This window comes from Tribolium castaneum, chromosome 4 (genome assembly GCF_031307605.1).
Source record: "Tribolium castaneum strain GA2 chromosome 4, icTriCast1.1, whole genome shotgun sequence".
Classification (NCBI taxonomy): domain Eukaryota; kingdom Metazoa; phylum Arthropoda; class Insecta; order Coleoptera; family Tenebrionidae; genus Tribolium; species Tribolium castaneum.
This window is the reverse complement of record NC_087397.1, coordinates 3,460,974-3,939,944: the sequence shown is the minus strand read 5'-3', so window position 1 is coordinate 3,939,944 and position 478,971 is coordinate 3,460,974. Positions and strand designations below refer to the sequence as shown.

At 36.3% G+C, this 478,971-nt stretch overlaps 35 protein-coding genes, 4 long non-coding RNA genes and 7 other non-coding genes across 86 annotated transcripts; 25 read left to right on the top strand and 21 right to left on the bottom strand.

The window, feature by feature from the left end:
- The first annotated feature begins 5,583 nt into the window (after positions 1-5,583).
- Positions 5,584-6,737, top strand: LOC103313499 (uncharacterized). The gene is made up of 2 exons (XR_010333849.1): positions 5,584-6,175; positions 6,361-6,737. It is a non-coding gene; the product is annotated as an uncharacterized LOC103313499 (long non-coding RNA).
- On the bottom strand, positions 6,706-7,875 carry LOC135265955 (uncharacterized). Its single transcript, XR_010333850.1, has 3 exons — positions 7,813-7,875; positions 7,643-7,764; positions 6,706-7,586 (listed from the first exon to the last, which is right to left on the bottom strand). It is a non-coding gene; the product is annotated as an uncharacterized LOC135265955 (long non-coding RNA).
- Positions 7,876-12,288: 4,413 nt separating this feature from the next.
- LOC659631 (adhesive plaque matrix protein) lies at positions 12,289-15,181 on the top strand. 2 transcript variants are annotated; one of them, XM_008203320.3, is made up of 3 exons: positions 12,289-12,448; positions 14,304-14,707; positions 14,780-15,181. In XM_008203320.3, the coding sequence occupies exons 1-3, from the start codon at positions 12,437-12,439 to the stop codon at positions 15,012-15,014; spliced, it is 651 nt and encodes a 216-aa protein (XP_008201542.1). In that variant the 5' UTR covers positions 12,289-12,436; the 3' UTR covers positions 15,015-15,181. The 2 variants fall into 2 exon arrangements, with proteins under 2 accessions (XP_008201542.1, XP_971011.1); XM_965918.5 differs by having other exon boundaries at positions 14,304-15,181.
- A 2,416-nt stretch (positions 15,182-17,597) lies between these two features.
- On the top strand, positions 17,598-21,171 carry LOC659704 (cuticular protein). The gene is given in 3 exon segments (NM_001167844.1): positions 17,598-17,632; positions 19,609-19,763; positions 19,813-21,171. Coding segments are annotated over 3 exon segments (996 nt in total). The 5' UTR covers positions 17,598-17,614; the 3' UTR covers positions 20,636-21,171.
- A 94-nt stretch (positions 21,172-21,265) lies between these two features.
- LOC103315242 (uncharacterized) lies at positions 21,266-22,367 on the top strand. The gene is made up of 2 exons (XR_010333783.1): positions 21,266-21,939; positions 21,988-22,367. It is a non-coding gene; the product is annotated as an uncharacterized LOC103315242 (long non-coding RNA).
- A 7,368-nt stretch (positions 22,368-29,735) lies between these two features.
- Positions 29,736-36,093, top strand: LOC100141834 (basic-leucine zipper transcription factor A). 2 transcript variants are annotated; one of them, XM_008203322.3, is made up of 4 exons: positions 29,736-29,884; positions 34,034-34,732; positions 34,779-35,079; positions 35,197-36,093. In XM_008203322.3, exons 1-4 carry the CDS (start codon positions 29,867-29,869, stop codon positions 35,619-35,621), a joined length of 1,443 nt encoding a protein of 480 aa, XP_008201544.1. In that variant the 5' UTR covers positions 29,736-29,866; the 3' UTR covers positions 35,622-36,093. The 2 variants fall into 2 exon arrangements, with proteins under 2 accessions (XP_008201544.1, XP_008201543.1); XM_008203321.3 differs by having other exon boundaries at positions 34,779-36,093.
- A 5,028-nt stretch (positions 36,094-41,121) lies between these two features.
- On the top strand, positions 41,122-44,789 carry LOC100141622 (uncharacterized). 2 transcript variants are annotated; one of them, XM_008203324.3, is made up of 3 exons: positions 41,122-41,191; positions 42,276-42,505; positions 42,563-44,789. In XM_008203324.3, the coding sequence occupies exons 1-3, from the start codon at positions 41,174-41,176 to the stop codon at positions 44,349-44,351; spliced, it is 2,037 nt and encodes a 678-aa protein (XP_008201546.1). In that variant the 5' UTR covers positions 41,122-41,173; the 3' UTR covers positions 44,352-44,789. The 2 variants fall into 2 exon arrangements, with proteins under 2 accessions (XP_008201546.1, XP_001811836.1); XM_001811784.4 differs by having other exon boundaries at positions 42,276-44,789.
- On the bottom strand, positions 44,784-46,884 carry LOC659905 (sialin). The gene is made up of 10 exons (XM_015985396.2): positions 46,717-46,884; positions 46,444-46,673; positions 46,178-46,402; positions 46,043-46,127; positions 45,830-45,996; positions 45,625-45,777; positions 45,444-45,576; positions 45,242-45,397; positions 45,100-45,185; positions 44,784-45,057 (listed from the first exon to the last, which is right to left on the bottom strand). The coding sequence occupies exons 1-10, from the start codon at positions 46,787-46,789 to the stop codon at positions 44,881-44,883; spliced, it is 1,485 nt and encodes a 494-aa protein (XP_015840882.1). The 5' UTR covers positions 46,790-46,884; the 3' UTR covers positions 44,784-44,880.
- Positions 46,885-47,651: 767 nt separating this feature from the next.
- Positions 47,652-95,247, top strand: LOC100141688 (FERM and PDZ domain-containing protein 2). Of its 7 annotated transcripts, none has more exons than XM_008203325.3 (12): positions 47,652-47,790; positions 47,866-47,895; positions 70,982-71,133; positions 80,933-81,120; positions 82,812-82,964; positions 87,486-87,643; positions 87,914-88,487; positions 90,039-90,368; positions 90,416-90,625; positions 90,671-90,906; positions 90,953-91,572; positions 92,804-95,247. In XM_008203325.3, exons 3-12 carry the CDS (start codon positions 70,983-70,985, stop codon positions 93,820-93,822), a joined length of 3,639 nt encoding a protein of 1,212 aa, XP_008201547.1. In that variant the 5' UTR covers positions 47,652-47,790; positions 47,866-47,895; position 70,982; the 3' UTR covers positions 93,823-95,247. The 7 variants fall into 7 exon arrangements, with proteins under 7 accessions (XP_008201547.1, XP_064212146.1, XP_064212145.1 ...); XM_064356075.1 differs by lacking the exons at positions 47,652-47,790; positions 47,866-47,895 and adding exons at positions 61,322-61,493; positions 66,002-66,345; XM_015985233.2 differs by lacking the exons at positions 47,652-47,790; positions 47,866-47,895 and adding exons at positions 61,322-61,531; positions 66,007-66,345.
- Positions 54,567-54,648, top strand: TRNAL-AAG (transfer RNA leucine (anticodon AAG)). Its single transcript has one exon. It is a non-coding gene; the product is annotated as a tRNA-Leu (tRNA).
- On the bottom strand, positions 78,014-78,086 carry TRNAV-AAC (transfer RNA valine (anticodon AAC)). Its single transcript has one exon. It is a non-coding gene; the product is annotated as a tRNA-Val (tRNA).
- Positions 78,504-78,585, bottom strand: TRNAL-AAG (transfer RNA leucine (anticodon AAG)). Its single transcript has one exon. It is a non-coding gene; the product is annotated as a tRNA-Leu (tRNA).
- TRNAQ-UUG (transfer RNA glutamine (anticodon UUG)) lies at positions 81,148-81,219 on the bottom strand. The gene has a single exon. It is a non-coding gene; the product is annotated as a tRNA-Gln (tRNA).
- Positions 81,686-81,757, bottom strand: TRNAQ-UUG (transfer RNA glutamine (anticodon UUG)). The gene has a single exon. It is a non-coding gene; the product is annotated as a tRNA-Gln (tRNA).
- Positions 81,831-81,902, bottom strand: TRNAQ-CUG (transfer RNA glutamine (anticodon CUG)). The gene has a single exon. It is a non-coding gene; the product is annotated as a tRNA-Gln (tRNA).
- Positions 95,248-97,431: 2,184 nt separating the features above from the next.
- Positions 97,432-170,272, top strand: LOC660401 (tyrosine-protein phosphatase non-receptor type 13). Of its 3 annotated transcripts, none has more exons than XM_015985282.2 (13): positions 97,432-97,563; positions 99,322-99,860; positions 100,946-101,411; positions 102,866-103,137; positions 134,846-135,144; positions 135,716-135,911; positions 165,387-165,595; positions 165,662-165,856; positions 165,908-166,060; positions 166,110-166,285; positions 168,355-169,066; positions 169,240-169,389; positions 169,440-170,272. In XM_015985282.2, the coding sequence occupies exons 1-13, from the start codon at positions 97,529-97,531 to the stop codon at positions 169,575-169,577; spliced, it is 3,540 nt and encodes a 1,179-aa protein (XP_015840768.1). In that variant the 5' UTR covers positions 97,432-97,528; the 3' UTR covers positions 169,578-170,272. The 3 variants fall into 3 exon arrangements, with proteins under 3 accessions (XP_015840768.1, XP_015840769.1, XP_008201549.1); XM_015985283.2 differs by having other exon boundaries at positions 97,478-97,634; XM_008203327.3 differs by lacking the exons at positions 97,432-97,563; positions 99,322-99,860; positions 100,946-101,411; positions 102,866-103,137 and adding an exon at positions 125,961-126,195.
- A 756-nt stretch (positions 170,273-171,028) lies between these two features.
- Positions 171,029-186,484, top strand: Cad88C (Cadherin 88C). 3 transcript variants are annotated; one of them, XM_008203331.3, is made up of 22 exons: positions 171,030-171,517; positions 178,142-178,494; positions 179,940-180,091; positions 180,147-180,453; positions 180,504-180,707; positions 180,755-180,939; positions 180,991-181,188; positions 181,235-181,629; positions 181,682-182,588; positions 182,638-182,911; positions 183,094-183,362; positions 183,413-183,798; positions 183,847-183,994; positions 184,043-184,300; positions 184,347-184,535; positions 184,591-184,720; positions 184,770-184,927; positions 184,976-185,215; positions 185,273-185,595; positions 185,641-186,032; positions 186,078-186,225; positions 186,272-186,484. In XM_008203331.3, the coding sequence occupies exons 2-22, from the start codon at positions 178,290-178,292 to the stop codon at positions 186,435-186,437; spliced, it is 5,634 nt and encodes a 1,877-aa protein (XP_008201553.1). In that variant the 5' UTR covers positions 171,030-171,517; positions 178,142-178,289; the 3' UTR covers positions 186,438-186,484. The 3 variants fall into 3 exon arrangements, with proteins under 3 accessions (XP_015840656.1, XP_015840653.1, XP_008201553.1); XM_015985170.2 differs by having other exon boundaries at positions 171,029-171,517; positions 183,847-184,300; positions 186,087-186,225; XM_015985167.2 differs by having other exon boundaries at positions 171,029-171,517; positions 183,847-184,300.
- A 538-nt stretch (positions 186,485-187,022) lies between these two features.
- On the top strand, positions 187,023-188,136 carry Ude (Uracil-DNA degrading factor). Its single transcript, NM_001172371.1, has 3 exons — positions 187,023-187,132; positions 187,181-187,339; positions 187,505-188,136. The coding sequence occupies exons 2-3, from the start codon at positions 187,186-187,188 to the stop codon at positions 188,053-188,055; spliced, it is 705 nt and encodes a 234-aa protein (NP_001165842.1). The 5' UTR covers positions 187,023-187,132; positions 187,181-187,185; the 3' UTR covers positions 188,056-188,136.
- Positions 188,137-188,212: 76 nt separating this feature from the next.
- On the top strand, positions 188,213-207,933 carry LOC660585 (uncharacterized protein). Of its 6 annotated transcripts, none has more exons than XM_008203335.3 (9): positions 188,213-188,667; positions 188,732-188,838; positions 202,611-202,752; positions 204,559-204,662; positions 204,713-205,341; positions 206,731-207,006; positions 207,052-207,241; positions 207,289-207,483; positions 207,532-207,933. In XM_008203335.3, the coding sequence occupies exons 1-9, from the start codon at positions 188,385-188,387 to the stop codon at positions 207,910-207,912; spliced, it is 2,307 nt and encodes a 768-aa protein (XP_008201557.1). In that variant the 5' UTR covers positions 188,213-188,384; the 3' UTR covers positions 207,913-207,933. The 6 variants fall into 6 exon arrangements, with proteins under 6 accessions (XP_008201557.1, XP_008201556.1, XP_064212559.1 ...); XM_008203334.3 differs by having other exon boundaries at positions 188,213-188,682; XM_064356489.1 differs by lacking the exons at positions 188,213-188,667; positions 188,732-188,838 and adding exons at positions 193,481-193,674; positions 196,287-196,902.
- Positions 188,835-189,655, bottom strand: LOC103315214 (uncharacterized protein). The gene has a single exon (XM_008203336.3). It carries the CDS (start codon positions 189,434-189,436, stop codon positions 188,852-188,854), a length of 585 nt encoding a protein of 194 aa, XP_008201558.1. The 5' UTR covers positions 189,437-189,655; the 3' UTR covers positions 188,835-188,851.
- A 3,772-nt stretch (positions 207,934-211,705) lies between the features above and the next one.
- Positions 211,706-218,327, top strand: Ets96B. Its single transcript, XM_008203337.3, has 9 exons — positions 211,706-211,944; positions 214,373-214,451; positions 214,588-214,629; positions 215,074-215,145; positions 215,935-216,082; positions 216,138-216,250; positions 217,483-217,569; positions 217,615-217,914; positions 217,966-218,327. Exons 1-9 carry the CDS (start codon positions 211,894-211,896, stop codon positions 218,208-218,210), a joined length of 1,137 nt encoding a protein of 378 aa, XP_008201559.2. The 5' UTR covers positions 211,706-211,893; the 3' UTR covers positions 218,211-218,327.
- A 3,007-nt stretch (positions 218,328-221,334) lies between these two features.
- LOC103315216 (hypothetical protein) lies at positions 221,335-222,472 on the bottom strand. Its single transcript, XM_008203339.3, has 3 exons — positions 221,961-222,472; positions 221,892-221,910; positions 221,335-221,802 (listed from the first exon to the last, which is right to left on the bottom strand). The coding sequence occupies exons 1-3, from the start codon at positions 222,126-222,128 to the stop codon at positions 221,672-221,674; spliced, it is 318 nt and encodes a 105-aa protein (XP_008201561.1). The 5' UTR covers positions 222,129-222,472; the 3' UTR covers positions 221,335-221,671.
- A 1,450-nt stretch (positions 222,473-223,922) lies between these two features.
- mRpL2 (mitochondrial ribosomal protein L2) lies at positions 223,923-224,933 on the bottom strand. Its single transcript, XM_967015.5, has 2 exons — positions 224,471-224,933; positions 223,923-224,422 (listed from the first exon to the last, which is right to left on the bottom strand). Exons 1-2 carry the CDS (start codon positions 224,931-224,933, stop codon positions 223,968-223,970), a joined length of 918 nt encoding a protein of 305 aa, XP_972108.1. The 3' UTR covers positions 223,923-223,967.
- A 298-nt stretch (positions 224,934-225,231) lies between these two features.
- Positions 225,232-226,897, top strand: LOC103315217 (U11/U12 small nuclear ribonucleoprotein 48 kDa protein). The gene is made up of 5 exons (XM_008203341.3): positions 225,232-225,372; positions 225,430-225,592; positions 225,643-225,705; positions 226,053-226,188; positions 226,290-226,897. The coding sequence occupies exons 1-5, from the start codon at positions 225,247-225,249 to the stop codon at positions 226,813-226,815; spliced, it is 1,014 nt and encodes a 337-aa protein (XP_008201563.1). The 5' UTR covers positions 225,232-225,246; the 3' UTR covers positions 226,816-226,897.
- Positions 226,885-229,685, bottom strand: LOC103315218 (titin). The gene is made up of 5 exons (XM_008203342.3): positions 229,081-229,685; positions 228,959-229,024; positions 227,690-228,881; positions 227,437-227,643; positions 226,885-227,375 (listed from the first exon to the last, which is right to left on the bottom strand). Exons 1-5 carry the CDS (start codon positions 229,150-229,152, stop codon positions 227,038-227,040), a joined length of 1,875 nt encoding a protein of 624 aa, XP_008201564.1. The 5' UTR covers positions 229,153-229,685; the 3' UTR covers positions 226,885-227,037.
- A 462-nt stretch (positions 229,686-230,147) lies between these two features.
- On the top strand, positions 230,148-245,183 carry Rbcn-3A (Rabconnectin-3A). Of its 2 annotated transcripts, XM_015985129.2 has the most exons (29): positions 230,148-230,357; positions 230,408-230,605; positions 230,652-230,892; positions 231,652-231,798; positions 231,848-231,968; positions 232,019-232,201; positions 232,252-232,382; positions 232,428-232,605; positions 232,650-232,817; positions 232,865-233,363; positions 233,416-234,432; positions 234,907-236,684; positions 236,796-237,104; positions 237,150-237,436; positions 237,484-237,909; positions 237,957-238,304; positions 238,570-238,812; positions 238,862-239,118; positions 239,166-239,581; positions 239,632-239,899; positions 239,945-240,136; positions 240,451-240,879; positions 240,929-241,180; positions 241,361-241,444; positions 242,693-242,753; positions 242,806-243,014; positions 243,065-243,134; positions 243,185-243,477; positions 243,528-245,183. In XM_015985129.2, exons 1-29 carry the CDS (start codon positions 230,271-230,273, stop codon positions 243,729-243,731), a joined length of 9,096 nt encoding a protein of 3,031 aa, XP_015840615.1. In that variant the 5' UTR covers positions 230,148-230,270; the 3' UTR covers positions 243,732-245,183. The 2 variants fall into 2 exon arrangements, with proteins under 2 accessions (XP_015840615.1, XP_064212433.1); XM_064356363.1 differs by lacking the exon at positions 241,361-241,444.
- LOC661035 (sorbitol dehydrogenase) lies at positions 245,048-246,652 on the top strand. The gene is made up of 9 exons (XM_967224.5): positions 245,048-245,182; positions 245,236-245,269; positions 245,335-245,439; positions 245,490-245,549; positions 245,593-245,752; positions 245,801-245,985; positions 246,036-246,214; positions 246,261-246,382; positions 246,427-246,652. The coding sequence occupies exons 1-9, from the start codon at positions 245,126-245,128 to the stop codon at positions 246,593-246,595; spliced, it is 1,071 nt and encodes a 356-aa protein (XP_972317.1). The 5' UTR covers positions 245,048-245,125; the 3' UTR covers positions 246,596-246,652.
- Positions 246,653-247,211: 559 nt separating this feature from the next.
- Positions 247,212-248,866, top strand: LOC661091 (sorbitol dehydrogenase). The gene is made up of 8 exons (XM_967275.4): positions 247,212-247,370; positions 247,417-247,450; positions 247,502-247,606; positions 247,667-247,726; positions 247,776-247,935; positions 248,001-248,364; positions 248,413-248,534; positions 248,616-248,866. The coding sequence occupies exons 1-8, from the start codon at positions 247,314-247,316 to the stop codon at positions 248,782-248,784; spliced, it is 1,071 nt and encodes a 356-aa protein (XP_972368.2). The 5' UTR covers positions 247,212-247,313; the 3' UTR covers positions 248,785-248,866.
- Positions 248,867-249,875: 1,009 nt separating this feature from the next.
- LOC661140 (sorbitol dehydrogenase) lies at positions 249,876-251,513 on the top strand. The gene is made up of 9 exons (XM_967321.5): positions 249,876-250,097; positions 250,141-250,174; positions 250,223-250,327; positions 250,376-250,435; positions 250,480-250,639; positions 250,691-250,875; positions 250,926-251,104; positions 251,154-251,272; positions 251,321-251,513. Exons 1-9 carry the CDS (start codon positions 249,963-249,965, stop codon positions 251,493-251,495), a joined length of 1,152 nt encoding a protein of 383 aa, XP_972414.3. The 5' UTR covers positions 249,876-249,962; the 3' UTR covers positions 251,496-251,513.
- Positions 251,514-252,206: 693 nt separating this feature from the next.
- On the bottom strand, positions 252,207-252,288 carry TRNAL-AAG (transfer RNA leucine (anticodon AAG)). The gene has a single exon. It is a non-coding gene; the product is annotated as a tRNA-Leu (tRNA).
- Positions 252,289-254,021: 1,733 nt separating this feature from the next.
- On the top strand, positions 254,022-262,632 carry LOC661196 (muscle-specific protein 20). The gene is made up of 3 exons (XM_967372.5): positions 254,022-254,180; positions 260,255-260,463; positions 262,236-262,632. The coding sequence occupies exons 1-3, from the start codon at positions 254,151-254,153 to the stop codon at positions 262,546-262,548; spliced, it is 552 nt and encodes a 183-aa protein (XP_972465.1). The 5' UTR covers positions 254,022-254,150; the 3' UTR covers positions 262,549-262,632.
- LOC100142109 (uncharacterized) lies at positions 254,253-257,216 on the bottom strand. The gene is made up of 5 exons (XM_001812643.4): positions 257,036-257,216; positions 256,840-256,988; positions 254,918-255,146; positions 254,691-254,840; positions 254,253-254,642 (listed from the first exon to the last, which is right to left on the bottom strand). The coding sequence occupies exons 1-5, from the start codon at positions 257,097-257,099 to the stop codon at positions 254,482-254,484; spliced, it is 753 nt and encodes a 250-aa protein (XP_001812695.2). The 5' UTR covers positions 257,100-257,216; the 3' UTR covers positions 254,253-254,481.
- Positions 258,786-259,991, bottom strand: LOC659621 (uncharacterized protein). The gene is made up of 3 exons (XM_961947.5): positions 259,832-259,991; positions 259,268-259,555; positions 258,786-259,222 (listed from the first exon to the last, which is right to left on the bottom strand). Exons 1-3 carry the CDS (start codon positions 259,835-259,837, stop codon positions 259,007-259,009), a joined length of 510 nt encoding a protein of 169 aa, XP_967040.1. The 5' UTR covers positions 259,838-259,991; the 3' UTR covers positions 258,786-259,006.
- On the bottom strand, positions 262,620-269,162 carry Ask1 (Apoptotic signal-regulating kinase 1). Of its 3 annotated transcripts, none has more exons than XM_008203344.3 (13): positions 268,733-269,160; positions 268,453-268,667; positions 267,897-268,091; positions 267,702-267,841; positions 267,312-267,648; positions 267,115-267,265; positions 266,179-266,952; positions 265,104-265,859; positions 264,774-264,906; positions 264,435-264,497; positions 263,874-264,276; positions 263,481-263,762; positions 262,620-263,366 (listed from the first exon to the last, which is right to left on the bottom strand). In XM_008203344.3, the coding sequence occupies exons 1-13, from the start codon at positions 268,773-268,775 to the stop codon at positions 263,028-263,030; spliced, it is 3,831 nt and encodes a 1,276-aa protein (XP_008201566.1). In that variant the 5' UTR covers positions 268,776-269,160; the 3' UTR covers positions 262,620-263,027. The 3 variants fall into 3 exon arrangements, with proteins under 3 accessions (XP_008201566.1, XP_008201568.1, XP_008201569.1); XM_008203346.3 differs by having other exon boundaries at positions 268,453-268,664; XM_008203347.3 differs by lacking the exon at positions 264,435-264,497 and having other exon boundaries at positions 268,733-269,162.
- Positions 269,163-273,279: 4,117 nt separating this feature from the next.
- Positions 273,280-279,461, top strand: LOC100142379 (uncharacterized protein). 2 transcript variants are annotated; one of them, XM_001812959.4, is made up of 4 exons: positions 273,281-273,434; positions 278,014-278,242; positions 278,693-278,734; positions 279,222-279,461. In XM_001812959.4, the coding sequence occupies exons 1-3, from the start codon at positions 273,426-273,428 to the stop codon at positions 278,716-278,718; spliced, it is 264 nt and encodes an 87-aa protein (XP_001813011.1). In that variant the 5' UTR covers positions 273,281-273,425; the 3' UTR covers positions 278,719-278,734; positions 279,222-279,461. The 2 variants fall into 2 exon arrangements, with proteins under 2 accessions (XP_008201572.1, XP_001813011.1); XM_008203350.3 differs by lacking the exon at positions 278,693-278,734 and having other exon boundaries at positions 273,280-273,434.
- A 3,373-nt stretch (positions 279,462-282,834) lies between these two features.
- Rcd1 (Reduction in Cnn dots 1) lies at positions 282,835-286,721 on the top strand. Of its 5 annotated transcripts, XM_064356495.1 has the most exons (12): positions 282,835-283,030; positions 283,083-283,522; positions 283,679-283,940; positions 283,988-284,267; positions 284,421-284,715; positions 284,762-284,909; positions 284,956-285,166; positions 285,293-285,562; positions 285,628-285,732; positions 285,779-285,835; positions 285,902-285,955; positions 286,003-286,721. In XM_064356495.1, the coding sequence occupies exons 1-12, from the start codon at positions 282,959-282,961 to the stop codon at positions 286,686-286,688; spliced, it is 2,880 nt and encodes a 959-aa protein (XP_064212565.1). In that variant the 5' UTR covers positions 282,835-282,958; the 3' UTR covers positions 286,689-286,721. The 5 variants fall into 5 exon arrangements, with proteins under 5 accessions (XP_064212565.1, XP_064212567.1, XP_008201575.2 ...); XM_064356497.1 differs by having other exon boundaries at positions 284,956-285,148; positions 285,293-285,352; positions 285,779-285,955; XM_008203353.2 differs by having other exon boundaries at positions 284,956-285,148; positions 285,779-285,955.
- On the bottom strand, positions 286,689-288,443 carry mms4 (Methyl methanesulfonate sensitivity 4). 2 transcript variants are annotated; one of them, XM_967568.4, is made up of 6 exons: positions 288,257-288,443; positions 287,871-288,206; positions 287,642-287,812; positions 287,180-287,595; positions 286,941-287,130; positions 286,689-286,895 (listed from the first exon to the last, which is right to left on the bottom strand). In XM_967568.4, the coding sequence occupies exons 1-6, from the start codon at positions 288,326-288,328 to the stop codon at positions 286,731-286,733; spliced, it is 1,350 nt and encodes a 449-aa protein (XP_972661.2). In that variant the 5' UTR covers positions 288,329-288,443; the 3' UTR covers positions 286,689-286,730. The 2 variants fall into 2 exon arrangements, with proteins under 2 accessions (XP_972661.2, XP_008201573.1); XM_008203351.3 differs by having other exon boundaries at positions 288,269-288,443.
- A 2,243-nt stretch (positions 288,444-290,686) lies between these two features.
- LOC103315219 (hypothetical protein) lies at positions 290,687-301,130 on the top strand. The gene is made up of 5 exons (XM_064356498.1): positions 290,687-291,193; positions 296,203-296,352; positions 297,817-297,946; positions 297,992-298,081; positions 298,134-301,130. Exons 1-5 carry the CDS (start codon positions 290,858-290,860, stop codon positions 298,382-298,384), a joined length of 957 nt encoding a protein of 318 aa, XP_064212568.1. The 5' UTR covers positions 290,687-290,857; the 3' UTR covers positions 298,385-301,130.
- Positions 301,120-302,767, bottom strand: LOC103315220 (protein hook). Its single transcript, XM_008203355.3, has 2 exons — positions 302,626-302,767; positions 301,120-302,498 (listed from the first exon to the last, which is right to left on the bottom strand). The coding sequence occupies exon 2, from the start codon at positions 302,495-302,497 to the stop codon at positions 301,169-301,171; it is 1,329 nt and encodes a 442-aa protein (XP_008201577.2). The 5' UTR covers position 302,498; positions 302,626-302,767; the 3' UTR covers positions 301,120-301,168.
- Positions 302,768-302,837: 70 nt separating this feature from the next.
- mRpL46 (mitochondrial ribosomal protein L46) lies at positions 302,838-303,821 on the top strand. The gene is made up of 4 exons (XM_967687.3): positions 302,838-303,061; positions 303,108-303,375; positions 303,422-303,553; positions 303,643-303,821. Exons 1-4 carry the CDS (start codon positions 302,838-302,840, stop codon positions 303,784-303,786), a joined length of 768 nt encoding a protein of 255 aa, XP_972780.2. The 3' UTR covers positions 303,787-303,821.
- Positions 303,822-304,317: 496 nt separating this feature from the next.
- Positions 304,318-305,671, top strand: Mos (Mos oncogene). 2 transcript variants are annotated; one of them, XM_064356386.1, is made up of 6 exons: positions 304,318-304,522; positions 304,574-304,800; positions 304,847-304,885; positions 304,940-305,232; positions 305,290-305,439; positions 305,491-305,671. In XM_064356386.1, the coding sequence occupies exons 1-6, from the start codon at positions 304,413-304,415 to the stop codon at positions 305,641-305,643; spliced, it is 972 nt and encodes a 323-aa protein (XP_064212456.1). In that variant the 5' UTR covers positions 304,318-304,412; the 3' UTR covers positions 305,644-305,671. The 2 variants fall into 2 exon arrangements, with proteins under 2 accessions (XP_064212456.1, XP_008201578.2); XM_008203356.3 differs by having other exon boundaries at positions 304,847-305,232.
- LOC103315221 (uncharacterized) lies at positions 305,645-306,272 on the bottom strand. The gene is made up of 4 exons (XM_015985452.2): positions 306,138-306,272; positions 306,063-306,090; positions 305,969-306,013; positions 305,645-305,920 (listed from the first exon to the last, which is right to left on the bottom strand). Exons 1-4 carry the CDS (start codon positions 306,186-306,188, stop codon positions 305,694-305,696), a joined length of 351 nt encoding a protein of 116 aa, XP_015840938.2. The 5' UTR covers positions 306,189-306,272; the 3' UTR covers positions 305,645-305,693.
- A 4,309-nt stretch (positions 306,273-310,581) lies between these two features.
- Positions 310,582-315,060, bottom strand: LOC661580 (barH-like 1 homeobox protein). 2 transcript variants are annotated; one of them, XM_008203357.3, is made up of 3 exons: positions 314,792-315,060; positions 312,287-312,560; positions 310,582-311,037 (listed from the first exon to the last, which is right to left on the bottom strand). In XM_008203357.3, exons 1-3 carry the CDS (start codon positions 314,853-314,855, stop codon positions 310,803-310,805), a joined length of 573 nt encoding a protein of 190 aa, XP_008201579.2. In that variant the 5' UTR covers positions 314,856-315,060; the 3' UTR covers positions 310,582-310,802. The 2 variants fall into 2 exon arrangements, with proteins under 2 accessions (XP_008201579.2, XP_015840717.2); XM_015985231.2 differs by having other exon boundaries at positions 312,287-312,557.
- A 1,031-nt stretch (positions 315,061-316,091) lies between these two features.
- raw lies at positions 316,092-342,509 on the top strand. Of its 6 annotated transcripts, XM_064356470.1 has the most exons (10): positions 316,092-316,273; positions 317,402-317,544; positions 337,312-337,421; positions 338,781-338,933; positions 338,997-339,109; positions 339,160-339,371; positions 339,427-339,594; positions 340,148-340,452; positions 340,651-341,102; positions 341,372-342,509. In XM_064356470.1, the coding sequence occupies exons 2-10, from the start codon at positions 317,510-317,512 to the stop codon at positions 341,507-341,509; spliced, it is 1,686 nt and encodes a 561-aa protein (XP_064212540.1). In that variant the 5' UTR covers positions 316,092-316,273; positions 317,402-317,509; the 3' UTR covers positions 341,510-342,509. The 6 variants fall into 6 exon arrangements, with proteins under 6 accessions (XP_064212540.1, XP_064212541.1, XP_064212538.1 ...); XM_064356471.1 differs by lacking the exons at positions 316,092-316,273; positions 317,402-317,544 and adding an exon at positions 320,843-321,030; XM_064356468.1 differs by lacking the exons at positions 316,092-316,273; positions 317,402-317,544 and adding an exon at positions 327,161-327,817.
- Positions 342,510-342,817: 308 nt separating this feature from the next.
- On the bottom strand, positions 342,818-472,860 carry LOC661711 (uncharacterized). 7 transcript variants are annotated; one of them, XM_015985286.2, is made up of 16 exons: positions 472,336-472,860; positions 364,970-365,227; positions 364,554-364,583; positions 363,764-363,924; positions 362,281-362,327; positions 357,097-357,239; positions 348,572-348,733; positions 347,711-347,767; positions 346,281-346,350; positions 345,889-346,228; positions 345,296-345,584; positions 345,067-345,247; positions 344,862-345,013; positions 344,459-344,816; positions 343,827-344,018; positions 342,818-343,778 (listed from the first exon to the last, which is right to left on the bottom strand). In XM_015985286.2, exons 1-16 carry the CDS (start codon positions 472,801-472,803, stop codon positions 343,252-343,254), a joined length of 3,435 nt encoding a protein of 1,144 aa, XP_015840772.1. In that variant the 5' UTR covers positions 472,804-472,860; the 3' UTR covers positions 342,818-343,251. The 7 variants fall into 7 exon arrangements, with proteins under 7 accessions (XP_015840772.1, XP_015840771.1, XP_064212536.1 ...); XM_015985287.2 differs by having other exon boundaries at positions 343,337-343,499; positions 343,633-344,018; XM_064356467.1 differs by having other exon boundaries at positions 343,651-343,778; positions 343,831-344,018.
- On the bottom strand, positions 391,375-393,550 carry LOC135265998 (uncharacterized). Its single transcript, XR_010333923.1, has 3 exons — positions 393,131-393,550; positions 391,714-393,073; positions 391,375-391,652 (listed from the first exon to the last, which is right to left on the bottom strand). It is a non-coding gene; the product is annotated as an uncharacterized LOC135265998 (long non-coding RNA).
- Positions 472,861-478,971: the final 6,111 nt, after the last annotated feature.

The following is a 478,971-nucleotide window of genomic DNA, read 5'->3' as shown; positions in this document are numbered from 1 at the left end:
GTGATTCAAGTCCTAAATATGCCGATTGCTAAACATTATTTCGAGTCATCTAAATTTTTGTCAATTCTAAGAGATGATTTTCGAAATTTTCGAGACTACTGAGAAACTGCTCGCTTACAAAATGAGCAAAATCAGTTGGGGTTGATTTTAAACGGCTATTTTTTTTAAAATCGTTGAGTTTTGAGGGTTGTGCATAAAATATCTAAAAACATGATGACGGAAAGATATTTCTAAAAAAAAGACCATACAAATTCTTAAAAGTTCGACCAGTACGAAGTGATTTTTTTTTGAAACCATGTGGTACAGATGTTAGGTAAATTAGAAAAAAAATTCTTAAAAAAATTAAAGAAAAATAGCTTATTTAAAAGATCAAAAAGGAGAATTAGACGTATAAGGACAGATATCTTACAAAAGAAAACCCTGTGTCATAATATGTGTATTAGATTGCCTAAATATTTATTAGAACATAAATTTTTTTCAATCTTGAATTAGTTTCTAGATTATGTTTGTAAAGACTTAAAACTCATGCCCGAAAAAATATCATGTTCGAAAGGAGGTAAAACATCAAATCAAGTTTTTCTTCTAACAGAAAAAGATACCTCACACACCCTGTTAGAAGACATTGTAAAAAAATATCTTTGCAAAAATTAAGAAACATTTACTTCAATTTTTTATTGTTGTTTTCTGTTATTTTGTTTTTTTTAATATGTTGTTAATATCTACTTTTGCTCTTAATGATAAAATGTTTTTTAATAATAATAAAAATTATAACAATAGTGGTTATTACTTTCAAAAATTCTTAAAGGCGATTAAACTGCTTATGACTGGAATTTTTTTTTAAATATTTGACGTATACCTGCATACAAGCCACGTTTTTTGTTTTTTCTACTGTCTTAAAAACAAAGAACTTGGTGTTTGGTAGCAGGGTTAAGAAAGACAAAAACTGGAATAGGCCAAATATGATACAAAAATCATTTGCAAATTGCCGAAGAAAAGAAAAAAAAAGGGAAAAAAGAAGAAGAAAAGAAGAAAATGTGTTGGAAATAGTGAATTCTAGTGAAGATTCGGACCATGACTCAAAATTAAACTAAAGGAAGATAAATCTGCTGTTAAAACAGAAAAAAAGAAAAAACCTTTTAAGAAAGATTTAAAACTGTTCGGAAGCTTATCAACGTCTCGTATTTAGAATATTTTCAAAACTTCTCAGTGTTATTCAGAATAGGAAAATAAAAGCAACTTTAAGAGAAAAAAATTGCTTAAGACCATTTTTCAGTCGAAGTTTTTCAGTGAAATTCTTGTTGATTGGGTACGATTTGAAAACTTCCTAATAAGTCAGGTTTGGTAAAACATTGGAATTTGTTGCTTAACACAAATGGCATGCTCTTGGCGTAAAAATGGTTTGTTTTCCTGTCAAAGACAAACAATTTGACGACCTTTGACCCAGATTATTTGTGACACTTTTACCCACACTTAAGATATGTTACGTAAAATGTTTTGTAAGTATCTAAATTATAGACTTTTTGATGGCAATATCTTGTGCAGGGTCAAAGTCATACATCCTAGTTCCTAAAGCTTTAAAACCAATTTTTTCTTTTAATTTTTTAGCTGACTGAAAAAAGAATAATAAAGCACTAATGCCCAGTATTTGCAACCAGTAACTATAAAGAGGTCGGAATAAATTTGCCTAATATAAAGTGACAATAAAATCTGAAATAAAAATCGTGAACTACAAAGATAAGGAACAGGCCATTGTAAACACGTCAGCATTTTATAGTAACTATTCAAATTCATTTTACAATTCAGTGACAGTATAGTAGATAGTAAAACGTCCTTTAAACTACAATAATTTATCACGAGTGCAGGTGAAAAAGTGAAACGTGCCAACGTGCGGCTAAATAGAGTTATCACTTCAAATTTTTCGAAACGAGCTAATTTCTGACCATGCTCAATAAACAATAGTCCGCGACATTGTAAATCAATGCTAATTAACAAATTTTATAGGACGCTTCTAACGACAAAGCCAAACAACCAGTTCAGTTTATTGCTGAAAGAGCAGTTCGCTAATTAAACCACTTTTGTTGTCAATTAAGAAACTTTATAATTCTTTGTCTATCGAAACCGAGTTGTAGGAGGGAAACTGGATCTATGCACATGAAGCAGCATTGCACACAAATCAGCCTAATTAAAATCAGCAAACATATTTATTGCATACAAGCGTCTGAATTTGTTGACCATTTCTTATCTAATGATAAATTATTGGGTTCAATTTTACAATCCAACTGTTGTAAATATTGTATTCTCGCAGCAGGTCACAATTCCCTGTGACTTATGTGATATTAATGGCGCTACAAGCTAAGGAGAAAATATTCCTGCCAAAATGTCGCCTTTACCAATGTTATTGTTATTTATCGCGCCATTGGTGAGACTGTTTTCAGTCGTATTTATGAATTTAAGCGGATTCTAGTGCTTACTTGAAAATTTACGTCGGATTATCGCCGGATAACATGAGCAAATGGAGCGTTAATGCGACTTTACTTTCTTTGCAATTAGCGAAATTCGATGCAGTTAAAGCGAACTGACGATGTGTGCCACTAATTATGCGCAAAATATTTAGGCACTCACCAAATTAATTAATTAATTATAATGCGGGCTTATACCAATAAACGATCAGAAAAGGCATAATTTAACAAAAATATAAAATATTTTCATATAGACAGTTTTGCAGTTTTGGTAACAAATTTTTTTCGTTGAAAATCTAAGATTCTTAAGCCAGTGCTTAAGATATAAAAAATATGTATCAGTAGCACCAACCGAGTAATAGTAGCTTAATTTAAGCCTTGTTATAAACTGGTTTATTTGCCCACATCAAGCACAGATGGCTTATCACTCGAGTTAACAACAATAAAGCGCATAATTTATTTCATTAGTTAAATAAAGCGATTATTTAGCAGGAACATTTTAGGCTGTTTTCAGGAGAGATAAAAATCGGCAGACCCCCTTTGTAGCCTAACGGTTGCTTTTTTCTTGCCTCCTACAGCTTTCGAAATCATTTAAATTACACCTGTCAGTTTTAACAAACCTAATAACAATAACTTTATGTTTACATAATTATTTCCAAGTCTCCTGCTGGATCTGGTAGGTAAATATTATGCCTAATTTATATATTTGTTTTCCCAAATTAGGCTCCAGCTTTGACCTTGCCGTTTGCTGAAAAACTGCTGAAAGTGATAAATGACCCAAACTCTAATTTAATTTTCTAATCTCTATCGTGAGAATATTTAAAGCAGGAACCCATAATTTCGCATACCGCTGTCAGTTTAATGACAATAAAATCCACTAACAATAAAGATAGCCGACAGCTCAGACCTATCCCATTTTCATCTGGTAGGTGGCCGACAAGGAAGTTCATTGTCTTCGTGTTAACAAATTTGTTTTCTGTGTTGCTGCATTTTAGGCAATAAAACTGTTATTTGATCAATGTGTTACTGAAAGCTAGGTCAGGCAGTAAGGATGACTCCTGCGAGTAGGCTTGATACTGTTATTTGTCTGTGTAAATCATCGGTTGTTACATAAGGGAATTTACATTTTCAAGGACAAATAAAACATGAATGTTACAGTTTCCGTATTCGTACAGTCGTAAACTCACTTGGCATTTGTTACACCATTCAGGTTTTTCTACATAGGTGGTGCTCACTTGACAAATATCTCCTAATAAAATTTGTCAAACTGAAATAACACAATGTGTGTGGACGCTGGTTTTGATAAATTACACCGTTACTAATAAAAGATTGGGAGTATTATGCAAATGCCGTTCTCTGACAGGAATTTTTTCAACAGCATTTGTAAAAGCTCGGAAAATATTGAAAGAATTGGATAGTTTGAAACTGCAAAATTTGGTGTTTCCGAGAAGGCAATTACTTTTTTATTTATTCGCGTTTATAGTCGTAAACTTTGCTGCTTTATTTTCAGAAATAAAAGCCTGAATGACTAAGTTGTAGTTTGTTCCACAAATTACGATTTTTCCCCACTTTATTTAATTTTTTTTGTTTCTTTATTTTCCAACATTGTTCGTTTTTGTTCCAGGAGTCAAGGATAAGGATTATTATAGGAAAAGAAATAAAAAAAGAATTTCAATTTTTTTAATTTCCGTTGTGTGTCTTGTTGAAAATTAAACTTTTATAGGTATTATGATCTTTGGAAGCAATTGATTTTCCTTGTTCAAAGTCAAAAAAATGATATAATCGCACAAAAAATGGCTCGGTTAACCTTTAAAAAGCAGTACAATGTACCCAATAAAATTTAACCGGACTTGGGATAACCAATCCGTTTATTATTTTGTTCGTTTTGAGTCCTTGCTTTTACCCAGCAATTGAAAAATTAGTCACATGTCAAAGAAGTTCATGGTGTTCTTCTGAAGGCGCGGAACTGCATTCTTAAATTTCCAGTGGAAGCAGTTCATAATTTGTAAACTCCGTTGAAAGGAGCTCATGTAACACGCATTGCGACAAGAAGAATATAAATTCCAGTGAAGATGGTATCAGCGATTTGGTAAAGCAAGCAAGAGTCATAAGGTATTCGGTGATCGGCGCCAGGTTGTTACAGCAGCAGCACAAGTCTTAAGTTATTTTTTATTTATGGGACCACAATTGCGATTCAATAAATACTCGTATTGTCCGCTTCTGCGAAGTGTTTTCGTTGTTTTCGGATGCTATCGAAATTATCGGGAAAAAATGCCGGATCCGATTGAAATATTAATGCATTCCTGGCAGTGATCTTGAGTGTGCACTCAATTGTGGTGATAGATTTTTACGACCATGTACACCTGTTGGAAACGACAGCTATTTGAAAAATGCGCAATATCCTTGTGATCCTAAGTGCGTCACTCCTACACAAATCGCAAAAAATTGCGAAATGGCTTCGATACACATCATGACAGATCAAAAATTGCTCAGCTACTTATACGGCGATATTTCATTCTTCCAAATACGTGGATCAATTTACGGCAATTCACCGTGTCATTATATTTAATTTGAAGTGGCATTTGATTCATTTCACGCGTGTTTATGGATGCTTACATGAAGTCAATCGGAGGCAATGAAGCGATTATAAAAATTCAATTAACTCCGACTGTCCACGCATACTTAATTTTATTATTTCGTTACATCACTTCAAATTGTCTAAAACGTTCGAGGAAAGGATGGTGTCGGCATATTCATTATTTTGGAGAACTCTAAGAGACAAAGAAGACCGCCAGAGTCCAAATATGGACCAGACAAGAATAGAATTCTGCAATAATGTTGAAAGCAAAGCACAGATCCTTGCAGAGATTAACACATTAAAATAAATATAACACCAATCGGTTGTAACAAGATTGCAAAGCTATTTATGTACGTAGTTTGGTTTTGTTTTGTCTAGTTACGTGTTTTTATTTGTTTGTCCAAAGAGGTATGAAGTGCATATTTTATAGGTGATAAAATCGTACGACTTGATTCTGAGTTTGCTGTTTGTTTAATTAAAACGCTGCTTTTGTTGGACGCCGGTCATTCAACTAACTCGAAAAATAAAGTGGTATCTACACTCCGGGACATTTCTATTTGGACATAAAAAATTTGAATTTTCTGACATTTATACGTGTATTCAGCGTCTATGTGAACAAAAAATGTTCTCTCTCTCATTCTATGGTCCTTGAGCTTTAATAACAGGGACATTTTTTAAATTGGTAACATTAGAAAATGACAGTAAACAGCTGACTGATGTAAACAATAACACAATAACAAAGGAAATGTTATAATTTTAATCTATATAACCAGTGGCTGCTTTAAAAGTGTGTACTAACGGGATAATAACATATTTACGCAAGTATTTTTGAAGGTAGAAACATTAGTTATCATATAACAATTATTTTTTTTACTTAGATTATATGATGAGACGGGAATGGCACAACACAGAATTGCAGTCAGTGATTGTGCTGGAGAAAGCTGCTGTGATGTACTGACAGTACTGACTATCGCTGGTTGTACGATTTGTGCAATTTGTGATATATTTTGTGTGAAAAACTGGAAAACAAAGTGCATAACTGCATAACCTCACTTATCGCAGTTTTGCACATTTTGATGATGGGAATTGCGGTTCAAGTAATTATGAGTTATAGATGAAGCCCACTGTTTACTTCAAAGTAAGTTCACGACATTTACAGATACTTTCTTTATGGTTTTGTCTTTTCTGGTGTAGAGGGTTAACCTTTCTATTTTCATATAAAATTCAAACCAAACGAAATCGAAAAGCTTAATATTGTCATGTTTTTTATTAATTATTAAAAAATTTATTTAAAAAATCACAGATAGTGTTTATAATTTGCAGCTGATGCCTTTTGGGTCCACTTTTTTCGTTGTTATTTCCTGGTAGCCACTCTTGTTTCAAGCAGAATGGGTGTAAAGTTAAAAATAATCCCATAAAATTGTTAATATAACTCCTTTGCACTGGCATGGGGTATTTGAAAACTTACGTTTAACAAATACGTCACAAAGTCTCAGCCATGTCTCAGCCATCGTCGAAAAACATAATAAGGGCTTTATAACAAGAAGCGCTTTCTGATTTTACTGTGGACGTGTGGAGAATAGTGTGAAATATTGCGAAAAACCAACTTTTACTCTTGTTTACATTTTTGTACGTCTCTGTCTGAGAGTAGTCGTCTTGTATAAAAAATATAGCCTACTAATAAAGGAAATTAAAGTGTTTTTATTTCTGTGTTGCCCCCAATTCCACTTTGCCCTTGCCTGATAATCAAGACACTGATAATGAAATTGGTGTAAGTGCATCGAATACAAACGTGTTGAATAGATGAATAAAAGAGAGACAACTGTTTTTTTCAAAAAGGCCATTTCAAATTTATTCAAAAAGTACACACTCATTGAAAAGGGTCCATTCACGATAAAGTTTGGCTTCCTGCATGACATAGGTCTCGGACACCAATCTCACTGTAAATGGTCTAAATTGGTCTTGCATCTCTAAGACATGGACTCACTGAGAGCGACTTCTGCAGTAGGCTTGAGACCTGCCTGCCTGTCTAGCAACCATCTCTGCATTATGATTCCAAATCATTCTATAAAACGCTGTCAATTACAAGCCATGATATGAGGCATGAGGCCGTCTCAGTGTATGTCTTGTGGTTTACATTGAAACTGTTTCTTAAAGAACCCATTCACAATGAGATCTGTTTCGCTACATGCGGCGCGACAGGACTCAAAGACTAATCCCAAAAGACACAAAAAAACTGACAAAGTTTATCATTTTAAGCCATTGACAGCGTTTTCGAATGTTGGTGCAAAGACTTGTCGCGAGGCAGGTTTCAGCCTTCCGCCAACGTCAGTCTCAGTGAAACCCTCTCAAAGTGATCTCAGCGAAAACCATTCACAATGAGATTGGTCTATGAGGCCTATGTCGTGCCGCATGCAGCGAGATATGTCTCATTGTTAATGAAAATAGGGCCTTTTTTGTTGTTTAAAGTCGTTTTTTAAAACTTTTGTGGCAAATTTTACTGATGTGGCAGAGAGGGGGCATGCAATTGGAACATGACGATGACTACCCTAAAAGGAACTTCGAGGCTTTTATGGCCTTTTTAATGCAAATTTCAACTTTAAACCTGCCAGTCATACCAAGGTCAAACATAACCTCAACAGTAATCCAGCAACGGTAATTCAAAGCATTTGAAAGTTTCTCCATTTGTTTTTAAGTGTTCTAGTTGGTACATTTTTCTGTACTTTACTACAATAAAGAAATATTTAAATTTTTATTATTCGGAAGTAAAATTACCGTTGGGGGCGCCACTGAGCTAGGTCGAAAACAGTAGCCATAAATGGCGGGAAAATCTTTATTCGGATATTTTGAGCGTTGTACGAATTTTGGGGCTTCACAATTATTACATTGTCTATGCGGAATGATTATTGCATCTTTGATGCAAGAAACTTATGTTGACAAATGAGAGATGACGAGGAAAACACGAATAACGAATGTCTGTTTGGTTCACTTTCTTTATTGGAAAATTATTACAAAGACATTGAAAAGCCTACCTTTTGGCATAATTTACGTTTAAATGTATCAGCAGTTGTTAATCTTTATTGTAGTTTTGTAGATTTACCGCAGCATTTCATGATTTTTTCAGTGGAAAATTCTAACTAAAATTCATAACACTTCACTAATTTATTGGTTTCTTGAGCCAAACTTTGTGTTCGCTGTGATCCATTACTTATAATCTTTAATTAGACAACTGTTTGATAACACTTTGTAATCAAAATTTAAATATTTTTCACTTTTTATCCCCTTTCAAGTTCCAACAATAAACACTTTATACCACGAAAAACCACAGAACCAAAGTGAACGCTAGTATTTACCACCACGTACTTTTAAAGTAATTCTTTGTATTGTAAGTAATTAACACTATACACGCAAAATTGTTGAACAATTCATTAAATGTCAGTCATATGTCAGTTAAATGTGGAATTACGAAAATTTCTTTACTGTTTTCGACATAGTTCAAAAGTCATCACCAGAGGGCGTCTAGTTAATTTTATTTCCGAATTGTTTACATTTATCATCTGTCAAACACATCAAACAACCAAGTTCCCTAAATTTGAGCTCTTATCTAGTTTTTGTGCTCTATATAGTCTCGCGTCAACGTATGCGCTGTGACGTATCTCATATAGAAATGTCCCGGACTATACTTGGAAGAAAAATTAGCATCTCAATTCAGGGCCAAATAAGTAAAATTAAACAGAAGGGTGCAAAATACGCTTTTTTTAATTTATAAATTTATTGCAACTAAATCCTTTGTTTGTGAGATTTACAACGAGCCATTATAGGTCGTAAATTTACAAAATAATCCAGACAATTCCACCAGTCATTTACCTAATTAGGAGCCATTATTTAAAAAAATCTGGAAAAATTTGGTTTCTTACTTTTTTTGCCACGTGTTATTTATACATGTATTATTATTTTTTCCAAAAATTACGAGTTTATGATTTTTTAATTTTGTTTGGGTTTGTTTTACGCAAATGTTTAAAACTTGAGTCATCTATATTTTTGAATGTGTTAAGTTTTTAGTTCAACGGGTTCCACAAAATTAATATTAGTTTTGATTTATTGGCTCAAATTAATGGTTTGAAACAAGATGTTTCGTTTTGCGATTTGAATAATTCATGGCATAACAAAGCAGTGAAATGTTAACCACATCAGGTTGTGATCTTGATCTTGAAAAACGACACTTGTCAATTTATTGTAAAGTTTTGCTGATGGTGTGGTAATTAATGTAATTTATAGCCTGAAAAGCGTTTATAAATTATCTTGTAAGCCTATTTTTAAGATATCGGTTGAATAATTACTTCAAGCTTTTTTCAAAGCGTCTTCTACATACAAAAATTTGCCTTTAAACGCATGAATCAGAATGTTTATGATTTATTATTACGGACGTAATAAAATTGCAATTATAAATGTACGGTTAGTTTAATAATACCTAAGGCAGAAGTTAAGTGCGAACCACTGCACATTATTCAATGAATTAATTAAAAGAAAATATTTTAATGCGATCGTAAATTATTTTCTCATCATTAGCTCTGATGTTACTGCTGTGTAATCCCTTGTAATTTTAACCGAAAACAAGGCGTAATTCTTCAGAAATGCGTATAAAATGCAATAATTTATTATCACAAAAGGATAATTCATAAACATAATAATTAATTATTATTATTCGACTTGTAACTGAGCATTGAGCACGTAGATAGAATGTGTTCAAGACTCTTGCGAATAAAGAGTTGCATATGTTGAAATTTAAAGTTTACAGTAAAATAATCAACTGAATTGAAGTACTACATAACATGAATTACATGAATACTAATTATTTAACGTTCAAAAGTCTTTAAATTATTACCAAAATAAAATTATTTAAAAAAAGACTAACTTTTTAAAGGAGAAATCAAATCGACACCGAAATGCTAATTTTTTAAATGTTTTTGCCTAAAATTCTTGTGGTCATTTACAGACGCAGTTTAGTTTTTAATTAAAAAAATTATAACTCAAAAATCAAATTTTTTTCTACAGTTTATTTTGCGTATTATACCAACCAGCTTTCTTAAATTAAAATTTTTGAATTTTTTTGCTTAAAGTTCAAGCTAAAATTAGAGTCGCTATATTACAGTGGCATATTTAGTTCTTCACTAAAAAAGTTATAACTCGAAAAGTGAAAGTCTAAACGTGTAAAAAAAAGTCCGGGAAAAACACAAATAAAAGTTTTCAAAAACCATTTTGGTATAAATGGAAGAACTTGTATCGTTTTCTTAAATTCTTTAATAAATTTTTGTAATCCAAAGCTGCTTTATTTTTTCAGTTTTCTATTTATCGATAGTAATTTACTTTATTACATAAAATAAATATTTTGCGCAGATGAAAACCCGTTACTTGCTCTTTAAAACCATCTCGTGATAACTTGATAATCGCACAAGAGGCCCCTAGCTAGATATCAAAAGGTTAAAATCAGTGAGGCCAGAAAATTTGTGTTACCTCTAAAATGTAGTTTTCCATGCGTATTAAATTTTTCCGGATTGAAACACACCCAAATTATAATAATTTAAAGGTAACATGTGACAATGAATTCTCTGTAGTATAGCCCTACAGGCGCTCTTCATTGTCCTTCCTGTGTTTAAAAGAAAATGAACCATATTGAAACACGTCAGACGGAATTGTATCGTCTTCCGAGGTCGACACGCCTGTCTGTAATACACCTGATCGACATTCCATAACTTTCCTGCTAATAACTCCACTTGCCTTCAATTTTCAGTTTATGTTTTACGAAAATTCGGACTGTCAACAGGAACTTGCAACCTATTTGCATTTGTTTATTGTTTGATTAAGAAATGCCATATTTAATAACATGGATCACGATTTACGATAATGTCTATGCAAAATGCCATAAAACATTTCTTTGAACGTCTGCAAGAAGTGCATGATTTTATGGTTCAATGCGTAATCTATAATTTTAAATTTACGAAGTTGCCCAACAATGAAGATGAAACTATTGAAATATTTAAATACATTTCCTCTAAGCTCTGCTAAGTAAAGAGGCGGGACCTTGTTGACAGAAATTTACAAACCTTGGTAAAAATGCTCGATGAATAACCAGTCTGGAATGAGCTGTTCCTTCAAAAACTGAACTTAGTTTCGTAAATTTTCGAAGATAAACCTTGAAAAATCATCAGATTGAACTTTGTTAATTGCAAGACGTTTGAAATATATAAAATATTTAAAGAATTATTCACATAAAAAAAAATTAAATTTTAGGGGTGATTTTTTTTGCTGTTAAAACAACTTGCATTTATTTCGCTGCAGTGAGATTAAAATAAAGTTAATAAATTGTTTACAAAGTGTATCATTTTCTTATATTTCCGACGAACAAAAGAAAGCTGACCGGATATTGCGTAGCTCACGAGGACATCATACATACATGTGTAAGACTTGACTGGGTGTGAAAATGAAGGTTTTGATCAATGAATACAAATTAATCTAGAAAATGTTTGGGTCGTTCTTTGCACAGTTATTTAGCACAACGAGAGAATTTATTCATAAACTTGCTAATTTGAAATCGATGACGACATCGGAAGTGATCCTGGGGCTTTTTACTCATTATAGCGTTACTCACATTAAATTATTACATAGAATTTAACTTTAATAATTACATTCATTGAAAACCTGAAAATAATTACTCGCACATTGACGAGTTTTTCAATAATTATTGTTAGGAAAAATAATCCTAACTGTAAATTTACAAAAGCTGTTTAATTAAATTGAAAATGAAACAAAGCAATAAGTAATGTATATTCATACACTGTGGACAATTATTGGGCGTAATGTCTGCGATTTTTTATAACGCAAGGCATTTTCTGCATTCTGCAAATTCCTTATTATCGATCCATAATATCAGCTGATTTATTTTTATTCTTTCAATTATTATTATCATAAAAAAGCGCATTTAAATAATTATTTGCAACAAATCATATTTATTTTGTATGTGTCACGTCACTTCGGTAAGGGCATCCAACCACTTATCTTTATTGCATTGTTACTAAATCCGGAGGACTATAATTAAAAATGATCACTCATCAGTTAGGAAGTGATTAAAAATCTAGTTAATGAACCGCACATTATTAATGTATAATCTAAAATACAATCGGCGTGTCGTATTTCCATATCTGTTCCCCATTAGTATAATGTTCCGGTGGTGGTAGAGGCGGAAAATCGGTATAATATGAATCTGATATCTGCTAAAACGCAGAGGTTCGTATCGTAACCTTGCGTTAAAGTCTTGTGGGGACGTAGTCTATATAAGCTCTGGATTATTAAAGGTGCGGCTGTTTACCTCTTTGTATTCACATTATCAGTGCCCGTTAATATGAGACTTTATGTGAGTATATTTATTTGTTTTGTATTTTGACGTTTTTATAACATTTCGTGGCATTTCAATGCTAATGTTATGTAACCTGATAGATTTCAGCCGGATGGGAATTAAAACGTTGTTTTCATTGCTAAAATAAATATAAAAAATTTATTTTTGGCAATATTGATGAAAAAGGGTTCATTGTCATGTTCTAGAACATTGTCGCGGAATAATTAGTAAGGCTTTTATTGAAATGTTAATTATTACTTTCAAGGATAAAGTTTTTGTAATATTTGTCATACCGGTGTTTATTAATTGTAAAATGTCATTCAAAAACGTCAAAAATATTATAAAAAAATTATCAAACCCTTTGAATTTTTATTCTTATTATAACTTGATTTCATTACCGTAATGAAGTGTCGCTTACAGTAATTAATCGCATATGGATAAAGATATGTAGGTGTGCTTAAAGTTAGGTCAAAGTCTAAAAATGGTAAACACAGTTGCAGTAAGATTAACAAGCTGACGCTTACTTACAGTTTGTTTTCAGTTGAGACTTTTGCTATGCCGTCAAAAAATGTATAATTTTTTTCTCAGTTAATATTTATTAGGTTGTTAATAAGATCGATTAATAATCGTAGCGATTGCGTTACTGGCCTAATTATTATTTACTTCTTAAGTTGACACAAAAACAAATAGAAAATACATAAAAATATTATAAATTATCAACAAACAACTCTCGTTGACATGAATAATTTGTCTACAAAGGATTAAACCGTCTTCTTAAATTGACTTCAAAACAATCGTAACTAAAAGTATTTTTATGAAAGAGTTTTTAAGAATAATTTAGAGACCATCGGAAAAATACAAAATTGGCGTTTCAATTCTTAACAGTTTTGGCAAAAAAATCCGGATTATCTTCTTCTTGAAAAAAGCAATCTCAACTATAAATCAATGCTGTTTAAAAATTTGCTGAATTATCCTTGATAAAGCAATGCTCATACTTTCAGCGAAAGTCTTCGATGGTAACGATAAATCAAAGCTTTGAATGTAAATGTCATAAAAATCGGCAACCAGTAATACGGTTCTGACTAAAAGTTGCTTTTTCTTAATCGATAAACTGCTTCGTGACCATCATTTATCAAAAATTTTTAAAAACACAATTACTAATTTCAGAATATTTTTTTTTATAAAAAAAAAGATTGATGGTGGCTGCACTAAATTAAAAAAAAACTAAATAAAAACTAAATAATTCAATAATTACAGATCTTTAAAACAGCTTCACCATAAGTATAATACAGTAAAAATCTATTTTTTTTAGTTTTTTAGTTTTTTCTCAAATTGTAAATTTTATTTTATTATGTAGGTATGTTTGGTGATTGAATATTTCTTTGTTCAATATGTATTATGAGAATGTTATAGACTTTAGAACTAAAAACTGACTGGAAATTGACGTGGTTTAACAAAAGATTTTTTTAAAATTAAATTGTTCTAAACAAACAAGTTTTTCAAAAGTTTTTGCTAATGCAATCAACCACATTTTTAAATTAAAAAAAAGTTTTCTATGGCTGAGAGGATTTTTACACTTTGGAATTTTATAAGCACTTGCATAAATTATGTCGTTTAATTCAGAATTTAGAAAATTGGGTAAAAAGCTTTTAGTCCTCATAAATAAATAGCTGAAATAATACTAGATACGGCATTTGTACAAAAAAAATAATATAAAAAATTTTTAATGTTTGGAAGAAGAATAATAATTAAAACGCTAAGTGAGTGTTTCCAACATATCTCTTGCAAAGGTTATAGGTTTCAACCTTGATTTTTATACTTGTTAACTGCAACAAAATAAAACTTCTTGTTTTTATAAAACGTTAATTTTTAGCTGTTAGTTGCCGCGGTATTTACCGTAGCATCCGCCGAACAATACACCACCCCTGTCCCAATCCTCAAACAAATCAACAAGCACAACGAGGACGGCTCATACAGCTACGGCTACGAAGCCGCCGATGGCACCTACAAAATAGAGACCAAATACCCCGATGGCGAAGTTTACGGAAAATACGGCTACATCGACGACCAGGGCAAGCTCCGGACCGTCGAATACGGCGCCAGCAGGAGAGGTTTCGAACCGGCCGGCAACGAAATCCAGGTGCCTCCACCCACCTTGAAAATCAACAACGACTACGCCAGGCCCTTAGGACAAGACGAAGACGATGGCCAATACAGAGAGGACCCCAGTGTTTACTATAAAAATGATCCTTATGCCCGATCTAATAACCAGCAAAGGTATCCCCAGTCGATTTACAGACAACCTCCTTTTGAACCACAGCCTGCCTATAACCCCCGACCTGCTTACAGACCTCCGACTGCCTACAGACCCCAGCCTAGACCCCAGCCGGCTTACCAGCCTAGCTACCAGCCCAGTTACCAACCCTCTTTCAGGCCCCAGACTAGCTTCAATAACTTCCCGAGCCAACCGAATTATTACAACCCTGCACCTCCTGCCTACCCCAATTACCACCCTTTCCAAGGACACCCCGCCACGAACGTGGACCTAAACAGCGGGTCCTACACCGTAAACTATAGACGATAAGTTAGCTTTAAATGTTCACTCGTTTTATTTAATCACTTCGTTAAGCGACCAAACTAGTCTTATTTTTATTTGTAACTTTGCAGGCAGTACTTTGTATTTTCTTAAAGTTTAAGTAACTTAAGTCTGTTTTTTGTATGGACCGAAAAATAAACATTTGTGATAAACCATTGGAAAGTGTGCAATAATTGTGTAATTACCCGTGTCTCTATCAGAAAGAATTCTCAATGTAAATGCTTTTATCCTATATTTCTCAAATTGGGTGGAGTCGGAAAGCCTTGAACATTCCTTAACACAGTCATTGTAATCTTGACTGTCATTCTAACATTTTTTTGCAATAACGTTGCATTTTGGGCGCAGTTATCTGAAAAAACACCCACAAGCTGAAGGAAGGTTAGTTACTGAGATTAGCTCACAATTTCAAGTTTAAATTCCTGAGTAACACCAGTGGTGACAGAAATATGCAGCTATTGGGAAACTGCTAATTCGACCGGCACCAAAAAACCGACTTTTCAGAAGCTGTTACTACACAAATTACATAAAACTAAACCCAAAAATTACTAAATCCCAGTTAAAAAAAACAATTAAGCAGTGTCGTACACGAGAAAACAACCTTGGGGTAAAAATAAAAGGCTTTGATTATTTTAGTTGAACTGAAAAAAATGCGAACTCAACACAATTCGAATTTTTTGTTCGGAAAGTTTTGTTATCCTTGAGTTTCTAAACGGATTCAACTTTTAAAAGTTGATCCAGTTTTGCCACATTTTCGAAAAAACTGGTTCGTTATTACCTGAAAATGCAAAGAAGAGTTTATCGCCAAAAATCAGAGTAATAATTGGTTGTGAAACGAATATCTGCTTAAAATTAAAGAAGTGTAAGAATACCAACCACTTTCGCTTTCTTTGCTCCGTTATTCAGAGCAGGTTACTCACAACAGACTCAGTCAAGCCATGAACGTTGTGAATTTTGATTTTGTCAATTTTTTTTTTTCAATATTTGTATTAAACAGAACCAAAAGTAACGAGGACCTGTTCAAGGATTGAAAAAAGACCAAGAACAAAGATATAAATTCTGTGCGTTACTTTTGGTTCAGTCTGTATTCCGTTGATATTTAAGCCTGATTTCTTCATCTATAAATTATACTTGCCTACAACTATTATATTTTTATCAGCGAGCAGCAGCGATAGTAATCGACTTCAGTTTTGCAATTTCCCCTCTTACATTTTGAAGTTTCTAGTGTCCATAAAGAAGACCTAAATAAAGCAGACCTTGAAATTGTTGTAAATTATTAATAACTGCGGAAGAGACCAAGCTACCATTCTTGCCATCAACATTCTTATCCTTTTATTATTGCTACGCTTTCATTTTTAATGAATCAAGCAATTATGAGAAATTAAATTTTATCGAGTTGTGACCTTTGCAAGTTAATCTATATTTTTGTGTTTTTAGGTTTGATCCAGCGGCTTTGTACAAAACTGGTTTTAAAATATGTATCGTTTATTGTTTCGCTGACCTTTTCCACGTTATTGATAGACTGAAATTATAATACCAAATCGGCTCAAAATAAAATTACAATCATCATAAATAAATGACACAAAATTGTTAAAATAATTAATTCTTGAGGTGTTTCTTTCAGTGTTTTCAATATTTATGGTGGGTGTTGACAGTAAAAAGTTAAAATAGTCATTATTTAATAGTCACATGCAGTTTTACGAATGGTAGCACGATTAAAAATTTAAATATATTTGAGAAAAAAGTTTCTCTGTTATATAACAGACCGGCTGTAGTGACTTAAAGCGGTATCGATTGAATATTGATTTGGGAGTCACATCGTGTTTTTAAAAACTGTATAGCCCACACCCATGCTTTAAGCAATGGGTCAATGTTGCAATGTCAGTTTTATATGCAAGCAGGAGTTATAGGTGCATAAAGATTACCACCAATTTTTTTCTATTTTTTATTTTTTTTTAAATGGACCATTATTAGTTATAATTCCATATGATTGCTAAAGCAGGCGGAAACAAGTTTATTTCCTCTTCCTGATAGTAGACAATAACAGTAGGCAATCAATTTGTATCAATTTTTACATACCTGATGGCCTATAACACTTATGTTTTTCGAAATAAAATTTTTTTTTCAAGATAAATTTGCTAATGCAAATGTTTGATTGCTTATTGTGCAAATTAAAGAAATCATTAAACAATTCAATTATTTCTAAAATAATCACCTTGAAAATTAATGGTTACAGCTCATCTCTTTGTAATAAAATCATTAAAATAAACGGATGTTAATAGACAATAAAATAATCAATCCTGTGTTTCTTCTACCAACTTCCGCAACCTCCTCCTCGAATATAAATCCGAATCTTAAGCACCCGAATAAAGAATTGGTTAGCACGCCCTTAATTAGGTGCTTTAAATGCAAAACCCGAGCAGTGCTCGCAGTGAAAGGTCCTCCGGGGCTGTTGACAGCGGCACCAGGAACCGGCCCGGAGTTCTGCCAGACTCCGGGACCTTGCCCCTTCCTTAGCGGACTCCTTCACCTTATAAAAGGTAAATGGCGACCCCCGCGTTACTTTAGTGCAGTGTCTTCCATCCATAAACATGTTGTCTTTTAGATACGTGAGTAATTTTTACTCTTTGAGTGGTGATCGGCGAGTGGTTGAGTGTCTAGTGACGATCTGCACCCTTCTAATTTAGTTGCAATAAATTGGGTCAATCACATTTTTGCAAAGCAGTGTCGTGTGACAAAGTCACGTTTTCTTGCATGATGTAAACCGTTAACGTAAACGTATATTAAATTTTTCGAAAATAAAAAAATCTAAGAAATTGGAGTCTTTGTTCCATGTGACAATTTGAAATATAGCAGAGCAAGAAAGTCAAGGTTCTGTGCAACATACGGAACCAGCGGGGTATGGTCGTGACATTATCGCAATTTCTTTATGAAATATTAATCGAGCTCTAATTGCTCGAAAGAGTGGCAATTTTGATCAAGATCAGCCGGTTCGTAGAGAAATGCTGGACGAGGAAATTGCCTTGAGATAATTTCATAGGTTTCCATTCTTAGCCAACTCCTCCCTGTTCTTGTTAAAATTTCAATGCCATATGAGTACGTTTGCATAAATTGCTAATCTCTCCAGTTGCTGAAAGCACCAACTTAGGCTAAATACATAATTCATTATTCTTGCAGTAAGAATTTATTAAAATTTATTTTGAATGAAATCATGCACAATACGTTGTGTTATCTGATGCCAATGACAATTAGTAAATAATATAGAAAGTGAAAAGCTCCATTACGTGTGTTACAGATAGATAAAGGTGTGGTCCACTTGTTATGGAACATAATACTGGTCCTTTCATGTAATGTTTTTACTTTCGTTGTTTTCAAAACCTATTTATTAAAAACGTAGAAGAAAGTGAGGTCTACTATCTAGACAAATTTAAAATTCCGAACAATTTTTTGCCAAGCTGGTATCGCAACTCTTGCGGTTAATATTTATAATTGTATTGTACACCCACGGTTTTATACAGTTATAATAGACCTGAGTGCACACGCCGTAAATGGTTTTTATAAATATGAATTTATGAAAATTAATTAATTGCAGATTCTATCTAAAACATTCAAGTGGATCACTCGGTGGGATTTTTTATTAAGCTTTCTAGGGAAACCAAAATTTGCTCCATTCGCATTGTTCATAACAATTAAGAAATAAGAAAAAGTATAACAACTAGTATGATTACAATTATTTCATAATGCTGAAACGAAATTTAAGTTTTAAGGTATAATTTTCCGAATCTTTAAAGCTCTGAAGTTTTAGATCCTGAAGAGAGGTCAATAATTCAACTATATTTCGTACGATCTTTTAATAGGTAACAAAAAGACATAAAAAATATCACTTCTAAAAAAATAAATAAACTAGAACAAAAAAAAACAACAGCTTATTTATGTTTTATATCTTCCAAAAATAATAAAAGCTCATCAAAATTTTAACAAGCTAAACTAATATTTGAAGGAAGTGCCTACTACAAATAATTCTAGCATTAATTTTTTGGTTTATTTGATGTAAGTACTGCAAAAATTAAAAAAAATGCACCCAAATAAAGAAAAGTTACAAACAGTTATATACAAAAAATACACGTTTAATTATTATATTTAATTTTTGAAAACCCATAATAGTAGTTACCATAACTATCCAAATTTTTCAAAATTTTTAATCAAGTTTGTATCGGGATATGTATTGTTGGTGGCAATTTACAGCCGCAGGTCTCGTAAAATTTTGTACCTTTACTTTTTTTAATCGTAAGTTTGTTGTGTTTTATTATTGGACAAAAAAGTCAGTTGATATTTTTGCGAAAATAAACAAAATTTTTTATTTACAAAATTTGCCTTAGAAGATAATTGTTATCCGTGGCCATGTTGCCAAAAACTTTCAGTTCATTAAAAAATTATACCGGTTTTAATATACGTAATAACTCGTGGCTCCTGTTTCAAAGTCTTCAAAAGTAGTGCAGTTAAATAACACTTTCCTTCTTCCTACACTAATTTAAAAAATTATACAAAGTTTCGGTGTTAAAACCGGCCATATTTCGCTTTTTAGGTGGCTGTGTTTGCTTTAGCGGCTGTGGCTTTTGGTCAAGACTTCGATTATGATTCTTCACCTCCAAGACCGGCTCCACACCGCGTCAAACCTAGTTACTCCGGACCAGCAGCACCAAGACCAACACCTGTACCAATTTTGAAACAAATCAACCGGTAATTACATAAAACCAACCCAAACAAAATCTTTCATAACATTTTCCAGACACAACGAAGACGGTTCATACACTTATGGTTACGAAGGTGCTGATGGTTCCTTCAAAATCGAAACCAAACTCCCCACCGGGGAAGTCAAAGGCAAATACGGCTACGTGGACGACACTGGCAAAGTCCGCGTCGTCGAGTACGGTGCCACCAAATACGGCTTCGAACCAGCTGGTGAAGGCATCACCGTAGCTCCCCCCACCCTCGTCGACGAAACCACCAACAAAGACGGAACCCTCAACCCCGAATACGCTGGATCGTACTACGACGACCAACCCCAAATCCCCGCCAGATCCGCCCCCGCGCCCCGCCCCCAGATCCAACCCCAATTCGACTTCTCAGGCCCTCAACAATTCAGCCCAACCCCTCAAAGAAGCTCTGCCCCCGTTCCCCCCAGAGCTGTAATCCCCGGATCCTCTCCTGTCACCACACACAATTTCGAATTCGGGCCCTCGCCTCGCCCAGCGCCTAAAAGCTACGCCCCAGCGGCTCGCAGCTACGCCCCAGCCCCCAGACCAGCCCCAAGACCCGCCCCAGTGTCCTACGCTAGACCCGCCCCAATTGAGGAAGATTTCGGCGAACCAGAACAAGCCCCAATTAGAAGCCAACCCAGAATCACCTACGCCCAGCCTGCTCCACAAAGAAACCACATTTCTGAGCCCCAATTTGCCCCAGCTGCAAGGCCCGCCCCACAATACGCCCCCAGGCCACAATCCGCTCCTGTTGGACGTTCCGGGGGGATTTTAGACCAGCTTTCGAAGGATTATGCTCTACCCCAAGGTGGAGCGGCCCCTTTGCACGATATTAGTTTTGGATATTATTAAATCTAGTTGCCAAACATAATGGTACATCATATTGTCTGAGTTTTCGAACAAATTTATTTTTTCATTTTTTTTATAGATGATGTGATGTATTATTATTTATTTACAGTAAGTAACAGTAAAGCGTAATTTTCGGGTCAAGCTAGTCCTGTGGCAGAAAATGTCCATTCAGGAAATCCCAGTTGATATTCAACTGTTTCTGCTAGTAAAAAACGACAATCTTTCCTGCAATAACTTACATTATGTCTATTCTTTACTACCCTGTATGTGATAAGAATGACAGTTAAATTGCTAAAAACCAGTGCCAACAATAAAAATCAAGCAAATTTAATAGCAGAATATAAATAAATTTTATGTTATAAGATTTGTAAAAAATTGCTCAATCTACCTATTCGAATTTTAATACTAGGTTTTGTTTTGTATTGTACCTAAATTAAAATTATAAAATTGTTTATTTAGTAATTACATTCAAAAGTGTAATTCATTTGTTGTATTATGTAAAAATAATTTTAATAAAAATATTTTCTACCACACTTAAATTTCTATAAAGCAGTATTGTACCTACTAACTCAATTCTGTGTCCTATAGGTTGTAGTTTTCAAAAAAATAGCTATTTATGTAATAAGTACATAATGCAGGTCTTTATTGGACGAGCCCTAAGTTTATGGACGAGCGAGCTTGCGAGCGAGTCTCATAAATAGGACAAGTCCAAAAAGCCTAATTATGTACGAATTGCATACAAAGCTTTATGTTCGACTGCCGAAATTGGTTTATTAATGAATTTAATAAACTTCAATAAATTAATAAATTTTAATGAAACGCACCAAGTGTGCTTTTTCGGTTGTTTGGTTACGGAATTGTTTATTATTTTTGTGATGTGAAAATTGTGTTTGAAAGCAAAATGCAAACGTGCAGTTCAAATAAAGAAGAAACTTGCAGCGAAATATCAAATATTGCTGCTGATGCGAAAGATTCTCTGTTACCATCAAAATCCAAGCATTTGTACGAAGAAACATATAATGTAGACGTCAAGAGCTAGTGACATTAACGACAACATGTGTTCAAGACTGCAAAACCCATTTTTTAATTAAGCTGGAAGACACCAAAACCAAAGTGGATCGATGTTTTATAATAACAGCAGGTAAACTCAAAAATGTTAATCTACTTGAACTTGTCAGAAGATATATGGAAATTCGACCCACCAAGACACCGCACAACAGATTTTTTATCAACTACACCAAGGAAAAATGTACCATTCAACCAGTTGGAATCCACAAAATTGGGGGTGTGCCTGCTATAGTGGCCAAGTATTTGGGTCTTGAAAATGCTTCTTCATATACAGGTCACTGCTTCAGACGTAGCTCAGCTTCTCTTCTGGCAAATGCAGGGGCCACTATGGAAAGGATAAAAAGACACGGAGGTTGGCGTTCAACTACAGTGGCAGAAGGTTATATCGAAGAATGTGAAAATACTAAAATTAAGGTTGCAAACTTGATCTTGGGTGAAGAACCATTGGCCTGCAATAGCATTTCTTCGGAAAATCACGAAAAATTTACAAGTTTGCGTGGAACCGAGGAAGTTGTAGGAATGAATATTTGTGGCAACAATAATAGTGTTATAAATGTAAATCATTATTACAACAAGCAATAGTATGTTTATATGGTTACAATGTTACAAAGTTGATATGTATGTATTATTATAACTTCAAATAAATTTTGACATTTCTGAAAATAAAGCTACTTTATTTTACTAGTACCATAAAGAAGTACTTTATGGCCGCATAATTATATTATAAACATTACTTTATAACTCAGTCGTACATAAAATTGTTTAAAACATAGGGATTGGGATTACTTTACACGCACCCAGTTCAGATAACATGAAATTTATTTCAAACTGAACAAATAATTTCGAAAAAGAGAAAAAAAAGTATAAATTAAACTAAGACTAGTACTTTATTATTTATCATTGAGCATTACTTACAAGATTCCTGTTTTTTTACAGTACATTTTACTACATACGTAAGTACTGTTTGTACACCTAACTATCTTGTATAAAATCAAATGTATTAAGTGTTGCTACCATGGCAAATTTTATGTGCTTAATTTTTACTGAAATCCTCAGTATTTGTGGAGGAATAAAATACGTATTTTTACCAAGTAGATGTAATGTGATGAACAAAATTTTAATCAAAAAATATTTTTAGTTTTCTGATAAGTGGTTTCACACTAAAGTAAACGATTATTTTTTCATTAGAAGAGAGTTAATAATGGCCTTTTCTCTTCTTGATTAATTTGAGAAAAACCAATGATGTTTAGTTTAATATATTATAATAAAAATTATTTTTTAAAAATTAATAAAAATTTGCTGTGTAATACTGTAATAATAAAACAATTTTTGCACTAATTTTTTTCTTCGTTACTTTCCCAAAGCAAGATTGTGATACCTATACAACCAGCAACACTTAACGTTGTTGAAGAAACAATTCGATAGATATCCTCAGTGTTACCAGTTTACCATATCCAAAAACAGCACAAAACTTGACCACAAAATAAAATAAAAATCTGTTAAACAAAAATGTATGTGAAAAAAAACACGCTTTAAAAGCAAATCTTTTTTTTAATTTTTCTAGTTAAATAAAAAAACACTCTAAAATATTAAGAAGAATATAAGATGTTAGCTTTATAATAAACATTATTTATTAAACAAATTTTATTTAAAAATTTTACTCATAGTTAATCATGGTAGAAAGCGTATCAGAGCTTATAATCAACCAGTGCATTTTAAATAAATTATATTATTAGGTTAATAAAGGTAATAATTTACTGTTTCAACTTTAATCGATAAAATAATAAGCTTTATTAATTTTTAAAATAGTTTCAATCTTATTTAAATCTAGCATGACGTTTTCCTCTTCAAGGTCCAGTTTTTAAATTGAAGTAAACAACCAATCAACTTATCAGTACGTAATTAGATATTCCTCTCTTGCCTTTTGAAAGACGTATTTTGAATGTTTAGAAGATGAAGCATTTTTATCTTTGTAGTGGTAGAACATTCTCAAACTACTTTAAATACAAAAGAAAAATAAAGTCCAAGTTTAAGTTGCACAAAAGTTACACGCTCCACCATTCCTTGTAGATTTTGCAAGTGGCAAAAATGAATAAGTCATTAAGACAAGTTAACAATATTAAAAAGCTAGAGTCACGCAATTAACAGTTTAGGACAATACCTTGATTACTGCATTAACATACAGCGCCAAACCGTCAGGTGTACTCGATTATATCAAGAATTACAGCACTGCTAAAAGCTTGTGTGCTGTTTCTTCATCTTTACTGACTTGCATAAAAAATAATATTTGTTTATTTGATGGAACGATACAGAGATAATTTAAAGGATTCACATTATTGTAACAACTCAAGGACTGCAATTATCGGAAAAACAAGTCCTCCCATTTGTCTCCGCATAAATTTCAGATAGAGTATCATTCCCATTTCCATTGTCTATGTTGCGGTCCGTTGACAATTGTGCGTATTAAAAATTGCCACAAGTTGGTTTAATATTACATTTCTTGCGAGTTTTTATGCACCGTAGTTGGCACACAGATGCAAGAAATTTGGGTCGAAAAATGCCGATTTTGTCCCATCGATACCATTGAGCAACTGAAGATCTGACACAGATATTATATAATTTATGTATTTGAAAAATGCCGATGCTCCAGATGTATAAAAAATAGATTATGCAAATCAATTTCACTATTACCAAAATATTTAAGTCGTCGAACAACTTCGAAATGTCGTCCATCCACAAGCTTTCTAAAAATATGTAAATTAATTGGCCGAAGTGCGACGAATCTTCTCTGAATGAAGATATTTGGAGCAAAATATCCACAATCATTGAAACTAGAGCGAAACCGGCGAAAATTCAGCTGGTGTAATAAACCAAGAAATGCATGAAGCAACAGCCTGACTAATATCGTTTTTTGATATTTCAAAAACTACATCAAGCTGTAATGAGCTCATGAAGTTGCAATGAACCACACACGTACAGAAAGTAATAAAATGATGTCTAGAATTATAGAAAAAATTGGTTTAAAAGCTGTACCGTTTAATCACGATTGTACCTCTTCAAGAATGCGGTTCAGTTGCATCACTGTGACAATGAACTTAATTTATTGCGATTATATAATTTTGTGGTTTAAATTTTGTTTTATTTATGTGCAAACGTTTCTTTCAATAAGTCAAAGATTTGATATAAATAACAACGCAAAATAATTAAGGAGCGTCGAAGTAATTTTTTTCTAATTTTATGAGACTTCAAGAAACGATAAAAATTTGGAAATAATTTCACAGCTCGTAAGTCTCAATTATTGCAATACTGACAAATTGGATACAATCTTCAAATCGCAACCTATCTCTTCTAAAATATTGCCCATCTTTAGACGTGATTAATAGAATACACGTATCCTGCAAATCCAATTAAATTTTAAACTTTCGTATTTTAGTTTTGCAAGTTCTAAACTTGAGCGGTGAAACAATGAGAAAACAAATAAATTATAAATATAATAACACCATAAAATAACAAATATTGGGAAAGAGAATGAAGCCTTGAAGAGTCACCTTGCCCTTATACAACAGCAGAATTACTTTAAGCTTAATTGTTCCGATTTTTCAGCTACTTGCCTTGAACTGCGACACCTATTGAGTCTATTAGCGAAAGGCGTAGAAATATATCATGCAGATTGGTAATTTCCTTTATTTATGGCTTCCAAATAGATTTAAAAGTTACGAAAGGCCCTTCAAAGCGCTATAGATTGTCAGAAAATCTAAATCGCTTTTGATTATTGATTTATGGGGTTTCTAAAGGTTTTGACTATTTGTGATAGTTGTTCCAAATTTTTTGCCAAAATATTGCCGACCGTAACCAAATAAATAAATATATTAAAGTTATTAAATGTCACATAATTAATCTTCTTCTGTGGGCGTATGGATCACCTTTTCATCGCATAAAAAACAGATGACCCGTGCACTTCCCTTTTTTACCTCGATTGTATTTCTAGCAGCAAGGTTGAACGTGATTTAAATTAATTCTGTTACAGTAATAATAATGTTTTGCAAAATTATGGACTTTACGGATTTCCTCGTACAACGAAAATCGAGGTGACATTGAAAAAATTGGTTAAACTGTTTTTATTTTCTATCACGAAGTAAGTATGAGTGAAAGTTCCAGAACTGTTTCTTTTGTTAAAGTCTATTACCCGCTTCGCCGGCTGATTCAAAGGTTCTCAGAGAAAAATCGTGATTCTTTCGTTTAAAAATAGACAAATTGTTCATTTTAGATATTGTATGGTTCAATCGTTAATTCTGAAATAAATTAGTTACACCCGCTGCAATTATTGTTGCTGCAAATGATTGGTACAAGATTGTGCAATCTTCGTGGCACAAAAGGTTGTTTATTACTAGCACCACATTCTCAATGGTATGTCTGAGGCGATGTCAGAAGTCAATCATATCTCGCATGAACGCTGGAATTGGTAAATAAGCGAATGCAATTTGCGGAATTTATAAACATAATCAAAGTTCTTGTCCCACAATAAGTGCTCTTTCCTCCTCTTTCCTTTTCTACGTTTTTTTTGGCAGAATAGAGTTTCTGTACTTCTGTATTTTCCTATTTCATAATTCCATTTGGATTAACAAGTCTGAAGTGTTTTTGTTTTCACTGGATATAGATATAGACATGTTCCGAATTTTAAAAATGTAAACACTTGAACAAGAAATTGTTCTTTCACAACTGTTAAAGAAACATTACTTAAAGTCACTCGATAGTCTTTTGTACTAGTTGAAAACTTTGAATATGTTTAGTTTTGTATAAGAGTATTTGCTATTTCTTTCATAATTGTTACAATGCTCAAATAAAACAAAAATGAATTTAACATTGTATGAGCAGAACAAAAGGAAACTGAAAGTGTTTCCATTCTCGAAACTTGAAAAATAATCGACTACATCTAACAGGTTACCGAATGTAAGCTTATATGGCTCTTGCATATCACATTACGGAAGTTGTCTTCAGAGTATCTTATGTACAAGAATAATAAAAATGCACTGAACAGTTATTTATTGTTTAACAACACACTGAAACCATTTTCGTCTAATTTAAATAAAATTCAAAAATATAAAAAAATAATACAGATGCCAAATAATAAACTACAAAATTTTATTACCACCGAAATAATTTAATGAGTTTTTTTGAGTTCTGGTGTAATTAATATCAATAAATTCCCTGCTAATTAGGCTGATAGTTAAAAATGTTTGTGATTAATACGCCTATAAAAGGCCCGATTAAAATCATTCGGTACAGAAAGAATAGAAATTACGTAATCCGGAACTGAATTTAAATTTATATACCCAAAAAGCCCTGAAAAGTCCGTAGAACAAGTCCAAGTGAAATTATATTGTGTCATAGCACTTTCATTTCATTATCATAAACGACGCCCTGATCTATTTTCACTTTTATTATTGTTACATATTTGTAGTAGCACAAATACCAGCCACAGTCAAGTGTGAAAACTTCACCGTTCTCCTTGGTACCTTAATGACCGCCAATTAAATATAAATCAGTGCACAAAACACATTAAGTATTTATTACCAACTGTGAGCAAAATTAGATTAAATAGCTTACATAATTCGCGAGCTTTCTGCCCCGTATGGTAATTTCTCAATCTGAGCCGACTGCTAATGCCATATCATTATGGTTTGTTGTGTCTATATGATCATATATCTTGTGCTGACTGAAACAATCAAATTTTTACAATGACTTGACCTTATTGCCTAAGACGACCTTCCCAAAGCAATTCTGCTTTAGAAAGAGCCTGTAGCTACCACGTTTGGCAAATTATAACCAACTTCCAGTTAGGAAAAGTGAGTATCAGGTAACGCCCTTAGAGAAAAGTTGCAACTGCAAGGCTGCAGCCAAAATCAAGCGAAAATAATCCGCTTTGTCACGACGGTGAAATACAGACTGATCCGATTATACGTTTGATGTGGACTATATTTCGAAAGTTCTAGGTCGGGTTAAGATTTATCTATCAAACGCGAAAATAATATACAATTTAGGAGCCAAATGTCAGTGAAGGTTTTAATTAGACTATTTTTAATAAGCCAGCACCTCAAAGCGTGAATTCAAGCGGAGGTTCTTTCCTAACCCCAACACGACCAATTCTTAAGACAATATATTTGGTTTAATTGCCGTTTATTGCAATTATTTCATTACCAAGAAATTGAAGCAAGAATAACGTGAGAGTATTCACATTACGTTCGAAAGTTTTTTACATTTGCATAATTCGACTGATGCAAGGATATTGGGAGGAAGAAAGTAATTACAGGGAATAATGATGTGTGAGGTGCTAGTCGGAATCTGTTCGCTTGTTGCCCAAGTGGTTGCAAGTGTGTTAGCCTTGATCCTGTGGAATTTGGAATAAGAGCATGAGAACGCACTCGCCTGGGACAATCTCCACGTCAAAACAAAACAGAAAAGAAAGTTTTCCAGAAAAGATTGATTGCTGAAATTTTCTTTTGCAATGGTTTTATTACTGATTGATATTCGTGTGTACCTGCTACAAGAATTGAACAATTCGACCATTGCCATCACTTATTGTAATTGCAAACGTGCACTAACGTTATTCAATAGAAACGAAATTCCAGCGCAGTGAACTTGTTGCTTAATTACGAACCAGAATGGAATTTTAATAATTTTGGTAAGTGGTCTTCTAGAGCAGAAATTTGGCGACCCATTTAGTTGTGCACACTTAGCGCACTTAAACACAATGCATCTAATTTCCCCGCTTTATATAATAAATTGTTAAAATCGAGCAACAATAAGTTAATTATGGAATCCTCGTTTTTGATACCGTCACTCGAACGATCTGCGATAATTAATGTGTAACGTGCAGCCAACTAAATCCAAGAAAAAATATATAATTTCTCTCGAAAGTGGTACAATTAACATGTGGACTTCTTATTTCCTACAATTCTTTTGAAACGAATGGTTTTTCCTGCTTTGACATCGATCGACATGTAATCTCGTACCTCCCAAGCCGAATTCCTATTTACATAATGTGTGCTCTAAATTAGACAATTGTCTAATTAGTTCAGCATGCTTGTTACTACCACTTGACACGAACCTTGCTCATTAGACTGTTCAGTTTTTCATGTTTTACACGTAAAACGTAATTACAACATGATTACCAGACTGAAATTATTAACCAAATTAAGAAAAAAGGAAATGGAAACAATTGTTTCAAACTGCCAATGAACCAAATGTGGTGCAATCACAATTTATATAAGATTTTTCCCAAGGGTAAGTTGGTTCAGCTACTGGAAACGTGTTATACTTTATATAAGTATTGCCACAGACGATATTTATCAATTTCTTAAATTGGCTTTTATCGCACACCTACGCCGATTGTTTTTACGATTTTTTAAACAAATAGTGGAAATGTCAAGGTTTTGAAGAGTGTAGGTGACAAAATCCAGTAATTTTTATTGTTTTTTAGTTTTATGGGTTTTTTGCTTTTTTAATATCTGAAGCGAAAGTAGCAACAATTACTTATTGTATGTAGTCCTTAAAGTCATGCTAGAAACTATTTTGCTTCTGTGGAATTGTGTTCAAATAATTCCACTTGAACTATTTTTAAGTTTCCCATAACAAATACAACACACATAATTTATAGATTGTGCTAAAAGCTGCGTCAATTAAATGGAGTTATGGTGACTTTCTATTTTTCTATTTCTTTATTTAATCATTTAATAGCAGACAAATTAAGTAAATTGGTTGCTACCTATTAACTGCGGGTTAATTACCAAACAGTTACCGAAATTTGTAAAAAATCGTCTAGTCATTTGGTGACCCGAGCACCCTGTTATTAAGCCAACAATGGGTCACACACTCTCTCACAGAAAATTGCATGTGTATGCATTTTGGCGATTACTTTCCCAAACAATGTCCAAAACTGCAAACATTAATTTTCGCACAATGCCAAAAACTTGACGTTGAAATGTCTGCTGGAGGATTGCTGCCCCCCTTTGGCCTACCTATGTTATAAAGACAAGTGCTCGACTCTACCTGAAGACATTATTACTGTTTACTCTCACTGTTGCACGGTTTCAGTGGTTTCATTCACGAGAACGTGATTGCGTTTACTTTCAGTTCAGTGCAGTTTGGATTTAGAGCTTTAGCAGAATGCGGCTTCAAGCATCTGTAAGTGTATTTATCACGCTTCATTACTGCGCCCTCAATTGAGATCATTTTCGTTTACGGTCGAATTGACCAGTTTTTCGCAAAAAAGAAGAATTCACAGTTTAATTTTAAATCGTAAAAATTCATCATGAGTTTGTCCTAATTTAAAATTAAAAATTTCTACATTTTTGTGAGAAATATCACTTTTTATTTGATGAATGTAGGTATGTGCGGAGAGTGTAATGAATTTGAATGATTTATTCCCGGCAGGTTCGAAGATGTAGTCTTCGATAATGGTAACTAATAGTCTTGTGGACAAAACCATGACCATGCAATCTGCTAAATTACTTTTACTTTCAATTCGTGAGTCCATACAGTACAATGAGAGCATTTAGTGATTGGTAAAAATTTAATTAAATAAGAAAACTGTTATTTTCAAAATTCAATTACTATACTCCGCCCACTTTCACCCCCAATTAAATTTTCACTCGATTAATGGCTACAAAAATAGAGAAATATTTCCGTAAAAACGGTTATGGCAAGCAACCTACACCTATTGTTTCGTTTTTACTCAAAGAAAATAATTTTGTAACTCCATTGTTCATAATTCGTAATCCAGCTCTTTCTGTTTGTTTTTACATTTTAGACTTGTGTAACAACACACGCTGTAATTGTCTTTTAAGTGTTATTAAAAAGCTAGAGTGCCAAAAATGAAAGTGGCTTTGCAAGATTTGTCAAACTATAAGTAAACACTAATTAATTAATTACCGTGCATATTTTATCGTTTTAATTGTTATAATTAATGGACTGATTTTGCAACAACGACCTTTAACAGATGATTTGTCCCTAACATATAAAATTATAAATACATAAATAAAGCTTGATTGAAATTTACGATTATTGTTCGAAAGTCGAAATAATTTGCAAGCTTGAGGATCTTGCGTCACCTAATGAAATGGTCTAAAGCCAAGGTTAGGGTCACTTCCTTAAAATGCATTTTGGGATTAAAATGAAATCGATGAGACAGTTGTTCACCTGTTCTGATTTCAATAAATACGCCAGCAAGGTCGTCCGGAATATTATTAATACAGTTATTATGACGATAACAACAAACTATTCATTTCTAGCATTCAAATCGTTATTATCTTATGAATCAACCAGTGCGGGACAATAATTAAATTAATGCTAGATTCCAGTCATTATTGGAAAGTAAAATGATCTTCTTAGACACTCTAGATACAACTAGGTCGGTTTATCTTTTTATTGTTTAGAAGGGAATTAGATATTTTGTTGCAAAATGCAAGACAAATTGCCATCATTATATCTTTCGATTTTATCGGGTTCTTTTTAGTTCCTTGTTTCCCTCAGTCTAGTACGACACACCTAATGATTCCAATTATACGTCATTAATTATTAAGTTGGTTTTCACTAAGTTCGTAATTAATCACATAAGAGCAGAAAAATTTCACTTTTGATTCTGATTGAATGAAGGAACTGCATGAAACGGTTATGCACGAAAAATCCGATTTTATTGACCAATTAGAAATTATAAATTTTCACCAAGATATTCTAATTTAATGGCGTATTATCTAACACAACACGGCAAAGTAACATGATATTTAATTCAGATTGAAGATAAGTTTTCACGAATTCCTGGTTGCTCAAAAAAAAACACGCTTGTGTTTCCAGATCCTGTAAGAGTAACAAAATACAAAGAAATTCTTAAGTTACTCACGACAAAACGATATTGTTGCTGCACAAATCAGTTTCAAAATTGTTATGCAAATAATTGCCATGTGCTGGTTACCACAACTTTTTATAATCGAAGGATTTAAATATAAATGACTATATCTTTTCCAAATTGAAGATTGTTGAATGTCTCTTCCATTTCTCTTTGACAGTGATGATGGGAACGGTGTCAATTCATTATATAAATAACTCTGCTTCTGGCTGAAGTAATAAAAAAGTCGATATGAAGAAACATCATCTAGATTAGCACCAGTCATCTCCAAATTGCAGCAATAGGCGCTCCAAAAATCCAATGTGGGGCACTACCACCTACCAAAGACAAATTAAGACGTGACCTTTTTCCCGGTGAAAGATAAGTTGTACTTGGCGACAAAGATGTGCAATCGCCTTTTACTTAGTAATTTATGGACGCAACCCTATGCAGTTTCGTCATTACCTATACCGATAAAATATTTTTCTTGACTGAATTGATTCAACCACATGTGTACGGTTTTGGTTTAAACACAACTCTGTGGTGCACCAGCGATTATATGAAAGTTGCATAATTGGAATTACACCATCAAAGGTCAGTAGTTCGATCTGTGCAGTTGGAACAATAAGGAGTAATGGCACATGTTCTCACGAGCCAGTTAAAGCCACCAGGCTGGATAATTATTTAGTTACAAAATTTGGTTTTTCGTGTTGAACTGCACAAGACTTTACGAGACTTGCAACTAATTGTGCTTTTGCAATTATGCATTTTCCTGGAAGTGCAGTCACTGCACCTTTATTACTTCACAGATTGTGGTATCAACGCTGTGTCAAGGAACACTTCCTATTTAACTAATTATTGGATTTCCTTCGTGTAATTAAGAGCTTCAAAAGTATTAATTAATAGCACTTTCGAGTCCCATGAGAACGTTCAAAATGTAGAAATCGAAATCAAGCAAATCTACATGAGACAGAAAGGGGTCAGGTTTTTCAAACACCCAAATTACACATCTTTGCATGGTTTTCATTTAACTATCGGTATAATTATAGTTCGAGCCTAAGTTTCCAGATTAATAATAATTATAACGTAACGTAACGGTTCGCCTTTTAAGATAATTTTCACAGATAAGCATTGTTTCTCAATCGATAATTACATTCATTAATATGTTTGCATCGAAAGTTCTTAGAATGCATCTTCGGTCGACTGTTTGCGTTAAAAAACCTGCAGATATCTTTGCTATCGATTCCGGAATCTGGGTGAAATTCCGGTTGGAAACGTGTTGTCAGTGTTTTGCAATTATGATTAGCAATAAACGACGTCTTAAGCTTTGCCTTGGATCTTTCCACGTAATCCGTTTTGGAAACAGTAGATGAATAACGGCCGTCCACGCCTTTCATAAATGTCCTTCACCTGGTGATTCGCAGTTCCATGCTTTTTAAACCAGTTTATGATCGAAATGTTTATTCATCAACGACATTTTTGCATAAGCGAGAGTAATCTCAGCACCAATCGTTATATAAGACGCATTAAGTCCAAAAACTCTGATTTCGAGCTGTTACAGATTTGTGAATTCCACGTTATTGCGACAAGTAGGTAGTGAGGAAATCAAATATTGGGTTTTTCTCACCTGCAGGCTTGTTATTACAGTTTCAGTCGTAACCTTGCCGATTAATACCTGCAGGATCTGTGTCTGCCTTATGTATCGCAATAACTTTGGCCAAGATAATTATTTACAATGAAAGCAATTTAATAAAACAAGTTTTCTTCTTTGGAAGGTTGCGGCTTTGAACTGAATATTATCCCTGTACTCTATGTGGAAAGGTTTAATTGCCTCATCAAATTTAATCATTTTATTGACGATTTATTGTCAAATTAAACTAATTGCGCGGCTACATAACACAAAATTTCTATTTTGTTATGAAAAACTTTAAGTAATTTTCACCTGACTGTTGCTCAACAGTAAACAATGAGAGCAATTATGTAAAAATATAACGCAAAAGAATGCTGTCAGGGCTCCAGAGATTTTTTCATTCCTGTTGGTTCCGCATTCTCCAATTGAAGATATCTAAGCCCAATTAATTTATTGATGAATTATTCAAATAATTTAAAGACTCAATAACAATCAGGCACGACAATAAATCATTGACACAGTGGGTTAGACAAATCGTTTCAAAATCAGCGTTTGTAGGTTGTCTCTTTGCACTCCACTCTTGAACAATAACCACGCCCAACTCCCACATAGCGTGAAACACACCGTGGAGCTGATTTTTCGCAAAAATCTTTTATTCCTGATTCGTGATGTTGTTATGAAAAGAGCAGTTTTTATAACTGTTGTTTCATGACGCATATTGCATATTCCACACCTTTTCCTTGAGACTACGCATTAGACGTAGGAAAAGAATGTTAACATTTCAATATTTTGTGCCAATAAACTCGTCTTTTAATTGTAGTGGCTGCCGCTCCTTTTGTGCGGAGCTGTTTTTCTAAGTTTTACCGAAGCCCGAAGAATCCGTGTCCATGCTATCCCTGAACCAGAGGAGCAAGAAACCATTCAGTATTACGCAGCTGAACCACAAGATGAAGAGGTTCAGTCGCCGCGACAACGAGTAGTTTTAGTATCGACAGCTGATCAGTACAACGGTCTTTATGGCCAACCAACTGCTTCGTCTAGGAGCAGTTCAGATAATTACATTCCTTCGTCTCGTAAAGCTCTTCCCACTGCTAGAGCCAAAGAGGCAGCGAAAGCACCTCCAGTGCAAACCATCAGAAATTACAACAAAGTCAATGATGATGGTTCGTTCACTTTCGGTTACGAGGCTGCTGATGGTAGTTTTAAAGAGGAGACAAGAGGTACTGACTGTGTTGTCAGAGGAAAATACGGGTATATTGACCCCGATGGCAACAAAAGAGAGTTCACTTATGTTTCTGGTAATCCTTGCGATCCAAATGCTCCGAAAGAAGAACAAGAAACGGAACAAGAACACGAAAACGAAGCCGATAACGGACCGGCTAATTACCCGACTCGACCGATCCGACCGATCCGACCTGTGACAGTTGCACCAAAACCAGCCGTCACCTTATTCCAAAATAACTACGACCAAAGCGAAGAAGAACAACCCGAACCTGAACAAGTGCTTAAACCTCAACAGGTAAAAGCTCACAGTTTTATACAGCTGATTATGTAAAATTTTCCAGCCGATTCGTCGCCCCAATTACATCACTCGCCCAACATACGTCCAGCAAACCGCAACTGAAGAAGCGCAAGTGTACCAAAGACCACAGCTCATTTCAGCCACCACACCATCGTCCTACTTGGCCAAGCAGCAGAGCGTCAGCATTACCCCACGACCGGTCTCACCAACTCCCTCAGCTAGGACCCAGCTCCCGGCTACCACTTACCGCCCACAACTACTCCAAGTTTCTGTAACTCCAAGACCTTCAGTCTTGTACACCAAACATCTCTCTTCACCATCGAGCACTGCACTTCCTTCAAGAGGTAGTCTCGATTTTGACGCAGAATTCCAAAAATTCCAGCAAGAAAACAATATTATTGCACCAACCCCCACTCCCAAAACTGTCTCAAAGACCAATAAACCAACCACTACTTCTGCAGGTACCGGAAACCCGATTTACTCCTCAGCGCTTGTATTTGACCCGACCTCCGGTCAATACAACACGCAGCTGTACCAAACCCTTCCGCAGACGGAAGGCGACATCTCGCTGAACCAGCGCATTCAACCCTACGTGCATCAGCCACAAAGAACTGTGGTCAATTTGCAGCAGCTTCAGCAGCAGAGCCCGCTCTACACGCATTTGAGGCCGTCTCAGGCCGAGTATCAGCAACAACAAGCCGGCTTGCAATTCCAGAACTCGGCGCATTTGTACGCCCAACAGCAACGAGCGAGACTTCAACAGCAGCAACAACAGAAACAAGCCGTGCAGCAACAGCCCGTTTACTACATCCAACCCTCGGGGGGGCAGCCGCTGGCGTCGGGTCAGATTGACGCCTTCCTCAGAGGCCACAATATTCAGTTTTAAGTGTTTCGAGAGACTAGAATCTATTAGACTGATCCATGCAGAGGGTGTAGGTAACCTCTGGCTGTCCTTTTAGTGAAAGTGCAACGATATCCACCATAAACACGGTCACGCCCCGATTAGGTAACTGCGTTTGCATGCTCGAATTTTTAAAGCATCGCCAAGTGTTACTTTTCACTTTTGCATCTGCATAACTTTCGACATTGTCTTGATTCATTGTCATTCCTTTCAAGGCCGCTGGGTTGCCTTGGATATTGTAGGTATTTATGGTTCGATTTTGTGTTGTTGTGCCTTATGTAATGAAAATTACCAAATGCTAATATGGAAATGAGCAGTCGTTATTGCGCGGTTTTGTACATAACGCAGATATAAAGCTCTAGTTTTAACTCTTGATGTAATAATATAGTATTATTATTATAATGTTTGTATTTTGTTATGTAAGACCATTAATTGAAATAAATATTGTATATATTTAGCAATTTTCTTTCCCACTTGTCATTGTAATGCAAATATGTGCTGTCGTTAAGCCGCTTCGAGAGTTCCCATTTTTGTTCGTCTAACAATGAAAGTAACTAGTGACTCTCATAATTTGATGAAAACTATCACTTTCATCAATTTTCTTCAACTTTCCAGCCTAAGCAAAGTGAAACTGCGATCTAAAAGTCCATCTCAGACATGACTTCTCTCTACAGTCCCCAATTTGTCAACCGCTCAAGTTCGGGAAGTTCAGACAATCAAACTTGATTCTAACTTAATTAAAAGTTATTCTCCGTTGTGTGCCGATGAAATGAAGCGTTACACACAATTACGTATAAAATAACGATTGCGTTTCTGCATTTTATTATCGTAAGAAAGTTTCCCCGGGTAGTTTATGGCAGAACGTGTGTGTGCACGTACTAGGATATCCGTTAGTAGCTTTCATTTTTCACAACTGGAAATCGACGACTTGGTGCATAAATTTGTCGACTACTTGCCTGAATCGGATAATTATAGAAAAATATCTCAAGCTTATGTAAGGGCAGAATCGAGAGAAACTCAATACAAAACACTCGACAGAGTCTAACATTATCAAGATACAATAGAACTTCAAAAATAGAAAAGCTAGTCGATTGTTTATTAGCTACGGTGGTTGCGACAAGTCACCGAATTTTATTTGTCCATTTCAAATGTTTTGCTTTTCATTTAAAATTAAATTTCTCCTCTTTCCAAGTAGACAATACGTCGAATCGTTTTACTTAAATTCCTTCACCGAAAGTAAAAATTTTCAGAATTCATTTAGCGGTTCGTTGATTTGTTGATTAAGTATGCAGTGTGTTAGTGGCAATAAATTTTCAAAGGAAAACTCCAACGGGCGATCATGCGGCACAGCAAACAATTCTTGAAGATCATTATTATGTAAAACTTTTATTAGAAAACCTTTCTCCTGCTCCAGTTTAAATTTCTAGATAAAATATTACGACACTGAATTTGACACTAGGTATGCCTTTTTATGACTACCTTCGGGGCACCTGATCTTTGATTTAACTAATGAACGAATTTTGCTTGCGCAAAAGATCTATATCCCTAATCCTTTGCACGCGCACGTGTAATTTCGTTTAGACGTTGTAGATCAAAGATACCTTTCAATAACTGCTTGCATAAATCATGATTGATCTACTAAGACAATTTCGTGGGTTCTTACCTCTTATGTTTTATGAATTATTTAACAGTTTTGCGTAAGGTTATGTAATAATCGGAAATAATTTTGGCAAGTGAATTAAATCAGTAGGGTAATTTAAATTTGCATACAAAAACCCCAGCCTTATAATGATTCAGCTGGAAACATAATAACTGAAAGTAAGCTGAACCCAAATTTTTGGAGGTACTAAGAACAACTGGCAAGACCACATTTGTATTTTTTATGACACAGTAGTATAAAAGGCCATGTAGCCTTAAGAACACAAGATTTGTTGTTAGATTCTTGAATTCCTCCTACTACCAACAGGAACAAAAAAATTAAAATTAATATAGCGATGTTTTTAATGCGATATGTGTAATCTTGACCTTTAAAAATTAACATTAATTTTAATAATAGAAATAGATGTTAAAACCAAAATGGAATGTGAACTTTATTGCATCTTGTAGGCAGCTTTTTTCATGTTTTTACGTTTATAGGTGAGTACTTTTATGTTAAAGTCAATTTTAACATAGTTGTCACCCATTTCCATTGTTCTATAGTCATATTATATATTATTTATTTTATTTTCACTATTTTAATTCAAATTATTTAATAACAAGGTAAAAAAAAATTGCAAAAATAAAAAAAATATTGCCAGTAAAACCCTTCAGCCAAATAAATAATTAAGTACTTTTAGAATTACGTACGTAAAGTAAAAAAGAGTCCTTGTTTTACAAAATTCTTAGTTAAATAAGCTGACTTTTTTACTATAATAAAGACCAAACTAGAAAAATCGCACCCAAAATTAAAATACTGTCTTGCGCCTAAAATACTAAGCTTTTTTCTGTTTCGAATAGTTTAGTCAACAAGACGGATAATTAAATATACTGTAAAACCAAAGATACTTTTAGTTGTAGCAAGAATAAAAACATTTCTCACTAACTAGACAATTTTATTAAAATAATGTATTCCTTTTTTGTTTCGTACAAATAATATAGGCAAGAATTTCTATTCTGTATTTTACTGGTCACATAAACAGGTAACACCAATGAGATGTTACTTGAGCTTTGTGAAAGTTAGCATCACATCGAAAATGACGTGTATTTTGAATTACAAGAAGGAAAAAAATCACAAATAGCTAACTGCTGAAGTATTTACAGCAGATTTGTATTCACTAACTTATTTAAAATTTAGATAAATTGCCCTCATAGTGTTTGTAACTGTCGTTAAGTAAAATAAATCGCAATTTTCATTTTTTAAGATTTATCTAACTATTATTAATTTATTACGGACTACACTTTAGTATTTTTTTTTTGATATTTCTGCAACCTATTACTCGTATAATCCCTAATGACTATAATGTATAGACTGGAATAATTAATTTCGTAAATCTACATAAACAAGCGGTACCCAGCTGGTTGTTCTGGGACATTCTCAAGCAAATTTTGCTTCAGATGTAGTTTTGAGACAATAAACAATGTCTTGCAATTCTAACCTTTCCCGCCTTTATTACGTAAAGGAAATTGTTCGTTTATATCATTTTTATTGTACCATTTAGTTAACACATTTCAAGAGTACCTATTTAAATAGAAATAGGTAGGTACGTACTACATGCTACGTGCATAAATTTAGGAATCTATTGGAACTTATTTAAAAAGAATAAAAAGGAGTTCCAGTATTGTGAAGATATCATGAGCAATTTGTGTTATAAGATAAATTAAGCTGAGAAATTTGTAATTTTTTTCTTATTTTTTAAATTCGTAAAAGAGGGTGACTTACCTTAAAAAAAATCATTGCCCAACGTAATAAAAAACGAGCAAGTTTCATAAACAGCGCTTTTATTTCCTAACACAAAACAATGTTTTCGGTGTTTCGACGTTCCAACCGCCACAAGTTTATAATTAGATAAGTTATTTAGACACATTGTCACATTACATGCTTATTACTTGTATTGTTGCGTGCCGAAATTGTTATATTGTTTATGGAATGAAAAGTAAAACTCTTTTCAATAAAGCTAAGTTGCATGTTTAAGATAATTAAAAATAGCATAATATGTTTCCGGATAACATGTGAAAATCTTTCTTTATTTCGCAATAACACAACAGATAAAGGAGAATACTGCTTGATATGTTTTTATTGTTCAGTAAAATAACATGTCTATCAAGTTTTCACACGTTTTCATACGGAAGTTGAAAGGTATTTCGTCCCAAAACTCGGGCAGGTAATGGCTCATTTCCCGCCTTTTACATCTTTATTTTTGTTTGGTAATAAGTAAGCCAAATTTAATTGATGCAAAGTTCGGAGGCAGATTTTCCTCCTAATGAAGGCAATGTTTTCAACTTTTCACACAAGTATTTCTCCACACATTTTAATTACTAATTAATTTAACATAATGTATGTATGCTACTTTTTTTTGTCCTGTATATTATTCAAACCGCGAAAAAGTCACCAATATCTCTAGGACATCATAAAATACCTATCAGATTTTGTGTTCTCACACAAACACACGTTTTAACTATTGTTTTTAAATTAAAAAAAAACGAAAAACGACTTATTCGTAAAACAGGTCACTTGTTTTAAAAGACGTTTGTATTTTGACATAAAAAATAAAAATTAACTCACATTACTTCAAGTTCTGAACTGGATAATTTAAGTTGGGCAAGAAAATTTCACTTGATGACACTATTGCTACCACTACGAAACAAAATATGTATTATTTAAATTACAAATCACCGGTTATTGTTGTGTTTAATTTTTGGTAGGCTTTAGTGGAAATAGTAATCAAGTCATGTTTCAAAATATCTCTAATCAAATTTTAGTTTAAATAACTACTCTGAGGTATGATATTGTCACCCATACCGAAGTAATTATTAACAATAGAGTTACAGATTTTTTCTTTTTTTTATATTATACACGTTATACATAACTTAATGAGGAAATAAATCTTAGATGGTTATGTGGACTTATTCTAAATGTTTATTATTGTTAAAAAAATATCCTTTATCTTATACAATAATTCTCCCAAGCTGTGTTTGTTTATATTTTACCTTCCGCATTCTTTAAAGTAAATATTTCTCTCCCAATTAAAAATATAAGTGACCAAGTAAGAGATTCTATTACAGACTTGTATATTTGGTATTCAGTTTCCAAATTTCAGCATTTTTCATCATGCGATATCAATAGTACTAAAAATAGTTTCCATATTTGTAAAAATGTAAACAACTTCCCTGTGAATATCCCTAATCTGCCGTTATATAACTTTTGGCGGTACCTACACACCGTTTATAATAGCAAATGCATATTTATGAACCCCCATCACGGTATAATGTGATAGCAATCATTTAACAGCAACGGTAGTAAAACGCTGCCACCAAAATTGTACCCAACCGTGTGAAATAGGCCACCTGATTGTCTTCTATGGATAAATATTTCGTAAATAAACAAAGTTCCATTGAGGTACTTGAATTTTTAACAAGCGTGTAGGCTTTTCAGTTTTGCCCAATAATGCATTCACGATAAACCATCGAAGGTTAATGTTCTTGCAAAAACGACCCCCGTTCTCCCATGTCTCAAATTCTTGAAATATAACACTCCTCAATAAAATCAATTCCGTATAATCATCATTTAGCACAAGTGATGTGTGTTAGCTAGTAGTTATAGAAAAGACAAGTATTATTTCAAACTGTTATCAAAAATGCAATTGAGGCGGCACAAGCCATAAGTCTCACTTTCACCGGATTTACCGGATCCAAAGCTCTGGTGCGTCCTCGGAGTGGGTGGCACTCCAAGGTCATCTCCCTCCAGGTCTCAAGACTTAAGAATTGTCTTAAGTTATATAGGGAACCGGCGGTTTAAATGAAGCAGTCGGTGTAAACACGTGGTGTAAGCAACTGCCGCAATGGCAGATTTAACAAAGGTAAGTGTCATCATTTTATTATGACTCTATTTGTTAACGCAAAGAAATTATTTTGTCGCGAGTAACGAAAGCGTGTCTTTAGCCGGCGACAACGTAAATTTCACTCTTGCATGCTGAAGATGCTTATGATTATGGCTCGTTTCGGTTAATGTAATTTGGATTAAGCCTACTGTTAAAATGTAGTTTGTTTACTTTTTTCTTTCGACACAGCGGCAATTGCGAAGGAAATTATTTGCATTTATTTGTGTAAAACGCTTTGAAAAAGTATTATAATTATAAAGCACATCTAATCAATTTGCATTGTTTTTAAAATCAAGGATGTGCACGAGTATTCATAATTATATCCTTTCCCTAAACGTATACACTGCAAACATTAAAATGGGAACTTGTAGCACATATTTTTATCACAGTTATCTCAAAACACAAACTTTCTCCATCCCCGGTTTAGCTAAAACAGAATGGTCTAATTTATTTTAGAAACAAGTCCTTAATTGAAAATATATTATGCAAAGTGATGTGTAGTTTCCAATTAAGCATATTTCCTGGTTAATCACAATAAATAAGAACGCTCTTTTACTGTGTTAAACTTGCTAATTTGTTGAAGAAGAAAAATGTCTAGCTTGTTTTAGCTGTTTTATGGCTTGTAAAATCTACTCTTTGTTTCCTTTCAATTAGGAAAATAATAACAATTGGACAATTAATGAGCCTGAATTTATTAAACGGCCCCATATTTTGCAAGAGTGACATATTATGGGTAACTAATTGTGAAACGCGCCTGAGAACTCCAGCACAAATGAATCGTTAAAATTTCTTAAATAATGCACTTAAACACTTTCATTCTGGCTTACTTAATTTTTGTTAAAAATATTTTCCCATAGCTCGTTAGCGACTGATAGATTGTTCCACTCAATTATATAATTTGTACATGGCAAGGTTAATTATAATAACTTTTGTTAAAATCGCATTCTTTCTGCTTTCTTTACCTCACACAAAGCACATCATATCGTAATTAGAGATAACTCTTTTGAAAATTAAGGACAACTGTTAGCAGTAATTTGCCGCTGAAATTGCCACTTTGTTTTAGATTACTCCGTTGTTTTTGTTGCTCCTTCTTTGCAAAAAGTCACTCTGTGCAGAGAGTGAATCGAAGGAAGTACTAGTCGAGTCAGAGTCAAAGGACGGCAAGCTTGAAATAATCAAACAAATTAAGAAAGTCAATGACGATGGCTCCTACACTATAGGTTACGAAGCCGATGATGGGTCGTTCAAAATCGAAAGTCGGGACGTTTTAGGGAATATTAAGGGAACTTACGGGTATATAGACGACGCTGGACAAATTAAAAGAGTGTCTTACAGCACGAGCAATTCTAGTGAGATTTTACCAAAACCGGATCAACCATCCGTGGTTCAAAGAATCCCCAAGACAAATCGCACCCAAATTTACACTTCGTCAACCAAACGCCCGTTTTATTCCACAACTCAGTCGACCCCAACCAGCACAACGGCCCTCCAAAGACTCGCCAAACTGCGCAGTCAGTCAACAACAACCACCGAAAAACCAAACTACAGCGAAGTGGTTAACATGGAAAGCGAAATCAAAACCACAAGCAAACCGCATATAGTGTACCCAAGCTCGACACCCAGAATCTTGCTACAAGGTAGATCAACAGTTAGATCAACCGCAGCAACACACACCCAAACCCAAAAATCCGAAGGTCAGCTAATTAGACCAGAAATTGTAACAGCTAGGCCAACAGAACTGCCATTGTTCAGACGACTTGCTTTGAAACACCCACTTTTGGGTGACGACAAACACGTGGCGGATGGATCCGAAGTCAGGAGTAACATCTTGCGGAGACAATTGTCCCAAGAGAAATCTGACTTTGATCCCCAACAGCACGTTTTCACGCTACAGCAAGCTTTAGGTAGCGACGCGACTGACGTTTACAGTGGTTCCGTAACCACTGGAACCCCACGACCTTTGTTCACTACTACGTCCCGACCTAGGGCTCTTTTAAGTACGACCACAACACCAACAGTGGTCTCGAGACCAACTATACGGTATCCAGTAAACTACCAAAGGACTGTATTACAAGACTTGGAAAGCAACACACAGTATGCGCAAGAAACAACAACCACGGAAGCAACGGTTAATGACGCGACCCCAACCCCGGTCCCAGTGGTCCAAATCCCGGCGAACAGAGCCAACCAAGAGCCCCTTGTTGCAATAAGACACCCGTTCCAAAGGGGTACTATTTTGGTACCGTTGAGCCAATTGCAAGGACGAGTGGTTCCAGTTGATATCAATGACAATCTCAGTCAATACGGAAGACAAAATGAACAAAACACTCAAAAACCGGATGTTGAGCCGCAGCCTATTTACGTGCGGAGGTTGCCACCGCCCCAGTTTAGACCAATTCCGGTCCAAGTCGACGAAAATGGATATATCCGAGACTTGCAAAGGCAACCAAACGGCCAACCCATTCCGTACCCTGTCCCAGTCCCGCCCCAAAAATACAATGATGTGGACAACGATATTGACGAAATCAGCCCTCCTGTCAGTACCCGAGACTTCCAAAAGCTCCTGCACCAATTAATTTTGCGCCAAACCCGCTTGGAACGCATCAGTGCTTTGACTGACCCGAGACGCCACCCAGAATTATACCAACCGAGGTATAGGCCAGTCTATCGCCCAACACCTGTCCCATATTACCAACAAAACGGCCCAGTACAATTTTTATCCGACGATAATGTGCAACAAAGGCAAAGACAATACGTCCACATTTCGCCAGAACAGCAAGTTGCAATTCGTCAGCAACAACGCCAAGACCAAGAAGTGTATCAGAACGGGCAGTCTTACATTCCCATGAGACGAGTGGCGAGGCTTCTGCAACCAGGGGAAGACCAACGTCTTGAAAATAAAGACGAATATCTTCCCCCAGATGTTAGGGAAATGCTCTTGTTGCGGATGCTCCAACTTGCCATAAACCCAGCATTACCACTGAGCGAGGATGAGATGGTGCAAGGAACAACCCCCGTGCCACAATACAAGAAGGCTCCAGTTCGGAATGTGGAAATTTTGGGGGAAGAACCCGAAGAGAAACGGCCCGTGAGAAGTAAAAGGTACAGAGAGCCACATATGGATTATTATGAACAATAGTAGCGCTTGTTGCGTGTTGTACATACAAACGGTATACTATCTTATCTTAATGATTACGGGACAATGACAGTTTTCGTTGCAAAAATGCAAAGTAGGTATTAAAATCATCTTAGTTCACAGTCATGTTAGTACATGAGGTTTATTTATTAGCATGCTCATTATCATTACCTACTTTTCCAATTTATTTATGTTGCAAATTTCGCGGACGTCAGCGCACCTGGCGTTGTTTTGGTGATATTTTTGTAGATATTTATTGTTCATTTTTTACTTGTTTTGTACCCTAGTTAGGCCACGCATAATTAATAGATTGCATGCTTCAATTATGTAAATATTGCGCAACCATTACCAAAGATGTGAATACTTTACGTGGGAACTTATCTACATGTCGTTTCTTTTTAAACAACTGTTCTATTATTACAATAAAACAATTAATGAATATTCAGACGGTTTCATTTTCTAATTTGCATGATGCAATAACGGTGTATGAAAGCACTTGTCTGGTGTCGCACGATCCGATTTTCCCCTGTTCTTACTCAAGAACGGAATCCAGCCGAGAAGGTTCCTCCATAGGTTCCAGCTCTGGCTCTATGTCGCCTGGGGCGTTCCAGTCCTGCACTGAGCCGCTCCCCATCGCCATGAAAAACGCAGCTGTTGTCAAAAGCACAGCGGATGAGACGCCAAAAACCAGGCGCCACCAACCTGCAAACTGTGGCTTATTTAGTTGAACAACTGTTCAGTTCAAACGCACTGAGCCGTGTAAACCTTCGGACACCACGTAATTTGCGGCGAGAAGGCCAGCAGCCCCGACGGTCTGACACAGACCAAACACAGTGCCTAATTAAAATCATATTAAGACATTAAAAGATGATTTAAAGTTTGGAGAGTTTCACCTGCAAAATTTGGGGCAATGTCAGCTGCACTGGCAAAAGCCCCAGCTGGGGTGGCTGCAGTAAAGGCCAAAGCAGCAGTGTAGAGAGCTGCAGGAGCCGCAGGATCGCAGCCGGTGTAACCCAAAACGAACATTAGAGCGGCAGGAGGAAAATGTGCTGCAAACTAGTGTAAAAAAGGCACAAACATTTTGTTTTTTTTTACAAATGTAAACGAATAGTTTCCGTGCTGTTGTTGTCGACACGATTCCCGACTGTCTTACGTGGTCTACGACCACTCCGAAAGTGATAGCTGCGAAAAAATGGCCAATGTGTGGTAATGACTGCAGGATGTCTTGCTGAAAATTTTGGCTAGATATTTTTTAGAGTTTTGGTTTTTGTCATACATATTCGATTGAGAATCCGTAAACTAGTTTTAAATATTTTGTAACACCTAACATGAGAGTAGCATCGGCCCATTGGCTCCCTATTACTGTGATACCGCAAGCCCAAGCTGGCTTGGAAGTGAGTAAGCGGCGCCAAGGCAGGTTTCTATGTTCCTGTAAATCGATTTATTGGAACTATGGTTTGTTTTTTTTTGGCAATAATTACGTCTCGTTTTGGCCGATTGGGGTGTAAAGACTCTTCAACGAATCTCCACCACAGGAAGTACCACAGAAACGAAGACATTGCAATGACATAACTTAAGAAATCGCGACCGCAACTTCTGACCAGTAGCGTCCCTAAAATCCCGACGACCGCATATCCGAGATTAACAGCTGAAACAAGTCGTTCCAAAACGAGAATTTTACGATTTTTTGTAACCTGTGTATAAAGAAACAAACGCACTGACATGTTTGGTTTTGATCCAAGTCACCGCCAGCATATGAGCTGCCGGAAAAGTTGCACCCTTGAATAAATTATTATTAGTTGCATTTTATTTCGCAAAAAATAAAGTACCACAAAAATCCCTTGAACTATCCTTATGGCAACATGGCTTGGTGTGAGCCACGATGCCGGTACCATGATTGCCACAACCCCTGTTCCAAGAACCCCAGCCCCAAATAAACGTTCTGCTCCGACTCTTGCGGCAACTCGGCTTGCTGCTAAGGGGGAGACAAGACTGCCCCACATGAAAGCTTGCCTCAGCACGGCTTCGGTTTCGTCAGTTCGCGTCATTGGAATCTATTTTTGTGAAATTGGGAAAATTGGAATTGTTTACTTACCTCGATGTGTGGAATTGATCGTACAACGTGGACTATCGATTTGTTAGACGGTGGTTGACAATAGCGCGTGATATAACTGGTGTTTTCGACATACTCTGCGAATTCAGCTGCTGAATAACTGGAAGTACTGTTTGCCCTTAAAGCCACAGATGCGCTTTGTTCGACTACTCCGCAAAGGACGAAGCCTGTGACTATAAATACCGCCAAAACGTGTCTCGATCCAATTTGATCTGAATTAATGATTTAGACAATATTATAATGATAATGACTTACCGTTGACAACTTTTTGTGCAACTCTTTGGAGTTGAATGCTACCTCTTTTCAAAGTTTCTAAGCCTGGGGCCATTTTTAGAAATAAACTTTTGTCTTTTAGCACCTATTACACATTTTTATTACGATTGTGTGGTCGACAGAGCGTTAGAGTTAAAATGAGTGCAACGACAATTTTAAATCTTCTTGATAATATAATTGGTGCACTTAAAGCAGGCTTCCTTTAACAACCTACAACGCTATTGACCGCCGCTGCTTTTTCCATCCACCTACGAGTTGAAGTGTGAAAAAATCGCATTTTTTTTTTAAATTTCAAAATTGTTTTTTAGTTCAAACTTAATTTGAAGATTTGAAATGACGAGCTTAGGTAATAAAAATAAAATTTTGCTCACGATTTACTTATGAAAAAATTGTTCGCAAATAGTGCAATGACTGATTGACGGTTTCTTTAAATCAGAACTTTCGACTGCAAAAAATTTTATCAAATTTTATGTCAGTTTTTGAAAATTGAAGAGTGTTTTTTTGAAAAACTAAATTCCAAAAGTTTTTCTTAAAATCACACAGAAATTTAAAACAATTTTCTATTATATGAAATATGTTCTGATAGATTTTGTTAAAAGTCGTTAGACTAATCAGCGTTTCTTAATATTTGTTATTTTTGGCGAATTTTTTTTTTATTTTTAAAATTTAGTTGGGTCTTAAAAAAGGTTTTTTTCTAGATATAGGAGGAAATTTCTAAATCAAGTTTATAGTGAAAAAATTAAATAATTTATTTATTTAGGTACAATTTTGTTTTACTAAAATATTGATTTAGAAGTTGAATACTGGTACAGGTTTCTCGATGCGTGATTGCGAGCTTGCTTATGCACTCAGCAGAGGCCACCACGTTTCAAAGACAGCCATTTTTAAATAAACATGACCACCTGTTCAGCCAATAACTGAAACCACTGGTTTGTAATGTTTAGTTTTGTTCAAATTCTATGTTTTTTTGTTTGAAAACTGTGTTTTTAAATGTTTTGTGTAATGTCTTGTCATCATTTAATGTCTGTAAAAGTGTCTTTAATGTGTGGATAACAGGTAATAAAGGAAACTTGGTTTAAAATGCTTTTATAAAGTTTATTTACCTCGTCCTAACCTAACTCTCTTTTACAGGGTGGATTCAAAATCAGATACACAAATCAGGTAAGATTAATTCAACTAAAAAAAAATTTGGTCGGCTTCTGCACTTTGGGTTTGACGAATTCGACCAAATTTGCATCAGACACTTAAAAAGCTCACCCTCAAAATTTCACCCTCTATATCGAATGAAGAGGGTAGTTAATTTTTTTATTTGATTTTTTTTTAATTTCTGGAACCTTTCAAAAATTTTTTTTGAGAAGGTTCCAAAAATTTCAAAAAATTAAAAAATATCTCAACAGTTTACTACTTCAAAATTTAATTACGCTGCATATTTACCAAAAATGAAAAACCCTTTCATGGCATGTGTGTTACGAGTATATAAATATTTATTTACAAAAAAGTTGGTTTGGCGCAATTTTGTTCTTTATTATTTGGCCGGTGGTAACAAACATTGTCCGTTTTTAATACGTATGATGCAATTATCGAATTTTTTTCAACACTACTCGCTTCTTCATTTTTATCCTTTACTTGATTTCTTTGCTGAGCTGGGTCTTGCGAATGCAAATACTTCCTCACTTCTTCCCTGAAATAATTGTTGACCAAATTCCAGACACCTAGAGTGTACCAAAACATAACAAACAGAAAGAAAAATCCTTTAAAAATAACACCAAACATGATGACACTAGGTGCTGTTTTTATATTGTAGGTACATGTAATAAGCTGTTTCGAGCGTTTCTTTCACTTCCGGCCAAGAAATCAAAAGACAGATCAAAATCGAATTTCCTAACACGAAGAGTTTTATATTTTCGATGCCTTCTCTTGAACGTAGCCACTTGGAAAAGCCTTCCTCTTCTTCGGAATCTGGCGGCTCGGGGTCCGTTATTTCCTGTACTTTTTCTCTGATTTTGACTTTGGGTGTTTGGTGTTTTTTCTTCATGGTCCCATCGTGTATATTTAATCTGAAATAAATCCCGAATTACTGAAATAGTTTTATTGCTACATGCAGTGTGGCCCCTTGTAATAATTTAAGGATAAGTGGCCTCTTGCCGGGATAATAAATCGGAAGTTCTGGACTCGGTAGTGTTAAATTGTTTTGGGTGAGAATGAATTAGAATGAATATTTCTAATCTAGACATTTTGGCACAACATTAGGCCAGCTTTCATTATTCCTCGTCTCAGTTTCAAACAGTTGCTTAAACGTCAAGTTAGGCTCATTAATTATGGTTTGCTTGCGTTCAACGGTGACGTACTTTGATTTCATTGTCGAAGGAAAACTTGGGAAACTCTAATTTGTAAGTTTTGATGCAAGCAAACAAGTACGAATCAGCAAGTTCGAGGGAGCGGTGGAAACAATTAAAGTCAGAAAATCAAAATACTTTGAAAAATTTTCAGCTTTCTTGTATTAATGATGCTCCTATTTTGTGTCAGTTAAGCGTACGGTTTTAATTAAAACCGGTGAAGACAGAGCACGTCCTAAACTCACATCTAGTAAAATTTTACGCTTGTTGTAATTATGCAAGAGTGCGATGTCAGGTGCACGTAATATTTTTACTCCATAATTTATTCATCTCCTATGTGCATACCCTGTCTGCATTCGAGAACTAAATACGAGTTCTTGAACTCTTTATGATAAAATTGCAAATTTTAATAAATTTCGCGTTAGACGTGGAAGGTTATTGAATTATTTTGAGCGATTTAAATTAAATTTTAAAAGGAAAATGTGACACTAGAGTAGACACATATAATAACAAAGTTTCCAACGAGTGGAAGCGACCCAGAGATCTTTTTCATTCACCACCGGAGGGTGTCTCGTAGGATGAATAGGAAATAAAGCCAAATGAACTTCCTCGAAGATACACGACCATGTATAAACACCGTAGTTCAGCGAGTACAATGTGCTATTAAAATTTGCGACTTTTTTCTTAAATATTAATAAAATAAATGTGAAATTAAATTTTCAAAATTAAAGTGGAAACTGTTATTAAATATCTCGTTACCAGTTGCTGACGAAACAAATATGCTCGAGATCCATTCTTCATGTTCCTTATATTAAATTGTCTATGAGTGAAATATGCGGTCTCTGTGTTCCATAATAAAGTTATTGCTTTTGGAAACTTTTATAAACTAAATTGTTTGCTAAAAATTGGATTTAGCAGTCTCTCCATTTCATTTCGGAATTTTCTTTAAAAATAAGCATAAATGCACTAAACGAACGACTAGGGAGACCTGTTAACAATATTTTTAGGCCTTTTTTTCTAAATAAGCCTGTTATGTGTTTCTGTAGTTTGATATTTTATTATGAAATTCATGTCATGTGACGTATTTTGGATTTTTCTACCCTATATCTCGTGGTCTAAACACCGTGTTTATTGCTTTTAAACTTAAAAAATACTTAAAGGGTGATGGAGTAAACTTAATCTCTTTGCTATAAAATAGATTAGAGGCCTTGGGATTTGACGTTAACTGTGTTCGAGAAAAATTCCAGGACGTACGAGTTTCCAACATCTTTTAGCCAATGTTTATAAATAATTTTAGGTATGAGTATTTGCATACCACCCAAAAAATGCTTTTGATGTTATTTCCTTTGTAAAAAGGATGTTATTTCTTCCTAAAAATGCAATTTTCTACATAAGTTTAAAACAGGGTTTAGACTTTATGTTTTATTGATGTAACGACATTAAATTTAGTAGCCAAACATTTAATTTTTGAATACGTTGTTGGATGGCGTAATTTATTCAAACAGGCGATTAATGTTGTGAACCATAACAAGTTTGTTTGCTATACAATTGGTACTGCTTTTACGTTTTAATTATTTGCCATTAAATTTATCGGAATTACATTTTGATAATAACTTTGTGTGTAATACTATTGTTTTATTTGGAAACTTTACATTGATAGTGTTTAACCACCTTTACAGCTGTGTTGCGACTATTGTGGCTTAGCAGTTCCAAATTGGTTTTAAGATAATAAGGAGTAAGTAAATTTCGTTCTTGTAAACAATAATAATCATAAGTTTGATGGCTGGCCTGAATAAGCATAGCTAAAGATAGTTCGTTTGGAATTAGCCGTTTGATGTGTGAATCCGGACAGACAAAACCTTGGTTTTTGTCCTTTGAGATTAGGATACACAGTGGGTCATACTCGTCCATTCAAATAAGCTTCCATTCAATTACTTACCGCCTGTCCTTCGCAAGGAATCTGCTAGCCGACGTAAATCAATGTTTTTGTCACATCAGTTGTATTTATCAGATGCTAAGAGGTCTGTTTGCGAGCTGCGGCGAACATGAACTAAATACGTCGAGAATCCCTATACAGCTCGCTTGATGAGCTTTCGCGCTAATCTCATTTTGAACTAATATTTTGCGACTTAGGAATCCCTACTGAAGTCGGATCGTGCTTTACTCGTTTCCAGAATCTGTTGCTTCGCTCCATATTTGTATATTTTTAACGTCTATGCTGCTTCTAGAGGAAATAAAATGTTATTTGCTCATGTAAAAAAACCGTTCGCATATTGAATCCCAAAGCCCGGAGAGGATAATAAATTTAAATGGAGTTTATTCACATTGTTTGAATGACTGTTCGACTGTGAAATAAAAATAAAATTCAGGGAACGTCGAGGTCAAGTGCTAGGAAGCAATCGATGGTCAGCGGGACCTGAAGGGACTGTTTCTTTTTCTCGAATTATTGTTGTTAAAAAACTTTTATTTACGTTAAGTCTTAATGTGGCGTTATGAGCCCACACAATTGGCGGATTATAGCGGCTTATTTTTACAGTTTGGGGGTATTTCCCGATTTCCTCGAAACTAATCTCCGAGAAGAAAACCAATCAGTTGCAGGACGAATTGTTTACTGGGTTTCCCGTCATAATTGTTATGTGGGTTTCTAGGGATTTCTCCGATTAAACTTTGTCTTATCGTATCGTATGAAATTGCAACACTCTGTGTAACGTGCTGATAATTGGATGGTGTAATGGGTCTGTGGACAATTTCTATTAGTACCAGAGACTCGCATTCCTCCGCCCTTATTCCATTGATAACAACTCCGTAGATTGAAACAGTTCATCCACATAACTCGATTATTATTATAGCAAGATTCGGAGATGGGGTGAGGCGATAGACCTCTCCATTGTAGATAAATATGATTCAGTTTACATCTGCCACAGACAAGCACACGATTTCGGTGCAAATTTATACGCGTATTGAGCTTAATAACAGTTTCGGATGCGAGCCTTTGTCCTATAAGGAACCCTTCTATAACTCACAGCCACAAGACAGTTTAAGTCATAATATTTGTTGCCGGAAGAAGTGTTCCTGTTACGTGCAGTTAATAATGTTCCGGAGGGACTAATTATTGCTTTAAAGTAATTCAATTTTATTATCCCATTCCAGCTTTCAGCCAGGCTTGCTAGGGTTCAAAAATCGAATTAATACACAGCTTCCTTTCCTTTCTTTCATCTCTTAGCAATTTTTCCGTAAATTATTTCAACAGTGTGGTCGATGTCTCGTTTACACCCTCAGCACTACAAGGCTGCAACTAGCGACAAATGGCACCTCCATTAAATCAGTTACCATATTAATTACATTAAGGGATCCTTGTTACGTCACTCATCGTTATTATCAACTGATTTTCATTCCGTAACCATTAGCGTCGGCGGCATTTTCCCCCTGACCTTTTTCCTTTTGTCTTAGTTCGTATTTAAATTCAAGTATAGGTGTAGAATGAAACATTTTCGGAATTTTTATTTTATTTTTCCGAATGCTGGAATAGAAGCGACAGTTTTAATTTTGCACACGTTTCAGGGAGCTTAGGCAACGTTAAATATTCCAGGCTTGATATTGGGTTTCGAGTCATTATTTTTCTGACACTACGAATGGCGATTTTATTAAAAATGAGCGTTTTATGCTTCATTGCACTGTTTGGAATTTTTCGCCGTTGTGAGTTTATTTCTGATGCTCGTTAAAGAGATCGTTAAAAGTAGTTTTCAATGAGATATCGGAGAATGTTCCTGCACAAAGTTTCTTTTTATTAAGAGTGAAATTATGTGTTGTGTTGCGAATTTTGTCGCTTTTTCGCTTTTCTTTTCTCTCTCAAGTCAGACAACAAGTACAGGGTGATTCAAAAGTTTGGTGTCGGCTTTTGTGTAGTGAGAAAAGTCTCCAACTGCCACAAAATATTGTTTGAGCCTTTGAAAGATTGGAAACTAAAGGGCATTAATTTACACGAGTACCAAAAAAAATACAAACTAAATTGACGATTTGGTCCGACACTTTTGCGGCTAGTTTATAGGAACACGAGTCGGTTTATTAATCAATTTTCTGCACAATGTGCCAAGATAAAACCTTTCTTTGCAGCAGTTCATCCATCAGCGACAAATTGGAGATTGTCAGGGCGTTCATAATTTTTAACGTTTTTCTATTCTGCAGCTCTCATTAATTTGGAGGTGATTGATTTTGGTAATAAATCACAACAAGCGTCACTTCACGTAACTTTGAAGCGTACTATTTTATTAGTCATTTAGGTGACAACAGTTTATTAAAATTAATTAATACCCGGGATTTGCTGGTTCCATTTAAGCCTTTGTCCTTTAATTTGAAAATTAGAAAGTATGTAGATCAGGGATTATAACATTCGGTGGCCGCTAATGCTGATTACACAGTTGTATTATCCTTTCTAGACGCAAACAAACTTAACAAAATTTACGTTCCACCGAATTTAATTTGATTATGGCACTTGAAGCCTTGTAATTTGTGTGCGTCATATATAATCCTAAATTGTATTAGAAAGGACGTTAAACGCTGCTGTTCATAACAAGCACCTGGAAATGTGCGGATATTGTCAGAATAGTTTACACATATTTTCGCTGGGTTTCAGGTGCTGCGCGAAATATTGTAATTTTCCAATAGACTATTTAACACGGAATGGGACCAGTAAATTTGAAATTTGAGCTTTTAACAGACTCACCTTGCATCCATTTGTGAAAGTAACCATATGTTAATAATAATTAATTATTGTTTGTTTTAGTGACAACTCTTTTGATTGGCTAAACAGTGGGAACACCTTTTGTGTTTATTTTGTTTTTAGAACTTGTTTCAATAAAGAGGGATAATTGTTAGCCACCTTTAGACCCCTTCGAAGTGTTTGCTAATCACCTAAGTTGCGCAGCTTGAAATGCTGACTTTCTTATGGAAGTTTGAAAGAGCAGCAAAATTCTCTAAGTGAAGAAGTTGGCAAATATTTAATGCTACAAACTGTGGGTGTACAATAGATAAAATGTTTCTGAAAGGTGAACCTCCACTTGAATAAAAATGGGGGGTAAAATAGACGAAGGCAATTTAACGTCGATAAAAATATTGAGTTTCTTTAAAAAACCCACCCTTAGATGGTCGATATTAAGAGTGTCGATTTTGTGGAAAGGCTTTTTTCGTCGTGACATGATTTCAATGGGAAAAAGTAAACAATTCATAAAAAGCTCGGTTATTTGATGTGAAATGTGTGGAGGAAACAGATAGTGACGTTTTACGTTATTCAAACGGTTTCAGCGCTCGTGTGACGTATTTTACATCCAGTACATTAATGTTTGATTTGGCTTGATTGTTTATTTGTACCTGAATGTAAATCAATTTTTTTCGCATTACTGGAAATAAATAACTTTCTGAAATGAGGTTGTGCTCCAAATATAACTTCCGACTGAGCTATCACCAGTCGACGCTATCTAATTATAGTGATAGCGAGGAGGTAGCGTGGCCGAGCGGTCTAAGGCGCTGGTTTAAGGCACCAGTCTCTTCGGAGGCGTGGGTTCGAATCCCACCGCTGCCACAATCTTTTTGTTTTTACTTTTCGCAGCGAAATAGAGTCCCAATTGCGCCTAATACGGCCCACTTCATCAGGCTGTAATTACGGCCAAATGGTGCGAAATCTAATTACGGGTGTTTTGATAATTATACAGAACCTCAAATGCAGCAGGACCGATACGCTGTTATGGGATTCGCAAGTACCACTAAGTGCCAATCTAGAAATTGAATTTGCAATATCCGCATCTGGCGGATATTACTCGCGAATTCATCGAACGTATCGATACTCTAAATCGGCTGTACATTATGTTTTACACCCGCATATTCGAATTTTGTTACAAAAATGTGCAAAAAGAAACGTAACGTAGGTCGGAATCATGAAATTTTTTGCTTTAAATAGAGACATTCCACCTTTTTGAATATCTGATGAGCAAGTTTGGAGGTAATTGCAAAAACGTTTCACTTACCGGGTTTAAAACAGGTAAAATGTAATTCTGGATGCATGACTTTACATGTTCAGCGGCGTAATTTCATTAATTTATAAGTCGGTTGATTGTCCGCTTTTGTAATGTTATTAGATATTCAAGTTGTGTGTTCTTGAATGAGGCACGTTCGTTTAAAACCCTCTGCATGTGCACATTGCATTATCCTGTCAGCCTCTGCACACGGACGGACGTCCTGCAGTTGTTTTCGCTATTAAATTGATTACCGTTAACACACTTTGAATAGGCTATTTGGATGGGTTCTTTAATGGCCACATATCTGTACAAATTTTGTTTATTAGGGCGTGAAAATTCATTTTTCACCGACTTGCTCTTTTTTGTTATTTAGATGAATAAGCGAGGAACTTCATCTAGAGGTAACAAAAGCCTGAAAGCATCCCGGCTATTTTATTTCCAGGCATAAACCAATTCATCCCAGATTAATTTTCAAGCGTTGGAATAGAATCGAGTCCTTAATTCAAGAAAAAGTATCTAAAATCTAGCGAGTCAGAGAGCTTTTACGCTCATTTGGTGTAGGTATTTTCACAACTAGTAGTAATGACGACGATGGCTGTAATTAAAAGGGTCTAATGAATCGAGAGTAACAAACAACCGCGACGTATTCGCTTCCAGAATTCCAATAAGAGGAAGTACATTTATTTGAGGAGTTCTATCCTTCAAACACGGCCATTTCGCGACGAGACAATGGGTTTCGCTGCCGACATTTCAACTCTCTTTTCGAGTTGAATGTACTTGTAATTCCCTAATCTTCGTTATAGATAAAGAACAAGTCTGAAGAGCGGAACTTTTTGGATAAATACCGCACAGCAAAAACTGCACTAATAACACGAAATGCAAAGCTTTTTGACGGAACACCAATTATCTAAACAAACAGGCGCATTATTGCGTTGAGAACTCGAGAAGTTTAAGGAGAATTTTAATTTGTTTGTGCTATCGCAGGCGTGGACGCAAACAAGTTAAAAAGACAGAGAGCAAATTATCGGTGGGGACTTGGGACTACAATATACTAAAGTGTCAGCAATGAATAACCGGAGTAATTAAAAAGTATTCTGAATGGCCGGACTGAAATAAGCTCGGAGTGTGGAGGCAGCAGCTATTTCGCCGGAACAATGCGACTTGACGAATGGCAGCTCTCTAATAAGAAGTGTCGTCAAATGTTATAAAACAAAGCGTTTGAAGGACATTCTTTACGTGGATGATGGCTGGAAGTTCCCAAAGGCGGATTACTAATTAAATTTTTAAAATACCTGATCTGCGTGAAATGGAAGAAAGCTCGGTTACACGTTATTTAACATTGAACGGTTCAAAGAAAAATGAATTTTCCGACTTTGCGATATGAGGAAGCCGGTTTTCGATTGTTTTAAATTGAATTTCGCCATTCGCTGCATTCCACCCTTTCATAAGACGTCGCCCAATTTTATAATTATTGCCTTCGCTCGGGCGAAAACTTGAGAGCTTATGCATAGAGAAACTATAAATTATCGCCTTCCAATCCGCTTTGGAGGCACAACGTTATGATCAATTTTATACCCAGCTTTCGGCGGTTTTGACGAGTACTTAAATTTTTTTCTTACGATTATCTTACTATGAATTAGTCTGCTTTGACTTCTTATGCTCCTAAGCGTCATTACCTGCGAAGTGGAATGTGAAACTCATCGCCAGAAACCACGTAATAGTCGAGACATTAGTCGGTTTAATGTAAGTTAATAACTCTTTAAGAAGATTAAGAGGATGTGAGAAGATTTACATCTATGATGCGTTTAGCAAAACTCAAAAGCTTCGACCAATTTATGCATATTCCTTTATGCACGGACATTTATATTCAAATATGTCCTGAATGTTATCATAAATTTATTGCCAATGCTAATGGCCAATACAGGCAGGAGTTAATGTGATGATCGGTGTAATGGCCAACATATTAAAGCAAAACACAGTCAACAGGAGAAATGGAGGTTTTGTGAGGGATTTAGGGTTGTTTCTGTATTTTTGTCATAATTGCGGATTGTTCTAAACTTTTACGCCGAACATGGCGAGCAATTAGATCGGGTTCAACCCTCTCGGCTCTGCGATGGGGCGGCTTGTATAAACAATCAAAGGATTTGTTGACGTTATCTGTTATTCTGCGGCAGAGAAAGGCCTTCAATATTTGGTCTCTTATCTAAAATCGTATTTTATGCCGAGTCGCGCATCCTTGAATTTCGGGACATAACTGTTATCCTTCCAATTTATCTTTCATTTTTGCCCTGCTGTACGTACATTAGGAGCAATAAGAGCTTTTTATTGAAGACGATGCCAACTTGGGACACTTTTAATGATGTCACAAAGCGCCTCAGGACCGCGTCTCTGAAAGCCTCTAGGATTTTCGTAATTGTTGCTGCTGGGAGAAATGCTTCCGGAACGTGTGACATATGATGTGATAAAATAAAGAACATGCTTACATTTATGAAATGTGGAGACCGGGGGGAGAATGAATGTAATAAATGTTTTTGGTTTGCTCGGCTGTTATGAAATAAATATTTGTGATTAAAATGGCAGTCTCCGTAAATGGGTTGGACGTCCAGACTTTCCTATTTACGTCTCTTCCAATTTTGATGGAAATCGATTCAATTTCGGGAATAATAACACATAACATGTGGTCAGAATTTATTTGTTAACTCTGAAAATGTCCAGACAGGACGAGTCAGCTTGAAATTGTTGAGTTTTTTGTATTGTTGCCTCAGTCTTTTTAAATTTAATGTTACTTCGCAAAATTATTTACTTAGCCATGCTAAATTTAAAAGTCTTTGTTTGATTGTTGCCAGAACAAGAGTTCTATTTGCCTTCATTTATTTTCTAAATATGTATGTGGGGGTGTTTGCTGCAAAGAGCAATCTCAATTTTAAATGAAGCTCTTGTATTTAACGGTTTTTATAGCTACATCAAAAGTGTCTTTATTTTGAGCAGAACTTTAGTTTGCTCGTCCTGCATGCGAAAGCACTTTGATGTTATCAAATAGACGACCATAAATTTGTAACTTTTTGATTGCTTTCGGAGTTTGGTTTAGTTGGCGCAAAATTCTAATTATTTGAGATCATATTTCATTCCGAAGATTTGTAACTTCTTCAAGTTTGTTGTGTCAAGGAATTAGCTTCGCGGAGAATTAAACTCGCATGTTGCAACTTGGATAAGGCAGGGGCTTAGTTGGTGGATTGTCCAGGATGAAAATATTCTACGATACATTCGAGTACAACGTAATGTAATCTCAGCGTTTTTATTGGGTCGTTTAACGACATTTTTCCCTTCAGGGGTGATAAAATCAGACGTCTAACTTTATTCTTATTGTAAAATGACTTAGCATCGCTTTTATGGTGCTATGTTTTCTGCATAAAAGGCAAATGTTCCACTTGATTTCGAATCGAGAAATTGAAAGTGATAATACAGGTTGATTGATTTTTCGATGGGGGTAGCAGAAGTAAAATTGAAATTCTCAGAGAAACACACCAGTCGAGTTTCATGGAAATTCTGATACTCACTTTGCATAATTGTGATATAATAAAAATGGAGTGTAAGCTACGCCCTGTTCGCATCGACGCTTTCCTGGACCGGAACACTGGGACCTTTTGTTCTGTTGATTTTCAGAGCTTATATCGGAAACAGACGCCGTCTATTAATATTCATATCAACACATTTTCCTTGGCAGATATGCAAAATATGTGTGGGCCAGCGCCACGACATGAATATATCTCTGAAGAAATAATATTTGTACAACAAAACCCTAGAATTTATTAACTGCTGCAGCTTCCGCTAGATGTTGATCCAAAATTCGGGCTTTTTCAAGCGCCGGCGATAATCTTCCTCATTTCCAGGCGTAAATAATGGAGCGGAAGTGATCAAAAGAATAAAAATCGAACTGGTTCGGGTGTTTTTCCCGTTGATTTCTCGTCATCGCGTGCTTATCCTGTTTTGCCATAACTCAATTTTGCGAAGCGCATGTACTAAGTCGACGTTATTTTCCGACTTCCTTTCAAATCTGTGTGTTTAATGCGGTTTCCTTTTCTTGAAGGAAAAACTTTCGACGGCGGAAACTGCGCTTCGCAACTAATACAGGTAAAATCCTGGTTTAATCTCGGAAAATTATTTCTGTTTAAAAATAGTTTCAAACATCTGAGCACTTTTCGCTCAAGTCTTGAAATTACGTCTAAACCCAGTATCTGTTCTTAAAATGTTCGGAATTTTAGACAACATCATTAACGATCTTTAGTAATTCTGGCAATTGAATTACTTATTAGTTTTAGAAGTTAAGTGTACTTAAGTGTATCGGAGAGTTTTAATTGAGGAACAACAAAGTTTCATGCAAAGCCTTAGCTGTACAGATTGAATACTTAACTATGTTTTTGTTGTGAACTTGCAAACGTCGGGATTTCTAGGTGACGTCCAGATTGAATCAAAGTTGTCAGGCTGTCCTCCAGTTGCAACTTTTCCACTAAAACTTGTATTTTGACTCCAACTCTTGTTCTTTTACTCTCGAACATGAATTTTTAGTCTCCTCTATTTATTTTTTCGAAACTTTTTGAATGTAAGTGCTAGGAGTGTTGTAGAGTTCCATTTTCTCTGGCTATAGGTTTCAACTGCAATCGATATGACGAAACTTCGCGAGACATTTTAAGTAGTTGGAAACTTTTTGGGGATTTCAAGTTTATGCAACAGAAAAATAGTAGGATTAGCGATCGGGTCACAACGCTAATTTATTTCCATTTTTAAACGAATTTGCGTTCAACTTCGACGTCTTTAGAGTGAAAGTTATTCCCATTATTTGGGAATATCGCCGGGAAATATTGCTCGCACGGAGGATTTTTCCGATATCGATGAAAATTAAAATTCTAACGACGCCAGAAATTTACATCACGCCCAAAGACGGCGATTGCGTTTGTTAATCAAAGCAACAGATGTCATCGGAATTTGCCGCGTGAGATTTTACAAAAACTAAATGATTGATTATTGCACTGGTAATTAGTAAAATTTTTGCGTTGTTGTTGTTTCATTGAATGAAAATGGCATCAAATCTGATTACTTTTTATTCTCTCTATTCATTTATAACGCATCTATCAACGAATCAATAACGTCGATAATGAATTTTTGTTATCGGGGTGAGTGAGGGCAATTTATTCAAAATTTTATTGCTAATGGAGTCAATTTAGTGAATACATTATTTTGGCCTCCTCGTCTCTTGTACCGAGAGCATCATACAGCAGATAGCACAATGCAACGCGTTTGTTTCTCTCAAAATTAGGGTTAATTAAAAATTTCTTCAGGTAATTAATTTAAATTATCTGTTGTAATGCGTACGTTATTAAATAATCTCAAAGCTAATTGCCCTCTTTCACGAGTTCTTTTTCCGAGGAATAATAAATTGATTTCATAAAATAAGTACGAACATTTATACTAGTATGTTTAGGGCGTCCTTAACTTTACCCTCACGAGAGTTAGAAAAAAGGTGCAGCTTCTGCACCTGTTCTTCTTATTTTAAAATTTCAAAGAAGCTGCTCTGTGTAATAAAGGCGTTTTCTAATATAACAAAACGAATGCACGGATTTATCACACTTTTATCCATTTTGTTTGTCTGGAGTTGGTTTAGCTCGCTTCAGAATTGACTGATTTCTCGACTTGATGTAAAACTAGGACAGTTTTCGTCGTTTTTAGCCGAGATTTCGCGCAACAAAACGGAAATTTATTTCTTGGCTTTAATGCTGCTTCGTTCTTTTTTATGCACAATATTTTCTCGCTGCTTTTTGTTTGAATGCGATACATTATATCTTCGTAAAGCTATCAGGGAAGCATCGCGACCATGCATCATTGGCTTCGTGTTAGATGCACAACTTTATGTTGTTCAAGAGATATTGGTAATTCGCTATTGAACGATCCACGAAGTTCCGTTGCCAATAAATCAATTTCGCAATGTTGTTGGAGAAACATTTACACTGCAGCACGCTCTAGGAGTGATAAAATTGAAGTTTTGAATTTTGTGTCGAGTTGCGGAAAGTTGATGGAGTTACACTCGGATATTTGAATTTTCTTCCTGGACACCCAATCAAAAAAATCGCACCTCTCACAGCGTTCATAGTTTGCTAAGTGCACGTTCTCATTGTCTACGCAGACCAGCAACACATGATTTATTCGAACGTTGGCAGCGGGGGCGGTCGCGTTTGCCGCCCCCACAGAGCAGTCTCTTCCGAGCCTCGTTTCGGTGCAGACGCTCGCTATTTTCCGGGTTCCGGTTCATGCGGACGAAGCTCGTGAAGAATTACTTCATTCCGGTTGACGACAGTGCAATTTGCTAATGCTTAGCTTTGAATATTTAAATCACACACCCACCCGGATTATTTTTACGGTATTTGGCGCATTTCTAAATTTTGGTGCCATATTTTCGTAAGTATGGGTTTGATCGGACTCGCTCTTCGTACCATCAGGAAACACTTGGAGTTGCTTCATTGCAAAGTCTTTGAATCTTTAAAGTACAAGCGTTTTCTTCTCGATTTCAGTATTGGTGTTTACGAGCTCTATTCCACAAGTGTTTCGTTTGAAGTTCTGCCCTTGTCAAACGCCCATCTGGATATGACATTTAAATTATTGCATTCACCAGGATATCATACTTTCGCAGTATCGGACTTACTGATAGTCCGAGATACAAATTTTTTATGGGGGCTTGTTTAAAAAAATCTTTGCTGATTAAAATACAAGCGCGTGTGCTTTCCGCTTGATGTTTCTATTTTCGACTAGTGTTTCGTTTTTACGAGGCAAATGCAAATTTTCTTGGTGCATTAGCAACATTCGTGCATAATCAACCAATTTGGCGCAAATTAGCGTGAGCAGGCTTCCAAATTGTAAATCTAGCCAAGTTAAAATACGTAATTGAGTCTGCAGTGTGTTTATAGAAACGGTAACCAAATGAAGGAACCGGCTGAAGCACGTTTCGTGATTTAATTAGTTAACAGTGAGTGATTGCGTAATTTTTGATAAATAATGTTTCAGCTCTAACGACGAGTTAATATTTTAATGAAATTTTTTGGAAAAATGGAGCGAGTTCAAGCCGACTAAGTTCGTGATTATTTTCTGAATTGAAATTTTAATTTATGACTTGAACTCCATCCCCTCATTGTCCTTGCAAGTCCTGGCCGGTGGCACAGCAGGTTGCCAAAGCTAACAAAAGCCAATTCATGCAAATACACCGGCGAGATTTCGGTTAAGTCTGATTTTTATTGTTTCTAATTTCGGTTGTTTGGTTGGCGAATTCAAGGGATGGCAGGGAATTTCTATTTGATCCAAATAGCGCGTCCTGGAATGCTGGTAATGTACATATAAATGTCAAGTGTGCCTGACGCGAGAATCTTTGGGTTTAATTTCATAAGATTTTTTTGAAACTTATTAAATGCCACCAGCGAATGCGTTTCTGTCCGAACCAGACGTCTATTTGGTAATTTAAAACCTTCTGTTTTCTAGAGCGTGTTGAATTTTCCACTTGGTGTAATTCTTCCCACCTCCACTAGCACTATATTTTATTTCCTTGATAGACATTTACTCCGCTTTGTCTTCCTGCAGCAAACAGGACATGCCGGAATATAATTACAGAGTTTTGTGCAGATTTCATAAATCGTGACCCTATCCGAAAACGGTCGGAGGTGTGGCATTTTTGTCGCTCATTTTTGATTTATGAAAGACTGTTTCCAGCAATATCGCAAATTTCCTTCCTGGGTAATTGGGTTAAAGTATCACATCCCACGTTTAAGCGTGATATGTCGATAATGCGAGCAATATAGAATATCCTCGTCGAATCCGCTTTATTCATTTTCTGTAACATTCAAAGCCCTGAATTGCCGCCATTTCTGTGTTAAAACATTCGCCAGATCTTTTGCAATAACGCCTTCGAAAGGGCCGCTTAAATATTTGATCTGTTACCCTCTGATAGCACGAACGTTTGTCAACAATGATCTTATTACTCTTTTTTCCCCGTTTAGCAGTGTTCTTTTGATCATATTCAAATGAACTTTACATTCGAAAACAGCGCTTTCATATCGCAATAGTTCATTTGGATTGTTTTATTGTCAAACCGGGGGCGCTCCCATCACACGCTATTACTTTTGAGCAAATAATATGGCTTTTGAGGCTCTTATGACCAATGCCGCAGCTAATTTTTGATCTCCTAATGGACATTTTTGCTTTTTCCAACAAATTTTGCTTTTCATTTTCATTAATAATGTTCTTAGATAAGTACTTAATTAGGCCATTGTCGATCTTTTCTTGGGATTTATCGAAATGTTCGTTCAGGATTAGTTCGTCTGTAGCTTTATTGGGGATTAAATATCAGAAAGAGCCAAAGCTGTGACTGTATTATAATACTGTTGGAAACGATAGATAAGATGCTGAAAATCGTTAACTCTACACACTACTTCGGTAACGACTAGCTTCATAGAAAAGCTCTCTAACATGCACTTTTATTAGATAGTTTTGTTATAAGAGTATTCAAGTATTGGTTTAAATATAGTAGAGTATAGAATGTTACTTCTGGGCCAGAACATTTGGCGTCTTAAAAATCAAGGCAAAATTTTACAAATTTAGCTGTTTGTCCAAAAGCAAACAACCGAATAGGGCCTAAAACCTCTCAAAAATCATGAATTTTTATCCACCCCAAAAGTTCCCAAATATGTGTAGGCCACTAAAAGTTGGGCACACGAAAAACAGGGTAGAATCCTACAAATTTACTGTTTTCCCAAAAGTAACCATCCGAAAAAATGTAAAAAACTTACAAAATGCCTTGATTTTAGACACTCCAAAAATAGCTTTTCATTTCTGGACCAAGCCAATTGGCGCATGCAAAAATCAAGTAAAATTACCTCAAAACCATTGTCAAAATGTCTAGATTTCACACACCTCAAAACAGCTTTTCATTTCTGGACCAAGCCAATTGGCGCATGGCAAAGGTGTTAAAAATGATTACCAAATAAATTTTGCATACCCCAACTGTATTCAACTATTATACGCACATAAAAAAGATACACCTAATTGTTCGAAGTCTACTAAAATATCTGAACACTCCATTATGGATTTTCATTTAGAGATCGCTATTAAAACTTTAATGTTATCGTAAACATGTTCGGTTTGTGTCTTAATTATCAAATTCAACACCCCAATATTCGACTATGCCTTCATGATAATTCTTGGATTCAGAATATTTACAGAATTAATAAAAATAAGTGCAAAACATTCCCCGTTTTCTGTTAGAGTATAATAAAAACTCTCTAATAAAAACGCTCAGAAGTCAAAATGCGTTATTCGTTATCAAATTTAAGCGCTGCACGATCGAGCGTATTCAGCGTATTACGTGCGTGTTTACCTTTAAAAAATAAATTTAATTTGGATACAATAATTGTTATGTACACTAGTGCGTAGCATGCGAAACGAATTTCATTTTTTCCATGCGCCAATAGGCTTGGTCCAGAAATGAAAAGCTGTTTTGAGGTGTGTGAAATCTAGACATTTTGACAATGGTTTTGAGGTAATTTTACTTGATTTTTGCATGCGCCAATTGGCTTGGTCCAGAAATGAAAAGCTATTTTTGGAGTGTCTAAAATCAAGGCATTTTGTAAGTTTTTTACATTTTTTCGGATGGTTACTTTTGGGAAAACAGTAAATTTGTAGGATTCTACCCTGTTTTTCGTGTGCCCAACTTTTAGTGGCCTACACATATTTGGGAACTTTTGGGGTGGATAAAAATTCATGATTTTTGAGAGGTTTTAGGCCCTATTCGGTTGTTTGCTTTTGGACAAACAGCTAAATTTGTAAAATTTTGCCTTGATTTTTAAGACGCCAAATGTTCTGGCCCAGAAGTAACATTCTATACTCTACTAAATATAATTAGCGAACAAAAATTTGAATTTTCTTTTTTCACCTGCTTATTTTTGCATATCATACATATTTAAACAGGTGGATGCGGCATTTTCTTTGCGTCGGAAATGTGTTAAAGCTTCATCTGAAAAATCCTTTACCTAATGGAATGACACTTCATTGTCTGGGAATGACGCGCTCTACATAATTCAATTTTTTTCACCCACTTCTTGTTCAAAGAGGCTGCTAGTGTGGCAATTCTACTTTACAGTATTTTCTACTGGGGGTCAAAGTGCGGAGTCACATTAATTTAATTTCGTTGTAAACAATAGCCGAGTTGGCGTTTGATGTCGACAAGTTTGCTCGATAATTCCGAATAACTTTGAAACAACAGCACGAAAACACTTTCCTTACTTGCGCATAATAATCAACTTAATGATTTGTTTTGGAGAACGTTATTGTAAGAATTGGCTTTTCCGGGCCGTGAAGTACCCGGGATTACATTTAACGTGGGGATTTGGTTTTTAATTAAAAACATTGTTGGGTCTAAATGAATATCGAAATCGAGAATATTTGTCGTGGTCATGAATCAGGTAATCATGAGGTAATGGTTTGTGAAAAATAAATCCACTCGCTTCCCGGATAAAATTTTGATTCTATTTCCCGCCCAGAACACGGTTAATAAGAGTAAAAATCTGCATAAGTTATTAAAAGTTTGCCCGGAACCGTTGGGCAAATTTAGCGTGCAAGAATAGCTTGTGAATGCAACGAAGTTTGGATGTCATCAAAGTTTGCGTGACAAAATATCGAATATTACATGAAAAGTGATTATTTACAAGCCGTTAAAACAACCACGACCAAGTTGAATCGTCGCGCGGAGAAGGGTCGCCTGGACTAATTAGATTCGAGTATCTCGATTTATTACCCCAATTGTGTTTGTTTAGTCGGAAAGGTCCGTGTTTTCTGATGGTACGCCGCGTTTATCAATTTTCCACGGACGTTGTTGTGATTTTCCAGCGAAGACGCACTCTTGACTCGATAAAGTCGGGAATTAAATCAGATTGGTGAGGTGGATGTGCACGGTTCATTTGTTGCATTCAGGGTGGCTGTTGGTAATGTTGTGCGTTGATGCCTTTATTGGCCGACGACACAGCCTGTGATGCGACTGCTCACGTGGAACTCCCTCATCATGTTCGACATCGTGTTCGTGTTCTTCTTGTTCCTGGTGGGGGTCACCTGTCTCGTGTACTACCTGCCGGGGAGGCGACCCGAACCTGAAGACCGACCTCTGCAGTGCTACGTTACCGTCACGTCGGCGGACGTCCAAGGGTCGCCTGTTGATCACGTCTAGAAAATGGCCAGTATGTTCTTGCTTTTTCACGAAAACCAATAAATTCCGCGTTAGCTGAGCTCATAGTCAATATTTAAATCCACATTTTACAAAACCTGTAACAATTAGCTAAATTAATTAACGAAGTATTTACAAATTTGAATTTTATGGCTTTGTGTTAGCTCACAAATTTTTGCAAGCCACATAAAATGATTTTTAATGAACTTTTCAAACTAAACTAATTTGCTCTCTGGAATTATTTTTGTGGGTTTTAAAATATTTCATCGGTTAAAGTTGCGTGTTTGTTCCCTTTATGAAAATATTGATTCATTCGGGTTAATTTCAAAGATTTTTTATTAAATTGGGTTCGATCTTCACAGTGGTATTAATAAATTATTTTTAAAATAATTATTCATAATTTAATAAAAATAATTTTCTGTCCTCCGTTTGAAAAAACACGACACGTTATTTTTTATATTTCAGATCAAAGTTATGTTCTTTGCCGAAGTAAATTTCACTTTGATTGACGTTTAATATCGATTGTGTGCAATATCTTTAACAACTCTGACTAAGTATAATTTATTAATGCTTTTATCGACCGCCGGAGGTGAAAAGACTCCACCCGGGTTTATTATGAATTAGTTATCGATTTTGTGGTGGAAAAACCCACCTCACCAGAAATAGAGTCAAATTAATGCCACAAATAAAGCTAGCCGAAGCTTTTGGCATTAACGACGTCGTTAGTAAGCAGCATCTGACGGTTCAGGATCAAAATTTAGGGTCGTTGACCAAAACTTGCCCTTAATTCAGACAGTAAACGTTATGATTGATCGTCTTTCCGGCTTCTGACTTCCAACTTTTAACGATTATTGCGTGCCTTTATCTAGGTGTAGTGAAAATATTTACGTCGAAGTTTATGGATGTGTTAATGGCTCCATTTGCCTTACACACGGTGAAAAACACGGTCGATATATTGAATTTGTTACAGTAGAATAATCCATCAACGAAGCAATTTGACAATGTGAGTTCTGTTGTTATTCAATAGTCTTCCCAGTCAGAACGAGATAAATAAAAGAGAATATACTATAACCCAGGAACCATCTATCAATGACTTGGCAGCTATCTAGCAGTTCTCGAACGCTTTGCGGCTTTCGCCGTCCAATATTAAGTCCATTACGGTCCAGCGTTTACTTGAATCATGGAGCTTAAATTCTGGGTTCGGCATTGACTGGCACACAATTTATTAATTATGTAAAAGGACGATGGATTTTTGTTACATTTGTTCTTGTAACCATAAATGTGTTAAAAGCTAATAAAATGAAATACGCTTTAGCAGTTAATGTTTAAACGCCTGTTATTGCTAACAATAAAGAGTTTTATTTGATTTATCGAAGATGGGTTTCATTTCTTAAACCATAACATTTTTATTTGACTAATTAACTCCAAATCACCCGTATCAACAATGACTAATGAAAGCGCGGAATTAATAAAAATCAGGCCTGGATTACACACGTTTATCACCGTTTAATAAAATCGAAATGACCCAACACTTTTGTGATTGACGATTACCATTTATAACCGGCCCGTAAAGAGCGAACATTTTAATGAAAAGAATTAATAATGCGGCATTATTATTTCAATCACGTCCTTTCTTGTAATTAAACGTTCTGCATTTTTAATAACTAAATTTTCCTGAAACAAATTAAGAATCTTGAAACAGGAAGCGATTAATTCGCGAAATTATGCCAATTCCACAAACATGGGGACGTACAGCGAGAATAAAAGCGAAGGTAATAGAACGGAAGAAGGTTCAATTTGGCACAAACCTTAATCACGGCCTCAACATGCAGCAAATATCTTAAGCGCGCTCGACAATATTTTGTGTTTCCTGCCGATAAAGTGGCTCATCGTCTTTGACTTTATTGACTTCCTGACGTCTCTCGTTCTGTTTACAGTGGATGAGGAATTACACCGGCATTGATTTTGCCTAAGTTACGCACGCCCTTTTTAATTTTTTGCCTAGCAGTGGCTTTATAACACCTTTCAATACAACTTGCGAAGTTTCGCTTAATTTACAAAACTTCCACGGCGAATAGATGAGGCTTATTCTTGCCTCCTTTATAGAGGGGCGCTTTTGTAAGCGCTTTAAATTTATTTTTACATTGAGAGCTCGGGATCAAATAAAATAAATGAAACACTGGACCAAAAGCGAACGCCGAAAGAATCAATCTTACTTTCTGCCGCTCCAATGATTTGCTTCACTATTGCGTTCGATGTTATTAAGGGAATTAATAAATTGCGTCTACAGAGATAAAAAATCGGGCCGTGTGTGATAAGTGTAAACGCCCCAAGATGTTACTCTAATGAAAAACTTTGGTTAATCGTTGCCGCGAGCCATTGTTGTTCTATGCCCTAATCCCATTTATGTCTATTTTTACACGAAAGCCGTTCTACAAATTGCTTTATTTCCAATACATGATCCATGTATTTAAACATCCATTTGAGATAAAAAAAGCAAAAAATCGTTCTAAAGTCGAAATTGAGTTACGACCATTTTGCTCTAGTAAATCGTGGTTCTAATGAAGTACGAAAGCGAATTGAGCCTTCGGGGATCCAGTTAAAACAATGCTTCACATGTCGGACCTTACACCTTTACTGCCATCTGTCTTCCCAAAACGTTAAAGTTGCAGTACAGAGGCGAAAGAGACTTATTGCCGCGATTTCTTGCTAGTTTATTATTCACTGGAGAAAATTTTGACCAATGACACATTTGGTTCTACTCTCTCTAAATCGCTAAAATAAATCTAACTTCCTAAACTTGTATTATTTCCACGATAATTTTGATGAATGAAGCAAGACCGCAATTATGCGCAATTTGTCAAAATTTTAATTCAACTTTCCGAGTCTAATAGCATGCATGATAGTTGTTGAGTCGGTAAATTTGGGCATTGTGGAGCAGGAACGTGTCAGTACCCATCTTATGGAAGTCAAACCGCACGACCGGATGTTGAAAACGTCGCTTTAGAGTTGCTCGAATCGTATATCATATAAATGTGGACAGATCGCTCTTGTATGGAAATCACCCGGAAACGAATCGCTGCTTATAGATGCATGAAAATTTAGCGCTATAGAGAGGAGGCCCCGTAAGAAATTCTCTGGAAGATTGATGTTGTATCCGGAAATAATCCCAGTTTGAGTCTGTGGCAATTGTTTCCTATTAAAGGTTGGCAAGAGCACGGATTTTGCGAGACACACAAGTTTTTCGTTGTTTTTGTCAGAATTTACATGTAAATACAGTTGGGCGGAGTTGAGCGATGATGTTTACTCATTTTGGTGCGCATAGTGGTGCGGTTTGATCAAATAATTACGTTTTAATTTCTCTCGATGGCTGTATTTTACTCAGAGGCTTCGGAAATTTAGGTCACGAAATTCTTAATTAAGTCTCGGTAGATTGGGTTAATATCGTTGTCTTTATAGTCTACAATCAATAATGAATTAGAAGTCTAGAGATCAGTTAAAAGCTAACTTACACAGTAATCGAATTTGCCTGCAGACAAAAGCTTTCAATTCACTGCAAGTGAAATAATTATTTACGTTAGAAAACTCCCCAAGTACATGTTTTCTCGAAGATTGATTTGAAGCAAAATATCGGTTGACAGAATCAAATTGATTTTCTCCCCTTGATTAATTTTCGATGTGTTGTGGTTAATCGAGTGGCAAATGCTTGAAAACTTTAATGACAGTGAGAATGTCCCGGCGCATCCACCAAAATTATCAAATTTGGTGGATGCGCCGGGCGACCCACCATCACAATTAAAAACATCTCGATGCGAATTGCGCCCATTTCTCTCAATCTGTGTTGCAATTTATCAGGAAATTGTTAGATTTACGGTCGGTGTGTATTTCCAAAGAAACACTATCAAATGTAATGGAGTAAAAAGCTGTTGCAGACGTCATTTAGCCGACTCGGTATTAAGATAAATGTTTGTCCGAGGAGGAGGAAAGTTGCGATTTGGAAAAATCGCTTCACTGATTCAGCTCATTTGTAATTTGTACTTCCGACATATTTATTTTTTCCGTGTATGTGTTTTTTCGAGCAGAAATTTACGATTCGAGTTCATCGAAGATAACACTAATAAAAGTGATTTAGTGCGTCATTTAATTGTACCCTAGTTTCACAAGAGATAATAATAATTAAACGAGTTGATGTTGTGTTATTGACATTTCTGTTGAACCCGAATACAACTAATCTGGCAATAACGAAATTATACATTCACTGAAAGTTTCGCCGATGAATTTAGGGCAATTTTACTCGTGTTTTTGTGTATTTACTTTTATTTCGATGCCTACAAAGCGCCAGCAATTAATCAAAACCTATTTTAATCAAGTTGGGTCGGACATGAGATTTGTTGGGAAGTTTGAAAAGGTGTACTGCACCGCCATTTATCCAGGTTCAGTTCGTTTATATTGTGATGATTTCGGGAGCGAGGAGCTCCAATAAAGGGAAATCGATGAAATACTTTAATAATTAAATTTCAGAAGTTTACGAGAAATTTCTAGTTCGTCAAGCCATTAATCCCCAATCATTAAAAGAATATCGCCGGAAAATGGCAATTTTAACCGGCGTTGTTCGCGGCAATTTTAGTTATTATTTGTATTGATTCCAGCATGTCCAGGTCCCGCATCAAAGAAGCTCGTCTTCATGGGGGTCCAAGCTTGGGCCAACTCTTGACGGCACGTCCCTCGGGCCTTACGGAGCCCGAGTGTTGGGCTATCTTGTGTCAAGCCGTTCAAGCACTGCAGGATTTATTCTTATCTGGTAAGCCCACTTTTCTAACATATTGAGAGTTTCCGCGCTCCCCATTTCTCTAATACGTTATACAACAAAAATTCCGGGAAAAAATGTTATTATAGATTGAAATAATTTCGTTTTATTAGTATTTTTTTTTCGCATTTATTACACACGTTATAACAGTTTACGGTTTCTGTTCTCACATTATTGCGCTTGATGCACTTGAATTTGGTAAACACAGGTCTGATAGGTATTTGCGTCCAGTTTTGGGAAACGCTATTATAAATCGAATATGGATATGCGCAGAGTTGGCTCCACTTTGTTTAAATAGGATTGTGGAAAGTAGGGCACATTTGCATAGAGACCTGTAGAGGTGTTAAATCAGATTAGAAAAAATTAATAGTATATTAAACAACAAGGGGACATTGCAGGTTGAAGGTAACATTTACAGAGTCGACACTCAGGGCAAGGGCAAGGTAGATAAGGGACCAAAAAGTAACAAGTAACCTAAGAAGGGTCAACCTATTTTTTACCTTATTTTTTATGCTGTTATCCTCCTGTAAGATGATACATTATTATTTTAATAAAAAGAGAAATGAATAAATTTAACCCTAATAATAATTGAAATCGAGCACAGGCTTGTTTATAGATATGTTTTTTCTCTAATTTTGCATCTCATTAGTAGATATTGTGTTTCAGTTTAGCGCTTTACACGTACAATTATAATGAGGGACGGGCTCTCTTTCCTAAATACTATTTCTAAAAATTATTTTGTGTCCTTTTTTGCCTTAATAACGCCATATCATTTTACATTGTGCTAGTACATTTGTTGTTTTTTAAGACATATCTGATGCGTTCTGTTTGTTCCTGTTATCGATTATGGACGATATTATTCCTATTGTTAAATCTTTCAACCCTAGCCGCTAGCCAATTTCGAATTCTCTGTGCTTTCTCCGTAAAGTGGATGCATATCTGTTGTTAGTTCTGCATCTGTTAACTTTACCAATATTAGCTCGTACGATATTCAAAATAAAAGCAATACACACGGAACGGCAATGTCAGATATGAATGGATCTCTATTAGATTGAGTAAAAGTTTTCCCCAACATGGTTTGCAAAATTGAAACGTCCTGGTCTCATTTGTATTATTTGACCAGTGATTTGGCCGTGTCTCACGTTTTTGCTTTGCATCGGAAACTTATTCCATGTGTGAAAGTAAATAATACAATCCATAAATTTAATCTAAATGTAAATGCGTTGACGATTGATACATAACACGTCCCTAATGCATTAGTTTTACGTAGATAAAAGCCGGAAAAATCAAGTGCCCTAGAATTCATTCCTAGTTCGATATTAAGTACGTTAGATTTCTCCAAGTGTGTTTAATTCTAGTCGTGACAATCATCGTTAGAGCGAATTGTTTACGTAATAATCTTTTCTTGTCTGAAATGGCCTGGCTCAGGATTCCCAACTTGTAGCTGTTCATTTAGTATTCACTAACTGATGAATGGCAGGGCTCCTGAAATTTATCCAGTCTGGATCTACGAACACAGCCTTTAGCCACAAATAACACGAGAAAACAATTTGTTGTGACCTTCGGCGAGAATGCGGTATATATTACGCCTGAAAGTCAACCACGTTGTTGATGGATTTCGCTAAAATCGAGCCCTGAAATCAGAATTTGCCGATCGATGTTAACTGCGTTACAGTTTAGTTTTGTTTTGCCGGTATTTTACAGCGGTTCGGCTGACACGCGAACTAGCACTCAATAAATTCAAACACTAAGAATATTAGGATTTTGCGTGAAATGTAATGTTTTTTCAGGCTCATTATTACTCGTGGACCACCCTGAATAGTTTGTAATGTTGATTTGTTTAAATATCTGTTTATTATAAACAGAGAAATTATATCCATTTGCAGTCAAAATGTGCTGAAAGTCACAAAAAAGGTAAAAACAATTTTAAAATTGTAGAATCAACTTATACGCCCGGTATCTTTTGATGAAATCTAGTGAAAAATTAGAGAATTAAATTGAAGAAAGTGGAAGAAAATGTTTTCTCGAGCTAATTCGCCGACTTTTGAACTGAATATATTTGCCTTTTAGGTGAATTATTGCAATTATATAGTTTGTAATGTTGATTTATTTAAAAAGTTTGTGTTAAAATATCTGCACAAGACGGTCAGCACCTGGGGCGCGCGGTGGCCCAGTGGTATAAGCGCCACTTACAACGGGGGAGGTCGGGTGTTCGAACCCGGATCAGAGCAACAATTTTTCTGAGAAAAAAATTGTAGAAAAGGTAAGTGAATTAACACGAGAACAAAAATAAGAGATTGAGAGAACACAGAGACATATAAAAGTAAAACGGAGCATAAAACTGAGAGAAATAAGAAAATAATGCGGCAAAAATGTAAAAGTACGTAAAGGCGCCAAATTGTAAACGTACTTTTTGTTTTGAGAGAAAAAGAGATGAACATAAACGTGAAACATAACATCAAACTTTAACGTTGAATCCTTAGATGTCTTACTCTTTGAATTATAAAAAAATAAACGAAAATATTTAATCTTTAAAAAATTTTAGTTAACCGAGTTAAATGTTTTCTCGAGCTAATTCGCAGACTTTTGAACGGAATGTAATTGCGTTTAAGGTAAATTATTACAATTATATAGTTTGTAATGTTGATTTATTTAAAAAGTTTGTGTTAAAATATCTGCACAAGACGGTCAGCACCTGGGGCCCGCGGTGGCCTAGTGGTATAAGCGCCACTTACAACGGGGGAGGTCGGGTGTTCGAACCCGGATCAGAGCAACAATTTTTCTGAGAAAAAAATTGTAGAAAAGGTAAGTGAATTAACACGAGAACAAAAATAAGAGATTGAGAGAACACAGAGACATATAAAATTAAAACGGAGCATAAAACTAAGAGAAATAAGAAAATAATGCAGCAAAAATGTAAAAGTACGTAAAGGCGCCAAATTGTAAACGTACTTTTTGTTTTGAGAGAAAAAGAGATGAACGTAAACGTGAAATATAACTTCAAACTTTAACGTTGAATCCTTAGATGTCTTACTCTTTGAATTATAAAAAAAAATACACGAAAATATTTAATCTTTAAAAAATTTTAGTTAACCGAGTTAAATATATTCTCGAGCTAATTCGCAGACTTTTGAACGGAATGTAATTGCGTTTTAGGTAAATTATTACAATTATATAGTTTGTAATGTTGATTTATTTAAAAAGTTTGTGTTAAAATATCTGCAAAAGACGGTCAGCACCTGGGGCCCGCGGTGGCCCAGTGGTATAAGCGCCACTTACGACGGGGGAGGTCGGGTGTTCGAACCCGGATTAGAGCAACAATTTTTCTGAGAAAAAAATTGTAGAAAAGGTAAGTGAATCAATATAAGAACAAAAATGAGAGATTGAGAGAACACAGAGACGTATAAAAGTAAAACGGAGCATAAAACTGAGAGAAATAAGAAAATAATGCGGCAAAAATGTAAAAGTACGTAAAGGCGCCAAATTGTAAACGTACTTTTTGTTTTGAGAGAAAAAGAGATGAACGTAAAGGTGAAACATAACTTCAAACTTTAACGTTGAATCCTTAGATGTCTTACTCTTTGAATTATAAAAAAATTAACGAAAATATTTAATCTCTAAAAATTTTTAGTTAACTGAGTTAAATGTTTTCTCGAGCTAATTCGCAGACTTTTGAACTGAATGTATTTGCCTTTCAGGTGAATTATTGCAATTATACTGGGTGGTCCACGAGTAATAATGAGCCTGAAAAAATTTTCGAAGCCACCAACATTATATTTTATAGATAACGTGGATAGTAAAATACCCCTGTATTTTGGGAATTTAATTTTAGTTTATGAGGAATTTCTGTAATGAATTCGGCTAACGGTGTTGTAATTTTTGCGGCCGATAATATTTCAGACATTGTTTTCGATGCTTCGAGGAATAATCTCTCGTGCTTAGGAATTCTGCTCAAAGGCGACACTTGAATTGAAAATTGTCTCTTAACATGATTCCAGAGCCCTTAGATATGCGCCCGAACTGACAGAGTAAATCCCAGCTGACGTTTAGTTAGGTTTATGTAATATATTTTCGGGGTAAGCTTTCGACTGGGAATTTCAAGTACCTTTGCAAGGAAAAATGCAACATATGCTTTGGGGCCGATCATTAGTTATTCTGACGTGAAGATTTCCGCATGGAAGTCGTATTTTTGCCCATAATTTTTGGAATGCAAAGTGGGGCAGAGAGATAAAGGGGCTGCAACACCTCTAAGTGGTTACATTTGTTGGCGGTTATCAGGCGAATATTTCCTCATTCAGTTTCTTCCCATCGGCGAGATCTGTGCCAGATGTTTATAGGACTTGCTTTCCGTATAGTAAATGATGTGATTTAACCACCGGAAAAATAACTTTTCTTCGTCTATCTGGGATTTTCTCGATATTAAGCTCTAGTGCAGCATGTCCTTCGCGAGCTTTGAACGAAAATAAATATTTATAGAGCAATGCGCACTTGAAGCTCTCATTTAAATGCATGAAATCATGATTAATCACACAATTTAGGTTTTACAAACAGCTGGAAATTGACAAGGACTCGCGTATATTGTCTAAAAAATTTTAAAAAAATGTGGAAAAAATCGCCACTGCAGCTTCTTCCGCGGGGCCAGCTGATGTCATTACCGGAAATGGTCGGATGTCATCTTAGCGAGATTGATGGGGCGGTCAAGTGGGATTAAACCGGCATCAATTGAAAGCCGTGTTTGATGCCAGAATACGGATTACCACTCAAATTTCAGGACGAAAAACCAACCGGAAAACTACGCTCGGTTGACGATCGCCAGGACCACAGCACCGAAAAACAGCGCGCCGTCCCTCCATTATCAGCCTATTAGTATTCTTGCTAGGCTTTCGATGTTACGGTTAATTAGTCGAGATTTCGGCTTTACATCAATTTATTAAAGGGATTGATGAGATCCTGTTTTGGCCGTGTTGTTTTCATTTACGTTGACATGTTTATCATATTAACATGGTGAATAGAAGGAGTGTGTCTGGATTTGCATATTTGAAGTCATTTGTTTGAATCAAAGCCGCACCTGTCAATGGGTCGGGACACCAGCTACACAACAAGGATTAATTTTGGGCTGATAAATCCATCCCGAATTTTAATCCTGACACTCGACGCCATCTCCTCTGCGGCCAATATTGATAAGCATTTTTTAGCCAAGAATCAATTAAAAGCCTTGCAAAGTGCGATACGTATGCATGAATGCATTAATTCCGCTAATAATCGAGTAATTTTAACACCGCTATTGTAACCAGAGCATTAATTGCCAGGATTATTAATCGCCGGTTAACAAACGAAATTGATAAATGTCAGACCGTTTAATGGAACGATATTGCAATTACACAATACTTTTGCGATCAGAAGCTTTAGTATTGGAGTTGTTAACAAAAACACTTGAAAAATGATTTTAGTGGCATTTTGTGTATTTTGCTGTGAGCTGATTTAAAAATGAGAATGTAAGAGAAATTGGATTTTTTTCAGTTTTCTCAAAATTGTTGGCTGTTTTTCTTCCGGAAAAAGCGTTTGCAATAATGTGTGCAATTATTTGCAAAAATAAATAGCCGTGTTATTGATGCACTCCAAATGTCGGCGCTTAAATTAAATTTAATGTAATTAGCGTACATTTTTCAAGCACTCTTAATGAGAATTTAATTGCAAACACTAATTTTGTGTAGTGCTTTTTAAGACTGTCATTCGGCAGAAAGTTTTTATTGAGCAGTTTCACTAAAGTTTCAACATGTTACTTTATCCGGAATAATTTTATTCGTAATTAGGGAATGATCGATACTGTTTATACTAATAATTTATTAATGTGTTTCGTGGCAAGAAGGGGTGCGTCTTGCCGTAATACGATAATGTTTTTTCCGGTTAATTTTGCTAAAGTAAGGTGGAGCATCCGTATAATTAGCGAAAATTAATTGTCGAAGTTGATGTTCCTAATGACTACTTATTTTAACCGAAGCGTGCAACCGTGACAATTTATTTTGTACCTTTGCGGCATTGCTTAATTACACCTATTTCACTAAATAAGTCATTTCAGCCACGCTGTTACTGCAGAGCTGTTTTTTAATAATACGTTAAGAAAATATGGTTGATGCAATTAATTTAAAGGATTAGAGACCACAATTTCTGAAACGAATGACGAAGAATCTGAAATTTGAGTTTTGACGGTTTCGGCTCTCAAAGGGTTAAATTCTTTGTGTTCTGCGCAAACAGTTTGAACGTTTTAAAGTGTTTCATTTAATTAAGTAAATATTTGCAATGGGAAGTAAAAATTGTTTTTATCAATTATAATCATCTAGCGGGAGAAATGTAGAACATGGGTTGAAGCATACTGTATTATTTTACCAGCTAATGAACTGACACGTGATTTTAATTAAAGGACGCATGATGGCCTATTTCGAACTATAATGGATTCATTATGCGCGTTATGTAAGTGTGCCGGCCGGCCATTATATTAAAGAAAAACGTTGAAAACAAAGAATGTCAATTATTTTTAATAGGAATGTTTGCAATAAATTACTCCGAATGCCTGACGTTGGAACGAGGGGTGGGTGGAGCAAAACCAACGCTTTTCCAAACTGTCAGGCTCTTGGGAAAACTCCAAAGTCCTAGCAGATTCCGTTCTTTGCATTAAATATAAGTTGCCACCGTCATCTTCAGTTGCGCCAGTTGGGATTATCAACAGGTGTGGGAAAAAATAAGTGACGTCGGCTGCGCTTAATGTTTTTAAACTTGTTGCTTTTTCTCTATAAAATAAGAGAGAAACCGAGCTGCACAACTAATGGCACGTTTAAGGGAATAAAAGCTATTATCTTTCGAAAGGAAAAAAGTGTGTTTCCGCCCGGGATCGAACCGGGGACCTTCCGCGTGTTAGGCGGATGTGATAACCACTACACCACGGAAACTTGTTATCCTTGCAAGTGGCTTTTAGAGAAGCGGATTCTTTATCTTTATTGACCCGCAGTTGACCCTCGTATGAATATGAATGAACACATTTTCAATTCAATGACTCTCTTCCTCGTAATAAATAGTCCAGGCCCTGGTTTTATTTTTGTTTGCCTCTTTAATTGGTGGATTCGCCCGAAACCATCATTCTCATTCTGATTTAGCAAAATTCCAACACTGATTGAAAGTCACAAAGGAAATTAAACTATAACATAGTCGTTACATTTTAGGGCGAATCTCGGACATAATGGTTATGAAATTCGTAAAATTTTATGCATAAGCTGGAATAAAGACTAGAAATGAGCCCAGAGTTAATTGAAAAAGGCGGATTAATTTTGGTTTTAATTAACTTTGATTCCAAGGAAAATAATAATTTTTGGCAGCGGTGGGATTCGAACCCACGCCTCCGAAGAGACTGGTGCCTTAAACCAGCGCCTTAGACCGCTCGGCCACGCTACCGTGTTCCTGTTTTTCGAACATCGAAAAACGTAGTTTCCTGCTGGAAATCCCTCTAATTGAGCGGCTCCAACTGATGCTCCAACAATTAGAAGTTCATGTTGTTGCTGCATATTGAAATTTCTCTTGATTTATTTTAGCGTTAGTGTGTCACAAACAGACGCCGTTGCAAATTTCGATTAATTCGAACAAACTTTATCACTACATCATTCAATTTTCAACTGGCTGATGAACGCTAATTAGACTGTTTAACCCATCACATTAAAATTTCAGAGATTTGGGGATTGTATTTAAAGGGGCGCTTTGCTGTCTGGCGACTTTTTGTCGTCTACAAGTTACTACTACCTGTTTTGACTTTTCTACGTATTCTGTAATATTTCCATTACATTCTATAATGTAAGGTCTCTCCGATGGCGTAATATAATTTACCCGTTCGCATTTAGAAAGCCACGCATCCGCAACAGCCCTTTATAATTTCGTACAACAATCTGTGTCGAGTAAATTTTCCGGAAGCCGGAGTTCTCCTTTAAGCTTGCAACACGAAAATCTGGCAATGAATAGACGACTTTTGCTAACATAAGTGCAGATTTTTCGCATTCCAGAAAAATTCCATCGTTTATTTATAGGGCACTCTTTGTAAATTAAGCTCTAAAGTTCACAATTACGAAAGCACACCGAAGAAAATTGGAGCAAAGGCGCGGAATATTCGATAATTCTGTATAAAGTGCGAGCGCAGTGTGGGAGTGAACGAAGTTCATTTAGAGTGCATTTTTGAGCCGTTTTAATTAAAAAACCAAAATAACGTAATTACAGCCTTGCAAAGCAAACGTGCGAACCCATAATTTATGCACGGTGGTAATGGTCCATGTAAGACCTAGAAGTGCAGTTGAGTGTTTGTAGACTTGTACAATTAGCGCCGTTTTTTCAAGAAATATTTTTGAATTACGCCGTCTGCGTGGCTTCGAGTAAACAAAGTTTATTAAGATTAATTTCCTAAGAGCCGAGTTTTAATGTCACCGTGAAAACACACGCACCTGCAATTTTGAATAATAATAAGTTTAAGGGAAAAATTTCGCGACGAATTTCTTAAATAACGAATATGTCTTGAAAGCTTTCGAGTTAAAGAACGAAAAAGAAGTGGAAGTTTGAGTATGCATTGTTCTATGTAACATAATGGCTGGCTGTATTGTGACAAAAGGCCTGAAAAGGTTTTGTTCCCGGAATGAACGAATTGGTGCAGAATTAGCTTTTATACTTAAATTTGTAACAAATCTTTGGATTCTGCCACCTCAGATAAACGTCATAAATCTCTTTCAGAGCAGCCAAAACTTTGGCTTAATTAGCGAACAAACTCTCATTTTTAGACAAATATCTGGCTCGGCTCACAAAGAGCTCCAAACCCAGTCAAGCCGCACTTATGCCGCATTCAAAATCGAAAAAACAGGCCGCATTGCAGACTTTTTTATTTTAAGTAAATCTTCAAATAATCTTTCTTACATTTTTTAACATGTCTATAAATGAGAAATTAAAAACAGAAATAAAAGAATTGTACCTCTAATTTGATGGACCTGTCTTGGCTCAAGTCCAAGCTGTTCTAATACTTGTGCTATTTTTATTTGGTGTTGTCTCGTAAACAATTTGTAGATTCACTCTAGGGTGGAAAGGTACAGCACTTTGGTAACCCACATCATTTATTATATTTGACATAAGATACGTATCGTTATTGATATAAAGGCATAAGATCAGAAGTTGAGGGGATTTATTATTTCCAGGCCACCTGTTAGACACGTTATCTCTTGTAATCGATTGAATTACTATCAAAGCGTAATCTCTATACTCTTTCCAACGAAATTTGACGGCGAAAAAGAACGAAACCACCACGTCGGAGTGGATCTGCGTTCCTTCCTTATAATTTCCAGCAAAGCCTAGAAATATGTTTGAAAGTTTCTGTAAGTAAGCTTCCTTTGTCAGAGCATCCGGTATTTTCATCTAAACGCTTCACTCCCTTTATGCTCTAACTTGTACAAAATAAGCGAATCAGAAATGAAATTTTTCCGCACATTTCAGCGAAAGGTGTTTCATTTGTGTCCACCACAGAGGCTATATTTTAAAATTTAAGGGCTTTATTTCGGCGTCTCGGTGAATCCTTTCTTCAGCGCCAAATTTATCACTTCAGCGTTGGCATGAAGGTGGAAATAAGCAGACAATACGTCGAAGATTTGTATTGCCGTATCAAGCAAGTGTCAATACAGAGCTCTTCGAATAAATATCGAATAGTTAACATCGCGCGCTTCCTGACATTCGAGTAACGCTTTGAGGTTGAAACTTATAGAACCATTGTTTGTTGCAGATGGTGCCTCAGGTGATTCATGCATTCCTTTGGTAACACCCTCTACCCTCATACTGTCATCCAGAGGAAGGGTGAAACTATGCCAGAGCAGCACAGTGTTTGGATGTGGTCCCCCAGCACACCTGGCAGGTTATTTAGCGCCTGAATACAGGCCTAACAAACAGTGCTCTGACACGGAGACGGAAAAGGTAGCGCTTTATCGATTGAAAAAAAGCAGGTTCCACCGAGATTTGAACTCGGATCGCTGGATTCAAAGTCCAGAGTGCTAACCGTTACACCATGGAACCGTGCCAATCCTGTCAAATTTCGCCCCTGAAACGGGCGAGATGTGTTATCTCCACATCTGATTAAAACACAAGTGCGGGTTGGAAACAACTCTCAATTTTTCCAAGTTGGAGTAAACTTCAGACGCGGAATTATTAATAAATCGCTCGATCATGCCATTCAGACCAAGATTAATCGATTTTGCAAAAACACCTTGTTTAACCAAAGTTGCACAGCAAAGCCTCTTATTATCTTCGAAACTTTGAAATCCGTTAAATAACAAACAGAGACGTCTAGGAGTTCGTAACGAAAGTAATTTCTGTTTATTGTTTTTTACAAAGGGCGAACTTCTCGCCAAATAGAGACGTCTGATGATATTGAACTTAAGAGCGAAAGCTTAAGCGAATTGTCTGTAAAGACCAGTCTAAGTGTTTTTTAACTTTAAAAAGCGACGATCACTTTGTTATTATCAATTAAAAGAGCTAAAATAGGTTCCACCGAGATTTGAACTCGGATCGCTGGATTCAAAGTCCAGAGTGCTAACCATTACACCATGGAACCTCGATACTGATTGTTAATTTGTTGCATTATTTTACTTGAAGAAAAATTTCTTTGGTTTTTGTGAAAAAAAGCAAGGTTCCACCGAGACTTGAACTCGGATCGCTGGATTCAGAGTCCAGAGTGCTAACCATTACACCATGGAACCTTCCTGTGGGGTTTGCCACTGGTGTCTTCACAGCGGATGAAAAATTGCCGCTAATTACTTTCATTCAATATCACCTGACCTCGACCTTGCTTATCTCTGCTTTCGCCGCTTCTAAGCAAACATAAATCATTAATTTCGCCATGTCAGGCCAAACAGTAAAGAAGGTATTTTTAGGCGGATCTAAAGAACGAAATTGTGTTAACAGCTAATTGAATTGGAATTGTTGGCGGTATTAAACATAATAAATCTCTATAAATGTTTCAAACACGCAGCAAATCTAATTCTGGCTTGAGTCTAAGTTGCGGTTATTTAACTCCAGTGGAGCAACAGTTCCATAAATTAATTGATGGAGTGATGGATCAACTGTTTTTTTTACAATTTCCAAAAGCGGCTTAATTAACTGACTAAAATATTGATGTATGTAAATTTGGTTCCCCGAATGTTATGAAATTTAATTTCAATTTTCGGAGGCAACACGATGCTGCGAGCAAAACAAGAATTGACATCCCTGCGGATATCTTGTCACAATATGTTCCTCAGCTGCCAGGAATGGGATTTATTTTAATCGAATTCCTGCAGGAACTGGTCAAACTGATTATCGCCGAGTAGTTGGCTAGATTTCGCTGTTGTGCACAACTCGGTATTTGCCATAGAATCTCATTACATTGGCCTAATGGAGGACGTTTTGTAAAGTGATTTACTACTTAGTCGAATTTATTGGTTTCATTTATCGAACAATACCTTTGTTTGCTTATTTCGTTTTATGGTCAGCGGCCATGTAAAATTACTGTTGATTTTATTTGCCTGCTTTTTATCGACGCTTTTAGTTTATTGTGTCGAACCGTCGTCACGTTTTTGCGGATCATGCCAAAAATTGGGGTGAAACGTGTAAGACAATATTTTTTACAGATGTGGATATTCGCCCTGGGGGAAACTCTGAAAAGGGTTACTTTAACGAGCCATTCTGCCACTTTACGATTGAGTAATGAACTGTATCAAGTGCTGGTTGACATGACCAAAGTGCACGTGGCTGCCAGGGCGTCTCTCATGTATCTATTAGAGGTAAGTTTACCACCAAGCTTCAAAACAGAGACCCTTTAAACAATTTAATATTAGAAAAAAGTGTTTTCGCTTCCGTGCCTCCACTGTTTTGCGGATAGTTCAAATTTAAATTTTTATTATGCAGAAAACAGAAGTGCCACTTGGGTTTTGTCGTAGGACATGGTCGGAATAATTCATAATGTAGGTAACACGGATTAATTTTTACTTAAGCTTAGAGCAGAGCAGTAAAATGGAAATAGAAGTGAAATTGTATTTTTTAAATCGTGTCATTATGTGGATTACTTTACATCATAATAAGCGGCAAAGCGTTTCCTTGAAAAATAACCGGGAATTTTGCCACGGACTACGCTGAAGCGAGCATTCCTCGACCCCAAACGAAAGAACAAAAGGAGGCTAAACAGTAATGAGTGTAATAATCCTGCTCTATTTGTACCAGACTAGAGAAGAATATAATAAATTAAACTGTACGACGGGAGTGTTGAAAATTGGAATGCGGCCCCAACACACGCCCAAAATCAAGTCTTTTCAATTAATCTTACTCGGTTTGTTCAGCTCCATTTAATAGATAGTTTAAATTTATACAAAAACTCTTTTTGTCTTTCTGCCACAGTCGAACGTTTTCAACAACACATTTATCGACTATCCGCGAATTTAAAAAAAGATTTATGATTTCGCGCTTACCCCCTCTGGGAAATTGTTTTCCCTCTAAAAACTGAGATCGGGTTTTAAGTGCACAGACACGGAACCGTTTAGTTACAATAATTGCAACAAAAGTAAACATTTGCGATAAATTTGTTAGTGAACTGCAATCAATGCGAGTCATATTTTATGGAAATGTTGCACACAAATATTGCAGTTGCTGTAGGTTAAATAAACTTATGCATTAATCCAATTCAATTTGGTAATTAAAATTTGACATTCCGGTAATTTATTCACCTCGAAGCTATAAAATCGCAAAATATCGCAGTTCGGAGCCACGACAGATTGTGGTCCTTCCACTCATAAATTCACCCCTGGGGAGGAGAGGTTTTTGCAACAGAATTACGACTGGCTATCAGTTACCGCACTTTTACTTTTCAGTTTTAGACCCTCGAATTAATCCGTGAAATTTATAAACCGCTCACAAAAACACCGATTGAGCTCCGAAAGGGCGATAAAGTAAATTCGCGATTACATCTTCAACTGTTGAACTCTTCGAATGAAGTTCTAACTTAAATATTCCGCCAAGCGTCTCATGTGGTTTATATTCTGCAACACTTATTAGAGATGAGAAGGGTTATAAATTGACGGGGGAATCTAGTTAAGTGTTTCAGATTGTATCTATAGCTTGTATTCTGCGAAACTTGTTGCAGACGTCGAGATAAGGAGTAGAAAAGGGCGCATCAAGTTTTAATATAGCGCGTTCGTTGAGGCTTCCCTGTTTGCTGAAGATAGGACATGATTGACACAGTTATAACAACATGAGCTTAACTAGCGACTTCCCATTTACTACTGTTTACTTACTACTCCTTCCCGAGCTATTGCCACCAGGGAATAAAAACTACGTTCAATTTGCCTTTAACAATCATTTTCTAAACCTGGACGTGTCTTAAAACAGGATAAATTCAGGATAATACGTCTTTAAAATGCGGACGCAGGTGGTCCATATTTTCCCTAATCCCTGAGATTGATAAGGAATCGGAAAGAATTAGAGAGCATTATTGCTAGGTTTCTAATAAAAATATTGACTTTAAAACGCCCAATTTTCTGTTGTGTCAAAGACGCTCGGAGAATTTTTTCCATTCCGAAGGAAAGGTTAAAGGTCGCGTGAAAACCCTGTCATTATTCTTTATATTTTTCGACACGTCAGACGTAGAATCGAGGCTAGAAAAGTTCGGGGTCGAGTCCACATGTGATACAGGCCAACAATCTAATCCTGAGTAGTTCTAAACTACTTCTAGCCCCTTATCGCCCACTGCGGCTAACACCCGTTTCGCCGTTATGGTCGTTTCCGTTCCATGCATAAATTGTGATAGAAATACCTCCACTGACACCCTTAATTATGTTCCCTGACACCAATCAGTACGTGACTAATTAATCGATATGTATTACCCCAATGCACTCACTCTCGTCTCGATGACACCCAATACCCTCCTAACCGTATTACTTGTGCAAATTAATTTATAATAGCCGATCTTCGGGGTGTCTGAATGACACAGTAAAAAGATTTATTCATGAAAAATGCCGGTGCATAAAATACGACGATAAAATCGAAGGTACTTCATGTTGTGGTAAGTTACTTCGCACAGATGGCGAGAGGTGCCGAAGCTTGAGAAAATACATTTATCGATCCCAAAACGAATAAGAAACTGTTGGTCTATAATGCATTTTTCATGGTCAATTGCTTTTATGCTTGATGTGCGGCTGTTACGTTAAAATTTATACCTTAATGCACTGTCAATGTTGAACGTCGAAATAAAGGGAATAATTCGCTCTGTTGGCTTTTGTTTCGTTTGTATTAAACATAAAAATTGTCCCAGATCACGGACATAAGAGGGTTTTCTTGTTAGTTGTTTGAAAGATTGAAACACCTGACAAACCTCTTCTTACATTGTCAATCCAACTGCTCCTATTTTTACCGGAAATAACATCAAAGTTACTAAACTTGTGAATAAACTAAATGTTTGCTTTGGAAATTTCTGCTTGGTTAAAGTTAAATGCACTTAGGTCCTAAACGCTTGTATGGTAATTTGATTGTCTCTTTAAGACGTTCACTCTCGAAATTAAAGTGTTGCAAGTGTTGCTTTATAAGGTGATAAGACAAGTGCTTGCAGATTCAGGAAAACAGCGTTTCGATCAATAGGGAATGTTTAATCGTCTTTTTCCCTTGTTTTACGCCTTCGGCATTATCTTTTGTACCACAAGCTACAGAAAAAACATACTAATAATAATTTCTCGAACACTTAAAAGCGCTTAACTGACGACAAAAATTTTGGATGGATACCATTCCCTACTTAAATAATCGATTTATTCCATACGAAGATCTAGGGGAAACAGTGGTAAGTTAAGGAGGTTCAAGTAACAATGGAACATGAAAAAAGAAAGAACAAAAAAAAATAAACTTAAAAGTGGATGAAGCATTAATTATATCTGTATTTTTGTATTTTTCTCACAGTAACTAGAAAACAGTGAACTAATTAATTAGTAATAGCAAAATATTTATTCACTTTATGTTGTTTAACAATTTCTTAAGGGCGATGTCTCTGATTCTTCTGAGTTAGGAGGTGGTTTTATAAGATTACGGAAATTTCTTCTCTCAAATTAAAATTTAGTCGAACCCCAAAACTGCTTCAGGTTCAGTTACGTTTTTTAGTTTTATTATATTTGAAGTTAAGTAATCTTCTTCATATGTAATCTTCTTCATATGTTCGTTTTCTTCGTTTTCGTATTTATTCCAATCTACACGTTTATATTTTTCTACACAGATTTTAATTGAACTGAAGCTTAATTTTTTTGTTTTACTCGTATTTCTTATCTACACGTTTATATTTTTCTACACAGATTTTAATTGAGCTGAAGCTTAATTTTTTTGTTTTACTCGTATTTCTTATATCATTCTTTTAAAACACTTTCTTTTATGTCTTCTCTAAACTCGAGAATAAATGGAATAAAATGTCAACACATTAACGGAACAATTAATGAATTGAATACAAAAACCCTTAAGCGAATAATCAGAAAAATTCCAAGAACGTAACCCAAAGATTTAGCATAAATAAGCAACAAAAAATGTTCACTTAATCAAGATCTAAGTTGTTCACTGTATAGAATACAGTAACACCTCTCAACAACGGACACCGATGGGGAATTTTTAATTGTCCGTTGTGGAGAGGTGTCCACTAATGAGAGGAGCAATGTAGGTTTTGTTACGTTCCTACAAAAATGTTCGTTATTCGGAGGTGTCCATTTTTTTTGTCGTTCGTTTAACTGAGTAGTTCACATGTGGGATCTTCACTTAATCAAACTTATACTGTACCTGGATTTCGAACTTAATTTTCTATTCGAAGTGGTAGTAATCCTGGATAATTTCAGAAAGAATTTCAGTAATTCCAAAAATTATAATAATTCACATATAAATTTATTAAATTCTAAAAGTAATTTTAATAATTGTCAAATAATTCTAAGCAATTATGCTTGAATTCCAAAAATTTGAGTTAGAGTTAACTGCTCGTCGGCTGCAAACTTACTCTTCAGCTGTCCTTTGCAGCCCAACATTTGTACCGATTTTTTTGTGATTTTTTGCAAGTGTGGAGAATTTTTTTAAGCTTTTCTGTCTTTTACTCTTCCCAACTGTCTTTGAAAGCCCGGTATTTTGAAGAGTTTTAATTGAAGAACTTATTTCTTTTAACAAATTACACGTATTATTAATTCATTTAAGTCAGGAACATTTTTTTTGTACGTATATGGGTTTCCTGTTATTGGGAAATTAATCCCGTCTTGCTGAAACTATTAGGTATGTGTTGAAATTTTGCATTTGTACGTTAGGTTATTTCTGACTACTGTAAACGCCGCCAACAGAACAGGCCTTTTTCCCACATCGTGATGGATTTGCATCAGGAAGCAATGGCAGCCGTAGAGTTAGCCCTCGACACTCCTTGGGGACCCCCAGCTATGCCAGAATTGCGTCCCAGAACCAGAAACAGGTAGAAATCATTGTAGAATAAATCGCGAACACAATATCTCCTTGAACGATTCCACAATATTGTAATTTCAACGTTCCTCACATGTTATTGTCGAGATGATTATTACGTAATTAAGGTGAATTAGAATTAATAAGTTGCAAATTGTTGTACGAAGTCTGCGAGTCATCAAGTGGAATCCCGTCATTACGGCATTGTTCTTGCTTCCATCTCGAATGAATAATGTATGGGATCCATCCCATAATGATGATTGCAGTTTAAGTATTTTTCCAGAAGTGAGTCGAACGCGGACGGCATCGGCACCATCCCCCGGCGCTGGATCAGCCTGACGCGCCCCCAGGACCCCGTCCCCAAGCTGACAAAAGAAGCCAGCACCAGCATGGAGGACCTGTCTTTTTCCATCCCAATTTCGAACGCCCCCGGCTCGCTCGTGCGCCCCAAATCGATGTGTGTGCCTGACATGCGATACTTTAACAATGATCTACCTAAGGATTTTCAATTTTGCGCGAGTGCGACGAACAGATTGAGTGATTTGGCCGCCGGTTCGGGCCCCAAACTGAGTCGCGCCGAGCGTCTGGACGGCGGCAGCAGCGGCAGAAGGCCCAGAATGAGGCGCAATCCGGTGCAGCGGGCGGCCTCCAGACTCTACCGGGCCAGTGTGGACGTTGACAGCGCCAGGGACTGCGTAGGGCCGGAGTTCGTTGTAAGGGCGTCGCTGCCCAGTAAGCAGATTACCATGCCCGATTTCAAAGGACAAAAGAAACATGTGACGGTTATCATGTTGAATGGGCAGAAAGTTGACGTTCTCTGCAATCCGAATACCACCACTGCCGGACAACTGTTCGAGGTATGCAGATTGGTGGACCTAAATTAATTTCTGCTATTCGATTGATTAATTTGCGGGCTATTGTGTCTGCTGTGACACTTTTGGATATGGCACAGACGTGTTTACGACGATTTAACTCAAATGTAATTATTTTTCAGCCGAATGCCGCATATTAAGGTTTTTCTGGCTTGAATTTAATTGCAGTGACTTTGACAAAAACAATTTAATTTGTAGCTTTATTAATATTAATGTACACAAGACGGAAACATTCGTAAGTATTGTAAGCAATAACAACATATTTTTACGTCAAAAAACTTCTTCGGAATCGCAAATAACTTTTTTCTTAAATTTTTGTTAAGAATTCAACTGAATTAATAATATTTATATTATTACATTTATTTTCTCAAGTAAAATTATCGTAACATTCTGTATAATTATCTTTTTTTTTCTCTCTTATCCCATCTGCAATGGTCTCTCATGCAAAAAAGTTATATTTTGTGAAGGTGCAGTTTTGAGGGTATATTTTGTGAGGCTTTAACTATGACAGGAGCTGATTCTAATTCTCTTTATTCACAGATAACGAACTAAAATGTAATTTAGAGCGAAAGCAATTGAATTCAGTTGCATTTTTTTACATTGTCCAACGTTACAAGTAAAGGCATTGTAAAGCAGTCCTTAATTGAAAGTAGTCCATGTCTAATTTTTGGAAAATTTTTGTTTTTTTCGAAAATTTTTAATAAATAGTTAATTAATTCAGGATTCTTCCTCTGTTCGATCGTGTTATAATAATAATAATAATTTTATGTGTGGAAAATTTTCGGCAATTTTTGCCAAAATTTGTTTATGGCTTAGGAAAAAGTACGTAATTCTCCGAGATTTCGATAAACAAATCTTTCGTAACAAAAAGAAAATACCCATATTGAATTTACTTTGAGCATCCAATAATAAAGCGGGCCGGGCCATCGCTAGTTGGCCTTAATTTAAAAACAATATAAACTGAATATGGTATTCCATTTTTTAAAAGGATGAATAATTTATTGCAGTCAAAACTTTTAAATTTATGTCTTGAAATACAGACATTAATCTTTTTTTTTGAGCGCAAACGTCCACGTTTTACTGATATTTACTAATCATTAATTTAATTAATAAATCACAATTAAAAACGACGGAAACTGTTGGCTACGTCCGCCAACAATTTGGAATTAATCAATAAAATGCACAGCTGTTTCTAAAGCGAAGCGGTTAATTTTAAAAGATTAGAGCTGGCTCAGCTTTTTTCTTGTAGACGTGAAAGATCAATCACGTTGAATATAAAATACATCCCTCATGCAACAATAAAAGTAAATACTTTCAGCCCTTTACCGCTACTAGTCTGATAGCTTTTAAGCTTCCTTTTCCGGAGGTGTTATGTTCTGAAAGCAAAAGCACCTTCTTCCTTATTTTCCGTCTTGTTCCACCACATAATTCCCCGGATTTCGTCACTAATTGAAAAAACAAAATACCATCCATCAACAAATAATACGGCGTTTTATTTTGCTTTCCGCTTAGCTAACACGTTCAACCTAATTGCAGGCAATAATCCAGAAAGAACACATCGAAGAGAACTTTATGCTGGGCCTTTCGGCACTGATAGCCGGCGATTTTGTTTTTCTACCCTCAGACACACGAATTTGCAAGGCGGTGCAAGCTGGCAATGCGCAAAATGCGACTCTGACTTTATTCATGCGAGTTCGCTTCTTTCTGCCAAGTCTTCGAGGGATTAGAGGATCACAAGCCCGTCATTTGCTGTATTTGCAATTGAGACGGTCGATTTTAGAACACCAATTGCCATGTTCTTTCTCTCAGCTCATCGAACTGGACGGACTTGCCTTGCAGGCGGAGTTCGGGAATTATGGCGAAAGGGTAATTTTTTGAAGGGTGTTGATTGTTAATATTTTTTTTTGGTTTAGGAGCACGGGGCTCGGGATTACTTCCTGTTGGAACATTACGTTCCTGAGACCATGTCGTGCGCGATTGATGATCAGTATGGCTTGCGACAAGAATTGATCAGGTCTCATATATCTAAACGGGGATTAAGTGCGGAAAAGGCTGAGCAGGACTTTATTATCCTTGCCCAAAGTCTTCCCCATTACGGTGGACATTTTTACACAGCAACTTGGGTAAAATGGTGCTTATGGTGGTAATAAATAACACGCTTATTGCAGATGTTAAAAGACAATAATCATAAAGACGTTTGGCTGTATATCAGCGCCCAAGGGATAAATCTATACGAACGTGACAGATCAACAAGCAACTGTGGACCACAATTATACGAAATGTTCGAATGGCGAAGCATTCAAACTTTGTGCTACAGCAAACAATACTTATGCATCCTTCCGCATTCGAAAATTCTACACTCGTCGAAATTAAAGAAATATAAGCTGAAAATGGACCATAAAAAGTAAATTGTTAATTCGCACCCGACCTTTATAAATCACACTTTTTAGGAGTTATTTCACTTTCCGTCTCGCTTCATTACACCACCAATTTTTCCTGCGTCTCCGCACTGAATATACGTCGCTCCAGACGCTCTCGCAACAATTCGGCATCCCGCTCAAAGACATGAAAAATGAAACAAACTCTTTGTGCAAATTAGAAGCACTAACAAACCCAAATTACATGGCTTTGGACCAGTCGACAGTGAACGCCGAGACGGAGTTCAAAATCGAATTCCGAGCCTCTTCGAAATGTAGCAGTAATAAAGCCTCAAGTGAGAATAAATGCCGGAGAGCGAAAAGTGTGAGCGACGATATCAATGAAGACTATCAAAATAAGGAAAACGAGCATCCTTCCGATAGAAACAGCTCGGGATTAGTCCTTGATAGTTGTTATCTATCAGGGCTGGGAAATATAAATCCCGATAAGAGGCGAGGAGTTAAAATGGGGACTAGGATGTTCAGCAACATTGGACCTCGAGTGTCGAGATCTATGGAGGCAATGAATGCGCCAAGTCACGAGTATTTGGAAGAGATGTCGTTGCAATCAGTCTCTCTACATTGCAGTTCGACGTCGATATCACGGTCCCCAACCGCGGAGTGCCTCCCAACGAACGAGGCCTATATTATAGGTAACTGTCCTCAGTTTTCGTATTTTTTCAATTACTCGAATGGAAACGCGAAGTTAAAATATTCATAACTTGTGAAATATAGAGTTTGCTGAGCTAAAACTATAAAAAAACAGCAGTCGCACAGAAATCAACGCTTGCGATTATGTAGTACTTTATTTTTTCTCTAACCATCTGAATTTCTTAGTATTTTTTTACCCTTGCTTATAATTATTAGTATATTATAAAATGAGTGGGTAATATAGGCCCTAAAGCACGAGAATTGTTTAGAACACGTGCGAGCGCAGTGTCCTATTGCAAAATGCCCAAAAATAAAGTTTTCTTTCAAATTATTTACGAAAAAAGTGCAATTATTTAAATATTTATTTAGTTTATTGCTAAAGCCTTTATAAACTTACGGTATTCTTTTGATAACTTTTACTTTTTTTTCATTCAGTTTCCTGATTTGTTAATAAAACTTTGTGTTAAGAAATTATTGAGTAGTTTGCGAACGAAAGTCAGGAGTTTTGATACCCACCAATGTGTATGAAATTACAAATGAGTTTTATTGATTGACATATTACCAAGTATTTAGGATTTTCAAAGACGTTAATAAGATAAAAATACATTTTTTGCATTCTTACGAAATTTTATTGCTTTATTTAACACGATATGGATTGTTGAGTTTGATTTTAAAATTTGCTATTTGAATAATAATTACTCAGTACTCTGATCCAATTTAAAATGTAAAAGTAAATTAGAGGAAGTGTAGCGTATTTGGAATAATCGGATATAATATTTCTGCTGACATACACACGGGAACGAAACGTCTATCTTGAAAGGTAAGGAAAAGAAGTAATCCTTGACAGTAATTTACTATCATATACAAGATCTTTATTGTATTTATTTAAACCACTATATCAGGTGACTTTATTAGTTTATCTTTTGTGAAAATTTCTACACTTTTTTCAACTACACCTAATTACCAGACCTTTATAGTTTACCAAACAGTGGACGGTCTAATTTTTCGTGTATTAAGCAGAGACCAGAATATTGCTTTTTCCGATTTGACTTCTGTTTAATTACTCAGTCTCTTCAAATTTTTGTTTTCGTAAAAACGACTGGAATTTAGTTTTTGGTAGGCGAAAGAGTTTTTTGCTTTTTCTCTAGTCCTGCTTAGAAAAATCCCTTTATCTCGCGGCCTCTGGCTGTTAGCACACGTACCAGGCACGTAGTATTTAACTTTTTTTTGCAGATTCCTCGGTGAAGTCGTGCGCCAACCCGTTTCTGCCCGACTTCCAAGAGAGTTTAAGTGAGACTTTACTCAACAAACTGAATAACATTTCGTTCGAAGAGGAGCGCATTTTATCGACCGTTTCAGTGGAGCGGGACTGTAAGGGTAGTTTGGGGCTGCAGATAACAGAGGGCTCCGACGGCAACGTCTACATCCAGTCGGTGATCTTAGGCGGCCCTGCCCACCTAAGTGGGAATATATTGAGCGGTGACCAAGTGGTTGCTGTAGACGGCCAAAGTCTCTTAGGGATGAAATACAAGAATGCCTTAAACTTGCTAACAAATACAGGGCGAAAAGTGGAATTTGTGCTATCGCGAATTGCGCCCTCCAGGCAGTCGACTTTGCGTATTGGCGACGCTAAAGTGAACTTATCCAACATCAGCGAATCGCACTTGAAGTCGCTCCGCCTGGAGAACACCATGAACAAACTCAAGCGCCTATCGTACCCCAATAACAACAGGGTTCTAGTTGGTAGTCCGGTCGAGAAACACGTGACGGAGAGTTGCCTCGATATTTCCAATTTTCACAAATATGGGTCTAGTAATACTTCAACGGAAGTGCCATATCATAAACATATCCGCTATGAAATCGAGCCCGAGACCGAGAATGTGATGGCGAGGAAGAATCTGCCGCAGAGCCAAAGCAATACTCCAGTGACGAGTCTGAATAAAAATATTTCCAAGTCGTGCAATCACATCTATGATGAGGCGGACAGAGCGGTTGTGGTGGATGTGATACCCAAGAACGGGGCCAACTCGAGGTCACTCGATCGCAAACTTGGCAAAAGTTGCGCCCAGGAAGATAATAAATGCAAACCTACTATACCGCCTATAGCGCTACCTCGAAGTCTAGGACTCAGCAGGAAGTGGAGGGGGCCCGTCAGGTACCCCGTAACACCAGTGAAAAAAACAATCGGGGGTGACCTGGACAATCACACCAATTACTTGTCCAACTCAGACGACGACCAAGTTTTTATTTAGTTTTACGTCAAACTGCGGCAGATTAATTTTTTTACAATTACAAACTTCTTTGAAAACTTTCCTCAAATTTCTTGTTAATTGAAGATATTTTAATGACCTGGGTGCACATTCAAACATTCTCTAGCGTTTAAATTATTAGTTCTAAAAATTTGGAATTAGATATGTTTCTCCTAGTCTGTCTTTTGGCCTTTTTCAATGTGTTTGTTCCTTGAAAATGTTTTTTATAATGAATATATTCGTTCTTCTCATGCAAAAATTTAGTTCGACAGAGTAAAAATGAAGATGCTTCGAGCGTTAGATCATCTTGCGTCTAAAGTGACCAAATCAAACTGACGATTAAAATTTTACCGACACATATGAGAAAAAATATGAATGTGGGAAAGAATGAATAAATAAAAATTCCAAGTTGTTTTTTCGTGTGTTGGTCACGTCATTGTCAGATTTTGTGTCAAAATGGTCGAGTGTGATGAAGGCAAGCCTTCGGCAAAAAAGCCCAAAGCAAAGCCGGCGCCAGTTTCCAAAAATGCGCCGCTTTTGGAATTTCCGCATTTCCTCCGCATGATCGGCCCCAAGCACATTCGAGTGTTGATGGCGTTCGTGCCAAGTGCGATCTGTTACACTTTCACTTCGTTGATTCTCGTTACGTACATGTCCGAATGGAAAACTGTCCTCCAGTATTTCCCCTACTACAATGGGAAATACCAGACGGAAGAGACAAGCCAGAGTGCAAACGAGGGAGAGGAGGAGGCTACATAATCAAATATTTCGTTAACTTGTAATTGAAACAATAAATTCGAATACTGAACAAAGCTTTGCATTGTGATATTAGGAGTAAAACCCGAAAGTAATTGAAGTAAGTGTAATTAACATCAGAAGAGACCAAAATGAAATATCGCGCATATTTCGAAATATTAGAGCTTCCGTAGTTAAATGTCAAGTGCCGAATACACACATAATCTTGTATCAATAAGTAACCGTGTTAAAGTACTACCGTGTTTAATTTTTTATCATTTGCTCCAGTGATAAGTATCCCAAGAATTGTAAATATCGTTCGCTGAAAACACAAACCGACGAGTGATTTGATAACATGTAGGTGTAAGTCTCACTGTGAATATTCCATACTTGATTTTTATTTAATGTGACTCGATAATAATACATTTAATAATACTAATAAAATTAGGGGGGAAGGAGGACCCAGATTTTGGACAAACTGAGGTGCTTTCACCCTCCTTCACCTCTAACTGTTTTTGTCACCATATTTGTGATGCTATGTTAGTTAGGACGCTATTTAGTATGGCCATTGTACGACTGTGCCTAAACATAATTTTATAACAGTCTGATTATCACTTACACAATTACTGCATAGCATTATGTTAGACTAAGCATATTGTACTGACCATGTTAGAATAAAAAATCAAAAACAAATTTGTTTGATTCTCAACCCTAAACAGTTGGGCTCTGAATGCGTTCGTTCCGAACCATTGCATCTAAGAATAGTTGCCGAAAATTGCCGCCTTAAATGCTTCTGACGCGTTTAACGATGGGGAAAATTAGTTTCCATTTAGTTGATAAATCGAAACCGTTGTCTGGGGGTGAAAAAATCAAATCGTGTACGTGCGCTCGGTGAGAAAATACATAAAATGAGTCGAATAGAAAGCCCACATCCATTTCATTATTGAGCGATTTAACGGATCAACATTAATTTTTGATGAAACGACTGTCATAAACACAGCCCGATTAATTCCGTTGTGAATGAACCAAATGAATTTTTAGTCAGTGGTGAACATTGCGATTTATTGCGCCCGAATCTTCGGCTGGTCTTTTAATGCGGCTGTAACAGTCACGTTTTTCAAATGCACTAAACCGCCGGATCAATATCAAGCACAAAAGCTGCATTGGAATATCATCACCAAACTTGGATTTATCCAAAGACGACAAGATGAAAGGACTGGAAGTCTGGAGTGATTCATCTGAAAATCCGTTTCAGGGCGGTCTCTGCGAGGCAATAAATCCATGTCCCGCGTGCTTTAATATGGAGATAATTCTAAACAGGTTTTTACAGTTTGGGAAAAATAGCGTTTCGCTGTAATTTAGTGGACTAATGTAGGTCAGCAAGGAGAGTTCCTAATGGATTTGCAGGAGCGAAATTATCTCTAGCATTAATTCTAATGAGCAAAGTTTGGGAATTGAGGAGGTCCGAAGGGAGAGGCAATTTTTTTAAAGCTGACACTCCGGAAAACAAGCGCGTACAAAAATTTTGTTGACCGAAGGGCAAATAACACGGAAATTGCACAACTTCTGCTCAACTACTAACTGAAATGAACCTTTACACAGCCGGAGCTTTTTTATTTTAATTAAACAGTGATATAACATACGTTCTTATTTTGTATTTAAATTCGTTCATCAATAAAATCTCGGTCTGCCTGGTGTCGGTTTTATACGCATTCCCTGCAGAAATGTTCGTCACTAAATCTACAAAGCCTGGATGTCAATTGAATTATATGTTGGGGAATGTTCGATAGAAAAACTCGAGGGATTCAGGTTGATTCTTGCGGGAACGTGGAAAATAACCACCATGTTAGGAAAAACCTTTTTGCAACAGAAGTATGTTGCAACTAAAATATAACGAGCCAAGTTAGAGGCTTTCCTTCATTCTCATAGTCACGTAAATTTCGTATCAATTTGGTTTATTCCGAACAATTTGTCTCGTAATCGAAGCTTCAGCACCGTCTTCGATTTTATTGCGTTTTAAAAAGCCTATTTGAATATAGATGCTCTTTAAATTTTCATCAGCAAGTAAATGACTCAGTTTTTTCGAATTGCCGCTTTTCCATAAATTATTCAAAAATGAACTAAACTGAAATAAGGAGCGAGTTTTAACACAATTATTCACTAAAAGATTTCATTTCTTTGGCTTGTTTTGGAAAATTGATGTCTACCACACATCAAAGAATATTAAAGAAACTTTTCATGGATATATATCGTATATTTATTTTCAGCAAGTTTGTCGATTTATTCCTTCATATTCGTCGAAATTCCGGGTTTCCGGACTGATTCCGGTCGATACTACGGACGCCGGCTGGGTTTTACCTACGGCTATTTTACACTTTATTCCGCTGCTGATATAAAATTTTAAGTTGTCGTTTGTGAATTGCCAATAATTTTGCACCCATTATTTTCGATAACATTTCCAATTTAGACCTAGAGCATGCATTGAACGGACTTAATTTTACTTGAGCTTATTTGTTAATCGTCCTGAAAAGGTTGTCAGTAGGTCGGCAATTTTTTCATTTTCTTGGAATGAAAACTGTGTTTTTGTTACAAATCTCAGCTTGGACAACTGCCTGGAGCCTTGAAACGAAAATACCATTGAATAAATACATAATCAAATTGTCTTATAAAGTTACGTAAGAAACGTGACTTGAATTAATTCTTTCGAAAATTTGTACAAAGCTCTTTGATTCAAAAATAAAAACTGTCAGTGTGGCGACAACGTGACGTTCGTTTTGCGATGCGCTGCCAATAGTCAGATTCTCCCGAAGTCACTGAAAGCTCACTTATAAACAAAATCTATTTTCAGGAGCGATCGAGTGAGGGATGCAATTCGAACGCTCCTGAAAATAACCATCGTTACTACTTTCATCTCGTACATGTTGCACAACAAGTTCGAACGTTCGCTAACAGGACCAACAAGTCGTTTGAGTTGATGCCAAAATTAATTCAGTTAAAGTCGGCTCCGCGGTGAGAATAGTTAAAATTCGTCTTCTTCGATAATTTATTAAGTGGATTGAGTGAAATGTGTTGACGGGAAGGTATAAGAAAATCTGGCGGTATTGAAAATGAGTTTTTGTTTACGAATAGGCGCATGATTAATGTATAAACTTCCCCCAGTTGTAATCGATAAACCCCATTACGACCCCGATTTGGAGCTGAGAAAAGATCTTGTTCTTAAATAAAGATAGCGTTTAATTAGCAACCGATCACTGCAGGCGCCACGGAATTAAATTCTGGAGCGAAAAGTTCACTGTTCTACGTCTGTTATTCCCGTTTTAAATTTTAATCTCTCGCACATACACAAATCCGGTGAATTTTAATTAAAAACACTAACCTCCGTTTGCATTTTAACGATAGTGATTCCAAGCGACTGATGCAGCAATTATTCTGTCAGCTTTGTTGGATACAATTAGGTCAGATTTCAGCCAAAACTTCTCTTTTTAATTTAGTCGTCCGGAATTCGGATTTGTTCTGTTTGCTTCCTTTAACGAAACTTTTCAACATTTGCTGACTTTCTGCCCTGTTTTCATTATGATCTCGCGAGCTTTCAGTCGAGCTGCGCTTTTTTAATTGTGTTTGCCGGTGATGAACATTGAAAATAGCAAGGTGGTTGGCGGTTTTCATTAACGCTGCTTTATTTTTATCTTTTCACTCGGCGCTCCATTTTTCATCTTGGATTCAAAAATCGCCTGAAATATATTTAAGCGTGACTGAAAATTTGTCAACTAAAACGTTATAACCCAGTTTGTAGAAAACCTCAAGCTGGCTAAATATGTGCACTATAATGGTGGTAGAGCTGATGTCTGCACTTCTGAAACTATTATCCTCTATAAGGATGCGCTCATTGTTCATTGCCCAACTTCCAAACCACATTAGCGATGATTGAAATTGCACAGTAATGTAATTATTGCCTGATCTTGTTTTGTATTTTGTAGAAATATGCGGCTAAACACAATCTGGCAACTTGCCACTTAATGTTTCACAAAATTTGCGAAATTGTTGGTTTCTGTGAACCATAACCTTGGATCCTTTCAGATTTTCAAGATGATTTTTAAAATTGATCGATTCAACTAAAAAATTAACTTATTTTGTGTGTTCCATTTGGGATGAATACCGTTTGTTATTCATCAATCATTTTAAAAATAATTCCAAAAATGTTACTTTATTTGGGCTAAAAATACGCAAATTTAAATAAATATTTATAAAATCAATTGTTTCAATGTTAGCTAGAACGAAAGAACTCTTAAATATACTTTATTCAGATACAACTTGTTAACAAATTTTAAGTTGGTTGGTTGAAGGGAAGTTTAGGTAATAAATGATATAGAGACTAGAGAGATCCTTGTTGTGCCGATTTAATACTACTAACTTAAGCTGTTATTAATTATTCACTAGAGTCCTAAGAAGTTTAATAATTCATTGGTTGAGAGAGAGTTTGTTTAGTTGGTGTATTTCCCAAATCCAAAATTAATAGGATCATTTGAATCAAACTTTTCTAAACGCCGCAGAGGTTCGATACTAATTCACAGTAGTATGTTTACGGCAAAACTTACCGTAAATTTGGATAAACTCCAATTTGAAAAGTATGAGTATCTCAAGTAGAATGATCGCCGGAACGTAACTTTCAATCTTGGAAAAGTAATTTTACTGGAGTCTATTTATTCGCACTCAGTCCAACTCTTCCAACTATAATAATTAAAAATTGATTTCTCCCCGCTGTTCCAGTCCGCTGAAAATGAGCCTGATTGAAGCGACCCCATCCGAACTCTTCCACGAGATAATCAAATTGCAGTTGAAAAAGCCCAAGAACTGGAACTGGCAATTATCGACATCGAAATCTTCACCCCACATTGCACTTCCGATAATACAGCTTTACAATTCAAAGGGGCAATTGGTGGTCGAAGCCAAAGACAGTGGCGTGACCCAGCGCCGAAGTTGGCACAGTTTGGACATCCGACAAAAAGAAAAGCCCACAAACGCCAAGAAGGAATATAAAGAACCAACAGACAGACATTTACAGAGATGTAGAAGCGACACATTAGAAACGGACTCGAGGAAAAACCGCTGTGCAAACAAATTGGATTCGATAAGAAGGAGAGAGACGCAGAAATCGACGAATAATAAATTAACTAAGAGCTCCAGTGCGGCGCTGGAGAGAAGGGCCAACGAAAATAGGAAATCAGGAAGCTACAATGAGAGTTCGATTAAGGGGAACACACTGCATGATCTCAGGAAATCGAGCAGCGACGTTCTGGAACTTAAGGGTAAGTGACACTTTTCGCACAAAAGTGTTAAGCAATAAGGGCCAAAGTGACGTTATTTGGAACGACGGCGTTAGCACGGATTTACCCAAGAGCTGGCAAATTTTCTTGCCAATGGCATATTTGATACGAAGTGTATAACCATGTTCCGCATTTAAAAATATGTTTAGTTGGATTTATTAGATTGCTGGATGGAAAATGCTCGCTTATGCAAATTTTTGGCATTTTAACAGAACCGGGTCGAAACGCAACCGCAGAAATGCGTCCTAAGGATATACAGAGTGTTCCATCTAAACCTCACACTAAAAGTAGGTAAACGTGTTCGCAGCCCTATTCAATGAAAAGATTTAGACGGAACATTCTGTATAAACAGCGTTTATTTATTAGAACTGATACAGTTTGGATTTATTTTGCAAACATACATTACATCCTGAAAAAATAAACGATGTGTGTGATAAATTTAGTCTCAATATTTGATTTTATTTGTTGGTATAGTTATTACTATTAAACTATTGTACTAAATTAAAAAATGTATTTTTACATTAAAAAAAGCTGAACAAACGGAACAGGAACCAACTAGAAATAGTTTCCTTGCTTTCAACAAACTGTTCATCTTAACTGTTTGTGTCTGATGTTTTCATTGAAATATTCATGGCATTAGGCTAATCTGTTGTATCAAATTGGCGATTAAAGCCTTTTATTTTTCAAGTCGTAACGATAGTCGTTACGAGAGTTAACAGAACAATTTCTCGCATCATTAAATAACTAGCTGTTTCCAATTTATTTCGTTTTCATACTTAATTGTAGCTTTTCCATTCTTTAAAAAACCTACGATTAATTTGCCCCGTCATTGTTAAATAGCCCTTGATCAGCATCACCTATTAAAATTCGATCAGTGCTTCATAAAGCTTGAACTATGTTGCTCTAAATGAAACGATTGCTGCATAATGGTCTGAAATAGCGCTCCTCTACCTGTGCAGAGGTTAATATAAGCTCAAATTTGGGTTGACCCCATATTTGAGCTGGCGCTTTACGTAGGTAGATGCTTATCAAACAAGAGCAAACAATACGGCGAATTTCCGTTGCAGGAAATCCCCGTTTCGGCGAAACTTGTGCCCGGAAGCCCCTTTTCGGCGAAAACAAAGAAAAAAGGGACTTCATCCCAGGCCACCGTCGAAGTCGAAGCGACGACCTGTTCCGCCGAAAATTAAAAACCAACGAGGAAAGTTTGAAACGGGCCGAACTCGACGGTTACAAAAACTTCATCACGCCGAATGTTTTATTGCCCAATAACGCCTCTAATATCGAAGTAAACCATTTCAAACAGAACAGGTACAAAACAAGGACAAGCAGCGCCGGCACGTTAATAATTAGCGAGGAAAGTTTTAACAACCGCCAGCGACGCCGTCGCCGTCGAGACGCGTCAATAGAAAACTCGAACAACGCCCAGAATAATGCGGGTCCGTACGGCGACACAATGCCAAATACGGAAAGGACCACAAATCTTCCGGAAAATCGATACGCTTCCGAAAAAATCCACAAAGGATCGACGAGGTAATAACACCTTGCAATCAAACTTAAAACATTAGCCCCACCAGAGATTGTTTTGCTTTCCTGGTAATTTCTGGCACCGAGATTATTATTGTTTTCCATGCGGGTTTATTTTGATAATGTATGTTGCTCAACGTTAGCAACTCTGGCCTGGTTATGAGTCCGGAGGGCACTAAAGCTCTTACACCCACTTTGTACTTACGTTAACTTCGGACTGGAATGTGAAAATCCAAAGTGTGTGGATCTACAATTTGAAATATCCACTATTTTGAGACAAACTACTCGGGTTGCATGATTACAAGCATTTAAATGAGTTAAATCTTGTAGATCCGTTTCTAGTTGCTTCAATAAACCTTTCGAGAGGATCTTGTGCCACGGATAACTAACTGTAATTCCAAGTTAGAAGCTGCAACTGAATCAATGTAATAGTCTAGCAGCAGCCGGTAATTCAATGATTCGATTAAATATGGTATAGAAAGACGTCTGCAATTAATTTTACTTTTAACAGAAATAAAAGGCATGACTATTGAAGGAGCGATCGGGGGTTAATTGGTTCAGAAGGTTAATTAAAGACGAGATACGAATTATTTTGCTAGAAACAGAATTACAATTTTTCTCTGAACTTTCATGTCATTTTGAAAATGAATAAAGTCCGTTCTAATGTGTAGAAATTAACAAAAAATCGAGAAAATTAAGGTTTTTTGTTTTTTCCCGTTTTAGTATGGAAATACAGTTACATCAAATATCTAAATACAGAGGCGTCATGACGACAACCCTTTCGCACAGCTTTAAAAAGCTTTATGTAAATTGAATTTGATTTTAATGTGGGTGTGCTCAAATGGAGTGGGTGGTGAAAATTGCGAGTTATAGGGGTTCCCTTGTAACTAAATAACGTTCACGTTAATTTAATTTTTTGAAACATTGTTCCAAAATTAACGACTCTTGAGAAAAGTGTATTTATCTCCCGTACAACTGCAGCAAGTAATTCATGGTTGTAGATCGTACTCACAAGTCTTTACAAATAAACTAAATGGTGAGGTAGAGAGACTTAACTTACTGCTTACAAGCAGTTGTTGGTTTGTGTATGTCTGTTTAGATAAATTGATTTGTGAACTGACTGTAAACACTACTCCTACTCTCGCTAAATTTAAAGCTCTTTCGTAGTTTACAATTACCTAAATTATAAGTGAAGCAAATAAAAGTCAGTAATAGGAGAAGATCAGTAGTTGCACTTGGATTCTATTTGTGTGTTGGAGATAAAGCAATGAATACATTGTTCCTGTACTTTTATGATCTTAAAATAGGTTGCTTGTCCTGTCTTAATTAAAATTCTAATTGAGTGTCATAAAAATATCAAATTCTTTTCGTGTTCCTTAAAGTTGTGACTCAAAGTAATCAAGATATTAAAACTCATCTCATCTAAAAAGTTGGTAATAAAATTATTCGTGCAATTGCAGATTGTCCGAAAATGGTGAATCGGGTGGTTTGTTCTACTCCCGCAGTGATGTGTTTCCTTTGAAACTGAATAAAAAATGCGACGATAATTGTAATTACTTAGTGACAACCCCCGACAGTGATAACAAAAACAATAAAAGTTTCCAAGCAATCATGGAAAAATTGGAAAGGAAAAAACGCAGAAAAGTTCGGAGACATTACAGTGATGCATCAACGTCGCCCACCGCCTTGGAAAAGAAATATCAACATAAAAGAAAGGGAAACGGGACAAAAGGTAAGGGAAATTGGCTCTCGATTGATCGGGATTATTAAATTTTGGTTCGCAAATTGATGTTTGATTTGTTGCTTTGTATTTGGTATCGTTAACCTTTTATTACGCAAAACGAGATTCGTGAACAAATCAGCGGCCATTCACGGAAGAATTTTTACTTTGACAAATTTCGCGCAATTACCATATTTATTAAGAACTCAGCCTAAGCGACGAATGCCAGAATATGGTAATGAGGTACAAGATACTTTAATCAACTCTAATGAGCTTTGATGAAAGTTTCGGGAACTGCAACAATTTGATCGACTTTTTACACCAACAGCGTGAGTTTAACGAGGAAAACAAGCAACAAACGAGGCCTAATGACGGAATTACAGATTACCCCTTAAATTATTAATTATTTGATAGCAAACCAATTAAAAACAAACTCATGACGAAATATTAAATTTTGTTAACTGGCAAGAAATGGAATTTTGACCGTTGTTTAAATTTTACCAATTATTCAGCACCCGGCTGAATTCGTCCTTGTGCCTTTTTCAGGCCGCAGTGTTTCTTTTGGGTGAAGTCGGAACTGTGTCTGATCGATTGAACTAACCCCATTTCGCATTTCAGTCTTAAAATCCATGAAACACGCACTAAGTGGTTTTACCCTAAAGCTGGACTTAATCACGACTGCAAACTTGCGTTAAATTTAACTGAACAATAATTGCGTAACAAGTTGTTTCTTGCCAACTAATATGAAAGTTCCCTTTCAAAAAATTACTTTCGTTTTATTTTTCCTGCGAAATGAGGGTAGCTCGACGTGACCGACATCTATTTCATATTTACAATCTTTAGTTTCAGTACAAGTAGAATCGTAAAAGCAGAATCATGTCGGTTGACGAACGAGGTGTTAAAAATATGAAGCAAATAATTAATTAGTGATTTAGTTAATTAGAGTGGAATTACAAATGTTTGTAATTAATTCAGCCGGCGGTAGCGTAACTCTGAAAAGTTGGGGCTCCTAAGGCGCCTCGCTGTGATTAAATAGATAAATTTGGTCGAATTTGAATCAGGAGAGAAGGCCACCTCTGTGTCTGTTACTCCCTCTTGAGTCAATAAAGATGCAAACGGACAAACCCTTGTGATTTATATTAGGCCAAGCTTTACATCACAGTCAATATTAGCTAATCTCCTTTAGACAATCAGATTTCAATCCGCCGTGTGGGGAATATAAATTTATGCAAATCCGCCTCATTACGGTACGCCACTTTAAATTTCCTTTGCCGCTCTAGAAAGCACACTTGCGTCTTTGATTGTCAAATTAATAAGTCAAGTAAAGTGGTTTCCGGTATTTTTTTAACAACAAATGGGCGATTTAAAAGTCCATGGCAGTTTTAATCCATTGAGTTTTTATTTGACAACATCACCATTGATGTACCAGTAATCCAACAATGATGATAATCCATTGCGCAACCTGCCGTGATCAATATTTGTTCTTTGACACCAATATTGTTGCGAATTGTGGCATTATCGGTGACACGTTTTATGTGGCACATAATGGATGCGACGTAATTGAAAATGTTAATTTTTGATGAAGTCCATTATCGCAAGCGACTTAAAAACGCGGCCTAGACGGCATAACGTGGCATTTGTACAATATGGGACTTGGGTTGTTAAGAGCGCATAAAAAGCCCCCGTTGTGTTTACTTTGTTTTATATTTAAATAGAAAGTTAGGAAAAGTTACTGTCAGAACCATTAACGTTCACTTTTGAACATGGAAGCTGCTGTTATTTAGGAAATGAGACGCTTCATCATACAATAAAAGTCTTATATCACTTAGTTGCGTAATATTCCGCATAAAATCCAGGCTTTTGAAAGTTACTGTCAAGCTTTTTGATCGTCTTAAAAATGGGTTTATTATGGACGGATGTTTACGTAAGAATTTCCATATACTAGGTTTTTATACGGAAATGGCAGCAAAAAGGATACAACTGCAGGAGTACTTTGAGGAGAATTACATTTTCCGTGAAAAATGGGCACTCATTTAAATTCATTTTCGTGGAGGGAGATGTCACTTATAATTTTACTTACCCCGCTCTTGAGGTGTTTATGAGCTACAGTCTATAAAGTAGTCAATTTTGCCCCCAATTTTTTTTAAATTAGTAATGTTTATTTGATTCATTATTTGGCAAATTCTCGTATAAACCCCAAAGTTAACATCAGCAACCCAAATCGACCGACAAATTGTACAAGCTTGTGATAGTGCAATAAAACACACCCAACATAAAAATGCAAATTATTTTCGCTACATATCGAATAATAATTTCGGTTGGTAGATGTCATAAATCATGCATGTCACTTTATTGACTCATATATCACAAGAATTTGACTCCGGCATGACATACAAACTTGTTTGCGTCATAAGCAATTATTTAAAATATAATTTTTCAAAATTGACGCCAACGTAACGAATATTTTGACTAAATTCGCATTTTTTCGGTCTACGGTATACTGAGATGATTTTAATTCTAATTTAATTGAGCTCTGTATTAAGGATAATCAATAATCAATTAAGAATTCGTAAATCCTTGCATCCTACTAATAAAGCCTAACGCGTAACAAAGTGATTTCTAATTTAATGAATAATGACAGAAATTCTATTAGACTGGGTTTAAATTGTAATTGATGGATTAAATACTTGAGAAATAAATGAACTGACGAATTAAACGAATTATTTTAAAAATGGCTTTAGGACAAAGTATTTTTCCTGTAAACTTTTATTCCAGTTGGCTGTCAACTGAAGGACTAGATGGCTTTATTCATTTTTTACTTAATGCCAAACCGAGTAACGAGTTAAGTTAGTTTATCGATCAATGATTTCCTTGAAGTGTCTAAAAACTATCCCAGAGGTTCACTTCCCGTCAAGCTTGATTTTAAAATACTGAACTTCGGAACACTTAGGTGTTTCAATTAAAAGTAAAGTAAAGTCTGCCAGGTTCTGCACTAAACTAATCAATAAATTACTTTGTCGTTGAAACAACTTTTTGATATTTCACTTTGCTTCAAACGCTTGAATCATGCAAAATTGCATGGTAGTGGCGAAGCATAACTTTCCTTTGTTAATAACGAAATTAATTTATCTTTTAGAGTTTCAGCGAAACAGCTTTTCCACTGTTTACATTTGAGACAACTTGAGTCTGAATTCAAAATTAAAATTATCTCGTTATTTCTTTCTTATTCAGTCGGCATATTATTAAAACCGAGACACATAATTACTGGAGTTTGTTTACTGGTCCCTTTGTAATTGTCCCTGTGGTGATTATCATACATAATTCTAATGGGTAAATAGAGAGTAAATAATTAGAATTTATTAAAATCAATATTTTATGTGTTTTTGAACACATTTATGGGATAAATTTCGAACCATAATTCCACATTATATTATTTATTATGTACATGAAAGTAGACAATATTTTGTTGAACAACACCAACCGGGGAATAATTATTTATAACTTCAAATTTAATGTAAAATTATTGGGTGTTATCGCTGAAATGCAGCATTTATAATATTTTTAAACTGTATGATGCACAAATATTGTACTTGTCAGATTTGCAAGAATATAAGTATTCTGTCCCAGTACCCTGGCAGATAGGATAGCTCATTATTTTACTGCGAACTCCAATTTGTAGTAAAGACATTGTTACGACTTGAAACTATAATTCTCAAATACTAAAGAGCAGCATTATAATAACTAATAGGGCTTTTGCTGGGAGTGGCTGAAAATGGTCTGCTCTTTTCAAACAATACGGCGCATAATGCCCTTTTATATATGCTTATATTTGTACATGGAGACTTTATTTTTATTTCTCTACATACTCTACAACACTCGCTGAATACTGCCATGTTGTTACAGAAGTTTTTAAAAGAACTGTATCCAAGGATTTTACGATTTATATGTTGCAATGTGTTTTAGTTCACAAGGCAAATCTCGAATACTTTCAGATATGTAGTTGAATATACGCTTTTATGGCTATTGAGCAGCGACAAACAAAATAGTTGTAATAGACGGAATATTTCGTGAAAAGATTTGAACTCTACTCTAATTTTGCTACTTTTTGGCGACACGACTGAAATAATCGATGCAGTTTGGGCAATAAAATGCTTTTTAGGTGCACTTTAGTACTCTAAAGTAATTACGTTGTCTAGGGAAATAAAAACATTCAGCGTTTTCCAAACTTTGCTTTATTAACTTTTTTCGGATTTTGAATACACTGAAAGATGGCCGAAAAGCAAACTCAAAAATTTTAAACATTACTATTTAATTATCACTAATTAATGAGAAAAATTCATTTCATTAGTAGGTGGTCCTACTTTTTCCTTTTTTTTCACTCTGTTTATAGGGTAGACAGTGATCGAGAGAACTTTTGAAATAGCTTAATAAGTTTTATTTATAAAAATAAAATGGGGACTCCTTTTTTCCATCAATATTCTTGTTGCGTTTCGCCAGCGATGTTAGTGTGCATATCGACCGCGCAAATCTCAGATCCACTCCGCAATTCGTCCCGGATTATTTACCTCACTTACCGGAGAAACTTTTCGAATAGCGGTATCCAACTCTTTCGCCCTAAAACCACCCGACGCCAGTCCTCGGGTCAGTTTGATCAATCACCCGGATTTTGGTGGACGGCGCCCTTATCTGGGCCCATAAGGCCAGATATGGGCAGCCGGCGCTTCCGGGGGTCCACCTGCAGAGGAAAGCTCGTCGATCCGGGAGCGTGATCGTCGCCTACAACCCTGACGAGCTCGCAAGCACCCCAGTGGATTGCGCTGGCGCACGACCGGCCGGTCGACCTCGCCTCTTCACCTTGTTCCATCATCAAGCGAGTTTGCGAGAGATAGTGTGCTAACGCGGTCCATACACCGAACTTTCGTCGTCGAAACGACAAATTGCAGTCGTATGTGGCCGTTAACGATAACGTGTGACGGGATTTGGTGCCGCATGCCGGCCTAGAACCCACACAGGTACGTGCTGCTTTCTGTTCAGTGTATCACAACGGCTGGGTTTTGGTGATTTTCAATTATTGCCGCCGTGTGAACTTGGATCGCTCAAATTAAAGGTCGGTTTTTGCCCATGAACGGCTGGATTGCCCCCGGTGTAGGGTCCGACTACGCTCCCAGCAAACGTGACAGGTATTTCTCTACTTCTAGATCCATCATCGATTCCTTGCTATTAATCCTGCTGGCACCTACATTATTAATCGCGTTCTGCGCTTTTCGGGGGTTCACCACGTTCGAATTTAGCTCACCTGATACATAAATCACGAGCCATGACCAAACACATGCAAATTATATTCCTTACAGAACCACATTCAAACACTACAGGCTTTTTGCAAACAGTCTTGAACTCAAAATCAAGTAAAGTAGTACTTTTTGGTACGCTCTTTCAATGTTGGTAAAGTCGCATTTAACCCGCAAGGGTAATTTTGAGATATAGCACTTGCGCCCTTGTGAAATAATAGCAGTTTTTCTGCACTCACATTGGCTAAAGGCTAGTCTGCACACGTACTTTGTATCAAAATTGATGTCCTGTTTCAGCGGAAACACAGACCTCTATTAATATAGGACATGTTAATAGTTACCGAACACAGTTTAGTAATAAGGGTGAAATTATTACCTCATTAATTCATGCCTGGGTGACGTTGGTAGTGATTCGAGACGAATACCGTCATGTCTAAGCTCATTCGTCAATTCATCTTGAACGGAATTCAGATACACGTCGAGTTTTGAAGGCTTATTTAGTGACATTGTGGCATAACAGTTTTGACAAGTTGGGGAAAGTGAAAAGATAATGCTTCCGGTTTAGTGGCAATGTTATTGAAGATTGCAAAGATTTTAGTCATAGTCGTAAGAAAGCCAACAACGGAATTTTGTTTAAAACCAGTGGTTAATTGCTTCTTAATGATTTATGGACTGCTTATGCATGCCCGGGTTTTGGTTTCCTTGTAGTCTCCTCTGTTTGGATTTTTGTGACTTTGAATTATTTTTTTTTTGGTTCAAGATTATTTTTTTTTTCTTATTTTGTGGTTATCATTTTTTTGGGGGGAAATACAGTCACGATCAAAACGGTCATAAATTTCAACAAACCCTTCAGTTTACAAAATGCCCAGCTAGTTCTAGCGGTGTCATTCTTTTTGATCGCGGCTGTACATTAAAAATTATTGAAAAAGTAGGTACATATCATTTTGTTCCTTTTTTTGTTTTAATGGTATTTGAAATTGTTTTACAACTACTGATGACTGCTGAGAGTTTTTTTTTGGGTTTTTATTGATTTAGGTATGTATGCTCAAGTTTACATGAAAAGATCCAGGCTTCAGTTTTTTTTATCCTAGGTTAGTATTAGTACAGATGGCACCCCTATTATGTATGAAATCCGATTTTTATATTTAGAATTCCTTTGACCTGAATATCTATGGTGTAACAGTTTACCTTGTTACATATAAGCTGAGTCTTGTCTATAATAATTGTTATCATTATACGCTTTATTAAGGGTTATAAAACGTTTACAGTGTGCTTAAATTAACACAATTTATTAACTAAGCATCAAGTTTGAACTCTTAAAGAAAAGAGTTATCAAAAATTGTCATAGTTCAAACAATGTATTTTGTGAAAGATTAGAATCCAATTTTCGTGATGGCTATTACATTCATGTACAAATTCTGTTGCACCAAAGTGTCTTTTAATTAGATCATGTTCGGGCGTCGAGTAGGTGGTTTCCACTCTCTTGTTGCGGCGTTACAACTCTATTGAAAAAATGCAGAACCAGAGGATACTTTGCCATTGAAAATTTAGTGGTATTTATGTTGTACGTCGCGTGGGTTGACGCTTCATTTACTTTGTAAACAAATTTACCTTTGAATCTAAATTGTACAGTTATCGGGAATGATAATAATAGAATTTATTATACGTGTTGTATTATCTCTGCCACTATTTCATTTCGGCTTCGACCCAAACATGTGGTTTAAGCCATAGTATATCTACATTTTACAAATTACTTTGTGCATTTAGTAGGAATTCGCTTATGGTAATTAAGCCACTTAATGATAGCTTCGTGAGAATCGCACCACCCTCGTATTAAAAGGATTACAAGTAAATAGAAATTTAATATGTTTATGAAAACACGCGCGAATTGTGGACAAACATTCCAACCCAAAACTAGACTCCTGTAATAATCCGGCGGTAAACACAGAAATGATTCATCTGAAAAACACTCGATGCAAACCATTATTTTCAGTAAACGTCCGATTATGATTTACCTGCGTTAAAAGCATTTTAAAGCCCATAAATCCGAATCTAACTAAATTATGCCCACTGCGATGTGCTAATCTTGAATAATTGTAAGTCAGTCAAAATTTCCCACAGCTTGGTGCAAACGTTTTTTTTTTGTTATTTCATGAGGGAATTTTATTGTGCACACAATTCAATAGATTCAATTCTCCATGAACTGACAAGGTTTCGAAACGGCGCAGGATGTTCGCTTTAATATGTTTGTTGCTCTTTATGGTATTTTTCAACGCTCCACTATGTAATGCGATAGCCTTGTAGTTTTATAATCTTGAGTAGCTTAAGTAAATAGAGTAACACACCGCCTAGTAAGTGGTGAGTCTGTGCATCGTCGTTTTTACGCCAGATATTGTAATCTAGGATAGAGCACTAGTGGCTGTGGCGGATAGAATTGTTCGAGGAAATGTGTCAACTTAAAGTCAACTTGTGTGAAGGGTTGATATTAAAATTTCAAGTGCGCTCGATTTAAATATTCATGGAAAACGTAGTAAACAATTTATTTAGCCGTTATTTAAACGTCTCGGTAATTCCCTTGTTTTAAATCCGGCTTAAATTATCTAATTATTCTGGCTCACGTAAAATTACGCCAAATGCATTTTGTACAAGCGCAAACTATAAATTGCGGCCGCTGCACTACCTCCTAAATCTTTTATAAACTGCGGGAAAAAATCGAGAATTCCAGTTAAATACACGTTTAATGTTTCGCTTTACATATAAATGAGCAATCTTAATACTGGTTGTGCTCCAAAATTAGATTAGTCTAGTGGAATTATTCCGAGTTTGGTGCACGACGTCCTAGTTTGGAATGTGCACACTTCGAAATTTGATCAGAGAATTTCTTAGCTCGATAGATACGACTTGAGAGCAAAAAGACATGCACTGGAAGTCATCTGCGGGTGATGTGTATTTATTGACGTTCGAATGTTTATTTCTCCATCAATTCTTTGAAGCGAGTTACATACTTTACATATTGTTAAAAGTAAACTTCGAAAATTTTGTCAAACTTGTCTGAAAACAGACGTATTCTAGTCTGGTCATGCAGAAGTATTCACCGGTAAATCCCTCTCTGAGGGCCCTTTCATCTACCTGCACCTGCGTGTTATCTAGGAAATCGGTCGGAATCCGGAAGGGAGCTCGTCTCCCTCTCGGCCCCAAGATGAGGAGTTATTTTAGCATGATAAGGTCGTTAGAGCCTTGCCCATAAAAATATCACGTTCGTCCGCCCTGAAAGGACTATGCGTTGCACTGAATTATCGATAAAATAGCTTTGTGACGTCAGCGGTGCAGACTAGACGCCACCTCCTAATGTTCCCCTTTGTAACGCGGAGTCGTTTTCGAATTCCATAAATATCCCGGGATATCGTTCTAATTTCGGCGTTAAATCTGAATGCGTTGCGAAAAATATCGCGTGTCAAGCCATAAATTAAATTGTTGAGGCAGCCAGGTCAAGGGGTCAGGGCGTAAATAACTGATAGGGGTAATTATGTTAGAGAGTAGGGCACGGGTTATTTTCCCCAACGGAATCATACCTACGTTTTCCATCCGCTATATTCACGCCATCGACTATCCTCGGATAAAGTGAGTTATCAGACGGTTTCGTGCCTCGGTTTCAGTGGCGTGTAGGGTGCTAAAGGGATAACAATTTCAACTATGCTCGAAATGCAAACGGAACAAAAATTCTAATACATCCAACTTAGCTCATCGGCCTCGGGCGACAACTCTAGCACGAGGGGCTCCGGAATTCAATTGAATCAGCCCGATTCTCGGTTGTATATTCATACAACACGTTGCAAAACAGTTCCATGAAGAAAAGTCTCGTTTCGACACCAAAATTCGCAAAAAATGTGTCTGCAACGTTCAACCGTTGCCAGGGCGGAAACAAGGGCGTGGAACCACTTGAGGGTGGTTTATGACTTTTTCAAAAATCGTTTTTAATAAAAGCCAATCAAATCAAAGTTATGTTGAGAACTTTCTCTCAATAATTACAAGATAGATAAGACGAAATGTTAAAATTTTTGCGGCCACTGTACCATGCCAAAAACAGAAAACTTTATCGAATGCCACACGAAAGTGAGAATAAATTAGAACATTTTCCATTTTAACCATTTTGTCCTTGCTCAGTCCTTTTGAATTTTTACTTCGGAATGGAGATTTTCCTACAACGTATGGGATTTGGGCTCGTTGCCATTTATGGTGGTGACACTGGATTTATGTGCATGCTTAAACCAGCAAGATGGCTATCTTGTCGCATGTTGAGAGTACAAATGTATAAAGTCATTTGATTATTACCACATAAAGTTACTTCGGCTGGAGCTTGATTGTCGTCTGCATCCCTTGTTTGATTTTTCGAATTATCGGCCTCAAACCCTTTTCATTTTCTCTAGCCCGAGCGGCGCAAATTCTTGCAGCCTCTTGGAGTGAATTTTGTTGCGATGCCGACATTCCAAGCAACGCTAAAATCCATTTGTCTCTCCTGACTTTTATTTGAAGCAACCTCGAATTGACAAGTCTTGAGATGAATACGTTATTTGAAAATTTGATTTTTTTCGAATCAGAAGTAATATTTTGTACGCATCAGACTGTTGTGAGCGAGGACATCAATCAATCAGTCCGAAGGCAAACCCCCAGACACACTCGATCAATGAATGTGGGGCCAGCTTTAATTTCAAATCGCTGCTTAATTACGGAATTCTTTTAATTAACGGTAAAACGAGCGCTCACTTCGCGGCGAATTATTTTAATCATAATTAAATCCGCGCTTATTCTTCTGTTCCTTCAACACTTACCGTGAGCAATATTTTTGCCCCGATTCCAAATCGATTTTATTTTTTGATGGAGGTGTTGACTTGACGAATCGGTTACATTAATCATAATCTTTAGGGATGACAAAAACTGCGAATTATGTGGGATGGGATTTGTGGATTTTTTACGCTCTATTTGACACTGACACACGAGGGATATCGTTAGATTTTTTTCAAAAGATTCTTTTACGACTTCCCATTATTAATTAAAATGACACGACAACCTCAATTTGGTACATCCTTTCTAAATTACTTGTTATCAAGGCAAAAAAACTAACTACAAATTTGCAAATCCAGTTCGAAACTAATAGTCACGAAAGTTGTTTTTGGCAAAAATTCAGGAAATCGTTTTTAATTACACATACGATTCGATTCGCTAACCGTGAAAACTTCCGGGCCTGAATAAATGAATGTGTGGGTGGATTAAAATTTTTCGTCAAAGTAGTGGCAGTAATACAGTGTGCTCAGTAAATCAGGCCCCAATCGTTATTATAAATTAGGATGGAAGCTAGAAGCCCTTAAATTGCGATCAGTGGTAATGGTTATTGGCTGTGAGTATGTGGTTTTAAGGTAATAAAACGTCGCCATTTGCCTCTAATCGCGCGATATTATGGTGGTTATAACGAGTCCAAACTGCTGAAACTTCAAAATTCAAAAGCTGGAACCAGTTGGCGGTTTCTTATTGTTAACTTGGCGTCAAATAAACGAGATATGAAAGTGTGTAACATAACTCTTCCGCCAAGTTCATGGTCAACAGTTAAACCGGAGTGGAGCTGACAGCTATGGGAGTGCACGGGTTGACAATGACTGACTATTTATGCCTATTTCCGTTAGGTTGTACCCTCCATCCGGCATTCCAATTCGTCATATCCGTGCCTCTTCGACGCGCAGTCAATGTCACTGTCAGACAACCTCCAATTAACTTTCACTAATGTCTTTGTTTTTGGTGATGGATGTTCACTTGGCACACATTAGCGTGAAGAGCGGACAGATAATCGAACGAAATTAGTTTTGAATAGAATTCCAGACCAGTGACTTAAATGTGCGTGCATTCTGTTCTGGAACACTGTTCTCCAATTCATAATGATAATTACGACAATTCACTGTGCTGCAGAATTTTTGAAATCAGGACCAGGATAATGCCTGGACACTGTCAAAAAATTGCATTTTTGCCTCTCCTTTGGGGCGTATTAACTTTTAATAGTCAATTCGCGTTGAAAATCCGCGCTTTAATTGGGTTGCCACTTTCCATTTGTTCCACGTTTGAAACAATTGAAGGTTGCGGGATCAATACAGTTATTGGCTACACTGCAGATAACTAAATGTTGGTTATTAAAACTATCACAAATTAAATAGTGTAGTTTCAGCAAACTGGGCGATAATACAAAATCCATATTTATCTGATTAACCAAGCGCTTGAAATTACTTTGTGTTGGGTTTTGTAATTGAATTATGTTTTGCATATTGATTTTTTTCTAAGTCTTCCTCTGCTATGTGTGCAAACGTCAAAACCTGACTCATATTTTGGTTCATTACGTTTTAATTGGAGTGGTGTATTCTTAAGATGAGAGGGCCCAGAAAATTGTTATCAAGAGCAGTTTTTTCAGGAACGGTTCTCTATTTGCATGTTTATTAAGCAAAGAAGGCCTGGCTATTGAATAATTTTTTGTTTGTTGTTTTATTTTTCTGATGCTCCCAGCATCCATAAAAGGGTGAACCAATATCTGTGATATTTGATATTTATTTCCTTGTTTGTATCTCCAGGCACTCGGAATGTTTGCAAAACATTTAGCGTATTTATTTTCGCTTAACATGTATTTACATTGTTAGCGAAATCTGATCATTGTAAGTAGGAACTTATTACTTCTTCACTTAGGTAATTGGAGCTTCTCTGGCGAGAGTGTGAGACAATATTTAATACAGGTCTTTTCAAGTTATAGCCTCTACCTCCAGAATCCATAAAAAGTGTAGCCTAACTTTTTTCATTTCAGCATTTCGCCGCTTCTTGTAAATAACGAGATATCAGTCCCTGTTTTTCACTTTACTGCCGACATTCGGAAAATAATAAATTTTTATTCCAAAAGTTTGATTTATTGGCTCGGTGGGACAATTAATTGCGCTGCCCAAGAAATTTCTACTGTTTGCGGTGATTTTCCCGCATGCAGATTAGGTGCCCCGTCGTCGGAGCTGCATTTTTCCTAATCTTTAAAGTATTAACCTATTTACGTCACGCCACCGACCGACTTTTATTAAATCACTTATTTTGAAGTCTTCACAGCCATTGCCATTAAATTTGCCATTAGTTCGAGTCAAACAGCACTGCAACATGCAAAGTCGTTCCCATTTCCGCACACGCCATTGCAGGATTTATCCCCGATGTATGGAAAGAGGTGTGTGGTGATAACGAATGGTCGGAAGGATAAACATTTCGATAATTAATCGATGCAAAATTTGTGTATGGTTCTTCGGGAACTTCACCAGGAGGAATAAATCATTCCGGACTGAATCCTTGCAGGGAATAAATCACGCCGGACATGTGAATGCGGGCAATAAATAATTTACACAATGATACTGCATCGAAAGTTTAAATTGCCTCCAACCACGTTAGACACAGAAACGGTGCATTCCCGTAGAATTATCGGGAATGTCGCACTGCTCTACTCGCATGTTACGTGCAGCCATCTGTTATCAAAAGCTGCTAATTAAATGGAAATACATGCATCTGGAATTAAATCACGATGTTGAATTTAATTGGCTATGGAAAAAACACACAATTGTTACAAATGGTAAATCTGGCACGAACACGAGGTGGAACCGCTCGCTTATGTCAGAAAATGACAATCAATTACGCAAAAACCGAACACGAAACGAGGAAGACCCATATCGTGCATGTTGTCATATCATTTTAAATCACACGCTTTTACATTCATACTTGGCATTTTTGCGTTTATGCTCTTGTTTGATAAATTTACTTCAATCATACGAAATACTGAATATTTTCTTAATTATTTGTTCATTTAAAATACTGTAAACATCCACCAAAACTCCTTGAATAAAGTAGAACCTTAATTGTCTATTCTACATTTACTAAAGGGAAAAAATTATTGGAAAATCGACAAAATAAAAACGATATAAACGAGACATGAGCAAAATTAGACTATAAATATAATTTAGCTGGAGAAAAATAACAGACTTATCAAATATCAATTTCGCCCGTTTTTATAATATAACATAATAATGTAGCTTTCTGTATTTCTCTAGACTGAATGTGGGAAATAAACTGAGATGAAACAAATATTTGTGTTTCCTTTATTACAAGACCGGATTATGTAATTTTCTTGAGGAGAGAAAATTACGTTCATTTCTCGATCATATTATCTTTTAAATTGAAAAACTTTAGTTTTATTAAATGCTTTTAACATGTTTAGTGTTAAAAAAAGGATTTTTCGTACTTTATTTTCGTGGATGGTAAGCGATTTGTTCCTGCTCCAACTACAAAAGAAAAACCTTTCCTTCGACTCGATTTCAGAAGGAAAAATAAATTTGGTGGCAGGGGAAGGACTTATTTAAACAGACCAAACATTCCTCGTTGATCATTTTGAAACACTATCAAGCTTCATCCCTGAATACAACACCAATAGTTTACACTAGTAATGGATTTAACAATTAACAATTTCGCTAGTGGATCAATTTGGATTATTCAGTACCGATTGTCGTTAAATGGCCGAGCGAAATTGCTGCCTTCATTATCAAGAAAATTATTACCACAATCAACTTTTAATTTGAAATAATTACATGTTCTCTTTCCGTTACATAATAAATATTAGCGACCTTGCGTGATCCTTCGGGAAAGAAGGTTATCAATGCATCGTTGAGAGATTAATGTTACTTGAATGAACACCAACACTGACCACAAGCCTGTTCCCTTGTGCTCTGTTTTCATTGATCCATAAACTAAAACTAGGTTTATTTCCACCCAGTTTTTCTTTACGATATTACGAATTTTCCAGTTATTGCAAACCTAAATGGAACAGATTTTATTTTCCACATGCCCTCATACTTAATACCGATATATTACACGTAGGATGCTTGAGGAATAACAAAGTTGGAGTTTTGTAACAACCACCAGCTTTCTTAAAAGCTTTTGATGATTAAAAACTTTATAATCCTGGCTTCCTTTTGATCTTCTTTGCACGTTCTTATACCCACTCGTGCCAAAATCGGTTAATCAAATTCAATAGCGATGCACCTAAAACTTTGAGTCCCTAAGGTCCTTGAAAAATGCGGCGCCGACTAGCCTGTGACAGTATGTTACAAGATTCCAGTAAGCTCGGGGAAAATGGTGCTTTTTAATTTGCAATAAATGTGTCTGTTATTCCACGCTTCAAAACTCAGTCAGAAATGTCCGTTTCAGTGACTAAATTTATTTTTGTTATGTTTTATTGAATTTTGGGGTCAGTGCGAACAGAATTTAATTTATTATGTGAGAAAATATTCCACGTATTTGTCGTATAGGTAGGGCCATTGTCACGAAATGTATGCTAGTAATTCATCCACAGTATGCTAAATAGGTTCGAAGTGGAATTACATAAGTGGACAAAAGGAAAAATCGCCATTGTTGCGAGCATAACTTGCGGGTTTGCTCTATCATTATTAAAACAAAAAGATTCAGAAATTCCATCGCCCTATTTTGTCTTTCATCGCAAAAAATCCAAAATAGATTACTCCACCCGAAGAGGGCACGAAATGCAAGTCATGATAACTCTGGAACGTAAAACATACGTCTTTTTGAGTGTTGAGCTTTCAGCGATCGCAGGGATAGGCCGTTGCTTTTTGCCGAGTTTGTCCGATTAGAGCTTGCAGCTTGTAGCGTTTACGTTAGGAAATTTTGTTAAAAGCGACAGTGTTTTTGCGTGGCCCTCGTAATTAATCAACGGTGCATACAGGATGATTCAGCCAAGACTGCCAAGCTTTCAAATCCAACTCTCCTGCATATTAGCATTGAACCAACAAGTCTCACACCTGTGATTAATTGGTTCGACGATGTTGAGCCCCACTTGAGTGCGTTTGCATTTCCCCTACGATAAATTAATTATCTAGATCGCGTCGCTTACAAACATAATAGACTTTTTTGTGTGTTGTCGTAATTACTTTCCGTTAAAGTGCTTAATTAAAATGACTAGTTGGCGGAAACGTGGCAATTGACAATTAAGGATACATTGTTCTGACCTGTATTTAAATTGATGAAGCAATTTGCGGATGAGGGAACTGGAAGAAGGCCAGTTTGTGTACTTTTCGTCAAAATTTAAATGTTGGTTGCATGCTACTTTGACAATCAGTTAATGGTGTCAGTGCCAAGACCGACAAGTGATTCATTGTTCGCTTGTCTGGAAACGCTCGCCTTGTCAGAGCTGAATTGATTAATCCTAGACATGATTCGTTTGCAAGTTTGTTGCATAAACGTGTCTAGGTTCCACAACACCTATGCCTAATTTGTGTGGATACGAGAAGATTACGTTATAACAGCAATTCAAGGAATTGTTACCCGATTTACCGCAAAAATGCCCCGCCATGGACTCGAATTAAATATTCGAAACGATGGACTTGTTATGAATTTTTTCGGTATTAATTATAGCATGTCCGCGTCACATATATCACTCGAAGGCTGATCAGTCGACACGCCTTTCCCATATTTTATTACAATCAAATTCAAATAAACGATTAATTATTGATAGTTTATCAAATTAAAAGGATGATAAATTGTGGCAAATTGGTTGGTATTTTGATTTATCCACTGACTCCTTCAAGGATTAAAAAGGAAGAAAAAGGGCTAACATAAAAGGTCTTTATTTTAGTCAAAATTTGTGAACTAGTATCTTTAGTTCTCTTTAGAGACTTGAGAGTGCCAAGTCAGTCTGTCTATAAATAGAAGCCGCCTAAATAATTCTCCGGATTAGGCATCAATGCCGGTATTAGCTGCTTTAAATTAATTCATCTTCCTGAACTTCTTTGCCTGATGTATCAGAGCGATTTTGCAGCTTTGCTGCAAACGTCATTCAATCATGATCGCAAACTGATGCCATTATTATGACAATGCGTAATTAAATTCCGTGTGCAGCCTGGTTGTCTGGAATAATTTCCACGAGAAGGGATTTGCAGGGCGTAACTTCGCCCGAATTCTCCCTATTCAGGATCGTAACTTTTCACTCCCGACAAAACATTATGAACCTTCAGGCCTATTCCGAAAAAGTTTTTAGCGTTTGATAACGAAATTAAGATAGCCTTTGCCCCTATGGACATAAATCGAGCACAAAACGGTGCAAGCTGATCTTGAAGGAAGAGTGTCGAGCTTTTCTTCCGCGTATAAATTGTAAAAATGTGTATTCGCAACGAGAGGAAAATCCTTTTTTGTTCTTTTGTTGCGAATCGGGGGTCCAGTCAGTGCGCGCCTAACGGAATTGTCTTGTTTGGCCTTTGCTTGATCGGTGTCATATTTTTACGTCTTTTATTCCACGGACAAACGAATAACGAGGCTGTAGTGTCAGTTGAACGCCCACTCACGTTTCAAGGACTCGGGACAACATTTTTTCGATTTGCGAGATTTGTGCGAGACACGAATTAACTTAATTTGTTTACCAAATTTGGAAGTGTATCCATATCTTCTTATCAATTAGTGTCAACTGCGGCGGTTCCCTAATAAAGGTAACAAGATTATTAGGGTAATTGGCATGGTTGTCGCTCAAATATTGCACATACACAAGGCTATTAAATATTCAATACCTAAATCATATAAAATTGTCAATAAAATAGTGATTAACTTTTGAAATGCGACAGCTTGTTCCCATATGAGTGTGTTCTTAGGTAAACGAGTTGGCATCATAATTTTTTCGTCGGAGTGTTATGAATAAATTAAAGAGCAGTGCTGTTTGTTTAGCAATACTTTTTGATTACTTTCCCACGTGCAGAGAAAAATTCTCTGTGGGTAGTTTAGCCCTTTTTACTTTTATTGAGTGTTTCAGCAAGGATAACGCAAAGGATAACAGGTAATTTGAACTGTGGCTATTATTTGTTTTTACACTTATTAATAATGGCAATAATGGCCTTGGTTGAGTTAAGGAAGGTGTTTTCGATGTTGACAAGTCGGTAGAAAAATGCGTTGAATTGATGAACGAACGTTCGTTCAGCTTGTCAAAAATATAAAGCAATTTCATTTTTAATCCTTTGTCCGCAGTTTCGAAAATATCGGCAGAACAAACAGCGAGCTTCGGATTCGAAATTAATAAATTATGTGTAAACAAAGCTTCTAGTTTCGTATTTGAGTGCGAATAGAAATTCCTATTGTTTCATACTGTTTTAATGGAAAATTTGTATCCACACAACCTGTTTCCATTATCTGTTGTCGGTTTAATGAAAATGAAGTATAATTATAGATATAAATAGCAGAATAGCAGAAATTCTGTTGCTTTTGTAACGGCATAATGAAGTGCATCGATTGGTGGATGCGAAATATTTATAGTAACTGGAGTAGACCACAAAAGCTAAACTAATTCAATTAGTGTTGCGATTGAACCTAATTTGATCGAGCCGAACATAATTTTTACGGGATTGCAATTTTAATAAAAGAAGTTTGTGAATTACCTTCGAACCGGTTTAAGTTTACCGGCTACAGAAGCTTTGAAGGATCAAATCGCAATTAATTAAATGCAATATTAGTTAACTTGCAAACTTGCTGAAAGTTCGCTGTTATAATTAATCTCGGGCCTATTTTTGTTCTTCGCCTACCACCGTCTCGACGAATGAAAGCGACAGATTTACTTCAAGCGTTAAATTCATGACAGTTGATTTTATTGATGTTTCGTCATTCAGAATGGGATGAGTTTCCCATTTGGCTCCAAGTTCGTGATTAGTCGCTATTCAGCCGACTGAAAGTTTTGTTGAATCTTTTAAACGAAGGTAAAATAAAATCGAATGAGAGTCGTTAAGCGTGACGTCCTTGTATTCAACACCTGTTCCATGTCCGAAGACACAGAAACCCGGTAGCTGGAAGCAAAAAGCATTTGCAGGACGCATGAATCACGTCTGTTCTCCTGTCTCGTGAATTCACTTTCTGGTACGCTGATGATAACTCGCAGGCTGCAAGAAAAACGCCAGGAATACAACTCATGCGGTTCGAGGTTTTCGACGTTAACTGTCATGCCATATTCAGCAACCGGTAGTTGTATTTCACTGGAAGAACTGTCAATGGCAAAAACGGCATAAATAAGGCGCTTCATATTTTTCAAATTGTCTTGTAACCACTGCGGAAAACTTCAAAAGATTTTCCAATTGCCTACTATCCAAAAATCCAGTGTATTGTCTGGCTCAAAGTCACAAACAAGCAATAGCCATCCTTTCGCAAAAATTAATTTAATAATGGAAGATGGTCGTAAAATGCAAATGCGCAAAGTAAGGACCCGAGGAATCCTGCGGTGCAATAAAGGACCGAGACATCTGCACCTGTTAAATGAATTTTCCTATATTACGCGAATCTGTTTATGAATATTTCATATATGAGCGAAATCGAGCACAGCTCAAGGGTGCGCTTGAGTGCTGTAAAGCTGATCTAAGGAGGAGCGAGTTTTTCGATGCAATAAAATTCCGAACGCATCGTGGCGAATTAAATAGTGTAAAAATTCCGGTGAAAACACCAGGGAACAACCACAAACGGCATAATTCACGGCCACTTTTGCAACTGGAAGTTGCCACCACTGTCGCAGACGGAAAGACAAACAAGCAGAATGCGGGAAAGAAATAAATTAAATTTGCAAATCTCGTTACACTGCAACAACGAGCAGATTTTTTTTCTATATAAATTAAGTCCTGTCGCCCGAAATGTGATTTACATGGCGAATTTTTTTCTTTGGATGTTTGTTCGCGGTCTGAATGCCACCAATTAATTAATAACTAAGTACGTGAATTCTACACTCACTGTTCAAGTGCCTCCGGTTTAATGATTCAACCCAAAATGACGCTCTTTTAACTGGACTAATGAAATTGTAAAAAGGTTTCGGTTTTACGGCAAATGACGAACCACACAGTTGTTTTATTAATGCTTCGCTGGGAATGATTCTAGACATTTAGAATCTAGACGGTTTATGGGTTTTAGAGTCTTTAACTATTAGATCATAACTTTTTACACAGTCATTTCGAGAAATAAAACGTTAGTGGAAAATCTTAAACCCAAGAGATTAAACACACCACCCACACGAAAGTTTCTGCTAAAAGTGCCGTAAATTTTATTGCTGCTTCTGGCTTTTCTAATTACAATTGTAATGCCGTTCTCAAATTTATTAAGCGCAAGCAAAAATTATAAACATGCCATGTAGCATTTTGAATAAAAAACTTGAGAGTAAAAGGACCAACAATCTCTCACAAAATGTATCAAGTGTATGAGTGGAAAAAATCCATTATAATATCAATTACCTTTAACTGAAATTGAACTTTAAAGTGAAATTTCTGACTCAGTAGTCATTAAAATACCGGACTTAGATAAAGCATTTTAGGCCGTTTCTTTCATATCTATGACGTATTTTGATCAGATGATCTGTTTTTCTGGCATTTCTCACACAGATTTACGAATATACGAAAAGTTAATTTCGAAAATACCTCTGTTTGTCTGCCTTGGAGCAACATATTGAAAGCAAATATTTTTTCAGGAGTTTTAATTGCCATTTTTGGTCCACGTGGCACGCTTGTAGCATTTAATTATGACTGCTCTTTGAGGATGGCACGTCCATATATTAATTAAATACACACTGTCGCTCGATCCCTGAGCTTTGTGTTTCTATAAACGTTACGGTCTTGACCCTTTCTGCGTATGCAATAAACCGGCGCCAATTCCTAATTTTTGTCCAGGAAATCGCAAAAAGGAGCAGCCGCCAAAATTAATTTCGTGAATTGGCGACGACACTGCGAACACATCTCCAGATCCATCACGAGCTTTCCACCGCTCGTGACTTCATCACAGCGCCATTGTTTGCTCCAGCAAAAATGAAATTTATTTACGATATCCCGGCGAAGAGTATCAGGATAAATAAAGTATATTATCCGGAGTACGTGGGCCAAATAGCAATAGAGACAGACCTACACAACACATAAAGGCTTTATTATGAGGCCCCATTTGCTTTAAAACTAGAAAACTGCGCCTTATCTAGTATTTACCGTGATAATAATTTTAAAAGTGTGGACAGGTGCGCTTTTTCCTACAGTTTTATGGCGAAAGTTTCAGTCGCTGTTTGCCTACATGTGGGGAATAATTCGCCAAATATTGCAACGGCATGATGAAGTTCACACGGAGTTTCTCCGCGCAAAATGCAAATATTTGATTTCAGAGCGAGCTACTAACACAAGTCGCAGATGTTAAACATTTAGTTACCTGAAACGTATTATAATGTTTGGCTACTGGACGGCACTTAGCAGTTGATTCACTCCCAACATTTAGAAATTGTTTGGGTAAAATTAACATTACTGTCCGTGTCAAAGTGGCACTTGATTTCCAATGGAACAATATTTTTTGTCTGTTTCGTTTTCTGCAAACGAGCGAGATTCCGTTAAAATTGTTACTTCGACGACGGTTTAGACTTATCGTCTTTTGTTGCTCGAACAAGCTAATCCCTGAAAGAGAACAAGAGCTTTTTAAGAAGTTTGCAGGATCTAGATAAGTCGACTGCGATAAATAATGCAAATGGTGTGGTGTCAGGCCTTTGACAAAAATCGGCCGTTTTATTTGTTTTTAATAAACGCCGCGAGCGTCGACATGGAAATTCAGAGCTTTGGGGTTTAATTTTCTTCTTTAACTTGAGCCAAGTTTGATGGGCTTTACAAAACGCATCTCTTGATAAATACAAATTGGCCATTTAAGGTTCGCAGCTTTTCCTTCATGATTATGAGAGCTTTGAAATTTTTCAATTAATTAATTTGGTGGAAAAGTCGAAACGAGACCCGGCATTAGTGTTGTAAAATCAGAAACTAGTAACAGGAGTAACAACCTAAACAAACAGACGTTGGTATCGTTTTTTCGACAGGGTGCTGTTTAACTCAAATAGCTCGGTGGAGTTTATCTAGTTAATTGGATAACTTTTGTGTTTATGCGGTCCATTAATCAAAACTTCGGTATTAGATAAAATTAGACGAAATAAAAACGAGTCGTCATAATTCATTCAGGTCTTCCCGGCCGAACTTTGAACATTTAACAAAATTTTAAGTGGAAGTCCGCGTTATTTAATCCTCATGTTTTTCATAAATATTCAATTAGTCGCATGCCACCTTTTTCAGGCTGAAATTAATCGAGGAATTTAGTGAATCTGACAGGAGCGGTGGTGAGAAATCGATAATCTCGACAGATGATTTGCATAATAAAATGTGTGCATTTTGTCGATGCATTCATCCTTGTCGTGCAAATTGCAGAGCACGCCCCCGCATTGTTCCTCAAACGCGTGGGGCAAAACGACAACCGGTTGAGGTCAGCGAGCGAATTTTGATTTCGTGACGAAATGTTTTGTCTTCGTACTTAAAGCGTAGTCCAAGTGCCTTCCAGCTTAGCTAATTAAGCGAATTTTAATTTGGGAGTTGCCATAATAACTGCCATCCAATGCGTTAATAACTCACTCAAGATTAAATTTAGTAAAGTTATAAATATTTCATGCTGGAAACTACAGTTGATATTGTACGAATTTTTTCGTTCGTGTTTCTCTTTTTGCTGAAGTTTGTGGATTTGCCTCTGCTCAGGTATGCATACACTAAAATGGTAATAAATGTGAATAATTCATGAAAGTTTAATTTCTTTACGAATACTTTTCAAAAGTAAAACTATAATTTGGTCTCTGTTTGCAAAACAGAAAAATGAGTCAATCATTTGAAAAAATACTTCTCCTCTGACATCCCTTAGTTTGGTTGCGTGAGCCTCCATTAAAACATCGGCTTAATTAAAAAAATCTAGTGTAACGTGTGTAGTTAGAAGGTTATTTTACTTCATTATTAAAGGAGTAACTGCTTTTTAATGACGTCTTATATTGCATGTATTAAATATCCCCTGGCGTTCACAGGATGAAGATATATAATTTACAATTTAGTAGATCCACCAAAAAGAATATAAAATTTTAGTTGCTCATAAAATATTCAATTCGTAGCAATTACCCTGTTGGGGTTTTCATTAGCTGTGATGGGCGGAAATTTCCGTAAAATTCCAGTTAATCATTTGGAAATTTTTCAAAATAGTGCTAAAATAAATGGGCGTTTTTTTCATTGCATGAATCATTGCGTTTATTTTGGCGGAAGCACGATTTCTATTTTGACGAAATTGCAAAAAGACAATACAATGCAGCTTGCGTGAGCACCTCTCCTTTAATGGCCAAGAAGATTTAAAATAACTTAGCGCAAAGCTTCGCAGAATAACAGGATGACCTACTATTTGCCGAAACCGAGCAGAAGACATGAAAAGATTTAAAGGAGAATCCGATTGATTCCAACAGGATATGGTTATTAAGTTTGGAAAGTTTTCCAAGTTAGTAAAACCGATCAAAAAGCTCGCAAAAATTTCCATTGAGCTTTTTCGATTAATTTTGGCAAACACAAATTGAGCGTTTGTGTGTCGAGTCATTCGAAATCCCGTTCCCCACCGTGAGGTTGTGCGTTTTTGAAGCGTCTCACCACAAGAATACTAGAACCGGAGTGTTCGTGGTGGAAACAAGAGTCGTGTTGTTGGCAAAAATAAACATGATTGATTCGAACGATCGGGGCATTTTATCAAATGGCGAAAATCTAGTGAAAGTGGGTGCTGGCTGCAGTGATTGTTTTAATAAGGACGATCGTGCGGTTGAATAAACTTTTTACAAAGAGAGGCTGAAATGCAACCGAATTGTGATAACTGTTAGTGCACGAAATGCTGGATTACAATTACGGTATGTGTTCAAGCGCCAGCTTGGTTTTAGGAGAGGAATTCTGCGACAATGGCAAGGGAAAGATAGAAATGTGTTTGCGAAACATTACGATTTAATGTTTTTTTCCACACAAAAGGAGAGCAAATTGCACGATATTACATTTCTTTCCTTAACGTAACGTATTTTTTGATTAAACAATTTATTTGAATTACACCACTCTGATTTGTGAGATAGCGCCAAAGGAACGATTTCTCAAAAGGAACACGCTTCAGGAGTTCTCTCCTTATTTGCGCTCTATTTAGCCGATGAACAATTAAAAGTAAAATTATTTTAAACTTAATTACAGGCACCGTAGGCTTCATTTTTACTACCGCATCGTGCGGCCATTGTTACGCATTATTTGCAACAACAATTGAACAGGAACTTATGACATAACAACAAGAAGTGAACGATTGATTGAATAGTTCAAAAATAAAAAATTCATTCTGAGTAAAAATAACACATTTTCCCAAAATAGCTGGACAAGTATCTAAAATTAAATGGTAAACATCATCGGGTATTATTCTACATTGCGTGTAAACAGTCATTCGTGTTAAAAGACACTAACTAGTCAACTGCTCATTTTTTGACGAATTGCTAATTAATATAGACATACACATCTGTAATAATTTTGAGATAAAACGTTAAAAAATAATCACACAATAGTAATTTTAGTTAAATTTTATTATTTATGACTCACAGAAACACCACATTTGATTTATTCACACCTTTCCGGGCCTTTAGAATTTTTCGCTAAAATGCTGTAGGTCGTTTCATTAATACTAATTACAGGAACGGTAACGTCACAGAGCTGAGCGTGACATTAAAGGAAGCAACAATTTTACCTCAAGGCAACGTTTCCAAATTAGAATGTGACGAAAGCCTGCCCAGAATCGATTTTTTCAAAGTTTTAAGCCCAGTTTTGAGCTCAGTCCACCACTTGCAAAGTTATGGATTAAAATAAAATTTCAAAACGATGAGGTGTGTTATTGAAATTATAAATGAAATTTGTTGATGAATTGGCTAATAACGGATCCACACAAATCAATTGATCAAAAGTGAAATTGAGGCAATTAATTTAATATTCATAGAACTGTCCCACTTTACGGAAACTAGTAAAAATGCTGCGCGATTCTGTGCCGTCATCATTCAATAAAATTTCTCATTACTGTCATCCATCGATTCTCGTTAAAGTTAAAAGAGGAGTTGGAAACTTTGCTCCTATTAGTGAAACTTATAATTGCCCTCCGACGAGACCATCCTCATACAATTCAGTGTAACTTTTTATCCTGAAAATTCTTTAACGATAATGGTAATTACGACGCAAGCGATGCTTTTAACGCGCTTCTAGCATGATGAAAATTTCTCGAAAATTTACAGCTTTATCTCAGCACATTACACAAATTAGGAGAGCACCTAAAATAGGAAACCATGATGAATTTACTGCGCGAAAATTGTATTAATATTGTCTTTCTCGACGAAATTCCACCCGGAAGAAAACAGTTCATCACGGAAAATTCCGGTGTGTAATGTAAGAGGATAGACCGCCAACAAAGACCAACGGCTTCCATTTCAAACATCGATATCTTCCGGATCATGTTAAAAACGCTCCTTGCTCTAATTTTATTTAACTCAGCGATATTAAATATTTGTTCTTCAAGGAGCGCTTTACCGGGTAAATAATAGATCATTTAAGTTAGTGAGATAAACGAGTTCTTAAGAGCGTTAATAATTCTTATCAAAACTGCAAAATAAAAATTTAATACAGAATTTATGACCTCATTTCCATAATTATGACTTAGCATGGAGCTTTTCGCATTAAATCTACAAACCTGTCAGAAACGGTCAACTTGACTTGGTTTTATTAAACCCCGTAACACATAATAATTACTTCACAGCTACTTAATTGCCAGCGCTGCTGCACTTTTTAACGATCTCCAGCCTCATTTTTCCATTGAAAGATAGAAAATAGAAACATCATTTCCAGCGAGGGATTTCTGCCGGCAGCACATGAAAATTCAAAAGATGGTTAAACAGTTCTTTAGAATCAGCCACCTGGCTTTGAATTTAATTGCAACTTGCTAACTTTTTCAACCGACAGGTGCTAAAATTGTCGATAATTTGCTTGAATTAATTATGTGGATGTGTCCCTTTTGATTTACTAATTATCTGGTCCTGGAATCACACTATTAACTTAATTATTGTTGTTTTTGACCTTAATCTGAAGCCAGGTTTCACGTACTTATTTGTTTAAAAATAAAAGATTTCAGACTAGATTTATATCAAGCGGTATTATCACGTATCTAACTTCCGTCAAGTTTTCCAATTTACTTACATATTTTTCCTAAGGACGTGTTTGAGAGTTTCATTTTTCGGAAATGGTGATAGTTATAACTTTCCTTTAAAGCATCTATATTTTCCCTAAGGATGAGTCATGTTTTTCAGATTATTAGATAATTTTCCTCACTTTTACGAAAAGATTACGCGCATTTATCGTTCAATCGGAGCCAGTCTTCCTCGAATCTAGATTTTTGATAAAAGCCGTGCTGTAATCTTTCGTGTGAAGCCAGCGAGAAAAAGAACATCAGCTCTTTTATCATAAAATATGCGCGAAGACAAAGTCTTCGAAATTAAAAGAGCCGTATCAAATAAGAGCTAAACCCTTAGGAAATACGAGAAAATGAAAAGTGCAGTCTTAACGATTTGAAAAAATCATTGCGTCCTAGTTTTTTAGCATTTTATTTGTTTGGAGAGTTGGTTTGCTGAAGAGTTTTGTCGGCAAGCACTTGACATTCACTTCTGTATTGGATTCTTTATGGACTTTTTAGGTTTGAGGAAATCGGAGCAAAACATGACACACACACTGCTTCTCTCTTCTATATTTGAATGGTGTATTTCATAATTATCTGTAATGCAAATTTCAAGGGCCAATTCCCAAGTTTAATGGCACGCTCTCCGAGAACAGATATTGTTCTAGGTTTGTAAATTACGTCGGTGACAAATCTGCATATCCACGTTCGTGCACATAATCGAACGCAGGATGCATTGCAAACACGTTATTATTGACCATTTACATAGAAAGGTACTTAGCAGTTTATCTTTATGATTACAAAGTGTTTATAGATAGCCTTCCATGCCTCGTATCATCATCTTAACTGGCTCATGCATATTCAAAACTAAACTGGAATCGATCAAAAAATACAAATCCTTGAATAAATCGACTACTGGGTTAGTACAAACGACTCGCACAAAGTCGTTGCAAAAACAGCCAGACACTCGCCGCAATTTAACACAGACATTAAAAATGTTGCCTACCGAAAAAACTCGTCTAGTGAAGTGTTAATTTCGAAATAGTGCCATTATTGGCGTCGGGAGACCTTAGTCACCGATGTTGCGGTTCAATGCTCACTAATGTTACACAAATTAAGTTACATTGTCTGAGGACTAAGGTGAAAGTATCAATATTGATTCGCTAGTGCGATACGCGTTTTATGCAAGTTTAAACTATTTAAGCAAGTAGTTTGGTCGCATAAATTTCAGCCAATAATCCCTCCTAATCCATCCTCGGGGGAGCTAATTTATAATAAGGCATAGAGATTAGGCAACGAAAGGAAAACTCCATTTCCGAAACACTTTCCTCGATAATTCACCCCATTGTTATTCCACTTTCGTACGAATTATGATCAACTCCGCGCCAAAGACGATAAATTATTGATAATAGAGCGGCCACTGCTCGAATTGCAAGTGGACATTATGCCGAGCGAAAGCCCCTTTCTTTTGCTGTGATGAAAGTGACAGTTCAAGGCGCAGCCGAGTTGCCGCATGCAAAAGTCAATACATGTTTTCAGTTATTTCCCTGATTGTTTTCATAATAAAATGGTCGTGTTGGTGAAACTTCTCCGTTCGGGAATCGGAAAATGTAAAGTTTTGAAATGTTTTTAAGTATCCTGCCAAAGGTTGTCCTTCGGGTCGCTAAATTAGAAAAATGGCAAAAGTTGGGTAATTTTGTTCTGTGTTTACTGCAAGTTCGCCGTCGATCGATCATCGTTTTGTCTTTTCTCGTATTTTCGTTGGCTTTATACTTGTCATGAAACGTGGATTTGATCCACACAATTGTGTTCTCGGACACGTATCGCCTATTTTTTGTGTGTCCAATGAGACAAGGTGGATGCTTGGTTTTTAATAACATTCCCTAGTATCACCTTCAAGTTGGGGTTATACAGTTTGCATATTAAATCGGCCAATTGAGCGCGTTTAAGAGCATTGAACTGCATGAACATTTTAGTCCGACTCGTTAACTTTTATATCCGTACACGATAATCGAATAAATTTATTTCGAACGGACGGACATCTCGCGATGCGCTGTGATAGCCGGATTAATTTTTATGCGATAGTAAAGACGATAGAATTTTACCCGGCGGATATTTTTATGTTTTCAAATAACGTAAATAAGCGAGAAACGCGTCGTAAAAAACTTGAGACAGTGGCGATTTTCGTTTCCGTCTCAAGACTTGTTCCAAGGATTTGGAATTTGCGAGCCTCTAAATAAAGATCATTCATCTTGTTGAGATAATAACATTTGAGGTATCTCCAATACTAGTTATTATCACTTGGCCCAAATAGGAAGTTGGTCGAGATCGAAGTTCAACAATAGTTTGTAAACACCGAACACAATGTAGTCACCGCCTATCCCACATCCAATCTAAAACTAAATTTCAACAAAACCGACAATTTCAACATTCATCTGGCACTATTTTTCATTCTTTTATCTAAACCTGCTGACCCAGACAACTGATTTAAATGCAAGAATTACGCCCACATTCCGTGTTTCGGGGTGTATTTATGACCCATATTTTCACCCTTATCGTCCCGAAATTACACCAACACAAGCGATCATAAAATTTCGTTTGAGGAGAGGAAACGTCTCTTCTAGAGCGTTTATAGAAATTAAGACATTTTCCCCCTGCGATTATGTGGAATCCATCAATCAAAAGGCTGGAGCGTGAGCGCCGGTAGAATGTTTTTATTTTGCGAAAATTCAGTGTTATTAAATTTTATCGCACGATAAGGAGTAAAATTTATGTCGACGGTGGCTCTCCTCGCGCTTTTCCGTTATTTTCCTCAATGGAGCTGAGTGAGTCGATAAATAAAAGTGGGAAAGCAAAGAAATGAAACGTGTGAATCAGAACGGTACATCATATGAAATGCCTACTATCTGCAAAACGAACACCACTCGAGAACAGTTCGTTCCTGCAGCTTCTGCACTTCAGTCAGTATTTCTTGGTGCTATGTTATAGTAATGAACCAGAACGGAGTGAATCGAATTCATTATTCAGTGCAACTTTTCGCATTCCGGGAATCCGTCAAGCATTAAATTTTGACAATGTGTTCTCTTATTTGCATCAGCCGACAAGTTAGTGATGCCTACATGTACAAAAGTATCGCCGAATACGCTTCCAATGGTACGTAATAGCGAAATGTGGGTACAAAGACCGGATCCGCTCAGAAATTCGGAAATATTTGCTTTAGATACACAATTTTTCCAATAAAAGTTCCGCAAGTTGTGTGAAAATAGTGACTACATACCTGGACAAGTCGAGTAAAAGGACATCACCCTATCTGCTATCGCTGTAATGGGCATTAGAGTGCCGGGTGTTCGTGACCACAGAAGGATTCACGTATGGGCGATAATGGCAATGTGTTTGCGATTGTCGCCCCTTGAATTTTCGTCTAATAATGATAAAAAGTAATAATAATTGTTGACGGCTACTGCATATGGCGAAGCCTCCTAGAAATCGCTTATTTGCTAGCTCTATTAAAATAATGAATGTTATTTGTTGTTGACAGCGTCTCACCTGCGGCAACTCGCCTGAATTATTAATTATTCCGCACCAGGAGTGATTTTACAACGGGTCGTTTTCCATTTTTTCCGATCGTAACAGATTACAGCTCGTGAGCATTTAACTGCAAGTTACGGCTTCTTGTAGCACGCCGAATCAAGCTCCAATTTATTCACGAAGCTCATAAATTGCAGCCTTCCACATGAGCAAGGAACACGCTTTAAAATGGTGATTTTACAATGTTGTGCATATTTTTTTCCTCTTCATTTCCCCGCGTCAAAGTTAAACGATCATCAATTACCGCGATAAAGTCGTCTTTAGCAGCAAATAACACAGAAAATGTTGGTCGCCGGGAAAGGGATTATGCCGAAGGGGAACGGAAAGCGTGTAACAAAAGGACTGTGGCTGGTTTTTTGATTTGATTCGAAGAAGTGATTTCTTACAATTAATGCAACGCCAAAGGGAATTTACCGGTAAAAACGTCAGTAATGGGATATTTCATCACGTTTCACTGGATGTGGAACATATTCACTTTGAAAAAATGGCATTAATCAAGTAAAAGGTTGAGTGGGTGTGGACTTTCAGCGTGCAGCATCCGTGAAAAGCAAGTAGTTTTTTGCATCTGCTTTGATTCATCTTCCCCATTGTTTTACTTGCAAAAAGAGATCTTTGACGTTGCTTTACATAAAAACCAGCGACCGGACTCGGAATTAATTTATTTCTTGGATCGTTTATCATGAAGTTGTTGGGCATATGTGGGTAATCAAAACGTCCGTTCAACCACCAAATAACACATCGAGGATAAAATCCTTGACTGTAATAACACACCGTCGTGAATATTTGGCCGCGATTCACGTTTACATTTATTTTACTTATTATGAAAGTGTATACAATCGTGGTCTCATACAATTTTAACAATAGAGACTGTTCATTTTTGTCAAGGGAAAGTAGCTTACTTATCTTAATAATTGTCTATATACACATGATATCAAAAATGATTAACTGTGCCTCAAAATGATTCCCGTGCCTCTGCTGAAAGTGTGAGAAAAGCTCCAAAAATTTAACACAATTCATTTATAAGCATAACTCATCTGATGTGAGTTACTGTAAAAACTAGTTCCCATCAGAGAATCGTTGACTGATAGGAGCTATCCCAATTATCATCAATTAAGTTATTATGTGATGTTCTAAGATACATTCGAAATGACATAATTTATTATCGAAAGTACTTATTATCGTGCTTCTCTAAAGGCTTTCCATCAAATAAATTAAATTCTTTGAAAAGCTTTTCAGAGGACAATTTTTTCGACCAGGAAATGAGATCGATATTATTTTTTATTAGGAAATTTTCGACGGCTACATCTAAACTGTTGCAATTCTGGAATCGAAGTGGTAGGAAAATTTTAAAACTATCATCAATTCATCAGCCTTTATTCAAAATAATAAACACCAAACATGTAATTGGTCCATTTTATTGATGGGAGTGTCCAATGACAAACACCTTCCAGTTTTTTGCGGTAGATAAACAAGGCGGAGATTATTTTTATTGGTCGAATTGCTCATTGCAGGAACCAAATGAGACAGGGGTATCCTCACCTACAAAACAAAACATTTTCTTTGCTGATAAATAGTTCTAAATGGCCGATAGATACTGGTTCCATTTCTATTCATTTTGCCGAATAGGCTTAACGTTGAGAGAACTTTATAAGCAAAAAATCCAAATTAAGTAACGATTTTCTATAAACTGCCTGTTTAATATTCTTATTTAAACTGGTTTCTGGGACAATTTACTGCACAGAATTTTTACACGAATTAAATTTTCATATCCTTCGTCTAAATGCTAGAGAAAACATTTACGTCCTTTTTTTAAATCATTATTATTATTATTATTATTCCTGTTATTATTATGATTAACTTACTCTCTTGTAGAAGTAAATTTTATCAAATTTTTACAGTATTTACAGTTTTTCCTAATTTATAACAATAAGATCAGTAATGTACATTTCTCATTTTTAAAAACGTGGCATTAAAAAAATAACGTATCAATCCTACTAAAGGTGTAAGGACAATTTTCATCCCCAAAAAGGGTTCTGAATCTATGTTTTGATTTATAACGGTAATTTTATCTAATGCATCTTTTACAACCTGCAGTTAGCCGAGACAGAACTTAACGTCTTCAACAATAAAATTTATTATTTTAATCATAACTCTTCGTGTTAATGTTACGAGTTTAGTGCCAAAGCTAAGCCCAATTAGATTCTGATGACTGATGAGTGAATTTTGCGCCAAAATGCCATTCTTTTAACCCATTTAGACCATAACTTTGCTTAATTTGTTGTCCATTTGATTTTATAGTCAAATACTGAAATACCATAATTCAGACCTAGGTCGGTAATTTTTTTAGCTTCTTAGACAAAGCCTCGTTCATTGGCGAACAAATACGAGGAAAACTCATTAAAATAAAAACTATGGAAAAAATGAAGTGCGATGCGTTAAATGAGTTGTTTAGGTTTGTACTTAAGCACCACTTAAAAGCAAATTACCTTTTTTCTGGGCCGCCTGTATTTACGTACCCTACTTAATATTTGGCCCGCTATACGAAAATGTCTAATTAAGACTTTGATAAACTTATTTACACTTGAAACCCAAGCCAAGGTTATGTGAGTTCCCGAATCATTAACATTGTAATGTGGGTATAGACGTGTTATTTTGTATCCTTGATGCCTTGGGAATGTCGAAATTGAATTAACCACAAGGTGGTTATTGTATTAGAAAATGTGTTTTTGTTGCAGCACGTGTGTCCAAAGAGCACCCAAAGGACGCCGTCGACGGCAGCGGTGATTCCGACTTGCTGCAGCTGGTGCGTCGTCTCTCTTCGAGCGATCATGTGAAGATGGGGGCCAACGTCAGCCGTCACTCGTCCAAGGGTCTCTCCGGACGACGGTCCCAATCCAGTGGCAGCATATGCAACGGAAAGGGAAGACACAACGACGGCAAGATGTGTGGCAGTCTTCCGAGCTACTTGGACGACCGCAACTCCAACGGCTGCAATAACAACCATCACGACTGCGAGAAACCGCCTCTTGATGAGGTTTGTTCTTATACATTATTCACCGACAATCCAGATGTAATCTGACCGGCACTCTGCGGTCACACTGGCAAATTTGACAGACATACACCCCCATGAATAACTACTTCATTCGAAAAATTAAAAAGTGGCAGAATGACTCCGTTTAAGCCTTTAAGTTTGCAAAGAAAAGAAAGAAACGCTGTAAAAACCAATAAAAAGCATTTGCCCTAAGACGGAGACTTATAATGTAGTTCGAAATAATCCCTCTTTACAATTTTAACTGTAACAAACTAAGTAGAGCTCATTTATTACAACAAAGGAGAAAAACTAGCGCTTAATTTTTTCCTATTCAACTTGCATAAAAATGAATCTTGGTTGAGTTAATTAAGGGCGACGAGATTGAAAATCAGCAGACGCAGAGCGCTAATTAATTTCCTATTCCGGTGCAGGAAATAAAATTTCCAATTAATTAACCTTTTCGTTAATTCTGAACGAGCCGGTAAATGCGAGTGGCGAAATATTCATGCACTTGGAGCCGGAATCCGGCGTACACAAAACATTTCATTTTGCCTAATGGTTTGTTTTATTGCAGGTGCAGAGGATACCGCCTCTGGGGGATGGGGCGCCGCTTCACTGGAAGTTTTCAGATAACCAGACGGTGCTCTGCGACCAGGGCTACGGCTCGGAACGTTCCCCCGAGGAGGAATATCCGCCGCCCTTGCCCGACCATGACACTCAATGTCACCACCACCTGGAGCCCCACGCTTGCTACCCTTTCATCACACCAGGTAATAAAGAATCCTCGTAAAACAGCACGAAATGCGTTCCGATCGATTTTTGCAATTTTTTATCGGCGGTTTGCGCACCTGTGGATACTCCATTGTGTGGGCTAAGTGCACTTGCGCCTTAATTAACTCCAATAATACGGAACAGTTATAGTTATTACGTGCTAGAAATTGAATGAGCTTTAAGAGGAATGAAACAGCGACCTGGGTTTTACTCAAATTCCTATATTTCGCTCCATGCAGTTCCAACTGAAACTTCCCAGCTAGTTATTACGTGTGTTATCTTTTGTAAAGGGAATTTTCCCTGGAAAATTATTGGGTGTCCAGGCTTCACAAAAATGCAATTAATAAATGAAAGGTTGAATTATTTGTTGGCTCTAATTCGATTGTTTGTGCGATTTCAAACACTAATTAGAGGACTTGCAACTGTAATTACGTGTAATTTTTGTGTACAATTTGGACTAATTGAAATTAAGGTCTTTCATTTTCAATTTTTTATTTGCCATCGACTGACGTGTAAAGTGATACGATCTAATAAAATATTTTTTCAGTGCTGTATAAGCATAACAGGGCCTTAATTTATTTGGGAACCGTTTCACATATTTGTTCGTGTGTGTACCTTTCAAGCATATATCCAGATTAAATCCCTATTACATTAATTTGTTTAATTTTACCCAATTATTAGCTATTCATGCGATAATTGGTATTGATCATATTAACAAGCTTATTATTGGTACTAATTGAATGTTTACTACCAAACGTCCACTTAAAGCATTTTTCGTGCCTTCAACAACAGAAAGAAATTGTTCATTATTGTACTTTTAGTTTTTGTTTTTTTTTGGAACTTAGTGGCATGACAAAGTATCCTTTTATGTTTAGTGTCTGTGGAAAACAGTCCACTATGCGCCAATATGTATTGTATTTTTCCTTTGTCCCAAATTTTATATTCGTTGTTCGCTAAATAAGTTCAGCAATGAGCACAATGCAGCAAAACGTATCTTTGGATGTTATTTATATTTGGAATGAATGCTCGCAAATTGGATTACGTTTTCCCGGTTTCCCACATCACTCCTCTCTAACCAGCATAGCACTTGACCACATTCGCTCTTTTGTAAAATGAGAGAGGCCAGCGGTCCCCATTTGTATACCTATCTTCCTGTGGGTTTTTACTTATCCCCTGTAAAACTCTCATTAACACCGCACTCGAGGCAAAATCGGACTCAATCTTGATAACAAAACAAAAAGCCTTTAGTTGGAAGCGGAAATGGCGTCTCCATTTGTAAGCCTCTTAGGGAAAATATCGTGTTCTGTAAAGGATTCCACACTTGAACGAAAATTTTATATTGCTAGGTATATGCAAATTGCTGTAATGGCACACAATTCTGTTGAAATACCTGGCGTGATGTGCAAGTTTTTCGAAAACTATTAATTGGAGAATAAAAGTCTTTTTTGAAAATGATAGATAATTAAAATTTTATCAAAACATCAAAATTTTAAATCTCACGAGAAGCTGGTATAAGACAAAAAATGAGCCGCTGAATTCAATGGAACAAACCGTATTGCTCTACGGCTTTTAGTTTTTAAGTTATGAATTTTTCGAAAAATAACACGGCGCATCCACCATTTTTTAAATTAATTTTTTAAATAAAATAAATTACGGCAATATTATTCGAAAAAAAAAGGTTTCCATTTTCACTTTTTTTCAATTTTCAATCGCCAATTACGGCGAAACTATTAAAGATTTCGAGAAACGGAAAAATGGAGGATAACCGGAATAAAAAACTCTACAAAATGGCATAGGACTCAAGGCGATATCTCGCAAAAAAAAATTCAATTTTCAAACGCCGATTACGGCCAAACTAAAAGAGCTAGGAGAAAACGCTTTTTTAGATCGGAAAGAGCACTTCAAAATCTATAAGATAGAATAGGATTCATTTGATTTTGAGACACTTTAAAAATTGACCGATTTTAAGGGGGGGGGGTGTTAACTTTTTTTTAATTTTTTTTATTTTCTCATTTACGGCTAAACTATTCTAAAAAGTGGAACTGTTTTGATCTAAACCTATGCAAAATGATCCGGGGAATCGATTGGCATCGAGAAAATTGCCAAATTTCCAATAGTTTTTTAGTTATGAATTTTTTTAAATTTTACCAATTTTTGCATTTAGCAGCAATTTGCTCGAAAACTATTAGTCGGAGAACGATAATCTTTTTTGAAAAAAATAGATAATTTAAAGAGCTTTCCAACGATAATACACTTCATGGGGTTATCTCTAATAGTTCCGGAGCTATTGCTCGAGAAATGTTCCGGGTACCCAAAACCGACAAAAACTGCGACGAAAATTGAAAAAATCAAACATTAAAAAATCGAACATTTGAACTTTTTGGGAACTTTTAACAACTTTAGTGGGTTGTTAAGACATGTAGAAGTCCATAAAAATTTGCTGGAGTTAGTTTAAAAAAATTTCTTTTCACCTCTTTGAAGGTAAGTGTATTTATTACTCAGGAAATTTGAGCAAAAAAATTGAAAATTTTAAATCTCGTGAAAAGTTGGTATAATACAGAAAATGAACCGCTGAATTCAATCGAACAAACCGCATTGCTCTACGACTTTTAGTTTTTGAGTTATAAATTTTTTTAATGAATAAAATTTTTCACAATGACAAATGGCTACCCTAAATTTAGGCAAAAAATTTTAAATTTTTAATTCTTGTGAAAAATTGATATAATATGTAAAATGAGCCGTAGAATTCAATGGAACAAACCGCAATGCCCTACGACTTTTAGTTTTTTTTTTATGAATTTTTTTAGTGCAAAACTTTGATCGCCTCTGTAGCCGGAACCGTTGCCCGGAGCGGCTCCGGGTTTAGACGAAAAAATAGATAAAATTAAGCGCTATCAGATGGTTTTTTGTTCGTTGCTCTAAGTCTTATAGTTTCCGAGAAAAACGCAAAAAAAGGTTTCCATTTTCACTTTTTTTCAATTTTCAATCGCCAATTACGGCGAAACTATTAAAGATATCGAGAAACGGAAAAATGGAGGACAACCGGAATAAAAAACTCTACAAAATGGCATAGGACTCAAGGCGATATCTCGCAAAAAAAATTTCAATTTTCAAACGCCGATTACGGCCAAACTAAAAGAGCTAGGAGAAAACGCTTTTTTAGATCGGAGAGAGCACTTCAAAATCTATAAGATAGAATAGGATTCATTTGATTTTGAGACACTTTAAAAATTGACCGATTTTAAGGGGGGGGTGTTAACTTTTTTTTAATTTTTTTTATTTTCTCATATACGGCTAAACTATTCTAAAAAGTGGAACTGTTTTGATCTAAACCTATGCAAAATGATCCGGGGAATCGATTGGCATCGAGAAAATTGCCAAATTTCCAATAGTTTTTTAGTTATGAATTTTTTTAAATTTTACCAATTTTTGCATTTAGCAGCAATTTGCTCGAAAACTATTAGTCGGAGAACGATAATCTTTTTTGAAAAAAATAGATAATTTAAAGAGCTTTCCAACGATAGTACACTTCATGGGGTTATCTCTAATAGTTCCGGAGCTATTGCTCGAGAAATGTTCCGGGTACCCAAAACCGACAAAAACTGCGACGAAAATTGAAAAAATCAAACATTAAAAAATCGAACATTTGAACTTTTTGGGAACTTTTAACAACTTTAGTGGGTTGTTAAGACATGTAGAAGTCCATAAAAATTTGCTGGAGTTAGTTTAAAAAAAATTTCTTTTCACCTCTTTGAAGGTAAGTGTATTTATTACTCAGGAAATTTGAGCAAAAAAATTGAAAATTTTAAATCTCGTGAAAAGTTGGTATAATACAGAAAATGAACCGCTGAATTCAATCGAACAAACCGCATTGCTCTAAGACTTTTAGTTTTTGAGTTATAAATTTTTTTAATGAATAAAATTTTTCACTATGACAAATGGCTACCCTAAATTTAGGCAAAAAATTTTAAATTTTTAATTCTTGTGAAAAATTGATATAATATGTAAAATGAGCCGTAGAATTCAATGGAACAAACCGCAATGCTCTACGACTTTTAGTTTTTTTTTTATGAATTTTTTTAGTGCAAAACTTTGATCGCCTCTGTAGCCGGAACCGTTGCCCGGAGCGGCTCCGGGTTTAGACGAAAAAATAGATAAAATTAAGCGCTATCAGCTGGTTTTTTGTTCGTTGCTCTAAGTCTTATAGGTTCCAAGAAAAACGCAAAAGAAGGTTTCCATTTTCACTTTTTTTCAATTTTCAATCGCCAATTACGGCGAAACTATTAAAGATATCGAGAAACGGAAAAATGGAGGACAACCGGAATAAAAAACTCTACAAAATGGCATAGGACTCAAGGCGATATCTCGCAAAAAAAATTTCAATTTTCAAACGCCGATTACGGCCAAACTAAAGGAGCTAGGAGAAAACGCTTTTTTAGATCGGAAAGAGCACTTCAAAATCTATAAGATAGAATAGGATTCATTTGATTTTGAGACACTTTAAAAATTGACCGATTTTAAGGGGGGAGTGTTACTTTTTTTTAATTTTTTTTATTTTCTCATTTACGGCTAAACTATTCTAAAAAGTGGAACTGTTTTGATCTAAGCCTATGCAAAATGATCCGGGGAATCGATTGGCATCGAGAAAATTGCCAAATTTCCAATAGTTTTTTAGTTATGAATTTTTTTAAATTTTACCAATTTTTGCATTTAGCAGCAATTTGCTCGAAAACTATTAGTCGGAGAACGATAATCTTTTTTGAAAAAAATAGATAATTTAAAGAGCTTTCCAACGATAATACACTTCATGCGGTTATCTCTAATAGTTCCGGAGCTATTGCTCGAGAAATGTTCCGGGTACCCAAAACCGACAAAAACTGCGACGAAAATTGAAAAAATCAAACATTAAAAAATCGAACATTTGATCTTTTTAGGAACTTTTAACAACTTTAGTGGGTTGTTAAGACATGTAGAAGTCCATAAAAATTTGCTGGAGTTAGTTTAAAAAAAATTTCTTTTCACCTCTTTGAAGGTAAGTGTATTTATTACTCAGGAAATTTGAGCAAAAAAATTGAAAATTTTAAATCTCGTGAAAAGTTGGTATAATACAGAAAATGAACCGCTGAATTCAATCGAACAAACCGCATTGCTCTACGACTTTTAGTTTTTGAGTTATAAATTTTTTTAATGAATAAAATTTTTCACTATGACAAATGGCTACCCTAAATTTAGGCAAAAAATTTTAAATTTTTAATTCTTGTGAAAAATTGATATAATATCTAAAATGTGCCGTAGAATTCAATGGAACAAACCGCAATGCTCTACGACTTTTAGTTTTTTTTTTTATGAATTTTTTTAGTGCAAAACTTTGATCGCCTCTGTAGCCGGAACCGTTGCCCGGAGCGGCTCCGGGTTTAGACGAAAAAATAGATAAAATTAAGCGCTATCAGCTGGTTTTTTGTTCGTTGCTCTAAGTCTTATAGGTTCCGAGAAAAACGCAAAAAAAGGTTTCCATTTTCACTTTTTTTCAATTTTCAATCGCCAATTACGGCGAAACTATTAAAGATATCGAGAAACGGAAAAATGGAGGACAACCGGAATAAAAAACTCTACAAAATGGCATAGGACTCAAGGCGATATCTCGCAAAAAAAATTTCAATTTTCAAACGCCGATTACGGCCAAACTAAAAGAGCTAGGAGAAAACGCTTTTTTAGATCGGAAAGAGCACTTCAAAATCTATAAGATAGAATAGGATTCATTTGATTTTGAGACACTTTAAAAATTGACCGATTTTAAGGGGGGGGGTGTTAACTTTTTTTTAATTTTTTTTATTTTCTCATATACGGCTAAACTATTCTAAAAAGTGGAACTGTTTTGATCTAAACCTATGCAAAATGATCTGGGGAATCGATTGGCATCGAGAAAATTGCCAAATTTCCAATAGTTTTTTAGTTATGAATTTTTTTAAATTTTACCAATTTTTGCATTTAGCAGCAATTTGCTCGAAAACTATTAGTCGGAGAACGATAATCTTTTTTGAAAAAAATAGATAATTTAAAGAGCTTTCCAACGATAATACACTTCATGCGGTTATCTCTAATAGTTCCGGAGCTATTGCTCGAGAAATGTTCCGGGTACCCAAAACCGACAAAAACTGCGACGAAAATTGAAAAAATCAAACATTAAAAAATCGAACATTTGATCTTTTTAGGAACTTTTAACAACTTTAGTGGGTTGTTAAGACATGTAGAAGTCCATAAAAATTTGCTGGAGTTAGTTTAAAAAAAATTTCTTTTCACCTCTTTGAAGGTAAGTGTATTTATTACTCAGGAAATTTGAGCAAAAAAATTGAAAATTTTAAATCTCGTGAAAAGTTGGTATAATACAGAAAATGAACCGCTGAATTCAATCGAACAAACCGCATTGCTCTACGACTTTTAGTTTTTGAGTTATAAATTTTTTTAATGAATAAAATTTTTCACTATGACAAATGGCTACCCTAAATTTAGGCAAAAAATTTTAAATTTTTAATTCTTGTGAAAAATTGATATAATATCTAAAATGTGCCGTAGAATTCAATGGAACAAACCGCAATGCTCTACGACTTTTAGTTTTTTTTTTTATGAATTTTTTTAGTGCAAAACTTTGATCGCTTCTGTAGCCGGAACCGTTGCCCGGAGCGGCTCCGGGTTTAGACGAAAAAATAGATAAAATTAAGCGCTATCAGCTGGTTTTTTGTTCGTTGCTCTAAGTCTTATAGGTTCCGAGAAAAACGCAAAAAAAGGTTTCCATTTTCACTTTTTTTCAATTTTCAATCGCCAATTACGGCGAAACTATTAAAGATATCGAGAAACGGAAAAATGGAGGACAACCGGAATAAAAAACTCTACAAAATGGCATAGGACTCAAGGCGATATCTCGCAAAAAAAATTTCAATTTTCAAACGCCGATTACGGCCAAACTAAAAGAGCTAGGAGAAAACGCTTTTTTAGATCGGAAAGAGCACTTCAAAATCTATAAGATAGAATAGGATTCATTTGATTTTGAGACACTTTAAAAATTGACCGATTTTAAGGGGGGGGGTGTTAACTTTTTTTTAATTTTTTTTATTTTCTCACATACGGCTAAACTATTCTAAAAAGTGGAACTGTTTTGATCTAAACCTATGCAAAATGATCTGGGGAATCGATTGGCATCGAGAAAATTGCCAAATTTCCAATAGTTTTTTAGTTATGAATTTTTTTAAATTTTACCAATTTTTGCATTTAGCAGCAATTTGCTCGAAAACTATTAGTCGGAGAACGATAATCTTTTTTGAAAAAAATAGATAATTTAAAGAGCTTTCCAACGATAATACACTTCATGCGGTTATCTCTAATAGTTCCGGAGCTATTGCTCGAGAAATGTTCCGGGTACCCAAAACCGACAAAAACTGCGACGAAAATTGAAAAAATCAAACATTAAAAAATCGAACATTTGAACTTTTTGGGAACTTTTAACAACTTTAGTGGGTTGTTAAGACATGTAGAAGTCCATAAAAATTTGCTGGAGTTAGTTTAAAAAAAATTTCTTTTCACCTCTTTGAAGGTAAGTGTATTTATTACTCAGGAAATTTGAGCAAAAAAATTGAAAATTTTAAATCTCGTGAAAAGTTGGTATAATACAGAAAATGAACCGCTGAATTCAATCGAACAAACCGCATTGCTCTACGACTTTTAGTTTTTGAGTTATAAATTTTTTTAATGAATAAAATTTTTCACTATGACAAATGGCTACCCTAAATTTAGGCAAAAAATTTTAAATTTTTAATTCTTGTGAAAAATTGATATAATATGTAAAATGAGCCGTAGAATTCAATGGAACAAACCGCAATGCTCTACGACTTTTAGTTTTTTTTTATGAATTTTTTTATTGAAAAACTTTGATTGCCTCTGTAGCCGGAACCGTTGCCCGGAGCGGCTCCGGGTTTAGACGAAAAAATAGATAAAATTAAGCGCTATCAGCTGGTTTTTTGTTCGTTGCTCTAAGTCTTATAGTTTCCGAGAAAAACGCAAAAAAAGGTTTCCATTTTCACTTTTTTTCAATTTTCAATCGCCAATTACGGCGAAACTATTAAAGATATCGAGAAACGGAAAAATGGAGGATAACCGGAATAAAAAACTCTACAAAATGGCATAGGACTCAAGGCGATATCTCGCAAAAAAAATTTCAATTTTCAAACGCCGATTACGGCCAAACTAAAAGAGCTAGGAGAAAACGCTTTTTTAGATCGGAAAGAGCACTTCAAAATCTATAAGATAGAATAGGATTCATTTGATTTTGAGACACTTTAAAAATTGACCGATTTTAAGGGGGGGGTGTTAACTTTTTTTTAATTTTTTTTATTTTCTCATATACGGCTAAACTATTCTAAAAAGTGGAACTGTTTTGATCTAAACCTATGCAAAATGATCCGGGGAATCGATTGGCATCGAGAAAATTGCCAAATTTCCAATAGTTTTTTAGTTATGAATTTTTTTAAATTTTACCAATTTTTGCATTTAGCAGCAATTTGCTCGAAAACTATTAGTCGGAGAACGATAATCTTTTTTGAAAAAAATAGATAATTTAAAGAGCTTTCCAACGATAATACACTTCATGCGGTTATCTCTAATAGTTCCGGAGCTATTGCTCGAGAAATGTTCCGGGTACCCAAAACCGACAAAAACTGCGACGAAAATTGAAAAAATCAAACATTAAAAAATCGAACATTTGAACTTTTTGGGAACTTTTAACAACTTTAGTGGGTTGTTAAGACATGTAGAAGTCCATAAAAATTTGCTGGAATTAGTTTAAAAAAAATTTCTTTTCACCTCTTTGAAGGTAAGTGTATTTATTACTCAGGAAATTTGAGCAAAAAAATTGAAAATTTTAAATCTCGTGAAAAGTTGGTATAATACAGAAAATGAACCGCTGAATTCAATCGAACAAACCGCATTGCTCTACGACTTTTAGTTTTTGAGTTATAAATTTTTTTAATGAATAAAATTTTTCACTATGACAAATGGCTACCCTAAATTTAGGCAAAAAATTTTAAATTTTTAATTCTTGTGAAAAATTGATATAATATGTAAAATGAGCCGTAGAATTCAATGGAACAAACCGCAATGCCCTACGACTTTTAGTTTTTTTTTTATGAATTTTTTTAGTGCAAAACTTTGATCGCCTCTGTAGCCGGAACCGTTGCCCGGAGCGGCTCCGGGTTTAGACGGAAAAATAGATAAAATTAAGCGCTATCAGATGGTTTTTTGTTCGTTGCTCTAAGTCTTATAGTTTCCGAGAAAAACGCAAAAAAAGTTTCCATTTTCACTTTTTTTCAATTTTCAATCGCCAATTACGGCGAAACTATTAAAGATATCGAGAAACGGAAAAATGGAGGACAACCGGAATAAAAAACTCTACAAAATGGCATAGGACTCAAGGCGATATCTCGCAAAAAAAATTTCAATTTTCAAACGCCGATTACGGCCAAACTAAAAGAGCTAGGAGAAAACGCTTTTTTAGATCGGAAAGAGCACTTCAAAATCTATAAGATAGAATAGGATTCATTTGATTTTGAGACACTTTAAAAATTGACCGATTTTAAGGGGGGGGTGTTAACTTTTTTTTAATTTTTTTTATTTTCTCATATACGGCTAAACTATTCTAAAAAGTGGAACTGTTTTGATCTAAACCTATGCAAAATGATCCGGGGAATCGATTGGCATCGAGAAAATTGCCAAATTTCCAATAGTTTTTTAGTTATGAATTTTTTTAAATTTTACCAATTTTTGCATTTAGCAGCAATTTGCTCGAAAACTATTAGTCGGAGAACGATAATCTTTTTTGAAAAAAATAGATAATTTAAAGAGCTTTCCAACGATAGTACACTTCATGGGGTTATCTCTAATAGTTCCGGAGCTATTGCTCGAGAAATGTTCCGGGTACCCAAAACCGACAAAAACTGCGACGAAAATTGAAAAAATCAAACATTAAAAAATCGAACATTTGAACTTTTTGGGAACTTTTAACAACTTTAGTGGGTTGTTAAGACATGTAGAAGTCCATAAAAATTTGCTGGAGTTAGTTTAAAAAAATTTCTTTTCACCTCTTTGAAGGTAAGTGTATTTATTACTCAGGAAATTTGAGCAAAAAAATTGAAAATTTTAAATCTCGTGAAAAGTTGGTATAATACAGAAAATGAACCGCTGAATTCAATCGAACAAACCGCATTGCTCTACGACTTTTAGTTTTTGAGTTATAAATTTTTTTAATGAATAAAATTTTTCACAATGACAAATGGCTACCCTAAATTTAGGCAAAAAATTTTAAATTTTTAATTCTTGTGAAAAATTGATATAATATGTAAAATGAGCCGTAGAATTCAATGGAACAAACCGCAATGCCCTACGACTTTTAGTTTTTTTTTTATGAATTTTTTTAGTGCAAAACTTTGATCGCCTCTGTAGCCGGAACCGTTGCCCGGAGCGGCTCCGGGTTTAGACGAAAAAATAGATAAAATTAAGCGCTATCAGATGGTTTTTTGTTCGTTGCTCTAAGTCTTATAGTTTCCGAGAAAAACGCAAAAAAAGTTTCCATTTTCACTTTTTTTCAATTTTCAATCGCCAATTACGGCGAAACTATTAAAGATATCGAGAAACGGAAAAATGGAGGACAACCGGAATAAAAAACTCTACAAAATGGCATAGGACTCAAGGCGATATCTCGCAAAAAAAATTTCAATTTTCAAACGCCGATTACGGCCAAACTAAAAGAGCTAGGAGAAAACGCTTTTTTAGATCGGAAAGAGCACTTCAAAATCTATAAGATAGAATAGGATTCATTTGATTTTGAGACACTTTAAAAATTGACCGATTTTAAGGGGGGGGGTGTTAACTTTTTTTTAATTTTTTTTATTTTCTCATTTACGGCTAAACTATTCTAAAAAGTGGAACTGATCTAAACCTATGCAAAATGATCCGGGGAATCGATTGGCATCGAGAAAATTGCCAAATTTCCAATAGTTTTTTAGTTATGAATTTTTTTAAATTTTACCAATTTTTGCATTTAGCAGCAATTTGCTCGAAAACTATTAGTCGGAGAACGATAATCGTTTTTGAAAAAAATAGATAATTTAAAGAGCTTTCCAACGATAATACACTTCATGGGGTTATCTCTAATAGTTCCGGAGCTATTGCTCGAGAAATGTTCCGGGTACCCAAAACCGACAAAAACTGCGACGAAAATTGAAAAAATCAAACATTAAAAAATCGAACATTTGATCTTTTTAGGAACTTTTAACAACTTTAGTGGGTTGTTAAGACATGTAGAAGTCCATAAAAATTTGCTGGAGTTAGTTTAAAAAAAATTTCTTTTCACCTCTTTGAAGGTAAGTGTATTTATTACTCAGGAAATTTGAGCAAAAAAATTGAAAATTTTAAATCTCGTGAAAAGTTGGTATAATACAGAAAATGAACCGCTGAATTCAATCGAACAAACCGCATTGCTCTACGACTTTTAGTTTTTGAGTTATAAATTTTTTTAATGAATAAAATTTTTCACTATGACAAATGGCTACCCTAAATTTAGGCAAAAAATTTTAAATTTTTAATTCTTGTGAAAAATTGATATAATATGTAAAATGAGCCGTAGAATTCAATGGAACAAACCGCAATGCTCTACGACTTTTAGTTTTTTTTTATGAATTTTTTTATTGAAAAACTTTGATTGCCTCTGTAGCCGGAACCGTTGCCCGGAGCGGCTCCGGGTTTAGACGAAAAAATAGATAAAATTAAGCGCTATCAGCTGGTTTTTTGTTCGTTGCTCTAAGTCTTATAGGTTCCGAGAAAAACGCAAAAAAAGGTTTCCATTTTCACTTTTTTTCAATTTTCAATCGCCAATTACGGCGAAACTATTAAAGATATCGAGAAACGGAAAAATGGAGGACAACCGGAATAAAAAACTCTACAAAATGGCATAGGACTCAAGGCGATATCTCGCAAAAAAAAATTCAATTTTCAAACGCCGATTACGGCCAAACTAAAAGAGCTAGGAGAAAACGCTTTTTTAGATCGGAAAGAGCACTTCAAAATCTATAAGATAGAATAGGATTCATTTGATTTTGAGACACTTTAAAAATTGACCGATTTTAAGGGGGGGGTGTTAACTTTTTTTTAATTTTTTTTATTTTCTCATATACGGCTAAACTATTCTAAAAAGTGGAACTGTTTTGATCTAAACCTATGCAAAATGATCCGGGGAATCGATTGGCATCGAGAAAATTGCCAAATTTCCAATAGTTTTTTAGTTATAAATTTTTTTAAATTTTACCAATTTTTGCATTTAGCAGCAATTTGCTCGAAAACTATTAGTCGGAGAACGATAATCTTTTTTGAAAAAAATAGATAATTTAAAGAGCTTTCCAACGATAATACACTTCATGCGGTTATCTCTAATAGTTCCGGAGCTATTGCTCGAGAAATGTTCCGGGTACCCAAAACCGACAAAAACTGCGACGAAAATTGAAAAAATCAAACATTAAAAAATCGAACATTTGAACTTTTTGGGAACTTTTAACAACTTTAGTGGGTTGTTAAGACATGTAGAAGTCCATAAAAATTTGCTGGAATTAGTTTAAAAAAAATTTCTTTTCACCTCTTTGAAGGTAAGTGTATTTATTACTCAGGAAATTTGAGCAAAAAAATTGAAAATTTTAAATCTCGTGAAAAGTTGGTATAATACAGAAAATGAACCGCTGAATTCAATCGAACAAACCGCATTGCTCTACGACTTTTAGTTTTTGAGTTATAAATTTTTTTAATGAATAAAATTTTTCACTATGACAAATGGCTACCCTAAATTTAGGCAAAAAATTTTAAATTTTTAATTCTTGTGAAAAATTGAAATAATATGTAAAATGAGCCGTAGAATTCAATGGAACAAACCGCAATGCTCTACGACTTTTAGTTTTTTTTTATGAATTTTTTTAGTGCAAAACTTTGATCGCCTCTGTAGCCGGAACCGTTGCCCGGAGCGGCTCCGGGTTTAGACGAAAAAATAGATAAAATTAAGCGCTATCAGCTGGTTTTTTGTTCGTTGCTCTAAGTCTTATAGTTTCCGAGAAAAACGCAAAAAAAGGTTTCCATTTTCACTTTTTTTCAATTTTCAATCGCCAATTACGGCGAAACTATTAAAGATATCGAGAAACGGAAAAATGGAGGATAACCGGAATAAAAAACTCTACAAAATGGCATAGGACTCAAGGCGATATCTCGCAAAAAAAATTTCAATTTTCAAACGCCGATTACGGCCAAACTAAAAGAGCTAGGAGAAAACGCTTTTTTAGATCGGAAAGAGCACTTCAAAATCTATAAGATAGAATAGGATTCATTTGATTTTGAGACACTTTAAAAATTGACCGATTTTAAGGGGGGGGTGTTAACTTTTTTTTAATTTTTTTTATTTTCTCATATACGGCTAAACTATTCTAAAAAGTGGAACTGTTTTGATCTAAACCTATGCAAAATGATCCGGGGAATCGATTGGCATCGAGAAAATTGCCAAATTTCCAATAGTTTTTTAGTTATGAATTTTTTTAAATTTTACCAATTTTTGCATTTAGCAGCAATTTGCTCGAAAACTATTAGTCGGAGAACGATAATCTTTTTTGAAAAAAATAGATAATTGAAAGAGCTTTCCAACGATAATACACTTCATGGGGTTATCTCTAATAGTTCCGGAGCTATTGCTCGAGAAATGTTCCGGGTACCCAAAACCGACAAAAACTGCGACGAAAATTGAAAAAATCAAACATTAAAAAATCGAACATTTGAACTTTTTGGGAACTTTTAACAACTTTAGTGGGTTGTTAAGACATGTAGAAGTCCATAAAAATTTGCTGGAGTTAGTTTAAAAAAATTTCTTTTCACCTCTTTGAAGGTAAGTGTATTTATTACTCAGGAAATTTGAGCAAAAAAATTGAAAATTTTAAATCTCGTGAAAAGTTGGTATAATACAGAAAATGAACCGCTGAATTCAATCGAACAAACCGCATTGCTCTACGACTTTTAGTTTTTGAGTTATAAATTTTTTTAATGAATAAAATTTTTCACAATGACAAATGGCTACCCTAAATTTAGGCAAAAAATTTTAAATTTTTAATTCTTGTGAAAAATTGATATAATATGTAAAATGAGCCGTAGAATTCAATGGAACAAACCGCAATGCCCTACGACTTTTAGTTTTTTTTTTATGAATTTTTTTAGTGCAAAACTTTGATCGCCTCTGTAGCCGGAACCGTTGCCCGGAGCGGCTCCGGGTTTAGACGGAAAAATAGATAAAATTAAGCGCTATCAGATGGTTTTTTGTTCGTTGCTCTAAGTCTTATAGTTTCCGAGAAAAACGCAAAAAAAGTTTCCATTTTCACTTTTTTTCAATTTTCAATCGCCAATTACGGCGAAACTATTAAAGATATCGAGAAACGGAAAAATGGAGGACAACCGGAATAAAAAACTCTACAAAATGGCATAGGACTCAAGGCGATATCTCGCAAAAAAAATTTCAATTTTCAAACGCCGATTACGGCCAAACTAAAAGAGCTAGGAGAAAACGCTTTTTTAGATCGGAAAGAGCACTTCAAAATCTATAAGATAGAATAGGATTCATTTGATTTTGAGACACTTTAAAAATTGACCGATTTTAAGGGGGGGGTGTTAACTTTTTTTTAATTTTTTTTATTTTCTCATATACGGCTAAACTATTCTAAAAAGTGGAACTGTTTTGATCTAAACCTATGCAAAATGATCCGGGGAATCGATTGGCATCGAGAAAATTGCCAAATTTCCAATAGTTTTTTAGTTATGAATTTTTTTAAATTTTACCAATTTTTGCATTTAGCAGCAATTTGCTCGAAAACTATTAGTCGGAGAACGATAATCTTTTTTGAAAAAAATAGATAATTTAAAGAGCTTTCCAACGATAGTACACTTCATGGGGTTATCTCTAATAGTTCCGGAGCTATTGCTCGAGAAATGTTCCGGGTACCCAAAACCGACAAAAACTGCGACGAAAATTGAAAAAATCAAACATTAAAAAATCGAACATTTGAACTTTTTGGGAACTTTTAACAACTTTAGTGGGTTGTTAAGACATGTAGAAGTCCATAAAAATTTGCTGGAGTTAGTTTAAAAAAATTTCTTTTCACCTCTTTGAAGGTAAGTGTATTTATTACTCAGGAAATTTGAGCAAAAAAATTGAAAATTTTAAATCTCGTGAAAAGTTGGTATAATACAGAAAATGAACCGCTGAATTCAATCGAACAAACCGCATTGCTCTACGACTTTTAGTTTTTGAGTTATAAATTTTTTTAATGAATAAAATTTTTCACAATGACAAATGGCTACCCTAAATTTAGGCAAAAAATTTTAAATTTTTAATTCTTGTGAAAAATTGATATAATATGTAAAATGAGCCGTAGAATTCAATGGAACAAACCGCAATGCCCTACGACTTTTAGTTTTTTTTTTATGAATTTTTTTAGTGCAAAACTTTGATCGCCTCTGTAGCCGGAACCGTTGCCCGGAGCGGCTCCGGGTTTAGACGAAAAAATAGATAAAATTAAGCGCTATCAGATGGTTTTTTGTTCGTTGCTCTAAGTCTTATAGTTTCCGAGAAAAACGCAAAAAAAGTTTCCATTTTCACTTTTTTTCAATTTTCAATCGCCAATTACGGCGAAACTATTAAAGATATCGAGAAACGGAAAAATGGAGGACAACCGGAATAAAAAACTCTACAAAATGGCATAGGACTCAAGGCGATATCTCGCAAAAAAAATTTCAATTTTCAAACGCCGATTACGGCCAAACTAAAAGAGCTAGGAGAAAACGCTTTTTTAGATCGGAAAGAGCACTTCAAAATCTATAAGATAGAATAGGATTCATTTGATTTTGAGACACTTTAAAAATTGACCGATTTTAAGGGGGGAGTGTTAACTTTTTTTTAATTTTTTTTATTTTCTCATTTACGGCTAAACTATTCTAAAAAGTGGAACTGTTTTGATCTAAACCTATGCAAAATGATCCGGGGAATCGATTGGCATCGAGAAAATTGCCAAATTTCTAATAGTTTTTTAGTTATGAATTTTTTTAAATTTTACCAATTTTTGCATTTAGCAGCAATTTGCTCGAAAACTATTAGTCGGAGAACGATAATCTTTTTTGAAAAAAATAGATAATTTAAAGAGCTTTCCAACGATAGTACACTTCATGGGGTTATCTCTAATAGTTCCGGAGCTATTGCTCGAGAAATGTTCCGGGTACCCAAAACCGACAAAAACTGCGACGAAAATTGAAAAAATCAAACATTAAAAAATCGAACATTTGAACTTTTTGGGAACTTTTAACAACTTTAGTGGGTTGTTAAGACATGTAGAAGTCCATAAAAATTTGCTGGAGTTAGTTTAAAAAAAATTTCTTTTCACCTCTTTGAAGGTAAGTGTATTTATTACTCAGGAAATTTGAGCAAAAAAATTGAAAATTTTAAATCTCGTGAAAAGTTGGTATAATACAGAAAATGAACCGCTGAATTCAATCGAACAAACCGCATTGCTCTACGACTTTTAGTTTTTGAGTTATAAATTTTTTTAATGAATAAAATTTTTCACCATGACAAATGGCTACCCTAAATTTAGGCAAAAAATTTTAAATTTTTAATTCTTGTGAAAAATTGATATAATATGTAAAATGAGCCGTAGAATTCAATGGAACAAACCGCAATGCTCTACGACTTTTAGTTTTTTTTTTATGAATTTTTTTAGTGCAAAACTTTGATCGCCTCTGTAGCCGGAACCGTTGCCCGGAGCGGCTCCGGGTTTAGACGAAAAAATAGATAAAATTAAGCGCTATCAGCTGGTTTTTTGTTCGTTGCTCTAAGTCTTATAGTTTCCGAGAAAAACGCAAAAAAAGGTTTCCATTTTCACTTTTTTTCAATTTTCAATCGCCAATTACGGCGAAACTATTAAAGATATCGAGAAACGGAAAAATGGAGGACAACCGGAATAAAAAACTCTACAAAATGGCATAGGACTCAAGGCGATATCTCGCAAAAAAAATTTCAATTTTCAAACGCCGATTACGGCCAAACTAAAGGAGCTAGGAGAAAACGCTTTTTTAGATCGGAAAGAGCACTTCAAAATCTATAAGATAGAATAGGATTCATTTGATTTTGAGACACTTTAAAAATTGACCGATTTTAAGGGGGGGGTGTTAACTTTTTTTTAATTTTTTTTATTTTCTCATATACGGCTAAACTATTCTAAAAAGTGGAACTGTTTTGATCTAAGCCTATGCAAAATGATCCGGGGAATCGATTGGCATCCAGAAAATTGCCAAATTTCCAATAGTTTTTTAGTTATGAATTTTTTTAAATTTTACCAATTTTTGCATTTAGCAGCACTTTGCTCGAAAACTATTAGTCGGAGAACGATAATCTTTTTTGAAAAAAATAGATAATTTCAAGAGCTTTCCAACGATAATACACTTCATGGGGTTATCTCTAATAGTTCCGGAGCTATTGCTCGAGAAATGTTCCGGGTACCCAAAACCGACAAAAACTGCGACGAAAATTGAAAAAATCAAACATTAAAAAATCGAACATTTGAACTTTTTGGGAACTTTTAACAACTTTAGTGGGTTGTTAAGACATGTAGAAGTCCATAAAAATTTGCTGGAGTTAGTTTAAAAAAAATTTCTTTTCACCTCTTTGAAGGTAAGTGGATTTATTACTCAGGAAATTTGAGCAAAAAAATTGAAAATTTTAAATCTCGTGAAAAGTTGGTATAATACAGAAAATGAACCGCTGAATTCAATCGAACAAACCGCATTGCTCTACGACTTTTAGTTTTTGAGTTATAAATTTTTTTAATGAATAAAATTTTTCACCATGACAAATGGCTACCCTAAATTTAGGCAAAAAATTTTAAATTTTTAATTCTTGTGAAAAATTGATATAATATGTAAAATGAGCCGTAGAATTCAATGGAACAAACCGCAATGCTCTACGACTTTTAGTTTTTTTTTTATGAATTTTTTTAGTGCAAAACTTTGATCGCCTCTGTAGCCGGAACCGTTGCCCGGAGCGGCTCCGGGTTTAGACGAAAAAATAGATAAAATTAAGCGCTATCAGCTGGTTTTTTGTTCGTTGCTCTAAGTCTTATAGTTTCCGAGAAAAACGCAAAAAAAGGTTTCCATTTTCACTTTTTTTCAATTTTCAATCGCCAATTACGGCGAAACTATTAAAGATATCGAGAAACGGAAAAATGGAGGACAACCGGAATAAAAAACTCTACAAAATGGCATAGGACTCAAGGCGATATCTCGCAAAAAAAATTTCAATTTTCAAACGCCGATTACGGCCAAACTAAAGGAGCTAGGAGAAAACGCTTTTTTAGATCGGAAAGAGCACTTCAAAATCTATAAGATAGAATAGGATTCATTTGATTTTGAGACACTTTAAAAATTGACCGATTTTAAGGGGGGAGTGTTAACTTTTTTTTAATTTTTTTTATTTTCTCATTTACGGCTAAACTATTCTAAAAAGTGGAACTGTTTTGATCTAAGCCTATGCAAAATGATCCGGGGAATCGATTGGCATCGAGAAAATTGCCAAATTTCCAATAGTTTTTTAGTTATGAATTTTTTTAAATTTTACCAATTTTTGCATTTAGCAGCACTTTGCTCGAAAACTATTAGTCGAAGAACGATAATCTTTTTTGAAAAAAATAGATAATTTAAAGAGCTTTCCAACGATAATACACTTCATGGGGTTATCTCTAATAGTTCCGGAGCTATTGCTCGAGAAATGTTCCGGGTACCCAAAACCGACAAAAACTGCGACGAAAATTGAAAAAATCAAACATTAAAAAATCGAACATTTGAACTTTTTGGGAACTTTTAACAACTTTAGTGGGTTGTTAAGACATGTAGAAGTCCATAAAAATTTGCTGGAGTTAGTTTAAAAAAATTTCTTTTCACCTCTTTGAAGGTAAGTGTATTTATTACTCAGGAAATTTGAGCAAAAAAATTGAAAATTTTAAATCTCGTGAAAAGTTGATATAATACAGAAAATGAACCGCTGAATTCAATCGAACAAACCGCATTGCTCTACGACTTTTAGTTTTTGAGTTATAAATTTTTTTAATGAATAAAATTTTTCACTATGACAAATATGGCTACCCTAAATTTAGGCAAAAAATTTTAAATTTTTAATTCTTGTGAAAAATTGATATAATATGTAAAATGAGCCGTAGAATTCAATGGAACAAACCGCAATGCTCTACGACTTTTAGTTTTTTTTTTATGAATTTTTTTAGTGCAAAACTTTGATCGCCTCTGTAGCCGGAACCGTTGCCCGGAGCGGCTCCGGGTTTAGACGAAAAAATAGATAAAATTAAGCGCTATCAGCTGGTTTTTTGTTCGTTGCTCTAAGTCTTATAGTTTCCGAGAAAAACGCAAAAAAAGGTTTCCATTTTCACTTTTTTTCAATTTTCAAACGCCGATTACGGCCAAACTAAAAGAGCTAGGAGAAAACGCTTTTTTAGATCGGAAAGAGCACTTCAAAATCTATAAGATAGAATAGGATTCATTTGATTTTGAGACACTTTAAAAATTGACCGATTTTAAGGGGGGGGTGTTAACTTTTTTTTAATTTTTTTTATTTTCTCATATACGGCTAAACTATTCAAAAAAGTGGAACTGTTTTGATCTAAACCTATGCAAAATGATCCGGGGAATCGATTGGCATCGAGAAAATTGCCAAATTTCCAATAGTTTTTTAGTTATGAATTTTTTTAAATTTTACCAATTTTTGCATTTAGCAGCAATTTGCTCGAAAACTATTAGTCGGAGAACGATAATCTTTTTTGAAAAAAATAGATAATTTAAAGAGCTTTCCAACGATAATACACTTCATGCGGTTATCTCTAATAGTTCCGGAGCTATTGCTCGAGAAATGTTCCGGGTACCCAAAACCGACAAAAACTGCGACGAAAATTGAAAAAATCAAACATTAAAAAATCGAACATTTGATCTTTTTAGGAACTTTTAACAACTTTAGTGGGTTGTTAAGACATGTAGAAGTCCATAAAAATTTGCTGGAGTTAGTTTAAAAAAAATTTCTTTTCACCTCTTTGAAGGTAAGTGTATTTATTACTCAGGAAATTTGAGCAAAAAAATTGAAAATTTTAAATCTCGTGAAAAGTTGGTATAATACAGAAAATGAACCGCTGAATTCAATCGAACAAACCGCATTGCTCTACGACTTTTAGTTTTTGAGTTATAAATTTTTTTAATGAATAAAATTTTTCACTATGACAAATGGCTACCCTAAATTTAGGCAAAAAATTTTAAATTTTTAATTCTTGTGAAAAATTGATATAATATCTAAAATGTGCCGTAGAATTCAATGGAACAAACCGCAATGCTCTACGACTTTTAGTTTTTTTTTTATGAATTTTTTTAGTGCAAAACTTTGATCGCCTCTGTAGCCGGAACCGTTGCCCGGAGCGGCTCCGGGTTTAGACGAAAAAATAGATAAAATTAAGCGCTATCAGCTGGTTTTTTGTTCGTTGCTCTAAGTCTTATAGGTTCCGAGAAAAACGCAAAAAAAGGTTTCCATTTTCACTTTTTTTCAATTTTCAATCGCCAATTACGGCGAAACTATTAAAGATATCGAGAAACGGAAAAATGGAGGACAACCGGAATAAAAAACTCTACAAAATGGCATAGGACTCAAGGCGATATCTCGCAAAAAAAATTTCAATTTTCAAACGCCGATTACGGCCAAACTAAAAGAGCTAGGAGAAGACGCTTTTTTAGATCGGAAAGAGCACTTCAAAATCTATAAGATAGAATAGGATTCATTTGATTTTGAGACACTTTAAAAATTGACCGATTTTAAGGGGGGGGGTGTTAACTTTTTTTTAATTTTTTTTATTTTCTCATTTACGGCTAAACTATTCTAAAAAGTGGAACTGATCTAAACCTATGCAAAATGATCCGGGGAATCGATTGGCATCGAGAAAATTGCCAAATTTCCAATAGTTTTTTAGTTATGAATTTTTTTAAATTTTACCAATTTTTGCATTTAGCAGCAATTTGCTCGAAAACTATTAGTCGGAGGACGATAATCTTTTTTGAAAAAAATAGATAATTTAAAGAGCTTTCCAACGATAATACACTTCATGCGGTTATCTCTAATAGTTCCGGAGCTATTGCTCGAGAAATGTTCCGGGTACCCAAAACCGACAAAAACTGCGACGAAAATTGAAAAAATCAAACATTAAAAAATCGAACATTTGATCTTTTTAGGAACTTTTAACAACTTTAGTGGGTTGTTAAGACATGTAGAAGTCCATAAAAATTTGCTGGAGTTAGTTTAAAAAAAATTTCTTTTCACCTCTTTGAAGGTAAGTGTATTTATTACTCAGGAAATTTGAGCAAAAAAATTGAAAATTTTAAATCTCGTGAAAAGTTGGTATAATACAGAAAATGAACCGCTGAATTCAATCGAACAAACCGCATTGCTCTACGACTTTTAGTTTTTGAGTTATAAATTTTTTTAATGAATAAAATTTTTCACTATGACAAATGGCTACCCTAAATTTAGGCAAAAAATTTTAAATTTTTAATTCTTGTGAAAAATTGATATAATATGTAAAATGAGCCGTAGAATTCAATGGAACAAACCGCAATGCTCTACGACTTTTAGTTTTTTTTTTATGAATTTTTTTAGTGCAAAACTTTGATCGCCTCTGTAGCCGGAACCGTTGCCCGGAGCGGCTCCGGGTTTAGACGAAAAAATAGATAAAATTAAGCGCTATCAGCTGGTTTTTTGTTCGTTGCTCTAAGTCTTATAGGTTCCGAGAAAAACGCAAAAAAAGGTTTCCATTTTCACTTTTTTTCAATTTTCAATCGCCAATTACGGCGAAACTATTAAAGATATCGAGAAACGGAAAAATGGAGGACAACCGGAATAAAAAACTCTACAAAATGGCATAGGACTCAAGGCGATATCTCGCAAAAAAAAATTCAATTTTCAAACGCCGATTACGGCCAAACTAAAAGAGCTAGGAGAAAACGCTTTTTTAGATCGGAAAGAGCACTTCAAAATCTATAAGATAGAATAGGATTCATTTGATTTTGAGACACTTTAAAAATTGACCGATTTTAAGGGGGGGGGTGTTAACTTTTTTTTAATTTTTTTTATTTTCTCATATACGGCTAAACTATTCTAAAAAGTGGAACTGTTTTGATCTAAACCTATGCAAAATGATCCGGGGAATCGATTGGCATCGAGAAAATTGCCAAATTTCCAATAGTTTTTTAGTTATGAATTTTTTTAAATTTTACCAATTTTTGCATTTAGCAGCAATTTGCTCGAAAACTATTAGTCGGAGAACGATAACCTTTTTTGAAAAAAATAGATAATTTAAAGAGCTTTCCAACGATAATACACTTCATGCGGTTATCTCTAATAGTTCCGGAGCTATTGCTCGAGAAATGTTCCGGGTACCCAAAACCGACAAAAACTGCGACGAAAATTGAAAAAATCAAACATTAAAAAATCGAACATTTGAACTTTTTGGGAACTTTTAACAACTTTAGTGGGTTGTTAAGACATGTAGAAGTCCATAAAAATTTGCTGGAGTTAGTTTAAAAAAAATTTCTTTTCACCTCTTTGAAGGTAAGTGTATTTATTACTCAGGAAATTTGAGCAAAAAAATTGAAAATTTTAAATCTCGTGAAAAGTTGGTATAATACAGAAAATGAACCGCTGAATTCAATCGAACAAACCGCATTGCTCTACGACTTTTAGTTTTTGAGTTATAAATTTTTTTAATGAATAAAATTTTTCACTATGACAAATGGCTACCCTAAATTTAGGCAAAAAATTTTAAATTTTTAATTCTTGTGAAAAATTGATATAATATGTAAAATGAGCCGTAGAATTCAATGGAACAAACCGCAATGCTCTACGACTTTTAGTTTTTTTTTTATGAATTTTTTTAGTGCAAAACTTTGATCGCCTCTGTAGCCGGAACCGTTGCCCGGAGCGGCTCCGGGTTTAGACGAAAAAATAGATAAAATTAAGCGCTATCAGCTGGTTTTTTGTTCGTTGCTCTAAGTCTTATAGGTTCCGAGAAAAACGCAAAAAAAGGTTTCCATTTTCACTTTTTTTCAATTTTCAATCGCCAATTACGGCGAAACTATTAAAGATATCGAGAAACGGAAAAATGGAGGACAACCGGAATAAAAAACTCTACAAAATGGCATAGGACTCAAGGCGATATCTCGCAAAAAAAAATTCAATTTTCAAACGCCGATTACGGCCAAACTAAAAGAGCTAGGAGAAAACGCTTTTTTAGATCGGAAAGAGCACTTCAAAATCTATAAGATAGAATAGGATTCATTTGATTTTGAGACACTTTAAAAATTGACCGATTTTAAGGGGGGGGTGTTAACTTTTTTTTAATTTTTTTTATTTTCTCATATACGGCTAAACTATTCTAAAAAGTGGAACTGTTTTGATCTAAACCTATGCAAAATGATCCGGGGAATCGATTGGCATCGAGAAAATTGCCAAATTTCCAATAGTTTTTTAGTTATGAATTTTTTTAAATTTTACCAATTTTTGCATTTAGCAGCAATTTGCTCGAAAACTATTAGTCGGAGGACGATAGTCTTTTTTGAAAAAAATAGATAATTTAAAGAGCTTTCCAACGATAATACACTTCATGCGGTTATCTCTAATAGTTCCGGAGCTATTGCTCGAGAAATGTTCCGGGTACCCAAAACCGACAAAAACTGCGACGAAAATTGAAAAAATCAAACATTAAAAAATCGAACATTTGAACTTTTTGGGAACTTTTAACAACTTTAGTGGGTTGTTAAGACATGTAGAAGTCCATAAAAATTTGCTGGAGTTAGTTTAAAAAAAATTTCTTTTCACCTCTTTGAAGGTAAGTGTATTTATTACTCAGGAAATTTGAGCAAAAAAATTGAAAATTTTAAATCTCGTGAAAAGTTGGTATAATACAGAAAATGAACCGCTGAATTCAATCGAACAAACCGCATTGCTCTACGACTTTTAGTTTTTGAGTTATAAATTTTTTTAATGAATAAAATTTTTCACTATGACAAATGGCTACCTAAATTTAGGCAAAAAATTTTAAATTTTTAATTCTTGTGAAAAATTGATATAATATGTAAAATGAGCCGTAGAATTCAATGGAACAAACCGCAATGCTCTACGACTTTTAGTTTTTTTTTTATGAATTTTTTTAGTGCAAAACTTTGATCGCCTCTGTAGCCGGAACCGTTGCCCGGAGCGGCTCCGGGTTTAGACGAAAAAATAGATAAAATTAAGCGCTATCAGCTGGTTTTTTGTTCGTTGCTCTAAGTCTTATAGGTTCTGAGAAAAACGCAAAAAAAGGTTTCCATTTTCACTTTTTTTCAATTTTCAATCGCCAATTACGGCGAAACTATTAAAGATATCGAGAAACGGAAAAATGGAGGACAACCGGAATAAAAAACTCTACAAAATGGCATAGGACTCAAGGCGATATCTCGCAAAAAAAAATTCAATTTTCAAACGCCGATTACGGCCAAACTAAAAGAGCTAGGAGAAAACGCTTTTTTAGATCGGAAAGAGCACTTCAAAATCTATAAGATAGAATAGGATTCATTTGATTTTGAGACACTTTAAAAATTGACCGATTTTAAGGGGGGGGTGTTAACTTTTTTTTAATTTTTTTTATTTTCTCATATACGGCTAAACTATTCTAAAAAGTGGAACTGTTTTGATCTAAACCTATGCAAAATGATCCGGGGAATCGATTGGCATCGAGAAAATTGCCAAATTTCCAATAGTTTTTTAGTTATGAATTTTTTTAAATTTTACCAATTTTTGCATTTAGCAGCAATTTGCTCGAAAACTATTAGTCGGAGAACGATAATCTTTTTTGAAAAAAATACATAATTTAAAGAGCTTTCCAACGATAATACACTTCATGGGGTTATCTCTAATAGTTCCGGAGCTATTGCTCGAGAAATGTTCCGGGTACCCAAAACCGACAAAAACTGCGACGAAAATTGAAAAAATCAAACATTAAAAAATCGAACATTTGAACTTTTTGGGAACTTTTAACAACTTTAGTGGGTTGTTAAGACATGTAGAAGTCCATAAAAATTTGCTGGAGTTAGTTTAAAAAAAATTTCTTTTCACCTCTTTGAAGGTAAGTGTATTTATTACTCAGGAAATTTGAGCAAAAAAATTGAAAATTTTAAATCTCGTGAAAAGTTGGTATAATACAGAAAATGAACCGCTGAATTCAATCGAACAAACCGCATTGCTCTACGACTTTTAGTTTTTGAGTTATAAATTTTTTTAATGAATAAAATTTTTCACTATGACAAATGGCTACCCTAAATTTAGGCAAAAAATTTTAAATTTTTAATTCTTGTGAAAAATTGATATAATATGTAAAATGAGCCGTAGAATTCAATGGAACAAACCGCAATGCTCTACGACTTTTAGTTTTTTTTTTATGAATTTTTTTAGTGCAAAACTTTGATCGCCTCTGTAGCCGGAACCGTTGCCCGTAGCGGCTCCGGGTTTAGACGAAAAAATAGATAAAATTAAGCGCTATCAGATGGTTTTTTGTTCGTTGCTCTAAGTCTTATAGTTTCCGAGAAAAACGCAAAAAAGGGTTTCCATTTTCACTTTTTTTCAATTTTCAATCGCCAATTACGGCGAAACTATTAAAGATATCGAGAAACGGAAAAATGGAGGATAACCGGAATAAAAAACTCTACAAAATGGCATAGGACTCAAGGCGATATCTCGCAAAAAAAATTTCAATTTTCAAACGCCGATTACGGCCAAACTAAAAGAGCTAGGAGAAGACGCTTTTTTAGATCGGAAAGAGCACTTCAAAATCTATAAGATAGAATAGGATTCATTTGATTTTGAGACACTTTAAAAATTGACCGATTTTAAGGGGGGGGTGTTAACTTTTTTTTATTTTTTTTATTTTCTTATTTACGGCTAAACTATTCTAAAAAGTGGAACTGTTTCGATCTAAACCTATGCAAAATGATCCGGGGAATCGATTGGCATCGAGAAAATTGCCAAATTTCCAATAGTTTTTTAGTTATGAATTTTTTTAAATTTTACCAATTTTTGCATTTAGCAGCAATTTGCTCGAAAACTATTAGTCGGAGGACGATAATCTTTTTTGAAAAAAATAGATAATGTAAAGAGCTTTCCAACGATAATACACTTCATGGGGTTATCTCTAATAGTTCCGGAGCTATTGCTCGAGAAATGTTCCGGGTACCCAAAACCGACAAAAACTGCGACGAAAATTGAAAAAATCAAACATTAAAAAATCGAACATTTGAACTCTTTGGGAACTTTTAACAACTTTAGTGGGTTGTTAAGACATGTAGAAGTCCATAAAAATTTGCTGGAGTTAGTTTAAAAAAAATTTCTTTTCACCTCTTTGAAGGTAAGTGTATTTATTACTCAGGAAATTTGAGCAAAAAAATTGAAAATTTTAAATCTCGTGAAAAGTTGGTATAATACTGAAATGAATACGACTTTTAGTTTTTGAGTTATGAATTTTTTTGTTGAATAAAATTTTCTACTACAGATATTGCCTACCTCAATTTTTAGCAAACAATTTTAAAAGTTTAAGTCTCGTTAAAGATTGGTTTAATACAGAAAATGAGCCGCTGAATTCAATGGGACAAACCGCATTGTTCTACGGCTTTTAGTTTTTATGTTATGAATTTTTTGAAAAATAACTTGGTGCATCCACCATTTTTTAAATTAAAATAAAATAAATTACGGCAATATTATTCGAAAAAGTGAAACTATTTTGCCCTTACCCATGCAAGATGATCCGGGGAATCGATTGGCATCGAGAAAACTGCCACATTCCCAATAGTTTTTTAATTATGAATTTTTTAAAATTGTACCTATTTTTGCTTTTATTTGCAATTTACTCGAAAACTATTAGTTGGAGGACAAAGGTCTTTTTTAAAAAAGATAGATAATTAAAAGAGCTTTCCAAAGATGATACACTTCATGGGGTTATCTCTAACAGTTCCGGAGTTATTGCTCGACAACTGTTCCGGGTACCTAGAATTGACCAAAATTGCGACAAAAATTGCAAAAATTAAAACTCTAAAAATAGAAGCAAATAATTTTTTTCTACTTTTAACAACTCGAGAGGGTTGTTAAGGCATATAAAAGTCCATAAAACTTTGCTAGAGTGAGTTTAAATATTTTTTTTCAATTTTATGAAGGTATTTGCCTTGAAATTTTAGGCAAAAAAAAAAGTGGAACTATTTTGATCCTGGTCTATGTAAAATGATCCGGGGAATTAATTAACGTCGAGAAAATCATCTATTTTTGCTATTATTTGCATATTTAGTCTTGAGACGGTTCACTAATCTTAGCAAAAAGTGGGTAGAAGCAGTCATCTCAAGGGGTGATCTTATTTCGGTGAAAAATGACAGTTTAATTATATCTCGTATCCGGTTCCGAGTTGGCGTTTCCTCAATTCCATCTGCCCGTGGCCTTACGCAGGCCATAAATGAATAAGTGGGCTCGAAGCGGTAATTTTTCTTTTCCTCTACATATAACATGGAAAACTACTGTTCCAGCTTGGTTTTCTTCCCTCGAGGGCAGTTACGAAGTACCGCGTCTCGCCATTAGCATCATTTCGACGAATTTTCCAGTCTTGTAAAAATGAAACATCACACACGAAAACAAAACGTTTTTCGCGTCGATACGCATATAATTCTCCAGCGTTCGACGAAGAGCTTGCATTGTTGGCACAACTGATAAATGTGTTTACTCTCAACCATGAGGTTCCCAGACTCGTAGGATTTCTACTTTACATTTATCATATCGAATTTAACACTACACTACAGAAATCGTGCTTGACAATAAAATACCAACATCGTGTTAGCAAACATGAAAGTAGGTGTGTGGGCGGTAAAAACTGAATTGTTTCAGACGTATCTATTTCAGGAACGAAATGCTAAACTTTTATGCAAATTCATTTAAAACTAAAACCTTGCACAAGCCATAATTCCGATTGTACTAACACTGAATTAAAAATTAAACTAGGTATTCGTCACAGCTTTTAAAATGTCACCGTTGGCAACCTGTATTCATTTGCAGGAGTTCCTAAATTAACCCACCATTCATGAAATAAACCAACTGTTCTCGATAATTCCTACACGGATTTTTTTTATTATCCCATCCACTAAACGCCACTCTTGAGTGTAAATTCCACACCTAGCAATATTCAACATCAAACGAGTTCCATCTGTGGGCGCTAATAAATTTAATTAAATAAAGTAATTAACATATAATATTTGCATAGCCTTGAGGCCGTTATTTCAACCGAAATTCGCAAAGTTTTCCCTTAAGTGCACATTCAGACGTTCGTGGAAACCCATGTTACGCGGCGAAATTCCATTTCTCCTCATTGCAATTCGGATTTCGTTTTTAATTTACATTTCACCGAAGTGGCTACAGATTTTCTGATTCCTAGGTGCGGTTTGAGTAAATAGCAACCAACGTTTATGAATTTTAACGTGCCAAAACCTCAACATTGTTCCATCTTGACTTGGCATTTAATTGCAAAGCGTTTAATTAAAACTAATTGGCGGAAAGCATCGATCGACGAATTTCTACAATTCGTTTAACATCGAAGATCATTGTCATTCGCAACCCTTGCGAATTTATCGGCGTTCATAAGTCAGTTCGAAATAAAACAAAAAGTTTATCGGTCCGTTTATTTATTAAAGAACAGAAATGAAAAATGCAAATGGGAGTCGCTATTACGTATGCAGGGTAATGTAGTGTGTACAGAAGAGAGCGTTATATGATATTTTACCAGCATCTTGGGAAATGTAATAAGTACTAACTTTGCACAAACAACTCCATGATATATCCGCCGCAGGCGCTGCGAACATCCGTCTTCCAGAATTATGTATACCTCCAAAAGCAGCCAAATTTATCCTAGAAATTATGAAGAACCTCCTAGTCCGCTGAGACACCACCCCGTGTGCATTTCCCAGATAGGGAGCTCGAGTTTGATACATCGATTTTATTTAATCGCAACTGCCACCCACCGAGAACTTACTCTTAGCTCCTCAATTAAGCTCTTTAATGCTAAAGGCACGTCATTCGCGGTGGACTGCACTCCGGATTGACCCAAATCGACGGTTAAGCGCTTTGATCCCGGAGACAATAAACAAATCAAAATAAGCGAGCAATTACTGTTACTTTTGCGACGAAAACTAGTGTTAAAAAATCGTAAAGCATACGATTTTACGTAACTTATAGACCTATATTTGACTATTTCTTTCGGTTTTTCCAGAAAGTACTTTCATTGTGAAACTGACCAAGAGTTCAAGAGGTCTTGGTCTGAGCGTGACTGGTGGTATTGACAGCGGCGGCTCGTGGCCTGGCCTAATACGAATCAAAAGACTGTTTCCACACCAGCCGGCGTCGGCTTGTGGGCTCTTAAACGTAGGGGATCTCATAATAGAAGCTAACGGAATTACGCTTACCGGCCTTACAAATTACGTAAGTGACTTAAGGAGAAAATAAAAATTTTTGGGCGGTGTGTTTAATTGAAGATGTAACTTCCAGGAGGCTTTAGAAGTATTAAGGACTGCACCCAACCAAGTCGACTTGAAGGTGTGCCGCCCTCCTCCAGACGTCTTAAGCTGTGTCAGCCCCATATCTGAAGTTCCTCCGCCGCCTCCGCGCCGCGAGCCGCCCACTAGTCTTAACTTGCACCCGTCGGAAGTCTACTGTACTCCCGAAGACGACTATTACCACGGTGTAAGTCACTCGAGTCAATTTCCCCGCTTGCAATAAACTTGGTTGTTGTAGGAGTTCGAAGTAACGCTGACCAAAATACAGGGATCTCTAGGATTTACGTTGCGGAAAGAGGACGATAGTGCGTTAGGACATTATGTGAGGGCTCTTGTCCGGGAGCCTGCACTCACGGATGGACGGATTCGCGCAGGGGACAAAATTATTGCCGTGAGTCGCCTTGTGCCCACTTTTTGCCCAAATCAATCGAGATTTTCAGGTAAATGAGGTTGAAATATCGCCGATGTCGCATGAACAGGCGGTGCAGTTTCTTCGACAGTGTGGGGACGTCGTCAAGTTGCGGCTGTATCGCGACTCCGCTCAGACGCCGGTGGCAGCGCTGTCGCCGACGGAAACCACGCCGCGAACTTCGTTCTCAAAGAAAACACATCTGAGGTACGCCCCACACAAAACTTATAGCACTTTTCTTTGGCAAAGAATGTATAATAATTATTTTTTTAATCATAATGGTCTTTCATTCTACGGAAATAAAAAAAATAAGACTTCTAACTATGTTATCTTTCGGTAAATATTTTTTGATTTTTATTTTACTTTTGCCTTTTCCAACTTTTAGCTTTAGGAGACCACTAAACCCTCGAATTAGTAAAAAATACAAAATTTGATCACAACTTTCCGCAAAATCGCAACAGCAAGTTTTTTTCAGTGTTAAAACGCAAGTACTTTACGAAATTTCATGATTAACAAAAGTAGACTAAACTAAAACTAAAATGTCGCCAAATTGGTGTTTATTTTTTGCCCTTTTCGAGCTTTGGAGCACTTTTTAAGTCCAAAGACTTAGCTTTGAATTTCAAGTGTCTACATTAATTTGCCTTTTTCGAGCGTCTAAACGTGTTCTTTGAGGAAAAATTCAAGTTCTTTGGAAGGTTTTACCAAAAATGCCTAGAAAAGCAACTAAATTGAGTCGAAACTGTGACGTTTTTTAGTTATAATATCGTTATAATTGCAAATACATTTCACGAATTGTCAAATGTAAACTGAAACAGGTGGAAAATGTTTCTTTTATGCCTATTTTCATATATTTCGAGTCTTTAAATAAGTTTTTTCTCTATAAAAACTCAGGCTTTGTACTGGATTTTACTGTCAGTTATATAGAAATGCAAGCATTTCGCGAAATTCCATAAGAGAATAAACTGAAAAATCGTCAAAATAGGTGGAAAATTGTGTATTATTTTACGTTTTTTGGGCTTTTAAGCACTTTTATGAGCTAAAGAATAATTTGCGATATAAGGTTATTGGAAGTTATATTGAATTGGAAGTGTCATTACGTTGCCTTTTACAACTGATTAAGCACGTTTTTAAGCTCAAAATTCAAATTCTTTGCGAATTTTTACTTAAAATGGTCCAAAAAAATCACTAAACTGTGTCTAAATTGCTTCATATTTTTGGAGCATTGTACGTTTTTTTCCGATTTTTATTCGGAAGTGTCAAACATTATCATTCTGAACTATATTTTCAGCCCCGTCTAGGCTTTTTCAACCCTTTTAATAGGTTTTTTTAGCTAAAGACTTAGGTTGTTTTCCCGATTTTACTAAAAATGCATCGCAAAACGATTAAATTTTGTTACAAACGTTTTAACACGTTTTTCATCCAGAATTGTAATATTTCGTAAAATGTCATTAAAAGTAAACTAAAATATCGCCAAAATAGATTCAAAACAGGGTGTTTTTTTTTCTTTTTTTATCTACTAAAACTTTTTTGAGCTAAAAACTCGACATGAAATTTGATAAAAAAAATAAATTAGGTAATATAGCTAATGATATTACTTTTGCTGTCTCCATGTAAGGTTGACTGTTTTGCATCCAGAAACACAGTTGTATTGTTTTCACGAATTTTGATACAAATATACTAAATAATCACCAAAGTAGAGCGAAAATATGATGTAATATGTAAATTTTTTAATTTTTTGAGCAATTATGCAATTTATGCAATTATTTTGCTAGAATGAGCGAAAAAATACTAAACTCGGTCAAATTATTTTTCTTGGCCGTTTGTACAATTTTTTTTTTGTAAAATGCCGTTAAAAATATGCCCAAAAATCGCTTAAAAATGGTCTTATTTTTGCTTTTTTCAAGTATTCCTTTGGGCTAATGGCTTCTTTTCTACTAAACTGGACAAAAAAAGCACTAAATTACTTCAAAAACATATTATTTTTTAACTTTTCGAGAGTTTTAGCAGCGTCCAGCCTGTTATTTCGTAAAGTTTCATCAAAATAAACTGAAAAGTTAATAGACAAGTACGGTTTTTTGACTGTTAACGCAAATTTTTGGGAACTTTTCTGAGAAAACTTAGTCAAAATAACATTATTTATACTTCCTTCGAGCGCTTTTCTGTCAGAAACGTAATTATTTTGAAAACTTTAGTCAAAAACATGCACAAAAATCACCAAATTAGTTACAAAACGGTCTTTATTACGTAATTTTTACCGCAACTTCTTTGTGTTGTAGACAAGAAGCTGTGGACATGCTGAACGACATAGCAGTCCGTAAGCTGATTCCCGCAAACCACGCAACTTACAAATGCTCGACGTCTCCGACGGCCTCACCTCGCCGCCTCCGTCGGCAAGCCTGCCCTTCGGACGCCTCCCAAATGACCGACACCTCGATAAAATACCTGATAAACGACGAACAATTCCACGAAGGCCTCCTCCAGAAGTGCCCCTACGACGACGACAGCTTGAACCTTTTCACCATAGACCCCGACGACGGCGACCGGCCGTCGCGCCCCAGCTCCCTCGACCTCTACAACCCCAACCAAACGCCCGTCGCGGCCCGAAAACCCCGATTCAACTTCTCCCTCGCCCACAACGCTTACGAACTGAACAATCTCGATGCAGACGTGCTAGATGCCCCGAATTTGACGTACAATTTGGGCAACGAAGACGTCAAAAGCACGGAAGTCGAATGCGGCGACAGCTTCCCGAAGGAACCAGCGAGTATGCCGCACATTCCGTGCGACAATCAGGGCTTTAGCTACAAAAACCCCGTCTATCAGTCCGCTCATCCGCCATGCGGGACGGAACTAGAGGAAAAGGCCGCTTCAGGCCAGAAAACTAGCAAAACGGACGACACCAACATGAAGAAGTGGAAAGGGATTGTTTTTGACGGGCATGACGAGAGAGAGGAGATCCCCTCGATGCCAATACGGGAAGAATATGAAGTAAGGGTTCGATATCCATTATCGCTGCGCTCACTCGGTTTGGCAAACATTATGCTCGTTAAACACAATCGGTCTTTTCATAAAGAATACACCACTAGTTTTTTTGTATTATTTATTTATTTATTATTATTACACAGTTCTTAAAACTTAGTTAATTTGCTCCTGTTTTTCAGATTCTCGCGATAGAGCTGAACAGGGGATGGAACAGCAGGTTGGGCTTCAGCTTGCAGGGGGCTGCCGGGGTGACGTACGTGAGTGCCGTGCATGCGGACAGTGTGGCAGCGAGAGACGGGAGGTTGAAGCCGGGCGATCGCGTGATTAAGGTGAGTTTTGTGTTTTTGTCGCTAATTGTTTAAAAATGTTTTCTTATCAGGTGAATGACGAGAGCGTAGAGCATTTGAGTACCACTGAAATTATAGACTTGCTTCGAATAGTGAGAGGTCCAGTTTGTATAGTTGTATCCAGAATTAAATCAAAAGAAGACTGCCCAAAAAGCAATGCTGAGAATTGAAACGTAGTACAAGTTATATTCTAAGAGCATCTATCAAATATAACACTAAATAGGAAAATTGATTAAATATATTGCATGTTGAAAAATGATTGAGCGATTTAGGCTATTTTAACAATTTTAAACTCCTTGTTTTAGTAAAGTAAGGAAAAGAATGTGATAGTTTAGTGACAATTTTATTACGGTTGTTTTTTAAATATTTCCCTACGTAAAATGTGATTTTTTAAATACGATATTTTTGTTAGTGGTTTTTTCTGTTTCCAAATGTGTAAAGTATAATGTTCTTGTATCTAGAATTTTAAGCTAGTCTTGTATTGTATATGGTACACCTTACAGACTTATTATATAAGTCTAGCTAGCATTACATGTAGTTAAAACGTATTAAAATTACTATTAGATGAATGTTCAACAAGTAGAATCAAAGTGTACAACAAATATTCCAATTTTAAAAAATGATATTAAAATTGTATTCTAAATTCTCGCCTAAATAGCAAATGTGTATTCTTTATTTTTTGTAAGATAATGGTGAATCAAACTATAAATCAATTAAATTTTAGCAATACTTGAAACTAAAAAATATATCTATAACATTTGTTATTCAAACCGTTTCCTTTTCTTGTGTTACACTTTTTAATAGAAATTTATAAACAACTCGTTCTTTTAATCAAACCAAAGAGGAATAAAATCGTTGAAATGACTTCATTGTGTTTTTTTGCCTTTTTTTATCCCGCAACCACCACAAGCTATAAGACAAATTTACAAATTAGAATTTGCTAAAAGCTAAAAGTACCATTTTTTCTGATGTATTGGCACCTAATTTAGGTATTTTTTCTGAATACGCTTTATAATAAAAGGCCAATTTTCCACATAACGCGGTCAAAAAATCCTTTCTGAAAGTAAGTATGCCACTCCCTAAAAAACGCAATATTGTTCTTAACAATGGAACGATTATTAGATTTGCTGACTTAAACCAAAATGAAAAATTATAACCGACGAACTGTAACAGTGCAGAAAAATGTGAACAAACGAGCGAAACAATAGAAAGCGCCTTTATTTTTATCGCGACCAAATGTTACTAGTTCATTTGAATATTGCAAAATATTGTGCACAGAAATCTTCAATCCAATTAAAGAAAAAATCTTCAGTTCCCTCAAATTGTAATTAATTCGTTTCCTATTCCGCGCGTTCGAATTTGGTTAATGACATTCCTCCAGTCGTAACCATCGGAAATCGCACCGCAGTGTAATAAATGGAAGGGAATATAATATATTCAATTTCCTGCCGAAAACGCCCTCAAGACGCGCAGTAAGCAGGTCAGAGATATCGCAGATTGAAAATATTGAAACAAACCGTGTATTCTTCGTTTGTTAAGAACCAACGTATTTCGCCGGAAATTGAACGCGTTATAAAGCTTTATCCAGCTTTTTAAAAAACAAACAATTTCCTGCGAAATGATCAATTGCAAGTCAGTCGGCATCCAAATCCCGCACAAGACAAAACCTGGATCCGGATAAGCTCTTATTGATTTGATGAGTTAGGAAAAGTAAAAGTTCTCCGACTCAGCCAAGCCAGGAATTTTGAACAGGATACATCCGCACGAATGGTGTGAGACGATAAAAATATTTTCTTTGTTTCCAAGTTTAATTTAAAACTTTATCTTCTTGGATTTCGACTGGCTGATGTATGCAGTGTGGACACGCATGAAGAACTCCCCCTAAATACATCAAAACGCCATATACAGACTCGTGGCCGCTCCACTTTATAGAAACAATTCGCTACCAGTGCGGTTTCAGACACTGACGCTTATTTACTTCACAGTGCTTTCAGAATAATTTACCGTCATTTACGGATAAGTGCAGGAAGATAGATAGATACCTGAAGGAGCTTAGGCTCGAAGCTCGGAATTGTTTTGTGTGTGGTGCCTGGAGACAAGCTTAATCCTGGTAAGTTAATTAATTTTATTTCGTAATTTGGAGTCCCAGTTCACATTTTTTCTTGAAAATATTAAACGCTAAACCAAACATTTAACCAGCTAGAAAATCCTCAATTAAAAAGTTGAAATGAAGCAATTAGAAACATAATTAAACGACTAACTCGAAAATAATTGAGGTTTTATTAGGCTTTGACTCAGTTCCCCAAGTATTTATTTTTAATTTTACTAATCCTTGGTTAAAATATTTACAACCCGCGAAATACCTCGTAGATATTGTTTAATTATTTTTACCTTAAATCAAAATTAAATTAGCAAAAACTCTAAACGAGCAATTTTAGAAATACGGATGTATTATGCACAAGAGGTTTTAAGGTAAACATTTGAAAAAAGGAATAGAACATTTCGCGTCATTCTTATGACTTTGAATAAGTATTAATAAGGCTAAGTGAATAATTCTGTTTAATTTATAATGAAAAACGACCTTCAAATTAAGACAACGCCTTTATTTCCTTCAATTTAGTGAAAAATTTTAGTTTTAGTTAATTCTGAGTTTAACAGATATTAATATTTACGCGTATATGAAATTTTGTTTGGTATTTGAAAGTATTTGAACGGAACGCAAATCTGGTCCACACTTTGGGTAATTTCATCTTAATTATTCAGAATAAATTGCTCCCAATACTTGAAATTGCGGTTCAAGCAGAACAGGAATCGAATGAGCCTTTTATTCATTTCCTATCATTAACATCGCTCCCAGTTATAGGTTGCGGCTGCCTTTTTACATTGTTGAATGAAAAACTGATTAACTGGTTTGTAGCCATTTCCAACGAATATGTAAATGTAGTAAGCAAAAAACGGCATTCCTTAGAAATTTTTATTGGTTTGGAGTGACACAATGTTCCAAAAGCGATCCATAATTGGGTGCTTCCACAGAATTTTGTTATTAATTAATTCTGTCAAATAGAGTGTAAAATAACAGTAAAAGACGTCTTCACAAAGGACGCGAGCGATTAATTCATTTTTAATGGATTATAACTTGCACCCAATTAATTCCACACATTGTAAGCAATATTTCATTCGAAATTTGATCCTCAACTGGGAATAATTTCTCCGATTAATACACATGTAGCTTACGAAGAATTTCAATAAGTGGAACTTGTGAGTTTTAATTTCACTGAATTGAGAGCGTTTTCTTACTATACACTTACACTTGAGATAATTTCATCTTTTTGATTTATTATCTCTATGTAGAACATCGCTTCAAGGATTTTCACAGTGAAATGCAACAAAATCATAAGAAACGTAATCAGAAAATCATCAGTAACAGAAAAAACGATAATCGCTTCATGAGACACACTTCCTTCTTCCTTTCTTCATAAATTAATTAAATCAAAGTAAGGCTGTATAAAGCAATTGTTGCACGCAGCTGTAATTAAACGGCAAAATGTTAACGTTATCTCATTACATTCACTTGAACTTTTTTCACTGAGCGCTTCAGCGCCCGTTTGAATATTCAAGAAAAGTGTTCGCAAAACAAAGGATTTTCCCCATATCTTGGATAAATTCGACACCAGCAGACCCCATCACCAATTTCCGTAATTTTGTGCTATCGTGACTTCATTTCCTCGACCATACACCTGCGTCCGGTAAATCACCCCTGCATACATCGTTGCCAATGACCTCGGACGCAGTCACTGTCATAGATAATAACAAAAAGGTACACATATGAATAAGCACGTGCAATTGTGGAAATTCACGTACGGTGGTTCCTTCACACTTTACGCCCAATTACGAAGACGAATGGAAAGCAAATCGATCAAACGTAATACGGGGGGAAAAGTTCTGTTCACATGCTCTGAACTCTGAACCAATTCCCTTATTGGTGTTAATAAAAGGCGATCTCACGAAATTTTATTCGTAATTGCCAGGAGTTTTACTTTGGAAAGTGGATAGCTATTATTATTGTATCATAAACAATGACCAATTAAGTTCCTGCTTGCTGGGTGGAATTAGTAATGAGTTTGATGGAAGCACGAAAATTATTACTAAAAAATCCCTGTATAATTTTTGTCGCCGGTCATTTGCTTCCTAAAACCACCCAACTGTGCTTTGTGTGGACACCCAGCACGAGTCTCACTAGCATAAATTTCCTGTCTTTCATGTGAAAATTTGTGCCTTAACTCGGGCCAAAAATTGACAAAGTAACATATCAAGGTGATTAAAACCGCCATAAACAAGACAATGACTCCTGAAAGTCCCCGCTGAACTAGTTCCACAACAGGATGCCAAAACATCAAGTTCTTCGCAACGTGATTGCGGAATAAAACATGCAAGAGGTGTCAAGTCTGGTTCATTACACCATTAAGACGTGCACGAAATTGTAGCGGGTTTCATCACGCAGTAATAAGGATATTGCAGATGCATTGTAACAACTCTGGCAGGCTTCACTTGCGTCAGTCAGCGAAGAATGTAAAGTAAAGCTTGGTTGACGTCTTGAATTTGAAAAATCTAACGGTGGTTTAGCAAGGGGCCGGAAATTTTTTTTCTGGTAATTAATGACAAATTCGTACAGGATGTTGTGATTAATGCCCACGCCTACAAGTTTCGGACGAATTCCGACACGATAGTATCAAAGGATAAAAACTATAAGCACGTGCTTGTGGCTGCTCATAAATTAGGGTCTTGCCAGTAACGCTGGGTTAATTCATCACACATTTCCGCTTATTGGAAAGCTGCTACGATAATCTCGTGAAATAATACAGTAATTGTAAAAGTAATTAGAGTGTAGGGTGATTGATTATGCTGGAGGCTGCGAATTCAAAAACACTTTTATGCAAATCATCGAAGATTCCACATTTGTGCTCACTTCAGTCACCAAATTGGCATTTTTTCGTGACTTTCTATTAAGATGATTGATGCTTCGAGAAATTTTCGCTTTTTATTTATCTGATGGTAGATAATGCGAATGTGGGTGTAGATGATTGCATGCTATTAAATGAACACCAATATGCACATCCAACATAATGGAATAAGACGTGAATCGTGATGTCCGTAGCTTACCATGTAAACTCCGGGCTACAACAGCCACACTTGGACTTAACACAGCCGTCAAACTGTCAAATGCGTACCGGAAAGTTTATCAATTTCATTTTATTTTACATTGTGAATGAGAAGCTTTCAACAGAAAAAAGCCCTCGTTTATTAATTCCTTTGCTTTCATCTTCCTACCTCATCTTTTTAAATCAAGAAATTACTACTATTACTAACAGTTAAAAAAAATTACGGAAAAAAAATTAAGTTTTTTTATTTGTAAATGGGCTTTTTCAGTCTAAAGTAAGTGAGTACATGAAGTTGGAAATGAGAAGAAGGTGATAATATAGCACCAAATTGTTGCTATGAATTTGAAATTTTGGAAAATTACTGCTTCATAATCTACTTTGGAATTTTTATAGTGCCAAAGAACCTCTGTGATAGCATAAACACACTAGTAATTGAAAATGACACTGTCACTGAAATAATTTCTTCGAGTTTATTTTTTATTTCTGCAAAGAAAGTTGCATTACAACAAAAACGAATTACCTTGTCAATAATAGAAACTAAAAGACCAAAACAGTTAAGACTTTTGTTAACTTTAGCGTAATGTAGCGGTTGCCTTGTCATTCTGTCATTGATTAGTTTCGTTTTCTTCCGATTAAAAAAGTCAATAAAAGCATTTGCTGTTTTCATTTGATTAAAACCGAAATGACTTTTTGGATGAATGCTTACTTTATTCTTCTTCCGTAAATCGCTACGAGAAATACCATTTGAAAAATCAAATAAAATGAGTGATTGGCATTTTTAGAAACAAGTTCTCCTGTACACACCTTTATGAATTAATCGGCAATGATCATAAATCATTAAAATATTTAAGTACACGTTTCAGTGCGTCGGTATAATCAATATCTCACACAGGAATGTAAGAAAATAACTGGGAAGGAAAAGGAAAATAGTGAAAGGCTCACATTCTGAAAATCATATTTTTGTGAAACATGATAAACTTACTTTCATGTGCGTATGAATTCGTGAAGCATTGTAGTACAAACGTGTTATTTTGATGAGTAAGTACATATTTTGAAATATGATGCACAAAAGCCAAATTATTAGGCCAATGACAACCGTACAACAACTGACATTGACCACATGCAAATTATTTTGGTGCTCTTCATCATGCGAAAATCTCATTTTTGCTAAACAACGCACCTACTTTTCCCATTTCCCTTAGGTGCGATTAAAGACAGGATGGTCGGAGAAATTTATTTCTCATAATTAATAGTACATTACTGATTTAGGATATGTGTATAGTCGGAGCCAGACTGGAAATAATAAGATGTCGATTAAGAGACTAACGGCTTGGGCTGGATTCCAGCATCATAAATAACTAGTTCAGGTTCATTTCAGTTCCGGTGTAAGGCCATTTATTTCTTTAGAGAATGACAACAATAGGCCACCAAATTTAACTAATGCGCGCTTAATTATCATCCGGCTTATCTTTGATCTTCGTTTCTTACGCAACGCTAAATGCATAATAAAATGTAAGACACACCGGATGGGATAATTTACAAGTGACCCACATCTGTCGTGTTGTAAACTCCGATTTTTGAACGAAACTTGCGATCATTCGATTAGGAACCGAAACGCTAATTAATTAAACTTTTACTCAACAAGTTTCTCTTCATGAGTGGCGTATGGATAGCCAATTCCCAGCCTCCCAAAGATAATTAATCTACCGATTGGTTTTTCTACACAAATAGATTTTTCTCAGCTCGCATGCGTCCCTAATGATAAGATCTTATAAAGAGAAACTTGCCGAAACAATTCGTGATGTTCGGAGTTTCACCGGACTGTGCAAACGCCCAAATTACAGTAATTTGCGATGATCTCGCATTCGTCACAGAAAAAATCAGAGAAAACCTCGCGAGCAATTTGTCCATTGTGCTACTCGTGCGTTCATCTCCAATGCGGGAAATTGATAATTGCAGAAAACCAAAGCGTGTAATTTTCAGACCATTCATCTCGCCTCTTGCACATGCTGAGAGCTTCTATCTGCCACGATCTCGATACAAGAAAAGTGTTTTAATTCCAGACCTGGCAGCTATTTAATTGATTGATTTATCTCTGATACTCATTAGAATCTGAAACATTAGCCCGGCTGTCAGCGAAGAAAGTTGCACGGCTGAAAATAATTCAATCACCGAACGAGGTATTAATTAAGGGAAAAATCAATCAAATGGAGTGCCGGGCGTCCAAATTAGCTCACATCTTAGGGAACCGCACTACTCTTAGATGATAAAATCACGGAAATTTCTCCCATAATTTCTGCACTAGTTACTCAAATATGCACAACTACTGCAATTTAAAATACTATGTAGTATTAAGTTTAAAGATGACATCCGACATCCGGGCTTGAAATCCCGAGGAGTTCCAAAAAATTTTCAGTCAGATATAAATTTTGCAAAAAATTAATAAACAGGATCGAAAACTAGAACTTTACGTATTTTACAGTTTTCGAGTTTAAACTAAAACCCACTACTGAAATTTCCGCTGAAATCAAACGAAGACGTACTAGAATAGGAACACAAAATTTGTTCGAAAGTGGCACCACGACCGTTAATTGAATTTAATCAAAAGTTAAAGACAATTATTGTTACGGTTTTGAAGATTCCAAACAACCTTTGCCGTTAAAATACCACGGAATCATCAAGCGATAACCCAAATAATGAACCATAAGCTTACAATTCTAAGTACTTGATACCCTTACATGAAGGTATTTTTATTTACTTGAAAAATATAAGAAAGACCCACGATAACACAATTTAATTAAATTCGCTCCCTTGCACAATAAAGGAAGCATGCAGTGGTGCTTCATTAGCATTGTTACCATCACTACAAATAAAGTTATCCGATTATGTAACTTTTATACTTCCACAGCCTAAAACCGTGGGAAATTCGTGGTACAGATACATATGCAATTTTGCAAAAAACCGTGATATTTTGCCTATGTCTGGTCAACATTTCCACCTTTGGTGGTCAATGTCCGACGAGCAATACGACTCGATGCACTCCAGGAGTTCTGCAAGCACCATGACGAAGATAAAAGACAAGATATAGCTAAAAGAAGCCGTTACATGTCAACAATCAAATTAATGACATCTGCCAAGTTTTGTTTGTACGCGTTCTCCATTGTCGACTTTCATTTACCTGGTTTTCAGGTCATTTATTAGAAAAAAATTAAAATAAATCAGAAATCTGTCGCAGAATTGCAATATTCACACGACATTCATATCCCGGCGACTAATTAACATATAAACGTCTCAACTTTGAAACATTTCTTTCATTTTTAATTAAAAATATGCTCGAAAAAAACATCATTAGGAACGTGTAACGTCCTATAAATTTGCCTACTTGTGTTTTTACAATTAGTGAAGTGAAATCCACAAAGCTGGTTCCCCTATCCATAAATCAACGTAATTAATTCTTCGAGTAAAATATTCACGATAAAACTGAAATAGAAAAGCTGTCGTGTGAGAACCGCAATTAAGCATCGCATGCCCCATTGAAACGCCCATGATGCTGTATAATCCGTCGTTTGTTTCAGTGAAAGTGTACCCGTAAAAATAAGCTGAAAATCAGTCATAGAGAAGAGCCTTAACCATGAAGAAGACGCACGCCAAGTCGTGCAACAAACACAGGATTTATGCATCGCAAATGTGGGCTAAGGAAGAAAAATAGCGCACATCACCATCATGGATCAGAAGACGAATAAATATGTGAGGACATTTAGTGGACACTTTGTCAAAGTGCGGTTCAAACAAACAAATCTTTTATTTGTGTGTGTGATTGTTGTGTGTGTTATAAATTCAGTGCAATGTAATAGACCACCTAGGTTCTTAATTAACGGCCAAACCGAAATTGTTCTAAGACTGAAAGAAGGCAAAGAAACGCCAGTAGGTGAGTAATTTTCTATGAACCAGAACACTCAAAACAGTTTCTCGCCGGTTTATTTAACTATTATGTAGAAGCGGTTATTCAATTTTATGGCCAAGAACATGCGAAAGCTTCTTGAATAACAAATAAACTAATAAAAGTTAAACTTCGTTATATTAAGCAATTATAATTAGGCTGCTGTATAACTTAAAACTTTTTTGATTATTTGTATTGTTTAGGCAATTAAGGCTTGCCTTTCACATTTCCTTGCTTACCTCAGATCTTATTTTTCAATTAAATAAATTCTCATCACACAATTTTTTTGTGCAAACAAGGTTTTACTAAATCTCAAAAATAACCATTTAAATTCTACAATTAAATTTCTTGTTTACAACTTACTCGCAGTTAATATCAATCGATTTATCGGTTAGTCTTAAATGAGAACTTGATATTAATTGCTAATTATGATAAAATTAATTCATAAAACTACAAGACAAACTCCTTTCAATTTCAGTAATGTATTAAATATTTTCGGGTCATACCGTAAACAATTAATGCGGAAATAGCTGCACACTCTCATTATTACATGCAAATTTTTGAATAAATTGTTTAACCGAGTGCTTTGCATTACATAATTCTTGATTTATAGAAAATAAACAAATAATAACCGCAACACTGCACACTCTAAATTCGTAATTTAAATTAAATAAAATTAAATAAAATTTAAATAAAAAAAATAACTACAAAATTTTGCATATTCTTTGAAAAAATATTGTACCTTTTAATTCATTAAATTCCGCTAAACTGTAAACTCAAAAAACTTAGATACATACTATTAGGGCAGCTTCAAATATTAAATTCCTTGCGTAGTTAAATAGATGAAAGACCCCTATATATTTATTTTTTTATTTCTGCGTTTTTTTTTCTCAAACATGTAGGTAAAAGATAAAATAGAAACACAAAAGTATTTGTAAAAGTTTCGATTCGTGGAAAAAAAAATAGAAAATTTAAGCAAAACAACTTCTTGTGGACTTGTTAACTACACTTAATAACACGTAATTAGGCATTTTCGATTTGCATAAAGTTCGTACATAAATATTTTTGTGAAAGCGAAATCCAAAAAAGTTGTCATTTCAGTGAATGTTACAATTTTAATTAGAAACCGCCTAATTAAATCCAAATCACTCGCAAGTTAAATATTCAAACATGTGAACGGTTTTCGCCACTATCAAAATATGAAATCATTTAGAAAACTCGTTTTTTCCGACAGGGTCAATGTTACTTCCTAACGAGAAACTAATAAGCACGACACTTCATAACTCAAATTTGCTTACACTTTTAAGCGAGCCTCGTCCATCTTTTAGAAATTTAATTTGGTAACTTTCACGAGTGGTGTTATGATTGTTTGTCGGTCATTTGAAAAAAGTACTTGACCTTTGTGATTAATACTAGCACGCAAATAATTATAGGTACCTTAATTTATAAACTGCGTGGAACCGATCCTGATGGTGACCCCCTTAGTTTTGGAGTCAGATCTCAATCAGGAAGTGATGTTATCCGTGTTGAAAATATATCGCCAACCGAAGCAGACGTCTACCTCAATAAAGAACTAGACAGAGAAGTAAAATTCGAAAAATTGCAAACGAAATTGTAATTTATTCGGCCAAATATTTCAGACACGCGATGAATATCCATTAGTGTTAACTCTAACTGACGGTCGGTTGGGACATGGCAATTACGTCACTCAAAGTCTTTTATTACTAGTCGAAGATGTCAACGACAATACACCGATATTCACAAGTCATCAATCATCGATTACTTTAAGAGAGGATGCAGCACCGGGGGTTATCGCGACTTTGGAAGCCACTGATTTAGATGAAGGTGCTTACGGTCAAGTTGTTTATCAGCTGCAAGAAGTTGATACAAAAGAGTCTTTATTTAGTGTTAGTACGGCCGGGGGGAAAGCAATCGTGCGCTTAGTAGGTAAATTCACCCAAAAAAATCCGTCAAAAGGTTCTAACACCAATTACCAGGTTCTTTAGACTACGAGAAACAAACTTTGCACCAGTTAAAAGTCTTGGCAGTTGACCGCGCAAAACAAGGAAGAGTTAACACCGGAACTGCCGCTCTTTTAGTAAAAGTTGAAGATGTGGAAGACCAACCGCCTGAATTTGTTAGAGTCACTTCAGTGGCGCGAATCGCTGAAAATGCGCCAATTGGGACTTCAGTCCTTCAAGGTATAATTTCTTCGGCCTAAATCAATCAATTGCAAAACCGTTTTCAGTCACTGCTATTGACGGAGACCGTGGTGTTAACAATCCGATTCTATATTCACTGTCGTCTAATAGTATTGACAGAATCACAGATGTGTTTAGTTTAGAAGAAACCACCGGAACGCTCCTCACTGCCAAAACCTTAGACCGAGAATCTCTTTCTCTAAGTTCCGGTACTTACATCCTCCAAATAACGGTACCATTTTTTTTGATAATTTAGACAACAAAGCAATCTTGCAAATTGTAGGCGACTGAATACGGCGGTAAAATCAAACCTCCACCAAGTGTTACAACCGAAGTCACAGTAATTATCACGGATATCAATGACGAAACGCCCAAATTTAGGAGCGGTTATTATGAATGCGAAATAGCGGAAAATGCACCAGTCAACACACCATTGACCTTCCTCGGCTCCGCCATGCCTGAAGTCTACGACCACGACCAGGTTTATTCAAAAAAGCCTTAGTTCCTCACCAACTGATCAATTTTAGGGAATCAACGGTACTTTCCAACTATACGTGAAAGGGGCAAGCGATGTGTTTGAGATAACACCCACCAAAGCAATAAACGAAGCTACTTTCATGATCAGAGTGAAAAATTCAACGTTTCTAGATTACGAGAAGATTAAAACTATCAATTTCACTCTAGTCGCCAAAGAAATAGTGAAACACAATCCAAAATTTAACGAGGTGCCAGTCGTCGCCCATATTTTAGACCGGAATGACAATTACCCGGAATTCACAAAAAATGTTTACGAGGTTTTTGTACCGGAAAATTGCGATATTGGCGCTACGGTGGCGTGGGTCCAAGCGCTGGACGATGACTCGGGGGTTTTTGGCACCATGGGCATTCGCTACACCCACTTGTCCGGCAGCATTCAGCACATGTAAGTGTTGGAAAATTTTACTCATTTTGAGTTATTACAATTCTTTAATTAGGTTAAACTTGCACCCAACTACTGGAATTATCTCGGTTAAGACAGCCGGGGGACCAAACTGGGACCGCGAGCAAATCTCGCGGCACTACTTAACAGTGGAAGCAAGGGACGATTTAGGGCAAGGAAATCGTATCACGGTTCAGCTTATTATCAATATTGAAGATGTTAACGATAATCCCCCGATTTTCACTCAAAATCGCTACGAGGCGCGCTTATTAGAGAATAAGCTTGATTTTGAAAATCCCCTAAAGGTCGAAGCTCGCGATGCTGATTTGAACGGTACAAAAAACAACGAAATTGAATACAGCCTGTTCGGAGACTTGAGCCACAATTTCACGATCGAGCCCTCGACCGGGATCATCAAACCGCGGACAAGTATTGACTTTGAGGCCCTCGAAGGGTCCTTGAAGGACAGCATTCGCCAGCTCCACTTAACAGTCCGAGCTAGGGATTGGGGCACTCCTAGTTTATTTAGCGATGTTCCATTGTACATTTACGTTCAAGACGTAAACGATCACGCCCCTCTCTTTGAATACACGTTCTACAATAAATCCGTCCCGGAAGACATCTCTGGCGGCACCTCTATTCTCCAAGTCAGAGCCAAGGATTTTGACGGCTCTTCGCCCAACAATCGAATCGTATACAGAATACAGAATGGGGCATCTGATAAATTTATAATAGCCCCCGAGTCCGGAATTATCTCAGTGGCGAGAGGAGCTTCACTCGATCCCGACTTGACCCAGCCCAGAACATTACATTACTCTTTAAATGTTGTGGCTCTGGATGGTGCGCCCGGGGAAAATCAATTGCAAGCCGGGGTTACGGTTAATGTCACCATATTGGACATTAATAATAAAAATCCGGTTTTTTACGAACCGGGAAGCGTAACAATGCGAGAAAACACAGCGGTATGTCCGACAGCAAAATCAAATATTTCTCACGTAACCAATTTTTAAGGTCGGGAGTGTTATAGCAAAATTAAAAGCCAAAGACTTGGACAAAACTGCCCAATTAGTTTATACCATCAACCCCAAATTTTGCGAAGCTAAGAATGAACGAGGAATTTTACTCAAACTGAGCGATTTTAATTGCGCTGAAACGTTCCATTTGCACCCGATGAGTGGTGTCCTGACAATCGCCCAACAACTGGACCGGGAAATGGTCGAAAAGGTGCAAATGGGACTCATGGTCGAAGATACGGCCTCCGAAACGGGGCCACAAATTTCAACCAGTGAGTAAACACTTTGCTTTTTTTTGTTAAATTTGAAATTCCAAATTTTATAAAGAACTTCACAGAAAAAAAAAGTTCAGAAGTTTATAGACATCCTTGGGGACCAAAATTTCGAATCAGAAACTCAACGCAAATTTGTTTGGTTGTTTTTAATTATAGTCGAAGTAATTGTGATATTTTAGCTACAATTACGATAAATATCGAGGACATAAACGACAACAGCCCGAAGTTCCGCCAGCCCTATTACAAGTTTTCCATTACCGAAAACAGCAAAAACGGCGTAACGATTGGGAATGTCTTGGCCGAGGACGCCGACAAGAATAAAACGATAACTTACACACTGGACGGCCGTTTCGAAATAACGGAACTTATTTATTTGGATAGCAATTCCGGGGATTTGGTGGTCGCAAATAAAATCGATCACGAAATTTATGACTGGTTAAATCTGACGGTAGAAAAATGCAATTTCTGTAAAAACCGATACATACCCGATGTTTACAGATTAAAGCGACAGACTCGGGAATTCCGGCGCGCTTTTCCCGAGTCGAGATTTTCATTCAAATCTTGGATGAAAACGACAACAACCCGTTTTTTCTGGGCGAACCACAATCGCTGCTAATATCCGAAGACACTCCCGTGGGAAGACAAGTCGCAATAATCGAAGCCAAGGATGCTGATTCTGGAGAGTTCGGGAAGATTACCTATTTACTAGACCGGATTTCATCCGAAGGCAAATTCAGCATAGACGCGGATTCGGGAATTTTGAAAGTGTCGGATAAATTGGATCGGGAGGAGAAACACAGTTACCTGCTCGTAATTGAAGCTTGGGATAATTACCAATACGGGTTCAACAGTGGAGAAAGCAGAAACGCATTCAAACATATCAAGTGGGTTTTATTTAAATTGTGTTAGAGCCGAGATTAATCGTTTTGCAGTGTAACTATTCTAGATGTTAACGATAACCATCCGCAGCTTCATGTTCCACCTTATTGCGTCAATATCACAGAATTTCATGAACCAGGACAAGCCATAACCACGTTTCACGCTTCAGATGCCGATGATCCTAATACTTCAAATGGACAGGTAAACACGCATTCGACCATTTTCATGTTTCACAACACCGTAATTCAGGTCATAATTGACATATCTGACGGCAATCAGAAGAACTTTTTTGCCTTGTCGCAAATAAGCGAATGGTCGGCCGAGCTACGAACTACCACTTCACTGAGAGGCAGACACGGAAACTACACATTAATTATAAGAGCGCAAGACTTGGGGACACCAAGTCACTTAATTGAAGAACCTCTCCATATCTGTGTAACTGACTTTAATGACCATCCTCCCACGTTTGTGACTCCTCCGCACAACTCAACTCTGCGAGTGCCAGAAGTGAGTTATGTCCCTGTTTTGGCAATCATTAATTTGCTTTGTCCAGAATGCAACGATTGGAAGCGCCCTAGTTAAAATTATAGCCACGGACGAAGACGTCGGCTCGAACGGAATTGTGCGGTATCGGCTCAAAGCTGATCCAGCAGGACACTGGAAAAGCTTCAATTTGCAACCGGTCTCAGGAATACTAGAACTGCGGCTACCTTTAGACCGAAAAAAACAGAAAGTGTACGATGTAAGTGTACGACATATCCAACGTCGTGTTTTACATGACGCTGTTTGTAATTTAGATTAGAATCGAAGCTTACGACTTGGGAGTGCCGTCTCTCAGCTCTGATCTGGATCTGACAGTTTACGTAAGCAACATCAACGACTACCAACCCCAGTTCATGGGTGATGAATTCACAGTCAATTTCACTGGTAATTAGTTAACAAAAATGTGTTGAATAATCATCGCACAATTTCGTAGAAAACAAACCATCCGAAGTGGAAAGACAAAAACTTCCCCAAACCGTCGATCGAGATGAGCTCGAATTCGACGGGCCGTTCGCACCAATTTGTTATTTTATAGTCGGTGGAAACGAAAATGGATTGTTTAAACTACACCCCGTTGAACACATTTTAACTGCAAGTTCGCCCCTTTTGTGATTATTAATTATAACGCTTTGTTTTTAGGTGAGTAGGCCTTTAGATCGAGAAGAAAAAGACACACATTTATTGCTCGTCAAAGCAACAGAAGATTGCACAAAACCGCCACGCAACGAAAGCTTCTTCGATTCCTCCGATGATACGCAACTCAAAGTCATAGTAAAAGTGTTGGATGTCAATGATAATGCCCCACAGTTCATCCACAGGGTTTTCACCGGTGGAGTCAGTACGGCAACGAGCTTTGGAACAACCTTTATGGAAGTCAAGGTAAAAAGCACAAAAATTAAATACGAAATAAATAAAATATGTTGATAATTGTTGTAGGCGGAAGATGCCGACTTGGACGACAACGCCCGAATGTCCTATTTCCTGATCGGAAAAGTGCAAATGACCCTGACTGAAGGTTTAGAAGATTTGAAAAGAGACCCTTTTTTGGTGGATCGGGACACAGGAGCTGTCCAATTGAATTTCGATCCTCAGGAAGGAATGAAGGGTTATTTCGACTTCATGGTCCTAGTGAACGACACTGGAGGCCTCCAGGACATGGCTCGGGTTTTCATTTATTTGCTTAGGGCCGACCAAAGAGTCCGATTTGTCTTAAGACAGCAACCTCCCGAATTGCGAAATAAAATTGAGGCGTTTCGAGAGTAAGTCAATTTGCGATTGAAGCACAGATGTTTAATTGATTTTAGAATTTTGGGTAACGTGACCGGAGCTATTGTGAACGTTGACGAATTTCGAGTTCACGCAAATCATGATGGTAGCGTTGACAAAACCCGAACCGATCTGTACCTACACTTGGTTGATAGACGCGATAATTCCATAATCGAAGTTGACGAAGTCTTGCGCTTAGTTGACCAAAATACCGAAAAACTCGATGAATTATTTAAAGAGTTTAACGTGTTGGACACCCAACCGGGAGGACCGCTTGCCTTGAAAGCGGCGAAATCAGCCAATACGACGTTCTGGTTAACTGCTGCAACTTTATTCCTACTGCTCCTCCTCTTGTTGTGCCTAGCTCTTTGCATAAACCAACGACAAACCTACCACCGGAAATTAAAAGCGGCCACAGCAACCGCATATGGTCAGTATAACGCAAATAAAAACGCAATGTACGAATTTTTTTTAGTAACTACAGATTCCGACATAGACGGTCGGGGTTTAAGCGCTTTGAGTGGAAGAGTACCAAACACAAATAAGCACAGCATGGAGGGAAGCAACCCCATTTGGATGCAAGCTTATGAGAACGAATGGTACAAAAATGCGGACGAATTTAGGTAAAAAAAATTGCAAAAAATGTGTTTATTAAAAACTATTTTGCAGTCAAAATTCGGAACACGATTCTCTTGATGAAAACGTGGTGAGCTGCGGGGATCTCCCACAGTGCAACAATTTGCAGCATACCAATGGTCACATTCGTGCCCAAAATGTGTACCAAACGTTACCACCAGCATTGCCAAGAAGAAAACTCGAAACAACGGAACTATAATCATTTGTAAATAAAACAAATAATAAATGACATCATTTTCTATTAAATGACACTATTGTTTGAGTTTCGTATTTTTGGCCTGTGGCACTTTACAACGATTTAGTAAACCAAGTGTATTTGCGGTTAAAAAATAGCAATCTAACACATTATAAGTGTGTTATTTTACAACTACATACATAATCATAAAACTGTGTAAATACTGTGTAACATAATTTCAAGAATAAAACGTTTACATGGATTAAACTGTATTCTTAACCCGATTATCCCCCCGTTTTGAATTTGAATCTGGTCGCTGATTGGTCGACTGCGCCAAACTCGCCAATAGAAGCCAAATCGAAATAAATTCAGAGATATGAGAATTGATGACTGCAATGAGATGAATTATTTATCAAAAATGGTTACGATCCACCTAATGTTTATTATTAATAATTATTCAAGTCGTTACGAATGTCAAGAACTTTCAGTCTTGCTTAAATCCTGACGTAATAACCGAGTTTAGCTATTTTGTCATACTCTGGCCACAATTCGAATCGATCTGTTCGCTCTCGACCTTCAATTCAACATTTAATTTTAGCTGTTTCCAAGTGCCGCTCGTCCAATTCCTCGCACTTACTAAAAGTGGTGGAAACCGAATTTCTAAAATTTGTATTTCACTCGAGAAGCTCCCCACATTCAAGTTATAACTTCGCTCGAAGGTAGATACGAAATATTGGTAAATAAATTTTTGTATCGATTTCTTTTAGAGAAAATGTCCGAATCGAAGCCAGACACCGTTCCCGGCTTGGGATTTAAGGATAAAGAGAAGGCTTTAGAAACGATAAAAAATTTGGAAGGACGTGACCCGGATTATCAGAAACTGGCCATCAAAGGATTGATAGGAAGGGCCAAACGGACCCTCACGCGTGAGTAAACACTTTTTCGGCGCGACAAGAAATGCGGAATGTTTTTATAAATACAATCAAACGACTTTGACCGAATGCGACGCTTCCATTCAAAATAAACGCGGAAAAACACCATTCAACAAACGTGTTAGTTTTAATAAAAAAATGAATTATTCTCTTTCCCAGTGACTAAGGACAAAGAGAAGCTGCAGAACATCAACGACGCGATGGCAGTTTTTGATGAATGGCTAAACAACTTTGAAAAGAACGGCTTAACAAAGGAAAACCGCGCATATCTCCCGCTAAATGCCATTACGGCTCTTTTGCCACTTAAAGCCCAGTGTAAAATAGAGGACTCCAAATGCGACGCCTTTTACAAGGCGTACAAAGGGGCTAATGGAGAGTACAAAAACTTGCGGACTGTTTCAAGTGGAGAGGACGAACCCACTTGGGACATTGTCAGGAACACGGAATTAAAGAAGTTACTCAAGGAAATTGATGAGAAAAAACCGGATATGTGGAAGGACGATTTGCCAACTGCGGAACACTTGAAATTGATTTTGTGGGCGTACAGCCCTGATGCAAGTAAAATCAAGAAAAGTGTGGCCACATTTGAAGAGAAATTAGGGTCAGGGGACTCAAAGGAAGACTCCGACGAAGATAAGTCCAACAAACGGAAGTCGGGTGAAGGGGCTTCTTCGGAAGAAAGCCCCACCAAAAAGAAGAAAAGTGATTAAACTTGTTAAATCGCACACTAATTAGCATTGATAAGGTCTATGTATTATTTTCTTACCTCAAATAAACACTAAAACACGGAATGGCCTTCGTATTTTCAAATTTTTGACAGCACTGTGACGCAACCACAATCACGTAACAGATGGCGCCCTAGTTTAGACGTTTCTTGTCAAGTTTTTTGTGATTGTTTATGTTGCGAAAAAAGGCTCAATGAAACGTTTTAATCAATTGAAAACTGTTTCATTCATAAAACATGAAACATAACTCATAGTTCCTATTTTAAGATTTCTAAACACCAATTTAGGAAAATGACACTAAAGGTTTAGGGGTTATGGCAGAGACAGACTGTGCTAGCGAGAGCGCCAGCTCCGTTTGCGACGAGGAGCGGGTCCGGAGACTCTTCCAGGCTTGCGATGCCAATGGGGATGGGTACATTGACAGCCAAGATTTGCTCGCAATTTGCAGAGAACTGAGTCTTGAAGACTCCCTTGACGAGCTGATGCTCCAGTTGGGAGCTGACGCTCAAGGGAGGATCTCTTACGAGCAGTTTTTGCGGCGAAGGCTCGCCTTAAGGCCTGAAATTGATGCCTTGAAGCACACAAAAGATAACTCAAGTGAGATCAGTCAAGGTGTGAAAGTTCTATGAATGTATGTCTTCATTCAAGAAATTAATTGTAGGAAAATTGGATAGTTGGGAATGGGATTCAGGTGCCAGGGACATGAGCCCCGTTCCTAAGACAATAACTGTGAATACCAGCAAATTCATAGAAGACAACAGTGCTAAGGTACGTCCGTTTATTAATAATTTATGTCATAATCTAACATTTTGCGCGATATGACCCACCAAATATTCAAAAAACCTACATCTATGACGTGACTAGGGAATTTCCTGTATGGCAGTTGCAAATAAGAACAGTTTGTTTCGTACATGTTGCACTGATCACTGTATTTATCGACCCAAACGAGTGAAAACAGCCCCAAGTTTGTGTACCTTATTAAGTCTCTGTTGTAACAAGTTTGTATCATCTTCATGTGTTCAACTGCAGCGGTATTGACAAGATTTGGGCTAACTAAAGAAACCTCATTTGAACACTGGATAAATTTCGCTTTGAAACTTTGTTCGTCCGGATTGTGTGTTAAACTGTACATTACGAAGCCCATACCGGTGAAGAAACCCGCCGCTTTTAGGGGTTTCTCCGTAATGTCGCTCCTAACAGAGACAGCTACTTCGGTATAGTCATTCCATACAGTTTTCAAATAAATGACTGCTTTTTCAACGAAAGTTCCGCTAATCTTCTTATTGATCCTCTCGCTTGCTTTTTTATAATTTTCGATAGTTTTTGCTCCAAGAGCAAAAACATTAAACCCCGATAATCGCAACATGTTGGGTAATTGTGGTTATGTCATTGAACCTCTTTCATTTCCCTTAAATGCGTTGGTTTGAAGTTGCACATCAATTAGTAATCGTGTAGACAGCACATTTCATGCCAATTTCTTCGTTTCGGGTGGAAATTACGAAAATTATTTTAATTTTCCTTGAACTTTTGATTGATTAGCACTAAAGTATCCTGTTTTACCGACTAAAATTGGCTAGTTATGCAGTTGTAAAAATCGTTAAGGTGGCGCTGAATTGCGTAATGCGCCAAATTTGAACGTGTTGAAAAAACAGTAATGAAATAAAGCTTAAACTGATTTTTCTCAATTTGGATGGTAGTGTTAGTTTCATTTAAAGTCCTAAATGTAACAAACGCCAAGTCATTTATCTTGCTTTAGAAGCTGACTTATTTGCATATTACTCAAGTCACATAATCTGATTCATTCTATACGTGTAGCTAATATTTGGTCTTATCATAACGTTGCTGTTGGCACATCGTATAAATTTGAAGGCGTCGTTTTTTTTAAATTACCTCAGAATTAATCAAATAGACTTGTGTTTAAAAACGCGTATTATGCGAACATTTCAAAAAATCCGGCTTAAATAAAATGTTGCATAAAAGTTTGGGATTAATTGTTCATGAGTTCGGTGTGGAAATATTTACACGGTATTTTATTCGGGATTTGTGGCTCAGCGATTGGTAAATGGTTTGCTCGTCTAGCACATCATCGGCTTATACATTTAGTAGGTTTCGTAGATTATGTTTTCAAGGGGCAATGTCTGGTTTATCAAACGTCGAGGGATGTTTATACGTTTGCCAACATAGCTACGTTAATAGACAGCCCAACAAGACATCGAGATGCGATTTTCTCGATTATGTGCACAAATTGGAAACCTCCGTCTGCTCCGCCACCATAAAATGTGAAAGCTTTTAGTTTAAAATTAATGTGAGATGGGGCAATTTCGATTGAAAAGTTTTAATTGGGTTATTTCTGTTATTGAATCCTAATTGTTATTTGAGGAGTTATTACCCAAATTCGAAACGGAATGGCTTTAAGGGTTAACAAACCTAATCCACTCTAATAAGTTAAAGAAAGTGGTGGTGTAGACTGTCAGATTACACAAATCAGATTAAATCATAAATAGGATTACTGAACTACAATTTGCATGTAGCACTGGCCCTTACACACTACACTGATAATTATCATAATTAATTAAATTTGTTTTAAGCACGAAAAGAATTTTTTGTTATGTTTGTGAGAATTTATGATCAAAGAAAACCGATGTGGTGGTAATAAAAGAGCAAATCCTTCACCGCCTGAAATAATACTTTAATATCGTAAACAGTGTATTAGGCTCTCCTACATTCTTGGCAGCAAAAGTGTACACATCAGGAGCCGCTCTCCCTTTCACAATTTATCACAAAACATAAGCTCTACCAAAATAAACGACCTAGCCACAAAAACAACAAAAAGAGTGACCAGCTCTACTCACCTCTAAATTGATGGATGCGTTTATTGAAGTCATCAAACGAAATCACCAACTTTTAATGGGCTCTGATAATAAGGGAAGCAACAGTTTTTTGGGCGACTCGAGAAGTTGCGAATGCGACAAGATCTTTTATGAAATATGTCCGCCACTTTGTAAGATTTTGAGATTATGTGGGTTTGTCTAGTGCGCTTTCAACTCGCTAAAAACGTTTCCAACGACTTAACTAGGACGTAATTGTCTCACAAACGTGGCGGAAGAGCCGAGAAAACCATTTGTAGTATCGATTCTGCATAGACGGTTACAATAAGAAAAATAATTGCGGGGGAATTGATATTGAACTCGGAGTTACAGAATTCGGAAAATAATTTAGAAAGATTGAATTACTCGTAAACCTTCAGGAAAGCAAAATACTACATTGCGAAATGAATTTACTTTTCAGTCCGCCATTAAGACTGATTTAATTAATATTTTTCTTTTATTTTACGCCGACTTCATTAGCGAGAAAAGGACGAAGCTTTATGATTGCCATTACCACACAGAATGCAAATACTTTTAGCATCGTAAAAAGAAATAACATTGAAAATGAGTATTTAAAAGCTGTGAAACCTACACGTAAATGTGTTTTATAGCCCATTCAATGCAAGTAATGCCGTTTTATTGATTAATTTGTAATCCACTCGGCCCGATGATGAAAATCATGTAAATTAGTTAAACAGATTTTGGATGTTTCAGTTTCCAATCATAAAAATTTGAATCGTAATAAATTTTTATGTTATTTGAACGTAACCCACTTTTGTACTAAATCTGTCTTTAAATTAAACAGGAAACGGTCCGAGTTCAAACTCCGGTGACATGATAATAAAACTCTTACGGTTGTGCCTCAAATGTATTGATTTATATTCAGTTTGAATGTTTATTTATCAGAGAAACAAATTAATGTGATGTACACCAAATGTCCTTGATGAGGGATCAATACTGGCTGTTTAACCCAAATTTTGTGTGCGGACCTTGAGTTCTGTGACCATTTTTATCAACAAATATTACATTACTCGGGACCAAACTTTAGAAAATGTGCATAATTGAGGTTGAATGGGGGCGATATTTTACGAATTGTTTTTCGTTTCGTAAATTATTTATTTACGACTTATGTTGTAATACACTTTTCATTGTGACTCGCATTATTTTGTTAAACACAATTTTAAGTTGTTTTAAGTAATGAATGTAAATTGTTCCTGATACGATACGTTGACGAGAAAACTTAATTTGAGTAGGTGTAAAGTGAGAAATTCCAGGCCTGAGTGCCATCAAGAAATTGAAATTTGTCACAAAAGATAAAACTCGACACTTTCTGTGTAGTTTATCCGATGCAAATTGGCTCTATAAGCAACCTAATCTCCAAGCAAACCCACCACTGTCACACCCATTTGAAATTTTCGTCGAGTGCTATCGAGAATTCGGCCTTATCTCGCCACAACTCCAATTATCGGCTGGAAACGAAATGAGCCCTATTTAAATCTCACTGTTTTAAGAAAATCAACGTTGACATTATAATGAGCCATTTGAGGGAGATTATGCATTTTAATTTTATCCACAGGCGACTGAAGAAAGAACCTGGAAAGCTAAACTTTGTCTCAATTAATAGCCAGCGAGTTGAGTTATGTAAGAATGTATTAAGCGAGTAATGAGGATAATGTAAATTACTGTAGTAAATCGAAGTTAGCATACCTAATTGGTGATTATTCCGTAATGGAAATATGGATTTCAGTTGTGTTTGCTGGGTGCATATTTTAAATCTCTTTCATTCCGGTTTTATTAATTCATAACAAAGATATACACTACTGCTATAATGGTGGTAATTTTAACTCCAGTTATGTAAACGGGGAACATTATGAATGCATTTCTCATCCAGTATTGGGCTTAATAGCTCGTTTAAAATCGAAAATTTATTGTTTCTGAATCACATTCTCTTCGTCATTTAAAATATACAGACCGTGAGACTCTTAAAAGTATTTTTTATTTTTAATTTATTTTGAAAAGAAAATATAACAAAATTTTATCGAAAGGTTACGAGGTCAGCTAATCTAATAATGATAGTGCACGTTTTCACGTGAGGAAAGTCCCCTAGACTAGTTTTGTACTAGACTTTTAGACCGGTTTTGTTATAGTAAATGCCACCAAATTACTTAAAAGCTAGTTGCTAATGGCGTGTAAAATGTAAAATAGAAAAAAGTATTGTTTGTGAAAGAATGCTTTATTATCATAGAAGAGTGAACGTTTTAGATACACCACTGTTCGTATTAATAAACATCTTCCCTTGACTTAACGACCGGACTTTTATCTATGTAGTGTCGTAATCATTGCCTTAACTTTTCCTAATTTCCCAAGTTCGCCTAATAAAGAACCCCTCGACGACCCTTGTAATACAAAATACCATCAAAGAAACGCGTCTAAAGCTCCACTTCCTCTCAAAGTCTCCGAATCACGGCCGATACTTAAAAGCCGCCTCGTCCACTCTTGAGGTGGCCATTCGGTGTCTTCTTCCCGGAGTCTCCGGACTCGCGTCATTCCACTTTGTCCCCCACCCTTCGATCCTTCGTTCCGCGAGTTACGTAATGCGGTCGGATAGCAGTGGAAACACGCGCGTGCCGCCGCCGGTCGGTCTTTGGTGACAGTGCGTTTCTTGACATACATCCATGTGCTGACACATCTTGAGTGTCATCTGCTGTACATCCAACGAGGAAAACGACGGAATAGCGTAAAAAACGCACCGTTTTTACAGTTCTGAAGAGGATCTTGTGAATCCCAAATTGTAGGAATTAGTGCTTTGATAATAGATTGTTGACTTGTTGGTGACGCAATTTCGCTGGTTCGAATTTGTTTAAGTCCTTATCGAGTAGGGTTGAAACGAATTTGAATAATTTAACGCCAAAGGTGTGAATGTGCTAAATTGGTGTTTTTACAGCTTCATTCAAAATGAAGTAATTGTTGATTTTGGAGTTGTCACAAACCACAAACGCGTAACAATCGATTGAGTCTAATAAGTATTCAAACAACTTGGTGGTTTTAACTTTTAAACAATTCACAACATCACGAAATGTGTTTTAATGTCAGTTCCAAACTTGTTTCGGTGTTATTACTTCGAGTATCTAAAGCATATACGTGTAATTCCAATTCGGGGTTTCTCCTGGGATTGTGTTTATTTAAGGGATATGTGTGGCGAGAATTTGCTGTAAAATCATGAAGTTGTGATCACAGTATTTTTCTCTATTAAAAATTTGTTTCCTCTAGTGTTGATTTAACTAAGAGAAATTTGCACTCAGTCTCCACTGCCGCTGCAACGGAACTCCGAGTGCCGAAAATCCACCGAAATTTTAACAGAACTCGTCAAATCTCATAATAAAACTTACATTTGTCTATACCGTTCTGAGCTAGGAAGAATAGTTTTTGAGTTATCTATTGGATTCTTAACGCCAGCTATGGTGGTAGATTTTTTTAAATCTAAATCTAAATCTTTAATTGCGTTTTTTCCGTCAACCATTAGTCTATTTTGCGGACACTCTTGTCGGTAGCGAAAGCATTTTATTTCAAGTCGGCGAAATAAAATGAGTCATTAACATAAATGTTTATGTTTGATTGTTTTATCACATGAATGAGAGGTTGTAGACCAATTTCCGAATGTAAAAACAAGACTTTATTGCTTCTTGACGATTTGTTTACTGGTCGATGATAAGCATACTTGTATATTATTTCCAAAATAAAATTTCTTCTTTCAAATCTTGTCCGTACCAAACATTTTTTTAACTCTATGATACTCAGTGAAGCTAATATAATTCTGTCGCCACTAGAAAACAAATTACTGTTTTCTAATTTTTTTTATTTAAAAACAATGACAATATGAGAATGTCATGTCATTCATATCATAGAGCATCTTACCTCTAGTAGGTACTTCACTGATGTTTGACTTACCTTCTACCTTCCTTCTATGTGTTTTTTGCTACCTACTAGTCTAATAAATATCTCAGAAATATTATAATTCGCGTAAAGATTTCTACGGTTTAGCAGTAACTTGGGCGCAACAGTTGCCGATTTCCATATAAACTTGCCCTAAAGGTGAGTCTGGCGTTTGAATTATTTCGTGTGCGTCAGCAGTGACTAAAACGGGGTAATATATGACCGTCGTTTCCTACAAAGTTGGTACACTTGGCTGCGTCACCGAAAGGTGTGCTTTTTTGAATGAACACATTGTAGGGTAAGAAATGGAAGCACTTTACACATTTCGTCGTATTATGTTTTCGCTCGTTTCGCTCCCATTTTCGAGTAATATTGAAAGAAGATGCTGTTGTATCGTATGTATACGATAGGCAAATAAAGCTCGAAACAACAAACATTGTCTAAAACTATTTCGAGACCATCCGATGAAGTGCCTCACTAAAAGAGAAAGTGGATGTAAACTACACTAATTTCGTTAATGTGCTTTCGGCTTGGATTTCATTACAAAATTGGTGACGTTTATAATCTTAGTTTTTGTGTTAATCAAATTTTAATTAAATTCGGTACAAGTAGTGGCGTACTTACTTGTCAAGGCGCTTAAAACCACAACGAAATTAGTGATCAGTCGGGCTCAATTAAATCAAGAAAAGACTAAAGTGACTTTATGGTTTCAGAGAAAAAACGCATTACATTTTCGTCGCGTGCTTTTACCTTAATTAAATTACAAAAATAAAGCACTGCTTGAAGTACCCTACGCATGATTAATTTTAAAATAGAATGACTGGAAATATTCTTCGGTTGGCGTTAAATTGCTGAGAAAATATTTTCACTGCTATTAATAACCAGAAATATAAACTAGGAAACGATGCATAGTTTCTACTAAAAAGTCAGGCTTTTTATTTCTTTTTCGGCGTTTTAATTGCTCAACCTGTTTGATTATTAATTGACCTATCGTCTTTTGTTTTAATTAAAAGGTAAGAGACGAAATGTTCACATAAGTTGACATAAATATTTCGTTTCGAAAGAAAGCATTGTATTAACAGCACTTGGACAGCCACAACCGACCAAATTAGCTTTATTGATGGGTCTATGTGATATCCAAAAAGCCACCAAGTCTCGGTGCATGTACTGAATTCTAATAGCGCTACGGCTTTGTTTTACCATATTCATAAGTGCACATTAACTGTAATATGGACTGGAACTGGACGTGATAATAATTGCAATAATTAACCGTTAGGTATTTCAAGCAATTCTTGTAATGACATGTAATTACAACGTTAAAGCAATAAGTAATAGAAATTATAATATACACGGAGGATTAATAAATAATAATTACACACAAGTTGCATTACCAACAAGAATCAATAACTCCGCTAGAAAACTGGTCAAAATCAGCAAAGTTCAGTGTGAGAGTCTGACATGTTTCGATAAGAGCATCAAAGAGGAAAAAATCAGGCTGGCGGGCACAGAACTCACCGTTGAAAGTGGAGGCGACAAAAGCTGCCTCACCACTTACATATTCAACCCCGTTGACACTTGCACGGGCTCTCCCAGTCCCGAAAAATTCCCACTGAAGACTCCCGACCAGCAGCGGGATGATGTCATCAACACGGAGACCCACATGCACCCAAACTTCCTCTACGGAAAAATCCTCCACGACGGCCGGCCTAACTTTCTAACCGAATATGAGCTGAGCTACAAAAACTGCAATTTTGGGGTGGCTGACCACGGCAAGTGCTGCGTGGGGGGCCATTTCGGGAGAGACTTGAGTTTTGGACACTTGTACACTATCAGCAAGAGCGACAAGGAGGAGAGGACGTACGATGAGCCCTACACGGGGGACTTGCCGCGGAGGTCCTGGCTGTGCTGTCCAGGCTCGCAGCATCATGTGGAATGCGAGCAACCGCCCCCTTTGCAAACCAACAAGTCACCGTCCAGCCCTTGCGAAGCGATTACAAAAGCGCCCAGCCACAATCTGTGTCCTGGAAATTGCGTATGTATCATCCGATGGAGGATTTTTTGTGATTTATGTGCGAGTTTGCTTAGGGACGCTTTTTCCACTAGCTTTGTGATTCTCAAATTAAATTTATTCGGGGAGATGGGCTGTATACTGGGAATTAGCGCAAATAAGAGTTGCAGCCAAATTAAGGCTCATTGTGACTTGTGCAGCGAGAGGGATGCAACTAATTGCACAATTCTGGTTATGGCAACGTTGAAATTAATAAAGTTTGTTTTGGCCGCAGGTAATTGCCATAAACGCTGATTATTGATCTATTATTATACAAATAATTAAGTAAATGGCAAGAGTCACACGAACAAATTGATTTGAAGTTGAACAGTTGTAATAAAAGTAATTACTTTTCGTGTATCGATGTAACAGGAACTTCGAGCGCGAGTCTCGAATCCTCATATTATAGGAACCCAGAGATATATGCTACCCATTTACTTGGCGTTTAGTGTGAAAACTTTAAATTGAACCAGACCAGAAAATAATTATCATTTTAATGTGGTTGAGTGCTTGCTTTTATTTTTTATTGTTACTTTTTGCTATTTTCGTGTAATATTTCTTTGTGCGCGTTGAAATTATCGTAAATAATGCAGAAATCGAACCAATTGTCTGAGAAAACTTGTCTTGAAAGGAGCATTTCGGATGCTTCTCGACAACCCTCTTTCATTTAAGATGTGTTGATATTTCGAGATATCGACTCGGAATTGCGTTATTTTTAGTATGTTGTTTGTGTAGATAATTCCCCAGTTAATATAAAACATTCCTGGCTCACACTTATCCAGCAAGAATCAGCTATTGATGATTCGAAGTCACTGTTATGAGCAGGTTGAGAAATGGTGATTATTATCACCGACACTTCAAGTTTGCAGATAAAACCGGCGTGGGCCGTAAATAATTAATTTTCTATTAACGTGAAATATATTTTACAAGGTACGAATCTACACCCACGTATGAAAACTTTATTTCCGCGCTAAATGGAAGTTGTAAATCACGTAACGTGTCGTCGTTTATTTTTCAGTTTCATACAAGCGACACAATTTTACAAAATAAATTTTGATTTCAAACGAATCCCATAGTTTCTATTGAATGAATTTGTCACATGAATGCTTGTGAAAATATTGTCCCTGGCTAGATAAATTCGATTTTACGTCCACCATTTGTGTGCCTTAAATTGCTAATTGCGATTGTGATTAAATGTCCATTGACCGAGCTCACCGCAAGTAGATGTATTAAATATGGGTGTGCTGGTGCTTTATCGATTGCATTCGAATAGCCTGGCATTATTATTGTTAATAATAATTGTGCGCCACTGAATCTAAATCCAAATTCGATTGCTAATGCGAGTATCTTTGAAGCAGCTCTAGGGAGATTTGCAACTCATGAAATAAAAGTAATCTTCCAACTCTTTTAAGGAAGTCTCAAGAACGAGTCTTGGAGATTTAAATTCCACCACAATAAAACTGAAAAATCTACACTTTACAATTCTATTTGCTACAAAGCCCCAAAATTTATTTGGTGGAAACAGTGCGATCAAATAATATATTATAGTCACATTAATTTTTTTCAATAATAGAATTTACTAGTCTAGTTTTCACAGTTTTTGGTAACGGAATAAAGGGCTTCAAATCATAATAAAAGCCTTTCAGGAGCAGTACAATAACATGAAAGCAAACAGTTCCAAATGGCATTGTAACAATATTTTATGTCAGCTGTTGGGAGCGATTGTTAACATAATTAAAATTGGCGACCGTAACACAAATATTAAACTGGCAAACTTTTAAATTAATTGTTAATTGCCCCCTGAATAAATGAGTTATTTGCGTGATTTCCAAATCCGGGCTGGGTTCAGTCGAATTCAATAGAGTGCCAAAAAGAGGTGATTACTTATTAGGCACAAAGAAATAACGCTATTCATGGCACAAGGTAAATTACTTTATTGACCGCAGAGCTGATTTTAGCTAAAATTTTCTACTTGGAAATTAATGCAATCACACGAGGGCGAAAACTTGTGGTTTTTCACAGCACCTAACCAGTGTTATTCATTCGTAAAATGACACTTTCAACCGGCAATAAAGCACGGTTTTTGCTTCTTTATTTCAGAAGTCAGCTTGTTATTACCCTGCAGTACTTGACTGTTTTAAAGGCGCTTGAATTTTTGTAAACGGGTTGAATAAATTAAATTGCAGAGGCGCATTCATAACTCGTATGCGAATTCCTGCGCCCAATTTAGTGGCTACTTCCTGTCTAAATAAAGGATTCGCCCGAACAACTTAAGTGCAACCTCCAGTTACGTCGCTCTATTTGATTTATCCCTCTGGCACCATCCTCTTACAAAGCCTGGCTCTGCTTTTGTAACCCTTTAGAGTAAAAGTACGCATCAGTATGAAAGAATCGTTTACATGTTCATTTACATTTCAAAGAGTCTTTATTTGGTCGTTTTACTGTAGACAAACTCATTTTTTCGACGGCACTAAATTTAAAAATGAACTTATTACCACTCCCGAGATAATTAAAATTATCTTTCCCTCGTCTCTTCCGGCGTCCTCGTTTGGTATTATAAATAGTGAAATTTCGTTTGGTGCGAAACTTCGCCTAAGACGAATATTACGTCGGAAGGAAAGCTGCAAATGCTGCTGATTTAAGAGTAGGAAAACTGTAGTTCGCCAAAAAGGATATTACATAGCAAATGTTCAATTTCGTTCGTAAATCAAATTTCGTAGTTAAGTGCAGGAAATGCACAGCGATCGATAAAAATACGTGTGTACACATGAATTGGCGACAAAATTCAAGTGGCCGAAAACGGATAACAGAAATAATAAAACTCGTTGATCTGATCAATACGGCGGCACGAATTTGGATTTTGTATATTTCAGCAGGAATTCTGAATGAAATTTTTCCGAGGGAAAATTCCGATCGTATAAACACATGGAAACGTTAGAATTTTGTTGGTTTAGCGATTTTGATTCTATTGTGTCCGAGACTAACGGAGTTATTAGGAGGTAAAAAGTGTTATTTGGGTGGAGAAGGAACTCTTTGATCGCAATTGCAGAGGAATTAGATTATGCTACGTCACCGCTCTCTAGAAATCGATACATTTGTTTTGTAAGTGCTTCAAAGGCATAAACATTATCTAGGCCTTGCTGAAGCAAAGAAACCAAAAACCCAAAGCGGTGCTACTATCTGAATTATTTGCGTGGAGTTCTGTGCAATATTTCAAGCTCTTGCACTGAACCTGCCAAGCTTCTCCGAATAATGGGTTGATATTAAAAATTTATTTAATGCGTTTCTCGTCGACTTTATTACTTATTAGATTATAAAATTTAGGAAAATTTTGATAGCGCTCTGAATTATTAATAAGCAAGCTTTCTTGAGTGGTAATCCCGCAGGATTTACGACTTTATGGCTCCACAGTTTTACACAAAGTTGGGTAACGAAATAATCGAAATGAATTTCGAATTTATATTTCCGTGGATATAATAATAAAAGCATTCATCGGCGATAACGTGACGCCAGCTGCATACGTAATGCAGGCTGGGAGCTAGCAAAATATGTAGGTCAACTATTTTGTAAAACTACGAAGACTTTATAAAAAATATTTAGCTAACTAAAACCTATCAAAAATGTGTCACCGAAGCCACACTAAATCTTACGGTTATAAGAAGATATGCACGAGACTGACGTTTGTAGGGCGCATAAAAGTCAGAAGAATGAATCATTTTTCAGAAATATTATCTTCTTGTAGAACAGATGGTATATCACTTCAGAAACTAGGATTATTTGTAAGCACGCAATGTTTTAATATCTCGTGGATCAAAGTCTTCAAAATTTATATTTAGTTCAAAGTGCCAGGTAGTGTTCGATTTTTTCCCATCGACTCGAGAAATATGAATTTAATTAAAAACATGGTTTCAATGCGACTAAATAACGTTAACTTTGTGCTTTTCCATTAAAACAAAGAGGTGAAAACTATTCCATAATTACAGATGGTAATTAAACTGAAAGTTGCATGATATTCCGTTTCGTTCGAATACATGTCCCGATTTCCAAGTTGGGAAACTCACGTCTAACAAGAAATAAACAATGAAAATGGAAAAGCGATGGGAATATTGATTTTATAAAATTGAACATAAACCCAACTGTTTTAGGGTAAACAAAACGTTAAAGAAGTCTTGCCACAACCGTATATCTATCGTATAGGCATGGCTGAAAAACAGAACGGTTCTGTTCAAATATTTGTCAAAACATGTTGAGTAAAATTCGAGACAATTCCTACGCGTAGCATTTTTCACTTCAGGCAAAATGCATTTTCCGACATAATTGCGATCTGGGTCTGGAAATTTGTTAGTACATAAAATATGCATATATTTTGAAACTGTGCTAATTAAACATTCTATTTTTGAAGCACTAGGAGAAAAATTCTGACAAATACAATAAACTAGAAACTCAACTTTTTGTCTAGTTTTTAACATCATATTCTACATTCGATGCTGGGATTTTTATTTTAACAGGAGTTCGAGAAATTTACACAAAATACATGTTTGGTTTATTGTATATAGCACTTGTTCGATTGGTTTTTAAAGAACCATTTAGTAAAATTGGAACACAATCTTTGTCTCAAGAGTTTCGCAACGAGTGCTGGCTATTTTCTGACGTTTCTTTACATTTTCTAAATGGTGGCATAAATAGTTCCCCGTTATTACCGAGGTTATTACTGTAAATTCTCAAAATAATTCGCAATTTAAATTGTTTTCTCCTCACCTGTTTCACTACTGCAAACAGTGCCAGCCTTATATAGGTCCACTAATTGCACTAATTTACCACTCATTTGGTCACTTGAAGGGCGTTGTTTGTTGAACATGTGTGTACTACCTAATTTATTGTGTATAACTGCCAAACATATTGCCTTTCAAGTTCAACACAGTTTCAAGTTTGCGATATTTACACCTACACGGTGTAACTTATGACGAACTATTAATGCTGTTAGTATTAATTTTGCTTCCCAAATAATTGCATTAAGTCATTTGCGTCTTTAATAATAGACGCCCAAATGTTACGAAAAACTCAAGGAAATTTTTATCAGTGCAAAGGAAGTTTTCATGATAGATAAAACTTTATGTGGTGTGCAAATAAATAATCCCCCTTCGTTCTTAATTTCAAGATCTTCCGATATATCATGTCAGGTCTCATTTATGTGTGATGGATGTTAGGCTTCGTCCACCATCAGCAAAACATTCAGCTGTCGTCGCCAATAACCGATTAATTCAATTCACATTTAATTAACCGGCTCAACTAGTAGTAATTTGACGTGTACGTAGTTGCCTTTAATGCAAATGCGACAAGTTACATTAGCTGAGGTAAGTGTCTGACGATAAGAAAGAGTGTATCCTAGGACGTTCCCCGAAATCGATTTTCCGTTGGAGTTGACCTAGAACAAGCGCTCCCGACGTACAGCATGATCCTTGCCATCTGCGAATTGCGTAAAGTTTCGTCGGTCGAATTAGTTGACACCAAACTTGTCGCATTATTTCCCAAACCCAATAAAAAATCCGTCCCGATTAATTGTTAATTTCCCCGCCATTTCGATGATTTCTCAAGGGGATCTGATACAAATACGTATCATAAGCGAATACGTGATAGAAAATTTATCGCGGAAAGTGGTCTATTGTGCCACTAAAACGACTTTTTTATTGCAGGAGAGACTCCAGCAGCAATTGGACGAACAAGCACAGCGATACGAAGAACAGCTGACAGAGCTGCACTCGGTTATAGCTGAATTGACGCGCAAATTGCACCAACAGAGAACTATGGCAATTGCAGAAGAAGACGAAGTGTCAGGTAAATGAGGGCTTTACTTTTTGTAATCCTGCAAACGTGCACTTCTCACAAAAATTCAATTTCCTCAAGTTTTGTGATTTGTGTTCTACAGAATTGCGGCTTTATGACATAATTTACGGCCAAATGATTGCCTCTCGGGTTTTCGGCCCTTGGAGCAGGAATTATTGGCTATGAGGATAGTAGATGACCGTATTTTTTCACGATTTCTTAGTACATTAACGTGACAATTATTTATTGTAAAAACTTGAAAACAATCTTTATTAAGTAACTCTAAATTTTTATAGAACTTAGTAAACATTATATTGTTATCCGCATTTTAATTAATTTTCAATTCAATTATTAATCAATTATTCAAATTTATATTATTTATTCTATTTAAACAATGTTTATTTACATAATTTAAAATAGTATGGAATGAATGGCGACCTTAATTTTTTTTATATATTTTTATGAGAAATTGTGAAATACTGCTCTACGCATGAATTACTAAATAATTTTTATTTTATTTCAGTATGGAAAATACTCGTAAACATTGTTTATTTCTTGTTGCTATTATTTAACCAAATGTGGAGAAAAATCTTTATCTAAATTGGGCCTCAAACGTATACGGCCTCTGTTAAATATAACACTGCTTTACTTTAGAGCTCACTCTCAAGGGTTCAATTATTGACGAGAATAAAACAGGTTGGACTTTCACAATCAAAAATAAATTCGCTTAGCTCGTTCCACTGTTTAATATTTGATTGTTCTGAATTATTCTGTACAAGCTAGTCCCCTGCAAATTAACTTAAAAGGTGTAAGGAGGAAAGGTCACACGTTGATAAGGGTTATGAGATTCATTTTATTAAGTTTTTGTTTCCCAAAATAGAAGTTTTAGTTTCAATGGTAGTCAAATCCTTTGAAAGTCAGAGTGATAAATGGAGAACACATTGAGTTATAAGCAGACTTCAACTTGACCGCATCAAGAGCAAACTTGAAAAATTGATCTGGCATTGGGTTCAGCATTTATTTCTTAAATAGTGAAAAGGTTATAATGCATAATGTTGACATTATTGACTGTTGACCCTTGTTATTGATTGTTTGAGTAGGCAAGAGCTTTGCCGATAACTCCGAACGTTGGAAAAGCCAGCGCACTGTTTACGAAAAATGGGAACTGTAAAGGGAATGATAAACTATGATCATTTCTCAGCTTTCAGCTGCTGAAATCGTCTCCGAAAAATATTTATACACGAGCACATTTAAATTCCGCCGTCATAATCGCACAAAACAAAGTTAGCGAAATGTTTGCGCGTTTAAAAGTTGTTTTTCCCTATGGATCGAAAAGATAAATACGTTTTATGCCCTGATGACATTTAGATTTAATTAAAATAAATGTCGTTTAAATAATAATTACCAGTTTTACTTAAGTGCACCTGAATTGTTATTACGGCCGTTGCGATTTACATAATGGGCGAATGCTTGCAACGAATATCATTATCTTGGACGATTTATATTCCATCGTTATCCGAAAATCAATCAGAGTCGAGCCGAGTTTCTTAAAAACGCCCGATCTGAAACAACATTGTGTTGCTTTAACTTTTTCAGTATCCTCATCAGGGATTTCGCTCTATTTATAAAGAGCACAAAACGGCGTAATGCTTATCCTGCAAATGATTTATTACTTTGTTTCGTCCACAAAGCACGTACCAACACCTTGACCCAATTTATTCAACAGAACGGAGGATGCGAAGCGTTTGGTTATTGCAGTTTTAATTTGTAACTTTGGGGCTAAATTTTCTATGATTTTACAAACTGTGCTTTTTTCAGAATCTTGTGCAAGCGCCCATGACGATTCCGTGACGTGTCCTTTGGAAGTAAGCGAATTAGAACCGTTAGAAAACGAGTTGTCCGACTTGGACAATAAAGTAGTAGTAGGTAGAGTTATGACTTTAAAATACTTTGATTAAACATTTGTTCGTAGTTGTCCGAAAGTCCATTAGAACTCCCCGAGCCGAAACTAAGCTCGTCGCATCACGAGAACAACGAACTTTCACCATACTCAGAAATCGTAGATCCATTAAAACAGGAAATAATGCATCTCAGGGCCCAACTGCAAGAAGCCAACGCCAAACTGTTACAGATCTCCTCGACACAGAAGAATTACGAAATCGCCGAAGAAGAAACTCTGACCGATAGCAAAGTTCTGGAATCGCCGGAATCTCATATTGAAGTTGACTGCGACCCGAAATTGTATTCCGATGATAAAGTCGACATAAAATACAGCAATATTGTTCCTATTCATCGAGCCAACGTCAAAAATAACACCGCCTTCTCAACTGCTCCGGTCACTAAAGTTGCAGAGAGGATCAAGTTGAAACGGGCCGCCGATGGCCACAGAGACGTTAATCCTAATGATCTGGTTAACAGTGATCTGCCGACAGCTGTCGCAGAGCACATTGTTGGCGATATTTTAAGACAGTGCGATGTACAAACCGAAAAACAAGCAATTGATATCGAACTAAGGCGCTTAAATGCCAAACTCGAACATGCCAGGGCGCAAAACTCCGTCCTGGCCATCACCTTGACCGAAACTAAAGCCCATTGCGACAGGTAAGTGTTTTTTTTTTTTTGAAAATTATAAATTATTATTCCGCCTAAACTTAACAGTTTTTGAAACATCTATACTTTAAAAAAAATATTCGCAGCTTTCTCTTCAAAAATTGATAACTTTATTGCTCAGTTCTTTCCTATGGAGTTTTAGATTTTCGAAAAAAGTTAAAATAACTAGTTTTGAATACACAATTATTTCGTCTAAACCTTACATCAGACATTAGACTTTACATCTGATTTATATCTGAGATTCTGTACACAATTATAAATCGATCGATATCAGCTTTGTTAGTTATTTTAAATAAAAAACTATGTTTTTATTATTGTGTTTTTGAAATATTTACACTGGAAAAACTCTATTTGCACCCTTCTTTTATTAAATCGATAAGTTCTTAAATAAACATCTTCATCTGCATTTTAAGATTATACGTTTGTAGAGTGATAATTTTTAATGGAAGATTTAAAACCGTTATAACTGTATACGATTAAAAAAGGCTTCATAGAAATACACAAATTTTATTATTTTTATTTCTTTTGAAATGTATTAATTTAAGGGTTTGTCGACCCTAAAACCGCTTTACTAGTGTCTCATTTGTCCTAGGAATAAATAATTTGAGGTAAAATTACCTCCTGCTTGTTTATCTAGCGCACAAAAAATGCAAGACGTTCGTCATTGGTTATCGGTGGATTATTGCACTCCCAACTATAAAACAGACCAATCACAAGGCGTTCAGTACTGAGCAAAAACTTGTTTGATTATTTTGTGAATGTTGACCAAACCCACCTGGGTTGTTCTGACCAATAAAAATGCTGTGGACTATCAGTGGTGTCCTTTGATTAATTAAAAAAACTATTCTTTATATTGGTTCTTTGCCGACAAAAAATGAATAGATTGAAGAATTGAATCAAACCTTTCGGATCTATAAGAAAAGAACAGTGGTATAATTCTTAGTTCAACAGAAAAATAAAGAAATTATATAATTTTACAATAAATTACAAAAAAATCGTTAAATCACGTCTGAAAATTGTTATTTCATGTAAATTTAAAACGTTTGATATGTTTTAACGCCTCATTTTTTCAACATTATTATTATTATTAGATTTACCCAGTTTAAATAATTTAAAGCTTAAACTTGATACTATTTCGGCTCAAGTAATTTGTTACGAATTTTCAAAAATACACAAAAATATCGCTAGTTTGTTTTGTTTGCAACAGTTTTGAATGGTCTTGAGTTTTTTTTATCTTATGGCATCTTCCCAAAATGGGAGTAAAATGCGCCGCCTCCGCTACTATTACTTCAATTTGTCTTAATAATAATTCCATCCCCTAATACATCAAAAACTCGACATTTGCGTCAGATCCATTCTCATCAAATACACTTTTTTTAGATTGGCCTTACTTTGCGGAAAATATGAATCCAACGCAATAGCTTTACGCCTGGCCTTGGGAATCACCGATCGTGCAATAGAAGCCTACGACGTCCTTTTAGCTTTACTAGAGACTGAATTATCGTTAGACGAAAACGATTCAACGTCTGTTGAAAATAGATCAGCCGCCGAAACCGTCGCTAAACAGCTCCTAACTCATTTGGATTCATATCAAAACACCGACGTTCTGTTATCTCCGTGGCAAAACCACGTTTACTCTAGTCCAGTATCGGAAAAGTACGTAAATTTTACGTAAAACAACAATTTTATTTCTCGTTGTAGTGAGGACCCCTGGAGTTCGGAACATGAAACTAGACTAAGAGAGCACGTTTCGAGGCTTAAAGCCGAAAGAAGCAATATTCAAGGAACTTACGTGACTTTGGAGTCCACTCAAGTGGAAAATGTACCTGTCAGACCATCAAGTAGTCAAGAAGCGAGAAAAATGGATTTGGAAATGGCTGTTTTGATGCAGGTTAGTGCGTTGTTTATCATCCAAACGTCCCTAAGCAAATATTCCAGGAGCTAATGGGACTCAGGGAAGACAAAGCCGAACTTATATCGAAGCTATTTATGTTAGAAAAAGACAAAAGTGCCATAGAGTTAAAGTTGAAGTACGTCGAAGGGCAGCAGAAAGCCCAAGCGGCGGCGCTTAAAAACCTCCAAGGACAGCTGAAAGACACGGAAGCTTTATTGGCCTTAGCGACACAGAATAAAGTAAGTTTGTGAAGTTTGCATTAATTGGGAAATTAATTATTTTGCTAGGAGAGGGGTTATTCGGATGCAGAGCATGCTCAAGGTGTTGAACTCGAGCTAATGCAAGCGCTGGCAAGAGAGGCAAGACTGAAAGTTCGCTTACAAGAACTTGTCACGACTTTGGAACAAGTGACAAAAAATGCCGAAGCGAGACTATTGGAAGGGAGAGAGATCGTGCACGATCTGAATCACACAAATAGTATTTTAGCCGAAACTGTAGATAGAAACAATAAGAAGTATCAATCCAAGTTTAAGAAAATGGAGCATCAGATGTTAGCAATGGTAGAAAAGCACAACCTTCAAGTCCAGAATCTCCAACAGAGAATAGCCACCCTTGAAACTCCCCCCACCAATAGTTCAGACAACTCTATCAATTCTGTAGCTGTGTAGTAAAGTGTGTTTTAAATGAAATTATTTTTTTATTTTTCGTTTTGTTGATCTCTGTTTTAATCAGTGGCGAATTGAGAAATAAATCAATTTATTTTTGCCGAACCTACTGACTGCGCCAATTAATAAGCAAGGCCAGGTTTTATTACAACAATTACACCCAAAATTTAAAAAATACCCCATCAATTTTTAATCTTATCTTCGGGCGTTTTTGGAGAAGTAATGTCGGGTTAATTCGCCGCTGATTTTATTATTGATGCATTTAATGCGGCCTGTATGTATACCACTAAATTGTCGAGGAAGTATTATGAGCAGTATAAGATATTAAAGTTGTATATGCCTAGCTGTGATTATTTATACATTGCTGAATCGGAAGTGCGACTGATTTATATGGAAATGTTACTGCAATGGTTGTAATAATGTCAGGCAGTCAAGTGCTTAAGCTTAATTAAATATTGTTGTTTATTATAAATAATATCGGAATAGTTTCCCAGATTTAGTACAAATTTATTATATTATACTAACGTCTTGCCATAACGATGTTTTTTATGATAACATGATTGAGAGCTGCAAGTCAATCATATCATTCATTGGAGCGTGCTGAGAATGAAGTCATAAATTAACATCTAAACCGATTTCAGGAAAATTCATTTACTAGTTCTAATTTTAACACATTTTACCACGTGCTAAAATTCTATTTTACTTACCTTTGAAACGTAATGGGCTAATAAAACTTATTTTTGTAAATGAATTTTCCAGTCATTATTTTATTAAAACGGAATAACTATAACATACATTGATTTGTATTCAGCTATGTATTTATTAGTTATTGAAATAAATATGTTTACAATATTCGAGTTTCGTTGTGTAACCCGACACCAAGAGATAATAATGGCAAATCTGGTCCTCTAAGCACTACATACAAACAGGTTTTTAAGTTAAATATTTTTTTCTGAATTTATGTAATTATGATAACTCAATAATTTCACGTGTCATTAAATCATTCAAAGAAAATTGTAATAATAATGAACCTATTACATTTTTCAAGCTTTCTCCGGTAATTTTAGTCCACTAATTTTTGCCGTGTTGCTATTTTACACTATAGTAGTACATAAAATTGTAATTTTGTTAACAAATAAATAAATGAAGAAATATACCAAGTTTTCCAAGTAAACCATTATAGTAGCATCAGAAGTTGTTTAAATAATACTTACTAAAGCTGTTGTGATTGGCTGACCTCTGAGCATAAGCCTAGGTATATTCTACTGTACTTCCAACTTTTGATTCGGAAGTTCAAATAAATAAATAGGTAAGTATAGGTATTTATTTATTCATTTTATAAGCCAAGAAGTTGTGCTAAAACAGCACTACCAACGAAGCCAAATTCTCATATGGATGTCTCTTCCTTTCCACAAAAACTTACGAAAAACGAACATTTTGTAATACTTTTCTTCTAGAATGGGTATGTCTTGGGCAGCGTAAATTGATTTTTTAATGCTGTGCAGATTATTCTGTTGCTTCAGATATAAATAACGCACGGAATGTGAAAAAAAAAACGATTAACTCATAATTATATGTGACGCACACATATTTTCAATACACCTGATAATGGGTGTGTCACAACACGCGGACAGGTATTTAAAAGCATCTTAAGAGCAGCTCACAAAATACTATTTTTGATTAAAAAAATTTACAAAACCTTTCAACAAAAATAAATTACCGTTCGATTTAAGTTTCTATTAGAGAATTTCATTTATTTATTCGGTGGCCAAAAAACTTTAGTTTTGTTAAACAATTTTTTGTGAGGCATAAAGACTACCTAAGGTCGTGAGGGATGAACCAGAACCAGTAATTACTCTTATAATTCGTAGAAAATTGTAAATTGAATTTTGGTGGATGCGCCGGGATATATACCAACAAATACATAATTCCTTTAGAAATTGTTATCATTTAAGCTTGAAAATTATTTCAATGCTTAGTTTACATATGAAAATTATAATTTTTATCGTTTTATGTAAAAATTACAAAAACTGAAGTCAAAAACAAAAAATGACATCGCCGTACAGGTAACTATTTTTACATGTTTAGAAAAATATTAACTAATGGTAACATTACCACATGTTGCTAAATGTTGCTGCACTTGGTGTTTTTGTAACTTATTTCGAAAACCAAACAAATTGTTTACCTACATTTTTTTTTTGAAAAACTAGATAATAGATCAAGTAAACATCAAAATATATCTTCAGAAACAAAGTTAACGTGTCAGCTTTTCCTATAAATCTACAATGATACATTTTTTGCAGTATTGCTGCTGCATCTTAAATAAGAAGCAATAATTGTTTTTACTTTTTTTTGTGGTCAATAATGCTACTAGTATTCACTCTCATGAGCATGTCCGCGACTTTATAATTCATAAAAGCTTTGGAAAACGATCTTCTGAGTTTTAAAAGTTTGGCATGTATTAAAATAATGGATTAAAAAATAACAAGTTTATAAAAATAAGAGTTTTCACAATTAATCAACATAAATGGTGCTTATTCTGTTACTTTTACAAATTTTTAGACAATACGCAATGTGATTAGTTTTTCCTGAAAAACCTTGAAAGAAAAGGGTAGAAATGTTTATTTTTTTATTTCTAAGAGAAATTTAATCTCTAATATGAGTTACGTTCTGTTTTATTTGAAATTCTTACAAATTTTGTAATTTATTTGCATTTCAGACTAACATTAACGTATAGAACTAGTTTTATTTTATTACTTATGTTTTATTTTCAGCTAAAATGACATAAAGTATCGGTTGGTTTGGGTAAGCTTACCTGAACTAAATAATCGGTAAAATGAATTGACGCAAAATGAGATAACTTAGGTCCTTGAAACTCTTAAAGTTTTATTCAAAATTGATTACAGCTGTTACGGCTTTTAGCCATCATAAGATCTAAAAAATGCACGTGGTGTAGTTATGAATTTAAATATCGTTATCGTAAATGCACCACGTGCATTTTTTAGATCTGATGATGGCTATATAAAGCTGAAACTACTGTAATCAATTTTGAATAAATTGAATTGAATTGCTCAGCTTTATTTTCCAAATAATTTGAAACTTTGTAGATAGATGTTATCTAAAATGGTGACTAATAAAATCGCAACAAACGATTTAGCATCAACAAAACTCGGACGCTGAGTTATGCTCGTTATTAGAATCGATAATTTGTATCATTTCGCACTGGTCGCAAAATTTTTCTATCAGTTTAAAATCCATATCCCACCGCACGTAATATAAGTTATGAATGTAAACTAGACCAATATTGGAAACCGGAAGGCGGAGTTACCTGTTATTGGCGCTACCGGACCCCCTGCGGGCCAATCGGACTTCCGGTATTCTATTTGATTGTGCGCATCCATTGCTGCTGTTACTCCCGGACTATTCCGGGAGCCACTACAAATCTACACAACATTTTCTATTATTTAATCTGCATTTCCACGCACGGAAAATGTGTAAAATGTGCCTGAAAGATAAAGGAATCGCTTACGGACAGCGTAGAATAATCCGACACAAACCGCCGTATTTAACAATTTTTAACAACTCAACTAATTCTGAATTGTAACGCGCTTCAAGCTGATTTTTGCGAAGCGAATTCTCAAATTAATGAATTATCTATGAGAATTTCTAAATATTTCATTGTTTTATATGCATGTGAGATCTCAGAGGGGCGTTTCAGACACAACGGGCGTGTCTTTAGCTCCCTCCACTTCGTCAGGTACTAGGAGCTTTCAGCTTTTACAAGTACATCATATTTCCTGTCATCACCGCTTGCAGTTGAAATCCTTTCGGCAATTTACTAGTTGACAAAGCTCCCTTGAATGAATTACCGTTCGATTTGAGTTTCTATTAAAGATTTTAAATTTATTTATTCGGTGGCCAGACTACTTTAGTTTTGTTAAACAATTTTTTGTGAGTCATGATTACTACCTAAGGTCGAGAGGGATGAACCAGGACCAAGAAGTTCCAACTGCAGTCAGTGAATTAAGTAGACTTGTAAGTAATTACTCTTAAATTCGTAGAAAATTGCAAATTGAATTTTGGTGGATGCGCCGGGATAATACCAACAAATACATAATTCGTTAGAAATTATTATCATTTAAGCTTGAAAATTATTTGGATGCTTAGTTTACATATGAAGTATGTAGTTTTTATCGTTTTATGTGAAAATTACAAAATTAGTTCGGTAACTTTCGTTAAACATTTAATTAAAAATCAACTGTTATAAAACTTTTTCAAGCTAAAAGTATTATGATTTTTTGTGAGAAAAAATTCTTAGATACCTTGAATAATAAAATGAAAAACTTCTTTTAAATATATTTGCATTCAAAATTTGCTTTCGTTTATTAATTCAGTTGTCTAATTTTGTAAACAGTTTTATCAATAGCTTTTCCTAATTTTTTATAACAAATTGTGACTTGCAATATTATTAACACATGTAACTTAAAACTGCTTGAAGGTTTCTATTTATAAATTAACTACATTTTTGTAAGAATTCGTAGTTTCTTCGCTCGAATTAGTTTTCTCTTCACCGACAATTTTCAAATTTATTTCAGTATTTTTGTGATGTTTCGTAGTTTATAAATAAAAAGAATTTGCAGTTAATTCAGCTAATTTTTTTATTTTATTTCTAAATGAGCGTAAATGTAACAAATCTAGAACAAACACAGACACAGAGGTCACAAAGTTTATTTATTACAAATGTGGCCCAATTTTATAAATTCAAACAATACTTTCAGTAGATAAAACGAGTTCACACTTTTGGTATTCAAATACATAATAATACATCTCGAGGATTAAAAAAACAGCAACAAAACCAAACCATTTAAATATTACTATAGTTTATTCGTCAGTTTTAATAAATGTTTTTAAATCAAAAACAAACTTTTACTAGGCACTAAAAATTTACTTTTACGTTTACGTAACGTTTCTTTCAGTTTTGTTTTCATAATTTTTGATGTATTTGAATATAGTAAGCGATTTTAAAACAGCCAGTTAGCATTTCGCCGCCGATTGAATTCTCCACTCCACTTGGAAAGAGCAACTCCCTATATAAATTTACTGCAGGAAATAAGACAATTTCTTAGCACAAAATGACATTTCGTCGGGCAAGAAGTGAACTTCATCGCTTATATTTCAGCTTTCAATTTCTAAATTGATTTCCGATTACAAAAGCTAATATTTACCTAAAATCAAACTGGTAATCCATCATTTATTTTATTAACTAAAAAAACCACAACCACTTTCATAAATAATGTCAAAAATGATAAATTTTCTAACAATTACTTAATGAAACAGGGCCACAATGCCTCAAAATGTTAAAGTAAACAGTGTCAATCCAGAACTGGTAGAACAAAACTTTCAAACCTAAATGCCGATTTCTTAATTAAATCCAGTTAAATTAACCGTTCCGTCTAATTGAATTATTGGACGTAAAAGAAACATAACTGTGTTACAAAGTAAATTTCATTTTGATGGTGTTTCAGGACGGCTGAAAGATCACAAATCAGTCCTGTTGGAATAAAAGTTGGGGGAGTTGTGGACAATAGCTTGGCGTTACATTATTTGTTTGTACAAGTCATCCACTCATTACAGTAATTGGCCGAACACCTCGTGTCTGCTGTTGACTATAACAAAGTCTCTTCTATTTAGAAATTACTTCCATTATAAGAAAAACTTTGGACGGGGGAACAAAACCGACAAAGACCTGATCAAGTTAGACAAACACTATTCTCGCAACAATAAGCATTATTTAGCCAAAATTTTATGAAAAAAATAAATTTAGTGAAATCGAAAGAAAAAACATATATTTATCAAGAAAATCCAAACAATACTAATAGATTTTATAGCAATAATAAATAAAGGGAATTACTAATGCTTCTACAATTTTTTTTCAATGTCATAATTAATAAATATTAATAATTAAAATTATTAATAATTATTTTTTTGTATTTTAAAGTAGGTTTAATTCAGTATTGTTGATATAAATAAAGGTTTTTATAGTTTTTAGGTGCAAAATTAGAAACTGGACACTTGTTACGCTGATGATTGAAGTATTATTCCCTTGAGCTGTTTACCAGCACAACAAATTGTTTGTCTTGGTAATTAGTCTGATAGTATAATGTCTAAATTGGCCATTAACAAGAAAAGCCCTGTTTTGCACAAAAGCAAGATCACCCTTCCTTGAAGTGGTAATATGTGTAACCGAATCCAGTTCCCAGGTCGAGCCCCTGTTGACACAGATAATTAAATGATGGCCACTCCATAAAACCCCCGCTTCTATTAAGGGTTAAGTTAATTTTATCTGGCTACTAATATGCTAAAACCCAACACTTCTGAGCTGAAACATTTCTACTAAAACTCCACAACAGTGATTTAGATTTTTTGATCCTAAACTGCGCTCTAATTTAATAAAATATTTCAGGGGTGTCTGTTCGGTTCCCCCTTCTCTTCGACGTGCTACCAGCAGTATCAGGAGCATTACAAGTCCACTCCACCCGCCGGTAAGCACAATTCGAGTCCTCGAAATAATTTTTATTCGCTCTGCCGAGAACGCCTAAATTTTTAATCAGCTCTCTGCCATTAAAACTCACTTAATATCGAGACAATAGCAACAACCTGAAATCTAGCGTGTTTCAGGCGTATTCCCAACAGACTGGAGAGAGCCCTGGCATCAAGAAGGTAAGTAATACTACTTACTTCATAATTAATGTCGTAAATGTGAGCGTTTAACCCTCTGTACTGTATAAAACGCCCCGACAGGGCGAGTTGTTTGTTCCCCATCTCGTTCTGTGTTGTTGCAAATTAATGGACGGGAGAGAAGGAAGGGAGAATCCTAGCCAGACTTAACAAAGCTTTCACCTGTTGTTAGCCCATTAATGATGCAAGCCGTTAAATGATGGACCTTATTCCACCGAGACCTGCACGAGTTCGGGCTGAAAATGATGCACACAGCGGGGATGGTTTTCCAAACTTGCAAATTTGGCAAATGGCAAAGTTTTTGATGGAAAAACAATCACAAAAAATTTCCAAGTTGTGTATTTTATTGCAAAATCATCAATAAACATCAAATAACCGATAGAAATCTGTACAGAATTTTCGGACAATTATTTATTTCTGTTTCAGGGAACAGTTGTGAAACTGACGATAGTGAGCAGTATGTCTCAGATTCGGACTTTCAGCAGCAGAATACCAGTCGTAAGACATTAATTCATTTTTGTTTTTTCTTAAATCAAGATTGTTAGAAATCTGAAAACAGTTTAAGAAATTTATACTAACTTAATTACTGTTTTTTTTAAACTAATAGGCACACAGAATCCAGCGTTTGTTATTAAATTCTGAATAAAATCACACGACTAGAGAAAAAATATATCTAACACCAAGCGCTGATTTCTGTGCGACTATTAGATTTTGAAATGCAGCAAAAATACATAAAGTGTGAGTTTGTTTTGTGCTCATTTTTGAAACATTAAAATGCTTTCAAGTTTTGTATTTAAGTTTTGATCGTTCAGACACACACTGAAAAAAATATTTAAAAAAGGGGGTGTTATTTGAGCCTCGAGTCATAATTTTTAATCAAGCTTATTGGAAGGCACCCTCCCTGCGATCAGTCAATATGTAAGTTTGTTTGCCGAAGATTTAAAAATTATCGGATTTACTTGGCGCCTACGGCATTTCTTTATCCGCTTTGACTAAAATCGCATTTTTTGCATTAAAGCAGACAATAAAATTCGTTCTTGAGCGTACATGTTATCGAATATGGTAGCGCGCGGTTACGTTGACTGTAGTAATCGGAGGACATGCTGAGTTTAGAGATCAACCTGTCATGAGTTCTTTCAGCAGCCAAACATCCATTTAGTTTTGTATATTCTCAACTTAAAGCACCGCGGGGTTCACCCTCTTTAACCTGTCATTTCTCTCTCTTTCTCTAAACTCAGCCGTTGCAAAAATCTTATTATTAATGCAGCTATTTGTTGCAATTTGTAGAGATAAAGCCGGAAAATAACATGTCGGATCTGCTAAACAAACCTCCAACATATCCTAGTTCGTATTCAGGGAACGACAATTTTGACGGGGTGTACGCCCCCACCTACCAACACACTGGATGTTTTTACTCAAATCCCATTTACAACAGGTAACATTCGCACACAGGGTTGCGTAAATATCAGCGGAATAAATAATAACCCTAGGTCTACTTCACCAGTAGTACCCAGAGGTAATGAGCACATTACGAGTAACTTACAAGGAATTCATCAAACTAACTTACCCATAAAACAAGAACCTGCAGACAGAGACTTTGAAGGTAAGTTCGCAACTTAATTTAAAACTGCACACAACTTTACCGTGAATCTGTTGGAGAACTTGTAAATTTTATAAAAAAAAACAGAGTCTCCTATTTTTTCATTTACAAGCTGTATTTTCGCTCTCAAATCGCAAAATAAGTAAGCTTTTAGCTGGAATTAACGTAATTTTTTCGATGGGTTTTAATGCAGTTTCTAGAAAGAAAAGCGATTCAAAACAAGCCATTACTCGATTTTTGAGAAAAAACATTTAATAACCAGAAGAGGAGCGGTTTGTGGCGGACCCACTACTGATGATATTTGCAATAACTCATTAGAACACATCTAAACGTTAGACTTTGTAAGATAAACAGGCAGCGTCAACAAATGCTTGTAAATTCAACAATGAGGGGGTTAATATTAATCGACTTGTTTGGCTGATACCTTTTAGCGGCGGCCACGAAAGCTCCCGGCGTATCGCATGAGCCGAAGATTTAATTGAAACTAATCAATATTAATAAAGCTGTTACATGCACCCCTAGTCCATTGTGCATACAAACACATAATGTAGCAGCTCCAAAATTCATACCAACTCGTTTAAATCAATGAAACTGCGACCAGTGTACGCGATTTTTATTAAGTGCTTCGATCGTAATTAATCACAATGACGGGGGATGCACTCCGGTTCATTAAAGCTCATTAATGCGAAAGATTCATCCCCACAAGATTATAACCAGCATTAATTTAAATTAGACAACAGACTGCACGGTAATAGTTTATGAATTCGTGATAAATGGACGCTTGCAGTCGAAATAGTACAATGCACTTTGTTAAAAACAAATTTAATATTTAAGCATGTTTGGATGTACTTCTATCGCGTCTTTTATTTGGCTTTCCGTCGTAATCAAATCGCGCTCCCTACCGCTCCTAAAGCAGTCGGTTTATTTGCATGCGGCTTGATATAATATATTTATCCGCAGGAGGCGTTCTATGCAGATTTTAATCGCAAAAGAATGAATTTTGATTTTCTATAACGCAGGTTTGAAATTGTCGTCACGTTTTGGGTATCGGTAGAAGAATGTGTGGCAGGAAATTGTAGCGCATTGCTTCCCCGCTGATCGGAATTTCAATCAATTTTATTTACCAAAATTATCATTATTTTATTGTGTATTTCACATGTGTACTGAAGGTACATGTATTGGTATACACGATTATTTTTTGAGGGTTTTGATTTGTATCAGGAGAGAATTTTTAGGCAACTTTAGGACGTGTTACGACAAATGCAAAAGCACGCCGGCGAGTAAAAGCCACTGGAAGCAGCCGATGGGCCTCATCAACCCAGGTTAGCTTTCGAATAAACAAGCCCCACATTACGTTTCTGCTTCAGATAAAACTCTGGACGAGAAGTGTCGCGAATCTGCCGATAATCGATCCAACTTCCAGAATGCAAGTGGCAGAAGAGGGTCACTGCAATTGTGGCAGTTTTTGGTGGCACTTTTGGACGCGCCAGACGCCAGTGCTGGCTGCATAGCCTGGACAGGCCGAGGGATGGAGTTTAAATTGATCGAGCCCGAAGAGGTGGCCCGGAGATGGGGCGCTCAGAAAAACCGGCCAGCGATGAATTACGACAAACTTAGCCGATCGCTGAGATACTACTACGAAAAGGGCATAATGCAGAAAGTTGCAGGTCAGTTTTTGGCTTGGTTTTGTAAGTTTTTGTGGGAGAATGTGGTTTTAGGGGAGAGATATGTTTACAAATTTGTTTGTGATCCTGATGCTTTGTTCAATATGGCTTATGGAGGGCACCATGAAAATTCAGTGCGGTCGCAAATCGCAAATCGGCCGGAAAATCTTAGTACGAAAACTGAAACTCATCATCTGGCTTACACAGATATGCTCAATTTCTATAATTGTGGAATTGCCCATCCCTACCAACACCTGCATCCGTATTTGCAAGATTCGAAGCATTCGCGTTATCCGTGAGATGATTTGGTGCGTTTGATTTTGGCGAAATTTCTTCTTTTATCTTGATGCTAGTCAGTTGTAAGTCATTCATTTTGTGTAAATTATTATAAATACGTAAATGTTGTAACAAATAAATAGAACATGTAATGTTTGTGTGTGTTTTATTTCTCAAATTTAAACCTTTAAGACTATTACCCAGAGCAAAGGTATCATAACTAAGGGTTTTTATGAAAAACACTGTCACAACCTGGTTAAGAGTTAGGTTACAAAAGATTTAAGTCTTATACGTAAATATTTATACAAACAGAAAAAAAGGTTATTAAAAAATAAAAACAAGATGCCGTTAACTAAAAAAAATCCTTCATAAAAATACCAATTACAAAAAAAATTCCAAAAAAATTCCAAGTTACAAATAATTCTACTAATTCACTAATAAATAATTGTAGTCCCAAAATAATACTCTATGGGTAAGTTAGTAGAAAGTATGTATCTTCAAAAAATACAAAAAAACAACACAATTCTATGCACTTTTAATGTTTTCAGATCCCTATTTATCTCTTAAGAGTACCAAAAAAGTCAATTGAATCGATTTTTGATTTTACAATATTTTGGCGACGCTTTGGTTGATTTTCGATACCCGGAACATTAATCGAGTAATAATTCCGGAAATACCTAACCTATTAAGTTGATTATAGTTGGAATGCTCATTAAATTATCTATTTTGTTTTTAAAGATCATTGTCGTACGACAATCAATTTTCGAGAAAATTGCTCATATGCTTAAATGAAAAAAAAAATCATAACTTTATAACCTTTGAAAATCTGAAAATTTTCTCGACGCCAATCGATGTCCCAGATCATTTTGCTTACATCTACATCAAAATAGTTCCATTTTTTTGCATAGTTTTGCCGTAATTAAGAAAATAAAAAAACTGAAAAAATTGTGAATACCCTCCGATTAAAACCTTTCCTATCTGATAGATTTTTATGTGCTCTTTACAATGTTTTATTGTTAGCTTTTTCCCGTAATCGGCGTTAGAATTTGCCTTGAAACCTATAACATTTTGTAGAGCACTGAGATTTTTTGCTGACTCCAATAGTTTTGCCGTAAGCGGCACTAGATGAAAAAAAAGGGAAACTTGCACCATATTTTTGGGGACTTTCTCAGAAATTATAAGTTCTAGAGCAAAAATTAAATAAGCATGAAAATGGGCCTCAAATTATCTATCTTTTGATGAAACTCGGAACTACTCCGGGTATCAGTTCCGGCTACAAAGGCATTTTTAATCTTTCACAACAAAAATGATAACTCCAAATCTAAAAGTCTCAGAGCAACACTGTTTGTCCTAGCGTGTTCCACGGTTTATTATGCCTATTATACTGTGTTTTTTACAATATTTAAAGTTTTGAAATTTCTCCTGAAATTACGTGTAAATTTTTTTGCACTTTTCTGTTTTTTTAAACCACTATTCATGCCTTAAAAGTGCAAAAAATATTTTTTTTTGTTTTAAGATATTTGATCTTTTCAATTTTTGGTCAATTATCTGTACCCATTATCTGTTTTTTTTTTCAAAAAAACTTTTTTAGGAGTATTAAATTTTTAATAAAATTTAAAAACCCAAGAGTTCATTAGTTATTTATTTATTAGGATCACAATAGAAAATTATTATATAAAGCTTTATCTTATGCAATCAACAATACAGAAGGATAAGTTCCACATCGGGATGTTAGATGGCCTGAGTATAGTTATGGCGCTCTGTCAGATTCAAAAAGTTTGTGGTTAGAATTTTGATGATTTGTTTATACTTTAAGTTATTCATTTAAAAAGTATGAAGTATGAAAAAGTATGTCCGAAAGGAAACGACGTTGGTTATCAAAAGTGTACAGTGACTCCCAAGAAAACAACACCGACACTGATATTTCATGGAGCAGTTCTGATTCAAACAGTGAAGACCACGCAAATTCCTCTCACAAAAGAGTAAAAATAAAAAAATGGCTCGAATTACATCTCGAACAAAAAGTAAGAAATATAATCATGACACCACCTCGAACAATCGAGATTTTAACACCTGACGAATTCCTCGAATCGCCTGTAATTACTGAAAGAAAACCTGAAGATCAGTCACCAATTCTCTCCCGTTTTTTGCAAGAGCAGTCTCCAGTCATCTCCAGGAACAAAGTTGCACGAAAACTTAACAATGCAAATTACGCCACTCGCAAAAAAATAAAAAACACAGAATGGGTCGAATTACATCTCGACCAAAATGTAAACATGACTCCACCTCCAAGAACTGAGGTTTTAACACGTGACGAAACCCTCGAATCGCCTGTAATTAATAAAATAAACCCTGAAGACCAGTCACCAGTTCTCGCCCAACGTGAGTCTCCAGTCATCACCAGGAACAAAACTCTAAGAAAAATTGGGTGGCGCAGCAAAAAAATCGAAAATGAGACTAGGACTCAAATCATTACCGATGATTTTAATTCTTCACCGCTTAAAACACAATTCAACATATCACCAGCAAATACAGAATTGTCCCAACGTCTCGATATTGACCCCGTCCCAAGCCAGCACGTCTCAGAAGTGATCTCAAACGACTCAAGTTCGTATTCTGACCTTAAGGCCCTCTACCACCAACCGCCCCCAAAGAGAAAACGTTTCAAGAAAGGTAGTTTAGCTAGTCAGTTGCAGAAAGCTGTCAATTTACAAAGCAGCAGCACTGCCATTTGGCAACACGAGATGTTTTTAAGTAAATCAAAAGGGGAAGAAGTTCGAACTAGTTCAGCGGAGGAAATAGATTTTGTAGTCTTGAAGAAATGGAAAGAGTATAGTTGCACGATTTTAGAGTGTCGTTACTGTAAAAAATCTAAATTTTCTGTAGAAAATGATCGAAGTTTCCTAATAACTGTGGGTTTGCACAATCCTTCAAACATTTGTTTCGAACCAAACGAGACTTACCGAATTTTCCCGCCGTATTTGACGAAAATCGTCAAATACGAGCTAAAAGAAACTCTTTGTTTAATAGATGGTTGTCGGTTTATTTCTTTATAATTTTTCGTAAATTAAAAAAAAAGAATGGTGCGATATCGTGTTAGAATGATGTATTGATTTTTGTTCACAAAGGACGTAATAAAACAAATAACAAGTTTCATATTGCTCTATTTTACCCTCCATTCAATACATAATTACATCAATTCACAACGAATAAATTGATATACTTACTGCATTTTGAACTCTTGATTGTCTTTGTTAATGCCTTTAATGTTAGTTATTCGAAAATAAGTTCAAGTTGGTCAATTCTACTCAGTCGTGCTTAACACACGGGTTGTAAAAACATCTCAAAATTGGAAAAACGGCGCTGCGTTAGTCTTTTTCGCTCCCTATTTCGTAAATAAAACGGAAGAGTAAATTTTGATTGACATATATGCAACACAAACATCTCTTCAACACTGATAAAATATAACACAGATCAACATCAACTAGTTGCGATTGACGACAACGCTACGAACTGAATTTGTGCAGTTACAGATCGTCGTAAAAATTCTGGTGGCAAATGTGCGAGCTTGCGACCTGGCCCTGTTCGACCAAGCCCCGATCCTCTTAGTCCCATCTGAAACCAGAATTAGAAATTAGCGCCCCGAATTATTGATTCCGAAACGATCGGCGGGAAATTCAACCTGCGCATCGCTCAATACTCACTCTGTATTCCTAAAGCGTCCTGAAAATATGCACTTTATTAAAGAATTTCCCCCGAATTAGCCCACATACCAATTTCCCTTTACCCTTAGTTCCGTTCCGGAGCTCGACCTCCTTTTGTGCTTTTTCGAAAAGGTCGTTTAAAAAATCGTTCACGTCTTGCATTTTCTCCGGGTCGCTTTTAAACTGTGCCATTCTTAGTTGCAAGGATTGCTCCAGGTCAAGATTTAACTCAGCCATTGTTTTGATTATTGTTTAATTCACTATCAACAAGTAGAAAATTTGCTGTTTGTTTGATTCACTACAATTGCGCTAAATGTCGGTTTGAAGGAAGTTAGACGTGATTTTGTCAACACATTTTGGTGGAAAATTCTTTCGAACACAACTGTGTTTGCGTGTGGGCTCTCCAAACGCCCGATACTCGTCGCACTTCGCAGTTGACTGGTTCAGTTCCCCACTCCGGGCTCCGTGTCCTCAATCACCACGATCGCATTTTACCCGGAGCGACGGCAGAACTAACAATACGCAGATTGCTTATGTAATCACCGGAGCTTTCCGGGCTTTAGTAAAAGGAAATCAAAGGAAGGGGTCGGGAATACCAGCCTTTTTGGCACTGAGTGGGGATTAATTTATCATAACTGAATGGAAAAATACATCGACACATGTTTATTTAAGGAAATCGATGTTTACTCACTTATCCATTAATTTCCAGAACTATCATCAGTGATAATTACAGAACGATGAAAAACGAAATTAATTTGTGTTCGATGTTTTCCAGTTCCCAAAGAAAGCCAAAGTATCAAAATATTTGTACGCTCTTGTTTATGAATTTTGTTTGTTTTATTACCATAATAAAAGAATAAAAAATACATTCTTCAAGTAAGACATCTGTTTAATTTACTTTTTGTTTGCACATGACGGATGGGACAAAAAAATCTTGTGTGAGAAAATAGCTTCTCAGACAGATTTTAATTATTAAAGACTTTAACCATATTAAAATTAGATAGTGGAAATTAAAAATTCTTGGATTTGTGTAACAACGTAAGAAATAAAAACATCTTATGTTTGCGATAACGGACGGGACATTAAAAGTTATAAAGATCAAAAAATAATATTACTTATCAATTTACTTACCGGTTCCTATTTTAGTTATAACTACCAGAAACTAGAAAAATACCCTTCAAAAAATATTTAACAATTGTATTACGTCAATTTAATTAATTATCCTCTCTCAAAAGACATCAATTCGACATGGAATAATAAGTTGAAGTTGACTCGCAAATTTTTCGAAAATTTCTAAATACTTACTTATTTGGGTACTAAAGAGATAAAGTTTTTTTATTCTTAATAGTAATAGCGAATTCAATATTAAATTAAATTTAGCGTTTTTCTACACCCTTTAATTCTTTTTTCTTAGTTCAAATAAGACTAGAATGAGGATACCACAAGCCAAACAAACATGGTAAATTCAAGTTATGATCGATAAAGCAGTATTAGGAAGGAAAAGCGCCCGACTAAATTGGAAAGGTGCAGTTCAATCACGCAAGGAAATTGGTGCTAAACACTGAAACGTGAAATCAAATCTAAGCAGCGGCTCGGAAAATAATATCCAAAGCTTCAAAAGTCGATATTCGACACCACACACAAATATAAATTAACGGAAAAACCGCAAAAACGACTTTAAATGTCGCTTGTTCTATTACGCAAAATAGACAATTAACAAGTCCTTGAATTTTTACAATGACTAATTGGTCTTGTTTGTCGTTTCTCCATCTTTTACAAGTCATATGACTGGTTTTGTCTATTATACGACGTTGTTATTTGCTCCTAATGTAAATTTACATTAGGAAAATAAGTAACTCTGTCCCAGCTACTTTCATTAAATCTGTTTCGTAACTCTGATAAGAGGCAAGAGATAAGCAGTGAATTTTGAAAATCTGGTTAATATTTTTTGATTGATAGTCAGCTGTATTGCCAACTTATTTACAATCGCAGGTCAATTTAAGTGAAAAGGCAATCATTGGAAAAAAATAATACTCAATAAATCAATTTATTTCGAAACTCCGACATCCAAATTAATTAATAATGAAACTGAGCCCTTGGTGTCTTGCAAAAATATCCATCGAAACTCAACTTTACCACTTCTTGATTCGTGTCTTCCTTAGGCCCGATAGTTTTAACAGGCGGTGGCCGCCTTAGCTTTCGTCCAAATCGTCCAGTTTTGCGTTGCCACCATCCAGACCTAGGCCTGTTCCCCAATTCTCTATTTTTTTGCGCTGAACCAATAGGAGTTGTAGCGTGCTCCACATTACTTAATCTACCCACAGTACACATGCAGTTCTCCAGCAAACTAAACTCCTTTTTACTCGGCATCATAACAATAACTCTATTATCAACTTTCCGCATTATTGTAGCAAAAGACCCCGCCGTGTGGACCAAAAATCCGCCCAAACCTGGGACTTTCTCAATGCAATGAACCTGAGTACCCAGCGGCAGCGCCCCAAGGGGGTACGCATCACCCTCATTGGCACGAACTGAAGTTAAAATCGATAAACAAAACATATTTTTTCATTCAGAAATACCTGGAATACGGGGGATGTGACACGAGGTCTTGATTAAATCCCCAGGTTTCATGTTTTCCGTGGCTAGAATATATTTTAATTTGTCACCATGTGCTACAAGTGCGACGAAAGCTGTCCTGCACCCATCCTTGATTATTTTAATGACTCGTTCGGTTTGTGGGGGGCCCTCACTGGGGCCCACTCGTCTCCAGTCAATCCAGTGGTACTTGTGTTTTATGCCCCCGCCGATGCCCTTAACAGCCAGCCGGCCCGTCTCGGGGTCTCTGCCCCCCAAATTGGTCACGTCCAAAGGCTTGACGGTGTAATTTTCGGGGAAGTGAACGATTCTTCGGTAACTCTTCCCATGTCCAATTTCGGGTTTTGGCGGCGGGACATGGCGGTATCTCACGCTAGTCAAGACTTTAGGCGCATTTTGAGTGCTTGTTAAGGCTAATTTTTGTAAAGCTCGCGTTAAAGTGGCCATTTAAGGTTAGGAAACCCTTGACAATTAAGGTTAAAGCAACCGACTTGAAGTTAGCCGGGTTACAAAAATTGCATAAAATTGCAATTTTTCTGAATATTGTTGTTGGTTTTGTGAACTACGGAAGCATAATTAGTGTTTTAATACCGCCCTTTTTTAATGCCGCATTTTTGGGGCATTTTTTTGGGAATCAATGGACAAGGTTGTCGTTTGGAGCTAACTTCACTTCGATAATTGCTTCAGTTCCTGATCATTTTAGTTCATCTAATTTTGTGTTGTGCCGGTTGTCTTTGGGCTCAATGAGAGTTAAGATCGAATGGATTTTAACATTGAAATACGTAAGAAACAGCTAGATAATTTGGATCAGCTTATATCTTCGTCCAGGAGTAGAATCCAGTCAGTGCTGAGCTACCTGGACTGGACGCAAGAAAACGTCGAAAAAGTATTTTTATTCTTATTTTTACAATCCTGGTTTGATAAACGTAATGTTGTTGTACAGGGGGACCCTTTGGTACAATGTCCTGTCAATCCTCATCACAGGATTCATCCTAAATCTTGGACCGAACATATTGAAAAATGTGTTGTTCAAATTGAAGGATACTCTTCAAACAGTCAATTTTTATCGGAGTCTCTTGATAATCCTACTCAGTCAATATACATAGGTAATAGGAGTAGTAATTCAGTTCGCCAATCTTACATAATTTGCTTATAGATCGCAATAAAAAAATTGAACTCATCACCAAAGAACTGGCAGAAAAGGGCGCCCTAAGATTAGGTTTGTATAACAATTGTCACTTTCTCTTTGCTTGGAATGAGTGGGACGTAGGGAATAAATTTTGAATTTTTTTTCAGAAAAAGATTACAATTTTGATGAAGTTAAAACACAACTAAACATAAAAATATCCATATTCATTAATATATCCTTTTTCAATATCCTTTTTTATTAAATGTGCTAGACTGTCTTTAGGGAAAGCCATTCATTTTCATACAATCTCTACGTAAACTCTTAAATTTTTTGTGCATGTGCTCACTTCAAAATTTAATAAGTCTGGAATTTTGCATTGCATGCGCACAGATTCGCTGTATTTCCATTTAGAATTTAATTTAATTTTTACCATCTAGCCTGGAATGGATTAGATCCCGACCCAAGGACTTCAGATAGATTAATTTCGACTTTTTCTCCCGATGAAAGATTAATTTTTTACAACTACACGGTTCAGAATACAGAAGGCCCCCCTTCACCACCTGAATTCACAACGTAAGTGTTTGAATTTTGGCCAAATTTGACCGTAAAACCGCACTTTTTGGACTCGTCTTTCCGCCCTTTTAGGACACTCAGCCTTAAATTTATTTTTTCAGGCTATATGACAAAAAACACGATGAGGAGAAGCCTCTTACTTACGAGGAAATCTTGGCCCAAGAGCGAGACTCCAAAAGGAGAAGGGCCAAGTATAAGTCGGTTCATATCAATCGTAAAAACCATACAGAAGTGATCAGAGAAGTGATAAATGGACAAATGGGAGAATACAAAGAGTGGTTACTAGCGAAAGATCAAACTAAAGATAATAAGGAGTGTAATAATGGTGTTCATGACGACAAAAAGGAAGAAATTGAACGTCCACACTCCTCTACTAGTAGAAATTCAAGCAGTTCTAGAAGCACCAATAGGAAGTATGACAGACATAGAGATGAACGCGATAGAAGTAGGAAGCGTTATGTCAGGTCCAGAAGTCGAGAAAGGAGTTACAGGAGCGAAGACAGGAATTGTGAAGAAAGGAGAAATAGAAGAAATCGCTCAGGGGAAAGAAGACGCTCACGAGAACGAGATAGGAGACATTCAAGGGACAGAAGTAGACGTAGTTTCAGTGACGTAAGGAGACGTTGAAGGTAATTTTGTAAGTTTTCGTCGATTTGCGAAAGTGTTCCGTTTGAATTTTATAATAAATAAAAAATATTAAACAGCTAAATGAATGTTTCATTGGCCTTCCTGTACCTAATACAAAATATTTTTTTAAAACAGTATTTATTAAGCTTTATCGTTCGTCATTTATTTACATTTGCCCAACATAGATTAAAGTATGTAAACAGACATAGATCACAATTTGGTTTAAAACACTTCCGGTGGTAAAATTTTTTTCAAAAGCAGAGCTACAGTGCGACCTTGATGCTGAAACGTCAGTTGTTCTCTGCTAAAATACTCTACAAAATCCTTGAGCGTTGCGAATTCTGGAGACATGCTTTCGTTTTCTGTATTGAGACGAATTTTGTTGTTTGGACCTTTTTCTATCCCCAGATTAAAATATCGACCGTTGTGCTTTAGTGTTAATGAGAGAAAATATTTTCGACTTGGTCGAATGAGAAAAGCCCCATTTGCTAAATTTTGGAGGAGCTGTTTGGCGCCCCTCCTGTCCGTATTCCGGTAGAATGGCTCGTCGTTGATGTTGACTGAAATTAAAAAAATCATACGTGCAAACAATTTACTTGATTTTTTGATTTTGATACTTACAAACATAATTTCCATACTCTTCTCCTTCATCCCCTTCGCTTTCACTATTGTCTCTTAGTTCTGCTGGATTGAGAGGGCCGTGGGGTAAATTGTTGGGCGATGGTACAATTTTTAAACCCCCTGTAAGGCAAAAGTGTTCATAACTGTCGGGTTTAGGTTTTGGTTCTTCTACTTCAGCATTTCCATAAGTTGCCTCCTCTTCTGAAGCTAGAAAGTTTTTTATGAAAAAATGTTATTTCAGCTGTCTACCTACAAAGTAGATTATTTTCAGACTTTGATCTGGATGGCACTTGATCTGGAGCTTTGGTTTCAATATACACGGTTTTTCGTGTTTGTATTTGGGTATTTTCGGTGAATTCTTCTGCTCGTTTTGGAACAGCGGGTAGAGGTCTATTTTGCAAACGTCTTTCAGGTTTAGGTGAACTTTCTGAATTTTTTCTTGACCGTTCTAAGGAATTCGTGTTGCATTCATTGGGATTCTTTTTGTTTGTTTTAAATAAACCAAATAATTTGTTAGTCAATAATTCGTAGTTTGATGGTTTCTGCGGTACGGTGACTTGCGGAGTTGTTTCTTCCACAGCTTCGTATGTTATTTCTTCAGGTTCCGACATTATTTGAGTTTGCTCTGATTTTTTCCGGTTATTTTCTTTCGCTCGTGGAAGGAGAGGAGGTGGTTCATCCACGGCGCTTTTATTTGTAGGTCCATTAATATAATCTACGGTGGTACTTTCCCTTGGTAATGCTAGTGGAGGTCTTTGCGAAATAGAGTTTTGTCGGAATTGTGTAGAAGGTTTCAAATATCCACTTTCGTCGTAGATATCCATTGGAACGTATTCTTCAACCGGTGATTCTTTTTCAACTTCTATAAACGCCTTTTCGGGTGGTTTTAATTCTGGTAATTTTTTGGGAGGTGTTGGCAGTTGTTTACATTTATTTTCTTTTTGAGGACTTTTTTCGAAGTCAGTTTTTTTGCTCGCGTCGGAAAATTCCTTTTCGTGAACCACTAGTTTTTTTGGTGGTATTGGCAGTTGTTTACTTTTATTTTCCTGTTGAGAGTCGGTCTTGTCATCCAAAATTACCGTCTCGGAAAATTTGGGTGTTGGCAGTTGTTCACAAACATTTTCTGTTTGAGGAGTTTCTTGACTGGAAAATTCATTTTCTTCAGCCACTTTATTTACCGATGGTCTTTTAGGTGGTACCAACGGTTTTTGTTTATTTTGGGTTTCTGGTGAATTCATATATATTACTTGTTCTAATTTCTCCACGAAATTGGACTTTTCATGCCTAATGCTTTGCCGTCTGATTAAGTTTGGAGGCTTAGGTTTTTCTTGAGGTAATTGGAGATAGTTTCCAGGATTTTCTTTTAATTTTGTTACAAATGACCAAAGTTTTCGTTTTACGGCTACTTCTAATTTCCATTTAATCATATCTAATTCAGTTAAATTCTAGAACAAAGCAATTAATGGTTGTTTTTGACTGGAGGTGATGTGTGTCGTGAATAAAAATTGCAAGGAAAACTTACCAAAAGTTCTTTTCCGTCTTTAATATTCATTTTAATTAAAACTTCCTCGAGTTCAGAGTATCCGTTCTAAAAAGGACATGTGCTAAAAATGGTTATATAATAACTAAAAAAGTTGTGCTTACATCTTTGAACATTTGTATCACATCGTCTTGATTAAACTGTTGGATAAAATTTAAATATTTGTGGTTGCTCATCTTTCGTGCAATGAAAAATAGCGTATGACATTCTCAACGGATATAAAATTTATCTTATCGGCGAAAACAGCAAACTACTTAAATATATTTTTTTAAATTACGTCTCGAGGTGTGAGTTTATAAATAAGTGGTTAATAATAATTTTGCAAAAAAAACGGCAAGAAAATCCATACAATTATTAGTTATTGATCAAATTTTAAACAATTGGACATAATTAGTGTCATATTACTCGGGGAATTTTGCAGGAAATGACTAAAACGTGGGGAACTTCCTTTCGTTTTATCATTACCATAAATGATTTGGTCACATTTTTTTGTAAATAAAATTTACCTAATTTGATAAACCGGTTCAATAACAAATAGCACTTCTTGACTGATATTATCTGCAAACATTTATTCTTCGCTATCAAATTTACCTAGACGGTAAACGTGTCCCATTTTCAACAAATCGGTATTTTGTGGTATATTTCTGAATTTAAGCGATGCTCAGTTTTTCACATACTTACTTTAAACCATTTTTATTAATTATTTAAATTATATAACTGCAGCGGCCGTTGATTTATTAGTTTATTGATATGAGGAAAAATAAATAATTATATTTCAGTAGTTATCTGACAAATTTCACAGTATTTATCTCACATTATCAAACTTTTGATTCAGTTTCATTGTTTATTTTTTATTTTATTAAATGCGTATTTATACTGTTCAACCATGATATCATGTTATTAGAAATAAGGCTATTATTATAATATGCAATCACTCCTGCGTTTTATCATCAAGATCAATATTTTTTTGCGCTTTCTATAAGACTTTATCGTAGATCCTGGGACAAGAAAATTAGAAACCTACTAAAATTTGCACTTAATATTATTTGATGTGTTAAAAAGGGACCTTTACATTTTTTAACTTTTTAATTGCCTTTAAATTTAATTTTCAAATGGGAAAACCCGCCGTTCTTTAAATTAACGCTAGTCACGTGCACTTGATCAGCTGCTAAACGTCATAGTTGTCAGTTCTGTCAGACTGACAACAAATTTGTATAATTGATTCGCCCTTAAGATGTTTCGTGTCTTCAGTATGATCATTTGGTGGTGAAAGACCCAAAATTAGCCAAACAGCATGAATTTGCACCAAATAGTCAGCGGAGCTTGCAACGCTGGCGATAAATGCTTCGCTGTGGGGAGCGTAGAGGGTGTACCATTTACGGTTAGTCCACATTTTTATGTTTAATTTTGTAATAAAGTAATTATTCAAAGGCTTATGCTGCGGGATGCAATATCGTGATCCTTGCCTCAACTTTCGAACGCGTCCAGATTATTCCAGGCGCTGTTCATGATTACATTCGCATAAGTTCAATTGATTGTTCAAGTGATACAGGGAAGATTGCTGCCGCTTATGAGAACACTGTCTGCATTTATGAACCCACACCTCTCATTCATAACACTTCGAGACATGTGAGTCCTCGAAATTGATTCGATTGATCCTGACACCAGTTTTTAGGGGCTGGATTATAGGTGGGTTCAAACTGGTACTTTGAAAACGGATTCTTTAATTCGGGCCTTGAGCTGGAATTTGGAAGGGACGAGGTTGCTAACGGCAGGGTCTCACGTGCAGCTTTGGCATCTCAATTCATTTCCACTACCCTTTGAGGAAAAATCAAATGTTACTTTCACGCTTGGGGGCGAAAATGCAGACGGCACTGATTCTATGGACTATGCCGATGAACCCGACAAACCTCAGGGTAATTTTAAAAATAAACAAAATTAATTTATTCAAAAAGAGTTTCAAACAATATAAAAAATAGACGTAAAATCCAATAAAACACATGTGGCGCAACGCTTTGTAGAATTGCCAGTGTAATAAAAATGACATCAAACTCAATTTGTTAGTTAAGATAATGGAACGTAAAGCAATTTTGAATATTAAGTTGAAGCACTGGATGACTACCAACAACTTAATAATAATAAGGACGTTTTTTGTTGTTGTTTACTTGTAATAAAATACGTAATATTTCTGCGTCTTATTGTCTTTAGAAAGTTACAAATAAATTTACGATTCATTCCACTGGTCCTAAATTAATTGGATAAATGTTGGATTAATTGAATTACTAACCTTGTGTTAGTTTTTAGAATTATTTTAATTTGGATTTTTTTGCTTATGTTCTTTCTTTTTTATTTAATTTTATTTTGTTTTCTTCTTTGGGCATTACCTAGTCAAATAGTATGTATAACAAAAACGCAAAAAATTAAAAAATGAGTCATTGCATTTGTCGGTTGCAAATACATTTTTTTGTTATCTCTCTGGAAGGTCTATTGTAAGTGGAATGGTATGTTATGTTAAATATTTCATACGATGAGTTTTTACAGTTAGCTATGTTGAATGATGTCACTGATTCTGTGAATTTTATCGCATTTTATTATAATGAGAATTAACAATAACTTTGCGACTTTACAGTTTTTAATTTTTTTTAAATTAAAATTTACCAAAATTGTAATTGTAGAACAAGAGCTGACTAGTTGGCAATGTGTCTGGAAAGCAAACACAGCTATACCCGTACAACACTTAGCTTTCAGTCCAGACGGCACTTTATTCGCCACTTGCGGCGAAAACGATAGACTTGTGAAAATTTGGTATGAGAATAAACACTGTAAGTTTCACAAAAACGCTAAACCAAAACCTAAACGGTGAAATTTCAGTTTTATTCACATCTAGAAGTACTGACGGCCCTGTTGAACTAGAATACGGTTTTGTTTACATTGCCCATCCTCGAGCCGTCACTCATTTGTCATGGCGTACCACAAGCAAATACATGCCAAAGTGAGTTAATTCATATTCAAAAAAAAAATAATAATAATAAAAAATAACAGGGGATCCGTTTCAAATATGCTTGTTACATCGTGCAAAGACAACATTTGTCGTCTTTGGGTGGAGACAGTCCTGCCAGAAGACGGTCTAGTCAATTTATCGCAACTCGATCCTCAAGCACATCATCCGAAGTTCCGTACGCATCGCCATAAACACAGATTCATGCAAAGACTGAAGCACATGAAGTATTCGGCCAGTTTATTAAATGTTTAATTTTCTATCAAACAATTTGTAGAACATGTTTTCATATTCGGCGACACGCCAAAAGACAGGCGCAAGGTGTTGGAGGCCCGTCACCTCCAATACCCACTCTGCCATCAACCTACAGCGTACATGATTTCCATTCGTACGGATATCACGGAACCGGTAAAAAAAATTGGGGAAAATAACATTTTTACAACTGAAATTTAGGTGTAACGCCTGGTCTTCATTTTCATCTGGCGGCTTCAGTCAATGCCGAAACTGATATTCCATTGGTGCCAAGTATCAGTTTTTGTAACCCGCGCCCGGCTTTTGTTCTACATTGGTTGGATAATAAAGAAATGCATTTTAGTATGCAAGCTGAATCGTTGCTAGAAGAACTAACAAGGTATCCTACGATTTTTTTTGTGTTTGTTTTATGGGGGTTTTTAGGCGCGTTGTTGAGCATCCTGAAGGTTCAGAACCGGTTGAAGAACCACTTATGGAATCAGGCGGTTCCGATGGTTTGGATGCTCGCATTGAAACCTTGCTCAGGGACTGGCACCACAGTCCTGATTTATTGTTTAGTATACATCCAGTCGATGGCAGTTTCCTAATCTGGTAAGAAAATTTGGGGAAAAATTGTATTTAATTGGTTTATTTATCAGGGTGGTGGAATGGTTGGACGAGTATCACCCGGGTTCGTTCCGCCAAGCCCAAGTTTCGTTTTCCACGCGCATCCCTTCAGCCTTTCCTCTCGGGGATTCCATGAGTATGTCGACAACGGTAAGTCTGTACAGTGCCGCCCCCATCATCAAGCACCTAGTGAAAGACGTGGCGGCACATCGTGATGGCCCTGGCTTAGCCAGTGTTAAAGAAGAAGACGAAAGTAACCCCAATGCTGAAGTAGAGCCGACACAAGACGAACAAAACGAGTCCGCTGTCGTTTCCCTAGTCACCAAACACGATAACGGAACTCTAAACCTTTGGGAACTAACTTTTGCCGACCAAAGCAAATTCAGTCAAGTTTTAAGCATCGGGCATAGAAGTCGGGCCTCCGGGCACCGATTTAGGGTCAACGATATCACCTGTCACCCTGTCCTACCTCTACTTCTCACAACAAGTCACCACAACATTATCGAACAGAATAAAAATCAACAAAGCAGGGTTTGTTACAATTTATTTTATTTATTGTGTTCGGGAAAATTGGCGCTTTCAGGGCTTCTGTAGCGAGCTGATTTTGTGGAAAGTGGACGCCGTTGGCCCTCTTTCAAAATCAGGCGGTATCTGCGAGCTGGCCCGTATCAGTTCGCCTGAACCTTCAGCGTTCAGTAACGTAGCCTGGATTCCGACTTTATTGCCCTCTAGTACTTTGGGCAATTTTTCAAACTCACCGAGTGCTTGTTTTGTCGCGTCCGATGGCGAATGTTTGCGGGTGTATCAAGCTGTGATTGATGCACGGACGCTTTTGGCCGACTTGTCATTTAAAGAAAGACGAGAGGTTGATGAAAATGAAAGTATGTCGGATTTGTCGTCCTTTAACCAGGAAAGTTTGCTCGAAAACATCAACATAGTGTCACAGCAGAGTACCTCACGACCTGGTTGTATTATCCAGTTGGAAACGATCTCGCAAGCCATTCAGTGGCAAAACACTACCTTTTTACACGTGTATCAGGAACAATTAATAACGGGTCAGAGAACGTCCGCTGTGAGTCTTTCGGCTCATGATGCTATGGTCGATTTGCAACAAAATGCAGTGTTTGAAGAACCGTTCTATATTGTCTTGTTGGATTGTACCGATCAGAACACAATCATACACATGTGGAAACTCACTATAGCGTCGAATGAAGTTGATTGTTCCCTGACGGGGAGCCAAATGTACGTTCCTGACTGTAATCTAGTCCAAGACGAGAATGATATCTCCAGAAAAAACAGCATGGAATCGTTGCATATTAAACAGACAAAAGTCAGTCCCCATATTAATATCACCGTGACGAGAGAAGTTAAACAAATTTTGCCGATTCCTGACGGTGTGGAGATCGTTCATGCTGCCCCAGCAGCTGGTCATTTGAGTTCGGCGTCCATTTACCCAGCTTGTCTGGCGCCGTATTGTTTTGCAACGGCTTGTAGCGATGGAGTTATAAGATTTTGGACGGTTACAAGTAATTCACAAGAAATCAAAACCATGAAAGAGCACTTGTTGGAGGAGGATGGGATGGTGGTTAACACAGGAAAGGTGAGTTTTTGTTTTAACACGAGTTAAAAAATTTTGCCACGTTTTTGTGATCAAAGCAATGTTATTGTCATAAAAAAATTCGAATTATTTGACTCCCAATTCGGCTATTTTTCCGATAATTTTTGATGTATTTTTGCTTCATTTTTGAATGAATTTTGTTACACACCTACGTTTCTGAGGAATAAATTTGGTAAAACGCTCGAAAAAAACTGAAAATTAATACCTAAGATTTTCTAAAAAAAAAAGACAGGGGCTGCATTCAGAACTTTGCATCCCGGCGGCTGTGAAGCTAGAGACAGCCCTGACTGAATGACGTTTAGAGACACCATTTCCGATCAAATCTAGTATTTTTTCGTCTGTTCCGGCTTTATTTTCGAGATAATTTGACGATTTTTTTTATTTATTTTCATTAAAAGCATAAGCTGCTAAATTTTCCATTCAGTTCATAATGATTCATTATAATTATAATTAAAGGTTTGGACTGAATGGAACATGCTTAAAGAGTCAGCGATAGAGATCGAAGGCCAGGTCCTCAACATCAGTGTTGCGTATTCGGGCCGTCTAGCTTGCGCTTACAAGTACGGCAAAAGCTTCACCAGACCCAACAAAAACGATCCCGACTCGCGTTTCATCAACTTATGCGTGGCTATTTACGAATGCGAATCAACCGGCGGTACTGAATGGGTACTAGAGGACATAATCCACTTGAAAAATATCCATTTGCCCCGAATTAACATCGACAGACACCTCGATTTAAGCTACTTGTACGATTCGCGCACTTTGAAGAAAAAACAACGCATCAACGAAGTTTTGCACACTTTTTCAAACGACGATCGGCAAACCCTAAGCACAGACTCGCACCTTAAATCGACCTTATTGGCAGTTCCAAGTTTCACGACTTTACAATCATTGCGAAAATCAATCTCCGAAATGGGCAATATCTGCCCCCTGACCCAAAAACACATAGTTCAGCTGGACTGGGTGTCGAACGAGGACGGGTCGCATATACTCACCGTTGCCTGCGGTAGCAAAATAATGCTGTATACACCTCTCTCGACCGATTTGGCCCAAGCCAACGTCAAAGCAATGAAAGAATCGATAAATAACTACCGCCCGATTTTACGCAAAGCTAGTTCCTTGGCACAGCCTCTTTTCGTGGACGATTTCAAGTGGATGACTTTGCGTAAAATCGAGCTACAAACGGCCGATGGTCTGCCAGCCCTCCCGATGCAAATCAGTTGGGTGCGCGATGGTATTCTCGTGGTCGGAATGGACTCGGAGATGCACGTCTACACCCAGTGGCGGCCCCAAGACCAGTCGCTCCAACCGATGGACGTGAGCGAACCCGATGGTAAAAACGGCCGTGACGTCGATTTCCGGACTCTCACCCAGGAAAACCAACGCAAACTCGCCGCGATACCGACACTTGGGCGCATCAGCTCGGTTAATTTGCAAATTCTTGACCGCAAACGCACAAATAAGGAGGCAAACCTCGATTATATGCCTGACTATGGTTTGTTTGAAGCGTCGCGAATCGCGTGTCCTGTTTTACCCCAATACCACCCCAAGCAACTGATGGAATTGCTCAATTCTGGTAAAATCCGATGGGTGAAGGCGATTCTAGCCCATTTGGTTAAGTGTGTCGGTGGTAATCAGGAAACTCCCGAGGATATGCAAGGGTGGGCAAGGGCTAGGACCCTATCGGTGAGCTACCCAGCCGGTAGTCCCGAACATAGGGCTAGTATCGGGGAAATTGCGTTGGATTACGATGAGATTAACAATATCCCGCCCTTGCCATTGTGGACGCTTTTGGCCGCTGATCAGGAACAAGCCGGGCCGCAGGAAGAAGAGAAAAATTACAACGAACTGTTTGATAGTAATTTAGGGATGGAAGAATCGTTGGACACACTTTTGGAAGACAAGGAAATGTCAAGGATGGACAGAAGACAGTCGGAACGTAATATTGGAATCACACATTTTACCCCAAAACAAGGCAGGGTTTTGTCGCGACTTTTGACTCATATGCATCTGCCCGGCTTGTCCAGCCTCGACCAAATGCATCTCCTGGCTTTGGCTGACACCGTGTCGACTTGTAACACAGATTTGGCCGAAAGATTTGCGATAGATTCGGCCAAATCGGCAATGGCCAAGGAAAATCTAGTCGGCCAGTCTGATGAAATAATCACTGATAGCTTGGACGACTGTGGCCTCAGATTCTTGCTCGCAATGAAGCATTACGGATATTTATTAAGGCAAGGAGTGTATTTCAATTTATTTTGTTTCAGAAATCAATAACTTTCGATAATTTGTTTTGAATTTCTCTCTCACAATATCAAAAATTATTAGTAACGCGCTCCTTGTAGGTGTCTCCCGTTAGCCCAGCGCACGCAGTTTCAAAAACAAGGCGTCGGTACTAACAACCTAGCCTGGGCCTATCACTCCGAAAGCCAAGAAGAGCTCCTAAATTTAATCCCAAGCTACGCAAAAGGCGAACCAACGTGGCCCCAACTGCGCGAACTGGGTGTCGGTTGGTGGATCAGAAACCTGGCGTTGTTGAAACAATGCGTTCAAGTGTTAGCAAAGGCGGCTTACCAAGTCAAGCAGGACCCTATGGACGCGGCTTTGTATTACCTGGCAATGAATAAGAAAAGCCTGCTCTGGGGTTTATACAGGTTGGTGCAAATCGCGTCAAGTAGTGTGTAAATTGTTTTTTAAAGGTCAAAACGCGACAAAAAAATGACCGAGTTTTTCGCTAACAATTTCTCTGAAGATCGCTGGCGCAAAGCCGCCCTTAAAAACGCCTATGCCTTGCTTGGCAAGCAACGGTTCGACCATGCAGCCGCGTTTTTCCTACTTGCTGGTAATCTGAAAGATGCCACGGAGGTGTGTTTGCAAAAACTGCACGACTTGCAACTGGCCTTGGTCATCGTGCGCTTGTACGAAGGCGATGGTGATAGTTTCAAAAAATTGTTGTACCAGGAAATTTTAGGTTGCGATTGCGATGGTATTGCTCGATCGTGAAGCGATTTTTATAACAATGTGTGTTTTAAGGCTCGAATGAAGACATAACTAAAGCACACCCTGATCCGTTTTTGCGCTCGATGGCTTACTGGTCCTTGAAAGAGCACCAAGCTGCGTTAAGTACGCTTCTTATTGGCAACGCTGGGACTCAGCATCACACGCACGAAGACGAAGCTAGGGAAACTAAGGAAGCGGATCCGAACGTTTTCAATTTTTATGTTTACTTGCGGACGCATCCGCTACTTGTCAGACAACACATGGCCAATTGTGGTCAAAAGAAAGCTTGGCTTCCTGGTGGTAAGCAAGTGGTGGTCGAAGAATCGATCACACCGTTGGAACGACAGTTATATTTTGCTACGGCTCATGGACACTTCCGGGCCGGTTGTCCAGCTCTAGCGTTGGAAGTTTTGTCGAAACTGCCCTACATTGTGACCGAAAATAAACAAACGACGCCTTGTAAGCTGGCTGTTTTATGTGTTCGGTGTTTGTTGAGTGTGTTTTAGTGGTGTCGCCGAAAGTGAATGAGGCGAAGACGGAAATTGATACTGGGATTATTTCATGGGAAAGTGGTCAACAAACGGCTGATTCGTTCGATTGGGGAACCACTTTAGCTCAATACAAGACCAAAACTGATGATTTGGATTTGAAATGGAGTGATGATGAGAAGGATTCCGAAACATCAGATGAAGGACTTAAAATGAAGTGTGACAGTAAGGACGAGGCGGAGGAAGAAAGTGACGAACCGGCCACTCAACACATTGATATTATGGCACAACAGTTGAAGTTTGTGGCCTGCTTGAAAATTCTCATGGAGGAGTTGTCCACGCTAGCTACGGGCTTCGAGGTGGACGGTGGGTTTTTATTTAATTTAGCAAATTTTTGACAAATCTTTTCGAAATCGCTGAATTTCACGCGAAAAAACAAGTTATTGTTGACTAATTTTATTTCTATCCACTATTTCTAATTTCGTAAAAATTAAAAACGATCCTAAATTCGTGAAAATATTTCACACCCCTTTGAACTTTTTTGTTGTGGCAAATTCTCTCTAAAAATTATGTATCTGGTTGTAAAAATAAAAAAATGTTGAAATTAAACAATAAGAATGTGTTACTTCAGGGGGTCAGTTGCGTTACCAGCTTTACATCTGGCTGGAAAGAGAAGTCGAGGCTTTAAGACAACTGTGTAATTACTCGACCACGGACATTGTTGAGCCTTTAGATTTGGAAGCGCCTCCAGAAATAGAAAATTCAGTCACAGAAACGGGCACACGTCCCACCTTACACGAAATACTAATCCAAGAGAAGTTAGATTTCGAGGCTAAAGTGCAACGAGCCGCAAAACGAAAACGCTGGCTTAGAGGTAACTTCCGTATTTCAAAAAAGTGGAAAAACATTTTTGGTAATTCCAGCAAATGAGATTCTTTTGCGAACTTTGCTCAGTTATTGTTCGCTGCATGGCGCCACCGGTGGTTTGGCTTCAGTTCGAATGGAATTAGTCCTTCTCTTGCAAGAGTTGCAACAAGAGAAGACCCACCAACAACTGTTGAGTCCTTTACCGTTTCCTACCAGTTTACCGCTGCTTGCAGCTAGTGTTGCGAGTAGTAAAACTGTGATTGCTGACCCGATCAGATATCTACAATGTCTGATTCACGACATGTTGGAAACTGTAAAAATCACACTTGAGTTGACTTTTTTTGAAGTCATTGTTTCCAGATTGTTGAACTTCCAAGACCTAATACTTATCAAAGCCAACTTATCGTACTCCGCGACTTGGCTATAGCTTTGTCGGCTTGCATTTACCAGTCGTTGTGTGACTCTGATACTTTTAAAAGTAATTTACCCGACAGTCAGGAAGTTTGTTCGACTCATTTAGTCGGAAGGAGACGGCGAGTTTCAGTCAATGACAGTCAGCAAATCATTACTTTGCCGCCGAAATGGCCCGGTGTTACAAGTTTACGTGCTTTACTAGCACGTGAAAAAGACGAAGATACGCCGAGGTTAACAGTAGTGTTATGCGAAGCCTTCTCAGCAACTTACTTAGCATTGGTATTGTACGGTTTGAGCACTTGCGATTGTGTCATACTGTTTCATGTAACGGCGCATGTTTTCAACCAAGATGTGTGGGGCCAGTAAGTTTAATTAAATATTTCACCGATTAAAAGTAATTTGAAAAAATTAGGCTGTTTGGTGGCGGTATTAAAAAATTACTCCGGACGGCAAGTATCGGAGGCGCTCAAACAAATGCCACAAATCAAGGTTCGCAAAGTACTCAAGGTACCCCAACTGAGGAAGTTACCGGTCCTGCAAATTGGTTAAACAAGCAACGAGTTAAACTCAACACCAAACTACTAGGACACCAACCGTCGCAAATGAAGGAGGACAAACCGACTTACAGAGAACAGTTTGTTCCACCTGAAATGAGTATTTTGGCGTACTTGTTGACCAAAGTGAGTATAAAGCTGGGCTTGAGTGAGGTTTAAAAATTTATTTAGCCGGATGCTGGTCCCGATTGTGATGATATTGAAAGCGAGTCCGAAAGCGAAGACGAGGATGTTTTTGATATGCCGGCACAAAGTGCCCGAGTCGTAAACAACGAGCATTCGGATCCCAATTCGTACTCGTGGCTGGTTTTGAAGTTGGCGACGCTGAAGATCGTGCAAACGCGACTTACCGAATTTTTATCGGTAAGTTAGATCATTTATTTTCATTACAACACTGCTATTAAGAAAAGACTTGTCTTGTGACATTTTAATCTTGCAAAAAATTGTCGTGCAAAAAAGACTTGACGTCCTATTTTTTTCCACTTCAGTATCAGACTTACGGTCTGTAAAATAATGGTCAGGGAAATGTAGTGCAACGCAGTAAAAAAAACGCCTTTAATTCGTTTCAAATTAATTTTGAACAGCATCACATTGTTAATAGCCTGAGAAAAATAAATGAGAAAAAAAATAAAAATTTGGGTTTATAAAGGTGATAAAAAATAATCTTGGTAACTTAGGTGGCGGGTTTGGAGCTGAACGAGCTCCCGGTGGCGAGCCCCTTGATACATTCCTCCTTGCGCCGCTTAGCCAACTGGCAGGAAAGTTTGAGAAAAGAGTTAGACTGCCGCCAGGCACCCCCCGAATATATCCCTGGTTGTTTTGTTGAAAACACCACAGGACCCCCAATCCAGAAATACCGCCAGTTATTGGAACCCCACAACACCCCATTTAGCAACAAAAGTTCCGCAAGTACCGCCAGGCGTTTATGGACTTATCTCGTTCACCAAGAGTCAGTCCAGGACATTTTTATCCGAGCTGTTTTCGGCAAAAGACGCTCACTTAGTGCTTTGGAGGAGGAACTACCGCACCCTGAACCCGCTGCTCCGGAACCTGTTCGTATTATTCACAAGGAACAGGATTCCATCGCTGCTTTTAGCCTCAATCAAGTATTTTAACCGATTTTTTTGAGTTATTTTACTGAAAATGATGGTTTAGGTCAACTCTGGCTTGATTGTGGTGGCAACTCCGCGCGAGTTGCAAGAAATGGATATTTCGTTGTTGCTGGAATTGCCAGCCTGGTTGGAGGACGAATGCGAGTTGGATATTTTGAATTTGACTAAAGACGTCCCCGACCCCAGTGTGCCCCCGTTTTTGGTAATCCAGAGTGCCGGTGATCGAACGAAAGACACACAACCCGGCAGCCCCCAGCCTGGCATTGCCAGTCAAAGCGGTCGCGGGACGAGTGTGGTAAGATTAGTTTTGAATTTTTTTTGGATAATGTGTGCCACGTTTGATTTGTAAACTTGACTACTAACTAAAATTGTTACTAAAAATAACTTGGATTCGAGGGTAATCACGTTGCTTCTTCGTTTGTGTTTGGTATTGAAACGTTACTAAAATGAAAATTTTGTGTACCTATGTGTGTAGATGAAGGGGCTAAGCTTCCCGGGTTGTCACGATGCCAATTTTGTCCATCTCGTTCTGCTTCGGTCGGCGCACATGCTTCGACCGGTGTGTTTTCTAACACTCTGCTCTGTTTTTGCTTGTTTCCTGTGTTGTGGTGGTTGATAGGTGTTTGGTGTTGTTTGGTTTATTTAATAGTTGTAGTGTTTGGTGTAACAGGGACGGGACTAATAGAATATTTAAAAAATATTCCATTGTCTCGTCAAGTTGGTCGGAACTTTTCGCGGCACAAAATTGCATTATTTTTTAGTTGTCGCATGTTGTTTTCATTTTCATTCTGGACTTAACACAAAAACATGAATTTCATGTTTAAGATGCAAGATTTATTATTTCGTTTAAATAAATTTGTAGTAAACGCAATAGTTGGTGCAAATTTGTTAACTGTTTCCGAGAAAAAGAATTATTTTACGCTTCCGTAAGAATAAAGTATGAAGAAAATTATACGTTTTTTATTTACATAAGCGTTTTTATCTACCAGCTGCTTTTTCTGTCTTTTTCATATTATTATTAAATGACTTAGATAATGATCATCTCACGATTTTTGAGCAAGTAAATCTGAGGTTGTTTTCTAACTCTGTGCGAATGTGCGATTTTACAGAGTTTGATTAAAAACTAAAATTACTTCAAATAAATTGTTTATAATAAAATATTCTTTTTCTCGTAAAATAACACTGGTTTACGTAATTACAATGTGGTTGATTCTCTCTATTTAGTAGTTTTTCACTTTTTGCCCATTACATACAAAAACTATATCCTACCAATTGCAGTATGTATTAATAAAAATTACATTTATCCGCGTTTATCGGTGATTTGTGCACCATTTAATCTAAAAAAAACTTGGATCTAGAACTTTATATGTCGAAAAATTCGCGAAATTTAAAGTGTTTTCCATCGAAAATTTTGTAGAATTAGAGTTTTTTATCAATTTCAATAATAATTGATGAACGTTCGAAATTATTTATTCCAAATCCAAGGTGTACAAAGACATTTATAAGATACAAAGTTTGTGTAAAAATAATGGACTTTTCGAATAAAAATTACGTCACTTGATAGTTTTTTAAATATGAATACAGTTTAAAATAAGACTGAATAAATGTTGTACCATTCAGCTTATCTCAAAAAATACGTAGTTAGAAGTAAGGAAATTACTAAATTCTTTGAAAATGGACCACATTGTACAGTGCACCAGAACTTAACATTTAATGGCCCAATCACCAAGCAAATAGGTACCTTGGCTAAATTAAGCATGTTACTGTCTAAAAAAATAAACCAACCATAAAACGCGAATTCTCTTAGGTACTGAAACATAAAATTGATGGAGTACGTCGAATAAGCGCACACCCTCTTCTGCCACTATGTAAGTCCGATATTAAGTGAAAAATAAGAATTTGAAATAATTATTTGAGCAGACTTGACCGGTGGTCAAGACGGCTCAGTCCAGTTGTGGGAGTGGGGTCACCAACAGCCGGTGGCGACCCCCAGACCAGCAGGGACTTACGCCAAAGTCACCAGAGTCAGGTTTTCGCAACACGGCAATAAATTCGGTGTTGCTGATTCCGACGGAAATTTAAGCCTGTTCCAAGTCGGGTTGAGTGTAAACGCCACCCGACCATTTTTCGTAAGACTTTGCGATTTTGCGTCCCGTTTCACTATTTTTTAAAATTATAGACCCTCCAGTGTCACAATAAAGGTATCAGCGATTTTGTTTTTCTGGGTTCTTGTAGCCTACTGGCGACCGGTACGTAAATAAAATTTTGGGTGTGCAGTTTTAATGTGAGAATTGTGCAGCTGGTCACAGTTCTGAGAGTAAGAACGTGTGTATTTGGGATTCGATTTTGCCGCATGGTAAGGCTTTGGTTGTGGCGTTCACTTGCCACGACCAGGGGGCCAGCAGTCTTGTGTTTGCGCCCCAGCACCAAGTACTTATCTCGGCCGGGAAAAGGGGCGATGTTTGTTTAATCGATGTGCGGTCTAAAACGATTAGGCACAAGTTCACGGCACATGAGAGTGCAGTCAAGTGCATTGCGATTGATCCGCATGAGGAGTACTTTGCTACTGGATCGGCAGACGGCGATATTAAGGTTTTTTTATTCATTTTTCGTGAACAGTTAAGTGTTTACACGTTTTTTAGATTTGGGGGGTTGCGGTTCCCAATGTTTTGCTGTCTTTGCCAACAGAACACGCTCGAAGTAGCTTCTTCAAGAATATTGGGCAAGGAGTCACACAATTACATATTGATTCTCATGCACGTTTGTTCTCCTGTGGGGCTGATGGCAGTATGAAAGTTCGTCAGTTGCCCGATAGGGAGACTTTGCTCGTTCACAACCACCATTAATTTTTCGCCTAAACATAGGGCTTTTTAGATAGTGATTATGCCGATTTGATTATGATTAATTGATATTTTTATAGCTTGTTATTGGCTGTTGTTGCAGGTTCTCATTTGTTTGTTGAGTATTGTCCAAATTGCTATCATGTAACTATTGAACTATATTGTTAATACATGTGATTATAAAGGTTTAAAATGAAACTATTGTATTTTAGATGTATATGTTTAGAATAAATATTTTGTTTGAAAGTTGGGTTTTATTTCCAAAGCAAGACTGACATGTACCTCCTATAAAATATCTGCATTTTTGCAAAGTGAAGTTAAAATATTACTATTTGCATCATATACGGTCGCACAGAAATCAGCTTTTTATAGCCGACGCTAAGTTCTGTTTGATTATTATTTTTTTAGATATGTACCTAATCTGAATGCAAATTTTCACGTAAACAAACATGTTTACATTTATAATTAAAAAAAAAAAAACGAACTGCATATTATCATCAATCTCTTAAATTTTTAGTAGAATTCATGTGATCTAATAATAAAATTGGATGAAATAAATATTTGGTTGCTCATTCTGATTTGACTGTTGTAATTTCCAAGTAACAAGTTAAATATTAGTCAAATAATGTTTGGTTTGAAATTTCATCATCAAGAAAGAATTTTTGTGTCCATTTTTCACCTTTTTCAATATTTATTTGTTTATCGGCATTGTTGTCTTGCCTGCTAATAATAAAATCTGGGATCAGTTATTATCGCATGAGTATGAGAGGTCAGTATATTTATTATCGTTTATTATGTAACACAAGATTATGAAAAATATAATAATGTACTTATCACTCCATACACATAAAAATCACAAATGATGTGCAAAAAGTCAGTTTGAAACTGGTTTATCGGAAATTTTCAAACATGATATTCTGAGGAGGAAAATTTTAATTTCATAAAAAAAGCGATCAACATGCGGACATTTTAGGTAAATCATTCCCACATCAGTCATCATTCCAACTGTTTACATAAATTTAAGTTACGAAGGTTATCGCATACGCCTATAAAATAATTCCATCTCGTATGTTTATACGTAATAACAATATTATACATTCAGAAAAAGTAATTATTCTTACGTAAAAATCAAGGCGCCGATTGACTTATCAGCAGTGCGGTTCATTATTATTATTATTACCCAAAAATAAACCAACACATACCAAGACAATTGCTGGTTTGTTTACAAATACGATTGAAAAGACTCGAGTTATCCCAAAAGAAAAATGCCAAAAAACTTTAATAATAAATATGGATAAAGATATATTTTTCCACCAAAGATATAAAAGCATGCATTATCAACATTACAAACATTTACTCATAATATTTATTGAAGAGTGTTTGTTAACCACATTCGGAAAATGGCACCAAAGGATAACTTAACAGCCGTTTTGTACGGCATCAACGACATGCGACTTGTAAGTGCAAATTTTTCTCACCCTTATTTTAAATTTTATTTGTTACCACCCAGGAACAAAGACCAATCCCTGTCCCCAAACCAAATCGTAAGTCATTAATTTAAAATTACAACACGGCGCTTATACTTTATTTTTTCCAAAAAAAAAAATAGAAGTACTTCTTAAAATGGAAGTCGTGGGTATTTGTGGCTCCGATGTCCATTACTTGGTCAGTGGCAGAATTGGCCCTTTTGTGGTTACAGATCCCATGGTTATAGGTTTGCGTTATTTTCTCTTTTTTTATCACTTTAACATTTAATTTAAAAAGGACACGAAGCCTCCGGAACGGTAATACAAGTCGGACGCGACGTCAAAAATCTTAAACCAGGTATGTTATTTTTCTTTATCAAAATTTTTAAAAAATTATTTAGGTGATCGTGTGGCTATCGAGCCTGGAATAACTTGCCGCACTTGTGCTGACTGCAAAAGCGGCAATTACCACCTGTGCAAGGACATGATTTTTTGTGCAACTCCGCCAGTTGATGGGAATTTGACTAGATATTACGTCCACGATGCCGATTTTTGCCACAAGTACCGTTTTTTTTTTCATTTGATGATTATCACAATTAATTTTTAAAGGTTGCCCGATAACATGGACTTGGAAGAGGGTGCCCTTATGGAGCCCCTCTCCGTGGGTGTCCACGCGTGCAGGAGGGCCGGAGTGCGCATAGGTTCCGTGGTTTTGGTTCTAGGTGCTGGCCCGATTGGTCTAGTTTCAATGCTTACAGCCAAGGCAATGGGTGCTTCCAAAGTCATAATTACAGGTTTCGTCCAACTTTTGATATGATTCCCAAATAACGTTTTTATTTACTAGATATTGTGGGCCACCGATTGCAAAAAGCTAAAGAGTTAGGTGCTGATTTCACCCTACAAATTGGTCAAAACACGACTGAAGAAGAAATCGTGTCAGAGATTAAAGCAAAATTGGGGGAAGACCCGAATATCACTTTGGAATGCACGGGGGCCGAACAATGCGTCCGAGTTGCTTTACAAGTGAATGGTTTCAGTCTCCCGTTACTTGGAATAATTTTAATTGTAGGTCACAAAATCCGGAGGTACTGTTATTTTGGTAGGTTTAGGGAAATTTGAAATGACCGTGCCTCTGGCGGGTGCTTTGGTACGCGAAGTCAACATACGTGGAGTGTTCCGATACAATAATGAGTAAATAAGTACGTAATTTTTTTTCAACCTAAGATTTTTTCCAGTTATCCGATCGCAATCGAAATGGTCAAAACAGGCAAAGTTAATGTGAAACCACTAATAACGCACCACTATAAAATGGAAGATACGCTGAAAGCTTTTCACACTGCTAAGACAGGCGAAGGAAATCCGATCAAGGTGTTAATACACGCGAATCCTGACTGGAAACCGTAATTTTTGTAAAAATTAACACTGTTGGCTTAAATTCAATAAACTTATTTTGATAGACTTTCCTTTTGTTTTTCTGATATTCCTTCATTCGTTCTGCTCATCATTTAGTGGATTTATACGGCTTTAACAGTTGTAAGATTTCACTGTGATGAAAAAAAAGCTCTTTTCGGCATAAAGTTCCATTCCAAATTACTACAGAAAAATGCAACAGTGCATTTGAATTTTTGAGATTCCAAAATTCAGTTTTTGCTAATAAATAACATTCTTAATTTATTTTTTTTCTCTACGTGTGTGAATTTTTTAGAATGTTTTGAACCCTTTTTATCCTTAAAATTGCTCCGCCTTTGATTTACAACTAATGAAATCGTTGTATAAACACTCCGGTTAATACCAACTCCACTGATGTTTGTTTATGTGACTTTAACAGTGCGCCATAATTACAAATGAAAGGCAACTTTTTTTCAATAATTCAAACAAATTGTAACGAGTAATAGAAACATAAATAGAATTATCAAGAAAGGGAAGCAAGTCGACCTCCACATGACCGCATGTTTGCAGCATTTTTTCACATTGTAGTATTTATTTTACACCTCCCTCCAGTTTCAACATTTTACACTCCTGATATTACGTCAAGTTATTTGTTATAAAAGCGAACGTATCAGCGAGAGCATTTTAATAAAAGTAGTCAACTGTTCCATCAGTGTTTTTGTAAGTGACACAAATGGCAGCTAAGGATAATTTAACAGCCGTCCTTTACGGCATCGACGACATGCGTTTGGTAAGTCCCAAAAAACCAAAAAATCCAATCTCAAAATTCGCTTCAGGAACAACGACCGATTCCCGTCCCCAAAGACAACCGTAAGTTTAATAACAATAAACGCAACAAACGGTGACATTAAACAATTGTAGAAGTCCTGCTTAAAATGGAATCAGTCGGAATTTGCGGCTCAGACGTGCATTATTTAGTCCAGGGCCGGATCGGGCCTTTCATCGTCGAAAAACCCATGATAATCGGTAATTTTTTCGGCTTGAATTTAACCTCGCTATCGCGTCTTAAATGATAACAATTCTTAGGTCACGAGGCGTCCGGAACGGTCGTTTTGTGCGGCAAAAATGTCACCTCCTTGAAACCCGGTAAATAAATAAATAACCACCAAAGCGACTCATTATTAATTGAGTTTAGGCGACCGCGTGGCCATTGAGCCCGGCGTTGGCTGCAGGATGTGCTCTTTCTGCAAAGAGGGCAACTACCACCTTTGCCTCGACATGCAATTTTGCGCCACGCCGCCAGTGGACGGCAACCTCTCCAGATTCTACGTCCACGACGCCGATTTCTGCTTCAAGTATGCACAAGCCCAACACCCAAAAATGAAAAAAAGTGATTTTTCACTGATTTAGCTTTTTGCAGACTTCCGGACAATGTGAGCCTTGACGAAGGCGCCCTGATGGAGCCGCTGGCGGTGGGCGTGCACGCGTGTAAGCGCGCAAATGTGCGCTTCGGCGACGTGGTTTTGATTCTGGGGGCTGGGCCCATTGGGCTTGTTACGCTTTTGGCTGCTAAGGCCATGGGGGCCACCAAGGCCCTAATCACTGACATTGTTGACATACGATTGACCAAAGCCAAAGAACTGGGGGCTGACTATACTTTAAAAATTGAGAAGAGCATGACCGAGGAAGAGATAATAAAAAAAATTAAGGCCCTGTTAGGGGAAGAACCTAACGTTAGTCTTGACTGTACTGGTGCCGAACAATGTGTTAGAGTTGCTGTCCAGGTTTGTATATTTTTATTTGGAGTTGGTTTAGATTTGTTTAAATAATAGGCGACCAAAAGTGGAGGTGTGGTCACGTTGATTGGTTTAGGAGCTTTCGAAATGAATTTGCCGTTAACGGGCGCTCTTATTCGAGAAGTTGACATTCGAGGTGTTTTCCGCTATAATAATGAGTATGTATTGATTTTTGTTATCAAATGATATTGTTGTCACCTCCACTTGAGTACAAGTGCTTGCATTATCGATTTTTTTAGTTATCCGACTGCTATTGAAATGGTGAGAAGTGGAAAAGCAAATGTTAAATCTTTGATTACGCATCACTACAAGATTGAAGATACTTTGAAAGCGTTCCATACGGCGAAAACAGGCGAAGGAAATCCGATTAAAGTAATGATTCATGCCAATCCAGAATGGAAAAAATAAATGTGGCTTGTGTACAGATTATACATTCATTTATTTTTCTTATATTGTGTATGTATGTATTAATAAAGAGCTACAAGTTCAATTATTATTAAATTATTTCGGGTTATTTTGAGTCAGAAACTTCTTTACGAGTTGTCTAAACGAAAAATTCTTCAAACCGCGACCATTTATTCACGCATTCCCACTTTGTAACAAAAGGAAAAAAATAAAATGCACTCACCTCGTGACATCTACTTCTGCTACTGTTTGTAGCGAACGGACCTACTGTAATTAAAAAACAACATTAAGTACTCCCATCTTCAAAAATTGGCCGATAAATGTTATAAATTTATTGTAATTTTTTTAAAAAATAAATTTGGACTAACCCTTTAATCCTGATCCTTCTGGTACGATTGGCACACATTTCTCACTCGAAATTTTCACAAATTCACATTTTTTAACGTTTAAATACACGCACTGAAGTTACGAATCCGAGAAAATGTCCTTATTTAATAAATTTATGAGCCCTCCCTTCGCGACAATAGTAAGTGACTAACTGAATAAAATTAAATGGCACAACAATAGTTGTGTAAGAATATTCAGATAAAACGACATTAACAAAAAAATATTCTGTTTAAATGAGCGCGAACACAGAGGTTTGCCCGATTCATTGATTCTTTATTACTTAATTTTTTGTGGTACCTAAACTATTCAGGAAAATGCCCACATATTGGAGAAATTTCATTTTCGAGCTCGTTTTTGAGCACATAATTATTGGTATTTTAGCGAAATGCAAACACTACCAAAACACCAATAAATTTTCTTCAAATCGAAGCGAAAAAGTGACGGAAAATTAAGAATAATACAGAGCTGAAAAGCCAAGGCAATTTACCGCACATGTTAACATGAAATCAAGACGAAATAAAGCAAACCATCTTGAAATTACCATACTGTGAATTTATTTTAATTTTTTATATAAACGAAAAAAAGAATTAAATTCTGTTTTTGTGTTTGTTGTGATTTTAAACATCTAATAAATATATAATAAATAATAAAAAGTCGCAAAGTTACTCACCTTTCTGAGTGGTGGAAATATAAATTAAACAATAATATATTATGACGTTTACTATTGTCAGTTTCGATTTTATTAAATAGTAAATGTCCAAGTTAACACAATAAGACAAGAATATCACTGGAAAATGCTGCGATCATGTGCCAAAATTTTCCCAAAAATTTATTTGCGGACATTCCAGGCCAGGTTTAGCTGCTGTAGCAAATCCAGTCAGAAAAATAACTTAGCTGCGGTCCTGCACGGCATTGGAGATTTACGCTTGGTAGGTCACCACTTCAGTAAACTCCCTAATCCATATATTTTAGGAAAATAGACCCATGCCCATCATTAAAGACAATCGTAGGTAAAACACAATTCGTTGCTTTTGCAATTTTCCTCGCTTTTTAGAGGTGCTCCTTCAAATGGAAACAGTGGGCATTTGTGGCTCAGACGTCCATTACCTTGTGGAAGGCCGAATTGGTCCTTTTGTGGTAAAAAACCCAATGGTCATTGGTACTTTGCACTATTACTATTTAAATTGAAATCACTTCGCTCCGACAGGGCACGAGGCTTCCGGAACCGTCCTCGAAATCGGAAAAAAAGTCAAAACTCTTAAACCAGGTTAAATGTTAAAAAAAATCGTTCCAAACGCAGTTTAATTTAAGGTGATCGAGTGGCAATCGAGCCGGGGGTTGGTTGTCGGGTTTGCACATTTTGCAAAGACGGTAGATATCACCTGTGTCCCGACATGGCATTTTGTGCAACTCCTCCCATCGATGGAAACTTGTGCAGATTTTTTGCCCACGATGCAGATTTTTGTTTCAAGTAGCGGAAACAAATCGACCAACTTTTTAAAAAAAAAAAAACAAATTGTAGATTACCCGAGCACTTGACTCTCGATGAGGGTGCTTTAATGGAACCCTTATCTGTCGCTGTGCACTCTTGCAAGCGGGCAAATGTTCGTTTAGGGGACGTGGTTCTAGTGGTGGGAGCTGGTCCCATTGGACTCACTTCCCTGCTTGCAGCAAGAGCTTATGGTGCCTCTGCTGTTCTTATAACAGGTCATTTATACAATACTTTAATAAATTGTTGGAGGAATGCGTTTCTAAAGATTTGGCAGAACATCGCTTGAATAAAGCGAGAGAACTTGGAGCTGATTACGTCTTTAAAGTTGAGAAAAATATGCCAGAAGAAGAGCTTGTGAAAGAGATTAAATGCTTGTTGAGGGTGGACCCAAATATTACGATAGAATGTACAGGGGAGGAATCTAGCATTAGAGCTTCCCTCCAGGTTTTTCCAAAATTGGAACAAACACAATTGTCGATAATACTCAATTCAGGTTACAAAAACTGGAGGTGTTGTGGTTTTAGTCGGTTTGGGAAAATTTGACCTAAATCTACCAATTTTTCCCTTATTTCGGGAGGTTGATGTTAGAGGGATATTTCGCTATAATAATGAGTAAGAATCATTAAAAAAATAATTATATGAAGCTATTAATTTTTGTAGCTATCCGCAAGCTATAGAAATGGTGCAGAGTGGAAAAGCAAATGTGAAGCCCCTAATTACACATCATTTTGCAATGGAAGACACGGTTAAAGCGTTCGAGACCGCAAGAACTGGGGCAGGGAATCCAATTAAAATCCTGATTCATGCCAATCCAGTTTGGAAGATTTGTGAATAAACAAATACGTATTTATTTTTCCGAAGTGTTTTTTATTAAATTAAGCGTGCGCGTTCGCGAGAGAGACGGCAGGATTCTGTGGAGAAACGCCAGAATTCAATTTCCAATCGGATCAATGGCCGATGACCGATCAGAGGCTAAATAACATCTGATTTGGAGCACCAGGAGAATATAAGGAGGTGGAGGTAACCGTTAAGCCGCCAATATTTCCGATAGGTTCACATCAATCGATTTTATGCTCGCTTGGCGCGCGATAAATTGTTTATTGAATTTGGCACGATTTCAAATTATTTTCAGAACGGACGCTCTGTGATGCGAGGGATTATGTTACTAAAACTTCATTCCGCTCGCTACCACATACAAAATACAAACGAATGTAACTTTATTTGAAATAACTTTTGAATGGGGATTGACTCTAGCAGAGAGCTGAATTCCTAGATCTCTTGCCGGTTCTGTTTGCCTGATATTAGGCGGGCCAAGCGAGGAGCTCGCATTCCGTTTCCCGCATTCTTCACGTTATTTTCGTTGGCAAAGCCAACACCAGGTGGCCGACTTCGTACCCAAACCACCCAGAATACGAAATTTAATATTACGCAGTGATGGCAACAAATTATTATCACAAATTTGGGAAACAACAATTTATTGTTTAAAAATTGTTCTTTTTGGTTTTTAACATGATTTAAAAAAATATTTGTGAAGAAAAAAAATATTTGGCAGCGGTGGGATTCGAACCCACGCCTCCGAAGAGACTGGTGCCTTAAACCAGCGCCTTAGACCGCTCGGCCACGCTACCCTGTGCTTCAGGACTTTGACCAGCACGTTTATCTTCAGAAAGCCACTGAAACTAATTTTTCATGAAAGAAACATCGTAATTTCTGGTTGGAAGTGTTTTATTTAAAACTACCAGACTCGATAAGCGTAATTTTTATTCAGTACACAATACTTTCAGTTTTTTACCAACAAATCTGTTAGTGTTCAAATCAAATGAAAAAAATACAGTATATTAACTACAATAAAGCAAACCTAAACTAAAAAAAAATAATTTCCGCTCTTTAATAAAGGCTTGTTTCCTAAAAATAGCTGCGGAATATTTTAAATTATTTTATCCGTAATTATTATTGAACAAAAAATCTGTAACAATGTCAACGATATTTTTTTACAACAGGAAATAATACAATAAATTGACGAATAATAAAGCTTACGGTTGTAATTTTTTGGATTCTTTGGAAGTGTAAATTACCTAAAAATAAAGATAAATAATAATAATATTAATAATAAAAGTGCTTTTATTATTTGAATGAAAAGAACTTCAAAACATAATAAATAATAGCAAACAATTTGGATACCTGTCTGTATGTACCTCTGATATTTCATAAACAAAATTAATAATGCGATATGAGCTATTTTAAAATTTACGCGTTTCGCCAACCAACTCAAACCTGGCATCATTAGCTATGACTAATGTTTTTTGAATTTTGCAATAATAATTTGCAGTATTTTACGTCGTTGTGATGATATCATTTTTGTGATTTACGAAACGATTGAAGTCTCTATAAAAAGAAGCTAAAATCACAAGCATCTGTGCTAGTATTACACTCCGAAACATTTTCCTCGACATTTTCATTCCATTGGATTCTCGAAATAAACCATGAATAAACAGAATTTGAGAAAACACATTTTGCTCTCACGAAAATTAAAAATAGAGACATTACGTGCAAAAAATCAACGGTGTTGGATTAAAATAACTTTCTGTACTTATTTTAATACTTGTCGCATTAGTGATTAATAGGGACAGTAACCACCAAACAATCATGCTGCTTGGAATAGACCATCGAAATAAAAATAGACCGTGCGTTCTAGAAAATTGCCATTTTTTTCCAAAAAGATAAAAAACAAAGAGAATTTTTTCTTTTACTAATTTCAGATTTCTTTACAATACCCACATAATTTTTGCGACATTTATACGATTTTCAGCATTTATATACGTATGTCAATTACTGTCTTTGTTTCAGCTAGTTTTGTTTAGATTTACTTATTAATAGCAAACCGATATTTATAAGTTTATGTTGATAACTTAACTGAATTTTTAAAGTATTTTTAATTGAAAAAATGTTAATTAAGTGGGATAAAGAGCTATTCCTTAGTGAAAATATTTGAAGAAAATTTGTTTAAACTATTGAAATAAAACCTAGTTCAAAAAATATTTTGCAGTTGTATAGTTTTGAGTCTTTTGGTTTTCATATTAATCTCATGATCTCGAAATTGTTCGACCTCATTTTAATATTTATTGTGTTTTGACGATTTGTTTCAAAATAATGATGTCCTATTTTCCCCAAAACACTCTCCTGGCCCACAAAATTGCCGGCACCAGTTTGCATTACTTCAAAAATTGGTGAAAAAATTCGAATTGTTTTGCGCAAAATGACGCCGTCGAGAAAAATGCGGCAAGTAAAGCCAAAAGCGACGTCAAAACCATTGAATATGATGACTAAGAGATCTAAGTTTTGTTTGATTGGGCAATGTGGGCGTACTTTCCGCGACGCCACTGTAAATGGAACACTATAAGAACAGCTCGGTCCAAAATATACGTAGTTAACCTGCAAACCTCTGATCTTCACAGTGTTAAGGTGATAGCAGTGACCAGTTCCCACAAAAATGCCCGGACCTTCGAGACCCCTCTGGCAGGTGAGCCAAAGACCTGTGGTTTATTTTCGCAATTTTTTTTTATTCTAATGGGAGGGAAATGAAACCAGGCGATTATTTTTAGTGTTTTATTAAAAAATGAAACGTATTTGTGGTAACTAATAAATAATACTGGAAAACGAAATGAATAAATGGGGTGTGTTTCACTTAATCTACAGCGCCTGGAGTGACTCACGAGCTAAGTTTAAGTTTGTTTATTTTTGCTGGAAATATTTCAGCAGCGCATGAAAGTGTGTCGAATTTTCTAAATTTACACTAACTTAATTGATCACAAGGAAAACTTTCAATTTTCTATATCCCCGATGAAGTAATCCGCGGGGATATTGTCGAAAACTTTTCGCAAAATATCGATCATTATGTCCTCGATGGTCTTCGAAAGGATCGGATTCAAGGACTCGGCGACCGGCCTCCAGTTCGCATTGAGATACGCATTAGTTGAGTCCTCTGTAATTCATTAGCTCCAAATCGGTCTAACAAGCTGTCCAAACTCACCTAAGGCTTTAATGCCGTCGAACAGATTGTACATGTGGAGCTTCAGCCCGCCAATGCTGAATTTCACGTGGATTGCCGTGACATTGTAGAAATGGAAACCGTCCCGTTTTTCCAAAATAACGTCACTCTTGGCAACGATATCGATGTTTTCTGCAAAGAATCGCACGTTATTTGTGGCCGCTAAATAAACAATGGTGTTGGTTTTGAAATATCTCCAAAATACGCACTGGCATCGAACCAACAGTTGCCCTTCCCCCGGAGCGGGATCACCAAAATCCGGCCCAAAAGCTCGTACAGGCCGTCTATGCGCAGCCTTTCCAGGCGCAATTTCGTGAGGAAATCGTACGTAACTGGATCCACGCTGTTGTAAAGCACCTGCGTTTTGCCAAAACCCAGAACTGTGACGTTGGTTAAAGACGCGTTTACGGTCACCGGACCTCCTCCACCTTGCAGTATCTGGAAAAATGTTACCGGCGGGTTATGTAATTTTAACGCCGATATTGTGGGATTATGTCACTCGGACACGCAACTTTCGAATCGAGTTGCGCTCCGGTAAATTTTACAAAGAATTGGCACGTCTTTGCCTCTCTTTGCACTATTGAGTTCAACAGAAGGAGTCCTTATTCCTCAATTTTGACAATTTTCAATGTTTGCAAAAATGCCCAAAAGGAATAAAAACATATCTAGAAATGTGCATTTCTAATTTCACAATTTTTAACAACTTATCAGTTGGAATTAAATATTTATTTATTAAAAAAAAAATTAAAAACGAGAAACTTAAAAATTGATAAAATAATAACAATAAGGACTTTTTCATTTGTTTAATTTGTTCGATTTACGCAAAAAACAATTAAAAACATATCAAGAAATCTTGCAAAATATAATTTTGTTTTGGGTTCAAAATGTCTGACTCTGGAAATGTTGAATTATTTTTTAGCAATTTGTTATTAAAAATTTTTATTGTTTTAAGAAAATGGTAATAATTTTTCCGCTCTTTGACCACCAGAACTATAATATTTATTCATAAACTCTTCATGCTTGGTACTGTTGTTTGACATGAATAATTTTATTACGAAAACAATAATTGGTATTATCTTTTTGCATTTTAGTTTTACGTTTTTTTTATTAAAATTGGTTTCGTTTTATTTAGAACAATGAGTTTTCTAATACAAATGGCAAATATAAACAAAAGATGTTTTTCTATTTAAATTAATCCGCTGGTATTTAAATTTGTCATAAAACGTAAATATTATTGAAGCTAATTATGATAAAAAAAATTATAATTACGCAAATTGTCAACAATTGCATCAGCTAAATATTAAAATGCCGAAATGAATATTCATACCATGTTATTTTTTTAAATAAATCTGTAGAGATTAGAAAACACGCAAGAACAAGAGAATTTCGTTACGACTTATTAAGTTTTGTCCATAATCAGTCACTTATACAATGGTCATTAACTGATTAGTTGCGAAAACTAATTTTCAGAATATTTAATGAGCTTCTATTTTCTGAAACCAATTCAACAAATTTTATTTTTCGAGAGAAAGAACATTTTTAAATAGGAAAATTAAACAGTTAAATGGGAACAAACGAACCAAATTGTGACGACTTCGGGACGTAAACAAAAAATCGTAATAATTATTATCAGGGAAAAAAAAATCATTTTTGGCTGGGAACATGAAAAGGAGCCAAACTAACTAACCACCTGTTATTCTGTATGAAAAAGCGAATATCTTATTTTTGCTGCAACCGCACTTGACAATGACCTAGTCCTAAACTCTCACAAGTCAATGAATATTAAACAACAATTACTAAACATGTGCAATCGTAATGCAAATTGAATTAGTCTTTAATGTCAACGTTCAACAACATGTAAATACTGTATTGCATAAAATTAATTTTTCAGAATATTTTTAGAACGGACGCTATTACAATGTAATTTTTTATTCCCCGATTTTGAAATACTGCCAACAGAAATAATTTACACGACATGAAAACACCTTTATTTTAGGAAAATTTTTCCCGAGGAACTATGCAAGAAAGATTCATTTAATGTGGACACGTCCTTGTCTGTTTACTTAATAATAACTGACTTTAATTACTCAATTTTCTGTAATTAACTCGATGAAAAATCAATAATTCCTACCTTAATTTTTGGGACTTTGAGAGGGTCGAGTGGGTCGAGCCCGATCCTGGGCTCGCCCCTTGGAATCGCATTGAAGAGGGCTTGCACCGCGTGTGTGGAACAGTTGATGAAACCCGGTTGGTTTTTGAAACAAGTTTTCACATAATCGGCTAAAAATTTGAATGAATTTATGATTAAAAAAAAAATAATAACTTACGTTGCTCTATGACGCCGAGCGCCAGGTGCAGGAAGAGACATACAAGCAAGGAGGTTCGCAACATGTTTACTGGACTTCAGCTTAGTCTCGAGTCATATTCAGATAAACTTTCACTTGGTTTTCTGCTCTATGAGCCTTTGTTACATAACTGACTCAGTTAACACAGGTATTGCAATTTAAGTATACGGCGTTCAAGTAGAACAAGTGTGTTCCCTTTTGTACAGGGAGGATTAAGAAATGGGGAGGGGGTGACGGAAATTGATAAATATTTAATTTTCGTTCGAGACATGGTCGAGCTAATTGAGGGCTCGCTAACTTCCTTCTTCAGGCTCGATTTTGGCGCAAAAACGCCTGCTAATTAGAAGTGCATTGATGCTTAAATCAACTTTGCGATCGTAATTAAAGAGATAATTGTGAATATTGCACATTTATTAATAATTACTTATTATAAAGGCTAGTTACGAAGTATGACATTCAAGTGAGTCGTTGCTTCATAGTAAGTGGTTGAAAACCAGGTTTTGAGGGTTAAGAATGTCGTTAAATATTTTTTCATTTTTCGCGTGAAGCGTGATTCGAGTAATTTCAGTTCCTTGTTGTTACATAAATAGAAAAAAACCAATGAAAGTAATAATACCAAAAGTTCACTACTTGTTCTTCTCAAATTACGAAATTCCTTGGGAGTTAAGCAGGAAGCTTCCGGATCGACCTCTGGTTCAGTCTTTCTTCGATTATGTAACATTTTTATTTACTTTTTACAAAACTGAGGCACACACTGACCTGCTTTCTCTAAATTATGTCTCTTATCATTAGCCAGACGAAATGTTAACGACAGGATTAGAGAAAATACGAGATATTGATGGGCTCATTTGGACCCATCATCATAATGGAGAAATTTCTTTGTCCACAAAATTATCCAACGCACTTAAATTTGTATTATTTCAACATTACGTACTGTTGCAAGTATTTTAACACCAGGTCGTGTTTTCCGCATTTGTTTTGACATTTTTTGTAATTGTAGACATTGGTGAAATTAATTACACCAATTAAATGGCCCGTATTGCTTCAAATTTGAACGCGGACATAATTAGTGCGAAAGGTTCAAGTTCAAGAATTTTCCTCGTGTCACAGTGAAAGCTGCGGCTAAAATTCCATTCAGAATAGTTCGAAATATTCGCGTTCCTTTATATCACTTCTTTTTTATTTTAAGTTTTTTTCACCAAGATATAGTATAAGAATTAAAATTGTTCGGTTTTCTCATGTAAATTTGCCTCAGAATTTCAAATTTGTTTACGTTTTCCATAACCGAACAACAGTTTTTGCTAAATCGACGCGGAAATTGATCAAAATCTAGGAGGTAAAAACTAAGAGGTGTCTATCAAGTATTTGCCATCAAGATATTTAGTATAAAAATTGAAATTTTTGCTTTTCTAATGTAAAATTGTCTCAGAATTTCAGATCTGTTTACATTTTCCATCCACGTACAATAGTTTTTGAGAAATGAAACAAAATTCAGCACTTTGAGGTAAAAACTCTAAAGAGGAACTTGTCTACTGGATTTTTTTCAAACAGGATATCTAACATAATTAAAATTCGTCACTTTTCTCATGTAAATTACCTCAGAATTTTATATCTCTATACACTTTTTGAGAAATTGATCCGTTGAGGTAAAAATTTTGAATAGGTTGGTGGTCTTTTATGAATTTCTCCCACCAAGATATTTAATTGAAAAGGAAAAAAAACTGAAACACAAGACGTGATAACAATTTATTTTTACAACGTAAACGTTAGACATTAATAAAGTTTCGATCCGACAAAATCTTCATTAGGCGTCTATTTTAGTATGCAGCTGTCCGGTCTAAAAATATGAATTTGAAGCAAAAAGAGACAAAATCAAAACTAATAAAAAATTAAAACTACTTCGCCTATCCTAGAATCTTATAAAAATAATAAAAAGCCTCGAAGAAACCAGATTTACATATGACGGGTGTTTCCAAACCCGCCGTGTCCCGCCTGCGAAGCGCCCTTATTGTACCCCATTTGGAGGTTCACTTGCCCTTCGGACGCTCTCAACTGTTCCTCCGTGAACGTCCTTTCATTTTTTTCGGCCATTTTCGGCCCTAATGTGGGCCCGGTCCACTCGGGGTGCTTTTGCGTGATGCGGCCAAGGGCGAAAAGGGACAGTGCCACCTGAAGTTAATAAATTATTTAAAGTTTTCCCACTTGTTTAGTTACTTGAGAAATGTTTCGCCGTTCGAAGAGATCGGCCGTTTGGAAAATTTCTTCCTGTGGCAGGCCGTAATTTTTAGCTGCCTGTTGAAACCGCTGAATGTTTTCCATCAATTGGAAGTTGGTCCCTTTGGCTTGGATTTTTTTCACGCTGCCGGGGGCGAGTTTGTTCATTAGGTTGCAGAGAACGACTCCGTCACGGAGGATGTCCTCGAACTCGCCCTTCGGGAGGGGCTCTCCCAGCACTTGGAAGATCCAAGTGAGGACTTCGCCTTCCAACTCCTTGTTGCGTTTCTAGAAGCAAGTGGAGTGAGCATCATTTCCAAAAATACACACATTAGCGTCGGCTATTTTTACGCCAGTGTGAGTGTTTATGGAAGTTTTGACGAGATTGTGTGTTTTGGCTTTGCCAAAATTGGCACCTGCTGGGTATTTACGCTTGGGCCAGGTGTGGATTATTTTGGGATTAGCAAAAAGTGGAAAACAAAAATTGTGGTTTCGGCCAGGCTGTTACGTTGAAATATGTCTTTGTAAACTTTTGGATGGTTAGTGTAAATTATTGCGACTTACAGACATGATGGAGAGCGGTTTGATTTGAGCGTCGCGACGATACTGACTGAAGCGTCTGGTGCCAGCTGATGGGCTTTATGGGAGGCACTCGCGGGGGCGTCACGCTCACACTTGTTTTTCTAAATCATTCATTTTTGTTGTGCTTGCTTCACCACCAAAAAAGCCACTTTCAAACTTTTCGCAAAAATTAATTGAATCGTTTGAGGGAAGTGGATAATCGTGTTGTCGTCGAGGGTATTTTTAAAAGTGATTTTCTGGTTGGCAACTTTTATGGGATCACAAATTTTGCAGACGCCGGATTGAAAATGTGGTCAATATTATCGGTTTCTGGGGCTAAAAATAATCGAACGATAATTATACAATTTCGAAACGCATTCCGGTATTAGTATGCCAATGAAATCGGCATTTTTAATCTGGTTTCAGGTTGCCGGTAAACGCGACCCTGAGCAGGAAAAAGAAGCTCAAGCCTGGATCGAAGCCGTCATCGGCGAAAGATTTCCTCCAGTGCCGTACGAAATCGCACTTCGCGATGGAATCATCCTCTGCAAATTGATGAACCGCCTGTGCCCCGGAATCATCAGCAAGATCAACACTTCTGGAGGCGACTACAAGATGATGGACAATCTGAGCCAGTGAGTTAACCAACCGTGCTCATTGTAAACTTGGCGTGAAAGCCACAACAGTCGCTTTTGAATGAATTTTTTTTGCTAATTTATATCCTCCACCTGACCGCGGCCATTCATTCACAAATTGTTAGTAAATAAAAGAATACGTTGCTAAACTAGAACTTTGGGACCGCGGTATAAATAACTCCAATTTCATTTTTCAGCGAGCTTCAAACAATAAAACGCTGAATTCAATTTAAATTTGGCAGCTAATCACTGCACTTACGTCACCCGTTAACAAATTATATTTAGACTAAATTAAATTTATTGTCGTTCACTAGAATTTTGAAGTAATTGGTGTTAACGTAGTTTATAGTACGGCGATATCAGTTAAAAATAAATTTCTGTTCTGCCAGTTGAGCAACATCCGCCCACACATATCGGTGATGCAACAAAGGAAAGAAAATAGTGTTTTTCGGTTTTCAGGAAAATGAAAAATGCAAAAGAAACGAGCGTCAAATAAATATTTTGTATTTGTTCCCAACTCAAAAAAATAAAATAATATAATATAATAATAAAAATGATTTATTTTATTTTTTTAAATTCGAAAATTTGCTCTAAACGTAAGTAATAATTGAATTTTTTTTTGTTTCGGCAAAGGCAAGAAGAAATTTCAGTCATAGTTACATTTATCAGAAAACTAGTGTTCTTTTAATTAACTAATTTATTTATTTGTTTTACTTGCTTTCTTTACTTTAGAAAATTGTGGGTGTTTGGAGCTCGCTTGCATCGAGGATCCAAGAAAGCCACAGAGGAATTAAATTTTAACGTTCTGTGTAACAAGACAACAGAAAATAACGGATGTGTTTCTTCATACCTTAACTGAAACACATCACTCAACATAAAATGAATTTACTTACTAAACACAGCAACGTTTATAAAACGGTTAACGTTATGCCGTCAAGTTTAACAACTGGTTATTAGGATATCATAAATTAAACGCGGTTGTATGGACGACACACACACACGTTTGGAGGAACGTTGATAAAAAAAACAATTTTACCTACGGACGAAGTAAATTTTAACTTGTTTGTTAGCAAGAGAGTATGAGTTGGTAGAAGCACAAAGGAAAAATCGTTTATTTGTTATTTCATAAAAACATTTTATTTCGAATTTAATAATAAATGCAAACTGTGCAACGTGCAATATTTCGCGTTCAATTGGCAACAGTCGGGTACAAACTCCGGGAGTCCGGGAATAAAAGCGGTGCTTTTTCCTTCGAGTAAAAAGAATAAATTCGGCCACCGTGCCCTCTTTCTGCTCTCCTGCCATCACGAGGAAGCACAGGTATTGTCCTTGGTGCTTAAATTGTCCGTCCCACTTTAAATGGGAGCGCATTTATCTATTTCGTGGGTATTTTAAGAAAATGGCCCGTTTGGCGATAAGGAAATTTGGACCGATTGGTTACCGGCTAATTTGATCGAATTGCCCGGATTACACGATTAAATTTTACTTGCTCTACATAAATCATCCAGTATGAAATTGTGGTGACAGGGCCGCAGAAGCCACAAAAGGTCTCCCTTAGCTTTCGTTTTTCTGATCAAACCGGCCAACAGGCAACACCTTTTTAATGAAAATCGGATAACTAATTAACACAACAAAGGAATCAGTATCATCAACTAGTGCAATCAGTAAATCTAGTATTAGGGTCGCAGAAACGCGAAGAAATCGGCGTGGGGAACCCGGATTAATACGCGGTGTATAACTGGTTGCCGACATTTTTTTTAAAATTTTTTCAGGTTCCAAAAGGCGTGCGTGCGGTACGGAGTCCCTGACGTGGACCTATTCCAGAGCACGGATTTGTGGGACCAAAAGAACATTGCTGCTGTCACCATCACAATTTTTGCGATTGGACGCACGGCTTACAAACACCCCGAATGGAAGGGCCCCTGGTTGGGCCCTCGCCCCTCTGAGGAGAACAAACGCGAGTTCACAGAGCAACAATTACGGGCCGGTGAAGCCATCATAGGGCTGCAGGCCGGCACCAACAAGGGCGCCACGCAAGCAGGCCAAAACTTCGGCGCCTCCAGAAAAATTATCTTAGGGAAATAAATTTTGTATCGTAATCACCTGATTGAATGTTGTACCTTTGTAACGCAAATTAAAAGAAATAAAAGCCAGTATTTTTATTAGTCATTTATTGTGGTGTAAACTTTAACAGCAAAAATAGTACATGACTCTTCATGGCGATTTAAAATTAACACTATTTCGGAAATAAAATATTAATACTAAAAATGTTGAACTACGATGTGATGCATTAGTAAAAGGCACTTCAACTTGGATTAGTAGAGTTAGGCTGAAACTTTACCAAGTAAATACACGGATTAAACTTTTAATATAAAAGAATCGAGTTAAACCTTGCAACTACCAATCGAAAATAAAATTTGATTTAAAAACAAAATCGATTTGTACTAATTAGTGAACAAAACCGAAATAAATATTCCGTTCAAACAATAAATATCATTGCACTTGAAATAAAACAAGATTCTAAAAAATGAAAACAAAAAATCACAGTCTGGTAATGGTGTTGGCTAAACAGTACTGGTGTCGTCTGTTACTCCATTGCATAAATACACATTTGGACTTTGCCTGTGTTGTTCTATGGCCCTCCAAATGCGAAATTCCACGGCCCCTCGAAGCCCAATTCTTTGCAGTTCTTCCCTTCCAATGTTATACAACACCTCGTTTAGAGTGTAGCCTTCTGCTAAAATCTTCTTTCTTCCAAATTCATTAACTCCAAGGCCTTGCAACCAACTTGCCAGTCTTGGGTCTTCTTCAAACTCGTCTTTGAGCTGATTGTCACGTCGCGAACACAACTCTCGAACCGCTTCCGACTGACATTCGTGAAGACTTTCAATCAACTGCTTCACCTATTTGGACAAATAAATAATTAGTTGCGAAAACACAAGCTTAAAGTTCGAGGGCTGCCGTTATGCAACGAGCGTATGCGAGAACTTTAACTTCAAACGAAAATTGCCACTTACCAAAGCTTGATACTGTTTCTGTGATTCGACCAACTCCTGTTGCAACTTGGCATTTTCAGCCCGCAAATGCACCAACTGATCTCGAAAATCGAAACTTTCGGAGCTTTTGGTGGACTTGGCCGAATTTACTGTACTTGGCGAACTGTGATTGGCCAAATTTTCGCCCAATTCTGGTGATAGGACGGTGATGGCGGCTTGGACACCTGACCGCACTAAATTATCGAGGGCGAACATCCAGTGCGGTTTAATTGGGTGCAAACGGAGCACTTCGTTGACGGATTCCTACAAATAAAGCCCAACTGTTGTCTGAACTAACTGAGATAAGAGACAGTCAACACAAGTCGCAGATGTTTAATTTCTTTATCGTGTAGTTAGTTGAGTCAATAAAAATACCTGATATAAATAAATAGCAAACTGCAGTTGATTTATCGCCGTTGAATCAAAATCGAGTTCTTCCTTAAGTAGTCTGACGGCACTCTCGACTACGGTTAATGATTGCTCGGTTAAATAGTCCTTCAAACCGTCCATCAACCTGGCAAGATGTTTTTGCGTGAGAACTGTTTCTCCCATGTATTTGTCTCTGATTTTGTGCATCCACACTTCGCAGACTTTTGCACCATCTTGTGCTAATACTTTGGCAAGGGTTGTGCGTCTTTGTGAGTCTTTTTTTAACAGATAGAAACCGTCCGTTTCGGTGCTAGCATCAACTTCGGGAGACAGGAGAGTTCCCGTTGAATTTCTCCTTTCAGTATCGTCCTGACATGATTCGATTTCAAGTGACGGTGTCGATGCTAAACTAAAAATAAATTGGACGTAACGATTGGTCATTCATTACAAAAACTTTGTTTTCATGCCCGCAATTAAAATAAATAAAATAAAAGAAATAAAAAAATCGTGCATATTCTCCCGCCTTGAGGAAGCCTGATCTACTGTGTTGTATAATAGCAGGATTACCTGTTGAATGTAAGTGATGTAGGCATTTGAATCGGCGGCAGGAGAGAGCCTCTGCTTTGGGAGCTGGAAGTCAATTACAATTACCACAAGCAAAAAGCAAACTTCACGTAAATAAAACAAACACCGCTCACAAAAAATTACCATGAATATTTAAAACACCAATCATCTGTGTGAATAGTGAGAAACTCTAAAGTTAACATTTTTCACACAAATCGCGATCATGCAAAAGAAACCAACTTTTTCTCATACAAAGATTAAGTTTTTATCACCGTTTTTACCGACATCCTGTAGCTATGATTAGAAAGCATGCACAAAACTGCTCCTTTTATCAATACATACTCGGATTCCGGTGTTGTTGGCGTCTGATTTGGCGCACTGCAGCCCGGAAGTCTCGGAAGCATTTTGTCCACAGGGACAGAAACGCTGCGGTTGAATTCCGTATTTAAACGGACGCTTTTTTTCCTGTCCACTCCTGCAATAAACACACGCATGCAAGACAAATTTATTTCTAGCCAAGGGACGCAATAACAATTCCCGACCTCTAATAAGTGCGAGTGATTTTTCGATCCGGTTTAAAGCTCAAAAATTTAGTAAATCTCCACATTCGTGTTTAATTTTTGACCCAATTTGGTGTTTTTTGGGTCAGTTGATACAAATTAAATTACTCACCAATAAAAGGATCTTCCAGCAGCTGAGCCGCCGAAGCCCTCTTATCAGGGTCGGGCTCAAAGCACCTCAAAATAAAATGTTTTGCCCTATCGGACAGCTCCTCGGGCACTTGTGGATGGTCTTTATAATAACCAACTTTAAAAACAGCTGCTTGTGGCGACCCTAATTCAATAAAAGGGGGCTTTCCAGTTGCCATTTCAACCACGGTACACCCCAAGGACCATATATCAGCCGGAGCCCCGTAACCTCTCTGTCCCTTATCAATCACTTCAGGCGCCATGTATTGAAGAGTCCCTGTGAAAGTTTCCGTACTGGGGCACAGCCCCGCCAATCGCTTCGAAGTCCCAAAGTCGGAGATCTTCACAACGCCACTGTAAGTATTAACCAGGACGTTGTCGCCTTTGATATCGCGATGAACGATTTTTTGGTCATGGAGATATTTGAGTCCTTCTAATATCTGGCGTGTGTAGTACGCCATGGTGTGTTCGTTCGATTTTAACGGGCCCCATTTGAGGCGCAATAAGGCACTGAGTGATCCTCCAGGTACTTGTTCCATGAAAATTTTGAAATAATTGTCTTCGGATAACGATCCTAAATATTGTACTATGTTTCGGTGTCTTAACTGCGAATGCAAGCGAATTTCTTCGTGTAAAGGCTGGACCGCTCCGAGATTCTTTTCAGGTACTTCTTTAACGGCGATGCGCACTTGCGTGTTCAAGTCTCGCGCGGCGTACACGCACCCATAGGTGCCCTTTCCTAACAATTACAATTAAAAATATATATAAGAAAATGTTTTAAAAAAATTTTTATTTACAAAACTAGCTTCTCCACGGGCTCAGCTGTATTATAAGAAATGTTCGGCTTATTGAAACAAATATTGTAATGGATATATTGATGTAATGATGTATTACGTATGTATGCAAAATTTCAGTTAGTTCTTCACAGCAAAGCTTTTAAATAGGAAGAAAAAAGCAAAAAGTCCACATTTGATTGAAATACAAAGAAATTATCGCTAGTAATACAAAAAATATAAATTTTAAACAGTCGGAAAAAATTCAGTCAAATTTAATCTCACCTAAGACTATCCGTCGGCCTTGTTCATCCCTCTCGTATTCGTATCGTATGTCTCGTGGTGGTTCCGACTCAACTAAACCTTCCTGATGATCAGTTAATTCCAAAATCAGTTCGTAGAAACACTGCCGACAGCTTTCAGACGGGAAGAAAATTTGGAAGTCATCGGAGTTGTGATGTACGTAGAGAACGAGACAACGTTCATCACGTTTGTAAAAACTAACACTTCGTATATTATTTGCTGTGAATTCCCAGTTGTGGATTTGGGTGCAGTTATTTTTCAAACTTTTAATACACAAGTTCGTTACTTGTAAAGTTTGTGGTTCGGCATCCAGATTAACGCATACGTAACTGGGCATAGACTCTTTACTAGGTTCGAGGATAAGTGCCGGAAATCGGAAGCTATCTTTATCGGGCGGTTTCGTAGCTTCGAGAAAAAATTCCATCCAAAAATGGAAAATTTTCTCCTCTGGTGAACCTTCCTCGTCACGTTTTTTACGAAATCTATCGATCAGTTGTATGTTGCCAACTGTTGATTTTAAGTACCAGTCTGGTGGTTTTAACTTGAACATGCATTCAGCAGCTTGGAGTGCGTTTGAATAGTGTTGAAATAAAACGGATATTTCGAAAAATGTGGCCACGTCCCAATAGTCTTGTAGGGAGGATAAACTGCCTTTTTTGCCTATTAGGTTGTTGAGGACCATGCCGATACGTTGGAGCTCTTCGTTGCCGGTAATGTCGGCGCCACCTATCACCAGCAGCGTGGCCAAATTAATGCCTAAAATATTTTTTAACCTCAGACTTAAACGCTCTTGAATGAAATATTTTATTATTACAAATATGGGTAAAAAGTAAATTAAAGATTATTAAAAAAAATTAAAAAAACCCATTTTAATAAAAAATTACCTGATAATTACTTTATAATAAATTATGCTCTTACCTGCGTATTCATTTGGTTGCACTTCGAACCCCTTCCTGTACCAATAAATCGCTTCGCGTAGACTTTTCTCGTCTTTATAATCTGATTCTGTAAATTTGTCTTTATAAATTCTGCCACACAAACAAATCATGTCCGGGAAATGATTTTCTCTCTAAAAATTCGTGATTACAACACTGCTTAAGCCGTAAAAAACCTACTTTTTCTAAAGCTTCAATACAAACATTAAGTGCTTTCTCTCGATCACCGTCTTGTTTCCGCCTGTTTAAGGCAAAAGCATAAAGGTACAAAATATACGAATTTAGGTATTTCCTAGCTGCGGGAAGTGTCCTTAAATCATCAACAAGTTGAACCATGGAGTCATAGTCTTGAATATCACGAAAACAAAATAACATGTTTAAGACAACATCACCGGACAAGACATTCGGATCATCTAAACGCCTTCTAATGTTGTTTAGAGATTTCTGAAGTTCTTCACCACTTTTTTGTTCTTTTAATTTCTTCAAGTCGGCCAAGAATTTTTCTTTCATATGGGCCCTAATGCAATGAGTTTAGAACAAACTCAATTAAACCAGTAAAAAATTACTCACTTGCTTTGTATTTCAACGTCTTGCAGTGATCGTTTCAAACGCTGATTCAAAAGCTCACCGCCATCGTTTAATCGCCCGGTTGTGACACACATACCGTCCTCTGTTAGTATGTAAGAAATGCAAGGGTATTGAGTGGAGCACTTGAAAATTATTATTATTATCTTTTTTGAAAATCTCTACCTCTATTTATCATACTTTTAGGCGTTCGGTGGCTTCGGTATCAGTATCATTGTAAATTAAAATGTTATATTTCATGTTAAAGCGTTCCCTGACTCCTAGATGATATGACAGTGTAATGATTTGCGTCGGTAAGGAAAAATCAACAATGACCATATCAGCGTTGTAAAAACTGCTCACTACGTTGGTTTCCCCAAAATCTAATTTTTCAAACTGAAATTAAATTGAGAGGGATGGAATTAATCAACTGACATACGCATTGTTAAAGTATAGCATTTTTTCATATTAATGTGCATCGAAGTAGGCAGTGTAAGGAATCATTTTAAGGTGGCAATGATTAACTAAAAGTATTTATTTGGTTCAAATTTTAGTACAGTCCCAATTTATCAAGTCAGCTGCTAGATAATACTTTGAAAAGCAAAAAAAAATTTAAACGTAAAAGTACTTTCATTGACACTAGTACTTTTTTTGGTGATTTTCATATATATATATATATAGTCTGTGTCAACGCAAATTTAGCGCAGTCACTGACACGGACAATGGGTACATCGATGGGTGAATTTGGGTAAAGTACCTGGATATGGTTCAGCGTGGCGCCCACCTGGAGGCAGGCCTGGTTGACCTCTTCCAGGGCCTTCTTCCGATGGGCCAAATTCTGGGATTGGCAAATATCAATCACACAAACCACGTCCATATGGGGCCGTCCCATGATGGAACTCGCTGCTTGGAGTGTGTGCCCAGATATGTCGGAATGCGAGCCGACACTGTCTGTGACACTGCGACATTCTGCTGGAGAAAAAAGTGTTTATTTGCTGATGACTTAAGTCTGTTTTTCTAATGATTCAGGGCTGTACCTGCGTCAGGCTCGACGACTGTTGGAAGTGGAGGAGCAGGCATGGTTCAAGCACCAACATAAACTTTTCTTTCTTGTTCAAATAAACAATGTTGAATGCGGTAGATTCCCCCTTTGTGCGTTGAATTCACATATTGTAACCTTAAATGGAGCACTGTATTGTTGCGTTTCACGTTACATTCACAATCATTTCAGCTCATAAATAACAATAAATCTAAATTGCTTGCATAATTAAACGCTACACAAATATTATAAATGACATCTGTCAAAAATAGGTTTATTGCGACCTTGAAAGTGTTCTGAGTACGCCTCTGCATTCTGGATTATGCAAGGAAACATTCCGGAACATACAGTCATTTTCGGGTGATAACACAATTGTTCAAAAACTAGAGATTATGTCAGCAATTGAAAGAATAATTGTATAATTGTAATAGAAAAAACGCAAAACAAGTCATTAAAGTTGGAAAGTTAAACCATAATACTGCTACTCTTTAGACACTAGCGTATAACTGGTCACCTAGCATTAATTCAATATAAAAAAAATTCAACAGTTAATAAATACCGAAAACGGTTATAAACATGCGATTTTCAATATCTACACTTTATTGAAGTTAAAGTTAAAAAAAACTAATTAGTAGCTGTAAATTCATGTACATTATTTTGTAGATATGTTCGCAAATTCCATTTTCCAAAATAGCTTCCAGTATTTATTGTAAAAGAATTTTTTTTACTTTTACTTTTACTTTTATCACGTAATACTCAAAATTAAATTCATTAAAAAAGTCTATTTTTAAGAATAAACGTTTTCAGAGATGTTTTAATAGTTTCATTTTTTTCCCTTATTTGAAAATCCTGATTTGTTTTTTTGGGTTATCACAAATAGGATGCAGTAGTTTGTAACTTTTTAAACTGATTCAACAGTTTGAATAAAAGAAATAAAAGACTGGATGTTATATTTAAAAAATAATCATTGGTTTTCTTCAACTAGAAGTGCTTCCCAAAGTTGCGGAGAAAAAAACAGACAAAAAATTCTAGAATTGCTTTTGAAAACATATTTTTTATCTTAAAAATGCTTCAACTGGCATGTCCTTCCGCATATTCAATCGCCCTGTCTTCTTTTACTGAAAACTGATTCCGGATGCTCGTCAATAATAAACAAGAAGTAATCGCTTCAGTGATTTCTGTCGGTGTGAGAGAGGTTCACACAAGAAGTGTTAAAAAAATCTTTGGTGTTATTTTCAGTTTTCCGCCATTCAAAACAAGATTTTAATTACTATACACTCTACGAGATGTGTAAGTAATTGAAGTGATTGGCAGCTTGGAAATTTTTTTGTGCAAGGCTAGGCACTGAAGACTACTGAAACAAATTATTCATTCCCTTTGAGTACTTTTAATGAGGATCATTTGCAGTGATTTATTTTCATGGCCGTTACATTCAAGTAAACGCTGAGGTGCGTGGTAATAATAGTGCCGGCATTTAAAAAAGTTCAAGAAAATTTGCCACTTAGACAAAGGTCTAATTAACAACACTGTTTGTGTTGTTTTCCCACACGAAAAACCGCAACTACTTGTAATAATCCAACTAAAATGTCAGTTTGAACCTTTCCATCGATTGATCGAAGAATTACAAGTTTCGGAAAACTTCAAAAGTCGCTGGACATGACCTGGATAATAAGCATTACGAATCACCAAGTCAATGTCATCCCAGAAAAGAACATTTCCGCAAACTGCTCATATATCTTAAACACCCAAATTAATCATTTTGCCAAATCAGCCTGCGATAGAATTTAAACAACAGTTTCAATGTCTTTCAAAACATAATTGCACAAATGGGAATGCAAATTAAATTTGCACTGCCGGTTAATGTGGGTCATTTCCAGCATCTAATTATATTCGGATCAATGTTACGTTCTTGCGATCCTGTCACTGGCAGATCAGGATGGATAATCATCGTCCTTATGTGGGCTTCCTTCACTTCGTGTGAATTGAGAGTGGCCTCGAACTTGTCGCAACCAGAAGTATGCATTACAAGGTTTCCACATGAGTGTTCCGAAACTGGGCTACTTATTAGGTGCTCACATTGTTTTATAATTAATTCAATTATTTCAATTTTTGTAACAAGTGACGGCCAAGAATTTTAGAGAAGGCAAGGTTGGACAAGGCACAAAAATTTTGCATATTGGGTTAATTTAATTACCAGTACGCACTGATAACCAATAATTACGGTCGTAATAAAGATTTTTCTTGTAAATAATAGCCGAAATAGAATGAATCACGAGTCGCCATTACATAAGTAAAAAATTTGAGTAGAAGGTTTATGTCAGAATGTACAGGGAAAATTATTGGGACAGAACAGTACGTAATTAAAACCATAATTAACTTTATTGACAAATTAACTGTTACTCAATTGCTCCAAATCGAAAATTATGTCAAAAAATCGTAAGCGTCCGATTTTAAAGGTCGGAAACTCGTATTCACCTCAATGTGCAACTTAAAACGTTTCATCAAGCGTAAAAATGGTCGTCTGAGGTGAAAGTGTGGGAGGTTGCGGTAAACAACGTGAGACAATTAATTAAGAAACGATCCAAAACTATCAAAACACTCTTATTTTCTAACCCAAGTACACACTGGCTGAATTTTAATTACTCATTTTACGGTTATGATAATAATTTTATGCAAATATTTGAGTGAAATTAAGTTTGACCAAGGCATAAAACCACAGTTTTAATCGATTATCTAATTAAAAAACGTCTCTAACATTTCGTAACGTCAACATTGACTTCTTTATCAACTGCAGCATAATTTTCACCAAGCATTGACTTCCTTGTTAAATATACCATAAAGGTTTTGGTCAGCGACGTTAAACTTGATGCTTGCATGTATTCACGCTAATTAACAATACTAGAAACTCGATTTAAATAAACTTTACTGCGACCATAAGCATATGTCATGTCACGAAACGTAGACAAACAGCAAGCAAATAAAATAAAACAAACGGTTTCATAATCGGAAACATCTTTATTTAAAGAAAGTGGTAGAAATCGCAAGTGGTCCGCGAATATGATAATATTTACACGAAAGCATTAACGATAAAATCTACAAAATGTAAAAATGTTGGTAATTATTAAAATAATTTATTAAAATTGTTACACAATAAAGATTTCCTACTGGCGCAAATTTTTAATCGTAAATTTGACTGGAGCACGCAATTTTATGAGCCATCGAACTCCTATAACTTGCATTAAACATTAATTATTTCGATAATACGAGTGTGAAACACATCGTACATTTTACAACTTTCTGCATTATCATTTATCACGTTAATCCCTATAATTAGTTACGTTTATGGCAGTACACAAATACAATGAAATAATAAATTGGTGCCGTACTAATACCGACTTACTGGGTTACATAATTTTTGTGGTTTATAACACCTACTTTAGTTAAATAATTGAACTACTTTGCCAAACCAAAAAATACTTACCGAATACGAGTAATAATGTACCCATCACCTCCTTATTTTTTCTCGTGTAATCTCCTAAATGACCGTCTTTAAAAGCCACTTTTCTTAAGAACGGATAAGTGAAGAATATTACAAACTAATGAATGACAAACATAATTTAAAAGGACGAACAAAAAGGTAATGTTTTTTCTATTAATCCTCGCAAATGTGTGAGGAATTCGAAGGAGTCTGAGGTAGTAAATCGCAGCTCCGAGCTAATGTAAATTGACATTCATTAAAGCAGTGTTAAGCTCACTAATGAACAAACCGTAATTGCTTCCATTTCTTAAACAGATCATTGAGGGTCAAAGATTTCCTACAATCACCCGTGCTCAAAAAAATAATCAATCATCTAATAATGGCATGTTTTATTCATAATCCTAATTAGAAAAATCAAGAAACTATTTCTGTCAATTTATTTGTCAATGAAATTCTTCCAAACATCATAAATATATTCGTAATGTCACGACCGATGTTAAAACGTTTGAAACGACACGCTTCTTTAATTCCCTTGTATCTGCTCACCACCGCTGGAGCTTTCGGAGCGGTTGCTTTTGCAGTACGGACGGCTTTACAAAACCCGGATGTGCAATGGAACCGCCGCGGGAATGAAATCCCAAATGAGGAATACAGGGCTAAACAGTACAAGCTTTACTCCCCCAAAGCCAACGCTCAAGTGGAATGCCCTGCGCCTAGATATTAACAAACCTAACTTAATATTAAATTAAATAAAACGCAATTTTTGAATAAATTGTATGTTTTTTTATTTTGTTGTTTCAATCCCTAGCACAACTTGAAATCAGCCTGAATCGTGGAAAAATCGTCGTGATTTCTCAAGAGTGGATCACAGTCCTCACACTTTCTAGATGCATAATCTCAGTCATCAATCATAAGCATGTGATAAACAGGCTTCGATAACCGCTGGTGTCTTGAAGCGTCGACCGCGACCGTGAAGAGCGAGTCCCGGTGCCATCGCTGTCTGCACAGCATCCACGGAGGCACGGTGACTGGCCATCTGGGTGGTAATAAGCACGTGGGGACCTTCATCTGCCGGTCAATGCAAGCGCGCTCTTCCGCGGCTTGGCCTCGCGCTCCGAGGCTGTACTTAGATATATAACTCGGTGCGGGCCACACGCCCCTCATCCGTCTTTCAGCCAGTGTTCAGTTTGCCCCAACACCGAATCCAGTCATCATGAAATTTGTAAGTGATCAGTGCTCATCATTCACCAGTGGTTCAGTGAAAAAGTGCCATCTCTCATTGCTAGTGCCGTTTTGGAAAATCGACGCAGACGCCAATAATTGCCTTTTTTTCAACTGTTTTAAAAGAGAAAACGCGCGCCGCGTAACTTTTCCGTTGAAAACTCTTGTGACGATTTCTGACACTGATTCAAGTACACACATGCATTCCATTTATGTATCTGCTAGCATAATTAATCAGAAATCTGGTGCCGTACTGCAAAAATAATTACTTTCTCCTAATCTTTATCGTAAAAGTGAACTTGTTACGATTGTTAAATTTCTAAAGGAATTAAGCGTTTGAAAATCTTCATTTACAGCACAAAAAATTTTAATTGCTCGTTAAACGTTTTATTACAATCACAACACACTTCAATGAGCTCGTGTAAACCGGAAGATGCAACAAAATAAAACAAACGGACAGAAAGAAATTTCCTAAAACATCTTTGAAAATTCGCATCCTTCAGTTAGTTTCTGTTATTATTTCGGTAATTTCCTTTGGCTGTTTCGGCTGAACTTGGCAAAATTTTGTCGGTGTTGAGCGTTATGGCGTTATTAACGCCAGGAGTCATTAACTCACTATGCTACTATTTCCTGCTATAAATCCTAAATTGCTGCACAATTGCATCGGGTAATAATAACTTTGCACAAAGGCAAAGAAACGACTTTGAAAAGTGCATCCAATTTATGGTTTCGAATGAGTTTCGAGAGGTCAGATACCCGGGAGCCAATCTGCATTAATAGCGTTTCCTCAATGAAGATAGTTTGTAATAGGAAAATCATGCATCACGAGTTTATGTGAAAGCGAAATTTTTGGATTGGAGACCGTGAACCTTGAAAGTGATAACGTAACTGTGTCACGATTGTCAAAAAAATTATCAAGGACACATATTATCCAGTTTCTTGTTTTTTTGTCGCACATCCGTCATATGAAAGCTTGCCGAAGAAAGTTATTATAGTTTGATGACTTTTTTACGACGGTCGGTCAATGGGTATTGACAACAAATGACAGTGTTTGGTCAAGACTTTAATCCACGTTGTAATTGTTACGTTTCTCCAGACACCTGAAGAGTAGTTTTCCAGTTTGATAGAAGAGAGCATCATGGTTCGGTGAACTAATTGACAATGGACTTTCACTGAATTAGAAATAAAAATTAAAACAAAGTGCGGATTTTTCGACAAAGAAACGAACCGCCTAGGGTTTGATTGTTGGTTAATAGATAATTAACATGTAAGAAACGATCTATAAATAATGCTGATTAGAATAATCTGCATTTATATTAATAGATTGAATGCTCTACTTAACTCAAAACTGTAAAAGGAAAAAATTGTCAAAACACTCCGTGACACTCGCGATAATTAATTAGGGAAAAATTCTGGCCAGTAGCTAGTAAGTAAACATTGGCGGGCACATAAGGCGTTGGGTAATTGGAAAGCAGTTATTTTGAAGTGAATTCTACTGTAACGGATTTTTTGTGGCTTCGATTTTTTAAATTTGTGTTCATCGAGCATGTCCATACACGCGAGTGGTGTACAACATTACATAAGTCATTTAATATGTGGCAATTTGTCGCCGCAATTGTCATCGATACTCGCAAATTGACGATTTTCAAGCGAGGTTTTGAAAGCTTCTATTATTGTTGCGACTTTCAAGTCGTGCACCCAACGTATTATTATCAATGGATCGGTTTTATTGCAAGATTGATGAAAACCAGCTTCTGCCTAAATCAATCCGAATTAATTAGCCACTTTCTTAGTTGACACACAATTTCATCATTGAAAAACGTGCCGAAATCAAAACTATAGTGAAAACGTGACAGATGGCTGAAGAAAGCGATGATGGTACAACTGAAATTTTTATTTCAATAATATATTGCATCGAACTCGTTTGATAAAACTGGATCTGCTTTGTTTAGGTCACTCGCGATTTTCACCTAATCTGGGCAAATTATCTACGATAATAAAATACTCCGTGTTCGCTCGACAATGGATTCTTATTTTAGTAGCGGCAACGCATGCGATGTTATGTAAGGAAAGTGTCGTACTTCGCTTAAGGACTGTTATTGGACATGCGATCAACCTTATCTCCTTGACGGTTTCTTGTCTTTAATGAACATTTAGTACGGTTCACATACTTATCGATTGCTCCTTCTTGCATAAGCAAGGAGAAACCGCTAAATCCGATTAACATTTTTAATCGAGGCGAATTGTTTCGCGACTCATCATTAAGGTTACTTTTTTGTGTCAACTCTTTCGAGATTTCCTGACAAACTCACTTCGCCGGTCTGTAATTATTATGAATTGTATAAGACGTGACAATTAGCCACGTTGAAGAGCAATTAATCTAATTAATTAAATTACCGCAACAATGCAAAGAAAGAGCGGATTTTGTTTAAGGAAACGGAAACGAAGTCTAGTCAAGGTGCTTTCATTGCGAAATGAGACACAGCCACGTATTTGCAACGATTCTAGGGTTTGCCCATTAGTAGCCTTGACCGTTACGAAAAATCCAACTTTTTACATACTTCTCTCGGTAAAAGTATCAATGTTAATCAGCTTTTAATTAACAAATTAAAACGACTAAACTGCTTATTACGGCCGCGTTTTTATTTCATGAAATGACCACTTCAACCGCACGGTTTAGTAATAGCTTTACAGCTTAATTAATGCAAACAAAGAAGAAATGTTATTGCTGTTTTCGTAGATTCACCAACTTATTTTTTCTAGAGAGAAATATGAATATTAGGAGACCTATGAGTAATTTTTAATTCTAAAAGCGACTTCGAGAAAGTTGAACACGACATTAGCATTTTCTCTTAAAACTGCACATCGTAGTTTTTTTTAATAAACCTCTTTGTAGTATATGTCAGAATTAAATTTTTGTGAGAAACCAATCACTAAACTTTTTTTAAATGCTTAATTATCACATACAATTATTTTAGTAATATTTTAAATCAAGTTGATTTTGTTCTTTCTTCGTGGTTGTGCGCTAATTAATTGGCTATTTAAAATATCTGAAGTTGCAGACTCTGAGAGCACCTGCTTATTATGATTAAATTTTATTTCACAAAGTCGCTCTTGAGATAGTTTATAATAGGTTTTGAGCCTAATTGCAGTAATTAGCAAATACTTGTAGATCGGCTATCAAGCAGGACATTGTGTTGTATCAAGGAATTTGCTCCAAGAATGCTTATTAAACGTTGCTGTCATTTCGTATTTTTTGTGCACGTGTCCATAAACAACGCTAATAACACGTTTTGTTATTTCAGTTGCTTAACGCAATTTTATGCATATATTTCACGTAACTTTCTTCAAGTTAATATAATTGAAAAAATGTATTGTATTGTCGGCGATTCGACGCGAAAGTTTTTGGCTTTTTCTTTGAGAAACTGGCATTTTTGTTCGAGTTGCATCACACTTCAAATGGTGCAACCATTAAGGGCCTTCGGGATTCGACAAGGTCGTAATTCCTCCTTTGTTTATGAAAAAAACACCGCACCTTTGCGATCGTTTGAACCGGTTGAAGTGATGTAAACACCGCACGTAATTCTAGGGTGTCCTGCGAAAGCTCACCTTGAAAGTCAAGGTCGTGGAAAGGACGCGCCTCAGCCTTATTTGGCAATCGGTTGAAAATCGTTAATTCCGATCAACGGTCGTAATTTAGCAAGAATGCGTATATAGTGGCGGTAAACAGAGCGTATCTCGCACGAAATCGTTGCTAAATTCGTTGTTTCAACAGCAGACGCATATCAATGTACACGATTCTAACTGGCCGGCGCTTTTTTCAAACCCGGAAATAGTTAATTTCGATAGTTTGCACGGCCGCTTATATAATTTAATTAGAAACAATGCTCAATTTTGGCACGTAGTTAGCGCAAATCCAGCGATTTTGATTCATACGAATGAGTTTCACTTTCTCGGGAAGGACTTGCACAATGTCACTTGTTGGTAAATGGTGATAATGCCCATGCAGGTATTGCAGATGCACCCGATCTGGGTCAGTGGGCTAGGAAAATGCAATTCGTCACGTGGCGAGACAACTGAAAACCGACTCTCTAGCCGGGCGCATCCACCATTTTGCAACCATTTGAAAGTAGACCGACTCTGCTAAGGTCGCGATATGAGGTTAAATGTTAACTGCCATTACACTCAAATATTTATTGCACTCCGTAATGCCTGAAAAGAGTTCCGGTATTTAATTATCGGCTGGGAGCGGCCGGACGCCTCCACCCTTTCTAATCAATTAGGATTTTTAACAACTAATTTTTATTATTATTTTTTTTATTTATTAAAAAATAAAACCTATTTTTATATTTTTTATGGGTCTTGTATATGACTTACTTGTAACACTGCATTTTTTTCATGCCATTTGAACGTTAGGTTTTTTCATAAAAAATTATTACGCTGTTTACCCCATTATAACTTAGTTACAGTTATTTAAATCGAGATAAGAACTGTTCTGTGAGGTAATAAGATAACCGAGGAACAACATCCAGTTGTTTATTATGAGTTTCAAAGGCCCAGTGTTAAACTTTTGTTCGCAGGCCATCGTAGTGTCGTTCTGCCTCCTGGCCGTCGTCAGAGCCCAATTCTTCGGAGATTTCGAGTCGCTGGGCGGATTCGGTGGCGGTCTGGACTCCCCGTTGCAAGCAACGAGAGACCCCAGGCAAAATCCGGGCCCCGTAGTGTTCCCCCCGGCGCCCCCAGACAACGGCGAAACCAGCGGTGTCATCGTCGGCGCTTCTGGATACGGTTTCGTTCCACCAGGCCACAGTAAGATCCGCGCTTTTTTCTCGCGCACCATTTAGCAAACAATGCGTTCGATTCATAGCATGTGAACGCGTACAATGGCTCATTTAAGATATTTACGTTGCCGCAATCACGAGCATTATCGCCACGACCATTAGCTTTCTCATTATTTATCATCTTCGAAGAGCTTGTGGCGCAGTCGGAGGGCTTGTGTCCGATTTGATATACTCGCTGCGTTCGATCCTTTTTCAAATGTCAGCGGAATGAAGGCAAGAACCATTCAAGCGCTAAGCTTTGTAGGAGTGTTTGTGTACATTTTTTAAACCGATCGTGAAAAATCATTCATTAATAACAAACTAATTGAGACATTTGCTGCTGAAAATATTCATTAATTGTATTCGCCACGCCATTCCATTTTACTAAATTATCAAACCGATTTACGTATTACCAGGCAAGGATATCCCTTTATTTCAGATGGAGGCGGCCGAAAAAGTTACTAAGTAGATCGGTTCAAAGGTATGTATTTACCAAACAAGGCAACAGCCTTGAGATGACACAAATTTTAAAACTTGTCTCTTTAAATCAATTAATTATTCATTCTATCCATTTCCTTAAGTGATATAGTCCGGCCTCACGGTAAAGGACGACTTTAACCAAGGTTATGGTCGAGCTGGACCAAATCATCGATTCTTGTTACATAATAATTTATGACCAAACTTTCAGTTTTGCACTCGAAATAAATTTTTGGTTTCACTTTGAAACAAATGATTTAAATTAATGACCAATTCGTGAGCAGTTACCAAAACGCGTTTACCATATGGTGCTAGAAAATAGTAATTAACGAAAAACTATTCAAGGCTGGCGCAATTCGTCAATTTAATTTTTTATGGAGGAAATAGATGAATTTGCCAAACCTCCAATAAATAGTAGTAATGCAGCCAAGGCTAGGATTATTTTTATCCTTAACATTTTTCGTCAGAGGCTAACTTTGGATTTTTTGCAGGATTTAGTTCACAGTATTTCGCCTTCTTCTGATCTCCGTCTGCCATCATGCCATTGTAAAATAATTTCCGAACTTCAACTCTTGTAAATAATGCTTAAATTAGATCAATTGTACAACTTGTCCTATTTAATGACTTGTAATTATTATTTAAGCTAGACTAAGTATTTAATTAGTTTTAGGTAAAACTATTGCAATTGTCGACATGTGCAATACGTTATTTATTAAAGTTGTTTTATAAAATTTGTGGTTTTGTTTTTCTCACCTTAAGTAACACTACAGAGTGTGTGAACCCAAAAATGGGCGTTTTTGTGTTTATTATTTAGTAAGCGATTTATACATTCTGAAACACTGCAATTAATTAAAAAGTGTACGCATGAAGGAACAGTAATGTGGTGCTAATAAAATTTTATTGCCCATTCACATCTTGTCACCATCATTTGAATAGATTCGTAATTAAAACGCATTTTATTCGAATTTACAAACAAAAAATTGGAACAGTGAGAAAGTGTCTCAATCACCATAAGTTTTGTTTTGATAATTCTTGTTATGGTGTGTAAACAAATAAAATTTCGTCAGATGACGATATTTCCCACTGCACTGATCACATAAGGCATGTGTGTTCTGTATTACGTCACTTGCTACTAAAGATATCATCTATTACACACATGACCTTAGAAAGATTTTAATAGAAATCATCTTTCTTCCGGAATTCAAGTTTGCAAGTCTTGTAGAGAAACTTCTCCACTTTTAACGAGGTTAATGCTTCTAAAATGTATATCAAGTACATTGCTTATAATGCAACTTATATAATTTTATTTCACGATACTATTCAAATTAGTCACCTCGTTTTGAAGTACTAGCGTTAAATAAATTATTATTAATTAGGTTTTTAATTAGTTTGCGAAGGTTGCAAACAAGCATACATGCCGAAGATGCTTATTAGATCGCAACAAGAACTCGTTTGTGTTTGCTTTGAACACAGTAAGTAACATTGTGCCAATTTTTAATATTTATTGGTCTTCAAAGGATCTCCACTGATCTAGAAAAAAGGTCAAAATTTGATTGAACAAGACGTGGAAAATAACCAGGCAACTGTGGGTAGATTCCAGCCTCAAACTATCTACTGTTTTCAGTTTGTCACGTAGACACTAACCTTCGAAAGATGAAATAATGAAAAAATGCCACCAGCGCACTTGCTTTCCTGCTGTGCAGCAATCATATTGTACAAAAGCTAATTACGACAGTTAATTATTTTTGTAAAAAAAATGAATAGATAATAATAATAATGAATAAAAAAAATACAAAAAAATATGAAAATTTTGACTGAAACTTCATTTAGACTTTTTCTTGGTGTAGCGCTCGAAAGTAAAAATGCCCCTTATAAAACATAAACGTGACGTAACTGATGACGCCTGTAATTAACCTGAATGTCCTATTCCGTTAATCTTTCCTTCTGGTTTTATGGTGAAACATTTGCAAATCTCATTAGGCACCAACAGTGGACGCTGTAGACACCTTAATAAATAAGTTTCAGTGCGAAAGGGACGTATTTCAGCAATGATACCCAATCGTCTAGCGCCATCTATTATGCTTTCTCGTTTTAGGCCAATGAGCACCATTTGTTATGTTAATGCAGACATTCACTATCACCTTACAAATGACTCGAGCTTTATCAACTTTTTACATCTATCTCCGTGTCTTGTTATGACGCATTTACTGAAACAATGCACATATAGGTGTACGCAATCAATGCTAAAAATTTCGAAAAAAAAATCGGTGGTATTGTGTTGATTCGATCTCACTGCGGATAAGCTTTGATTTATGGCGGAAGGCTTAGCTATGCACAACAGAATTTCGATCAAATTTACGATGATTTGCGCTTAATGCACTGTATATGCTTCAGTGGTGTGTGTCAACTTGCAATTATGTTAAAATTAGAGGCATAATGTCGGAAAAGAAAAATGAAAGTTCCTAATGTGAACACTAATTTGTGCAAATTTCGCTGCTACAATTTTATTATTCGAGACGGATTTAACGGTATAAATGGCCAATTTCACTAGTCATTTTCCTGCAATTTTTTGCCTCGAACAGGATACGTATTGAGGGTCGATTTTGTCCGGTATGTTAGCAGATCAAGGTTTCCTATTACTAACTCAATTAGCACCGTGGTGCGACATTGTTCGACACAGAGATGAAATAGGTAAATAAAAGAATTAATTTGCAGAAAATCACACTCTTGTCCTTAAAGGTCAGAAGTATTGAGTAACAAGAATTGTACATTTTCTGGATTTTACGAATGATTGATCTTGCGTAGAAGACTGCACGTGCGTCGTATTGTTAAATATCGAGCAAGTAAAGATCAATTTTGAGTTTCGGTGAAAGTGCCTATTCACGATTGCGGAAAGATACGTCAAAAAACATGTTTTTGACCTTAAGTGTAAAAAATAGCGTAAATTACTTTGCGGCATTGCAGGCTGCAATAACTGAAAAAATGGACAATAAAATGTCAACAAAAGTTTAAAAACTTGGATAGCGAAATAGTTTACAAGGATCGTAATGACGCACACGAATAATTTTTTGAAATAAAATTGTTTCCACATCTCTCGGAAAACTTTTATGGAATACAATAATTAATTAACTCTAAACTTAATCAGGAAAAGTCAATTAAAGCGATTGCGTTAATGATCTGCTTGCTAATTACCAATTAAACTTAACTCTTGTAGGCAGTACACATTGATGAAACAACGAATTAAAGGCGGAAAAGTCATAGATATAGCACGACAAATTGACTCTACAAGTTAATTAATTAATCTAAGAACAAATCGATTCTAGCTGTCACGTTGGTAATTAAAATGCAATTTAAAACTCGATTTTGAGATAAATTTATGGCTGCAATTTGTATTGCACAAATTGTAGGTGTGATTTTGCATACCACTGGTGTCCCAGCTAAGACTTGCGAGGCCAATATTCCGGCCCTGTGTACAATCTTTTAGATTTTTTTGCACAAAAAAGTTTTTTTTAAATTGGTTGTATGCATAAAAATACAAATACGGGCGTTGAAAAAAATTAAACACAATAACTATCAAACACTGATACGGTTCGTAAAAATTAATTACTTAACTTGTATTTTTTTCAGTAACTTATTTCAAATTTTTGCCATATGTTGACCATCTTTTAAAGGACAATTTTTATTCAAACATAAGTTTATTCAATGGAAATACGCCAAAAAATACAAACTTGGAACACGTTTTTTGTGATTTTTAGCATGGAAAAAAAAGTAAAAAATAAATAATAATAATAATAATAATAATAATAATAATAATAATAATAATAATAATAATAATAATAATAATAATAATAATAATAATAATAATAATAATAATAATAATAATAATAATAATAATAATAATAATAATAATAATAATAATAATAATAATAATAATAATAATAATAAAATAATAATAATAAAGTCAAAAAAATTCTCAAATAAGCCAAAAGTAAAACACAGTAATCATTAATTATTATTTATTCTGCAAAAAAAAATAATTCTTAACTTATGATTTTGTTCAAATTTACCACCAAGCCGCAATAAAGTAACTTTCATGTTCTCAGGTTGGTGTTTCAGCGAAATGTCAGAAACAAATGAAACAATAGAAAGTGATTTGATACCAAACAAACATTGAAAAAGTGTTTTTCTCCAAAAAACCTACACTAATTAGCTTTTTTACTAGTGAGGCATGTCTGAAAGGTTAATTCTGAGTAAAAATCAGGCACAAATCGACGGTATATTAGACGGTTCTCAGAAGCTGGTACACATTGAGGTTATGTTCAATCCCCAAAATTGTGTTTAATTTGATTTAGTTGCAAATATTAACGGCAGAAAGTCGCCCAACTAGTGAATTCAACGAGTTTATAACACCTCTTCCAAACATGGTTGTGGGCAGCGACGGCCGTTTCGCTTACACAAACCATTTATTTAACCCTTATGAACGGGAACATTGGTGGATACCAATGGATCATTGCTACGCCAGACCGTGGAATTGGCGCCCTGAGAGCACATTCTTGCGCCCCACGAAGACGCTTTTCATGCCCAAAGTGCCCCCAGGGAGAAAAAAAGCCATTAATCCCCTGGCCCCCATACAGGAATGTGACGATGTTATAGACGTTGTTACAGATAGCGAGGAACCAACACCGATCTATGATAAAGCGAAAGCTAAACATTTGATGGAAGAATGCGAAAAACACGCCGCTATGGCCAGAGTTGATGAGGGTAATGAGGACTGGGAAGAAAGCGTTTCAAGGTTTGTTTAAATAAGCAGAATGAAACTTACGAACAAAATCGAGTGAATTAGTTGTGTTAATTAACACTTGGTTTTCAATTCGAATTTGGTAGAGAAAGCAAATAATTATTTGATTAGGAATTTTTTTAGTTAGTTCTTTTATGTTACAATTTGTAGACTGAACTGGAACACCACACAAAATAGGCTATTTAACGGAGTAGTTAATATTTTAAACGCTGATCATTTGGCACGTTTGGCACACTCTGACTCAAGCAATGAGGCAATAGCCAGACGAGTCACAATCGACAAATCTGTCGAAAGAATGCGGCGCTTAATGGCCACCGTTTCATGGGACCCTAAATATACACAGTGGTTGCATCAAATTTTAATTGACCATCTTAGCACCTCATACCTGGCCGCGTACCTAGATATACTTCAAGTAGGGCAAAGCCGAATAAATAATAATTTTTACTAAATTATTTGTAGACCCTTAGGTCCAAGCTTCCTACATTTGTAGATAAAATGATGGGCGCTGCAAATTCCAGTAAATTAAGTATTTTAAGTTATGAAACACTTTTCCCTTTGTTGAAACGACCGTGGGACCCTGTAGCCTCGAGTTTAATGCAGGACAAGCCAAAAAAATTACCGGGGAATCCCGTGATTGTCGTGGTGCCATCCACGCCGATTTCGTCGAAACGCATGCTAAAGTGGATCAATTTGTTGTCCAATCTGGCCACGGTCATCACAGTGCCCGCAAATTACGGCGGTACGTAGCCCCACAAAAATTGAATGAAATAACTTCTCTGTATTTTTATTTAAATTGTTTTAAAATTGGTCTAATCTTTTCGCAATTTTTTGTCTTGTTATAGTCATGTAATAACGTTAAAGAAATCATGAGAAATATTGCTTAAATTTGCAGGCGGGCTGCATAAGACGACGATGATGAATTGTGTGGATCAAATGTTTGTTATAACCCGGAACAAAATCCAGGATATCCGTCTGGATTATCCTGGAAGAAGCATCGTTTTGGCCGGTTTCGGGTTTGGGGCAACTCTTGCGTTACAAATAGCTCAAGTCGAGCAAGTGTTATGCGTTATAAGTATCGGTTTTTCGCTTCTAACAGCTGACGGTAAAAGAGGCGAAGTTGATGATAATTTGTTAGAATTACAGTGCCCTATTCTTTTTGTTATTGGACAGTGTTCAAACACTTCGTTGTAAGTTGGTATTTATTGTTAGAAATAATAAAAAAACACCACTTAGGCAGGAAGATATGGAAGATTTGCGGGAGAGAATGCGGGTGGAAACTGGTTTAATTGTTGTTGGGAATGCAGACGATAATTTACGCGTGAGTAAAAAGAAGAAAAAGGCTGAGGGCATAACCCAGAGCATTGTTGATCGATGTGTTGCTGTAAGTTATTTCTCTCAAATGATTTAAAAAAACACGTGATTGTCAGGACGAAATTGGGGAGTTTATAAGTGGGGTAATCCTATCTCCATATCCGCCCCAATTGAGACAATCCCCGACTAACTTAACTACCGAAGGGCTCGTTTCTAAAAAATTGAAATCGGAGCGGAAGAGGTACAATTCTAATACAAGTTCCATAGACAGTGAGCCCCCATCTCCAACACCGAGGATAAGTAGACCAGGTCAAAACAGTTCTCACTGTAAGTCGACTTTTAATGTTTTTGGTGGAGGTAATAACAAGATTTGTGTGGTGGTGGGTTCCAAAAACATTGAAAGTTGTAGAAATGTTGTTCTTTAGCGATTGTCACTGTGTTTTTTTTTGACAGTGGGGCGCCCGCCTGGGTCCAAATCCAAGGCCAAAATGGAGGCCAAATGGGCAGCGCAAGGTATCCCGTCCTCTCCTAGTAATAGCCCTCCACACCTATCCAACACACCTGACACATCCTCCAATGACAGTATCCTCACAGACAAACTATCTCTAACAAATTTCGATCCATCTCCCGTTGTTAAAAAACTCAAAACATTGAAACCAACCGTGGTTTCGCCGGAAAAAACTACAACTAATCAACACACTTCAACATCAAACCAGAACACTGGTTAGTACTAGACTAGCACTAATGTTTTGGTTGTAATTTTTTTTAATTCGGAATTTACCCAACAGCGAAAGCCATGGGACTGCAAAATCGATTGTCTGGTTTGTTACAAGGCGACGTTTCAACGTTAATCCAGCCATCGATGGTCAAGTCAAATTCGTCGGGGATCAAAGGTAAATACTTCGGGAGAAGACAGTGTTGATTAACCTTGGTTTAAAGTTCTAGAAAATGTGAAAATAACCGGGGGTTTGAACCCGAAATTTTTCTCAAATAACGGTAAGATGGTAGATATGTCCAAAGTATCAGTGATTAACCCAAAATCAAATAATGCGAATTCGTTAGTTTTGTTACCCGATGGTAAAATAAAGAGTTACGCGCCCAGTGTCAAAGTACCAGGTGAGGGAAATGTTTGTCGGAGGACCATTTCCAATTTTTGTTTCCAGGAGGAAGATACATTACTTCAAAGCGCCAGTTGTTGGGTAACAAGCCACCAAAGACGGTTAAAAAAGTGTCATACATCTCACAACCCATGCAGACTAACCTATCCCCTCCCACAAACCTGACGACTCAAGACATCATGAATTTGCCGATAATTTTCGCCGATGATAATCAAATTCTAGACAACACTCTCACCCAACCTGAAATGAAACCTGTCCCATCGTCACCAAACTCAAAACTGTCTGCCAACACTGGTAGTAAATTTATGCTTATAAACAACAAACCCAGCAATTTTATCATATCACCGAACCCTAAACCCAGCGTTTCACAACCCGCGAAAGCTACACCAAAGTACACGAAAATCATCCTTTCGTCAAAACAAACCGCCACTTCAAACGTGGTGAAAAAAATTACAAACTTGCCGTCGGAAATATCGGTTCGGAAGGTAACTCCGAGCGAAACAGCCACAATTAGCCAAAGCGAAGAACTGGATTTGGAAAATGAGATCGCGGCTAGCACTTTGTACAAAAGGAAGGTCGAAAGTACCGACGCCGAGTGTTTGGAGATTGTTAGTAACAAACCAGAGGAGGAAAAACTCGAAGGGGAATCGGTCAAGAGAACAGCCGAGGAAGCCAACATTGATAATGATGAAAGCACGCCTTGTAAAATTTCGAAAGTTGAAACTGCTTGAGTTATTTAACCAAATATATTTGTTACACGTTAACTTGTATTATTACAATAACCCTTCCCCATCCTTTGAAGTAAAAAAGTTGAAGACTTTCCTACTAAGTTCGGGTCCGATTTTTCGGGCCGATGATAAAGGACCTGCAGCTCTCCGAATCGGAATATCTTGAAGCAATAATTCGGCTTCGGTTTTGGACCGACACTCATCATAAGCCTACAATATAAATGAGTTTGCGGATTAAAAAATTGCGTTCAGTACTTTCATTAGTGCAGAAACGTTTGGATATTTTAATGAGATTGCCTCCGCTGTTTCTAAACTAGCAAGTGGGAATGTGGTCAAAGTTTGCTTCCACAGTCTTCCCAGCCCGTTTCCGTCCTTATCGACATTGACACAGTCTCGATTATCACCAGCTACAAACCACTCGGTTTGGTACTTATGTCTCTGTTGTCTAAAATTTGAAATATACTACTGTGCGACCAAAACGTGTCATGCTTTACTTGTACGGGATTTCAGCAACAGATTTAGTAAACTGGGCCACCATTTGGCCCAATTCTGGGCCAGAATCAACCATACGGTGAGAGCACGAACATAGCAACTCAAGCTCAGTCAAAGCCAGCTCTATCTGGCCTTTGCTAACGTTGGGAAAATCTCTGAATAAATGGTTATTGGAGGTCGATCTTTCTGTTTCTTGTGTTAGTTGGGTTCGCATTTCGTTATATTTTTTGTTTTTTTGGTATCGGTTGTAGCTTTGTAGGTCGTATATTGCCAATGTAATTTTTTTATTTACAAGAACCGATTTTATAGACTGAATATGTGCACATAAGGTTTCGTTATTCACATGGTCTAAAAATTCCCTACAGTTCATTATTGTTATAATATAATTTGTGTCTTCTTCGGTTGACGATGAAATCAGCTTAAAAAAAATTGGCAATAAGTTTTATTGAAATTTGGGAACACACCTTGCCGTCATCGTTCATTAAATGTGACTGCGTTTGGCGACTCCAAGTTATCGTACGTGGGAAAATTTGAGATTCGGTTTTGTATTTAACATCTACCGCTTGTAGAGCGTTTATTATATCATTACCGTAAGGTTCATTCATAATATCATTATCAATCAAGACAGAAATAAACTGAAGATTAATTTAATGAACAAAAAAATTAAAGCATTTTTTTAAATAGCTATCTTACTTTCCTACATTCGGTAGGTTTGAGGTTTTTTTTGGAAGCTGCTAGCGCGCCTTTTAGTGCTTTTTCGCATTCTGCTTCCCTTTTCTTCCTCTCACGCTCTTCAATTTTTTTTTGGTTCTTACGTTCTTTAACTGAGGGCTCAACGTTTTCTAAAAAATGGTCCTCTGATGTTTTTTTGTATTTCTCGGATAGGAGTTGTAATATTTCTTTGTCGTTTTCACACTGTGATGGAAAGCCATCGGAAATATTTTTTTTAGATTTTTTAATTTGTGGAAAGTCTGAATCAACATCAAGGCTTTCAGCATCAATTAATTCATCAGTGTTTGATAAATATTTCTAAAAAAAACTTCGCTGTTAGAAAGCTCTCAGTATTGGTTTTCACGCACATTTTCATTTACTTCCATAATTATTGTATCCTCTGATGAATCGCTTGAAATTTCAAATACATTTGCAGACATTGTACGTAAATTAAATTAACTGGCACAAATAAAACAAGAACCAACTTTTTAACACTTAAAAAAACGCAGAAAAGGTAAGGTTATGTCACGCCAATTCGATTTGAATTTTTAGAGGATTTTATTTTTTACCCAATACATTTGGCATGGAAGCTAACCCGCGAAATTTTAATTTATTGTGGTTATTTTAAATTGAAAAGTAATATTTTTTTCACTCCTTTAACGAACACTTTAAAAATTTTACTCACCTATGCTATATTTTACTGAACTCGTCACTTTCTGGACTATTTTTCTATTAGGAAACCGGCGTTTAGTGGTATTCGTTTTTTTGTTGATTGTAGAAGAGATAAAATCATTGGTTTCAAGCTCGTTTTACAAAATAAAAAAATTGTCTTTTGAAAATGGATGGATTTTATTAGATCATTACAAATAAAAATTGATCATTGTTGTTTGTTTAATCATACTTAAGGACTAGCCATGTAAAACCTTCCCCATCATAGTTAATAATATGAGTACACATACGGCGAGGTGTAAGCATATCCTACAAAAAACAAACATTCAGTTAACAATAATTTTGTGAAAACTGATAAGCATATCAAACCATAAGAGTATAATGGAGCTGTATAGTAGCTACTTGAATAATATGATGGTACGTATCCGTATGAAGGGTATACCCATTGTGGCTTTGGGACGGGAACAGCAATGCAAACTGTTGCCAAAGTAATAAAAAGAAGTAAAATCTGAAAGAACAAACAATTTCATTACGGGAGTATTATTTTTCATGCAGATAATAAATTTATAACTTACGGTACGAAGGCACTTCATTATTAACAAAACTAGTGACTATTGGCAGTGAAGGAAGAGTCAAACTGACTTGGTCACCTTGTGCCATTTTTATTTATATAGGTACCATTCATATTATTGTAGGTGTGTAGGTATGTATCAACAATTTTCAGTCATAAAGCAACTTCAGTATGTGAAGCACATTCTGTGATGTAATCTGTTTACAATTGAAATTTTCTTCGTTGTATCCTGATAGATTCATCAGATTAATACATAATGACAGCTAAACTTCTTTATAAGCGCCTGTGTGCGATTAAATCGGGCCTAATAATACTTCGGTTGCCTTGAAATTTACTATTAACTTGGCATATGAATGACTGAGTTAAGTTGTGGTGATATATGATCACGTCCTTGTATCTAAAACATCAATAATACCTATTTGAATAAAATGCGCCTCCCTAAAAGGGTTGTTTTCGCTCGGGTTTTCCCGCAGATTATTATTAAAATTAAACAAACAATGCCGTTTTTGTTCTCAACGATTATTTCAAGAGCATTTCAGACAGCGTTTCTGAAATATATTACAGGACAAGTAAAAGAAAACACTTGGAATAATTCCAACTGCGGACCATAACACTACAGGCTGTAGCTAATAACTAGACCTACAACCAAATCAATAAAGGAAAGGTGTGAAAAATCAACTTGTTTTTTTATTATAAAAAATAAAAATTATTCAAACTGAAGCATGTGCTTTATTTCTGGGCCCAAATTAACAAATTCTTAATTTTTCTCATCTGGAGACGCCCCAGGTATGGGTTTTTGTTCACCCACACACCACAAACTTTCGTGTGCGGTTTCTTGGGGCGACTCTTTCTTGATGGTACATTTTTTCGCCACTTGTTCCGCATTTTTTTCACCTAGCTCAGATGTTATCTGTTCTTTTAATTTATCTTCGTAAATATTTCCATCCTCATCCATAATTCCGTAAGCTTTTAGAATACATAAGGCATTCTCTTTGACAAGAGGATCGTCAACGAGTTCAAAATTATTTACTTTCTCGACAGACACACCGGTTTGTTTTTGGCAATTCTCTTCCACACTTCTGATTTCGTTAATGTCGTTTTCTTCGGAACTTACTCCGACGGTGCTTGCAACAAAGCACAGACAAATTGCAAAAAAATTCATTTTAAATGTTAGTACGATGTAATCAGGGGTCAGTAAAGATTCGCCCGGGCTTTTATACCCAAAAACCAGTGATAAGGAAGTGCAAAAATAGACTTTAGACTTTTATAGCATGTTAAAGTTGAGAGCTAACGCCAGTCTACCATTTTCGGCAGGATAAAAGAGCATTTAAATAAATATTACAAGTTTTAAATATGTATATGGAAATATACGATGGAAAACTTTCTCTTTAATTAAGTTTGGAGATGAATTATGTTCGGGTTGATCTGATAGAAGTTTAATTAAGGCAAGTGCGCTGAGTTTTGCTGTGTGATGGTCGAAACTGAGCCCCCATCTAATATCTCCCCATCGATCGTGCGAAGGAAGTGAAGATTTATCGGCGCGTCTTCGTGGTAATAAGTTTGCAAATGGAACTCGGCGGTATATCGCGCATCTGGCTGTGGGTGGGCGGCGTTCCGCGTGCTACCGGCGTCGCGACGGCGAACGTATCGACCTGACGCATGCACTGCGTCAGTAGTGTGTCTTCGCCTCTTGCAAGTCCTAGCAGCGGGATGCTGTGCTCTCAGCAGCATGGAGCTGCCTCGAATAGCTTCTCAAACTTCGATCTGCCCTCCCAGCATCCAACTGTTGACGGAATACCCCAAACCTCGACCTCCCGTCAGCAAAATGCTGCTCAATTCTTCCAAACAGCCAGCTGAACCGCAGTTTGCTGTACTTCCTTGTGCACCAGCTTATCAGCCTAGCCGCAAGCGCGAGGAAGCACGTGCTCTGCAAAATCTGAGGAAAAGACTGCAAGCTGTACGAGTTCTCCAAGCTAATAAACCGGAACCGATTGAAGCGGCGTCCTGTGCCAATAATAATCTTAGCCAAGAGGATTTAGATAATAGAGCTTATCTTCTCCAAAAGGTAAGGAGCTCCACAAGTGAGATTAATATTAAAGTGTCACCACTGGAGCATGCGAGGAATAATAACGCTTGCTGGGGAAATTGAGTTATAAATTGTCTTCATTCTTCTTAGAGAATTACAGTCAAACTATTGAAAGTTTCGGAGCTCATGACTTGAATAACAACTTTTGACGCACTGCATTGCAGACAGCTTACGCCAAAACCCACTATTTAAATTACTGAAGGTTTATTGTTGATGTATCAATGAACGCGTTAATGATTCATTATGAAATCATTAAAATAATATACAGTTTTGTTGTATTTGATGAAGGCCTGAAATCACCATAGCGCGCTTTTTTAATGAAAACATGACATCAATAGGCTTTGCATTTACACCTTTACCTTCATCTCTTTTTCTCTCAAGACAAAAAGTTTTTTCCTTTTATTAGGATGTGCTCTTATGTTTACAATTTGGCGCCTTTACGTACTTTTACATTTTTGCTGCATTATTTTCTTATTTCTCTCAGTTTTATGCTCCGTTTTACTTTTATACGTCTCTGTGTTCTCTCAATCTCTCAATTTTGTTCTCGTGTTAATTCACTTACCTTTTCTACAATTTTTTTCTCAGAAAAATTGTTGCTCTGATCCGGGTTCGAACACCCGACCTCCCCCGTCGTAAGTGGCGCTTATACCACTGGGCCACCGCGGGCCCCAGGTGCTGACCGTCTTTTGCAGATATTTTAACACAAACTTTTCAAATAAATCAACATTACAAACTATATAATTGTAATAATTTACCTAAAACGCAATTACATTTCGTTCAAAAGTCTGCGAATTAGCTCGAGAAAACATTTAACTCGGTTAACTAAAATTTTTTAAAGATTAAATATTTTCGTTTATTTTTTTATAATTCAAAGAGTAAGACATCTAAGGATTCAACGTTAAAGTTTGAAGTTATTTTTCACCTTTACGTTCATCTCTTTTTCTCTCAAAACAAAAAGTACGTTTACAATTTGGCGCCTTTACGTACTTTTACATTTTTGCCGCATTATTTTCTTATTTCTCTCAGTTTTATGCTCCGTTTTACTTTTAAACGTCTCTGTGTTCTCTCAATCTCTAATTTTTGTTCTCGTGTTAATTCACTTACCTTTTCTACAATTTTTTTCTCAGAAAAATTGTTGCTCTGATCCGGGTTCGAACACCCGACCTCCCCCGTTGTAAGTGGCGCTTATACCACTGGGCCACCGCGGGCCCCAGGTGCTGACCGTCTTTTACAGATATTTTAACACAAACTTTTTAAATAAATCAACATTACAAACAATATAATTGTAATAATTTACCTAAAACGCAATTACATTCCGTTCAAAAGTCTGCGAATTAGCTCGAGAAAACATTTAACTCGGTTAACTAAAATTTTTTAAAGATTAATTATTTTCGTTTATTTTTTATAATTCAAAGAGTAAGACATCTAAGGATTCAACGTTAAAGTTTGAAGTTATGTTTCACCTTTACGTTCATCTCTTTTTCTCTCAAAACAAAAAGTACGTTTACAATTTTGCGCCTTTACGTACTTTTACATTTTTGCCGCATTATTTTCTTATTTCTCTCAGTTTTATGCTCCCGTTTTACTTTTAAACGTCTCTGTGTTCTCTCAATCTCTTAATTTTGTTCTCGTGTTAATTCACTTACCTTTTCTACAATTTTTTTCTTAGAAAAATTGTTGCTCTGATCCGGGTTCGAACACCCGACCTCCCCCGTTGTTAAGTGGCGCTTATACCACTGGGCCACCGCGGGCCCCAGGTGCTGACCGTCTTTTGCAGATATTTTAACACAAATTTTTTAAATAAATCAACATTACAAACTATATAATTGTAATAATTTACCTAAAACGCAATTACATTCCGTTCAAAAGTCTGCGAATTAGCTCGAGAAAACATTTAACTCAGTTAACTAAAAATTTTTAGAGATAAATTAAATATTTTCGTTAATTTTTTTTATAATTCAAAGAGTAAGACATCTAAGGATTCAACATTAAAGTTTGAAGTTATGTTTCACCTTTACGTTCATCTCTTTTCTCTCAAAACAAAAAGTACGTTTACAATTTGGCGCCTTTACGTACTTTTACATTTTTGCCGCATTATTTTCTTATTTCTCTCAGTTTTATACTCCGTTTTACTTTTAAACGTCTCTGTGTTTTCTCAATCTCTTATTTTTGTTCTCGTGTTAATTCACTTACCTTTTCTACAATTTTTTTCTCTGAAAAATTGTTGCTCTGATCCGGGTTCGAACACCCGACCTCCCCCGTTGTAAGTGGCGCTTATACCACTGGGCCACCGCGGGCCCCAGGTGCTGACCGTCTTTTACAGATATTTTAACACAAACTTTTTAAATAAATCAACATTACAAACAATATAATTGTAATAATTTACCTAAAACGCAATTACATTCTGTTCAAAAGTCTGCGAATCAGCTCGAGAAAACATTTAACTCAGTTAACTAAAAATTTTTAGAGATTAAATATTTTCGTTATTTTTTTTATAATTCAAAGAGTAAGACATCTAAGGATTCAACGTTAAAGTTTGAAGTTATGTTTTACCTTTACGTTCATCTCTTTTTCTCTCAAAACAAAAAGTACGTTTACAATTTGGTGCCTTTACGTACTTTTACCTTTTGCCGCATTATTTTCTTATTTCTCTCAGTTTTATGCTCCGTTTTACTTTTAAACGTCTCTGTGTTCTCTCAATCTCTTAATTTTGTTCTCGTGTTAATTCACTTACCTTTTCTACAATTTTTTTCTTAGAAAAATTGTTGCTCTGATCCGGGTTCGAACACCCGACCTCCCCCGTTGTAAGTGGCGCTTATACCACTGGGCCACCGCGGGCCCCAGGTGCTGACCGTCTTTTGCAGATATTTTAACACAAACTTTTTAAATAAATCAACATTACAAACTATATAATTGTAATAATTTACCTAAAACGCAATTATATTCCGTTCAAAAGTCTGCGAATTAGCTCGAGAAAACATTTAACTCAGTTAACTAAAAATTTTTAGAGATAAATTAAATATTTTCGTTAATTTTTTTATAATTCAAAGAGTAAGACATCTAAGGATTCAACGTTAAAGTTTGAAGTTATGTTTCACCTTTACGTTCATCTCTTTTTCTCTCAAAACAAAAAGTACGTTTACAATTTGGCACCTTTACGTACTTTTACATTTTTGCCGCATTATTTTTTTATTTCTCTCAGTTTTATGTTCCGTTTTACTTTTAAACGTCTCTGTGTTCTCTCAATCTCTCATTTTTGTTCTCGTATTGATTCACTTACCTTTTCTACAATTTTTTTCTCAGAAAAATTGTTGCTCTGATCCGGGTTCGAACACCCGACCTCCCCCGTTGTAAGTGGCGCTTATACCACTGGGCCATCGCGGGCCCCAGGTGCTGACCGTCTTTTACAGATATTTTAACACAAACTTTTTAAATAAATCAACATTACAAACAATATAATTGTAATAATTTATCTAAAACGCAATTACATTCCGTTCAAAAGTCTGCGAATTAGCTCGAGAAAACATTTAACTCGGTTAACTAAAAATTTTTAAAGATTAAATATTTTCGTTTATTTTTTTATAATTCAAAGAGTAAGACATCTAATTATTCAACGTTAAAGTTTGAAGTTATGTTTCACCTTTACGTTCATCTCTTTTTCTCTCGAAACAAAAAGTACGTTTACAATTTGGCGCCTTTACGTACTTTTACATTTTTGTCGCATTATTTTCTTATTTCTCTCAGTTTTATGCTCCCTTTTACTTTTAACTTTTTAAATAAATCAACATTACAAACTATATAATTGCAATAATTCACCTAAAAGGCAAATATATTTAGTTCTGTTTAGTTTGATATTCCATTATCTCAAAGCAAATTTAAAATTAATTTGGAAACTTGAAACTTTATCATACTTTTTTGCACCTCCAGTGATTTGATTCCTCATTTTATGTGTTTATTACGACGGAAATTCCTGAATTTTAACTCAGCACGCGACATGAGTCATCATCATTTTCCACTATCCTCAGGAATAAATTATTACTTAACGACCACAATCTTTTCAGTCATAAAATGTAACAAGGTGTACTGAAAAGGTTATCGTGATAACGCAGCGTCCGTAAAAGGGCGGAACGTTTATTAGCGCCAACACCGTAGAAGGGACTAATTTTAACAATATGTGCCGTAATATCGAAGGGTTTTATTAATTAAATCGCCTTCAGTTTAAGGAAGTTCTAATGGTACTCCAACCCAATTCATTTATTTAGAATTACGCCAATTTACATAGCAAGATATGCAAATCAGTTGAATTGAACACGCTAGATCGCGATTAAATCAAATTCGTGACTGGAGATTTGTTATGCATTTAATGCAGTCATTTAAATTTAACTAACCCTCAGTAGCCTTTAAACGGGTGTTTTGTTCGATAAATTGTGGCAAGGGTGAGATCAGGGTTTGGCATTTTAAACCACCCCGACAATAAATATTTAAGAAGGTGAGAACTCGTATAAATATGCATGTTTTTATGTTCACATTATGCACATGAAATATTTTTGTTTACCACGGATACAAAATGAAAATTTTACGCGCAACCTACGAAATAAACTGTCTCGGCGTTACGAACAGTTATTAATGATTTATATGTAATAAGCACGCAGTTTTTGCTGCTTTTCCAAGCAATTTCAGCTTCAATAACTTCCATCAAAGAAGACGAATTACCGCTAATTGGGTGAGTTGAATGCGTTCGATTCAATTGGCAATAATCTAGCGGTTAATCAGCAGCTCGCGCTTTGACTTTAATGTGTTAGGCGTTGATTACTATCTGAAAGCTTTAGAGCGAAGACTGCTGTAATCATGCAAATGCATTGCAATTTGTTTACTTAAATGTCAAGGCCAGTCATCGAGTCTAGATGGCTCCAGAGATAATCTGTTATTGATGGCTTTCTGAAATATTCCTGCGAATTTATCATTGTTGAAGTGGGAATGTTTTTCAGATTTTGACCAATAGACCAGTGAGTATGGTTTTGGATGTGTCTGACCTGACGACGGCCTGGAAAGATAGCGATTTCATAACGGATTGCCTTTGCTGGCATAATGTCTACAGACAAAGGCACGGATCTCCAGCTTTATCCATGTCATCGGAGGTAAGGTTTCAGACAAGTCGGAAGCGATGGAACAAGGAATATTTATTTACTTGAGCCAATCGGCGCTTCAAATCAAAGTGGAGCAAAGGAATAAAAGATTTGTTTTAATATAAAACGAATAGTGGCGATAAAGAAACCAATAACCTTTGTGTTTTGGTTTCATAAAGTTTTTATTTTGCAGCTTGTATGCGAGAAGGGTAAACATCCGGGGTTATTGTGCAATAACGGGTAAACAAAGGACAAATTTTTGTGCTATAAAACTGTCACACTTTTGTCACCATCAATAAAAAAACTATTTCGTATCTGTGTTATTACGAAGTCTCTAGGCACTCTTCAAATTCATTCATCATAGAAATACATCGCAAAGTTAAATTAGATTCCAATTTTCTTTCTACTAGAACAATATCTAAGTTGAACGCGTGACGAAATCTCTTACAAAGCGGGCTTTATTGGAAATCCAGACTGTAATAAATTATTAAGCGTTTCCGATTAAACTTGAAATAAGTTTGAAATAAATAAAGAAAATTACCACCTATGACGGACAGTTTCGACAGGTGGTTGAAACAAAATTGCCACACGTTAGTGAACGTGTTTAGAAATTCGCCAAAAATTCACTGTTAAATACTTTGTACTAGGCATTTTTTCTCCAGTTGTTTGTATTAATTAAGAAAGCAAAAAGAAATGGACTCAAACACAGTCAAGCTTGTTCATATTTCTGTGTTTAGAGGCAGTTATTATTACCTGTCTTTAAGTATTTATTGGATTTTTAAAGTGGGGAATTAGTTTCTTGTTGCAACTAATTATGGTGGATGCGCCGGGTCAGTTTACCGTTTATTTTTTAAACCCTTATAACATAAGCTAAGTAAATGACGAATTTACTTAAATAAATAATAACAAAAAAGTGTCCAAAAACGCCATCAAACGACGATAAAAGTTTTTTATTAATAAAATATTTTTTTTTCTCTGCAGTTTTTTGTAATTAATGAGGAAGCAAACTTAATTAAATTTGTTTATATTCTTATTTAAAGGTAGTTATTATTACCTGCTTTTATGCAATAACTAAATTCTGAAAGTGGGAATTTTCTTGTTGCACAAATGGTGGATGCGCCGGGTCAGTTTAATAATTATTTTGTTAACTCTCATAACATAAGCTAAGTAAATGACGAATTTACTTGTAATAAAATAAATAATAACAGGAAAGTATCAAAAAACTTCATCAAACGACGAAGTTTGGGAAGTATAAATGAAGGAGACAAATAATCAAGAAATTTAAAAGTTTTGTTTTCGTCGGATTTCGGCGTGTAAACAATGACAGTTTTGTATTAACAAAAAATGTTTAATAATAGTTACGATAATTTTTCAATTTTTTTACCCACTTTGGGCAATTTTTGTAAATACAATCGTTTAATTTCCGTGTTTTTCGGTTAGAGTAATTGTTATCCATTCTAAACTGAAACATTCCAGCTGTGCTACCTTGCACAGACTTGGGCCAACCACCTCGCTCACACGAACCGCTTTTACTACCGCAACGACAAAGACATCGGCCAAAATTTATTCTGTCGTCCTTCAAACGTCTTAGTCAACGACGTCACAGGTAAGTCCCGAGCATGCAAAAATGTCGTACAAGCGGCATTTTTAGGCCAAGAAGTCGCAACTTATTGGTATCGTGCCGTCCGTCAGTACGATTTCCGAAAAGAGCCGGACATTCTGCATGCAAATGTCAATGCAGGTAGCGTAGTTGTAACATCGCGTGAAAAATGATAGTCCTCGCGTGCTTTTAGGCCATTTCACGCAGTTGGTTTGGGCATCCTCGCGCTATTTTGGCATAGGCAAAGCCCGCTCGAGGTCTGGCAAGATCGTCGTTGTTGCTCATTACGCTCCTGCGGGAAATATTTCAGGAGCTTACTTAGAAAACGTGCTTCCTCCGTCAGCCGAATATTTCACGTTGCCTCCGATGCCCCCGAATCGATATCTGGTGTCTAGCGAAGGCTCCACCACTGACTCGGCCAGGAGCATCTCGGAAAGCACTTGATTTCAGAGCCACATTTTTTCCGAGGCAAGTAATGGGAAAATAGAGCGCTCCGCAATTGGAATAGTGTGTCACTTATTACTATTCCAACACCAGTTGAGTTACTCTAATTTCAGATTACACAATTTGATCACGAGTGCCTATTTTCGTAATTGCATTGCGTAAAGGGTAGTTGTAGCCAACGTACCGTGAAACTAAGCCACGAGGCAAAAAACGTATTAATTCGAATACACACAAGTAGACTATAAAATGTTACTTCTGGACCAGGGTACGTGGCATGCGGAAAATCAATTCAAAATGGAACATAAATTTGTCAAAAATAAAAATACGATCACTATGTTTAATTAATTGAAACCAAACATTTTACGATAGTAGTGGAGTGCCTAAAAACACGGTATTTTTTGGTTGCTTTTAAAGTAATTATGTTTCATTTTGAATTGTTTCCAATGATTTTACATACCCTGGCCCTATTAGACTACTAAAACTGGAAATCCATTAGTTTTTCAAGTCCATATCAGACAAATAAAGAAATCTGGCTCACATATTTAAGAAATCATAAAAAGGGTTAGTTTTCCGTATTTTTGGCAAAAAAGTCTGGCTTTTATTTTTAAAAAGGCCATAACAAAGAGGGAAGTTTCTATTAAAAAAATGCCGTTTCAATAGATAAAATGGGCTTAACAATAGGTCATTTTCTCTGTTTTTTGTGTTTTTGAACAGACCCCAATGGGCTGTTTTTCAAACTTTAACGAATAAAAGTTGAAAACCGACTCACTTTCCTAAAAAAAATGATGATTTGGGAAAATATGAGTTAGAACGTATGGTTAAAATCAGGGTAAAAAGTCAAATCAACGTTGTTTTTGATGTTTTGGTAGAAATACGGGTTTTTGTAAAAAAAATGCATAGGACATCGGAAAATGACTAAGAAAGCTACACATAATAATCTGAGTTAGAACATTACACATATTAAACTACTCACACATCAACAATTATGGTTTTTGGTGACAATCACATTGTCATGTGAAGATATTAACGTTTTTACAACAGCAAATACGTAATAAAGCTTTCATAGCTTTAGACTGCTCTATGCTTATGAGTAATTTTAATCAAGACAACGTATAGTGAAACTGTATTATTTTTAGTAATTTTAGACAAGTTTAATAATAACTATTTAACAGCTGAGCGAAGAATTTTCACAAATTTATTCTTTTTGTGCTGTCGAGTTTATTTTTTATGATCGGATGTAAAGAAGCTTCTTTGTGTAACGTGCCGATACCTGATAGGTGCCAAATATACTAAATAGATTTGCTTAAGAATAATTACACAAAGAAACTTTTTTATCCTTGCATCAATGACTAAAAATACCTAATCCAAAGCTCAATAACGCTCCATTGCTGTGCAATCAACTACAAATCAAAGAACAATCCGAAGTAATTATCGATTGAGAACAATCAGAGCTAATTAAAAACGTCCAAATTGTTAGTTGCATAATAGTTGTGTAGATTTTACACGAAACTTTCTGCACTATTTGTATCAAACTTTTGCACAGCGCTATTTGCACCACTATTACTACTAGATCTAAGCTAAACCATAAGGTTTTCCGAGTATATAATTCACATCTGTGCGTCTCCAAGCCTTGCATTTTCCTTTTCTGAAAAGTTAGTGGCTGTAATGTAGTGAGTACATATCATTTCATAACAACTCTTATATTTTTGGTCTTCCTTAAACAACGTAAAGAATTTTTTTAAATTGCCTTTTATTTGTGATGTCGGTGATGGCACTATATTTTTTAAAATATTAGATATACGGCAATCAGTGTTGCTCATAATCAAAATATAATACCCCTCCCAAAGCATGTGCCTAATAAAATAATGCTTTGCTGAATCAATTACGGTTGTGAAAGTAGCTTTAGACGTTCGAAGTTCACATAATATTGCAATTAGCAACAGTAGCTTTCAACTAATTAGATTAAGTTTTGTTATTTTAGGAGCGATAATTTTACTTATACATTAATGCAGGGTGAGTCTTAACTTAGTACACATTTGGCCTTTGCCAATAATACTTTTGAATGTTAAATAAACGTCTGAAATAACTTCTTTAAATTTATACCTCCGTAAAAAAAGTTTCATTTATTTCATTTAATTATAATACATAAAGTACAGTTTTTAAGTTAAGACTCAGCCTGTTTTGTTATTAAAGAAGAATAATCGAACGCGTCCTTTTTTGGTTTTTGCATAAAATAATAACCACGTAGCACATACACTGTATAATGTAGGCTGTGAATAATGTATATTGTTGTTATCCGTTACTATTAAGCATATAGGGATGTTACTGTACAAGTGATAGTAAATGTTATAATTTTTTAAGATTAAATAGGTGATTGTGAATTTCATATAGCCATGTATTGTGTAGTTGTGCGAGTCTTGGAAATACAGACTTATTATCAGTTTCAAAATGCAATCAAACTCTGTTATGCTACGTAAATTATTCTTTTTTATATTAACAAGCATTGAAATGGATTATTTTAAGGCATGTATTAATTAAGACTTTTATCATTATTAATGCCATTAATTTTTCTGAATTATAGTTTTTGTGTGAATCGGCCAATAATCATTTTGGAACTGGTATTGTGATGACTTGTACAACACCTACTACTTGTAACACCAACATGATTACAGTGTTATTGTTATTGGCGTTGTTAATGTAAATGCTGTGTTTGTTGTTAATAAAGAACCAGTTAATATATTCAAAAGGTAGTTTATTTTGGGTAAAGTTAACGTACATTTTTTATTAATTTCGCTTAGGTATTTCAGCTAGACGGGAAACACGTACAATATCTCTTAAATAAGTGTCGAATTTATTAGTAGCTTCTCGGTCTTTGTTTAGAATTTTGCGGTACGCATCCTTAGTAATCTTCTTAACAACACTCTCCTTTGCTTCGATTTGCTTCATTTCTTCGAGCAGGTCAATGCTTTGCGACTCCAATCTTTGGCATTCTTCAAGAGCTGCAGCAAGTTCGAAATTTCTGTCTTCAAAACTCTTTTGTTCGTTTTCAGCCTCCATAGAATACTTATTTCCAAGTTCGGCGACACTTGCTTGACCTTTGTCCACTCGAAATTGAAGTTTATCGACCGTTTTTCGTTTCGATTCCGCCTCATTATTCAAAGAGCATGCTTGCTCGCTTAGTTTGTTCAAATAAGTTTTACTCTGAGCGAATTCTTCCCTGTGTTGGAGCAAAGAATTGACGTCCAACGAATCGAAATTCAAAGTTTGTAACTTCTCAGCGTCAGCTTCAAGCTCTTTTGCGTCTGTGAGGACGTGCTCTATTTTATCATTGGTGTGGAAATCGTCGCCATCTAACTCTCCCTGCTCACGTTCCAGTACTTTCTCCATTTTTTTCAAGTTTTCGTAGTCGGTCTTTGTCACAACGCTTCCCTTCAAATCCTCCTCTTTGTCTTGCAGCAGTTTGAGCTCGTATTCGAGATTATCCACTTCCTTTTGTAGCTCGCTCAACTCTGCTGTCTCTTCCGCAAGTTTTTTTTCTTCCATAGCTTTATCATTCAGCATCTTCGCATGAGCTTTTTTTACTTTTTCTGCCTTTATTTTCAATGATTCGTGAGTATTCGTCTCCCGTGCGAGCTGTTCGGCATATTCAGCGTTCTCTGCCAGGAGTTCTTGCTTAATTTTCTTGAGGTCCTCATACTCAGCCAGCTTCTTTAAACTCTCAAACACAGTAGCGTACATTTCATCCAGATAATTGTTCAAGTAAATAACAAAGTGAATGGAACATTTTAAAAACGTGTACATTTTTTTGGGGTTTTGGACGTAGAAATCGGACAAATTCAGAGAAATGTACTTCATCTTCCTGTAGATTTCGGATACGTTACAATACAGAGTCACGCGTTTATCAAACTCCGGATTTTCGGGGTGCTCAGAGCCTGTGCTTTCCTCGTTACACAGAAACGAGATTTTATCATTTATTTCGGCAATAAAGTTGGAACAAAAGCGGACAATAAACTCGGGCCGTCCCTGGACCACGTCTTCTCTGTCAAATGCTAGGTCAGGCCAGACGTTGCGAATTTGTTCTATGGTGTGGTTTACGTCCGCTCTTGAGGCCATTCTGTAAAAAAATACTTATAATGAGCTTAAACGCCAAAGCGAGGCAATTATGTGTTTTTGTAATTTGCCGCTTTTTTGATGCTTCAGTAGACATATTAAGCGTTTGAAAAAAAGAATGGCAACTATACCTTCTTGTTCCTAGAGCGTCCCACAATTAATCCAACTGCTTTAGCAAAAAATCTAGGTAAAATTCTGCGAATGTGAACCACTTTGTCCAAAACACTAACGGACTTTTCAAAGATGAAATTTGTGAAAGCGCATGTTCTGAACTGTCAACTGTCACAAAGACTAACCTAGGATTTGTCGATCCTTCAACCTCAAATTATTTGCAGCAATAAAAATGTTCAAATACTGTAATTTGCCTTTTTTACACTCAAGGCAGTTAAGTACCTCAGCAGTGGTGCGAGAAAAATGGGACCTTGTAACAGCAGTGTGTCTCGAACGAAAACCAGTAATCACAAAACCTCTCACAAAAATCGAAGAGGATTATAAAACCATGCAGTCACGAATTGAGTTTGAGCGAAGCTTGAAATCCGATCATGAGATACGACATGAAAAAGAACAGTATGTTTGCAACGATTGTTTGTAACTCGTTAAAACACCATTTCAGGAAGCAGTTGGAACAGTTAAAGAAAGGTGTGGACATAGACGTGCATTTGAAAGACACTGCGCAAGATTTAGTTGATGTTGGTGCCGAGGAGTTTGCCAAATTTAAATTTGCAAATCGAGTAACAGAAGCTGACTCCAGGAACGATTTGAAGTCACTTAACCGAAAACTAGACAAACATCTTGTCCTAGTCACAAAACAGAAAGTGGGTAAAGATAATTTGTATCTTCTACCACAAGCTTTGCGACAGGATGGAGAAACTTTGCGTCAGGTATTTTTTTTTCATTGGTGTTGGACCTGATTTATTTATTTTTAAGGCTGCGGAACGAATTCTGAAAGACACTTGTGGTAGCAACCTTAAAGCTATGATCTATGGCAATGCCCCATCGGCTTTTTATAAATATAAGTATCCATGCACTGCAAGGAAAGATGACGTGGTTGGAGCCAAGGTATTGTTACTTCGGATTAGCGAATAAAAAATTACGTTGCCACCTTAATTTCTTACTTTAATCAGAAATTTGTTTTCCTGTTTTAACAGATTTTTATTTACTTCGCGCGATATGACAAGGGACAATTAGAAGGTAAACAAGTTGATTACAAATGGTTGGATAGAGAAGAACTTGGGAAAAGCTTGCCCAGTGAATACGCAAGAAGTGTTGCACAAATGCTTATTGATGAGTGATGTTTGTTGGTAATTAAATAAAGAAATTTTGTAGAGCGTGTTTTTTATTTTTATTCCTTTATTTCAAATCGTAATGATTTGTTAATGAAACCTGTTGAAGTTTCACAAATAAACTGACAATTTATTCATCCAAGTGTTATCTTACAACTTAAATACGGCTAAAAATATAATAATTATGCTTTGAAAAAAGAAATTAACAATATTGCTTAGTATCTGCAAACTGTGCACTAGTGTAGTGTTGGTTGCCTGCCTTACATATCTCAAAAGTAGAAATCACCGTTTTAAAACACATTAAAAATACTTTTTCTTCTCAGAATTTTGCCGAAATTCTTTTTAAATTATAATATCTATTGTTTCGTTAAAAATATAAAAAAAAATCTATCTGTAATCTCGCTGTATTATTTTACTTTATTGCACTGTTCACAATCTTTAACTTATAGCGATTTTTTTTACTTCATTAAACAATTTTTGAACATTTTGTCTCAAACCACATTTTTTGAAAAGTCTTCTCTTTATCAGAGAACGCGTAGAGATTAGTTGATAAAAACATATACAAGAACTTTTAATGTCGTTTCCTCGGTGAAAGAGGTGTAAAAACTTTAAGAAATTATAAACTAAATAAAAGGATGTCCACACCAATTAAATCCGCATCGTCCCTTTTGTTGAATGCAAGACTTGTTTCGCCTAAATTATTGTCTCCGGTTGAAAACAAAATTTGTTACACCTCCACTCCCAAGTACGTATTTTAATAGAAACTCCAATGTTTTTTTTCTTAATTAATTCTTAGGCGAGTTCCGCGGCAAAGCTTGAACTTTTCACATGATTTTCAAGCGCATAATTTTGTTAAAAATCCGATACAAATTAAAGTAACTCAAGAAAACCTCGCCGAAGATAGTCTAATCATCGATTCTCCTCACAAATCCGAACTGCTGACTTACGGCTTGAGTAAATACGATCTTTTGTACATACTGGGCAAAGGATCATTTGGCACAGTTATTAAAGGAAACTATCACGGTAAGTTAATTAAAAGTGTACTCAAAACACGGTGTCGATTTTATAGGAAAAATTGTTGCCGTAAAAATTATAAAATCAAAGTCAGGTTGCGTAAACGAATCAAACGCCCTTAATCTTCGTCATGAAAATATTATTACAGTTTTTGATATAATTGTTAGCCGAAAGTATTCTCTCGTGACGATGGAGTATCACAAGGATTCGAAAAATTTGCAAAGTGTCATAGATGATGCAAGTGCGGTTCTGGATCGAAAAACCGTAGTCAGATTTAGCAAGGATGTTGCAAGTGGTTTAAAACACTGTCACGAAAATGGTGTCTTGCATTTAGATATAAAACCAAAGAATATATTGCTCTGTGATAACAAAGTTTGCAAAATTTGCGATTTTGGCAATTCAGTGAAAGCATCAAATGCTACAGAAATGTGTACGTTTCAGGTAACACCAGTGTCATGCCTTTAAAACTAAAACAATTCACCAATAATAAAATTGTAGGGAACAGTGCCATACACCGCACCTGAAATTTTACGAGGGAAACTACCGAGCACTAAGAGTGATATTTACTCTCTAGGTATATTAATCTGGCAAATGATTTATCGCAAAAGCCCTTATGAATTCTCAAACAGTGAAGTGATAATTTACAAAGTAAATTAATTTCCCACGCCGTAGACGTAACTGAAAATTGAGGAGTTTCAGGTTGTCAAATTCAATTTTCGCCCTCCTTTGGACACAAAGGATGAAGTTTTGGCACGATTGTGCTGTTTATGCTGGGATGAAAATTCAAATAAACGCCCAAGTGCTGCGCAAATATATGATTTATTAAATGGTGTTGTTTTTAATGAAAAGTGAATTAATAAATTAAATTTCTTTATTGTCGATAAAATGGCTTGTTTTTTGTGTTAGTACCATCCTAAGAAATATCGAATCGGGGCTGGGAGAAAACTTAGGAAAAAATTCACGATCGCTTTGTAAATATTTGACAAAAACCCATTGTTCTGTTGAGGAACCTGCCCTTCAGGGTACCATATCTCCCCTTGCGGTGTAATTTGCTTTTTGAAGGGCTGAAAAGTGTTCCAAATACTGAACTCTTCAGTCTGAGGCACTTGCGGTAGTGTAAGGTCGTAACCTTTAAAAAATTCATTTAAACAGGACAAATGAAAAATTTTATACTTACTGATAGAAGGTGTTTTTCCTAGTGGTTTAGTTAATTGAAAGGCCCCTAAATTTTTTCTGATTATTTCGATTTAAATGAAAAAAGTTGTACTTACCGAAAGTTTGGGCCTCACTGCTGCTAGTCTAAAATAGCACGGTTAGGTGGAAGTCAAAAGATTAGGATAACTTACTAGAAAGAATAGACAAGAAAACACGAAACTTAAAAGGCTGGATAGCAGCATGATTGTAGTTTCCAGAACTGGTCAAACTAATGAGTGCAAGTGGATATTAGAAGTGTCTATTTATTAGCTTTTTAAACGTTTTATGTTGCTACGATTATAAAGTTTAATGTTCGATGTGGGATCATTTTAATTTGCTCGGATAGCAACTTGTTAACAAAGAATTGTCTCTATTCGTAGGAGATTCTATTACCTGACAATGTTGTTTTGATGTGCTGTTTTCTCTTCAATTATAGCTTTTGCGACAGTTTGATAGGAGAAGCATTTTAATTTTCACGGAGCTCATGTGCAAAAGAGGCTAATTTACCGATAATACGGCCGAAACTGTCCCCAAACACCCACAAAAAATAAACGCAATTTACCACCACAAAGCAATAAATCATTTTCCTCTTTGTTCTCCCAAAAAGTATTCAGATTTCAATAAATATTTTTAAAACAAAGAAATGTGCTACAATTTTTTATTAACTGCATTTTCCAACCTCAGTTAATTAAAACAGATTTGTTCTTAATCTAAGTACAGACTGGCAAACCCAAGGCAAAATTTAAAGGTGCCGCAATAAAACTGTCAAAAAGTACTTTCAGTATCCCGAAAACAAGCGGCTTTCCTTTTAAAAACTTCCCGATCTTTGCTAAACCTCCGGGACACCAAAGCACCTGACTTTTGTCGGTGATAAACAAACAAAATTGTTTTTGAGGACCCGGGATTTTGGTCACACCATGGTTTCTAGAAGGTAAAATAACGGGAAGTTTATTGAGGATTAGTTGTCCGAGCCGTTTGGACGGTTTGCCAAATATTTCTTGAAATTGCGGTGCGACTTGGGGCCCATCGATGAAGGCATCCTCATCTGTTAAGGGAAAAATGTTAATCTCCGCAAAAATAATTTACAGTTAAAATCTGTTTGTCTAAATATTTTCATACTGAGGACTTGCCTTCATTGGGTTCTTCATATGCTTCGGGAATATTTTCATTTGGATTTAGATTAAGCAATCGATAAAGTAATTCTCCACCTAAAACAACCTTTCTCTCAAAAAACCTACACTTACGTTCCTTCAGACATATTCTTAAAAATAAATTTGTTTCAAATATGACAGGTAGGCTCATTTTTGTAATTACGTCTATAAACAGCATTAAACTGCAAAGAGGATTTGAGTTTCTGTTTGAATTTTTGTAAAAATAAAAACAAATTGTAGAATGTGAAATTAATTTAAATGAGTGTGAAGTACTTACATTTGCATGAATGGGACCTACCATTTTCGTAATGTGACCTTACAGGAGTCTACAAACAAAATTTTAAAAAAGTTGGGACTCTTCTAGAGAGATACACAAATAAAAATTACAAAAATTTAAAAGAATGTTGTTGAAAATGCACTCAATAATAAAGTTGATTTATGTTTATGGAGATAACAGTGGTAACAACAAATTATTAATTAACGATACTTACGAAAACGATGAATAGAGAATAATAAAATAGGTAAGTCACGACACAGAAATTCATTATCGTACGAACTGTTCAGAAGGCAGATAATTATAAAATGTAAAAAATGAGATTTAGGAGCTTTAATCAGTTTCGGATATTTTATAATAGTCCTACTGTATTGAAATGGTGATGTGGGATTGGTCCATTCTATTTTCTCAATAATAAATTTTGTTAAGGCAAATCGAATCAGTGGGTGCTATCAGTGGCGTACTTTAATGTTTTAATGGACTAGAAGATTGATATCAGTCGATTTCCAAATGTGCAGAATTTAACTTTTCGTCCCTTCGGCGATCTAAATGGTTTCGACTTCTATACATTCTCAAACACCAATTTAATGTCCAATAAAGAACGTGGCCTCCGGCCAGGGAGTTTATGACTTGAGAGTGTTTTTTGAACAAAACCGAACTCTCGAAATAATTCACGTTTCAAAATGCGAGTACAGAAATGAATGTAGAATAAAACTGTAACAATTTTATCCGTCGATGCTTTTATGGAAAGAACGTGAAGCAGAGAGCTGGGTTAGTTACTTCGAGTGGCGGAAATAATGTGGCTTTGCATTCATCCCTATAAATGGGAAAAATGAAAGAACTTACCAACTCAGACTCGACCGTATAATGATGCTAAAATAAGTTTAATTGGAAAACGTTTCAGTGCTTTTATTGGGTTTCGCTCCATTCATTTAGCAAAAAATCGCAACGGAAAATCAATTTTCAGCAGCAACAGATTCATTTTCATGTGAAGGGAAGAATGGCGACTTGGTTTGTTAAAATCGCCTCGCCGTTCTTTCAAATTATAATTTTAGTCGTGTTTGAATCATCCGTCAGCATTCAAATCTGGAAAGCGTGCAATCTAAATATAACTTCCTGTAATTCACGTTATATTACACTTAATTGAAACAAATCAGGGTTGCGGCCGGATAAAATAAACATAATTGAAAGGTTTTCCTGTTTTCCACTTTTCGTAACGCGGGTGAAGAGGGTTTATATGCCAATCAGAGCCCATTATTCGAGACGGTGGGGGGTCGCAGTAACGAGCACAAACACTCAAATGATATGTTAATTGCTGTATAACTAGAGGGTAAACTACCCTGTATCGGGGATGATGCCCCAGGATGCATAACCGGACTTGTTATGAGACTGCAAAGGCACGTTCACGAATAACATGAATCCCAAAACAACGCAATTTGCATCCGAATTCAAAAAGACAAGAAGGTGGAGTTTAGTGCGCAGTCACGACCCCGAATTCATTACTCACAAGAAACGAAAAACTGATTTTTTACAAAAACTATCAAACCCAAATACAAGGGGAAATTGCTAAAAAATACTGTACCACCTTTATTATAGACTTCACTTTTGAGGGTAAACCTCAAAGAGGATTGTATAAAACTAGTGAAATTATAGAAAAATAATTAAATCCAATGAACTTAAATGACTTTCCAATTTTATTTTTACAAACTGGTAATTTTGCCCTTAAAAAACCATCAGAACTGGGTTTAATCTCAAATTTATCTTTTACCTCGACTATAAAACAACTCTAATTTGAAAATTTTGTATAATAATACAATAATTTCCATTGATTTTAGCTTTAGACTTGAGTGTGGTCTCAAAATTTGACTTCCACTGACGAATTCTGGGAACAATACGCAAATAATATCAGAATTTTGTTCTTAAAGAAATTCGAAACTTCTGATAATAATTGTACTTCGAACTCCCACTTGTAAACTAATTCTTCAAATATCTATAACTTGAAATGTTTATTTGAAATTCTAAGTTTAAAACGAACTTTAACTATTAACTAATTCATTATTTGTTAAAAAAGTTAGTTGTGATTGATTTAATATATTGAATACGCTTCAAATTATTAGTTTACTTAATAAAAAAATGCTGAGAGTGTGTTGTGAACGAGCCACACTGAAACATGATGGATGTAATAGTCTTGTTAGGGGTCTAATTTCTGCAAATTGAAACTGCGACCATGTCGCGCTGTCACAAATTATGGCCAATCAAGTCTACATTTGTGTAGGAAATGGCAGTGATTTCCATCCTTCTCACCCTAAAGCAAAACTAACACAACAGCAGCACAAAGCCGTCTGTAAACGTCACCTAATTTGAGGCTAATCCGCCTAATCACTTCTCATTGTTGTTGTACTTCTGATAGTTTGCGTCTGTTTATTTTTATTACATTATTGTTTATCTGCAAATACCTGTAGCAATTGACTAATTACTAAATTTTGGTGAAAATTTTGCTTCGCTTGGTGAAAATCGGTCCAAAACGAATCCGGTAACAAATGCAGTGTCAGTTTGTTTGCATTTAAACACAATAAGAAATTTTATAAGTAATTTAGTTTTCATTGTTTGGTAAAGACGCTAATCTCACATAAAATAATCGAGGCACAAAGTCGAGGAGGCGTTTGTGCTGGTGGAGAGATAACGAGTGGAAGTGGTGCAGGACAATAGACGGGCGCCAGGACACAAGAAGTCAAGTGGCCGCACGGGGCCATTAGAAAGAATCGTCCATAGGGATCACACATAATGGTCTCTGCCAGTTGGAGGGCCATTAGAGTAGTCAGTGTGGAGTTCCATTCACCGCATCTCCACTTTCTATAATAAGAATTCCGCTTACTGTTGATTGATGTTCAATAGCAATTGGTTTTGTTAATGTTGCCAGCATCCCCGAACGATGCAAAAAATAAAACATCGTACTGATATTTTCAGTGCTTTCACGCGATAATAATAGTGTATACAGAGACGTGGAAACTTATTCCGACTGTCGGTGGTATTAGTTGGAAGCATGACAAATTGGGGCTAATTTAGCAGAATTTGTGTACTGCCTTTATTCTTTTGTGTGGAACAGGGTGCCAGCTGTAGGTAATTGGATGGAAGTGAGGGAAGGTGGTGAACAAACTAATAGAGATATTAATATAAATTATATTTACTGCATTCATACACCATACAAATTAATGTTTATATACACAAGTCATAATTACTGATACGACTATAAACAGCTATAATAACAACAACAAAACAAGATTATTAAAACGCGTCATTTATCTACGTTGATAAAGACATCAAAATTAATAACTCAAAAATTTAAACATTATCTTCTACTATTTATTGGCGAATAAATGTGCTTGTGACTTTTAAAGTTGGCATCCGTGAACGTACGTAACATTGTGAAAGATTGCAGCTGCTGCCGTGGTCAAAAAACTGCAAGGTGATTGTGTCCCATAGCGCGGAATAACAGCAGGTTGGCAACAAGGAGTAGGATCTCCACCAGCTCCTCGCAGGCTTCCTGCGTTTAACAGTTCTTTCTCAACAGACGCTTGATGCCTCAGTTGCTCCAGTCTGAGCTGATTTTGCCTCTTCCATTTGGTTCTGTTGAACGTACCGTAAAATTAAGCAGAGCCGAAACAAAGCACCAGACTTATACTTTGTAAGTTTTCAAATGAACAAAGAAATGTCAAAACTAAATAAATATCCAAGGATATATTACAAAAATAACAAAAACAGGTGAACAATTATGGTTTTTGCAAAATTTTGGGCAAGCTATTAAGAGGTAGAAAAAAAATCAATGAGCCAATCATCAGATTATTCCACAAATTCCAAGAAAGTAGCTTCAGAAAAATAATCTCAATATTTAAAAACTGGTAATATTTTAGGAAGCACTGAAACTGAGAAAATATTTAAAAAATACCCAAACAGAAATACTTCATATTAGAACAAAATTACAAGAAGTAGATAACTAAAGCAAGCATGTACTGTTTTTTCAAAATTTTCTGCAAGCGTTTACTAAAGTCTAATGAACTAAATCAAAAATTAAATGGAAAAAAGGCTACAAAGTTTTGTCTTTTTAGAGAAATCCATAAATTAAACATCAAATTATTCCTCAAATTCTAAAAAGGTTTTACAAAAATACTCTCAATATTGTAAAACTGAAAAAAGAGAAATAGCAGTAAAAATCCAAAAACCAGCAAATCCGAAGGCAAAACTGACCGTGTAAACTATTTGAGTCATAAATACTCGCAAATTAAAAGATTCGAATCAAATTTTAGAAAATCTAACAGAAATTGAAAATATTCTTCACAGAGGGAAGCTTTCAGCCAATTTATATCTAATTTCAGCACTCGAATTGAGCGAACAAACCTAACATAGATCCTTCAGTGGCATAGTAGAAAAAATAAAAAAGAAGTAGACAACTAGAGCAAGCATTGCCATGTTTTTGCGAAATTTTGTGAAAGCTTTACTAGATCCGATGAATTAAGAAAAAAACTGAATGTTACTAAACTAGATATTATTGTATTGTCACACAGTCAAGGAGATTCCGTGTGTTTGAAAAATTTTCGCTCGTTTGGACAACACGATGAACCAAAAAATAATCTCAATATTAAAAAAATTACTAACGAAAACTATGAATGAGAGAAATAGCAACCAGGAAAGTGGACGTTGTAAAATTATTATTAGTAAAACATAGTTCATATTTCAAACTATTCGTCTTCATAACTAAAATGATTAAAATCAGAAAGCATTATAAATATTTTTTACGATCTCTTACAGAAATCATAACTTTCAAATCTGTAAATATTCGTGACTTAGGGGCGCTTTAGCCGACTAATACTTAGATTACCTTCGATTTTGGTACCACGTCTTGACTTGGGTTTCGGATAGGTTGAGAGCGTCGGCGACGTCGCTGCGATCCGCCACCGACAAATATTTCTGGCAGCGGAATTTTCTCTCCAAATAGGCGAGTTGCGCATGAGTGAAAGCCGTTCGTCTTCGGCGTGGTTTGCGTCCTTTTGCCGCCTCCGAGGAGTTCTCTGATCCGCCCACCGTCGAAGGGTAGCTCCCTCTTTCGCCGTCGCACTCCAAATGGTCCGAAGTTTCGAGGTCTTCTGTAGCTGCTGAAAGGAAATTTTCAGCTTGATAACTCGATAATTTTGGATTTTATCCCGTTTTGTTCAAAGGAGTGGAAACACTTAAAGTGCGGCTTGTTCTTCTATCAGCCTGGAGCACTACCGGAATACAAAGCAGTTTATTCATTAAAAAGGGAAATAAACTGCTCAAAACGCATATAAGACAACAGGGGTCTAATTGGAGAATCTCTTCGTGGGTTTGCGTAAAAATGAGGCTGTGGAGTGGTGAAGGATCGGACCTTAATTAATGCCTGGGGTTGCTTAGCCACTCGCCGGAGACTCTCAAACATTCATTCTGCTGCATGAAAGCAATTAAATTAGAATTAACACGGCATTGTAAGACTAATTATCTAGCCACCAGATTTGCAACATTCGGGATCGAAAATTAAGAGAAAAGGAAACACCTTGCTTAATTTTTCAGATAAAGCACGTTTTGAATACTTTTTGAACAAAATAAAGTAACTCATTTTTGTATGGGTTGGTTTACGACGTTTTGTTTCGTAAAACAAACATTTTCAAAATTTCCATCCGTTTTTTTTTTGTGGTTTAGATGTCAAGAAGTGATATTGAAATTTTTTTAAGTAGGTTTTCTAAAAGTGGTTCGAAGGGTGTTTTCTTCATCAAGAAACACAAAATAATGTTTCTATTCTTCTAACAAGCATCTATGTCTTGTCTAATCTGTTTGAAATCCTAAACAAATTAATTTAGCGAAGATTTTTCTTTATTTACTTGAGAAAAATAAAATAAAAGTCTGAATTAAAAAAATACGAAAAATTCATTTTACTTTTACGGATTTGTTTGCTAATGTTGTTCCGCAAAGAAATAAATTAGAATACATTGATAATTGAGTTAGCAGCATATTATTCTTATTTACAAAATAATATAGATTAGAAAAAAACATAATCATATTTGTAGCAGTTTTTGAGAACAGAAATAAAACTTTTGCGGACAGTTATGTATAATAAAGTGTAAATTATTAACTAAAATAAATTTTGTATTTAAAATAGTGGATTATTTCCTTCCCTTTAAACTCATCACATAAGTACAATCATAAACCCACAATTTTTTTTAGACAAACATATTTCTTTGTGACCTAAATATTTCCTTTCAAAGGTCTAATCTTTGTTTAGATTTTCAACCATAATAATTTTTTGTCTATATTATACCTGGTTAATCCATCTCATTTTTTTCTCTTACACTTGAGTCCCTAATTCATAAATAATTTTTGACTTTAATCTTTCGTTAGGTTTTCATAAATCACAGAATCATAGGTTTTATTGTAGTCATAATTCAGATTTCGAAATTAAAATGCAATAAAGTAAAATAAATTACTTAAAATATAAATATTATTATTGATCTAGCTATTTCTCATCCATGAATTAAATGAGTTTAGTGACAAAAATTACTATAAACTGTTTTTTTTTAATAATTTTAGGTAATCTTTACGTTACGCGAAGTTTAAAACTAAAGTAAAAATAAATGTTAGAAAACATTTGTATAAAAAATTAATTTAAAATATTTCACTCAATTTTATTCCTTTTGCTCTAAAGGAATTTTGAGCTAAAATTTTATCTTTTAATTTATAGGAATTTAGACGTGGTGAAGAACATAAATAATGTATCTGAACTACATAAATTTTAAATAAGCTTCCGACAATTTTACTTAGAGCTTAATTTATTTTCTTCCACAATATTTATCGAATTTCATACTTCTTAGATTATAATCTAAGAAGTAATTAATAAAGTAAAGTAATTATTTTATATATAAAATAATTACTTAAATTATGAAATAAAATTTGTTTCAAATTGTGCTTTTGATTTTATTTGTCATAAAAACATTTGTAAAGTCGTAGCGATAATAGTTTTTTTTATTTTAAAATTTAAAATTGCGGAATGACACAATCTTCCGACAGAAAACCACAAATCTAAACTGATTTGTGGCTGTTCTTACATTGTAACAAAACTGATCCTGCATTTTTGTTGTTTTACGTTAGGTTGATGTCATCTTTTTACATATTAGGAAACACTGAGTTAACCTTTGCCTTCACCTTTAAATTCGATCCGGTACGAGAAAAAAATTAAATATCTGCATGTTAATAGCACGTCTTCAGTTTAAGGTCAAGAAAACGGTGATTACGTCTTCATTACATAATTAGTCACTCTTCACACACAGTAGCTAATTAATAAAATTAATTTATTACTCGATGGAAAAATAATTACCTTCACTGGAACTCAGTACATCTCCTAAAAGGTCTCTTATCAGAAACGATTTATGCTCCTGCATTCTTCAGTCCATTAGAATTCACTTTCACATGTTAAAAAATTCCGGAAATATTTTACTTTGATTAGGTGCAATTTCAATTAGACTAAACTATATTTTTAATCACTTTCATTCGAAAAATATTTAAATGGTGTTAATGGATACGTTTTACTAAACTTGGATCTGCGGTGACAGTGATGTGTGATAAATGACAAGTTAAGATATAAGCGGTAAGCTCAGCATCCCTAATAAACGTCACCCCTGTAACCTTTAACTCCACCCTTCGTATTATCAGGCTCCACCTCCGCTGAAAATGCAGAAGTTTGCGGGATCAGATTAACATCTCTGAAGCATAATTCAAGCTGATTTCGCAGCATTTTTAAACGAACCGATTTATGAAAACTGATTTATTTTTGTAAAGTAAACAATATTCAAAAAATCCCGAAACAACTTCTACATGTTCAATTTTCGCTGTTCGACTTAAAAAATCATTTTTTGTTTAGCTTATGCGTTATAGAAATATGTTTAACCTCCTTTTTTCTTTTTCTTTTTGGTTTTATGGTTTTAACACGCTGGTTGTAAAGTAATATTTTTTATGCTGTAATTTAATAATTGACCTTTCGAAAAATTAAACAGGTTCACATTTATTATAATTAATTTAATGAACATTTATAATTGTTAATTTTAAAATAACAATAGATAATTAATTTTTAATATTACCTGTCTTGCTAATTTGCAAACAATAAAAACATCATTTTTTAAGTTTTCTAGTTGCAATTTTTCTCTTATCCTTTTGTCCTAGTTACCAACATGATAATTAAAAAATGTGTTATAAAAACAATAAAATGTTATCAAAAATGTGTATTGTTGTTGTTCAGAACTTTTAATTTCTTAAATGTAACAGTCCAAGATAGTCTTGTGGGGTTGTGTCCCGGCACCTCCACCATTTTTCCCACCCACGAAGAACCAATTTTCTAAATCTCATTACTATACGCAAAGTTTTAATAACATAAACTAAACAGAAAGTATGAGAATGAAAATGTAATTGCTGGAACAGACAGTGGCGATATCTTCATTGCAAAATATCCTTATTACAGAGCACAATTTGGTCGATGCTTTGAACAGTTATCCTCACACTGAATAGATGGCGCCGAGCTCCTTAAATTTTGTACAGTAGTTGCAACCAAAATGTAAAATTTAACGTGTTTTAGCAAAAATATCGGCAAAGTGTTGCAAATAAAACGCGTAATTTCTTCAAAACGTTTATCGATGATTAGTCTATTGATTTGTGAAGGATAGAAACCTCTGTAATGAAGTTTATAAGTAGCGGTGTATTTATAAAGATGACTCATATTTATTATTGTTTTTTGTAAGTCTTCCTTCAATCTACCTGTGAATGAAACGATTAATTTGAATTATTAGTTTGTGTTGTTGCTTGTCAGGTAAGTTAAAGTTTAATTCGTCTTAATTACTTATCAGTTTTAATACTTGTGTCGTTATAAATTACTCGCCATTTAAATGAAATGCGATTTTTCTTCCGAACTGTAAACATTTTAAACGGCGCTTGATGTTAAACATGATTAATTGGCTGAGGTAAGCGCGTTTACTTTGCAAAATTTATTTTTTCACTGATATCATAATTTAGACAATTGTTTCGATGGGATTCTGAATCGCCTTATTTATTTTTTATGTTTGGAGGCCTAAAACCTTTCGCTACTCTTTTGCTGTGAAGTTTTGCACCTACTAAAACACATAACTGATTACGTTTTCGTGTAGGTAGATTATTAAAATTCGCAGGTCCATATTAAGAATGTATCGAGCACACTTTCTATAGCGTTGGACGCGCATTGTAGGCGATTTGTGACAATTTTTACACTTAAATTATCGCAAAAAATTATAATGGGCACATTATTCGCTGAATTTATGATATTACATGTGGATACAGGTGTTGCAAACACATAAGCCTTTTTAATGCTTTTTTTTTTCAAAAATAATAAAACTGGAACAGTGTTAACGCTATTAATGTTCGCTATTATGTGTTACTTTACAATTCTTATATTTTATTTTTTATATTATTCACAATTAATTGATGGTTCAGTAATCAGAGGAGAGAACAAAACCCTATGAAAATAACACGTTTACTTAGCTTGATTGTATTTTATTTATGATGTTTATTTTTTTCAAAGAAACATTACTACAATCATTTCTTATAATATTGTGCAAATTTACGAGAGATAAACAAACAAACTACTTCTTTATGGTTGTATATACAGAGTGCTCGATAGGTAAGGCCGGATCTGTAACTGATTTTTTTGAAAAAACTCAGATTATCTCAAAAAGGAATTGAATTATTTTTGCCGACAGAAATTAAAAATTTCTTATTACATTAACGAGAGGTTTTTTAATTATGAAAGCAAAACTAAATTGAATTGAAGAGGAAACAGAAGCAGATAAATCATTAAAATACAATCAGCAGGATCTGAAGAAACCAATTATAAACTATTGTTCTAAACCACACCCTATTCAAATAGGCACAGGTCAAAGAACTGCAGTCTTTCTTTGTGATTTAGATAAAACATGCAGTTGGCCCTTGATCACCAGCCCTTGGATCAAGCCACTTATTCCTCGAGTTGATTTTTTGGGACTGGAACAGGAACGAAGCCTCATGTCCTCATGACATGACAGATTCGACACCCATTGGGCCATTCACAAGGTAAGTGAGCATTCGTAACTACTAGCTGCGCTCTAATAAATTAAAAAGTCGCTTAATTGTTTTATTAGATTGAAAGGTCGTCGGTGTGTGACTTCACTCCTATTAAGTACTGTGCGAATGCGGCTTGATATCTCAGACTGCGTTCTTTCATTGAGAATTTTTTCAAAAAAAAATCCAGATTTATTTAAATCCTTGACGTAATTTTTGTGCGGATGACTTCCTTTCGCCGTTCACGGAATTTGTAATTATCTATAATCACAATTATACTCTACACTGAGTGAATACCGAATGACAATTACGTTCAATTTAGATCACGTTTTGAAATAGACATGATTTTAACAATCTTTACATCAATCGGATTGCTTCCATTACAAGGCACTGCCGGTTTCTGTGGTTAATATGTGGACTGGCAACAACAGGAGGTAGGATAAGTTGCGGTTTTCTGCACATTAAAGGCAAGTTTTCCGACAAGATTAAAATAAAATATGATGTATGATGTATTGTTTGCGCTTTGTTATGTTCCGCATTGTTTATCGCTTTATATTATCAAGATTTTTTTAATTTATAACAACACAGCAACAAAGAATCAAAACGCAACTTTGACCGTTGAAACGTTTTCCTTTTGTGTTTTTTTTTCTGTTTTCTTCCTCATTTTTGTAGAATATAACAGGTAGATATAAAATAATGTAGTCAACAGTGGGATATTTTACTTTATGAATGCGTACACTTAAGAATTTATGTGTCATCCGTTTTCCACTATTTGTCGTCTACATGATGATATACAAGAGCTTTGACGATATTTAACTCATCATATTAAGTCAACTTTTATTGTAAAAGTGTTTAATTTGTTTAATTCCTGTTTAAATTTAAATAAAAACAAAAGGTTTTTGTTCTACTATAACATTCATAGTTTTCGTCAGATCAGCTGTGAAATCGTGTAATAAAAAACAAATAAAGGTTACCTGACATCATTCTAAAAACCATTGTAAAACACGGTTATCCTTTTACCACATTGCCCGTTTTATGTCTGAATATTTATGATGAATATTTAGAGATTTTAATACTAACACGATTTTTTCTGCTTTTCTGTTTACCTTTGAAAATCGGGGGTGTTTTCCTTAAAAAGTGTCCCTCTTACTACTGATTTTGACCAATTTCTATTGTTGTAAACGCCGGCGGCAAAAAATAAATACCAGGACGCCAGTTTTACGATAACTAAATCCAAACGTCTAACAATTTATTTAATTTAGTTGATAATGAGAAAAGTGTATTTACTGTGGAATCATTTATTAATAAGTGTACAAATTCAAATCCTGTTGTGCCTTATCTTTACGTTGGTTGATCAGGCTTGACGTAGACGTCGACGTCAACAGTTGGTGGTATTAGGGGTATTTCGTATGTTTTGTTGTAATTGAAAACAATATTCACTTCTCTGGTCCGGTCCTCGCAGATTATGGACGGGTACCAGACCTCCAGTTTGTTGTCTTCGGCGTACTTCCGCACCTTCTTCAAACAGGAACACTCGAAAGATATATTGTCTATAAATGTTAGTTTAGTTAATCCGCTCTCAAACATGACGTCTGGGAAGCACTGCAGTTGGTTTGTGTTGACTTGCAGATTTTGAATAGTCCGGTTTATGAAAATGTTTTCCGGGAGTGTAGTCAGTTTGTTTCCGTTGATTCTCAATAACTGGATGGTGTGGTGACTGTTGAAAGCGTCCGGATTAATTTCAGTGATCCTGTTTGCTGAAAATCTCAGTTTCAGAGGCCTTGTTTGGTCCATGTTTTTGAAAGCTTCCGCAGGTATGGCTTTGATGTCGTTGTAAACAGCGCTCAATTTATACACTTTGGGGCTGTTTAGGAACCAATTTGGGTTGATTTCCTTTATTTGGTTGTTGTTGAGTTTCACGATTTCTAAATACGTGTTGTTGTCAAAGGCTTCCGTTTCGATTGTTGATATCAGATTTTGGGATAAATCAATTTCCTTGACTTTAATATTGTTGAATACGTTTTTCGGGATTGTGTTAATTTGGTTTTGGACGATTCGTATTAGAGCTAGAGTTGGCGTTACGTTGAAAGCGCCTTCATGAATTGTTTGTACGCTGCTGTTGACGATTTGCAAAATGGACAATTCGTTTTGGACTAAGAAGAAATTTTCACACACTTCTGGCAAAGTTTCGTTAACGATCAGCAAGTGGAAAATGTCTTTTTTATACTCGAAGGGGCTCTGCACTGTTAGGTTTTCACCGACACTGTCAATGTCTTGGAACACCGTCACGTTTAGCTTGACTGTTTGATTTTGACCACAATCACAATTCACTAACACTAGTAATGGTAAAAAAATTAATACTTTCAGGCTGTTCATTTTGGAACGTTAGTACGTCCGTCTAATTTTGAACATGATTTGTTAATAAACATGTACTTTACAATCAGTGTCGAAGTTCAACGGCTCGGATAACCCCCGTGATAACGTATCAAAGGAGCTAATTTTAAATCTTACTCGAAGACATGATTTATATTTAGATTTGCAATTACAGCGTCCGTAGACTTTTAAAACACGGGAAACAATAACGGTTATTGTAATAGATAATTTATTAGGTTTATAATTTGAAGTCAAGAGGTTGAAGTTCAAGCGAGATTTCAGATTTTTGAAGGCTGAAACTTGGAACAAATATACCGAAGGAGAAGCATCACATGTTTTAGTCCTTAAACTTGAATTACGCTACATATTTGTAAATGAAATGACATTTTTGAATGACACAAATATTTCTGGGAGTGAACCTCTTTGGAACTTAATTGGAAGCACGTCTAAAAATAGCACGTTGCTCATCTAAAAAAGGGAAAGGAAATACGAGTACATCATTAGATGATGAGCGAAATTTGCAGTAAAGCCACAACAAAAAACAGTTATTTCTGCCGTCCAAATGCCAGGTGATTAGGTGAAGACACTTTGTGAAACCATGACTCACGAAATACCAAATTATGGTGAAACTAAACCGAGTTTAACAGAATCCAAGCTGCGTCATTAAATTATAGATAAATGTTAGCAGAAAATTGGTGCCCGAGGGTAAATCAAGATCAGCTGTTCGCCAGAAGGACGTTCATTACCAGCAAATGCTTCCAATTGTCACATTTACTGAGTAATTGCCTAATTATTCATTCCAGGAACGGTCGTGAAAATATTAGATCCAAACTCATTTTGCAATTATAAGTTAATTACTTTGCTTCATTCAGTTGGATTCAGTTTATTTCAGTGGATTATTCATGGTTGTGGCCCCGGTTCGATCGAACTTCACCTGTCGCTGGAGAGATTAGTTCCAATCCACGTTCCGAACCCAATACATTGTCCTACTGTCTGACCTCGCACTTCTTCCAATAGTTGCGTAGGAGGACTTAAACGAGATAAATAAACATTCAGTGACTTTTGCTTGTTCCGGTGATTTATTTGCGCAAAGCTGGCGGCCCCAAACGAAGACGACCAACAAAGGTAAAACCAATTAATAGTTATTGTTAGTAATAAATTTAATAAATAACACCTTGCATTTTTTCGCATAATCACGTTTTATCCGGCTTTATTAATTAGATGCTGCTGTCATGAATATTTTTAGTTTTTTCTTCAGATGGCTGGAACAATAGTCGCCACAAACACGTCGTAAAAATTATGTGTTAAATTACAAGCGAAAAACGCAAATAAATTTCACATTAATTTAATTATTTCATTATTAAGTTAACGATTTAGACAGAATATTCACTGTGTCATCTAGGAATTAATTAAAATAACTCTCTCATGAGGAGTCGGTGTAATTAATACCAAATTCAGCCGTGCCATACCTGTCATTAAAAGCTCTTTTTAATATGTAAAATTATGCAGAAATTCCTTCAGCGACATGAGTGTGTGTTACATCTTGTTTTTTGTACAATCCTCATTTGTTTTTCTGTTAACACGAAATTAATTCATCGTGGAAAACTGGCAATTATGAGGGTAAAAATAAATAAGTATCTTTGTGAGTCATTAACGTATCAAATTAGTCATTTTTTGTTTGAATTTTCGGGTCTTCTAACACTTTGAAGATGTGAAATTTGATACAAATCGTCATGAAACTAGCGAGAAGCAAAGGATGTGGTTTTAATTTATCATTGTAGCTGCCACTTACTGTTTTTCGCAAACTGTTAGGGTTTGTTTAAAAACGATACGCGTTATTGTTATTTAATTACATATTTGAAGTCCAAACAGGACACTTATTGAATCAACAATTGCATCATTTACAATTCAATTATTTATGTTTTAAAATAACGGTGACACCATTGATAAATTTAGTGTGGATGCACTCTCTCGTGATTGATTGCCTGTTTAATTGTCAGAATACATTAATTTTGGAAATTCATGTTTTGAATCACTCGTATGAGTAAAACTGTGTAGGTATGCAGGTGAGTGACCGACAAAAATTATTTTTAATAAGTGACAACTCGTCATTGAAATCCGTTCAATGTTTTTCTCCTTTTGAATAAAAAAAAAAATGAATGAATTCTCTTCGAATGATGGGAATTCCGCATGATTGTCGCGTAATGATTATATTTAGCCCCTAATACGGGTTTTGCAAAAATGCTGGAAATCACGAACTGTGTTCATGCTAGACTGTTGGGTTGCTTGAATTACCTCACTTGTAGGCGGTGATGAATTATTGTGCAGACATGTCGCAGTAGCTCGAGAAAGCCGATTTTTACAAATTTGTGGGCGTGGGTAATGGGCAAATTGATTCCCGTGTTTTTGTTGCTTGAAGCAATTATTTTCAGAAGTTTCAGTAACGCATTATTAGCTTTAAAATCCTCGGTCTTTGCTCGAGTTTTTAACACATTTACTACGTTCAAGTTTCGGCAATACACCTACTTTGTGTTAGACTGATATTTATCTTGTGTAGCCTTGTATGGGTACCAATGTCATGGCTACGTCATTTCTTCTACGTTGAAAAAAAATCATTTACATGCAGAATTATTAATTGATTAATGAGCCACATAGAAAAAAAATCTCCGCAATTTCTGAATCGATGATTATTTCAGAATTAAAAGGTATGACGGGGACTGTGAACACCAAGTACACCTTAGGTGTCAAGTGACTAAGTGATCTTTTCACTGATTTATTAAAGAGATAACTGTATTACTCAGCTCTAAGAATAAGTCTTGGTACAACTTCCAAAAATGATGACAGCCCGTGACAGCATCATGAAAAGGCAATAACACTGATTTGTAAATAGTTCAACGAACTTTGGACAAGAAAAACAACTGGTCCTTTCCTCTACATACTCCAGGTGTTAGCTCAGTGGATGACAAAGGAAATATCAGAAGAATATTGTGCAAGCAGAGTGGATATTGGCACAGTTTTGCAAATAAATTTACTTAACTGTTATTGTTTACGATAAATCTCGACGACAGTTTTCAGTCAAAAAAGCACGTGCTAAATCCTTAGGTGTGATAATTAAAATTTGTGAAAGTAGTCATTATTTATTCTGGCGGCCAGATTCATGGACTCGTGGGCATATTTTATAATTAAGAACACATTTTACATAAAAATTAGAAACAATGGCAATAAATTGTAATATGATAGCGTGTCGTGACGCTACCGAAATATTCAAATTGAGATGTTTTCGTGTTTTTTTCTCCGATTACAAAACTATGGGTTACTAATCGATGCACTTTTGCAACCGTAAAAGGAAGAAATAAATTTACAATATAAATATTCATGCATGAGATTGAGCCATAATCGTTAATTCAATTATGATTTTATTCAAAATCTAGCTGTAAATTGAGAGATAAACCGGAGGATGTAGTCCTCAGAACCAGAGAAGAACAGCAAACGGTTGAATTCGCATCGTTTACGCAACGGATTTGCATTATTGAACGATGACCACAAATTTGCATTTTATATACTTCTAAATATACCAGTGACGAGTGAACACTGTTTTCTTTTTTCTTGCGTTTACAGAATGGCAAGTGAGCCAAGGCTGCGCGAATTCGGCTCAGACCGACCAGGATTATCACTTCAGGGTGTTGATTATAATAGTTCTGTCGTAAATCATGACTTAAGCTACAGTAATTAATCTGTGACTGTTCAGTACACAGGGAACAATTATCGACGATAAATAATGTTTAGTTCTGGAAATGGTAATTTTTATTGTGTAAGTAATGCGACAAAAAAGTATGATTCATCGCGAATTGTTCCTTTTCCGTCTAAAGATCAAGGAAAGGGCATATCAATAAAATAAATGTCCTAGTGTCGGACAAGTTGATTTGGAGTCGAATTCGGCTGAGCGTTTGTCCTTTGGAAGGTCCCGATCGTGACATTACTTTTTACGAGTATCATCCAACTTACCAACCTTCCATTACCATATTAGCTCCGAACCTTAGTTTAGAGGTGACAGAGCGACCCGTAAATCTCAGTTCATTGTGACTGTCTTAAGTCAGTCCGACAAGTTGTCGGAAGTCGCAGTTGAAGGCCATCTTGCACCGATTACAACAATTAATGATATCTACTTCCATGTAAAGTAACATTTGTTCCGATGGCCACTCAAACATTGCATAAATCTGCGAAGATCGCTGTTTACAGAAGAAAATTACGCAATTTCTTGAGAAACCACAGGATTTTTTCAAAAATTCTCTTTAAATAGAACTGATACACAAACACAGTTGTTTGAGATAAGCTATTGCATAAAACGTGTAGGTAAGTGGCTTTCGCTCCATGTCCATATAAACTTCCTTGTTTTCCATCTTGTGATGCTACCAGTAGTGCATCACTGTCCAAGGGTCCTATTTTACCAATCTTTAAACGGATATGTTTAATATTCATAACATTATTATAAATGGACTTGCTGTACCACGAGGAGCTCTTCAGGTGGCCACTTAACTATTCATCGAAATCAAATTTGCATTAGACGCGTATTCTGCATTGTGTGGGAATTTTATGACCACTTAAATCGATTTATTTGCCTACCAACAGCAATTTTTTAGATAATTAAACCTTGACATTGTAACAATTTAGTAAACTACCATGAATTTTAAGCAGCTTCACTCTTATATGGGCGGTTGGAAAACCAGGAAATCGCAGTGTTATTTTTCCACTGGGCAAAACACTAACATGCATTTTTTTATTTTGCATATCTATGGTCAATTACGAGAAATCGAATTGTAGAGTAAAATTACTCTTGATGTGCTTTGGTTTCGAAATTAAAAATCGTTTCAGTTTAGTAATAAGTCATGTCTTTGTGAAAAATTATTGCGTATAATACTGTGTAGGAAACGCTTCGATGAAATTATCGACCAGAAAGGATTGCTTCAAACAAGTTGATTATAAATTCTCAAATGAGGTAGAGTTTCATGTCAATAATTGTGTAGGAGTTCGATACACTTACCTGTTGCATGTCTGATTGATTGTGTTTGTAGGTTGCCATAATAATTATCAGCGATATTTATGGTTTGGGTAATTTTAGTGAAATTAAGCTCAAAGCAATTTTTTTTAGCTCACACGTCTTTTTATAGTTATGACAAATTAATTATATGTTTAATGTGATGACACATTTAATTGCTGCTTCTTAAAACTCCATCGAATGGGAAATAATCGATGATTTTTCGTTGATTTCGTAATTAAAATTAATTTGATTCGGGAAATTTCAATGTGTTGCTAAACACGCAATAAATCAAAAGGAAAAGTTTCCTTTGAAGCTTTCTTACAGCCATAAAGTACCCATGATAATGTTCATTCTTTATCCAGATGACAATAGAGAACGTTTGCAAAATGGACATAAATTCCTGACACGTTTAGCTCGTAAATTTATTACGTCGCCTATTAATGTAATTGTAAAGGACGTGTCGAGATCAAGACTAATCGTGAGAAAACACTAATCGTCTAATTTGTGTCTTGATTTAAGCTGTCATAACTACGTAGTTGCATTTTTCGGACAATTCTCAATGCAAAATAAAAACGCAATTAACGCCAATTTTTTATCATTTCATTCAGCAGCTGTCAGACGAGTGATGATTCTTTTCTTGTAAAGCGACGTAATAGTTTGTTTATTCAATTTGCACATTATTCTCGAAGAAATTTCTGACAACTGTTCTCCAAAAAAAAATCAAAAATCTTGGTAAACAAATGATGCATTGTTATTTGCTAAAATTAGTAATTGTTCGTAGGCAAGAAAAGTGCTAAAGGTCAATAAATCATTGCAGTAATAATTGCTGTCATTATAAAATATAATTACAATCGGAGGCGGTGTATAATGTAAGATTTCCGTGTTTCTGTTGCAAAGTGAGATTATTATTAATTGGTATTGGAATAACGTAAAGTCTAATTGAGTGACTTTACTTTACACAGTGAGACACAACTAGCAGAAAAAAACATTAAAATACCTAGTCATGCTAAATTAATTCTAGTTTTCGTTTTAAGTGCTTATTTTTAATTTATAATAAGCAAGGAACATTTTTCACACATCTAAATAACTTGTCTAATTTAATTTCTAAATCTACTGATCACATTTCCTTGTTTAGTGTTTTTACTAGCTAGTGGTCATTGGCATTTGCGTTTTTGGCGAAACAGAATAATAATCATTTATTAGTATATTAACAACTGTTGGTAAACACTGTCACTTTTCCTATTTGGTGGCATGACGTGTTTTACGTGTATTTGTGCTAAATTACCCACAAACACTTCTTACTCTGTGAATTTACTATCTACTAGCATCTCTTGTAGATTAGTTGATATTCATAATCTCAATCAATAAAATTTTACATTTATTATTATCTGTTAACTCGTGTTAGTATCATTTATGGGAGCAAGATCAAGTTATGTTAAAGCAAAGTGAATTATTACGTTTGTTGAAAGTAGGAATATTTCTATTCTATGATTTATTTACATTATGCAAATCGCTTTATTATTTCGCCATAAAAATGCTATTTGACAAGATTAATTATTTTTATTTGTGTGCAAGTAGCTGCGCTTATGTGACATTAACTAGTCTTAAAAAATACACATCAATACATATAATACATACTGCATTATATCCTGATATAAGAGTAATGTAAGGTGTCCCAGAACTAATTGGAAGAAGAAGAAAACTTGTTTCAGTGACACCTGTAGATAGAAACTTTTCCCATCTGCTGCGAGTAAACAAAAAAGTCATAGCAGTAAAGTAAAAATTTCTGTCTTATCATTTTTCGATAAAACTACTTAAAGGCTTGATTTTTCTGGTTTTTGTCGTGATTTTGGTCAAAATATACGGTTGGAATTTTTTTATTTTTTGGCTAAAGTTATGATGTCATCTCACAGAGAGAGTTTAGTTTTCAATAGAAAAATCATAACTCGAAAACAAAAGTCCTGGAGCAAAACGATTTGTTATGTTACGTATTAGTATTATCCTAGTAGGAAGAAGTCGTAGATCAGGGTTTGTAATGGGAAAATTATGAGACCTTTGAGCTGCATCTATTGGCGATAAAGTTGGTTTCGTTGAAATGCGAGTCCTTTTCTCCTTACCGTCTCAAATCGTGTGTAAACTGTGTATCTATCGCCTGTGTTTATGTGGGTTCAGATGACGTAAGAATTACTATTGAAACTACGATGGTTTGGTGGGGGCAAGTTGAGTCGCTTTTTCAGTGTGTTCCTGTATGTGAGTGAGTTTGCGTTGCGTCTCTGCGTATCTGTTCGTTCATCGGTTCATTTTTTACAAGAATGGCACGTGCCACCGAATACATCACAAGCCAAATAAACAAACATGTCGAAAGTGCAAACAAATATTAGTGCCATACACCATGCAAAGTTCCTGCACGAAATGTTGGTAATCACACCGGTGCCGATATTTTCTCTATATTATTTTTAAACGTACGTTGGTGTCTATCCTAAATTTAAGTCGTACATGCGAAACGTGGAGAAATCAATTTTCCAAATGTCACGACTCTCGAGGACACCACATTGTTAGTTTGCCGTTAGTTTTGGAAAATTTCCGCGGAAAAATGGAAAGTGCAGTTATGACTCCGGGAAATACTCGATTGAAAGTACGCGGGAAAAATAAATCGTTAACGCGGCTCCTGAACCGTAATCACAGCTTGAGCAATAAAAACAATCGGAATGCTAGACCCAATTCGTTGAGGAGCAGCTCGAACCAGAGACATTTAAACCATTTTCCGAAGAGTGTACGCTGTAATCAGATCGATAACGCTGCCTTCGTAAACAATATCAACAATGGAAATGATACTGAAGAGAGGAAAATTATTTTCCATGGAAATTTTACAAGGTAAGGGCCTAATTGCCGCTTCGTCGTGTGATGAATGGATGCGCTGGTAACGCAAACAGTAAAAATGAATGAGTATTTCCCATGTCGTCCGTTCTTACCATTGTTTTGGTTGTTGCAAAAGAACGTTACCTCATTAGATTCCAATTATTTCAATAACACATAATTATTCCTGTTATGATTAGCTATTTACACTAGTTATTTATTGTCAATAATTACTTCTTGTTTATTGAATACATACCTCCAGTTATTTATGAACAAACAAAATATCTTCACTTGTAAGTAAGTGGCTTTGTCACAATTATAATAAACACGTATTTTTACCATTGTGAAAAGATCTATTTTATATGTACCCAAAATTAACAAAAAGGAGGCTGTAACTTATCTCCTAATCTCTTTTATCAGTTTGTTGGGTAATTACAATGTTTATGATAAGATTTAGAAAAGCTTTCTCCATTATCCTTTGTTTTAAAAAGGAAACATGGCATTCTCCCATCTAATACAGTGTGATACACAATTTTTTTAAAACAGCTGCCGTTAAAAATACGATAGAGCTAAGAAAACTTTTTGGGGTAGGGAGTTAATGTTTGATTCCATATTTGATATCCCCATATTTAATCTTTAATATGTGTTATCACAAATTTTTATTCAGCCTGTACATCATTGTTATCAGTCAAATGGATAAAATTTCGTATGACTTCTAATCAAAATTCAGGGCGAAACATTATACAGTAAAACCTCTGAACAACGGACACCGATGGGGAATTTTTAATTGTCCGTTGTAGAGAGGTGTAGATTTTAATATAGGTTTTCTTACGTTCCTACAAAAATGTCCGTTGTCAAGAGGTGTCCGTTATTCGGAGGTGTCCATTAGAAAATAATCTGACAATATAAAATGCAAAAAGCGTCTTTATTGCCCATTTGAATTAATTGGTATCAGTACAACATTCTGCCGGAATTTCTGTTGCAATTTTCGAAAACATGCCATTCTTGTTTTAAGCGGTCAATTAAAACAAATGGAATCTGTTGACATTTGGTTTAGGTAACTATTTATTTATAACTTCCTAATGAGATCAGTGTAAATATTTATACATTAAATCCTTGGATAGTTAATAGCTTTGAGACAATTTGTCATTATTTAACAATGCACACCCTTATTTACCGTTTCGGTGCTCAGTGGACAAACCCTAATTGATTTTAGTTTGCATTTCGTTCCACGTAACAGTTCCGTCTGTGACTACCCATCTATTTGAATCTGCACGGTCGAATGGTTAATGTTGAACCGTTCCAGTTTCACTTAATCTAAATAATTTAATAAAAACGACGTAATAACAACGATAAGCGAAAGAATCGATCGTGCATATTAGCATTATTTTAAATCTTGTTTCACAGCATTGACACACCCTTCACCTAACATCCTGGTATGAAATTAACTATGATTTAATTTTTCTCCAGAATCATGACTCCGATTTGATCATGATTTTTTTCAAACGTTTTGTCAAAAAACTGATGATGGGTTTTAATTACGCAAATAAACTGCGTTCTATTCCATTGACGTGGACGGCGTTTTTCGAATTTTAGAAAAGCCGGCGTAAAATTTCGTTTATTAAATCACTGGCTGATGACGAGTCGCTCGAGATATTTACAGGGAAAATTAAAATAATGCCAGTCAAGGACTGCAATAAACGAGGAACTGTTTCAACGTCTGCCTCAAGGCGTCGCGTTGTCTGCCATCTTCCAGTGCAGGTTGTCCGTTACACTACAAGGCTTTTGAATAAATTGAGACAGTCTCAAGGAGCCGAAAATAAACGTAACTGTATTCTGATAATTGACTTAACCGTTTATTAGCGATTGACGAAATTTGGTCGCGATGCGCGCGTTTCTCCCACAACAAAAATTAACTAAACAATGGAGATTGCAATAATTATTACCTCACACGAATGGAATCACATCGATAACTGTTTAAACAAATGTTAAAAGGAGTGTCCCGGTGTTGCCTTAAATTGATACAAACTCGTGAGCATTTATTACGTTTCTTTTTTTCCAGTATTAAGTTTTTATTTCCACCATAACGAGTGATGGACGTCCATTGAACATATTTAAATTTAATGAATTATTTAGATTGTGACCATCATTTTCTAGACATGAGATCATTTCCTGTAGCTTAATATAGTAAAAGCGAACTTGAACGTTGACTTCTGAGTATTTGGCAAAATCATTTCGTGCAATTCGCACTAGGGGATAGTCAATTGACACCACTATTTTTGGCTTTTGGAATTTTTTCTCACGATCTTTCACCGTTACGAACGACTGAAATGATGTCATACGAATTGTCCGGTGTCTATGACCAATTTGGAAAAACACCTCGTTTTTGTAAAAAAGCGAATTATTAAAATTTAATAGCCACAGTCAAGGCCAAAGGTCAAAATGTCAAATCGCTTTTTAACGCGATTTATTTCTTTGTAATTCTGAATCTCCAACCACATTTTACCCATCCCACGCTTCATTTTTAATCATAATATATTTCCTTGCCCAGATCCTTCCAGGAAATGTGTAGGGAATAATGTCGAAGTTAATTTTTTACTCTATTCTGCGGTTTTGTTTTTGAAAATTTTGGGCGACAAACAAACGGGATAAACAATAATATGAAATATTTTCGGCCTTTATCGCGACTTGTGTTAATAAATTGATAATTGATAAAGTTATCACGACCAGTTAATGTTTAAATTTGTACATGACATCATCTGCGATAAGTACTTGTTCATATATTGATCATTTATTCCCCAAGTTTGTGAAATTGTCTTGCGGGGTCGTTTACACACAAAAAAAATTGTTTTAGCTTTATGCTTAACAGGTGATTTAAAAAACTGGAACTGGCTCTGTAGGTGATCGTTTAAATCCCGCTGTAGACTCCCGTGTAGTCTATTTTTATCCAGATTTATGGCCCATAATAAAGCGCTTCGATTTCGTTAAGTTGGTACTTTCTTTGCAAACTGAAATATAAAAATAAATCGTGACGGAACCGGAGATATTTTTATTTATGCAGACCAAAACAAAGCGAGCAAGACATTTTCCGTGCTGATTTTCTCGCCATAAATTAATTTTATAATTGTTTCAATTAATCAACTGCTAACAGAAAAGTATAAACCGCTGATGTAAAATATAATTAAATTGCCATTACTCATGTCTTCACGCCATTTGATCAGGAAAATGTTACGTTTTGATCCCTCTATTTAATATATTGACAAATTGCTATCTTATCGGAAGGGTAACCGAAATGTGGCGAAAATTCTGCACGGACTGACCTTGTTGGAGCGCCAAAGGTTAGGCTTTATAATCCTAGCAGTCGCAATGACCCCGCGGTGGTTATTAACACTCTCGAATGAATCTGTGATGACCTCATATAAAACGTTCCTAATCAAATAAATAAAGCTTTTATCCTTCCGAATGTGACAATAGGTTAATAAAGCAAAGTGCTGAATGAAAATAACTGATTCATTGTGCGAAGGAAATTTGTTTAAACATGTATTATGACGATGTTAGAGATGTTTCCTTTCTAAATACACAGCGAGGAATCGAGAGTTGCAAGCAGCAAACAACACCAAAGGTTGTAATGGTTATTGTGGCAGATAATTAATTAACTCTAAATGATCGTAGCAGTTGCTATTGCGAGTTACCACATAAGGGAAAAATGCAACACTCTTCTCTGGCTGACTTTCGCCTCGGAAGTAAACACCTGAATATCTAGGCTATCGGTGCAATAACTTAGCAATCGCCCACATAATGGCAAAAAACCGCCAGTAGTAACCTTGCGCAAAATACCTTCATATAAAATTTTATTCCACCCGATACGTTTACTTTACGGTAATCGCATAATTAAGGCACGCATAATAATGGTGCGGTGACATCATGCCCTCCGTTTATTAACTTGCTGGTGGGTAATTGCGAATAGAGGCTTATTAGGAGATGATGACGAATTCGGCATCTAGGTAACTTTTGCTTAATAACCAAAAGCAACACACAAATATAGATGATGTCATCGTCCAGACCGTGCTTTCGCTCGAGCGATGGTCGCAGCAGGTAAATGTTCAATTTTTGTTGCCACCAAGGCTCTTATACAAGACAACCCGGAAACGATATGGTCACGTGTAAATATCAGATAAGATACGTTATCACATCTGGACAAAATTCGGAATTCTCCGAATTCGTGGCCTGAAACCCAATCCGGTGATGATTGCTATCAATCGCCGGACTGTAATTTATGTCAATTAAAACTAATTAATGGCGCAAACAGCCGAATTCGCCAAACCTTTTAAAACCCATCGCAGGTAATACTGTACACAGCTTTCGATTATATTAGCACTTCATTAATTAGTGTGTTTGCACAAGAATTGCGCGGCTTTTTCCACGTAATTATGAATTTTCCATTCTTAGCTGCAACAGTTTAGACGGCGACTCTGACTATTTCCGTTTGATAAAAGTCTTGTATTACTGAAAGAAGGGTTTTCGCATTCCTCGCAAGTAAGAAGAACCTGTTTCCAACACCGTAGCCATGTGGGTGTCGTGGTGTCATTCTTTCCAAATAGCAATAGTTTCCGTTCTGGAGCGGATGCGTGTAAAATTACGCATTTTGACGTTATTGAAGCGCCTATAGGTTCAGTTTTTTGAATAGGAATCAGAATGACTAAGCTGAATTTGCGATATCGATATAAGTTATTCGAATGAATCTAAATAAATTAGTGAGATTGCACGATAAATTTGTTACAGTGAATGTTTGCAATTAGCTGAAACGATTTTATCTTCCTATGTTTTTCTAATGGTATGATATTTGTAATTAATTGGAAAAACGATTTGAATTAGATACTTGACAGCTCGGAGAATAATTAAAGTGCAATTTCAGTGTCAGATAAACATATCTACTGATTTATGCAAACGGTAGAAGTAGACACCTATTATTAGATTATTAAAAACCGTGTTTAATGGTCAGTAAGTAAAAGTGTTACTCGTGATAATAGCCACATGCATGCTATAATTTTGCATTTAGTAAGCCACACTAACCCAATTCTGGCTGATACGCTTTGTTCTTATAATCAGTGTTATAATTTTAAGTTTACTGCAAACACCAGTGACACTTTTAATATTTGGTTGCCGATGTTTAAACAATGCCAGTAAAGTTATTAAACCATTTATGTAGTGTTTGACTCAAGTTGCTGTGCATAGTCAACATGAAACTGACGATTTCATGTATTAGACAAGGTGTTAAAGCCAATTACGTCGACTTTTATCACCTAATCATTCTTGCATTTTATAAATTCCAGAGTGAATAGAGACAAGGTCAGTTTTCTAGCTTTTTTCCCTCAATATTGGCACATTTTTCATTTAATAATCTTATGTGTACCGGACATTTGTTGCCTTCCCACACGCTTATCAGTGTTATTGTGCAGGTTATATAACATTACTTATAGAGGAGTCGTCTTACATCTTCCGCTCCGATATCAACACATTTTAATCGTTTTGATTAATAAAGCGCTTTTCTGCGGAAGCTTCATTCGCATCATAGGCTCTAGTGTTAGGTGTTTCTCTGTTCACTGTTTGAACTAACACGAAAAAAGGTATGTTAATATTTACGTTTACACCTATACACCATTGTAGCAGTTGTTTACCTTTCAAGCTCTTAATGAGCAAAGTTCTAACAGTAATTAACTCGGAGCTAATTGCGAATTGAGAACAATTCAAATAAGTCACTGGACAAGTTACCTTTACATTGACAAGCTGGAATGTTATCGTAAACATTTCTATTTTCTGCTTTTCTCTATGTATTGCATAAATAATTGATAGCTTATTGCCTCATTTGTCGATTCGCGTGTTCTGCCCACAAATATTTGCCAATTTCACCGGTAATGACGTCACGCCAGCAGATACCTACATTTCAAGCAAACCCACACTTTTTCAAAACCCGATAATCCTCAGACACAACAGTAAGATGGAAAGTGACCGGTTTTTGCAGACATATTTACTAAATTGCCCGATGGGTGGATAATATGGCCATCTAACTGTTAGCAAAATTTAAATAACATCTCATTATTAGCAACAATAACTGCAACAGCACTCCGCATTTACGTAAGCGACGAGCTTTGAGACGCTTTATTACAACTAATAAAATCATATTAGAATGTTGATGCTAATTTTTCAATTTTTTTATTGGAAAACACCTGTTAGTGCAAACATTTAGTAATTCAGTCACTTTCCCCTTTTTTTCTTTACAAAATTAAGAATTTGTTAAACTTATTAAAGCTATTTAAACCACCATTGGAGATTTTTGAAAATAATTGACAAGAACAACAATAATACACAAAAAAAATATATTACATAAAAGTTAAAGGAAGAAAAAGTAACTGTTCGTGTAGAATATTGTTTCAGGTACCGACACTTAAAAAATATTTAGTAATTTATTTAACTGAATAAATTTTATTATAGAAAAATAGATAATTGTGAGATTCATCTTTTCTGTTGTACGAATTGTTTCCGTGTTTCTGTAAGCATTGACAGATATTTGCCTGTAATATGAATTATCAACATACTCGTACTTATATCTCATGACTATGATCTCACATCATGGGCGTTTTACCATGATTTATAGCTCACAGGAAGTGTTCAATAAGAGGTACACTACAACAACGTGCATCACGAAATTAATCAGCATAAATCAAAACATACTTTATATACTTCCAACGGTTTGTTCTTCGAAATAACTGTTTTTCTGTTGTATGTAAAACACAGATAAATCATTAGTAACGTAATAAGCTATATAAAAGTTGATTATGTTCCATGCTATTGTTAACATCCTGAGACGAGTATTTTTGACTATCCTCGCATATTTACATTTATCGTTAACACGACTCAATTATAAACCATTCAAACCTTGGAAAATTTGCACAAGGCAAAAACAAATTCGTTTAATTTTTCCTTACATTATCATTTTAATCACCTCATTAATCCACATCGACAGCCATTTATTTGATTTTAATATTGTTTGTAGTCATTGTTAGCGTCTAGACGAGCGGTTTTAAAGTGAGTTTTTCGAGATATTTGAGGACAAAGGGTTATGAGCAACTCGGCTTTAAAATATGTAATGGGATATAAAACAATGAACGACCCACGCTGTCTGTTTGAGTAAATTGTATAAATTAGACGCAGCACGCAATGCGATTAAAACCCTAGCTGTGATCAGGGCCGGATTACCAACAGGCCATCTAGTCGAAAAAACGAAAAATAAGTAATTGAGGGGCCTCCACCCATAATCCGACCCTGTATGTCGGCCTAGCCAGCAAAAGCCCGGATAATCTCACGCATCCCATATTTTACGCACTTAGGGCGCTATGAATAACGATGACAGCACGTCCACGTGGAGGGGCTCCACATATCAACAACTTCTTTAAATTCACCAATTTCCGCGTAATTAAAGCAAGGCCGCGGCCGCAAATTTAACCACAATTGCTCGAAAATATGGGCCAAAGTAAATGGTTCATGGTCGTGGTTATTTTTTGAATGAAATCGCGAATTGGTTTGCAAATTTCGCCGCGACCTAATAAATAAATTCAATGTCGACGTGAGAACAACTCGGAGAAGAGCAGAGGTCTTGGGGCAACGTTCTTAATGTATTTTTCAAAGCGAGTCGGTGGCTTTTGCCAGCCCCTGATGTCATGTCTAAATTTACAAAGGAAGGATGTTGATACGACATGCACAGTGGCCATTCGAATATAATATGTTTACGTACAGCTTCGGACTGTGACCTCTGGGTATCGACTGTGACAGAAAAATGAGATCACCTTTTAATAAAACCATTATTTTGACATTATGGAATCGTTCGAGCCCACAGAGGAGCACTTGGCAAAGTGCGCCACTTTTCGGTGGCTTTGACGATTGGCCCTGATCTCGATTTCAAGTATTTGCAAACAGATTTTAGTGGTATTATCATGATGCTGCTCATTGTTGAGACTAATTAATCAGCTCACGTGGCCGTACACACGTTTCTGGCGACTTTTGGATGTTTGCCATCAGAAAGGTCGCAAAAGTAAAGATGTCGATTGCTTTACATAATCCAAAATAGGTGTTTAGGGTAATTATTAATTAATCTTGGTCTTATTGGAGATTTGATTTAAATTATGTATCTGCCAAGTTACTGATTTTTATCGTCTTATCTCAATGTGCTGTTTTGATAATGTCTGCTATCATGGCTTTGGACCAGTTTTAAAGGATCATCACTTATTTTTAGCCTCTGGACGATAATTAAATAATTATCTGCATCGGGTAATTAAAAACAAATATATTTATGGTCACATATCAGCTTTTTCAATTCATTGCCACCCAATAATTTAAACTTAAACTAAATTATTCCCCGCCCTATTTCAGTTTTTTTAATCGAACTTAGTCATTCTTAATGTACCTTAATGTAAATGAGACAAAGTATGTGAGATTACTTTGCTCGTACAGACCTGAGCCCCATGACATCAGTCCCCCAAAAGGCGCTTACATCATGGCTAAACATTGCATTGAATGACCTGCCACGACTGTAACCCTTGTCAAGAAAGGCACGCAACATTTTTCAACTGTTGGCGGCGGCACGATGAAAGGCATTTGGTCCAGCGAATTTACATCGTGATTTGATCATTTCCATTTTTGATTACTTAAATAGTCGGCAAAAAACTGACGGTATTTTTTGCTAGGCACCTCTTGTATGATTTTATTTAATTATTGTTGATTGCGGATTGTTGTATCGTGCTGATATAGAAACCTCGTCATGAAAGTTCAAGATGTCATGCCTTGCCCCTTGACGGACGTCACTTTGTTTAGTACTAAATGGAGAAGTAAAAATAGAGATGATCTACACCTAGACGGCGGATTCAGGCGCCATAAATGCCAATAAACCCGTAGTTTGATAAAAAATGCGTGCCCTCACGCAAAAATTGTGAAGCCCCCAAGAGGGATTTTGAAAAATTACTCACGAATTAGCAATTTTGCAGTACATTTATTTGACTTGTTTGTGTCTGGAGCATGCAGACACTTGCAGAAAAAGCCTACAACCACATCCTTGTTCATAGATAAACTATTTATTAACCTTGTATTTTGTTTTAGCGTGTGAGTTACACGACTGGAAGAGCATGTCATGTGTGTACATTGCATTATGAAAATTCTGTTTAGTTGATGTTTAATCGCCGAAGAGGATTTGTTTATGTAGCGTGTGGTGTGTGTGATAACAGACTGCAATGCTTCATCGCTTGTGTGTGAATTTAATAATTTTCTTGTGAGTATTTTCTGATGAATGAATAGTTGAATGTGAAGCAATCTAGTTGAATGAATGTATAACACGACACCATGAATTATGACTTATGATTACAACGTTGACTTTTGGAGTGTACGATTTATTAATAGTTTATCTCATTTTTCTTGCCTGCTTGTATGAGAAAAATTTATTGATGTTGTTTGGCTTGTTGCAGAGAGGTTTACAATGCAATATGCCTTCGGTTAGGACACACCCTTTATATTCCTGAAGATTCCGTGCAATCTGTTTTTAACGATATGCAGCTTTATCCATCGAAAGATCAAGGTAAGGCGAAATTGACTTGACCGGATCTGACCATTTTTCAAAATGTCATATTATTTTACAATTGAATGACACAGGAATATAGAGTTTTCGAGAAATTACATTTTCGCATTTAAATTAATCTAGTGGCTACGTCAGATAACCAAAGTGATAATTCGTTGATAAGAAACTAGTAGTTATATATTTCGAATTCTTTTTAATTTTTTCGTGACCATCTGAAATGTGTCTAGAAAGTTTACGTAAGTAAGTAGAATTTTCAGTAAATACGTGTATATTGTTACAGTTTTTTCAACACAATTTTATTTTATTTACATTGTTTGTATTAATTTTTTTAAGTTTGATTATATTTCTACAATAATTAATAAAAAAATAAAAACAAAAAATAGTGAAAATTGTAGTTGCTTGAGTTTTGGAACAGTTCATATGCAACAAAAATCGTTATAAGTATCTGTTTAAAAATTAGTGTATTATCTGTTGTTCTATGACTCTATGTAAATAGTTATAAAGATATGCAAAGAAGCATTAAATGGAAGGTCGTGTTTATTGTTTGTAAACTTATTGTATTATTCTCCTTATTTCAAATTTATAAAAAGTGTCGGTTTTTATTTATTTTTTTGTGATTTTTCCTGCTTTCTACTAAAGTTGTGGGTATTTGCAACATATTTAACTTTTTCATTTAAAGAATCTCTTTTCCTTTTTGTTTTTTGGTGTATCTTTGTATTAATTCACTATTTTTAATATTTGAGATATAGATGATGCATTGGATTTATAGATTATTTACTTAACTTCTGTGGTGAAATATATTGCGATTGATGACATCACCCTTCCAGAGTAATGAAAAATCAAGATATGGCATCGTCAGTCGATAATTAGTTTATTTACTTATCTGGAGTATTATCAGTTTTATTTTGTAGCCCACTTTTTGAAGTGTAAAACATTTTGTATTCTATTTGCTACTGATTATAGTTCTAATTATTCACTATTATTATTAAAATCAAGTACTGTTTAAACCAGTCCTTAAGATTTTTTATTTAACAAATTCTGGAAATTGGTAAGAATTCGAAAGCAATTTAGGAAATTGTCAACATTAAAACGAGTGCGTTAATAGCATAGCTAATGGAAAATATAGAAAGAATACATTATACAAAAATAACAAAAATAAAAATAACCCTCGTGTACCTTTATTATTAATTATGATTTTTTTTGAATGCGGGTGCATTGATCCGGTGCCACTTCTTTTGTGGGCGAGTGTACACCTGCCAAATCAATAATATGAGTGTATAACCTCACAAATAATATGACATTTAGGTTATTTTGAAAATAAAATGCACAACAAATAGCCAACCCCCTGTTGTTTTTCAGTGTCAGAAATGTTGAAGTGTGCAAGACAGTGCGGTCGACGAAATGGGGCATCTAAGTATCTCACCTTTGGCGAGTTTTGTGTCTTTGTTCGAGAAATGCAAAATCAGAATCCGAAGCAGAACCGCAAAATACAGTCATGTAAATCGAACAACAGTGAGTGATTTTAAGTCGTTTCATTCAACTTTTAACTAATCCCAACTGATATTTTATTTTTAGAATGTGGAAATAATTGTGAGGTATTCTTAGGAGGGTCATGCAATCCCACAACATGGAGAGCCGATACGGCAATTCCAGAGCTCCAAAAACACGGTATTACGTTTTATAATCCAGTAAGTTTAGTCTCGGGTTTGTTTTACGAAACTAAGTTGGTTATTTGTAGCAAGTTTCGATGTGGGTGCCTGAACTGGTGGCCCAGGAGCACGATGCTAAACAGGCCGCCTCAGTTTTGCTCTATGTGGTGGACAACCAAACTAGAAGCACTGTTGGCATGATTGAAGTCGCGTATTTGGTGGCTTCAGGGCGGTGTGTTGTCATTGTTGCACACTCGTACAGACCTGGGCAAAGTATCATGGGGGAGACAATCACGCAGAGGTTTGTCACATCCTACATGACTCACTAGCTGTTATTACCTCGAATTTTTATTTAGGGAGTATAGAGATTTGGTAGAGGGCCAGACAACGTTATTAACGCTAGTTAGGAGTAAAGGGATTAAAGTCCACCAAACTTTGCCCTCAGCTTTGCAATGCACTGCGAAGATTTTAAGAAATGTTAGCAACGATATGACACCCGAAGAACAGCTAACTATGAAACTGAGGTTTGTATCAACCGAAAAAATGTACTTGTTAGGTTTCTCTTTTAACAAAACATTTATTTCGGCCGCTTATTAATCAGAAACAAAAAACTGATTTTTCTGTTACTGCCAAACGCACTCTTATTACAGAAGGTTTCGCTAAAATAACCCGAAAATTGTAAGTACTTTCTTGCACTAAAGGCGCAGTTTTTCCTCGAATTTGCTCATTTATAAGCTAGTAAGCACAAAAAAGTGCAATTATTTTGCGAAATTTAATAAAAGAAATCTAAAAATTAAGTAGGAAATTCTGATACCGTTTGCCAAAATCGCTAGAAATGAAGGAAATGCCACAAAGTAGCACCGGTTTGTGTAAATGATGTTCAAATTTTTTGGCAAAAGTTGGGACAACTGTGCGCTAATCGGTCTTAGATATTATGAAATTGCGATTTTTGTTGCGGTTTGTATCGCCTCCGACTACAAACCGTACATAAATTGCGTGTGTCGGTCTAATAATAACCAGACGTGGGACTCGCATGTCACACATATCATGTTCTAATAATTTTTTCCGTTGTTTCAGAAAATTGCGGGAAATTTTTGACTCCTGTGGAGGTCCAAACGGTGAAATAGATTCGTTAAAATTTATGAAAGCCTTCCAGCAATTAACTCAGCGTGAACTAACGAATAACGAACTTTACAAGTATTTTACTCCCAACAACAAAAGCATCACATTTGAGAAATTCTGCATGTTGATGGCGGAACTGACCAGCGACAACTGTGATACGAGCACGACAAATGGTAGATTTTCTGATCCTTTATATTGGACGTGCGCACTTTTGAAGACTCGGCATTTGCTCAATTCTTACGTTATCGAACCAGTCTTAGGTAGTTTACACACAAACATGTTTTTTTAACACTACTCGAAAAGCTTTTTTTATTTTGTTTGTCATCCTGTTCGAAATGCTGACTTTCAAAAGTGTTCATCGTTTTGTTTATTTTCGCACATTGCACACATTTTTACGGGTCGAAAGTGCACTTTGTATAGTTATTGACAACGTATATTTGACCTAGTCCATTTTTTAGGGTGGGTTAGTCAGCCGTTTCAGCGGCAATGTTCGACAAATAACAACACTTGCAACGTGGAAAATTCTGTACTAAATGGTACAATAGACGAACCCTTCACCAACACGTCATTTAAAAATAAGTATGATGTGTTTCTTGGTGGAACGCATAATTCACTAAGCAACTGGCGAGAAGATGTAGCAATACCAACGTTGAAAAAATACAATATAAGGTATAATCCAGTTTCTACGAACGGATATGAAGTATTAGATAATAAGAGTGTGAGTGATGAAGACGTCTTGGAGTGGAAACAGATGATGGATGGTGCCGATGTGTTATTGTTTGTCATAACGGAGGATACGAGGTCATTGACAACTATGATCTTGGCCGCTCATTACATTGCAATAGGAAAAAACCTTGTCTTGTGTGTCCAGCACTTGCCAGAAGAGAACTGTGTTGTTGGCAATGAATCTGTAAGTATTGGTTGAACAGTCCCAAAAATACGATCACTTTTAAATCAAATTATTTAAATTTGGTGAAAAATATAAAAAAACTCGAACTTACAAAAATGAGAGACAATGCAGTTTAAAAGTCATCGGTTTCACTTAAAATTTACTATATTCCAGCGCTGGCCAATTTTCTTTCTTTTATTATGAGCAAACTACGTTTCGAAAAATTAATTTGGACAGAGCTGGACTGTTGTTTGAGGTAGTGGTTTTGATTTGTAATTTGTTTGTAACAGCTGTCGGAGCAGGCGATAAAAGACTACAATCGCGGGAGGGTGTACGTAACAGATATGGCGAAACGTAAACAAATTCCAGTATTTGAAGACATCGCAGAAGCTGTGCAATGTGTAGTCAACATGATACAGAGCAGATAGTCAGATACCTCACATTTTGTTTTATAAATGAATTGGAATTTTCATTTCATGACACAGGAAAAACATATTTGCTCTCTTGAACGGTTTTGTAAGGCAGCTCTCTTCCTGTAAAGCAGCTCGTTTCAGGTGAAATGGAATTTTCGATAAATACGCTTTTATATTTTTATTATTTGTTATTAATGTTTTAATGTAACTCTAATTTCATTGTTATTGAACACTTATTGGTGCAGTTTTTTATTTGTTTGATCATTGTAACGGAAATCTAACTTGTGGATGTTTCCCACTAAGATAATGTTAGATGTAAAGTGGTATAATTTTTATTAACTGAAATTCTTGTTTAACAGCTATACTTTGATATGTACAGTGTAAAAAGTGATGAAGGTAGCTAATGTTGGCAAAGACAAGTTCCTCTCTCAAATGTAAATACGGCTGCTACTTAAGTTTGTTGGGTATAGTTGTTAAATTCTTGGTAAAACGATGATATTATTTAAACATCACTCCAACTATAATACCTATTTCACATTTTTTTCATTAGTTTGTAGGTAATTCGTTAAATTTATACAAAATTGTGCAGTAGAGTAATTTATTATACATATTATAATATTGTTGTGTTTTGTGCAATCAAGGGTGGAAAGCCAGCTGGTGTTTCAAGTACTTAAAGTGTGGATGCTGCAAAGATCCCTATGTTTTATGCATTTAAGTCAGAAGGCAAATGTGGTCCAAGTCATATTTTTCACATTTGCTAGATTGGAAGCGGAAGGAAATATAGTACAACCTATTTTCTTACAGTTTATGACTATGTGATTTATTTGATGACAAGGTAGCCATGGCAGAAAGTAACATCAGTATTGTAAGAGGTGTTGTGCATTTTTGCGCGAGTTTGTTTCAACTGCCGAAGTTTACATATTTGGGAACGAAGTGGAGATTTTTATCTCCTTGGGCATGTTCTGTACCTGAAAAAATATATGAAGAAGGAACTAATATTTTTATAATAACAGAATCTCATCTACTAGTGTAACAAATTATCATCTTAGGTGTAGTCTTATAGTTATATTTTTTATGCCGTTATTGGATTTACCTAAAACCTTCCATTCTTTGTACAACAGTAAATTTCCGCAGCATTTTCCTTACACTCATTGTAGTTCAACAGGTAACAACCCAAATTTAACTGTAGCTCACTATTATTTAGCACTTCTTGTATTTATTATTTTTTTAATGTCTAATAAACTTTATTAAAAAAACGTGTCTTTTAATATTTTAATCCTTGTCACACACGACGTAAGGTGGGTTATAAAGAACTAGACTGGGTAGTGTTTTATAATCGTTTTATTAAATAAATCTTCTAAATTTATTGACTGACATATAACGTTAATACTTTCTAACATGTACAAATAGGTGATATGCGTATAGAGAAATACACATAAATCCAGTCAATAGTAAAAAAATGAACTCAAATGCAACCACTTATAAAAGCTCGTTATGTACAAAAACAAGGAGACTAGTTGCTTTAATAAATAAATAGTTATGTACAAAATGTACAGTCGTTCGTTAAAGTCTATGTACAGGCCTACAACAGAGACAGATAATTTAGAAATCTCAGTTGCTATCACGATAAGTTGATTTCAACATTCACTTTTAAAAAATTGCTTTATACAAACAGTCCATTTGAAATATTTGCGATAAAAATGACTAAACGATTGTAATAAATAATAATATAAAAAGTCTCTAAACATATAAATATTTTACTTAAAAGTTTTCTCTTTATTATTGGCAGTTGTGGACGTAGTACGATTGGCACAATTAGATAAATTGAAGATGCCGTGAGCAGGGTTTTCTGTAACGTTTTGGGAAAGGACGGGTTGGCGACATTCTTTAAGATTTGCAGAAGACAATGAACTACTGCTAATGCCCGAATCACTAGATTTTTCACTTAGACAACTTCTCCCAAGTACTGAACTGTTTTCATTGAGGCCTAATTCGGAGCCTCCACCTACAACATATTTGACTGAAGTCAACTTTTGATCCGCTTCGCACACATCTTCGCTATTTTTCCGTCCACTAGCACGATTAAGGAGGTTTCTACGACAAGGATCTATTAGGGTGGTTTGTCCGTGCACACTTACATATGAATCTTTCGGCTTCTTTTGCAATTTTTCCGAACTCGATGAATTCGGGATATTTGGCTGATAGGACAACTCCTCTTTCAGATTCATCGAGTTCTTTTGAGCTTGCCGTACTCGTGCTAATATCTCGTTATTGCATTGTTCTACTACAGCATCTAAGTTATTCGTATTATCACAAAATCCAGCATTATCACTTGCGTCCGACTCTCCTTGCGGAGAAATGTGGGTCTGGCGGGAACTTTTCAACGCAGCGTCGTAACAACCAGAGTCGCGCGGAAACTGTCTTCGCCCAAACGGAGAACACGAACCTCCAGCTTCCAGAGCCAGGATGCGGTTATGGTCATCGCCTTCGCTGCTCGAGCCGGCGATGTCTCCTTCACTCCCCGCTGAAAAGAACACACACAAACTCAAACAAAAGCTAAACATACACAAATTTAAAGAAATATTGCAAAATGTCGCAAACTATATCTGCTCAATATATTTTTTACCATGTATATCTCGCAAAATTAAAAAAAATCACATACACAGAAAATGATTTCATGGAGTTACGGCTTCGATTAATTCCTTAAAAATGACTCAATGAGACGAAAAATAAAATTAACTTTGTTTACTTGGTTGATTTTGCAAAACTTCTTAAATAAAATCTGATAAGCAGAATTGTAAACTTGAGTTGGTCTTTTTACAAAGTACTGATTCAGACTAATTGTAGGGCTTACCAATATTCAGTAGCCCTGAGCTAAACCAAAGAAATCTCTTGAAACTGTAATCAATTTTACTCATGTACATTCTAATCCTAGACGATTTTGTGGAAAAAGTAATGACTTACAGTCCAAATCGTGAAGAAGTTGCACGGCGGTCAGGATTTTCGAGCGGTGGTCCGAATTCACGATCCCTAAATAGTCCAAGTCAGACGGTTCAATTTCTTTAAACAGTTCTAGATCTTCGTAGCCGTTCAGCACAAAAACTGATATATACTCCTGTAGATTGATCTTCTGCAACAAATCCTCGACCGAAATGGGCTTGCCTTTAATGTTGCGATGCCATTTCATCTCTCTCCGCGCCTTCACGGACCGTTCCGATAGTAACTCTACATTAATAAATTTAAATGTTCCCTTTTTTCCATGGCAGATGCCTCGCCATTGGCCACTTGTATTCATCGAAATTATATCTATTATATCACCTTTCTGTAACGAAAAAGTTATAATTGCTCACAAACCGCCAATTTCTACCTTATATTTTAAAGCTTCTTTATCGTACGGACTAGGTATGTGGTCAACCAAAGCCCTCGCCCTCCCTACAATTTGCTCCGTCGGACTCGGGTCGGCATCCTCCGTTGAAATCGAACTATGATTGCTTCCGGCCCTGACAAGAGCCTGTGTACCTTTATTACATAAAATGGTCATTTTTTAGTTGTGGGAGGGAAAAAAAACTCACTAGATCCCGACCCACTCGGTAAACTTTCCACCGAACTTGCAGAACACGGAAACGCCTGATCCGCTCGTTTCTGTTCGTTCGAATCGCCCTTCAGTCTTGAAATTTTCCTCTGAACGTCTTCCCTCAGACCACGCACTTTCCCAACAATTCCGGACGCTCCCGCCGATCTCCCGTCACTCGACTAAACAACCAATCAATTCACAAAAAACAATTTTATTTATTTATTTACCACATGAACTGTTGCCACTTGTTGACTACAATTGCTAAACTCGTCTGTGTCTTCGTAATCTGAGCTTTGGCTGGGCGATAGGCCGTCTTCGCTTCGGGGGTAGCCACTGTTTGTTTTCCGAAAGTGCCGTATTTTTCCCTCCAGGTGGCTGTAATATTGGGGAGAGACCATCTGGGATATGTCTTGCTGCTCTGATCGACTCGTGTCCACGGAGAGGGTTGACAGTCTTGAACTAATGCTTTGGACGTCGGAACCGGCGTAGTCGCCGCTTTCTCGGTCCCGGGACGACCTACAACAATAAATAAATAAATATTAATAAATAATAGTGCCGTCCATTCTCTGTTTTCAAAAACTTAATTAACTGGACTACGAAAACTTGAAACAAGCAGTTAAAAATGTCGTTAGGCTGCTTACGCCTAATTCAATTCCGACTTTCCAGATGAATAATACAAAAGACAGGCCGCTTTGAAAGTGAGGAAAGTAATTATTCGCACAAATACCTAAAGTGGTTTAAATAAGTCATTACGTTTTAATTCTTTAAAAATTCCATGAAACTTTTTAATAAATCTGGAGTCTTGCGTCGATAAATTTACCTTAGCGGAATGATAGTCGGCGGGTAGCCAGCTTGTGGCAGAATAAGTCCGCGTCTAGGAGTTCCCCTGGGAGTGGTGGCGGTGGGGGTGTCCCTAGGAAGGGAGATGTCCCCGGCACTTCTCAGCGAGATTACTCCTTCCCCACGGGACTCTTGCCTCAGGTTCAGAGTAAAGCAAACGCGCCCGTTCTGAATGGTGGCCGTTGGTCCAGGACTACTGCCCATTAGGAAGTCCTCCGGGTCGCTTTCGTACGGCGGTTCATCATACCAATGGCCCCGGTCGTGGCCGTGGGCGCCCGGAGCCAGCATTCGCGCGTCCTCGTCGTACATATAAGTGTCATCTGGAACGTAATTGCCTCAGAAGGCGTTTTTCGGCAGGATATGAGGCCTTACCTCCCGACAGCGGCCCCCGGATGCCCTCCTTGCCCAGCTGCAATAAACCCTGCTTGATGTCCCTCAGGATCTGCAAAAATACGAGTGCAACCATCCAGAAAAAATCGTACTGTTAACCCATTTATTTATACCGAGGCTTGAACTTCGCATATTAGCCGCCTCTTACGAAGAATAAGGACGGGCCCGTTCGTTTGAAACATTTATAACGTGCATATGCACGAGAAGGCAGAGAAAAAGCTCTGGCCTGTTTTCCAGACGATAAAACTCGGGCTATTTTATGGCGGATGCATGGCTGTATTGTTACTTTATAGCAAATTGGTTACATTAAATTTCAATGCTGTAAAGTGTAGTAGTATTTGCGAAGGTTTTGTTTGGCATCAACAAACGAAATTTTATGCGCTTAGAGGCATCTCTGTGAATATGAGTCCCAGACCTTATACTGGAACAAGGAGCAAATATTTAAATTGCCGGATTCAACGTGCGTTGCAGTGATTGAAAGAGGCAAAAACTATGATGCACTCAAAGTCGGCGTTTTACAACATTATTCGTTTCTAATTATTTTGCACCCCTCAGTTCGCAAATATAGTATGCAAATTGGGTAATAATATAGGAAGCGGACTAAGGATCACACACACAATGATGTGCGAAAAAGCAGGTCATTGGACTATCGACATTCTTACGTTTTATGAAAAGGATTGCATCTTGTTTTTAATGGATAAGGTACTCTATATTTCGTCTCGAGTATCTTCCCGTATTTCAACAACTTTATCTACTTCGAACTATGAGAAAACTTTGGTTGAGTTCGCATTATTCAACCCAACAAAAGGGCGTTTAATTTATTTTGCAATATTTTATACGAATTTTGAAACAAAAATATTGAATATTTAAAAATACAGTAAAACCTCTTTTAATGAATAATGGACACCTCTTGACAACGGACATTTTTGTAAGAACGCAACAAAAGCATTAGAAAATAATGTGAGAGAACCTCTCTACAACGGACCCTCTTACAGCGGACACGGACAAAGAATCCCCAATTGCCATAATATAAATATACTTTGACGACTTGCGTCGAGCAGCCCATAAACGTTGCATCTTTAAAATGAGTGGCTGGTATCGAAATCCACAGGCGAGCGGCCATATGTCGTATTTGACAAGAATAAAACGACTTGCAGTCAGTTCCCCATCCGAAACGTCTGATTGCATGGAAATACGTATCTGTCACGGGGGAATATTTCAATTTGTCTGCTATGCCGGTTCAATTCCGGGCCTGTATTCACATTTTACATTGAGATGTATGGCCGACTTGTGAATTTAGCACGGTTTACAATAGATCCTATGAGCCTTAGCCAAATAAAAAGAGGATCTCCATATATTTACCGAAAAGCGGTCGAATAATTGCTTCTTGCTTCACTAAATTATCCACTTACCTCTTCGTGTTCTTTCGTGAATTTCTCCCGTTTCCTTAAAGCTTCTTGTAGTTTCAACTGCAACAAACAGACAATGTAGTCGCTAAATCGAATTAAACGGAATCAAAGGGTTTCCCGGCCCGAACGAAATCAATATCTATTCCGGCGCAGATGTGACCGAAATATTTTCACTCAAGTTTTTGCCACACGAAGCTACAAAAATTGAAAGAGAAGTGTGATAGCCATGGAGAAATTTACATCTGGCGGAGTGCGGTCTTTCCTGCCATCCGGAATCCTGCTCAACCACTTGATATAACGTATTACACCGGAGTTTGATACGATCTTTCGACACGCCGTCATAACTAATTTGCTCCACCTTAGATGTTTTCAACTTTAAAAGTGCGTAGCGCGCCACGATTTCATCTGTTTCAATTAGCTCAAGTTATAACGCGGGGAATAAATTAGGAAAGCCATTATCCGGTCCATTTCGCACCTGCACCGCTGATGCAAAATGTTCCCGGTGATGCATCGGTGGCTTGTCCAGCCGCTGAAGTCGTAAAGACGGCAATAAAACGTGAAAATCCCATCACATCGTGACCATCGGAAACTTTTCAGCCGTAAAAACTGGACCTCGGATTGCAGTGACATTTTGATATAAGGGCCAATGTTATCCCCGGGGGTTTACACATGGGAAAGAGCAAGCTGGAAACCAAACATCGCGTGCTTGCGCACAGAATAGATAAAGTTTATGGCGAGCAGTGATAGAATACGACCGTCGAGGGAATTTAAAGTGACCGTCTGAAGGAAGACGGACTGTAAATAAGTGCGGATCAGCGCTGATGGGGTGATTGGGAGGCACGGACGAGTTGTTTAAAGGCTCACCTTGTAGATTGTCTCTTCGAATGTGTTGGGGGCGCCGCCGTTCATCTGCAGGTGGCGGAGGCGGTCGTAGTCGCGGGGGTCCACCATGGAGCGCAGCACCGCGTGCTGGCCCAGGTCGGTCAGACCCAGACCGCTCTGGAGGACGCTGTCAGGGGTGTCGACCTGGAATATACAAGATTATTTTACGAGGCGATAAAGAACCCGCCGGAAAAAACAGATCAGTCGGAACACTGTTTTGCGAACCATTTGCTTTCAGCGGTATTAAGGAGCAAGTTTATACGTCATAGACTCCAAGTGAGGCACGGGAATAAGGATAAATGTTTACTTTGCCGAATATCGTAAAAAATGATGGGAGAAAAGTGTGCAATAGGGAGAAATAAATGTAGAACTTACAGCTCCTCAGATAGTCAAATTTGTCGTTTACTTCAGACTGTCATTAGAAATAACTAATAAAAAATTTCTCAGCGAGAAGGAATCTTAGAAAATTAACAAATATAGACGTCGAATAAAGTATTTAATAGTAAACGTTTATTCCTGTGTGATTATTAGTTTTCGGGATTAATATTATCTTCGCCTTTGTGTGCCGATATTTTTATTTATTTTTGCACAATTACTTGTTGCACTGTTGCAACTCTTTAACCGAAGTGTTAAAACGGCGAAATTCCAGTTAATTTGGTGGATATTTAAAAATACAGAACGCCAGTTTTTTGCTAGCATTTTGAACGCCTTGTGATTGGCCTGTCGTATGTCGGGTGTGCATAGCCCGTCACTACCCAATGACAAACACCTTACAATTTTTTGTTCGGTAGATAAGCAAGGAGGAGGTGGTTTCTATATTTTTATTGGTCAAATTACGCATAGGTGAACAAGTGAGACGGTAAACCGGCGCTGGCCCCTCCCACAAAGTTTCGATGCAAATTATTAGAATTTTATGCAGTTTGCCGAAAAGTCTATGTTACAAATTATAATATTCAGAGCTCGGTTATTATTTATTTTGTCAACAACCATCAATGGCTGCAGCCTTTACAGTTGGTGTAGTTGATTGGAAGTTGAGCGAATCGGACGCATATAAATGGTATCTGGAAATTCTAATTTTTATTCGGTCAAAAGAACAGTCGATTTTTCTTTGTCAGTGCTGCATAGGAGCGCGTGAGATTAAATATCACGACGACCGGAACTGAAATTGATGACACAGGAAATGAATTGAACACTGAACGACTGTAATACATTTTTAACGAGTTTCGATAGCTCAGCAGCAAACTGTTATTTCTGGCTGTTTACGCTGAACATTTCACGTCTTGAAAAAGTTTAAAATGCAGCAGCTCTATGAAATAATTTACTCGAGAAGGAACAGTTTCTCATTTCTCAACAGTAGGAAAAGTAGTTTCTAAAATGGTAATAAATCAATCACCTGTCATAGTGGATTCACAGGAGAAATAGGCTCGAGTTTCGTGAAACTTCACTCTGCTGCTGAAAATTAAAATAAACGGAGTTTGTCGAGCCAACTAATTTCTCAGTTGGCTCTTTGCATTTTTCTGCGTTATGAACCGGAGAATGAATAATGGCCACGATTTTATTCCAATTAAAGCGGAACTGACTTGGAACACGTATTGAACAGTGGTTTTTATGTAAAAGCTGCGAAAGCTCCATTCCTAATCCACTCGCATGATCTAAAAATCAATTACTGCGGACCCCTGCTGAAATTATGTAGATTTACTAAGGAACTCCTGGTTTGATAAGAAGAGTCACCGAATAAAAAGTTAATATTCCATCTAAAGTTTACTTTTAATTTAGCAGAGCTGATACTTCGAGTCGAAAATTAATATTCAACACGAAAAAACTGGGGTGGATTAACATCAAATTTTATGGTTTTTCGGCACAAAATAATCAAAGATGACAATTATTTCGGCGGTATAATGCTGCCGAATAAATAGAAGAGTCTGATTGCCGCATTTATCAGGGGTCTAAGTCCGGATATGTGCGAGCGGATAACGTCAAAATGAGAGATTACCAGCAATTGATTTTCTTTTATAAAAGATAATGGAAGGCGTACGTGCCGGCAATAAAATGAAAATAACATTTTCTTGTTTTAGCGCTATAATACCGTGTAATAAAGAAACAGAACGTCGCAACATGCTAAAAGCTCCCTTTGAATGGAATATCAATTAAGAAGTAGTAAGTAAAGGTCAGGCATAATTAACTTAATTGCCATTTCACAGTGAAAGACAGAATGAATTAGTGGAGAGCATAGTTGGCTAAACGGATAACAAAAATAGAATCTAATTAAATTTCGACAAAGGCAATGCGAAATTTCTAATTAATAACATTTTGTTTGCACACGAAAGAAGGCAAATATGCACAACATAACTCATAATTGGGATAAATTATGGAAGAGAGGTGTACGGATGTTAATTTATTTAGGTAAATTCGAATCAAATGAAACCGAGTTGCCACGTTTTAATTATAAGATAAATCCCGATCCTGTGAAGCCTCGTTAGGTGGAAATAGCGCGATTTGGCGAGGCTGAAAATTGTGTGTTTCTGTTCCAACAATGGCGGGAGCCGAAGTAACCGAACCTGGATGGATAATAATTATCAAAGTTTCCATTAGAAAAATTAAAAGCGGGAGATTTTAATCACGAGTCCGAAAAATGTCGAAAAAACGTCTCATTTGCAGAAATCGCGTCGCAGGAGAGCCGAGTCAAACGAGCGCACCACTTGCATGCACTTATTAAAACTCACAGAGTGTACAAAAAAATTCACAAAAGTATCTGCGCTTTAATCTTCGAATACTTCGCCGAGCAAGTGTTTTTCTGTAAGCTTTGTATGCATTAGTCTGCTGCTTCAATTAGAGTGTACTGAAGGTATAGGCCTAAGTGAGGCGCTGAGTCGGCGTCGCCGCCGAGACGCTTCCTTCCGCCAGGGTCGAAGTCCTGCTAAAATTGTAGGCCGCCTCCTCTGTACCTTTTCCTTCACTTACTCCATTTAAAATAATAATAGACCAAGCATAATAGTGATTGTGTGCAAACTAATAGAAACAAAACGTTTGTTTGGAATTAGCAAACTCGAATGAAATTAACCCCCAAGTTCAGCGGCGAAGAACCGCTGATCTGCAATACAATGCACAAGGGTTGTCAATGTCACGGTCTCCCATTGTTTCACTGCGTCTCGAGTGGTGCACTTATTAGCCTCTTCCTCTCTATACACTCTCCCTTTCAGCGAACTTACACGGAGCCGCCTGTTATACACGATATGTTAACAAGGATGTCGATGAATGGATGAATGTCTTTCGGCGTTTCAATGCACACACTTCCATTCGGTTTAAAAGCCAGTCCGAACAAAAATCACAACTCAAACGAGTCAGTGGAATTTTGAAAAGTGAGCCAAAAAATTCCAAAAGGCTTTAGTACAATTATTCGCAAAATTTGTAAATTATGTCGAAAATGATGTCATGTCATTTAATCTGCTTTTATTTATTTATTATTCAATAAAAGATCAACGTTGATAATGCTTGTAAGGTGTCTCAGTTTCGGGATATTTTGCACGAAATAGAAGTGTCCTAGACTGTGGCCACGCATCAGTAAACAAAGTATAAATGATGACAAGAGGCTTTTTTCCTTATAATCTTTGTCTTTCAATCACGACCTTTTGTCTGGAATAGTAATGACTTCTTCTGTTACCCCCGACAGCCTCTTTTTGTTGAAATCGGAAACAAGAACTCAGACGTTTCAAATTATCATCAAAATTTCATCTCCATTATTTGGAAATTTCGTGGAAATTCATTACGAAACGTCGATTAGTCGAAAAGTCATCCCCACAATTAGGTCTCGTCTCGGGTTTGGTGGTGAAAGAAGAAAGCCAAATTGGATAAACAAAGTTCTACTTTGGCATGTTTGTCGAATGCAGATGAGGCGTTATTCGTGAGTGACAGGCCAAATATTTATGGGCTGGTGTAGGTGTTATAAAGTGCGAAAAGTCGTTTAAAGGAACAAGGAAATTGTACAAGTACATTAGCGTTTATTCCCCAACTTTCCAGACTAAGTAATGCAGGGTTAAGGTGGCAAGAGTTTGGATAAATTATTCGAAATGCGCGTTAAGTGTAAATGTGGGCAATTTGCATAAGGTAACAACGCACTATAACTAAACTGAAATTCGGGCCGGAAAACAAAGAGCGGCTGTTCGAAGTGGCTACGGCAATAAAAGTCGCTCTAAATCTTGTTCTCGCGCCGACGCTCAACATTCAAAATATAAATCTATTAGCAAACATAACTGTAAGTAATTACACCTGCTGCGAAGGGATCCGTTACCCTCGCAGTTTCAGGAAGATCCAAATTACCCACAGATAAGTCAGACTCCATTATATCTCAAAACACCTCCTTTGTAAATTAAGAGCGACAAAGAAACTCATTAAAGACAACAACGTCGAATTTAACAACAAAAAATCACAGACTTGTATTAATCTCGCAGCCACATCTATTCCAAGATTTTCCATTTAACGCAGAAGCGCAAAATGTCAAACTAATTAAAAACTTTCCGACTGCAGCTGCGCCTAAGCCTTTATCCACCAAAATAAAAGAATTACTTTATTACAAGCACACAATGCCATCTGAGCTATATTAATAACCAAAACAGCCAAATTCGGCGACTCTTGCAATTTGTCGAAAAATGTTTGCTTCAAAGCCGTTTGAAGAACGAACGCTTGACTGCACTTGCAATTCATTTTGCAAAGTCAGTGTAATTCAATCAAAAGTAATTGTGATCAGTATCTCCGAAAAACAGTTAATAAACCCCTCAAAGAGTCTAATGGGATAAAAGCAACTTTGCGCGTTTAAAACAACTAATAAACACGGTCAATTACGATTAAATTTTGCGCCGAAGTATGTGCGGACAAAACTCGTCCAAAGCTCATCTTTTCATTATATACGCCCTGGTGGAGAGTAACGCAATTATCTGTGAGCCGAAGGAGGGATGACGTCCAGAGAAATGTGCTCCACTACACCCCTCACTGAGTTTCATCAGTACTGATAATATTTTCGGCAATTCTTATCACGTGACGGCAATTTTGCCCTATTCTCTTCTATCCCTAACGGGGCATTAAAAACGCCCGACTTGCTTCATCAACCTCGCATAAATGTCACCAACGCTGAACCGCACAAACAAAGTAAATGAAAAATTAAATTAAATGAATCGCATCGCTTTTATTACTACGATTAAAATTCGGCACCGCCAAGAAACCATTTTTTGGGTGAATTAGTTTTGAGTTCAGAAGATATCTCTCTACTCATGTGACGGTGCTGGACATTGTTATCAAAGGAATGTCGCCTGCAACGTGGAATGCAGTTAGGCCGCCAAACTTGGTGTAATTTAATGCCCCTGGGATTGTTCCTAACTTGGACGTTGAGAGGCGTTGTTGGTTGAATATCAAAGCAATGGGGGTAGCTTGCTGCACACCAATATCTGGCGCCACCTAGCTTACTTCTAACAAGAACCTTTGAAAAAACTTTGCTTTTATTCGTAGTTTAAGACTAGTTTAAATAGTAGAGTTGTCTGTTATTATTAATTTTTGGATTTCCGTCGAAACTGACCACCGCCGAGGTGCGGGATCGATAAGACAGCTCTCCCTCCGAATGCGTCTTGACACGACACTGAAACATCGGTCATCTGAAATCTCTCGCGTGTTGAAACCCAACTAACAAGGGAGGCATTCACCCTCGCCGTGAAAACTTCATTTATGCGATGCGCTACGTGAGAAATGCCCTTAACGCCAACAAAAGAAACGTTTATTTATTATGTTATATGAGAACGTTATTACGTTTTTATATCTGGCGCACGTAAAAAATATACGCGGCCACGTAAAAGAGTTTATGAGGAAGAAGTAGCACTGGGAATTCTTTCGGGAACTTTATTTGACACGCGCATCGCGAGCTTTATTAAGAATTCTTTAACTGAAAATAAACAAATCGGCACGGAATCGCCAGTTCACGTGAATTGTGGCGGCAGAACGCTGAAGGATTGGACCGAGCAAACCGAGAAACGGTTCAGAATAATTGAGCACGGACCTGCACGCTGTTGTTAAGGATGTAACAATATTGCTACGGAGGAATATAAAAGTTTGCGGCCGACGTAGGAACGATGTTTACAACAAAACGTACCAATAATTTAACTAAAGTACATTTTGTGCTCCGAGCCCATTGTAATCCGATATTTTAGTTTAAATTTCGGGGGCAAAGTTGAAGGCACATTTTTATTTAAATGATAATGCAAAGTAGAAAATTCCTCCGAATACAAGTGAGTTTATTCGTTATGATTATGAATTATGAATATTAACGGGGAAAATGAGGTTCACTACTGACTCATTTGCATGAAGTTTAATATTTCCTTTTCTACAGTACACAGATATTCCACTTCTCTTAAAGTTAGTTGAACAAGGTTGGATCTTAAAGCCATTATTTTATTTCTACTTGGGTTCATTTACACCCTAGTAATTTTGAGGAGTTTCTAATAACTTTGAACCGGTAATCGACTAATTTGCATAGTTCGCAGTCATAACATGCACCAGATGATTAAGAAATTAAACACAGTTAAGACTACACTAGTTTACAGGTTTTTATTGACGCACCTAGAAATGTGGTTTCATTTGGATTTGGCAATTTAGCTAACTAATGTTTATCTAAAACATAAAATGCAATTACTACAAAATTCTCTCTAAATACATAAAGCAATTTATTACACACTAAACTAAGTTCAGTTGACACAAGAATGTTGATTTATGGTAGTAAATTAATTACTGCTGCCCGCCATCTGGCAATCAAATAAAATATTACCCCTTTTGTTTCAAACTTTCGATAGACTCGAACAAAGCATTATTTCGTCCTGTGTCTCAACATAACGTTGTCGGTTAAAGAAAAGAAAAAAAATCTGAAGTGATTTTGGTTCGGTGCATGCAAATAGTCCAACAGAATATGCTTCACGAAATGTGGGCTGCTTGTGGTCGCACTTACCTGAATGTTTTATTTACATATGGTTTGCGTGAAACACGAACGGGCAACTTTTCCAGCGTCGGAATGGAATAAGGAACCGTTAGAATCCGCAATACAGCTCACGATATTACTTAAAATAATTACAATTTGAATCCGACTCATAAATTTTGCCCGTTTCTGACTTACTTGTCGACGTCGACAAAATAAAAATGGTGGATGCGCCGGGATAATTTAGGTGTTTAATGTATTTATACTATAATTTGCAACTTAAAAGTGATAATAAACATAATAATATTGCGCTGTTTGTGTAACAAAACGAAAAACACCTTCATTCAAAAATGGTGGATGCGCCGGGTTATATATAATAAAGCACTTTTTTGCTTAATTTGGTATCGTTGTACAACAAAGTGACAGTAAGTGTTATAAACACAACAAATCTAATGTGCGGTCAAAGTATATCGTTTGAGAAATTGTGTTTTTATCTTTTGTGAGTGGCTTATTCTGCTCGTTAGGATCATTGCGTTAGTGTATTACGAGCTATTTACTGCCGATTGTCTTCGACTGGCTGTGCGATAAAAATGATGAAAACGGCGCGACTGAAGTCGGAATGAAGTGGAGCAGAGAATAACTTCAAAATTGCATTTAAAAATGAATTACGGCAGGAGAACGGGGCGTAATTAAGATTATGCTATGTAAATTGCATGCAATTAATCAGACTGAGTAAATTTTTTCAAGTTTTTAATCTCTGCATGATAAGATGAGACGATGTCTGGAGGGTTTGAAAGCGGAAGGAACCAGGAGGAATAACAATCACTCTAAGAAATTGTCTATGAAGGGGACGAAATGCCGTCGTCTGGCTAGTTATTTGAGCGAGAAGGGGCAAATAGGACATTTACATATTTTATTGCACCGTACTTGTGTATACTTGGCATTTCTTGACGCCCTTTGTGAGCTCGGTATTCTACAAACGTCTCGGAAGTAATGCAATTTTATTTACCGTTCAGCTGCAAAACCTGGGATTGTTCGCCGATGTAATCAGCTCATTTTATGCACTATTGGCTAGTTTATGCACGAGTGTGATTATAAATTTCAATGGACGGTGCGCAACACATATTTATACGAAGCCTTCACAAACCCAATTCCAATAAACCAAATTATATAAACATCAATATTGTTGCAATTTTGTGGACAAATTAACGAGTAAATACGGCTCGAAATGGAATCTGAAATCGACCAAATTACCGAAATTTTAATTGGACGAGTGTTTAGATTACGAGCAAATTGCTTTCATGTGGCATTTCTTACCAGCGGTGGAAGTTCACATAAATGCAATCAAAACACACCGCTGCAAAGTTTATCCAAGTCATGCAGTTATAATAAAGTTAGTGCGAATCCTCTTGTTAGCAAAATTCTCCCCGTCCCGAATAAAATATAACGACCAGAAAATAATTCCCTTTTGAAACGATAAAAGAGCAATATAATTAGTTAATTACAAAAGAAGCGTCGCTTTAGAATGGGAATTACAACAAAGGATTGTGAGACTTACCCTCTGAGGAACACCCCGAGTGGCGGCCCTTCCGTGCCTCGGAGAACTCGTTCCGTGTTTTTCTTTGCGATGAGACGTCTTAAGACCACGCAGAAACCTCGAAAAAGTCGTTTTCTTTTTGCTCGTGTTGGTGTAATTTTGATCTGAAAGTAAAATAACGTGGTGAGGGAGCGATTGTCAGCACTTAATTTATTTCATCAAGTTTCGTCCAATTATCGATAATTAAAAAGGGTTCGTTCGAAATTGCCCGATGAAATGATAATTAGTGCAAAAGTTGTGAACTTTTAATTTTGAAAGTTTTTTAATAACGGTAATCTTTTCATCACCCAGAAAGCCATCGTACACAGTCCGTGGAAACAATTCCACTGGTCTTGAATAAAACATGCATTTTGGCCCAATTTATATTTTAAATTTAATATTGGGGGAGCACGTACTCACGTAGTCAACTCTTTTTTACTTGAATATGAATTAGTTATAGGACGGGTTTTAAGAAAAAGCCGATAACGTATGCTGCATATATTCCTTCATGCCTTACATGCTAACCGCGTCCGAGAGATTATATTTTCGATAAATTTCTTCACGTGCTTATTAATATTGACTTCGTAGATAATCTGTGAGGGTACAGGGCTTATAATTTGCATACATATCTCCGCCAGTCTGTATATGTTCCTTTCAATTTCACCACGTGCAATCTCACTTTCCTTTCCGGTTTGCCGTTAATAGATTCAGCAAATTTCAGGACCTGGGGCCCTTGCAGCTCGAGGTATTACCGATGAATTATGCATGGGTGACGAGTTATGGCTTGCTTATACGTCAGGGAAGAATTTTACACAAAACAATGAAATATTTACGCCAGTGTGCTAAATGAGATTATTACTAAGATTTTCGCCATAAGTGCTTTCGGATGTTTTTAGTTGCGTTGGATACAGTTCCGGAACTTTATCTTGTGAAGTTTTGAATTTGTAGGACGGAGTTAGGGGTTACCACACACTTTAAATTCATGGTCGTTGCCATTAATTACTAGAATGAGCTTCTTTGCCTATCCAAACAAAGAACAAACTTAATACAAGTGGAGAGACAATGGAATGGGATGACGTGTCTATCTCGGTTCACATAAATTGATAGAATTAAAGAGGGAAACGGCAAAGTAAATTTGAAAGAAATGTTTTGCCGGAGGAAAATTCAATTAAGCAGTGTATTACTAATTATTAATCAGCACAGAGATTGTTTTGTCTGGGTGTCGAAGCTTTGTAAAAGTGTAAATAGGCAGGTGTGTGTCTAACGAGGATGCAATTAAAAAATGAAACGAAACTGATGAGCATGAAGAAATTAAGCCGTCGGTTGAATGTTGCCTAACACAGTACAAGCAGACATGAGAAGCTCAATACAGAAGCCAAAGTGGCAAAAAGTCCAGATTAAAAAATCCAAACAGCTTATCGTAAATACAGATTCTGTGGAAAGACTGAAATTCTTTTTGGAATTACCAAAGATTATTTAAAACGCAATTGACGTAAAATTAAGTTGGAATTACCTACTGATGTTTTTATTTTGCCTACTGTTCATTACTTTGAATATTTTTGTCACCGAACAATTCCTGAGATAATGCGAAAGAACCGCAATGGGCGCTCTGAACACGGTGGTGATTATCTCCAAACTCAGTGTTTAATTTCGCTTGATGCGTTTATATTCATGAATAATCATAGTAGATTAACAGAAATTCATTTACGCCAGATCGCTGCTGATAACATGTTTAACTCAAATGGACAACTTTGCTGGAGTAAATTATATGTAGCAGGATCGTAATGTTTACTCAAGCAAACGTGTGTGGCGTTGATTGCTTAGTCCACCTGTGATTGGTTTAATTATCCACGTTTATACACTAGGTACCGCATACCTACGCAAATAGAATATCAATGTCGGTGTTATCTTAACGGACGATCCTTTAATGCGTTGTTTAGTCGTAAAATTGCCTCGGATAGATTGAATCTGGAGATGGAGTTTCGCCAGTTTTGGAACCCTTGCACACCGACCGCAATCAATGCTAGTTACACGGCAATGACCATTCGTCTCTTTTCACGCGAGTCAGTGTGTGTATCGACGACAAAATGCGGCCATTTGCCAGTGAATGAATCAGGCGTGTCAAGGAGTTAATTCGCGTTATAAGCCTGATAAAAATGACAGTTTGCTTTGCACATGTCCTAGGTTTCAATTTGGGGGCGCGGAACAGTGATGTGTCCAATGATGACGTCCTGACAAATCGGATTTGGATCTGCGGAGGGTAGCCGACGTAGAGACAGACGCTGATTTACTGGATGCAGGAACCCCTATCAGTTTGATGATAACACAGATTGAGAGCGACGGACTATTGACACGTACAGGTGGATTTGCCGGTTCAAGTGGCTTAAGACGCAAATAAAGCCGATCTCGAGTCAAACTGCCAAATTATAACGACACCGAATCATGCCAAGTTCATTTAAATACAAAAACTTAACTTTTTTGAATCAAGAACTAAATAAATGTTGGACGAATTTAGACAGTTAGTTTAGCAAATTGCACACTTCCGCAGTTGGCTCCCGTTCTGTGTTTAGTGTACAATCACCTGCCATTTACCTCACAACTCTATACTTTAATTAAATCTATCAAAACTTTACTTCTTGCTTAATAGCCGTAACTCTGTTTTACTGCATCCAGGTCGTATAAAGTGAATTGGGAAGATCCAATGATTTTCATTTCGTCTTCTACGTCGATGAAATATTTATTTTTAATTAAATGCAAACATTCAAAGTTTCAATCGAGTTCAATTGACTACGATTCAATTTTGGCCGTTTGAACCTGAATAAATTTAGCTCTACGACTTATTTTGATAAGAGAGTTTATTCATATTGCTTTGTTCCTTATGGTAATTAGATTTGTTAAATGTTTAACGGATTATATTACGTGTTTCGTTCATTTGACAAAGGCAATGAATGAGTGTTGAGTTAATTCGAATAGCACGTCCGGCTCAATTAAAAATAATTAATCAAAATTTTGGTAGTTTCAGCTATTATGAAAATCCCACGTTTTAATGACAATATAATTGGCTTTTCCTAGCATGAAAGAGTGATTGATGGAGTTTGGTGCGTCCTAATCTTGAATACATTAGCAGATAATAACAGGTTGTGGCACCGAATCCACCAAACTTTTTTTTCAAACTGCGGTAGTACTTGCAAGTCCTCCCGCACTGTCCCTCATATATTACACGTCCGAAGCTGTTAAAGGGGATCCAATCACCCACTCCGCTTTAATTGCAGATTTACCAGCCAATCTGTCGTGTTGAATTAAAGTCGAGTTTAAGTTTTGACAGGTTTTTACCGCCAAAAACGCAGTAGTTTTTCATGCAAACGTCGCCACCGTAAAACAAAATGAAAAGAGTCTTTGAAATTGCGACGGGTTGTTTAAATTGCGGTTATCCTGGCGCTGAAAACTCGCATATCTCTTTTCTGACAGTTGACACATGGGAAATAAGTGATTTTTGCCGCGTTGCGATGTCTTCTATGTTATCGTGTTTCAGCTTTTACAGCTGACATTCGCTGATGAAATTTTCGCGTCTGTTGCATGCACTCTCGCAAAAACATTACACTAATTGTTGTTATGGGCATTATCTCAAACAGCGACGGTTAAAATGAACAGCAATTAGCCAATTCCGAGTCCCGGAGGTTCTTGACTCTCCACAAGCTCCACCAAACTATCAATTTTTGTTACTGCAGTTGCAGCCAAATTTCTGTTTTACTTCTTTGCATCAAAAATAGCCGTCGTAAAACATAAAGTTTTTAGTCATTAATAACCCGGCAAAAATAGCTCACACTAAGATTAATTATGAGAGAGTAACTAACGCATCTCCCGGAAGATTCGTAAAAATACTCGAGGTGTTTGCACGGAAACTGGAAATTTATTAGTCAAAGAAGAAAAAATCCTCACACTAACCACTGCAATTATATTTAAATATAATCAAAAAGTAAACTAAGCACCGTCTTTTTTATCGTTCCACACATGATTTTTTTAATTAAAAGAGCAAAATGTACATTTGGAGGCTGAAAGGTTTGTTTCGCGTCGAATTTTTCGCCACATTGGCAAGCTTTGTATCTGAAATTTAAACGTAAATGAAAGCTTCTCGACAAAAGAAATAATTTAACAAAATTGATGAGTTTTTAAAAACTTAAATAGGTAGAATCGATATTAGATTTATTTTATAATTAAGTCTGGGAACAAAGCCTTGTAATACTTTCGGGTGTTAATTGCGAGCCGGTAAGAGTGATGGTGTCTGCTCTAATGAAACAAAGTGCGACGCGTCGTACAAAAGAATAGTAAAAAGTTCCTTTGGTTGTTTTTGTCGGGTTCTCGATTTAAGGACTAATTTCGAGCACCTGCTGAAGTAAAAGCGATCAATAACCTCCTATCAGAAATAAATTACAAAGATCGAGTTAAAGTCAAGTTAGTTCGTTCGTTTAAAAATCCCTGACGTTTAATCGCTTACAGAATCTTACTACTGTAGGTAGTATTTCGCTGGGTTTTTACACACCTGCAAGTGCATGCAGACTTGTTATCTGTACAAACAATCCAGAAGAAATAACTCTCGGGATTTCTTCCTATAAAGCAACCGTTTCCTCATCATTCGTTGCGAAAGCATTAGCCCGACCTGTTGAGGATTTTTACGACAGTGCAGTAAAGCGAAATTATCGAGTGTGGATCTTTACATAAAGTGGCACAACGTCTTGCATCAAGCACCTGCTAATATCTGTAATATGCAGTAAAACGGCTCTGCGATACACTCTTGAGTGCTGTCGCTCAGACTCTTGTAGATGGCTATTTCTAAACTATCGTAACCGTAACAGTGCGGTCGAAGTGTTTGCATGCATATGGTAAATTCAATCTGCTCGGATATTGCTTTAGAACCTGACCTCTCGTGCATTTCAATAGAAATGAAGTTGCAAATACTTAGAAACTTGGGAACTTATGCAAGTTTCAGACCGGGAACGATGATAGTGAGGGAAGAGGATATTGTTGATTATGCATACAAGCGAGTTTGCTTTTAATTGTTCAACTTATACTTACTCAAACAGTAATAGAAATTTGAATGTTAATACTCATCTCTACCGAATTTCGTCTAATTTCATGCCAAAAAAGCCGCTTTTCTATATTACTTACCACTGGGAGGAAATTCGTAAAAGTACGCCGACCGTGGACTTAGACATCTGCAACAGAAAAATCAATTTCATTTAGGCGCACCCAAATCGCATGTTCATATAAATCGGGTTAATGTCTTTTTTCCCAAAATTTATAACTGCTCGAGCTGATAATGCTTGACTTGACAAATGTCTGGAGGGCGGACGCTAATTTAGTGCTTGCCCTTTGAACATATTAATACGAAAAGATGCAGTCATTTAATGAGACTTTTATTACTGCAAATGGCTAGATAAAATTTATCGATATGATGCGAGACGACTTACTTTTACGTCGCTTTTTTATCTCAAGGCAAAGACAAACTAATAGACTTCTACATCATCGAATTTGCTCCAGACATTTCAGCAAATTACTTCTCAGATATCGACACGATTGTCGTTTCTGTATAACAATGTGGAATAGTGCTGAAAAGTATCTGAATTCTTCAGACGATCATTTCCATCAAGACAAAGGATTTCGCTGCGAGAAGGATAAAAATTTATATGGACTCGGAGAATTACGAATCACGAAAATCGAAATAATGCAAATCACACCCGGAAGGTTTTCCCATCAATAACAAAATAATTAACCCCAGCCGAACTTAAAAGCAGTGCTAATCAGTAGAGGAAACTCGAAATATTTTCCCAGTTTTTATTTTTAGTTTTAGTTTTATGTAATGTTTCTGTATTCTAGTAGAGGTTTTAACTTCCTAAAAATGCGGTCTCTGCTAATCAGTGATCGCCTGATAGCCCAGGTGTTTGCCCGAGGCCCACCCTTAATTTATTCGCGACGGCATGCGACTGGTAATTCGGCCAAATTCTCAAACGAAATCCTGGCATTTTCTTTGCCTTTGTTTCCGTATTTGCTCGTTAAATCAAAATTGACATCGTCGCGAGCGCACGTATCCGTTACTGAATTCTGCAGCTCCTGTCTATTTCTGCGATGATTTCGACGTTTCAACTTCCAATACCATCAATAATTCCATATTTACTTTATAATGCAAATACGGTTTGCCCGATACGTGCAACCAAGTCCGCAACTCTTCAGACAATCAGACGGCAGCACGTAATAAGCTTTATGGCACGTTTTCGGAGAACAAATACGAATTCGGAGCTCCTTAATTGATATTGCGACAGAAGTTATGAGCTGCCGTTAGAAGAATCCCAATCAGGATGTGATAACCCGCGGTGAAAATCTCATAATGTCGCTGGCTTCGCCGTTTTTGTTTGCTTTGGACGAAGCTTTGTTAAAAGACGGTATTACGTGGTTTGTGGCGGCAAAACTTGTAATATAATTAAATAAATAAATAAGGAGCGTGAAGTCGCAACCCCAGCGGTTTTATATTCTCATTTTGACAAAATGCGAGCTGCGTAACGACGCTAATAAAATAAAACGCGATTGGATCTCCTCCACACTCGTTTCGGCGACTTGGCAACTCTATATTTTTACGGGAATTTAATTTACTCACGTTTGATAGTTGTGCTGGTGTTGTAATAATAGTGGCTGATGACTCGTGGGTGCTGGTCCCATTAACCTTTGCTGCTGCTGTCTTGCGATTTGTGCTCCAAATACTCCATATCCGAAGCCGTATATTTCGTCCTCCTCTTTATCACTCAAACAACTCGACGGCTGGAACAAGGAAACAAAATTAAATTGCATTATCTCTAAGAAAGCGGAATGCGGAACTTAGGTACGAAGAATTGCCAATTATTCACTGTGGTGCAGGATTCTAGCAACAAACGAATAACTTGATCTGCACTTTCCCCCGTTAGTAACTTCTTTTCTCTCTCAGAAATTTCAAAAACTTAAAAAAATACGCTTAACTGAAATACATTACCCGAAGGAAAAATTCAACAAGGCTGACAACGCAAAATACCCCGAAATACTTTAAGAATTTTGTAAACCAGAAAACCCTAAAAATAATCCCGTGTTAACATTAACACGAAATAGATCTTTATAAACTGCTGTGAATATTTGCGTGTGACACATTTTAGACATGAATGTGTCAGTAAAATCGTGACTTTCTTAAAAATAAACATCCTTTGCTTGAGGAAGATTTTGCGTCAATTTAGTTGTCAAAAGAGTCACGAATGCAAGCACAATAATTTCTTTTCATTCTGTTAGAAATCTTTTAGTCCTCGTGTCAAAAAGCAATATGCAAGTGGTTTTAGCACGACGTCGGAAATAGTAATAGCATTATTTGAGATGTTTCTAAATTAAGTTTTTTACATTATAATTTAAAATTGAGTTATACCTACCATAGTTATCTTCTTAATAGCCGTATCTCCCTAAAAAGCACAAAGCGTTGTATAACGGATTTGAAAAATACTACACATAAACTGTCGAAAAGTTTGAGCAAAAGTCATTCTGGCACAAACAGTTTTTGAAATAATTAACCATGCGTGAATCAATTTCATGCTCGAATCTCCCTGTTTCTCCTTGAACAGGTTAATTATGACAGAAACACATGCAGCTGATTTTCATTACTTCATTACAAAAAACAACTACCCCTGTGCGAATTGGGTTGCGAAGCGAAAATCTCGTTTAAGGCTCAACATCTCTTTTGCTTTTATTGCCTAATTTAATTTAGAAAAAGCTCTGTGCTGCTGTAATTTACGGTTGCAGAGCTTACGTTTGTGAATTAAAAACCGGCTGAAAATATGCCACAACTCACCGAATATTTTCCGGGTACGTAAATAGGCTGCGATTGTGATGACGTGAGACCATGTCCTGTTGAAACGGGTGTTCCACCTACAGGGCTGTAGTTGGCAGGTGGAGTGCCGGGCGTAATAGCACTCCGCTCCCGGGGTGAGGATTCTGCCCACTCAATACGACGCAAGTCTTCCAGATGACCCAAAACATCCCCGTAGTGGGTGCTAAATAAGTCGGCGTATCTGGACGCCAGCCCCTCGAGGTACCCGCGCTCGCCGTCCTGCGAACGAATTAATTTTGTCAGAAGGTGCTTAAACAAGTTATTGTAAGTAAACGTAATGTAGCGTGCGATGGCCCGGCGCATCCACCATATGTGACCCGAATAAATAGCGAAAATATTGACTCATTCTGCGCCTTTATTCAAATTTTTGCAATAAAAAGCGCCCCATGCGCGCGTACGAAACTGTCTGTTTATTTTCCTAACTTGGCAAGTTTTTCCAAAATGTTGCGTGTGTGTGTCGTGTAGTTTGGGGCGCCTTAGCAAGTTTCAAGCAACTTTATTTAAAAGGGAGCTTCATTAACATGTGAAGAGGGTGTTTGAGGGCAAAGGGTTGATGATATGCCGTACAAGCCGGTACTCGTCGCTTGCAACCTTTTCCTTGGAGTTTGAACCGCTGTTTGCCACGTGACACGCATTTGCATAGTTCTGTAATACGTCACTTAAAATTTGGTTTAATAAGAGACAGTTAATTAATACCAGAGAGCATATTCGCAGTTTACAAGTCAAATAATAAAGGAACTCCGCCGTTTGAGCCGCAAACAGTAAATTAACTCGTCATATTTCAACAAAAAAACTAAAACGAAACAAACCAATATTGAAGTTATTGCACATCTAGGAAATGACAGCGAGCACTTTTATATCAAACTCGTAAAAATTTTAATGGTTTTTAGAGCGGCTTATTGAAGTGCTTTGGAAAAATTTTAATATAGTCCAGGTGATCCCAGCTGGGAGAGCTTCAAGTTCATATTGCACGGTGGCGTGATGTTTTACTTGTAACATCGATTAGGTGGTATTAAAAACAGCAATTTCGTTAGAAACGCCGAGCTCTATTCCAGATTTCCCCCAAGAAAAATTAGTTAACTAAAAATTACCACCATTAACGCGAACCGTATATTTTTCCAAGTTCTGAATGACGCAATTTATCGACCGGCTCAAACCCTTCGTCTGTCGGACTGCCAATTCTGAGGTCGAACGTATTACAACTCTGGATAAAGATCGCTCATTACCAAATATTCGCAAGAACATAAACATGATTTTAACCCAAAATTATCGCACATTTAAATTTTATTCTTTAATTTGGATTTTGATTTAATCGTCTCGTACAAAATCGAAAACGAGTAAAGGAAGAGCTGGTAGAAAAAAATCTGTTGATTGATTTGAAATTAGCGAAATTTGAGAAAAAACTAAGAAGACGATGAATCCTAAATTAATGTAAGATCTTGATCAAAGTAACTAAGCACGTCTATTAGGATCCCCTTTGGGCCTTATTAAAACATAAACTGGAAGTTTGCGGTTCACCTGACCTGGCCATTGTTAATAGAAGTGGGGGCGTTTAATTTAAGTTTCCTTAAGTAAGTATCGCATTTGGCCAAGGAATCCATCCACTGACAATTTTTTTAATGAATTCGCATCGGCCTGCTCAAAGACCGCCAACTCGGTTTATAAGGAACAAGTGTCCCTTTGCGAGGACAATGAAGTTAAAGCGGCCATTATTGAGGACAAAAAGGACAAGACCGCAGGTCGGGTCAGCTTTGGTGAATTTTTGATGTTGGCCCTACATAAAAACAAATCGCGCGCCGCAATATAATGCTCGATTAAAGCCCAGCATGTATCTTAATTACTATCAGGAAAGTCATGAATATTATATTTTTAATTTGAGAGTAGGAGCCGAGGTGGGTTGATACGGCTCAGTAGCGTATAGTGGTGTGCTTTAGCCGAAATGAATATCAAGCCCTGCTCACCCAACCGTTATGCACCAAAATTGAAATATAAATGGTCGGGTAGCGACATCAAACAACGGCGTCATGTACAACCACCTTGACCGGAGGCTTACGATGGGCCGGACTACGTTTTCGGGCTCCAGGCCGAAAAATTTATTTTTATTTACTACAAAACAGAAATTCTGCTTCCTTTGTTGGGTTTCCAGGGCCAGGGCCGCTGAACAGACCGGCCCTGGTCAGAGCAGAGCAGCAGTTGAATGCCAAATTGGGAAAGAGATTTACCTAAGCCGGGCAGGAGTTGAGGAATTGCTGAAAGGACATGTGTTGCCGGCGTTTGTTGCTTTATCCGAACAGCGCGCTCCGATTTGTGCATTATCATCACAAAGCCAGAACAAACAAGCATAATAAAAACGACGACCGCCCGAGAGGCAGCCGCTGTTACAGTCGAAGATCATCGGCCCACACAGACTTCAAAAGCACGAATTTTAAATCCACAAAATAAAGCAAGCTCGCTATAATAAAGCAATTACGAACCGGGACGCGGCCTTTGAGAATTACGCTACCAAAGAATCATTAACCCGGTTTATCAAAATGCATCGTATTACAACAAACTCGCCTTTTTATTGCTTGCCACCTTTCATGTGCAGATATTTCAACTCGTACGGGTTTGTTCGCGGAAATATACGCGAACTGACACGCGCAAACATAGAAGAAAAACACTTTCCACCACCATCCCAATTTAAATAATTACAAAAATGCACATGCCAATAAAGAATCTTCGATATTATATTTCTTGATTGCTTTTAAGGATGATTTCATAAAAAGTAGATGGATGTAATTGCTGATTTGCTGCGAGATAATCTGGGCCAAAAGCATGGCCAAATAAATTTGTTTGTGTTGTTATAAGCACGTATTAAATAACTAGATTAAGAAGTCATCTTCGAGGAACACTCCGGACTCCCCGGGTCGTCAGCAATACTATAAATTGGATCAGCGTGGCTAATGGCATGCTGTACAAAGACAATAACAAAATTACATCATATTATAACAGCACCGACTGCGACGAGCTGTGCAATAAAATAAAAAAGTTTCATATCCGATTATGCAGCAAATGGAATGAAGACATTGTTGCACATACTGTTCGGAAATTAGCATACAAAGGATGTTGTGCTTTAACGTTTACTTGAGACAATGGAACATCTAGTTCTATTAAGGCTAGTCAACGCAAATAAAACAGCTCCATATACGAAACGTGCCGTAATATGCACTTCTATTTAGTATTTTACGCCCTGAGCTGGCGTTTAATTAAAAGATTCTTCAAACAAGATGTTTCTGATGCACATCAAATCTTAATTGAACGTTTAAAGGCAGCGCAGATAAATTGTGTTCATGTGCAAGATTGAAATTCTGCAAAAAACTAATTAATTAAGTACCTAGCTAAAAGTAATTGAAATTTTCGATTGACTTAATACACAGAGAAGTTTGGCAGACGTGCTCATATCGGTCCAGTTTAGTAAAACTGGGTCAAAATCTCCATTTAATCAAATTTGCATATTGGTTCCTTCGCAGTCAAATAGTACACAGCGATAAAATACTGCAGAATAAAGAACTGTTCCGATTTATGCATTACTCCAGCTTCCAGAGCCAGCGAAGCATATGGCAGGAGTCTCCACTAAATTAAGCAAATATCTGAACGCTAAAATTTAGTGAAAATGTGCTTAGGGCCGCTATAGTGCCCACGTTTCCGCTCAAGGAGTGGAGCTATTTCTACTTTAGTTCCTCTAATGGTATACATTATGAATAGCAGGAATACGTTTAATCTAAGCCGCAGCAGGCGAGCTTAGGGCCGCTTACGTCTTATTACAGTACTGCAACCTCTTAACTCGGAATATTCAAGTGAATCGTGTTTTGCAGGGATTAGCAATCTCTGTCACTTTACTCCAACTAACCCCAGTCGCCGTTTAATGCCTCTAGGTATGGTTTATTAATTAATGCGTCCATAAATCGCGTCAAAATGACGCCCTTCGAAACCAAACAAGTCGTTGAAATGTTGGAAAAGTTTTAATGCGCTTTCTGGCCACATAAATCCTGCGTGCATTTAAGGTAAGTTGGAAACAAATCCGAAATACCAATTTATTAAGCGAAAAGCAAATAACAAATTTAATGGCGAAATGGGGTAATTTATTGCCGGGCTGTAGAGAAAAACCGCTCCTAGTGGGTAAATTGCTGTGCAGAAGAAGCGTGGAGAATGTAGCGTGGATCATGAATTACTTTTCCCAGTTAATATCGCCTCATAATTACAATTCCATGGCAGGTCACGCATCTTATAAATTTCAAATGGCTTTTGAATTGTCCGAGATTCCGGATACTTTAAATATCACACCAAAGAGCCACAAATGATCATCTGGGCTAATTTCTGAAACCAGCGGAACCAACAGTGGCTCTACTACGATTCTGGTTCTCTTAAAATATTTTCTCTTGACACGTTTTTTGAAGATTTATGTTTGATCTTTGCCGAAAGCAGAAAACTTTCGATTGCCAAAAAATAGTGAACCTACTCAAGTCCTTCATAATTTTTTTGGTTTTCTCAAATTATTTCATCATTGAGATTACCTGCTGGGAAATATACCTTTGATGTCTCGATTGAAATGTGATAATAATTGCAATAAAGCTTGACTGACTAATTGCTTGTTTTGGAACATGCGCTTTGAGTTTAAAATAAAATGCTTTGTGGCGGTTTGGAAAATAATCCATCGATTAGCTGCGGCGCAATGGAAGCGTTAAAGTTATTCAAATTCGGGAATGTAAAGTGGTGTTTTCAGATCGTCCAAATATGGACAAAATCAACATAATATCAATTAACGCGTTTGGTGCCCAAACATCAAAGCAAGCAAGGTATAGATGAAAACGGTATGAATAAAAACGTCCACATTAGCATGTCAAAGAGCCAAAATAGCACGTGGACCAAACTTAATCAATATTAGAAATAGGAGCGTGTTCAGGTGATAATGAAAACAATTAATAAAAACGTCGCATCCACGCACCACTTTCAGATAAATCTGCATTTTTGCATCGGCCTGAAAATTGTCATGTGCCAGTCCACTGAAATAAAATGAATTCCACGTGAGTCATTAATAATGCAAAAATTGCACACGCATTCAAAAATTCGCGTCATTTCCCCCAGATCTGTAATTATTTAAAACGGGTTTCAATTATTTTATGGAGTTTTTATGCCGGCACGTTTACATTGTAAATTATTCGAGTCATAAATCTTTCCACTTAGAGCCACTGTTGACAAGTCATAATTCAAAACATATTTTTGTCGCCGTAAACTAGTTTCAAATGAACTGTTTGTCTAGCGCGCCCGCACACAACCAAAAATCAAATGTTTAACGGAAACTTATGCCAAATCGAAGCTTTATAGATAATTGGCACTCAGCAGCAGGCCGAAGTCAATTCCCGCTGCGTCCAGTGGTCACTCCAAAAAGCTCCGCTATCGCTTTCAAGCTCATCAGAAAGCTTTCATCGAACCAAACTCCAGCAGAGTCCGTCCCAGTCCGCATACAAACCAAATTGGATTTCCAACTTATCAGTAAGCGAAAGGAACATACAAGATTTAGCCCCGTGCCTATTAACCTGCCCGCTAAATAAATTTTGGATAACTTTAATTTAGTTTGGCCGATCCGGGCGGATATGCAAGGAGTATTTAGTTATTTAAATTACTGTTGTCACATGCATCAATCTCTGTGCGCACATGCCGACGCTGATTTTAAAGTGAAATGTAATTTCACCTCCGACACGTGTAAAATTTACCTAATGCTTACAGTCTTATATAAATTCGCTTCTCCTCAGACAAAGATATGTTCCGGCTCTGTTCGCTCCGGCTTTTTAATAGCATGGAGTCGCAGATGCACCGTTTTATACAAAGCTGTTGTGAATGTTGCATATCCACACAGCTTCACTTTAAAACAAACCGCTCCCGGTATCAGCAATATTTAATTTTACTTCTCGAAAGCCTCAAATCGTCTTTTCTTCAAAATATAGATGATTAAAAGGACGTTCCAACGATAGTTCTCGGCAAAAATCACTTTAAACTTAAACATTTTCTACACTTTAAAGGGCTTGAAATCCTTCTGAAAGCAGTGAAAAGTGCATGGCTTAACTCTGTTGGGTTTCGGTACTGTTTTAATTTTTGCTCCAAGTACTATATTCTCGAAGAAAATGGCTAAACCTATTAAATTTTACCTTTTTTTACTTTTTAAACGCCAAATATAAGAGATAAAACAAATTATTTGTGAAAGAGACAAATGGAAAATCACTTTTTAAGTTGTACCCTTCATTACGTAGATTTTTGTAGAAAATAAGATAAAATATACTTTGCAGGAAATGCACCACAATATAACAACTACTGCGCACGAAATGTGTGAGCCCATGGTTTTGGCCGTAACGGCAAATCCTATTAAAAATATTATTTCAATTTAACAATTCCGCTAACGACTGAATGCAGCGATTAAAAATAATCGCTTAAAAGCATCGGCTGCTGGCTGCTACTTCTCTGATTACATGCAAAAAATCGGTGTGAGTGCGAAACAGGGAAAGCGATGTTGATATAAAGGATTTGAGAAAAGCTTCGCTAAGGTACTTACTATTAAAGCCTAAAATAAAACAATATTTCCAGACAGAAATTAAAATATGGTTGTAATTGGGAGGATACTAATTGTGGGAAGTTCGAGAAATTAAGGTAACATCGTTGTCACAACTATTATTAAGACAAATTATGCGATGCATTCTTGGAGTTTATTAGGCGTGGAAGGTTAGAAATTCGTCGGAAAAGTTAATTGTAATGAAGATCCGTCCGTGAGGACGTCATTAGACGGTCGCTTTTCTCTAGCCACTCGTTTTAATTTAATTTAATTAATGAGGAATGTTTTATTCTATTGGAATGTGTACTTCCTTATCCTAACAAGGCAAATAGTAAAAAACGCGAGTAATATATTCAAAAAGGAGCGCTATTAACCCCCAAGTAACCGCAGCCAGAACTAATGAGTATAATCACCAAACAAGCCAAAAAAATGCAATTCATACAACTTGAATCAGGACCTTCTCGCAATTTCTCTCGGCGACATAAAAACTTCTAACTACGTCTTGTTCCAGCTAGATTTTACACAGCGAAAAAAATTAATTAGTTTCTTCAGAGTTAGACGACGCTACGCGAAATTTCGCCACTCGAGGGCACTGTAATGCAAAAAATACACGAATTCAACGTGTCCTCAAGCGGTCAAATTGTAGGGTAATGCTTGAGACGGCCCTTGAAACTGTTTGAAGGAAGCAACAGACTCTCATCAAGCTGCATACTTGCAATCTTTCATACACTCGAGTTTAAAAGTTAAGCCGTGGTAAAGACTGTTTGCTCAAATCAATGATCGATAACAATCCCTGGGCGCGCTATACCCTCTCATCATAAAAAAGCTTCAAACAGAACACAATCAGATAAATTTGAGGATCTAGTTCGAAAAACTGCCATCTCAGCTTCACTTCCTACAGCGGACCCAAAATCGTCCGATACAGCCTCAGACTACGACCTTTAAACTTGAAACGATAATATTTCGCTCGTGTCATTGAAGCTGACCGAGCATAATGAGGGCAAATTGTTAGAAAATTGGCTTATTAAAACGCATTGTGTCCCGTCAAAGCTCTTACAATAATAAGGGTTAAAGCCCATCAATCACACTATTAATGCGCGATTTCTAAAGGGTCGGTTAATGAAGTTACGTTTTATCAAGTTCCTTGGGTGTGTGCCAAAGGAAGCAAGCAACTGTGTCAACTCATTTGCTTTGGCCTCAGAACGGGACACTACTGTTGCAAAGGGACGAGTGCCGGTTAATGTGGACACTAAATCTTGTGCAAGTTTTATTCGGTGGAATTTCCTGATTGGGTTTATACGCCGCATGGATCCATACATTTGAGTGCCTTCAAGAGGCAGGATTTAAGAAATAGGCGAATTCCGCAGGAATCAGATTTAAGAATGACTTCGCAACTTTATTTACTCTCGAATATAACAAAAATAACTTGTTTATGTTGCTCGCTTTTCCTCCGTTTAGTCCGTTTTCATAACCGTTCTGTTCGGCTCCGTAGAATCAGCCTCTCAACTTGTCGTACAGTTTTGGTTCTACTTTTATTATTCCGTTATCGACCACTTTTAATGCAGTTTATAATTGTGTTACCCGTTGTAATAGTAAAATCGAAGTATTGATTGTTTCTCCTTTTTGAAGTTAATTAATTTCCAATTAATGTTGCATCCCCCGACTCGCCGAGGCAGGAGCGTCGCCTGGCTTTTATTAGGGCGAAAAAATGACGTTGTCATTAAAGCCGGTAGCGATATTAAAAGCTGAAAAGCCGCGCAAATAACATTTTAAAAGAGATGAAAATTCGGCCTGGCAAGGATTAAATATAAGTTGTAAAAGTCAAAGATATCGCTTGAAAGTTAAAAATCTCATCGGCAAACCTCCGAATTTCCACTTCTAAGGAATATCTCCGAGGATCTGCATTAAAATCCTCATCTTTTTAATTCATCAAAGCGAAGTAAAATTCCGAACTCCGTCGTCGGTTAACCACTCTGCGAAGTGGTCATCGGCCAGTTCAAAGCACATTTCGACGATCCCAAGCGTAAAAAAAGGGACGTACCTTGCGAGGTTAAACAGTGGGGAACGAGAAGGACTAATCAACGAGCACACCGGCATGAGAACTTATCCACTTACGTACTAATTATTGCAGGTTTAATGCGCTCACCCCTTGAGCAACTGCATGCCGAGGGTCGCACGTACGCAGAAACTAATTGTTAAAACAGTAATGTTAGCATTGTCCACAGCGGCAAATTTATGCATTAAAACTTCACCTGCATTTAAAGCAACCGCCCCAACTTGAATGCATGCTAACAACAGACGCACCGGTTAACCACTCAATTAAAATGGTCTCATTCAAGCACAAACGGCTTGCAAGAAGTGAGAATTATTTTGTCCCAATCCAGAAATCTTCAAAAATGAAGTATGCAAGCGTCGAGTTTCTACGATGCTCTCGCAAGCACACAGAAAATGTACCGAAGGAGGAAGAGTATTTGTGCCGAGTTAATGAAGTTGGGAATAAATTGCTTTATAAGGAAATTCTTAAAGAAAGCCACAAGAAGTGATGCTGTAACTAATTTAAATTAAAATCAAACTTTTGGTGTTCCTGAAACCACAACTGCATGCCGTTACCTTACGCAATTCTTACTGTTAAATGTACAATAGACACAAAGTGGGTTCCAGACCACAAAATAAGCCTGGTCTTAATTTTTGCCCCAGCTACAAGCTTTTGCTCTTATTCTGTTCTTTAGCATTGTAAAAAAATTATATCAATGCATTATTAGGGCGCTAGGGGACAATGACCAAGTCGTTACACTGCCCCTAAATCTGCTGACATTGCTGCACTTATTATTGGCTTTCTTAGCCCCACTGCGTCTGTAGATTTTTCAGGATAAAGTTGTTTTAATAACAAACTACTCATTTTTTTTGGTTTTCTAATAATTGTGAATGGACGACTATAAATTTTGAAACTTCTAGTTGTGTCCAGAATTTGTTCCGCGTAAAATTATTGTATCGGGACCGCCGAAACCGCCAGTAATCCTATCTTTCGGCCGAATCTGAATTGAATCGGGAGTTATACTCGGGTGTATCGTCGCGCCAATTTATCGCCAACCGCGGGCAATTTCCGGAAACTTAATGTTCCATTTTCATAGCCCATTGCGAGACGGATTTGTCCTGAAAAAATGACCTGAAGAAAATATGGTCAAAATCCCCATGGCGTCATTAAAAGGAGTTGCGTGACGTGAAACCGGAAACTAAGTCAATTCAATCATCGCTGAAGGACGGACCTTTCGACCCGACTCGTCCGCCAACTCGATTACCAGCTTTAAGCATCGGTTTACTTTTTATTCCGGTGAGAGTAAGAGTCCGGATAATCGGGCAGATGATGCTTTTGGGGTGTGCGGTGGTTAATGCGCTAATGGCACCGTTATTACGTCTAATGTGATGCTGGAGGGATCGTTTATATTGTGACTGGTATTATATTATTTCGTTCAGGTGCTGCTTTAATGATACGGTTTCTTCCGAGCCACGTTTGTAACCCGCTAGGTTACAAGGAACATGCACGACTCCTTATTACAGAGGGCTGTCAGTTAAGTGCGAAACGGGAAAATTAGGAAGTCAGTTCGTGTTTCCTAGTCTGCACGTGCTCGGGACCTCGTATCAACCGTTAATGCCTAGGTAACCTTTAAAACATTGACTTATTTCAGCCTTAGCCATTGTTCCTAGACGATAAATTGCCAAGACGCTTAATATTGTTTACGGTCCATCGGATAATCTATGAACAGTCGCCGAGGTATAATTTGTTTTGCAACTTTATGTTTCTCGTTTGTTCCGACCAATAAACTCCAGGGTTGCATCTTGAAATTGTTTACAAGTGAGCTAAAGGCATTAATGGCTTCTCTCTCTTGACTTTAATTTAGAGCACATTCTTAGCAAATTAACAATCAAAATTCATTCAACTTAAAGAAGGGTTTTAAACTCAAACGATTTCGCTCAAGCTTGAGACGGCGTTCGCAAAAAATTCCCTTTTATTGGAATACTTGTTTTCTGTTTATTACGCGTCGTCAAGTTGTCATCAAAGTTTCTTCAATTAATTTCTTTGCCGAGATGACTTAACATCGCACGAAATTAATGCTCCCATGATGGCAACTCTCTTAATGGTCCATAACCAGTTAATGAAGTCATGGAGCAGCCAAATGAGGCTAAAAGTACAAGCTGGATTGCGTGAAGTGTGTGCTTGAAATCGCATTAAATTACCTTTGATAATGTTATTACCTCGTCTCCGCAATTATAAATTTCTGAAGCAGTTCATGAAAAACCTGAATTTTATTTTATAACTTTGAAACAAGCTACAATCTAGTAGGTTTTGTAAAATTTGATTTTTTGATGGAGTTTCCGTTTTCTGCGTTTTTGGCTCATCTATCACTTGCCCTTTTCTCTAATTTCCCTTCCTGTTGACGCTGCAGATGGTGAATTTGATCGAACAGTTAGCACAGAGCTCATTGCAGCGACTCTAACTAACCGCTCGGCCTTTCCGTGTAACTCGTATTGTTTGCTTGCAAGTTCTGGTAACATTCTTAACAAAATTACATCAACAAGGCAGTCACGTTCGGATTCGTTTCCCTTCCACGTGTGTCAATTTTCGAAAGAGAGGATCACATAAAATGCATTTTAAAAAGTTGACTCGTAACCAGCAAGAGACATCCAACTTTCTAATTAGTAAGGAAACATCCGTACTAAGCCCTGAGATAGACTGTACCAATTAGTAAGTTCTTGTACGTTCAAGTCATACATGGGTTTTTAAATTGAATAAGTCAACCAATCAGCTAGAGGAGAAAAACTTCGCCTCAGGCGGTACGAGGCTAGGGCTCCAAGTTTATTTCATTCGTTACGTTCACTTGTTTTGATTATCTCTCCTCTTTTTATGATTTTGGTTGTAATTAAATGAATCTATAATTGCGCGGCTTCCGAGAAATATAAAATTTTAATTAAGTAATTCCGTGGTTTCGTATTCGTGGTTCGGAGTTAATCCATTATTCCGGTAACGGAAATAAATTGCCCGGTCATAAAATTTCGCGTCAACATATGTCCTGGAAGAGAGATCCCTTCGTTTCAGCTGTCTGTGCATTTTATTTGTAAAGTATAATTTGTTGGGCGAAAAAGTCTCTTCCAGCCCGGCTTCACTCCGCATTTCTTATTGTCTGGATTCCCAATTTGTTAGCCGGGAATTCGGCTTCCTGCTTAACAAACGGAGCAACACTGACTAAACATGGATGTTCGTTTGTGATTTGTGCACGTAGGATGAACGCATATAAATAAGGATTTCAGTCGGGGGAGGATGACAAAGTGTGATCCACGTTCAGGTATGTGACTTAAGAAAAAAAATTTATAATTGGATCCGCGACGGCCTCGCTGCTTTGACAAATAGGTGCGAGGAAACCTGGAAATTGGATCCCCGACTCATCGAAGCTGCTTTTAACATAATTAAAACCATGGTTGTGTCTAAGTTTTTCTGTTTCCCGTCGTAGTTTTATTTCAGATGGGTTAATGTTCAATGATCTCGAAACTTTGCTAAACTAGGCAAAATAGTTAATAAAACTAAAACGTCTACTGGGGTTTACTCCACTTGAAACTTCGGGCTTTTAGGGCTTTCGGAGGATTTTGATCATTGTTATTCTTGGTATTTTATTAGCGACTTTATATTGGGGGAAATCGTTTAAGCAGTTTAATCAGGAACTACAAAGGCTTAAACAAAATTAATTTGGCATATTCCGATCGCTGTGTAAAATAATTCGTTGTTGCATATTTCACTGAACTTGCAGCTGCTTGTCGGAGCAACACGTTATTGATATTCATGAAAATTTGGGGCAGCTTGCGTGTGGTAGCAAAGTCATCACATTTCAGGAATGCTTTCTATGCTTTACGGGATGTATCGTTCGTGCTTTGGAAAATTCGATTCTTGTGTCTGTCAGAACGGGAATGAAAGAGGCGCCACTGCAGCGATATTTGTTTGACAAGAAGCTATCAAGGAAGGGCCAGATCGAGAGGAGTGCAACGCGGAAACGTGATGGGAATTCGCAACGGTAAACATTTCCCATGCGAGTCGGGAATAAGGTCTGGCTTAATATTGCGGGAGAGCCTGCAAATGGAAGAACGGGAAAGAACGATTAATATCAAACCAAGACAGGAGCTACAAAAGGGTGCAAATGAAATGAAACGGCGACTCCTGAAACATTCAGAAAGCTGAAAGGTGATGCCATAAAACCAGAAGGATGGCCATAAATCTGCGGTACCTGCAGGTGACATCTTCGTTACGAAGGGCGCTTGTTAGACGCACTCGAGGAACAGCGGCTCTGCGGACAGGGATTTCATAGTTTCTTTTAGTTGAATCCCCCAGGACGCGCCAGGGCCGGGTTAGCCAGCCCAGCATTCAACAAAAGAAGAGGAGAGAAAAAATTGTTTTGTGTAGACATTACTAATGGAAAATAAATGAATTAATGATATTTTTTGTTTCATTTGAAATATAGTAATTTGAAAATAGTTGACAAATATATAAGTAAAGACTTGTCTCATATACATTTAATCAAATTATTATTATTTATTTTTATGTATCTTCCACCAAACAAAAATGGCACAGATTATTGTCTTAGACAATAGTAGCGGAAAAGTGCTTTAATGTTGCAAAATGTCTATAGATCGGGTAAATTACCCCGAAAAGCATTTTCCGGCCCAGCCCGGCCCTGCCGAGCGGGGCCTTATACTTCTTAGCGAAACGACGCCACCTGGGAAATTCGTCGGTGGGTCGTCAGATACACAAAGCCCGGATATCCCTCGTTATCATAGTTGTAATCCCGGGCGACCAAGAACGCGAATTTTTCAAATGCGATGGTAAATAAATTCGAGTGTTACAAATCTACATCTGCAAATAAAGCCAAAAAGTCATGGATAAAACCATCCACTTGTCCGACGACTCGATAAATCCGCTCTTTTTCTACCTAAAACAACGGAGCACGGTGTGTTTCCAATGTTTTGAAATGTAAATGCTTTAAGAGCAACCAAACCGGAATGACCGAGTGGACGGGCTTTTTCTTTGAGTGTGTGAGGGGTTAGTTAATGCAACCGAAGGGCGGGTAATTATATTCATGTCATGTCGACATGTCACTTTCATAAAGCGTGCATCGGTGGACATTTTTGCGGGGGAAGCCTGGGGGAAATAGTGCAACACGCATTCCGCAATCAATCACGAAAGAGGGCTGATACCGGAGACCAACGTCACACTCTTGAATTTCTACCATTGCGTGATCATTTTTTGATAACTTTTACGGCACAATGATAAGCAAAGTATTCCACCTGACGTTCCACTATCAATTCGATATCACAGTGGAAGAAAACGAATTCTCGGATTCCATTTATTCGTGGAAATATTCCGATAAACACTGAAAAAGCATGCCGGGAATTTGTAATAATTTACCTATTGATAACTTTAACGACGCTTGGAAATCACACACAGCTACGACAACCTGTGTTCCAGAACCAGAATGAAGAAGGAAAGAAGAAACAATCACTATAAAGTTTTTTTTTGTTTAAATACTTCTTGGTTAAGCTTCAACCGTCGAAATAAATATTTTTCTTTTAATAAATGTTGTTTTTATTAACCTTACACCAGAAATTTTCTTTTCGATCTTTCGTCTGTCTAGCATTCTAAGTTGAGTTTTGAGCATTTCGTTCTGCTTTTTGCAATCGAAATCTAAATATGACTGAAATTCTGAACTAAAAACTAGACCAGACTTTCTCCGTGTCGGGTATTCCGGGCGGCGCGGAAGGTAAAAGTTGATGTTGTCGTAGACGAAGTAAGGAAACGTGTATACGCCATAAAGCAACTTAATATTCAGTTCGCACCCCATAACTCCATTTCAGTGGGGTAGGGCAGTGGAAGAGTACATTTTAATTAAGTTATTTAGACCCCATTAAGTGAACATTTGTCAGCTACATCTTGGGTAAAGGGTTATAAAACGAGAGTCCTTGCTCCCTTCATAAAGAAAATTACAATCTAGAAATACAAAATAAAGTCAGCTCCACGAAACTAGGTTAAAGTAACGCCGAGCTTTCGCACACCAGAAGAAAACTTCGCGTCGTTAAGCGGCGATAAAATTTTTATTGAAAATTAAAACGTCTTCGCTTAATAAGGGATGATATTTTATAGGTTTACGGGTGCGTTTGTGTTTACGAACAAAGGGAGCCGAATCAAAATTCAGTTTGCATAATTCAACCCGACGTGTGCTAGTTTATAGAGACGTTCTGATGAATGGCGCCCTTCCGTCTGTCACGTTTTTGGCGGAGGCGCCGTGATTGATTGATGCAGAGCGTATTAACATAAACAAAAATGTGGCAAATTTTAGTGGCAATTATGCAAAGTCGTTGGATGTTGTATGCACATTTGGTCTGCATGTCCGACAATAGCTAAGAGACATAACGGCCATTGTCAGCAAGTACTTGTACACCGTCACTTTACTCTGTATTGGAAGAGTTCCTACGAGGCCAACGAACACAAAACAATCCTTGTCGAAGGCTCGCATTAACTAATAGTGAACTTTGCAAAGTACACAACGGGAAAAGGTTTTAAATTTGCAAGTCTATGTTGCATAATCAAGCGAATGAGTGAAAAAGTTGCCTTATTGAAAGAAAACGCCGCGCCACAATGAAATTTTCATAATACACTTTAATATTCATACATTTTGGCGAAATATTCTTAATGTGGAGCGGCAAAGTGGTTGGAAATACGAAATTTGTATTTACATTAGTTATCTGTAAATCCGCCAGCGGCTGAAGTGCGGAGCGCTGAAAAAACTCTCCGACAGAAAGATTTCAATAAATTTACATAGACTGTCAGTTTTTATTAGTTTTCTTCGGGTTATTTCGAATCCCATTTATTTTTATTAGCCCTCTATGGTTCACATAGCTCGCTAGAACATTACGTAATTGATTTTTCCCGAACTAATTCGACCGGAATGCGCCGAATACAAAACACGATATCGGACTTGAGACCACCGTCTTACGAGGCGCCTCGTTTATTTCCTTATCTTTTTAATTGCTCCTCCACAGCTGGGAGGCATAAATTCCTCCGAAATGTGCCACTGAATACAAATTAAGCCACGTATTGTTCCCCCAGAAATTAACAGTGATTTGGCCATTGTTCTCACAACGATTTTTCCTAATTGGGAGCTGGAACGCCAATTTTACGACCCGGCCAAAATTACACACTTACTTGTCCATTTGCAAAGTCACTCTGCACTTACCTGCAACAAAAATGATAAAATCACTACCAACAGTCGAATTACATTAAAACACTTAACGACAATGTTTACGTGAAACATGAGGGTGCAACTTGAAACAATCACAGCTCAGTATGAGTGACACTTTGTTGAAGCAAATTACTGGTGAACGCATTCGTGATCATGTGTTAGTATGCCCCATTTGTAATCAAAGCGCCAAACAGATAATCATTTTACTGAAATAATATCAAATGGACATGGGTCAACATTGTTGCAAGCCAGAAAATTAATTTTACAAAGCAGATGTTCAAGCAAACACTAGCGCATTCCGAAAAAGCTCCATAATTTCTTTATTATTAGAGATATTAACTTTTTCTTTTTTTTAAATAACAACTACGTTTCTGCTGCATATTTCTAAAATAATTCTAAAAAACACTAAAGCTAAGTTTTTTCAAATGGAACAGTCTAAATTTTATTGCATTTTTGGCGGTAATTTTTAACACTGACGATTTTAGTCTAAACTTAGTTTTTGCTTAGTTTCTGAAAAAATTTTTTTGGCTTAAACATCACGCTTTTTTTTAAATTTATTACACAAAACGGAGAATCCTAGAAGAGTAGAACTTTCACCACTTTAAAGGGAAAAACACATAGGGTCGGTTTTTAGAAGCATCATTAATTTAATCCACAATTGATCACGTGACCAAATGGAACCAATTCGATTGGTCTATTCGCGTTGTTAACCTTTAACAGCGCACTTAACTTTAACGGAGCTTTATTTGAAGTTCAATTGTTCGAATTATTGAATAAATATTAGGATTTCGTTGGAGTTATCAAAAAAATCAAATTATCGAAGAGAGTAGGTGAAGACAGTTTCCCTGCAGGAAATCCCGGAAGCAGGCTCTAAATTGGAAAGTATTTCTAATTCGCAGGCCAACAAAAAGATTTCCATTTTAGTGTGTTCTGATTACAATATTCAAGTTTAGCAAATCTTGCTTCTCATTTTAATTTGTCTGGAGCAGTTGTTGTCTCGCTCCTAATTACAATTGCACTTTTGATTACCTTGAATCTCGTACAAAGCTCGGAATTGTGATTTTGTTGCAAGCGTTAAGATAAAACGATGGTATCGTCCCTCGTGGAATCGCATCCCCGTTCGGTGCGTAGAGCTAATATACTCAGACAATGGTTAGGAAAGGCGACATCTGTGCAATTATGAGAAGGCGAGTATCGTGTTGTTATGGCCTCCTTTATTGCAAATGCCGCGAATCATGTAAGAACAAATAACAGCGCCGGCATTGCAATCTTAATAATGTTAGAAATTCTCGACACAGCATCGTGTAATGTCACAGGATTGAAAAATTAATAAAAGAACTGCACCTATACCAAGTGCGGAAAATGCACGGAACATTTCAATAAACTTGAGTGTTTCTCTGCGGTGCAAAAACTCGTCGGGAGCCAATAATCTAGCAAATGATCGCATTCTCCCGCTTGATAATAATGGCGATGGAATCGGACAAATATTGCTCCCCTTCCGATAGAATTTGAATGGTTTTTGGCGGAGCAAGGAGCATGAAATGATTGTAGGGGACCGCACAATCATGAGTCAACGGAAGGCCAAGACGCTAAATTGGGTTTTCTGTGTGAGATGGAGTGCAGGCGGGCGTAATGCTAGGTATGAATTGTAATAGATGTGGGGTCAGGTGCGGATGCCTTCTGACAAGATGACTGGGCGCTGGGCGACCGCAGAACCCGCAGCCTCGAGGGCCACCTGTGAGAACTCAATTAGCCATTTCAAAATAAACATGTGTGCACATGCTTAGCACCTTCACAACGCACCTGCCGCCCAACTTTGACTCCTGTTACAAAATGCTGGCGCGGGCACGCTTTTTCAAGATCCGGGATTCACGCTGGATGGCATAATTTCACCGGTCTTGCAAAGCTTTACGCAAGAGAACACACAACAATTTTACAGCGATCGCTGGCGATTTAATCTACATAGAAGCCGTTTGTCCCCTATCTAGAATTTACGAGTACGAATAAATTAATAAATTCTGATTAAAAACTGATATAAAAATTTCCTCACTTCTGTGGTAATTTGCTGGAACTTTAAGGTAAATTGTTGAATGCTTGCTACTTTTTGCCGGCATATCTCCAACTTGATTTGGCTTTGAGGCATCGGACACGAGATGCAAAGATGAAAGCCTAAGTAAGTTGTCACAATTAGTTGTAATTGCGGTAAATGGTGTAAAAGTTCCGGATAGGACAAAATATGTTAAACATAACTCGTAACTGGATCTAGACCTTTGAGGGAGTGCAAACTATATTATTACTGGTGCGTGGTTGCTGTCTTTGTGGCATCGTAGGCAGAAACTTTATTATCTTGAACAAAGTGATGAAAGGAAAACGATAAATTGTACAAAGAGCGTCTCTTCTCATATCCACTTTTTCATCACGTTGATGTTTCCAGAAAATATGTTTAAGAAATCACGAAATCCCCGGTTTACGGCACCCAAGAGAGCCGGGTTCAACACGTGAAGGCAGTTAATTGTCAACTCCATCATTGTTGGATGACCGAAAGAGCTCACAAATTTTATCGAATGGGGAAATTAATGGTCCGAGGTGCAGCAATAGCGCCACATGTCCAGCACTAAGGTGCCTTTGCACCCCGATAAATCACTCCGTTTTGTGGCGGATTTGACCAATGAAATATTTCCCTGCTAAATAAATTTTTGCCGACTCGGTCCCTTTTTGGCCACGGAGTGATAAAAACGATAACGATGATTATTCCGCTAAGAGGATAGATCCCCAGGGGGGGTTTGGCCGAGTTTGCATTAATGGCCCTCGCATTCACGCCGCACTATCCTGTGGTCTATGCAGCCGCCTCCAGCTTAATTTGACTAATATACACTATTCGTCTATATAACGGCCTAGCTTTGATAGCGTTAATCGCATCGCTTCACTCGGAACAAGAGCTGCCGCCAACAAAGATGAACCGACTACGCACATGTTCACAAAAGTGAACAACTAGCTACTGTGAATTTGTCTTGGTTTTTTATTAATTTTTCTTCACTTGCATGCCCTTGTTTTTAAATTTTTGCAAGACGTTAAAAAAGATTATATCATGCATAACACATGAGGAAAGCCGCCTGCTCTCCCTTGGATGATTGCAGTTCTCCGCTTCGTTTCATCAACAAAGGCAAACGTGTTTCTTCCTAGCTAACTAGCTATTTTTTACACTCGATGTGTTTGTGCTAACTGTCCTTATCTAACCCGAAAACTGATCGATCTGACACCTCCATGACCTGCCAAAGTGGCTAAATTCTTGTATTATGACTCACCCCCTTTTCCAATATAAATGTATATTGGAATCGAATGAACGACCGCTTGAATTGTTATTGAATCAGAGAAGGGTCAACTTGATTAATGAAAAGTAAGTGGTAAGATTGGATTTGAGTGACTTTATCATGACAAAATGGCCAAAATATATCGAGACCATTATGAAGACCGGTCTACTTTTAAAGCTAGACCATTTCGTGTTATTAATGGCACCCAATTAAAAAGGTTCCGCTGAAAGAGTCGACATTATCACATCACGCAGGTAATCGACACACGCTGCTTTAGTCACCTAATTACTTAATTTGAAAGATTAGTCGAGCATATTGCAACCCCCCAGCATTGCCAATCAACTCTTAAAGTAAATATTGTGCTAGTCGCTCTAATAACAGGACCAGTGTTTAGTCCCACCATATCCATTCAAACTAACGACTGTTGGGCTTTATTTCGTCCTTAGGACCAGCGTCCGGTCCTCGAAAACCTCGTGAATCACGGACATGTAGAATTAGGTGCGATAACTGTAGGATAAAACGTTCGGTTTGAAGAAAACTTGTTCGAAGGAAAGTTCCTGTCCGAACAATCAGACAATATATAATATCGTCAAGTAATATATCATCTCCGCAATTTGTAATCGAGTTAGGGGAGATAACGCAGCCCGTGAATGCAAGGATATTGCGGACACCGGCTACTGCCAAGTGCTATAAAACGGACCACATGGGATCTGAATCACCATATGGATCTTATCTTCTTTGCGAAAATTACGCTGCCCTTTCAGGAATTAAACTGTTTTATCTCTTCATCACACTCACGCGGTTCGATTCTTCCCTCGGTGTGAATAATTTTAAATGTTTTCGTTTTTGACACGGGCCTATAGTGCAAAAGCTTGTAGTGCGATGTGGGGGTAATTTTAATTTGATTTAGTTGGATTTCGAAATTTATCGCTCGCTAATAATATTTTCAGCGCAAATTAAACCATTCTTTCCAGCTTGACAGCACCATCCTCCGTGCAGTATGGCTTCGTCAAGACCCTAAACAGGTGTCTCGTCATAGTCTGCCGCGTTTATAAAGAACTGCCCCCAGGATATTAAATTTCCATTCACAAAGGGATATCTCATTCAGTATTAAATTCAATTATACGCCCATCTCATTTGCGCCATACGTCATACATGTGCATGTCGCGATTTATAGTGCCATCTATGCAAATACTTGGCCGGAACTCGCATTGTCAGAAAACCTCCTCTCGAGTTTATTATCCAATTAAGCCCTTTCACGTCGTGCCTATGCTGCTCACTGAACAATGATCATGCTTGAGATTTTATTTTCACAGAGCGCGGATGAAGCCTAATCCCAATAAAAACACAATAAATTAATTGTGCGGCATTCGAATTGATCGCAGCGAAAAAATAAATTTCGGCATTTCCCCGAGGAGATGAAAATATGTTTGAGGTCGTATCCACGTTTCCGACATAAAGCATAAGTCGATATCTCCATCGATTGGAAATATAATTTATTATTATCCCGTTTTATAGAATAGCACCCGCAGTTTCTTTATCAGACGAGACGGTGCGAGTTATTCCTTATCGGGCAACTAGCAGGCTGTCGCTCTATAAGTCTTTCTACCAACAATTTAATCTTCCGACTTACACTTTTTGCCTTAATTTAATCCCTGAAATATTGGGTAACGTCACGACGGCTGAAAAACCACGTCATGAGCGTCCGCATCGGCCGTCTTTGAAGCAAAATGCCGAGGTAATTATCCTTTGAAGCATCGTAATCGAGGCATATATGGGGAAATTGCCTTTATAGTCGCGATCGCAAGACTTATTTTTGATAAATCGTGACACATCAATCCAATTAGTTCGACTGCAGCGTGTCCTAAAAGGAGAATTCGCTTTGAAAATTGAGATTTCTTTGGCTGGCAATCGAGGAATATATTTATGTCTGGCGATATATAGCCGTCTACTTTGCGTGATATATTTGCGAAAACAAACCGAATCTTGGGCTTTCGCGTATAGATCAAAACGCCGCAATATGTCTGAGTGCCAACCTGTTGGCTTTTACTTTTGATTGCCCTAAATTGGAAGTAATCGGCAATTTTGCCTAAACAAAATAAATTAAATTCCAGTGCATTCAGACCCATTTTTCAAAGTGAAACGTCGTCTTTCTTTCTTATCGCTGGTCTTTAAGACATAAAGTACATAATTGTGAAATATGGACCGCGCGTGTTATAAAATCTAGATGGGGGGCCGCTTGGCAACGTGAAACACATTACCTCCCTGAGTGCTTTGAGTTAAAAAATGCATCCAGGGTCAAAATGACGATTTAACAATTAACAAACGTTGTCGGTTTAATTAAACCCGACAAGCATTAATTGAATGTCGGTCTCAGTTGGACTAAAACCTATCATCGTGGAGTTCTTTCTAGTTTTGTTACATTGCGACAAATAAACGCTAGTTGGCCGCAATTCCAATAAATCAATCCCGAGGGACCTTCTCCCATTATTCCCATTACAAATATCAATCTTCCTTACAACCAAATTTGATCCACCAGTCTATTAAGCGCTAATTTAAGAATTTGTGTAAGGTGACATCACGCCACGCAAGCCTGATGTTAGCTTAAACTTCGTCATGAACCCTAAACAAAAAGTTAAGCCCAGTAATTTACAAAAGTTGGTACCCAGAAAATATCAGCCTAATTTGTTCCAAAGTTCAGGCGAGCTGTTTAAAACATTTTACACGGAACAGCCCCCGGAAATGGATCGACAAACTCCCCGATAAAAAGGGTATTAATATAAATATCCTTTCCGATTTAATAAAACTTCTCAAACTAGTTCGCAAAGAACGTGGCGTCGGCGAGGCAAAGTAAAACAAGAATGCTGGGCAATATATTATCTAAGACTTAGACGTCTGCAGTATCTCGATTGCAAATGCAAGACTAAAACTCTGAGCGGTGTTGGGGGTAAACTGATATTGGTGCATTCGGCTATCAGGAGTTTTCAGTAAATGCCTTGCTTGAGGAAAATTTACAACAAACTGGATGCCATAAAGTTTCTCATACAAAATGTGCATGCTTGAAATTTAAACTAAATGCACTAAGAGAAATGATTCGAGAATTTAAACCAGTAAGCCGGCTTTGCGCGGGAAAAATTCGCTCAGCCAGACGTCTGAAACTGAATGCCAACAGCGCCCAACACACCTTTCACCACCAATTTGTGAAAATTTAAGTATGTAGTAGTGCTAAAGCTCTAAAAGTGCAATTAAGCTCGATGTTCGCACTAAAAGTTTGAATTGAATTGCGTTTTTAGTAACAATTTAAGAGACTAGAAGTGGCTTGTTTCAGTTTTTAATTTTCAGTTGTGAATGATTGACGTTAAACCTAATATAAATCACAACTGATGTGATAGACCCTTTGTTGTTGTAATAGCATGAGGTTATCTATACCGCTTTGCAAATATAAATGTGATTATATGCGTCATGTAAAGGAATATCCAACCCTAGCAATTATAAATAGCCATGGGCTATGTATTAAAATGAACCATCGCTTTGTGGACGAACGACATGTTTGCACAAGCCCGGAGCGGAGTATTCAACCGTTAACCACTTGTTACGATCTCATTGTAGTTATTCTATTACCTATCCCACCTATGCTCTCACAATACCAAAAATGCGAACGTTGCTTATGTCAATAAATTAAAGATGACCGTATTTGCCGATGATAATAATAGTGTAATCCTGGAACAGCTGTGTGGTCGAGCAGGTCTTCCGTTGCTCCTGGCGCGATTTAAATTCCTCGCCTACTCTACCGCCTCGAGGAATGATTATTTTTAAAGAGAAATGCTAGAATTTAACGTTGTCCATTTTAATAATAATAATTTTTCATGTTCATTGGTTCGAAGTCAGTCGGATGAAAGGACTGGTTAAGTATAGTGTTCGCTGATGAACAAAAGAAGCTTTGCTGGGTAAGCATCTTAGTTAAAATGGGTTGTTAGAAAATAATTTTACTTGCAAATTTCCGCTCACAAAGGCCGATAATCCATCTTTTGTGGACTATTTATATGGATTTATAGCGTGGCATCGTGAGGGACTTTAAAAGGCAAGTAAGTGGATTCCTCCTTTGAAAGGAACATGGTCAGAGTTTAATACAGGATATTTTCCACATGAGTCAACAGAACTCAATTCCGCAACCTATTTTATTTTCACCATTAATTTTCCGGAGAGAAAAATATGATAACGCAGATATTCCACGACATTTCGATAAGAGTGAAATCATTATTGCAGGAACGGTGCATAAATCGATAGTCTCGACTGGGATTTTAGGTGCGAGGGAAATTAACTCGATTTACGTCCCCTTCGGTGTCCTTGTGCTGACCTGAGCGCGCTTTGATACGTCAATTCGGCAGACAAGAAAAATATTAACACAAAGAGAAAACTTTTATTTAGCAATAAAAGACAATACTGGGGTGTTATTCATCTTTGTTTAAGGTTTTTTAATATAATTGTAATGTTTGCACGCGCATCCACGAATATTTGCAACTCCTCATTGCTAGCTTGTAACTTTGCAAGACATGATTCACTTCGGAACATTTAAGTGCATTATGTTTGGTGTAAATTGTTCTATTGTAGTGGAATTCTAATTACCGCACTTGTAACCAGCGTTCCATTCGAATTTAATTCGACTTGTGTAATCCGGCGCCTCACACTAAACACAACATAATAGTTCCACGCAGATTAGTGATTTTTACTGAACCTACCCTGACCTAGCACAGCTCATTAGGCTAATTACCGAACACATCGTTCTCCGTAAATAATTCGCGTGATTAGGAGGATTTCCGGTTTAAATTAAACAATTATATTGAATTATTTCCTCGCTTAATACCTTATATGGCGCGCGGCGGCCATTATAAAAATATAAGGGCCGCACACCGGAGCCATTTAGGGCGAGAAGGCCAGGTCTAATAAGAAGGGGGAGCCCAGGGGCTTTTAATCAAAGAGACAAGGCTCCTTGGGCCGCCGTTACACTGTCACTACGGATGTCAAATGTCCTGGCATTTGTATGGCGCGATAATAATCTCTCAGACAGTTTTAAATCCACTTGCACTAGTTTTGCATGCATGAATTCATTCCGAGGGAATTACGCTCATTTATCTGGGGACTTTCTTATTCATTAGAAAAATTATTCACACTGCCATGACGGCCTCAGATACACCGAACTACCTTTCCAGCTATTCTAATTAAATTTTCGAAGTTTGATTTTAATCAAGGCCTGGGAGTTATTTATGGGCAACTTACCGATGTTAATGCTGTATATAAACACCAAGACGAGGAGCTTTCTCATCCAGACTGCAAGAGATTTATGCCCATCTTACAATGGCCCAACTTTCATTAAGATATTTTTTTTCGAATACTAGGTACACAAAAAAAATAAAATTTCGTGACCCTAACAATTTTCTAATAGATGCTAAAAGGTAGGTATAGTAGATATACCTACATGATAAAAAAATCGGTAATTTATCTCAATCCAGTAGTCGAAAGATCGTTGATTTTCGGTGGTCATTGTTTCTCGCGATATTTTTCCGGGTCGGGTAAAAATGATCTGTTTACGGACGTTTCTAACGAGCAATAAGTGAAGGAGTCCGCGTGCGGTACGTGAGTTCGAGTTTGTTGGGACGGTAGAGCAAGTGACAGTTTCTGAGATAGGGGCGATATATGTGGTGCACGTAGAGGCCCTCGGATGGCTCCGACGCGCCCGGAATGGCCAACCGGAAACGGATACGCGCCCCGGGCTGCCGTAAAGATTTCCCAATCCCCCGATTTTTCGGACTGAACTTTATTACCGGAGATTCTTAACTTGTGTATACGTTCAATTATTGATGTTCGAATGCATCGAACGCTTGCCGGTGTTTTGTTGCTTCTGCAAACCGAAGAGGGGACTTGTCGATTGACCCGGATGCAGCCCGTCTGGGAATTATTCAACTTCTTTAACGGATCCCACAGGACGAGAGTTGCGAACTAGGTTTCAGCGGACGGATTATAATGACATTGGGTACTTTGCAGGTTTCTGTTTTATTACCGGGCGAAATTTAAATTTAAGCCTTCGTTCAAGCCGGAGATAATTATACTTCAGAGTTCCACCAGCGCCATGAATTGGCCATTTTGCGACACCACGCCTGGCATTTTTACCTACTTTTATTGATAAATGCACGTAACGCGGACAAGTGTAAGTCTGTTTATAAATAAAACAGTCTGGAAGAAACGTTTATTCACTTGGTGAAAGCTCGAGCAGTGATTGCACATAATTGCGGCGTTTCCTTTGCAATTGGTTGGCCTTTAGTCAGCCAGCGGGAGAAAAAGCAGCCAGAGTAGCCCTAGATATCGACCATGCCTAGGCTAGTCCCAGCATTATTATTCCCTCAATCAGCACCGTCATAACAGCAGGAATTGAAACGTTCCAAAAGCAGTAAAAAGTTCGCCGCCACGTGACATGATACCAAATAATTGTGTAAAGAAAAGTAAACAAATATATATCACGACGAGACGAAGTTTCGCGCCACAAACTCACAGAATGACAATAAGGAATTCGTTCACTGGGCACGATCCGACCTGTGCTGACCGAGCAAAGCTCTGCGAAGAAGATGAGACTTGTTAAAAACAATACGACGTGATACGCGATTAATTTCGGCTTTACATAGAAAAAATCTATTTCAATTGTGGTCAAGCTAACACAATTTTGCTCTCCCGCACCCATTTGTCATGTTGCATTTGCACTGCTCCCTAAGGCGCATCACTGGACCGTTTCCTTTCGGCCATTAACTCAAGTCTCGACGGAGATGGTTAATTCCATTCGATGTTTCCGAATTTTTGGAGCGACACCCACACAAATGGAGTTCGATAAATTGGGTTTTATTGTTGAGAAAAGTCGGAGGTGCTCTTGGATACACGAATTTCCGCACTGAGACTGGAGTTTATTATACAGGGAACTCGACAATTAAAAGTCGACTCGGAGATTAAAGCCATCACCGTTATTATACACAATAACCGTAACAGTTATCATAAGCTCCTCAGTCTCGTTCTTAATAATTAGCGCAATGGAACCGCTAATCGAATAAGAAATCGGGGAAAAACGCCGGAAAAGCGCGGCCAGATTCACAAAGCAATTACTTCCTTTCTGGGGCTAGGAAGCAATAAAACTACTATTTTGCGGCTTATACATTTTTAATGCTGTTTTCTCTGATCGCGGCTAGAATTTTTACATTATTATCATGTTGAGATTCAAAATAACGTGGTTGATCGAAGCTGTCCTTAGAAGGTGCTCAGCGGTGTTTACCCAAGCCCGTCTTTCAGATAATAAACCGAAGATCTATGCTCTTTCGCGCACCAGTTTGGAAAGAACATTGTTTCAGCCCCAATTTAGGGCAGCTTAGCCTACTCGCCACAAAACCATCCCGTAAGACGCGACTTTCCTCTCCCCATCCTACAATAATCTGCAACAAATTAGCTTCTCAGTTCGCAGGCCGTAGTAAAATGGCGGAAACTCATAAATACCTCGCTCCGAGTTGCAAAAAAACGTATTTTTCTCTTCCATCCAAACAACCCGTTCGACGTAATTAAAACTTGGGCCGCAAAAAAGCGCTTCAAAGAGATTAATTTGTCATAAAATATGTTTAAAGTGCCTTTAACTGTGCTCTTCAAAGAGTTTTGAATATAATTGTCGGATTTGTCTCGCAGTCTAGACGCCGACGATTAAACTGAAGACGTACAGGTGTTTTGTGACAACATTTTTTCTAATATTAATAACTGACGCGCACCCGGCTGTCATATACCAAGCGGAAGTTGTAAATAGGGACGAAAATAATTTCCAATGGGTGGATGCTCTTTATGGCACGCAACTCTGATTTAGAATTTGTTGAGGAAGTTAAGTGAAGCTTTGCGTTACTCAATCACACACGCTGCTGATTTTATCATTAATGGTTATTATACGCTTAAGTGTGAGGAAGAGGTTAAATCAGATTAATACCGACTTGATACTGTATCGTTATTAAGGATAAGAGGGTCAGCTTTATTGGATTGTGGCAGACGCACTTGATAATTTACAATTTACGATCGATCGCTGTCTGCTCCACACAGAGCGATAATTAAAAAATAATGACTTTGTGGACTAAACAACAGTCAGTTGGTATTAGATACCAACACAAAGCAATTATTCATATAGAAATTACAATTTTTATTGACTTGGTTAGAGTTTACAATTTCTATTTTTTCACAACCACAAACCTGACAATCTCTGGACAGATAAATGGTTGTGACGGATTTAAAATTATATTTCGGGGTACTAGTGTAACGTGTGATATATTAGTTGGTCATAAATTGTGTGTGCGTTGAAAAAATGTGACGAAACGAATAAATAGGTAGGACGATAATAGGTAAATTAAAAGTGGTTACATCCCGGCAGCTGTCGCATCAAGCAGTTAGCCGAAGAAGAAGGATGGTATCGGGGTGGCAATCCATTTTTTATCCGACTACTTAGCCGTATAAACGTGACAAATGACCGATGATATATCAAGAGATAATCCAAATAAACTATCATTATGACTCGGTCCTACCCTTCCGATGCCGACTGTCCCTTCACTATTGTCGGATAGTTTGTCAAACGAACAAAGGGCGGAAAAGGATGGCGCCGCAGCCTCGAATTTTGGCAAATTATGATTCCTCAGATGCGTCGCGCATTATTCCGTGTACGTAGTACCTTTTATAGCGTTTGATGCGATGCCTCATTTTACGTATGCGCCATGAATAACAAATACATCTCCTTTTGAACACAATTTCATTTATGCCGCTCTATTTTCTACGACCGGGATTACCCCATATCTATGCCGTTTTAAACAATTGCTCCATCAGGAACCGTCTAATAAATACAAGCGAACGTCGGGGGTTTGCAACCTCGTTTATTTAATTACATTACCGCATCTCCGAGCAGTTTCCTCGGAACGAATGTTCCTCCAGCCTGCAAAATCACCACTCACCTGAAAAAGAAAACAAAGTTAGTATCTACATTCCGCAAGCTGAAGTCAAAACCGTGCGTTCAAACTTTGAAATAATTGTGGAAAAACTAGAAATGCCCCGATTGGTATGCGTAAAACGTACATATTGACGCGTAAAATCACTGGTTTTTGTATGGGACATCTGCAAACCAAATGGTGCTGCGGTCGTGCAGTCTGCATACATGTATATCAAACAGTTGGGACTGGTGATAACAATATTTTTATATCATAAATTATACTACACGGAAATTTTAGCTTTAATTAAAACTTTCAGCCTGTAATTTGATTTTACATCCAACTTTTGCCATTCAAAAAGAGGAGAGTTAGTCACGGTTAACGGGTAAATTATCACTACAAATGCTAAAATCCAATTCCGCACACACAAACAGGGATTTTTCCCTATTTTTAGACTAGAATAAAAAATGCAGGGAGGACAAATCAGTTAAAACATGATCAGAAAATTCATGAAACAATTTTTGTTTACAAATAAAATTTATCGTTTCCACAACAGTTAACAAAATGCAGGTAAAAGAGCAAACTTGTCAGTCGATTTCTGGCCTGCGGGAAAATTTTATTGGTGGATTCGATGTGATATCTTTAAGCATTAAAATCGCGCCGAGCCGGAGAGCAATGATGAATCATTTGCTCCCGAGCAGAAATCACTTAAGGAAATAAAAAGTTTATTTCGGGCACAATCTGTAGCGCGATTGTCGCAATATTAGATTGATAGAACGGATTACGAGAAATAAAATTGGCACAGGCATACAACATAAAATCAGTTATACGTCGGAGATTTATAGTTCCACTCCAATTGAATTAGTTGCAGTGATATAAAACCGCTCCACTCGAAAATAGTTGGTAAATCAGCAATATTCTTGTTAGACAATAAAGCAATACAAATAAACAGTTTTGATGGCCACCGATAAGGACGCGACCGAAATGAAAACAATACGTGAACAGTGTACACAAGTGCTACCAAAACATACGCTGAAAAATGTTAACATTTCAGGTGAATTTTATTTCGGAGCGATTGGACGACGGTTTATTTTGCAGAAAATTTTATCGGGGGTATTAGTTTTCATTGTGCAAATGCGCTTCTAGCATAACATAGAATCATTTCCATTTTCTGTATTTTCGCGGATTTTCCAGTTTAATTTGAATGATAAACAACGCTTAATTACCTCGCCTCGAGAATCTAATAAGAGTGATGTCACATTTTCAGCTTCATTGTCGCTTGAAGCCGTTCTGCAAAAATACGCGCCGGCTTAAAATTAAACTCTGAATGGCAGTTCTGACCCATTTACGGACAGTTAACTCGTTTTGTGCGTTCGCAGGACAGTTGAGCCCCATATCAAATTTTTAGTTTCTTAAGCAAATATTCTATAACATTGCAGGGAATTCCCAGAATGAACATGGGAACCTCACGTTCATTATCCACTGTCATTACAACAAGAATATTTCCTAGAACTTGTGACAGTTAACCAAGACATAAATTCAAAACGCGGTGCATGTTTATTACGGCGTGGAAATAACTGAGTCCGAATAAATATCGGGTCGAGACGTGCCCTCGTACAAAAATACGTTCATTTCACATGAGGCGTTTTAATGAAAATAAAATTTTCTGCAGGGAACCCTTCCGACCGAAACTCCGGATTATAATTGTTTAGCGTTCATAACTCGCGATCATTATCATTCTCCATGGCAGCTAAACTGCACTTTATTCCACCCTTAGCGTCTCATTCTTTCGTTTTAACGACAAAAATGTGTCTCGTTTTTCCGCGAAACCGAAAGATTCCTTCGAGGTATCATTAACACTTTTAACTTTGCGCTCGATGACTTTGCTCACAAGGACTCACATGTGCAGAAAATATAGATCGTATCTGGGGCGCACTTTCATTGCGACACCCGGAAACATAAATAACAATCCTAGAAAGAGGTCTTTAATGAAGTGGCGGCTGTACTTGCATCTACTGCCTACTGGGAGTTCGGCGTGATGACTGATCGATGAAATATGGGACACATAGCAGGAAATTAGCTCTACAACGAGCATGTATTGGAGATGTTAACGAGATCAATAAAATTTACTACATGTTCAAGTGGCCAGAATTATTACTTGATCTTGTGCATGGAGCCAATTTGTGAAGCAGCATGCTGAGCCACTTTATGAGGGCTGCTACGCTGTGTCGATATAAAATTTTATGTTGTTTATGCTAAACATTTTCATAGGTGGCTTATGGCCGCTGCAGCGTGTCACAAGTAAAAAAGGAGCACAAAAACAGACCAAACGCTCAAATTTTCTAAAATAATGCTCCTTGAAGTCGTCCTTTTGTCATCTTTGCAGTCGAGAAATTAAACAAGTTTACTGCTCAACTTGTGAAGATACGACGTCGTTCGTGCACGCTTTTGGCTTTGTAGGGGATAATATTAGCAAAGTTCCAAGGGGGCCAACATTTTCTCGTTTTAAAACATGAATTGTATCATGTGTGCTCAATTTGGAAATGTCTCCGTTTTCCCCAAACGATAAACAAGGGAAATTAGAGTGTAAAAAGGATTGAAGCGGTAGACGATACAATTCCGGTGTTTTACAAGACATGCATTTTAACAGCATCGGTCGTCCGTATATTTTATTTACTTTCAATTCCGCCGTTTTGAGAGTGGTGGGAATAACAAAATTCGAATATGTATTTCTTTTTCGCCCTTTTCCTAGTCGTTGAGAGATACGATAAAAGCCCTCGGTAGCTATCGCGAATTTTCCGAGATGAAAGATTAGAGGCAGGAACAGTAGCTGCCTGTAGCTTTCCCTGCTGGCCGCAAGCACAAATGTCTCGGTGGCGTCAAGTTGATTTGTAGCTTAGTTCGCGACACCCGACACATTCCTCCGACCAGATATACGGGGGAAACCCGCCCGATAAATGTCCCAGATAAATAACCGATACTCCGGCTTTTACGGCGTTCCTCGCTCCTGCTACTGCTCCGCGTTTCTATTCATACCGGGAATATAATGTGATAAAAGTTTGTAATAAACTGGATTAAGAACTTTGCGATTTATAGACGAAGTTTACTCTTTGTTGCAAATTACCTATTAAAAAATACACCAGTCGCGCAAATCCCGTCCTGGCCTCATCGCCACAGATTAGCACTAATTGATGACGTTCCGTTTCAAGAGATCAATTTTAACTTTCAGTATTCATTACATCCAGTTTTTATTAAGGAATTCACAAGACAAAATCTTGAGAATTCTTTTGTAATACAGCCCGAAACTTTTTAATGAATCTTACTCGCCGATATTGGAACGGGGCGCACTTTCTATTTGTATTGGCGGTAGCCTCTCCAAAAATTAATATATCAGCTTATAAGTAAACAGCAACTCAGCTGTACAGCCGAAATGTAAGGCCAAATACACACTGTGACTGTGACGAAAAATCAATGATAGACCACAGAATAAAATTACTCTTGAATCTTCTTAGTTATTATTATACGTTCGGTTGAATTTTGCAAATGCCTGGCACGAAACATTGCGCCCTTTGCAGTGTTTGAAAAAGGTAATAGAACAAAACCGGTCCAAGAGGCAACAAATCTACTTTCTAGAGAAAATTTACTTTGATCAATTATTGGGGGACTTTAGAATTTGAATGGGACGCGGCGTTTTCGTCACGAATTTAATTTAAATACTTGTTTCGCCCCAATAAATGTAAACGTGTCCTTCAACTCCTGGCGTCGGGACGGAATAATTACCTTCGTGCCCTTTGGGCACAAAACCCGTGACATAATCGTAAATCGGCGAACCCAAGATTTAACAGTTGTTGTCGGATGATATTTATTGGAGCAAAAACAAAAAGCCGTCGATGGTCGTTTTGCATTGTGTGGTCCTGTCCGACCCCAGCGGTCACTTAATTACGACGTAATAGGATACAGCTGTGTATCTGCCCGCAACCGTATCAGATTATTGGCGTTTTGGACCCAAATAAGACGAAACGTTTGTCATAGACAACAGTCTGCAGGAGACAATTGGGCGAAAAAATACCAGACCCCAACATGTTACGACAAACACAATGCGATAATGTGCAAAGCTTGTGGGGATTATGACAGGCAAAAACTTCTTTCATCTCGGATTGGAAACCAATCAATTCTTGGCGCAACCCAGCGAAGGTGTTACGCATGTAAATAGGGGGCGCGATTAGGAGTGCATATGTTATGGCGTAAGCTGCGCTAATTATCTATGATGTTTATAATTCATGTTTACCTCCCAAATACATGCAACAGTTTAGAAGTTTATGATTGCTTCCTGGGGTTCACCGGCAGTATCCAGGCGCCTGTGTGTGTCATAAAACGCCACAGGGTCTCTATATAAATACATAAAATAAGGAGTTTTACGACTTTTTTACCGGAAAAATAATACATACCCATCAAACTTTTACGAAATTTGTATCTGAGACGCTACTTACGCATATTGCCAAATGCTAACTGTACTCCTTGCTTGTCCAAAGCGATAAAAACGGTCACAAACTTTGGGTTTACCAGCGAGTTCTTATTTTAATGGTGAATTGCAGCACATGATTTAGTGGCGTGCTAATCCCAACACTAAAACTTTCGCGACGAGTTACGTATAAAGTTCTTTTGGCCAACCTCTGCAAACTTTCTGATGTCATTCCACGAATAAACGCGAGTAGATTTGAACCGAAAGTTTTCACAATTTGTTCAGCAAACTATTTGCACTGTCAATAGGGTAACAGACTCGACCATAAAGAACGAATTATTTTTTTAATCGAGCCACTTTGCATATTCAGAAAATAAGGGAAAAATCAGAAAATTGCGATTATTCGAAATCATATTTGGTAAAACAAAATTTGGAGAATGTTTATACATATATGAAGTTTTTGTGCAAAATAATGTCAAAGAAAAGTCCATATTTCAGATCTACAGAAGGCTTTAAAAACGATCAGAAAAGGATCTGAAGAAAAATCTAGAGAAGAGTACAGTAACATTAATCTATCGAAGAAATCTAAAAGAGAATCAAGAGAATGTAGAAAAAATTAAAGAGTGTTCATAAAACAATTTTCAGTAGAGTCTACAAAATTATTTCAAAGACGAATCAAAAAATGTATAAATGGATCCAAAGATGGGTATTTCAGATTTAAAAGCGACTTTAGCAAAGAATCAGAAACGAGTCGAATTGAAGTGATTTTTAGCAAGCTCGTTTGAGGATATGCAATTGGCGCAGTGGCAACAGTGCCCCTAATAATCTGATCAAACCGCGAACTAATATCATCCGGTTGTAAGCGCTCGCATCAACTTAATTGGCGGTATATTATTAATTTAATCGATATCTCAATTAAATGTAATCAAAATAATTGGCAGATGTCTGCGTAGCTCCTAGTCCGCTATCAGTTAAACGGTGGGTGCCTAGCTCTATCATTAGCCCATTACTGAAACAGTGTGTGCCAAAAGTGCAAAAACCAGTACTGATGGCGATATAATAGCCCTCTTAGTTGGGCGTCGTGGCAAAATTATTCAAGTAAAGTCATGAAAGGTCGTGCTTCTATTCGCTATGATTCTCATTAGCAACACTATCGCACGCTCCATCGGCTTCATTAAATTCTGATTTTATTGATACCATTAATCACATCGAGCGTTACCGAAAATTCCGAGCCATCTCGGATGTTTTATATCCGCTTGAGCCCTTCCAGGGCGATCTTTCCAATCAGCGCTTTCGACTCATTAAGCCCAGAAACAAGGGAGCTAGTTCACGGTCCGCCTGACTAATTAAGAATGGCCGTGTCCGACGCCTAATTACAATACGGGGTTGGTAGGGCGAACATCCTGCTCTGACCACACACACTCGCACAATCGGATACTGATGGCTTAAACACGTCAACGAATCCGGGGAAAAACTCCAAATCGGAACGCCGGTTCATGCTCCGGCTGGCGCTTCCGCCAGCAAAAAGCGAAGATAAACCGAAATTTATACACAATTCAATATTTATGACAACGCAGTTGAAAATAACTTGCTGCTTAATAAAAATATAAAAAAAGAAGTTACAGTGGGTTTTTCAAAGGTGTAGGTTTTCTAAGCACTAAACTTGTTTGGAAATAATGAAAAGCGACCAATGCGTGAACATAAAGCAAGGATTGAACCTCAGGTTTACGACAGAAACAGTTATCGACGAAAATAAGTTTTACAACCAACCTGTCGGTCTTACTTGTAAGCACGTCCAACTCCTGGATGAATCTTTCATTTGGAGATTTTGTGTAGAAAATTTTTTACTATTATTATACGAGTATGAAGCAAAGGTGGTTAGTTTAAGATACAGCTACAATGTTTAATAAATCACGCGAGACGTAACGATGTGTACCTACCCTTGTTTTTAATGAGGTAGGAAAACAAGGTTTTGTCAATTGGGAAAGTATTGTTGTAGAAAGCTTGGAGCATTTTTTATAAATGAAATATTTGAGGCTACAATAGGGACATATATTTTCCACACAGCAGACCGAAATCTGCTCAAGGGAGTGAGGTAGTTCTGCTCGCTCTCGTTAGTTGTATTTACATAACAGTATTTCCCTGCAGACTGAATTGTTTCTTTATAGCAAGTCCCGCCCGGCCATATGCTGCGTTTTATTATCAACTTACACATGTTAATGCAGCTAAGAAAGTCGCTTTCTCCCCGAACACAATTCATTCAGTTCAGTGAACATCTCTTTCAATTATTTTTTCTGATAGAGTTTTGAAAAAAGCCGTCATTATAATCGGATCCGCGTGCTCGCATCACCCGTAATGGTGCTCGAGGGATTATAATCTGCGAATCCAATACACCTACATTGATAATATCTGCGTCCCAATTTGGTAAGTGGCGGGTGGTTTTGATATGATCGGAAGCTTTATAGTTGAAATCTTCGAGAGTGACGTATTCTGTAAAGCGGCATCCATCAAGGCACACAGCCTCATTTCCCCGTTCTGTATTCCTGCTTCGGGAGCCAATATTTTCAGGCATGAGCCCTTTACGCACTTGACAGCATTTTTCCATTTCCCGAATGGCATAACCCAACTTAAACCCACCACAAGGCCCTTTTTAATTATTAAAACTGAACTATAAATTTTAAACTAAAACATTTTCAGTCGGAACTCAAAAAAATTATCTACAGCAGGTGTGTCCAAAGCTTAGAAATTCTAGTGCTCTGTACTGAACAACTAGTTCTGTCAGGTAGGTGGGGTTCCTGGATTTTCAATCTCTGATACAAATAAAAAATCTAGACCAGAAATTCCACTATCCTGTTACTATTTTCAGAGTAAAGTTCAGTCCCGGTGGTGGCTTATTATGTTTTTATTTTCTACGAATTGGTGTTTTCGCAGATATGGAAGCGATAAATTTTCATATAGGCAAGGGCGACGTTTATTGGCTTAGGTTTTGAGGTTGGCCGTATTTGATAAAACAAGAACGCATAAATTTTCGTTGTGCATAATAGAAATTTCAGTTTTACATTTCCCTTCATTGGCTCCGGTAGTTCCCCGCTGACTTGACGGAGAACCCCGCTCTTGCGGAATAGAAAACAGGCTTTTATATTATAATCGACCTGTGTACCTCCCTCCGATTGTTTTCACGGCCGAATCGCAATTCTCTTGATTAAAATTCTTTAATTTCAAACGTCAATCACAGGAGGTTTGACTGTCGTTTCATACTCTTATAGAAATGTGCCGCCTGCCACTCGGCTTATTAGATTTTTTCCTTTGAATAAATAACCTCCAGTTGGAATTAAATTATACGCGTTCATATGTGCCAATTTTGATAAATCGGCACATGTAGTAGCATAAATCTACAATTAATACCAAAATATGGGGGGAAACTGCCGCTCCACAAGCAAACATAAATGTGATTAGAGGCAGATTTAATTCGGCCCATTCTGTCTTTGTGCACATTTAGTACACGAAGAGGTGTTTAGTTCCGTGCATAATCTTAGAAATCTCGACGGAAGCACCGTTTGTTTCCTGATAAACACTTGAATGGGATTTACGTACGAAAGCCTAGAACACGAGTCCCCGACTCGAAATTAAACGGAATCGCAAAATTATGGTTGAAAAAGGCCAGGTTAAGGACGATCTTTATCGAAATCGTATTTGCAAAGCAATCCCCCAGTTAGTGGTATCCAAATCTGCGATCTGTTTATGATGACTGATGAGGAGGAAAAATGCACCGTCTATCAGAATAATTTGTTCCCAACGAGGTTTATTTCGTGCTTAAGCGGTCGATATACGGTGTAAAAACGTGACGTTATTGTTTAATAATGTGTATTTGTATGAAATGTAATCTGGCATTTCCATTGCAAATTGAGAGACCGTGAAACCAGACAACTGCAAAAAGGTTTCAGGACATGAAAATAAACTTGTTCGTAAAAGGAGAGTGGGCCGTGCTATACTTTTCTGGCCTTTGTAACTAAAGTTTCAACGTGAAACGAAACACTATTTGCACTAGATTAAAGGATATTTGCAAACAATGAGCCGTATTTGCGTATCCTTTTGTGTCCTGACGACTAGCTGAAAAAACCGCCTGATTATCGGTTGAGAATTAATAGTCTGAGCTCAATAACATAAATCGAGGTTTCCTGAAGTGGCGTCACGACAATAACCGGATATCGGGACCCGGAAATAGTTCCGGAAGGATATTAGCATACCACTAGAGGACGAAAAGCGCATTCTCTCGGATTAGCGAAATGAAAAAGCTTCCGCAGCTATTAGGAAAAGACCGTTTTGTTTCTGCTATTCTCCGGGTGAATTTCGGACGTGCAGCTCGTTTTATTTAAAGGTGGCAGTATGAGCGATGTTGTGTGTTTTATAAAGGATCGGTGCGGAGATTAGGGCATGAATATTCAACTGGTGAGAATTTTAGTATGTTAGATTTACGATGTTGCTCTAAATACTACAAACTTTAGTGTTATGGTCGTTAATTAACCAGTAGCAGGCTGGCCCGAGTGTGATATCGTTCGGGTCACCAATTACCCGGTCACTTGCTCGAAGGTCATTATTGAAGTCGTAAATCTTATTTAGCACACACATTAATTAATTTTATATAGAACTAATTGACATAGGAGAGCGGATTGGAAATCCATTAAACCAAATCAGCGACAACAAATCGCCATCGGTCCTGTTTTTGGCTTCCGATGCAAATGAATTTCTATCGTCGTGATTAAAAATTCGGCACTGAAGCGCATTAAAACTTGACTTGACTTGAAGTCAAGTTTTAATGACTTTTGATGAGGATTTATTGCTAAAGCCGAAAAGGACTGGAAAAAGTTTCTGGTGGTCACAACCATAACGGCAGAGACAACATCAAAGTGTGATATTTTATACTGTTGAGGAAACGAAATATTCTCAGATCTAATTACGATTAGTACGATGGTAATAAATCGAAGCCATTTGTTTAAGTAAACGAACAATTTCTATAAACACATCAACTGGGATAAAAGGTTCATTAATCAGAAAAACTATGAGTTATTGGCCGTATTTAAGTAATTTATACAGCACTACCGCACCACCAATCATTAATCAGGAACGATTTATTAATTAGTTGGGCAAGCTGTTGCCCGTACGTGAGAGCGTTTCGGCTCTAACTTCTGGTCATTAAAGAAGAAGAAGGTCGTAACAGGCAATAATTTAAAAATCAATTGAATCCAACGTCTCCTTATACTTAGCCGATTTTATTCCAACGAACATGTTTTCTCCACTAAAGACAACCCACGACGTGTAATCTATAGAATACAAATAAGGATTTCTTTCCAGCAGTTGGTTTATGGCTGACGTCTTATTTCAATTGTTACTTTCACCATATCGTGGTGTTTTGTATGTTGTAAACGAATACAGGACATATTTTAACGAAAACACTTCAAACGGATAAAATAACCCAAAGGCATGACAAGTATTTCTTTGTTGGAACTTTAGATTACCTGGGATTAAGTCACCAGTCAGAAAAATACGAAAGAAGCTACAATCACAATTCCAACATCTGGTGAATACTTTTTTCTCCGCCAAAAGACTTAACATCCGCTGAAAATTGTGCGTACCCTCACAAAAAGGGCCAAATTAGGCAATTTGGTGGCTGGTAGGCCAGTCATTCGCTCGGTTTCCTCATAATTTGGCGCTATTCGCCCCGAGTTCTTTCTTGCACATTAATCGTAAACCGCTGAAACCATCAACCTGCTCACGTGCACGCATTTTTAGGCCCAAATTAAAAGAAGCTCAGTAAATTTTACAATTTTTGACGGTGAACAGTCCATAAAATTGTTATCAATCTAATGTCATAATTGCCGCACGATGTATTGTGCTTTTATGAGCGCAAAAAACCGCAGCTATTAAACAAAACGAATGAATGGGTTCACCTGCTGTTTATAATTAGTCCTCGTGCAAATGAGGTATGTCCTGCACTCGCATAACGCTAATAAACTGGTCTCACGACTCACGACTCGATCGTTTTGAGCCACAGAATAACAGGTTTTACAGAAACGCATCTGTCCTTGTCCGGATAGAGCGAAAGTGTCACTAGCACATCTATTGTTGCCAGCGCGTACTAAGCGTTATCGGCGGGCGATTTGAATTGCCCGTAGTTACTTTTCTTTTAAAGTTTGATTGCATTTTTCGTATTGTTTGTAAATATTCACAACAATAGTTGCTAATAACACTTTCTGATGTTAGACAACTATTGTTGCTGAATATTTACAAAGAATACGAAAAATAAAATATGAGAATAAATAAAGACAATAAACTTGTAATAAAAATTTATTATCACTAGTCAATATACACGATACGATAACTATAAACTAATGATTGATCCATCAAATTATTTATATTCCCACAATAAAAAAGTTCAAAAAAGCACACACACGAAAAAAACCACAAAACAGTACTAATTTCACATAAAACAAAGCCGAGGGCGAACACCAAACAAACCAAGCACAAAATGGCGATTTACACAATGGCAACTGTCACAGGTCCACTGTTAATTTCTGCCGATATTATAGGTAGCTTCGCTAAAATTGACTATACGTGTGTGCGACATCTGCGATAGCAAGCCGAACTACAGTCGATTTTGAATTTGGCGCCTATACTTGGCTTGGTGCATTTAGGTTTCACCACCCTGTTTTGAGCTGCATGTCGTGCTGATTGCTGAAGAAACCTGATATATCTGATGAGTGTTTTAATAATACTCTGGGAAGTGGGAGCGTCTGTGTAACCCTATTTTTCCAACGGAATCCTCTTAAATTCACGTTTCCAGTCTTGTTACGTGGATCCTCCACATTACCTGTTCATTTGATATCATCTCGGGGAGTGTCTATTCATTCTTCCCTCGCAGTCAATATTTACAGTAGTTGCGATAAAACGAAGAGTAAATTAAAGATTGATGTGGTACAAGAAACCAGGCACAATTTATGCAAATACCGTTTGTTGATCGGTTTAGGACGTGTCTGCAAGTTTGCGACTTGCGACATTATTTCAAGAATTTCCTTTGACTCAAATGAGTTTGATCCTCTCGGCCTTTTAAACTGGAGTGACTTCGGCACGTTGAGGACCATTAAACGGTTCATTCATTTTTACTGTATCGATCCTGAATAGAAAGCGAGCGCGGAAGCTTTAAAACGCACAATAAATATAAATTACTCAAGGCTGTTTTGGCGGATATTTTTAATGAATATTAGCGGGGTGAGTGCTTTGTGCACGGCAATTTTTAGGAGCAAATCCTTTGAATTCTGACAGATCGAAGTTTTATGCACTGATTTAACACACACGAAACATTTTATTTATCGCAATTTTTGTGAAACTCGAGGGGAAAGAAAACACAATGAAAGCGATATCAACATTTTTTCACGACGGTGCTGGAGAAATTGGTTATGAAATTTTCCCAATATAATTTTTCTTTCCGTGACGTGCTATTTCTTCCCTTATATATTGCATCAGAAAACTAGGACGATGCATTAAAGGGACATTACGAGGGTCATTTAATTAATATCAGGGACGTACAACATATGCGCCCGTAACGTGAGTAAATACGCGCATCAAATTGCTACAAATTTAACTAACAGGTGCCTTTATGTGCTCTAGTTGCCTCAAAGAGAATTTAAAAGCGTTAGCAAGCATGAACAGTTATTCTTATATTTGCGAACGCCTTGACGCATTTCAAGGAATATTTTTGAAAACGAAAAAATTGTACTAATAGCTATTGTCCTCCAAAATTTGAACTGAAAAAATGGCCATTGGTGCAAGTTGGCAACTGCTATCGATATCCGATTACCCACATCCTTTATGAAGAGTGCGATGAATCGATGGCCGATTAGCAGCTGATCAATGGTATGTGATTCCAGTGAAAGAGACTGATCAGTTTTCAGTGCAGCAATAGGGCATAACAAAACCAATAAAGTTCTCCCCAGTCCGGTCTTCAATAAATTGAGATCAGGAGTTTGATACAAATCAAACGTCCACTAATTGCAGCCCCAAAAATAATGACATACATTTTATCTCCTGGCAGGGAAAAATTTTTCGGACGATTTATCTCCCCAGAAAAAGCATTGACGAAACCCGCCATTTATCACCGTAATTGCTTTAAAAATATTCCATTAAGAGTAAAGTCCCAGCGCAATTATTTCCAATTTTATCGATAAAGGCCGTGATTCATTTCGACTCTGAGACCGCATAGTTATCAGCGATTTATGATTGCAGCAAGTGCATATAATTTACAGGTAGGTGTGGCGACAGGCTCGTAACTTTTCTTGTAAATTTGCAAATATTCTCATAGTTTAGCGAGGAAATAAAGACCTAGCCACGTTCGTTGTGTGCACAGTATCGTAACTTTGTGACTTCTGTGTGGTTGCGCCGAATTAACTGGAACAACATGTCGAATTCAGCAGTTATTATTCCAGTCTCGTGTATGTGCTTCTGATTTATAGAATTAAATCAGAAACCACGACTGTGAATATTGTGTAATCCGATAATTAGGTTAATTGCAGGTTATACTATAACTGAGTTTGATGTTCTTGTTTGTACGGTGGTCATGACCAAATATCACGCTAACAGGGCGAAATTGATTTACTTTTGCGGTCGATACACTCGAGAAAAAATGATGTACGTGCAAACGGCCGATTTTATTTCGTCAAGCTTGGGCATCAATGATGCAGAACCCTTGTAGGTTTAACACACAGCTCGGGGAAGTCTTTATAATCGTAATAGGATTAACTGTGCTGCGTGGTGGCAGATCCTATCAACAATGGACAGTTTTAGCAACTTCATTCGTTATCTGTTCTGTATACACATACAACAAAAGACTTCTGTAGGCAGGATTAAGACTAATGAGACGTTCTCCAGACTCCCTGATTGCATTATAGTTCAAGGACTTAATGATAAACATTCGTCTGTATTCGGGCGCAATTTCCTCCACTCTAAACCGACGATAATCCACTAGTTTATTTCCACGACCGTAGACAACATAATTATTTAATTGAACGATTCGCACTGAAAGGCTCCTTCATCGAAATTAATGAAATGGCACGTTCCTTCTTCGTACGGCAGGGCCGGACTAGTCAAAACACATTTCTTGGTCTTAAGAACATTTGTTGGACGGATTTTAGTGGCATTTTTCTGTTAAAATAAAAAGATCAAAAGTTCTTTAGATTATTTATGCAAAATTCAGAATTAAAACCCCTTTGTCTTCTCTGGCAAACACTTTTTCGAAAATTTGTAAAGAAGATTATACCACGAAATTCATATTTACTGCTCCAGATTTAGAATCAAATGAGAAGGTTTATTTTATTCGTATAGGTAGTAGTTTATTTCGTAAGTTTTGTTTTGAAATCTTTTCTGTGCTTCTGATAAAAATTTGTGATGAAGTGGGGACCAATACGGCCCTGGAGCCTGAGACGAGTTCCGCACGAGACGCCAATGCGCGAAGAAAGCAAAAATAAGTTTCAGGTCACGGATGGAGAATAGATTATTTTGGTTAACGAGTACGATGAAGATCCACGGCTCCAATTTGCAAATATCTTAGCATGTTTAAAACCGAGCTAATTGAAATATAAGGCAAGATAGCCGCCGCCGCAGCGCGCATTGCCGTTCCTTAGCTAGCGTGAATCTACCACCCTCACAATTATCTTGGCGTGTGATTTATGTTGTGACCGTATCTGTATGCACCAAACGAAAAATTAATTTCGTTCCGTGAAAGACGCTTTCTAGGATTTACGGTCTACATTTTAATAGCGACTTCGCATTGCCCATAAATAATCCCCTGGATATACATTGTGGCTCTTCTGCATCAAATTACCTTGCACGAGTTTTAAGAGAGCTACGTGACCTAAGTCTATCATTGCAACAAATTGGACACGTTCACTTGCATTTCGTGTTTGATTTAGACAAATCTGTTTGTCGGATATACCTACCTGCAATTCAGACATGCATATCTAATCGTTACAACACTTTACTCGCCGGCTTACGTGCTGTTCCAGAGGAATTTATTAGCACCATCCAGACATAACGCGACTGGAAATTCATCTCAATCAATCTCAACCCTTTCACGTTATAAGAATCTGGAAGAATACTGAGATTAAACTCAGACATGGTGCGAACAAATCAACTCGCAGCGCATCAATTTTCGCATTTCTTGTCTTGGCAACCAAAAACACAAATAAAATGATACACGGACGGCTGGAATACCTTCTATCTGTTAGTAGATTTCCAGTTTAAACGTGCCGAAATATTTCATATTTACGACCAAAGAACGTGTCTTGCAGTAATGTATGGATCCAACTTTTCCACCGAATCAATTACCAGATTCAACCCTAACAAGGATTTGCTTTTATGCAAATTAAAAAATTAACAACAATGAAACGAATTTTTAATATTAATAACATTATTGATTTTCAGATTACACATTCAAACAATGTGACAATTAAAACTTATTGACGACAGATTTTTTAACTCTAAAAACAATGTACCCCGCATCTAGTGAAGGCAATGTCTATTTGTTTACAATTAACTACTGCAAATATAATATTGTTACCAATTTTAAATATTGTTTGAAGTTTATTATACGCTCTCGTTATTAATTTTGAAATAATTAATCCGTGTTCCAAAATTAATTACATTGGTTTTGAAATTAAGCCCAACTTCAAATATTGCCCAAAAAAGTTTGTGGAATTGCAAATAATGTTCTAATAAGTGTAACATTAAAGTTATTAGCTGAAAATTCATTTACAAAGTCAATTTTTTTACGTTTAGGCAAAAAAATTCATTTGAGAAACTTAGCCGTTAATGTTTATAGATTTTTATATTATTTTTCATGTCTCTGATTTCTTTAAAATTTTGTAAAATTAATTTTTTCGATCGGTTTCTTTTGGTATTCAGGAGCAAGCGAGTGCGAGCCGAATTGGCTTCGTTAATCAAAAGCGGTTGATCGGCTCGACCCTTTCTGTCATTCTTCCATCACGATTTCATTTATTAATCGGCAAGGCATTCGTTTATCAAAGACCTTTGACGTCTTCGAAGGCACGTGCTAGCAGGTGTGTTTCTGAAATTGGACTGAAGACTGATGGAGGATAAATCCTCCATCTGAGCAGAATCCGTCTTCGTTCCTTTTGTGGGTAATGTCGCATTAAGTTCGTAATACAAATTTTAATAAAAAGAACGGCCGGCATAACTTAGATTTCAATATAAGCCGGTGCGCTTGACAGAAACCGGGGAACCCCTTTGCCAACTCCTAAATGATGTCACTAGATATCGTAATGAGAATAATGTATGCACAATGCTCGCTTTATCGTCGGTGCAATCTTAGTGCAATCTCCTTCCTCATCATTTCCCTTTCATATTCTCCTTAGAGTGCGCCATCCTTGCTCTTTCCGCACTTGTCACACACATTTGCCGGCGACTATTCCATTATTTTATAGTTCATGCTATGAGGATGTGGCTTTATAGTTGTCTATAATAACGATAATAAAGTACGGAGTAACGTCTTAGTGCAATTTGGAACTTAATTCCATTACACCACTGGTGACTACACCGAAAACTTCCATCCGCAGCCCTCCCCTAAATTAATTGCAGCATCTATCCTTTAAAAACTTCTGCTCTTGTCATTTCGATCAATTGACAAATGATGTTAAACCCGCCATTCGTCGAACTGCCCATTAAGGCCAAAATTGTTGATTTTACAACGCAATCCTGGAAAAAATGATCGCCGTGTTTTACCACCGTCATAAATTCGTGCCCGCCAAATAAAAATTGAAAAAGTGGATTCGGGCGTTGGTAACGCGACCGAACCTGCCCTCAGCATTCCGAAACTATTCCACAATAGACATTAATTTAGTCGGATCGTAGAAAGGGAGACGCATATTTCACAGAAATAAGGGGAAATTCAGTAGTTTAAATCTGCGCCTGCCATAACACACCCTCGTAATAAAACAAACGGATTGAAATGGCGGAGTATTTGCCGGAGACATCAGTTTACACGCGCAAACATGTCACAAACGGCGCCACTTTACACTGGAATGCTCTTATAAAGGGTATTATTGAGTTATAACGCAGATGCTGTTTCACACCCAAAACGCACCCTATTAACTGCAATTCCAAAGCGGCCTCCCGAAAAGACACAAACTCGCGACATCAGACGCGAAAAATGCAAATAAAAATTCAACAGGCTTAGGGGAAAAGAACTACTCACTGCGGGAGTAAATCATTTTCTGTCGAGGCTCCGAATGTAAGGAGATTCTCTTACCTTTATCCTCTTTGCCAACTAAGCTTAATTTTACTGGGCGTTTGGGGATACATTACAAAGGGTCTAGGACAACTATTGTCCATTTGTAGCAACAATTAATTAAGCACGTTTCGCCCGGATTGAGTTAAGTCCACGACCAAATGAAGCCGCTGCGGAAAAAATCGTTGGCAATAGCGGAAATGTAAATTTTATCGCTTCCTTTCTGCCACAAATACTGCTCTTACTGAGCACCGCTTAAAACTTCCCTCTGGGGCGATTTCAGAAGAATAATAAAACGGATTTTTGGTTTTAACTCCTAGTAATAACTAGACTTTCAACTAAAAGAATAAAAATTAAAAATTAGAGACAATAATTTACTGATCTCCTGCTTCCCAACTTCATATTTATTCCGATTTGGGAAGGATTTGAAAAAAAAAAAGCTGGCGGGTGGGTGACTTGTATTTTGATTTTGATGTAACGGTATGGTGTCAGCTCGGAGGATGTCTAATTGGGTAATTTAGCTGGCCCGTTATAAAGTTTTCCTTTTAGTGGCTGGTCGTAAACAACCTCATTAACTAAGTATCTGTTTTAGTATATTTGCAAATACGGCGTGTAAAATATGAGTTAGTGGTGTTTAATTATATTTAACTTCGCAAATAGGTATATGCGCCTGAGCTTAACTAATTTACGTTGTTTTATAGCTTGAGCGTTCATGTGCATGATGTGCGGCAGTTATTCGACAGGTCCATGAACAGATTCATACAAATTAGCGAAATTAATAACTTCAGAAAAGTCTGTTATCCAGCAATTAAATATTCAAAATTTGTATTATATTTATTCGTATTTTATGCAAATGGTGGTAGTTAATTATCATGTTAAATAGCTCCAGTGAATTGATTGATAATAGCGATTAAATTTTCAGTTTAATTTTCGAGTTAGCAGTACACCAAAAACGCATGCATAGAAATTTAATTAAATAGTAGGTGAAGGGGTAAACAGGGAAGTTGTGAATTAAATTCACAAACACTCATTTGCATTTTGAATATTTATAAGTCGCCCTTTATTAATTTCTATTTAGACTGCTTTAAAGAATTATGCATTTGGTTACCTACTATTTTCCCCGGTTAAACACTGCACCGGGAAAACGGCGCATAATGGTGTTTAAAGAAATAATTACCACCAAGATCGGGGGTAGCGTCGGGAAACCGAGGTTAAATATTTAACCAACTATTTGCCCACCGACTTGTCTTTCATCGATCCACCTCTAGGAAAAAACAAATTACACAGCGCCGGTAAACTTTCGTTCGTTCGTATTCTCAGACGGTGGAAGCCAAGAGGCAGAACTTAGAGAATTGGTAGAAAAAAATGTGCAATGGTGATAAATCAGCGGCGTCTTCCAGCAACTGGTTCGAGTCTCGGGGCAATTAGATTAAAATATTTTCGTCATTAATTGCCTTATATACGGCTGATATAGACGCATTTTAAAACTGGAAACACGCTTCTACGAAATTAACATATAAATCCAAGCGAAAACTGGTACACTTGGAATAAACTCAAGACAAATTCCACCATTATGCTAATAACCACAACTTCTCTACGACGTGTTTCCATACAGAGGAAACTTTACTCGAAAAAATGTAATTATCTGGTCTGCTGAACACGGATATTAATAACCAACACCGCACACATTCAACTTAGAATCGAGCAATCATCTCGTCCTAAGTGCACTTTTATTAGTTCGGCGAGAGCTCTTTCCGAAAAAAAACCAACACCGAACCTGCAATCGGCAGATAATTAAAATTGTAAATTTCGCAAACATTGACTCACAAATACAAGATTTCAACAACCGACTTTGTTCGAAGTATACGAAAAGATCTATTGCTATTGCTGCAATTTGACGTGACGACCCGTTCCATAAATTTTTATACATTTCATATGGAGAAATTGCATCTGGAATTTATGTCGATCGCATCTTATTGTTATTTTCCAATTTTATTATATCGCATGCGGAATATGTCGTTATCCATTATGACAACAATGATAAAAGTGGGGCGTCTTCTACGACGACAAAGCTCCACAAATATAACAACAAAAGAAATAAAACATGATAAAACACTTGAAACAGAAACTTGCGGCTAAAACGTTTCAACGAAATTTAAGAAATTGCAGAGCACTATAAAACGCTTAATTTAAAATATGCTACAACATCTCAATATCTAAAAATAAAATTCAGGCACTAATCCTATTAATTTTACCCACACGTAAAAAGTATCATCAGACACAAGGAGAGTCCTGGCAGCACTTTAGCGAAACAGTGCTTAATTTTACCATCGAGCCTTCAATTAAATTTTCGATCAAAGTGGTCTGTGATTCTGAAATTAAATTAGCAACAATGAATAATCAAGTGTCGTGTCAATTTATCTTCTATTACATTGCTACTCAATTTACTTGCTTTAATTAAAAACTATAGGTCATTTCGTACATTTTTGATGATTTCAGGTCATTTTCATACCGCCTATTATTTTTTATGTTTACACTCATTGTTAAAATTAGTTTCATTAACAGATAACAATTAATACATCTCTTAAATTCCAATTCATTCCAAAACTTCCTTTTCATCAGTTTAATTAAAATACATGTTTACATCATTCAGAGCAAATTTCAACAATTCACTCGACAATCCAAGACTCTAACGTTATTCACGTTTGTGTTATTTCAAGCGAACTTAATTCAATTATTTCTTATTTGAAGAAAATGGATAAATCAAGAATGAGCCAAATTTTGCTAAAGCTCTGGAGTTAGCAGTTTGATTTTTGTTCCTAAAAACGACTAGCGGTTTATGTGGATCACATTTTTTTTAGAAAATCACAGAAATAGTGGCATGGTTTAATCAATGCAACTGGTGTAAGTCGTTAGCAGACGAGACGGAACCTTGGAAATCAGTAATTTCCCTCGTTAGTTTTGTGCAAGATTTTGTTTTACAAAACCCGAATCTTATGTGCTCCATAAGTGGGTTAAATATGCGGGTAATGCTGTAAATTGCAAGTATAGGGGTAGTGCAGACAGTGCAGCTCAGGCCGGGGTTAAGTGGCACTATTCTGCTAGCAGATGAGCTCCAACATCTTTAATGAAATCCTTTGTGCGTCATTATCTATGTCATAATTTAGTTTAATAGTCGAACTGTACGTCTTGTTGCGTGTCGAACGGATTTGCAAAAACTGACATGTCATTATGCAAAATGTGCGTTGGTTGTTTCTGTCCGCAATTACCGCATTAAATGATTTGTTATTCATATTGCAAGTAGTTTGGCTTAATATCCCATTATTAATAGCTATCTCGTATTTTCCATTCGATGTCGTAAATGAAAATCTCTAATCGCATAGAGAATTTACATAGTCGAGTCTATAATTCCTCATGTAGTTTGAATTAAGCCCTCATGCAGTTGGCTCCTGGCCTTATACCATAAATTTCAGTAGTGGCACTGTAAGGCTCGTTCCAGGCCGTAATAACAAGCCTAACATCCTCTTGCATCAAAAGCGTTTTTCCGTGGTGACGGCGAGGCATATCCTCGTGCATATTTCAGAGCCGGCATAATAACTCTATGGAGTTGTGTGAAAGCACTAATGTGTCCCTACCTAGCAGGTCCCAGCAGGGTTCTGTGGGATCATCCGCAATACGAGCTAAGCTACACTAGATCCGGCCTTGCGATGCTTGCGGGACCTGCCTAAATACCGCAACATGTACTCCCTCTAGACTAAGATGCTTGCATTTCCTTAAAGGATCCTCGATACCCACCCTCAAGAACGGAATAGCCAGATTAGTTGGCGGCGCTTTTTATGGGGTGCGATTAATTAAAGATAAAATTGGATTTTCAAGCGAGCACAGAGATAAAATTACGCTCTAAGCCCGCACCAAATCACGACCTAAACTCTAACAAAATAATTTAAACAACGGTCTTATGAAAGATGCAGTGCCGGCTCAGCCCGGTGGTATTTCAAAAATGGACATTCTTTCCCCGTGCCATTTGAGTTTCCGGGTTGTAACTACACCGGTGTTTTATACGATAAGACTCTCGATCCGGTGTTTTGACCATGAAATATTGTATTATTTATTTTATGTGATATTTAACTCGGTAAAAGACGATTAAACCAAATTTACTGCTAAATGAGTAACTTTATGGGGTTTTCAGATATAAAATACGCTGTAAAATTTTCATTCGCTTTTGATTCATTAAAAGGTTTACGATTTGTTTTAAATTCAATTTTCCACTATTCAGTAGAGTGGAAAGTGAGAAAACATGCGGCTGGACGTTATTAAAACCTCTGCCGGAACATTTTATTTATCGACAGCATTGTTTACATTTTTATTGACTTTTTATAAAGTCGGTAAACACGAAAGCCTGCTCCTGTTTTGATTGGGTGTTATTTCAAGTCTGAGGTATATCTCTGTGTCAACAGGAAATAAATTGACCACTGAAAATATTTTTTATAAAAAAACACAGCAGGAAGTTCTAAAGACATTTATCACAAAATAAGACGTATTGTCACAATTAATCAAATCTTCATTACTTGTACTAAAATTGTTAACGTTTGTAATTCACGAAATTGATACTTAACACGACAAATTACAAAATTATTCCCACGTTACAAGGATAATGTTCTCGCGAATTTCTAACTAGGCTCTTGCTAATAATTGTTCAAACTAGATTATAAATTAAGTGCTGATCTGTTAGGCAGTGATTGTTGGTCTCTTCTAATTATTAAAACGCAATCTACGTTTCAAAATATTAACGTATTAACGTCACTACTTTGCTAGAGCACGAAGCTACTTGTCATAATATTTACGTGTTTAGTGCACTAAACTATTTTACAATTAAAATTTGCAACTGGTCGGTACTAATGCATATTATTGCAGTATAATCTGTTTTAGTAAAACTTCGTTTCTGAAGCACTTGAGAAAACAATAAATTTGCTACAGAGACATTAACATAACAAGTCACACGCAAACTATCCTACTAGCTTGAAAGTACTTCGAATTATAAATATTTAGACTGTATTAAAATGTAAAAAAACAAATTAATAAAATTGTACATTTTCATTATAATATTTACTAGCATACTCTCAAGATCACTACCAAAACTATTATTATTCTTTGCTGTTACTACTGTTGTTTGTTCATCGTACATTTTGCATTTTATATGCTAGAGATGGGGATTCCATCAATTTATGTCCTATTGAGTTGGAGTTGTTTATAATCCTGTCCCCTTGTCCTAATTGTGTATTGTTCACTTACCTAGAGTTGCAACTAGGATAGTAGTAGTAAAAACGCCACTGGGATGACTTACCTGCAACAAAAACTACCATTAAACAACGAAACAATAAAACATTAAACCATAAAAGTCAGGAAGATTAACCACCCAAAAATCCGCCTTGATTCATCGTATACACGAGCTTAAACTCCTACGCTTTTATTTATATTCAATGTCCCAGAGAAAGGCAGAGCGTTGTTTGAATTTTACTCGCCACATATTTTATGCCGGATCTGTGTACAATACGCTTGTTAAATTTAAAGTAAATACTCCGAAACGAATCGCAGCACCAAGCTTGAGACTTTTCTCAAAACCAGGCGAAAGCTTGAAACGATTACATTTGCACCGTTTAATGGAAAAGTGAACGTTATTCAAAATACAACTTTACAACTTTTGATAACTGTCTTTTAAGCCTCATCGGAAAAATCCAAACTTTCAAGAAAGGGCGCAAAAAGGCGTCAGGGGGCTTTTTATACACAAATCTCCGGAAAATTTCAACATAACAACGCCCGAAGGCACGGCGAAAGAGATTGACGCGGGACAAGGAGTGACAAAAGCAACAAATAATTTATTAACACAAGGACGAAACAATTGTTCCTTTCACGTGCTGGATAAATTTTTATGAATCGACGAACAGGGAAAAGTCTCATGTAAATAAGCAAAATTAAGAAATAAAATAAACCATAATAGTTTTTCCTCAATGTGTGCAATCCAGCGACGAGGCTCGCAAAATGATTTCTGGCAATTTGAAATTGTCGGCAATTAGACTCGGGTATCCTGGACCCAATAACGCGGGCGAACCGATGTGGAAAGGTTATTATTCCGGTGAAAGCCGGCTTATGATTGTATTTAAAGTCGAGTTATATATTCATAGATATTTGAAACCGAAGATGGGTTATCGCATTGAAGGGGTTGTGTCTGTGCCATTTTAATTTTCCACGGCGGTGGCTTTAGCAGAATTACGCCTCCAGGGAAAGGCGATGCGGTTAAGCAAGTTTGTCGGGGAGAAGACACGTGGGGAAACGATCTGTCAGCCTATGGCAAGACATCAGTAATGTATTCCACAGTCGTTGAATAATGCATGCAGGTATTTAGTTCACAATCATTACGGCGTGACATCATTGAGGGTATTCATCAATAATTCTCCGGGATCAAACAAACTACGAATTCCGCGAGTTACTTCACAAATATCATAATTTCGGCTTTAACCGGTTGGCACTTCAGTAAAATGCGCCCAGTCCTGCAAAATCGGGACTTCCCCCACAAGAACAAACAGCACCGACACGTAATATTCGCTCCTGATTGCTTGCTAAACTCAAATTTCTTAAGCTGCGGATTAAATTTGTTGCGGTATGATTCACTGGTTTATTTGCTCGTCTGGGCGACCCCTTCTTTGATGGTTTTAATTACTGGAATTCCTGATGTACAAGGAGGCTGCAGGAATTCCTAGCGCAGGAAAGAACTTACTCAACCCAAAACCAAACACAATTTAAGCAACACACCAACCTAAAACCAAACCATCCAACGAAATCTAATTGCTCTCAATCCAACATTTTTCGAAGGTGTGACCATCAAACATTTTTTACTTTGTCTCTCCAAAATCTCTCGTAACATTATAATACAATTTTCCTTAATTTTTTAAATTCTTTTGGACCTACAACTTGTCTAGCTACGGCACTAAAATATTTTGTTCAGAACCAAAATCGACTACAGTAAAACCTCTCAACAACGGACACCGGCGGGGAACCTTTAATTGTCCGTTGTGGGGAGGTGTCCGCTAATGGGAGGTGGAAGTTTTAATATAGGTTTTGTTACGTTGTCAAAAATGTCCGTTGTGAAGAGGTGTCCGTTATTGGGAAGTGTCCGTTAATGAAGGTTTCATGGTATTGTTAATTCAAATTCATATAAATTATTATACAAAATTTACAAGCTGTAGCTACATTGGAAGTTTGAAGTATCTGAAATCGCCCTTTAGGTATCAAAAGCTCCAATATCTTCTCGCAAAAAAAAGAAAAAAAGACGTTTTATCGTAGGCATCTGTAGGTAAAGTAATGAAGACTTGTTCGTTAATTTAAGAAATTGGTGCAGTTTCTGATAGATTAACGTAAAATCTCGGTGTAATCAAGCTGGTTGGAGCCACCTCATTACATTAACAGCGATTGTTCGTCCATTTGTATTAATTAAAAATGTCGTCGCACTACATTTCGTGAGTCGTTTTCCGTCGAGCTTCTTGGAAGTTTTGAACTGAGCAGAACCGCAGTTTCAAATATTAACTATAAACTTTTCAACTCGCGGAAGTTCCTTATTATTTTAGGCATTTTAGGACGAGATTATCTCTTTTTCGGCGCGAGAAATGCAGTCCTTTTAAAACGATTGCCTCAATTGAAGCGATTTACATGCTTGAACAAAAACAATAACAATGTCTTAAGCGGGAGAGCGTTAAAGCGTGTGTTAGCAGCTAGTGGATGCTAAAGCTTCGCTCAGCTGTGCGCCGCGACGCCGTCCGATCAATATAGACGTCGTGCTTGGGAAAATGTCATGTGAAACAAATACGAGTCCGCACGAGGTCAAGGGGATAACGTTAGCGGGATGACTAGTATTCGGTGCAAGGTGAGGGGTTCAGGTGCATATCCATTGAAAATTTTCGAAAAGTGAAACTGATCAACCAGAACCCTCATTAGCGCCTCTCCGGCGGTGAAATATCTCAGTTTGTGTGGCTCATAAATAAGGAAAAAGGGTAAAGCCCTCGAGGTGTCACTTGGAAAACGAATCAAGATAAATTATAACTAATCGGCGTACTGTTGCTTTCGAGATTTTTGTTGGCCAAAGTTGGGCAAATTCCTGGTGAGCGTGAAACAAAGTCACCTGAAGTTGTATGGCCTCGTCGGAGAAGCGCCTCGGGCCGCAAGATTCATGAGAAGCTGCCGACCCGCCAGGAATTTAGTTAAAACTTTCAGACGTCTTCCTCTGTAAAGAGGAAAGTGTCTTTTTATCAGCACCCGCGCAAATGTTTTGATGTAAAACACTGTTTTATGTTTGCACTAAGCGAGATAGCCTCGGAATTTTAAATGCGAGCAGACACTGCAATAATTTTATACCTACGTGGCGAATAATTCTAATGTGCCGGCTCAAGTTTTTAATTCGCAAAACGGAGAAGAAAAGTAATTCGCTGACCCACTTTTTCCCAATTTTCATAACTCCATTTCGAAGTCTGTTTGTGATAGCCTATCAAACTTTTGATGAAAATGGTTTGCCAATCTTGAATCAACGATGACCCTGATGTGGCTAACGGGAGAAGAATAATCGGGAAGGATACTATCGACTTTTTTCTTAATAGAAATATGAGATATCTGTTGAGATTTGCCCCAATAGACTTCCGGCAATCTGCAGTTTGCTCTTCTAGTGCCATCTTGAGACGTGTAAACCTTCTTAAAACTTCCATGCCAGTAGATAAAAGGCTATATAAATAACGCATTGACCCGGTTACCAAAAAGGTCACGTGCCAAGAGCTGGCTGGCAAGATCAAATACCTCATTACCGTCTTCTTCGTCGCTCAAGTCGGCTCTGTGTTTAACGATTTGTGCTCGGTCATGCACGAGACATTGTTACAGGATTTCAATAATAACGAATTCATATCCTCGATATTCAAATCTTAAATCGTATAAGAAGTTTTATGCTCTTCTGTTTTTTCGAAACCTCCTTCAAACTAAAAAAGAAGTCTATTCTCTCATGTTTAAGAGTCTTTAGAGTTGCTTTAAAGATCAGGTCAGGTTTGTTTTTTATCACATTCAATAAATAAAAACATTCTACATTCCTCGAAAGTCAAAAATAATGTCAATTCTTCTTGCAAGGAAATAAAGGTTTGTTTAGCTCCAATTTACTGACCTAACTCAGGATAGCGCGTATTTTGGGAGTAAGGGTTTACACCTATTTGCACTTCTAGTTCCAGAATTATAAAACATGGATATGTAGTTCTTATAGCAAGAAGCTCGTACTTCTAAAACCTTTTAAACTCGTCTGTGGGAATATGTAGTGGCTCAAAGTTTCTTAGTTTGTCGTTTTCAGCAATCGATAGATTGATATTGAAGAACCCTAAGGCGTGTCTGCATTGCATGCCGCTACACAGTAGGAAATTACTCGAATTATGGTCTAGCTATTAGAGTAAAATATTCCCCTTACACAAAAGAACCAGGTCAGGTATGTGTGAGTTGAATTCGGAGGCGGTAATGCATGAATATGGATAAAATTAATTCAGGATAAAACCATGTAACGAGTTTGTAAGGTGGTCATTAAATACCCATAAGGTGAAATAATAGACTGCAGACAATAGTGGAGGCCATATACATTTAGCTACAATTGGCAGCTTGCCTGACGAAGTTATCGATAAGTCATTAGTGTGGTAAAACTGGTCAGGGTGAGTTCTTCAGATGCTCAATAAAAACAATCATGTTAAAATTATTTATTGCACATTCCCTTATACGAAACTATAGCCGGGCCATTTAAATTTAATGGATCATCGTAAAATCGACTGAGGAATAATGCATCATAAACAAGCCGAGATTAGAAGTAATGCATTCGGAGCCAATAAGTGATACTACATTCATGAGCCTTTTAAAATTAATTACTCATCGTTTCTCCTCGAGACTTCACATCACACATTGTGGCTTAATGATGATTAAAGCTATCACAACAGAAATCTGGTCATTATACGCGACTAAGTCGGCTCGATATAGTGTTTTTTAATGCTCGTTCACCCCGAAATCGATACTGCAGCGTCTAACGATCCCGTCAAAACTCGCCCAGCACACAATATTTGTAATATTAGAGGAAAAACAAAGCAGGAACACCAGTGACAAACAAAGACAATAACCATATCTCACAGGAGTTTTTCTGACATTTTAAAACACCAAAGCAATGTTATGAATAAGTATGTGTCGCCGTTTTCCGATTCCATTCTCAAAATCAGCCACTCCAGAAACGTTGCAAACCTTTCCACGTTTCCGTCTCCCCTCGAGCGTCCAAGACGCATTTTCATTCCCGCATGGCTCATTATCACCTTATAATTAAACACCTCGCTGAGGCGGCGAAACGCCTCGTTCTTTTGCACCCTTTATGGAAAAATCAATAGGTTTGGAAATGTATCTGGCAACGGTCCGCCCTTTCCTCTTGTAAGGATGTCTCGAGGGAAATCGAATCCGTCTGTGCATCCCCTCGATGTCCGTCATCTTGTTACCTTCGGTTGTTGGCAGTTGTCATGTGCCCCATTTGGTGGATATTTTATTGTATTTCAATATTCGCATGTGTAATGTACCCATTATAAATATCCCTTTAACGTTATAATTATCATTATCATTAGTAAACATCTTTCATTATCATTAGCAAACGTCTTAAATTTAATTTGTATCATCTACATCCGGCATGTTCAACTTTGTACCTAATTACTTTACTATCTCGAGTCCACTTTTATTTGTACATTCTTCCGCTTATCGCCTTTCATCCCTCTATATATAAGAAATCATTTTTATGTTATAGGGCAGTCAGAATAAGTTAGTTGTTACTATACGACCTAATGTCAATTCCAAATTCCAAGTTTTAATAAATTATAGTAGTAGTTAGAAGTAAAGTACTGGAGTTTCTCTTTCCCATCACCGGACCATCACACATGTTTGCATATTTTGAACGCTTGTTGGGAGCTAAGACTCCAACTTTTAACGACGACACGCAAACCGATCGGTTTTCAAAGCGACAGTGACGAGTTCGCGGGATTTTAGGCAAGATTTGCAATTATGAAAAAGTATTGTATACCCTTCGTCCATGGTATGAATATGACGCAAAATCAAAAGTAGAAAATGTGTTTGTGAACAATGTCACGTTTGGCCATTATTTGCAACGTCTATAGAGATAAATTTATCAAAGTTACACCGCAGATTCTCAGAAAACCAACTGGCTTTTTAGCCCATCAGATCGCCAAACTTATGACCAATTGAATAGGTGTGGGACAACATTGCGCTGTGAACACGACAGCCCTATAACTTACATGATATGAGACATCATTTACAAACAGCGTGGGCCGAAATACCGCAGTGGAATATGGGTTATTCAGTTCCCAGGATGCCAAAGCGAAATTCGAATTTTGTTAAAAAATAAATAAAGTACAACCTTGGTCTGTGGGAAATAGCACCGCATTAAATTGCAACATGTAGAGCGTCTAAAAATTGTTGGTTGTAAATGCCGTGTGCATTTGAAACAATTCCGTTCGGAATATGAGACTGTCAAAAACTAAACACAGGAATTTAAAGCGAGCCATTCTCCCCGAGAAAAGGAAGAAAACGTTCCGAGCCCAGAATTGCAGCAATGCCGGGGTCACATAAAATTAAATGAACCGAGTTATAGCCAGTAATGTGCAACGTAGTCACAAAGATTTGCAGATACGATTCCAAAAGTAGAGATATTAAAGCCATGCATCACATCCGCAGCGGCCACGTACAACATTTTCATATTTTTTCATTAAAGGTGGTTAAGTTCCGAGCTTTAAAAGCAGGGGCGCACGATACACCCAAACTTAATCTATTCCATCGTCAGAAAACTCAACTTTTTACATCACAAAAGTTAAATCTCCCCAATAAAAAGGCGTAAGAGCAAAGGCGGCTAGAGAAACCACACTTATCACTATGCAGTGGCTTTATCGAAGCAGCTATAAATGGAGGTCTGAAGGAACGAGGCATCAATTGCCATGAAACATGGCTGCAATTCGTTTTACCACTTTTCCCCGTTCTTTCCCGGTTTCTAACAAGATCAAATTCGCGGAGAAATACGATGACTTTATTCCACGCTGATTTGTTTGTGCCCCAAATGTGGCCGGAAAACAAACGAAAACTTAACCAATTCTATGAAATACTAAATTACGCCACGAGATAACAGGCCCCAGCACGCCATCCCGAGCCCAAACGAATTAAAGTGCCAAAACCAACCTTCGGCCCTTACAAATTTTACTCAAACTAACGATATGTAACTTTACTTAACTATTTGCCAAAACCGATTAACCAAAAACTGAAGCCGAACGACAAATTATTCGCTTATCCTTTTATATTTTACACTTCTATTTGACAATTCAATTAAAAAATAGATATCGCCCTAGATAAAGAAACTTGTAAGGAATCAAGTTCTGATTTGACATCCTTTTTAATACCGCCTTTGACGGACTTTTTGTTGAGGCTGCATCCTTTAATCTTAACTTTTTAAAGTTAAAATTTTTAAACTTTTAAAAATGGTCACGACAATGGCCGCAGATATCTCCGTTGTAAATCACTGTGAAATCGTAAATCCGCTAAGTATTATTAACTGATCCCTGAAGCAGTGTTTCCTGGTCACGCCCAGATCCTGCAGAATTGTCGTTGCGACTTTTATAAATTTTAATCCCTCGCAAATTAAAGACACGATTATTTTCGACAAAACTGCTATCCTTCCCTATGGGAAAAGACGACGGAAAGTTATTCACGAATATTTAAAATTGCATTAGCCGGAGAAATTGTGTTTCAGTCTAAACGATCCTCACTTAATTACAACAACTCTAAATTCAGTTCGACGTAATCTAGAATTGTGGAAGTGTCGCACTTTTAAAAGCCCTTTCACTTCTTTGCTAAATTAAAGTATGGCTGGTTAATTGTGGCACGACGTCTTAAAAACCCGCCGAGATGAAACATAATGTGACGTTAATGCCAGGTAATGAAAACAAATCTTTAAATATGAGTTTATTTTTTCTTCCACTTAACATCACCAGCAGTCATAAAATTTTCAAACAGACTTGTGTTCAGACTGCGCCTGCCCACTTAAAAATTCTTTTATACTCCAACTTCGGCGCTAAATAAATTTTAAGGGAAATGCTTAAAAACGTGTCCTACTTTCTGGAAGAAGTTGTCCTGCAGCAATTTTTCGAGAGACTTATGATGCGGCAATTTACCGAGAGAATGGCTACAACGACAGAGGAAATCATCTTTATAAATTCAGAATATTCCGGTCGCTGACGTTCGACATTAATCCTGGACACGCTTTTTCCGGCCAGGACAAGCTACGTGATGTTGACTGGTTTATTTACTAACCCAATCCTTTTAGCGAAAATTTGGAGCGAAAAGACGTGAAAATACGCCAGAGAAATGCAGATTTACGATAGCATTGAAATCCGAACGATGGCAGAGCGGCGTGAATAATAAACCGACAAATATGATGCAAAAGTGTCAAAACTCCGGTAAATAATAGCGGAAATGTCTGCTTGAAATAAAGCGTCTTCGAAACTTTCGCAATGTAGTTATATCGAACAGTTTTTGCTCCTTACAATAGCAATATCCGGCTCCTTTAGAAAACAAACTAATACGAACTCCTCACAATGCAACTCGCACAAAACTTAGCCACGATAAAAACGACAGATTAAATGCAACGTTTCGTAATTTCTCGCGTATGGATTGAGTCGAACCAAGCGAATAAAATGTTTCCCGAGCTTTCTATACACAAAGCTGCTCCCAGTTCACCGGCGAGAAGCTGTGAAAATGCATCCTTTTAAAAGAGTGATCCACTAATTCCGCGAATATTCAATGGAAAATATGGGATGGGCTGGAGCGCTGCAATCTCCGGCAAGATAGATAACACTGATAAGTCGAGCAAAGAAAATTTCAGAAGATGCTGCCTCAGGGACCACGGTAAACATTCTCATCAGAAACTATTCAAAAAACCTTTCCCCATTTTCGTTCAAGCCAAAGGCCACGAAACAAAGATCCCACCGACCGTTCGCGACATTAAATCTATTTCCAGGTAATGGATTTTTAAAAGTTTTTGGCAAGTTGAAGGAATGGGCGAAGAAAACGCTCCCGCGAATGCAGCCAAACGTGTTCCGCCGCATGAACAGAAAAACTCATTACCGAACAAAAGTGCACAAACTTTTTCAAAAATAATACGCACACACACACCCTAATTTCCCAATTTCGTAACAAGCGCAATGGCATATAAAAAGAAACATCTGCCTCTGTTTTCCGCTTTTTAATTCGTGTTTTCCACCTCAAACGTAACAAAATATTAACAATGAGAAAACATCTTTTGTAATTCAGAATTTGTAAACCGTATTTCAGACATAATGGCCCCACAACCATTCCATTCTGTCTTCGCTTTCAATCGGCAAGCTTTTAATTCACGCATAATCTTTTAAACGCCCGATTTCCATGCAGACGGGCATTTTGTTGATTTCATTTTAATTGTTTCAGTAAAACGTCTTTTTTATCAATGTGCACCTAATCCACTTCAATTACACAACCTGTTTGTAGATTTGCATTAACACTCCGATAGAAACATTCCCGACTTCAAAGCGCGCTAATAAAAAATGCATACAGTGCTAATTTTTGTAAATTATCCCCTGCTGAAAATGGAAATTGGTCGCCAGATTCCGGCCACGTTTTCGCAAACCCACGGAAAACCGAAAGAAAAAGCTCCAACAGCATCAATCCGAGTGCATCGTAAAAGCTTGCAGTTTGCATATCACTTACACAAGAATAGCGACCGGTGATATGTATCGATATGTCGGCAGGACCGTATTATGAATAAAACATACCGGATCCGATTTACCATAACAATTCCAAGTGCGATATAACGCCACAAACATTACAACTTCCAAAAGTAATATTTGGAAAAACGGCGTATTAGACAGTGAATAAAGAACCACTCAATATGCAACCGACTCGGTCCTAGAAATTTATATTGTTGGCGGTAGCCACCTTAAAATAGGGTAAAGTGTTACTTGGAGGGAAACAAGCCTCAGCTATCGGGAAAAGAAGTGGAAATAAATAATAATAAGAGGCTTAATCGGTTATTTATTCTGCACGGAAACACGAACAGAGAAACTGTAATTATACAGTCAACTAAATTCCAGACGTATTATGGACAACAGAGTGAGGTATCTGATACCCCATCTTTGCAATTCAAATTCCCTGAGACATGACTTTTTGTTTCAAGTTTCAGTAGATTGTTCTTCGAACAGGGGGGTTTAATAATTTCAACGCATTGCGGTTAAATTATTATTCGGCGTTACTTAGCGTATGTTGGTTAAACTAATTCATTTTGCACGCATTTTGCAATTAAATAATATTTTGAAGTAAACCATGGAAGCCGGTAAAACGAACGATGAATTATAAATCATAACCCTAGCTCGTTGCAAATTTAATCTGATTGATGATTCGATACGCACCAGTTAATTTCAACTGTAGTGCCATGTTGGCACCGAATGATAATGTGTAAATTAAACAATCCCAAACCGATGCAGGCCGGATAAGAAAGGAAGTTTGAATCGTTATTTATGAACCGAACTGTCACTGCATTACCGCAAAACGCAATTTTTGTTCTAAAATGCGAGCGAAACTTTTGCTACAGTAAGTAATTTTAGGCCCCATTATGTGAGCATAAACATTCTCACTACGTCTACCAAACTGCGCCCAAATGTCAGCGCTTATGGTTAAATTCTTCATAATCTCCCGGAAACTTAATTAATTATGCGCAAGTTCTCGAATCTCATTATCTCAATTATTTTGTTAATGTCTGACTATTGTGAATTAGCAATTAAGTCAAAAAGTCGATCAGACATAATGAGCGAAGCAGTGCCGTTGGAGAAAAAGCTAACGCCATCTTACCAGGGATTGGTTTAGAACAAACTGACGGAATCCTGCTGGAATTGAAGCCAAATCGATGAGGATTTCCAGCGGATTTAAACACTCGCAAAAACATTGCGATCGTTTATTATTGGAGTTTGCTTTGCTTGCAAAAACACTACGAAATTACTTCCCATTCGATTCAATAACATTATTTTGAAATGAATGCCCATCCAGACTGCTCGTCTTGGAGAGGCGAGGGCTGGGGGACTTATTAATGAAAAAACAGAATTCCAAACACATCAGTGTCACAAACGAAATCACGCAAGATCGATATTCGCACCCCTATATCAATTCCCACTTAAGGGTAAACTGAAAACACCTACGATATTATGGCTGATCAGCTTACTTCAGCCGGCTCTCCGTGTTCCATCTAAACCTAAATCTCCCCGGCAAATAAACCAAGAAGAGCCCGTTTGAATCAATACTGAAAATTGCACTAATTCAACGACTGGTTAAGCCAACTTTATTGAAACAAACACGTCCACACACTATATCACAATTATCCGTAGTGAAAGTTCAGGCATAAATCACCAAGGCTGGAATAAATCAAAGATATCTACATGCAAGGTTCCAATAGGTTTGGGTGAAATACGCAGTCCCCTAACCCGCTCGAAATTTGTCTTTGCCGTAACGTCCATTTGGATTGCAGTTTTAATACGCTTGCACTAATTTAAAAGAGATGAGGTTTCTCCCAATAAAGTGCGCCGGCCCGGATCGTTGAACTTATGAAATGCAATCTTCAAAGATGATGGGATTCAATTTCAAATATCCCGGAGCCGAAGAGAGCTCAATGTGAATAAATTAATATTTATTTACTAATACTTTACTTCTTGTCTGTCAACTGAACCGACGACGAATCGGACTTTGTGAGACGATTTAATTGAAAGTAAACACACTAAACGCTACTAAGTTTTACTTAGTAAGAAGATGCCTCATGCAAGGAATTCTTTGACTGTGTATTTTATTAGCACAGGGACAGACGATTTTTTTTAACTTCTCATATACGGTAATAAAACTGGTGATCCTTGAATGGTAGTATCTTAAAATTATTACTTAGAGGTAATCAATTTACGCTCCACAGACCAGAACATGAACGAGTTCTCCTGGTTTCGCGGTATTAAAAAAACGGAAAGCACTTGGTTTTGGTTTTTTCCAAAAACGGAATTTAGACTCTCTGGGAGATTTTTGAAAATCGTGGGTGCATAAAAACACGTTCCTTCCACCTGTTCCGTTTATTTAAACAATGTTTTGTAGTGTTTAATTCGTTTGTCTTGAGCGGTTTCTGCTCGCCTAGAAACCTACACATGCCTTTACGCAATTTTCTGATCAAATTACTTCCACCTAATAACGGGTTTACCAAACTAATGATCCTTGAAGAAATGAGTTTAGCAATTCACTGGCTGCATCTGCCTCTCACACCTGTATTTTTCAATGTGAATAATATTAAACAATCCCAATTAAAACGACAAATACTAATGTCCTATACTAATATTAGCATTTGAAACAAACCTGGCACGACTAATGAAACGAGTTGGAGAATAAACAGGTGCTTAATGAACAAATTAATTGATTAGTTGTACGGGCACGAATTAAACAATCAACAGGAAGAATGTATGAGTGTAATTCGTCCGAGAGATTGACGCACAATTGATGATATAACTTCCAACACAGCAGGTCTTCCACTGGTAGCATCCTTATAAATTACAAACAAGATTCCCATTAGACTTAAATTACACACCTAGGGCAGTAATTTGTTTCGAGCATCACACGTGTTCTTAGAGGAAATCCAGCGAAATGTTTGTTTGCTCACGAGGTGTCATAACTCCAAACTTGGGATGGCATATGAAAAAGTTTTAATCAGTATAGATTGCAGTTGCTGCATCCTGTATTACGTCCAAGTGTTGTAAATTATCAACACCAGGAAGATAATAACTCTTCATTAGACCAGAATTGTTTCGCGGTGGCACGACTTGATCTAAATTATGCAAGCTGCACCTTGTATGATTATAATAGGAGAAGAGTTTTAAAATCTCAACAAACCCTGTTGCATATAGAAGTTGGAACTGGAACACGAGATGCATTCGAACTGTAGCCCGCGATGCGGTTTAAATTATTCAGAGAGCGTTAATGTTGTTTTATTGCTAATTAAAATTTGCGATGCGAACTAGACTATGCCCTAAGAGAAATAAAAGCAGCGGAATATGCGCGAGATTAACCGAATTTTAGCTGTTTATTCCCACTGAATGCAATTTATGCTTTCGCGGCGCTAATTTCGATAACTTGCCTTTGAGAAAAACGAAGCAAATTATTATTCACCAGTTTCGTCAACAATAAAAAGGTATTTGTGGCTCCGGTGGTCCCAATTTCAGTTTTAATCGATGTTTATAACAAACGCCCTGAACAAAACGCAATTGTAATGTATAGTTTTATGTAGGAGTTAATTAAACTGGCGAATTTCCCAAAATCCGGGTTAATGAAATCGATTCATAAAATATTTTACTGGTTATCAACTACAATAGAGTTCAAATTAATACGCGACGTAATTAAATCACTTGACAAAAATTGAATATTAAATTTGGGCGCTGGAAAAATGTACTTCCGTCTGATGCACACCTGCTCGGAGGCAGTAATTAGGAACTCGAATTGAGACAACAGACAGAACTTACTAATTGCACTGAGTGGTTCTGTTTGCTTCTTCGACATCCGGTCTGTTGATAAATGAAACTAAGGCGGTGCGACAGAAAGAAAGACAGATAAATATGTGCTTTCAAAATCAAGCTGGCAGCATTTCTTCGGAATAAATAAATCTTAGGAGATGAAGACTTAATAGTTTTAGGGAAACTGTTTTGGCAAAGTTACAAATCCCGACACTGATACCAGAAGAATAATCATTTGTTACTGTGGCGGCGGGATAGCACAGAACGATGAACTTCCGAATTTCTAGTTCCAAATGAAAGAACCAAGAGTGGACAACAAGTGGCTCTGTGGACTTTTTATTTCAGAATTGAATTACAAGTACTTTGCATAAATTAATTCCTTGACTAAAGACCGTAACCGATCAGCTTTTCCGGGAACTGGAAAAAGTCAGGACACTGAGCGCCTAATCAGTTCAAAGAATATGTGAGTCTACAAACAAGCGTTTGATATCACAAACACACAAATAAGCAAATAACCGAATAGCACATTCGTTTGATGTGTAATTCAATACATACATCATCAATTCATAATTTTTGATTTATCTGTATTTACCTAGCATTAATTCTACTCGCATAATATCAAATATTTGGCACCTCCACAAAAGTGTAAGTGTAAGTAAACAGATAGGGGATATTAATTTACAGTTATTACACGTATCAATAAAAACAGACACGAATGCTTGTATTGTAATTGCCTGCATTGAATTAATATTGTTTACAATCTTGTGAGCAATAAATTTCGCTGTCCTTTCTACAGTTGACAATGTCCCAGTCAAGCTCAAAGCGCATATTTGTTTCGATTAATAATTAAGTAAACACGAAAGAATGCGGTAGAGACGGAATGTTTCGAGCTGAAGAATGTCAACACAAACAAGCCAAAAGCACAAAGAGGAAGTAGGTAGTCCCGAATCCCACATATATCAACAAGCAGAATGCATCTCACGAACTTTCCATTCATTGCATTCTGCAACACGGGATTTGTTCGACGGAAGTGATTTTTGCGTCGGGTTAAGCAGTTAAATGAAATTAAAACCACTGTAGAAATTGATTATCTCAAAGTTCTTAAACGTCGAGAGCAGTAACTTAATAAATTCCCTTGCAGTATTATTATAGCAAGTTGCACTTAAGAACAAAGGAGGAAATCTAAAAGAAATTAATGAAAAAGCCTTTGAACTTTTTCGAGCATTTATAGTCCGATTCGAATTAAATGGTAGGTGCCTCTTGAATATCGTTAAATGTGTCAGGCGACGAGGTGAACGGGAACAATTGCATCCAGCACCAATGGCGGCAGAAGTTATTCAGACCGACAAATAAAGGAATTGAGGCTTTTGTCGTGCAAGGGGGGAAGGTCTAGACTGAACACAGTTACCTACCCTTAATAATAAAGTAGCTCAGTTAGACCTTCTTTGATTTTTATCGACAAATATTTTCAAAGCCAAGCTACCTGACCCGGCAAATTGACCCAAAACTCCTCTTTTTCACACTAGAACATTGCCGAAATGAAGTGAAAAAAGTCGGACCGTTTCGGCGTTTTACGCCCCATTTGCAGTGTGCTCCAATTACAGCACTTGTTTCAGATTAAATTATTCAAGTTCGGGATATATGAAACATAAACATAAAGTATGCCAATTTGCCTGCTTAACAGCGGCAATAAAAGCAAAAAACATCTTCGCATACCGAATTTTACTAGTCTAAGTTACTGTTTGATTTAAATACTTTGTATTTCAGCACCCAGTGTTTTTGCAGCAAAATTATTGGTTGTTCCCAGATAATTAAATCTGGTCTCGTCCTAATTGCGACGTCTTGAAAAAGCCTCCACGCCGGCCATTTGGCACCATTTAGGCAGCGATCACAAAGCCCGATCCCAATTAATTAAGCCCTATCCTTGCACAAAGAGTGGCACAGAGCCCTCATAATTTTCGTTACCCTTATTAATTTCGTCGTAATCTGTTTGATCAGAAACGGGATAGCTTTGACGAACAACATCACCGAAGTAGGTGCGCAAACAAGCGACGCAATTAAATACACAAATAAATATAAATAACGACCTAATTGAGACAAAGGCCCATTGTAACTCATCAGGGCTATGATTAACAGTTTAACGGTTGCGTTTCGCTTCTTTTCGAGTCCACACCTGTTGTCTCCGTCTGTAGTACCTGTGTTCATTCATTTCCTGAACATCATTAGTCCCGTATCCGCCATTAGCGTCATTTCCTCCACGCTCCCCTTTTCGGGGACTCAGACGGAGGAATTTTCGCAAAAATATCGCAACTTTTTGCCCCTCTTTGACTGCAAAGAGATGATAATTAGTTGGAGCATCTTGTTCAGCACATTCGATTTCACAGCCGATAGACTTGGAGCTTTGTTCTCTATTATGTCTGCAAAGTTTAATTTTATGGCGCATAAGTCGTCGCCGAATCGGAAGGGTTATGTACCAATATCTAATGAGTTTACACCACGTCCGACCTGTGGTGATGGGATTGTACAACTTCCAAACGAGAACTCTGGCTCTGACAATAAATACTGTTCGACCAGACACAGGACAGCCTTTGTTCCCGAAATACAGTTATTCCGTTGTGCATTACTCGTACTAATAGGAAATAAAGACAGAAAAACCAACACTTTACACGGTGCTAAGTAATTTGAATACTTAACACGCTAGCATTGCTAACAAAACGAATAATTTACTTCGACACTTTTTGTAACTGTAACACAACAACAAAATTTCAGACAGGTTTGTTTCGAATTTCTTAAAAATTGACATCCGAGTATTGGAAAATAATATGCGTGGGTATCACGGACAGAAAGCAATAAAACAACATATTTTGTAAACAACGATAAATCATTCCCAAAATTGTGTTTACTTGTTTAATCCAAGGAGATTTGTCTGGGCTTATAATATTACCAAAATTTATTTGAAGCATGTTTTTACGACAACTGCCAGTAAATTATTTCACTTCGTGGATCTCTAACACCTTAACACAGATAAACATATCTGAAAATGTGTGCTGCTCCGCAATATTATTTGATGATGCAGTATCATAAATTTCCAAATAAATGGAGTGAAATATCAATAAAATTTGATTTGTGTTATGGACGGAAACATTTTGAACGCTTCATGAAAAATCTATCGTCAAAAGACTGTAGCCTCAAACGATTTTTTTATTAATGTCAGCTTCATAATCATGACCATTAATCAATATGTATTAGAAGAAATTATAGAAAAATTCTGAAAAAATTCACATGCATAGCAAGGCGAATATAGTAAAACAAAGCATTCGAAAACTGAAAACTAAGTTTTCCATAATTTTGGCTCCCAAGTTTAAAAAATAAACCAATTACAATGAACCGTAAACATCTGGAGTATATTTAGATAGAAATTTCTCGTATCTTGTAACATAATTTATAGCTCAAACTGCTTCTTTGATATTCGACACAAAATAACGATTGTTTGTGTTTGTGCATAATAAATCCGAGTAGTTGCTACTAGAATGTCGCAATCGTATCTGCCCGTAATTAAGCTCATTTTTATAACATTTCATATTCAAAAAGTTTTCATAAAATTTTAATGCAGTTGCTTTTGAAACAAAATATCTGGAGTTTTAATAAGGTATTTGAACGCAAAACGAGAAATACGTTTGAAAAATTAAATCAATAAAATATTCACGTTTCCAACAACGTACAGATATTCTAATGCTTCCGCTTTGAAAAAATCAATTGAGCACTGAAAATATTTAGGTAGCTACTTAAAAATATTTAAACCAAGTGTAAATACATGTCACAACAGAAAATTATTGAACTTGGAATCAATGCCGCCTTATACGAGAAGTTGAAAATAAAAAAATATTTATTATATTTATAACCCTCTTTATTATGTATGTAATCAGCACAGTGATATTTCCTGCTCCTTTATCAGCAGAGATTAGAAGAGAAACCCCATTGCAGGCCGGGTAAGAATATTGAGTACCTCCGTGACAACGTCAACACATTAGCTGCACGCGACACAATTTTGCATTTCCAGCCATAGATCAAATTTTATTACTTCATCGCCAATAATTTATTTCTGCCGTTTTAGTGCCCTTGTTAAGCTCGCGTTTTCTTAATCATACATGTTAACGTAATGTATGCAAACAAGATATCTTAATTCCCTTGCAAAAAATTAAAAAATCTCTTGGAAGCTTAGACAATTAAAAATGCGCCACCAGACACCACTCCTTGTCGGCACATAAAACGATATGCAGTTTTTAAGAGCAGACAAAATAACGGCCCCGAATCCCCGCATGAAGTCTTTGTGCAAATGGTCCTCAACTAATAATGAGCCTTCCCATTGGCAGAACCATTCATCACACAATTCCATTGAAAACAAAAAACAAGATGGTGGACATGCATCAGCAATGGCGGTGTCAACAGCCCGATAAAACAAAAGCAATAAACCCAACTCATGACAAAGCCCCACTAAAAAAACATATGGCGAAATTCGCTTCCTGTGTAAAAATCGGAAATTTTCCCAATTGTGCGATAACACTATTTAGCGCTGTGTGCTGATAAGTTGATAAGACCATTATTAGTCAGGTGCACCAAACAAACGCAATATTAACCCAAGTGTTAATTTCGCCGATGCAATATCGCACTGGCGTGTATTGTCCCTTTATTAAGAATGATCAATCAACTTCAAAAATGTGTTACGAAATACGTCCTCCTGGCAGCAAAAGAGTCGACTAGGGGTTAGTCAAACAAGCATATCGTGTGTCGACGAAGAGATTTCACCAGCTGATTAGGCCAAATCAATTCATTATTCTGCCATTTAATTGGCCAAAGTAGTTTTTCATGTTCAGTTTTAACAAGGGTGCGATACGCGATTATTCAAATCGCTAACGACTGAAAAATGAGCGTTTATTTAAATGAGTTGGCAAAAAGGAAGTGCGTTCGCCGGCTCAAAAATGAGCAAAATTAAATAAAGATCGGCGGTAAGTGGCCACGATTCTGCAGCCGAAGGCGAAACGTGAAAAATTCGCAAATGCGATTGTGAGCACAAGGCTATATTTTATATTTTCTTATTGTATCGTGTTAGCTCACTTTTTACCATGTCGTCACAGATTTATGAATATTGCACTGATATTCAACACAATACCTCCAGGGATATCACTCACACGGCCGCAACTGCCTGAGATGACTTCATACAACCAAAATGTAAATTTCCACTCTGTTTTTTAAGAAAAATTTACTACAAAAATATTGGCTTGATAATTTCGCGCCTGTTGATATTTGGCAAGGCTATCAACTGCAAGAGCTCACGAAACGACATAATTTCAGCTACTCATACCCAAAAGAGCCGGCATTTTTCTTCTAAAATTACAACCGACGGGTATAATTTTGTGGTTGAACTTAATAAGTCTAATAGCTATAATGTGAATCTAAACATTATTTTCGAGATTCAGGTAGAATTCTACCTCTCTTGGGCGAATCTACAATTTTAAAGGTTGGCCATTTCCGGTCAGATTACGTGAAATTGTTGTAAAGTTTGTTTACCTCTTGCTAAAAGCTAGCCGACTGTCCCATGTTTGATTTGACAGATAGTCGGGACAAGTCTGATTTTTCTTTGGTTGGGACTAAGCGATATGTTGACAATAACTTTCACCATACGCTATAGGGAGAGTTAGAATTGATCATAAATAATTCAACATTTCATTATTTATGTGGATTAAAGCTCACAGGAACTATTTTGGGGTCAAACCGATGAATTTTAAATACCAGGAAAGAGCATTAAAAACAATCGAAAATGCGTGTAAGTTGTAATTTATTGAACATTCACACCTCCGATATTCTGTTAGTAAGTCGTTATGCTAATCGAGCTTAAATTGTCAACAAGTTCTAACAAAGCACATTAATCTTGCTCATAGACCTCCAAAACAGAACGCAACACGTGACATTGAAACGCTTCCCAAAAAAAAAATTCAATAAAGTTGCCCGTTTGTCTCAGGAAAACGTTATAAATATGTAGCCTGGAGCTTCATTAAACTTTAATATTATGCAAAAAATACTTTGCTCCCACATTCTGGATATATAAACCTAAAGTACGATGCAGTTAAATTTTAATATTGAAGCATCACATAAATTTCCATTTTTAGATAGATATTTTTATTGCTCCGGCTCCAGACACTGTGACATGTCGACAGCCTTAACCCTCACCCACATCGACACAAACCCAAATAAAAACGACATTAATTCTCAATTACGGCTAAACTATTCGAAAAAGTGGAACTGTTTTGATCCATACCTATGCAAAATGATCCGGGGAATCGATTGGCATCGAGAAAATTGCCAAATTCCCAATAGTTTTTTAGTTATGGATTTTTTAAAACTTTACCAATTTTTGCATTTAGCAGCAATTTGCTCGAAAAGTATTAGTCGGAGAACAATAATCTTTTTTGAAAAAAATAGATAATTTAAAGAGCTTTCCAACGACAGTACACTTCATGGGGTTATCTCTAATAGTTCCGGAGCTATTGCTCGAGAAATGTGCCGGGTACACAAAACCGACAAAAACTGAGACGAAAATTGAAAAAATCTTGATGTTTGATTTTTTCAATTTTCGTCTCAATCGAACATTTGGACTTTTTATGGACTTTTAACAACTTTAGTGGGTTGTTAAGTCATGTAGAAGTCCATAAAAATTTTCAGGAGTTAGTTTAAAAAAAATATTTTTTCACCTCTTTGAAGGTAAGTAAGTGTATTACTCAGGAAATTTCAGCAGGAAAATTGAAAATTTTTAATCTCGTGAAAAGTTGGTATAATACAGAAAATGAACCGCTGAATTCAATGGAACAAACCGCATTGCTTTACGACTTTTAGTTTTCGAGTTATGAATTTTTTTAATGAATAAAATTTTTCACTATGAGAAATGGCACCCTAAATTTAGGCAAAAAATTTAAAATTTTTAATTCTTGTGAAAAATTGATATAATATGTAAAATGAGCCGTAGAATTCAATGGAACAAACCGCAATGCTCTAAGACTTTTAGTTTTTTTTTTATGAATTTTTTTAGTGAAAAACTTTGATCGCCTCTGTAGCCGGAACCGTTGCCCGGAGCGGCTCCGGGTTTAGACGAAAAAATAGATAAAATTAAGCGCTATCAGATGGATTTTTGTTCGTTGCTCTAAGTCTTATAGTTTCCGAGAAAAACGCAAAAAAAGGTTTCCATTTTCACTTTTTTTCAATTTTCAATCGCCAATTACGGCGAAACTATTAGAGTTATCGAGAAACGAAAAAATGGAGAACAACCGGAATAAAAAACTCTACAAAATGGCATAGGACTCAAGGCGATATCTCGCAAAAAATTTTTCAATTTTCAAACGCCCATTACGGCCAAACTAAAAGAGCTAGAAGAAAACGTTTTGTTCCATCGTAAAGAGCACATCAAAATCTATAAGATAGAATAGGTTTCATTTGATTTTGAGACACTTTAAAAATTGACCGATTTTAAGGGGGGAGTGTTAACTTTTTTTTAATTTTTTTTATTTTCTCATTTACGGCAAAACTATTCGAAAAAGTGGAACTGTTTTGATCCATACCTATGCAAAATGATCCGGGGAATCGATTGGCATCGAGAAAATTGCCAAATTCCCAATAGTTTTTTAGTTATGAATTTTTTAAAATTTTACCAATTTTTGCATTTAGCAGCAATTTGCTCGAAAAGTATTAGTCGGAGAACAATAATCTTTTTTGAAAAAAATAGATAATTTAAAGAGCTTTCCAACGATAGTACACTTCATGGGGTTATCTCTAATAGTTCCGGAGCTATTGCTCGAGAAATGTTCCGGGTACACAAAACCGACAAAAACTGAGACGAAAATTGAAAAAACCAAACATCAAAAAATCGAACATTTGGACTTTTTATGGACTTTTAACAACTTTAGTGGGTTGTTAAGACATGTAGAAGTCCATAAAAATTTTCAGGAGTTAGTTTAAAAAAAATTTTTTTTTCACCTCTTTGAAGGTAAGTAAGTGTATTACAGGAAATTTGAGCAGGAAAATTGAAAATTTTAAATCTCGTGAAAAGTTGGTATAATACAGAAAATGAACCGCTGAATTCAATGGAACAAACCGCATTGCTCTACGACTTTTAGTTTTCGAGTTATGAATTTTTTTAATAAATAAAATTTTTCACTATGACAAATGGCACCCTAAATTTAGGCAAAAAATTTTAAATTTTTAATTCTTGTGAAAAATTGATATAATATGTAAAATGAGCCGTAGAATTCAATGGAACAAACCGCAATGCTCTACGACTTTTAGTTTTTTTTTATGAATTTTTTTAGTGAAAAACTTTGATCGCCTCTGTAGCCGGAACCGTTGCCCGGAGCGGCTCCGGGTTTAGACGAAAAAATAGATAAAATTAAGCGCTATCAGATGGATTTTTGTTCGTTGCTCTAAGTCTTATAGTTTCCGAGAAAAACGCAAAAAAAGGTTTCCATTTTCACTTTTTTTCAATTTTCAATCGCCAATTACGGCGAAACTATTAGAGTTATCGAGAAACGAAAAAATGGAGAACAACCGGAATAAAAAACTCTACAAAATGGCATAGGACTCAAGGCGATATCTCGCAAAAAATTTTTCAATTTTCAAACGCCGATTACGGCCAAACTAAAAGAGCTAGAAGAAAACGGTTTGTTCCATCGTAAAGAGCACATCAAAATCTATAAGATAGAATAGGTTTCATTTGATTTTGAGACACTTTAAAAATTGACCGATTTTAAGGGGGGAGTGTTAACTTTTTTTTAATTTTTTTTATTTTCTCATTTACGGCTAAACTATTCGAAAAAGTGGAACTGTTTTGATCCATACCTATGCAAAATGATCCGGGGAATCGATTGGCATCGAGAAAATTGCCAAATTCCCAATAGTTTTTTAGTTATGAATTTTTTAAAATTTTACCAATTTTTGCATTTAGCAGCAATTTGCTCGAAAACTATTAGTCGGAGAACAATAATCTTTTTTGAAAAAAATAGATAATTTAAAGAGCTTTCCAACGATAGTACACTTCATGGGGTTATCTCTAATAGTTCCGGAGCTATTGCTCGAGAAATGTTCCGGGTACACAAAACCGACAAAAACTGAGACGAAAATTGAAAAAACCAAACATCAAAAAATCGAACATTTGGACTTTTTATGGACTTTTAACAACTTTAGTGGGTTGTTAAGACATGTAGAAGTCCATAAAAATTTTCAGGAGTTAGTTTAAAAAAAATTTTTTTTTCACCTCTTTGAAGGTAAGTAAGTGTATTACTCAGGAAATTTGAGCAGGAAAATTGAAAATTTTAAATCTCGTGAAAAGTTGGTATAATACAGAAAATGAACCGCTGAATTCAATGGAACAAACCGCATTGCTCTACGACTTTTAGTTTTCGAGTTATGAATTTTTTTAATAAATAAAATTTTTCACTATGACAAATGGCACCCTAAATTTAGGCAAAAAATTTTAAATTTTTAATTCTTGTGAAAAATTGATATAATATGTAAAATGAGCCGTAGAATTCAATGGAACAAACCGCAATGCTCTACGACTTTTAGTTTTTTTTTTATGAATTTTTTTAGTGAAAAACTTTGATCGCCTCTGTAGCCGGAACCGTTGCCCGGAGCGGCTCCGGGTTTAGACGAAAAAATAGATAAAATTAAGCGCTATCAGATAGATGGATTTTTGTTCGTTGCTCTAAGTCTTATAGTTTCCGAGAAAAACGCAAAAAAAGGTTTCCATTTTCACTTTTTTTCAATTTTCAATCGCCAATTACGGCGAAACTATTAGAGTTATCGAGAAACGAAAAAATGGAGAACAACCGGAATAAAAAACTCTACAAAATGGCATAGGACTCAAGGCGATATCTCGCAAAAAATTTTTCAATTTTCAAACGCCCATTACGGCCAAACTAAAAGAGCTAGAAGAAAACGGTTTGTTCCATCGTAAAGAGCACATCAAAATCTATAAGATAGAATAGGTTTCATTTGATTTTGAGACACTTTAAAAATTGACCGATTTTAAGGGGGGAGTGTTAACTTTTTTTTAATTTTTTTTATTTTCTCATTTACGGCAAAACTATTCGAAAAAGTGGAACTGTTTTGATCCATACCTATGCAAAATGATCCGGGGAATCGATTGGCATCGAGAAAATTGCCAAATTCCCAATAGTTTTTTAGTTATGAATTTTTTAAAATTTTACCAATTTTTGCATTTAGCAGCAATTTGCTCGAAAAGTATTAGTCGGAGAACAATAATCTTTTTTGAAAAAAATAGATAATTTAAAGAGCTTTCCAACGATAGTACACTTCATGGGGTTATCTCTAATAGTTCCGGAGCTATTGCTCGAGAAATGTTCCGGGTACACAAAACCGACAAAAACTGAGACGAAAATTGAAAAAACCAAACATCAAAAAATCGAACATTTGGACTTTTTATGGACTTTTAACAACTTTAGTGGGTTGTTAAGACATGTAGAAGTCCATAAAAATTTTCAGGAGTTAGTTTAAAAAAAATTTTTTTTTCACCTCTTTGAAGGTAAGTAAGTGTATTACAGGAAATTTGAGCAGGAAAATTGAAAATTTTAAATCTCGTGAAAAGTTGGTATAATACAGAAAATGAACCGCTGAATTCAATGGAACAAACCGCATTGCTCTACGACTTTTAGTTTTCGAGTTATGAATTTTTTTAATAAATAAAATTTTTCACTATGACAAATGGCACCCTAAATTTAGGCAAAAAATTTTAAATTTTTAATTCTTGTGAAAAATTGATATAATATGTAAAATGAGCCGTAGAATTCAATGGAACAAACCGCAATGCTCTACGACTTTTAGTTTTTTTTTATGAATTTTTTTAGTGAAAAACTTTGATCGCCTCTGTAGCCGGAACCGTTGCCCGGAGCGGCTCCGGGTTTAGACGAAAAAATAGATAAAATTAAGCGCTATCAGATGGATTTTTGTTCGTTGCTCTAAGTCTTATAGTTTCCGAGAAAAACGCAAAAAAAGGTTTCCATTTTCACTTTTTTTCAATTTTCAATCGCCAATTACGGCGAAACTATTAGAGTTATCGAGAAACGGAAAAATGGAGAACAACCGGAATAAAAAACTCTACAAAATGGCATAGGACTCAAGGCGATATCTCGCAAAAAATTTTTCAATTTTCAAACGCCGATTACGGCCAAACTAAAAGAGCTAGAAGAAAACGGTTTGTTCCATCGTAAAGAGCACATCAAAATCTATAAGATAGAATAGGTTTCATTTGATTTTGAGACACTTTAAAAATTGACCGATTTTAAGGGGGGAGTGTTAACTTTTTTTTAATTTTTTTTATTTTCTCATTTACGGCTAAACTATTCGAAAAAGTGGAACTGTTTTGATCCATACCTATGCAAAATGATCCGGGGAATCGATTGGCATCGAGAAAATTGCCAAATTCCCAATAGTTTTTTAGTTATGAATTTTTTAAAATTTTACCAATTTTTGCATTTAGCAGCAATTTGCTCGAAAACTATTAGTCGGAGAACAATAATCTTTTTTGAAAAAAATAGATAATTTAAAGAGCTTTCCAACGATAGTACACTTCATGGGGTTATCTCTAATAGTTCCGGAGCTATTGCTCGAGAAATGTTCCGGGTACACAAAACCGACAAAAAATGAGACGAAAATTGAAAAAACCAAACATCAAAAAATCGAACATTTGGACTTTTTATGGACTTTTAACAACTTTAGTGGGTTGTTAAGACATGTAGAAGTCCATAAAAATTTTCAGGAGTTAGTTTAAAAAAAATTTTTTTTTCACCTCTTTGAAGGTAAGTAAGTGTATTACTCAGGAAATTTGAGCAGGAAAATTGAAAATTTTAAATCTCGTGAAAAGTTGGTATAATACAGAAAATGAACCGCTGAATTCAATGGAACAAACCGCATTGCTCTACGACTTTTAGTTTTCGAGTTATGAATTTTTTTAATAAATAAAATTTTTCACTATGACAAATGGCACCCTAAATTTAGGCAAAAAATTTTAAATTTTTAATTCTTGTGAAAAATTGATATAATATGTAAAATGAGCCGTAGAATTCAATGGAACAAACCGCAATGCTCTACGACTTTTAGTTTTTTTTTTATGAATTTTTTTAGTGAAAAACTTTGATCGCCTCTGTAGCCGGAACCGTTGCCCGGAGCGGCTCCGGGTTTAGACGAAAAAATAGATAAAATTAAGCGCTATCAGATGGATTTTTGTTCGTTGCTCTAAGTCTTATAGTTTCCGAGAAAAACGCAAAAAAAGGTTTCCATTTTCACTTTTTTTCAATTTTCAATCGCCAATTACGGCGAAACTATTAGAGTTATCGAGAAACGAAAAAATGGAGAACAACCGGAATAAAAAACTCTACAAAATGGCATAGGACTCAAGGCGATATCTCGCAAAAAATTTTTCAATTTTCAAACGCCGATTACGGCCAAACTAAAAGAGCTAGAAGAAAACGGTTTGTTCCATCGTAAAGAGCACATCAAAATCTATAAGATAGAATAGGTTTCATTTGATTTTGAGACACTTTAAAAATTGACCGATTTTAAGGGGGGAGTGTTAACTTTTTTTTAATTTTTTTTATTTTCTCATTTACGGCTAAACTATTCGAAAAAGTGGAACTGTTTTGATCCATACCTATGCAAAATGATCCGGGGAATCGATTGGCATCGAGAAAATTGCCAAATTCCCAATAGTTTTTTAGTTATGAATTTTTTAAAATTTTACCAATTTTTGCATTTAGCAGCAATTTGCTCGAAAAGTATTAGTCGGAGAACAATAATCTTTTTTGAAAAAAATAGATAATTTAAAGAGCTTTCCAACGATAGTACACTTCATGGGGTTATCTCTAATAGTTCCGGAGCTATTGCTCGAGAAATGTTCCGGGTACACAAAACCGACAAAAACTGAGACGAAAATTGAAAAAACCAAACATCAAAAAATCGAACATTTGGACTTTTTATGGACTTTTAACAACTTTAGTGGGTTGTTAAGACATGTAGAAGTCCATAAAAATTTTCAGGAGTTAGTTTAAAAAAAATTTTTTTTTCACCTCTTTGAAGGTAAGTAAGTGTATTACAGGAAATTTGAGCAGGAAAATTGAAAATTTTAAATCTCGTGAAAAGTTGGTATAATACAGAAAATGAACCGCTGAATTCAATGGAACAAACCGCATTGCTCTACGACTTTTAGTTTTCGAGTTATGAATTTTTTTAATAAATAAAATTTTTCACTATGACAAATGGCACCCTAAATTTAGGCAAAAAATTTTAAATTTTTAATTCTTGTGAAAAATTGATATAATATGTAAAATGAGCCGTAGAATTCAATGGAACAAACCGCAATGCTCTACGACTTTTAGTTTTTTTTTTATGAATTTTTTTAGTGAAAAACTTTGATCGCCTCTGTAGCCGGAACCGTTGCCCGGAGCGGCTCCGGGTTTAGACGAAAAAATAGATAAAATTAAGCGCTATCAGATGGATTTTTGTTCGTTGCTCTAAGTCTTATAGTTTCCGAGAAAAACGCAAAAAAAGGTTTCCATTTTCACTTTTTTTCAATTTTCAATCGCCAATTACGGCGAAACTATTAGAGTTATCGAGAAACGGAAAAATGGAGAACAACCGGAATAAAAAACTCTACAAAATGGCATAGGACTCAAGGCGATATCTCGCAAAAAATTTTTCAATTTTCAAACGCCGATTACGGCCAAACTAAAAGAGCTAGAAGAAAACGGTTTGTTCCATCGTAAAGAGCACATGAAAATCTATAAGATAGAATAGGTTTCATTTGATTTTGAGACACTTTAAAAATTGACCGATTTTAAGGGGGGAGTGTTAACTTTTTTTTAATTTTTTTTATTTTCTCATTTACGGCTAAACTATTCGAAAAAGTGGAACTGTTTTGATCCACACCTATGCAAAATGATCCGGGGAATCGATTGGCATCGAGAAAATTGCCAAATTCCCAATAGTTTTTTAGTTATGAATTTTTTAAAATTTTACCAATTTTTGCATTTAGCAGCAATTTGCTCGAAAAGTATTAGTCGGAGAACAATAATCTTTTTTGAAAAAAATAGATAATTTAAAGAGCTTTCCAACGATAGTACACTTCATGAAGTTATCTCTAATAGTTCCGGAGCTATTGCTCGAGAAATGTTCCGGGTACACAAAACCGACAAAAACTGAGACGAAAATTGAAAAAACCAAACATCAAAAAATCGAACATTTGGACTTTTTATGGACTTTTAACAACTTTAGTGTGTTGTTAAGACATGTAGAAGTCCATAAAAATTTTCAGGAGTTAGTTTAAAAAAAAATTTTTTTTCACCTCTTTGAAGGTAAGTAAGTGTATTACTCAGGAAATTTGAGCAGGAAAATTGAAAATTTTAAATCTCGTGAAAAGTTGGTATAATACAGAAAATGAACCGCTGAATTCAATGGAACAAACCGCATTGCTCTACGACTTTTAGTTTTCGAGTTATGAATTTTTTTAATAAATAAAATTTTTCACTATGACAAATGGCACCCTAAATTTAGGCAAAAAATTTTAAATTTTTAATTCTTGTGAAAAATTGATATAATATGTAAAATGAGCCGTAGAATTCAATGGAACAAACCGCAATGCTCTACGACTTTTAGTTTTTTTTTTATGAATTTTTTTAGTGAAAAACTTTGATCGCCTCTGTAGCCGGAACCGTTGCCCGGAGCGGCTCCGGGTTTAGACGAAAAAATAGATAAAATTAAGCGCTATCAGATGGATTTTTGTTCGTTGCTCTAAGTCTTATAGTTTCCGAGAAAAACGCAAAAAAAGGTTTCCATTTTCACTTTTTTTCAATTTTCAATCGCCAATTACGGCGAAACTATTAGAGTTATCGAGAAACGGAAAAATGGAGAACAACCGGAATAAAAAACTCTACAAAATGGCATAGGACTCAAGGCGATATCTCGCAAAAAATTTTTCAATTTTCAAACGCCGATTACGGCCAAACTAAAAGAGCTAGAAGAAAACGGTTTGTTCCATCGTAAAGAGCACATCAAAATCTATAAGATAGAATAGGTTTCATTTGATTTTGAGACACTTTAAAAATTGACCGATTTTAAGGGGGGAGTGTTAACTTTTTTTTAATTTTTTTTATTTTCTCATTTACGGCTAAACTATTCGAAAAAGTGGAACTGTTTTGATCCATACCTATGCAAAATGATCCGGGGAATCGATTGGCATCGAGAAAATTGCCAAATTCCCAATAGTTTTTTAGTTATGAATTTTTTAAAATTTTACCAATTTTTGCATTTAGCAGCAATTTGCTCGAAAACTATTAGTCGGAGAACAATAATCTTTTTTGAAAAAAATAGATAATTTAAAGAGCTTTCCAACGATAGTACACTTCATGGGGTTATCTCTAATAGTTCCGGAGCTATTGCTCGAGAAATGTTCCGGGTACACAAAACCGACAAAAACTGAGACGAAAATTGAAAAAACCAAACATCAAAAAATCGAACATTTGGACTTTTTATGGACTTTTAACAACTTTAGTGGGTTGTTAAGACATGTAGAAGTCCATAAAAATTTTCAGGAGTTAGTTTAAAAAAAATTTTTTTTTCACCTCTTTGAAGGTAAGTAAGTGTATTACTCAGGAAATTTGAGCAGGAAAATTGAAAATTTTAAATCTCGTGAAAAGTTGGTATAATACAGAAAATGAACCGCTGAATTCAAAGGAACAAACCGCATTGCTCTACGACTTTTAGTTTTCGAGTTATGAATTTTTTTAATAAATAAAATTTTTTACTATGACAAATGGCACCCTAAATTTAGGCAAAAAATTTTAAATTTTTAATTCTTGTGAAAAATTGATATAATATGTAAAATGAGCCGTAGAATTCAATGGAACAAACCGCAATGCTCTACGACTTTTAGTTTTTTTTTTATGAATTTTTTTAGTGAAAAACTTTGATCGCCTCTGTAGCCGGAACCGTTGCCCGGAGCGGCTCCGGGTTTAGACGAAAAAATAGATAAAATTAAGCGCTATCAGATGGATTTTTGTTCGTTGCTCTAAGTCTTATAGTTTCCGAGAAAAACGCAAAAAAAGGTTTCCATTTTCACTTTTTTTCAATTTTCAATCGCCAATTACGGCGAAACTATTAGAGTTATCGAGAAACGAAAAAATGGAGAACAACCGGAATAAAAAACTCTACAAAATGGCATAGGACTCAAGGCGATATCTCGCAAAAAAATTTTCAATTTTCAAACGCCGATTACGGCCAAACTAAAAGAGCTAGAAGAAAACGGTTTGTTCCATCGTAAAGAGCACATCAAAATCTATGAGATAGAATAGGTTTCATTTGATTTTGAGACACTTTAAAAATTGACCGATTTTAAGGGGGGAGTGTTAACTTTTTTTTAATTTTTTTTATTTTCTCATTTACGGCTAAACTATTCTAAAAAGTGAAACTGTTTTGATCCATACCTATGCAAAATGATCCGGGGAATCGATTGGCATCGAGAAAATTGCCAAATTCCCAATAGTTTTTTAGTTATGAATTTTTTAAAATTTTACCAATTTTTGCATTTAGCAGCAATTTGCTCGAAAAGTATTAGTCGGAGAACAATAATCTTTTTTGAAAAAAATAGATAATTTAAAGAGCTTTCCAACGATAGTACACTTCATGGGGTTATCTCTAATAGTTCCGGAGCTATTGCTCGAGAAATGTTCCGGGTACACAAAACCGACAAAAACTGAGACGAAAATTGAAAAAACCAAACATCAAAAAATCGAACATTTGGACTTTTTATGGACTTTTAACAACTTTAGTGTGTTGTTAAGACATGTAGAAGTCCATAAAAATTTTCAGGAGTTAGTTTAAAAAAAAATTTTTTTTCACCTCTTTGAAGGTAAGTAAGTGTATTACTCAGGAAATTTGAGCAGGAAAATTGAAAATTTTAAATCTCGTGAAAAGTTGGTATAATACAGAAAATGAACCGCTGAATTCAATGGAACAAACCGCATTGCTCTACGACTTTTAGTTTTCGAGTTATGAATTTTTTTAATAAATAAAATTTTTCACTATGACAAATGGCACCCTAAATTTAGGCAAAAAATTTTAAATTTTTAATTCTTGTGAAAAATTGATATAATATGTAAAATGAGCCGTAGAATTCAATGGAACAAACCGCAATGCTCTACGACTTTTAGTTTTTTTTTTATGAATTTTTTTAGTGAAAAACTTTGATCGCCTCTGTAGCCGGAACCGTTGCCCGGAGCGGCTCCGGGTTTAGACGAAAAAATAGATAAAATTAAGCGCTATCAGATGGATTTTTGTTCGTTGCTCTAAGTCTTATAGTTTCCGAGAAAAACGCAAAAAAAGGTTTCCATTTTCACTTTTTTTCAATTTTCAATCGCCAATTACGGCGAAACTATTAGAGTTATCGAGAAACGGAAAAATGGAGAACAACCGGAATAAAAAACTCTACAAAATGGCATAGGACTCAAGGCGATATCTCGCAAAAAATTTTTCAATTTTCAAACGCCGATTACGGCCAAACTAAAAGAGCTAGAAGAAAACGGTTTGTTCCATCGTAAAGAGCACATCAAAATCTATAAGATAGAATAGGTTTCATTTGATTTTGAGACACTTTAAAAATTGACCGATTTTAAGGGGGGAGTGTTAACTTTTTTTTAATTTTTTTTATTTTCTCATTTACGGCTAAACTATTCGAAAAAGTGGAACTGTTTTGATCCATACCTATGCAAAATGATCCGGGGAATCGATTGGCATCGAGAAAATTGCCAAATTCCCAATAGTTTTTTAGTTATGAATTTTTTAAAATTTTACCAATTTTTGCATTTAGCAGCAATTTGCTCGAAAACTATTAGTCGGAGAACAATAATCTTTTTTGAAAAAAATAGATAATTTAAAGAGCTTTCCAACGATAGTACACTTCATGGGGTTATCTCTAATAGTTCCGGAGCTATTGCTCGAGAAATGTTCCGGGTACACAAAACCGACAAAAACTGAGACGAAAATTGAAAAAACCAAACATCAAAAAATCGAACATTTGGACTTTTTATGGACTTTTAACAACTTTAGTGGGTTGTTAAGACATGTAGAAGTCCATAAAAATTTTCAGGAGTTAGTTTAAAAAAAAATTTTTTTTCACCTCTTTGAAGGTAAGTAAGTGTATTACTCAGGAAATTTGAGCAGGAAAATTGAAAATTTTAAATCTCGTGAAAAGTTGGTATAATACAGAAAATGAACCGCTGAATTCAAAGGAACAAACCGCATTGCTCTACGACTTTTAGTTTTCGAGTTATGAATTTTTTTAATAAATAAAATTTTTTACTATGACAAATGGCACCCTAAATTTAGGCAAAAAATTTTAAATTTTTAATTCTTGTGAAAAATTGATATAATATGTAAAATGAGCCGTAGAATTCAATGGAACAAACCGCAATGCTCTACGACTTTTAGTTTTTTTTTTATGAATTTTTTTAGTGAAAAACTTTGATCGCCTCTGTAGCCGGAACCGTTGCCCGGAGCGGCTCCGGGTTTAGACGAAAAAATAGATAAAATTAAGCGCTATCAGATGGATTTTTGTTCGTTGCTCTAAGTCTTATAGTTTCCGAGAAAAACGCAAAAAAAGGTTTCCATTTTCACTTTTTTTCAATTTTCAATCGCCAATTACGGCGAAACTATTAGAGTTATCGAGAAACGAAAAAATGGAGAACAACCGGAATAAAAAACTCTACAAAATGGCATAGGACTCAAGGCGATATCTCGCAAAAAAATTTTCAATTTTCAAACGCCGATTACGGCCAAACTAAAAGAGCTAGAAGAAAACGGTTTGTTCCATCGTAAAGAGCACATCAAAATCTATGAGATAGAATAGGTTTCATTTGATTTTGAGACACTTTAAAAATTGACCGATTTTAAGGGGGGAGTGTTAACTTTTTTTTAATTTTTTTTATTTTCTCATTTACGGCTAAACTATTCTAAAAAGTGAAACTGTTTTGATCCATACCTATGCAAAATGATCCGGGGAATCGATTGGCATCGAGAAAATTGCCAAATTCCCAATAGTTTTTTAGTTATGAATTTTTTAAAATTTTACCAATTTTTGCATTTAGCAGCAATTTGCTCGAAAAGTATTAGTCGGAGAACAATAATCTTTTTAAAAAAAAATAGATAATTTAAAGAGCTTTCCAACGATAGTACACTTCATGGGGTTATCTCTAATAGTTCCGGAGCTATTGCTAGAGAAATGTTCCGGGTACACAAAACCGACAAAAACTGAGACGAAAATTGAAAAAATCAAACATCAAAAAATCGAACATTTGGACTTTTTATGGACTTTTAACAACGTTAGTGGGTTGTTAAGACATGTAGATGTCCATAAAAATTTTCAGGAGTTAGTTTAAAAAAAATTTTTTTTCACCTCTTTGAAGGTAAGTAAGTGTATTACTCAGGAAATTTGAGCAGGAAAATTGAAAATTTTAAATCTCGTGAAAAGTTGGTATAATACAGAAAATGAACCGCTGAATTCAATGGAACAAACCGCATTGCTCTACGACTTTTAGTTTTCGAGTTATGAATTTTTTTAATGAATAAAATTTTCCACTATAGATATTGCCCATCTTAATTTTTAGCAAAAAACTTTAAAAGTTTAAGTCTCGTTAAAAGTTGGTTTAACACAGAAAATGAGCCGCTGAATTCAATGGAACAAACCGCATTACTCTACGACTTTTAGTTTTTAAGTTATGAATTTTTTGAAAAATAACTCGGCGCATCCACCATTTTTTAAATTAAAATAAAATAAATTACCGCAATATTATTCGAAAAAGTGGAACTATTTTGCCCTTACCCATGCAAAATGATCCGGGGAATCGATTGGCATCGAGAAAACTGCCAAATTACCCATAGTTTTTTAGTTATAATTTTTTTAAAATTTTACCTATTTTTGCTTTTATTTGCAATTTACTTGAAAACTATTAGTCGGAGGACAAAGGTCTTTTTTTGAAAAAGATAGATAATTAAAAAAGCTTTCCAACGATAATACACTTCATGGGGTATCTCTAATAATTCCGAAGTTATTGCTCGATAAATGTTCCGGACACCCGGAATCGACCACAATTGCGACAAAAATTGGAAAAATCAAACATAAAAAAATCGAACATATAGACTTTTTTTGGACTTTTAACAACTCTAGAAGATTGCAAAAGCATATATAAGTACGAAAAACTATGATAGAACGAGTTTAAAAAAAAAATAATTTTTTCACTTTCTTGAAGGTAAGTGTATTACTCAGAAAATTTTAGTAAAAAAAAATCAAAATTTTAAATCTCGTTATACAGATATTGCCTATCCTAATTTTTAGCAAAAAATTTTAAAAATATAAATCTCGTTAAAGGTTGGTTTAATACAGAAAATGAACCGCTAAATTCAGTGGAACAAACCGCATTGCTCTACGACTTTTAGTTTTTGAGTTATGAATTTGGTTATGAAGTTGAATAAAATTTTCCACTATGGAAAATGCCTATCCTAACTTTAGGCAAAAAAATTAAATTTAAAAATAAAGGCGTAATTCTATATCATATGGTGCGTCTTAATTTAGATCAAATTATTCAAGCGTAACAGACGCCTCTGTGTTGGTAGCTCTAGGCATCTGAAAAAAATTAACAGTATCGCATAGTCTTCCTGCTTTTCTTCTACGCCACACCGACGTAATTGTGTTAAACATGCTTGAGGGTTGAGAACAACTCTTCTCGACCAGAACAAAAGGCTACTGCGTCGAAAAAACTTATCAAAAATATTATTTAAAGTCGCCTTCGGCACGTTCCTCCAACCCTAAATCCATTGTGAGCTTGTTATTACAAACTCCCCGCAAAATCAAGGGCACGGCGATCAAAGATATGCCGCGGGTGACGTGGAACAACCGGAATAGGTAACTTAGATAAAAATGCTAAAAGCTCTCAGAGATTATTTTTTGTGAGACAGTTTAAACAGCTACTTTGAGAGTTACCAAATTGGCATCAGACAGTGCAAAAAATGTAGAGTAATTACTTCAATATTCACTCAAGTACTCGTAATTACCAATTTCTGAAGTCGAGATCTATGAAAATCATAGCATATACAGTGCATTCAAACAGTCCTCAGATCAACTCTTGCTGTGAAAACGATAATCTATCAAGGACAATAAAAATCTGTCAATCTAAATTCCGCAGCAAGAGTTGATCTAAAGACTTTTGAACGCACCGTATTTTTCCTTTAGAAAAACGATTTAAAAATTTTCGAATTCCCCAATTGTTGTAAACGTCTCTAGAACCAATTTAATTTTTTCTTTTTCCGAGTTTGCCTCAACAAAGACAAAAACTATTTGGTCAAGCACTCTTTAAAATCCGGTCTTTTGAAATTAGTATTGGTGCGAATAAACCGTACTTAGCGTATAATGCAAGTTTTAATAACCCTATTGTGAGTGGCTTACTCCTAGCAGCTAATAAAACTCCTTGAGAATATTAACCCACAAAGGAGCTACTTCGTATATGGTTTTAAAATCAAGCGCTTTTAATGAAGACACATATTATGAAATGATGGTTTTCCTGTGTTAACCTCAACACGTTGAATAAAATAAAATTTCCAGGTTGTAAAAGAACCGTTTGAAGCTAAAATAATTAAAAAACATAGTTTCCATTCCACAAAATTACGACACGATGGTCTTGATCCGCTGGTTCATTACTTTTAACGACAGCTAACTACAAAGTAGAATCGATTGGAGGAACAGTCTTTAAGAAATACTTATTTAAATGATGTAAAATTATTGAGTATGCTTGGAGTGGTCTAATAATAATGTTAGTAAAGTATCTCCAAGTTAAAAGACTTTCTCTCATGTGGATAATTATGAAAACGTCCGATTAATTAACCTCCAGCTATCATTACAGTCCATATTTGTACAAAGTGGCGATAATTGCGAGCCGTGAGTGTGATTAGTTCTGTTTATGAAACGAAATTACGGAGGTAATCAAACGCTTTGTGAAGCCCGCATCAGTGTCATCCAGTGAAGTGGAGCACGGCCGAAGACACCAAAATGATGAGTCGTAAGAAAGGCAGCAAGAGCAAAACAGGCCGCAATTTGGCGTAATCGTTGTGCATAAAGTTTTTTAATACATTGTAAAGTCTTAAAATACCACGGGTTCAAAAATGCAATTTACGGTCATAAACCCTACAAGCCGTGGTGAAACGTTGCGGCCGTAATAGCGAATACCAACTCGGCGACGTGGAAAGCAGCTGATGCTATTTTTTCAATTAACGGAATTCCGTACGAGGACCGACGCCAATCACTTGCGATTGAACGAATCCAATGACAACCGATGAAACATGACTTCTCTATTCTCCAAGACGCGAACAAATAACTGAATACCTGTTTATTTTTACGAAATTTGTGGATAATAACTATTTCTAACGTTTGCCTCAAAATAAATAGTGTTTTCGCCACTCGACGTTATTACAGCGTTCCCCTACCTAGCCATCAATTTAAAAATGTATCAAAATGCAATTTCGTCCCGGTCTCGAACGACATTTTGTTGAAAAGTGACCTGAATAAAAACTTCACGACGACTGGAGCACAAGTGCACTTGCGAATTTGAAGCAATAAAACACACGTTTACCTCCGTACTTGTCCCTAACTGGCCCTTGATAGAACGAACTTACCTGGAACAAAAAGAGACAAAAATCAACAAAAATTCAAACAAAGACGCCTTCTGCAGTGTTGTGAAAGCTCCGCAGCCGTCTCAAAGCTCTGCATGCGTCAACGACAATCAACACCCCAAGTTATATCACAACAGGAGAACTATGCCCGGCATTCCAATTGGTGTACGTTTGTCAGGGATGTGTTCAAAAGGCCGCCAGATTTGTCCAGCGCGCACATGAGGATGGTATTAATTATTGATTGCGTTGTTGGGGCAATATTTGGATAGGGATATATGGAACTCGGGAAACATTATCTTGACGGTCCTCCAGTGCCAATTAGTTCAAACGACTGATTCGGTTTTGGTCAACACTCTAGCTTCGTATGATCTTGGGTTCCAGTCAAGGAACAAAGCAATCACCATTTTGAAATAATTTTGCAACAATGTCACAAATAATAATTTCCAGCCCGTTTTCCAATACAATTTTTTCGTGCTGGCTGGGCGCACGCAACGGCCATTCCTTATCGTTTTACGATTTGGAGCAATATATGGCTGTATTTAATCATTTCATCACGATTTTCGAGGCCGTTTATTTTAATAATTCAAGTATCAAATCTAAAAACGCCGCTTGTAATTGCGCTATTGACAAAAACACGGATTGGCGCGTTTGAGTAAACCTAAACGTGTAATTTTATCACGGGGGATGGCAATCAATGCCAGAAGAGGGAGAGACAATTGTGCCTTTGTGCGTGCCGCAGTTTATTTTGGTCCAGTAGACGCAGGATGAGTCAGAACCGGATTATTTTGCAGGATTAATTTTTATAGGATAAACCACTTGTGATTGTTTGTTGTGGCACAAGTTCGATAAAGATCAAGGTGCGATTCTAACTAATGTAATTGAGGCATGCAAAGTGCTTAATTTCTGTCAGGATATAAGAGATAGATTGGTTTGATATGCAAATGGGCCATTTTCAAAACGTCTTCATTTGCCACGATTTTTCCCCAATTCTGGATTATATTATCCATTTAGTGACAAGAAAACTGTCTAGTTTTTACAATCGGTTTCTCATTTATTTAAAAAGCTTGCCTCCACGGTACTGAATCTGCGAAATGTCGTATAGGCCACCTGGCGCTGGAAAAACACATTTAAAATGTGTTCGCTAAATTACCAGAGGTGCATCTGCGATAATGGAATTTGTCTAACGATTCTATCGAGAATGCATGGCACACCTGTTGTGAAATGCATCACTTTTTGCAAAGTCTAAATTAAATAAATGCGACGATAAAAAAGCCAATTTTCCCCCGACAGACTCCAAATTGTGTAGAATCCGATCCCAATGTTTAACTTTTTCAGGCGTGTTATTGCACTTCTTTATAAAGCATCGCTCCAGTAAGTGCTCAATATTGAGACAAAATTTGCGGCAAAAATATTATTATGACTTCATAGTGCAGTTAAAATCCAAAATTCGCCGGAATTACGTTCCGAATGCATCCATTCTCTCGCATTCGAGTCTATTCAGACGGAAAAAATAGATTATGGGACGTTCACCACGGAGGCCTTTCGGACCAGACCGACCGGAAAAATTGTTCCTCTCTGCGACGATTATTATGTCGCTACAACCCCACAACGCCTGCAAAAATTATTTTGGCGTCCGGAGACAAACCTGTATTTACATGGTTATAACTGCTTTTCACTTCATGAAGGACAAGTTTTCATATTTCAACGAAAGAAAATTTTATTAGCGGTAAATTTACGAGCTCCCGACGGCAGAAGCCAACATAATGCGCATTGCCGTCAACTTGAACATCAGACACCCAAGACCCCGCCGTCTATCGATTCGTGCAGCTACATCACATAATCTTCTTCAATTTGTCATTAAATCCATGTAAACGTCATAATATTCCAGCAAGCAAAAGTGAATTAGAGTATTTACCACCACATAAATTCAAAACCGTCTCTGGTGTAATCAACCCGTCTACCATCGATTTTTTCCGCGAGAGCACGGAAAATTGCATTTCGTAACTTCTTGGATCTCTTCTTGTTTTCGGTTAGTAAATATTGGAAGAGGTTGGACTCGCTCGCTCGGTAATTGGTACTAAAATCGTCCGGCATATAAAGTAGCAAGACGTGCTTCCGTTTAAAATCGACGCGGATAAAAATGTAGGTATTCACTATTTATTTTAAACGGGGATTTACGTTCCCCCCCGTCTCGAAATGGAAAAGAATTAACCATTGCTCATCCAATTAAACCCCGAAATCATTTCTCTTCCATTGTTCCTTTCAGCGGACGATTAATTCAAGAGAAGCCAAACGGAATCAACACATAAGGTGAAATAATAAATTACAATGATTCGGAAAAATCCGACGCTCAAATAAAAGGCATAACAATTTTCTTTCACGTTTTTCTGGTAGATTTAGTTCAGTCCACTCGTTACTTTTCCTAAGGCATTTCAAAAATCCAATCAGCGTCCGTAATCAAAGCTTATCGTTCCCAAAATTGAAAATTAGCCCCATTATCTAATTATATGTTCAAATCGGGCCTTAAATAAACACGCTTCATCGTCCCGATTTAATTAGAGGTGATTAAAAATAAATCTAAAAGCGATTAAATTAAAGTTCCAGAGCCGGCGCGTTTTACGACGTCCCTCGAAGAATCCGCACTATCTAACTTTCCAAGTGACACTCATTCCTCAAAAAACGCCGCCCAAAATGAGTCATTTGAGAATAATGGCCCGAAACATTTTTGGCCGAACAGAAAATAACGATGAATGAGGTGAATTCCCTGCCGTAAATATTGGAGTAAGTTTTATTGGAGTTAGCTTTCTCGAAGCAAAAGCGCGTCTGTATTTCATCCGTGTTTAATGGAGTTGCTGTGAATTCCCAATCGTTGGAAAAGACAACTTGTGCTTAACTTAATGTAAATTTCACAAGTCAACTCTTGGGGGAGCTGTTTGGCGCACACCTACGTTGTGCAAAATGGCCACCAAGAGTACGAAAAGAAATTACTATAAACAAGCACTCAAAATAATTAAAAATAAATGGATATTAGAGTGGAAATCCTTCAGAAAAGAGACAAACACTCGCCGTCTTGCTGCAACAAGTCTATGGAATGCCAAACCATTATTTCGAGCAAATAGAGAACAAATTGCGAAAATAAAAGAAGTGAACGTTTTAGAAACAGATTCCTTGAATTGAACGTAGCACCTTTCTACCTATTATAGCCACAAAAATGCACTTTATCCCCAACCATCTGCTTTCCTTTAAATGCACCGGACTAACGGGATTGCCAGTAATTCCATCATTGTCTAAAGAATAATACTCATTAAAACCCCTATAAACAAAATGCAATTCAGCGCATTGATTTGTGGTAAATCCTTCATTGGAATGTTTAGATTTATTCGATTGAATTTAATTTGTAGAAGCAATACAGCTGTACACATTTGTTTTAACAACGCTCATTGTTGTGTACTGTTGTTTAACAAAGGCAACTGATGAATCATGACCACACTACAATACTAAATGAAGATATTGAGTGATAACAAGATAACGGTTCAACCGATGAAAGCTGTTAACCAAGTTATTTCCGCCTTGTATTTATCACAACGACTTATTAGTCCATCCTGGTTATGTATGTAAGTACCTACTCTAAACTAAAATAAAATTTAAAAACAATATTGCATTTTATCTCGAAAACGTGCGTATTTTATTCAAAGTTGCAGTCGATATAATTACTAATTATCGACCAAGTTTCGTGTTGTGGTCCTTTTAGCAAAATTATATTGAATTTTGAAAAAGAACAGAGTAGAAGCCAAAACTACAAGAAGTGTATTATTGTTAATACAAGAAATGTTTGACAAATAGACACTAATTTTTCGGTCATTATGGAGCAACTCGTTTTGTGAAAATTCCCGTTGATGTGAACCGTAATGGTCACGATCCCCATGTTCTAAAATTGCTGTTTAATCAAACCAATTATCGTGGCACGATCACTTTTTAAATAATTTGTTGGGTTCGTAATTAATGGAGAAAAACTACAAACACATGTGATTATAACACGACAATGAACCATTGCGTGAGTCATTACAATAGTTATTAAGATTTAAATTGCATTATTAAAGCTTAGAGTGGAAATAAATAAGCGCGCTGTTCCGTTTTGTTCAGCAATAAAATTTTATCACCTCTGTAATAAAACTACAATAATCGGCGACAAAAACGCAAATTAGAGCTGTGTATTTGGGCATATAATTGACATACGCCGGGAATAGATGGATAATGACGGCTGGAGGGTGCATTGGTGCTGGCAGCACAGGTCAATGGTGTGAGAATCAATTGATCAGACCGTGTAAAGGATGATGTCTCATCAGCAATGGTGCTGTTGCTCCCAGTTAACAACTATTGCAATATGTGCGCCTCTAGGGCCAACCAACCTGTGAACATCATCATCGTATGACCTGAAGACATTCCAATTATAATCGCCCAACATTTATTCCATAATTAACAGCTCAGTTCTGTCTGAAAAAAGCTGATGATGCTTTAATATCAAGGTCGGACGTAACAATCTTTTGTTCTGAACTGGAAATTATTAACAAACGTAATTACACCAAGATGGAATTATGTAATCGTTTGTCGGATGAGAAAGGAAGAAGCAAGAGTGCAATTTAAGTAATTGAAAATACATAGGCCGGACTAATTAATTTAATAACCACTTGGGAAGAGAGTTAAACATGCAGAACGCCAATAGTGGTGTCCTTAGAAAACTGGGCGGAAAAATAAAGACGATGTATAAAGGAGGGCAACGGCTCGTAACAAACCGGGTCTCTAAAGCACCGTCCGGCCACAACTTAACTTTCTGCAGTAATTGAGAAAAGCATTGTAGTAAAACTGCAAAGAGTGTAAAGTATACCGGTCTTTAAAGTTCGTTAACTGTCCAATGAGAAAGTTAGGAAGTTGTAGATTTAAATAAAAGAAATGTTGAAGCAAAATCCATTATAACTTTCCATCGTCAATAAACCGAAGTGTCATCAATCGAGCTGCTGATAACAAGAGCGTAAAAGAAAATCCATTTGTCGTTCGTGCAGTAAATAGAATATAAACACAATGGATCCATATTAAGCGCCAGCGCCAATGTGGAAACGGTTTATTGTTTCTTTGAAGTGAAAAGTGATTCCGATTTACGAACCGACATACACGGAAAAACCTTGTGAAAATTACAAAGACGGTCTTAACATTTTGATTGCGCTGTAAAGAGGTAATGATGCGGTTTTCTATTCGGCGGTATTCAGTATTCGCATCCGTGAAAATAGTCCATCAAATGTCGGTGTAAATAAATAACCAGCAAGCAAGATTTATCGTGCAGCCAAGCTTTATTACGGAGGTCGTAAATAAGGCCACAATTCGGTTTCTGAAACGCGTTTATACCAGAAAATTGCCTCCGAGAACAACACCAAAAGAGGGACATTACAAACGCGCACTAGATGAGAAATTGATTGCCCAAAAACACCACCAGCTCAAAAGACACAGAAACAGAAAGACCTACCTAAGTGCGTACTACTTAGGTATTTAATAAACTATAATAAAGTAATTTAACACTTTAAACTTGAATATTGACTTGTTTTATTATAATTTGTATCTTTTAACCGAGAATGTAGCTCTGCAGGATTTCGGGCCAGCCTGTATATGCAGCTGGTTGAGGTACGCGTTCAGTGCAGATAATTCACATAGTTTCCGAGTGTCTAAGTATCGTGGCTAAATTTGATACCGCATACATGGCCAGATGATGACTTTTATTAAGTAGACGAGCTTGGAAGATTAAAACTAAAGTCTATAAATTTATGCTGCTTGATTATACACCATATTTATTTGTCAGTTTAATGCAGCAGGACGAGTTATGTGCACCATCGTAAAAACCATTCTTGCACATATCAGGGAGTGGTTCTTGAGAGGACGAATCGCAAATGGAGAATCAACATTATGAAAATTTATTCCCGCGAAAGACCACAACAAACGCTTATCCGTCCGTGGATCTAAAGCTTCATTTGTTCGATGGTGAATTTTTAATGTAGTAATTGCAAATAATGCATATTTGCAAACAAGGTGATTATGTTATTATATAATATTTCGCACATATGCTTGCTTTAATTTACATATAAAGCACCTAAGTGTAATTACTATAATAATAACTTTTATTGCTAGCGTTACGATGAGATTATGTTATTTCAACTCAATAAAGCATTAAATGCGAATGAAAATTATTCAAATTTATGCAAGAGCTGGCCTATTGCCTTCACGCATTGTAATATTTATTAATCAAATCGGTGCCGCAATATTAATTGAACTAAATGCATTACCAGCCCTCCAAAAATAATGCACCGCCACTGCTTCATTTGTTTGAAAATGCAGAGATAAATCCCGCTACACTCGTAAAATTCGAACCGAATTAATCCGTCAAGCCAATATTGTTAACAGGGCTTTCGAACTATATTCCTATATGATATAAATTGCATTAGAGCGTTGAGAACAGTCAAGTGATTACTAAAAATAAACATATCGCGTGCAAAACGCGAAATAAAACTCGTTCCAAAACAAACGTGAGTGGAGATAAACAGATTTTCAATTAAAAATTTCAACCGCGATCATCCACACACCTAATTAGACTCATCCGTTTGATTTGCACACAAAGCCACCGATATAATAAAGTTGCAAATATTTGCCCGTTTACTCTATTTTCCTCAGAGCAGGGAAATTGAAATCGTTCAATAAAAATGCTAGAACAATGGACGAGACGAGATTGTGGCGCAAAACTTCGTTAAGACAACATACGAACTTTATCCAGAGGCTCTCAACACGACAAATAAATTACGTTTGAAGCCGGCATTATTTCACGAAAAGCCAAAAAACAGCGGCTGGAAGTTTAATAAACTTCGCGAGCAGGACGGCCTGCTTCGACTCAATTTTGAATATGCAAATACGGAGGCGAGCTTTCCAACATTTTTCTTAAATTTTTCACGTTACAAATTAAAGCGGAATTAAAAAGCAAAATAAACATTTTATGCAAAGTGCGCTAGTCGTACATAAATCAGTTTTGACAGCTTATGGGATTATGTATGAGCGATTGATTACACTGAAAGATAAAACAGCTTATTACATAACCATGTGGTTAAGTGAAACTTTATATTAAATCCATCGTTCGATGCATGAAGCTACTATAGCGATATTGCAGCGAAATACCCCACAACGTCCAGTTTTATCGAATTAAAAAAATCGGCCGAATTTGTCTGAGATATTTATTTGGCAAATTCGGAATAATCTAATGATCGGTTTGAAATATTGCCTCTATTTATTATGGATACGCTACTCAGAATGTTACAGATGCTTGGCAATAAATTTCGGTATTTGCTTTGATGGAATAAAAGGATTGTGGAACGTTTAGAAAGCGTTTGAGAAGCACGCGCAATTTCGAGCTTTAGAGGATACAGTAGCCGAACAAATACTGATATTTGACCGCTTACATCGCGATTTTTGCATTTAATATTCGCTTTAACGCGCATTTTTGTCCACCTGCAAGGCAAAAATTTAATTAAAAATAAAAGTTTAAACGCAAATATGCGCTCCGAGCTTTGACGAATAAATAATTGCCCTCAAAAAATGGTAAAACAGGTGGAACCATCCAAATTTTATTACCCACAAGAAAAAGTGAAACTCTTCCAGTACTAAATTTATTGTTTCTGCCTTGATTAGTTATTTATAAAAATATCGATGTTGGGAGCGTTTAACTCCAGCCACGTCCTGAATCGATAGCACTGACGTTCACACATAATATTTTCATTGTTTGGCCGCAGTTGAAATACGTCGATTTTTCCCAAAGTTGTTATGCTCTTCGTAAATAACATTTGACGGATGTAATCAGGTCGCAATTAAACTTGGAATGAAGCGCTGTTTTTACACCTGTCAATCCTTCAAATGCAGCAGATCTCTAATATAATACGAATTGTCAGCCGTCACACAAAAGCGACTATTAACGACGTGTTCGAGGATGAATCCGCACCGACATCAACCACCAGATCTGAATAAAATCAATAACATCGGATTCGCTCCAAATGAAAAAACGAACGACTAACCACAAAGAACACATTAAAACTGTCGGGTACAAGATTCGGATCAGAATTTGTAATACGAAGGATTAAAATCAACCTCATTAAACGGAACATGGGTGAATTTGTTCAGGCCCTAAAGCCCATGTACGTATGTTTAAACGTAAAAACGGAGAAATACCAGCACCTCATCACCAAAATAGCCATCAACACGGACATTAACGTCACGATAGGGATCTAGGCAATACTTTCGTTTTGAAATTAGGTCCCTAAGCCGCTAAGACAGGGCCCCACATTACCTATTTACGGCCGTCAAAAAATTAACGACTTTGGCTCGTCTAGAAATTTGTCGACAGAAACGTTCAATAATTTGAACGACTAGCTTTGAAATTATTTTTGGGTACAAATTAAATGCACAGTAAAAATAACAAATGCACAGTGAAATAATAAATGCACAGTAAAAATAATAAATGCACAGCAAAAATAATAAATGTAAAGTAAAAATAAAAAATGCATAATGAAATAATAAATGCACAGTAAAAATAACAAATGCACAGTGAAATAATAAATGCACAATAAAAATAATAAATGCACAGCAAAAATAATAAATGTCAAGTATAAATAAAAAATGCACAATGAAATAATAAATGCACAGTAAAATAATATGTGCAGAGTAAAATAATAAATGCACAGTAAAAATAATAAATGCACAGCAAAAATAATAAATGTAAAGTAAAAATAAAAAATGCACAATGAAATAATAAATGCTCAGTAAAATAATATGTGCAGAGTAAAATAATAAATGCACAGAAAAAATAATAAATGCAAAGTAGAATAATAAATGCACAGTATAAATAATAAATGCTCAGTAAATACTAGCTTTTTAAAACTGGAAAGCCTAGAATCCCACATTTCGTGATCAAAAACAGAAATAGAAAGCAAAAAAAATAGTATATTACACTCCTTCGTCGTGCTCTAAAATAAATCGTGCCACAATATAACGTCTTAAAAAATTCGTATAATAATATATTATTGAGCGATTTGTCGAGGGTTGACCTACTCCCGCGGCAGGTTCGCATCTTGATTTCTAAATGCAACTGATCCGTAAAACGCCAAGGGTGAGATGTTGGGGTGGTACACAACCAAAAACTGTGTGAGAACGGCGTGAAACGCGATTATCCAGTGACGGATTAAATTTACATTAAAGGCTGGAAGAACCACCACAGTGCAGCGCGCTTATTATCTTAAATGTGAAATTAATATTGTATCGTTTAATACGCTACCTACGGCATGTTTGTCTTGTGGTATTTTGTAATACTAATCGTCCCGAGTGAAATTTGACAAAGCTGTGTTTAATTCCGTATATTAATAAGCAATTTACATATAATTAGCGCCATGCGAAGCTGACTGACATGCTTCCACCGGACCGCGACGTGAAACGGGCTTTTTTCTCTCGTTATTTAAATAGAGGTGATAGTGGACCTTTTGTTGGAATGCCAGCGCTGATCTGGGTGGTCCCATGGTCGCACGCCCCCGCGTAATTATATGTCAGGCTGATGAGAGCGACATGTTCTAATCTTGTTGTCAATGCGGAAAGTGTAACGTATACACCGGAGTGCTGGCGAAAGCACAAAGCAACGCTTTTTCCAAAGCAGATGCAATCATTACGAGCCGAGTTTATTTGTGCTGCCTTTATTTGAGCGGCGCGGCTGCTTTACTGCCTCCAAATTCTGCCATTGTTTTCGGGTTTATGGGCTTTGCTGCTAAATGCCTCACAAAAATCAAAATCTTGGTCGAATTTTGGGAACGAGCTCGGAATTTGAATGCCAAATTCATTACTGCCTTATCGATGAATAAAGTCGGCAAACAAAATATTAATGGTTTTTTTGATGACTTTGGTGTGCGTTATCATCGGGGATAACCCGTCGGGCTTATTAAAACAACCTCCCTTCCGTGAAATGTTTATTTAAGAGCAACAGAAGGCGCAATTCGAAATAGCGTAATAATTCTAATGCACGCGTAATTGAAACTCTCTTCGTGATTAAAGGGTGGAACGTGCGAAGAAGTGCTAACTGCGCTGATCATTGTACGACATTAAATTCATCCCCAGGTGACGATGCCACCGTGTGTTGGCGGTGTCAGAACTTTCAAATTGTTCGCAATGATTTACACCTGCTAGCCAATTTCGGATCTGCTAATGATTACTATCTTAGTTTGGCAATTTCTGATCTAAGCTCGTTTTGAAACACTCACACACGCCGGAATGTTATAAATCCTGCTGGGCTCAAAGCGGAAAATGCTATCTGCAGATTCAGCATAGTGTCCTTTATTTGTTGTTAAGCAAGAGGATAGATCTCGAAAGTTTTTCCATAAATTCCAATGGGGCGGAAGATGCACAAAGCCAACTTCGTGAGCATTAACAATGGCAATCCGTTCTTATTTCTCTAATAACAAACAACTCCGACGACCAGCGACATTTGCAGCACGTCATATTCATGAATTCAACGCAATCAAAACCCATAAAAAATGAAAGCGTGTAACGAATTTTCTCGGGTGAATCCCCGAGGGTGCTTCTGGTATTAATGTTGAGCGCTCTAGATCGGAATGTAAGAAAATCACTGTAATCATAATTCAGAGATTGGTTTTCGTTGGCCCGTTTCAATTAACTTTGATAGTCCCTTTTATGGATCAATTAGGCCCGAAAATAAACCGATCCGAGCGCAATGATTTTTACGTTCAAACGCCAATGTTGTGTAAAAAATTTGGACCACACCGTGCGCCCGTAAAATTACTTTTTTGAGTTTAATTACGCAATTTGCGACGGTTCCTAGTCTTCGTACCCAAATTCCATCGTCACCTATGTAATCAATTTGGACAATAACATCCTCTTGTCGAGCATGTCTACAGACAATGCCGTTCTGTGTGAGCTCGCAGCCGTTTTATGGATTAATAAATTAAGGACATGTAATTACGGTCGGGTGAAAAAACATAGATGTTTGTTAGACGGCGATAAAATACAGTCAGGCGGTGATCTGTTACGGCGTCACGACCCAAGAGCACAGGAAGCAAGGTGTCATCTTGGATAATGATGAGATTGAGGAAACTGCGGTTTTTACCACGATTGTGACGACCAAACGTGATGTCGGAACTCCGACTAATAACGTCTCAATCAACCGCAGCCGTTTCTTCACTCTATGTGCATCAAGTTGTAAATATCTCCCGTTTGGATCAATCGTAAAACGCGATATAATCAAAATAAAACCCTATTACCGCCATAAAGTACAGTTTTAGAACATGTAACCCAAGATGAAAGGTAAACAACGCACCTTCAACGTGAACAGTTGGTACACGAAATTCTGATTTGAAACAATCCATTTTTTATTTGCTACACTCAAGAAATAAATCGAAGAAATCGTCACTTTTGAAAAAAATTACTCGACCATCCTATTTTTCCTTAATTAACGTAATAGTTATTGTCCTTCGTCGTACAGTTTTCCATGGAATTGCACCATTGTAACCCACTTGCACCTGCATTGATGACGTGCTTACATTCTCGTTTTGTCGATAGCGTTTAAATATTAACAGTGTTATTATTAAAATAGCTGTAACAAAATTAATCACAATGAAAATGTCGAAAGTTGATAACGTGCGATGAAGGTAATTATTATTACGTTAATGCAGTCACAAGCGCTTAATATGCTGAAACGAATATTAAATAAAATTTCAATATAAATAGGAGAGTAATTAATCAAATACTTGACAATAGTACAACTTCACAGCACAGGTCTGTCGGATATTTAACAATGTGAAGTTTACAATGAATGAAGCGTTATGTTAAAATTGCCTCTATTCCCAATATTTACAATGACAATTCAATAACATGAGTTAATAACACTGTTATAGAATTTTCCACAACATTATTTACTTACAATCTGCCTAAATGACTCATCCAGGACTGTTATCAAATATTAAATAAAAATATTGGCCTCTATTCATTTATTACAGAATATTAAATTTAATTAACGGTAATTAATTCCACATGTGGAACTTGTCAACAACAATTTTACCCAAAAACGCTAGAAAAATAATTCAATGACTGCAAATAATTGGAACTTCAACAGCACTCAATCAAACAGATTAAAAAACCAAGTTAATTTAACGCATAATAACTTATTGATATATTCACTTCAGCACCGTGAACAAATTTACAGGAAACATTATTTCCGCTTGTAGTTTTAATAAACTGAGGAAAATATCTGTGACAAATTATTTTCACACTCTAGTACTCACGGTAAACTTACACTTTTTAGTTTGACGGAATGCACAGCAACTTTTTAAACAAAGTGAGAGCAACACAACTGGGACTTCACGGTTTAAGAAAATAAGCGAATTACAACTTGTAAAATGCGCAATTTAATAAGCTCAAAAAAGATGAAGCACGAAACTTAATCAGAAAAGTTGTGTTTCAATAATACAATCCAAGACAACTAGAAATTCTGATCCACTGACTCAAAGCTTCTTGTTAACGTTTAAAAAACCTTTCGCAACTTGTTATCTTTACTCTAATTTCATTAGCATTTTAGGAAAATTTACTCAGCGTATGACACCACTGTTTGGAAATTGGGGTAATTGATTTATGTTTATTTTTTCCGGTTGGAAGCATTGTTCGACCTGGAAAGAGAATGAAGTGTTTGTTGTATTAGTAGTTTTGAAGAAATTGTGTGGTGGATTCAGACTGAAGGGTTTAATACGAAATAAAAGTGAAAGCCCGCCTGCTGACGATGATAATCTCCTTATAATACCATACAAATGTAACTAGCTAATGTTGTGGTTAATACGTTTAGTATTTGAAACACACGGACAAAAGAAGTTTGCTCTATCAGTAAATTAGCTTTGGGTAATGTAATAAAAGCGCAGAATCATGGGAATATATAGTTAACATTACCTTTGAAGGTATTACCGCGAGATTACCGTTAGTTGAGCAAACAAAATGTTTAATGAATGCAGTCCCAGAGCGCAATTAGAGTTCTAAATCCGCATGCCACACCACATCGAAGTCGATATAAGTGGAGCATACCTTAGTTCACAACTACGACTAGATTATCTTATATGTGTATACAGCACATAATGAAATTGCATTAACCCGTCTGAACAAGGATTCCCATGAGAACTAACTTTAATTATTAGACGACTTGAGACCCGATAACTAATTTGTCACTCGCCCTTTATGTGCAGGGACTTGTAATAAAAATTAGCATCGGTATCAGTAGAAGATTCAAATGAACTGATTGAACCATAAGGGGCAAGAGATAAAAATAAATTTCAAGCACACCCGTAATTAAAAATAATGGCCGTCATTATCCGAAATTCCTCCATATTATAGCATGAAGGTAGCGGAGGAAAAAAGGTCGAGCATCCTCTTTACGTGTAATCACAATTAAACAAAATTAAAATTAACACTTCATGGGGGAGAGAACAATTCCCGAAATTTATATTCAGACAACAATGACAATTTTTTCTGAAAGGCCCCAATTTACATATGTATGAACAGGTGCGACGCACGTGTGAATTAATGCATTGATGGCTTTCAAAGAACAATGATGGCACGTTCACGAAACACAATTAAATTTTTGTAGAACATAGAATGACTGATTCTTCGGCTAATTACAGAAATTTGGTTCATTGTTCATCGGTGTTAAACAAACGCTTTCAACATTATCACGCTTGCTGACAAACTTGTTTACCGAAATGATGTATTTGCGAGATTATGACACCATTACTCGGAAAAAATACGAAAAACGGAATCTTTACAGCTGGACAGATATCATCCAACACCGCCATTACCGCTCACATCTCTTCCATAAAATGATAAGTTACATCTAAACGTCGCTCCTAAATTCAAAAGGGACATGGGCAATAAAGTGGAGTGTTACTCCAACGGAGGCTGTTGCTTCCTAAAAACTCGCACGAATTCCCGCGAATCAATAGTAGCACCGAAACACGCTTCAAAAAAATTACTGAAGAAAAAATACGTATTCAACATTTGCATGCCTAAAAAATAAAAACACAAAAGTGAAATTAGGAAAGTTTGAGAGCTGACTCTCGACCACAGCTCGCATGTGATCATAAAAAATATTATCTTAGCCCACCATTTAGCAGACAAGTAAGCTGCCGACCCACATCAACCGGCCACAAAGCGCCAGAGGTCTGCTCCCTTTTAAACTTCTCGTAAAATTAATGCCCATTCACACAATGCACAAAAAGCGAGCGAATTTTGCGACCGCACTGATAAAACGGGATTCAAAATACAACGTTACAGTTTCTAGCAATTGACTTGATTTTGCGCTCAGGATGATTGGCAACAGGATTAGGATAAAATTTGCGGCAGGTAAATAAAAAATCCGGCCACGAAATGGGATTTGCGTAGCGCCTCCCATTAAGCCGAAATCAATCACGAAGATTATCTCATGCAAGCAGGAGCAGCAGGAGCAGCCTCTATGGCCGAGCCGGCTCCGGGCACAAACCGGATAGTCGAGAAATGTTAATGCGATATCTCCGAGCTGATTGATCCGCCGATGCACGGAATGTTGCTGGACGGTGCAGGCGATTATCATGCTACAGACACCATGATCAGAAACCATGGATTCATGAAATATGGACAAATAATCACTGGGTGAAGGAAAATTTCCTACACCTACTACTTCCATTTCCCCACTATGGCCTTTTTAAGAGAGTTAAAAATAGCTACTCTCTTTGCTAATTAATTTTAATTAGTAGTAACTGGTATAGCAGGACAATCGCTATAGAAAAAAAAAACTTGGGAAGAAAAAAAATTCTGAAGTAATTTTGAATAAAAATTCGTCAAGGCCTAACTAGGAACAGTCGGTTCATTATTTTTTTACAGTCGATAGTCCTACTGACAAGATTTGATTCCTGCAAAAATCAGGAAAATCGTTACGCGGGATAACACTTCAAAAAAAGATAAATAATTTTGAAGAAATTTTGAGAAAACAAAAAATTCATTAAGACCCTAACTAACGATTGTCGGCTCATCATGTTTTTACAGTTAAAGGCCTTTTCAACAAAGCTCTGTTTCCTGCAAAAATCAGGAAAATTGCTAAGCAGGATAACACTTGAAAAAAAAATAAAAACTGAATTTTGAAGAAATTGTGAGAAAAAAAAATTAAACGTAAACTAGAGAAATACGGGATAACACTTGAGAAAAAAAAACACCAAATTCTGAAAAAATTTTGAGAAAACGAAAAATTCGATAGAACCTTAACTTAGGACTGTCGATTCACCATTTTTTACAGTCGAAACCTCGTTTGGTTGATAAACATAATCAAAGGCATTTTATTATTATTATTATTATTATTATTATTATTATTATTATTATTATTATTATTATTATTATTATTATTATTATTATTATTATTATTATTAACTTTATTTTTAAATAAAACCTTGAGATTTCCCGAATGTTCATACGAACATGCAACAAAGTAAAAAAACAGGACGCGAAAGCAAAATTCTGGAGCAAGACGAAAGAAACGGACTGACAGGGGAGACAATAATTCTTACTTCGAAACGGTTGTTTTATTAGCGTTTTACAACTTTACATGAATAAATCTGATCATAAGCATAATATTAACAAGCTTTTATTAACTTCAAAAGCTATTAAAATGTTGGAAATATTTCTTCTCGTAATATTCTCCAGAGGTGCATGTTTATTTCAATAAACTTTCTTGCTGACACAGGAAATTTATCTAATTACAGGTTTAATTTTATTAACGGAAATCCTCCAACACAAAGATTGTAATTCCAAACAATTAAAGTTACTTCGGCACAGTTTTCACGAACCGATAACAAAATTTAAAAACACGGAATAAACATCAAAATAAGTTAATGAATTATAAAATTCTTATTTATTATTCAACACAAGCGCTGATAACCATCTTTGAGTTTAGAGTTCCTGTAATATTTTACAGAACGACTGTAATACTACGCCTGTGAAAAGCACACGAAATACGACTCGTCTCGTATCAGATAATTGATTGCTTATTTGTTTCTATATTTCCTCTTTCACAAGTGTTGCCACAAGCTGATAGCAGATTGCTATTAAAACAGCGAAACTCTCCAAGATACATTAAGTCATCCACGTCACTTCGTCAAATACGTTATCAAAGATAAAACGCGGCTAATGTGTCCATTCATAGCCCAGCTAAGAGGTGAACAATTCGAGTTATTTAAAGCGAGCATAAATAACACCATGAGACGTTCTCTCGTCCAGAGGAAATCAGGTGCAGTCAGTCAGGCAGCCACTACCGTCGAGGGTCCATATCCTGAGGCATCTGTCAAACAAAGAGAACGATGGCCGTTGATCGACGGAATGTAGCGGCAGCTCGGCCGGTTTTTACTGGGTCACAAACTAACTTTACTTGAAATTCATAAAGATTTTCGTTCGTCTGCCGAAAAGTGCAGTGTGGATATTCGATACAGGCAATCGGGTGGAAAATTTCAGGCAAACAGTCAACGAACATAATCTGCTCTAGTCAAATTCGATTAAAGAGCCATCAAAGATGGGTCCAGATGCCGGTAACCGAAGATGGATTTGTGGAGTGCTAGAGAAATGCTCGTCCTATTGATCATGTGTAGGCAACGAGTGAAATGTATTTCTACATAATTGAAGCCTTATTGTTCTTAGACGTATTTGTTACCCATAATGGGATAATGCCGGGTTGGATAAACGATTATACCGCATGTAGGCACCACCTCTTTGCTTCGGCTAGTATTAATAAGCTATAAAATTATAGCATTTGCTCGAATTAAATGAACTCGAATAATTATACTGCAATATCATGCCGTGAATTTATTATGGTTTCGGTTCCAGTCAAGTGCCCGTAATATACCTGGCAGTTTTATTATCGACAGCCTTTAATTAGGCTGCAATAAAAACACTGTTTGCGCCGCGCATATTTGACAAAGAAATCGCCAAACGTTCGCCTCTTTGTTCCGTATTTCTTGGATGCTTGCACTGGGAAGAATTTATCTCTACATATTCTTTGAATTTTATCATCGAGTCATCAGAAAGCGATTCAAACCTCGCAATGGTTTTAATTCGACGTGTTGTGTTCGCTGATAATGACGCACTAAATTAGCATTTTATTGCGCTCAAGTGATAACTTCTCGGTGAGAAAATACCACAGGGAGGCTCCGACTATAAGCGGATAATGTCCACAGAAAAGCAGAATAATAACTAGTTCTTCTAAATTTTTCGAACGTGCAAACTGCCAGTCTGCCGATAGCCAAACTTGTGGTTTTAAACATAAGCCTATTGAAGCAAACTTTTCGGAAGGAAAAATCGATACCGCCCAACGAGTTTCAGGCGTCCTTACATCACCCTTAACGGCTTTGGGACCACCCTTAGCAAACCTGAATAGTCATAGGGTGTGAATAAAACATTGGAACGTCCACTAGGGTTTGCATAATTTGCCAGATCAATAATTTTAAACAGCAACAATTGCTAAGTAAAATGCCGCGTGTGTGTGAGTCCCTTCGCAATTCCGTGATGAATTGGAAATTGGATCCACACGTAATCACGTAAAATATTTAGGGTGGTTGATAGAGCAACGACTCAGTTTAAACACAGCATTATTTATGCAAACTAGTTTAATTTTAATTAACATGTCAAAATCAATGGAACGTAAGATAGTGGAAAATTTCAACACTGGCTTGCACAAAAATCTCCGACAAAACGATACGAATCTTATCCGCTTCAATAATTCCAACTGAAAAAATGTAATGAGATTGGAAACCTTGACAATATCCAGAGAACCATTAATGACAGGAAATAAAAATTTTTGTATTTTTGTTGCTTGTAAATCGAAACACAAAATTAATAACCAGGCCTCTATTTTTATCGTTTCCAAACATTTTTTCCCAAATCCGGTGCAGTATTATGTGTTTGTATCGAAACTTTTGATTGAAGTATTTGCTTTGAGTGAGCAAATATTATCTCCGCCTCACACACGTCATTGTGCAATTTCCCCTTTTTAGACGAATACAGCTGCCGATCATAAGTTCTTAATGCAGGTACAGCGATCGATTCACTTGCCTTTGAAAGCTATTTTATATTGATGTTTATTGAGAGCAATTAAATACAAATGGAAACAATGTGTATGTTAAGCCCGCAAGAGTTTAAAAAGGATCATAAATCGATTTATACGATAATAAATAAAAGCTCATACAAAGTATAGATTTGTTCACAGTAAAAATCGGGTTTTACTTTCTAGTCTCGATATGGTGTAAATTCTGCTTACAATTTACAAGAAAAGAAAAAATGATTAAAAAAATGAACACAGACAACTATGAATTGGTGAGTGAAGAATGCCGCCAGAGATAATTTTTGAAACCCGAGTACTTCATAAATCATGAAAAAGTAATTGCCAGTTTTGCAATCATAAATCCCTTTGTCGGTTTCGTTGATCGTAAAAAATAATCCTTGAAAAACCACCACAAGTCATATTCAATTTGTACCGAAAAAATGAAACGTTAAGTAGTTTTCCGAAAAAGGATAACCTTCTACTACTCGTTAAGCCAAATAAATATTTACTCTTATTTTCAATATTTTTCATTAATGTCCTAATTCATGCCCCATCCAGGATGTGAATAGTTTGTCAGTGTTAACTGCACAAATTTTATTCTTGTTTTACAACCTCACAAAAACACCGCCAATCTACACAGAAAATACATAATTTTTACGGCAATACATGTGACGATAAGTAATAAAATAAAATTCACAGTTGGTCATTACCAACAACAGCTGCAAGCAATTTTGTAAAAAGCTGCTATTTATTAATTCCTCGCCATAAAAGCTCAAAAATTTGCAAGTAGGTACTAATTAACATCAATCACCTGCCATTTCAATTTTAATCTCTTGTTTATTTTGCCAAGACGGCGATAATTAGAAATGCGAATATGACCGTTGGTGTCTGTTTTTTCGAAGCTGGTGCAGTAACTGCTTCAGTTCCGTGCGAACGCGATCTTTCCATTAATTAACGAGTCGGTAATTATTTCCCGGTTACCTGGGTAATCCCACTTAGACAAAGCGATGCACCACATTGTCCAATGAGTGCAATATTAAAACCGAAACACTTTCAGCCGGAACAAGCCAAATAATTTCCATTTTAATAATTACAGTCCGGCGTCCAGCATCAGTAATTTAAGGATTATGACTAATCCTGATGGCAGGGTCACATTAATTATTTGCCGCGTTGGGAAAGGCTATCTGCGGCGGGTTATCTGTTTACGAACAAGTACAGCTTCTTCGGTATGCATTAACACATAACTTGTTCAACCGCTGGTGAGCTCCAGCAGCCTGCGACAACTTTTTACACCAAAACGAAATATTAACTGCTCTGTGATTAGACTGGGGGCCCCGAAAGCAACAAAAACGCCCGTATTATCACGGTAATAAGAGAATGGAAATAAGGGGCACAAAAAACAGGAAGCCCCAAAGCTTGGACACAGACAATAGGCACCAGGTATTTTGAGTCGCAAAACAAGACTGGCGACTGGAGGAAACTATGAGTTACGTTAATTGATTTTTAACACTTGACATCTGACAATTACCAGCGAAATATTGGAATGACCACATTAAGAAAACCGATAAAACATTCAGCGCTCTCGAGCGAACGGAACCTTCCCAGCAATTTATTCAATCTTTATTTTAATCATAGATAGAAGTAACAGGAATTTTAAACTATCCATAACTTATATCAATCGCATTTTACTGTTTTTTTCCTCCCCGAACCAGAACTATTCACACGACGCGTCAGATGGAAAAAATTGTCATTGGCATTTTAAGCTAGTTGTCATACGCTCGTAGATAAGTATCAGGTTTTATACAGGAGCTTTTAGAATGAAGTTGTTTGAATTTAAAAGGTTTTTTATCTACAAACATTGCTACGTATTTAACCATTTATTGCAAATACAGTGTTTGCAAATCTGTCTCCAAACGAGTAAACATCGTTCATAAAAATCAAACAAATTGAAATTGATGCACAAAACTGAACACAATAACGTAATTACTACCCAAATCTACTTGTCTGAAGTTTATCCAATGCTAAATAGAGTTAAGCCCGTCAAAATGTCAAACCGATTGAGGAAGAATTAAATTCTGATTTTGCTCGTCCGGTGTTCCCATCACAATTAAGCCCCAGAATCGTATGTCTGACGACCACAAACAATCATTTATCCATGCAATATTAATTCACACCTCGCGTTTCTATGACACAAAATACTTTTTTTTTATTAAAAAGCTCATCATTTGCTTATTGACTTACTAGCGCCTAACAAAATGGTCAAAGTCGCCTTCCAAGCGACTCATTTACTCCTACAATGAGCCATAACATGGAAATTGTGAAAAAAAAAATTCGTCAATGGTCAACAAAAAAATCAACTAAAGAGATTTGGTCCCGTATTTTTTTTAAGGAAAATTTATTGTGGTGTGAGTATTGGTAATGATGAGGGGTAAATAAGAATAATGTAATGATCTGTATATTGTAATTATGCATATTACAGACGTAGGAGTTCTTTATTTCTGTTATGAACGGAGTCTTGTCAATTTGAAACACGCACGTGGTGTGGTATTCCATCAAGTGTGTGAATAACAAGGTACCCAAAAACGAGAAACAAAACTGGCAACAATTTCAGCCCACAGTGAAAAACGACGAAAACGGAATCAATTTTCCACAATTCACATCCAGGTGGTTTGGAGGCAATTCTTAGTGAGCTAATAGCGGAGAGGGCGTCCCGCAAATGGTTAACAAATTGCTTTGCACCCATTAAATTGGCTTTATCTGGTGTAAATAATGTTCATGAAAAGCAATTAAGCTAGTCACGTGTCCAGCAAACTCACCGGAGTCGAATAGGGCTGACAGCTGAGCCGGATTCCATCGTGGGCCAGCTTCTCCCTCAGCAGCTTCTTCAGCTGGATCCTGGGGATCTTGACCAGCTCGGCCTTGCCCTCCTCGTACTCGTCCAGGTACTTGGCCACCTCCTGGCCGCTGTCGGAGGCGGCGGCGTCCTTGTCGGAGGACGTCCGCGAGGACCTCGCACTCACATTGTCACACAAACACTCCTCGTGCACGGCCGCACTCTCCTCCAGCGTGAAGTAGACGGAGGCGGCGCCCTCCTCGCGCAGCGTCCGCACCGACTGCAGCAGCCGGCTCCGGTGCACGGGGTTGAAGACGCCGATGGCGTCCAGGTCGGGGTCGCCCACCTGCTTGCAGATCTCCAGGTCGTCGTAGCCGTTGTCGATGAAGCTCTCGGAGTACTGCCCCAGGTGCAGGGATCGCAGCCATTCGGCCACGATGTTGCCGGCCATCGCCACACAAGCACCTCACGCGCGACCAAAGCACGATCTGAGGAACGAGACCGATCCTCCGGTCGTGGAGGCAGCGCGCATGACGGACGCGGACCCGCACGAAGAACTCCATCTTCAACGCACACCGACCGCAGGCGAATTCCTAATTCCGGAAAAATACTATTAATTACAAATTGCAACACTGTTTGGATAAGCCGAATGATTTATGCACGGATCTACTGGACGTGTAATGGCACAGAACGCTGCAAGAATTTCCTAATTATTATTATTTAATAACACTGTACCTACATCCAACATTCTTCTTCCTGCAAGGAATTTACGAATACCTTGCGACATGAGACACATCTTAAACGTTAATTCACACATCATTATGATGGATTATCGTGTTTTAAAGTTAAAGGAAACAAATTAAACGCAAGTTATTAAATTAAAAGCTACCTAAGTAGTAAGTCCTAGGCGAACGTGTCTATGAACTGTGTGTTCAAGAATCGCCGAAATTCGATAGGTGCATGTTGAAAACAGCCAGAACAGAAAGAGCACATGTTAACTATTACCTGTGTATATAAAGGCAATTCTAAATGTTGCGGTTCGTCAAAAAATATATCCTGACGAACATTTTTTTTAAGTACTAGTATTTGTCTTTTAGTTTTATTCTAAATTTAAACTGCAAAACAGGAAAACGCAAAAGAAATAAAAATAATTTCAAACGATTGTTTTAATTATTGTCTTTTTTCACTCAAGGTGGTGTTTTTTCTATTTTTAATTTCGCGAAGTAGAGCAGTTTCTAGCCAAAAAATGCAATAAAACTTTGAAAAAGTTAAAAAATAGTACAATAGCGAACTTCATTTAGTAGTTTTTGTGCAAAAATGCTTGAGAAACGCCTCAAATTTAACAATAGATATACATACGTATCTTTATTGTTTAATTTTTTTTAAGAGATTTATGACAAAATTCAGCAAAGTTACATATTAACTGTATAATATCGATGATATGAAGATTTGTAGCTGCGGTTTTAAGAGTATTATTCTTTTCAACCGTCAGTGTAGATATTCCTAATTTCTGTCTTTTTATAATATTTTACAAAAAATATACTAACTTAAACGTGTACATTATACGACGTGTACAAATTTATATTTATTTATGTGTTTGGGAACTTAATCGATTTTCTTTAGTTTGTTATTTTTTTTAATTCTCAAATAAAACAATAAGAGAAACAAAAGCAATATTCTATATCTTGAAACCCCGATATGTCAATTTGTGTGGCAACAGGTATATTAAGAAAACATTAAAACGCTTAACGTTAGGTGAGAGCAGTAAACGCTAGACGAAATAAATGAGGTCCTATTACACGTTTTTGGATAATTATTTTCTGCAGAAATTAAATCCTAACTTCGTTTTCTGCAGCCACTAATATTTGTGTATCATAAAAAGAAGGCGAACGCTTTGTCTGGCGGTGCAGCGTGTGATTAAAAATCCAGATATTGTATAAATTCGTTCAAACTACGCAACTTTTTAATTTTCGTTCCTGACATGTGCTGGCTTGGCTCTAATCAGCATACAAAACTAAACGCAATTGGTAAAGTTTTAACGAATGCAAGTTACATTTGGATGCGTACATGGCAAAATAGTAAAATTCCAAACTTGTTAGGTCTAAATGAGACCGACACGATAACAATGACATGGAGGTATCGGACATGACAATTCTCCAGGGAAAAAATTACCAACATGCTTTTTGATTATGAGTTTCATTACCGGTTTGGTTTGCAACCCTGTGATAGTCATATTGCAGCTACAAATTATCACTCCCCTTTGATAGAACCATGAATTTTTAATCACTTGGTCTGATTGATTACATATTTTCAATGACGATGAGTCGGTTTTATTCACAACGGGATGCAAAATTGGGACGAGCGAGATCTGTATTTAGCACGTATTAAAAATAAAGATAAAACTTGTGGGAGAAAAACCACCAGTTCAAATAAATTCCATTTCATGAATAATAAATCCATGCTATTGGCTAGTATTTTTTATACAATGTTAACACTGGCTGAACAACAGGTCTGTTCTCTGTTACCTTTTACCAATTACATATTTAATGCAATTCTTTTGAATAGTCTCATGTTGGGTTATAATTTACGGGATTTACGGGAACCTCTTATATTTTCTTCAAGCAACAGGAAACATTTTTCGTGCTTAGACAGCAGTGTATCAAAAGTTAATAAATTATGTATACAATGTTGGTGTTAAAAGCGTTAACACAACGGTGCCATTTGTGGATGATCATTGAACTGTAAATAATGGGCACTTCATCATAAAACAATAATGTTAGCTAATTACAAGTTTGGTGTTTATTTATTTTATATCCACCTAATGCTAATTAAAATTATTATAATTAGGAAAGACACACCCAATCATGAGCAGCGAGGTGTGTTTGTGGTTACTGTTATGAAACTACATTTCCAAGAGCAAATGAACTACCAAATTTTTACTTTAATAGATAAATAGATTTGAATTTTTTGAAGAAAATATGACCAATAGTCAGGAGCAGTTATCACCTCACAGCTGGCATGCTTTCTATGAAGTTTTGTCCCTCCGATTTTGGCACAAAAGCTGCCGAGCTAGAGGGGCCCTGTAGATTAGGCAGTTTTATTCCCTTTGAGAAGAATGCGGATTTCTGTAGTGATATGTTCAAAACCAACCGTTGCGCTTAATTTGAAACGAGCCAGAACGGCAGGGAGACTCCATAATCCTGCGATCTGCGTCGGATTTCTGATCACGTCCGAATAGTAAAGGCAAGTTCAGGTGAAAAATAAAATATGACAGCCGAGAGAAAACTTCTGCAAAGTGCTTAAACAACATTTGCGAAAGGGAATAAGGGAGCAGTCACGCCAGGAACAGGAGCCCGAGGTTCGGAGTCTCAACCCACGTCTCCAGAGGATGCGACAGGGCACTGCTTTTATTACCGACATTAAACTGGACGGAATACTTGGCCAGAGTTTGTGCGGTTTATTCGCCAACATGTGATGTATGTGCGTCGTAAAACCAACTAATAACCCTTTCTGGCACGCACTTCACATACTAATTTTTAATTACCTCTCTTCAAATTACGTCCGCTATCAAGCGCCCGTAATTCCATTTGCTTGTACCTCACTTCCATGTAAGTTCCATCAGGAGATTTTATTTCTTCGGTCGAATCTAGTTACGTTGTTTACGACTCAAAACTTTGATGAAGGGAACCGAAGTTCAGAATTTCGTTGAGAACAATCAACAACTCATACTTAGATGTTAAAAATATATATCCTAATGGCGTAAACTCGCTTAGATCGAATTTCAAAAAGTTAGATTTTTTAGTTTTTGAAGGAAGTTTTCAAAGACGATGGTATTGTTTAAAATACTCAGTTGACAAAAAAAACGAGTCAAAAAATGTTTATCGCTTTAGCTCTAGGCTATTTATTTTTCGGGTTATGAGTTTTTTCAGTGTGTGTTGATATTAACGTCTAGTTTTAACACCAGTTTTGTAAGGAAGTTGCTTCTAAAGGTCGAACATTTTGTAGAAAATTTACGTCAGGAAAATACAGTCTCGAAAAGTTTCTGAAGTTGTTAGTGTACGGTTAAGGAAAAATATGATCAATGCTAGAAATTAACGCAGAAAATGTTCGTTCGTGAAAGATATAAGTACATCAGACAGAAATAAAGTAGCTCCTTGTTAAGGCTTTATTTATTTCTTCAAATCACGCAAAAAGTTTCTCCATTCAATAGTCAACAAGCAAGTATTGATTTTAGTTGCTCGCCGTGCTTGAACAAACCATTATTTTTCTTAAAAATAGAGCGAATGGAAGTGCATTATGTGGAATACAAGCGATTCATCAATAAATGATAAGTTATTGAGAGTTTGAGCGTTTAATGAAAACTTAATAGGCTGCAATAAGATTCACATGACTCTTAAAATTATTCAAGGCATCGAAAAAATTCCAAGCTTCAGCAATTAAAAAGTCTGCCAGGATCAAACGCCCTTTCAAGTTCGAGCGAGGTGTTGCATTAATTTTCCGCCTTTCATTTTCATTAAAACCTTTCATTCGGGAGACTCCACCACACGTTCACTACGTCTTCAAATTCGCAAAGTTTCACCAACCTGACGGTTTATTTTACTTACTAGAAAAAAGCCAACGTTCCTCGTCTCGTTTCGGTTTTTACAAACGCATTTCTATAATAATTATGCAGATTAAAATAGTCAAGGGCCTTATTTGTCCCGAACTGAGGCGAATTTAATTTTGAGCTGTTTATGAATTTTGAGCCCAGACAACTTGTAAAACAAGCGACCGTGTACGAATTAAGTGGATGTAGGCATGAATTCTCCACTACACGCTCGCCCAAAAAAATCCAGCTCACTATTAATTTCTTATATTTAGGATTATTCAATGTACCCTGAAACCCTGAAAAGCTGCAAAGGATACGAGTATCATACCATGTTTCAGTGCATGTAGGAAAGTTTTCCAACAGAAAATTAATGCGATTAAATTAAACATTCAAAAAAAAATCGCTTTAGAATCTATTCTCTCAATGGCATAACTGTATTTATCGACACGCCAATGATTTTCAAATTGACACTTGACAAGAATCTTTGTAAGAGTGACCTTCGGAAAAGAGAAATCGTTCTTTTAGTACAGTTATAAGAGATTTATTGTACTTTGCATTCCAACAGTTGAATGTAATACAACAAAAAGAAAGAAATATATACTTCGTTGGTCTCACTAGTGTATTTTTTACCCAATAACAACTAAAGCTCATCATGTTAAAGAAGTCGTCAGAATAAACATTTATTTGTGTATTTTATTTATTGCCAACAAATTAGAATTTAATACAAAAAATAATTTTCTTATGGCATGCCACCTCGGTTATTTATGAATTCAATTCGCCCAAATAGTGGATATCTCCTCTGACAAAAGATTGGGGAACAAAGGTGTAAAACATGAATTAGATAATAGCGATCCAAGCGGCCAGATGGTTACGAGAAACCGTATATCACCAAGACAAATGGCCACTAAATTTACGTCCACCTCTGACAGAACCCTTCCGTTGTCCTCCTATTTACGCGACCTGAGCCCCGCACAATTTGTAAATATAAATAATAACAAACTCCGAATATGGCATGCAGAGTAGGGATTTTTTTCAATTACGGCGGAAAATCGGGCGCACTCGACGAAATAGAAAACACATCAAACGGTGAAAACGCATTCCGATTCAATCTCATTCAAATTAAAACGAGACAAACCCTTAAATCCGAAGCTTCGCATTGAAATAATGCTGACATTTATCACAGTCTCTTCGAGTTTCGTCACAATTACGGAAAACTGTGAGAGTGAACTGCTGTCAACATCATAGCAAAGTAAACATAAATCTTGTTCCGAAAATTTCCAAGACGCTCCATCAACGGTATTCCGTCTGTCGAGCTGGCGGGAAAGAGGATCTGCCGATCTTAATCATGCGAATTTTTCAACACGAATCTGCACACTGATTAAAACACCCTTATGCCTCACACTTTGAAATAATCGGGCGCCACATAAAGTTTTACCGAATTTCGAAACCTTTCAATATACTAGAACCTGTTTTAGAAAAAATTAGTACTCGTAATTTGAGAAATAGGATCATTGTTTTTTATTAATATTAATAAAACTTTAAATGTGTACGAGTAATCCTCGTGCAGGAATTCGTTTGAGATCGTTTGATTTTTGGTTTAATAATTACTTAATATTGAGCATAATGGTATTATTATTACGTTTGTTTGACGATCTAATTTTCATTATATGCGTCTCTAAAACTAAAGTGAAGAGACAAGAGAGTTTTAAGATTTAAAGAAAATTATTACATTCATTGTTTCAAACTTCGCCAAAAGTTATACCTGGATATGAATTGTATATGAAGTATTCTACTAATATTTTTACTATTACGTATATGCAATCTGTAATCACTTTGTTAGAAGAGAAAACTTTAAGTGCGATAAAATTGAACAATGTCGCTCTTGTTTCGCTTCCCGTTGAAAGATGGCAGCATACAACAGAAATAAAACTTACTTTTCGGTATGCTCATGTTTACATTTTAACCGTGATTTATTTCTAATTTTGAGGAAATAAATGTCTGATTAGAAATCAAAACATTACTACAGTTGCA

Bases quoted from the DNA above. Each gene is read 5' to 3' on its own strand.
- LOC100141834 (XM_008203321.3), top strand. The intron at 34,733-34,778 runs GTAAAAGCTCAC...AAAATTTTCCAG, and splicing joins AAGTGCTTAAACCTCAACAG to CCGATTCGTCGCCCCAATTA.
- LOC659905 (XM_015985396.2), bottom strand. From the start codon at position 46,789: ATGGCCCCAGGCTTAGAAACTTTGAAAAGAGGTAGCATTCAACTCCAA. The intron at 46,403-46,443 runs GTAAGTAAACAA...TCACAAAAATAG, and splicing joins GATCAATTCCACACATCGAG to ATTCCAATGACGCGAACTGA. The intron at 45,997-46,042 runs GTTACAAAAAAT...GACTTGTTTCAG, and splicing joins GTTTGTTTCTTTATACACAG to CTGTTAATCTCGGATATGCG.
- LOC100141688 (XM_008203325.3), top strand. From the start codon at position 70,983: ATGTCCAGGTCCCGCATCAAAGAAGCTCGTCTTCATGGGGGTCCAAGC. The intron at 81,121-82,811 runs GTAGCGCTTTAT...TATTTTTTACAG, and splicing joins CTGACACGGAGACGGAAAAG to ATGTGGATATTCGCCCTGGG. The intron at 90,907-90,952 runs GTAAATTGTTAA...CACACTTTTTAG, and splicing joins CTGAAAATGGACCATAAAAA to GAGTTATTTCACTTTCCGTC.
- LOC660401 (XM_015985282.2), top strand. From the start codon at position 97,529: ATGCCAAAATTAATTCAGTTAAAGTCGGCTCCGCG. The intron at 135,145-135,715 runs GTTTGTTCTTAT...GTTTTATTGCAG, and splicing joins AGAAACCGCCTCTTGATGAG to GTGCAGAGGATACCGCCTCT. The intron at 169,067-169,239 runs GTAAGGGTTCGA...CCTGTTTTTCAG, and splicing joins CAATACGGGAAGAATATGAA to ATTCTCGCGATAGAGCTGAA.
- Cad88C (XM_015985167.2), top strand. From the start codon at position 178,290: ATGGATCAGAAGACGAATAAATATGTGAGGACATTTAGTGGACACTTT. The intron at 184,536-184,590 runs GTAAGTGTACGA...TTTGTAATTTAG, and splicing joins AAAAACAGAAAGTGTACGAT to ATTAGAATCGAAGCTTACGA. The intron at 186,033-186,077 runs GTCAGTATAACG...AATTTTTTTTAG, and splicing joins GGCCACAGCAACCGCATATG to TAACTACAGATTCCGACATA.
- Ude (NM_001172371.1), top strand. From the start codon at position 187,186: ATGTCCGAATCGAAGCCAGACACCGTTCCCGGCTTGGGATTTAAGGAT. The intron at 187,340-187,504 runs GTGAGTAAACAC...TCTCTTTCCCAG, and splicing joins GGCCAAACGGACCCTCACGC to TGACTAAGGACAAAGAGAAG.
- LOC103315214 (XM_008203336.3), bottom strand. From the start codon at position 189,436: ATGTTGCGATTATCGGGGTTTAATGTTTTTGCTCTTGGAGCAAAAACT.
- LOC660585 (XM_064356487.1), top strand. From the start codon at position 195,089: ATGACCGTCGTTTCCTACAAAGTTGGTACACTTGGCTGCGTCACCGAA. The intron at 202,753-204,558 runs GTAAATGAGGGC...TGCTTTTTTCAG, and splicing joins AGAAGAAGACGAAGTGTCAG to AATCTTGTGCAAGCGCCCAT. The intron at 207,007-207,051 runs GTACGTAAATTT...TTCTCGTTGTAG, and splicing joins TCTAGTCCAGTATCGGAAAA to TGAGGACCCCTGGAGTTCGG.
- Ets96B (XM_008203337.3), top strand. From the start codon at position 211,894: ATGAACCAGGACCAAGAAGTTCCAACTGCAGTCAGTGAATTAAGTAGA. The intron at 217,570-217,614 runs GTTAGCTTTCGA...TTTCTGCTTCAG, and splicing joins GATGGGCCTCATCAACCCAG to ATAAAACTCTGGACGAGAAG. The intron at 217,915-217,965 runs GTCAGTTTTTGG...ATGTGGTTTTAG, and splicing joins CATAATGCAGAAAGTTGCAG to GGGAGAGATATGTTTACAAA.
- LOC103315216 (XM_008203339.3), bottom strand. From the start codon at position 222,128: ATGGCTGAGTTAAATCTTGACCTGGAGCAATCCTTGCAACTAAGAATG.
- mRpL2 (XM_967015.5), bottom strand. From the start codon at position 224,933: ATGGCCACTTTAACGCGAGCTTTACAAAAATTAGCCTTAACAAGCACT. The intron at 224,423-224,470 runs GTATTTCTGAAT...TTTTAACTTCAG, and splicing joins TCACATCCCCCGTATTCCAG to TTCGTGCCAATGAGGGTGAT.
- LOC103315217 (XM_008203341.3), top strand. From the start codon at position 225,247: ATGGATTTTAACATTGAAATACGTAAGAAACAGCTAGATAATTTGGAT. The intron at 225,373-225,429 runs GTATTTTTATTC...GTTGTTGTACAG, and splicing joins CGCAAGAAAACGTCGAAAAA to GGGGACCCTTTGGTACAATG. The intron at 226,189-226,289 runs GTAAGTGTTTGA...TTATTTTTTCAG, and splicing joins TCACCACCTGAATTCACAAC to GCTATATGACAAAAAACACG.
- LOC103315218 (XM_008203342.3), bottom strand. From the start codon at position 229,152: ATGAGCAACCACAAATATTTAAATTTTATCCAACAGTTTAATCAAGAC. The intron at 229,025-229,080 runs GTAAGCACAACT...TGTCCTTTTTAG, and splicing joins TGATACAAATGTTCAAAGAT to AACGGATACTCTGAACTCGA. The intron at 227,644-227,689 runs GTAGGTAGACAG...AAAACTTTCTAG, and splicing joins GTCTGAAAATAATCTACTTT to CTTCAGAAGAGGAGGCAACT.
- Rbcn-3A (XM_015985129.2), top strand. From the start codon at position 230,271: ATGAATTTGCACCAAATAGTCAGCGGAGCTTGCAACGCTGGCGATAAA. The intron at 232,818-232,864 runs GTAAGAAAATTT...TTTATTTATCAG, and splicing joins GATGGCAGTTTCCTAATCTG to GGTGGTGGAATGGTTGGACG. The intron at 239,900-239,944 runs GTGAGTATAAAG...AAATTTATTTAG, and splicing joins TGGCGTACTTGTTGACCAAA to CCGGATGCTGGTCCCGATTG.
- LOC661035 (XM_967224.5), top strand. From the start codon at position 245,126: ATGGCACCAAAGGATAACTTAACAGCCGTTTTGTACGGCATCAACGAC. The intron at 245,550-245,592 runs GTATGTTATTTT...AAAATTATTTAG, and splicing joins CGTCAAAAATCTTAAACCAG to GTGATCGTGTGGCTATCGAG. The intron at 245,986-246,035 runs GTTTCGTCCAAC...TTTATTTACTAG, and splicing joins TTCCAAAGTCATAATTACAG to ATATTGTGGGCCACCGATTG.
- LOC661091 (XM_967275.4), top strand. From the start codon at position 247,314: ATGGCAGCTAAGGATAATTTAACAGCCGTCCTTTACGGCATCGACGAC. The intron at 247,371-247,416 runs GTAAGTCCCAAA...AATTCGCTTCAG, and splicing joins GCATCGACGACATGCGTTTG to GAACAACGACCGATTCCCGT. The intron at 248,365-248,412 runs GTTTGTATATTT...TTTAAATAATAG, and splicing joins GTGTTAGAGTTGCTGTCCAG to GCGACCAAAAGTGGAGGTGT.
- LOC661140 (XM_967321.5), top strand. From the start codon at position 249,963: ATGCTGCGATCATGTGCCAAAATTTTCCCAAAAATTTATTTGCGGACA. The intron at 250,175-250,222 runs GTAGGTAAAACA...CTCGCTTTTTAG, and splicing joins GCCCATCATTAAAGACAATC to AGGTGCTCCTTCAAATGGAA. The intron at 250,328-250,375 runs GTACTTTGCACT...TCGCTCCGACAG, and splicing joins AAAAAACCCAATGGTCATTG to GGCACGAGGCTTCCGGAACC.
- LOC661196 (XM_967372.5), top strand. From the start codon at position 254,151: ATGCCCGGACCTTCGAGACCCCTCTGGCAG. The intron at 254,181-260,254 runs GTGAGCCAAAGA...ATCTGGTTTCAG, and splicing joins CTTCGAGACCCCTCTGGCAG to GTTGCCGGTAAACGCGACCC. The intron at 260,464-262,235 runs GTGAGTTAACCA...AAATTTTTTCAG, and splicing joins ATGATGGACAATCTGAGCCA to GTTCCAAAAGGCGTGCGTGC.
- LOC100142109 (XM_001812643.4), bottom strand. From the start codon at position 257,099: ATGTTGCGAACCTCCTTGCTTGTATGTCTCTTCCTGCACCTGGCGCTC. The intron at 255,147-256,839 runs GTAGGAATTATT...ACATTTTTCCAG, and splicing joins TCAAAGTCCCAAAAATTAAG to ATACTGCAAGGTGGAGGAGG. The intron at 254,643-254,690 runs GTGAGTTTGGAC...AATGAATTACAG, and splicing joins CGACGGCATTAAAGCCTTAG to AGGACTCAACTAATGCGTAT.
- LOC659621 (XM_961947.5), bottom strand. The intron at 259,223-259,267 runs GTAACTAAACAA...TATTAACTTCAG, and splicing joins AACGGCGAAACATTTCTCAA to GTGGCACTGTCCCTTTTCGC.
- Ask1 (XM_008203344.3), bottom strand. From the start codon at position 268,775: ATGCCTGCTCCTCCACTTCCAACAGTCGTCGAGCCTGACGCAG. The intron at 267,842-267,896 runs GTATGATAAATA...ATAATTTTCAAG, and splicing joins AAGCCACCGAACGCCTAAAA to TGCTCCACTCAATACCCTTG. The intron at 267,266-267,311 runs GTAGGTTTTTTA...ACGAATTTTTAG, and splicing joins GTATTGAAGCTTTAGAAAAA to AGAGAAAATCATTTCCCGGA.
- LOC100142379 (XM_008203350.3), top strand. The intron at 278,243-279,221 runs GTAAGATCCGCG...GATTTTTTGCAG, and splicing joins TTTCGTTCCACCAGGCCACA to GATTTAGTTCACAGTATTTC.
- Rcd1 (XM_008203352.2), top strand. From the start codon at position 282,959: ATGTCTGAAAGGTTAATTCTGAGTAAAAATCAGGCACAAATCGACGGT. The intron at 284,716-284,761 runs GTAAGTTGGTAT...AACACCACTTAG, and splicing joins CAGTGTTCAAACACTTCGTT to GCAGGAAGATATGGAAGATT. The intron at 285,167-285,292 runs GTAAGTCGACTT...TTTTTTTGACAG, and splicing joins AGGTCAAAACAGTTCTCACT to TGGGGCGCCCGCCTGGGTCC.
- mms4 (XM_967568.4), bottom strand. From the start codon at position 288,328: ATGTCTGCAAATGTATTTGAAATTTCAAGCGATTCATCAGAGGATACA. The intron at 287,131-287,179 runs GTAAAGCATGAC...TTCAAATTTTAG, and splicing joins GTTGCTGAAATCCCGTACAA to ACAACAGAGACATAAGTACC. The intron at 286,896-286,940 runs GTACTGAACGCA...TTTATATTGTAG, and splicing joins ACGTTTCTGCACTAATGAAA to GCTTATGATGAGTGTCGGTC.
- LOC103315219 (XM_064356498.1), top strand. From the start codon at position 290,858: ATGGAGCTGCCTCGAATAGCTTCTCAAACTTCGATCTGCCCTCCCAGC. The intron at 291,194-296,202 runs GTAAGGAGCTCC...AATGTTTTTCAG, and splicing joins GAGCTTATCTTCTCCAAAAG to ATTTTGACCAATAGACCAGT. The intron at 298,082-298,133 runs GTAGCGTAGTTG...GCGTGCTTTTAG, and splicing joins GCATGCAAATGTCAATGCAG to GCCATTTCACGCAGTTGGTT.
- LOC103315220 (XM_008203355.3), bottom strand. From the start codon at position 302,497: ATGGCCTCAAGAGCGGACGTAAACCACACCATAGAACAAATTCGCAAC.
- mRpL46 (XM_967687.3), top strand. From the start codon at position 302,838: ATGTTCAAATACTGTAATTTGCCTTTTTTACACTCAAGGCAGTTAAGT. The intron at 303,062-303,107 runs GTATGTTTGCAA...ACACCATTTCAG, and splicing joins ATACGACATGAAAAAGAACA to GAAGCAGTTGGAACAGTTAA. The intron at 303,376-303,421 runs GTATTTTTTTTT...TTTATTTTTAAG, and splicing joins ATGGAGAAACTTTGCGTCAG to GCTGCGGAACGAATTCTGAA.
- Mos (XM_008203356.3), top strand. From the start codon at position 304,413: ATGTCCACACCAATTAAATCCGCATCGTCCCTTTTGTTGAATGCAAGA. The intron at 304,523-304,573 runs GTACGTATTTTA...ATTAATTCTTAG, and splicing joins TGTTACACCTCCACTCCCAA to GCGAGTTCCGCGGCAAAGCT. The intron at 304,801-304,846 runs GTAAGTTAATTA...TCGATTTTATAG, and splicing joins TATTAAAGGAAACTATCACG to GAAAAATTGTTGCCGTAAAA.
- LOC103315221 (XM_015985452.2), bottom strand. From the start codon at position 306,188: ATGCTGCTATCCAGCCTTTTAAGTTTCGTGTTTTCTTGTCTATTCTTT. The intron at 306,014-306,062 runs GTAAGTACAACT...GAAAAAATTTAG, and splicing joins CAGTGAGGCCCAAACTTTCG to GGGCCTTTCAATTAACTAAA. The intron at 305,921-305,968 runs GTAAGTATAAAA...AATTTTTTAAAG, and splicing joins AGGAAAAACACCTTCTATCA to GTTACGACCTTACACTACCG.
- LOC661580 (XM_008203357.3), bottom strand. From the start codon at position 314,855: ATGCAGGAGCATAAATCGTTTCTGATAAGAGACCTTTTAGGAGATGTA. The intron at 312,561-314,791 runs GTAATTATTTTT...ATTTCCTTTCAG, and splicing joins TGTACTGAGTTCCAGTGAAG to CAGCTACAGAAGACCTCGAA. The intron at 311,038-312,286 runs GTAATCTAAGTA...TACGTTCAACAG, and splicing joins ACGTGGTACCAAAATCGAAG to AACCAAATGGAAGAGGCAAA.
- raw (XM_064356468.1), top strand. From the start codon at position 327,537: ATGGAAAGTGCAGTTATGACTCCGGGAAATACTCGATTGAAAGTACGC. The intron at 338,934-338,996 runs GTGAGTGATTTT...TTTTATTTTTAG, and splicing joins GTCATGTAAATCGAACAACA to AATGTGGAAATAATTGTGAG. The intron at 341,103-341,371 runs GTAAGTATTGGT...TGTTTGTAACAG, and splicing joins GTGTTGTTGGCAATGAATCT to CTGTCGGAGCAGGCGATAAA.
- LOC661711 (XM_015985285.2), bottom strand. From the start codon at position 472,803: ATGGCCGGCAACATCGTGGCCGAATGGCTGCGATCCCTGCACCTGGGG. The intron at 357,240-362,280 runs GTAAGTAATATA...TTTTACTTTCAG, and splicing joins TTACGAATTTCCTCCCAGTG to ATCAAAATTACACCAACACG. The intron at 345,014-345,066 runs GTGAGTTTTTTT...TATGTAATAAAG, and splicing joins ACCGAGTGGGTCGGGATCTA to GTACACAGGCTCTTGTCAGG.